At 43.2% G+C, this 576,716-nt stretch overlaps 10 protein-coding genes, 4 long non-coding RNA genes and 1 pseudogene across 25 annotated transcripts; 8 read left to right on the forward strand and 7 right to left on the reverse strand.

Annotated features, from left to right (window-relative positions):
- The first annotated feature begins 10,104 nt into the window (after positions 1-10,104).
- On the forward strand, positions 10,105-10,644 carry LOC103113380 (PRELI domain containing protein 3B-like; annotated as a pseudogene).
- A 42,389-nt stretch (positions 10,645-53,033) lies between these two features.
- On the forward strand, positions 53,034-80,017 carry AQP7 (aquaporin 7). Of its 3 annotated transcripts, none has more exons than XM_060199275.1 (8): positions 53,034-53,263; positions 54,232-54,277; positions 59,776-59,893; positions 75,425-75,548; positions 77,649-77,786; positions 77,951-78,069; positions 78,798-79,015; positions 79,585-80,017. In XM_060199275.1, exons 1-8 carry the CDS (start codon positions 53,248-53,250, stop codon positions 79,856-79,858), a joined length of 1,053 nt encoding a protein of 350 aa, XP_060055258.1. In that variant the 5' UTR covers positions 53,034-53,247; the 3' UTR covers positions 79,859-80,017. The 3 variants fall into 3 exon arrangements, with proteins under 3 accessions (XP_060055258.1, XP_060055259.1, XP_060055260.1); XM_060199276.1 differs by having other exon boundaries at positions 78,822-79,015; XM_060199277.1 differs by lacking the exons at positions 53,034-53,263; positions 54,232-54,277 and adding an exon at positions 55,420-55,816.
- Positions 80,018-84,810: 4,793 nt separating this feature from the next.
- NFX1 (nuclear transcription factor, X-box binding 1) lies at positions 84,811-159,669 on the reverse strand. 4 transcript variants are annotated; one of them, XM_007522865.3, is made up of 24 exons: positions 159,515-159,669; positions 150,338-151,342; positions 147,108-147,266; positions 145,608-145,685; positions 141,645-141,750; positions 135,378-135,449; positions 133,606-133,745; positions 130,131-130,230; positions 127,881-128,098; positions 121,801-121,898; positions 121,332-121,362; positions 119,859-119,938; positions 116,723-116,831; positions 113,329-113,448; positions 110,201-110,280; positions 103,912-104,142; positions 102,481-102,554; positions 100,883-100,984; positions 100,165-100,206; positions 94,489-94,587; positions 93,698-93,764; positions 91,201-91,346; positions 90,265-90,369; positions 84,811-86,719 (listed from the first exon to the last, which is right to left on the reverse strand). In XM_007522865.3, the coding sequence occupies exons 1-24, from the start codon at positions 159,537-159,539 to the stop codon at positions 86,647-86,649; spliced, it is 3,360 nt and encodes a 1,119-aa protein (XP_007522927.1). In that variant the 5' UTR covers positions 159,540-159,669; the 3' UTR covers positions 84,811-86,646. The 4 variants fall into 4 exon arrangements, with proteins under 4 accessions (XP_007522927.1, XP_060055261.1, XP_060055262.1 ...); XM_060199278.1 differs by having other exon boundaries at positions 93,662-93,764; XM_060199279.1 differs by lacking the exon at positions 100,883-100,984 and having other exon boundaries at positions 93,662-93,764.
- A 7,541-nt stretch (positions 159,670-167,210) lies between these two features.
- On the reverse strand, positions 167,211-188,271 carry CHMP5 (charged multivesicular body protein 5). The gene is made up of 8 exons (XM_007522866.3): positions 188,086-188,271; positions 187,172-187,276; positions 184,905-184,951; positions 180,625-180,718; positions 180,428-180,499; positions 178,244-178,352; positions 172,764-172,876; positions 167,211-167,965 (listed from the first exon to the last, which is right to left on the reverse strand). The coding sequence occupies exons 1-8, from the start codon at positions 188,152-188,154 to the stop codon at positions 167,915-167,917; spliced, it is 660 nt and encodes a 219-aa protein (XP_007522928.1). The 5' UTR covers positions 188,155-188,271; the 3' UTR covers positions 167,211-167,914.
- An 83-nt stretch (positions 188,272-188,354) lies between these two features.
- BAG1 (BAG cochaperone 1) lies at positions 188,355-203,976 on the forward strand. Its single transcript, XM_060198992.1, has 8 exons — positions 188,355-188,390; positions 188,423-189,074; positions 190,850-190,978; positions 193,190-193,272; positions 195,161-195,274; positions 200,703-200,810; positions 201,898-201,960; positions 202,742-203,976. Exons 1-8 carry the CDS (start codon positions 188,355-188,357, stop codon positions 202,829-202,831), a joined length of 1,275 nt encoding a protein of 424 aa, XP_060054975.1. The 3' UTR covers positions 202,832-203,976.
- A 2,271-nt stretch (positions 203,977-206,247) lies between these two features.
- SPINK4 (serine peptidase inhibitor Kazal type 4) lies at positions 206,248-214,972 on the reverse strand. The gene is made up of 4 exons (XM_007522867.3): positions 213,369-214,972; positions 210,353-210,393; positions 209,010-209,122; positions 206,248-206,374 (listed from the first exon to the last, which is right to left on the reverse strand). Exons 1-4 carry the CDS (start codon positions 213,460-213,462, stop codon positions 206,329-206,331), a joined length of 294 nt encoding a protein of 97 aa, XP_007522929.2. The 5' UTR covers positions 213,463-214,972; the 3' UTR covers positions 206,248-206,328.
- On the forward strand, positions 207,777-209,475 carry LOC132540846 (uncharacterized). The gene is made up of 2 exons (XR_009551973.1): positions 207,777-208,406; positions 208,810-209,475. It is a non-coding gene; the product is annotated as an uncharacterized LOC132540846 (long non-coding RNA).
- A 248-nt stretch (positions 214,973-215,220) lies between the features above and the next one.
- LOC132540850 (uncharacterized) lies at positions 215,221-349,730 on the reverse strand. Its single transcript, XR_009551977.1, has 2 exons — positions 349,374-349,730; positions 215,221-215,449 (listed from the first exon to the last, which is right to left on the reverse strand). It is a non-coding gene; the product is annotated as an uncharacterized LOC132540850 (long non-coding RNA).
- Positions 266,995-279,599, forward strand: LOC132540847 (uncharacterized). 2 transcript variants are annotated; one of them, XR_009551974.1, is made up of 6 exons: positions 266,995-267,490; positions 272,384-272,521; positions 273,880-274,006; positions 276,978-277,071; positions 277,842-277,904; positions 279,080-279,599. It is a non-coding gene; the product is annotated as an uncharacterized LOC132540847 (long non-coding RNA). The 2 variants fall into 2 exon arrangements; XR_009551975.1 differs by lacking the exon at positions 276,978-277,071 and having other exon boundaries at positions 267,001-267,490.
- Positions 296,703-312,415, reverse strand: LOC132540849 (uncharacterized). The gene is made up of 3 exons (XR_009551976.1): positions 312,093-312,415; positions 305,679-305,768; positions 296,703-296,990 (listed from the first exon to the last, which is right to left on the reverse strand). It is a non-coding gene; the product is annotated as an uncharacterized LOC132540849 (long non-coding RNA).
- On the forward strand, positions 312,572-386,716 carry B4GALT1 (beta-1,4-galactosyltransferase 1). The gene is made up of 6 exons (XM_007522868.3): positions 312,572-313,094; positions 354,897-355,132; positions 373,388-373,575; positions 378,457-378,579; positions 381,106-381,210; positions 381,461-386,716. The coding sequence occupies exons 1-6, from the start codon at positions 312,716-312,718 to the stop codon at positions 381,591-381,593; spliced, it is 1,164 nt and encodes a 387-aa protein (XP_007522930.1). The 5' UTR covers positions 312,572-312,715; the 3' UTR covers positions 381,594-386,716.
- A 56,224-nt stretch (positions 386,717-442,940) lies between these two features.
- Positions 442,941-443,499, reverse strand: LOC103113342 (small ribosomal subunit protein uS11-like). Its single transcript, XM_060199287.1, has one exon. The coding sequence runs from the start codon at positions 443,459-443,461 to the stop codon at positions 443,006-443,008; it is 456 nt and encodes a 151-aa protein (XP_060055270.1). The 5' UTR covers positions 443,462-443,499; the 3' UTR covers positions 442,941-443,005.
- Positions 443,500-454,450: 10,951 nt separating this feature from the next.
- Positions 454,451-486,439, forward strand: SMU1 (SMU1 DNA replication regulator and spliceosomal factor). The gene is made up of 12 exons (XM_007522870.3): positions 454,451-454,577; positions 459,924-460,134; positions 462,096-462,248; positions 464,683-464,793; positions 467,121-467,249; positions 468,889-469,008; positions 472,366-472,482; positions 474,193-474,320; positions 476,772-476,898; positions 480,048-480,215; positions 484,868-485,020; positions 485,891-486,439. The coding sequence occupies exons 1-12, from the start codon at positions 454,552-454,554 to the stop codon at positions 485,987-485,989; spliced, it is 1,542 nt and encodes a 513-aa protein (XP_007522932.1). The 5' UTR covers positions 454,451-454,551; the 3' UTR covers positions 485,990-486,439.
- Positions 486,440-497,386: 10,947 nt separating this feature from the next.
- DNAJA1 (DnaJ heat shock protein family (Hsp40) member A1) lies at positions 497,387-515,067 on the reverse strand. The gene is made up of 9 exons (XM_007522871.3): positions 514,912-515,067; positions 513,619-513,760; positions 513,277-513,454; positions 510,356-510,460; positions 506,271-506,498; positions 501,869-501,983; positions 500,393-500,508; positions 499,712-499,812; positions 497,387-498,602 (listed from the first exon to the last, which is right to left on the reverse strand). The coding sequence occupies exons 2-9, from the start codon at positions 513,748-513,750 to the stop codon at positions 498,384-498,386; spliced, it is 1,194 nt and encodes a 397-aa protein (XP_007522933.1). The 5' UTR covers positions 513,751-513,760; positions 514,912-515,067; the 3' UTR covers positions 497,387-498,383.
- Positions 515,068-542,982: 27,915 nt separating this feature from the next.
- On the forward strand, positions 542,983-562,021 carry APTX (aprataxin). Of its 6 annotated transcripts, none has more exons than XM_007522874.3 (8): positions 542,990-543,223; positions 548,606-548,742; positions 553,508-553,554; positions 554,136-554,441; positions 555,734-555,793; positions 557,041-557,267; positions 559,728-559,831; positions 561,025-562,021. In XM_007522874.3, exons 2-8 carry the CDS (start codon positions 548,610-548,612, stop codon positions 561,177-561,179), a joined length of 1,032 nt encoding a protein of 343 aa, XP_007522936.1. In that variant the 5' UTR covers positions 542,990-543,223; positions 548,606-548,609; the 3' UTR covers positions 561,180-562,021. The 6 variants fall into 6 exon arrangements, with proteins under 6 accessions (XP_016043512.1, XP_007522938.1, XP_007522936.1 ...); XM_060199288.1 differs by lacking the exon at positions 542,990-543,223 and adding an exon at positions 543,234-543,513; XM_016188026.2 differs by lacking the exon at positions 559,728-559,831 and having other exon boundaries at positions 542,983-543,223.
- The last annotated feature ends 14,695 nt before the right edge of the window (positions 562,022-576,716 follow it).

The following is a 576,716-nucleotide window of genomic DNA, read 5'->3' on the forward strand; positions in this document are numbered from 1 at the left end:
TGCCTGAGGTTTTGAAGTTCCAGGTTCAACACCCCACCACCATCACCACCACCACCACCACCACCATCCTAAGCCAGAGATGTGCAGTGCTCTGGTAAAAAAAAAAAAAAAAAAATGTGCTGTGAAGGTGATGTTGTTACCTTTCCCTGCCTCTAGAGATCTTTTGGGATAAAGTCTTAAAGCAGAAAAAAAATCACCTTGACTAACTTCTCCAATTTCTTGCTTCTTGGAAGTTGTTTTTAGCAAACTCTTACCATCTTCTAGTCTCTGTCCTTTTTTTTATGGTTTCATTTTTTTTTTAAAAAAAAATTTATTGATTGATTCCCTTTTGTTGCCCTAGTTGTCTTCTTCTTGTAGTTGTTGTTGTTGTCGTCATGTTGGACAGGACAGAGAGAAATGGAGAGAGGAGGGGAAGACAGAGTGGGGTAGACAAGACAGACACCTGCAGACCTGCTTCACCGCCTGTGAAGCGACTCCTCTGCAGGTGGGGAGCCAGGGGCTCCAACTGGGATCCTTATGCCGGTCCTTGTGTTTTGCGCCATGTGCACTTAACCCGCTGCACTACCACGCGACTCCCTATGGTTTCATTTTTTTAAATTTCTTTATTGGGGGATTAATATTTTACAGTCAATAGTAGGTTTTCTTTTTTTTTTTTTTAAAGGAAGAGGGGGGAGAGAGAGAGAGAGAGAGAGAGCTATCACAACAGCAGCACCAAACCTTTCTTGAAAGTATTTTATTTATTTTATTTCTGAAAGAGATGCAGAGAGAGAAAGAGAGAAACACCAGAGCACTGCACAGCTCTGGCTGTGTGTGGTGTGGGGGACTGAACTTGGGACTTCAGAGCTGCAGGCATGAGAGTCTCTTTGCATAACCATTATGCTATTTACCCCCACCCTTGGTTTCATTTTTTTTTTTAATAAGATAGGAAGAGAGAGGGAAAAAAACAGACATCACTCTGGTACATGTTCTGCCAGGGATTGAACTCAGGACCTCATGCTTGAGAGCTCAATGCTTTATCCACTGCACCACCTCCTGGACTGTGTCTTTCTATCTGAAAGCTTTTGTAACGGATGATGATTTTTTTTTTTGCCAGGTTTCCTTGCTACTCTCAGAACCAGAGGCCTGGCTGGCAGGGCCTGGGCTTGGGGCAAGAGGACTCTGGGAATTCTGATAATTATCTGGACATGGTCCACCACTCATCTCCATGGAAACACCTTCCATAGTCCAGGAGGCACCTGAAACATCTTGCGCACCACCCTCATCCTTTGCCTCTCGCTTAGGGTCACTGCCAGGGCCTGGCCGGAAATACTGATTGGGGAGGAGGTGACCTGTCCTGGGGGTAGGGGGTTGGGGAAAGCTAGGTTGCAGGTCCCAGCTTGAGGAAACTCTTTCCTGGCAGAAATAGCTTCTAGCTGGAGATCCTTAGTTCCATGTCAAGAGTGGAGAGGGGAGGGTGACCAGTAGCCTGAAGCTGAAATCTTCTGGTTACTGTTATTGCTTGAAGCACCTTCAGCCCACACACAGGAGGGTGTGCCCACTGTGAATGGTGCAGGTGGGGGATTCCACATTCATACCACCCACTCACCGACACACCCATGCCCTCTCAGCCTCTTTACCCTCAACCCACTTACACATGTACACGCCTCCTCTGGCACGCTCAGGCAGGTTTCAGCACGTGTCCACACTGGCAGATATCCTCACCTTCAAATATACACTTATCCCCACTCCTGCTCTCCAGGTGCTGGAACTCACAAACACGCAGAATCTGCAAGAGACTGTAAGCGTGTGAGTTTCCCTGCATAAGTGCAGGCGTAGAGGATACGGGGGGCTAGTGTTACTCCGCAGAATGTGTAATTAGAATACCGTTAGGCTTTGGGGATACCATCCAGGACTTCAGAGGAGATGGCTAGGAAGCAGAAGGTTTAAAGGATGTGACTTGGTTATGAAAAGAGATTCTCAAAGTCCCAGGTTCAATCCCCTGTGACACCATAAGTCAGAGCTGAAAAGTGTTCTGGTAATAAATAAAATAAAATAAAATAAAATAAAATAAAATAGGATGTGACTGAATAGTTCTGGAACTGGGTATACTGTAGCTGCTGAAAATGCTTGTTACAGGGTGCTGGCAGGTGGCTTACCTGGTAAAACATATACTTTAGCATTAGAGAGGATCTAGGTTCAAGCCCTGGGTTACTAAATGAGAGCCCCTGTAGGGGGAAGCTTCATGAGCAATGGAGCAGTGCTGTGGTGTTTCTCTTTCATATCTTTTTCTCATTATTTAAAAAAAATTACTTTTATTATCTTTATTTATTGGATATAGACAACCAGAAATTGAGAGGGTGTGGGGGAGATAGAGAGGGAGAAAGAGGAACACCTGCAGCACCTGGAAGCTTTCCTCCTGCAGGTGGGGACTGGGAGCTTGAACTTGGGTCCTTGTGAATTATAATTATGACATGTGCACTCAACCAGGTGCACCAACACCTGGCCCCTCTCTGTCTCTCATTCTCTATCTAGAGGAAACAAATAGGCAAACAAACAAACAAAGGCATCTAAGAGCAGTAAAGTCTTGCAGGCACAGAGCCCCAGTGATAACCTGGTAGTGAAATAAAACCAAACCAAACCAAACCAAAAACTAATCACTACAACATGGACAAATCTTGAAAATATGCAAAATGAAAGAAAGCAGTCACAAAAGAATAACTATCACCTGAGAAGTTGATAGTAACACACAGTGGATGACTGAATGCCAGGGGCTGGGAATTACTGCTAATGGGTATGTAGTTTTTTTGAGGGGGTGCTATGGTATGTTCTGGAATTTGATTGTTAAGATGAATGCTTAGCTTTGTGAAATTCACACTTAGCAAAGTTTTGGTACAGTGCCTGGGAGATAGCAAAATGGTTAAGCTACAGACTTTATTTTTATTTTTTAACTTTATTTTACTTAATAAAAACAGAACAGAGGTAGGAGGGAGGGAGGGAGACAAACAGAGAGAGGAGAGAGAGAGAGAAAGACAGACACCTACAGCCCTGCTTTACCACTTGTGAGGCTTTCCCCCTGCAGGTAGGACTGGGGGCTTGAACCTGGGTCCTTGAGTAGTATAATGCGAATGCTTAATCAGGTGTGCCACCACTTGGCTACAGACTTTAATGTTTCAGTCTTGGAGGTCTCAGGTTCAGTTCCCAGTACCACAATAAACCAAAGCTGAGCAGTGCTCTGGTTATAAAAAACAAAACAAAACAAACAAACAAAAGAAAAAACAGATGGAGTCAGGAGATAGATCGCACACATTACCATGAGCAAAGATCTGGGCTCAAGTCTGTTTTTTTTTTTTTTTAAAGATTTATTGGGGGGAGTCGGGCAGTAGTGTAGCAGGTTAAGCACACGTGGCACAAAGCCCAAGGATCGGTGTAAGGATCCTGGTTCCAGCCCCTCAGCTCCCTATCTGCAGAGGAGTCACTTCACAGGCAGTGAAGCAGGTCTGCAGTGTCTATTTTTCTCTCCCCCTCTCTGTCTTCCCCTTCTCTCTCCATTTCTCTCTGTCTTATCTAACAAAGGCAACATCATTAACAACAACAATAATAACTACAACAACAATAAAAACAATAAGGGCAACAAAGAGAAAATAAATAAATAAATAAGTAAATAAATAAATATTGGGGCCAGGTGTTGGCACACCTGGCTGAGCTCACATGTTACAGTGTGCAAGAACCGGTTCAAGCCGGCAGTCCCCACCTACAGGGGGAAAGCTTTATAAGTGGTGAAGCAGTGCTGCAGGTGTCTCTCTGTCTTTCTCCCTCTCTGTCTCTTCCTTCCTTCTTGATTTCTGGCTGACTCTATCCAATAAATAAAGATAATAAAAAATTTTTAAAAAGATTTATTTATCTGTTAATTCTTCTTCTTCTAGCGTTTGCCCTTCTTCCGTAGCCAGTCAACAGTGTCAAGTTGAGCCTGATGTAAAGTTTCGAGACCTCCTTTGAATCTGGAGAGGTGGCAGTCGTTGACTATGTGGGTCATAGTCTGTCTGGAGCCGCAGGGGCAGTTCGGGTCGTCTCTGGCTCCCCAGCGATGGAACATAGCGGCGCACCGGCCATGGCCTGTTTGATAGCGATTGAGGAGGGCCCAATCATAACGTGCTAGGTCAAAGCCGGGTTGACGCTTGCAGGGGTCTGTGGTGAGGTGTTTGTTCTTTACCTCAGCTGACTGCCAACTCTGTTTCCAAGAGACTGGAACACAGAAGTTCAGTGTAGGCGTAGGGGACCAGATTGGATGACGAGATGTCAAGCGTTGGACAGGGTGGGCGAAGATATCCGCGTATATTGGCAGGTCCGGTCGAGCGTAGACGTGGGAAATGAACTTAGATGATGCCGCATCCCGACGAATATCTGGCGGGGCGATGTTGCTAAGAACTGGCAGCCATGGAACCGGGGTGGAATGGATGATTCCAGAAATTATCCTGTTAATAAAAGAGATAGAGGAGAAAGAACCAGCACCTCACTTTGGCATATGCAGTGCTGGGATCAACTTGGGACCTCATCTATTCAGGTCTAAAGCTTTTAGCCACTGAGCCATCTCCTAAGCTGCAAGCTTGGCATCACAAGTGGCACCATGGATGGTGCCAGTGAAGCTCCACGAAGCTCTATCTCTGTCTCCATCTTTCCCTTTCTAATGAAAAGAATAAAACAACTGGCCTGGGAGCTATTGAATTGCACGTGCTCAAGGTCTCCAGCACTGCACAAACGAAACCAAACCTAGGTAACATAAGTTTACAGCACTAAGTATCTGGAATAAGGTTTCCTACCTTGAACAATAAATACACCATACCATGCCAACACAAGGGTCTAGTGTCCATCCACTCTGTGTCTCTTGACCCCATTTTCCCTTAGTAACCACCATCCTGTTGTCAGAATATAAGGGCATGTTTTATTTATGCACTTAAAAATTTAATGCTACGTGGCCCAGGAGGTGGCGCAGTGGATAAAGCATCAGACTCTGAAGCATGAGGTTCTGAGTTCAATTCCCGGCAGCACATGTACCAGAGTGATGTCTGGCTCTTTCTCTCTTCTCCTATGTTTCTCATTAATAAATAAATAAAATCTTAAAAGATTAGTACTAAATTAGTGATAATTTACGAGATTATAAGATTACAGGGGCAGAATTCCACCTCCAAAGCTCTGTGCCCCCACATTTATTTTCTTCACATTTCACATATGAGTGAAACAATGATATTTAGTCTATTATTATTATTATTATTATTATTGCCACCACCAGAGTTAAGTTGGTGTGGGGAATTGAACCTGGAATTTTGGAGCCCTAGGCATTATACTATCTTTCTCTTTCTGATTTATTTCACTTAGTATAATCTCATCAAGGTCCATTCACACTGTTGAAAATGGTAAATCTTGGGACCACACGGTAGCACAGTGGGTTAAGGGCACATGGCTCAAAGCACAAGGACCAGCTTAAGGATCCCGGTTCAAGCCCCCGCTCCCCACCGCAGGGTAGTCGCTTCACAGGCGGTGAAGCAGGTCTGCAGGTGTCTGTCTTTCTCTCCCCCTCTCTGTCTTCCCCTCCTCTCTCGATTTTTCTCTGTCCTATCCAACAGCAATAATACAACAACAATAACAAACAGCAAGGGCAACAAAAACAGCCTCCAGGAGCAGTGGATTTGTAGTGCAGGTACCGAGACTCAAAGATAAACCTGGAGGCAAAAAATAAGTAAATAAATAAATAAACAAATAAATAAAATGTCAAACTTCTTTCTTTTTTATTTTGATTCCCCCCCAAAATTTTTATTCATTTACTAACGAGGAAAATAGAAAGAGAAATAAAGAGCCAGACATCACTCTGGTATATGTGCTGCTGGGAGTTGAACTCAGGACTTCATGCTTGAGAGGTCAATGTTTTATCCACTGAAACACCTCCTGGACCACCTTCATTCTTTTTTATATTGTAGTAGTATTCCTCATCTTTCTCTATCCACTCATTGATGGACACTTACTGTGTTTCTGTATATTGTAAATAATGCTGTAATGAACATGTATCTTTTGAAATTACTGTTGACATGTTCTTCAGGTAAATTTATAGAAGCAGGGTGGGGGAGACAGCATAATGTTTTGCAAACAGACTCTGATGCCTGAGGTCCCAGATTCAATCCCCCAAGCACCACCATAAGTCAGAGTTTATATGCAGAATTAGAGTTTATAGCATATCTACTTTTATTTTCTGAGGGGTTTTAATACTATTTTCCAAAGTAACCGCACAAGTTTACAACCCTGGCCAGAGTATGCCAGGGCTTCCTTTTCTCTACACTGTTGCCAGTACTTGTTGTTTCTTGTCACTTGATATAGACTAGTCTTACAGGAGTGAGATGCTATCTCACTATTGTTTTGATTTTCATTTCCTTTGTAATAAGTGATGATAAATACTTTTTCATGTGCTTGTGATCTCCTCTAGAAAGTGTATATTCAAATTCTTGGCCCATTAATTTTTTTTTTTTTTTTACTCATTTGTTTCAAGAAAGAGAGAAGGGCTAGGGGAGACAGACAGTATAGTGATTATATAAATGACTTTCATACTTGAGTCTCCGAGCTCCCAGATTGAATTGCCAGAATCACCTAAGCCAGAGCAGAGCAGTTCTCTGGCAAAAGAGAGATATATAGTATGGAGCATAAGGACCTGCACAAGGATCCCAGTTCCAGCCCCCCTGGCTCCCCACCTGCGGTGGGGGGGGGGTCATCGCTTCACAAGCGGTGAAGCATGTCTGCAGGTGTCTATCTTTCCCTCCTTCTCTCCCGCCCTTCCTCAGTTTTCTCTGTCCTATCCAATAAAATGGCCACACAATAAAATGGATTTGTAGTGCTGGCACCGAGCCCCAGTGAAAACCCTGGAGGAAGAGAGCGAGCGAGCTCAAGCATGCAGAGCATTGCTTTATCTCTATCGCGACTGTTCTGGAGACTGGACCTGGTGAGCACACATTCAAGCAAAGTGTACAAATATTTATTTGTACTCTACCAACTGAACCATCTCCCTGTGTCCCATTTTTTGATTGGATTCCTTTATTTGTTATTGTTGTTGTTAAGTTGTGTAAGGTGTTTTTTTTTTTTTTTTTTTTAATCAGAGTACTCTTCAGCTCTGGCTTATGGTGATGCGGGGGATTGAACTTGATGCTTTGGAGTCTCAGGAACAATGGTCTGTCTGCATAACCATTATGCTATCTACCCTCAGTCCTGTAAGCTCTTTTTATTTCTTTAAAGATTCATCTATTTATTGATGAGAAAGAGAGGAGGGGGGAGAGAGAAAACCAGAGCATCACTCTGACACATGAGATGCCAGAGATCAAAGTTGGGAACTGATGATTGAGACACACTATGCCCCCTCCCGGGATGAAATCTTTATTTCATAGATTTATTTATTCTTTTATTTAACAAGGGAGGGAGAAAGAGAACCAGAGGATCACTTTGACATATCTAGTGCTGGGGGCTGAAATTTGGTACTTCTGCAAGCAAATTTTATGCTCTACTACTGAGATGCTTCATGGCCTGCTTAAAAAGTGATACATGTATAGCAGTTGGGGGTGGTGCAGTGGGTAAAGCACTGGACTCTCAAACCTGAGGTCTCAAGTTCAACTCGAGCACCATATGTGCCAGAGTGATGATCTGGTTCTCTAATGAATAAACAAATAAATCTTAAAAATATACTCCTACAAAGAAGTGCACACTTCTAAAGAAATGATATTAGTACAACAACATACTAATGATAAATAATACAATTATGGGGTCTGGTAAGTGGCACACTGGGTTAATTGCACGTAGAATGAAGCACAAGAACCCTTTCAAGGATCCCAGTTTGAGCCCCCAGCTTCCCACCTACAGGGGGGGTCGCTTCACAAGCAGTGAAGCAGGTCTGCGAGTGTCTATTTTTCTCTCCCCTCTGTCTTCCCTTCCTCTCTTGATTTCTCTCTGTCCTATCCAATGAAAAATGGAAAAAATGGCCGCTGGGAGCAGTGGATTTGTAGTGCTGGCACTGAACCCCAAAGATTACCTTGGAGGCAATAAATAAATAAACAAACAAATAAATAATACAATTATAGGGCCAGGTGGTTGTGTACCTGGTTGAGCACACATGTTATAAAGCACAAGGACCTGGGTTTGAGCCCCCAGTCCCCACTTGCAGGGGAAAAACTTTGTCAATGGTGAAGTCGTGCTGCAGGTGTCTCTCTGCCTTTCTTCCTCTCTGTCACCCCTTCCCTCTCAATTTCTGGCTGTCTGTATTGAATAAATAAATAAATAAATAAATAAATAAATAGTTAAAATTAATTAAAAATCATACAATTACTAAATAACGCAATACGTATATAAACTTTTAACATTTTTAAAAAATTTTCTTTATTGGGGAATTAATGCTTTACATTCAACAGTAAATACAATAATTTGTACATGCATAACATTTCCCAGTGTTCCATATAACAGTACAACCCCCACTAAGTCCTCTGTCATCCTTTTTGGATCTGTATTCTCCCCCCCCACCCCAGAGTCTTTTACTTTGGTGCAATATGCTAATAAATTTTAACATTTTATACACTTATTGTGATTTGTAAGAAAGAAAGAAAGAGAAAGAAAGGAAGGAAGGAAGGGAGGGAGGGAGGAAGGGAGGAAGGAAGAAAGGAAGGAAGGGAGGGAGGAATGTAGGTAGGTTGGTGTGGAATACAGTCTTGTGACAGAAGCTTTATTCTCCAAGGAGAGGGAACATTTTCCCAAGGTTATTGGCCTCAGATGGGGGTGGATGTGAACTAGAGGGAGGTGGTAGAGATGACACTAAGGTTCCATGCCTGGGTCCCTGATGGGTCTGGGCTTAGCCAGGAGAGGCACCCAGCCAGTGGCCCCTGGCTGTGCCTGGAGATCTTATCTGGATCTGGCTAATGGACGGCACTGAATCATGGACCTGTGGCCTAGGAAACTGTTCTTTGTCGAAACAAGGCCCAAGGGAGGGGATGGGAGGATGGTTCTAGAGTGCCACCATTACAGATATCATCAGCAACCACCCATCCACTTCCTGTCACCGTTGGGTCACCTTCACTGTCATTACTTATTTTTGACCTTGTCATTTAAGTGTCACCCTCACCGTCATCTCTGCATCATCACCACTACCACTTTCTTAACTCTGCTGCCACTTGACCTCGGTTCTCCAGCACTGCCAACATGTTCCAGCCCCATGCCCAAGGCTGGTGTGAGCCAAATGTGCCTTCTCTATCAGCTGCATCCACCCAATGTTGTCATCAGCTGGTTTCATTACCAACTCCTCAGTCACCTTGACTGTCACCACCTGATCACTCACCATCACCTCTAAGTCCTGGGGAGGGTCACCACTTTCCCACATTCCCTCTGTTAGTTCACCAGCACCGTCCACCTCTGTCTCCCCCCCCTCTGCAGGTGGGGAGCTGAGGGCTCAAACCTGGGTCTTTGTGCATTGTAAAATGTGCATCAACCAGGTGTGCGACCACCAGGCCCCTATTTTATTTTATTTTATTTTATTTTACTTTTACTTTTACCAGAGCACTATTTGGCTTATAGTGGTGCTGGGGATTGAACTGGGACTTTGGAGCCTCAGGAATGAAAGTCTTATTGCATAACCATTATACTATCTCCCTAGACCTTGAACTATATATTTTTTTCTTGAGAGAGAGAGAGAGAGAGAGAGAGAGAGAGAGAGAGAGGAACTGACTAGGGACCAGAGCACTGTTCTGCTATAGTATCTGCAGTGTTAGAGACAGAACTTCGGGTTTCACACATGCAAGCCCTGTGTTCTACCCATGGAGATCACTCTAGACACAATTATTAATGAGATGATCAACAATCTTCTCACCTTATTAATTAATTAATTAATTAATTGCCTCCAGGGTTATTGCTGGGGCTTGGTGCCTGCATCACCAAGCCACTACTCCTGGAGACTATTTTCCCCATTTTGTTGCCCTTGTTGTAGTTGTTGTTATTGTTATAGCTGCTGTTGTTGTTGGATAGGTCAGAGAGAAATCGAGAGAGGAGGGGAAGACAGAGAGGGGGAGAGAAAGAGACACACTTGCAGACCAACTTCACCGCTTCACCAACACCATGAAGATCTGGGCTTCAGCGCACGTTTTTGACCACCCTTGGGAAACTGTTACAATAGCTGCAATGCAGAAACACCCAAACCCTATGAACCCAAGTGTAGTTGGAGTTGATGTATTGGACAGACACATAGATCCCTCTGGAAAGTTGCATAGCCATAGACTTCTCAGCACAGAGTGGGGACTGCCTTCTGTTGTAAAATCTCTTATCAGTGCAGCAAGAACCGAAATGTATGTACAATAACATTCTGTAGTTGATCCAGTAAACAATGGAACTTAAATCTACTAATATTTCATTTACAAATATGGTTTTAGTAGATCCAAACCACATCCTCAGGACTCAGAAAAAACTGTTTGGACTCAGGAAGCTATCATCACTGTAAAAGGAGTTAGTCTTAGTAGCTACCTGGAAGGGCTGATGGCAAGTACAATATCTCCAAATGCTAGTAAAGGCCGACAAGCACTGAAATGGGGAATATATAAATTAAATGCTGAGATTGAAGAATTGACAGCCAGACACCAATGGCAGCCACAACCACTGTAGAGAAGTGAGTTAGTATACAACACCCAGTGCCCTGGCTCCTCTATATTGGCAGGATATTTATTTGTTATTAAAAAGACCATTGTTATTAAAAAGACTATTTTATTAGGTAAACTGAAGGAAAAAGGTTATATGACTGTTGATCAAAATAAAAGGGTGCATGGCTTCTAGATAATTAAATAATAATTAATAATAATTAATAATTAATAATAATTCTAAATAATTATCCATGGTGTATTGCACCAAAGTAAAAGGCTCTGGGGTGTGTGTGTGTGGGGGGAGGAGGGTACAGGTCGTGGAACATGATGGCACAGGAGGACCTAGTGGGGGTTGAATTGTTATATGGAGAACTGGGAAATGTTACGCATGTACAGGCTATTGTATTTTACTGTTGACTGTAAACCATTAATCCCGAAATACAGAAATTAAAAATAAAAAGAATTATCCAGAATTAATGCTGTTTGAAATTATCATCTATTTTTGAGAATCTCAATGTTTTTGTTTTGAATTTGTTTTGCTAGAAATTTAACTATTTTAGAGGGTACTTATAAAATTTGTATTGCTGGGAGTGGGGTGGTAGCGCAGTGGGTTAAGCGCACGTGGCACGAAGCGCAAGGACTGGCGTTCTAGTCTCTGGCTCCCCACCTGCAGGGGAGTCGCTTTACAGGCAGTGAAGCAGGTCTACAGGTGTCTCTCTTTCTCTCCCTCTCTGTCTTCCCCTCCTCTCTCGATTTCTCTCTGTCCTAACAATGATGACATCAATAATAACTACAACAATAATAAAAAGCAAGGGCAACACAAAGTAAATAAATAAATATAAAAAATTTTAAAAGGGAGTTGGGCAGTAGCACAGTGGGTTAAGCGCAGGTGGTGCAAAGCACAAGGACCGACATAAGGATCTGGGTTGGAGCCCCTGGCTCCCCACCTGCAGGGGAGTCGCTTCACAGGCAGTGAAGCAGGTCTGCAGGTGTCTATCTTTCTCTCCCCATCTCTGTCTTCCCCTCCTCTCTCCATTTCTCTCTGTCCTGTCCAACAACAACAACATCAGTAACAACAACAATAATAACTACAACAATAAAACAACAAGAGCAACAAAAGGGAGTAAATAAATATTTTAAATTTTTTTACATTAATTCCCCAATAAAGAAATTAAAAACAATTTTAAATATTTTTTAAAATTTGCATTGCTGTATTTCTTTTAGGTTTCACACATTGGAACTCATTCTGGCTTTGGACCAACCCCCCATCCCCCTAAAAAAAAAAACCAAAAAAAAAAAAACAACAACGTTGTAACCTCTTGGGTACACATAACTGTTTATTTGCAGTAAACTTACAGAGCCTACCTGAGGGAATATACTTGTCTCTTGCCCTTATCCAGCTTTTGTAATTCTTACTTTGTCTGACAAGGTGAGCTTTGGAGTGACTGAGGGAAGTATAATAGGAAGTAGGTGAGGAGGGTATCTAGGTCTAAGTAGAAACTATTTGATTAGGTACTTTATGGTGTCTTTTTTTTTTTAGGTCTTTCTACTTTCTTACTGCATTTACTGACTCACTGCAAACTATTGTGTGCTATTGCTTTAAGGTATATATTTTCCCCAAACTTGTGGATATATGTGTGCATATGCCCTATCTCATGGGGTCTGTATCTAGGTTCTGAGGCTTCGTTAGGAAGTGTACCACATAAAATGGAAGTAAGGAGTCCTATGAGCTAGGAAAGGTCTCACCAGAGTAATGAAGCTGGAGTAATGATCTCTGGACGCGATGCTAAGTGAAACATGTCAAGGTGGTCCACAGAATGTGAGCTCAGACCTACAGGGTTGCAGAGCTTACTTAGGCTTCTGTGTTGAATATGGGCATCAGATCACATCGGTGGGGTTTACAGTTAAAGGAAGAAATAAAAGAAGAAAAGGAATAAAGATTAATTAATTTGGGCTAGGGAGCTATAACAATGGTAATGCACCGGACTTTCATGTCTGTGGTCCCAGAGGTCCCAAGTTCAATCCCAGGCACCACTATAAGCCAGAACTGAGCAGTGCTCTGATCTCTCTCTCTCTCTTTCTCTTTCTAAAATAAAATAAGAAAACAGGGAGTCGGGTGGTAGCGCAGCGGGTTAAGCGCAGGTGGCACAAAGTGCAAGGACCAGCATATGGATCCCGGTTCGAGCCCCCGGCTCCCCACCTGCAGGGGATTCGCTTCACAGGCAGGTCTGCAGGTGTCTTTCTCTCCCCCCTCTGTCTTCTCTTTCTCTCTCCATTTCCCTCTGTCTTATCCAATAACAACAACATCAATAACAACAACTACAACAATAAAAATAAATGAGGGCAACAAAAGGGAATAAATAAATAAATATTAAAAAATAAATAAAATAAAATAATTTATTTTATGAGGCAGAGACCCAACCAGAAACCAGATTGAATCTGCAGCCTGGGGCAAGCAAATCCTGCACTCTACCCTCTGAACCTTCCTGTCCCAGACAAGATACTCTGGACAAATGGCATCTGTTTCTGTCTCAGTCACTTCCAGATCCCCAGAACCCAGCACAGTGCCTGCCTTCTGGTAGGGACTGAATGAATATTAAGTGAATAAACACAATTTATTCAGTGTTGAACAGCACCATTCATTGTTCTAGTTGCTTACACATACTCCTCATTCCCTGTTGTGTGTGTGTGTGTGTGTGTGTGTGTGTGTGTCCCTTTTCATTCTATTTACTTTTGAACATTTCAAGAACCTTCTTAAAGCCTATGTGGCATAAGCATTTCTGACAAAGTTCAAGCAGAGGAACACATTTCCAGTTACTCATCAGAAAGTAGGGTGCTTACAGAAAGTCAGTTACAGAACAAGGAAAAACACTTTCTTGTAATTAGGGCAAAGAGCAAAGCAGCTTGTAAGTCACCTGTTGCTCTCACCTATCTGCTTTCTAGGGGAGAGTGAAGAAGCTGGAGTGTAAGTGAAAGGAGCAGTAAGGCTACACAAGTAAGAACTCCTCTGATCTTTGGAAAGCAATAAGGTATCTACCCCACCCCACAAAAGCTGATGACTTGAAAAGGTCAATAAGTAAGATCAGTAAGTTTGTTCACCTGGATAGTGTGCCTGTTGTGTGACGCACATGATGCAGATTCAATTCCAGACTCCCCTGCCCACGCCGCGTAGCTTCAGTGCCGTGGGGTCTACCCATGCCCCCCTTTTGGGGGAGAGAAATCAAACTTGGATTAGGCATGGCAAATCTCTCTCTCTTACATCATTTATTTATTTATTCACAAGAAACATATGTGGAGAGAGAGAGAAAGAACCAGACATCACTCTTGTACATGTGCCAGGGATTGAACTCGGGACCTCATAGTTGAGAACCCAATGCTTTATCTATCCACTGCTCCACCTTCTGGGCCACCATGACAAATATCTTTATCTGAAAAAGTTGGCCAGGAATGGTGATGTTGCCTTGGTGATGAGAAAGAGGGGCAAGTGGGGGAGATAAATATATGAAAGAACAAATAAATCTGAATATTTCTCAGATTCTTTGCTCTAATTATTTTGCTTCTGAAACTCTACCCTTGGAAAAATAACTGAAGATGAGGAAAATATCTTTGCCCAAATGTTTTCATTGCAATGCAATTTATAACACTGAAACATAAATTTATATTTATGAATGAAAAAATGTATAAAATTCAGGAGTTGCAAGCAAGATACCCAAGGACAGAAGACAGATTAAATAAGGTTTGGCTTGTTTCTTAGTTATGAATGTCATTGTTCCTGAAGGGGTGGTAATTATTCTATAATCATGGCATTAGGTGAAAAGGGCATTATATAAACAAGCTTACACAGAATATTTTCAATTATGTCAACAGAGTACCTAGAAAGATTAAAGGATAAAAAGGAATAAAAGCATTAATAGGAATTATATTGTGTCTGAATTGTGAGCAATATAGTTTTATTTCTTGTCATTTTCACATATTTGATGGGCATTATTATTTTTATAATAACAGCTATGCACTTGTAAAAAACAAAAAGATAAAAATAATGTTTTATGGGAAAGTGTCAGTATTTTATAATCCTATATTAGTTTTTTTTAATTGGACTATAAATTCTCTGAAGCCAGGGTTTTTGTCTTTCTCCCAGCATCAGCTCTGGATGGAGGAGTGATTGGTAGTGTATCTTTATTTTCAGCAGCTCTCACTAATTTGGACTTTAATTTTCCAGTGTTACATTTCCTTGCACAGAAAAAGCATTTTGGAGCTTATTTTGACTTATAAAGTCCCACCCACCCACCCCATACACACAAACACACACACACACACACACACACACACACACACACACACACACACCATGGTGTTGGCAGCTGGGGATATAATTCAGTGGCAGAGAGCAGAACTTGCATGTGTGAAGTCCTAAATTCTTTTTTTAAAAAATATTTTTGTGATTTCTGAGGCTTTAAAATTTTTTTTTATTTATTTTCCCTTTTGTTGCCCTTGTTGTCCTTGAAGTCCTAAATTCAGTCCCCAATACTGCCTATGAATAAGTGATGCTCTAGCTTTAAAATAAAGTGATATAAACCTTCAAGCAACATATGCAAACTGCAGAGGGCCAGTAAAATAGTTCATGTAGATAGTGTGCTACTTCCCCATGTTCGTGGCCCAGGCTGAAACCCTGGGAGTGCAGTCACATCAGAGGAAGCTGTGGAACTATTCTCTCTCGGTCTCTGTCTATCTGAATGAAAAGGCAGCCTGGGAGCAGAGACATGACGCATTTGTGAGGTCTTAGTCACACACACACACACACACACACACACACACGTACACGCACACACGTTATGTGACTTTAAGAAAATTTTATCAGAAATATGAAAATAACACCTACTGTGTTAGTCTGTTCCTTCTCCTTTCTTCCCGTCTCAGAGAGGGGGCGCCATCTCAGTCACCCCAAGCCTCCTGCTCCTGCTCCCCACCAGTGTTACTGCTCTAGCCCAACCCCCCTTTTCACCCCTAACACCACTCCCTTTGCTTCCGTCACCACCATCTCTTCCACTATCTTTTTTTTAAACCTTTATTTATTTATTGTCTTTTGTTGCCCTTGTTGTTTTATTGTTGTAGTTATTATTGTTGTTGTTGTTGCTGATGTCGTCGTTGTTGGATAGGACAGAGAGAAATGGAGAGAGAGGAAGACAGGGATGGGGAGAAAAAGAGAGACACCTGCAGACCTGCTTCACCACTTGTGAAGCGACTCCCTGCAGGTGGGGAGCCGGGTCTTGAACCGGGATCCTTATGCTGGTCCTTGAGCTTTGTGCCATGTGCGCTTAGCCCACTGTGCTACCGCCCGACTCCCCACTCTCCTTTTTAAAGCAAAGATTACAGATTTATTTATCAAAGGTACAGGTCTTGATCTTGCGGATGAGAAAAACTGGACTCCAAGCTACATGTGGTGTAGAAAATGTATTTAATTAAATTAAGGAAAAGGAGAAATAGAGTGTGGGCTGGACACTGTGTGGCGAGACACTGTGTAGTAGAACATTTTAGCTAAAGGGATAGGACCGCTCAACAAAGGAAGGGCAGGTAGGCAGGCAGGAAGTGGATCTGCCCATCTCTTGTCTTCATTACTACAGGTAACTCCTTACCAGTTTCTCTGCTTCACTCTTACTCTTCCCACCTCAGCCTTATGCCTTCTGCGCTATAACCATGCTGAGCTTTCAAATACACTAATCTACCTCTGCCACTCCCCTACTAGAGCCTTTTAGTGCTCTGGTCACCCTTTGGAGCAAGTACAAAACCATTCATGGGGACCAGGCAGTGGAGCATTTGTTTAAGCAGGCATAGTACTAAGAAGCACAAGGACCCACACAAGGATCTGTGTTTGAGCCCCCCGGGCTCCCCACCTGCAGGGGGGAAGCTTCACAAGTGGTGAAGTAGGTCTGCAGGTGTCTATCTTTCTCCCTCCTCTCTCAATTTCTCTCTGTCCTATCTAATCAAAAATGGAAAAAATGGCCACCAGGAGCAGTGGATTGGTAGTGCTGGCGCTGAGCCCCAGAGATTACTACCCTGGAGGCAAAATAAAATTCACAGCTGGCCCTGGGTGATTTCTCTACGGCACCACACTCCCACCCACCCCCAGTCACTCTAAATATCGCCACTGGCATTTGCTAAACTTCCTCTGGGCCTTTGTATGCCCTCAGTAGGTCATTCATACCTATTGAATGAATGAATGAATGAGTGAATGAATGAATGAATGAATGAATGAATAATGAATAAATCAAGTACCCTTAAAATTTTTTTATTATCTTTATTTATTTATTGGATCGAGACAGCCAGAAATCAAGAGGGAAGGGGGTGGTAGAAAGAGAGAGAGAGAAAGAGAGAGAGGGAGAGAGAGAGAGAGAGAGAGCTGCAACACTGTCTCACCACCACTTGCAAAGCTTTCTCCCTGCAGGTGGGTATTGAGTGCTTGAACCCTGGTCCTTGTGCATTTGTAACATGTGCATTCAAGCAGGTGCACCACCTACCGGCCCAATAAATCAAGTACTCTTGTAGAAAGCTGATGAACACACCTTTCATCAATGATAGATCCTCAGAACACCACCCTGGTACCTATGATGCTAGGAATCAAACTCAGGACCAGTGCTGCAGGTGTCTCTCTGTCTCTCTGCCTCTCTACCTCTTCCAACTCTTTCAATTTCTGTCTCTATCCAATAAATAAAGATAATAAAAATTTAAAATATACATATTCTTTATCTAAATTTTTTCCTTTGCATTTTTATTTTTGTAATATTTTTATTTATTTGATAGAAACAGAAAAAAAAGTTGACAGGGAAGTGGAGGAAGGAGAGAGAGACACCTGCAGCACCTCTGAAATCTGAGATCAGAACTGAGAGAAGGAAAGCAGAGGAGCTCACCCAGTAATCAGGGTGCTTACTGAAGTCCTCAAAATGGAGGGTGACAGGGGACAAGAATGTGTCTTCAGCAGAGGATTTAAAGACAAGAAAACTTACTAATAGTTGGTGTTTCTCCTTAACACTATTCACAGCAATTCTTTTTTTATATTTGTTTATTCCCTTTTGTTGCCCTTGTCTTATTGTTGTAGTTATTGTTGTTATTGATGTCATTGTTGTTGGATAGGACAGAGAGAAATGGAGAGAGGAGGGGAAGACAGAGAGGGGGAGAGAAAGACACCTGCAGACCTGCTTCACCGCCTGTAAAGCGACTCCCTGACAGGTGGGAAGCCAGGGTTTGAACCAGCATCTTTATGCCGGTCCTTGTGCTTTGCACCACGTGTGCTTAACCCGCTGTGCTACCACCCGACTCCCTCACAGCAATTCTAAACGGTGTCAGTAAATTAAAATAAATCTTCCAGATGAGATGGACCACTCCCACTTCCCCCTCTTGGTACAACCCTGTTCTTAACCATATATCCCTCCTCTCTCAAAAAAAAATTTCCTGTTTATCAAATCCACATGATTTTTTTTTTTTGCCTTCAGGGTTATTGCTGGGGCTCAGTGCCTGCACTATGAATCCACTGCTCCTGGAGGCCATTTTTTCTCTTGTTGCCCTTGTTTTTGTTTGCCCTTGTTATTGTTGTTGCTGCTGTTGAGTAGGACAAAGAAATTGAGAGAGGATGGGAAGACAGAGAGAAAGATAGATAGATACCTGCAGATCTGCTTCACCGCTTGTGAGGTGACCTCCCTGCAGGTGGGGAGCCGGGTACTTGAACCCGGATTCTTACTAGTCCTTGCGCTTCATGCCATGTGTACTTAACCTGCTGCGCTACCCCCTGCCTCATTATATTATTATTTATTTTATTTTTTATAAAAATTCTTTTTTTTATTATTATCTTTATTTATTGGATAGAGACAACCAGAAATTGAGGAGGTAAGGGGTGATAGAAAGGGTGAGAGAAAGAGATACCTACGACACTGCTTCACCACTTGCAAAGCTTCCCCCCCTAGGTGGGGACTGGGGCTCAAACCTGGGTCCTTGTGCATTGTAACATGTGCACTTAACTGGCTGCACCCGGCCCCTTTTTCAAGCATCTTAAGAAGTACAGAGGACCAAGGAGATAGCACAGTGGCTATGCAAAAGACTTCCATCCTGGAGGCTCTGAGGTCTCAGGTTCAATTCCCAGCACCACTATAAATCAGAACTGAACAGGACCAACACTATAGGGCAAGGTTGCCCTCTGCCAGAGTTGGGGTTCATAGGTTTTTTTTTTACAGCCCCAAGGAGCCCTCTGGGCCATCTTTCTGGTGGGTGCCTGCAGCAAGGAGGCTGACCTGTGTAGGGACAAGAGTTTATGCTTTGAATCCAGCCCAGAATTACTCTGTCCCTGCCACTAATCCTTCCTGAGGTTTTGAGCTAGTTTGCTGGAACCGTACTCTCAAGCCCTTCTCTGAGACACACTGACTTGCCACCCTCCCATAAATCGACAGCATTGGTGGTCTGGACCCTGAGGTCCTTTGTGAGGGAGGGATGTCAGCCATAGGCATGATGAGAAGCTGTCTCCCTTGGGTTCCCTCTTCCTGCTTCTCTCTCTGATCTGAGTGAGATTTTCTACCACAGGGGACTGGTTGAGTAGGGTGTGCCAGTCTGCAGGGCAGAAAGCGAGTCTAGACAGGTGGATGGTGGAGTTTGGGCCCCAGGATGGGGTGTGTGTTGTAGAGATGGGGAGATGAAAGTGGGTGGGTCCTAGGCAAAGGTCAGGCTGAGCGGTGGCTCCAGCAGGCCGGCTGCCCTTGCTTGGTGTCCACCTTCAGGAACTGCAGAGACAGATGCTGAGTTGGGCTAGGTCCCCATTCTGCTATGAAGCTGGGGACAGACGACAGGGTGGAGAAAAGATCACTGATGATATCATTTCTAGGATGGAGGCCAAGGCACCTTGCTGGGAAGGGAAAATAATGTCATGAAAGCTGGAGGGATTTAGGGTGTTCTATAGGCTCTGATAATGGATGGCGGATCAGAGAGGGTGAGGTGCCTCTCGGTTAGGGCTGCTTCTAAGGAGAAAGGGGAAAACCCATACACAGCTCCTTCATGGGAGAGAGAACTGTCTTCATTGGAAGGCAGAGGAGAGGGGGTTGGGCGGTAGCACGGGTTAAGTGCACTAGCAAAGAGGATCCCGCTCCCCCCCCCCCCACTCCCCACCTGCAGGGGAGTCGCTTCACAAGTGGTGAAGCAGGTCTGCAGGTGTCTGTCTTTCTCTCCCCCTCTCTGTCTTCCCCTCCTCTCTCCATTTCTCTCTGTCCTATCCAACAAGGAACGACATCAGCAACAATAATAACCACAACAAGGCTACAACAACAAGGGCAACAAAAGGGGGGAAAATGGCCTCCAGGAGCAGTGGATTCATGGTGCAGGCACTGAGCCCCAGAAATAATCCTGGAGGCAAAAAAAAAAAAAAAGAAAAAGAAGAAGAAGTCAGAGGAGAGGGGGTTAAGAGGTAGCACACATTTTGCCATGCACAAGGTGAGCTCCCAGATCCCACACAGGACCACCATTCAAAAGGGGAAGCTTCATGGTCGGTGGAGTAGTACTGTGGTGTCCTTCTGTCCCTCCTTCTCTCCCTCTCTCCCTCCCTTCTTCTTCCCATCCCTCTTAGCTCTCACTCACTGTCTGGGAAAAAATAAGTCTCATGTTACTGGTAGAATAATTCAGGTGCAGTGCCCTACAGCAGAAAAAAAAAGGGGGGGGATGGAGAAATAGATGGGAAGACCTTGGGAACAAGTTAGCATGCAGTTTTCAGCCAGGGTTTGGAGGATTTACTGTTGGTGAGGTGCTCTTAGACACTTTTTTTTTTAAATATATGGAAGAGTAGTAACTTTTCATTTCTTTTTCTAATTTTAATTTTATTAGGGACTTAATATTAATTTACAAAATGATAAGATAGCAGCGGTATAATTCCACACAGTTCCCACCACCAGAGTTCTTAACCCCTATTCTCTCCACTGTAAGCTATAGCAGTTCTCCAAGGTTGCAGATATGGGTTAAACATTACTTCTTCTTCTTTTTTTTTTTTTTTAAAAGGTTTTATTTATTTGTTAATGAGAAGGATAGGAGGAGAGAGAGAAAGAACCAGACATTACTCTGGTACATGTGCTGCCAGGGATCGAACTCAGGACCTCATGCTTGAGAGTCCGATGCTTAATCCACTGCACCACCTCCCAGACCATGGGTTAACCATTATTTCTACAACTATCTTTCTTTTTCTTTTTTTTTTTAATTTCTTTATTGGGGAATTAATGTTTTACATTTGACAGTAAATACAATAGTTTGTACATGCATAACATTTTCTCAGTTTTTTTTTTTTTAAAGATTTGATTTATTAGAAAGATAGGAGGGGAGAGAGAAAGAACCAGACATCACTCTGGTACATGTGCTGCCAGGGATTGAACTCAGGACCTCATGCTAGAGGGTCTAATGCCTCATCCACTGTGCCACCTCCCAGACCATACAATTATCTTTCTATATTTGTATTTTTTAAAAGATTTAATTTATTAATCAGAAAGAGAGAGAGAGAGAGAGAGAGAGAGCACCAGATATCTACTCTAATGCATGTGCTGCCAGGGATTGACCTCAGGACCTCATGCCTTGAGAGTCCAATGCCTTATTCACTGCACCACCTCCCAGACCATATATATTTGTATTTTTTCCACAGTCCTTTCTTCTCTTCCTTTCCAAGTCTATTACTTTCCAAGTCTATTCCAAGTCTACATCTATTACTACTTCCAAATGTTCTTCTTTTCCTCTTTTTTCTCTGGGTCCTGATGGAGTTGGAGTTAAGAGCCCTTTGGCCAACTTTTCCCTATCATTTCCCCCACTGGAAGTATGGACCAAAAAAATTTTTTTTATTTTTTCCCTTTTTGTTGCCCTTGTTGTTTTATTGTTGCATTTATTGTTGTTGTTATTGATGTCGTTGTTGGATAGGACAGAGAGAAATGGAGAGAGGAGGGGAAGACAGAGGGGGAGAGAAAGATAGACACCTGCAGACCTGCTTCACCGCCTGTGAAGCGACTCCCCTGCAGGTGGGGAGCCAGGGGCTCCAACCAGGATCCATATGCCAGTCCTTGTACTTTGCGCAACGTGCGCTTAACCAGCTACGCTACCGCCTGACTCCCTGGACCAAAATTCTTTATGGGATGCAGAAGGTGGGAGTTCTGGCTTCTGTAATTGCTTCCCTGCTGGACATGGGTGTTGGCAGGTCAATCCATATCCTCAGCCTGTTTCTGTCTTTCCCTAGTTGGTAGGACTCTGGTACACACTGGTGAGGCTGTCTGCCCAGGGAAGTCAGGATGGAATCATAGTAGCATCTACAACTTAGTGGCTGAAAAGTGCTAAAGTATAAAGCAGGGGAAAATGATTAATGAACAGGAACCAAAAAGTAGGAACAGAGCGGATTAGAACAGAGGTCTTAGGGTGTAAAGAAAATTTGGGTGAGGGGGTCTCGGCGGTGATGCAAAGAGCAAGGACCAACGTTAAGGATCCCAGCTCCCCACTTTCAGGATACTTGCTTCACAGGCAGTGAAGTGGGTCTGCAGATGTCTGTCTTTCTCTCCCCCTCTCTGTCTTCCTTTCCTCTCTCCATTTCTCTCTCCTATCCAACAGCAACAACAACAATAATAATAACCACAACAATGATAAAACAACAAGGGTGGCAAAAGGGAAAAAAGTAGCCCCCAGGAGCAGTAGATTCTTGGTGCAGGCACCGAGCCCCAGCAATAATCCTGGAGGTAAAAAAGAAAAGAAAAGAAAGAAAGAAAGGAAGAAAGAAAGAAAGAAAGAAAGGAAGGAAGGAAGGAAGAAAGAAAGAAAGAAAGAAAGGAAGGAAGGAAGGAAGAAAGAATGAAGAAGAAAGTTTGGGTGAGGCTCCTGCCAGTTTGGGAGAGCTCAGCTGCTCCTCTTAAAAAAATGGGAGGAAGGGGGCCAAGTAGGTAGCACATGGGTTAAGCACACATAGTGTGAAATGCAAGGACCTACGGAAGGATCATGGTTCAAGTCCCTGCCTCCCATCTGCAGGGTGGGTCCCTTCACAAGCGGTGAAGCAGGTCTGCAGGTTTCTATCTTTCTCTCGCCCTGTCTTCTCCTCCTCCCTCAATTTCTCTCTGTCCTATACAACAACAACAATAACAGCAACAACACCAACAATGGAAAAAAGATGGCCTCTAGGAGCAGTCGTTTCATAGTGCTGGCACTGAGCCCCAGTGATAACCCAGGAGACAAAAAAAAAAAAAAAAATGGAGGATGTTTTTGCTTGCTGCCTATCAAAGACTAAGTGCTCTCTGACCTGGTCACTTGCTGGTGGCCTCAGTGTCTCCCTGAAGTTCTGAGGAACTAAGAGAAAAGAGCTGAAATTTGGGCTGAGTCAAGTGAAAAGGGGATGGCAGTGGTGGTGGTAAACCTGCTGGGGACAAAGTTGGTTTACAGGACTCGAAAGCCTGAGAGCCCAGAGGTTCTAGGCTGGATCCCCAACACCACAACATGTCACAGTTGATTTATGCTCTGGTCTCATACTCTCTCGTTTTCTCACAAAACCAGACAAATCCTTCTCTCTCTCTCTCTTTTTCTCTCCTTTCTTCCTTCCTTCCTTCCTTTCTTCCTTCCTTCCTTCCTTCCTTCCTTTCTTTCATTCATTCATTCTTTCTTTCTTTCGCACTGATCAGCTCTGGCTTAAGTCAGTGCTGGGAATTGGACCTGGGACTTCAGTGTTTCAGGCTTGGAAGTCTATTTGCATAACCAATATCCTCTTTTCCTAGTTTTAAGATTTTTTTCTTTGTTGGGGGGATTACCGGCTTACAGTCCATATTAAAATACAGTAGTTGGTACATGTGTAATGCTTCCTAGTCTTCCTCATATCACTCTAGCCCCCCACAGGTCCTCCTCTGCATCATGTTCCAGGACCTGAACTGCCCCCAACCCCAGAGTCCTTCACTTTAGTGCAATACACCAAACTAGTCCAAGTTCTGCTTTGTTTTCCCTTCTGTTCTTACTTTTCCATGTATATATTAAGGAGAGAGATATACCAAACTACTAGTTAGCTCTGGTTCATGGTGGTTCCAGAGATTGAGCATAGGATCTCTGGGGCTTCAGGCAAATAAGATCTTTGCTCTAGTCCATTCAACAATCTCTCTAATCCCTTGGTCCCTGTCTTAACTTCAGTGGTAAAGGAAACTACCAGCCAGCTTTATGTGATAGGACAGTTTTCTGTGAAATCAGGTAGTAGTAAAGCTCTAGTTTATAATCTGGTGTCAATTCCTGCATGAATTGCAACCATAGGTTGCAGCAGACATGAGACCTAGGCACAAAATATATATATATCTTAAAACAAAAAAACTTTAATAAATTTATTTATTGGATAGAGACAGAGAGAAATGGAGAGGGAAGGAGAGATAGAGAGAGAGAGGAACAGAGACACCCACAGCACCGCTTAACCACTTGTGATGTTTTCCCCCTTACAGGTGGGGCCTGGGGGGCTTGAACCTGGGTCCCTGCTCACGGTAACATGTACATTCAGTCAGATGCACCACTACTCAGCTCCCAAAGAAAGCATTCTATAACAGCTAGGGAGGTCGGTTAACATTAGAGCACAGGATTTGGTATGAAGAAGGCACCAGGTTTGATCTCTGACACCACATATGCGGGAGTAGAGCAGTGCTGTGTGACCTCTCTCATTCTCTAACTTACAAAATAAATAGAGAGTGGCTGGGGAGCAGTACAGTACTAGCGCACAAGGCTTGTGATCATGAGGTCCTGAGTTTGAACCTTGGTACTGCACATACTTGAGTTATGCTCTGGTTTTCTCTCTTGATAAATATCTCCCTGTTGTAAGTATATTACTATCATTAATCTATTTTCACACCTACAAACAAACCCTTGTTACTTACAACTTCTCTCTTTCTCTTCTTCATCAGAGCACTGCTCAGCTCTGGTTTATGGTGATGCTGAGACTGAACCTGGCACTTGATCATTTGAAGGGTCTGGGAGTGAAACGAGGGAAGAGCCAGAATAGGTGGGAGGGACCACGGCACCAAACTTACTTCAGTGCCGTGGAGTCCAGGCTCAAACCTTGTTCATGCTTGTAGGAAAGTAAGTAGGTGGAATTTACACGTTTCTTTAATTTGATTTAAAACACACTCGGGCTACTCTGAACTCGTGGTTCTGTGTTTGTAAACCACTCCTCCATGCTCAGGGGGCTCCCTGTTTCCTAGTTAGCAATGTACCTGTGTATGAAAGCTAAGAAGGATGAGAGGTGTGTGTTACCAACAACAGGAAGGGATTTCATGGAGGGGTTACTGACATGAGACTTGGAGTTTGAACAGGGAAGAGGGGAGATGTGGGGAACTGTGAGGCTGAGGCTGAGCATGGTGTGGACCGCCTGTGAAAAAAAAACGGGTGGAGGTACAGCCACCCTGTCAGTCTCCCCCACCCACCCGGGGTTGAGTGGGGGGGGGCCTCCAGGATTTTGTCCTGAGTTCAGTCCCTGGCAACACATGTACCAGAGTACTGTCTAGTTCTTTCTCTCTCTCCTCCTATCTTTTTCATTAATAAAATAGAGATACAACAAGGGCAACAAAAGGGAATAAATAAATATTAAAAAATAAAATAGAGATAACATACATAAAAGTTCTTAAAATATGTATTTTTTATGATAGATAAAAGAGAAAGATAGAAAATCAGAGCATCGCTCTGGCACATTGCGATGCAACACCAGTGATCAAACTCGGGACCTTATGCTTGTGTGTCTTTCCTTCTAGTCATCGCATCACCTCCCAGACCACTTTTTCTTTTTCTTTTCTCTCCACCCCCACTTTTTTCTTTCTCTTTTTCTCTTCTTTCCTATTTCCTTATTGGGGGGTGTGTGTGAATTCAGGGTCTCATCATGTGTGATGCCAATATTAAGCAGCCTCCACAGGTGATCTTTCTATTCATTTCAGAGAGAGGAGTCTCAGTGAAACAGCTTTGCCATTTGTGAGACCCAGGTTTGAGCCTGACTCCCACTATCTTGAAAGAAGCTTTGCTGCTGTGGCCTCTTTCATTCTCTCTGTGTGAGTGTGTGTGTGTGTGTGTGTGTGTGTGTGTGTGTGTAAGAGAGGGGAAGAGAAAAGAAAGAAGTGGAGGTGGTAGGAAAGGAGGAGGAGATAGAGAAGGAGAAGGAAAAAGAAGAGAAGAAGAAGAAAGAGGAAAGGGAAGGGGAAAGACCTGTTGGGGTGAAGGCATAATGATTATGCAAAAATGCTTTCTTGCCTGAGGAACCAAAAGTCCCAAATTCAACCTGTAACACCACCATATAAGCCAGAACTGAGTGAGCAGTGATCTGGTAACAAGAAAAAAGAAAGAAAGAAAGAAAGAAAGAAAGAAAGAAAGAAAGAAAGAAAGAAAAAAGGAAAGAGAAAGAAAAGGGAGTGGGTGAGTGGCTGGTGGTGCACCTGCTTGAGCACACATATGTGAATGCACAAAGACTGGGTTCAAGCGCCCAGTCCCACCTGCAGGGGGAAAGCTTTGCAAGTGGTGAAGCAGGGCTGCAGGAGTCTCTCTGTCTCATTCCCCCTCTGTCTCCTCCTACCCTCTGATTTCTGTCTGTCTCTATCCAATAAATAAAGATCATAAAAACTTTAGCACTGCTCCTTCACCAGAGGAGCTCTCCCCAGGCCTCTTGGTGCTGTCTGTGGTGCTACCATGTACAGCAAGGGCTCAGATCCTGGTGTCATACATGGCGAGGTGAGCACTACACTGGGTGAGCACCTAGAGATGGCTTTTTCAAAAAAATTATTTAAAAATTTATTTAATTTATTTATTCCCTTTTGTTGCCCTTTTTAAAAAAATATTTATTTTCCCATTTGTTTTCTTTGTTGTTTTATTGCTCTTGTTGTTGATGTTGTCGTTGTTGGATAGGACAGAGAGAAATGGAGAGAGGAGGGGAAGACAGAGAGGGGGAGAGAAAGACAGACACCTGCAGACCTGCTTCAGCGCTTGTGAAGCAACTTCCCTGCAGGTGGGGAGCTGGGGGCTCAAACCAGGATCATTACGCTGGTCCTTGTGCTTTGTGCCACCTGAGCTTAACCTGCTGTGCTACCGCCCGACTCCCTCGAGGGGCCTTTTGATGTGAGTCTTGACTAAGGGTATGGGCAGGAGGTAATCAGGGTAGAAGTGGAGAACTGGGGGGTACTAGAGACTGTGGCAGGGCTGGCCCCACGCAGGGTGTTGGTCCCCTGAGGCCCCAGCTGTCAGTGTGGGGCTTCACATCCTGCTGGCTCAGCAGGTCCCACAGGTTGGCAGGTGACTCACCTCTCACCCTCATTGGGTCCAGGAGTGGAAGGACCAGGAGTGTGTCACGGGGCACCTGTTTGCATCTATATGGGTATAGCATGTGCTACACACCTGGGTCTTAGATGTGTGCCCATGCCTGGCTGTGTATATGGGTTGGGAAGTCCCCCAAAAGATATGGATCACAGAGGTCAGGGGCTCACTCAGCCAGCAGAGCACATGACTGCTGAGTGTAAGTCTCTGGGTTTGAGCTCCAGCATCACAGATTACAGACAGACAGACAGACAGACACACATCCTGGATTACATGGATGGAACTTCTGTGTCTGTCTGTCTCTCTCTTTCTCTCCCCACCCCCTCCTCTCTAAAATAAAGCTGGGCCAGTGACGTAACTCACTTGAAGAGTGTATTACTTTCCCAAGAGCATGAACAAGGTTTGAGCCTGGACTCCACTACACTGAAGTAAGCTTTGGTGTTGTGGTCTCTTTTCACTCTCTGCTTCTCTCCTTCTCTGTCCCCACCTAGAAGACATGAAATGAAATGAAATGAAATGAAATGAAATGAAATGAAATGAAATGAAATGAAATGAAATGAAATGAAGGCAGTCAGAAGGTGGTAGAGTGGCTAAGGTGTTGGCTCCTAAAGCCATGAGATCCTGAGTTTGATTCCTGGCATTACATGTGCCAGAGTGATGCTTTAATTGTTTTCTCTCTCTCTCCTTCTCTCTCTCTCTCTCTCCCTCTCTCTCTCTCTCTCTCTCTCTCTCTCATAAACAAATCTTTAGAAATCAAATAAAGCAGGAAGAATTTAACCTACAGAAGCCACTGATCAGTCATATTGTACACGCACCTTGCCCTGGGTTCACCCCTCAGTACCATACTTAGAAAATACATTGTGTGGGAGTCAGGCGGTAGTGCAGTGGGTTAAGCACACATGGTGCATAGCGCAAGGACTGGCATAAGGATCCCGGTTCAAGCCCCTGGCTCCTCACCTGCAGGGAGGTCGCTTCGCAGGTGGTGAAGCAGGTCCACAGTTGTCTATCTTTCTCTCCCTCTCTCTGTCTTCCCCTCCTCTCTCCATTTTTCTCTGTCCTATTCAACAATGACGACATCAATAATAACTACAACAATAAAAAAACAACAAGGGCAACCAAAGGGAAAATAAATAAATATAAAATAAAAAATATATATATTTAAAAAAATACATTGTGTGTACATGGGCCATAAGTATGTGATGGTTGTGTGGCATGAGACTGTGGTGTAAGCAAACACCCAATTCTCCTCAGAGCATATGTCCACGGGTGCTGGTGTTTCCCTGAAAGAAGGATGTCGCTTTCAAGCCTGATAAGCTATCAGAGAAGAAGGTTTGGGGGTGGGTGGTGGCAGGTGGGGAGAGCTTCCTGTTGACAGCTCATCCTCCTCAAGCAGGGCATGGCTCGACCAGCTGGCTGAGTGAGGTGATCTAAGCCCATGGTGACGGCAGCTACTTTCCTAAGTTTATCCTTTAAGCCACCAGCTGTAGTCCAGGCTGGCTGTCTCATCCTTACCTTGAGAGGGCACACACGCCCCGCACCCCACACAGGCAGGCTGGGAACAGAGAATGTGACGGGCAGGCACAGGCTCAGAGCTTTCTCTCCAACATCTGCAGGCAGGAGGTCACGGGGGTTTGAGTGGTACCTGGCCTGGTGGGGTATGAGGGGAACACGCTGCCCCCGGGTCACTCATACCCTTGACTTATGTGGCTGGCATGTGTGCACTGACAATCTCTATGCATGTAAATCCATGTCCTGGTGTGCTGAAGCCTTGTCCCGGAGCCTGGGCTTGTGGTGTCGCCTTCCTTTATACTCCGTGATCTGAGAGGTGCTTGAAATGGGGCCAAGAGTCCGGGTTAGGAGCCAGACAACCTGAGTTCCACTCTGAGCATTCTCTTGGTGTTTCTGGGGATGCCTCCCCTTTCCCACTCTGCAGACCACTTCTCTTGTTTTAAAATACTGAAGGGGCAGTTCTTATGGAGCTGCCTCCCAAGGCTGTTGGGTGACAAATAAGAGGGAGAAGGCATACAGAAGCCAGACCTCCCACCTTCTGCAACCCACAATGACCCTGGGTCCATGCTCCCAGAGGGGTAGAGAATGGGAAAGCTATTAGGGGAGGGGATGGGATATGGAGATTGGGTGGCGGGAATTGTGTGGAGTTGTACCCCCCATCCTATGATTTTGTTAACGTCTCCTTGCTTAAATAAATTTAAAAAAAAAGAGGGAGAAGGCAGGTGAGGTGTCCTGGTGTCGTTTGGTTGAGGGCTGTTAATAATCTCCAGAGAACCAGCCCTCTGCCATACAAGCGCTGATCAAAAATCTTGGAAAAGTGAGGCAGAGCTTCAAAACTAATTAGCATTACAGGCTAAGACCTGCCCTCGGTGGGGCTGGGAAAGTCTGTCCACCCATCCCTGCCCCTCCTGACCCCATTTTGCCTTTGGGGGTTGGAGGAGCATCAGCAGTGTCCCTGAGATTGAGGTAGGGTGTCAGCTTTTCCTTTCTTTCGCTCTCTACCTCTCCCCATGTCCCCACCTATTCCCACCCTCCACCCCCACCTGTTGTCTCAGGTTTCTTGGCACTTCCCTCAGTTCTCATCCTGGGGCTAAAGGCTTAATCAGAACAAACACACTGTGCTTAAGTCAACAAAACAAGAAAGGAAGCAGCACAGGTGACATGGAAAAGAAAACTTGGAAGACACAACGAAAGTGTGTGGGCTGGGCTGGGCTGGCCAGAGCCATGTGTCTCCTGCCTCTCAGAGCAGGACCCTGGGGCTAAGGTTGGCACTGCTGTCCCGTCAGGTGTCTGAGGAGGGGACTCATGAGTGGCGCTTCTGAAGGACTCAGGCCAAGAGAGTCAGGCCAGATCACCAGCAGGGGGCTCCAGCACCAGTCTCACTATTGCTGTGAAACAACTGGTTGGACTTCTCTAAGGGGGACCCCTCCATCTCAACCCCCTGAAACGATAAACTCAGTTGCTGCAGAAAGCAAGTGAGGTGTGGGCTGGGGGTGAGGGCTGTGGGTCTGAGGGAGCAGTAAGCAGGAGGGGAGAGCTCCCAGCTTTTTGCCCTGCCCAGCTATTGTTACGTGGCCCGCCCCAGGCTTTGGCTCTTGGAGGCACAAATTCCCTGGGGATGCCCAAGTTAGCCCTTCTGGCACCTCCCAACAGGCACAGTCATCCTTCCTGACAACCTGCTTGTCTCCCATTCAATGTAGGGGGAGCTCAGTTCTCTCAGCACCCAGCTGTTATGCACCTGCTACAGGCAATCTGCTATACAGGCTGGGATGTCCCCTGGAGGCTGCCCACCCAAAGCCTCGTCATGGCTGGATCCCCCAGCTGATCAGTGAGCAGGCTTCTTGCTGATGGAGAGATTAGTGTGCCTGGAGCAGCCCCACCTCCAGGCCCCCTCTGTGGTGACCAAGGAGTCAAATCCAGAGGCTGAGCAGCCAGGCAGCAACAGGAAGGGTTGGGAGGCCAGGGGCACCCAGCTGGAGCAGCTTGAAGTCTGGGAGGAAGTCCATGGCTCTGGCCTTGCTGTGTGGAATGAGGGTTGTATGCTCTCCCAGCAGCCCTTCTAGCTTGGCTGGGCATCAGGCAAGAACTGGTCAGGGCAGGAGGGGAAGGGTCCCCTTCCTTAAACAGCCTCCTTTCATTACTCAGTGTTTACTCTCTACCTGGCACTTACCACACCCCTTACCAATTTATTCTCTCAAAAACCCTGCCAGGCAAGATTAGTGTCTATTCTACAGATGAGGACACCTAGTTAAATAGTTTGCTCAGTCACCCAGTGCTGAATAAGAAGCCAAACTAGATTCACCAAGCTCAGGTCCCCCTGGCTGGGCTCTATGAACCATAGTTTAGCACTTCAATGTTTCCTTTAAATCACTAGACCCCAAAGCAACCATAGATTCAGGCTTCTCATCAGGAAGTCCCTGGGTTTCTACTGCTCCTTTATTTTATTATTTTTTAAAGTTTATTTATTCCCTATAGTTGTCCTTGTTGTTTTATTGTTGTAGTTATTATTGATGTTGTTGTTGTTGGATAGGACAGAGAGAAATGGAGAGAGGAGGGGAAGACAGAGAGGGGGAGAGAAAGACAGACACCTACAGACTTATTTCACCGCCTGTGAAGCGACTCTCCTGCAGGTGGGGAGCTGGGGGCTCAAACCAGGATCCTTACGCCGGTCCCTGCTCCTTTATTTTTATCACCCTTCTCATGGATTTTTCTGATTCTGGCTTTCCTCTTCACTCTGACTAATTCAGTACCTGAGATGCGACCACAGACACTTTCTTTCTTGTGGGAAATTGCCTCTCAGATCTCCTTTGAAATGTTTTAGTGTGGAAAGACCTCCTCCTCTCCCCCCTCTCCCTTCCCTTCTCCTCCTCCTTCTTCTCTTCCTTCTTCTTAGAGACAGAGCAGGTATAAAGGGAGGGAGACAGAAACAGAGAAAGAGACACCACAGCACCAAAGTTGCCTTCAACGTGGGTGTCAGGCTTGAAGCTGAGTCACGTCCTTGGCAATGCTGCATACTATCCCAGCAAGCTGTTTCGCCACCCAGGGGCTCTGAGATGTTTAGGTGGAACTAAAAGGATGAAACCAGAAGGCAAACTACTGCTGGTAAATTTGGCAATCTAGGGATCAAGCTACAATCTTCTGAACTTGCTGCTTCATTGGTCAGCCTCACTAAGCCTGGGGTAACTAGACACTCTGCAACTCTGGATGGAATCTGATGGGCAGCATACAGCACTATCTACAAATGATTCCCCTCTAGCCTCCCCTCATTGAACCTAAACACAATAAAGCCATCAGATTTAACATCCTGTGCACTTTAAGAAATGCAGGGACTAGAGGAAAATGTCCAAGGGTAACAACAGGAAGCAAACACAATCCAGACATCACTATCTATAGGGCCGAATTTACTAAACAAGCTGGAGACGGCATGAACAGATGGACTGGCAGGAAGGAAACAAGGACTCGTTGGTGAAGTAATTCATAAGACAGTCCAAGAGGTTTCCATGGAATTGTTCATTTTGCTGCATTGTGGTTATGTGAGGGAATGTTGAGTAATGGAGGAGTGAAATGACGCTATGACCAGAATGTGTTGAAATACTTTAAAAATATGGGTGAAATGAAAGTGTTCAAAGGGTTAGAATCTAGGTGGTGGCTAGTTGAAGGTTCAGAATTTACTTTTGATATTTTCATTCTGGTAGAGGGCAGAAAGTGAGGGGAAAACACCATAGCATTGGGGCTTCCTCTGGGATCACAGCACTCCTGCGTGGTGCCAGCGCGCCTCAAACCTGGGCCATTCGAATAGCCGTGTATGAGATCTACCCAGTAAGATAGCCCTCTAGTCCCTGAAATTTAAAATTTTAATTTTTTTAAAAAAATATTTATTTATTTATTCCCTTTTATAGCCCTATTGTTTTATTGTTGTAGTTATTATTGTTGTTACTGATGTCGTTGTTGTTTGATAGGACAGAAAGAAATGGAGAGAGGAGGGAAAGACAGAGGGTGAGAGAAAGACAGACACCTACAGACCTGCTTCACTGCTTGTGAAGCGACAGCCCCTGCAGGTGGGGAGCCGGGCACTTGAACCGGGATCCTTACGCGGGTCCTTGCACTTTGTGCTACCTGTGCTTAACCCGCTGTGCTACTGCCCAACTCCCTAAATTTTAATTTTTAAATGTTTTAGTGTGTTTGTGGAGGTGGCTCAGTGGTGAATTGCAGGACTGCATGTCTGAGACTCTGCATTCAATTCCCAGCATCACATAGACCTAAGCAGTTCTCTAGCTCTCTCTCAAAAAACAAATATACTTGATAAATAGACACATCTTGGGCCAAGGAAGTAGCAGCAGTGGTAACACATCAGACTTTTATGCCTGAGGTATCGGCGATCCTGGGTTCAATCCTTGGCACCTGGGTTCAATCCTTGGCCTGTGCTGAGCAGTGGTATGGTCTCAACAAACAATTAAAAAGTTTTATTATCTCTATTTATTGGATAGAGACATCCAGAAATTGAGAGTGTAGGGGGAGACAGAGAGATACCTGCAGCACTGCTTCACCACTTGAAAAGTTTTTCTCCCTGCAGGTAGGGGCCAGGGGTTTAAATCCCAGTACTTGAGAATTGTAACATGTGGACTCTGCCAAGTATACCACCACCCAGCCCCAACAAACATTTAAAAATTTATTATTATTTATTTTCCCTTTTATTGCACTTGTTGTTTTATTGTTGTTGCAGTTATTTCTGTTGGTGATGTGATTGTTGTTGGATAGGACAGAGAGACACCTGCAGACCTGCTTCACTGTCTCTGAGGTGACCCCCTGCAGGTGGGGAGCCAGGGGCTTGAACTGGGATCCTTACGCCAGTCCTTGTGCTTTGCGCCACATGCGCTTAACATGCTGGGCTACCACCCGACCCCCAAACATTTTTTTAATTAAATGCTCAAGAGAGATATGGACTATGTCTTTAGGTGTTGGAGTTGGGCATCTCCTGAGCTGTCCAGATGCAGGTAACTAGTCACTGCCTACTCCACTCTCAGCTTCTCTGACAAGTGCACATGTGGTGGGAAGGCTTGTTTGGGACAGAAATATCATGTTTCACCCCAGGAGTGGGGCTGAGTCTTTATGGTCAATCTAGCCAGATGTAGTTTCTGACTCAGCATCCACCCCTCTAACTCTCTTCACACTCTTTGTGGTCGGTCAAGTCTTTCTGCCCTCTTTCCTCATCTTTCCTGCTGAGGCAAGCCAGGTAGAAGCTGTCCCGCCCCGGGGATGAAGGGTATCAAGCAGAGGGCTCAAAGCTGTAGGCTTAGGTCAAGTTTGGTTACCTATGGAAGTGGAACAGGAAGATGCCAACAACACTGGACCTCACCCAGCAGCATTCAACTAAGTTTGGGCCCCTCTCCAGCCAGTTAAGATGTGAAAGGGCACAGACCTGTTCTCTCTCTTTATTTTTTATTAGTTATGTAATATTTAAATATTAAATATTTAAAATCTGTAAGATTCCACCTGTGTATTAGACGTCAGGCTCTGGCAAAAACTAGTAAAATCATGGGCCCCTTGGAATATACCTAAAATAGACCCACTAGCTTTTTCCAAAACGGAGACCCCAAATCTTCATCTGCAATATTCTTGCCTTTAGGGTCATGATTAGTCAACAGTTTGTTCTGCTTTATATCTTAACTCTTTTTCAGCCATCAGCTTCCAGATGCTACCATGATGCCAGCCTGACTTCCCTGGGCAGATGACCCCACCAATGTGTCCTGGAGCCTCACTTCCCCAGAGCCCTGCCCCACTAGGGAAAGAGAGAGACAGGCTGGGAGTATGGATCAACCTTTCAATGCCCACGTTCAACAGGGAAACAATTACAGAAGCCAGATCTTCCACCTTCTGCATCCCATAATGATCCTAGGTCCATATTCCTAGAGGGATAAAGAATAGGAAAACTATCAGGAGAGGGGATGAGAGTTCTGGTGGTGGGAATTGTGTGGAATTGTATCCCTCTTATTCTATGGTCTTGTCAATATTTCCATTTTACAAATAAAAAAATAAATATATAAACTGTAAGGTAACAGGGATATAATTCTGCACTGTTCCCACCACCAGAGTTCTGCATCCCTAGTCTCTCCATTGGAAGCTATAGCAGTTCATCCAAGGTTGCAGATATGGGCTGACTATTATTTCTACAGTTATCTGTTTTTATTTGTATATATTTCCTATTTTTCCCCCACAGTCCCATCTTCTCTTCCTTTCCAAGTCACACCTGCATCTATTACTAGTTCTGATGTCCTTTCCTTTTTCCTCTTTTCTCTCTGGGTCCTGATGGAGTTGAAGTTAAAAGCCCTCTGGTCATCTCCCCCCTGTCATCTCTTCCCTGCTGAGAATACGGACCAAAATTCTTTTGGGGTGCAGAAGGTGAGAGTTCTGGCTTCTGTAATCGCTTCTCTGTTGGACCTGGACATTGGCAGATTGATCCATACCCCCAGCCTGTTTCTGTCTTTCCCTAGTGGGGTAGGGCTCTGGAGAGGTGATTGACACACTGATGAAGGCATCTGTCTAGGGAAGTCAGGATGGAATCATGATAGTGTCTGCAATCATGATAGTGTCTGCAATCATGATAGTGTCTGCAATCATGATAGTGTCTGCAATCATGATAGTGTCTGCAATCATGATAGTGTCTGCAATCATGATAGTGTCTGCAATCATGATAGTGTCTGCAATCATGATAGTGTCTGCAATCATGATAGTGTCTGCAATCATGATAGTGTCTGCAATCATGATAGTGTCTGCAATCATGATAGTGTCTGCAATCATGATAGTGTCTGCAATCATGATAGTGTCTGCAATCATGATAGTGTCTGCAATCATGATAGTGTCTGCAATCATGATAGTGTCTGCAATCATGATAGTGTCTGCAATCATGATAGTGTCTGCAATCATGATAGTGTCTGCAATCATGATAGTGTCTGCAATCATGATGGTGTCTGCAATCATGATGGTGTCTGCAATCATGATGGTGTCTGCAATCATGATGGTGTCTGCAATCATGATGGTGTCTGCAATCATGAAGGTGTCTGCAATCATGATGGTGTCTGCAATCATGATGGTGTCTGCAATCATGATGGTGTCTGCAATCATGATGGTGTCTGCAATCATGATGGTGTCTGCAATCATGATGGTGTCTGCAATCATGATGGTGTCTGCAATCATGATGGTGTCTGCAATCATGATAGTGTCTGCAATCATGATAGTGTCTGCAATCATGATAGTGTCTGCAATCATGATAGTGTCTGCAATCATGATAGTGTCTGCAATCATGATAGTGTCTGCAATCATGATAGTGTCTGCAATCATGATAGTGTCTGCAATCATGATAGTGTCTGCAATCATGATAGTGTCTGCAATCATGATAGTGTCTGCAATCATGATAGTGTCTGCAATCATGATAGTGTCTGCAATCATGATAGTGTCTGCAATCATGATAGTGTCTGCAATCATGATAGTGTCTGCAATCATGATAGTGTCTGCAATCATGATAGTGTCTGCAATCATGATAGTGTCTGCAATCATGATAGTGTCTGCAATCATGATAGTGTCTGCAATCATGATAGTGTCTGCAATCATGATAGTGTCTGCAATCATGATAGTGTCTGCAATCATGATAGTGTCTGCAATCATGATAGTGTCTGCAATCATGATAGTGTCTGCAATCATGATAGTGTCTGCAATCATGATAGTGTCTGCAATCATGATAGTGTCTGCAATCATGATAGTGACTGAAAGGTGCTAAGGTAAGGCAGGAAAAGATGATTAATGAACAGGAACCAAAAAATAGGAATAGAGGAGATAAGAATAGGGATCTTAGGATGCGAAGAAGCTAGGAAGTCGATTTTAGGTATATTCCTAGGGGCTTATAACTATCACAGTTTTTGCTTGAGTTTGATAGTTCAACATGAAGTTGAACAAAAATGTTGTCTGAGAAGATGGTGTTGGAGTTGAGAATAGGGCTAGAAAGCTGGATTAAAGCAAAGAGTAGGTGAGACCCATCCTTTACATGCTCTCCTGGATGAAGGATAGAGTGACAGAGGCACCTAGGTTATCACTCAGAGCTGAACAAGCTGTGACTTGTCTCAGGTGTCTCTCCCAGAGCCTCGCTGAGTCTCTTCTAAACTGACTCCTTAATTTGTCTTCATTTCCTTCCTGCCATTCCATCCGTTCATACTGTCAACCATGATTGCGTTACCTCCTCTGCCATCACCTCCACCATCATTTGCACATTGTGATTCATTTGCAGTCTCTCAGCTAACATTCCTTCAGTGCCTGCCCACATTCTAGGAATCCCAAGGGAAAGGATGGGGTGTATGTTGGGATAGACTTGGTGGCCATGTAGACAAAATCTTATGCCTGAAATATGACAAATACTATGGCAAATATGACAAATACTATGACCCTGGGGTCCTGAAAGAACCAGTATGCCTTCTGCCTGTGTGGGAGGGAAAGCTCCCCAGAAGATGGCTACTTCCACTGGATTAGGAGTTCAGACAGACTGTGGAGGTAGGGGTAGAAGCACAAGTGCAAAGGCATAAAAATAGCACTGTGTGCCTAGGTTTTTCTTTCTTCTCCTTCTCCATTTAATATTTATGTATTGCACCTGGGGAAACATCTTAAGTGGTAGAGCATGAGACTTGATGCCTTGAGGCTCCTAGCAGAGCTGTGCTCTAGCGTGTCTTTCTCTTTCTTGTGTTCTTATATGGAACTTTCTGTTCTGTATATATAACAAATAAAGTAAATATTAATATTCTTAGAGACACACACATACACAACACATATGGAATAAACTAGTAAGAGAGAGTGCTTGTGCCGCCGCAAAGAGACAGCAGAGTTCTGTTTGGTGATTAGTTTGTCTTAGTTTATGAATCGTTGTTCCTGAATAAAGAAATACAGCTTCCCTGCCCAGCCGTTGTCTCCGCGTCTCTGTTACCCGCCCGTGAAGCTAACCCAGCCGGCTAGAGCCTACGAATTTTAACAACAATGGAGAGAGAGAGAGAGAGAGAGAAAGTGTGAAAGAAACCACAGCACCGAAGCTTCCTTCAAGGTGATAGGGGCTGAGCTCGAACCTGGGTCATGCACATGGAAAAGCAGTACATTATCCAGGTGGATTATTCTGCAGACCCTAAAGTAAATCTTTTAAAAGATTTATATTAAGAAGATGAAGAGAGAGCAGAGGGAGTGGTCTGGAGGTGGTGCAGTGGATAAAGCATTGGACACTCAAGCATAAGGACCTGAGTTCATTCTCTGGCGGCACATGTACCAGAGTAATAGAGCATGTCTGATTCTTTCTCTCTCTCCTCATATATTTCCCATTAATAAGTAAATAAAATACTTAAAGGAGAGAGAGAGATGGAGAGTCAGAGCATCACTCTGGCATATATAGGGGTCAAACTCAGGATTTCATGTTTATTAAGTCATGTGCTTTGCCTGCTGTGTCACATGCTGGCTGGACCTTCCATGTGCCTGAAGAGGGAGACTGCGATCAAAGGAGAAAAGCAGCCATTTGGAGGTCAGAAGTGTCACTGTGTTCTAGAGGAGAGATACAGATGGCCCACAGATATGTGAAGAAATTCTCCACTTATCACTGGAGAAGTGCAAATTAAAACTACACTGAGATTCCATCTCATACCTGTGAGAACAACCTACTCAACAAAACAGGAAATGACAGGTGTTGTGAGGGTGTGGAGACAAAGGGACTCCACTGTTGGTGGGGATGCAAACTGGGGCAGCCTCTTTGGGAGACTGTATGGGGAGCCTTTTGACAAATGCTGGGTCATGTGTTCTGCAGAAGTGAGGTGACTTTGGGCTGGCAACAGGAAGGACTAGGAAGTTGGCGACATTTGTGTGTCAGGACTGACTGCTCTACTGAACATAATAGGCACAGAGCCTGTGAAGATGTTCTATTTTAGGGCCCACCAAAATGTTTTAAAAGAAGAAAATGGAGGCCAGGAGGTAGCTCACCCAGTAGGGGGCACACTTTATTATACACAAGAACCCAGGCTCAAGTTCCTGCCTCTGCGTGGGAGCATCTGTATAGCAGAAGCTTCATGAGCAGTAGAACAGTGCTACGGTTTCTCTTCTCCAAGTCTCTCTCCTTATCTTTCTCTCCCTGTCTTCCACCCTTTGAGAGAGAGAGGCAGGAGGAGCAGTGGAACCCTGCAAGTGCAGAGCTCCAGCATAACCTTAGGAAAATAAGTAAATAGAAAATGGGCTTGTAGACTGAAGAAATGAATACACAGCATCAATACATTTGTCTTGATGCCAACAGTCATAACATTTAATTTTTGTTCAATTCTTTTTTTATTTTTTATTTTTGACAGACCACTTCTAAACTCCAGATTATGGTAATGCTGGGAATTGAACCTGGGACTTTTTGCTGCTTCAGGCACAGAAGTTTTTTTGCATGGCCATTATGCTATCTCCCTAATTCTCCCCCCCACACACACTTTTTTTTAAATTTTAGAACAGGGATTCTACAACTCCCAGCAGTCTCCGTCTCAGACTTTCTCACTCATTTTCTAAAGAAAGAAAAAGAAAGGAGTTGGGTGGTAGCGCAGTGGGTTATGCGCACATGGCGCAAAGCGCAAGGACCAGTGTAAGGATCCAGGTTCGAGCCCCTGGCTCCCCACCTGCAGGGGAGTCGCTTCACAGGTGGTGAAGCAGGTCTGCAGGTGTCTGTCTTTCTCTCCCCCTCTGTCTTCCCCTCCTCTCTCCATTTATTTCTGTCCTATCCAACAATGACAACTATAACACCAATAATAACCATAATAATGTTAAAACAACAAGCGCAACAAAAGGGAAAATAAATAAATTTAAAAAAAACTTAAGAAAAAGAAAAAAATTTAGTAATCTTTATTTGATAGAGACATCCAGAAATCGAGAAGAAAGGGGGTGATAGAGACAGCGAGACACCTGCAGCGCTGCTTCATCACTCATGAAGCTTTCCCTTTGCAGGTGGGGACCAGGGCCTTGAACCTGGGCCCTTGTGCATTGTACCACATGCACTCAACCAGGTGCACCACCACCTGGCCCCTGGGGAAAAAAAAATTTTTTTTTAAACCAGAGCACTGCATAGTTCTGACTTATGGTGGTATGGGGGACTGAACCAGTGACTTCAGAACCTTGGGCATTAAAATCTTTTGCATGAACATTATGCTATCTCTCCTGCCTTAAAGATAAATTTATTAATGAGAGAGAGAGAGAGTGGAGAAACACAGCATCACTATGGCACACATGGTGCTAGAAATTGAACTTGGGACCTTGAGAGAGAGAGAGAGAGAAACAGGGCACCACTCTGCTATGTGAACTGCCAGGGACTGAACTTGGGGCCTCCTACTTGAGAGTTCAACACTTCATCCCTGTGCTCCCTTTCAAGACAGCTTTACTTAGTCCTTTTATGGAAGAAGCCCACAAAGGAAAAGGTGATCCACCAAAGGTGGGATGGGCTCAGAGTGGAGAGGAGGCGGCCCAGAGAGGGGATGTGACAGAGGGGAGAAGCTCCTAAAGCTGTAATACAGGGAGTAACCCCTCTGCGGGCTGTGCCCTCATCTCCACGCTCCATCCTGTCTCTCCTGTAAGAGATGAATCCTCAAGCCAGGCCAGGAGCCAGGACACCTGGACTTGACTCACCTTGGGCTCCATCCAGTGCAGAAGAAAGTGTCTGCCTACAGCCCAGGGCATGGTGTGGAAGACCCTTCACTGACACTCCTGTGGAGAGACACAGGAACTCCGGGGGTCTCTGTGTTGTACCAAGTCGTCTTGGCTGAGGCTTGGTGCTTCTGGGTGCCTGTGCCTCGGCCTCTGTGCACAAAGACCTTGGCACAGCTTGCCCGTTGTGCTAACAGAGTTCCTGGAAAGCTGTAAATCACATCCCACCTTCCTGCAGGCTAACATGGCTCTTTCAGAACTGCTTTCCTGATGAATGGGGCCATTCTGGGAACATTTCCTTGGAGTCTGCTCCCCACTTATGGAACATCTGTGTGTGGACAGACTTGGGCAGAGATGAGGGAGGGAGCATCTTTAGGAACAACTGCCCCAGGCCCTCTGGAGAGAGATAGGGAGGCCTCTCTAATTATGGAGCCGCACCCTGCGTGAGTGGGGAAGACAGCACATCACACTGGGACGTAGGCCTCTGGGCCTGCCACTTTTCTCAGGCTGCGCCTGGGAGTGGAGACTAGATTGCCCCGGGGGAACTGGTGGGGCTCCTGGGATTCCTGCCCACTCCAAGCCCCTTGTTCCAGGCCCACAGCCCCTGACCAGATGAGATAGGGCACGTTCCTGCAGTGAGTTGCTTATTAACTAGGACCATTCTGACGCAGGTGGGAAAATATTAACCCAGTGGAATGAGCGCATGTTCATATGACACTACAATTATGTGTGTGTGTGTGTGTGTGTGTGTGTGTGTGGTGTGTTTGTGAGAGAGAGAGAGAGAGTGAGAGAGAGAGCGCATCCACAGAGAGGTTTTTCACATGTAACACAATCCAACTCATTCAGACATAAATGCTTCTCTTTTTTTATATTTATTTATTTTCCCTTTTGTTGCCCTTGTTTTTTTATTGTTGTTGTAGTTATTATTGGTGTTATTGATGTTATCGTTGTTAGATAGGACAGAGAGAAATGGGGAAGACAAAGAGGGTGAGAGAAAGACAGATACCTGCAAACCTGCTTCACCAGCTGTGAAGCGACTCCCGTGCTGTGAAGCGACGCCCCTGCAGGTGGGGAGCCAGGGGCTCCAACTGGGATCCTTATGCGGGTTCTTGCGTTTTGTGCCACGTGTGCTTAGCACGCTACGCAAGTGCCCGACTCCCCTCTCTCTCTTTTTTAAAGATAATGGTTTGAAACTTGTCTTTTCCCCCCTAAAGATTAAGTCATTTATCTGTGGTTGGGGGAACACTAGATGCTGGAGATCAAACTCAGGAACTCATACCTGAGAATCCAACACCCAACCCATTGCACCACCTCCTGGGTGACAGTGCTGCTCTTCCTCCATTAAAAAAAACTCCAGTTTGGGGGCCGGGCAGTAGTGCAGCAGGTTAAGCGCACATGGCACAAAGCACAAGGACCGGCATAAGGATTCCGGTTTGAGCCACAAGCTCCCCACCTGCAGGGGAGTCACTTCACAGATGGTGAAGCAGGTCTGCAGGTGTCTGTCTTGCTCTCCCCCTGTCTTCCTCTCCTCTCTCCATTTCTCTCTGTCCTGTCCAACAATAACAACAATAATAACTACAACAACAATTAAAAAATCAAGGGCAACAAAAGGGAAAATTAAAAAAAACATCCCATTTATTTATGGGAGAGAGGGAGTAAAAACATTGCTTTGGTATAAGAGATTCTGGGGGCCAAACTCAGGACCCCATGACTACAAGGCTTATCCTTTACCACTGCACTACTACAAATGCTTTTTTATTCATGCACATTTCTTCCATGTTATCTCCCAACTTCTGTCAATGATACCCCTTCCTCTAGGAAGCCATCCCTGGTAGCGCCAGCTTATACTAGAAAGTGACAGGCCCAAGTTCTATGTTTGAGATGAGTCTGGAGGTCAGGGTCCTCGAGGGCCTGCACGGTTCTTCCATTGCCTTCCCTGTGCCTTCCCTGTGCCTGTTGCTCCTGGCTCAGATTTATATTCTATTCACTCATACTTAATTGGGAGTGTATGCATGTATGAAAGTGATACAGGGACTGCTCCACCTTTAATGATGTTCTATTTGTATTTTATTTTTGTTTTTTAATCTCTTTTATATTTTTATTTATTTATTTTCCCTTTTGTTGCCCTTGTTGTATTTTTATTGTTGTTGTAGCTATTGTTGTTATGGAGGTCATCGTTGTTAGGACAGAGAGAAATGGAGAGAGATGGGGAAGACAGAGAGGGGGAGAGAAAGAGAGACACCTGCAGACCTGCTTCACCAGTTGTGAAGTGAACCCCCTGCAGGTGGGGAGCTGGAGGCTGGAACAGGGATCTTTACGCCCGTCCTTGTACTTAGCACCATGTGCGCTTAACCTGCCACGCTACCGCCTGACTCCCTATTTTTTGTTTTTATGTAGAACCAGAAATGGAACCCAGAGTCTTGCACATGCAAAGCAAATGTGATTAAGTTTTTTATTTTATTTTTATTTTATTTTATTGTGGTGGGGCAGGGTGGTGGTGCACCTAGTTAAGTGCACATGTCACAATGTGCAAGGACCCAGGTGCAAGTCCCCAGTCCCCACCTTCAGGGGTAAAGCTTTGCAAGTGATGAAGCAGGGCTGCAGGTGTCTCTCTGTCTCTCTCCCTCTCTATCATCCTCTTTCCTCTTAATTTCTGGCTGTCTCTATCCAATAAACAAAGATCAATAAAAATTGTGGTGATTGGATTTTTAAAAAATATTTATTATATATCAGTGTTTTACATGAGACAAGGAGGGAGAAAGCAGTCAGAGCACCATTCAGGTACGCGGGGTGCCCAGGACTGGTCTGGGAATATCAGGCAGACAAGCCCGACCCTCTTAACAGTTGAGCCATTTCCCTAGCACCGCAAAGCTGGTCTCCTAAGGCTGAGTCATCTCCCTACCCCTATGCCCAGTGTCTGTCTGTCTGCCTTTTTTTTTCTTTCTTTCTTTCCTATTTATAATCTATGAAAGGCAGAATTTCACATGAGAGAGGGAGGGAGAGAGGAAGAGAAAAGGGAGGGAGGAAACTCCTATGTGCAGATACTGGGAACCTCAGGCATCCAAACTCATGCCCTACCAGCTGAGCTATTCCCTGAGTCCTAATGGTGAGGTTTTGATGCCAAACAGGAAAACTGCCTTGGGCTTTGAGAACACTGTGTTTGAATTCTGGTTCCTTGGCTTACAAGATGCTTGCCTTTGGGTAAACTGCATGCCTCCTGAACCTCTCTGTCTCAGTCTGTGTTGTCTGACTTGGAGGCTCATGTTTGACTCTTGAGAAGGATGAGACCTCAGGGGAAGGGGGTCTGCTCATAGGAAAATCTCAGGGATAATAACCATCCTGGGCCCTGCTTAAGTTTCTGTCCCTCCCCAGCCTATTGCCTGGGGGATCCCTGAGGTCCTGGGGCTGTGGTAGAGGGTCTGAACGTTGTAATTCTAAGCAGTGTTGCCCCCTTGGACTCAATCTGTTTCCCTACTGAAAAATGGGTTCAAAGAGGAACAGTTATCCGAGTGAGGGTTCAGGGTCTTTTTTTAAAAAATATATAGATTTTTTTCCCTTTTGTTGCCCTTGTTGTTTTTTATGGTTGTTGTGGTTATTATTGCTGTTGTTGTTGATGTGTCATTTTTGGGCAGGACAAAGAGAAATGGAGGGAGGAGGGGAAGACAGAGATGGGGAGAGAAACATAGACACTTGCAGACTTGCTTCACCGCTTGTGAAGCGAATCCCCTGCAGGTAGGGAGCAGGGGGATCAAACCAGGGTACTTACAAAGGTCCTTGCGCTTCCCGCCATGTGCGCTTAACCTGCTGCGCTACCGCCCGACTCCCAACTCTTTTCTTTTTTGAACAGCTTGAGGTGAGTTTGGTGATCAGGGTCCTCGAGGGGCCTGCACTGTTCTCCCATTGCCATACCTGCTCCTTCTGCCACAGCAGCTCCTTGCACAGATTTATAGTATGGACTCTTGAGCTCAAGAGACTCATGGCTCAAGAGAGTCTGGAATACCATAGTGTAAAACAACTTAAAGGGAGTCGGGCGATAGCGCAGCAGGTTAAGCGCAGGTGGCTCAAAGCGCAGGGACCGGCGTGAGAATCCCGGTTCGAGCCCCCGGTTCCCCACCTGCAAGGGAGTCGCTTCACAGGCTGTGAAGCAGGTTTGCAGGTGTCTATCTTTCTCTCCCCTCCTCTGTCTTCCTCTCCTCTCTCCATTTCTCTCTGTCCTATCCAACAATGAAGACGGGCAACAATAATAACTACAACAATAAAACAAGGGCAACAAAAAGGGAATATATATATATATAACAACTTGAAGGGGCTGGGCAATGGTACCTCTGGCTAAGCAAACCTGTTACGAAGTGCAGTTTGAGCCCCTGCTCCCCACCTGTAGGTGGTCCTCTTCACGAGCAGTGAAGCAGGTCTACAGGTGTCTACTTTTTCTTCTCTTCTCTTCTCTTCTCTTCTCTTCTCTTCTCTCCTCTTTTTTCTCTTTTCCTTTCTTTTTTCTTCTTTTCTTTTCTTACCAGAACAGAACACTGCTCAGCTCTGGCTTATGAACCTGGGACTTTGTAGACTTACATATGAGAGTGTTTGCATAATCATTATGCTATGTATCCACTTCCCCAGGTGTCTCTCTCTTTCTCTCTCTCTCTCATCTCCCTGTCCTCTCTCAATTTCTTTCTGTCCTATCTAATATATATATATATATATAAAAGTTTAAAGGAAAGGAAAAAATGGCTGCCAGGAGAGGTGGAGTTTTAGTGCCAGCAACTCAGGCATCAAAGTTTGACATCCTCGAGGAAACACTCATGAAAGACATGTCTCTGATATCTGATTACTGTAAAAAATGGCGACTAATCCCTAGCACTGCAAAAACGGTATCATCTGTTTTCCGTCTACACCATGCCTCGGCCTTGCGTGAGCTTAATGTGCAGCTTGGCGATACGAGAATCCGGCATGAAGCCCAGCCAGTCTATCTGTGTTTCTCTAGATCGCACTCTGTCATTTCACGAACATCTCATAAAAACTGCAGCAAAGGTGGGCGCGAGGAATCACATCATTGCAAGACTGGCCAGCTCCTCATGGGGCGCGAGCGCTTCCACACTACGATCATCATCTCTGGCATTATGCTATTCCACTGCAGAATACTGTGCCCCAGTGTGGTTCCGTAGCCCCCATGTCCACTTGGTCGATTCCAAATTATATTCCTCCATGAGGATCATTTCTGGAACCATCCGTTCCACCCCGGTTCCATGGCTGCCAGTTCTTAGCAACATCACCCCGCCAGATATTCGTCGGGATGCGGCATCATCTAAGTTCATTTTCCACGTCTACGCTCGACCGGACCTGCCAATATACGCGGATATCTTCGCCCACCCTGTCCAACGCTTGACGTCTCGTCACCCAATCTGGTCCCCTACGCCTACACTGAACTTCTCTGTTCCAGACTCTTGGAAACAGAGTTGGCAGTCAGCTGAGGTAAAGAACAAACACCTCATCACAGACCCCTGCAAGCGTCAACCCGGCTTTGACCTAGCATGTTATGATTGGGCCCTCCTCAATCGCTATCGAACAGGCCATGGCCTGTGCGCCGCTATGTTCCATCGCTGGGGAGCCAGAGACGACCCGAACTGCCCCTGCGGCTACAGACAGACTATGACCCACATAGTCAATGACTGCCACCTCTCCAGATTCAAAGGAGGTCTCGAAACTTTACATCAGGCTCAACCTGAACTGTTGACTGGCTACGGAAGAAGGGCAAACGCTAGAAGAAGAAAGTGCCAGCACCAAGCTCCAGAGATAACCCTGTTGGCAATAAAAAATAAAAACAAAAGAATTTGAAGGTCAAGAAGCTTCAGATCACAGAACCTGCGTGCCTGAAGCCCCAGGTTCTACCCCTGGTGCTGTCATATGCGAGAGCTTGTTTATAAAGGTAAATGACAGTATTTTGCAGTCACCTATTATAGGGAGATGAGAAATTGTCGACCGTATACGTTGACTGTACTGTAAACCATTAGCCACCCTCCCCCAACAAAGTGAAGGAAAAAGGAAATAAATTGCTTTTCAATTCTCTTTCAATGTAAATATAAATAAGTGAATAACATCTTCAGAAAAATTATTTGATTGAAAGCGGTTTATGTGGTGAGTTGGTTGAAACAAATAATTTAAAAAATGATTGATTTTTCACACATTAACACTTTTGGGGCTATTTGGATGAAATTCAGAGAATTTTTGGCATCTTTTAAAAATATTTATGCTATATAAAATAAAGTAACCTTTTTTATTATTTATTTTAATGACCGTGATACTGAGAGAAAGATCAGATCGCTTTTCAGCTCTGGCTTATGGTGGTGCTGGAGGTTGAACCTGGGACTTTTGGGGCCTCAGGCACAAAAACTGTTTTGCAGAACCTATATGCTGTTCCCTAGCCCTGAATTTTTGGCATTGTTTGTCATTTTCTTTTTTTTTATTTTTAGTTTATTGGGGAATTAATGTTTTACATTCAACAGTAAATACAATAGTTTGTACATGCATAACATTTCCCAGTTTTCCATATAATAATACAACCCCCTCTAGGTCCTCTGTCATCCTTTTTGGATCTGTATTCTCCCCACCCACTCACCCCAGAGTCTTTTACTTCGGTGCAATACACCAATTCCAGTACCAGTTCTACTTGTGTGTTCTCTTCTGATCTTGTTTTTCAACTTCTGCCTGAGAGTGAGATCATCCCATATTCATCCTTCTATTTCTGACTTATTTCACTTAACATGAATTTTTCAAGGTCCATCCAAGATCGGCTGAAAACAGTGAAATCATCATTTTTTATAGCTGAGTAGTATTCCATTGTGTATATAGACCACAGCTTGCTCAGCCACTCATTTGTTGTTGGACACCTGGGTTGCTTCCAGGTTTTGACTAATACAAATTGTGCTGCTAAGAACATATGTGTACACTGATCTCCTTAGGATATATCCTCAGGAGAGGAATTGCAGGATTATGGGGTAGGTCCATTTCTAGACTTCTGAGAGTTCTCCAGACTGTTCGCCACAGAGATTGGACCAATTTGCATTCCCACCAGCAGTGCAGGAGGGTTCCTTTGAGGGTTCCACACCCTCTCCAGCATTTGCTGCTGTTACCTTTTCTGATGTATGACATTTTCACAGGAGTGAAGTGGTATCTCATTATTGTCTTTATTTGCATTTCTCTGACAATCAAAGACTTGGAGCATTTTTTCATGTGTTTCTCGGCCTTTTGGATCTTTTCTTTTTTAAAAAAGATTTTATTTATTTATTAATGAAAAAGATAGGTGGAGAGAGAAAGAACCAGACATCACTCTGGCACATGTGCTGCCAGAGATTGAACTCAGGACCTCATGCTTGAGAGTCCAAAGCTTTATCACTGTGCCACCTCCCGGACCACTTTTGGATCTTTTCTGTGGTGAATATTCTGTCCATGTCCTCCTCCCATTTTTGGATGGGGTTATTTGTTTTCTTGTTGTTGAGTTTGGCAAGCTCTTTATATATTTTGGTTATTAAACTCTTGTCTAATGTATGGCATATAAAGATCTTCTCCCATTCTGTGAAAAGGTCTTTTGGTTTGGGTAGTGGTTTCTTTTGCTGTGCAGAAGACCATTTTTTAAATCCTTTTTTTAAATTATGTATTTATTTATAATTGGATAGAGACAGAGAGAAATTGAGAGGGAAGGGGGAATATAGAGAGGGAAAAGACAGAGAGACACCTGCAGCTCTGCTTTACCAGCTTGTGAAGCTTTCCCCCTGCAGATGGGGACCAGGGGCTTGAACCGGGGTCCTTGTGCACTGTGATGTGATTACCTAACCAGGTGCGCCACCACCTGGCCCCAGAAGACCATTTTCTTTCTCTATTCTAATTTTTAAAAAGTCTTCTCTTTCTTCTTCTTCTTTTTTTTTTTATTGATTTAATAATGATCGACAAGACCACAGGATAAGAGGGCTACAATTCCACACAATTCCTACAATTAGAGTTCTGTATCCCATCCCCTCCACTGGAAGCTTTTGTATTCTTTATCCCTCTGAAAGTATGGATCCAGGGTCATAATGGGGTGCAGATGGTGGAAGCTCGGGCTTCTGTAATTGCTTCCCCTGCTGAACATGGGGATTGGCAGATCCGTCCATCGTTTTTTTCTTTCATCTAACCTGGGGTGTGAAGTCATTTGCATTACCATTATGCTGTAATCTTGCAAGTCCTTAAATTTTTATTTCTAATTCAGTTTCATCCCATAGAGGACCATTCACTGACACATCCAGCTAGGCACACATATAACCAAGTGCAGGGACCCAGGTTTGAGCCCATGTTACATGAGCAGTGCAGCAGGACTGCAGGTGAATCTCTCCCCATATCTATCACTCCCTCTTCTCTCAACTTCTCTTTGTCAAAAAAAAAAAAAAAAATCAGAAAAAGGGGCCAGGTGGTGGCGCACCTGGTTGAGCGTACAGGATACAGTATGCAAGGGCCCAGGTTCAAGCCCCTGGTCCCCACCTGCAGGGGGAAAGCTTCATGAGTGGTGAAGCAGGGCTGCAGGTCTCTCTCTCTCTCTCTCTCCCTCCCCCCTTCCTCTAAATTTCTGTCTGTATCCAATAATAAATGAATAAATAAATAAGAAAAAAAAACAGGAAAAAATGGTCACTAGGAGTGGTAGATTCATAATGCCAGCACCAAGCCCAGCAACAGCTCTAGTGGCAATAAATGTTATTATTATTACAAATGAATTTCATCCCATTGTATCTACTCCACATAAAAGAGAGGGTTGGGTACATTTAAACTTGGGAGATAAATTTGTGCTTGCTATATCCATGATGTAGACCTGCTATGATGGCAAGATATTCTCAATAAATGCCTGAATAAAAAAAGTACTTTACAAAACTGAATGTCTCATTCTAGTTCTTGCTGACAATGTAGAGATGTACACAGTAAAAGGAGTATGTTAGAGAGAAACTCGTCAAAAAGTTATTAATAGTTATCATGGAGGGAAAGTGGGTCTACTTAAGGTTCTTTGGGCTTATTTGTATTCTAGTTAATAAAAGAATAAAGTAATTTTAAAGGATCTAGTATTTTTAGTTTATTCCCTATTTTTAAAAGTTTCCAAAAAAAAAAAAGAAAAGAAAATTTCCACTCTAGTAATAGATGTTGTTTGCTCGACTTGTTTGACTATGTGTTCATAAATATTTAAATTTTCAGTTGAGTTAAACATTAATATTCCCAGTCAGAAGTTCACATTGTCAGATTTTTAGTGCAGTAAGAAATGAGAGGCTGATGAGTACTTGGTTATTTCCAACATTTCATTAGAAAATACAGTGTATTATAGATAAAATTAGAGTGGAAAATTATGAAAGAGGGACAAAATGCTTGCAGATACATCACAGTTTGCAAAAGATGCTCTACACCACACTCACATTATCCATTTATTTGGGAACAAAGTATCATTTTAGCCAGATTAATTTCTGATTTAGTCATCTGCTGCTGCCTTCATAAAGGTACCAAGAAGACTGGGTGGGGAGACTATCTATTCTCCAGCCCCATTTCACAGATGAGAAAATAGAGGTGTAAGGACAGGAATGAAGCAAAGGCTGTACGGTCATATACACAGCTGGAAACCAAACTCATGTCAGGATGCAAGACAGCTGGAAAAGTCTTTGCTGCAGCTCAAAGCAATATTCATTTGCATCTGAATTTCTGTCAATATTTTAGTGTAAGTAAACATTTCATTAGAAAATACAGTGTATTACAGATGAAATTAAAGTGGAAAAATTATGAAAGGGGGACAAAATGCTTGCAGATACATCACATCCTGAGTCCAACATGGAGTCCAGTTTCTTCCTCCATCAGCCTGACCCCAGTCCAATCCAGCTCTGCCCAAATTCTCGCTTCATGTGAAACTTCAACTTGACTTTTGACCTTAACCTCACCAGACCTAATGGACCCAGCATCATGACCCCACAGACATTCTGCTGGGGGAGGAAGAGGCAATACCCCTATGTAGGGCTGAGTGAAGAGTTCTTCCTCTTCTCCTCTCCTCTCCTCTCCTCTCCTCTCCTCTCCTCTCCTCTCCTCTCCTCTCCTCTCCTCTCCTCTCCTCTCCTCTCCTCTCCTCTCCTCTCCTCTCCTCTCCTCTCCTCTCCTCTCCTCTCCTCTCCTCTCCCCTCCCCTCCCCTCCCCTCCCCTCCCCTCCCCTCCCCTCCCCTCCCCTCCTCTCCTCTCCACTCTCTTTCAATAGGATGCTTGAGGTTCACTGGCAAATATTTACATTTTAGGGCTGTGGAGATAGTATAATGGTTATACAAAAAAACTTTCACATCTAAGGTTCCAAAGTCCCAGGTTCAGTCTTCCACACCACCATAAATTGAATGGTACTCTGGTGAAAAAAGGAAAGAAAGAGGAAGGAAGGAAGGAAGGAAGGAAGGAAGGAAGGAAGGAAGGAAGGAAGGAAGGAAGGAAGGAAGGAAGGAAGGAAGGAAGGAAGGAAGGAAGGAAGGAAGGAAGGAAGGAAGGAAAATAATGGCAGTTTCTGAGAAGCTCTCAGGCTGCAATTCACTGCTGCTTCTCTACACTGGAAACCTGGATGGACAATGCAGGGACCAGCCCAAGTTCCATCTGTTGGCGCCCTCTAGAGGACATTTCTATTCTGAGCTCTGGCTTTAAATAATCCTTTACTGTCTCTTCCCCAGAGGGGCTGCTGCTACTCGCCAGCAGCTCCTTGGACTTACTGTCTTACTGCCCACCATCCACCACTCTACCTGCAGCCTGCAGACCATCAACAGTTCTTTGTGTCTCAGTATAAAAGGTCATCTGTCAAATCCCAAACTTTCCCTTCCTGGGAAGTTCAGTCATGGCCTGGTTTAAGAAGTCCTCACCAGAGAGGCAGGCTGGGAGTATGGCTTGACCTGTCAACGCCTATGTTCAGCCAGGAAGCAATTACAGAAGCCAGACCTTCCTTCCACCTTCTACACCCCATAATAACCCTGGGTCCATACTCGCAGACAGTTAAAGACTAGGAAAGCTATCAGGGGAGAGGATGGGATACGGAGTTCTGGTCGTGGGAATTGTGTGGAGTTGTACCCCTCTTTTTTTTTTTAAGTGATTTGTTTTTCTTTTTAATTTTTTTAAATCTGTTTTTCCCCTTTTTTGTTGCCCTTGTTGTTTTATTGTTGTTGTAGTTTTTTATTGTTGTTGTAGTTTTCTATCGTTGTTGGATAGGACAGAGAGAAATGGAGACAGGAGGGGAAGACAGAGAGAGGGAGAGAGAAAGATGGACACCTACAGACCTGCTTCACCGCCTGTGAAGTGACGTCCCTGCAGGTGAGGAGCCAAAAGCTCAAACCGGAATCCTTCCACCAGTCCTTGCACTTTGCGCCATGTGGGCTTAACCCGCTGCGCTACCATCCGACCCCCAGTTGTACCCCTCTTACCCTATGATTTTGTCAGTGTTTACTTTTTATAAATAAAAATTAAAAAAAAATAAGTCCTCATCAGAGGATCAGGAGGTAGCACAGCGGGTTAAGTGCACATGGGGCGAAGTGCAAGGATAGGGGTAATGATCCCGGTTCGAGCCATCCTATCCAACAACAATAATAATAACGATAACAACAAGGGTAACAAATTCAGAAAAATGGCCTCCAGGAGCAGTGGATTCCTAGTGCAGGCACCAAGCCCCAGCGATAACCCTGGAGGCAAAAAAGGAGAAGAAGAAGAAGAAGAAGAAGAAGAAGAAGAAGAAGAAGAAGAAGGAGAAGGAGAAGGAGAAGGAGAAGGAGAAGGAGAAGGAGGAGAAGGAGAAGGAGAAGGAGAAGGAGAAGGAGAAGGAGAAGGAGAAGGAGAAGGAGAGGAGGAGGAGGAGGAGGAGGAGGAGGAGGAGGAGGAAGAGGAAGAGGAAGAGGAAGAAGAAGAAGAAGAAGAAGAAGAAGAAGAAGAAGAAGAAGGAGAAGAAGTCTTCACTGACTGGCCATCTTGTTACTGAGCACCTACAGTCCTGAGACTGAGTCCCAAATTTTGACTCAGATTTACCTCTGAGGAAAAAAAAAAAAGAGGACTTTTTTTTTTTTTTTTTTACTTCTCCCAAGTGAAGCATTTTTTATGGGGTCGAGGCTTTCTCTTCTCTAGATGAGGCATCTATCCCTCCCCTACCTCACACCCCTTTTTAAAAAATATTTATTTATTTATTCCCTTTTTTTGCCCTTGTTTTTTATTATTGTAGTTATTATTATTGTTGTTGTTGTTGTTATTGATGTCGTCGTTGTTGGATAGGACAGAGAGAAATGGAGAGAGGAGGGGAAGACAGAGAGGAGGAGAGAAAGACAGACACCTGCAGACCTGCTTCACCGCCTGTGAAGTGACTCCCCTGCAGGTGGGGAGCCGGGGGCTCAAACTGGAATCCTTACACCAGTCCTTGCACTTTGTACTACCTATGCTTAACCCGCTGTGCTACCACCCAGCTCCCTACCTCACACCTCTTAAGCTCAAGCTAGGAAGAATGGAAAGTCTGGCTTTTCAACTTCCCCCACCCTGGTTTTTCTGAGAATGATGTTGATGAATCTTCCTTTCTCCCCTCAAACCAGAGACAGGGCCTAAGTTTTTCCTTAATCGAATTTTCAGAATGATGACCAAAAGGTCTCCTTCCTAACCTTTCCACCTGGCCATTGATCTCCAGAACTTTTCATCTCCAGTCTCTGTTCTGTGAAGCTTTCCCCACAACAGGGGCTTCTGGAGCCTCTCCCAGGTCTGGGCTCTGTGAGGATTTCCTCTGGCCCTAAGCAGGATATCTGGCTTGGAGGTTAGGCCTTTCCTCTGAGACCATGAGCTCTAGAATGTGTACCCAGAGCTCTACCACTGACTTCACAAAGGCTGCTTCAGAACAGTCTCCCTGGTGCTGCTGGCAGGAGAAGGGATGCTATTTTGGGCAGCGCATCTGGACTTGGCTCAAGGGACCAAACCCCTGACCCACTGACCTCTCCCCTGGAGGAGCAGAAGCAGCATTCAGGACCGCCCCAGGAGGGCTGAGAGGCGGGCTCTAGACTAGGGAAACAGGGACACTGGAACCCATGCTGTGGAGGCAGCCAGAGCTTGGCGAATCAAGCCTAGGACCTGCTGTAATTGAGACCACCTCAGGTGGACCCTGAGAAACATGGCATCTCAACATTGTGAGTCAGGCCCTCTTTCTGGGCTTCAGCCTCCCTACCAGTAACTTGTCTGTTGAGTGGGCCAGTGATGTGGTTCAGAGACTGGGAGGATGCACTGGGCGGGTGACCAGCAGACCACAGTCATGGTGCAAGGGGAGACGGTCTGAATCAATAACGACGGACTGTAGTGAAAGGGGCTGGAGTCAGAGAAGAAGACTGACTGAAGGCTACTGGGTAGTTTCTCCCATTGGAGTCCCATTCTGAGAGGCCAGGGCTAAGAGGCTTTGCAGTCATGGCTAGGGATGAGAATTTGCAATGCTGCTAGGAGGATTTGGACTGGAAAGTAAGGGAGACCTGCAGGATGGGGGAGACTCAAGAGTTACCTACATAGGGTCATCTGGGAGGACAATGGGGTCCTGGGGAATTTTCAGAAAAGGTGAGAGAGACTTGCTTTGAAGTGGGGGTATGGACTTAAAATGAATTTTGAGTACCTTACTGTGTTTTGTGTGTGTGTGTGTGTGTGTGTGTGTGTGTGTGTGTGTGTGTGTGTGTACTTGTGCAGGCATACAAAGAAGTTGTTCTGGGAATTTCATTTAAGTCAGCAGCAGTAAGAGGGTTTGAGGCTAGACTAACAACAAAAGGAGTCATGCATCTGAGGGTGAGAATACAAAGGGAAAGCTCCGGGTGTCTCCATTGTTCAAAAGTGTGGTGTGGACTTAGGAGGTCAGACAGAACTTCACATGGCCTGATGCATGTGCTAGGGGTCCAGACTTTCAGGGTTGAGGGGGCGTGGTTGCATGGCCCTTCCTTATTGGTTGAGGCATATCCACCCACCTCCACCTTCCCTGCCAGCCTGGCTGGGTTAAGCAGTTGGCACTGGTAGGAACTGTCTCCTCTGCTTCTCTCCGAGGAGTCTGAGGCTTGATTAGAATGTGGGCTCAATTTCTATGCCCTCCCCCAACCCTAATGACCTCTGTCTGATTCCACAGCACCTAAAAGATTTAAAAGCATGAGTCGACCTGACAGAACAAGTCGGTAAGCACCACACACATCTCTACCCCAGTGTCCCATCCCCACCCAGCACTCCCCAGTGCCCTTTCTGCCTCACTGCCCTCCCTCATGGCAGTCAATCCAGGTGCCTTCTTCCTGCCCTTTAATCTGCTGAGGCTTCAGAAGGAGAGCCTCTCTCACCCGTGCCCACTGCCAGGCGCAGACTGGTCCCTTGAGGGGAGACTTTGAGAGGCCTGAATGGAAGTTAGGGGTGGTCGGTGGGTTTCAACTACCATTTGTAGGTGGTGCTTAATGGAGATAAGCTCACCATCTCTCACCTTCCAGGCCTAGGTATATTTGGGGTAAAATAAAATAAATGCCAAGCACTTGCAATGGCCAAGGCCCTGCTTATTGAGTCTCCCTTTCTTCTCTGACTCCCTCCTCTGTCTCCCCCCATTCCGGCTCCTCCTCCCTCCCCTCCCCCTCCCCTCCTCTCCCTCTAATACACTCAGAATCTTTCTGTGACTGTTCTCTCTGTCTAAAAGACACTCCTCACCGTTATCCATTAGACCTGCTCCTTCACCTTCTTCATGTCTTTGCTCAAATGCCACCTTCTCAATGAGGCTTACCTTGATGGCCCTATTTTAAATCATCCGTTAGCACCTTTTGTTGGTTATGCCTTTCACCATACGACATTCAGTTTCTTACAGACACATGTACCTGCTTATTACTCTTCACTACCACTTCTCTACTTGCAGCTCCAATGCAGCAAGGCTGTGCATTGCTGGATGAAGAGAATGAATCCTTCTACCTCTGAGTTAATGACATTGTTGTCTCCAGTTCAGGATTCTCTCTGTGGCTTTAGATCATGTTTCCCTAGATTCACTGGTGTCCTACAGACAACTCAGTTCCCATTTAAAAAAACATCCCCCAGGGGTTGGGGGGCAGAGCAGCAGATTAAGTGCACATGGAGCAAAGTGCAAGGACCCCGGTTCGAGCCCTGGCTCCCCACCTCAGGATAGTCGCTTCACAGGCGGTGAAGCAGGTCTGTAGGTGTCTCTCTCTTCCCCTCTCTGTCTTGTCCTCCTCTCTCCATTTCTCTCTGTCCTATCCAACAACAATGACAGTAATAACAACAACAATAATAATAACCACAACAACGATAAAGCAACAAAGGGAAAAAATAGCCTCCAGGAGCAGTGGATTTGTGGTGCAGGCATGGAGCCCCATCAATAACCCGGGGGGGGGGGGGAACAACCACCCCCACCACCCTTCTGTGATTTTAGTGCCCTGTCCCCTGCTCAAAGCATATGTCAAGCCTCGTCCTTAACACTTCTCTCCCCTCCACATCTCACATCCGGCCACCAGTGCTGTAAGTGCCCAGAAGGTGCTCACTCCCAGCATTCTCTCCACCACTGTCCTACTCTCCCAGGGTCACTTTAGGTCACCACCTGCCTATTTTTCAGAAGCTTCCCTCCCATCCAGCAGCTTCTTCCTTTGATGGTGAAACTATCCATCCCCCAATGGATGGAATGATTCAGAGTGGAGAATGGGTTTTCTCTTTGTATCCCTGGTGCCTGACTCGTAAGTAGATGCTAAACGAGTGTTTGTTGAATGAATAAATGTTGGTTAGTGACTTAAATGGCTGGCTTGAAGTTAGTGGAATAGTTTACAGTTGGCTGGTTGATAGGATCACTGGATGAGCTGGTTAGTAGAATAGTCAATAGTCTAAGCTGTTACAATAGTTATTGAGAGTTGGCTGGTGAGTTCTTAACTATTTGGTTCCTTGGCTAGCGAGGAGATTATTTAGGCAATTATCTGGTTAAATGCTAGGCTAGGCTCTTGGTTTTCAGTCCAGTTTTCTTCTCCTCTTATTTTCAGAGGGGGTCCATCTCTAGGACTTTAGTGCTTCAGGCCAACTTCTTCAGATAGAAAGAGTGAGGCAGATAGGGAGAAAGAAAGAGTGGGAGGGAGAGCAAGCCAGAAATTGAGAGGAAGAGAGTATAGGATGAGAGACAGAGAGACCCCTGCAACATTGCTTCACCACTTGCAAAGCTTTCCCCCTGCAGGTAAGGACTGGGAGCTTGAACCTGGGTCCTTGAGCACTGTAATATGTGTGCTCAATCATGTGATCATCACCTAGCCCCAAATTTAATTCATTATATCCTGGATAGACAGAGAAATCAAGAGGGAAGGGAGAGAGAGAGATGCACGGAGAGACCACTGTAGCACTGCCTCGATGCTCATGAAGCTTTCCCTTTGCAGGTGGGTCTGTGGGCTTGAACCCAGTCCTTGTGCATTGTAGCGTGTGTGCTCAATCTGGTGCGTCACTAGCAGCTCCCTCATGTAGGACTAAGGGGACCTGTCTTAGGGACTACTAGGTGATTCTGCACAGAAGCTGGAGTTGGTAGGAGACTCTGGATCACGCAGGCAACTACATCCCCATCTGTGGACTCAGCCTGGGCTTGTTTCCCTGAGGTAAAGACAGAGTAAGGAGTAGAGTGAACAAGACACAGAGAGTCTCAGCCAGCCAGGTGGGAAGGTTTGGGCCACACCTGGATGACAATTTGTACTCCCTCTGCTTCCTCTTGGTCACTGTGAGAGTAGGACATTAGGAAGCACAGTCTAGGATGGTGGTTGATGTCACTGCCCTAAGCAGATGAGGTAGCTGCGAGTTCAGCAGTCTGGACAAACACAAGACCACACATTCAGAAGCATCTGTGCTCTTCCTTTAGCTCCTAGGCCTCCCATCTTCTTCCCCAAATTTGAACTGTACACCAACCTACTCCCAACAGATAATGGTCCTGGAATTCACTTTTTCATCCATCTATCCATCCAATCATGCACTTTTTTTTAATTCTTTTTGAATTGGAGGGTTAGTGGCTTACAGTGTGGATGCAGACACATGGACACAATTACTGCCCCATGCATCATGCAACGGGAACTTAAGGTTTCCTCCTCTCCCTCTCCTTTCCTTTCCCAGAGTCCTTTGCTTTGGTGCAATACACCACACCCCGTCCAAGTTTCACTTTGTTTTTTTCCCTCTCTGTACTTCTTTCTTTTTTTTTTTTTTTTTAAGTATTTATTCCCTTTTGTTGACCTTGTTGTTTTATTGTTGTAGTTATTATTGTAGTTGTTATTGATGTCATTGTTGTTGGATGGGACAGAGAGAAATGGAGAGAGGAGGGGAAGACGCGGGGGGGGGGGATGCTGAGAAAGACACCTGCAGACCTGCTTCATTGCCTCTGCTTCACCGCCTGTGAAGCGACTCCCCTGCAGGTGGGGAGCCAAGGCTGGAACTGGGATCCCGGATCCTTCCGCTGGTCCTTGCGCTTTGCGCCTAACCCACTGGGCTACTGCAGACTCCCGATTTCATCATTTTTTATTGTTGAGTAGTATTCCATTGTGTGTGTCTGTACATTACCATTTTTATTTTTTAAAAATTATTTTATTGGGGGCTGGGCGATAATGCAGTGGTTTATGCGCACATGGCACAAAGTGCAAGGATGGGAGTAAGGATCACAGTTCGAGTCCCCAGCTCCCCACCTCCAGGGGAGTCGATTCACAAGTAGTGAAGCAGGTCTGCAGGCGTCTGTCTTTCTCTCCTCTCGGTCTTCCCCTCCTCTCTCTATTTCTCTCTGTTCTAGTCAACAACAACAACAGCTATAACAACAATAACAATAACAACCACAACAAGAGCAAAAAAAGTATTTTATTTGTTAATAAGAGGGATAGGAGAAGAGAGACAGAGGGAGAGAGAGAGAGAGAACCAGACATCACTCTGGTCTATGTGCTGCTGGGGATTGAACTCAAGACTTCATGCTTGAGAGTCCAACACTTTATCCACTATGCCACTATACTACAATTTTTATTGGTGATTTAATATTAACAAGATTAAATAATAACAGGATTATAATTCCACACCATTCCCACCACTAGAGTTCTGTGTCCCCATTCCCTCTGCTGGAAACTGCTGTAGTTGTCCCAAGGTCACAGATGGGCTGACGTTATATATCACTAGTCATCTAGATCTATTTCTCTCTACGTATACCACATTTATTTTAGCTGTCGTTGGACAGATCTGGATTGCTTCCAAGTTTTGATTATTACAAATTGTGCTGCTATGAACATAGGTATGGACAGATCTCTCTGATAAGTGTTTTGGCTTTCTTTGGATAAATCCTTAGGAGAGAAATTGCTGGGTCATAGGGTAGGTCTATTTCTAGTGTCCCAGGATATCTGTAAGATGTTTTCCACAGGATTGAACCAACTTAGATTCCCACCAGCAGGGTGTAAAGGTGTCCCTTCCCCTTCCCCCCCACATCCTCTCCAATATTTGTTGTTGCTATGCTTTCTGATGTATGACATCCTCACAGGTGGAAAGTGATATCTTCTTGCAGTCTTTATTTGTGTTTCTCTGATAATCATAGTCATGCACTTGTAAGTCCAGTGCTCTGTCCACTATGCCACCTCCCAGGTTGCTTAATCAGCCATGCACTTAATAAACAAACAAATATTTGTCAGCATATACCAGGGAGTGGAGGAAGCTCTAGGGACTTAGTGGAAAAACAGATGAGCTCACCAGTCTTTGCTCATTTGATCACACATAGTGCATATCTGTATGCCCCTGGGTCTGTACTCGTGTGGAGGGATAGGCCACATTCAAGGCCCTGGTCTCTTCTTGCAGGGGAGAAGCTTCACAAGCTGCCCAACAGTGTCATGAGTGTCATCCTCTCTCCCTCTCTCTTTCTCTATCTTTCTCTCTCACTCAATATCCAAAAGAAAGGCAGAGGACAAAATGGCTGCCATGAGTGATAGAGTTATGCAGACATTAAACTGCAGTGATAACCTTGGTGGCAAAAACAAATAAATAAATCTTAAAAAAAAAAATCCAACCCCTTCACTTCCCCCTTCCTCTTGTTCACTCACTCACTCACTCACTCACTCACTCACTCACTCACAGACATCTGTTTGTGTTGGCTTGGCTACAGAGCCTGTTGTATTTGGGAGATGACTTTATCTTTGGCAGTAGCTGGTGCATGTCTCAGACCTCAGTGCTGTTTATAGAGCCTTGGAGCAAATGCTACCACTTTCCTGTGCGGTCTGCAGAATGCCTTGATGTTGCCATGCCATACCTGTTGCTTTGCATTCCCAGACCTCTGACTCCTGCAGATAAGCCAGCAGACAGCAGCTGAACTCTACTTTCCTGCTGGCTTTCTCTCTGATTTCATTCCCAAAGTTCATAGGCACCATGGATGATACCCACTGTCCCCCCATGCCTACAAACACCTTCTTTGGAATGCCCTTGCCACTGGTCCAGTGCCCACCGCAGGGAAGAAGGGGGGGCCTGGTTTTCACAGACACCTAGTCCCTCTATGGCTTTTAGGTGTCTCTGACCCTAGTCGTCCCAGCTACCCTGGGCAAGATGAGCTGTGTGTGGTGAAGCTACTGGGTTACCCATTAACTCAGTCCTGACACAAAGGGCCGATAGGCAACAAGAAATGACTCTCATTTCTGTCCACGGGTTTCAATTGCTGTTTCAGGGCCACCCAGGACACCAAGATGACCTTGCTGCCTGTGAAAACTCGTGTCCAGGCAGTTCTGCAGATGGCAATGGTGCGAGAGTTCCTGGCTGAGTTTTTGAGCACTTACATCATGATGGTGAGTGAGTAGATGGTACAGCACGGTGGTGGTGGGGGGGGGGGGGGCTTTGAAGAAGGGTCATTAAGCTTTGAACCCAGAAAGGTGAGGCTCACAAAGGGCATTCCCCACTGCTCACATGCCATGGGCTACATTATCCATTTCCTGGCTTCTGAATCCACGGGGAGAAGCACAGAATGTAAAGAGAGAACTTGGCCTTTATCATAAAGAACTTGGTCTTTAACTTGGCCTTTGGGAGGGGAGGGGAAGCTGGGGGTGGCCAAAGGGTATGATAGAGAAAGAAAATTAAGAGTAAAGAGAGTGAAAGGAATATTGAACGTAAGCCTTTAAGAACTCACTTTGAGGGCAATGAGTACATGATGAAGATTTTCAACAGAGGGCTGATGTGGTCAGATCTGAATTTAGAAAGGAACTTTGGCTGTGGAGTGGATCCTAAGTAGATGGGCCAGGTCAGAGACAATGGGGGATCTTTGAAAAGGCTACTGTAGCAGCTGAGGTGACAGCTCAGCGGTTAGAGCACAGGACTTGCATAGCTGAGGCTCCAGTTCACTCACCGATACTGCATGTAACAGAGTGGTGCTCTGGCCTGTCTCTCTTTCTTTCTGTCTCATATGAATCAACCTCTCCTTCTCTTTCATATAATAAACAGAGTAATTTTTAAATTTTATTTATTTATTAATGAGAAAGATAGGCAGAGAGAGAGAGACCCAGACATCACTCTGGTACGGGATTGAACTCAAGACCTCATGCTTGAAAGTTTAATGCTTTATCCACTGTACCAGCTCCCAGACAACAGAGTAAATTTTTTTTAAAACAATGATATTGCAAAGATAGTGCTGTATTAGTTGAAGGAATAAAAAGACAGCACATGTGTGAGGGAGTTATAGAAGACAGGATCCAGGAGACTTGGCCAGCAACGGTAGTGGGTAGACACTGAGAGGGCCGCTTTGGAGGCTGGGGAGCTGTGTGGGGCTAGAGGAGAGCTCACTGTAAATATGAGGGGCTCTGGGAGACATCTGTGTTGGTTGGATCTAGGAGTCTTCAGGAACCAAGCTAGAGATCATCAGAATGTTAAAATGTCCAATGAGGGGGACGGGGAGATGGCTTGTCTGATGAGTGCACACTTTACCACGTGCGAGGACCTGGATTTGAATTCTCAGCCACCATGTGGGACCACCTGCAAGCAGGAAGCTTTACGAGTGGTAGAGTAGTGCTTATGTCTCCTCTCCTCTTTCTTTCTCTCTTTCTCCCTGCCTCTCACCCTCTACTTAAAAAAAAAAAAAGTCAGGATGGGAGCCAGACAGTGAATTTCCTGGTCAAGCACACACACTGCAATGCTCAAGGAACCAGGTTCAAACCCCTGGTCCCCACCTGCATGGGGGAAATCTTCATGAGTGGTGGAGCAGGTCTGCAGGTGTCTCTCTGTCTCTTTCCCTCTCTATCTTCCCCTCCCCTCTCAATTTCTCTCTGTCTCTATCCAATAATAAATAACTAAATTGGTAAGACAAACAAACAAAATCTGTCCAGGTAGAATATACAGAAAGAGAGGAAAGCAAAAAGCACTCTGTAAAATGAAGAGGAGATCACAAAGGAACTTGACAAAGGGTGGCCAGAGAGGTGGGAAGAAGCTGGGAAGTCACAGTCCAGAAAGGAAGGTGGGTGTTCCCCTGGAGGGAAGGCGCAGGCTACATGGGAAGGCTACAGGTGGGCCAGAGAAAGTGAGATCTGAGGAGGTCTGTAGCATTTGGTGACATGGAGGTGTCATAAGTAATGCCTGCAAAGGCTGTCTTTTTTTTTTTTTTTTTTAAGAATTTGTTTATTTATTCATGAGAAAGATAGGCAGAGAGAGAAAGAACCAGACACCACTCTGGCATATATGCTGCCGGGGATTGAACTCAGGACCTCATGGTTGAGAATCCAATGCTTTATCCACTGCGCCACCTCCCAGACCACACACAAAGGCTGTCTTCTTAGTGGTTGATGGGACAGAAACCAGACTGCAAAACAGGATGTGGGGTTTCCCTCTCTCTTCCTGCTTTTGCCCTGCCACCTACTCCAGCCAGTTTCTGCCCTCAAAGTTAGGGCCATGTTTGTGCATTCCGGAAGGACCAGATTCAAGGAAAGAAGGGACCATCTCTGGGAAGGGAAGTAAGGTGACCAGGAGCACTGAAAGGGCAGGGGTGCGAGAGGCAGTGTGTGTGGCTGCATAGGGACAAGAGCTGAAGCTGACTGTGTGCATCGAGCCACAGTGCAGCAGGTGGTGGGAGTCCACAGAGCCCAGGGGACTCTGGAAACTGGGTCCTTATACTCACACTGCCACTGAGTCACCAGCTGGTTTTGAGCATGGCCATCCTCTCAGTTATTAAGCTGTGCTAATTAAGTGTGTTAAGTTTCTTTACAGGCTTTGGGGCTGTCTTTGAATTTCAACTGTTATCTATGTGATCTTTTCCGAGTATCTTTAAAAAAATTAAACATTCTCGAGAGAGAGAAACAGAGAAAGAAATAGACCAGAACACTGCTCAACTCTGGCATATGGTGGTGCCAACCATTGACTGAACCAGGGACCTCTGGACCTTACAGTATCAAATCTGGCACAACTATCTTCCCAGTTGTCCTCCCACAAGTATTATAGCTGATAAGAGCTTTAGCTTTTTTATTTGCTTAATTTTAATCAGAGCACTGATTGAACCTGGGACTTTGGAGCTTCAGGCATGAGAGTCTTCTTTGCATAACCATCATGCTATTTACTCCACCCAAACCTTAGCTTCTTTACTAGTGAAAGGGAGACAGACATCAAGCTTGCAGACTTCTGTGAAAAGGCTAAATTTCCAACACCCAGCATATGGCAGGGCAACATATTGGTCTCTTGTAATTGTCTGGTCTCTCAGCCGCTCTCTGCTCTGAGTCCTACTCTCGTCTCCTAGCCCATTATCTGCCTTCCACTCGGGCTCCTCAGCTGTGAGTACAGCAGCTGGGCCCTTTGTCCTTAATCCAGGGCAAAGTAATTCATTTATGACAAAACATTCCAATCCCAAGAGGGCTGTTAACCTTGGAACTCTGGGGGCAGGAGGATACCTCCAAGGAAAGCTCCCAGGGAAAACAGACACCGCCCACATGTGCTGATGCTTGCCCGTGTCTGTGTGTCTTTTTTGTTTTGAGACTATTATTGGTACATCCTGCATTACAGGTACTGCATTACAGGTACAGATGCTAAGTTTCTTATGAGCAGAATCCAACAGAACTGCGAGGAGGTACTTTTCTTTCCCTTTCTTTTCTTCTCTTTTCTTTTTTTAGATAGGACAGAGGGAAATTGAGAGGGAAGGGAGAGAGAGAGGGACAAAGAGAGAGAGAGAGAGAGATCTGTAGCACTTGATTCACTGCTTGTGACGTTTTCTTCCTGCAGGTGGGGCCTGGGGGCTTGAACCTGGGTCCTTGTACATGCTAGCCAAGTGTGCTCAGCTGGTCTACCTTTTATGGAAGGTACTTCTTCTTCTCCTTCTCCTCCTCCTCCTCCTCCTCCTCCTCCTCCTCCTCCTCCTCTTCCTCCTTCTTTTTTACCCCAGCACTGCTTAACTCTGGTTTACAGTGGTGTAGGGGAATGAACCTGGGACCTCATCTTTCACATGACAGTCTTCTGCAGAACTACCAATACTATGCTATCTCCCCAGCCCATTATTTATTTGTTTATTTATTTATTTAGACCAGAGTACTGTTCAGCTCTGGTTTATGGTGGTACCAAGGATTGAATCTGGATCTCAGAGTCTCAGGCATGAAAATATGTTGTGTGGACTGTTATACTTTCTCCCCAGTCTGCTACCTTAAAATCACTGCCCCCATTATTGTTCCCACTTGACAGATGGGGGAAACTGAGGTTCTATAAGACCAGATCACTATCCCAAGGCAACATTTTAAGTTAAGATGAAATCCAGGAACTGGGGAGGTTGCTCAAAGTTAGAGCACAGGACTTGCATGCTTGAATTCCCAGGGTCTGTCCCCGCTCCAAGTGTCCCAACAGTGCACTGATTTCTCTCTTGTTCTCTCACTTTCTCATTCTTTTACTTTCCTTCTCACAAAAAATAAAGAAGAGAGTCAGGAGCTAGCTCACCTGATATCATCTGCACCTCACTATATAGAGGCCCCATGTAGAGAGCCCCAACTTTGCATGGGAGCACCACAAGGGATGATCCAAGAATCGTGGGGGTACTGTACACACACACACACACTCGCTCTGTATATAAATCAACTAAAATGAATATTTGAAAACCAGCCTAGCAGGGCCAGGTGGTGGCACACCCAGTTGAGCACACATGTCACCATGTGCAAGGATCTGGATTCAAGCCTCTGGCCTTCACTTGCAGGGGGGAAGCTTCACAAGTGATAAAGCAATGGTGCAAGTGTCTCTCTTTCTCTTTCCCTCTTGATCTCCCCTTCCCCTCTCAATTTCTCTCTGTTCTGTCAAGTGAAAGGAGGAAAGGGAGGGAGGGAAGAAGGAAGGAAGGATGGAAGGAAGGAGGGGAGTTAAGGAAGGAAGGAAAAGAGAGAGAGAAAGAAAAAAAGGATATCTGGGAGTGGTGGATTCACTGTGCAAGCAGGGAGTATCAGCAATAACCCTGGTAGCAAAAAAAAAAAAAAAATCAGCGCACTGTGATAGAACCATGCAAGTGTGAGGCCCTAGTGCCTCTAAAGAAATAAACAGATAAACAAGTCTTTAAAAATTATTGAAGTAAGTCCAGACTAATACCACTGTCTTGATCCTTAATCTCTGTCCCTTCGATTAACTATGGCAGGGTTCCTAACAATTTGGCTTGTTAACTCTCCCCCTGGTGAGGTAAAGCCCCCACTTTCAGGCTGTGGGTACCTCAGGGTAGTGTCGGAGCAGAAACACCTGCCAAACAAATGTGCTATGAGGACTGAAAGGCAGTAGCACCTATAAATGAACTTCAGGGGTTTAAGTTGTATAGGACATTGTGTTGTTATTTTCAGTTGTGGGGCCTGTGCCAAGCATTGAGGCTTTTTTCAGTTCACAGGAGGAAGCTCCGTGAGTCATCTGGGTAAAGGGTTTTTTCAGAAAAGCTACTGTGACCTTGAGCCCCATTTATTGCAACCAGGGTGAGAGATGTAGACGGTTCGACTTGATTCTACTCTGCAGCCTTTGGGGCGTTGTCCTCAGAACTGCTCTTGTGGCCGCTTAAGTGGCTAGGATGGGCTGGGCTACATTTACTGACCAGGGAGGGGAAGCAGCTGGGTCATCAATGTCCTGGAAAACTAACAATCCACAGGACACGGGCTTGCAAACTCACCGATTACAGGGGTCCGGAAGAGTACTGCTGAGTGCTGAGGGCTGGGACTAACTGCAGAGTACCATCCTGTATAGGGACTTAGCTGCCACTGCTCCAGCTGACTGCCACCTTGCTAGGCAGAATGTACGACAGTGTTGCCCCAATTCCACTTTTTCAAGAGAAGCTAAAACTTTTCATTTTAAAAAAAATTATTAAAATTTGTTATTAGTGATTTAACAGTGGTTTACAAGATCATAACATTTCAGGGGTACAGCTCCACAACACACCCACCACTAGTCATGTGTCTTCCCTCCAAAGCTTTTCTTTCTTTTCTTTTTTTTAACTCTTTTTATTTATTATTGGATAGAGACAGAGAGAAACTGAGAGGGGAGGAGGACGTAGAGAGGGAAAGAGACAGAGAGACACCAGCAACCTGCTTTACCACTCATGAAGCTTTTCCCCTGCAGGTGGGGATCAGGAGCTTGAACCTGGGCCCTTAAACACTGTAGTGTGTGCACTTAACCAGCTGTGCCAACACCTGGCCCCCCAAACTTTTCTACTTAGTGAACGAGACACTGAAGCACTACACTTCCGTTTATGATAGTTTGCCTTTGTCTTTTTACTATTATCAGTACCTGTGATGGAACCCAAGGGCCTCACACATGCTAGGCATGTGCTCTACCTCTGAGTTACCTCCATGGCTTCAAAAGCTGAGACATTTGGTCCTCAAAGCCAAGTTACCCATGGGGAGGAGGGAGAGACAGCATAATGGTTATGCAAAAAGGCTCTCATGCCTAAGGCTCCAAGATCCCAGGTTCACGGCCCTGCACCACCACAAACTAGAGCTGATTAGTGCTGTGGTTAAAAAAACAAACAAACAAACAAACAAAAAAACCTACCCAAACAAAATACATATGATACATATGCTGAATGGTCTGTGGGCTACCAGGTCACAACCTTGACACAGCATCTCATGTAAAGTTTAGGCATTCAGTCACTGATTTTAGCAAATGGTTTTGGACTACTATTGGGAAACATGGACACTACAGAACCTCTGTACCTGACCCAGTTGCTGAACCTTCTGACTGTCCTCTTCAACCTGTCCATCCTCACTCCTGCTCCCATACCCCATCTATTCCTGACTTCTGCTATAGCCTGCCCTTGGACCCAAACCTGCCTGCCTCTAGGTTCCCTGTTCCTCTCTGGGGATGACTTCTTATTTTTAAAATTTTATTAGTGATTTAATATTGATTTACAAAATAACATGTTAAGGGAGTCAGGCGGTAGCGCATGTGGTGCCAAGTGCAAGGACTGGCATAAGGATCCCATTTCTAGCCTCTGTCTCCCCACCTGCAGGGGGGTCACTTGACAAGCAGTGAAGCAGGTCTGCAGGTGTCTAACTTTTCCTCCCCCTCTCTGTCTTCCATTGCTCTCTCCATTTTCTCTCTGTCCTATCTTCTTGTCTCCGCGTCCGGCATGGAGTAAAGTCAAACAATAAACCTGAGAGAAGGAATGAGAGTGATGGGGGTAGGGAGGACAGTGCCAAAGACATGGTAACTTTATTTCTGAGTCTCTAAAACTTATACAGAATGCAAGCAGTTCTACACACAATACAAGATTACACAAGGTCTCATGATTTACTGGCAGTTAGTTAAAGATCAGTTACTGTAAAGATCAAGCGGTTACTAGCATTTTCTTACTTCTACACATTATTCTATGATTATTCAGCAGCTAACTATTGTTACCTAAGATTAATTTGTCCTGCCAAGATCAGCAGAGCACAAACAGGGGAGAAGCAGGGGTCCACTCAGAGGCCATGGTGTTCTTTTTCCATGCTTCTTCTCGGCAGCCTCATTTACAGAGGGCCTGATAGAGGCTCACCTTCTCCATTTTCTCTCTGTCCTATCTAACAACGATGACATCAATAACAACAACAACTACAACAACAATAAAAAAGGGCAATGAAAGGGAAAATAAATTTAAAAAATTTAAACAAAATAACATGTCAACAGGAATATAATTCCACACCATTCCCACCATCAGAGTTCTGAATCCCCAACTTCCCCCCACTGCAAGATTGCAGACACGGGCCAGCTATCATCTCTACAAATATCTGTCTACATTTGTACGTAATTGTCCCCTTTTCCTTCCAGGTCCAGTCCTCTCTTCCCCTCCAAGCCACTCATGACACCGTTAGTACATCCAAATGTCCCTCCCTTTTCCTTCTCTCTCTGGGTGCTGATGGAACTGGAGGTTCAGAGCCCTCTTATCCTCTTCCTCCTATCACTTTTTCCCCAATGGGAGTATGGATTGGGAATATTTTTGGGGTGTAGAAGGTAGGAGTTCTGGATTCTGTAATTGCTTCTCCACTGGACATGGGTGTTGGCAGGTCAATCCATATCCCCAGCCTGTTTCCATCTTTCTTTTTTTTTTTTTTTTAAAAAAAATTTATTCCCTTTTGTTGCCCTTGTTGTTTTATTGTTGTAGTTATTATTGATGTTGTTGTTGTTGGATAGGACAGAGAGAAGTGGAGAGAGGAGGAGAAGACAGAGAGGGGGAGAGAAAGACAGACACCTGCAGACCTGCTTCACTGACTGAAGCGATGCCCATGCAGGTGGGGAGCCGGGGACTTGAACCGGGATCCTTATAGGTCCTTGCAATTTGCGCCACCTGCGCTTAACCCGCTGCACTACTGCCTGACTCCCCTGTTTCCATCTTTCTTTCCCTAGTGGGCTAGAGCTCTGGTGAAGTGAGGCTCTAGGACACACTGATGAGGTCGTCTGCCCAGAGAAGTCAGGCTTCTCCAGGGACTTCTAAAGGACCTAATGGACCCTACTCAGCTTTCCTCTACCCTCTCTGGGTTATTATATTTTCTCTCAGACTTTCCAAAGCTTCTCTGTAGTCTACCTGTCTCTTATTAAATCCAAGCAGTGCTGGGCCTGGGATATGGCACAGTGAGGAGAGCACTGTGCTTGGGAGCATGAGGTCCTGAGTTTGATCTCTAGTACCCCCTGTGCCAAAGTGATGTTCTAGTTTTCTCTCAATTGCTGCATCTTCAAAAATACAAAAACTTGGGGGTCAGGTTGTGGCGCACTTGGTTGAGTGCCCATGTTACAGTGCGCAAGGACCCAGGTTCGAGCCCCCAGTCCCCACCTGCAGGGGAAAGCTTCATGAGTGGTGAAGCAGTGCTGCAGGTGTCTCTCTCTCTCTCTCCCTATCACCCCCTTCCCTCTCAATTTCTGGCTGTCTCTATCAAGTAAATAAAGATAATAAATTTTTTTAAATATATAGAAAGTTGGATAGTGGCTTGTTCACCAGTTTGATATAGAAAAATCATCATACTGACTTCGTCACCCACCTGTCTCTCACCACCAGACCTGTGCCTCCACACATCACTCCTTCAGCTGGACATATACAATCTTCATGAAGCACCCCCGCCCCACCTGCCAATTCCATCACTCCCACCTTCCAGCCCACTCAGGTACCTTGCTCCATCCTTTTCTCTCTCCTTCATTCATTCCTTCTTTAGATATATATTTTTTTCTGATTTAATAATTTACAAGATTATAAGATAACAGGGTGATAATTCCATACAGTTCCCACCACCAGAGTTCCATATCCCATTCTCTATTCTCACTGGAAATTTCCCTATTCTTTATCCCTCTGGGAGTATGAACCAAAATTCTTTATGGAGTGCAGAAGGTGGAAGGTCTGGCTTCTGTAACTGCTTCTCCACTGGACATGTTGAACCATGCCCCCAACCTGTTTCTATCTTTCCCAAGTTGGGTAGGGCTCTGGAGAGGTGAGACTTTGGGACACATTGGTGAAGTTGTCTGTCCAGGGAAGTCCTGATGGAGTCATAGTAGAGTCTGCAACTCGGTGGCTGAACCTCATTAGGTCTTAACTACTGAGGTCTCTGAACAATACAAAACACACCTTCCTTCAGTCCATGATCCTTTTCATTATCAGGTTCCCCCCACCCTCAGACAGGTTCTCAAAGAGACTTCTTCACTGGTATCCTTAAACTCTTCCTCACCACCTACTTAGTTCTCAGTTTCTGGGTCGTGGCTTCTGTTCCCATGAACTTCTTCTTCTAGCGTTTGCCCTTCTTCCGTAGCCAGTCAACAGCGTCAGGTTGAAAGCTCCCATGAACTGATGATACAGAACTCAGCATGTTCCTAATGACTGCTGAATGCCTTCCCGGCCTTCCTACACTTGACCCAGAGGACACATGTGACCACTCAGTCACACCCTTCTTGTGACACTGCTTCTCCCAGGTGCTCTTGACCCATTCTCTCTCTCTGTTCTTTTCCCCTTTCAACATCGGCTCCAGCTGGAGTTCTAGCACTCCCTCAGGAGGGCTGATGTGCAGGTCTGCGTTCATTCCTTGGCTACCTTCTCACTCAGTGCCCTCTCCCATGTACCTTTATATCTTCCTCCATGGCTTCAACTGCAGCTCTAGTGTGCACAATTTTCCAGTGCTTCTCTTTCGCAAACTATAGAAGAGAACTGTCCAAGGTTGGACCCAGATATAGTTTACCTAGTAGAGCACATGCTTAAGGTCCTGGGTTCAAACCCCAGCTACCATATGGGAGCACCATGCAAGAGAGAAACTTCATGAAGAGTACTGTGATGTTCCTCCTCCCTCAGTTTTTTATTCTCCCTCTGTCTCTTTCTATCTGAAACTGAAAGGAAAAATAAGTGGCTGGGGCAATGGCTCAACTGGTAGAGAGTCGGACTCTTGTGTGTGAGGTTCCCTAGTTCAACTCCTGGCATGACATGTATGGGAGTAGTGCTTGAGCTTTTCTCTGTCTCATGTGGCACAGCCTCTCTTATGAAATAAATGAAAAGTAAATTAAAAATAGAGAGACAGGTGTGGTCTGGGAGGTGGCGCAGTTAAGTGTCGGACTCTCAAGCATGAGGTGCTGAGTTCAATTCCTCGAAGCAAATGTGCCACAGTGATGTCTGGTTCTTCCTCTCCTCCTATCTTTTCATGAATAAACAAATAAAATATATTTTGAAATATTTTATTTATTTATTTATTTATGAGCAAGATAGGAGAGAGAGGAAGAACCAGACATCACTCTGGTACATGTGCTGCCAGGGGATTGAACTTGGGAACTCATGCTTTAGAGTCCAATGCTTTATCCACCATGCCACCTCCCAGACCACAATAAATAAGATTACTTATTTTATTTAGTTTTATTTTATTTATTTATTTTTACCAGAGCACTGCTCAGCTCTGGCTTATGGTGGTGCAGGGGACTGAACCTGGGACTTTGGAGCCTCAGGTATCTGAGTCTCTTTGCACAACCATTATGCTATTTACCCCTGGCCTAAGAAGATCTTTAAAATGGAAAAAAAGAAAAAGAAAAATATACTTATAAAAAAGACAGAGACAGAAACAGAGACAGAGGAGATAGCATAATAGTTATAAGGAAAAACTTTCATGGCTGAGACTCAAAAGGCCCAGCTTCAATCTACAGCACCACCATAAGCCAGAGCTGAGCAGTGCTCTGGTAAAAAAAAAACAAATACAACCCAAAGCTGTCCAAGGGAAATACAAGACTTGCCAATATGTAATTCAAATGTTCCTGTAGTCACATTAAGAAGGGGAAAAGCTTATAGAAGGAAACTAGACTGTTAGTGACACTCATGATACAGTGCATTCAGACATCAAATGGTCATGCTACACACCTAAACTTGATGTGCATACAATAACCGGCTAAATAAAGTTCCATGATTACTTATTGAACCCACATATCCAAAGTATTACTAGTTCAACATGTAAATCAGTATAAACTTTTTTCTTTTTTTTTTTTTTTTACCAGAGCACTGCTTAGCTCTAGTTTATGGTAGTCCAGGGAATTGTAATAAACTTTTTTTTTTTTTTACTGCCACCAGGGTTATCACTTGGTGCCTACATGATGAATGTGCCACTCCCAGAAGCCATTTTTTCCTCATTATTATTTTTTAATTAGATAGGACTCAGAGAAATTGAGAAAGTAGAGAAGGAGATATAAAGGAAGAGAAAGAGAGACACCTGCAGTACTGCTTCTTTTTTTTTTATTTCTTTATTGGGGAATTAATGTTTTACATTCAACAGTAAATACAATAGTTTCTACATGCATAACATTTCCCAGTTTTCCATATAACAACACAACCCCCTCTAGGTCCTCTGTCATCCTTCTTGGATCTGTATTCTCCCCACACTCCCACCCCAGAGTCTTTTACTTTGGTGCAATACGCCAATTCCAGTTCAGGTTCTACTTCTACTTGTGTTTTCTCTTCTGATCTTGTTTTTCAACTTCGGCCTGAGAGTGAGATCATCCCATATTCATCCTTCTGTTTCTGACTTATTTCACTTAACATGAGTTTTTCAAGGTCCATCCAAGATCGGCTGAAAACGGTGAAGTCTCCATATTTTACAGCTGAGTAGTATTCCACTGTGTATATAGACCACAACTTGCTCAGCCACTCATCTGTTGTTGGACACCTGGGTTGCATCCAGGTTTTGGCTATTACAAATTGTGCTGCCAAGAACATATGTGTACACAGATCTTTTTGGATGGGTGTGTTGGGTTCCTTAGGATATATCCCCAGGAGGGGAATTGCAGAGTCATAGGGTAGGTCCATTTCTAGCCTTCTGAGAGTTCTCCAGACTGTTCTCCACAGAGGTTGGACCAATTGACATTCCCACCAGCAGTGCAGGAGGGTTCCTTTGACCCCACACCCTCTCCAGCATTTGCTGCTGTTACCTTTTCTGATGTATGACATTCTCACAGGAGTGAAGTGATATCTCATCGTTGTCTTTATTTGCATTTCTCTGACAATCAGAGACTTGGAGCATTTTTTCATGTGTTTCTCAGCCTTTTGGATCTCTTCTGTAGTGAATATTCTGTCCATGCCCTCCCCCCATTTTTGGATGGGGTTATTTGTTGTCTTGTGCTTCACCACTTCTGAAGCTTCCCCCTGCAGGTGAGGACCAGGGGCTCAAACCTAGCTCCTTGCACACTGTAATGTGTGTGGTCAACCAAAGGCACCACTACCGGCCCCCCCATAGAAACCTACTAGTAAGATATTCTATCATCTCCTTTCTCTGCTAATTCTTTGATATCAGAAGTGTACTTTATTTTATTCTTAATTTGAAACAGCCACATTTCAAGTATACTACAGCCACATGGTCATTGTATTGGGCAGTATACCTAGACTCTAATTTCTATCTTCCTGAAACATCTAGAGGTCCCTCAGAGACATGTAAAAATACATGGATTTTTCAAAGGAAGTGGCATATAAGCATGACCTTAAAGCAAAGTATCACTCACATTCGTTCAAGATCTAGGATCAGGGATCCAGAGAGGACAGCACATGGAAAAATACTGAGGTACAGAATGGTAGAAAGGGACCTAGGCTGGGGGTAAGAGTGTTTTCCAGACATCTGTCATGGTAAGATGAGAAATTTTACCCATATGTCAGCAACTCTATGTTAACCATTAACTCATCAATTTAAGAAGATAAAAAGGCTTGGAGTTGGGCGGTAGTGCAATGGGTTAAGCGCATGTGGCGCAAAGCACAAGGACCGGCGTAAAGATCACGGTTCGAGCCCCCGGCTCCCCACCTGCAGGGGAGTTGATTCACAGGCGGTGAAGCAGGTCTGCAGGTGTCTGTCTGTCTTCCTTCTTCTCTTTCTTCCCCTCCTCTCTCCATTTCTGTCTTACCCAACAATGACGACATCAATAACAACAACAATAATAACTATAACAACAATGAAAAACAACAAGGGCAACAAAAGGGGGAAAAAAAGGCTTGGAGAGAGCATTGTGGTTGTTTAGCTTGATCTGTTTGACCTAGGTGATCACCAAGATTCAAATTCTGGCTTACTATGTGCAAGTTGCATATCCTGCACAAGTCATTCAGCTTCTCCAAATCCTGAGTTGCCAATCTGTCAGATGGGGAGAGTAACAGTAGCTAGTGTGCAATTTGATGTGAGGGCTAAATGGGGTGATAGTTAAGCCTGCTTGCCAGCACCTGACACAAAGTAAGTGCTCAATAAACAGTCACTACTGTTTAGTAGTAATAGTCTTAGCAAACATTTAAAAAAAAAACACTGGGAAAGGGTCTTAAATTAGGTAGTCTACTGAATTTGGACTTTATCCTAGAAATGAAAGGAACCCAGTGAATATTTGAACAAAGGGAAGGCACAATCAGTGTGTGTGTGTGTGTGTGTGTCTGTGTGTCTGTGTGTCTGTCTGTCTAATGTCATTCTGGCTGCAAGGAGGTGGTTGGGAAAATCTGGGGACATTGTACACAGAACTGATTAGTGTGGAGGAGTGACAGCCAAGTTTCTCGCTTGGCCCACTAGCATGGATAAAATTTCCAAGAGATGTTCGAGCCCCCGGCTCCCCACCTGTAGGGGGGTTGCTTCATAAGCGGTGAATTCACATAAGTCTGCAGGTGTCTATCTTTCTCTCCCCTTCTCTGTCTTCCCCTCCTCTCTCCATTTCTCTCTGTCCTATCCAACAATGAACGGCATCAACAACAATAATAACCACAACAAGGCTATAACAACAAAGGCAACAAAAGGAGGGGGGAAAAAAGGCCTCCAGGAGCAGTGGATTCCTGGCGCAGGCACCGAGCCCAGCAATAACTCTGGAGGCAAAAAAAAAAAAAAAAATTCCAAGAGATAATAAGATAATATAAGCTTCTAACGTAGCATGGAACACCAAGAGCCTTTCAATAGGTATTTGAAAACAAATGTCTGGATCCCAGGTAGAGATTTGGGGAATTTCAGCACATTGAGCACATCTACAGTCAGAGACCTGATAAGAAGACCCATGTTCAGTGGTTGGAGTGACTCAGAAAGAAAAGGCCTGGGACGGGGCCTTGGGATCATCTGTATTTCTGAGACAGATAAACAAAAAAGAATGTCCAGGCTCAGTCTCCAGCACCACTATCAACTAGAGCCGCTCAGTGCTCTGGTATAGAAAAAGAAATAGAAAAAGAAAATAGGTGAATGTAGACAGCTGTGGAAAGGGAGAGGCTATGGGGGTGAGTGGAAAATCAGGAGAGAGAGAAATGTCATGGAGATGGAGACCATTGACGAGGAACTTTCCAGAAACAGCGATTAAGAGGGTCAAAATCAGCAAAGCCAAGGAAGACGGAAGTTTGAGGAATCTGGGGCTTGGAGTCCTCTGAACGTTTTGAAGTCTGTGACCTGTGGACGCCAAAGCTCGACTGAAGAGGGAGAGTCTGGGAAGTGATAACCCAGACTGTCCCAGAGCTGGACAGACGGGGGTGACCAGAAGCCCACAGCTGGCAGAGAGACCAGGCGCAGGTGGCAGGGTTGAAGGAGGTGTGGATAACACATTCAGGTGGCCATCGCTGTTGATGGGTTTTGAGTGAAGACCGACCTCGTGGGCTCTGAACTGCTTTTGAAGGACGCTGACGGAAGGGATGTCATCTGAGCAGATCCCGCAGCGAAGGCTGGGCAAGAGGAAGAAGTTCCGAAGTGACGCGCGAAGACGATGAAAACGTGGTGGCGAGCAAGAGTGGCAGAACCCCAGAGGCTTCTGGGAGTAAGGCATGTGCGTCCCGTGTGTGCGTGCTGTACGTATGTGCGTGCGTGCATGATGCACGTATGTGCGTGCTGTGCGTATGTACGTGCGTGCTCGCGCGAGGTGCTGGCAGAATCTGGCCATAAAGTCTGGGGATTCCTGAGCCACGCGGTAACGCACACACATAACTGCGCAAGGACGCCTGTTCAAGCCCCTGGTCCCCACCTGCAGGGGGGGAAGCTTCATGAGTGGTGAAGCAGGGCTGCAGGCGTCTCTCTGCCTCCTTCCCTCTTTATCTCCCCCTCCTCTCAATTTCTCTCTGCAATAATAAAATAAAATTTAAAAGTTTGGGTATTCCTTCTAGAAGTTTTCCTTGGGCTAGGCTAAATAAAGCATTAGATCCTCGGGTGGGGGGGGGGGGGGGTGACGCCACCAGAGTCGTGCCCTCTGGGAGCCCTGTCTGCTCCCCCTGAGCTTGAGGTGGCTTTGGGGTCCTGAGGCCTGGAGGTGTGTTTGCAGGGACCCTGGCTTTGCTATGCCCCTCCTCGCCCACCTCAGCCCCCACTCTCAGGGCCAGGTCCGAGAGGCCTTGACAGGTGAGGAAGGTCCTGGGCATGGGTGCACGGAGCCCCAGCTGGTGCTGCTCTGGGCTTGGGGCTGCGGGACAGGCCTGTCCCTTCAGAGGCGCTTCCTTGCAGGTGTTCGGCCTTGGCTCCGTGGCGCATTGGGTTTTATCAAAAGACCTTGGCAGCTACCTCGGTGTCAATTTGGGTTTTGGCTTTGGAGTCACCATGGGAATCCACATAGCAGGGAACATTTCCGGTGAGTAAGCTGGAGCCTGGAGCCTCGCCTGACCTGCAGGTATTCCTGACCGGGGGCTCCTGGAAGCTTCTTGTCCCGGAAAAGCCCGTGTTCACCTCCCCGTCCCGAGTCCCGAGCGGGGAGCCCCGAGCCCCCTTCCTCTGGCTGTCTCTTCCCGACTGCACTACTGCTTGAGCCCTCCTGGCTCGGCGCCCTTGTAAGCTGCAGCTTAGGAAAGCTGTTAACCTCCCTGCCTCTCACTTTCCTCAGTGGTGATGGGGAGGTGATGGTCCCTGCTTCGTGGGGGAAATTTATGGGAATTAAACTGAGCACAATCCATAAAAGCTAGCCATTGCTATATTGTTGTGACTTTCTATTTTATTATTATTATTATTTTAATCAGAGCACTGCTTAGCTCTGGCATATGGTGGTGTCAGAGACTGAACCTGGGACTTTGGAGCCTCAGGCATGAAAGTCTGTTGCATAAAGCCCTTCCTCTTTTTTGTTGCATAAAAACTAAGAGTTTATTGATTTTAAAACCTCAATTTACAGATGCCTGGGATCAGAATTCAAACAGTCATATTAGAAAGTCTTTTTTTTTTTTTTTGCCTCCAGTGCCTTGGTGCCTGCACTAGGAATCCACTGCTGCTGGTGGCCATTTTTTCCATTGTTGTTGTTATTGTCATTGAATAGGACAGAGAAATTGAGAGAAGAGGGGGAAGATAGAGAGGGAGAGAAAAAGGTAAACACCTGCAGACCTGCTTCAGCGCTTGTGAAGTAACCCCTCTGCAGGTGGGGGCTCGAACCAGGGTCCTTGGGCCGATCCTAGCACTTCATACTGTGTACCCTTAACCGGTGGTGCGCTACCACCCCCCAGAAAACCACTTTTGAGAGCAGTCTGCTCATAGGTATTTCTTTATTATATAATTTATTTTTGCCCCCAGGGTTATTGTTGGGGCTCAGTGCCTGCACCATGAATCCACTGCTCCTGGAGGCCATTTTTTTCCCTTTTGTTGCCCTTGTTGTTATTATTATTGTTATTGTTGTTGGATAGGACAGAGAGAAATGGAGAGAGGAGGGGAAGACAGAGAGGGGGAGAGAAAGATAGACACCTGCAGACCTCCTTCAATGCTTGTGATGCCACCCACCCCCTTGCAGGTGGGGAGCAGGGGGCTCCAGCCGGGATCTTTATACTGGTCCTTGCACTTCGTGCCATGTGGGCTTAACTTGCTGTGCCACTGCCTGCCACCCTTTGTTTTTATAATTGTTTAATTATCTTTATTTATTGGGTAGAGACAGCCAAAAATCAAGAGGGAAGGGGGAGATAGAGAGGGAGAGAGACTGAGAGACACCTGCAGCCCTGCTTCACCACTCACAAAGCTTTCCCCCTACAGGTGGGGGTCAGGGGCTCAAACCTGGTTCCTTGTGCACTGTAACATGTGCGCTCAACCAGGTGCGCCACCATCAGGCCCCTGTTCATAGGTGTTTTCCCAAGAGAAATCAACACCTTGCTCAAGAAGAAACCTAATTAAATCTGGTGCTTGCTATCTAGCAGCAAGCATGAGAATTATTCCTTTTATTTTTATTTTATTTATTTATTCATGAGAAAGGAGAGAGAGAGAGAAAGAACCAGACATCACTCTGGTAATGTGCTGCCGGGGACTGAACTCAGGACCCAATGCTATATTCACTGTGCCACCTCCCGGATCACATTCCTTTAATTTTATCCACTGTATGTGTACTTGCTCCTGAGAATATTCAAAATGCTGCCATTTGCTGCTTGATTTTACTTAGAGCAAATAAAAGTGCTGTGAAGCCCTCTGCAGACATTTACTGGTTCCAAGAATCTTGTGTCCATTGCAGCTCGATGTTACTTATTTAAAATATATATTTATATGTGACAGAGAAGTTGAGAGGGAAGAGGAAGAGAGAGAGACACTTGCAGAACTACCTCATCTCTCATGAAGCTTCCCCCCTGCTGGTGGGGACTGGAGGCTTGAACCCCGGTACTTGCACATGACAACTTGTACACTCTACAAGGTGTGCCACCGTCCGGCCCCCTCAATATAATCTGCTGTTGTTTCTGTTATCGCTCCTGTGACATATTTGCCTCTCCCATAGGGGCCCACATGAACGCGGCCATAACCTTCACCAGCTGTGCCCTGGGCCGCTTGCCCTGGAAGAAGTTTCCGGTGTACGTACTGAGCCAGTTCCTAGGCTCCTTCCTGGCCGCTGCCACCACCTTCCTCCTCTTCTACGGTGAGTATCCTGCCCAGGGTTGTCTGACTCTGGCCTTGACCTCCTCTGAAATATGGGCAGATCCAGCTTCAGTGACTGAGGAAAACGTCTAGAAGAGAATCGTCTTGGAAGAACCCCCACACCACCCCCTCAAACTTTATTTCTGGAACTGCCTGTCTCCACAGGTGCCATTATGAGCTTCTCAGGAGAACAGCTGATAGTGAGTGGCCCGCTTGGCACTGCGGGCATCTTTGCCACCTACCTTCCTGACCACATGACATTGTGGAGGGGCTTCCTGAGTGAGGTCAGTAGTCCAGGGTGGTATCTCTTCTCTTGATGCCCTTTCCCAGATCCTCCCTCATCTCAGGAGGTGGACAGAAGACAGATCCTCACAATACAGAGAACAAAAACATTGGATGGGGTGGGTAAGGTGTTGAACTTTCAATGAAGTCCTGAGTTTGACCCAGCATCACATGTGCCAGAATGATGCTCTGGTTTTCTCTCTCTTTTGAATTTTTTATTTATTTTTGCCTCCAGGGTTATTGCTGCAGCTCGGTGGTGCCTGCATGATAAATGCTCCTGGAGGCCATTCTTTTCTTTTCTTTTTTTTTTTTCCCATTTTGTTGCCCTTGTCATTTATTGTTATTGTAGCCATTGATGATGTTGTTGTTGTTGGGTAGGACAGAGAGAAATGGAGAGAGGAGGGGAAGACAGAGAGGGGGAGAGAAAGAGAGACACCTGCAGACCTCCTTCACCACCTGTGAATCGACTCCCCTGCAGGTGGGGAGCCGGGGGCTCAAACTGGGATCCTTACTCTGATCCTTGCACTTGGCGTCATATGTGCTTAACCTGCTGCACTACTGCCCGACCCCCTTCTCTCTTTCTCTCTCATTAATACATTTAAAAAAAATCACACAGATAGGGACTGTGGGAGGTGTGTTCCTGCTAATATGTGACTCGACTAAGAGCTGTGCCGAGGCCCTGTGGTTTGGTAGGGAGTCCTGGGGGGCTGCTACAATGTCTGCTTCTCAGGTGATAGTGACTGGGCTTCTCCAGTTATGTATCATGGCCATCACGGACAAGAAGAACAGTCCAGCACTAGAAGGGACACATGCTGTGGTGATTGGCATCCTGGTTGTCATCATCGGAATATCCTTGGGCATGAACTCAGGATATGCCATCAACCCATCCCGGGACCTGCCTCCTCGCTTCTTTACCTTCATTGCCGGCTGGGGTAATGAGGTTTTCAGGTACCAACCTTTCCAGCCCATTTCATTTTATAAAAAATTAAATTATTATGGGATAGAGTCAGAGAGAAGTTGAGGGGGCTGAGATAGAGACAGAGAGATACGTGCAGCCCTGCGTCACCACTTCTGAAGTTTCCCTCCTACAGGTGAGGGCAAGGGGCTTGAACCTGGGTCCTTGCATACTGTAATGTGTGTGCTTAACCAGGTACACCAGTTCTGTGTTTTGTTTTGTTTTGTTTTGTTTTGTGTGGGTTCTTTACATGCAGAACGGAAGGGATGGGAGTCATGTGAGGAACCAGTTTGAAGAAGTTACTAGGTGGGCCTGGGAGACAGGGATAGGTCCCAACTTTCTAATCTTCCCCAAGACCAGCACTGATACAGATCCTGCTCCCAGACTGATTATCAGTCGGGTCCTAGACCAGGCTGAGGCTAACCAGAGTCCCAGGTTCAGGGGCTAGGTTTGGGGGCATGCCTCTGCTCCCACGTCCTGCTTCTGGTCTCAGTCTGAGGTGGGTGGAGATGTTAGTCTACGTGTGGGCTCTTTCATCAGGCCTCTGTTTCTCTCCCTGCAGCACTAAGAACTGGTGGTGGGTGCCAGTGGTGGCACCGATTCTGGGTGCCTACTTAGGTGGCCTTGTCTACTTGGTCTTCATTGAATACAGCTTCCCTCAGGAGCCTCAAATATTAGAGAACTACAAGGTATCTAAAGACGACGGGACACCTGCGTTGCCAAAGACTCAACCACCCTTAACTTCTGTCAACCCCAACTCTGTGTCCACTGAGGTCACACCCACAGTCAAGTCTGCCCCCCCACCAAACGATACCATCTACATAGAACACTTATAAGTGAAGTTATTTGTGACCTCTCTCCCCACCTTAATAAAACCTTGGTCCACAGCGGCATCCATACATCACGGGTGCCTCCTGAGGTTGGGTTTGCTCATGGGTTCTTTCAGAACATTGAAAGGATCTGCCCCGACTTTTCAGATAAAGGTTTGATCCTGAGTCTGGTGGTGCTGGTTTTGGAAAGAGCCCCTTCTTCCCCGTCTGGCTTCTCTCACCTCCACTCAGAGCCTTGCTCCCACTTGTCAGCACCCACCTTGGCAGCTCCTGTGTGCTTTCTCTGTGCTACCCCTTGGCCGGCATCCTTCAGTCCAGGAAGAGGTGGGAGTATTCATCTCAGATCAGACCTCACTACTTAAGCCTTCAGTGGGAAGAGGCTGGGTCAGTCTGAGCCATACAGCCTAGATCCACTCTCACCTCTGAGCAGGAGCTGGGGCAGGGGCAGGGGCAGGGGCAGGGGCAGGGGGAGGGGCAGGGGCAGGGGCAGGAGCTGGAGCTGGGGCAGGAGCTGGGGCAGGAGCTGGGGCAGGAGCTGGGGCAGGGGCAGGGGCAGGGGCTGGAGCTGGGGCAGGGGCAGGGGCAGGGGCAGGGGCAGGAGCTGGAGCTGGGGCAGGGGCAGGGGCAGGGGCAGGAGCTGGAGCTGGGGCAAGCCTGACCTCAGCTCTCAATGCACTGCAGGACTTAGACTGTGACACAAGAGGTCAGCCTTCCTGGGTCCAGCTACCTACACTGTCACCCACTAGCTGAATGGCCTTAGCTAAGACAGACTGATCACAATGACAAAATACACTCAGTCTGGCACAAGGGGGAGGGGGTAATGCTTACTGTTATCACTTTATACTCTCTCCTGGCCCCACACCCATTTTATATCTAAGGAAACAGGACTGGGGAGGTTGGCTCAGTACACGCTATAGTATGGATTTCTGTCTTGCCGATATGATCTTGACTAGTTGTTGCTTGCTTTTTAAGTTATGAGATACATTCCACTAATGTGTATATAGCATACTAGTATTGTGAAAGTAAAAGTAAAACACTTTTTTTTTTTTTTGGTAAAACACTTTTTAAAAAATGTTGGCTGGGGAAATGACTCAACTGGTTGTGAACCTTGGTTCCCAGTTTGACCCCTGTTGCTGCGTGTGTGTGTGTGTGTGTCATGTAAAACTATCTAATATGTAATAAGTGGATATTTAAAAATAAAATAAAAGTAAACTAATATGTGACCAGTCTTTAAAAAAAAATCAAATGCCTTTCACTGAGTTTTTGTCAGATAATTAAACCTCTCTGAGCTTGAGTTTGCGCACCTGTAAAATGGGGGTGATTAGGTCTGTAAGAGGGAGGTGCTACAGATCTCAGTCTTGCTGTTAGACCTGGAAGTTTACACAGAATCTTTACTGGTGTCTTTGCTCAAAGGTTATGGACTGGGAATGCTACAGGGTATGTGTTCAGGGGTCTGAATGCTCAGAGGTTAGGTCAAAGGCTGAGACAAGACACAGCTCAGTCCAGGTACACCCAGACATACAGACACGGCTCAGTCCAGGTACACCCAGACATACAGACACATAAATCCAGAGCTGAGCCTTTGAGTCCTCCAGTGACCCAGCCCACACTTCACTGGCTAATAAGGAGGCTTCCTCAGATGGGGGTGGTAGGTACCCCTGCTTGGACCAAAAGTGTTCAGTCCCTCCCTGCTCCCCACCCATCCTGGACTCTGGCCTTGTGCCAAGAAAGATTAGAAAGAGGATGAGGATACTGGGAAGTCCAGGGCTGTGGCAGGAAAGAATGCCTCAGTGACTGCATTTTTTTGTGGCTGGCAAGGTGAAATTGGTATTTCTGGTGGTATTTCTGGGAGAAACGGGCCTGGGTTAACATAGAACTTTGAAAGCCATGGTGGCAGTGAATGCAGATGACTGAGTGAAAAGGTGGTGGAGCTTTGGGGGGGTAGGGACATTCATATTTAAAAGATGTGAGCGTAGCAAAGACCCAGGATCTGCCCTGTGGGCCTGAATATTCCGGGGTCTTAAAAGATTTGAATCCTGGGCTCCAGACAGGTTAGGGTTAGTGAGAGAAACCCACACCTTCTGAGGCTGATTGTCACCCCGGAGTCAACTTGGAGGACATCCCCAGAGACTCACCCTTTAAGACTTCCCTGGAGCACTGACATCTTCAACTTCAGACCCCATTTCCGGCCCTGGAAATCATTGATGCCTGCCCCATTCTTAGCAACCTTTCCTCGAGATGACGATAGAATACCCAGGGTACAGTCCTTGGACCTTTTCTCTTTCACCGTCCCTCCCATTATGATCTCACCAGCCTTTAAATAATACCATGATATACCAAAAGCTCCTCAAATTAGATCTCCAGTTCAGTCCTGCCCCAGACTCCCATGCACCACCGCCTACTGAACAGATGTTCACCCCACCCAAGTCTGCTCCTCCTACACTTTCTACCTCAGTCAATGGCAAATTCAGTTTTCTCACTGCTCAGGCTCCAAACTTTTAAAGCATCCCTGATTGCTCACTTTCTGGCACACACCCTCCACCCTGTCAGCAACCCCCACAGGTGTTATCTGAGAAATGTTTCTGGAATCCAACCCTTTTTCACCACCCTGCAGGTTTGAGCCACCATTGCCTCTTGGATTAAAGCAGCAGTCTTCTAACTGGGCTTCCAGCCTCTCCTTTCACTCAGCCCCACCACCTAATTCTCTACTGCAGCTCCAGTGAGGCTTTCCAAAAGTGAGACCGATTGTATCATCCACTTCCTTGCCTCTAAACAAGCTAATAGCCTCGAAGTGTCTGCTGCTCTCCCTCTTGTACATCCTCAATAGGCACAGATTATTTTTCCTCCTTGAAAAAATGAAAAGGTAATCAATTGGGTGCAGGTAGATAGCATGATGGTTATGCAAAGAGACGCTCATGCCTGAGGCTCCAAAGTCCCAGGTTCAACACTCTGTCATTTTCAACTCTACAAAAATGCTTTTTTAAAAATGTTTTTTAATTTTTATTTTTTGCCTCCAGGGTTATTGCTGAGGATCGGTGCCTGCACTACGAAGCCACTGCTCCTGGAGGCCATTTTTGTTGCCCTTGTTGTTTATCATTATTTTCCCTTTTGTTGCCTTTGTTTTTTATTGTTGTAGTTACTGTTGTTATTGATGTCATCGTTGTTAGGACAAAGAGAAATGGAGAGAGGAGGGGAAGACAGGGGGAAAGAAAGATAGATACCAGTAGACCTGCTTCGCTGCTTGTGAAGTGACTCCCCTGCAGGTGGGGAGCCAGGGACTCAAAACCCGCTGCACTACCGCCTGACTGTGTTATTGTTATTATTGTTGTTATTGTTGCTGCCGTTGTTGGACAGAGAGAAATAGAGGAGGCGAAGACAGAGTGGGAGAGAAAGATACCAGCAGACTTGCTTCGCCACTTAGGAAGCAACCCCCCTGCAGGTGGGGAGCCGGGGGTTTGAACCGGGATCCTTGGGCCATCCTTGCCCTTTGCGCTTAACCCGCTGTGCTATAGCCCGGGCCCCTACAAAAATGTTCTACACAAAGGTTTCCTAAGACAGAGTAGAAGTACTTTCCTACTCCATCCTTAGACTTGTGGTTTGGGGATACTTACTGTAGCCACGTGAGGAAAAGTTCCACCTTGTTGGTGTTCTGGGCAACGGAAGATAAGCCTCTATTCAGCCTGACCTGCAGTGCCATGGAATCTCGGGGTCTGAGGGTGGACTCTGCCAGCACTGTGTGGTGGAGAGGATGCAGACTTAGCATAGATTTTAGACCCCCCCATAGATGAATATGGAACTGAGGAGAGGTAAGACACACCTGATTCTTAGGGAGAACAGAATGGGGGTCTGCTGCCCCCACAGGTTCCCCCTATGTGGAGGCATCATCTCCTTTGATCTATATGCATGTAAAGTCTCTGGCTGAGGGGCATTGGGGTCCCCTTGTGATTCCAGTGAAATTTGCTCCCTACACATCTCCAGCACCTTACTCTTAACTCTTGGATTTCAATCTCTCTCCTTTCTAGCATTTTTTTTTCCTTCAGGGTTATCACTGGGGCTCAGTGCAGCACTGTGAATCCACTGCTCCTGGCGGCCATTTTTTAATTTTATTTTATTGGGTAGGACAGAGAAATTGAGAGGGGAGAGGAGGCAGAAAGACACTTGCAGCCCTGCTTCACTGCTTGTGAAGTGACTCCCCTGCAGGTGGGGAGCCAGGGGAATGAACCAAAATCCTTGTGTGGATCCTTGTGATTCATACTATGTGCACTTAACCCAGTGTGCCACTGCCAGGCCCCACTTCCAACATTCTTAGCCTCACTTGGCTCACTTTTGCAGCTTTTGGATGAAAACACCCCCCCCACTACTCACCTAGCACCTTCAAATTAGTCCTCCAGACCCTTCTACACATGCTAAGCCAAATATTCCTCTCATGGTTCCCCAGTTTGTTTGTTTTTTAATAGAAGGGTTTTTTTTTTTTTCATTATTTTTCCTTTTGTTGCTCTTGTTTTATTGTTGTTGTAACTGATGTCATCGTTGTTAGATAGGACAGAGAAATGGAGAGAGGAGGGGAAGACAGAGGGGGAAAGATAGACAACTGTAGACTTGCTTCACCGCTTGTGAAGCGACTCCCCTGCAGGTGGGGAGATGGGGGCTTGAACCGGGATCCTTACACAGGTCCTTGTGCTTTGTGCCACCTGTGCTTAACCCGCTGCACTACCGCCCAACTCGCGGTTCTCCATTTCTTAACAGACCTATCTGTGCTAGACCAACCAATTCCATCATCCGTATTTATTCAGGCATGTGTCCCACATTGGCTTACTACCTACAGAAATCCAGTCACCTGGGTATCCATGGTCCCAGTGCTAGGATGCAATGGGGGAGGGGCACCAGTGCTCCAAAGGTGCGCACATACTCTGCATCTTGAATCTGCTTAGTGCTATGGAGAGAGATGCTTACAAGTATCACTTTTAAAATATTTTATTTCAGTGAACTAAGAGACAAGAGCACTGTTTTTTAGCTCTGGCTTATAGTGGTGCTTGGGATTGAACCCAGGACCCTGGATCCTCAGGCATGAAAATTGTTTGCATAACCACTACACTATCTCCTCAGCCTTCCAGTATCATGTTTATAAACTTTGAGAACCTATGTTAGACCAGGCACCTTCACGTAACTTACTTCCCTATCTTCTTCACAACAACCCTGGCAAGGTGACATCTCCATTCCACACGGCAAAGCTAGAATCTGAAAACGATGTCTCCTGGCGGTGCTGAGATGCCCCTTGAATCTCTTGCCGGCAAGATGGAACTTGCTCCTGGACTTCCTGTCCGATGCGGGCCACTGATTCTGCTATATGGGCTCAGAGGTGGTCTTACTCTCCTGATACTATTCAAGGCAGATGGTCTGGGTCAAGACCACAGGATATCCTTTATTTTCCGTGAAGATTGTTATTTCTAAAATTAATTTAAAAAATTATCTATTTTTTGTGGAGCCAAGGTCTTGGCATGTGTGATCTCACTGCTCCCAGATAAGGTGCTTTTCACTCAGGCAGAGAGTTGGAGAGACAAAGACTGCGCAGCACAGGAACTTCCCCTGGTGTTGTGGCGTTGCTGCGTGGGCTCAGCTCAGGCCCAGGCTGCACACTACCCTGGGAGGGAGCTACCCAACCCAAGGTGTTTGGTTTCGTGGCATCATTTCCTCAAATCTTCTGTTGCCTGCTCAAGAGCAGAATGAAGTTGTTGGAAGTGTGGTCTCCAAATTAGAAGGGTATCGATATAAAAAGCGCCAAACTAGCAGCCAACACACTTGCCTTAAATGAGAGTGGAGAATGTTTCTGGGAGCTGCTGGTCTAAGACCCAGACTGTCCATTTCTCAACCTGAGAAGAGTTTAGGCTGCACTGGTCAGTACACAGACGCCAAAGTGTCAGCCTGGCAGGAGGAGCTCGCTCTATGCTTTCTACCACTGGGGATAGTTGAAATGATGGTGGACAGACAGGTTCAGAGATGTGATATGAGAGGTGGTCCCTGGTGTCAATGGGCATGGAATTCTGTAAAGCAACCTTACCTACTCCTAGGTCGAGAACTGATAGTACTAATGTTTTAGCAAGATACTTAGATAAGTTTTAACATAATACGTGTAATACCAGATATGGTGTATCAATTTAATGTTTACTTTTTTCAGATTGAGAAATTCATTTGAGTCTTTCTGGAGACTGTGCTCAGTTTGGATTAAGGAAGTGTGGGGGGGGGGCAGAAAGGAGGGCAAAAAAGAGAGGTAAGGGTCTAAGAGATAACACAGAAGTTTATGCAACAGACTTTCATGCCTGAGGCTCGGAAGTCCCTGGCACTGCCATAAGCCAGAGCTGAGCAGTGCTCTGGTGAAAAGAATTTTAAAAAGGAGGTGAGGTACATCTGATTTTGCAGGCATTTTCAGTAGGAAGAGGGATAATTGGGACTAAGTGACATAAAACCATTTTCAAGCTAAAATTCCAGTTTGTCCACTGTTTCCCCAGACTCCCAAGCAAACATGATGACGGTGTAAGGAAACTGCAAATCCATAAGTGAAGAACTAGTGACTGTCCAGTCAACAGATCTGGCTGTGTGAAAACCATTTATATAGATGGAAGAGAGGACGGGAATTTCTGACACACTCATGCTTTGGATGTTCCAGTACAAGACAAGATTTGTGGCTGTGAGTCCACCAGGCAGTTTAGAACGAGCATGATTTGTCTGCTGGCAAATGAGTTTCCGCCACACCTAGTAATTCTTTTAACTAAGATCAGGAAGCATCATGATGCTTTTTAGTCTTGGACATCAAAGTAGTCAATTACTGGCTCCTTGGTAATTTTTTGTAAACTACCACTTCCAGGATTCCTGAAAGACAAATAAAAGAATGGTAAGTCTCTCCTTGTATGGGGTAAGCGGATTTAGGTCTTCACAGAGCTAAGCGGCGGATTTATCATCAATGAAACTTTGCTAAGTTAGCAGCACCCACTTGAGCTGCTGACTGCTGGGATTTGGCGATGGCCAATAGGTGACCTTGTGCTAATGCTACTTTCTCTAACGTTCTCCCACAGTGGAATTTTACACAGGGACTAGAGACATGGCTCACACCCAGTTTTTTTTTTTTTTAATTTTTAATATTTTTTTATTTATTCCCTTTTGTTGCCCTAATTGTTTTATTGTTGTTGTAATTGATGTTGTCATTGTTAGAAGGACAGAGAGAAATGGAGAGAGGAGGGAAAGACAGAGAGAGGGAGAGAAAGATAGACACCTGCAGACCTGCTTCACCTGTGAAGCGACTCCCTTGCAGGTGGGGAGCCGGGGGCTCGAACCGGGATCCTTCTGTTGGTCCTTGTGCTTTGCGCCACCTGTGCTTAACCCACTGCGCTATTGCCCGACTCCCCCACACCCAGCTTCTATGCTATGTGTGCAGCCCAGGTTCAAATGCAGGACCACATATGAATACAACGACACCAGGGGGGAGTTAATGTGCTATAGTGCGTCTCCCTCTCTAAATGGGGGTGGGAAAGTCAGCCTGGGATCAGTGAAACCGTGCATGCATGAGGTCCCAGTTCAGAATGAAGAAAAAAATAAAGTACAAAAATAAATGAAAGAAAAGATAGTACAGTTTTATGTAGGCCAATGACTCTACATGGCTACATCCAGGTGCTGGACACGGGTGTTGACCAAAGTACAGAACGGCCATAGTTCTAATACCACTGCCCTTGTGGATATGTGACCTGTCCTCACTGGAGTCCAGGTGGTCTGATTCCCAGGGTGCAGTGGGAATGGTCGAGATGCAATGTGGTCCCAGATGCTCCTGGCTGAGGCTATACCCCATGGAAAACACCTAGTTTTTCTGTCCAGCTCCAGGAGGAACATTCATTGCTATGACCCCCCCCCCTCCTTTTTTTTTGCCTCCAGGGTTATCGCTGGGACTCAGTGCCAGCACTATGGATCCACTGTTCCTGGGGGCATTTTTTCTGTATTTCAGACAGAGAGAAACTGAGAGAGCAGGGCGTGACAGAAAGGGAGGACAGACACCTGCAGACCTGCACTGCCACTTGTGAAGCATCCCCCCTGCAGGTGGGGAGCTAGGGTGTCAAACCCGGATCCTTGAGCTTAGTACTATGTGCACTTAGTCGGGTACACCACTGCCTGGTCCCCCATTACTATGCTTCTTATGGTGACCGTGTAAACCACTCTGTGCAGCCTCCCAGAGGCTTTATGCTGGTACTGCTATGGGTTCTGTGTGATAGGTCAGAACAGATGGAGGGCCTCAGTTGGGCTTCAGAGCAACTTTCTGCAGCGCTAGCTGAGTAGGGTAGGGCAATCAGGCTCCTTTCCCAGCCAGGAGAGGGAGGGAAGAAGGATGGTGCTCGCCCCGCTTATGTCTAAGAAAACAGCCAGCAGAACTGCCGGTTACCATTCTTTTCTCCTTAAGTCATAAATGTATGTTCTTGCTGTAAGAAAAAATGACCCAGATCATCTAGAAATATATAAAGCAAACCATAAAAATTTCCCTGCTTTATTGCCCGTTCTTCCAAGCACCCCCCTTTCCATTTCCAGAGTAACTACTCCTAAATCATCTGACTGGACAGGCTGAATGAATACCTTTACCAGAGGTGCCAATTACACTGTGGAAATTCTATCCGGTGACTGCTCCCCCTGGAGGGGAAGTGGGCATTAAAAATATATATTTATTCATTTGATTTTTGTTAGCGACAGAGAGAAACAAGATAAAGAGGGGAGAGAGACATCTGCAGCACTGTTTCTCCACTTGTGAAGCTTCCTCCCTGCAGGTGGGGCCTGGGGGCTCGACCCTGATGCCTTGTGCATGGTACTATGTGCACTCAATGACCCTGATGCCTTGTGCATGGTACTATGTGCACTCAATGACCCTGATGCTTTGTGCATGGTACTATGTGCACTCAATGACCCTGATGCCTTGTGCATGGTACTTTGTGCACTCAATGACCCTGATGCCTGGTGCATGGTACTATGTGCACTCAATGACCCTGATGCTTTGTGCATGGTACTATGTGCACTCAATGACCCTGATGCCTTGTGCATGGTACTTTGTGCACTCAATGACCCTGATGCCTGGTGCATGGTACTATGTGCACTCAATGACCCTGATGCTTTGTGCATGGTACTATGTGCACTCAATGACCCTGATGCCTTGTGCATGGTACTTTGTGCACTCAATGACCCTGATGCCTGGTGCATGGTACTATGTGCACTCAATGACCCTGATGCTTTGTGCATGGTACTATGTGCACTCAATGACCCTGATGCCTTGTGCATGGTACTTTGTGCACTCAATGACCCTGATGCCTGGTGCATGGTACTATGTGCACTCAATGACCCTGATGCTTTGTGCATGGTACTATGTGCACTCAATGACCCTGATGCCTTGTGCATGGTACTATGTGCACTCAATGACCCTGATGCCTGGTGCATGGTACTATGTGCACTCAATGACCCTGATGCCTGGTGCATGGTACTATGTGCACTCAATGACCCTGATGCCTTGTGCATGGTACTTTGTGCACTCAATGACCCTGATGCCTGGTGCATGGTACTATGTGCACTCAATGACCCTGATGCTTTGTGCATGGTACTATGTGCACTCAATGACCCTGATGCCTTGTGCATGGTACTTTGTGCACTCAATGACCCTGATGCCTGGTGCATGGTACTATGTGCACTCAATGACCCTGATGCTTTGTGCATGGTACTATGTGCACTCAATGACCCTGATGCCTTGTGCATGGTACTATGTGCACTCAATGACCCTGATGCCTGGTGCATGGTACTATGTGCACTCAATGACCCTGATGCCTGGTGCATGGTACTATGTGCACTCAATGACCCTGATGCCTTGTGCATGGTACTTTGTGCACTCAATGACCCTGATGCCTGGTGCATGGTACTATGTGCACTCAATGACCCTGATGCCTGGTGCATGGTACTATGTGCACTCAATGACCCTGATGCCTTGTGCATGGTACTTTGTGCACTCAATGACCCTGATGCCTGGTGCATGGTACTATGTGCACTCAATGACCCTGATGCCTGGTGCATGGTACTATGTGCACTCAATGACCCTGATGCCTTGTGCATGGTACTTTGTGCACTCAATGACCCTGATGCCTGGTGCATGGTACTATGTGCACTCAATGAGGTGTGCCCCCACCGGACCCCCTGAAAGTGGGCATCAGACACACCAAGCTTTGCATACTTCTGGCCTGAACAGACATGTCCCAACGATCCATTCAAACCTCACGTATCTGAATACAGCACCCACAGGCCAGGCCTGAGGAGGCCACTGATCGCTGGTACAATCCAGAACAGTTCGGCGCTTGCTGGTTTTTTGGGACAGGGTCATTGGGAAACAGGTGGAGGAGCCTTACTTGTCTGCCTGATGTCGGTGATGAGGAATTGGCGGTGGAGGTCGTGACTGCATTTCCCTTTCAAGTACACTGGTCAGCGTGGTAGGAGGGCAAATGGACTTCCCTCTAATACAAATCCAAATGAACAGTATTAAAAAAATGAGAATTCTTTGTGGAGACAGGTCAGGACTTTGACATGATGACAGTGCCAGGCCTTCCCTGCCGTGACCTATCTCCTCTCAAACGTGCACTTTGTCCTCATTTCTTTCTTCCTTGTGTCCTTTCATCTTACACTTGAGATTAGAAAGTTCTTGCTGCTTTTGAGTGGTCTTTTTTTTTTTTGTTTATTCTCTTGCTTGTTTTGCTTTTTAGGTAGAATTAAGAGAGGGAGAAAGGAAGAGAATGAGAGACCCCAACACTGTCGCGGGAGTCAGGCTCCATGGAGCACACTATCCAAGCAAACTGCTTCGCTGGCCCACCCCCAGGTCCTGACAGTGATCCTAGGTTCTTTCTAGCCCTTTAGCTCACACTGCTGCCTCTGTTGCCTCTGACTGCACAGTCTGCAGGGACTCCCTTGAGTCAGGGTTCACTATCCTGTTTACACCATGCCAGGAGGTCAGAAGGAAAAATGGCATCGACACAATGTGCCAATTTCCTGGGTTCTGCTCAAGCCAGGCTGGATTCTCAGCCTGGGTCCCCTGGGTCTGCATCTTGTTCCTGAGGAGATGCTGTCTGCAGAGTACTGACTGGGCGGGCACTAGGGTTGGGGATGTAGGCACACCAGGCTTTTCCGTCTGGTTCAGACCTTTAGCTCTCCGCAGAACAGCTATCCTGGAAGCAGATTTTCCATATACCCTCCCTGCCCAAAAAAAGTAAGGAAGGCAAATACTGACAGACCCTGCCCCCAAACTGTCTGCTCCCAGAGCACTTTCTCCTGTCACGGCAAGATCAGCCCACCTGACTGCAGTTACCACGACGTTGCGCTTTGGTTCACTGTCGTAGCTCACACTGTCCAAGCCGTACACCTGGGCCAGGTCGTGGATGATCCGGCGATGGTCTCTGTTCATGGGAGGGAAGGAGTGGCTCTTCTTAGTATTCTTTCCCTGTATTGAGGGAAAAGGTGGCTGACTGATAAAATTACCTTGAAAACAGAACAAGCTTACAAAGGTCCTTCCCACCACACCTGGACAATCTAGTCAACAGTGACGGCTGGGTTTTCAAGGCCCACAGCACACAGCACTTCACTGGTGGCCAAGCAAGTCAAAGGTTTGGAGCAAAGGTGTGTCCTTCATCTACACTGGGAGTCACAATGACAGCAGCTGGTCAGGTTTGTGGGGTAAGGGTAAGGCTAAAGGTCAGGTCTGTGCACTAAGGGTAACAGAAACTTAACTGGACAACAGAGTGGTTCCTTCTATGAGGGGTGTCTAACTGGGGAGTCAGAGGTATTCCTAACAAATGACTAAATAAATTGAAGACTTGTATAGCCAGAAACTTTCATTTTCTATAAAAGCATGCTCTGGGATGGGGAAATAACATAATGGTTATGCAAAAAGACTTTCAAGCCTAAGGCACCAAAGGTCCCAGATTCAGTTCTCAGCACCACCATAAGCTAGAGCTAAGTAGTACTCTGGTAAAACAAAACAACCTTGGGGCCAGGTGGGAGCTCAGCTGGTTGAATGTACATATTGTAATGCACAAGGACCAGTCTCCACCTGCAGGGGGAAAGCTTCACCAGTGGTGGTGAGGTTTGCAGGTGTCTCTCAGTCTCTCTTTCTCTTTATCTTCCTCTCCTCTCTTAATATCTGGTTGTGTCTATTAAATAAATAAAGATAAAACAAAACAAAACTCTGCACTAAAATACATGTGTAGAGATACAGACGCCAGTAGAAAAATATATAGTTTCAGTTCCCCACTTTCTCCATGGTATTAACATACTACTCAAAAGTAGAAATGGAGTCAGGTGGTGGTTCAGCCGGTTGAATGCACATTACCAAGCATGAGGACCAGCCTCCCAGTCACCTGCATGGGGGAAGCTTCATGAGCAGTGATGGAAGGTCTGCAGGTCTCTCTCTACCTCCCCCACCCTTCTCAATTTCTATATGCCTTATCTCATTAAAAAGAAAGGGTAGGGGAGTCAGGCAGTAGTGCAGTAGGTTAATTGCATGTGGCACAAAGCGAAAGGACTGGTATAAGGATTCTGGTTTGAGCCCCCGGCTCCCCACCTGCAGGGGAATCGCTTCACAGGCAGTGAAGCAGGTCTACAGGTCTCTGTCTTTCTCTCCCCCTCTCTGTCTTCCCCTCCTCTCTCCATTTCTCTCTGTCCTATCCAACAACAGCAGCAGCAATAACAACAGCAATAATAACTACAACAACAACAAAAAACAAGGGCAACAAAAGGGAAAATAAATAAAAAAAAAGAGTAGTTTGTGGTGGGGATGATTTAAAAAAAGGGGGGGGAATAGAAAGAAAAAGAGGGGGCTGGGTGGTGGTGGATCCTGATTTGAGCCCCCAGCTCCCCGTGTGCATGGGGGTCGCTTCACAAGTGGTGAAACAGGTGTGTAGGTCAGGTCTCTATCTTTCTCTCCCTTTCTCTGTCTTCCCCTCCTCTCTTGATTTCTCTCTGTCCTATCCAACAACGACAGCAATGACAATAATAACAACAATTGATAATAATAATAAGGGCAACAAAAAGAGGGAAAAATGGCCTCCAGGAGCAGTGGATTTGTAGTGCAGGCACTGAGCGCAAAAAAAAAAAAGGGGGGGGAGGGGGAGGGGAGAGAAGGAGAGAGAGGTTGTGAGGAGCTGTGGATTTGTTGTGCAGACAGCAAACCCAGCAATATGACAACAAAGCAAGTTCAGAAGAGGAAGAGGGGGTAGAGGAGACACGGGAAGGAAACTCCTCACTAGCTAGGGTTCTGAAGCGGCTGTCTCACCCTCATTCAGTCCCCACAGAATTAAGAGACAGTCACAGAGGGATCCGTTTCTGATTAAATTAAAGGCTTTTTCATTTAAAAAGTGTATCTTGACATCCCTGGCTGCCTCTAGGACAGGAGCTTTGCTCCCTTGAGGAAGGCTATAGCATTTTAGCTCTAGTCATTCACATTTTAACTTTATCCAAGGCTTTTTCCTATCTTTGGGGGTACCCGCCACAGATTATTTCCTCCTCAGTATCCCACATAATCTTCAACTATCAGTATCAAACTCCTTATCCAGCGTTTCTTTGCCCAGGCACTGATTTACAACTTCTAATTATAATTAATTTGATTTCAGATATATTTCCTGAAACAGGCCAAAGTGTCCATGGATACTAAGTGACTGGGCTTTGGGGAAACACAAAGAGGAAGCTGTGAGTTCTTCTGACGACCACTCGACAGTGACAGTACTTATGGGACTTGACTTTTTTTTAAATCAAGCTGGCCTTAGAGACATGTCCAGTTGATGTTTTGGCTTTAACCTTGTTCACGGACTCCACAAGGGCTTCCATTTCCTTTTCAACGTCACCAACAAACTTTAAGTCCTTCCTAAAATGAGAAATCATTGCAGTTAGTTTCATCTATTCTTCTGAGAATCCTTTCTGCCTACCCTCGCTCTGCTTGCAGAGAGCAAACAATGGGCACCATGAACAGAAAAACCTTGGAGGGCTGCCAGTGTCAGCGAAAGCTGACTGTGCCAGGACAACGGGAGGAAACCGGAAACGAGGAGAAATAGCCACAGAGGACCAGGCAAGAGGAGGAAATCAGGTCTGTTATGGTCCAAGCGAGGTGATCAAGACCCAGATGGACAGAAAGAGAAGGTAGTCAGAAACCCTTCCATGAAGGTAAGGTCAGTGCAAGGAAGACTTAAACTCAAACCTAGGGCAGGCAGGTCATACATACACAAAGCCCAAGTTCAGTTTTCACTTGTATTCGTGTTTTTGGTTGTCATTCAGGGCTTCAGTGCCCAAGTTCAATTTTCAAAGGGACAGTTTTGAGAGACTAAGACAAGGATCTTGTTCAAACACCATATAACCTCTTAGATAGCATAATGGTTATGCAAACAGACTCTCATGTCTGAGGTTCCAAAGTCCCAGGTTCAATCCCCCACACCACCATAAACCGGAGCTGAGCAGTGCTCTGGTAGTAAAAATAAATAAATAGAAAGAAACAAAGTTTAGCTCAGTCACAAAGAAATACATTTTAATGATTACATCTTAATGGTACATTCTCCTATATCACAAATAAGAAAGCAGGTAACAAAATTACATACCTGGCATCTTCTTTCAAACTATCACTGAATTTTGACCCTGAGGAACGTACATTGAAAGGATCAGAATCATCACTGATATGAAATGCCTCTGCTAATTGTCTGCAAGTAAAAGAGAAGTATGTAAATAAAATGAAAGGTGACAGACAAAAAAGAACAAAGAGAAAAGGGAAAGGAAGGGGGAGGACCCTCCAAGACTCTCTTAGGCTTTCTTACTCACTGAACTTTCTGGGTCTGAACAAGTCACAGGCTGACACTGAGGATTAATTTTTAAAAGAGAATCCTTAGGGAGAGACTTTTTGTTGTTCTCACTAGCCAGTAATTAATTCAAATTAAACACCAATAAAAACACGTCTGGGGTTTACTTGGATAGTGTGTTGTTTCACTATGCACACAAAGTTCAAGCCCAGCCCCCACTGCATTGAAGGAAGGTTTGCTGTTAGGGTCTCTCACTCAGCCTCTGTCTGTATCTTTAAAAAAAAAACAAAAAAACAAAAAAATAAACACCTGAATTTGGTCTGTCGGGTTTTAATTTATGCAACGGAGTCTATATCCAACTTAAAATGGTATTTTCTCTTCAGATTACATTTTCTTTTCCCTTTTTATGGTGCTGGGGGTTCATGCCTGAGTGATTTTACTGCTCCTAGTGGGCTTTTTTCCCCTTTTCTTTTTAATATTTACTTATTCCCTTTTGTTGCTGCTTTTTTATTGTTGTTATTATTGTTGTTGTTATTGATGTCATCGTTGTTTGATAGGACAGAGAGAAATGGAGAGAGGAGGGGAAGACTGACAGGGAGAAAGACAGACACCTGCAGACCTGCTTCACCGCCTGTGAAGCGACTTCCCTGCAGGTGGGGAGCCAGGGGCTTGAATCAGGATTCTTAGGCCGGTCCTTGAGCTTTGTGCCCTGTGTGCTTAACCCTCTGCGCTACCGTCCAACTCCCTCTTTTCCCCTTTTCTGAGAGAGAAAGAGAGAGAAGAAAAAGGAGAAGAAAGAGGAGGAGGTGGAGGAAGAGGAAGAGAAAAGAGGGAAGGAGGAACGGGGAAAGGGAGACACTGTACCACCACCCCATCATTCCTGAAGCTGCCACCATGGTGCTCCTATTTGTAGTCAGGGGTCTGAACCTGGGTCCAAGCACGGTAAAGCGTGTGCTCTATTAGGTGAGCGGTCTCCTGGCTCTACATTTTATTTCTCTTAGATGAGTGGAAGTTTGAGAGACTCTTTATTTATTTATTTTTAAAGTCCCTTTTTAAAAAACTATTTATTTATTCATTCCCTTATGTTGCCCTTGTTGTATTTTATTGTTGTTGTAGTTATTATTGTTGTTGTTGATGCTGTTGTTGTTGGATAGGACAGAGAGAAATGGAGAGAGATGGGGAAGGCAGAAAGGGGGAGAGAAAGACAGACACCTGCAGACCTGCTTCACCACCTGTGAAGCGACTCCCCTGCAGGTGGGGAGCTGGGGGATCCTTATGCCGATCCTTGGGCTTTGCGCCACCTGCGCTTAACCTGCTTAACCGACTCCCTAGAAACTCTTTAATAATGAGTCATGTCTCCACACTAAGATTGAAGGAAAATCCAAAAGGCTCTCAAGGATAGATCTAGTCAATAACTAGCATTCACTGATGCCTACTACATGCCAGGCTTGCATTGAGAATGTATGGGTAGCATACTTAGATTAATTTTTTTCCTTTAAGTTGTTTATTTATTGATGAGAGGAGAAGGGGAGAGAGAAAACTAGAGTATCACTCTGCCATGGGTGATGCTTAAGAGTGCAACTGCTTAACCCATAGTGCCACCTCCCAGGCCATGTCCTTGGTTTTTAAAAAAGATTCATTGACTAATGAAGAGGGTGAGGGAGAGAAACAAAGCATCACTTTAGCACAAGCAGTGCCAGGGACTGAATTCAGGGCCTCCCGCTTGCCAAGTCCTCACGCTTGCATTATCCACTGCACCATTTCCTGGGCAGCAACACCCTTGGTTTTATGCATTAATCCTTAACAACTCTGGGAGACATATTACTATCACCATTTTCAACAGATTCTTTTTTTTTTTTTTTCAACAGATTCTTAAGGACAACCAAGGTTCGGAGAGACTGTAACTTGCCCAAGGTCGCACAGCTAAATCATCGATGAAGCTAGGATTTAAATCTCGGTGATTAGAATCTACTGTGTGACACTGTCAATCGCAGAAAGGTGCATATCCATGTGTTGATGCCTATGTGTATCTACTATATTTCTGAATGTTCAGAACTCTCAATCTGTATTTTACAGCTAAAAACAATGAAGACAGGTCTAAATGGAGTGGTGGACCTAACGTGGGTTAGAAGACTCACTACTGGGTAGAGGAGATAGCTCAGCCTGTTAGAACAGAAACTTGTACTCTTGAGGCTCCGAATCCACCAATCAAGTTATCAATGCTCTGCTCTAATTCTCTCTCTCAAAATAAACAAAGATTTATCTTTATTTATTGGCTAGACAGCCAAAAATCAAGAGGGGAGGGAGAGGGGGACAGAGAGACATCTGCAACCCTACTTCACCACTCAGAAAGCTTTCCCCCTGCAGGTGGGGACCAGGGGCTCAGATCCGGGTCCTTGAACATTGTGACGTATGCTCAACCATGTGAGCCACCACCCAGCCCCATAATAAACATTTTAAAAAGAAGATTCAGTATTATAAAGATATCCTATCTCCCCATACTGATCTATAAACCAGCTTTAAAATTTACATGGAAATGCAAAGGGCCAAGGGTAACAAAGACAAACTTGAAGAACTAGATTTGAAGAGATAACTGGCAGACACTGACTTGCTACAAATAATTCAGTCAGTGTGAGACTAGTGTAATAGAACACAAGAGCTTAGAAACAGCCACTCATCATTGAATACTTGACACAAGACAAGGCTGCAATGTTCAGCACTGGAAAAAGAACATCTTAGTAAATGTTACTGGGCAAATGAGGATTCATATGAAAAAAAGGGGAGGTGCTGGGAGACAGCATAATGGTTGTGCAAAAGCCTTTCAGGCCTGAGGCTGAGATCCCAGGTTCAATCCCCAGGCCCACCATAAGCCAGAACTGAACAGTATTCTGGTCTTAAAAAAACCACAAACACACAAAAACTGAATTATGAATCTTCCTTCTAAAATAAAACCCAAATAAGCTACAGACCTAAATCTAAAAGATAAAGTAGAGGTCAGGTGGTGGTGTACCCATTACCAACTGAAAGGATGCAGGTTTGAGCCCCTGGTCCCCACCTGTGTGGGTGTGGGTGGATTTGGGGGGAAGGAGACTTCACAAGGGGTGAAGCCGTACTGCAGGTGTCTCTTTTTCTCTCCCTCTTTATCTTGCCCTTCCCTCTCAATTTTTCTTTATCAACAGAAGAAAAAAAAAAGTGGGGGTGGTTATAGGAACAGTGGATTTGTTGTGCAGGTCCCAAGCTCCAGCAATAACTCTGGTGAAATGTGAAAACGAAGGTATGAAGAGTGAGAAAATACAATACATAAAACAACGACAGGGAGTCGGGTGGTAGCACAGTGGGTTAAGCGCAGTGGCTCAAGGCTCAAGGACCGGTGTAAGGATCCCGGTTCGAGCCCCCGGCTCCCCACCTGCAGCAGGGGTCGCTTCACAAGCGGTGAAGCAGGTCACAGGTGTCTATCTTTCTCTTCCCCTCTCTGTCTTTCCCTCCTCTCTTCATTTCTCTCTGTCCTATCCAATAACGACAACATCAACAACAATAACTGCAATAACAATAAAAAACAAGGGCAACAAAAGGAAAAATAAGTAAATATTAAAAAAAAACAAGCAATGATATAGATCCAACAGTGGACTGATATCCAAAATATGTAAAGAGATAATAAGAAAAAGACAGCTGGGAGTCGGGCGGTAGCGCAGCGGGTTAAGCGCATGTGGCGCAAAGCACAAGGACCGGCCGCTTCTTCACAGGTGGTGAAGCAGGTCTGCAGGTGTCTGTCTTTCTCTCCTCCTCTCTGTCTTCCCCTCCTCTCTCCATTTCTCTCTGTTCTATCCAACAACGACATCAATGACAACTACAATAATAACTATAACAACAATGAAAAACAACAAGGGCAACAAAAGGGAAAATAAGTAAATAAATATATATAAAAAAGAAAAAGACAGCCAACACAATTAAAATATAGGCACCTTATAAAATAAGATACTGAGATGACCAATAAACACAAAAATATACTCTATCTCACTAACCTAAGGAAATACAAATAAAAAAATCCAATGACATCAGCTGTGCACCCATAAGAAAGAATAAAGCGAAGAAGATGAAGCGATTCCTAGTGCTGACAAAACTCTAGAGCTATGGGAACCATGGGTCACAGGAACTATGACCTGCTGGTGGACTGTGACTTGGAACAAGCACTTTAAACACTGTCTGACAGAAACAGCTTCGTGCTCTATTAAATAACAGTTCTACTCCCAAGTTTATACTTAGTAGAAATGAGCATATATATATATATACATATTAAAATTAGTATAAGGATATTCTGAACAGTAAAATATTTGTAATGCTTGCTTACAAATAAATTTTTATTTTATTTATTTTTTAAATATTTTATTTATTTATTTCTGAGAGAGATAGGAGGAGAGAGAGATTGAAAGAACCAGGCATCACTCTGGTATATGTGCTGCCAGGGATCGAACGCAAGATCTCATGCTTGAGAGTCAAATGCTTTATTCACTGTGCCACCTCACAGACCACCAAAGGATATTTTACTATGTTTATCACAGGTCAAATAATATTTGTAGTAGTCCAATAACATGACTCCTATTATTATTGGTATACATACATCTCTTAAAAGGCAGGGTCTATAAATAAGCTTGACATATTAATATAAAATATCATGTAAGAGTGAAAATGAACAGAGAACTGTTACACGAGACAATAGAAATGAATGTTGCATGTGTAATGAATGAAGGCACACAGAGCTTATACAACTGTATGATCTAATTATATACAGTTAAAAACACACACAAAATTAATCTCAAGTGTCAGAAGTCACCATAGAAATTTTTATCTTTGTGGAGTATGAAAAAGGGTCTGGTAAATGTCTACTGCCTGTGCTGGGTATTCACTTTGTGACTGATGACTCGCTAGTCTGTACATGTCTAATCTCTGTAAGTTATACTTCACTGTAAAGGTTACTAAAGCTTTTGGACCTTTTATCTCCATTGGAAGTCTGTGAGTAAGTGTGCTGTAACATGTGATGTTTATACCCTGCCTAAAACCACATAATCTCCAATTTCAGAAATACGCTGAAATCATCGTGGTGATTTGTCCTTAAATACTTCAAGTCTTCTGCTTATTTGTTATTACTGGGGCTTCATTGTTCTGGGATTACTTTTTTTAGCTAGAGATCAAGATAAAGAGGCAGTAGGGAGGGGAGAGGGAGAAGAGAAAAAGCGAAGGGGGAAAACCGAAGTTTCCTTCAATGTGCCGGGGCCCGGGATCAACCTCAGCGACACACACAGCAAAGCAGTGAGCTCTCCAAGTGGCCCAGATACTTTCAATCTTGATCACATTTCTCTTGCTTTCTTATAGCAGCAAAGGACTCAGAGTAGGTGGTGGATGAATGCTTGGAAAGCTCTTCTCACTTATTAATTTCACAGAATTTAAACGCAAGCAAATTAAACAGCAGTTGAAAGTACTTACTTTCTCCTTTCCAGCGCTGAACATTCCTCGTCACACTCCAGCCTTGAGAAGGAAATGGAAAAATAAGGTCACAGCTTCTACCCAGTGACAAATTCTTAGACGGTCTAACATGACAACAATACGCTCTTGCCAGAGATGGCTGGAAGAAGTCCCTCTCAAGGATGAGTGGCAGAATTATGAGTTATGTGGCTCTAGGAGAACTCTGCAGGGTGTCCGAGTGTCTGCTGGTTGCCCAGTTGCCAACATGCTCACCCCGCCCGCTCTGATGATATCATTCTCTTCTGTGGACATGGCTGCCATGCCGGTTCTCTGTTCTGTGGGTTGGGGTAGAATAATCTGGGCCTGTTTCCTCTAGATACCATCTGAAATGAGGTCTGGCTGTAGCTGGGTTGGAGTGGATGTGGTCTCTTAATGTCTACTGAACATCTATGTGTGTAAAAGGCTTTACTATAGGAGGCTGAGATAAATGTGTGGTTGCTAGCCCTCTAACAGGAAGAAGAAGGAGGAGGAAGAGGAGGAGGAGGAGGCGGAGAAGAAGGAGAAGAAGGTGAAGAAGGAGAAGGAGGAGAAGGAGAAGAAGAAGGAGGAGGAGGAGGAGGAGAAGATGAAGTAGAAGTAGAAGTAGAAGTAGAAGTAGAAGTAGAAGTAGAAGTAGAAGTAGAAGAAGAAGAAGAAGAAGAAGAAGTAGAAGGCACAGATATTTTATTTTTAAAGTTACCTGGCTTGGTGGATTTCTTTCTTGGTAATTAACTTGCTGATCTCCACTGAGTCTCCAAGCTGCATGTCAGTTATTTTAGAGGCCATGGAAATAGCAGCTATTCTGAAGAATAAAAAAAAAAAAAAGGAGAGAGAAAGAAGAGAAATGAAGAGAGAAAAAGAAAAGAAGCAAAGAGAAGGTATTATACTAGGTGTCAGGAGGGGCTCAGGAGTAGAGCACCCATCTTCCATCTTGTATGTATGAAGCTCTGGGTTGAGTGCCGGCACAAGAGCAGCGAGGACTCCACAAACGGCAGCCTAGTGCTCTGTGTTTTCTCTTCCTCATTCTCAAAATAGAAAAAGAGGCAGGCGGGGAGGTGACTCAGTGGACAACCTGGGTGGCCTGAGAAGCCCATCTGTTATGAACAATGCATCACATGTTTATAGCCTATTACTCTTTTTTTTTTTAAACCAGAGTGCTCCTCTACTGGCTTATGGTGGTACTGAGAAGATTGAACCTGAAACCTCAGGCATGGAAATCTTTTTTTGCAGGACCACTACGCATTTCCCCAGCCCATACCTCCCCACGTTCATCATGAGCACCTCCACAGGAAGCAGGGAGGTGACCCATTCCTCAGTGCCTCCTTGAGCATCCAGACACTATACCCGGCACTCAGTAGCTATTCTGACGCCGGCATACTCCCATTTCCTGGTACATTTCTGCATTTAGTCAGAAACACATGTCCACTCACTCCAAATATGTCCACTTTTTTTTTTGAGGGTATTAATGGCTTACAGTCAACAATAAAATATAGTAACAAAAAATAAAAATACAGTAGTTTGTACATGTATAATACTTCTCAGTTTTCCACATAATAATTCAACCCTCCTCTAGGTCCTCCTCTGCCATCATGTTCCAAGACCTGAACCCCCCACCTCAGAGTCCTTTACTTTGGTGCAATACACCATACTCAGCCCAAGTTCTGCTTTGTGTTTCCTTACCTTTCAACAACTTCTTTATTTATTTGTTTACTAGTGATTTAATAATGATTGACAAGATTGTGGGACAAGAAGGATACAATTCCCACCACCAGAGTGCCATATCCCATCCCCTCAATTGGAAGGTTCTCTATTCTTTATCCCTCTGGGAGTATGGACCAAAGAACTCTAAAAGGGACATAGAGGCTGGAGGTCTGGCTTCTGTAATTGCTTCTCTGCTGGATATGGAAGTTGGCAGGTTGATCCATACCCCCAGCCTGTCTCTACCTTTCTAGTGGGGTAGGGATTGGGGGAGGTGGAACCTGGTTTGAGTCGATTCACAGGTGGTGAAGCAGGTCTGCAGGTGTCTAACTTTCTCTCCCCCCCTCTGTCTTCTCCTTCTCTCTCCATTTCTCTCTGTCCTATCCAACATCGATGACATCAACAACAATAATAACTACAACAACAATAAAACAACAGGGGCAACAAAAGGGAAAACAAATAATAAAAAAAAATTAAGAAAAATTGTAAAGATCCTACAATAATCACCATAAAGGGTAAAATACAAATGCCAATGTAAGTTTGACCCAGTATACCTTTCACCAAGATTCACCAGTTTTAACATTTAGATAGCACACTAACCTCTGATAAGTACTAGATGCTTCAGAGCAAATCACAATCTCTTTTCTTCGTCCACACTCACACTGCAGCTCTACCTGAAATCAGAATTTAGATGGAGTGTTTTTTAGGAGATGGAAATCATGTGAATAAGCAAGTCTTACTTTTAAATTCTCTTTTTCTTTTACACAGAGACAGAGGAGTAGAGAGAGAATGAAAGAGAAAGAGAGAGAGAGAGATGGAGAGAGAGAGGTAGAGAGATGACAGCACTGAAGTTTCCTTCAATTCAGTGGAGGCTGGGCTCAAACCTGGGTTGCCTAGCTGGCAAAGCAGTGCTATCTTGAGTGAGCTATCTCAGTTACCCAAAGACTCTCTTAAATCCAAGCATGGTGGAGAACAGATGGAAGAAGTTGATGGCACATGGACTGATGACATGGTAGTTGACAAGCTAGGAGGGAAGTATCCAGTCTATCATAACACTTTCTGGGAACTACTCTTGCATTTAATCCCTCCTGAAGTCTAGAATGAAGGTTTTTTTAAAAAAATTTTTTTAAATTATTTATTTATTGGATAGAGACAGCCAGAATTCAAGAAGGAAGGGGGAGATAAGAGAGGGAGAGCGAAAGAGAGAGACACCTGCAGCCACACTTCACCATTTGCAAAGCTTTCCCCCTGCAGGTGGGGACTGGGGGCTCGAACCCTGGTCCTTGCACATTGTAACATGTGCGCTCAAACAGGTGCACCACTACCCAGCCATTTTTGTTTGTTTGTTTTTTGTAATCACTGAACCAGAGATGGACACTTAACCCAGGATCAACACAAGCCCAAGTCCACCTCGTCCCGCTACTTCCACTTCCTCTGAGAAGCCTTGCTCATTACTCTTCAGCCCAGGTTAAGTGCTCAACTTTCCTGCTCTCGCATTACCCCTACGAGGAAGGTGTAACTGATTCTCCACAACATTTAGCACAGTCACCGTTAATCCTCTGAATAACTGGTCTCTGTTCATCTTGTTGAAGGGACCACATGTCTCCTATTCACTGGTGTAGTTTACGGCACCTAGCATAATTATTGTACATACATAAAACAAATACTCATGTATTTGTTACACAGATGGAGTGGGGAGTCAGAATCCTTCTTGAAAATCTGATCTAAGAGACAGTATGGTCATGTGGTTACTTAACTACTGAGTTGCTGGGAAATTCATGATGTATTTATCTATGCAAAAATGCATCATAACTTTTCTGACCCTCCCCCATACCCAAACGCCACCTGAAGCTGGGTAGACCAAAATCTATATAATTTATTCTATTTTTCTCTTGCTAAACTAACCCACAGTTCCTTGCAGCCAAAGAATCCCAATTAGAATGTGTCCCCCAGTTATTATGGCAGGTAGCCCTGGACTTGCTAGCCACCACAGTGCCAGTCAATGCCCCACACGGAGTCAGGAATACGCACCTTGGCTTTACAAGCAGTCACAGGGCAGGGTGAGCTGGTGTGACAGGGTGCCATACACGGGTGGCCACAGTCGGTTCTGGGGGTGGTACAGGGTTGCTTGCAGGCCTCACTGGCAAGGCATTCCCCTTTGTGACAGAGTCTCTGACACTTGTGCATCCCGCACGGTAGGGCGGCACCGCAGGGCAATCCACAAGAGATATCAGCCAGGTGACAGGGGATGTTGCTTCGTAACTGAGAGAGACAGAAGTAGCTAGACTGCCATCTCCGTGAGGGACTTGTGGTGAGCTTGGTTTGTTTTAAAGACTTATTTACTATTTACAGGAGAACCAGAATATTACCGGCACATGCTATGCCAGGGATTAACTCTCAGGACTTCATGTTTGATAGTGCAGCACTTAAACAACTGCACCACCTCCTGGGCCAAAGCTGGGGTGACTTTTAACATCATATTTAAACAGCTGAACTCACAAAAAAACTTTTTTAAACATTCCTTTTTTTTTTTAAGTGAGAGGCTGTGAGAAAGAAAGAGTGAAAGGAGACGATGGCACTGAAGTTCCTTCAGTGTGGTAGGAGCTGGGTTCAAGCCTGGGTTGCACACATGACAAAGTGGTACACTACTGAAGCCCTCAAAAAAAAAAAAAAATCCTTGGGAAAATAGGTCTACTTAAGTGGCACCAGAAAGAAATCCAGGCTTTCACACATGCATGGAGCCGCCTCCCCAGCCCACATTTTACTTGGGAGACAGGTTAAAAAGAGAGGAAGAGGGAGTCGGGCGGTGGCGCAGCGGGTTAAGCGCACGTGGCGCAAAGTGCAAGGACCGGCGTAAGGATCCCGGTTTGAGCCCCCGGCTCCCCACCTGCAGGGGAGTCACTTCACAGGCGGTGAAGCAGGTCTGCAGGTGAAGCAGGTCTTCCCCTCCTCTCTTCATTTCTCTCTGTCCTATCCAATAATGACGACATCATAACAACAACAGTAGTAACTACAATGACAAAACAACAAGGGCAACAAAAGGGAATAAATAAATGAATAAATATTTTTTAAAAAGAGAGGAAGAAAGAGAGGAAGAGAGCATGCAAAGACTACACTCAACATCATGGATTTTCCCTTATTGTAAAATGAGTCTTAAAAAAAAAATCTTCTAGCAGCTTGGGGTGGGGTGGGGGGGTGCACATGGGCAGATAGCTGGACTCGCAAATCTGAGGTCCTGAGTCTGATCCCGGCACTGCATATGCCAGAATGATGTTCTGGCTTCTCTTACTTTCTTTCCTTCTCTCATAAAAACAAACAATCTCAATCTGAAAAAAAAGTTTAGAATGAATTTTAGAGTATGAAAAGGAAGCAAATCTGACTTTATTTAATGTTTGTGACAACCAAATGAATGTGTGGTTGCAGCCAAGCAGTTTTGGGACAAACTTTCTTTTTTCTTTTCTTTTTTTTTTTTTTAATATTTATTTAATTTATTCCCTTTTTGTTGCCCTTGTTGTTGATGTCGTCATCGTTAGATAGGACAGAGAGAAATGGAGAGAAGAGGGGAAGACAGAGGAGGAGAGAAAGACAGACACCTGCAGACCTGCTTCACCGCCTGTGAAGCGACTCCCCTGCAGGTGGGGAGCCGGGGGCTGGAAGCGGGATCCGTACGCCGGCCCTTGCGCTTTGCGCGTGTGCTTAACCCGCTGCGCCACCTCCCGACTCCCTGGGACAAACTTTCTAAGTGTGTGTACAGACCACACGGAATCTGATAACTAGAGAACACTGGAAACCCTCTGCCCAGCTGGAAGGAGCAGTCGCTCTTGCCCTCTTGCTCACAGCTACGGCACTGAGCTGACAGACTAGCCCTCGCGGAGACGCAGTGCTGTTGGCAGTGCTGTTTTATGTAAATATACAACTCTCCTCCCATCTGCTAACTCATGGTTTCTATGTCCTGTTATTTAAGAAATACAGAGATGGGGACAGGAGGTAGTGCAGCGGGTTAAGTGCCCACGGCATGAAGCGCAAGGACCAGCACAAAGATCCCGGTTCGAGCCCCCAGGTCCCCATCTGCAAAGGGGTCACTTCACAAGTGGTGAAGCAGGTCTGGAGGTGTCTTTCTCTCCTCCTCGATTTTTTCCTCTGTCCTATCCAACAACAATAACAATGGCAATAAAATGGAAAAAATGGCCTCCCAGAGCAGTGGATTCATAGTGCAGGCACTATGAATAACCATAGTTACTCATAACAATAACCCTGGAGGAAAGAAAGAAAGAGAGAAAGAAAGAAAGAAAGAAAGAAAGAAAGAAAGAAAGAAAGAAAGAAGGAAAGAAGAGAAATGAAGGAAGAGACAATAAGATATGCACCCTCAGTTCTTTTGTTGAGAAAGTATCTCCTTTCTAGGCTTCTGATTCAGGAAAAAAGATGCTGAGATTATACTCCTGCAGGAGTAAAGTTTATTAACAAACAAAAAGAAAAGAAAACCAGTGCATTGCTTAGCTCTAGTTTATGGTGTTGCGAGGGAGGATTTAATCTGTGACCTTTGGTGCCTCAGGCATTAAAGTCTTTTTTAAAAAATATTTATTTATTTACGTATTTATTCCCTTTTGTTGCCCTTGTTTTGTTATAGTTATTATTGTTGCTGTTATTGATGTTGTTGTTGTTGGATAGGACAGAGAGAAATGGAGAGAGGAGGGGAAGACAGAGAAGGAGATAGAAAGATAAGACACCTGCTGACTTGCTTCACTGCTTGTGAAGCAACTCCCCTGCAGGTGGGGAGCCATGGGCTTGAACCAGGATCCTTAAGCCAGTCCTTGCGCTTGGTGCCACGTGCGCTTAATCAGCTGCGCTACCACCCAACTCCCTAAAGTGTTTTTAAATAACCATCATGCTACTCCCCAACCTAACCCTCTCAAAGTTTACTCATATATATATTCACTGAGATTCTTTCAAGAATCCTTAGGATGAGAAATACAGTCTAGTATATATATGCTTGCAATCAATCGCTTGGGAATCGGTACTTTGGTAGAATACAATTCTCAACCAGTAGACACTTAACTCCTTCCTTCCTTTTTAATTTATTTTAATGAGATACAGAAGGGGTTAGGAGAGAGGGATGGAGGGACACTAGAGCACTGCTCAGCTCTGGCTTATGGTGGGCAAGGGACTGAACCTGGGACCTCAGGGCCCAGGCATGAAAGTCCTTTGCGGGAGTCGGGCGGTAGTGCAGCGGGTTAAGCGCATGTGGCACAAAGCACAAGGACCGGAGGAAGGATCCCGGTTCAAGCCCCCGGCTCCCCACCTGCAGGGGAGTCGCTTCACAGGCGGTGAAGCAGGTCTGCAGGTGTCTGTCTTTCTCTCCCCCTCTCTGTCTTCCCCTCCTCTCTCCATTTCTCTCCTATCCAACAACGACATCAGTAACAACAACAATAAGAACTACAACAATAAAACAACAAGGGCAACAAAAGGGAATAAATAAATATTAAAAAATATTAAAAAAAAAAAAAAGAAAGTCCTTTGCATAGCCATCATGCTGTCTCCCTTGCCCCTACTTACCTACTTTCTTACAAGGCCAAGGGATAATTTTGGCACATGATATGCCCTTGATTGTCCCTTGCCCACACTACCCACCCACCTTCTCATTATTCTTTGTGGTGCTACTTCTTCTAGAAAAGCCTTTTTTGGATTAGGCTCTTTCTCTCCCCTCTATACGTCATATTACTGCACTTACAATTGCTTCTCCACAAATCTGCCTCTCACTCCAGAGTGAAGGCTCTCAAAGACAGGGCCAGTGGAACTATCTTGTTTATTTCTGAAGTACCAAAACTTGATCTGCTACACAGCACATAGTAGGCACACAATAAATATTTGTTGTATGAGTCTAAATAAGCCATTAACACAAAACGATATATGGATGGCTTAGAATAGTTACTCTCAGAAGTGACATTTATAGAATAAGACTAAGAACTATGACTTAAGAACTACTCAGAGGAAGTAAATGAGAAAATTATTTTTACCAAGATAAGAACACTGTAAGTATGCTGTCATAATATCAAGATTTTAAAGAAATGTTGGCCAATGTGTCATGAAGTACAGAGCAGGTTACAGGACCGGCATAACAGCTCACTTAGATACTGTGTTGATTTGCCATGTGTACAGCCCAAGTCTGTGCCCAGACCTACTGCACTGGTGCTGTGGTGCCTGTCTCTCTGTTTCTGTATCTGGGCTGGGGTGGGGGGTCATACCAGAGAGGTAAAGAGTTGGTGATAAAAGGAGGAAGAAAGAAAGGAAGGAAGGAAGGAAGAAAGAAAGAAAGAAAGAAAGGATGGAAGAGAGGAGGGAGGAAAGAAAGGCTTATATATTATTAGAAAGGAAAGAGAGGAACAGAGCATTGCTCAGCTTTGGTGTAAGGTGGTGCTACTGGGAACTGAACCTGTAGCCCCAGGCATGCAGGTTGGCACTCCCTTGTTGCTGCTGTCATCAAGGCTTCACTGATCTTCACCAACTTTCTCAGTTAGAGAGACACAGACAGAGAGAGGAAAGACACAGTTCTGAAATCTTCCTCACTGAAGACAGCCTTAGCCCTGGGTCATGTGCATGGCAACTCAGATACCACAGATTAATCATTTCTGGTTGGAAAAAATAAACTTTAATTGTCTGTCATGCACATGCACTTTTAAAAAGTGGTGCCAGAAATTAATTCAGCACCTCATACATACAGGATGCCTCTGAGCGACCACAAGAGCACAACTTTTTTTTTTTTTTGCCTCCAGGGTTATTGCTGGGGCTAGGTGCCGGCACTGCAAATTCACTGCTCCTGGAGGCCATTTCTGTTGCCCTTGTTGTTATTATTGTTAATGTTCTTATAGATGTCGTTGTTGTTGGATAGAACAGAAAAATCGAGAGAGAGAGGGAGGACAGAGAGGGGGAGAGAAAGACAGACACCTGCAGACCTGCTTCACCGCCTATGAAGCAGCCCCCCTGCAGGTGGGGAGCCAGGGGCTCAAACCAGGATCCTTACGCCGGTCTTTGTGCTTCGTGCCATATGCGTTTAACCCACTGTGCTACTGCCCGATCCCGACCTTTTATTTAGAGCTCAACTTTTTTATTTAGAAGACAAAGGGGGAAACAGAGGAGAGACACCACAGCACTACTACACCACCCCTAAAATCCCCTTGGTATTCCATGCAATATTAGGGCTTGAGTCTAAGGCATTAACCATGGTAAAGTACATATTTTACCAGGCAAACTATCTTAGGCCTTTGCATTAAAAAATAGGGTAGGTTCTTTTATTTTTAATTTATTTTTATTCTTTAAGAAAACAAATTTTAACTTAATTTTATTTGATAAGACAGAGAGAAATTGAGAGGGATGGGAGGTAGGGAGGAGGAGAGAAAGGGAGAGAGACAGAGACATACCTGCAGAGACAGAGAAACACCTTCACCATTGGTGAAGCTTTCCCCCTGCAGAGGGGGACTGGGGGCTTGAACCTGGGTCCTTGTGCATAGTAATACATGCACTTAACCAACTGTGCCACCACCTGGCCTCCAAAGCCCAAGTTCTTTAAAGGGTCCGTAGCACCAAATCTAGACACTAACAATGAAGGTGAACGCTTTCCATGTAGTAACAGTGCATAGAAGCAGATGAACCTGGAAGAAAGCTTCTGGCACAAAAGTCAGAATGGGAGTTTTGCAGGCCACGGAGAAGTCAGCGGCAGTTGGTGGAGATCCTCCCACTACTTTTTCATTCTCTCACTGTAATACCAACTTGGCAAACAACTGCTCCCCACACTGGTCAACCTAGAAGCTGTCCCCAAAGGTGCTGACATTGTCTAGAAAAAACCAGCTAAGGTTCATTTGACTGTAACCAAATTAAAAAAATAAAATAAAATAAAATAAAAAGATAGGATGGGAACAGATTCAGAATAGTAGCTCCTGTATGATTTCATGTCTATGATATCCTGGAGAGGACAAAAGTCTACATGGGACAGACAACAGGATCAGTAGTTCAGTAGTTGCCAGGGACTGGTGATGGGGAGTAACTTAGAGGAGCACAAAGAAACTGCTTGCCGTGAATGAACTTCTCATCTTAAATATGGTGGTTACAAGAGCGTGTACGTGATTTTTATCAAAACAGTACATTAAAAAGAGAAGACTTTACTTTATGCGTGCTGTACCTTGATGTAAAAATAAAAGCATGTCAATAGTTAACTACTGCTTCTTAGAATCCATTTATGTTTACAAAACAATGAGACTAGCAACTTAAAGCACTTCAACAATAAGCCTTTAGCTAATGCAATGCATACCTGAGAGAGAAAACTTACCTCATGTTTGCCCATGCACCATTTCTGAGTTAGGAAAGTACAAGGGGGACACTTCTCCTCACTGTGACAAGAATGATACACTGTAGAAAGAGAAGGGTAAAAGAGAAATGAAGTTTCAATAAGGCCATATAAACTCAATACATTGTGAAATGCACACAGCATGGAACTTCAGATTTAGGAGCTATGAGAGCTTATGAAACTGTCACAGTTAAGAAAAAAAAAAAATAGCTGGCTTTATAGTCAAGTGTTGATAAATGACCATGAGTGAGAAAAATAACCAAAGTGAGAGAGAACAGAGAAGCCGAACACAGACCCAGAGAGGAAGGTAACTCCTTTGCTATCAACGATCTACCCAGTTAACTTGCTTTTGACCCTACCCTCACACTACAAGTAGCTTTTGTTCAGTTATTTTTGCTATTCATTTTGTCTAACATACTTCCGCTGACTCCTCTCAATTTCCTTACTGCCAGTAAGAGGCCGTTCACCCAAACTTATCTCCCACAACAGTCTTACTTGGCTGACCACACCCTGGCAGTGCTCTCTTATGCTCCCTATGAGATGACTTGCTGCCATGTATCTGGCTCATCTTCATATAATGGGTGGCTGTGTCACATGTATTAATTGCCACGTCCTTCTCAGGAGGACTGTAAGAACTTCAAGGTCAAAGACTATTTTTTAATATACATTTTTATGTTTATTTGTTGGGTAGAGACAGAGAGAAATTGAGAGGGGAAGGGGAGACAGAGAGGGATAGAGAAAGAGAGATGCCTGCAGTACTGCTTCATCACCTGTGAAGCTTCCTACCTGCAGGTGGGAACCTGGGGCTTGAACCTGGATTCTTGCCCATGGTAACATGTGCACTCAACCAGGTGTGCCACTGCCCAGCCCTCAAAGACTATTTTTTTCTTTCTCTGAATTTCACTCTGGGTCTACAATAAACACTCAAGAAAAGTTCAGAAGAATGATGAACAAGAGAGTCAGGCGGTAGTACAGCGGGTTAAGTGCATGTGGTGCAAAGTGCAAGGACTGGCACAAGGATCCCAGTTTGAGGCCCCGACTCCCCACCTGCAGGAGAGTTGCTTCACAGGTGGTGAAGCAGGTCTGCAGGTGTCTATCTTTCTCTCCCCCCCTCTGTCTTCTTCTCCTCTCTCCATTTCTCTCTATCCTATCTTACAACAATATAAATAACAACAACAATAACTAAAAAAACAATAAAAAACAACCAGGGCAACAAAAGGGAAAATAAATATAAAAAAATTTTTAAAAAGAATGATGAATAAAAACAGGTTAAAATAATACAACATTCAACTATGTTCTTATCAAGACTAACCACAGAATTTGGACATCATCTATAATATCTCTAAGTACAAGATGAAGTGGGTGAGCACTGGCTTGGGCATTTACTTCATGCTGGTGTGAAAACTGAAACAGGAGCTTACAAACTAAGAGGAGAGGGTCATTGTAAGGTGCCCAGAAGAAGAAGGGACTTTTTCCTTCATGAAGAATTTGCTTAGTTCTATTTTACTAATTTTAAAAAGAAAATTGGTTGTCTATTCACCTGAATCATTAGGCCAGATTTACTTTTATGTGTTAAATCTTGTGACTTGTATAATTTTATTTTATTCTTTATTTTGATAGGACAGAGAGAAATCAGTGGGAGGGGTAGAGGGAGCAAGGGGGAGAGAGGGAGAGAGGGAGAGAGAGAGATACTGACTTACATCAATACATCACTCACTGCTTATGATGCTACCCCACTGCAGACAGGAACTAGGGACAAGAACCTGGGTCCTTACACATGGTAATTAATGTGTGTGCTCAACTGGGTGTGCTACCGCCTGGCCCCTGGCTTGTGTAATTCCTGTCTTGGCAAGTTAAAACTGATGAGCCCAGTGTGATCCTAAAGGAAAGCCTGCAGCTAGACTGAACAGAGGTGGAAAATGAATGATGCCAACAGCTATTAGCATAGTGCCTACAGAATTCCAGCAGAGAAAAACTGCAAACAACTTAAATATATAGTAACATGAGACTGAGTGGATACATCCTGGTCCAGTACATAACAGAACACTTCACTGCCACTAAACGTCTATGCCGTCTGGCCAAGGAGAGTAGCTCAACTAGCAGAGCGCAGGAACTTGCACGCCTGAGTCTACTAGTGCAGTGATCCCCAGTGCTACATGTACCTGAGTGGTGCTCAGGTTTCCCTCTCTTATGTGAAACCATCTCTATAAAATAAATTAAAATAAAATAAATCTTAAAAAGGGGGGATTGGTTAAAAATGAGTAACTTTAGTAGGATCCCACTTTCATCTTAAGGGAAAAAAGGCGAATATATATTTTATCCATGGAAAAAGAGTCTGAAAAACACATACTATGATTCCTCAATATATCTTCCTTTGATTTACCTCTATTTAAAATTTTTAAAAAAATATTTATTTATTCCCTTTTGTTGCCCTTGTTGTTTTATTATAGTTATTATTGTTGTCATCACTGTTGGATAGGACAGAGAGAAATGGAGAGAGGAAGACAGAGGCGGGAGAGAAAGACACCTATAGACCTGCGAAGCAGGTCTGCAGGTGTCTGTCTTTCTTTCCCTCTCTGTCTTCCCCTCCTCTCTCCATTTCTCTCTGTCCTGTCCAATATCTACAACAGTAAAACAACAAGGGCAACAAAAGGGAATAAATAAATAAATATTAAAAAAAAAATAAAAAGAAGTCTCTGGTGGCCTGGGAGATGGCACACTGGATGAAGTGCTGGACCTTCAATGTGAGGTCCTGAGTTTAATCCCCAGTATCAAATGTGCCTCTCAGTGATGCTCTGATTCTTATTCTCTCTCTCTCTCGCTTATTCATTCTCTCCCTCCCTCTCTCTCATGCTAATAATACGGGAGGAAGGGGCATGAAAGACAATACCAACATGGCTTCCCCGACCTTCTGGCTATATTTGCCGTTTGAAGAGAAAGCAGTGGAGGGGGATGTGATTACCAACTGTAGCCACACCACAGGCCCACCTTCACAAAAGCAGCCTCTGATCACAGGAACTGAGGCCTCCGATCAGTGGAAGTCATCATGCAACATCCTAAATCACGTGTCAGCAGGCTGCACAGTGTGGAGGCAAAGAGATGGAACTCACCAGGATGGTCACATTCATGGACTCTGGCACAAGTCTGGGCGCACTCAGGGGGCCTGGTACCACATGGAACTGGAGGGTAGATCACTGATGCACCACAGTGGCAAGTTAATTCATCAAAACCTAGTGGAGCAGCAGATGAAACAAACAACTCTTAATGAGTTTATTTATATTTTTATTATCATATTGATAATGTAAATATAGTTCTGCAGTATTTATATACTCAGTTTTTTTTTTTTTGGCTTATATTTCTAGAAGAGACTTTGAGTGGGAGGCACTTAATACAAAGCTTTTATTTTATTAAAGCTGAGCTCTTGACGAAGGAGCAGACAGCTATAAAATGCTCCATTTTTACTTGCAATGAACTCTTAGGTCCATGAGTAACCCAAGACATTTTTACATGTATTGAATAAACAACAGCTCTATAGCCCAACTCTTTTGGAAAGAACAAGGAAACATCCACTGAAGACTGGCTCTTATTATACTCTTAGTTATGAAAATGGATAAAGATTGCCAATGCCACAGATAATTAGCAAGTGAGCCACTGAAACCATCCAGAAAAATTATTAAGGCCAGGAAATAACTCGGCACTTTAAAGCACAGGACTCAACATGCTTGATGGCCCAGGACAGATCCCCATCAACACCATGTGCTAGAGCCGAACAGTGCTTTGCCTTCTCTCATAAGATAAATCTTTTTTAAAAAGACAAAAAATCCAAATAGGTATAGTTAACATGTATTGTGCTAGAAAACATAAAGTTGAAATGAAACGCAGAGCCACGTTTGAGTTCATCACAGTTCACAAATCAAATCTAAATGAGGGTTCGCATGGGACAGTTCTGACAAAGCAGCAAGCTCTTCTAACCTTTATATCCTGAAGGGAAACCAGTTCTCCAACTATTGGCCCTGTCAGTAGTTCAACAATCAGCATAACCCAATGAAAAATTATTTCCCAAATGATCAATGAAAGATATTACAAAAAGCATATATGGGTAAAAAGAGCCATTCAGGTGGCAGAAAGTTCAAGGACTGGTGTTAAGGATCCCAGTTCAAGCCCTGGCTCCCCACCTACAGGGGAGTCACTTCACAAGTGGTGAAGCAGGTCTGCAGATGTCTGTCTTTCTCTCCCCCTCTGTCTTCCCCTCCTCTCTCCATTTCTCTCTATCCTATCCAACAATGATGACACCACCACCAACAACTACAAGAACAATATAAACAACAAGGGCAACAAAAGGGGGGAAACAAGAGCCATTCTAAGTATATGTGTGTGTATTTTTCAAGATAGAGACAGAGACAGGGAGAGAGAGGGAGCTGGGTGGTGGAGCACCAGCTTAAGTGTACATAGTACAAAGTGCAAAGACCTGCACAAGGATCATGGTTTGAGCCCTGGCCTGAACACAAGCAGGGGGGTTGTTTCACAAGTGGTGAGGCAGGTCTGCAGGTGTCTGTCTTTCTTTCTCCCTCTCTATATCCCCCTCTTCTCAGTTTCTCTCTGTCTTATCCAATAAAATGGAAAAAATGGCTGTCAGGAGCAGTGGATTCATAGTGCCAGCACTGAGCCCCAGTGATAGATAACCTTAAAGGCATAAAAAGAGAGAGAGAGAGACAGACAGACAGAAACCTTCAATGTGGCAGGGGGTTGACTTGAACTTGGGTTGCACACATGGCAAAGACACACACTTTCCAAGTGAGTTACTCTGCCAGCTCTGAAACCAACAGATTTTAATGTAACAACAACAACAACAACAACAAAAACATTGACTCATGGTCTTTCAGAAATAAGGTTGGGTTTCTTAATGTAAGGTTTTTAAAATGAGGGTAGTTTTAAGCCAAGGAAGAATATTCAGCTATTTGAAAAGTGTAAAACATAGTCCAGGTCCTCCCCACTGCAATCAGATAAGAGATAAAAGGTATACAGACTGGAAAGGAAAATACAGTCAAACTATCACTATTTGCTGATGATATGATATACCTAGAGAGCCCCAAAGAATTCACCGAAAAGTTACTGGAAATAATTATCAGTATCAGTAACAAAGAAGTAAAGCAAAGTTTTGGGCTGGAAAAGACTCAAGCCTGATCCAGGTTTAATTCCTAGCACCACCATGAGCCAGAGCTGAGCAGCGCTCTGGTAAAAGAAATAACATAACAAGTAAATAAAGTAAAACCAAACATTGCCTTCTCTGTTCTAACTAGCTATGTGACGCTACACTTCTAAATGTGACAAATATACTGCAACAGATTGATGTGAGCGAACCCAACTATCTCTGACTAAATCAAACATCTTCTAGTTTTTACAAAAATGAAGCTATGGGGTTGTCAGAAAAATCATGACACACTCTGAAAAACTGTCATGACTGTTCAGACAACTCAATATTTTAAAAATAATTAATATATTCTAACATGCGTTGGGTATATTACCAGTTTTTAAAATGATCTAACTAATATATTTAATCTGGGGGTGGGGGGGGTGGTGGTGCAACTGGTGAAGCACACAAGTTACCAAGCAAGAGGACCTGGGTTCAAGCCCCTGCTCCCCACCTGTAGGAGGGGAAGCTTCACAAGTGGTGGAGCAGTGCTGTAGCTGTCTTTCTCTCTCCTACCTCTCCCTATTTCTTTTTGTGTCTATCATAATTAAATTTTTTTTTTCTGTTTTAATTCCTAGTAAACAAGATACATATAATTTTACATAAAAATGCTCTTTGGATCTTTGATAATTTTTTAAGAAAAGTGTGGAAAGATATCAGGAAAGAATAATTATGACTTGCAGTCCTTTTGATGGACCAAGTCTAACTTTGATGTAGCTGAAGACAGAAGACTTCTACAGAATTAGAGCGACATCAGAGATTATCAGATGAAGAAAGCTAGCTATCTCTCAGAGGGCAGTGATTTTACAGCATCATCATTATCTTTATTTTACCAGAGCACTGTTCAGCTCTGGCTTATGGTGATGCTAGGGATTGAACTGGGGACCTTGGGGTCTCAGAAATGAAAGTCTTTTTCTTCCCTGCCCTGAAAACATGCTCCAAATCACCGACAGTTAAAGAAATGCAAATAAAGAAAAGATACCACTTCACCCATGTGAGAAACAACAGGAACAAATGCTGGAGAGGTAGGTGGTGAGGGAAGATAAAAAACCCTCCTGCATAAATAATTTCTTCAGGACAGCTAGGGAGTTGGTATGGTACAGAAAGACTTGGACACTTAGATGTGAGGCCCCAAGATTGATCCCTAACATCACATCTGTCAGATGATGTTCTCCCTGCCCAATAAATAAGTAAATAAATCTTAGAAGGTTTAGTTCAGTAATCTATACCAATCTAAGCTCTCAAAAATATAGTAAGTCTGAATTTCTAAAAGCCTCTTATAATAAAAGTGTGCATGTGTGAGTGACACTCACTCGCTTGCCAACATGTCTGGCAGTTCCCACGATGACAAGGTTCTTCACACCTATGAAGGCCGCAACGGAGTTTCCTCCCACAAATCAAAGGACATTTGTGCTCCTTATCCTAGGAAGAGAGATTTATATTTATTTACAACATTATCTCCATGTGGTCTGGGAGGTGGTACAGTGGATAAAGCATGGGACTCTTAAGCATGAGGTCCCAAGTTCAACCCCCAGTAGCACATGTACCAGAGTGATGTCTGGTTCTTCCTCTCTCTCTCTCTCCCTCCCCCTCTGCCTAGCCTCTTCATGAATAAATAAATAAAAACATATTTTAAAGTTTATCTCTACTTATCCTTTCTATAAATAGCTGTAAGCTAAGACAAAGCACCACATTTATGACCAAAAATGATACCTGGGATTAATTTCAAATTATTCAGAGGGTAGATTTGGGAAGGTGCTTCAGTGGTAAAGCACAGGACCACATACATTAGCCCTAAGTCTGGTCTCTGGCACAGTATATGCCTGAGTAGATACAGGTGACAAATGTTAGAATTAAAATTTGGGGCTAGCTGATGATGCACCTGATAGAGCTTATGTTTCTATGCACAAGGACCCAGGTTCAAGCCCCCAATTTCCCAGTGTAGGCTGGGAGCTTCACAGACAGTGAAGTAGTGCTGCAGATTCCCCTTCTCTCTCAGAAAAGAAAGAAAAAAGAAAAGATAATAAAATAGAAAGGCTGCCAGGAAAAGTAGAGTCAGCAGGTAGGCACTGAACCAGAACAACCACCATGGTAGCAATAAATAAATCTTAGGCATAATGTACAATGGTTATGCAAAAGACTTTCATGCTCAAGGTATCCCCACACCACCAAAAGCCAGAGCTGAGCAGTGTTCTGGTTAAAATAATAAAAATACTGAATAACTTAAAAATTACTAAAATAAATAAATAAATATTAAAATATTCAGGGGCAAGGGATGGGGGTGTGTAGACAAAATAAGATTTGTCAAAACAAGATGTGTTGGTTATAAGGTATCCACACAAGTTTCTCTGCTTTTGTTGTATGCAATACTAAGTGGATATCTTTAGTCTTCAAAATGTTTCATATAAATAAGCCTTGATACATTGTATAACTTCACCAATATTCACCTTGTCAATATTCTGAAAATAAGTCATATTATACACACACACACACACACACACACACACACACACACGCTGTTGCTATTGGTATCATTCTGTTTGTATACACCCCCAAGATAACATAGTACTTGACTGCCAGACGGTGCTTCCTTTATTTAGTTTTGTATCAGTGAATATTCCAAATAACTGAAACTTATTTCTTTATTTTTCTAAATTTATTTAAGAAAGGAGACATTAACAAAATCATAGGATGGGGGGTACAACTCCATACAATTCCCACCACCCAATCTCCATATCCCACCCCCTCCCCAATAACTCTCCCATTCTCTATCCCTCTGGGAGCATGGACCCAGGGACGTTGTGGGTTGCAGAAGGTGGGAGGTCTGACTTCTGTAATTGCTTCCCCTGAAATTTATTTCTATATCAAAAAAATGCACACTCATTTTGATACTGATCTGACCCAAAGAGTGTATACACACACACACACACACACACACACACACACACACACACAAAATCTGGTCCTGGCCTCTAGGCAACATTGCCACTGGCTGATTTTTTAAAAATTTATTATCTTTATTTGTTGGATAGAAACATCCAGAAATTGAGAGGGAAGGGGGAGATAAGAGAGGGAGACACCTGCAGCCCTGCTTCACCACTTGTGAAGCTTTCCCTCTGTAGGTGAGGACTGGGGGCTTGAACCTGGATCCTTCCTTATGCATTGTAACATGTATGCTCAACCAGGCAAGCCACCATCTGGCACTCTGGCTGATTTTTTTTTTCTTCTTTCTTTCTTTCTTTCTTTCTTTCTTTCTTTCTTTCTTTCTTTCTCTCTTTCTTTTTAAATGCTATTTGTGGCTCTCCTATCACTCCTTCACCATCATGCACTAGGACCTGAAAGGATAGCCCATCCCCATCCTCACCCCGAGCCCTTGACTTTGGTCAATATAGCAAACCCAGTCCAGGTTCTACTTTGTTTCCCCTTTCTGTTCTTATTTCTCAACTTCTGTCCATAAGTGAAATCATCCTATATTATCCTTATCTTTCTGGTTTATCTCACTTAACATGATTCCTTTAAGCTCCATCCAAGATGAGATGAAGAAGGTGACTTCATTCTTAACAGCTGAATAGTATTCCATTGTGTATATATACCACAACTTTCTTAGCCACTCATCTATCTGTTGTAGGACACCTAGGTTGCTTCCAGGTTTTGGTTATTACAAATTGTGCTGCAACAAACATAGGTGTACACTCATCTTTTTGGATGAGTGTGACTGGTTCCTTAGGGTATATCTCTAGGAAAAGAATTGCCATCAGAATGCTCTCTATAAGGGTTAGACCAATTTACATTCCCACCAGCAGTGCAGGAGGGTTCCTTACCTTCCCTCACCACCTACCTCTCCAGCATTTGTACCTATTGTTTCTCACAGGGGTGAAGTGGTATCTTGTCTTTATTTGCATTTCTTTAACAATGATTTGGAGCATTTTTTCATCTATTGGCCTTCTGAATATCTTCTTTGGTGAATATTCTGTTCATATACTCTTCCCACTTTTGAATAGGGTAATTTTTTTGTTGCTGACTTTGGAGGACTCTATATATTTTGGTTATTAGTCTTTTGTCTGATGTAAAAACATCATCTCCTATTCTGTAAAGGGTCTCTTTGTTTGGGGTGGTGGTTTCTTTTGCAGTGCAGAAGCTTTTCAATCTGATATAGTCCCTTCGGTTTATTTTGATTTTTGTCTTCTTTGCAACTGGATTTGAACCACTAGAGATGCCTATAAAGTTTAGACGGAAAAGAGTTCTGCCAATGTTTTCCTCTAACTGGCTAAATTCTTGACCTGGCTTAATGTCTAAAATAGTCCGGCCTACCTCTTTCAGCAGCTCTCTGCCTCCTCAGGGGCCCTACCCAGTGACTTCTAAATCTGGGCTAGATTCCAGATGGCTGAGGCTTCCAGTCTAGCCCTGTAAGAATATGATCTGATTGCACTAAGTGACAGGTACACTTACCACACAGCAAATCTCGTTACATTTATGTCGGCCACATAATCGTTTCTTGTTACACCTCTTGTCACACATAAATGTAGCATCTGCTGTCACCAATTAAAGAAAAAAAAGGAACTTAAATCTTTCTTGGCCTATAACATAATGGTTTTACAAAAGGCTTTCATGTCTGAGGCTCCAAGGTTCCAAATTCAATCCCCCGCACAACCATAGAATTGAGCAGTGCTCTGGTAAAATAAATAAATAAGCCTTTCTTTCCTTTAGACACCACTGGGTGAGGAATCAAAGTGTAGCAGTTACTGTAGCTAACTTCTACTCATGAGGGTGGAAACAAGGAAAATTAAAAAGAAATTAAATTATGGTCTTGAAATCACTGAGCTTGAAATTAAACAAACTTGGACTTGCTCTGGACTTTATGTTACATAAAATAATATAAACTCTCTTATTGCTGAAACCATATTTGTTTTCTTTTTTAATATTTGCAGACAAAAGCATCCTAACCCAAACAAAAAGTCTTTTTCTCATTAAAACAAGAATTTCTATTTTGTAAACAATGATCTTCTATAACTTTTCCAAAAAAAAATTTATGGTGGCTTAAACAAATGACTTCATAATGATTAGCAAAACAAAATCAGGGTGATAACAAAGTGGGATAACAGGATCAAAGACAAAAGAAGAAAAATATTTAAGGTCAAGGTTAAAAATGCAGATAGCTGAGTCCCTATGCAAGGTATCCAATAGACCCATCATTTTTTTATACTTATTTGTTTTCCCTTTTGTTGCCCCCCTTTTTTAATATTGTTGTTCTAGTTATTGTTGTTATTGATACCGTTGTTGGATATCTAAGAAGACCGGCGTAAGGATACCGGTGCAAGCCCCCAGCTTCCCACCCGCAGGGAAGTCATTTCACAAGCAGTAAATCAGTTCTGCAGATGTCTATCTTTCTCTCCCCCTCTGTCTTCCCCTCCTCTCTCCATTTCTCTCTGTTCTATCCAACAACGAAGATAGACAACAACAACTACAACAATTAAAAAAAAAGGGGCAACAAAAAGGGAATAAATAAATATTAGGAAAAAAATCTTAAAGGGACTAAGCACCAGTTAGTATGTGCAGTAAGTCTTCTTAAATACTCTTGACTTTCACTTTCACCACCTGAGTCTTATTATAAACAATTTCCAGTACACTAAATGGAAACAACTGTATAGTGATTATCCACACTTGTGCTAACTAGATTCTACCATTAGTTATTTTCTATTATTCTAGCTACCTCACCAATTTATTTTGTTTTTTGATGAATTCCAAGTGAACAGCAGATATGAATATACTTCCCCTATATTTTTCAGCATTTCACTATTATTTTCTTTATTTTGAAGTAAAGGCTGTATAGAATGAAAGACACAAATTTAAGTGAACCAACCTCAGCTGAAATGTGATACACGACCCAACCCTGATAAAAATCAGAGAGCATTCGAATCATACCTTCACTTTTGAGACTGGTACAGGCAAGTTCCTATGGGAGAATAAAAGGAAAGAATGTAAGAATAAATTAAATAACACAATTGCAGCAGAATGCTAAATGTAGCATGTATACCCCAAATGCCCTGTACAACTTTACTGGGTCCATAATCACCACTTCACCAGTCAGGAGGTATGCTTACTCACAACAGGGCCCCAGGAGTACTGACTTTTCATGTAAATACAATTATAACAATTCTTGCAGGGTGATCTGCAGACTCAAGGCACAGTAGGAATGATATAATCTGACAAGAAAGAGGAGCTGATAAAGGTATGCAAAGCAAAGATGAAGGAAAGATGGGGAAGAGGCAGGGACAACATTCACACACACACACACACACACACACACACACACACACACACACACACACACACCATAATCACCAATTTAAAAGGCACTGATGCACTGACTCTGGCACTGTGTAAAAATTACCTTTGTTCTGAAAGAGCATCTGCAGGAAATAACCGATGTACGAGAGCATGGTCCACAGTCTCCTTCATGGCAGAGCTTTTCACAGGTATGAATAAAATCTTTAACAAAAATGAAAAAAATCTGGGAATGAAAATTCTAACTATTAAAAAAAAATTCTAACTATTCATCGGACTCCCAAATCCACTAGCTACATCAGTCTTCTGCCTCTGTTCCCCACAGCTCCAGAATAGGAGTTAAGAGAATGTTGTCCCTGCCTCTTCCCCATCTTTCCTTCATCTGTCTGGCAGACTGTCACTTGCAGCAAGAATAGAGGCCTGCATTGGTCACTGGAATATACTTTGGTGTTCACGATCCTTTGTGTAAGTCAGAGGAGATCTTCTGAATCTCTAGGTCCCAAGTCTCTAGACTTGAATCTCAAGTGGCAGCCACAGGTGACTATATATACAAGTGCTCTTGACTGGAAATCATCTGGGATTATAAATGACTAGAAAATATTCATTTTATCCATAGGGCCACTGACTCAAGTTCTGCAAACATCTAGCTTTAAGTTGCCTGATATTCATCATGTCAGACCATGTTCAGAACAAGTTCTGTCTTAAGAACTCCTCAGACACCACTAACATTCTCTATGACTGTTCTGATAACTTTCCATCCTTTTGCTTTCATCTAGATTGTAAATTTCACTCTAAAATCCATTTCCTGAAAATAACACACTGCTAAATCTTGCTTTTAAAAAACTGGTTTGAAGACCTCTGCTTTTTATTTTTTGTTGTTTGTTTTTTATCAGAGCACTGCTCAGCTCCGGTTTATGTGGTGTGGGGGATTAAACCTGGGACTTTAGAGCCTCAGGCATAAGAGTTTTACTCTATAACCATTATGTTATCTACCTCCACCTGGCCTTTGCTTTTTTTTTTTTTTTTTGTCTCCACAGTTATTGCTGGGGCTCAGTGCCTGCACTATGAATCCATTGCTCCTGGGGGTCATTTTTCCCATTTTTTGTTGCCCTTGATGTTGTTATTGCTGTTACTACTGTTGGACAGGACAGAGAGAAATTGAGAAAGATGGGGAAGACAGAGAGGGGGAAAGAAAGACACCTACAAACCTGCTTCACTGCTTGTGAAGCGACTTCCCTGCAGGTGGGGAGCCGGGGGCTCAAACCGGGATTCTTGTGCTGATCCTTGCGCTTTGCACCATATGCCCTTATCCCACTGAGCTACTGCCCGGCCTCCTGAACTTTGCTTTTTAAAAATATTTTATTTATTTTCCTTTTTTGTTGCCCTTGTTTTTATTATTGTTGTGGTTATTATTATTGTTGTTATTGATGTTGTTGCTGCCAGATAGGACAGAGAGAAACAAAGAAAGGAGGGGAAGACAAAGAGAGGGAGAGAAAGATAGACAATTGCAGAACTGCTTCACAGCTTCTGAAGTGACTCCCCTGCAGGTGGGAAGGGGGGAGGAGGGGGCGGCTAGAGCCATGATCCTTACATGGGTCCTTTCACTTTGCACCAAGTACACTTAACTGCTCTACAGCCCGACCCCTGACCTTTGCTTTTTAAGTGTTTATTTCATCAGTTTACTGACCTAGTTGGATTTACACCTGCCATTTTTACTTTTAGTTTTCTGTTTCATGTCCTTTTTTTTACTTTTAGTTTCCTGTTTCATGTCCTAATCTTTCTATGTTGCATTCTTTTTAAAAAATATTTATTCCCTTTTGTTGCCCTTGTTGTTTTATTGTTGTAGTTATTATTGTTGTCGTCATTGTTGGATAGGACAGAGAGAAATGGAGAGAGGAGGGGAAGACAGAGAGGAGGAGAGAAAGAGAGACACTTGTAGACCTGCTTCAACTCCCCTGCAGGTGGGGAGCCAGGGTCTCAAACCTGGATCCTTATGCCGTTTCTTGTGCTTTGCGCCACCTGTGTTTAACCCACTGCACTACTGCCCGACTCCCTCTATGTAGCATTCTTTAGCTTAAAGTTAATCTTTCCTTGCATAAGGCTTTTTTCTCGTTAGTAGTATTTTTCATTATTTTTGAGTTCCTTTTTTCTCTGTTTTGTTTTGTTAAGATAAGAGAGAGAGACAGAGACAGAGATAGAATACCAAAGCATCACTCTGGCTTGTATGAGGCTGGGACTTCTTCTTTTTTAAAAAAAAATTTTTTTTTTAATTTTTTTTTATATTTATTTACTTATTTTCCTTTTTGTTGCCCTTGTTATTTTTTTTATTGTTGTACTTATTGATGTTGTCATTGTTGGATAGGAGAGAAATAGAAGAGAGGAAGACAGAGAGGGGAGAGAAAGATAAGACACCTGCAGACCTGCTTTACTGCCTGTGAAGCGACAAGAGTCCTAACACACGTCCTTGCGCTTTGCGCCACCTGTGCTTAACCCACTGCGCTACAGCCCGACACATTCTAGACACTACACCACTTCCTGGGTCACTGAATTAATTTTCTCAATTGTTGCTTTTAGAGTTTATACTGTATCTTCTCAGAATCTTTTTTGAATTATACCAGCCTCATTCATTTACATAGAGAAGTCTTATTCCTTTTAAAATTAGATTTAATTTGATTTTAACATGTATATATATAACAGAACTTTGGGTTATGGTGGTGCTGGGGAATGAAGCTGAGACCCCAGTCCTCAAACATAAAAGTATTTTTACATAGCCATTATGTTCTCTCCTTAGCCCACCTCTCCTCTTTTGTGATAGTTACATTATAAACCCTACAGTCCACTATTACTATTCTGTATATTTTGCCTACTAAACAAGCTAAGAAAAGGGGTATAAACATATATTGGTAGTTTGTTGTATTTATCTATTTGCCATTCCTAGTTTTCTTCATTTGTTCCTGCAGATCTAAGTTACCATTTAGTATTGTTTAGTATCTCCAGGAAGCCTTTGATGCCCCACACCTCCTTTGTGTTATTACTGTCAGCTATTTTTCTGTATAGGCCTAACAATACAATGACATACATGCAATTTCACACATTTGCTGTTTTAATCAGTTGAGAAAAGAAGTATTAATTTATATTGTCTCATTTTTATACCATTACCTTTGCTCTTCAACTTTTAGTGTATTTGAATTATATTTGGCTTTGCTCTCAACCTAAAGAAATCCTTCTAGTACTCAATCTAGCTATCTCTGTGGGCAGACTTTATATTTTTCAAAAATTTGAAGTTTTAGCAATGAATTGCCTTTAATCTTCAATTTTTAAAGATAATTTTGCTGTATATAAGATTCTTGGTTTTTCTTTTTCTTCTTCTAGTATTTTAAGTTGATCAACTCACTGTCTTCTAACTGTGATGTGTTCTCCATTATTCCAGTGATAAGTTAACTATTGGTTTTACAAAGGAAAAGGTTCCCTTGTATATGATGTCATTTTCCTCTTGTTGCTTTCAAAACATTTTTCCGTCATTAGCTTTTAGTATTTTCACTATTTGTTTAGGTGTAGTTTTCTTTGTATTTGTCTTAATGATATTTGTTGAGCTTCTTGGATGTGCAGATTAATGTGTCTTAATAACTGAAGTTTTCAGCTATCATTTTTGCCTTTTTCGAGTCTTTTAATAGTCTTATTTCATGTGTTAGTATGCGTAAAGGTACCCCATGTTTTTCTGAGGTACTGTTCACTTTTCATTTTATTTTCTCTACTGTTTAATAATTAAACAATCTATCTTCATATTCATCGATCTTTTTCTTTCAAGATATAAAAGAATTTTCATATTTTCTTTTGCAAGTTACCTTTATTATAACTGGTTTTGGTCACTCACAAAAGAAAATAGAAATAGGAAACAGGAATCTTCTGTTTTTTTTTTTTCTCCACTTTTTGTTTTTACACTCTTGCATTTTTTATAATACTAGGTTGTAGGAAAAGTCATGATGCATTTTTGCATAGAAAAAAAAACAGAAAAAGGTGAAAAGGTGTGGTCCAGGAGATGGCACAGTGGATAAAGCACTAGACTTTAAAGCATGAGGTCCTGCTTTTAATCCCTGGCAGCACAAGTACCAGAGTGATATCTGGTTCTTCCTTTCTCTCCTATCTTTCTCACAAATAAATAAATCTTTAAAAAAAAAAAAAAGAAAAGAAAAAGTACATTATGACTTTACCAACAAGCTAATCTAGTGCTAGTACTATGGCTACTACTTCCTCTCTCAACTTTTATTGTAGTTACTTATTTTAATATGTGTGACCGGGTTAAGTCATTTTTAGTAACGTGTGCTTCCTCTAAGGTACGAAGTCATTAATGTTACTTTTTAGCCGGCACAAACTTGGGGGTAGGTAAGTGTCTCTGAGATAACATGGTTTTAGTAGGATTGCCTTTTTCTCTTTCCTTGTTCTCTGGCTAAACTTCATGCCTTACTTTATGGCACTACTTGGCCTTGAACCATCACTAATTGCTGGGTGATCTATTGTTTTTTTTAACAACACCGTGATCTATTGTTTTTTTTAACAACACCGTAGGGCATAAATTGTTCAGTAGTCTGATCCAGTGAAATCTGGGAGGTAATATTCTGAAGCAAGTATGTGAGGTATATTTTGACCCCAGGAGGGCTCCTCTTAGCTTTCTCTTTCACTGGTGAACTAACCACTCTATAGTTCAGGTTATAGTTGTTAATTAAGAGAAGCTAATGTTTTGTTAGGACCAAACTGCCTCACACTGTTCCAAATTAAAGTCTGTTCCTTTGGGGAGTACTTGCAGCTGTTTTCTTTTTCTTTCTTTTTTTTTTTTTTTTAAGAATTTATTTATTCATGAGAATAATAGGAGGAGAGAAAGAACCAGCCATCACTCTCATACATGTGCTGCCAGGGATCGAATTCAGGACCTCATGCTTGACAATCTAGTGCCTTAGCCACTGCGCCACCTCCTGGACCACGAAGCAGTGCAGCTGTTTTCTTATGGACTGCCTCTCCCCTTGGCAAAAGTCTCAGCCACTATTCTAAGTGGGAGAATAGCCTCTGCTTTTCTTGACTTACTTTTCCCAGCATAGCATCTCTGTTCTAAAAGTGAAAGAGGGCCTGGGGAGAAAGCAGGTGGTTATGAAAAGGACTTCAATGCCTGAGGCTGAAATCCCAGGTCAATCCCCAGCATGACCAGAAGCCAGAACTGAGCAGTGTTCTGATAAAGAAATAATAATAATAAATAATTAAATATTAACTAATTACATAGTCCAAATGGCTAACATTTCACTGTAGTAAGAATTTTTGTTTTAAGTATCTCCTTCATAATATTTTACCTATTATATTCAAATGCATGTTCCTATTATATTCAAATGCATTTAAAGACTTGCCAAGAAGATATTTGACATCCATACTAGTGTAAGTTACTAAAACAAAATCATACTCCTTCCCTGCATGGAGTAGAACCTCACCACAGCTATCCTAATTCTGCAAAAAAATACCTGAATTAGCAAGAGAGACTGGACAATGTGAGTATTAACAAGCATGTTTGAAAAGTAAAAAGTACTCACACAATTCTATCATATTTAGAAAAACCACGAGTATTATAAGTGGAATTGAATGCTTTTTTGCCTAAGTAGTCAGCCTGCCAAATATATATATATATATATATATATATATATATATTTTTTTTTGCCTCCAGGTTTATTGCTGGGGCTTGGTGCTTGCACCATGCATGAATCCACTACTCCTGGAGGCTGCTTTTTTTTTCCTTTTTTTTTTTTCACTGTTATTGTTATTGTTGTTTTGGATGGGACAGAGAGAAATGGAGAGAAGTGGGGTAGACAGAGAGGGGGAAAGATAGATACCTGCAGACCTGCTTCGCTGCTTGTGAAGTGACCCCCCCCCACAGGTGGGGAGCCGGGGGCTTGAACAGGGATCCTTGCACCAGTCCTTGTGCATCGCGCCATGTGCGCTTAACCCACTGCACTACTAACATGCACTACCACCCAACCCCCTACATTCATACTTTTAATGGCAACTTCAGTTTAGGGACATATAACTCAGCAGTAGAGTGTATACCTTGCATGTGTGAGCTGTTTTCTTATGCACTGCCTCTCAATCACAGGTACCACACAAAAACTAAACAAAACAAATACAGGCAAATTTATGCCCACTACTTACCTAAGGAACCACAAGGCAGAGGCTTGCCACATACTTTTCCACATGAAGGGACAGGATCCATACACGTTTTCCGACTATTACTTCCAAGTTCAAGCAACTGAGTGAGAGGCGTTTGGCCGCATGGGCAACAGCGCACCAAGTGGGGAAGGCGTGGACATGGCTGACAGGGCTGAGGGTGGCACACCTGAGAACATGTATGGTTCCCACATTTCAGATCCCTGTTAAGAAAAGCAACAGAAAAAAAAAGAAAATTGAAATCCAGAAATCAGTTCCTTTTACTATAGCAACAAAAACAATAAAATATCTAGGAGTAAACCTAACCAAAGAAGTGAAAGACTTGTATACTGAAAACTATGAGTCACTACTCAAAGAAATTGAAAAAGACACAAAGAAGTGGAAAGATATTCCATGTTCATGGGTTGGAAGAATTAACATCATCAAAATGAATATATTACCCAGAGCCATCTACAAATTTAATGCTATCCCCATCAAGATCCCAAGCACATTTTTTAGGAGAATAGAAAAAATGCTACAAATGTTTATCTGGAACCAGAAAAGACCTAGAATTGCCAAAACAATCTTGAGAAAAGAGAACAGAACCGGAGGCATCACACTCCCAGATCTCAAACTGTATTATAGGTACTGGAACATGAACAGACACACTGACCAGTGGAATAGAATTGAGAGCCCAGAAATGAGGCCCCACACGTATGGACATCTAATCTTTGACAAAGGGGCCCAGACTATTACATGGGGAAAGCAGAGTCTCTTCAACAAATGGTGTTGGAAACAATGGGTTGAAACATGCAGAAGAATGAAACTGAATCACTGTATTTCACCAAATACAAAAGTAAATTCCAAGTGGATCAAGGACTTGGATGTTAGACCACAAACTATCAAATACTTAGAGGAAAATATTGGCAGAACTTCTTTCCGCATAAATTTTAAAGACATTTTCAATGAAACGAGTCCAATTACAAAGAAGACTAAGGCAAGTATAAACCTATGGGACTACATCAAATTAAAAAGCTTCTTCACAGCAAAAGAAACCACTACCCAAACCAAGAGACCCCTCACAGAATGGGAGAAGATCTTTACATGTCATACATCAGATAAGAGTTTAATAACCAACATATATAAAGAGCTTGCCAAACTCAACAACAAGACAACAAATAACCCCATCCAAAAATGGGGGGAGGACATGGACAGAATATTCACCACAGAAGAGATCCAAAAGGCTGAGAAACACATGAAAAAATGCTCCAAGTCTTTGATTGTCAGAGAAATGCAAATCAAGACAACAATGAGATATCACTTCACTCCTGTGAGAATGTCATACATCAGAAAAGGTAACAGCAGCAAATGCTGGAGAGGGTGTGGGGTCAAAGGAACCCTCCTGCACTGCTGGTGGAAATGTCAATTGGTCCAACCTCTGTGGAGATCAGTCTGGAGAACTGTCAGAAGGCTAGAAATGGACCTACCCTATGACCCTGCAATTCCTCTCCTGGGGATATATCCTAGGGAACCCAACACATCCATCCAAAAAGATCAGTGTACACATATGTTCTTGGCAGCACAATTTGTAATAGCCAAAACCAGGAAGCAACCCAGGTGTCCAACAACAGATGAGTGGCTGAGCAAGTTGTGGTATATATACACAATGGAATACTACTCAGCTGTAAAAAATGGTGACTTCACCGTTTTCAGCCGATCTTGGATGGACCTTGAAAAAAATCATGTTGAGTGAAATAAGTCAGAAACAGAAGGATGAATATGGGATGATCTCACTCTCAGACAGAAGTTGAAAAACAAGATCAGAAAAGAAAACACAAGTAGAACCTGAAATGGAATTGGCATATTGACCCCAAGTAAAAGACTCTGGGGTGGGTGGGTGGGGAGAATACAGGTCCATGAAGGACGATAAATGACATAGTGGGGGTTGTATTGTTAAATGGGAAACTGGGGAATGTTATGCATGTACAAACTATTGTATTTACTATTGAATGTAAAATAAAGAAATAAATTTAAAAAAAAAGAAATAAATTTAAAAAAGACAAAAAAATAAAGAAATATATTTAAAAAATAAAAAGAAAAATAAAGAAATAAATTTAAAAAATAAATTAAAAATAAAGAAATAAATTAAAAAAAAAAAAGAAAAAAAAAGAAAGAGAAAAGCAACAGAACTATTTATTACATGATGGTTACATAAGATACAGCTTTATTCCAACTTAGAGAAACATAAAACCTTACTTGCCACATATCTTTAAACAGCCAAAGTCTCCAAATCCATCAGACTTTCCTGTGTCTGTTCCACATAACACATCTCGGGGGGTGCTGCCACAGTAGCATACTTGAGGGCAAAATATCAAAAGCAGAACATTAGTAACTTTTGCGGGTTCTCAAAACACTCCAAACAATTTATAAGAAAATATGAATCATTTGTGTTTTGATCAGACCGAGAAAAAAATGTGGCTTACAAAGAGAGAGGAGGAAAAAGGGAAGAACATTTGGATGTAGTAATAGGGTCATGAGTGGCTTGGAGGGGAAGAGAGGAGTGGACCTGGATGAAAAGGGGGACAATTACATAGACAATTACTAGACAAGATAGTTGCAGAGATGACAGCTAACCCATGTCTGCAACCTTGGGAGAGCTGTTGTGGTTTGCAATGGAGGGATTGGGTATTCAGAACTCTGGTGGTGGGAACAGTGTAGAATTAAACCCCTGTTGACATGTAATTTTGTAAATCAAAATTAAATCACTAATAATAAAGAAAAAATGTAGTGTACAGGTCAACACCTTTCAGTGAGACATAGGAAGGGGAAAGCCTCAAAGACTTGCTTTTATTATTATTTTTCTTCTAATTTTTTATTGCTACCAGGGTTATTGCTGGGATTGGTGTATGACATAGCTAATTGCCACTTTTCTTTCTTCCTGCCTATTTTTTTTTCTTCTTTTTTAAAAGACAAAGATAAATTGAAATGGGGGGGTAGAGAAAGACACCTGCAACACTGCTTCATTTCTCATGAAGCTTCCTTCCCTCACTGAACGCAGGTTCTTGTGCATTGTAGCATGTGAACTGCACTGGCTATGCCAATGCCTAGCCTCCTCAAAGACTTGTTTTAAATATTCATTCCAGTGGCCTTGGAGGAGGCACAGTAGCTGGAGCCTTGGACTTAAACAACACGAGGTGCCAAGTTTAGTCCCTGGCACTGCATGTGCCAGAGTGGTGCTCTGGTTTTTGGTCACTTTTTGTTGCTAGACTTTTGTGCCTGAGGCTCTAAAGTCCTAGTTTCAGCCTAAAAAGCCTCAGGCACAATAAGCCAGAGCTGAGCAGGGCTCTGGTCCATCTGTCTGTGTCTCATTAAAATAAAACAAAATACATTTAAAAATACTTATTAAAAAATAATAATATAAACCTTCTAAGACTGGTAAGATAGTCCCTTTGGTAAGGTGACTGCCTTGCCATGCATTCAGGGGCAAGGCTCAGACCTGGGTTGTGAACATGGCAAAGCAGCACACCATCCAAGTAAGCTATTTTTCCCACCCCATGGCTCAGGTTCAAGCTCCCCTCATATCACATGAAAGTACTATAGCACTAACTAAAACGTTAGTGCTGTGCTATTTTTTCTATATATATTTTTTGCTTAAATTTTTATTATCTTCATTTACTGGACAGAGACAGTGAGAAATCAAGAGGGAAGGGGGAGATACATGGGAGGAGAGACAGACACCTGAAGCCCTGCTTCACCACTTGTGAAGCTTTCTCTCTCCCTGCAGGTGGGGGCTGGGGGCTCGAACCCAGGTCCTTGTGCATTATAATGTGTGCTCAACCAGGTGCACCACCACCTGGCTCCTTTTCCATCTCTCTGTATCTGAAAAAATCCTCCTGGAGTTATAAAATTGCATATGTGTGAGGCCCTGACAATACCAAAACAAACAAACAAATAAGCAATACAGTCCACCTTCCCGGAAGTAAATGCAGTACATCCCCTTTGCTAAAATTCATTATCTCAATAGAGACCTGTTGAGTTAATGCAGATGTAGAAAATACAACCAATATTTTGTGGAATCAGTGGTAAGCAAACCATAGAGCTAGGAGTTTCTGTAAGGTTTTCTTTGCTAAGTTTTGAAGGCATGAAAATGAAGGCATTTTCAGAAAATTGAGCACACAGCTGTGAACAAAATTACCAGCTGGGTTCTATCCCTGGCATTCCATATGTCACAGTGACGGAAAAAAAAAAAAATCCAGATAATAAAAAACAAAAAGGAATATCCCTGACTGATAAGAAATAATCTTAGTAAAATATAAACAAATAAAAAACCCTGGTATGTGGGCTGGGGAGGCAGCATAATAGTCATGCAAAAGACTCATGCTTGAGGCTCTGAGGTTCCAAGTGCAATCCCCAGCACCACCATAAACTAGAGGTGAGGAGTGCACGGGTGCAAAAGGGAAGAAAAAAAAAGACATAAGGTCCTGAGTTTTATCCTCAGTATCACATGTGCTAAAATAATAATGCTCTGGTTCTGTCAAATAAGTTATTTTTTAAAAAAAAAATGATAAAAAACTGTTATGAGTAAGCATGAGAAACTATGTCAGTTAGTGACCGTAGGGTTGGGAGTGCGTGGGTTTACTTCTGGACTCTTGTTCTTTTCCATTGACCTAACAGCTTATCATTTATACCAATAGCCACACTGTCATAATTACTATAACTTATAAATTGTGAGATCACATAGTTTCATTCTTTCAACTCTGTTCCTTTCTAAAATTAGTTTGGTCTTTCTAGGCCCTTTTCAAGTAGTTACCTTAAAAAAAAATAATAATAATTTAAGGGAGTCAGGCAGCAACACAGTGGGTTAAGTGCACCTGACGCAAAGCGCAAGGACCAGTTTAAGGATCTTAGTTCAAGCCCCCGGCTCCCCACCTGCAGGAGTCACTTCACAGGTGGTGAAGCAGGTCTGCAGGTGTCTGTCTTTCTCTCGCCCTCTGTGTTTTCCCCTCCTCTATTTCTTTCTGTCCTATCTAACAATGACAACATCAATAACAACAATAAAAAACAAGGGCAACAAAAGGGAAAGTAAATATTAAAAAAAAAAAAATTCAAAGCAGTTACTTTTAAACTGCATTTTAAAAACCCTTTGTCTAGGGTTGGGAAGACAGCATAATGGCTCTGCAAAAAGACTTTCATGCCTGAGGCTCCAAGGTCTCAGATTCAATCCCCAGCACCACCATAAGCCAGAGCTGAGCAGTGCTCTGGTATTTCTCTCTGTATCTCTCTCTCTTTAAAATAAAATTAATGAAATACTAATTAAAAAAAAAAAGCCACTGTCTGAACTCTATAGGACAATGGTATATACTTGCATTAGGTAACTAAAACAATGAAACCATGTAAGCATCAGTACATCTCCTGTTTGGGGCTGGTGGCTCGGCTAGAAGAGAGAAAGCTTTACCGTGCATGAGAACCCAGATTCATGCTTCCCGGTCTCACCTTTCTGCCTCTCTGTCTCTTTTTCTCACCTGCTATCAAAAATAAAAATAATTTTAAAAAAATGCATCTCTAATGGCTGGCAAAGTAGCACACTTGAATAGTGTGCTGCTTTGCCAAACATGCAGCCCGGGTTCAAGCCTGGCTCCCATCATGTCAAAGGAGGCATCTAATCACTCAATCTTAACACAATTCTGGAAATGCACACAAAGTATTGTTGACTTGTGGGCTCAACATTTACCCTGATTCAATATGATCCGGCAAGGCTGGCACTGACCCCCATGGCACAGCTCAGCGCAGTGGTGCTGACCACAATTCAAAACATTCTCACATGGGTTAGAACAGTGAACCGAAACAGCCTGACCACATCGAACTGTGTGCCTGTAAAGACAATGATGCAAAGGTACCGTTAGTCTAATGTCAAGTTCTTTCAAGACAGGTGAGCCAGCACTGAAGCCTAAATGCTCCCTGAACCTAGTAAGCCTTTCTCTGGTCCTGTTTTCCCCAAATGTGTTCCCTTTACCCAATTCTTATTTCTGCAATTATGCCCCCTTCTCCATGCTTTCTTTTCCCTCCTTCCCTTCCCTTTTCTCATTCTGCCATTCTCATGTCTAGTCTGACAAGGGAGGTACTGGAGGTTATTTCTAAGCAGCTGTTATATCTGTTTTCTTCTCCAAGTTCCTATCAGCAGTGTTAGGAGGGTAGAGATCCAGCAGAACCCCTAGTGTCTTACAGACAAAGTTAGGGGTTACTGGGTGAATACTTATTTTGGCATCTACTCTCCCAAGAGAAGGGTTTCCATTCTGTCCCTTATCCCCACCTCCATGACATATTTTGTTTAGAACATCACTGCTGGGAGCTGGGAGATAGCTCACTTAGTAGAATGCACATTCTATCATATTCAAAAACTTGGACTTGAGTTCCTGGCTACCACCTGGGCATACTACAACACCAAGGGAAGCTCTGTATACAACAGAGCAAGTAAGTGGAGTCTCTTTTCTCTCTCTCTCAGTTTCTATCGAAATCAAAAGGATCAATTTAAAACTAAAAGAAAAAAAGACTAGGAGCAGTGGGATCACACATGTGAGCCCCTGCAGGCAAAAACAAACGAACAACAAAAACCCTTTACTGTTTTGGCTCAGGCGATGGCATAGCAGTAAAGCACAGAGGACCCAAGCTAGATGCCTACACCGAATATGCCAAAGTGACGCTTTGGATCTCTTTTTCTCCTTGTTAAGAAATAAAGCTTCAAGATATCATTGTTTCATAGAGATGGTGAGCTTTTAGTGCTTAGCTTCATGGTTAACATCAACTCTTTGAGGCAGACAGTACTGTTTCTGCTTTCTAAGAGAAATAAAGCTCAGTGAGGGCAAGCCACTTGGCCAGCTCAATAGCTCATCAATAAGTGCAGTAATGACCAAGTGGCAGAGTTAAGGTCTGATGTCACCTTCCTGACGTACTCTCAGGACACACTGATATCCTTGGGAGTTCAGCAAATGCTAAATAGATATTTATCTGATAATCTGCATGTTTCCATGTTCTCATAGTTCAGAAACTATTTAAAAGATCATAGTGTACCGCATCATAGTATACTATCAGTGGTCCTTCATACAGATATGACACAGCAATTTCATCACTTGTATTGTAATGAAAAGAAGGCAGATTCCGGGTCACTTATTCTCTCATTCAACAATATTCACCAAGAATCTCATCAATGTCAGAAACTGTGTTTGGCACAAACCAATGGACACTGGTTCCTGAGCCTTGGCAGGTCTGGTTCTTTTGCTCATTAGAGAGATTAAGAAAAAATATTTGTCACCTTGGCCCTATATCATAGGAATTGGTCTTATATTTGTATACATAACTTCTCAGGGAACTAATATTTACAAAAAGATGCTACTCACACTGACTATTTATTTAAAGCTACCTACTCATCTTTCATTTTAGAAATTCACACATAAATCATCAATGAGGAGAATCAAATCCTCCTTTAGAGTATTATCCCAGCTTTACCTGGTCCGTCCACATTCACAAGCTTTATTCGTAAAGGCAGGGCAGGGTGGGCAAGGTCCAGGGTGGCAGAGGCTAAATAAGAAAGATTTCAGTGAGTAAACCATACCTATTGCCTAATCTCAACAAAGCTGCCTCAACTGAATCCTATTGTGAATACTGCAACACATAAATCTACTATGGCATGTTTTAGTATTTGTAATTTGATTAAACTATTCAGGTTATGTTTCTATATAAGTTAAATAATTGGATCTCAAGGTGATGTGCAGCGGATAAAACATTGAACTTTCAAGCATGAGGTCCCAAGTTTGATCCTGGTTTCTCATGTGTGAGAATGATGCTCTGGTCCTCTCTCTCAATAAGTACATACATACACACATACAATCAAAAGGATTATCATCTTATAATATTTAACTACAAAAGTAAAATCCAAGAGTAGGGATAGATAGATATTGGTTATACAAACAAACTCTCATGCCTGAGGTTCTAAAGTCCTAGGTTTAATCCCCTACACCACCATAAACCAGAGCTGAGCAGTGCTCTGGTTAAAAAAAAAGTAAAGTCCTTTTTGGAGTCTCCAACTTGTCTTTGGGAGACGCCTCCACAGCCACGATCGATCGTGCCCTTCTCTCCTTTTTGTCTTACTGTAACTAATAAAGGTCAATGCTACTTTGAAAAAAAAAAAAGTAAAGTCAAAATACAGGTTTGATTTGGATCTGACAATCAAAGATGACATTTCCAAACATGGTCCTGATCCACTAAGAACAGAGTTCAGGCATAAAATAACTTGCTACAGACATGATGGGCCTAGACCTCTCTCCATTGTTACCAGTCATCTCTGTCAGGAACAAAAAATTAGACCCCTTTGTGGGCCCCCATAGGACCTTGCCCTCAACTTGGATCAACAATGGTAGAGAGGCTGGACAACATACTCTATGCTACACCTGAAAAGATGGGTCCTGATATTGGGGCAGATTGGAACGTTACTACTCACGACCACAGAATGTGAGCTCAGATCTATAGGGATGCAAAGGTCACATAGGCTCCTAAGCTGAATATGGGCCCCAGATCAGATCATATCGATGGGGTTTTCAGTCAACAATATTTATACACCTTTCCCATATTTGGGAGCTATTCTCTTCCCCGATTCAGCTTTCTGGTCCTTTTCCCAGCTATGACATCATTTCCCCAGATAGTAACTTGGATCCACCTACATATCAGAGTTCAGACTCGGGGGAAAAAAAAAGTATAGCCACAGGCCCTTTGGAATATAACTAAAATATGCCTACTAGCTATCTACAAAATGGAGACACCCCCCCCCTGCAAATCTTCATCTGCACTATTCCAGCCATTAGGTTCATGATTAGTCAGCAATTTGTTTGGCTTTATAGGTAACTCTTTTTCAGCCACCAGGTTCCAGATGCTAGCATGATGACAACCAGACTTCCCTGGACAGACAACCCCACCAATGTGTCCTGGAGCTCCGATTCCCCAGAACCCTGCCCCACTAGGGAAAGAGAGGCAACTGGGAGTATGGATCGACCTGTCAACGCCCATGTTCAGTGGGGAAGCAATTACAGAAGCCACCTTCTGCATCCCACAATGACCTTAGGTCCATATTCCCAGAGGGTTAAAGAATAGGAAAGCTATCAAGGGAGGGAATGGGATACAGAGTTCTGGTGATGGGAACTGTGTGGAATTGTGCCTCTCTTATCCTATGGTTTTGTCAGTGTTTCCTTTTTATAAACTAAAGAAAAAAATTAAATAACTTGCTACGCAGGTGACCAGCAAAGATGGTCAGTGGAGTCCTTTACAGAATTCAAACATAAGCAAGGTGATAATGTTCAAATCTACTATATCGATGAGAAAAGTAGAGACATTTTCTCATTAACATGAGTTGTGAATTGTAACATGAGAACAAAGAGGAAAGGAACTCACAGAAAAAACACTATGCTTAGTAATACAGCATGGGGTAGAATCAGACTTCTCAACAATATACTTTAGTGGCCTGGGAGGTGGCACAGTGGATACAATATTGGACTTGAAAGTATGAGATCCTAAATTCAATCTTCAGTATCACATGTGCCAGGAGTGAAGCTCTAGTTCGATCCTTTATTTAAAAAAAAAAAAAAAAAAAGGAAGGAGGAAGAGGGGAGGAGGAAAAAGGAGGGAAAGAAGGTACTGTTATGGAAAGCAGCTCCGCAATCTCTAGGGTACTGATAGGAGTGAAAAAGGACAGTTTCCAAGTCAAAAGTAGGATTTTTTAAAAAAAAATTTTTATTATCTTTATTTATTTATTGGAGACAGCCAGAAATTGAGAGTGAAAGGGGAGATGGAGAAGGAAAGAGACAGAGATACACCTGCAACACTGCTTCACCACTTACAAAGCTTTCCTCTTGCAGGTGGGGACTGGAGGCTCAAACCCGGGTCCTTGTGCACTGTATGTAACATGTGCACTCATCCAGGTGCGCCATCACCCAGACCCTTCTTTGACCACTTTTAATCCTTGTTATCACAACAGGGGCTTAGATCTTCTGAAAGTTTTGGAAATATGTTTCAGAAAATTATTTTAAAGGTTTAAGTATTAGTGCACAAGAGAGAATCAAAGCATCACTCTGGCACACGTGATGCCAGGGTTTGAAGTCAGGACTTCAAGTGCATGTGGTGCGAAGCATGGGGCTGGCGTTAAGAATCCGGTTGGAGCCCCCAGCTCCCCACCTGCAGCGGAGTCGCTTCACAGGCGGTGAAGCAGGTCTGCTGGTATCTTTCTCTCCTCCTATCTTCCCCTCCTCTCTCCATTTCCTCTGTCCTACCCAACAATAACATCAATAACAACAACAATAATAACTACAACAACAATAAAAACAAGGGCAACAAAAGGGGGGGGAAGCAAAAATGTAATCCATTTTACTTATGTATTTGATAGGATAGACAGAAACTGAGAAGGGAAAGGGAGACAGAGAGGAAGAGACAAAGAGAGACACTTGCAGCCCTGCTTCACAGCTAGTGAAACTTCACCCCTGCAGATATGAGCTGGGGGGCTGGAATCTGGGCCCTTGCGCACTATAATGTGTGTATTCAAGCAAGTGTGTGAAATCCCAGCCACCTGTATTAGTTCCATCAAAACTTACAGAACTCAGCCAGTCCAGAGATAGCTCCATCTACGAGAGCACCAATGAGCATGTCTGCGGTGCTGTAGGCTACAGGTTCAATGCCTGGAACCATTTTATGTCAGAGCTGAGCAGTGCTCTGGTCATCTCTCCTTCCCTCCTCTCTCATTCTCTCCCATAATTAATAAATATTAAAAGAAATAAAATTCAAAGGACTCTATGACATACGTGGGATATCAAATAATGTTAGCTGACCTAAACTCAGAAATTAAAATTTCCTATGAGGTCAAAGCTGACGTGAATATGTTATGTGTAACTAATAAACTCTATTTAGAAGTTGTTTAGAGACATTTTATTTACTGTTGGAAAGGGATATATAGTCTACATATTCTTATACCTTCCCATATATTTTCTTTTCTTTTTAAAAAATATTTTAACGGGAGTCGGGCTGTAGCGCAGCGGGTTAAGCGCAGGTGGCGCAAAGCACAAGGACCGGCATAAGGATCCCAGTTGGAAACCCGGCTCCCCACCTGCAGGGGAGTCGCTTCACAGGCGGTGAAGCAGGTCTGCAGGTGTCTATCTTTCTCTCCCCCTCTCTGTCTTCCCCTCCTCTCTCCATTTCTCTCTGTCCTATCCAACAACAACAACAATAATAATAACTACAACAATAAAACAACAAGGGCAACGAAAGGGAATAAATAAATAAAATAAATATTTAAAAAAAAATTTTTAACAAGAAAGAGTAGATACAGAGAGAAAGAGGTGAGGGCATGACAACACTGCTCAGTTCTGGTTTATGGTGGTACAGGGGATTGAGCCTGGGACCTCAGTCTCAAGCTTGAAAGGCTTTTGCATAACCATTATGCTGTCTACCCACCCCATCCCCACATATTTTCTTTTCTTAGTTATTTTTATTTTATTGGACAGATTGTTTGCTTTCAAAAACTATTTTATTTATTTTAATGAGAGACAGAGAGACCAGAGCACTGCTCAGCTCTGGCTTATAGTGGTACTGGGGATTGAATCTGGGACCTTAGCCTCAAGCATCAAAAGTTATTTGCATAACCATTATGCTTCTTCCACAATCCTTTACTGGATAGAGACAATGAGAAATCAAGAGGGAAGTGGGAGATAGAAAGGAAGAGAGGGAGTCGGGTGGCAGCGGTGGCAGCGCAGCGGGTTAGGTGCACGTGGCGCAAAGTACAAGGACTGGTGGAAGGATACCAGTTCGAGCCCCGGCTCCCCACCTGCAGAGGGATCGCTTCACAAGTGGTGAAGCAGGTCTGCAGGTGTCTATCTTTCTCTCCCCCTCTCTGTCTTCCCCTCCCCTCTCCATTTCTCTCTGTCCTATCCAACAAGGATGACATCAAAAACAACTATAACAACAATGAAAAACAACAAGGGCAACAACAGGGAATAAATAAATAAATATTTTTAAAAAAAGGAAGAGAGACAGAGACACCTGCAACAGGACTTCACCATTCGTTAAGAGTTTCCCTCTGAACCCAGATCCCTGTACATGGTAATGTGTACCACTGCCTGGTTCCTATTACATATATTCTCATAGACTTATATATCACTAGAAGATATTTCTCTCTTTTTCAATATATTTTCTTTTCAAAAATATTTTACTGGGGGGATTAATGGTTTACAATAAATACAGTTGTTGATACATGTGTAAAACTTCCCAGTTAAAAAAAAAAAAAAAAAAACTTCCCAGTTTTCTAGGGGTGAGGTGGTGGCACACCTGGCTGAGTACACATTACAACACAATGACCCAGGTTCAAGCCCCCAGTCTCCACCTGCAGGGGAAAGTTTCACAAGTGGTGAAGTAGTGCTGCAAGTGTCTCTCCTTCTCCCTCCCTAACTCCCACTACCCTCTTGATTTCTGGCTGTCTCTATCCAATAAATAAAGATAATAAAAATAAAATAATTTCTCAGTTTTTTGCAAAACATTCTCATTCCCAGCCTAGGTCATCCTCCACCATCATGTAACAGGACCTGAAAGCCCATCTCACCAACCTCTAAAGTCCTTTACTTTGGTACAATACTATTTGTTTTATTTTAATGAGAGAGATACAGAGAGGAAGACAGAGAGAGAGAGAGAGACCAGAACACTGTGTATGTCTGGTATATTTATTTATTTTTTTTATGCTATCTACCCCACCCAAGTCTGGTGGTATGGGAGAGTGAACCTGGAACTCCTGGGCCTCTGGCATGATAGTCTTTTTGCATAATGCTATTTCCCTTGCCCATCTGAAAGATATTTCTTCTCAGAAATCAGCAATACTGGCTAGGGAGGTGGTTCAGCAGATAAGAGTGGATTTTAGTGCATGTGTAGGGCTACTGGTTCAATTCCTAGCACCACATATGACCAAGTGGTGCTCTGGCTTCTCCCTCTTTTACTAAGTACACAAGGGAGGGAGGGAATGAAGAGAGAGAAAGAAAGAAAGAAAGAAAGAAAGAAAGAAAGAAAGAAAGAAAGAAAGAAAGAAAGAAAGAAGAAAGAAAGAAGAAAGAAAGAAAGAAAGAAAGAGAGAAAGAAAGAAAGAGAGGGAGGAAGGGAGGAAGGAAGCCAGGAAGGAAGGAAGGAAGGAGGGAGGGAGGGAGGAGGGAGGGAGGCCAACTATGTAATGCAGATAGAACTCTCTGGCTCTAAGTCTCAGTACTGTGACCTTGACAACATGCTTGACTTCTCTTTCTTAATTTTTTTTATCAAACTGTATTTATTGGATAGACAGCCAGAAATTGAGACTGTAGGGGATGATAAAGAGGGAAAGAGAGAGGCAGAGACACCTGCAGCCCTGCTTCACCACTTGTGAAGCTTTCCCCCTGCAGGTGGGGACCAGGGGCTCGAGCCCAGGTCCTTGTGCACTGTAACATGTGCGTTCAACCAGGTGCGCCACCATCCAGACCCTGATGCTTGATTTTTCTAAGCCCTATCTGTAAAACCAATATAATAAATATCTATACAGCACTAGATCATCAGAAGGATTCAATGAGTTAACTTTTTCTGGGTGCTGGCACAAAGCAAGAGTTTGACAAATTATACCATAGTGTTCTTTGCCTTGTCTTGTGACATGCCACTCCAATGCATACTCAGAATCACCAGCAAAGTGAGTCCACTAGGAATTGGCAGAAGTCTAGTGTTCCAACTTACAGATTACAGGAATGTGGGCAGTCCTGGCCAGGCTGTTTCTTTCTACAAACCTCACCACAACTATGTGGAATTTCATTCCTGCTCCATTCGGGGTTTTTCACCTTGCCTAGAACACATCGGATAAGAGAGTAAATGGCACACACTCCAACTGCAGCCTCAGTATTACTCAGTACAATGTAGTTACATAGCATGCACTTTCAGCAGTTTTCATTACTTCAACAAACATGATCCCCCAACCTAAAAGAAATGAAAAGTCAAAATACAATGTTACTCATGAAAACTTTCACAGAGAAACTTTAAATTCTAGGTTGCCAAGAAAATTAGTTTTACTTATGAAAATGTTCCTTTCACTAGTGTATATATTTAAGATTTTTTATTAAAAAAAACCTGTAAGACAAACCTTCTGTAAATGAACTCTTAGGCTGACATCAAAATAAATACCTGATATAAGGATAAGAAAGAGTAAGGGAAGAAAGTAGTGGAGAAAAAAAAAAAAGATATACTAAGAACTAAAAAGGACAAAGTCCTAAAGTAAGAACTCAACTATTCTGAAGTCAGAAAGAAGGCATAAAAAGGGCTGAAATCAGGGGTCGGGCAGTGGCGCAGTGGGTTAAGCGCATGTGGTGCAAAGCGCAAGGACTGGCGTAAGGATCCCGGTTTGAGCCCCCGGCTCCCCACCTGCAGGGGAGTCACTTCACAGGCGGTGAAGCAGGTCTGCAGGTGTCTATCTTTCTCTCCCCCTCTGTCTTCCCCTCCTCTCTCCATTTCTCTCTGTCCTATCCAACAACAAACAACATCAACAATGGCAATAATAATAACCACAACAAGGCTACAACAAGGGCAACAAAAGGGGGGAAAAATGGCCTCCAGGAGCAGTGGATTCATGGTGCAGGCACTGAGCCCAGCAATAACCCTGGAGGAAAAAAAAAAAAAAAGCTTTTAAAAAAAAAAAAAGAAAAAAGGGCTGAAATTGGGGTCAGGAGATGGCGTACTAGTTAAGCACACACATTACAGTGTGCAAAGACCCAGGTTCAAGCCCCTTGTCCCCACCTGCAGGGAAAGCTTCACAAGTGAAGTAGGGCTGCAGGTGTCTCTCTGTCACTTTCCCTCTCTATCTCCCCCTCCCTTCTCAATTTCTCTGTCTCTATTCAGTAATTAGTTGATTAATTAAAGGGCTGAAACTCTGGGAGCTAGGAAATAGTACATCTGGTAAATAAGTGTCTTATCATTTGTTATGTCCTGGGTTTGAACCCTGGAACTACATATGAGCACCACAACCGTAGGAGAAGCTACACAATTATAGAGCAGTGCTATGGTGTGTGTCTTCCTGTATCTGAAACAAAAAAAGAATTAAGAAGTTGGTCCTAGAGTGGTGCATCTAATGAGGCACCAGCACCACATAAAATAATATTCACAAATTTATGGGGACCAGGTTGAATGCACCTGGTTGAACGCACATATTATAACGCACAAGGACCCAGGCCCAAGCCCCCAGTCCCCACCTGCAGAGGGAAAGCTTGGTGTGTGGTGAAGCAGTGCTACAGGTCTCTCTCTCTCTCTCTCTCTCAAAATATTTTATTTATTAATGAGAAAGGTGGAGAGAGAAAGAACTAAACATCACTCTGGTACATGTGCTGCTGGGGACTGAACTCAGGACCTCATACTTGAGAATCCAATGCCTTAACCACTGCACCACCTACCGGACCACATGCAGGTGTCTATCTCTCTCCTCTCTTTCAATTTCTGGCTGTCTTTATCCAATAAATAAAGATAATTAGCGACCCCCCTGCAGGTGGGGAGCCAGGGGCTCAAACTGGGATCTTTATGCCCATCCCCATGCTTAGTGCCACGGATGCTTATCCTGCTGCACCATCACCCAGCCCTTCATAAATAAGGCTCTAAAAACAAACCACTCAGGCCAGATGGTGGCACACCCTATTAAGCACTACCATTGCAGTATACAAGGATCCACTTTCAAGGCACCTATAGGGGGAAAGCTTCAGGAGTGGAGAAGCAGGGCTGCTTCAGCGCTCTCTCTGTATTTCTTCCTCCTTCCCTCTCAATTTCTATCTCTATCCAGTAATAAATAAATAATCTTAAAAACATATATTTAGAAAAAAACATTAAAGCTGGAGAGACAGCATAATGGTTATGCAAAAGATTTCTATGTCTAGGTCCTGAGATCCCAGGTTCAATCCCCAGCACCACCATATGCCAGAGCAGAGCTATGTCCTAGTCTTTCTCTGTATCTCTCTTTCTCATTAAAATAAAGTAAATAAAATATTCAAAACAGGGGTAGACAGCATAATGGTTATGCAAACAGACTCTCATGCATGAGGCTCCAAAGTCTCAGGTTCAGTCCTCCACACCACCATAAACCAGAGCTGATCAGTGCTCTGGTATAAAAAAATAATAATAAAAGAAAAAAAAAAAACCCACAAGGTGACATGTTAATAGGGCACAATTCCAAACTTTTAAAACAAAAGCAAAAATAAAAATTAATAACCAGATGCTGAAGGCTAACCATTATAATGGCAAGCAGGCAGGTAATTAATAAACAGATGGTGAATGTTAACCATTACAATGGCAAGCAGGCAGGTAGGCAGGTAGACAGGCAAGGGGGGAAGGGGGGCAGGAGGTCAGGAGAGAAGAAACAGACAGACATGCAGGAAATAAATTAGCACCAGGAATAAGAATCTGAGCATCTGGATGACTGAAGTATCTTCCTAATATATAAAGGAACTGAGCTATTGAAAAACAGGAAAAAGGGATGTGGAGATAGCATACTGGTGGGGGTCAGGTGGGGGCATATTAATTGAGTGTACTTGTTACCATGCACAATGTCCTATCAAATATAAAAGAGAAAAAAGGAAAAAAAAAAAAAAAGAAAAGAAAAAAGAATAGCCACCATTTGTAGTGCCAGCATGGAGCCCTAGCATGGAGCACCCTGGTGGCAATTAAAAAAGAGAGAGGGAGTCGAGCGGTAGCCCAGCAGGTTAAGGTGGCACAAAGTGCAAGGACCAGTGTTAAGGATCCCGGTTCAAGCCCCCGGCTCCCCACCTGCAGGGGAGTCGATTCACAAGTGGTGAAGCAGGTCTGCAGGTGTCTTTCTCTCCCCCTCTCTGTCTTCCCCTCCTCTCTCCATTTCTCTCTGTCTTATCCAACAACAACAACAATTAAAAAAAAACAAAAACCAGGGCAACAAAAGGGAATAAATAAATATTATTTAAAAGTTTTTAAAAAGAGAGAGATAGCATAGTTTCTAATTTTTATTTCATTGAGAGAGATATATAAAGAAAGACGAAAGAGACCAGAGCACTGTGCAACTTTGGTTTATGGAGGGTGCTGGGGATTGAACCTGGGACCTTAGAGCCTCAGGCTCTTTTTGCATAACCATTGATAGCATACTGTTTATACAAAAAGACTTTCATGTCTGAGGCACCAAAGGTCCCAGGTTCAATCCCCAATACCAGCATAAACCAGAACTGACAGTGTTCTGAGAAAACAACTGGAAAAAAAAAATCCATAAAAAGGAAGGGACAAGGATAGGGAACTGTAATAGAGGCTTATAGATGACCTCTCTCCTTATTACTCCTTATTATAAAAACTTATGACTGATTTCTTGGATTATAATAAAGTTTTTTTTTGTTTGTTTGTTTTTTTTTTTTACCAGAGTATAAAGCTCAGCTCTGGCTTACAGTGGTACAGGGGACTGAACCTGGGACTTTGGAGCCTTAAGCATGAAAGTATCTTTGCATAATCATTATGCTATCTACCTCTGCCCAGTAAAGTACATTTCCAACATATTTATATCATTCAACTCTGAAATATTAAAAGTTTTGTATATCTTTGAAAACCCATTAATAACTGCTAAAACATGCCCAGCAGAACACCTCTCCCTGGATGGGGATTAAAGTTCAACATACAAGCTGGAAGAGACTCCAACACAAGCAAAAAACTTACCACAGAAACAAGTGTAGGTATTAGGAACATGTGCAGAAACATTCTGACATGCAGGGCACCTCCAGCCACTCTGGCCATCTGGCAAGAAAAACGGGAAGAAATCCAAAGAATTTCAACACCATATGCAGTTAAAATATATGAAGTATTAACACCAAGGTAAAAGACTCTGGGTTAGGGGAGGGTTTAGGTCCTGGAACACGATGGCAGAGGACTCAGTGGGGTTTGAATTGTTGTGTGGAAAACTGGTACTGGTGCTGCCACCCGCATTATACTGCTATTAAAATCCTGCTGTGGACTGTAACCTGATACCAGCCTGAGAAGTCAACCTCGCAACTCTCCAAATCTGGTGTTCCACTCTGACACCATGCTCTCAGACAATATTTTCATGTAACCTGCAGATGTTACCATGACTCTACCCCGACTTCTCTGGGCAGACGACCTCACCAATGTGTCCTAGACCCTCACATCTCCAGAGCTCTGGTCCACTAGGGAAAGACAGAAGAAGGCTGGGGGTATGGGTCGTCTGTCAACACCCACGCTCAGCGGAGAAGCAGCTACAGAAGCCGGAACTCCCACCTTCTGCTCCCCATAAACCTTGATCCCTACTCCCAGCGGGGGAGAAGAGATAGGAGGAAGATAAGGGGACTCTGCACTCCAGCTCCATCAGCACCCAGAGACAGAAGGAAAAGGAGAGGGACATGGAGGAAGTTTTGATGTCATGAGTGGTTTAGAGGGAAAGAGAGGATTGAATCAGTAGAAGAAGGAGTAACTTTGTTTAAATGTGAACAGATAGTTGTAGAGAAGATGGCCGGCCCATGTCTACAACTTTAGGGGAATGTGGTGGATTGCAGTGGAGAGAGTGAAGATTCAGAACTCTGGTGGGAATGGTGTGGATTCAATCCCCTGTTGACATGTAATTCTATATATTTAAATATATAAAAAAATATTTAAAAAAAAAGAAAAAAGAAAACTGGGAAATGTTACGTATGTATGAACTATTGTATTTTACTGTTGAATATAAACCATTAACCTTCCAAAAAAGAAATTAAAAAAAAAAAAAATATATATATATATATATATATATATATTTCCCCCCATCTATAGGAGTCCTAATACTGAAGCAATAATCCTCATGTTAAAGATATCAAATAGGGCTGAGGAGACAGCATAATGGTTATACAAAAAGACTTCTTCCAAAGTCCCAAGTTCAATCCCCTGTACCACCAAAAGCCAGAGCTGATCAGCACTCTGGTAAAAAAAAAAAAAAAAAAAAGTGGGAGTTGGTGTATTACACCAAAGTAAAAGATGCTGGGGTGGGGGGGGGGGAAGAGTACAGGTCCTGGACAAGGATGACAAAGGACCTAATGGGGGTTGTATTGTTATGTGGAAAACTGAGAAATGTTATGCATGTACAAACTATTGTATTTAGTGTTGACTGTAAAACATTAATCCCCCAATAAAGAAATTAAAAAGACAAAATAAAAAACTTTCATGCCTGACCTGCTTGAGACGCTGGAGACCGTGCCCATTTCTGTATGCAGTTCAAATGAAACACATGGTAACAGCTCTGACAGCTCCACACTGGGGCGGTGACACGAACCAATTCACAGCATACCATGCACTCATATTTTTCTGTAGTTAGCTGTTCAATTAGAGAACCTGTTTAAAAAACAAAACCAGATAAATTTGAACCCAGAAAAATATTCTGTACTTTATTCAACCAAGCACTGGCAAGTTATTTGAGAAGAATTCAAACATAGTGTTCTTAATGAATATCTACTTCCAAGTAAGTTGGTTCTTGAGAGTTGTAGGTAAAGAAAGGAGAAGGGAATAAGTTGATAAGGGAACTAGGAATGAAAACACACAGGTAGGTAGGGATACCCACAATTGTTGAAACCTCCCCCCCATAACAACAATAACAAAAAAAACTACTCAGGAAACAACCAGTATAGTCAAAAGTCTCTTACAACACAGTTTAACATGTATGAAAGCCATGTTCTGGAGGGAAGAGGAGGCTCTAATCTACAGATTCATGTCGAGGATAGGGGCTCTTGAAGCTATAGTGGTCAGCTGAAAGAAACTTAAGCATGAACAGATTACAACAAACCATGGTGGTGAGATGGTTCTGATTAGTCATCCTGAAAATCTTTAGCTGATTCGCTCAGTAAATGTATGTCTGCCACCTGCCTCCCACAGACCCCATAGTAGGGTGCTCAGCTGTAGGGGGCATAGCCACTGGCACTAGAAGCTCATCAACTAGTGAATGACCAGTCCATGACCCATGACACCGTCCTAGACTTACCCTCAATTCCTTCTCTCTTTTATTTTTAATATTTTATTTACTAATGAGAAAGATAGGAGGAGAGAAAGAACAAACCAGGCATCACTCTGGTACATGTGCTGCCAGGGACTGAATTTGCGACCTTATACTTGAGGGTCCAATGCTTTATCTACCGTATCACCTCCCAGACTCACTCAATTCCTTCTATTTTTTTTTTTTTTCTTAAACATGATCCCAGGAAAGTCTTTATAGATCCCCAGGAAAGTCAGTAATCCTTTGAGTTGAATGAATAAATGTTTGTTTTCAGGTCACAATGGATTACAAGGTTAAAATAATTTTAAATATGCCATGTCAAGGGAAGCTTTAGTGTTAATGGTGTCTTTCCCTTTCTCTGTCTTTCTTTTTCTGTCTGAAAGTCTACCTGGAGGTGTGGTGAAGCCCTGAAAATAAGTAACACAATTGACCTAGAAGGTGGTGCAGTGGATAAAGTGTTTAGACCCTCAAGCATGAGTTCCTGAGTTTGATCCCTGCCATCGCATGTACCAGAATAGTATTCTGGTTCTACCTTTCTTGTGAAATAAATAAATGTTTAAAAATATAAAAATTAAAAGTATATTATGCCAAATGCTACACTAAAGCACTTTCCACATGTTAATTTTCTTACTAAGGCTGTACTATAAATACCATTTTGTAAACAAAGAAAAATAAGATAAGAATGATTATCTGATTAAAAATATGACATTTCAGTCATCCCAGGGTTTGAACCCTGAACACAGGAGCCCCATGAATAGCACCAAGGGAACTTAATAAATGAATTTACAGCAATGCTTTGATGTCTCTCTTTCTCTCTCCACTACCTTTTACTCTTTAAAAAATGGTTATGTAAAAAAAGATTCTCATGTTTGAGGCTCCCAAGTCCCAGGTTCAATCCCTGAATCACCATAAGTAAGCTACAGCAGAACAGTGCTTTGGTAAAAAAGAAAAAAAAAGAAAGGCAGGAAGGAAAGAAAAATTAAGACAAGGATAGATAACATAGTCGTTATGCAAACAGACTCTCACGGCTGAGACTCCAAAGTCCCAGGTTCAATCCCCCACACCACCATCAACCAGAGCTGAGCAGTGAAAGAAAATTTATATATATATAAAATAAATGTAGGTACGTTCAAGAGGTAGTGCCTTGGATAAAACACTGGACTCTCAAGCATGAGGTCCCAAGTTCAATACCCCAGCTGCACATGTACCAGAGTGATGTCTGATTCTCTTTATTTCTCCTATCTTTCTCATTAATAAATAAATAAAATCATTTAAAAAAAAAAGACTAGGGGGTGAGGCGGTGGCCTCCATTCCCCACCTGCAGGGAGAATACTTCGTGGGTAGTGAAGCAGGTGTCTATCTTTCTCTATCTCTATCTCCCCTTCAATTTCTCTGTCCTGTCAAATAAAAATAGTATTAAGAAAAAAAAAAAAAAAAAGGAGGGGAAAAATGGCCGCCAGGAGCCATGGATCTGTAGTTCTGACACTGAGCCACAGTGATTAACCCTGATATATATATACCAAGACTGGGTGGGAGATTGCTAGCTTTGCAGAGTGCCCTAGTGTTAGAATCCCAGCATCACATGGGAGAACCACGGTGCCTTGGGGAACCTCCACAGATGGTGCAGTGCTGTTATCTTACTTCTCTGTTTCTATCTGAAAAAACAAACAAACAAAAAGAAAATGAAAGAATGAATGAAGAAATAAAGGAATCAAAGAGAGCCACATTTCAAAACAGATTCCAATGAGCAAATCAGGCACGAAAATATGTAGTACCAGGGGCCGGGTGGTGGTGCACCTGGTTAAGTGCTCACGCTATAATGCACACGGACTTGGGTCCAAGCCCACAGTCACCGCTGAAGGTGGGGAGCCAGGGGCGCTCAAACCGGGATCCTTATGCTGGCCCTTGCCCTTGTACCACCTGCACTTAACCCGCTGCACTACTGCTTGACTCCCCACTTTCTGATTTCTTTTTTTTTTTTTCCCTCCAGGGTTATTGCTGGGCTCGGTGCCTGGACCATGAATCCACCGCTCCTGGAGGCCATTTTTCCCCCTTTTTGTTGCCCTAGTTGTTGCAGCCTCGTTGCGGTTATTATTGCCATTGTTGACGTTGCTTTGTTGTTGGATAGGACAGAGAGAAATGGAGAGAGGAGGGGAAGACAGAGAGAGAGGGGAGAGCGAAAGATAGACACCTGCAGACCTGCTTCACCGCCTGTGAAGCGACTTCCCTGCAGATGGGGAGCCGGGGGCTCGAACCGGGATCCTTACGCCGGTCCCTGCGCATTGCGCCACGTGCACTTAACCCACTGCGCCACCGCCCGACCCCCCACTTTCTGATTTCTAACTGGTGATTATATTACCTATCCAAAAGTTACCACAAACCAACAACAACAAAAATCTAATCTGGACAGACTTACCTGTATGTGTTTCCACATTCTTAAGCACATGGTTCTGCTTGCCTCGGAGGAAAGGAGATGCTACTTGAGGGACCTGCTTCCTTACTGTGCATTTTTCTGGGCCAATCCTTCTGGAAGTCTTATTGATAACTGCCAAGTTCCCGTTGTCACAGGCAGATTTTGCTGGTTTTTCATGGAGATTATACTTTGGAACAGGAACCATGTTGTTTCTGGATCCCGAGTTTGTGTGCCGTTGGTTCTCCTGTTTTGGTGGATTCCTGCCTGGGCGTGGCCTGGCCCCCTCCACTTCCCAGGGAGACCGCTTCTGTGGGTATCTTCTCTGCTCACTGCGTCTAGCCCCATACCCGTCTGATACTCCTTTTCTAAAAGATGTATCTGAAGAATCGGGGTGGACAGTTCCCAGAGGTTTGGTATTTTCAGGTCCAAGATCCTCAGGTTTTGGAGTCATTCTGTTATTCCATTCACATTTGAGTTTCCCCTTGACTTTGGGTCCTCTACCAGAGTTGTATACAATTTGACTCGCTTTTTTGGGTTTTGCTCCCCTAGGATCTGCACTGACAATTTCCTTCTCATTCAAAGGACTCTGTTCTCTGGGTTTTGTCCCACTCTCTGGTCTGGCCACACTTTCTAAACTAGCTGTATCTGAGGTCTGGTCAGTAAGACTCTGTATTCTCTTGACTCTGATATGCTGTTTTTCACTCCTTAATTTCTGCCAGGGTTGATTCTGAAGACTGTGGCTTTTGAGTGGTTTATTCGAAGCAGAGGATTGGAAAGAAGACTGCTGACTCTTAGGCTTGCTTCCTGAAGAATGATAACTTGGCTGATGAAAAGCAGAGATGTCATCATAAGGGACTTGCCTAGACAGGTGACGTGGAGGTGGTGAGTTGTGATGTCTTCGACTAATCCTACTAGAATCCAATCTCCTTTGGATCCCGCAGTTTAGAACATTATTTTTCCTCTCCTGAGGAATGAACTCAGCGGCATCTGTATTGAACTGAAATGGACCTAGGAATATAAATAAACTTTGTCAAAGAATAAATTCCACCTGCAAAGCCCAGAAGATCCTAAATCATGTTTAAATTTTATTTTCCTATACACTTAGCATAGACCATGGCTTGTTAGTGAGGCCTGTGTTTCTTGTAAAGGTGATGAGTTTAGAATAGTTGTAAAAATCCGATCATCTATGTCCAACAATCGCAGCAATAGCCACTGTTGAGAGTTGCTAAGTAAAACTGCTTCCTTGGGTCATTAGCCATTACTTATATATAAATTTATTTGAATCTAAAAATCCAGTTTCAGCAAGTAGTCCATGGGTGAGAATCAACCTGCCAGGTGGTCTTTTGCAATACTTAGGTAGCCCAAGTTCAATCCCAACACCACCATAAGCCAAAGAAGAGCAGTGCTCTTGTCTTTCCCTGTATCTTTCTCATTAAAAATAATTCTTAGGTTAGCATTGTGTAATATCAAGTGTAATATCAAGTGGAGTTAGCTGAAATCAGTTTTAAGCCAGACCTTCCACTTTTTTTTTTTTTTTTTTGTAATTTTATCTTCCCTTTTGTTGCCCTTGTTGTCTTTTTTTTTTATTATTGTTGTTGTAGTTGATGTTGTCATTGTTGGATAGGACAGAGAGAAATGGAGAGAGGAGGGGAAGACAGAAAGGAGGAGAGAAAGACAGACACCTGCAGATCTGCTTCACCACCTGTGAAGCAACTCCCCTGCAGGTGGGGAGCCGGGGGCTCGAACCGGGATCCTCATGGATCCTCATGCCGGTCCTTGCGCTTAGCGCCACCTGCGCTTAACCCGCTGCGCTACAGCCCGGCTCCCAGACCTTCCACTTTATACTACATCTTAGGGCTATCACTCGATTGGCTTTAGCCATTCCCCATCTGTGATAAGGGATCATACTATTTCAAAGGGTTATTGTGAGATTTCAGTAAGATGTCAAATAGTGAGCAGGAGAGATAGTTCACTTGGCTAGTGTGCTGCTTTGTCGTGTGCACAACCCGGTTTGAGACCGGCCCACACCTAACTGAAGGAAACTTCAATGCTGTGGTCTCTTTCACTGTCTCTGACAGCCTTTCCGCCTCTCTGTCACAACAATTATAATATTCAAGTAGACAGGATTCAGTGCGTCAGGAACATATCTTAGGTTCTGCACACTTAGCCTCTTAGAATATAGAATAGAATTCCAGGGCCTCAAAAATTAAGCACACATACAACGTGCAAGGACCCAGGTTTGAGCCCCCAGCCCCCACCTGCAGGGGGAAAGCTCTGCGAGTGGTGAAGCAGTGTTGCAGGTGTCTGTCTCTTTCTCTCTCTTTCGTCCCCTTCCCTCTTGATTTCTGGCTGTTTCTATCCAATAAATAAAAACAAAATTTTTTTAATCAAGCACACGGTTCTGGGCCTGTGAAAGCTCACATGTATTCAACCTAGGTTCAGGCCTAGCTTCTACCGCAATGAAGGAAGCTCCATTCTATGCTTCTTATTCTCTATTTCTTTCTGCCTCTCTGTCTAAAAACAAGTAAGTAAATAAAGCATACAGTACTTCAAAGGAGTTTTCTTTTTTCCCCCTAAAGATGTCTTGCCCAGTCAACTCATTTTCTGAACACCAAAGACTAAATAATTTACCTGAGTACACAAAAGTAACTAGTAGCAAAGTCAGACCTCTTAGCAACTTAAAAAATATACTCCGAAACATAAATTCCTGCTTAATCCCAGTTTTCCTGTATGTAAAGGATAAAGTAACATTCATCAAAGAGGATAATGTGAAAAGCTATGAACTCAACCTGGTACAATGGTACAAGTGTAGGCTTACATGCATGAGGTCCAGAGTTCAATTCCCAGCTTTGTATATACCAGAGTTGTGCTCTGGCTTGTTCTTTCTCTTCCTCCCTCCCTCTCTGTTTGTTCTTTCTTTTCCTCTCTCTTCTCTTACACATTCACACACATTACCTGATAGAAAACAAGTTAGTAACATGCATAAACTGGTTAAAAGGATGCTTTATTATTACTAATAGGAGCACAGATGGGTACAGTACAGTTTGTGAGTTTCAGGCTTAATAATAAGTCCTGGTATTTATTAGGTATTTAAAGCTGCCAAGGGGGCTGGGGGGTAGCTCATGTGGCTGAGTGCATGTTACCGTGCACAAAGACCTGGGTTTAAGCCCCCGGTCCCCACCTGCAGGGGGGAAAACTTCAAAAGTGGTGAAGCAGTGCTGCAGGTGTCTTGATGTCTCTCTCACTCTCTATTTTCCCCTTCCTCTCAATTTCTGGCTGTCTTTAAAAAAAAAAAATTCTCAGTGTCTCTATTCAATAAATAAATAATGATAATTTAAAAAAAAAATTTTAAACTGCCAAAACACTTTAAGAGTATGAGAGCTAAGTTGTTAAAGACATATACATATATATATAAATATACATGTATACATATATAATATACATATTATATATGTATGATTTTATATAATATATATTATATGATTATATATTACATAATTATTTTATATTATAATATACATATTACATATGTATATAATACATATATTAATTGAGAGAAAGATCAGACCAAAGCAGTGTTCAGCTCTGGTTTATGGTGGTACTGAGAACTGGACTTGGTCAAGCATTATTCTAATCACTCTGCATGCATTAACTCATTCAGCCATTACATAATTCTTTTAAAAAATTATTTATTGATACAAAAAAGAGGGCAAACCAGAGGACCACTCTAGAAATTGCAATGCTGCAGCCAGGATTTAAACTTGGGGCCTCATGCTTTCAAGATCAGTGTCTGAACCAGTGTGCCATCTCCCAGGCTGCAATCCTTACAATTCTGATAAGAAAATACTCTGGGGGAGTCGGGAGGTAGCAGTGGGTTAAGTGCATGTGGTGTACCAGCTTAGGGGTCCAGGTTCAAGCCCCTGGCTCCCCACCTGCAGGGGAGTCGCTTCACAGGCAGTGAAACAGGTCTGCAGGTGTCTTTCCCCCTCTCTCTCTTCCCCTCCTTTTTCCATTTCTCTCTGTCCTATGCAAAAACGACAACATCAATAATAACTACAATAATAAAACAAGGGCCACAAAAGGGAATAAAATTAAAATTTTTTTTTTAAAAAAATACACAGAAAAACTGGCCCAAGTAAAAAAAAAAAAAAAACTGGCCCAAGTAAAGTAGGGGTATTTCAAAGTAAACTCAATATTTCACCAAGGCTACTTGGCTCTAGAGACCATGCTCTTACACTACACTACACAGGCAGAGGCTGGACAGTGGGTATATAGAACCATGTACCTGCAGCCTGGGAGGCAGCACAGTGGGGAGAGCTCTGGATTTATAAGCAAGAGAATCCAAGTTTGATCAGTAACGTTATATACGTCTGGGTGCGTGCTCTACTCATCTACTGAAATTAATAAAATCAAGCAAAACATGTACTTAAGAACTAGAGGAAATCATAAAGGTCAGAGTAATCTCTCATTCAACCCAGTATTTTGTCCTAAAAGCTTTCACGTAGGCAAAACTCTGGGAAGAGGGTGGAGGGTCTTACAAAACAAGATCAGATGAATTCAGAAGGTGGCAGAGAAAGTGTTCTGGAAACCTTAAGAAACAATCTGAAAGGTGGAAGTGGGTATATTAGACCAAATGGTACTGTGTAGTTAGTTACTATTTGAAGAAGCAGGACTGAAGAGGGCAGCAGGGGGAAAAAAATCAGTAGGATGAGGGAGAGAGCATAATGGCTATGTTGAAAGACATTCATGCCTGAGGCTCCAAAGTCCAAGGTTCACCCCCCCCCCATACCACTGAGCAGTGCTCTGGTGAAAGGAAGGAAGGAAGGCAGACAGACAGAAAGAAAGAGGGGGAAGTCAGTAAAGTTGTTCAGAACAGATTAGCCAAAAAAAAAAAAAATTAAATTAAATTAAATAACAGAATAGCCTGGTACAAAATGGGAAGGCGGTGTTTCATATTGAGCTATAATGAGTTAATGCAAATAGAACCTAGGCAGGCTACCATTTATTCACATCATATTTATTCTACTAGGTATGAAGCAGCAGACAAAACCCTTAGATAGACCTTTAAGAAATATACATTTGGGCAGAGGGTAGATAGCATAATGGTTATGCAAAGAGGCTCTCGTGCCTGAGGCTCCAACATCCCAGGTTCAATCCCCCGCACCACCATAAGCCAGAACTGAACAGTGTTCTGGTAAATAAATAAATAATAAATAGAAAAGAAACATGCATTTGTGGACCTAGAGGTGGCACAGTGGATAAAGCATTGGATTCTCAACCATGAGGTCCCGAGTTCGATCCCTGACAGCACGTGTACCAGAGTGATGTCTGGTTCTTTCGCTCCTTTCTCATGAATAAATAAATTCTTTAAAAAAGAAAAAAGAAACATGCACTTGGGGGCCATGTGGCGGTGCCGCTGGTTGAGTGCACATGTTACAGTCCATAAGGACACAGGTTCAAGCCCCTGGTCCCCACCTGCAGAGGGGAAACTTCATGAGTGGTAGTTTAGGGCTGAAGGTGTCTTTCTGTATATCTGTCTCTCTATCACCCCCTTTCCTCTCAATTTCTGACTGTCTCTATCAAATAAATAAAGATAGTAAAATTAAAACTAATAAAATAAGTGAAGATTGAAAAAAAGAAAAAAGTGGTCTAGGAGGTGGATTCTCAAGCAGGAGGCCCTGAGTTCAATCCTGTCTGATTCTTTCTCTCTCTCTCTCTCTCTCCTATCTTTCTCATGAGTAAATAAAATCTTAAAAAAGAAAAAAAAATTAAATGTTTAAAAAAAAAGAAAAATGCATTTGGAAAAGAAAACAGGAGGAAGGGGGGTTGGGCGGTAGTGCAGCAGGTTAAGTGCAAAGTACAAGGACTGGTGTAAGAACCCCGGTTCGAGCCCCTAGCTCCCCACCTGCAGGGGTGTCGCTTCACAAGCGGTGAAGCAGGTCTGCAGTTGTCTCAGTTGTCTTTCTCTCCCCCTCTCTGTCTTCCCCTCCTCTCTCCATTTCTCTCTGTCCTATCCAACAACGAATGACATCAACAACAACAATAACCACAACAAGGGCAACAAACTACAATAAGGGCAACAAAAGGGGGGGAAAAAAGGCTCCAGGAGCAGTGGATTCATGGTGCAGGCACTGAGCCCCAGCAATAACCCTGGAAGCAAAAAAAAAGGAAAACCCACGGGGAAAAAGAAAAGGACACGAGTTAAAAAACTGAACCGGGGCTGGCAAAATAGCTGATAGTATACTTGCTTTGCAGCCAGGTTCAAGCCTGTCCCTAGCTTACTGGAGGAAGTTTCAAGATCTATCTGAAAACAAGTGGGCCTGTAGGAGTGAACTCCCAGCAGGATAGGAAGGAAGGAAGGAAAGAAAGCAGGGAGGTAAGCCTGGGACACTTTTTTGGATAGTATTTTATCTACTTTTTTTTTTTTAATTGTCACCAGTGTTATCACTGGGGTGACAAAAATTTTTTTTTAAAAAGTCTTAGCACTAACATATAGTATAAGTAGTACCCCAGGTCCGAGAAAACACAGCAGTATGGCAGGTATCCAACAGGTGTGTGTGTGTGTGTGTGTGTGTGTGTGTGTGTGTGTGTGTGTGTGTGTGTGTAGCAGAATAAGGAGAAATCTAACTAGATTATGAAGACCAGACACAAAGCATAGCATTCTGACCACGGACAAAAGATTTACCTACATTGCTTGAGAAATGAGGCAAACAAGAACTGGCGTGGGACGTGGGGGTTGTGGACTAAAGATGATGAAATAAGAACATCGAAGAGGAACTAAGGCCAAAGCAAACTAGAATACATGCAAGGGGGTGGGGAGGCTTTTGAACTAGGAACTTTACAATTAATAGATGGAAGAAGGACTTAACACTAGAGGTCAAAACTATGATTCACAGCTGGCCTCGCCCAATCAGCTTCAAATATCTATGGTCGTGGAAATGGGCTAGAAGTGAGTCTGAGGACAAGATCAGTAGATTAAATTTAGCGGATCTGAAGAGTGGTAAAATATCAAAATACCTGTCTAAAAAAAAAAGTCCCACCAGCCGCGCCCTCCATCCCAACTGACCCTAAAATCTGGACTAGGGTATTTCAATGAATGCAGTGCTATCCAAACTTTTTGTTACCAAGATTCACAATAAATGCATTTTCCTGGCTAGAAATGGACTATGATCCTGCAATTCCTCTCCTGGGGATATATCAATTCCTCTCCTGGGGATATATCCTAAAGAACCAAACACACCCATCCAAAAAGATGTGTGTACACATATGTTCTTAGCAGCACAATTTGTAATAGCCAAAACCTGGAAGCAACACAAGTGTCCAACAACAGATGAGTGGCTGAGCAAGTTGTGGTATATATACACAACGGAATACTACTCAGCCATAAAAAATGGTGACTTCACCGTTTTCAGCTGATCTTGGATGGACCATGAAAAATTCATGTTAAGTGAAATAAGTCAGAAACAGAAGGATGAATATGGGATGATCTCACTCTCAGGCAGAACTTGAAAAACAAGGTCAGAAGAGAAAACACAAGTAGAACCTGAACTGGAATTGGCGTATTGAACCAAAGTAAAAGACTCTGGGGTGGGTGGGTGGCGGGGGAGAATACAGGTCCAAGAAGGATAACAGGAGGTTGTATTGTTATATGGAAAACTGGGAAATGTTATGCATGTACAAACTATTGTATTTACTGTTGAATGTAAAACATTAATTCCCCAATAAAGAAATTTTTTAAAATGCATTTTCCTGACACGCAATATATACATAGCTATTCTTGGTGCCTCAAAAGCTGACAAGCAGCACAAACTAAGACTCCAATCAAAGATGGAACCTGGCTATTACACATAGCAAAGCAAATATACTATCAGCTATTTTGCCAGCCCTGGTCCAGTTTTTTACTCATATGTCCTCTTCCTTTTCCCCATGGGTTTTTCCTTTTTCTTGTCCAAATCCAAATCTAATAAGACAAATTGTTGGGGAGTCGGGCGGTAGCGCAGCAGGTTAAGTGCAGGTGGCGCAAAGCGCAAGGACGGGGCGTAAGGATCCCGGTTCGAGCCCCCGGCTTCCCACTTATAGAGGAGTCGCTTCACAGGCGGTGAAGCAGGTCTGCAGGTGTCTGTCTTTCTCTCCCCCTCTCTGTCTTCCCCTCCTCTCTCCATTCCTCTCTGTCCTATCCAACAACAACAACTACAACAATAAAACAAGGTCAACAAAAGAGAAAATAAATAAATATATTAAAAAATTTAAATACAAATCGTTAACTTGTTTTTCAGAAAAAAGCCCGTTGTGAAGTCAAGTCAACGAACTGGGTTGTCACAAGCAGTTAAAATAAACTACTAGGACGGGAGAGATAGCATAATGGTTCTGCAAATACACTCTCATGCCTGAGGATCCCAGGTCCCAAATTCAATACCTCGTACCACCAAAGGCCAGAGCTGAACAGTGCTCTGGCAAAATAAATAAATAAATAAAATCAACAAACTACTAATTTATTTTCACGAAAAGAGACAGAGTAAGAAAAACAGACACGGACCAGAGCACTGCTCGGCTCTGGCATATGGGACCGAACCTGGGACCCACCTCCGGGGCCTGAGGTGTGCAAACCTGGTGCACTACCTCGTTGGAGGAAATGGAAAGTTACTGATATATTTAACAACCAGGTGGGGCAACGCTGGGAAGGGAAGGCTAATTAAACTGGTACAGTACAGGGTGGGAGTCTTCTCAGTAGTTCACTAAGTTAAGCTCAAACGACACGAAGAAACAGGGTCAGTGACACTAAGAATCCGAGGCAGATGCGATGGGATCCATGGGCGTCGGGCCTGGGCAGAGCGCACACCGCCCTGAGACGGGCATCTATGGCTACCCGGGCGACACTCGCCTCTCGAGGATCGGGGAGGCCGCCGCCCCCAGAAGGGCCAAAACCGGTCCTGGGTTGCGTGGGAAAAGCCACAGCAACTCCCTAAACGCCGGGAAAGCCCGGTTCTCACTCGACACTCAGCTGTCGGGCTTCACCACCTACTCCAGGAGGGTCGAGAATCTTGGATACGCACGATGCGCGCGGCTTGGCCCTTCCGAGGCACTATCTCGCGATAAGAACGCCCCGAGCCCTAGGATTCGTCATTGACCCCACTTCTGTTTCCAGAGAGGCTATCAGTCCCGCGCGGGCCACGACTGTACCTGCGACCGGAGGAGCCTCCGCCATCCCGTGCCGCTGCACCTATAAGGGAACCCTGCAGTCCAGCTAGCGCTGTCACCCGGTCACGTGCCCTGGACTTCCGGCGCCACCAGAACGTTCGCTTTGGCGCGCCCGGAGATGGTCACGGAGGTTGCGCGACCAGAGTCAACTGTGCGGTGCGTCCGTGACGTCAGGCAGACGCGCCGGGCGCTGGACTAAAGGAGGGGATTTACCGCGAGGATCGTAGGCGGGGATTGGGATTTGCCAAGTCATCGTTTCCCTGTTCGAGTGGGCGGGCCTCCTATGATGCCCCCCTGTCCCCTGAGCCTTTCTAGCTTCGTCAGCTCAAATGCTTTACTCTCCTAGACTAGTGCAGATTTGGGGTCAAAAACAAAAACTAGTGGGGGCCTGCATTCGTGCTTTTCCCTAGTGGGAAAATGAACACGTTAAGTACTGAAAAGACAATCTGGGAGAGAAATGGCTGCAAAGTGTGCGATAAAGAGCTGGTCACTTGTACATTTCAGACAACGGTAGACCATACGTTAGAAATGATGCAGGGCTTGAATAAGCAGATGACAATAAAATACTAATGAACACTGAACAAGAAGAGAGTTTGGAGTCACGGATAATTAACTATATATTTAATTTTAATGAAACACACGCCCTACCCCACCACACACACTGCTCAGCTCTGGTTTGTGGTGGTGCCAGGAATTTAACCTGAAAACTTTGTGCCTCAGACATGAAAATCTATGTGCATAACCATTCTGCTGTCTCCCCAGCCCCCGCAGGTACTTTTAAGGTACAAAAACTACGTGAAGTTGCCTGGAAGATGGCGCAGTGGTAAAGCTTTGGACTCTCAAGCATGAAGTCGATCCCTGGTAGTACATATGTCAGAGTGATGTCTGGTTCTTTCTCTCTATCTGTCTCATAAATAAATAATAAAATCTTAAAAAAAAACAACTAAGTGAATATGTAGCTTTTATTTTAGCTACTAAATTGGACAAAGGATTTCTTTTTTACTTTTGAGATTTATTTATTTGTGAGAGGTGAGAGACCAGAGCATCACTCTGGTATATGCACTTTGGGGGCTCAAACTCAGAACTTTATGCTTGATGGTCAAAGGCTTTATCCACTGAGTGACCTCTCAGGTTGTGGATAAAGGAGATCTAAAGGCAATTAATGGGAAATAATTGGGCAATAAACTGTGCACTAACCTTATTGTCCTTTACTATTTTTATTTAAGATTTATTTACTAGTGGGAAAGAGAACCAAAGCTTTATGCCGGAACATGCAATACCAGGAATCAAACTTGGTACTGTTAAGGAACTCTATTAATAATCAGAATGACTGAAGCCGAGGTGAGAAAGGAGCCTTTTATTTACACGTGGGCCAGGAGCTCATAGCTTTCTGTTAACACTGGCACCAAACAAAGTGACATTACAGGCTTATATAGGGGTGCAGGCTTGAAAGCAAAAAGGGTCATTACAGAAGCAGAGGCTGCAAGGTTAAGGGCTGGGACTTGGACCCGTTGCTCAGGGTCTGGTTGCCTTAGTTACTGTTATCTTTCCTGCAGAGCTGTGTCTGGAAAATTTAGCCTCAGCACAAGATACACCACTGTGGGGGGGGAGTGCTTTTTAGGAAGGCAGAAGCTAGCCAGGGCTATAAAAGCTGCCTTCTCAGTCAAAGTTCAGTCTGACCATCACCATCTCTACTTGTTATCACTTGCCCACCCAGTGAAGGCCAGCCTGCACTAACCACCTGCACCATCTCAGACTTTCTACACATTCTTAACCTCTTACTAGATTTTCAGTCTTTCTGTCCTATATTGAGGCCTACTGACAAATGCATCACAATCAGGCCAGGTGGTGGCGCACCTGGTTGAGCGCACATTATAATGTGCAAGGACCCAGATTTGAGCCCCTGCTCCCCACCTGAAGGGGTAAAGCTTTGCAAGTGGTCAAGCAGAGCTGCAGGTTTCTCTTCCTCTTTCTCTCCCTCTTGATTTGTCTGTCTTGACTTGTCTGTCTCTATCCAATAGATGTATGTGTATATATATTTCCAGGAAAAAATGATCCCTGCTCCCAAGAAGAAATCCTGGATGGTGGGATGCTGGTGTGAATGCATTGGTGGAATGCACTGGTAGTTGTTACCAGAAATCCACCTTGTTGGGGGACCTGGGGAAAGCCGTTCACAGAGAAAGGCCTCACAAAAAGTGCTCTGCTACAAACCACCTGGGGTGGGGGATACCTGGAGAAGTTTCTGATTTCTGGCCACCATACACTGAAAAGCACAGGAGTCAAACAAATTGTGTGTGTTGCAGAAGCCATGCTCTGCATGGCATAGTCAGCCTGTCTAACAGACACTTATCAACAGGAAGCAAAACCCTTTGCTCCTAATGATATGTGGTGTCCTCCACTGGCTAAGATGAATAACTACCAGCTGGCAAAAGATGCTTATTTACTTATTTTTCTCTCTAGGGCTTTGATGGGCTTCATGCCTGCTTAATTTCATTATTCCCAGTACAGTTCTCCCCTCCCCCACTCCCTCCCCTTAATTCCAGATAGACACAGAGGGAGAAACAGAAAGAGGAGAGATACTACTTAACTGCTCCACAATCATGAAGTTTTCCCCTTTGTTATGGCCGGTCCCTTGTATGGTACCTTGAACCTGGGCCCTATTCCCAGCCCCCAAGAATAAATATTTAAAAGACCCAAATGTATGACCTGAGAAATAGCTCAACAGGTAAACTACAGGATTTGAATACCTGAGGCTCCAGGTTCAGTTCATGGTGATGCATTTACCAAAGTCATGTTCTGGCCTTTCTCTCATGTGAAACTATCTCCTTGGAATCACATGTGCCAGAGCAATGTGATGGTTCTCTCTCCTCTTATCATTAATGAATGAGTAAGTCTTTAATCTTTACTTATTAAACAGAGATAGAAGTCAAGAGAGAAAGTGTAGGAGGGAGGGAGAGAGAGAGAGAGAGAGACACCACTTGTGAAGATTTCCCCCCGCAGGTGGGGACGCTGGGAGCTTGAGCCAGATTCTTGTTCATGGTAACATGTGCACTCAACCAGGTATGCCACCACCTGGCTCCTGAATAAATCTTTAATAGAAAGAAAAAAATTCATTTCACAGAGCAAGCAAAAAAGAAAAAACAATACAGGGTCCAGAAGGTGATGAAGTGAATAAAGGATTAGACCCTCCAACATGAGGTCCTGAGTTCAATCCTTAGTATTCATGTGCCAGAGTGATGGTCTGTTCTTTCCCTCTATCTCTCCCCGACTCTCCTAAGTAAATAAATAAATAAATAAAAATTTAATGAGAAACTTCACTAGAATTTAACATGTAAATCTACTTGACATTATTTGTTATATCTTTATAACATGGAGTCTTCCTACCCATGGGCATGGTACACTTATTTGTCTCCTTTAGTGTGTATTAGTAATGTTGCCGAATATTTACAGAGCTTTCATTAAATAAGATATATCTATACAACTAACTACACAATAGAAAATAAGATATGGGGGGTCGGGCAGTGGCGCAGTGGGTTAAGCGCATGTGGCACAAAGCGCAAGGACCGGCGTAAGGATCCCGGTTTGAGCCCCCAGCTCCCCACCTGCAGGGGAGTCACTTCACAGGCGGTGAAGCAGGTCTGCAGGTGTCTATCTTTCTCTCCTCCTGTCTTCCCCTTATCTCTCCATGTCTCTCTGTCCTATCCAACAACAAACAACATCAACAATGGCAATAATAATAACCACAACGAGGCTACAACAACAAGGGCAACAAAATAAAGGGGGGAAATGGCCTCCAGGCGCGGTGGAATCATGGTGTAGGCACCGAGCCCAGCAGTAATGCTGGAGAAGAAAAAAAAAAAAAAAAGAAGATATGTCTCCTAATCTCTTCTGACAAAGTCAGCATTACTGACCCCCTTCAATCTTTACAGAAAAGCTGTATACAATTGGCCAGCGATATACTGGCAAAAATATTTATGAACTAAAGTACAATAATTGTGCCTATGTCACCCTTTATTATAATCATAAAACAAGTAAATGCAGTAAAAGTTAACTTACTCCCACTAAAATCTAAGCTGTATTCTCTGCCTAACTTGAGGCCAGACCCCAGGTCTATTACACGTTTGGATATAATAAATGATGCTCAATACATTTACAAATGGAAGAAAATCTAAACTTGTCAGATAAAGAAAGGACTACAAAAACTAGCTAAGGGTAGCTTTTGTAGTCCTTTTGGTCAATACTAGACCACCCGATCACTTGGGGCTCTAGTCAGGGGATCCTTGCATTCCCATATAAATATGATAGGCCTAGACCTCTAATAGACCCCTCTCTACATCATCACTGGTCACTTCCATGGGGAACGTCATTATAAACCCTCTTGTGGTTTATAATAAAATAGCAATCGTAGGGACTGCCCCACTCTCTGAAGGAAGACTGGGTCATCCTACTCTGCCACTCAAGGAACACTGGTCCTCAAATGAGTGCAGCGTAGAATGTTCCCAGCTATGGCCATAAACTTCAAGCTCAGACTGACAGGGACTTGATTACATAGGCTCTTGTGCTAAATATAAATACATATGGGACCTGGGTCAGATGGATAGGGTAAACAGTTAATTGTACTTACTCTCTTCAAGTTTGGGAGCTACTTTCTGCCTTAACCCAGCTGTCTAGCTCTACTCTCAACTCTGATATCACCTTCCCAGAGAATACGTCTAAGTTACCTGCATGTTAGCTATCAAGCTCAAGCAAAAATTAGTACTAAAGTCATGGGCTCCTAGGAACATAACTAAAATAGACTTCCCAGCTTCTTTCTACTCTAAGACCCCTAATCTCATCATCTCTATTTCTACTTTTTGGCTCCGGTTTATTAATCATTTTGTCCTGCTTTATATCCTACTGCCGTTCAGTCACCAAGTTGCGGATGCTATCATGATTCCATCCTGACTTCCCTGGGAAGATGACGTCACCAATGTGTCCTGGAACCTCACTTCTCCATTACCCTACTCCACTAGGGAAAGATGGAAACAGGCTGGGAGTATGGATCAATCTGCCAACATCCATTTCCAGCAGGGAGCCAAAATTCCTACCTTCTACATTCTAAAAAGAATTCTGGTCCATACTCCCAGAGAGGGAGAAGTGGTAGGGAAAGATGACCAGAGGGCTCTGAACTCCAATTCCATCAGGACCTGAAGAGGAAAGAGGGGAAAAGGAAGGACATTCAGAAGTAGTAACAGGTATGACTTAGAAGGGAAGAAGAAAAAAAAAAAAAGAGGAAGAGAAGATAGGACCACAGAGAAGGGAATATATATATATATATATATATATATATATATATATAGAGAGAGAGAGAGAGAGAGAGAGAGAGAGAAATAATAGCCTGTATCTGTGACCTTCAGAGAACCATTGTAGTTTCTAATGGAAGGAATGTGAATACAGAACTGTGGTGGTGGGAATAGTATGAAGTTACACCTGTTATCTCAGTTTTGTAAGTCAATATTAAAACACTGAAAAAAATAAAGAAAAGAAAATAAATCTTGAGTTGGGGAGATAGCATAATGGTTCTGCAAAGATACTTTCATGCCTGAGGCTCCAAAGTTCCAGGTTCAATCCCCTGTACCATAGGCCAGAGCTGAGCAGTGAGCAATGTTTTGTTAAAACAGATGAGATTTGGGGTTTCCATTTTAGAAAAAACTAGAAAGTCTATTTTAAGTATATTCCAAGGGGCCCATGACATTACTAAATTTACCTGAGCACGACAGCTAACATGCAGGTGGGCTAAAGGTATTGTCTGGAGAGATGGTATCAGAGTTAGAAATAGGACCAGAAAGCTGGAGCAAGGAAGAGAGTAGCTCACAAATATGGGAAAAGTATATAAAAGTATATAAAGTATAAAAACAGTATATAAATACTGTTAACTGTAGGCCACATTGGTCTGATCTGGGTAGAAGTGCAGGTAACCTTTGCATCCCTGTAAGTCTGACCTTGCATTCTGTGGTCATAGCTAAGAACATTCTAGGCTGCACTCATTTCAAGACCCATTTCCCTCAAGTGGCAGAATATGTTGACTCAGACTCCCTTTGGAGAGTGGGGCAGTCTCTACTACAAGGATGCAGAACAGGAAAGCTTCCAATGGAAGGAATGGGATATGGAACTCTGGTGGTGGGAACTGTGTGGAATTGTAGCCCTCTTATCCTACAGTCTTGCAGACCATTATTAAATCAGTAAAACAGAAACAACAACAAAACCCAATACATTCACTACTAGCACATTAGCAAACTGCTTCGCACAACATATTAAAACTATAAGAAGTAATAAAAGCAGTACTTAGGTGTAGGCCCATGGACTGTGAAAAAATTGGATGTGGAGGCAGGGGTACAGAGCATAAAGTCTTTGCAAAGAGACTCATGCCTGAAGCTCTGAAGTCCTAGGTTCAGTACCCCACACAGAACTCATCTTAAAGTCTATTAATAAAAAGGAGAGCCTTGTGGCAATAATACTAGAGACCAAGAGTGGGGAACATTCAGGTCTGACTCTGTCAAGGCAACTGCAGCAGGATTTGAAATTCAATAAAGCTTTTTTCACTGAAACACTGGGTGTTAATTTTTTCTTAGGTGTTAATTTTTTAAGCTGTTAATTTCATATGGCCCATGTAGTTGTTATACATATCCAAATGACCCTTGGTAGAAAAGATTCCTTAGCTCTGCTAAAACACTCTCTTGGTGCAGTGATAATGAAGTTGGAGAGGAAGGGAGAGAGAGAGATGACAAATCAAATAATCTAATCTTAAAAAAATATATTAAAAAAAAGAGCAAACTGGCCTCAGGAGATAGTCAGCAGATACTAAGGTCTTACTATGTGTGAGGTCCTTTCCCCTCTATGTTTTTTTTTAGATTTATTTTGGATACAGACAAAGAGAAGTTGAGAGGAAAGTGGAGATAGAGAGGAAGAGAGACACCTGCAGCACTGTTTCAATGCTCATGAAGCTTCCCCACCACTGCAGGTGGCTAGAGCTCAGGTCCTTGCCCACAGTAGCATGTTTGCTCAACCTGGTGTGCTCTTCTCCCCACCCCCCACCGCTCTTTCCCTCTTTTCTCAAAAGAACTAACAGATCATTGGGCCCTGAAAGCCATTTAATAGTATCACATATGTGCAAGAGCCTGAGTTAATTTCCTGATACTGCATTAAAAAGAAAATTTGAGGAAATGAACTCTAAATAGACACAACCTGACCACTCCCACAGCTCAGAAAAGTAACTGAAGCCAGGTGATGGCACACTTGGTAGAATGCACACATTACAGTGCACAAGGACCCTGGTTCAAGCCCCTGGTCCCTGCAGGAGGGGAAGCTTCAAGAGTGATGAAGCAATGCTATAGGTGTCTGTTCCTTTCTACTTCTCTGTTCCCTCTTAATTTCTGTCTTTATTAAATAAATAAATAAATGCGTATTTACCTTGATATTTTTCCAAAAATCTTAAGGTTGAATTGGGGGAAGAAACTCTAAGAGAGTGCTATTCTGAAGACTAAACAACAAATGATTGCAGAGGGCAGAGCCCAAGTTACAGACATTTTATTCTCTAATAGAAATATCAGAGAACTAGTAAGATTTTATTTATTTTTGACAGTTGCCAGGGCCTTGTGTGTGCACGACTTCAGGTCAAAGTGATATTACAAAAAGGATATCCTTTTGAAAAATATTTATTGAGTATAAATAAATGTCCTATACATTAAATATCAAGAAATATTCATTATTGGTTGTAAGTCAGGCTGTAATACTGAGGGAACCATGAATCAAAACAGTCACTCATGATACAGTAGTGAAAATTTCATTCTAGTGCTAGACACAGTGATGATTTACTCACAAGACACAACAGAACCCATCAAAAGATGCTATCACTTTACCCAGTCTATAAGATAAGATAATCTGCGACAGAAAATGGTTTTGAACCATAATATCAATAGCCCTAATGATTTCGGTTTTGAACCACAATATGACATCTTTGTCCAATAGGGCATCTTTGTCACACTAGGACATCTTTGTCCTATCAATTTCAGATTATAGTGATATCAGAATTTCAGGATATTTCTTTCCTTTTATTTCAAATTACCAGTAATGAAGGAAAAGAAGCCTTAAGAAAACTTAACCACTGAGGCTTTTAAGTAAGTTAGTCTTTCAAAAAATAACAGGAGTAAAAATTTAGTATGAAGCAAACACCTCCCAAGTGATAAGTTTTTAACGGAAAAAAAAAAAAACAGCAATGTAGTTAAGCTTTCCTCCAAAGAAAGGAAAAAATCTAAATCTGTTATGGTAAATTTGGAAAGATATGTATTTCCTAGTCCCACAATGCACTGTTTATTTTACACGATGCACTTGAACGATTGAAGTCTATGAAGCAGGAATCTGTGGCAATCCAAATTCATCCACCAGGACTCCATCCTGTGAAAAGAATGTAATATTTAGTGTTACTGTGTAACTATATCAGATAGATAGTAGTCAAAACTCACTTCCTAGTGTTTAAACAATTAAATCAAAATCCAACTCAGAAGATAAAAATAAGCCTTTTTAAGAAAGGTAAAGAGGAAAATGATGAGCTAGGAAAAGATCAAATGGGGTATTCCTTGCAGGGTAAAAGATTACTGAAAGAGAATAAAATTAGGAGTAAACCTAGAAAGGGGACAAGTAGGCCGAGAACTCCAGGAGAAAAGGCTGGGGGCTAAATCCTTACCCTCAGGTTCCCATTTTCATTCTTTTTTTAAAGATAGAAGCAGAGAAAGAGTGAAAGAGACCTTAGCATGAAAGCTTCCTTCAGTACTAGGGTGGTCATGCATAAGGCAAAGCAGCACACTACCCAAGGGAGTTATTTCACTAGCCCGTGAAGACAAAAACAAACAAACAAAAAAAGTATCTATGTGCGGAGGGACATTACTCTGGCATGTGCAAATGTAGAGAATAGAACTCAGGACCTCATGCTTGCGAGTCCAATGCTTCCTCCACTATGCCATCTCCTAGCTGCAAACCCAGTATTTTGTAGCCTTCTAAGATGTTGAAGGAGAAAGGCCCTAGAATAGGCAGTTAGTTCCATATTTTGCTACAAACTTACAGCCAGTGAGGGATAGCGCTATCTATCAATTAAGAATTCACATCTCCACAGAATATTTAACTCAATAATCTATACCATTCTAAAAGTAGAAAAACGGGCCAGGTGGTGACACACATGGTTAAATACATATCTTGCCATGCACAAGGACTTGGGTTCAAGTCCCCAGTCCCCACCTGCAAGGGAAAAGCTTCACAAATAGTGAAGCAGTGTTGTAGGTGTCTATCTCTCCTTTTCCTCTTGGTTTCTGTTACTATCCAAAAAACAAAACAAAACGAAACAAAAAAAAAAACAAGGGGGAAGGAGGGAGGTAGATGTGGTCCAGGAGGAGGTGCACTTGACAAAGCATTGGACTCTCAGGCATGAGGTTCCAAGTTCAATCCCTGGCAGCACATGTACCAGAGCAATATCTGGTTCATATTCTTTCTCTGCCTATCATTCATCATAAGTAAATAAAAATCTTTAAAAAAAAGTTTTTAAAAAGTAGAAAAACAAAGATGCTTCACGGAATTGAACAGGTGGACTATGCTAGTGTTCATAAAATTATTTCAGGCTAGGGAGTTGGGCGGTAGTGCAGTGGGTTAAGCGCAGGTGACGCAATGTGCAAGGACTGGCATAAGGATCCCAGTTCAAGCCTCCTGCTTCCCACCTGCAGGGGAGTTGCTTCACAGGTGGTGAAACAGGTCTGCAAGTGTCTTTCTCTCCCCCTCTCTGTCTTCCCCTCCTCTCTCCGTTTCTCTCTGTCCTATCCAACAATGACGACATCAGTAGCAATAATAACTACAACAATAAAACAACCAGGGCAACAAAAGTGAATAAATAAATATAAAAAAAATTATTTCAGTTGTGCTGAAAAAAAAAAAAGCAGTGCAGGCTTTTGGAACACTGACATGGTAAGAGAAGTAGAGGTAAGGCAAACTGGGGCAGGCAAGAGAGAAAGGTTAAAGCTGCCTGAGGCTCAAGGAAGAAGGTCAAGACACCAAAGGGGAAGATGTGCACCCACAGACATCAGAATCAGAGAAATAATCTACTCCTCACCCTTTGCTTTCATATCTTATATATGGAAAAAAAAACAGGTATGGGTCAGAGAGAACACACCAATTTCTCCCCCCCCCCTTTTGTTCTATTTGATAGGACAGGGAGAAACTGAAAGGGGAGGGGGAGACAGAGACACGCCTGCAGTACTGTTTCAGGACTCATGATGCTCCCCTCCTCCCCCACAGGCAGAGTCCAGGGGCATGAACCTGGGTATTGCACGTGATAGCATGTGCACTCAATTGGGTGTACCACTACCTGGCCCAGAAGATTTTAAGTTTCTTTGGAGCCTCAGGCATGCTTGCATGCTTGAGGCCCAAAGGTCAAAGATTCAATCTCAGCATCAGTTTATTCCAGAAGTGAGCAGTGTTCTGGCCCTTATTCTATTTCTCACTTTTCTTTCCTACATAATAAAATAAACCTTAAAAAATTTTTTTAAAGAAAGATTTTTTAAAATGTTTTAATATTTATTTATTTATTTATTTTCCCTTTTGTTGCCCTTGTTTTTTATTTTTGTTGTAGTTATTATTGTTACTGATGTCAGATAGGACAGAGAGAAATGGAGAGAAGAGGGGAAGCGACTCCACCTTTAGGGGAGTTGCTGCACAGGTGGTGAAGCAGGTCTGCAGGTTTCTTTCTCTCCCCCTCTGTCTTCCCCTCCTTGCTCCATTTCTCTCTGTCCTAGCCAGCATCATCAATAACCACAATAATAACTACAACAACAATAAAAAACAAGGGCAACAAAAGGGAAACTAAATAAATAAATGTAAAAAAAATTAAAAAAAAAAGATGACATGTTATACCAGGAACTAAGATGGAATAAACAAGATTTTATCAGCAGCAAAAACTTATCTGTCGGGCATTAAGCCAGCTCTCTGCTTCCCCTGCATTGCTGATAGTATGGCCTATTTATATAACCATTGTTTTGCCTGAAAGATCCCAACCCATTCCATTCCTTTGATCTATCTTCTTTGAGACCCGCGTCTGCCTGCAGGGTAACTAATCACACCAGTTAAAACCATCGCAACAGTTGCTAAGGAAGTTTGTTGTTTTTTTTTTAAATTTTTTTATTATCTTTATTTATTGGATAGAGACAGTCAGAAATCGAGAGGGAAGGGAGGGATAGAGAAGGTGAGGGACAGAGAGACACCTGCAGCACTGTTTCACCACTTGTCAAACTTTCCCCCTGCAGGTGGGGACTGGGGGCTTGAACCCAGGTCCTTGCGCACTGTAACATGTGCGCTCAACCAGGTGCGCCACCACCCGGCCCCCTGCTAAGGAAGTTTATACCTTCCCAACCCACATTTGCCTTTCTCCACCCCCTTTCCTAGGCATTTCCATTTCCGACTTGCCACTTCTGGCTCTATTCTATAAAAGTGTTGACTCTGATCAATAAAGGCTGCATTACCTCGCGCCATGTGTTTGGTTCCTGAGTCTTCTATCTCCTGCATTGCTGAGTGAGTAGCAGCCCAGGCTGGCTCCGGTGGAGTTCTCTCTAACCCAGAGAGTACGTGCCCAGGAAGAAGCACCCCCACGCTAGCCCGGCACTTATCCATTTATATTAATGACAACCATGTAGGTTTAGACAAGACTTTACATTTGTAAAGTTCTCTTCTATACAAGATCTAACTTGATTTAAAAATTGTGTGAGATTATTATTATTATCTTAAATGATTATGAGAAAGAGTATCACTCTGGTACATGAGATGTTGGGGATTGAACTCAAGAGGCCACAGGCTTTTTCTTTTCTTTTTTTTCCTTTCTTTTACCAGAGCACTGCTCAGCTCTGGCTTATGGTGGGATGGGGGACTGAACCTAGGACACTGGAGCCTCAGGCATGAGAGTCTCTTTGTATAACCATTATGCTATCTACCCCTGCTGGGGCCTCAGGCTTTTAAGTTCAACTTTTTCTTTCTTTGCTTTTACCAGAGTATTGCTCAGCTCTGGCTGATGATGGTGCTGGGGACTAAACTCAAGACCCTGGAGACTCAAGCATGCAAGTCTTTTTGCATAGCCATTGTAATCATTATGCTATCTCCCAGCTCCCAACCTCCCTTTATTTTTAAATTTTATTATTATTACTCTTTAATATTTTGTTACTATTTTATTTATTGGATAGAGACAGCCAGAAATCAAGAGGGGAGGGGGTGATAGGGAGAGAGACACCTGCAGCCCTCCTTCACCACTTGCAAAGCTTTCCTCCTGCAGGTGGGGACCAGGGGCTCGAACCGGTGTCCTTGAGTATTGTACCATGTGCGCTCAACCAGGTGCACCACCACCCAGCCCCCAATTTTATTATTTTTTTAAGAGGGAAAGAGAACACTAGCACATCACTCTGGCACATGCAATGTGGGGGTTCAAAATCAGGACCTCATGTTAGAAGTCCTTATATTTTATCAACTGTGTCACCTCCCAGGTCAATAAATTCAACTCTTTATAGAGTCACTGCACCACCTCCCAGGCCACATGTGAGATAATTACATGACTTTTACAGATGCCAAGTTAACAGAAAAGCTTAAAACAGCTGTTTGCCAAGGTCTTCTAGTTAGTGACAGAGATGTGACTTAAGCCCACATGCTCTAATTTCTTTATCATCATCTTCTTCCCTTTTTTAATTCTTTCCATTGCTAGGACTTCACCATTCTAGGCCAATTCTTTTCATCAGGTAGTGAGATTCCACTGCATTCCACTGCACTGAAGACTCCAGGTCAAGTACAGATAGTAAAGCAAGAACCTTGCACAGTGAAGGTATCTCACCAATCCCGAAGTGTTCTAGTTCTTTTATGTTGTTGAATTAGAAACACCCCCTTTTTTTCTCACCTTACCCTGCTCCCCTAGAATCTTTCTACATTTAAGTTTTACCCTTAAATAGTACCCAATATAAACTCCTAAGAATGATAATATACAAACTGCCATGCCTAAATGACTATATGACTTGTATAAGATCCAACGCAAAAAAAGTAGGTTACCAAAGGATCATTAAATGACAGAAATGTTTTTTTTTCTTGTTCTAACTCAAAGTCATTTTTACATCTCCAGAGTGGTAAGCAAGCATAAATTTCTACCACTTTGCATAAAAAATAGGAAGAGAGAAGTTTTCACCTTATTCTTTGCGTCTGTAGGAACCCCTTCTGGGATTGCAGGTGCAGATGCTGCTTCATCTAAGTAAGAACTGTCTTCATCAGCCAGGAGCTCATCACCCAGTGCTTCCAATTCTAAGGATGATATAATAACATTAGGAAAAAAAAAAAAAAAGTCAACTGGTGTATTGCATCAAAGTAAAAGACTTGGGAGTGAGGTAGGGGTGGAGGGCTTTTCAGATCCTAGGCTGGGGGTTAAAGTGTTTTGCAGAAAATTGAGAAATTTTACACATTTATCAAGATCTGTATGTACTGTAAACCATTAATCCTCCCAATTAAAAAAAAATCAAGTAAACTGGCAGCTAATATTAAGAAAATTAGGACCAACAAGATTATCTGTGCTACACCACTAGACTTACAAGCTTGCAGCCCAAGAGGATTCAGGTTCAAGCTCTGGCACCACCTTGTGCCTGAGGTGAGTGGTGTTCTAGTCTTTCTCTAACTCTCTCTCAATCATGAAAAATAGATAAATCTAAAACAAAAGAGGCACTTGAAAAACACTATGAAGAAGAATGGGAAGAAGAAGAAAAAAATACTAGGCATCAGGCAGTGACACACCCAGCTGAACACACATGCTATGGTGCATGACAACTGAACTTAAGCCCCTGGTCTCCAGTGGGAGCTTCACAAGCAGTGGAACAGCTATCTCTTTTCTACTGTGCCATCTCCCAGACCAGCAGCTGTCTCTGCCTCCAGGGTTATTACTGGGGCTCAGTGCCTGCACCATGAATCCACTGCTCCTGGAGGCCATTTTCCCCCCTTTTGTTGCCCTTGTTGTTGTAGCCTTGTTGTGGTTATTATTGTTGTCGTTGATGTCATTCATTGTTGGATAGTGTTGGGCATTACGCCAGCTCCCCTGCATTGCTTGATGCTGTAGTCTATTTACATAATCATTGTTTTGCCTGAGACCCGCCCTGCCTGCAGGATAGTGGTTAATCCCACTGGTTAGAACCTTTGCAACAGCTGCTATGGAAGCTTTCTACCCTTGCACTCTTTCTTTTCTCCATCCCCTTTCCTAGCCATTTCCTTTTCCCACTTGCTACTTCTGGTTAAAGATATATATATATATATATATATATATAGGCCTTGTCTCTGATCAATAAAGGCATTGCATCGCGTTCCCGCTCCACCATGAGTTCCTGGTCTCTCTCCCGCATCGCTGAGTAAGCAGTAGCCCAGGTTGGCTCCGGTCGAATTCTCTCCAACCCAGAGAACACATGCCCGGGAAGAAATACCTGCAATGCTAGCCTGGCATTCTGGCACCCGAACGCTGGGCCACTGGCTCCACACAAGCAGCAGGCGTACGAAGGTGCCCCAGATAAGTATATGGCTTGGCTCTCTGCAGCCTCGTGTTTTACAAAAGCACTGTGATTCTTTTTTTCCCCTCGTATCATTTTTCTGAGACCCCCCTCCGCCATGGGCGACCTTCCTCTTTATGAAGAGGTTTCCCAAACCCTCTACTCTTTTTTCATGAGACAGGTTTTCTATCTCTAGGACAGTTTGCTCTGGACCACACCTTGGTTCCTCATGACCATGATTGTAGAGCTTGGGAGATACACAGAGATTTCCCCTGGGACTTCCTGGACTCCCTCTCCCATGTCTCCCTCGGAGAAGGGTGACTCTAACTTGCAGAGCCTTCTCCAGAACCTTGGCAGTCCCCAAGAATGGAGACACATGGTTAGTTCCACCCTCCTGACTTGATTCTTTCTTCTATGGAAGACATTTTTGGGAATGGGTGCAGCAATCCCGTACGAACAGTCAGAACCAGCCTAACTGGGATTTTGAGGCCGTTTCTGGAGTAGGACACCCTACGGGACTTATAATGTGACATAGCAGGATCTAAAAATTCTGGTTCAAAGAACCCCAAAAAAAAAAAAAAAAAAGACCTCCCTACTGCTTCTCTCTTCCCCACCCCTCAATCTCTCTGAATATCTTAAGCTTGCTGCCTACCCCGTTTTCAGTTGTGTTTTGTAAGAGAGTGATTTGAATGACTGAATTTTTGTACGATCCATTTTTCTCTGAGTACTCTGAAACTTAACTGACTTTATAAAAAAAAAATGCTGGACGCAGCCATGATTTCTGGAGACTTCCAGAAACAATTTAAAAAAAAAACATTGTCACTAACGTGTTAACTCTCTAAGTAATCTGAGTTTGTTGAAAGTCTAAGGTAAAAATTAGTTAAAAATCAATTATATTTTAAATAATCTGGTCTAAAGACCCTGCGCACACCTAAAGTGTGTCTCCATCTTAAATGGGTGTAACAAAAGGTAGAAAAGACACTACTGATATGTAAAGCTCTCATATACCTTCTCAATTAAAGAGGTAGAACCAGCCCAGGTGAGTGACAGATCACACAATGGTTATGCTAATGATTCTCATGCCTGAGGCTTCTAACAATGGTTCTTCTGTTTACCTTTCCACATTTTATTGAGTTAAACTTTTTAAACAACCTTAAAATGATACTAGAAAGGACTTCCAAAATTATAAAGGTACTTAAACCAATTATAATCATTGAGTTATCAATTAAACTTCTAATTTGTTACAAGTTTTTGTTTCACAAGTAAGTGATTACAGCTATGTCAAGCCTTCACATGAAGAAGCATCTGCTCATATGGAATCCCCAGAAATCCATTTGGACCCCTGTCCTCTGACATTGCCCACAAGATGGCACGGCTATAGCAGCCCCCCTGAAACCAATGATGTGACCTGACACGATCTGAAGAAATTGATTCACAGACTCCAAGGACAGAACTTTCTTACTGCCTTTCTCTCGCCCATCACTGTCTGCCCTTCCTGCTTCTGCTTCACCTGTCATGTTTTGGCGGTTCTAGCTCACTCTCTACAGAGAAGCAAAGTCCCAGTGGCTGTCCTCCCCCATCAAGATAGACATGCAGCATTTCTTCCCCGGTTGTTGGCACTGGACTGACGCTTCTATCAGACTTGCTAGTACACCTTTGGATACTCCCTTTACACTGCTGGACTTCTCGAGGACTGACTGTAGCAATCCATGGACTTTGCAGCCAGCTGTCTCAGAACTGCAATGCCAAATCACCCCTCGGCCTATCAGGCCCCTACTCTTCTGCCTATCAGGAAGCACCCCCTTTCTGCCCATCAGGCAGCCCCTCTCCGCCTACCAGGCCCCTCTTCAGCCTCATGCTGTCCCTTGCTATTCTTACTTATCGCTCCCTGTCTTATTCCAGTTCTTTTTGAAAATGCCTACATGATATCATTTAGGTTTCTGCCCAACAGGTTTCTGTTCACCCCTACACTGCTATTCCTCTGACAGAAATGGAATCTTTTACAGACCTTGACCCATTTATATGTGGCCATTTAGAAAGAGGGAGATGTCGGGAAATTGTGAGGATGTGGTTGAGCTTGGCAGGGCTTGAACCTGAGGAGTGTGTCAATCCTGTTAGTCTCTCTCTCAACCGAGAGGTTGAGCAAGGAGGGACAGTAGTACCCCAAAGGTGTGCCTTGTCCTATCAGACTCCCTGCCTCACAAAGCACCCCACATCGCTGGTACTATGGCCATTAGATAAAAACAAAGGAGGAGATGTTGGATAGTGTTGGGCATTACGCCAGCTCCCCTGCATTGCTTGATGTTGTGGTCTATTTACATAATACTGTTTTGCCTGAGACCCGCCCTGCCTGCAGGATACTGGTTAATCCCACTGGTTAGAACCTTCACAACAGCTGCTATATAGAAGCTTTTTACCTTCCCAGAGTGCCTTGTTTTCTCCACCCTCTTTCCTAGCCAATCCCATTCCTGACTTGCCACTTCCATTTTTACCCTATAAATTCTGCTGCTATTCCTGGTTTCACCCTCTTTCTCTTCCGTATCCTGACCTGGAGAAGGGCTGGTGTGCATAGCGGGAGGCAGCCATTTTGCTAGCTCCACATGGCCTAAACCCGCTGTGCTCACACCCGACTCTGGGGCATCCGCATCAATAAAGAATTGTATTACCACGCTGCCATGAGTTCCTTGTCTCTCCTTCTGGCGAAGCTAGCCCAGCAAGATAGGTCAGAGAGAAATGGAGAAAGGAAGGGAAGACAGAGGGGGGAGAGAAAGATAAGACACCTGCAGACCTGCTTCACTGCCTGTGAAGCAAGTCCCCTGCAGGTAGGGAGCTGGGGGCTTGAACCGGGGTCCTTATGCCGGTCCTTGTGCTTTGCGCCACATGGGCTTAACCCGCTGCGCTCCTGCCCGACCCCCAACTGTCTCTTTTTCAACTTGACTCTCCCTTTATTTTTTTCATTTTATTTTTACAGATATGGAGAGAAACTGAGAGGGAAGGGGGAGATACAGAGGGATAGAGATACACCTGCCCACTGTAGTATGCACTCTACTAGGTGTGTCATCACCTGGCCCCTCTCTCCTCCCTTTTTTTGCTTTTTTAAATATTTATTTATTCATTTTTGTTGCTCTTGTTTTATTGTTGTTGTGGTTATTATTGTTGTTATTGATGTCACTGTTGTTAGACAGGACAGAGAGAAATGGAGAGAGGAGGGGAAGAGAAAGAGGGGAGAGAAAGACACCTGCAGACCTGCTTCACCCCGTGAAGTGACTCCTCTGCAGGTGGGAAGCCAGGGGCTCGAACTGAGATCCTTATGCCGGTCCTTGTGCTTTGCACCACCTGCGCTTAACCTGATGCGCTACTGCCTGACTCTCCCCTCCCTGCTTTCTTTTCTTCCCTTCCATTTCTTCCTTTGCTAAACTCTGCCTTCTGGTGGTCCTGGGGATTAAACCCAAAACTTTTCAGTTTGCCTCAAGCATTAAAGTTTTTCTGTACAGAACTGGGGAAACAGCATAATGGTTATGCAGAAAAGCCTGAGGCACCAAAGGTCCCAGGTTAAATCCCCAGTACTGCTATAAGCAGAGTAGTGCTCTGGTAAAAAACAAACAAAAAAACCTTTTTGCATAACCACTGTTCTATCTCCATTCTTTCTTTTCTGTAAGAAAAGGAAGAAACAAAACAAAACAAATAGTAACAAAACCCCAAAGAAACAAAGGCACCAGGTACAGTGAAGTAGTCATGGAGGTACCAAGTCTCAATGATGACACTGATAACAAAAAACAGAAAGATAAGGCAGACAATATTATAAAAGGCAAATAATTTGTAATAAAATAAAAAAATTAAAAACAATGTTAAAGAGATTTTTTTTTTTTTTGCCTCCAGGGTTACTGCTGGGGCTCAGTGCCTACACTATGAATCTACTGTTTCTGTGGCCCTTTTTCCATTTTGTTGCCCTTGTTGCTAAAGGGATTTTTAGAAGACTTTATTTACTGTAAGCTCTTATTCTTACTAAATAGAGAACAAGAGTTTTAATCTGGCATATGCAATGTCAGGGACTGAACTTGGGATTTCATGCTTCTAAGTCCAGTGCTTTTGAGAAAGGGATTACTAATTTCTACTTTCAAAAATAGATCATTCCCCAATTTACCTGCTTCTAGGTCATCTTCATCTAATTCTGGGGTGCCGTAACTGCGACTCAGGGCTTCTTGGATTTCATTTGCGTCTTCCATCATATCCTCAAGTTGGTCTTGTAAATCCTATAAAAATAAAATACAGGGTTTCTGTTTTAAGATTTTCAAATTTGTTTCATATAAATAGTTTCACATGAGATAAGCCAGTAACATGTGAAACTGGGAGCCATAGGTATTCAAGTCTAAGTGCAGTAGACATAAACAAAAACTGGTGGAAGGTCACAGAAATAGCCCAGGGGTGGGTGGTGCCCTAATGAGGGGGTGCTGGTGGGCTAAGGAGACAGCCCTAAAGGAAAAGAATTTCATACCTGAGGCTTTGCTCTAGTTTATAAGAATGGATGTGTGATGATTAGGGGGCAACCATAAACTTCAAAATAAAAGTGCTCGATAACCCTCTGTGATTAGAATTGGACCTAAGCCTGGGATGCTAGTTGAATGGCCTAAAGAAGGCATCACAAATTCTCTAAGCGATCAGACTTAAACCTAATAAGCTTAGCAATCTGATAAAAAGGCCCAAAGAAGGCAGACCCCAAACACCCAATACTGGTTTGGACACAACAAATGACACTCAATGCCTTAACGTCTGGGAATAAGTCTAAGCTTGTCGGACAAAGAAAGGACTACAACAGTTGGATAAGGGCAAGAGACTGGCTCACTTAATGATGGCCCTTTTGGTCAATACCAGACCACCCCGTCACATAGGGCCCTAGTCAGGGAATCCTTGGATTTCCACACAGATACGATGGGCCTAGACCTCTAACTGGTCCCTCACTCCACCATTATTGGTCACTTTCATCAGGAACATCATCATAAGCACTTTGTGGGCCACATCAGGAACTTTTCATCACTATAAAGCCTCTCTAGTCCTAGAACAAGATGGCAGAGTACCTAGTGGGGGTTGTATTGTTATGTGAAAAACTGGGAAATGTTATTCATGTACAAACTATTATATTACCTATCAACTGTAAAACATTAATCCTCCAATAAAGAAATAAAAAATAGGGAGTCGGATAGGAGCACAGCGGGTTAAGTGCATATGGCACAAAGTGCAAGGACCGGCATAAGGATCCAGGTTCTAGCCCCCAGCTCCCCACCTGCAGGGGAGTCGCTTCACAAGTGGTGAAGCAGGTCTGCAGGTGTCTGTCTTTCTCTCCCCCTCTCGTTCTTCCCCTCCTCTCTCCATTTCTCACTGTCCTATCCAACAACAATGACATCAATAACCACAACAATGTTAAACAAGGGCAACAAAAGGGAAAATAAATAAATATTAAATTATGTGGTCCAGGAGGTGGCGCAGTGGCTAAAGCACTGGAATCTCAAGCATGAGCTCCTGATTTTAATCCCTGACAGCACATGTACCAGAGTGATGTCTGATTCTTTCTCTATCTTTCTCATTAATAAATAAATAAAATCTTAAGAAAAAAAAGATACAGTTAAGAAGTCAGAACTCCCACCTTCTGCATTCAAAAAAGAATTTTGGTGTATACTCCCAGAGGGGGAGAGATGTTAGGGGAGATGACTAGAGGGCTCTGAACCCCAATCTCATCAAGATCCAGAGAGAGAAAAGGAAAGACATTTGGAAATAGTAATAGGTGTAAGTGTGACTTAGAAAGGAGAAGGTAGGACCATAGGAAAAAAAAAATGGCAAAAATATAGATAGCTTGTGATAGAAATAACAGTCAACCCCTATCTGTGACCTTGGATGAACTGTAGTTTCCAATGGAGGGAATGGGGACATAGAATTCTGGTGGTGGGAACAGTGTGGAATTGTTCCTCCATTATCTTGTCATTTTGTAAACCAGTATTAAATCACTAAAAAAAAAAAAAAGAAAGAAAGAAAGAAAAGAAACGAAACAAAAGGTCATTATATGAGTCAGACTTCTAACTAGAAACTAGGTGTTACTTATGTAGCAGGTATTGTGCATATCCACACACAAGCTCATTTATTTCATAATAACTATGTATGCAGTTTGAAGGACCTGTGCATTAACAATACAGATAGACTCCTAGTACCCTTTCTTAGTTATTCCATAAATAAATGGCAGGTCCAAAATTCAACCCCTCTTTTTATCACATACTCATTAATTCAAATTCTTTCATAAACTAGCACACAGAACTGCAGAAGCTGGTATACAGCTCACCTCGATCTGGTCAACTTTCACTTGCTTGTATGCTTTCTTCATTTCCTTTACTCCAACTTTCATAGCATCAACCTAAAAGAAGAGGGAACATCACACCTTAAAAGATCATGCTGGGTAAACTGTTGAAAAGCCAAAAGGAAAGAACACAAGAGTGAAAGATAAAGAAAAGTTATGAGGAAAAGGTGTTTGTGGGATACCGTGGTCCTGGTGTCCTTTAATGTCTGGATGGTGTAATTGGCTTGTTCCATGTTGAATGACTGCTGAGCAAGATTGTCCCGCTGCTGCTCATACCTTTTAAGTCAATTGAGAATGGTAGATGAGACTGAGATAGACACTCTCAACAAGTATCTTTAATACCAAATAAAAGCATTTCTGTCAAAAAAATTTAACTTTATACAGAAAAAGGCAGACAACTCAATCACTCTAACACAAATATCATTTAATACATCTTCTCAGCCTTTTTCTGAGTAAATTTTAATTATAATACTGTTTTTGACTTAGTAGTATAGCAATTCTTCCATAGCCCTAATGTATAAATATATATACATATATATACATATATATACATACATACATATATATATATATATATATATATATATATATATATATAATACTAATAATGTTTTAGATTACTTCTTATCATAAATTCCCAGGAAAAGAATTATTGGGGCAAAGAATTTTTTTTCTTTTTTTTGCCTCCAGGGTTATTGCTGGGGCTTGGTGCCTGCACTATGAATCCAGTGCTCCTGGTGGCCATTTTTTCCATTTTGTTTGCCCTTGTTGTTGTCATCATTGCCATTGTTGTTGTTGGATAGGACAGAGAGAGGAAGGGAAGACAGATGGGAGAAAAAGACACTTCCACACCTGCTTCATCACACGTGAAGTGACCCCCCCCGCAAGTGGGGAGCCAGGGGCTCCAACCCGGATCTTTATGCCGGTCCTTGTGCTTCGAGCCATGTGTGCTTAACAGTTGTGCTACTGCCTGCATCCCCAAGGAACTTTTACACATACAGCAACACTGTTTTTCTAGTAGACTTTTTTTCTTTTGAATCCAGAGTTATTGCTGGGACTTGGTTCTTGCACCATGAATCCACTACTCCTGCTGCTTTGTTGGATAGGACAGAGAGAAATGGGGGGGGGGGGGATAGGGAGAGGGAAAGACAGACACCCGCAGATTTGCTTCACCACTTGTGAAGTGACACCTCCCCCCCTTGCAGGTGGGGAGCTGGTTGGGGGCTTAAATAGGGATACTTGAGCAGGTTCTTGTGCTTTGTACTATGTCCACTTAACCCAGTGCACCACCACCAGTCCCTGACTGAACTATTTTTTTTCTCTGAGATTAATTTATGAGAGAGAATGAGAGTACCACTCTGGCACATGAAATTCCAGGGATCAAACCTGATCTCACACTTGAGAGTCTAAAGTTTTATCCACTATGTACCTCCTGAGTCCTAGAGTGAACTGGTTTTTAAATTAATTCATTTTATTTTGGTGACAGATACAAAGAGAGAGAGGTAGAGAGAGAAAAACAGAATGAGAGAGGAGATACCAAAGCATTGCTCTCAACCCTGGCTTGTGATGATGGTGTCAGGGATTGAATCTAAGCCCTTGGAGCCTCGGGCATGAGTTTTTTGCAAAACTATTATTCAGTATCCCTAGTCCTAGAGTGAATTTCTTTTTTTTTTCCTTTATTTTTAAATTTATTTATTTTAGAGAAATTGAGAAGGGAGGGAGAGATAGAGAGGGAAAGAGACAGAGAGACACCTACAGCCCTGCTTCACCACTCATGAAGTTTTCCCCCTACAGGTGGGGAACCAGGAGCTTGAACTGAGTCCTTGTGCACTGCAATGTGTGCACACTTCACCAAGTGTGCTATTGCCTGGCCCCGCAGAGTGAATTTCTTAATAACAAGTATTACTATTACTATTATTATTTGCCATCAATGTTACTGCTGGGGCTCTGGGTCTGTGCCTGCATGATAAGTACACTATGTGGACCTTGGTTATGCAAGACTTTCATGCCTGAGGATCTGATGTCCCTGTTTCAATCACTGGCACTACCATATGCCAGCAGTGTTCTGGTTAAAAAAAAAAAAAGTCACTTAAAAAAATAGAAATAGAGAGTCGGGTGGTAGCGCAGTGGGTTAAGCACACATGGCACAAAGCGCAAGGACCAGTGTAAGGATCTGGGTTCAAGCCCCCGGCTCCCCACCTGCAGGGGAATTACAAGTGTTGAAGCAGGTCTGCAGGTGTCTTTCTCTTCCTCCTCTCTGTCTTCCCCTCCTCTCTCAATTTCTCTTTGTCCTATCCAACAACGATGACAACAGCAATAATAGCTACAACAATAAAAAACAAGGGCAACGAAAGGGGAAATAAATATATAAATAAATAAATAAAATAGAAATAGAGGGGCTGGGTGGTAGTATACCAGGTTAAGCACAAATAGTATGAAGTACAAGGACCTGTTCAAGGATCCTGGTTCAAGCCTCCAGTTCCCCACTTGCAGGGAGGTCACTTCACAAATGGTGAAGCAAGTCTGCAGGTGTCTATCCTTCTCTACCTCCCTCTCCTCTCTCAATTTCTCTCTGCCCTATCCAATAAAAAAATGACTATGAGGATCAATGGATTCATAGTGCAGTCAATGAGCCCCAGTGATAACCCTGGAGGCAAAAAAAAAAAAAAAAATAGAAATAGAGGGAGATGAGCAATAGAGAGCTCATACCCTTTTTAAAAGATAGTGGCAGAGGCAGAAAGAAAGAGAATACAAGACCACAATTAGCTTCACTGTGGTGGGAGCAGGGCTCAGACCTGGGTGGCACACAATCCAAGTGAGCTGCCTCACCAGCCTGAGCTCCTATTTTATCGTGTGCAAAGATCTGGGTTTGAACCCCTGGTCATCACATGTGAACACTTGCACAAGGGAATTTTGACAAGGACAGTACAGTACTGTGATGTCTCTCCCTACCTCAAAAAAAAAAAAAAAAGAGGTGGAACAGCTTTATCAACAACCCTTTTGGTTTCTTATTAACTGACTGTATCTGACTTTTGTGACTCTGCAGAGTTTTTATCAGTAAGACAATATACAGGCTGAACACTACGTCTCAGCCTCAATCCCTGGCACAATATATGCTAGGACTGAGTCATCCCTGGTCTTTTTCTCTTGCAGGAAGGAATGTAGAAAGGGAGCAGAAAGAAAGAGAATGCTCATGATGATTATACAAAAGACTTTCATGCCTGAGAATACAAGGTCCCAGGCTGCCTCTAGTATTACAGTAAAGCTAAAGCTTAGCAGCACTCTGTTGCTTCACCACTCATAGCTTTCCCCCTGCAGGTGGGGACTGGGGGCTCAAACCTGGGTCCTTGTGCACTGTAACATGTGCTCTTAACCAGGTGCACCACCATTTGGCCCCCTCAGCAGCACTCTGTTAAAAAAAAATCTCATAAACCAATGTGGGGGACTAGGATACAGCTTACCTGGTAAAGCACATACTATCCCATGTTTGAGGGCCTTAGTTCAAGCTTCTGGTACCACATGGGAGCACCACAGCATGGGCGGTACTCCATTCCTCTCTATTGCTTTCTTAGATTGGAAAGGGAAAACCAAAACAAACCAACAACCCCCCAAAACAAAACAAACAAACAAACAAACAAAAACATCTTCTAGAAGTGGTACAATGGTACAGGCACAAAGTCCCAATGTACCATTAAAAGAAGAGGAGGAAAAAAAGCTAGGCTGGTGAAATAGCTCACTTGGATATTGTGTTGTTTTGCTTTACATGACCAGGTACATGACCAAGGTTTGAGACTGGTCCCCACCACACTGAAGGAAGATTCGGTGCTAGGGTCTCCTTATCTCTGTATTGATGAGAGAGAGAGAGAGAGAGAGAGAGAGAGAGAGAGAAAAGGGGCAAGGGGAAGAAATGCTATTATACTAGAAAGTATTGATACTCAACTGCACCACAGCAAAGTTTCCTATAGATACTGCTGAGCATGTCACGAGGAAGAGCCAGTTAATTATATATGTGAATAAAATTTGTGATTAAATTGAGAATGCTTATAAAATGGTATGAAAATCTTCTCATTCAGCCCAGGAGATGGCTCAGTGAATTAAGTGTTCGATTTCCAAACATGGATTTTTTGTAAAATATTTATTTGTTGTATAGAAACAGAGAAATCAAGGGGAAAAGTGGGGAGAGTGATACCTACAGCACTGCTTCACTTCTTGTGAAGCTTTTCCCCTGCAGGTAGGGATCAAGTCTTAAGAGAGTTTAATCCCTAACATTCATGGGCCAGTGTGATGCTCTGATGTTTTCTCATAAATTAAAAACAAACAAAAAAACAAGCTGAAATCCTACCCATGTGACAATTTCTTATAAATCGCCCCAATAAAATGGTATGAAAACCAGAATGAATGGAAGACCATTTCCCTCTGAGTTAAAGTTGCTACAGGAAAGGTGATTAAGCCTGTTACTTACATTCGTTTTTGCTTTAGAACCCTCAAGGCTTTCTGTTTGACCATATTCTAGGGGAGGAAAATAGATTTGAAATGAAGAAAAGTTGAACGTACACAAATGACAGGAGTAATGTCCCATATCCCCCCACTCATACACTTACTTTCTTTGTCAAAGTAGTAGACATGGTGGCTTCTGAACTGTCTTTGCATCTCACACCTCAGCATAAACTGCATTCCCTTTCCTTGCCACAAATTATCTCCAACTCCAGTCCCAACAATACAGATTTTATGTATCCAGTTGCCTTAGGGAGAGCCTCCCCAACCTTACTCCCTTAAACATTCTGCTATCCACCCTGTATTTCAAAGTGCTACAATCTGCTCTCAACTGAGACGTTACTAACAATGGCCTAAGCAACCTCTGGCTTCTCTAGACTGAGAATCTTTACAACATTGTCATTTTCTTTCTTGATTATCTTATTTATGGGATAGAGACAGGGACAAGTCAAGGGGGAAGGGGAATACAGAGAGACACCTGCAGACCTGCTTCATCACTTGTAAAGCTTCCCCTCTGCAAGCGGGGACTGGGGGCTTGAACCTGGGTTCTTGCATGTGTGCTCAACCGCACCACTACCTGGTCCCCTTCTCTGTTACCTTTTTATACACTCAGCCATTCTGTTACTGATTTTTTTTTTTTTTTTTTTTTTTTAGAAAATTACTTTCAAATGGATTCTGTTCATATCATTCTCAAATACACCACTAGGGTTTAGGCTTTCATCCCCTCATCTCCTCAAGGTAAGATGAAGCTCTACGGTCTCAGGTTGCTCTTCATTCTATGTCACCTAACTAAGAAAGCCAAGAAAAGCCTCTTGTCATTTCCATTTCTTTCTTCCATCCAGAGCACTGCTCAGTTCTGGCTTATGGTGATGCTGGGGGTTGAGCCCAAGACCGCTAGTACTTCAGGCACTGCCATTTCTCTTTGTCTCCTCTAAGATAAGCAGGTATTATTACGTCACAGAAATATCACTATCTAACATTTACTGAATGCTCCTATCTACGTATGGATAAAGTGCTATGCAGGCCATATAATTCACCTGAATTAATACTATCCTTTTTTTTAATATTTATTTATTCCCTTTTGTTGCCTTTGTTTTATTGTTGTAGTTATTATTGTTGTTGTTATTGATGTCATTGTTGTTGGATAGGACAGAGAGAAATGGAGAGGGGAGGGGAAGAACGAGAGGGGGAGAGAAAGATAGACACCTGCAGACCTGCTTCACCGTTTGTGAAGCAACTCCCCTGCAGGTGGGGAGCCGGGGGCTCGAACTGGGATCCTTATGCGGGTCCTTGGGCTTTGCGCCATGTGTGCTTAACCCACTGCATTACCGCCTAACTCCCAATACTATTTTTTTTAAAGATTTTATTAATTTTATTAATGAGAAAGGTAGAAGAGAAAGAGCCAGACATCACTCTGGTACCTGTGCTGCCGGCAATTGAACTCTGGACCCCATGCTTAAGAGTCTAGTTCCTTAACCACTGCACCACCTCCTGGACCACAATACTATCCTTATTTTTAACCATCTAGATGGAAAAACAGAGGTTTGGTGATGCTCAGTCACCTGCCTTAACTCACATAGTTAATAGTTTATAAAGACAGGACTGAAACTACATCTTTTTTTTTCTTCTTCTCCTTTTACCTGAACATTACTCAGTTTTGGCTTATGGTGGTGCCAGGGACCAAGTCTGGGCCTTTGAAGCCTTAGGCATAAATGTCTTTCTGTCTAATGACATTATCTCCTAGGTCCAAAACAAGGTACTTCCATAACCATAGTACACATATTTAAATATAGCGCTCAATGTTCCTACCTAACAGAAAAAAAAAAAAAAGTGACTATACAAGATCACAGCTAGTAAGTAGTGATGGTGTTAGTAGGATCCTGGTCCAAGAATACTTGATCCACCCCTTAGTCAATCTATTATACTAATAAACCAGTCTATCAACTCAGTCTGAATATGTTCCAACCTTGCTCTTCAGGTTGCCACCCCTTCATGTGCTAAACGCCATGGACATGGTTCTGGATATGCAGTCAACATCTTCTCACTTCCAGGTTATATCCTAGTCACCCTCTCATCTGGCTGCAAACTCCCCTCCCTGAGGGAAATTCTCTCACATATGTTTTCCCTTTAGCCAAACCATGAGCATCTCTTTTGTATCTCTCACCACCAGGCCTAGATTCTCAGGCATTCAAGTTAGGCCGTCAGAGCACCTTCTGCAGCTGCCAACTTCTTTACCTTTCCAGGACCCTCTCTCATCTTCTTCATCTGATCCTTATACTTCACTAGCTCAGCATCCAGCCGAGAAATCTTCTTGTCAATGGATTCTGCCCTGCTGTCCACCTTAAGGAAAACAAAACAAAACGCAATGGTAGTTATTGCAATACACTTTCAAAAAAGGGGGCAGAAATGCGGAAATGTGGAGAAAGAAAAGTGAGGAGCATGTGAGAAACAGTGGCTCGCAAGAGAAAGTATGGAGATGTGGAAGATTCCCAGTCAGTAACACTAGGGAATTTTTACACACTGCACCCCACTCTTCAGGTTCTGAGAACCCACGGTTCCCCCCCCCCCACCTCAAGTGTTCGAGCAGAAAAAAAATAAACAATTTGAGAAGCAATGGACTGAAATTTTCCTAAAAATCAGAGACTGATTAGACTAGGGGCTCCACTAGGTGTGTCAAATGGTCTAGTGCCCAGAGGACCAGGGATGTTCCTAAGGTACAGGCTGCTGGCTCAACATAAAGGGCCACGGTCCTGAAACGTGCGCTGAGGAGGACTGGGGAATAGATGCCCAGCTCAGAGTCCGGAAGTGGGAAGGGCATGAGGGATGAGAGGGGAGTGAGGACTTGTTTGTTCCCTGGCTCTTGGTCTGACTGGAGTGTGGGGATTAAGAACGGAGAAGTGAACGGGGGAAATGGGCTACAGAACTGGTGGGTTTAGACAGGGGCGAGACCGTGACAGGACTGGGGAGGGGGGCTGGTTTGTGGCGTGAGGAATAACTTGGGTAGCAAGAACAAAGATGGAGTGAAGAGATCTGAGGTGGAATGGGCCCAGGAGTGAGAAAGGGTGGAGCGGGTGCCGCGAGTCGAAGTGGGCGGGGTCGAGGGAGGTGTCTGAGACCCTAGGTCTAGTTTTGCGAGGTCAAGTGCCCACCGTGCCAATGCAGTCAGTCAGGCTGGGTGGCGGAGCCTTGGGTTTCGCTTTCCCGAAAATTCGATTCATCTCGGTCGGCTGCGAAGAGAACCTAAACACTGGAGCAGAACCAGGAACGGAAGCAGAGTCGCCGCCGCCTCCGCCTGGACTTCCGGTTTCCTCCCGCGCAAGCGCAAGGTGCCGCCTGCCGTTCGCCGAGCCCCTGTTCCGGGTTCTCAGCTCGGCCTTGGAGAGTGGGACCCGGTTGGGGGCGGGAGCAGGAGGGCAGAATGGGTAGGAGGCGTGGCCTCGGTGACGGTCGCAGGGCGTGGCTTCCGGTGAGCGAGGCGGGGCCTAGGAGTGGGTGGGGACCTGGGAGGAGTTCAGTCAAACAGGGCGGGACAGGAGCGAGGTCGGCAGGGGCGTGGCCGGCAGGCCCGGGCGGGGTTACGGGGCTCCCAGCTCAGCTTCCATCGCTGGGCGGTCAACAAGCGCAGGTCTGGCGGAGCGCGGTGGTGCGCGGAGACCACGAAGAGGCCGGCAGCTGCGGAGCCCCCGGCGGCGCGCCCCCCGGCCGAACCGGAAGCAGCGCCAGTCAGTGCCACTTGCCGTGCGCGGCCCGCCTCCGCCTCCGCCTCCGCCGCCGCCGCCGCCGCCTCCACCTCCACCTCCGCCGCCGCGGCTGCCGCCTCCGCCGCCTTCGCGGCGACCCTCGGTCAAGCGTGCAGCGCCCGGCGGTCATGGCCGCACCAACCCGAGCGCCACCACCGGCGCTCGCAGGCCGCGGGTGAAGAAGAAAGTCCGATCTCGCTCCGCCCGGCGCGGAGAGGCGATCTGGAGCAAAGAGGTGGCCAGGATCCCAGAGGTAACCAAGAGTGAAGAGGTGACCAGAAGCCAGAAAGGCACCGAGAGCCGAGAGGTGATTCTCTGCGAAGAGGGCACCCAGACCGAAGAGGGGGACTGGAGCGAGGACATGGCGGCCGCGGGGCTCAGCGTGACCGTCACCCACAGTGAGCGCGGGCGGCCGCATGGGGTGGGGGGTGGGGGGTGGCCGTGTGTCTGTCTGTCTGGGTGTCCCGAGACCCGGGTTCTCGTTTGTCCTCCCCGTGTGTTTGATCCTTGATGTGCATGTCAGCGCACACCCGTGCCTCCCGCGGGTCCCTGTGCTGGGCTTCTGTTCGGCTGCACCGATGCTCGCTGTTTGGGGACCCCGTGGGGAGGGGCGTCCTCGCCCTGCCTGCAGGCGCAGCTGACATAGAACGAAGCCAATCACCGGCAGCAGAGTCCGGGAGCTGCTCCGGTAACCTAGGCCGTGTTTCCTCTCTCTCGGAATCTCGTTTCCTTTTCTGTGGGACTGGTGACATTTGGCCTGCTGTCTTCATGTGGTGATTGAGAGGGCCCAAGTCTTAGAGAGGTGCACCACCCACCCACGTTCCTGGAAAGAAAACAGTTGGCACTGCTGCCCCCCGAATAAATTTCTGCTGAGTTTATTTGTCTTGTCTGTTTACTGAACAGCAACCATGTTTTGCACCGGTGTGCCCAGAAGGAGGAGACACTTTGAAGGGGGGGGGGGAGGAAGTTTCCTGACCTTTTTTTTCTTTCTTTTTACTTAATTTTTTAAATATTTATTTATTTTCTTTTCTGTTGCCCTTGTTGTTGTTGTTTTATTGTTGTTATAGTTATTATCGTCGTTGTTGGATAGGACAGAGAGAAATGGAGGGAGGAGGAAAAGACAGAGAGGGGGAGAGAAAGACAGACACCTGCAGACCTGCTTCACCGCCTGTGGAGCGACTCCCCTGCAGGTGGGGAGTGGGGGGCTCGAACCGGGGTCCTTACGCCGGTCCTTGCGCTTTGCCGGCTTAACCCGCTGCGCTACTGCCCGACTCCCCCCCTTTTTTTTCCTTAAGGTTTAATTGTAAATGAGAGAGAGAAGAGAGAGAGCAAGAGAGAGGGAACCAGAGCAGCATTCTGACACATGCCATCCTGGGGCTTGAGCTGGAGGGGACCTGGCGCTTGAGAGTCCAGTGTTTGATTCCGCGCGCCACCTCCTAGGATGCCCCTCTGCAGACGACCGGCCCACTGAAGCACACACGCCTCAGAGGGGAATGACTTGTATTGAAAGGCATGGGCGGGAGTAGATAAGCATAATGGTTATGCAGAGAGACTCTCATACCTCCGAAGTCAGATTCAGTCCCCTACCCCCAACCACCATAAGCCAGAGTTGAAAGAAAGAGTGAAAGGCATGGACTGAGGACAATTCTGATATACCAGTTGGGTTGCTACAGGCAGGTTTTGGTTGGACTAAACTCACAAGTTTGTTTTCTTTTAACTTTAATTTTATTTTTATCAGAGCACTGCTCAGCTCTGGCTTATGGTGGTGTGGGGAATTGAACCTGTGTCCTTGGAACCTCAGGCAGGAAAGTCTCCTTGCATAATCATTGTGCTACTCCCCACAGTTTGCTTATATGTGGAATAGGGATACCTACTTCATGGTTGTTCTGAGGAGGAAACTAATCCATGAAATCAGCCTTGTAAACCCCCTTATGCATGTTAATAAATCATCAACGTTTATCAGTTTATGACAAAGACTTAATCTTTGTGGGGTTTTTTTTTTCCAATTTATTTATTAATGAGAAAGAAAGAGAGAGAACCAGACATCACTCTGGAACATGTGCTGCCTGGGATTGAACTCAGGACCTCATGCTTGAGAGTCCAATGCTTTATCCACTGTACCACCTCCTGGAACACTGAAAAACTTAATCTTCAAATGTTTTTCTCTCCCCAGGCAATGAGAAACATGACCTTCAGGTTACTCCCCAAGAAGGCTGTAGTGAACCAGTTGTTCAAGACTTGGCTCAGGTTGTTGAAGAGGCCACAGGGGTCCCACTGCCTTTTCAGAAACTCATATTTAAAGGTAGGCATTTCTCTTGTAACTTTGAGTCCTTATTTCTCATTGCCTAAGGGCATATTTAAAATGGCTTAAGTTTACTAGTCTGTAACTTGTCTTCAAACTTGTACAATTCTCTTTTACTTGCTTGTTTATTCATTCCTTTAATAAGTATTTATTGAAGGCCTATGATACTCACGGGCAGAGTATTAGAGTTGAAGTCATGAGGGTGGCAGAAGTCTTGCCACTTGTGATGGAGCACATAGGAAGCCTCTCATAGCTGAGTTCGATACGTTTATGCATTCAGAGGGTGCTCCCTACCACTTCTGTATATCTTGCATTGGAATTATGACTAGGCAGCTGTCGTCATTTTTTCCTTTTTATTTTATTTATTTATTTTTTAATTTAAACCAGAGTGCTACTCAGCTCTGGCTTGTGGTGGTGCTGCTGGGAATTGAACCTGGGACTTTGGAAGCTCAGGCACTAGAGTCTCTTTGCATAACCATTGTGCTATCTACCCCTATCCTGATAGCTGTTTTCTTTTTTCTTTTTTTTCCCCTGATTTTTTTTTTTAATTGGGGAATTAATGTTTTACATTCAACAGTAAGTACAATAGTTTGTACATGCATAACATTCCCCAGTTTCCCATATAACAATACAACCCCCACTAGGTCCTCTGAATCCTTCTTGGACCTGTATTCTCCCCACCCACCCACTCCAGAGTCTTTTACTTTGGTGCAATATGCCAATTCCATTTCAGGTTCTACTTTGTGTTTTCTTTTCTGATCTTGTTTTTCAACTTCTGCCTGAGAGTGAGATCATCCCATATTCATCCTTCTGTTTCTGACTTATTTCACTCAACATGAATTTTTCAAGGTCTATCCAAGATTGGCTGAAAACGGTGAAGTCACCATTTTTTACAGCTGAGTAGTATTTCATTGTGTATATATACCACAACTTGCTCAGCCACTCATCTGTTCTGATAGCTGTTTTCTTAGTTGCTTGATATCTGATCTCTTGGAATAACAAATTCTATAAGGGCAAAGTATGTGTGTGTGTCCACTGCATGGTATAATGTTAGCTTTATACCATGTCATACCATTAATAGAGAAAGTATACAATTTACCATCTGGGGGACCAGGTGGTGGTGGTGCCCCAGGTTGAATGCATACATCACCATATGCAAGGACCCAGCTTGAAATTCCCACTCCCCACCTATAAGGGGAAGCGTCATGAGCATTTTATTTCAGAATTATAAAGGCAACTGGTATCTCTGTTTCAAAATAGAGAAAAGCACAAGGAGATAATATTCTCCTTTATAAAATCCCTCAGAACATTTTAGTCGATAATCTGTCCAACCAAATTTGTTTGCTCTGTATCTAAAAGTATATAGATTCTTCTCTTCTCTCCCCTCCCCCCCCCACCAGTCCCCCATAGTAGTTGACAAAAATTAGGATCATATTGATTATACAGTTGTAATAGCCTTCTTCCCCCTGTAACACTGACTCACTAGCATTTATTGTGTCACTGAAGATTCTTGTAAGCCATAATGCTTACAAAGTGTTTGAATATACCGACTGATGAATAGTTAGCCTTTTGACTCTGAATTCTTGCTTTTTCTACTTTCTAACTTTTGTGAATAAGATCATACTGAAATTATTGTATAATAGTTACTGTGCAGGTTGATGTTCAGTTATTTAGGATAAACATCTAAAGTAAAACTTCTGGGTCAAGATGCCTTTTTTGTTGTTATTACCAGGACTTCACTGCTCCAGGCTGACTTTTTCAGATAGATAGAGAGGTAGGGACCAGGCTTAAACCTGTGTCACCCATGGCAAAGCTTTCTAGGTGAAATATTTTGCCAGCCTCAGATGCTTCTTTAGAAGGCTGTACTAGGGCCTGGGAAATAGCCCATCTGGTAGAGGATGCACGTCACCATGCACAAACATCCTGGGCTTGAACCCCTGGTACCACATGGGAGTACCATGCACAGTAGGCCCTGTGTTGTCTTTCCTCCTCTCTGTATTTCTTTCTTTATCTTAAGAGGGAAAAGAATCCAACAGGACTGATGGAACCACACAGGTACAAAGCCTTAGTATAGCAAAAACTATGAGTGTACCAATTTACCCTCTTCTTTTTGTGAACGTACTTATTTGTCTGTCTTCCGTACTTGTGCTGACATCTGTTTCCAGTATTGTGTAATTGCTAGAGCTTGACATAACTTTCTTCTCTTTCCAGGAAAATCTCTGAAGGAAATGGACCAGCCATTATCAGAGCTTGGAATACAAAATGGTTGCCGGGTCATGCTAATTGGGAAAAAGGTAAACTGCTTTTTTTTTTTTTCCATCAGAATATCTTAGAATCAAGGCTAGTATTCTAAAAGTGAACTTCAGAAGTTTGTTTAAAAATAGAATTATGGGGAGTCGGGGAGTCAGGCGATAGTGCAGCGGGCTAAGCTCGTGATGCAAAGTGCAAGGACCAGCATGAAGATCCCGGTTCGAGCCCCCGCCTCCCCACCTGCAGGGGAGTCGCTTCACAAGCGGTGAAGCAGGTCCAGGTGTCTGTCTTTCTCTCCCCTCTCTGTCTTCCCCTCCTCTCCCCATTTCTCTCTGTCCTATCCAACAACAATGACATCAATAACAACAATAACTACAACAATAAAACAACAAGGGCAACAAAAGGGAATAAATAAATAAATAAATAAATAAATATTTTTTTAAAATAGAAGCATTGGGGGCTGGGCAGTAGTGCACCAGGTTAAACACAATAGTGCATAGCGCAAGGACTTGAATAAGGATCCTGGTTCGAACCCTTGGCTCCCCACCTATGGGGTGGGGGTGGGGGTCTCAATTCACAAGCAGTGAAGCAGGTCTGCAGGTGTCTTTCTCTGCCCATCTCTATCTTCCCCTCCTCTCAATTTCTCTCTGTCCTATCCAAAAAGATTGAAAAATGGTCACAAGAGCAGTGGATTTATAGTGTAGGCACTGACCCCAGTAATAACCCTGGAGGAAAAATTTTTTTAAAAAGCATTGTGGAATTGTATGTGAAATCTAGATCAGAATATATTATAACCAAAAATAATATGGGTAATGCTTAGGATAGCACCTGACATAAGAGGGGCTGTTTGTATTAAATGGCAGAGCTCAGTTAGTGGGTAACGTTTACGAATCCCATTGAAAGAAATTGTACAATTTCACCTATGTCATCATTTTTAATGGTTCATGGATGTTCACTGAAATTTATTAACCCTTTAGACTTTAACCTGGCTGTTGATCAGCCCCAGGATTGAGGCTGAATCTGGTACTTAGGCTGGCCCTGTTCTCTGAACCTCTAGTCTAGAGTCTGCGAATAGAAAAATCTTCGTAAGTTACCTTGCTTTCTAAGAAGCAGCAGAGTTAAAACTATATTTAAATTATTTGTACTGGAGATTGAACCGAGGTCCTCACACATGAAATTATGTCTCTACCACTGAGTTACAATGCTGACCCCAAGATCTTTTTTTTCTTGTTATAATGTGATGCTAGGGAATGAACCTAGAGCCATGCGCATGTGCAATATGACCTAACTGCTTTCCAACTTTCTTTTTCTTTTGTTTTTTTTAATTGTCACCCAGGTTATCACTGGGGCTTGGTGCCTACTCAATGAATCCACCACTCCCACTGACCTTTTTTCTTTTTTTTTTAATTTTTATTTATTTATCCCCTTTTGTTGCCCCTGTTGTTTTATTGTTGTAGTTATTATTGTTGTTATTGATGTTGTTGTTGGATAGGATGGAGAGAGGAGGGGAAGACAGAAGAGGAGAGAAAGTTCGACACCTGCAGACCTGCTTCACCACTTGTGAAGCGACTCCCCTGCAGGTGGGGAGCTAGAGGCTCCAACCGGGATCCTTATGCCGGTCCTTGCGCTTTGTCCTTTTTCTTTTTATTATTATTTTTATTTGATAGGACTGAAATGAGGTTGGGTGGAGAAGGAGAGAGAAAGACAACTGCAGCACTGCTTCACCACTTGTGAAGCTTCTCCCCTGCAGGTGGGTCCTGAAGGGCTTGAACCCTGAACTTGCCTATGGTAACGTGTGTGCTGAACTGGGTGTGCCACTGTTAGGCCCCCAACACATTTTATAAGTAAGTGATGGGTTGTTGTTTTTTTTTTCCCTCCTGGCTAGAGCTACCATTGTTGACTATTGACTTCATGTTACCTTCAACATTTTAGAACAACCCAGAGGAAGAGGCTGAATTAAAGAAACTGAAAGATTTGGAGAAGTCTGTGGAAAAGATAGCTGACCAACTGGAAGGACTGAGTAAGGAGCTTGCTGGAATCCAGCAGGTAATTCTCTTCATGGACTTTACCTCTCTGCCTTCTACCAGAACTTTGTGAAGACATAAATGTATAGTTATTCCGGGAATCCTGGCTCTATCCTTTCCATTACTGTGGCAAGTTTGCTTCTAGCTCAAGTTTCTTACATGTAAAGAAGGAATAATGATGTCATGAGCGTGAAGGAGATAACATAATGGTTATGCAAAAGACTAATGCCTGAGGTTCTGAGTCTCACATTCAATCCCCCATACCACCATAAACCAGAGCTGAGCAGTGCTCAGATTAAAAAAAGAAGAAGAAATAATGATACTTCTCTTTTAGGGTTAAACAATATAGTTTGAACCTGGCACATCCCAAGTGCTTTTATTTTCCTTAGCTAATGTTTGGATGTTGACCTCGTTATTTTGTGCTTCACCCTTTGGGGGGCTTTTAGCTGGACTGTTGTCCTGGTTAGTTTCTCCAATATTTCTTCTTGTTGGTTTACCCATTTTATATATTATGTTATGAGTTACCTCTCTTAGTACTTTTCAAATTACTGATCACTATTTCCTGGATTGACTTGTGTCTAAGTAAGGTAATTAAAGGGTTCACAGTGGTGGAAGTTAACAGTTGTTTCAATAGTATTTTAATCCCTGAGTTGGAGAGATAAGGCAGGGTGTGGCAGAGATAGTCCGGTGATTATGCAAAGAGACTTTCACAGCCCCACAGCTATGCCACCGAGGTATAGGTCTTCTCCTGAATTTCCTGGTTAGATCTCTGTCCCCCGGTGTCCCTCCCTGCTGCTGCTCCAGATTCTGAGGGCAGTAGCAATGGAGACTCGGGGTTGCACTTGGTGAGTCTCAGGGAGGCCTCTCCTCCCTTCAGCTGTTCCCTTGTTGGTGGAACAGACTGGAGGTGGTGTCTCAACTGGTAGGCCGTCGGACTGTTACCAGCCACTTAGTCTCTCCCTAGGCTCCTCTCTGTCACCGGCCACGTGTGTTTGCACTCACCAGTGATTTGGTGGGTTCCTGTAGTCTTATCTTGTAGTTCCTTCTAGTCTTATCTTGTTTCAGTCCCAGGTGGTCTCCTTTGGTATTCCTAGTTGATCGGGAGAGGAGAGGAGAGGAGAGGAGAGGAGAGGAGAGGAGAGGAGAGGAGAGGAACAGATCTCTTAAGTGCTTTTATTTTATTTTATTTTAAAAAAGAAAACAGGCCAGATGGTGGCACATCTGGTTGAGTGCACATGTTACAGTGTGCAAGGACCCAGGTTCAAGCCTCTGGTCCCCACCTACAGGGGGAAATCTTCACAAGTGGTGAAGCAGGGCTGCAGGTGTCTCTCTGTCTCTCTCCCTCTCTATCATCCCCTTCCCTTTCAATTTCTGACTGTCTCTATCCAATAAATAAAGATTTAAAAATTAGCTTTCCTATTCTTTGACCCTCTGGGAATATGGACCCAAGGTCATTGTGGGATGCAGAAGGTAGAAAGTCTGGCTTCTGTAATTATTTTCCCACTGAACATGGCATTGATAGGCTGAGCCACACTCCCAGCCTGCCTCTCTCTTTCCCTAGTAGTGTGGGGCTCTGGGGAAGTGGAGCTCCAGGACACATTGGTGGGGTTGTCTGTCCAGGGAAGTCTGGTTGGCATCATGCTAGCATCTGGAGCCTGGTGGCTGAAAAGAGAGTTAGCATACAGAGCCAAACAAATTGTTGATTAATCATGAACCTAAAGGCTGGAATAGTGCAGATGAAGAGTTGGGGGTGTCTTCCATTTTGTAGATAGCTAGTAGGCATATTTTAGTTATATTCTAAAGGGCCTGTGGCTATACTAGTTTTTTTTTTCTTTCTTTCTCTCTTTCTCTCTTTCTTTTTCTTTTTTCCCCTGAGTCTGAAATCTGATATGTAGGTGGATCCGAGTTATTGTCTGGGGAGATGATGTCATGGCTGGAAAAAGGACCAGAAAGCTGAATCAGGGAAGAGAGTAGCTCCCTAATATGGGAAAGGGGTATAAATATTGTTGACTGTAAACCCCATCTATTTGATTTGGTCTGGGGCCCATATTCAGCTTAGGAGTCTATGTGACCTCTGTATCCCTGTAGATCTGAGCTCACATTCTGTGGTCATGAGTAGGAACATTCCAAGCTGCCCCAATAACAACCCATCTTCATCAGGTGTAGCATAGAGTATGTTGTCCATCCTCCCTTCGAAGCATTCCCAAGTGCTTTATAAGTGCTATTGTCATTACTATTGTTATTATTATTGTTAGCATCATCATCATTTTAGCTCAAGAGAATACAAGAGACCACAGTGGGGAAGCTCCCTTCAGTGTGGCTGGGTCTGGGTTACATGCATGCCAAAGCAGCAGTACCCAACTGAGCCTTTCTGCCTGTCCATCACCCATCATTATTGTTTTCAATCCCCAGCCAGCATTCCTTTGTGTTCCTAGGAGAGCACTTGCCACGCTGGGGTCACGTGTTGACTGAAATCGAATGAGTAGTTTCTTTGAGTCTAGTATGTATTTATCAAGGCATATATTAGCAGTGGGGTATTAAAATCATGTGGGTTTTTTTTTTTTAAACCATATAGGTTTTAAAAATAGATCCAAACCACAGTCTGTCTCCCATTTTTTATGTATTTACTTATTTATATTTAGAGAGACTGACAGAGCAAACTACCACTCTACCATTCATGGATTTATCCTCGTTACTCTCTGTAGTACCGGAGCCTAATCTCATGCACTTTACTGCAAAGACACCTCCCCAGCCCTGTGTTTGTGCTTTAATTGCTAAAGCAATACATGCTGTTTATACGTGAAGTTTTTTTTTTGTGTGTATTTGTTCTTTGTTTTTATTGTTGTTTTTAATATTTTTTATTTATTATTGGATAGAGACAAATTAAAAGGGAAGGGGTGATAGAGAGGGAGAGAGATAGATACCTTCAACCCTGCTTCATCACTCATGAAGCTTTCCCTCCTGCAAGCTTTCCCTCCTGGGGACCAGAGCTTGGACCTGCATCCTTGCACACTGTAATGTGTACACTTAATTAGGTGTGCTAGTTGACATGCACCTGACCCCTTTTTTTTTTAACCTCCAGGGTTATTGCTGGGGCTCAGTGCCTGCACTATGAATCTACTGCTCCTGCAGGCTATTTTTTTCCCTTTTGTTGCCCTTGTTATTTATCGTTGTTGTGGTTATTGTTGTTGTTATTGCTGTCATTGTTGGATAGAGCCAAGAGAAATGGAGAGAGGAGGGGGAGATAGACACCTGCTTCACTGTTTGTGAAGTGACCTCCCTGCAGGTGGGGAGCAGGGATTTGAACTGGGATCCTTGCTCTGGCCCTGCACTTTGCGCCATGTGTGCTTAACCTGCTGCGCTACTGCCCCCCCCCCCCTTTAAAGATACGTTTTATTTTTACAACAGAGATCAGGTTACTGTTCAGTTTTGGCATATGGTGGCATCAAACCTGGGGCATTAATCATACAAGTCCTGTGCTCTAATGCTGAGAGATCTCCCTGACTCAGTGTATAAACTTTAAATGTACTTATGGACATTAGTGTAGAAAATAAAAATAACTTGTAAGGGGACTGGAAGATAGCTCACTCTATAGCCAACCCACTTTACCATGTATGAGGACCCAAGTTTGAACCTCCAATACCACATGGAACATCATACAAGGCACACAGGGAAACTCCATGAATGGCAGAACAGTGCCATGTAGTTTCTCCTTCTCTGTCTGAAGACCAGTGTATAAGCCCAGGAAGTGGCACAGTAGATAAACCATTGAACTTGCAAGCATGAGGTTCTGAGACTGATCCCTAACATTGTATGTGCCAGAGTGATGCTCTGGTTCTCAGTCTCTTTTCTCTCTCTCATTAATGAATATTAAATCTTTTTTTAAAAAAATGTCAGGAGAGATAGCATAAAGGTTATACAAAGAGACTCATGCCTGAAGCTTTGAAGTTTCAGGTTCAAGCCCCTGCACCACTATAAGCCAGAGCTGAGCAGGGATCTGGTCAAAAGGAGATAGTTCAGCCTATTAAGAGTATTGGCCTGATGCACCAGAAGCTGTAGGTTCAGTCCCATCAGTGTGGGATTGACTTTGTGAGCTGTGCCTCCCTCTTTCCTGTCAAATTTTCACCGTTTCTATTAAAAAGAAAAGGAAAAGTCCACCACTCCTGGTGGACTCATAGATCCACAACAATAACCTTGGTGATAATTAAAAAAAAAAAAAGTTGGGACCAGGTGGTGGCACACCTGGTGAGCACATGTGTTACAGTGCACAATGACCGGGGTTCGAGCCCCTGGTCCCCACCTGCAGGAAGAAAGTTTCTTGAGTGGTGAAGCAGGGCTGCAGGTGTCTCTGTCTCTCCCCCTCTCTATCTCCCCCTTCCGTCTTGGTTTCTGGCTGTCTCTATCCAATAAATAAAGATTAACAAATGTTAAATAGATATTAAAAAAAAGTTATTGTTCTGAGTTCTGGTCAAAGGTACTCAGAGGTGTGGCTGCTTCATCAGTTTCTTCTCTCTTTTTTTTTTTTTTTTTTTTTTTTGTTATTGGATAGAGACAGAGAAATTGAGAGAGGAGGAGGAGACAGAGAGGAAGAGAGACAGAGAGACACCTGCAGACCTGCTTCACCACCTGTAAAGCAATTCCCCTACAGGTGGGGAGCCAGGGGCTTGAACCGGGATCCTAACCAGTCCTTGCACTTTGCACCACATGCGCTTAGCCCACTGCGCTACCGCCTGATTCCCTTCTTTTTTTTTTTCCCCAAGACATTTTTATTTGTGATTAATAGTCATCTACAAGATTATAAAATTACATTTCCACGCTGCACAGTCTACCAAAGTTCTGTGTCCCCACCCTCCCTATGATAACCACCAACGAATTCTCACAAAGCTTTGGAGAGTTTGCTTGTTTGTTTTGTTCTGTTTTCACAAGTTCATGTGTATCAGTTCTCTAAATTCCACATATCACTGAAACAATCTAGTAATTATCTTTCATTTCTTAACTTACTTTGCTGAGCACAATCACCCCCATTTCTGTCTATTTTTTTCATTTTTTTATTATCTTTATTTATTGGATAGAGATAGCCAGAAATCAAGAGGGTGATAGAGAGACAGAGAGACACCTGTAGCACTGCTTCACCACTTGCAAAGCTTTCCCCCCTGCAGGTGGGGACCAGGGCCTTGAACCCAGGTCCTTGTGCATTCTAATACATGCACTTATAATCAGGCGTGCCACCACCCAGCCCCCAGTTCTATCTATTTTGCCCCAAAGGCCACAATAACATCTTTTTTTTATTGCAGAGTAGTATTCCATGGAATATATATTCCATAATTTCTTTATCGAGTCATCTGTGGATGGGCATTTAAGCTACTTCCACTCTCATCAATCACTTCCTTGATTTGGTATATTTCATCAGCCTCAGTGAACCCTTGGAATAATCCATTATTCCCCCACAGGGTTTTCTGGTCAAAGATTTGCAAGCTGAAGCTCTCTACAAACTCAACCGGAGAGTAAAAGCTACAATTGAACAGTTTATGAAGATCTTGGAAGAAATTGACACACTGGTAAATAAATTTCCAGTTGACTTATTTCAGTTAGTTTTATTCTCAGTACCACCCTTATTGACCTAACAGACCATCACCTTAAGATACTGAGCACTTGTTGTGGGCCATACCCTAAGTTCTAGTTTTATAAGAAAGATATGACAGTTCCTGAACTCTAGGCACTCACATTCCACAAGCATGAGGCTTTGACCATTTATTTGTCGTTGCTAGTAGCATCTGTGGTGTGTGCGCTCAGGCAGGTGCACCGCCCTGCCCTGTCCACTAGTAGCATCTGTAGTCCTCATAAAGTTAGGACCCAGGGGAGTCGGGCGGTAGTGCAGCACAAAGTGCAAGGACCGCATAAGGATCCTGGTTCAAGCCCCCGGCTCCCCACCTGCAGGGGAGTCGCTTCACAGGCAGTGAAACAGGTCTATCTTTCTCACCCCCTCTCTGTCTTCGCCTCCTGTCTCCATTTCTCTCTTGTCCTATCTAGCAATGACGACATCAATAACAACAACATTAACTACAATAACAATAGAAAACAACAAGGACAACAAAAGGGAAAATAAATATTAAAAAATAAAATTAAAAAAATAAGTTAAGACCTAGGAGTTTTGTGGCTTTATGGTCTGAGAAACAGCTTTACTTTCCAGTTACTTATGTGACTGGTGGTCTCTAAGGCCTTTACTGCTCTGGAATTCAATCAGACTCAGCCTCAGTTACTGATGCCATGTTCCCTTTTACAGATTATGGTTATAACTCCAGCCTGATACCTCATTCTTGAGAGTATACTGTTCTGCTTAAGATTCTCTAGGGGCTGGGGGAAGATGGTGTTAAAAAAAAAAAAAGTTACTTTTCCTGTCAGTTTGCTTTTGGTCTGGCCATTACACCGTATCTGTACAGGAAATGTGTAAGGACAAAGTTCATGGTTCAGATCAGTTTTGATGACTCAGATGCAGAAGAAAGAGCTGAGAAGCATAGGAAGGGCCATATAGACTTCAGATTTAAGGAAATACACATATCTCATAAACCTCGGTGGTCTGTTTGGTGTACTGTGTATGTTTCTCCTGATATTTTTCACTGAGATGATGACTTTATTCTTCTGTAGATTCTACCAGAAAATTTCAAAGACAGCAGACTGAAAAGGAAGAGTTTGGTGAAAAAGGTTCAGGTGAGTTGTCAGGTAGAGTATTACAAAGTGTATTGGTATGGTTGTGTGTGTGTGTGTGTGTGTGTGTGTGTTTCTATGTTCACAGTAGGGTAGAGTAGAACTTTGATGTGTGGTGTAAGCCTTTTTGTTGTTTTATTTCATTTTCAGCATGAACCAAGAACATCAGTGATGAACTCTGTCCTGTTAATGTAATTACATTTGAATTGAAGCAACTTAGGGAGGAGGGTTATTAGAAAGCAGATAGAATTGACATATTACAGTTCCACAAGACACCTTCTGTATGGGCATTGCTCCTGAAGTAGAGTGTCCCTGAGGCAAAGCCTGTTATCCTCACCATTTGGGGAATTGTTGATCCAGAGCAATGCCAGAAACCCTGGCCCTGTGCTTCCCTCTTCTTCCCTAAAGATTGGAAACCAGGCCATCTCTGTGCCTGTACAGCCTGCTTTCAGTCAGTCACCTACGGGTTCCATGCAGTGTCTAAGTTTAAAGAACTTTGCATGTTAAATAAAAAGGGGGGCAGGTGGTGGCGCACCTGGTTAAGTGCACACGTTACAGTATGCAAGGACCCAGGTTCAAGGCCCTGGTCCCCACCTGCAGGAGAAAGCTTCACAAGTGGTGAAGCAAGGCTGCAGATGTCTCTCTGTCTCTTTCCCTCTCTGTCTCGCCCCCTTTCAATTTCTGTCTCTATTTGATAATAAATATAAAGTTCCATATATATATATATTTATATATATGACTTTGCATGAGCAAAGGTCAACAGATGTTTTGCTTTTCTCTTTAGGCATTTCTAGCTGAGTGCGACACAGTGGAGCAAACCATCTGCCAGGAGACAGAGCGACTGACATCTACAAATTTAGCCTTGGCTGAGTGAGGCCAGGCAAAGAGAGACGGCTGCTCTGAAGATCAGCACCACTAGCTTTTGACCCTATCCGGAACAAAAATTATATTTCACCAAGGGCTTCTGGGGACAGTTGACCGATCGCCAAATTTGCCTACTCCTGTACCTGTTCTCAATGAACAAGTATTTGCAACTTTTAAGTAATGCTCTTGTTTCCTGTCCACTTTATCTAGAGACTGTCTCCCTGGCTAAGTCTTTCCAGCTATTTGGCCTTTTGGGTGCTTGCTTTGGACTGGCGATAGCCCTCACACATCCTGTGACAGATGTAGATATATAGGCCACACTCATCTTCAGATACAAGATGCACTTGTGGTCCTGCAGTGCCATCGGTATAAACCAAGAGGTTGCGTTTAGTCAGGATTGTTGGGAATGGCTTGAACAAGTATTTGACACAAGTACCAATAGCTCTCATTGTGGCCTAATTCTAGAACAGCTCACTGATGTTCAGATTTTTATCTTCATATCCCAGTGATCCTGACACAGATGTTATGAGCTCTCAGGTCCATTTTTTGGGGTGGAGTCTGCTTGATACCTGAATTTCCTGTCCCTAAGCAAATCTCTAAAAGGTAGAACTCAGTTTTGGACTGAGTTTCCGCTTGCATTGAAGTCCCAGTCATGATTTCGGAAGCATAGGCAGGGGATCCAAATGAGTAGGGCAGGCAGAAGGTGACACAAGCCCTAACCTCCTCAGGAGTCCCTTCAAAAGCATTTCTGTTAACTATAGCTTTGGAGATCTTTGTTTCCTTCAGGGATAGTTCTGTTGGTTTTATGGCCTTCAGCCCCCTGTCCTCTGGTATTCTATTAAAAAATTAAAAATAGTGTCTACACACCAGCAAGCAGAGAAGTATTTAAACGTTTTGTTTTAATAGACAGAGTATGAGAAGTGACAGAGTTCTGTGGCTGTCATGATGATTTGTGCTTAGTAAAGTTACATGTGGGTCCAGTATTGAGTCAGTAGCTGTCATACACAACTCTTTCTCTCTTTTCTCTTCTTTCTCCCCCCGCTCCCCCCCCCCCCCCCCGCTCTCTTTCTGTCCTTCGGTGGATTTGTCATGTAGGCACCAAACTCCAGTGATAACTTTGGTGGCAAGAAAATAAAATAAAGGAGAGGAAGCTCACACTTTTTTGTTTCAGGGTGGTTCCTGGGAAACAGTCTCAGCTTCCATGTCTGTAAAGTGGGGAATTCTTGTAGCGTGGTGTGTGGCACAGTGCTCAGAAGTATGATTCTGTGTGGTTCTCCACTTGAGTGAAGTCTGGGAGGAGGCAGTGATGCTTGGCTGAGCTGTGGCACTTGAATATAAGAGGGGCTTCTTACTTAGGGCAGAGACTTAGATGTCACTAATATCTGCTCCTACAGTAAGTAATTTTCAGCTTAGCCCATAAAGCTTACCCAACCAGATTAAAACTAGTTCCCAGTGTCCTTGCATGGCTAAAAAACTTTAACCAGTGAGATAGCGAAAGGGTGTGTATTTCCTATGGGGAGAATTGGGGTGGGGTAGGGCGCCGCAGTAGAGGTCAAGCCCAGGACTTCTCTGACGCACTGCAAACCCTAACTCTTCTCTCTGACCCTTTGTGGGAAGCATTTTCAAAGGCAATAGTGTGTCCTTTTTCCATCTCTTTTTGGGCTGGAACATAATGATTGGAGTTGGAGCAGCTTTCTTGGAACTGGAGGTGGGTGGTGAAAACTATAGCAGAATAGACTCTAAAAGGATCAGTATACTCTAAAAGTTAGTATACTGCCTGGGTCTATGTACGAGAAATCTTATTGTTAAAGGCTTTCTACATTCAAGTTTACTTGTATTATTACCATTTTAAAATATTTATTTTTGGGTAGAGACAGAAGTTGAGAGGGAAGAGAGACAAGATGCCTGCAGCCCTGCTTCAGCACTTGTGAAACTTACTCCCTGCAGGTGGGGACCAGGGCTTAAACCCAGATCCTCGAGCACTGTAGTGGTGCTCTCAACCACGTGTGCCACGTCCTGGACCCTTAGGATTTAAGATTTTTACTTACTCATGAGTGAGAAGGGAAGAGAAAGTGAACTGGAGCATTACTCTGGCACACGCAATGCCAGGGATCAAACTCAGGGCCTCATGCTTGAGAGTCCATTGCTTTATCCCCTTCACTAACTTCTCTATAAGTTTGGTTTTTTTTTACTTTTTAGCCTCTCACAGCCAAACTTACCTTACATCATTTCTATGATAGTGAGAAACAAGTTTCTGTTATCCATAGTAGTTGATGACTATACGTGACCGACAATTCATTTTATTTTTTCCAACCAGAGCACTGCTCAGCTCTTAGACAGTCAGTCCCTGTCATGTGTAAATCTATGAGCACCAATTCCTGTTCAACTGAAGTGGTTCCCCAGAGCTTTTCCTGTTCCATCTGCCCACCCGTAGAAAGGAATTGGTGTCCAAGTGAAACTACTCTCACCCAGGCAGGCCTCCTCTTCATCCCCCCACACACACACCTTTGCTACCAATTTCAAGAAACGTCTGCTTTTGCCAAAAGAGGCTTTGGCCATGTAATGGGGCAGACTGAGGGCTCTGGTGGGATTTCTGAATTCTATGTGTTCCTAGGAGTCATTATGTGATACTTATGTACTGTATGTGCCTGAGACTGAGTCTAACGTCGGTATCTTAACAACCAGTCAGTGAGTATTGACCAAAAGAACAAAGTGGTGTCTGAAAACCATCCATCCAGCTAAGGGTGGCTAGGGTGCAGATATTCCTGGACCTGGCCCAATACCCATTTTTTACTGTTACAGACTTAGTTCAGTTTATTTTTTACACTGTTCATTGACTTTATTTATTATTTACCAGAGCACTGCTCAGCTCTGACTTATGGTGGTGTCAGTCATTGAACCTGGTACCTTGGAGCTTCGGGCATGAAAGGCTTTTGCATGACCACTGTGCTATCTCCCTGGTCCTAATTCAGTATATGAGCAAGCACTCTTAGCACTGGCTGTATATAAGCCTGGTATCCTCATATGTGTGTGCATTTGAGACCTGGGGTGCCATTACAGCACAAGCCACTGGGAGATGTGGGATATGGAGTGTGGGTACATTTCCAAGGCTGTTTGAGGCCAGTTCATTTGCCCTGATTGTGGCAGAGAGTACAGATCTCAATTCTTCACCTCAGTGACAGGCTAGATTGGGACAGAGTCTGGGGGGCATGGGCTAGCCTCTCAGAGCCCTGGCTTTTTCAGGAAGGCAGGGCAGAAGATACCTGGGATCCCTAAGAGGACATGTGAGAAGGCTAAGGAACACAACAGCAATGGTGAAGATAACAGGTTCAGAGTACAGAAGGCAGGACGAATTCTAACAGCTGTATATACATAGACTTCCCAAAAGGCCCCAGAGACACAGGCCCATTTGATTGCTCGGGCTGGATCTTTATTTTGTGCACATCATCTGCTCCCACTGCTCTTCTCCATCTGGAAGTCTCATGTCTTCAACGGACTCCCATAGGGTCAGCACTTGGCATCTTTCGTGACCTGGATGTCTTGTTTTGTTTCCCTAGGACCACAGGATAGAAGAATGAGACTAGCTTAAGAACTTTTCTGTTCATCCAGACATACTGCGCATCCAGGCAGATCCCTGGAGTCCCAGGGCAGAACCTTCTGCAACTTTTCCCTCTCAAATACCCTCCCCCTGGGTGATGGCAACTTTCTGACTTTTTTCTTTTTTTAAGATTACTTATTTATTTATTACCAGAGCACTGCCCAACTCTGGCTTCTGGTGGGATGGGGAATTGAACCTGGGACTTGGAAGCCTCAGGCATGAGAATGTCTTTGCATAACCATTATGCTATCTCCTCTACCCCAGCTTTCTGACTTTGAACCACTACTGTGTACTGTAACTGTCTCTGACCTGGATCTTTAGCCTGAGCTCTAGTCCTGTGTGTGCAGTTTTCCACTGCACTCCTCCACTTGGACGTTCTAGGGCTCAGTTGCCCACAAACATCGTTCCGTAAACCTACCTCAACCGCCCTGCCTCCATCTCAGTCTTTCAACTCTACCACCCATGTAACCAACCATGAGCCTGCCCTCAGGATCTTTCTGATCTGCTTCTCTCCTACTTATCTATCTGGAGCTTTGTCATTTCCAAGGACTTTTCTTTCATGATCTCACTGAGCAGGGGCCAACTAACTGAAGCATCTTATTAGTGAAGAAATGAGACCAAATTGGTGACCTCACGCCCCAAGATTATTTTCTATCCCTCCCCACCCCCAGACTCATGTCTTGCCTCTCCTCCATCTTTGTTCTTTTTTTAATTTTGGAAGATTAATCAACCCCATTTAAAAAAGTGTACTTATTTTAATAGGAGAGGGGTACAGAGAGAAAGACCAGAGCACTACTCAGTTCTGGCTTGTGGTGGTCTTGGGGATTGAACCTGGGGCCTCAGAGCCTCAAGTATGGAACTCTTTAGCATAGTCATTATGCTGTCTTCCCTGCCCTCTTTATTTATTTTTAAATTTATTTATTCCCTTTTGTTGCCCTTGTTTTATTGTTGTAGTTATTATTGTTGTTGTTTATGTCGTTGTTAGATGGGACAGAGAGAAGTGGAGAGAGGAGGGGAAGACTGAGGGGAAAAGAAAGACAGACACCTACAGACCTGCTTCATCGCTTGTGAAGTGACTCCCCTGTAGGTGGGGAGTCACGGGCTCAAACCAGGATCCTTACGCCAGTCCTTGCACTTTGTGCCACACCACTTAACCTGCTGTGCTACCACCCAACTCCTGCACTCTTTATTTTTATGCAGTTCCAGAGGGCAAATCCAGGGCCTTCAATATGTACCTCACCGTTTATCTACCTTGTCCCAACATTTTAGTTTTGTATTTCTATGAGAGAGACACCAAATCATTCCACCATCCATGGAACGCCACCTGTCTGAGTGTTTCATGGGATTGAACCCAAGAGCTTATAGATGGAAAGTGTGTGCTCTACATCCTGAACTATCTCACCATCCATTCCTGATTATACACACACACACACACACACACACATATATATGTATATATATATATATATATATATATTTTTTTTTTTTTAACCAGAACTCTACTTAGCTCTGCTTTGTGGTGGTGCTAGGGATTGAACCTGGGACCTTTGGTACTTTGGGCATGAAAGTCTTCTTTCATAACCATTACACTCCTTAGCCCTCATTTCTGATTATTCTTTAAACTTTGTGTCAGTATGTAGCACTACTTCACAGCTTGTGAAGCTTTCCCCCTGTATATGAGGACTGAGGGCTTGAACCTGGGTACTTGTGTATGGAAATATGTGTGCTCTACTAAGTGTATCATCATCCAGTGCCTAAGCATAAGTTTTCTTTCTTTTTTTTTACCAGAGCACGTCATTTCTGGCATATGGTGGTGTGGGGGATTGAACCTGGGATCTTGGAGCCTTAGGGATGAGAGTCTCTTTCCATAACTATTATGCTATACCTCCACTCTATTTTTTTTAAATGAAAGATACAAGGAGAAACAGAGACCAGAACACTGATTAAGTGGTGCTTCTGGGGACATAAACTTTCTTAACATCTAGATGTTTCCAAACTCATTTCTCTACTTGGAATTACTTTCTCTGGTTCCTTTTTTATATAACTATTTCCTACCTCTCAGGACTAAGCTTAGGTGCCACTTCTTCCAGGACATTTTTTGTGCCTTAAGCTCTACTCCCATCAAGTCTTGGGTGCCCCATTTGAGCCAATAGCATTCTCTGCTGTGATTGGCTACAAATTGCTTTCCCCTTAGTCTGACCACATGTCCCAGGAGGCCCTGGTGTCACCCTAGTTCCTTGGTCATAGTAGATGCCCAGTAAATAACCACTGGCTGGCTAACAGAATAAATGAAAAATGGAACCACTTATACCAGTTGAGTGACAGAACAAGGAAAAGACATGCCACCATCAACCAAAGCTAAGCAGTGTTCTAGTAACAAAAAAAGAAAGAAACCCAAGAATTTCTGCTTCTTCCAGTAGTAACTATCTGCTTGGAACCTGTCTCCTTGCATTAGGGGAAAGGTTGGAGAATTACTCTGGGACCCAGCTTGTGTAAAGGACAAAGTACATCAAGTCTTGCCCCCTTTTAGACTTGAATGCACTGGAAATGGGCCCACCCACACAAGCCAAAGGTTGGTGATTGAACTTACATCCTGGTCAAGCAGAGCTGGCATTCACTGTCATATGTGACCCCATCAGTACCACAGACAGGGCTGGACATCTTGGAACAATCTGGGTTCTCTGCCATGTGCTCACAGATGGGCTGTGGAGGAAAGGAAAAGCACAGCTAGGATTCAGAGACAGCTGCAATGGACCCAGGGGCTTGACTTGGAGCTAGAGGAGTCTCAGGGAGGAGCCAGATTCAGGAAGGTTCCAGTGACTGTGAAACCAGTTGCTCAATTCTCTCAGCATGTTTGCTTGTAGGTATGCACATAGCAGGGGGTGTGCTTGTGTGTGCTGAACCCATTCACTGTGGTCTGGGATTTGACATAGTGGCTAGAGTAGTGGACTTGGGAGCATAAGGTTCCAAGTTCAGTCTCTGGTATCACATGTGCCTCCCTCCCTTCTCATGTTAATAAATAAATCTTTAAAAAATTAAAATGCAGAACCCATTCATATGCCTATGTTCATGTGTGTATGGCGAGTGCCTTCAGGTTCCATGGAGGGTACACTCCATGGGGAGTCTTAACTGGAATGTTTGCTACTGGTCCCACAGAGGACTCATCATTTGTGGGACCCCCTCTCTCCTGGGGCTCCTGATATTACTCTAGCCCAAGGACCTATTAGGCCTTCCATGTGGGGAAAAAATGGAGAAATGGGACTGACAGGTTGATGTGAGACAAACGCAGAAAGACAACAAGGTTTGGGACTTAATTGAGCTTGGTCTGAAAGGGCCTCAGGATTTGAAACCATGTTTGCAAGTCTGTCTTTCAAAGGGTCTAGATGTCCTTATCCCGGAAGGGCTGCCCAGGGAAACAGCAGGCTCAGAAGCACACTATGGAGCTAGCAGAAGTGTCTGAGCATGAGTATAAAGAAGAGGGGTGGCGCCAGTGGATAGCGCACCTGGTTAAGCGCACAGTGCTATGCGCCAGAGACCAGCACAGTGACTTGGATTTGACCTCCTCCCTCCCCACCTGCAGGGGAGGGCGTGTCACAAGTGGTAACATAGGTCTGTCTATAAGTGTCTATCTCCCCCACCCCTCTATTTCTGTAAGAAGGAGGAGGAGGTGGAGAAAGATAAAAAGAAAGAGAAATGCTGTGGCCCAAAAGGTGGCACAGTGACTAGAGCATTAGGCTCGTAAGCATGAAATCCTAAATTTGATCCTTAGCATTACTTGTGCCAGAGTGATGCTCTCTGGTTCTCATTCTCCCCCCATCTCTCCCTAATAAAATAAATAAATCCTTAAACAACAACAGCGAAACCTCTGGACTCCCAGCAGGGATGACATGACTCCCCTGTGAAGAGAGCTGGAACTATAGGTGGCTGCCTTACCATTCTTGAGAAAATGGGCTTTCCTGCTGACACTGGTACTTCTGAAAGGCAAAAAGCAAAAGTTAGGTAAAGTCAGCTCCAGGGGTCCAAAGATTGCCCCCCCCCCCAGTTTCTGTCCTAGCCAATACCTAGTCTGGAATTCCTTAAGAAAAGGCAGTGAACTACCAAATGCCCGGGGGGGTGGGGGGGGGGTGGGTGTCCCAGAGCTGATATGATCTTACTCCACGAGGTAGTCTACAGTTAGCAAGGTGACAGTCCAGCTTGTTCCTTTTTTTTTTAATGTTTGCCTCCAGGGTTATCACTTGAGCGTGGCACCAGCACTATGAATCCACTGCTCCTAGAGGCTATTTTTTCCTGTTTTTGTTGCCCTTGTTGTGGTTGTTATTGTTGTTGGATAGGACAGAGAGAAATGGAGAGAAGAGGGGAAGACGGGAAGAGAAAGACACCTGCAGACCTGCTTCATTCCTCATGAAGCAACCCCCCTACAGGTGGGGAGCTGGGGCTCGAACCGGAATCCTTATTCCAGTCCTTGCTCTCTGTACCATATGTGCTTAACCCACTGCATTACCACCCAGCCCCCCAACCTGTTCTTTAATAATCAGATGCCACAGGGTTACACATATTATTTATGGCTAAATAAAATGTGATAGTACATACAGTAGACTACAATTCAGAAATAAAAATGAGCCAATAGGGGATTGGGTGGTGGTGCACCCAGTAGAGCACACATGGTACAGTGTGTAAGGACCCAGGTTTAAGCCCCTGGTCCCTCCTTGCAGGGGGGAGAAGCTCTACAAGCGATCAAACAGTACTGCAGGTGTGTGTGTCTCTCCCTATCTATTTCTCCCTTCCCTCTTAATTTGTATCCAAAATAAGTAATAAATAAATTGAAATCAAAAGATAAACCATATCTAAAATAAAAAAGACAGCAGTGGATAGATAGAACAGTATGAGTGAGTCTCAAAACCTGGGGGTAGGGAAACCAGACACAAAAGATGAATCACCAGTGTGATTCCATCTGTGTGGCATTCTGGAATAGGACAGACTAATCTACTCTTCTTCTTCTAGCGTCTGCCCTTCTTCCGTAGCCAGTCAACAGCGTCAGGTTGAGCCTGATGTAAAGTTTCGAGACCTCCTTTGAATCTGGAGAGGTGGCAGTCGTTGACTAATCTACTATGGGAAAAGAGCAGCCTTTGGGGTGGGGTATGTCTTATTGTCTGTCTCCCCTTTCCCCCACCTCCATCACTATCACTGGTCATTCTTTTTTCTTTTCTGCACACTGATGTATCTGAAGAACCAGGGAGATAGCATAATGGCTATGCAGACTTTCATGCCGGAGGCATCAAAGGTGCCAGGTTCGATCCCCCAGCGCCACCAGAAACCAGAGTTCAGCTGAGCTCTGGTTAAAATAAATAAAAATATAAATTTAAAACAAAATGTAAGAACCCATAACACAATGCCTGATGTTCAGCAGGTGTGAGCCTGCAGAGGAGTGTGTCCAGTCCAGGGCAAAGATTCCCAGCTGGAGGGTTCCATGTGCTACTCTCACTCCACAGTCACAGCCACAGCCACATCCACAGCCACAGCCACAGCCACAGCCTGTCAGCACCGAAGGAGCTCTGAGGTGTCTGGGTAGGCCAGGCATCCTTCAGCACCTACCTCCCTAGATGCCTGCACATTCTTCTCTCTCTGCTCTGTAGCCTAGTAGTTGCTCAGGGCAGCTCTGAACTAGGTAAGCTTTCTGTTTAACAAGTGGAGAAACAGAAGCCCCAAGAGGAGAAAAGGGCTTTGGCAATTATTGACCAAAGTCCATATTTGAGCCTGGAATTCTTTGCTCCTAGTCCCAGGCTTTCCCTACTGCCTGTTGGAGCGAGAAAGAAAATACTGGGTTCTTGGAAAAGTCATGATGGATTTTTTTTCTATGCAAAAATACATCTCAAGTTTGGTACAGTGTATAAAATGTTGAACTGTCAAGCACAAGATCTTGAGTTCAATCCCTGGCATATGTGCCAAAAGTGATGTTCTTATTTTCTTTCTTTTCCTCTCTTTTATAAACAAGTACATGCATAAGAAAGAAAGAAAGGAGGAAAGAAAGGAAGAAAGAAAGGAAATAAAGAAAGAGAAAGAAAGATAAAATAAAGAGAAGGAAGGAATGTCAGCTTTCTGACGGGGTGATCTCCAGCAGGAAGGCAACCGACCGGCTCTCTCTCTCTCTCTCTCTCTCTCTCTCTCTCAAGGGACGAAATGAAGCAAAGACACCAGGGAGACTGAAGTGTGCTCAGATCACAAATCTCGTTTATTGTCAGGTGGACATGAGTTTAAATAGAAAACCAAACAAAGGACATTATTCAAACATGTCAGAAATTACAGATTTCTTAAAGGTCAGCTTGCCCCTATGGTAGGGAGCTGGTATGACAGGAATTGATGAGATCCAAGACAGTTATTCTCCATGATGCAAGCAACTTAATTATCCAAAGGTATTTGAGAGAAACATAGGGGTTAAACCAGTAGGGTGAGACAGAGAGAAGATGGATATCAAAAGGCCATATAGTTTGGAATTTCTCTTGTCTGGGGTCTGAGGTGTATGATGGAGTATGTGATAAGGTGTGTTCTTCTGTGATCAGAAGGTGAGGTGAACTTTGAGTAAATGAATCTTAAGGTAGGCAGCCATGTGGCCTGTGGTTAATGGAGAGGAGTAGTGAGGTTTCTGTGGGCTTGAGAGTCAAGAAGGAAAGAACTAAGTCTGAAAGACATGGTTTCTCCCCTTTGCTCACCTCAGTTGAGAGAGACTAACAAAAGGGTATCTTCTCAGACCTCCATCCAAGGATGGAGGGAGTTCTCCCTAAGCTCTATCAAGCTTACACATAGCCCCACAAAGGAAGGAAGGGAAAAGAAAGTGTATGCAGAAAGCTGAGACCTCACAGGATACTCCAGGCCCTACATTTACCCCACCCCACCCCACCCCAGCTCAGCTACCAACACCGACCCACAGAGAATCCAGGCTCAGGCTACTCACCCCTGTCCACAGTGAGGAGGGTGATGAAGGCCAGGGCAACCACACACAGATGGCCAGCCATACTGATCCTGGGTTGAGCAAGTTGGAGCCTCATTCAGGGGCAGGAGGGGGGCCTGTTTATATGCCTATCCCCACTCTTATCTTATCTGGGGCCAGCTGGAGAGGCTGGGAGTGTCACACAGAGTTAATTTCTGTACCCTGGCATCTGGATGGGACTTGCTCTTTGCAGAGGTGCTGAGGTGTAGTGGTGTGGGGCTGTAGCTGTGAGTCTGATAGATTTCTGAAGTAGAGAAGTCTGGAGCTCTTGCAAAGATGAACCCAGATGACTTGCATAGAATGAGGGCTGGTGGAAGAAGAGGAAAATTTTAAGCAGCACGAGAGAGAGAAAGTGAGAAAAAAAAAGACACCAAGTTAGAGAGAGAAAGGCAGATCAAAAAGAAAGGTGGAGAGGAAGCAGGAACAGAAAGTGGTAGGAGGCAGAGAAAAGGAGTGGGAATACTGGGTTCCTTGTTGCTGCTATCGCCAACCAGTCCTACAGTCTCAGAGAACCACTATGCTTAATGCAGCCTCAGTTTACCCATGCACAAAGTGGTGAGAGGTGATAATTCTAGCTCTACCTTCCTCCTAAGGCTTTTGTGAAAGCGAAGATGATAGAAGAACATTTTGTAGAGGATGAAATGAAGTGTAACTGTAAATAGAAATGATTCTTTGGGCAGGGAGGATATTTTATGCTTATGCAAAGAGACTCTGATGCATGAGGCTCCAAAGTCCCAGGTTCAATCCCCCGCACCATCATAAGCCAGAGCTAATCAATATTCCGGTAAAAAAAATAAAATAAAAAGAAATGATTGTTTTCATTTTCTCTTTTTTTACCTGCATCACATCTCTTTCTTTCTTTCTTTCTTTCTTTCTTTCTTTCTTTCTTTCTTTCTTTCTTTTTTTTCTTTTTTTGGATAGAGACAGCCAGAAATTGAGAGGGAAAGGAGGATAGAGAGGATGAGAGACAGAGTGACACCTGCTGCACTGCTTCACCACTTGTGAAGCTTTCCCCCTGCAGGTGGGGACCGGGGGCTTGAACCTGGGTCCTTGAGCATTGTAACATGTACACTCAACCAGGTGCGCCACCATCTGGCCCCCATCACATCTCTTTTTTACCTGCATCAGTACAACTGACTGAGGGGGAAAGGCAAATTAAGCAGGTCTTTTTTTTTTTTTTTTTTTGCCTCCAGGGTTATCGCTGGGGCACAAAGCCAACTACACTATGAATCCACTGCTCCTGGAGGCCATTTTCCCCATTTTTGTTGCCCTTGTTGTTGTTATTGCTGTTGTTGTTGGATAGGACAGAGAGAAATTGAGATAAGAGGGGAAGACAAAGAAGGGGAGAGAGTGGTCTGGGAGGTGACTCAGTGGATAAAGCAGCAGATTCTCAAGCATAAGGTCTTGAGTTCAATCCCCAGCAGCACATGTGCCAGAGTGATGTCTAGTTCTTTCTTTCTCTCCTCCCACTTTCTCATAAATAAATAAATAAATAAAATCTTTAAAAAAACAAAAAGAAAAGAGAAAAATATAGGCACTTGCAGACCTGCTTCACCACTTGTGAGGCAACCCCCCTGCAGGTGGGGAGCTGGGGAGTGGGATAGGGGGGTGGGGGGGGTGGGCTGCAACCAGGATCCCCTGTGGGTCCTTGTGCTTCATGCCATGTGCACTTAACCTACTGCACTACTGCCTGCCCCCCTTATTGTTTTATTTTTATTACCACCAGAGTTATTGCTAAGGCTTGGTGCCAGCGCTACAAATCCATGGCTCCCAGTGGGCATTTTTTCCTTCCTAATTTTTTAAAAAATATTAATTTTATTTATTTATTCCCTTTTGTTGCCCTTGTTGTTTTATTGTTGTAGTTATTATTGTTGTTGTCGTTGGATGGGACAGAGAGAAATGGAGAGAGGAGGGGAAGACAGAGAGGAGGAGAGAAAGATAGACACCTGCAGACCTGCTTCACCGCCTGTGAAGCGACTCCCCTGCAGGTGGGGAGCCGGGGTTCGAACCGGGATCCTTATGCCGGTCCTTGTGCTTTGCGCCACCTGCGCTTAACCCGCTGCGCCACAGCCCAACTCCCCCCTTCCTAATTTTTATTTAATAGGATAGAGAGAAATTGAGAGAAGATGGGAGATAGAAAGGGAAAGAGAAAGATAGACACCTGCAGACCTACTTGACCACTCTTGAAGCAGATCCCCTGCAGGTGGGGAGCAGGGACTCGAACCTAGGTCCTTGTGCTTGGTAACTCGTGAGCTTAACCTAGTGCAACCCTAACCCCCTTTTTGAAAGTGACACATACACATGTGATTCCACTAATTCTGGGCAAACTTTTTTCAACTTTATTTCAGAGTTCGAGAGAGAGAGTGGTTAGGGAAGTGGCACAATGGATAAAGCACTGAACTTTCAAGCATGAGGTCCTGAGTTCTATCCCCAGCAGCACATGTACCAGAGTGATGTCTGGTTTATCTCTCTCTTACTATCCCTCTTATTGATAAATAAATAAAATATTTTTTAAAAAGAGAAAGTTCTAGAGACACCATGAGAGACAGAGAGAGACAGAGGAGGAGAAACAGCACTACTTCACTATCTGTAGGGCTTTGCCCAATGTCTGCTGCTCCCTGTGATGTCAGGGTTCAAACCCAGATCCTTCCATGAGAAAGTGGACACTTGACCAGGTGACCCCTGATGGGAAGGATTCTTATTTAAGAATAGCTTCTTTGGGGGAGTAGGAAGATGACTCAGTGGTAGAGCTCCTGCCTTTGATGCACCACACAGAAGGAACTGAGACATTTTAAAATGAGTAGAGGGGCCAGGAAGATAGCTTAATGGTTATGCAAAAAAAAAAAAAAAAAAAGACTTTCACACCCAAGGTTCGGAGGTCTCAGTTACGATCCACAGCACCACCATAAGTCAGAGCTAAGCAGTGCTCTGGTAAAAGCAAAATGAAACAGAACTCCACGAATGCTCCAGCAGTGCTTTGCATGCTCTCCCAATTCACTCTCTTGGAAAAAAATCCTTTGATGACTTCAGGAAGCCAGTCATCTCCACAGATAGACAGAAATCCCAGGGGCCAGGCAGTGGTGCACCTGGTTAAGTGCTCACATTACAGTATGCAAAGACCCAAGTTCAAGCCCCTGGACCCCACCTGTAGGGGGAAAAAGCTTCATGAGTGGTAAGGCAGAGCTGCTGGTATCTCACCTCTCTATCCCCCCTCCCCTCTCACTTTCTCTCTGTCTCTATCAAAAAGAAAGAAAAGAAAATCCCAGATCTTCAGCCCAGCCCAGCCTGAGGTCCGTGACTCAGCTTCCTCCTGACCCTTTTCAGGGACCTTATTCAGCCTCATAGACGCCGCTGAGGCAGGTGGCAGCTATCCTTCCCTTGCTTAGCCAAGCAGTGCAAATATTTAATGATGATTTCCAGTTCTAAGTCAAGAACTTCATCTCATAAAAGGAGGGAAACTTTAAAGTTTATCTAGATCCTGGTGTCATCTTCTGCTCAGACTTGTCTACAAGAGCCCCACCAGAAAGCCCCACTGAGAAGCCTCCAGTGATGGTGGACCTCGCTACCCACTCTTCTCATTGTGTGTGGCTTTGGACAAACAGTCCCTCCTTACTCTAGAGATCTGCTCTCCTGAGACTCTTGAAGGGGCCCAGTTCTAAGGTGCTAAGCTCCTGCACCTGCAGGAAGCCCAGCTAAGCAAGTAGCACAGCCTGAGCTGATCCAGCCCGTTGCCTGCTGCAAACTCTGAGCACGATGAGGTTCCTCGGTCTCTCTTTCCTGGCATTTCCTCGGCATTCTTTTATTTTTCAATAACATTTTTATTTATTTGTTAAGATGAGAGGGAGAGAGAGAGAGAGAGAGAGAGCGCACATCACTCTGGCACACGTAATCAAGCAAAGTCATGAATTGAACTCAGGACCTCAGGCTTTTTTAGGTCCTAGCCACTGTGCCACCTGAGTCTCAGGTTGCTCTGCGTTTCATTTCTTGCCTTGTCTTTTTTTTTGCCTCCAGGGTTATTGCTGGGGCTCAGTGCCTGCACCATGAATCCACTGCTCCTGGAGGCCATTTTTTCCCCCTTTTGTTGCCCTTGTAGCCTTGTTGTGGTTATTGTTGCTGTTGCTGTTGTTCGTTGTTGGATAGGACAGAGAGAAATGGAGAGAGGAGGGGAAAATAGAGAGGGGGAGAGAAAGACAGACACCTGCAGACCTGCTTCACCGCCTGTGAAGTGAATCCCCTGCAGGTGGGGGACCGGAGGCTAGAACCGGGATCTTAAACCGGGATCCTTACGCCAGTCCTTGTGCTTTGCGCCACCCGTGTGCGCTTAATTCGCTGCGCTAACACTCGACCCCCTTGCCTTGTCTTCTGATCTGTTCACCAGTGTCTCAGGTTAGAATGAGATGGGACACAGAGAGGCATAACGAATTTGGTCATCTCTCATTTTAGGAATGAGGGCTGATAGCTGATGCAAGGGACTAGGAAGCCAAATTCTGCAGCATCAAATGTAAAGCCAAGGGCAGCCTGTAAGGCACCAGCCCTAACTACCAGCCCCTTCTAGGACAAAAGTCTCTTTCCGGAGCTGGGTTGTAGTGCACCGGGTTAAGTGCACACAGTGCAGAGTGCAAAGACTGGCTCAAGGATCCCAGTTCAAGCAGCTGGTGCCCCACCTCCGGGGGCGGGGGCACAGTTTGCTTCACAAGCAGTGCAGTAGGTCTGCAGGTGTCTATCTTTCTTTTCCCCCTGTTGGATAGTATGCCAGCTCCCCCTGGCTTCTGCTTAACCATATGCCTGTATAGGGATAGATTTAATCCCATTCAAAGCTTTGGTCTATTTACATAAATCACTTTTACGTTTACATAAAGCACTCCAGGGCATTGGTGGTTCAGTGATAGGATTCTCGCCTGCTCTGCCCCCTCCTTGTCACACTATGATTTTCACCAGTCACTTTTCTCTCCACCCTCCCTATGTCACATCCTGTTTCCACCCTACTTGGCAAGTATATATAAAGACAGCATTGTGAGTTTTAGGGTACTTGAGTTTAGCTTAGCTCGTCTTAGATTGTGCTGCGTCCTGCATGAATAAAGAGATACTGCCTACAGCTCAGCCATGAGTCCCTGGTCGTCTGTTACCCGCCCGTGAAGCCAGCCCGGCGAAAACAACCTAACCCGGCGAAAACAACATCCCCCCTCTCTGTCTTCCCCTCCTCTCTCCATTTCTCTCTGTCCTATCCAACAATGACAACAGCAGCAGAAACAATGGGAAAAAGATGGCTGCCAGGAGCAGTGCATTCGCACTGCAGACACCCAGCCCCAGCAATAACCCTATAGGCAAAAACAAACAAACAAACAAACAAACAAACAAAAAACCACTTTCCTTGGACAAAACCCTCCTAGATTCACCCAAAGCAGCAAGCTTTGTAACCCGTCCTTTGATCCAAGGATGAACCTGACTCTTCTGTCCAGCAGTTCCTGGACAGCACCTCTGTGCATGTAATTATTTCCATACAAACCTGAGTCATTAATGCAGAATACATTCATTCACCCAACAAGAGTTTATGTAACCCTTAGGCTAGCTCCCCAGCCCACTCAAAAAGAGTTTAACAAGCAGTTAGCTAAGTTCCATGCTGAGTGGACACTGCAAGGATTAAATCAGACACAGTGACACAATGACTACTCTCAAGGAGCTTGTGGTCAAGTGAGTGAGTGGTACAGAGTGAACAGTAGAACCATTTCATGTCCCATGAATGAGTCCCATGAATGAGGCAGGCTCAGTGCCAGGAGAATCCTCAACTGGCCTATTCATCTGGGATGTCAGGGAAAGTCACATGGTGAGTCGGCAGGACAGGCTGTAGCAGAGTGGAACGGGACTGCCAGTAGAGAAGACAGACTCTGTGAAGGAGCTGGGGCATGAAGAGGCTTGGCACCTCCAGGGAACAGAGGAGCCGGTGTGGCTAAGGTGAGGTCAGTAAATAGAGGGGTGTGTGAGTCGAGCCTGGAACAGTCAGGGGAGTTAGATCATTGACCCTCACCCCTCAACCCATCACTTCTCTCTAGTATAATCTGGGAGCTAAGTCTTTGCCCGTTGGTCCTGTGATGGACTTGGAAATCATATCTGCTTCCTATATAGCTCTTGAGGCTATGCCTAGCCCTCAACACTCACAGCCATGTTTAGGGCTTGATCATCACCATCTCTGACTGGGTCATCTGCACACAGAGGCCAAAGTGAATTTTCTGAAATGTGAACCCCACTAGTGTCCCAAAGTGCTATAGTGCTGTCTGCTGCTCAGAGGACAGAGTCCAAGTTGCAGGATTTGTTGCTCAACATCTGATTTCAGCCAACATTTTCTTTTTTAGGATTTATTTATTATTCGGGAGAGAATGAGAAAGGAAGGGGAGAGATAATGAGATCAGTCTTTGGCTCTGGCAAAAATTAGTGCCAGGGATTGAACCCACAGCCTCTGGGGCCTCTGGTATCCATGTTAGTGTTCTAATGAGTGATTTTTTCCCCCAGCCTTCAACTTACATTATCAACCTTTTCCCAGCCTCACCTGGACCCACACTTCTGTTCTAGTGAACCCTTGGCACAATTTATTCTTTTTATTTATTTATTTATTTTACCAAAGCACTGCTCAGCTCTGGGTTATGCTGGTTCTGGGGATAGAACCTAGGACTTTGGAGCCTCAGTCATGAGAGTCTCTTTGCATAACCATTATGCTATCTACCCCTGCAAACGCAATTTATTCTCTCTTTAGACTAGGCAGTGTCTTTCATCTCTCTCACCTCCACCTCCTGTATAAGAACCTGCCAGCTATGGGAATGTAAATTGGTCCAACCTCTGTGGAGATCAGTCTGGAGAACTCTCAGAAGGCTAGAAATGGACCTACCCTATGACCCTGCAATTCCTCTCCTGGGCATATATCCTAAGGAAGACAACACATCCATCGAAAAAGATCTGTGTACACATATGTTCTTGGCAGCACAATTTGTAATAGCTAAAACCTGGAAGCAACCCAAGTGTCCAACAACAGACGAGTGGCTGAGCAAGTTGTGCTCTATATACACAATGGAATACTACTCAGCTGTAAAAAATGGTGACTTCACCGTTTTCAGCCGATCTTGGATGGACCTTGAAAAAATCATGTTGAGTGAAATAAGTCAGAAACAGAAGGATGAATATGGGATGATCTCACTCTCAGGCCGAAGTTGAAAAACAAGATCAGAAAAGAAAACACAAGTAGAACCTGAAATGGAATTGGCATATTGCACCCAAGTAAAAGACTCTGGGGTGGGTGGGTGGGTGGGGAGAATACAGGTCCATGAAGGATGATACATGACATCGTGGGGGTTGTATTGTTAAATGGGAAACTGGGGGATGTTATGGATGCACAAACTATTGTATTTACTGTTGAATGTAAAACATTAATTCCTCAATAAAGAAATAAATTAAAAAAAAAAAAAAAAGAACCGGCCAGCTCAAGGGCTTGCAGATTAGCTGGCTGGAGAAGGTACCTACGTACGTTACCATGAACTCAGCCCAGGCTCTCGTGGGGCTCCCACCGCACTGGAGGAAGCGCCAGTGCTGTATTGTCAGTCTTCTTCCCTTCTCTCCCTTTATCTCTATAGCTGTGACTCTGTCTGAAAAGCTCAGTACACAGTGGTAGAGTCCTGGTAAAATCAACAAGACACTTATCTCAAATATCCTTTTTAAAAAAGATTTCATCTACTTATTAATGAGGGAGGTAAGAGAGGAGAGAGAGAGAGAGAGAGAGAAAGAGGACCATCATTCTGATACATGCACTGCCAGGGGTCAAACTTGGAACCTCATGCTTCAGAGCTAGGCCCTTTCTTCATTGTGCCCACACCGCCTCCTGAACCACATCCCTTTCTTTAAAAAGTAGTTATAGTGGTCCAGGAGGTGGTGCAGTGGGTGAAGCATTGGACTCTCAAGTGTGAGGTCCTGAGTTCAATCCCCAGTAGCACATGTGCTAGAGTGATGTCTGTTTTTTTCTCTCTCTCCTCCTATCCTTCTCATTAATAAATAAATTAAATCTTAGAATAAAATAAACTAAAATAAAATATGCATTTATTAATTATGGAGAGAAGGGGCAAGGGTAGATAGAATAATTGTTATGCAAAGAGGATCTCATGCCTGAGGCTCCAAAGTCCCAGGTTCAAATCCCTGCACCACCATAAATCAGAGCTGAGCTGAGCAGTGCTCTGGTTACTCGAAAAAAAAAAAAAAAAAAAAAAAGGATTTTGTGGTCCAGGAGATGGTAGAGTGAATAAATCATTGGATTCTCAAGTATGAGGTCTTGAGTTTGATCCCCGGCAGCACATGTAACAAGAGTGATATCTGGTTCTATCTTTCTTTTCCTATCTTTATCATTAATAAAAAAATAAAATCTGGAGCTGGGTGGTGGCACACTTGGTTGAGCACACATGTTACAATGTGCAAGGATCCAGGTTAGAGCCCATGGTCCCCAACTGCAGGGGGAAAGCTTTGTGAATGGTGAAGCAGTGCTGCAAATCTCTCTCTCTCTCTCCTCTTTCCACTCGATTTCTGGCTGTCTCTACCCAATAAATAAGTAAAGATCATAAAAAATAGGAGGCGGGTGGTAGCACAGTGGGTTAAGCACACATGGTGCAAAGCGCAAGGACCGGCGTTAAAGATCCCGGTTCCAACCCCTGGCTTTCCACCTGCAGGGGAGTCGCTTCACAGGCGGTGAAGCAAGTCTGCAGGTGTCTGTCTTTCTCTCCTCCTCTCTGTCTTCCCCTCCTCTCTCCATTTCTCTCTGTCTTATCCAACAATGATGACATCAACAATGACAACAACAATAACTACAACAATAAACAACAAGGGCAATGAAAGGGAATAAATAAATTTAAAAAAGATAATAAAAATAAATGAAATATTTTTAAAAATTATGAAGAGAGAGAGCGAGCGAGCTTATGAAAGCATCACTCACACACATGCAGCGTCAGTGGTCAAACTCAGCATGTTATGCTCAAAGAGTCCAAATCTTTAGCCACTGCGCCACCTCCTGGGATGCCAAATATTCCTTCTGAATCTTTCACCAACCTTGGGAAAGTCACTGCTACCTGTTAGTATGCTTCTAAATTCTGCTTATAAGACCTTCTGTTTTGATCATCACATTAGGTTCGCTTGTATTACTTACAATGTGGTCTATTTACATAATCACTGTTTTACCTGGGTCCCGCCCTGCCTGCAAGGTACTGGTTTAATCCCCACTGGTTAGATGGAAGCTTTCTATGTTCTGTTCACGCTCTCCTAGTCATTTCCTTTCCCTTGCCACTTCCAAGAGGTGCATAAAAGGTGATGTATCTGATTAATAAATGAGATACTGCTACCCAGCTCAGCCATGAGTTCTTGGTCGTCTCTCTACCACCTGTGAAGCTAGCCCAGGCCGGCAGCTACCCCTCACCCTACAGTATCCCATTTCTACTGCTTGTGCTCTTGTTCTGTCAGAGTAGTCCTCCTGGTGGTGATTGCTTGATTGCCTTGCTGGCTGCCTTCTGCCCAGTCCTGGGTCTGGCCTATAGTAGATGTTCAATAAATGTTGAGTGGCAGGTCCAGGGGCTGGAGAATATTGCAAAAGACAACGATATAAGGATAAAGATGGTCCTAGCACTGGCAAAGAACAGGGGCAATCGCTGTGTCCACTGTCCCCTCCATCCTCTTGGGATGTCCTGGAGCTGGGTGGTGGCTGAGAAAGCCCCCCTGATACACACCAGACCCCAGCCTGAGCCAACCTCTCTCTCATTATCACCCTGTTCTGACTTCTACTGGATGCAAAGAGATACAGATAGGGTGGGGGGAGATAGCATAATGGTTATGCAAACTGACTCTCACACCTGACAGTCCTAGGTCCCAGGTTCAATCCCTGACACCACTATAAGCCAGAGTGAAGCAGTGCTCTAGTAATAAATAAATAAATAAATAAATAAATAAATAAATAAAGATGCAGAGTCCTGAACCTGAAGTAAGGTGTCTTGACCTGCTCATTCTTTCAACAAGTATTTATTTTATTATTTTTTAATATTTATTTATTTATCCTTTTGTTACACTTGTTTTATTGTTGTAGTTATTGTTGTTGTTGATGTCATCATTGTTGGATAGGACAGAGAGAAATGGAGAGAGGAAGGAAGACAGAGAGGGGGAGAGAAAGATAGACACCTGCAGACCTGCTTCACCGCTTGTGAAGCGACACCCCTGGAGGTGGGGAGCTGGGGGCTCCAACCGAGATCCTTTTGCCGGTCCTTTTGCTTCACGCCACATGCGCTTAACCCGCTGTGCTACCGCCCAACTCCCTTAACAAGTATTTATTACATACCTATTATATTCTAGTCACTATTATTATCACAAGAGGCTCTGCTGTGAATGAGACAGGGAGAGTCTTTGCCTTCTAAAAATTTGCATGCTAGTGCAGTGAGAGACAGCCAGGAAATATAGCATAAATACTGTTATATAAGAGGGAAATTCAGTGCCATAAAGAAAGTGATAAAAGGGAAGGTGGCCGCCCTTTCAGATATGACATGTGAACAGGGAGAATGAGTCCTACAGACATCTGGGGTGGAGGGAGCCTGTCCAAGAATCCAGTTATGAGTCAAAGGCCCTGGCATGGGAACAAACTTGGCTTATTCAGGAAGTGAATATCAAGGAGTCCATTATGGCGAGGGTGTCTTGATCAAGCAGTTGAGTTGCAGGGGGTGAGGGCCAGCTTATGCTTATTTCCTAGCTTGACCACCACCTTGCTGGGTGAGCCTGGGTACATCCCTTCCCCCTTTTATGCCTGCACACCTGTCCCCATCTGAGCAGTGAGCCCACTCATTGAGAAGTACTGTTATTAGTTTAACCCCTCCCCAGGACAGCTTTGAGGGCAGTGGAGAGGAGGAGAGTGAGGTGAGATGTGAGTAGTCACTGTGACACCAAGGAAATGCCTTAGTGGGAATTTCTGGAAACAGAGTAGAGACCCAGCCCTAAGAGCCCTGGGCACCTACTACACAAGTGTTGGGGTCAATGCAATAAGGACAGAGATACCTTAAAACTGGTCTTGGCATGACCTGGGGTGTGGCACAATTTTCAAGCATGAGGTCTTGAGTTTGATCCCTGGTACCACATGTGCTAGTGAGATGCAGTGGCTCTCTCTATCTTTTAAGTTTCTTTCTTTCTTTCTTTCTGTCTGTCTGTCTGTCTGTCTGTCTTTCTTTCTTTCTTCCTTCCTTCCCTCCTTTCTTCCTTTCTTCCCCCCTTCCTTCCTTTCTTAATCTTTATTTCATTTATTTATTATTGGATAGAGTCAGAAAGAAATTCAGAGGAGAAGGAGAGAGACAGACTCCTGAAGCCTTGCTCCAACATTTTCATCCTACAGGTGGGAAGCAGGGGCTCGAACTTGGGTTGTTGTGCACTGTAATGTAAGCACTTAACCAGGTGAACCACCACCTGCTCCCCTTTCTTTCATAAATAAATCAGTCTTAAAAACAAAAATGGGGGGAGAGGGTCGATTTTTAGCTTCACTATAGAGGGGTGGAAGTGGCAGGAATGGTGATAAAATACACTCCGATTAACTTATAATCTTGTAAATAACTATTTAATCAATATATGAGGAGAAAATTAGATTGAGATTCTCAAACTTTTTTATGCATACCCCCAATACTGATTCCTTCAATCTAAGCACTTAAGGCTTCAAATCGGGAACCTGATTGAATTTTAACAGTGGGCTCAATTTTTAATACATTTCTAATAATAACAATTTAATTGAAACATTAAATCACCTATAGTCTCAGACCAGGGAGACCAGAAGCAACTGCTCATGTCACTATATAAGCTACAGCTACATGTAAATAGCATTAAATGGCATAAATCGTGGTGAGGTCTTGTATGAGTCAGCCAAATTCCCTAATAATTTGGTTACAGTACTACTTATCTATTGTCTTCTTAAACTCCAAGACAGCAGGAATGCTCCGCATTTTCTATAAGACCCATATTTCTCTCAGTCCTGGAACTCTGTGGCCTGGCTTGTCTTCCTGCACACTTCTCTGGACTCCTACCATTTGATACTGCATCATCTGAGCTCAACCAAATCAGTGCCACCTCTCCAGATTCAAAGGAGGTCTCGAAACTTTACATCAGGCTCAACCTGATGCTGTTGACTGGCTACGGAAGAAGGGCAAACGCTAGAAGAAGTGCAGCCAGTACCTACCGAGACACCTTTCACTTCTGATTGTGTCCAGAGACACGAAGTGTGGAATGTCAGCCCTTCAGCTCCAGCACTCTGGTGAGACTGTTGCTAGCTCATAGGACTCCTCAGGGATGCATTGGATCGACCTTCCCGTGGTGCATCTCGTGAGTACCCATTCATTGGGGAAACTGACGATCCTCCCTAGCCAACTGAATCGACATGGATCCCAGTCACTTTCAAAGCCAGCAACAAGCAGCTCCTGACAGCTTTCAAGCTGTTGGTCCTGCTCTTCCAACTTAATGTTGAGGGGCTGTCCTTTGCTAAACGCGTTCTTATTGGTCAATTGGCGATACAGCATCAGGCAGATGTTATCTGCCTACAAGAAACACATATAGCAGTCGATGAAGCTGCTCGATTCACCATCAGTGGATTCGATTTAATATGCTATAATCTCCATCCTAAACACGGCCGAGCCATCTACGCCAAATCGTGTCTTGCGGACATTTACCATATGGCCTCTTCGACCTTCTACGACTCCATTACTATTGGAACTATTCAGCTCGTCAACGTATATAAGCCTCCCAGTGCCTCATGGGATAATGAGGTCCTGCCTAGCCCGAATCACCCAGCCGTTTACGTTGGAGACTTTAATAGTCATCACCAAGACTGGGGATATTCCTCCACTCGTGCTGACGGCTCTATCTTAGCCGACTGGGCTTCTGCGAATGACCTCTCCCTATTATACAATCCCAAACAGCCAGGCTCTTTTCACAGTGCTAGATGGAATAAAGACTCGTCACCCGACCTGTGCTGGATTAGCACAGTCAACGGCCAAGCCTTTCCCGCTACGAGACAAGTTCTCAAGATCTTCCCGCACAGTCATCACCGCCCAGCTATCATCCACATTGGTCTCCAGCTCCCACTGATTCTGTGCTCGGAGAAACTAAGGTGGAACTTTCGGAAAGCAAACTGGCGTCTGTTCAGTGATCTTACCAACAAATCTATTCCTGCAATGCCAATTAACTCTATCCCCTCTGAAGATTCCTACAGGCGCTTCCGCCAAACCATCTTCAAAGCAGCTTCCCAAGCCATTCCTCCTGGGAGATGTGCTAACTATACGCCTTGTCTTGATGCTGAATGCGAGCAACTACTAAAGCAGTATGATGAGTCGGGCAACCGAGATGTGGCTGACCATCTCATTGCCTCCCTGGATGCAGCACACCAAGCCCGCTGGCAACAACTCACGGAAAGTCTGAACTTCACCCACTCAAGTAGGAAGGCCTGGAAGCTTCTTCACAGACTGGCTGCCGGTAGCCAACCCCCTCCCGTCTCCCATCCTCCCGTATCTCCAAACTCAGTGGCCAGTTACCTAACTCAGGTTGGACTTGCTAAGATCAACCCAGTCTGGAAAAGAGAAATTTCCCATGAGTGGTCATCCCACTTCTGGTTATCTTGTCCATCTCCAAAACTCTCTCCCTTTACACTGTCTGAACCGGAAGACGCTTTGAAGAGGGTTAAACCGGGTACAGCTGCTGGCTATGATAACATCACCCCAGAACTCATTTTTAACCTGGGTCCCGCGGCAAAGAAGTGGCTCGCTTCATTCCTGACCCACATCTTGGAATCTGAGTCTATTCCCAAAGTTTGGCGTCGTGCGAAGATTATAGCGGTTTTGAAACCAAAGAAAGACCCAACACTGGCTGCCAGCTATAGACCAATTTCTCTCCTCTCCGTGTGTTACAAACTCCTTGAGAGGCTGCTTCTGTCACGTATTTCTCATCTTACAGAGAAATTCCTATCACCCGCCCAAGCTGGTTTCCGCCCAGGAAGATCTACCTGCGAACAAGCCCTGGCCCTCTCAACTTACATTGAAAATGGATTCCAGAAGAATTTGTTGATCTCACAGCAGCCTATGACACAGTTTGGCACCGTGGTCTCCTAGTCAAGATCTCAAGATGCCTGCCTCCATGGGTGGCCAACACTATATCGTTTCTTCTCCAAAACAGAAGATTCCGGGTGCATCTGGGTGACAAGTCTAGCAGATGGAGACTTGTCTCAAGTGGCCTCCCCCAGGGCTCTGTTCTGGCTCCTACGCTATTTAATATTTACATCAATGACCTCCCAGAAACTTCTTCAAGGAAGTTCATCTACGCCGATGACATCTGCTATGCAACTCAGGCATCCAAGTTCGACATCCTCGGGGAAACACTCACGAAAGACATGTCTTTGATATCTGATTACTGTAAAAAATGGCGACTAATCCCTAGCACTGCAAAAACGGTATCATCTGTTTTCCATCTACACCATGCCTCGGCCTCGCGTGAGCTTAATGTGCAGCTTGGTGATACGAGAATCCGGCTTGAAGCCCAGCCCGTCTATCTTGGCGTTACTCTCGATCGCACTCTGTCATTTCACAAACATCTCATAAAAACTGCAGCAAAGGTGGGCGCGAGGAATAACATCATTGCAAGACTGGCCAGCTCCTCATGGGGCGCGAGCGCTTCCACACTACGATCATCATCTCTGGCATTATGCTATTCCACTGCAGAATACTGTGCCCCAGTATGGTTCCGTAGCCCCCATGTCCACTTGGTCGATTCCAAATTATATTCCTCCATGAGGATAATTTCTGGAACCATCCGTTCCACCCCGGTTCCATGGCTGCCAGTTCTTAGCAACATCGCTCCGCCAGATATTCGTCGGGATGCGGCATCATCTAAGTTCATTTCCCACATCTACGCTCGACCGGACCTGCCAATATACACGGATATCTTCGCCCACCCTGTCCAATGCTTGACATCTCGTCACCCAATCTGGTCCCCTACGCCTACACTGAACTTCTCTGTTCCAGACTCTTGGAAACAGAGTTGGCAGTCAGCTGAGGTAAAGAACAAACACCTCATCACAGATCCCTGCAAGCGTCAACCCGGCTTTGACCTAGCACGTTATGATTGGGCCCTCCTCAATCGCTATCGAACAGGCCATGGCCGGTGCGCCACTATGTTCCATCGCTGGGGAGCCAGAGACGACCTGAACTGCCCCTGCGCCTACAGACAGACTATGACCCACATAGTCAACGACTGCCACCTCTCCAGATTCAAAGGAGGTCTCGAAACTTTACATCAGGCTCAACCTGATGCTGTTGACTGGCTACGGAAGAAGGGCAAACACTAGAAGAAGAAGGACTCCTCAATTCCGTATCAGCTGGTGCACCTCCTAACAAAGCCACAGAACCTAAATATAGATCAGGGCCCATGAGACAGAACACATGTGCACATGTATCCCTAAGCTAGGGGAAAATATGTACCTTAAAGCAAAAGTGCACAATAGTTTGCAGTGACCCCAAACAGCAAGCAAGTAAAGAGACCTAAAAAAAAAAAAAGACACCATAAAATAATACTTACATACCTTTCCCATATTTGGAAGCTATCCTCTGCCCTGATCCAGCTTTCCAGTGCTATTTCCAACTTGGACACCATCTCCCGAGACAATACCTTTAGCCCAACTGCATGTTAGCTGTCAGGCTTAGGCAAAAATTAGTAAGGTCAGTGGCCCCTTGGAATACACCTAATATAAACCTACTAGCTTTTTTCAAAATGGAGATCCCAAAACTCATCTGCTATATTGTTGCCTTTACGTTCCTGACTATTAAACAATTTGTTCTGCTTTAAATCTTAATGCTTTTTCAGACACCAAGTTGCAGGTGCTACCATGATGCATGCCAACCTGACTTCCCTGGACAGAGTACCTCACCAATGTACCCTGGAATCCCACCCCTCCAGACCCCTGCCTCACTAGGGAAAGAGAGAAACAGGCTGGGAGTATGGATTGACCTGCCAATGCCCACGTTCAGTGGAGAAGCAATTACAGAAGCCAGACCTTCCACCTTCTGCACTCCATAATGATCCTGGGTTCATGCTCCCAGAGGGATCAAGAATAGGAAAGCTTTCAAGGGAGGGGATGAGATAAGGGAGTTCTGGTGGTGGGAATTGAGTGGAATTGTATCCCTCTTATCCTATGGTCTTGTCGATATTTTTTATTTTATAAACAAATAAATAAAATCTGGGTTGGGGCAGCGGAGCCAGTGATTTGTCCATCTCCTGCCTCGGGCAGCATGCAGGCCTGGGGCATGCGCCTTGGCCACCTCAGTCTCACTATGTAGCGTTGACACTACCTGCTAAAATTTGGTCTGGTGCCCAGTCTTCACAAACACAGCCCCTCCTCGATGACGGCAACACGGATTCATTAGGTTTGAGTCATGCGCCTCGCTGATGGGTGGAGGGCACATCAGACTGTTTGACATAAGGAGAATGGGATGAGCTTACACAAGCCTTGGATCTGCCAGATGGCAGAGTCAATGCAGTCAGCTTGTTCTTGCACCATTTCCCCTGGCCTCTCAGACCACATCCTGCTCCACCCTTCCTCCAGCCACAGGTGTCCCCACTTGCCTACCTATCTGGCATGAATAGCCCAGGTGGGGCACCCATTCCAGGGAGACCTAATCTGGGCACACCTACTACACAGTGTGTTTTGGGCTCCCCCAGATTCAGTTTCCTGTCCCAAATCTGGTTAACGTCCATTCTTCCCTAGCCAAGGTTGCAGTGAAGATAACCCTTTACTCCATTAAGAATATTATTTGGGTTGTATTGTTATATGGAAAACTGGCAAATGTTATGCATGTAGAAACTATTGTATTTCCTGTCAAATTTAAAACATTAATTCCCCAATAAAGAAATTAAAAAAAAGAATATTATTTGTCTGGGAGCCGGGCAGTGGCGCAGTGGGTTAAGCGCACATGGCACAAAGTGCAAGGACTGGCATAAGGATCCGGTTTGAGCCCCCGGCTCCCCACCTGCAGGGGAGTCGCTTCGCAGGCGGTGAAGCAGGTCAGGTCTGCAGGTGTCTGTCTTTCTCTCCCCCTCTCTGTCTTCCCCTCCTTTCTCCATTTCTCTCTGTCCTATCCAACAACAATGACATCAATAACAACGACAATGACTACAACAATAAAACAAGGGCAACAAAAGGGAATAAATAAATAAATAAATAATTTTTAAAAAGGTTTAATTTTTTATCTTTATTTATTTATTGAATAGAGAGAGCCAGAAATTGAGAGGGAAGGGGGTGGTAGGAAGTGAAAGTAACAGAGAGAGACACCTGCAGCCCTGCTTCACCACTCACAAAGCTTTCCCCTTGCAAGTAGGGATTGGGGGCTCGAACCTGGGTCCTTACACACTGTAACATGTCTGCTCAACCAGGTATGCCACTGCCCAGCCTCCCATGGGATACAGTCTTTATGGAACTCTACTAGAATGTCTTGTCTTCTGGGGTGACAAGATAAACTCACCTGGGAAGGAACTTGTTTTGCCATTATGCAATACAGATTCGAGTCTGACCTCTACCACATATGAAGGAATTCTAGTGCTGTGGTGTCTTCTCTCTCATTATATCTAATAACAAAACAAACAAACAAAATATTCAGGGCTGTGTGGTGGTGCACCTGGCTGAGCTCACATGTTACAAAAAAGTTGGAGCTAGAAAAATAGCTCATGTGGATAGTACGCTGCTTTACCATGTGTAAGACCTGGGTAAGAGCCCAAACCCCACCCCACTGAAGGAAGTTTCAGTGATGTGGTTGGTCTCATTCACATCTTCTCTGCCTTTTTTTGTCTCTTAAAACAAAAAATTCAAGAGAAGGGCCGGAAAGATAGCTCATCTGGGCAGGTAGCTGCTTTGTTTTGCATGTGGCCCAGGCTTGAACTTAGCCCCCGCTGCACTGGGGGAGCTTTGGTCTGTGGTATTTCTCCTTCTGTCTTTATTTTCTGTCTCTGTCTCTCTTTATCTGAAAAAGCCATCCTGGGATGAGGAATACCTGGCCAGACAACAAACAAACTCCAACTCCATCAGGATCTAGAGAGAGAAGAGGAAAAAGGGAGGGATGTAGTAAGAGGTGTATGTGTGACTTGGAAAGGAAGAGAGAGAGAGGATGGGGTCATAGCAAAGAATGGGCAAATATATACAAATATAGACAGTTGTAGAAATAATAGTTAATCCATATATCTCTTTATCTTAAAAAGTGATCCTGGGGTGGGGATCACCTGGCCAGACAACAAATAAACAAACAGACACCTCAAGAGAAGACTGACTGGGCTGGATATATCATATGTTCATCTCTCGGGCCAATCATTTTGACTCGGGAACTGGTCTTCTACAAATGGTCTTGCTGGAGTCATATGCATCCTGCGCTGTCAGAGGAACAGGATACATTTATTAGCCACCATGGTCTGGTGAAATTTGCCATGTGCACGTCTCAGATTCCAGCCTGGCCCCCACTATACTGAAGGAAGCTTCATTTTTTCAGTGCTGTGGTCTCTTTCACTCTCTATTAGCCATTATCCAACCCAGCCAAAGACAGGATATAAGACACCAAATGGTGAATAATGTCCTTTAGTGCAAGTACACGAAATTCTTTGCTTTACACAACCTTGCCCTCAACTCTTCTGTGACCCTGGGGTGGTGCACACCCTCTTCAGGCTGTGTGTCCACTTCCAGCGCAGAGATATAAGCAGCCCATGGGCGCTGGTCCACTCAAGTGAGGGAGTGCCCTGTTCTCGAGCTTAAAGAAGGCACTCAATAAATATTTGCTATGCCTCTGGTAGACAGGTGAGGCCTCAGGCCTTATCTACCCCTCCCTGGTGATTGTCTTCTGTCCAGCTCTACCAAAGACCTCTGCTACCATTCTTGCCCCCTCCTTCTATCTCCTCTTTCTCCTCCCCTTACCCTTGCCCCCAGGGTTATCACTGGGGCTCAGTGCTGGCATTATGAATCCACCACTTCTGGTGGCCTTTTTTTTTTCTCTTCATTTTATTGGATAGGACAGAGAGAAATTGAGAGAGCAGGGGGAGACAGTGAAGGAGAGAGAAAAAGAGACATCTGCAGACCTGCTTCACCGTTTGTGAAGTGACACCCCCCCCCCTTGCAGGTGGGGAGCCAGGGACTCGAACCAGGATCTTTACCACCGGTCCTTGTGCTTGGGTCCATGTGCACTTAACCCGGGCCCCTACTGCACGTCCTCCTATTCATTTACTTTTCTACATTTATTTCAACATAAATTTATTAATGAAAGAGCCAGAGCAGCATTCTGGCATGTGCACTGCCAGGGATCAAACTCTGGATCTCATGTTTGCGAGTCCAATACTTTATCCATTGCACCACCTGCCAGGGGCCATATTAATTTACATTTTGGGCTAGGGAGATAGCATAATGGTTATGCAAAACGCTTTCCATTGCAGCCTCTGCAATAGTGCTCTGGTAAACACACACACACACATACACAAGTTTAATTAAAAGAATTTGCATTTTACTTAGTACTAGGAATCTAGCCTATATAGCCTTACCCATGTGAGGTACATGCTCTACCACTGAACTACCTCTTTGACCCAATTATTTAAACATTGCCACTAGGGTTATCGCTGGGGCTCAGGGTCCACACTATAAATCCACTGTTCTTGGAAGCCTTTTGTTTTTTTCTTTTTCTTCTTTATAATTTTATTAGCTAGGACAGAGAAAAAGTGAGAAGGTATGGAGAGATAGAAAGGGGAGAGAAAGATAGACACCAGCAGAGGGGAGACAGGGAAAGATAAACATCTGCCGACCTGCTTCACCGCTCTTGAAGCAGACCCTCGGCAGATAGGGAGCTGGGGCTCGGACCCAGGTCCTCAAGCTTGGTAATATGTGTGCTTAATCCAGTTCGCCACCACCTGGCCACCCCCACTCCAATTTTTTTTTCTTTTTAGATATATACAGAGAGAGAGGCAGAGAGAATGAAAGAGATCACAGTACCAAAGTGTCCTTCAATGCAGTGGGGGCCAGGCTTGAACTGGGGTCACACACATGGCAAAGCAGTGCACTATCCGAGTGAGCTATTTCGCCAACCTCCAATTTTAAATTTATTTTATGAGTGAGGCAAAAAGAGAGATCAGAGCACGACTCTTCCATCATGGTTTTTCCTTGTTGTCACTGTTGCTCTCTGGCCTTTCAGATTTGGATTTTTTTTTTCAAAAATCTTGCCTCACACGTGCCACAAACCCCTTCCTGTGGCACCACCTCCTGTTCGGCCTGAGAAATGTTCCCAGGCGGCAGGAAGTTATACATTCACCCGATCAGAGGTTTAAATCTTCTACAGTCTTCTGCCCATTTTGCTGGGCCTTTTTCTTCACTGCTTTGCGGAGTCTTTCAGATCTGGGAGCTCAGGCTTATTCATTCTTGCCTTAGTCCTGGTCTCCTTGAATTAGACATACTTTCAAGGAACAGACACTGTTAGCTTCCCAAGGGGGGCTTTCTCCAGAAGAAAAGGAGCAGGTGGCTAAAGATTGGTCACTCTGTGTCACTGGGGCTGGTATGGGAAAACCGTGAGGTTTGACTATTGAAATAAATCAGCAGAAATGGTCGGTCATATGTTGCTGGTTTACTATTATATATGCAAAGCACAAAGCTCTTGCTAAGAACTTTTTTTTTCATTGCCTCTGGGACTTCATGCCTGTCTGAATCTACTGTTCCTGGTGAACTACTTCTTCTTTTTCCCTTTCAATCTCAGAGAAAAACAGAGGGAGAGAGAAGAGACACCACACCATATTTTATCACTTGTAAATCTTTCCCTGCCAGTCATGCTCCTGTGTGATGCTGAAGTTCAACCTCAGGTCCTCACTCAGGGTAAAGTATGTGTTTTACCAAGTGAGCTATCACCCAACCTCCTTCTTGCTAAAAACTTTGCATGTGTTATACAAAGCTCACAAACCCCCTTGTGTTAAGCCCAATAATCATATGCATTTTGCAGATGATAAACTAAGGCCTGCAGAAACTAAGTGGCCTAAAATACATTCTATGAGTCCAGTATCGCTTTAATTCCCAAAGCAAATAAGGACAATAGAAACAAACAAACAAACAAACAAACAAAAAAACCCCAGAAACTGTAGGCTGGTATCGATGATGAACACTACTACAAAAATTCTCAACAAAGTCTTAGATGGTCAAATACAACAACTCATTAAGAGAACAATCCATTTGACCTAGTAGAATTAGCAGATTTAAAAAAAATTTATTTTTGAAAAAGCTTATATTGGGGGGCCCTGCAGTGGTGCATGGGGTTAAGCACACATAGTACAAAGTGCAAGGGTTCATGCAAGGGGTTTGAGCCTCCTGGCTCCCCACCTGCAGGAGGGGGTAACTTCACAAGCCGCGAAGCAGGTCTGCAGGTGTCCCTCTGTCTCTCTCCCCCTCTATCTCCCCATTGCCTCTCAATTTTTCTCTGTCTTATCCAGAACATTGAAAACATGGCCTCAGGAGCAGTGAATTCATAGTGCTGGCACCAAGCCCGCCATAATCCTGGAATCAAAAAAAAAAAAAAAAAAGAAAAGAAAAGAAAGAAAGAAAGAAAGAAAGAAAGGAAGGAAGAAAAGAAAAAAGCCGGTATTAACTATTTCAATCTCTTTTTTTTCTTTTTTCTTTTGTTAGCATATTTAACAGATGCAAACCAGTCAATGTAATACTACACTAGGTGTAATACTATATTACTATACCTTACAATCTTACAAAAAGAAATGTATATATATGTAAAAAAGGGGGCAGGTGGTGGTGCACTTTGTTAAGTTCTCACATTACAATGCATAAGAACCTGGGTTCAAGCCCCTGGTTCCCACCTGCAGGGAGAAAGTTTCATGAGTGATGAGGCAGCAATGCAGGTGTCTTTCTCCATCTCTCTCTCCAACCCCCTCAATTTCTTTCTGTCTCTATACAATAGTAAATAAATAAATACGTAAATAATAAAATAAAGCAAAACACTATACCAGAAAAAATAAAGATAAAAACCACATGATCACATCTATTGATGCTGGGAAAGCTTTCGGCAAGATTCAACATCCATTTATGAAAAAAAAACAAAAAGGGGGAGTGATAGAGAGAACAGTTGTGGCCTCAACATAGTAGAGGCCACATATGACAAACCCATGAAGAGCACCATACTCAGTGGGGGGAAGCTAAGAGATTTAAAATTGATGAACGGACATAAGAAAATAAATATATACAGAGTCAGGTGGTACCACATCGGGCAAGGACCAGCATAAGGATCCCAGTTGGAGCCCCCGGGCTCCCCACCTGTAGGGGCATCACTTCACAGGCCGTGAAGCAGGTCTGCAGATGTCTGTCTTTCTCTCCCCCTCTGTCTTCCCCTCCTCTCTCCATTTCTCTCTGTCCTATCCAACAATGATGACATCTTCTTCTAGCATTTGCCCTTCTTCCGTAGCCAGTCAACAGCATCAGGTTGAGCCTGATGTAAAGTTTCGAGACCTCCTTTGAATCTGGAGAGGTGGCAGTCGTTGACTATGTGGGTCATAGTCTGTCTGTAGGCGCAGGGGCAGTTCAGGTCGTCTCTGGCTCCCCAGCGATGGAACATAGTGGCGCACCGGCCATGGCCTGTTCGATAGCGATTGAGGAGGGCCCAATCATAACGTGCTAGGTCAAAGCCGGGTTGACGCTTGCAGGGATCTGTGATGAGGTGTTTGTTCTTTACCTCAGCTGACTGCCAACTCTGTTTCCAAGAGACTGGAACAGAGAAGTTCAGTGTAGGCGTAGGGGACCAGATTGGGTGACGAGACGTCAAGCGTTGGACAGGGTGGGCGAAGATATCCGCGTATATTGGCAGGTCCGGTCGAGCGTAGACGTGGGAAATGAACTTAGATGATGCCGCATCCCGACGAATATCTGGCGGGGCGATGTTCCTAAGAACTGGCAGCCATGGAACCGGGGTGGAACGGATGGTTCTAGAAATGATCCTCATGGAGGAATATAATTTGGAATCGACCAAGTGGACATGGGGGCTACGGAACCATACTGGGGCACAGTATTCTGCAGTGGAATAGCATAATGCCAGAGATGATGATCGTAGTGTGGAAGCACTCGCGCCCCATGAGGAGCTGGCCAGTCTTGCAATGATGTTATTCCTCGCGCCCACCTTTGCTGCAGTTTTTATGAGATGTTTGTGAAATGACAGAATGTGATCGAGAGTAACGCCAAGATAGACTGGTTGGGCTTCATGCCGGATTCTCGTATCGCCAAGCTGCACATTAAGCTCACGTGAGGCATGGTGTAGATGGAAAACAGATGATACCATTTTTTGCAGTGCTAGGGATTAGTCGCCATTTTTTACAGTAATCAGATATCAGAGACATGTCTTTCGTGAGTGTTTCCTCAAGGATGTCGAACTTGGATGCCTGAGTTGCACAGCAGATGTCATCGGCGTAGATGAACTTCCTTGAAGAAGTTTCTGGGAGGTCATTGATGTAAATATTAAATAGTGTAGGAGCCAGAACAGAGCCCTGGGGGAGGCCACTTGAGACAAGTCTCCATCTGCTAGACTTGTCACCCAGATGTACCCGGAATCTTCTGTTTTGGAGAAGAAACGATATAGCGTTGGCCACCCATGGAGGCAGGCATCTTGAGATCTTGACTAGGAGACCACGATGCCAGACCGTGTCATAGGCTGCTGTGAGATCAACAAAGACAGCACCCGTCTTGACATCAATAACAATAATAACAAAACAGTAAACAACAAGGCCAATTAAAGGGAAAAAATGGCCTCCAAGAGCTGTGAATTTGTAGTGCAGGTACTGAGCCCCAGTGATAACCCTGGAGGCAAAAAAAAAAAAAAAAGCAAGTAAATAAAACAAACCTGAGGTTTTTATTGCTACCACCAGATGGCAGTGGTGCCTGGCACTCTTGGTTGTGACTAACATTTATGAGTGTTCTTGAAAGCAGGGAACAAAGCTTTATCTGCATATATTTAAATTTTAACTAATAGTATTGTGCTGGACACTTTCTATTCTTCATGTCATCAGCTTCCGTATTCTTATTTAAAGGCACTTTCTTTGTTGTCTACATACAGTTTATTGCCGGTTAATCACATCTCCTCCTCTCTTTCTTTTTTTTGGAGGGGGGATCATTTTCTGTGCTTTACCACTCTGGGCAGACTTTTTCAGGGAGAAAGAGAGAGGCAGAGGGAGGAAGGGAAAGATATCACAACAGGAAGCTTGCCCCAGTCAGCTCAGCATGTTAGCCACTGTCACCTCCTGGGCCACTTAATTTGTCATTTTATCCCCTTCTATTTAATAAAAATTCCTCGGTTCCTTTGTTCTAAAGCAACTAAAGAGATCTGGCCTCTGAACTTTTAAATCAAATGATTGGAGTGAGTTCCTTTTTTTATGACTCTAGGCAAAATATGTTGTATTGTTTATAATATGGTTTAATTTTACAAAATAATTCACTTGGGTGGTGCACATGCTTTGTCATACACAGGACTCAAGTTTAAGCCTGGCGCCCAATGTACTGGGGGAAGTTTTAGAGCTGTGTTCTCATTCTCTCTCTCAAAGTTGGCCCAAAGTGATGAAGCTACAGTGATAAAAAAAAATACAAAATAGTTTTGTTAACAGAGATTTACACATCCAAATGGATAACCATAGATTTTTTCTACTGATTAAATTTATTATTTTATTTATTTTATTTCTTTATTGGAGAATTAATGTTTTACATTCAACAATAAATACATTAGTTTGTACATGCATAACATTCCCCAGTTTCCCATATAACAATACAACCCCCACTAGGTCCTCTGTCATCTTTCTTGGACCTGTATTCTCCCTACCCGCCCACCCCCACCCCAGAGTCTTTTACTTTGGTGCAATACGCCAATTCCATTTCAGGTTCTACTTGTGTGTGTGTGTGTGTGTGTGTGTGTGTGTTTCTGATCTTGTTTTTCAGCTTTTGCCTGAGAGTGAGATCATCCCATATTCATCCTTCTGTTTCTGACTTATTTCACTCAACATGATTTTTTCAAGGTCCATCCAAGGTTGGATGAAAACAGTGAAGTCACCATTTTTTACAGCTGAGTAGTATTCCATTGTGCATATATACCACAACTTGCTCAGCCACTCATCTGTTGTCGGACACCTGGGTTGTTTCTTCCAGGTTTTGGCTATTACAAATTGTGCTACTAAGAACATATGTGTACACAGATCTTTTGGGATGGATGTGTTGGGTTCCTTAGGATATGTCCCAGGAGAAGAATTGCAGGATCATAGGGTAGGTCCATTTCTAGCCTTCTGAGAGTTCTCCAGACTGTTCTCCACAGAGGATGGACCAATTGACATTCTCACCAGCAGTGTAGGATGGTTCCTTTGATCCCACACCCTCTCCAGCATTTGCTGCTGTTACCTTTTCTGATGTATGACATTCTCACAGGAGTGAAGTGGTATCTCATTGTTGTCTTTGTTTCTACTGATTAAATTTCTTTCAATTTTTCTTGATAAAAAACTAAATTTAAGCAATATACATAATACTAAAGTAAGCAATATACTTACTAAAAGACTAACTTTACTGGGTTTTTTTTATTATTATTTAATAATGGTTGACAAGGTCGTAGGATGAGAAGCACAATTCCACACAATCCCCATGACAAGAGTTCCATATCCCCTCCCCTCCACTAGAAGTTTCCCTATTATTCATCCCTCTGGGAGTATGGACCAAAGATCTTTATGGGGTGCTGAAGGTGGGACGTCTGGCTTCTGTGATTGCTCCTCTAATGGCCATGGTAATTGGCAGGTAGATCCATAATCCCAGCTAGTTTCTATCATTCCCTAGTGGGTAGGGCTCTGGAAAGGTAGGGTTCCAGGACACATTGGTGAAGTTGTCTGCCCAAGGACATCCGGTTGGTGTCATGGTAGCAACTGCAACTTGGTGGCAGAATAATGGAGCTGAAGGGTTGACATCCCCTACCCGGCATCTTTGAACACAGTCAGAAGTGAAACGTGTCAAGGTGGTACTGGTTGCACTGATTTGGTTGAGATCAGCAGATGTATGAATGAAAATGACCAAGTTCCAGAGGTTCCAGGACTGGGAGAAACATGGGTTTTATAGAGAATAGGGAAGGTTCCTTGCTTATAGTTGAAGAAGACAATACATACTACTATAACCAAGTGATTTGGGAATTTGATTTACTTTGAAAATCTCATGGTTAGGATTTACTATACCATGTAAGACCTTACCACAATTTATGTCATTTAATGCTATTTACAAATAACTACATTTTATTTACTGACAAGACCAGTTGCTTCTGGTCTCCCTGGTCTATGATTATAAGTGATTTAATATTTCATTAAAAAGTCATTATAAATGCATTAACAATTTAATCTCAGTGTTAAAATTTGATCAGGCTACTCATTTGAAACCTTAAGTGCTTAGGTTGAAGGAATATATACTCAGAACTGGGGTCTCTGCATTAACAAGCTTGAAACATTCAACCTATTCCCTCTCTCATATTAATTAAATAGTGATTTGTAAGACTATAAGTTAATAGGAGCATATATTAACACCATTCTCTTCACCAAATGTCTCTGTCCCTACCCTGACCCTCTCTATAGTGGAGCTGAAAATCTACCCTCCCCCTCCACCCAGAGTTTTTTACTCCAAACTCAGTCAAATTCTGCTTTGTATTTCCCTGTTTCTTTCTCAACTTCTGTTTATGAGTGGGATCATCAAATACTCATCTTTCTTCTTCTGACCTATCTCATTTAACATAATTCCTTCTAGCTCTATCCAAGATGGGTTGGAGAAGGTGGATTCATTATTCTTAATAACTAAGTAGCATTCCATTGTGTATATACCACAACTTTCTCATCCATTCATCTGTTATTGGGCACCTGGGTTGTTTCCAGGTTTTGGCTATTACAAATTGTGCTGCTATGAACATAGGTATATATGAGTCTTTTTTGGATGGGTGTGATTGAGTCTTTAGGATATATCCCTAGGAGAGGAACTATTGGGTCATAGCCTAGGTCCATTTCTAGGCTTCTGAGAGTTCTCCAGACTGCTCTCCACAGGGGTAGGGCCAGTTTACATTCCCACTAGCAGTGCAGGAGTGTTCCTTTGTCCCCACAACTTCTCTAGAATTTGTTGTTGCTATTGTTTCTGATGCATGGCATTCTCACAGGGGTGTAATGGTATGTCACTGTTGTCTTTATTTGCATTTCCCTGACATTCAGTGACTTAGAACAACTTTTCATATGTATGTTGGCCTTTTATATCTCTTCTGTAGTGAAAATTCTGTCATATCCTCTTCCCACTTTTGAATTGGGTCATTTGCTTTTTTTGTCACTAAGTTTATTGAGCTCTTTATATATTTTGGTTATCAGCCTCTTGTCTGATGTATGGCATGTAAAGATCTTCTCCCATCCTGTGAAGAGTCTTTTTTCTTGGGTGATGGTTTATTTTTTATTTTAAAAAATATATTTTATTTATTTATTAATGAGAAAAATAGGAAGAGAGAGAAAAAAACAGACATCACTCTGGTTATACGTGCTGCTGGGAATTGAACTCAGGACCTCATGCTTGAGAGTCGAGTGCTTTATCCACTGTGCTACCTCCTGGACCACAGATGATGGCTTGTTTTGCTGTGCAGCAATATCTTACATTTTTTAGGATACATTTTTAGCAATTGCACATTTTAAAAAAGTGAATTGACCACACATTTCAAAGCAGCTTTATATTTACAAAAACATTGAGCAGTTGGTGCAGAGATTACTCACAAAGCCCTACTCCCCCATCATGTCCTCTCTTAGCTACTTACTATGATACATTTGTTACAATTAAAGAACCATAATGATATATTATTAAGAACAAAAGTCCATAGTTTACATCATGAATGGCTCTTCATGTTAGAAAGGTCTATATGTTTTGCCAAATGCATAATATCATGTATTAACCATTATGTTATCAGAATAATTTAACTAAATCACTCCCATTCCTTATAGTTAACCTATTCATCTCCATTTCACTCTTTTTTTTTTTTTAATATTTTTATTTATTTTATTTATTTATTTATTTTCCCACCGCCCAATCTCCATATCCCACCCCCTCCCCCGACAGCTTTCCCATTCTCTATCCCTCTTGGAGCATGGACCCAGGGTCATTGAGGGTTGCAGAAGGTAGAAGGTCTGGCTTCTGTAATTGCTTCCTCGCTGAACATGGGCGTTGACTGGTCAGTCCATACTCCCAGTCTGCCTCTCTCTTTCCCTAGTAGGATGGGTCTCTGGGGAAGCTGAGCTCCAGGACACATTGGTGGTGTCTTCAATCCAGGGAAGTCTGGCCGGCATCCAGATGACACCTGGAACCTGGTGACTGAAAAGAGAGTTAACATACAAAGCCAAACAAATTGTTGAGCAATCATGGACCCAAAGCTTGGAAAAGTGGAAAGGTAGTATTAGGGAGGTACTCACTGCAAACTCTAGTATACTTCTGCTTTCTTACTTTGGTGCCATACTCCAAACTCAGTCAATTTCTGCTTTGCGTTTCTACTTCTTTTTTTTTTTTTTTTTTACATGCATAACATTTCCCAGATTCCCATTTAGCAATACAACCCCCACTATTTCATTCATCATTTTTCATGGACCTGTATTCTTTTACTTTGGTGTAATACTCCAATTCCATTTCAGGTTCGACTTGTGTTTTCTTTTCTAATCTTGTTTTTCAACTTCGGCCTGAGAGTGAGATCATCCCATATTCATCCTTCTGTTTCTGACTTATTTCACTCAACATGATTTTTTCAAGGTCCATCCAAGATCGGCTGAAAACGGTGAAGTCACCATTTTTTACAGCTGAGTAGTATTCCATTGTGTATATAGACCACAACTTGCTCAGCCACTCATCTGTTGTTGGACACCTGGGTTGCTTCCAGGTTTTGGCTATTACAAATTGTGCTGCCAAGAACATATGTGTACACAGATCTTTTTGGATGGATGTGTTGGGTTCCTTAGGATATATCCCCAGGAGGGGAATTGCAGGGTCATAGGGTAGGTCCATTTCTAGCCTTCTGAGAGTTCTCCAGACTGTTCTCCACAGAGGTTGGACCAATTGACATTCCCACCAGCAGTGCAGGAGGGTTCCTTTGACCCCACACCCTCTCCAGCATTTGCTGCTGTTACCTTTTCTGATGTGTGACATTCTCACAGGAGTGAAGTGATATCTCATTGTTGTCTTGATTTGCATTTCTCTGACAATCAGAGACTTGGAGCATTTTTTCATGTGTTTCTCGGCCTTTTGGATCTCTTCTGTGGTGAATATTCTGTCCAATTCCTCCCCCCATTTTTGGAGGGGGTTATTTGTTGTCTTGTTGTTGAGTCTGGTAAGCTCCTTATATATGTTGGTTATTAAACTCTTATCTGATGTATGGCATGTAAAGATCTTCTCCCATCCTGTGAGGGGTCTCTTGATTTGGGTAGTGGTTTCTTTTGCTGTGAAGAAGCTTTTTAATTTGATGTAGTCCCATAGGTTTATACTTGCCTTAGTCTTCCTTGTAATTGGATTCGTTTCATTGAAAATGTCTTTAAAATTTATGCGGAAAAAAGTTCTTCCAATATTTTCCTCTAAGTATCTGATAGTTTCTGGTCTAACATCCAAGTCCTTGATCCACTTGGAATTTACTTTTGTATTTGGTGAAATACAGTGATTCAGCTTCATTCTTCTGCATGTTTCAACCCATTGTTTCCAACACCATTTGTTGAAGAGACTCTGCTTTCCCCATGTAATAGTCTGGGCCCCTTTGTCAAAGATTAGATGTCCATAGGTGTGGGGCCTCATTTCTGGGGTCTCAATTCTATTCCACTGGTCAGTGTGTCTGTTCATGTTCCAGTACCAAGCAGTTTTGATGACAATGGCCCTATAATACAGTTTGAGATCTGGCAGTGTGATGCCTCCGGTTCTGTTCTTTTTTCTCAAGATTGTTTTGGCAATTCTAGGACTTTTCTGGTTCCAGATAAACATTTGTAGCATTTGTTCTATTCTCCTAAAAAATGTGCTTGGGATCTTGATGGGGATAGCATTAAATTTGTAGATGGCTCTGGGTAATATATTCATTTTGATGATGTTAATTCTTCCAACCCATGAGCATGGAATATCTTTCCACTTCTTTGTGTCTTTTTCAATTTCTTTGAGTAGTGACTCATAATTTTCAGTATACAAGTCTTTCACTTCTTTGGTTAGGTTTATTCCTAGATATTTTATTGTTTTTGTTGCTATAGAAAAAGGAACTGATTTCTGGATTTCAATTTCTTCTAACTTAGTGTTTGCATAGAGGAATGCCACTGACTTTTGAATGTTAATTTTATAGCCTGACACATTACTGTATTGCCTGATGATTTCCAAAAGCTTCTTGCTAGATTCCTTAGGTTTTTCCATGTATACTATCATGTCATCTGCAAATAAGGAGAGTTTGACTTCTTCTCTTCCAATCTGTATTCCTTTAATTCCTTGCTCCTGCCTGATTGCTATGGCAAGAACTTCCAACACTATGTTGAATAGTAATGGTGATAGTGGGCAGCCCTGTCTAGTACCTGATCTGAGGGGAAATGCTTCCAGTTTTTCACCATTGAGTATGATGTTGGCTGTAGGTTTGCTATATATAGACTCCACTATCTTCAGGAATTTTCCATCAATTCCTATTTTTTGTAGTGTTTTGATCATAAAGGGATGTTGTATTTTGTCAAAGGCTTTCTCTGCATCTATTGATATGACCATGTGGTTTTTGGTCTTGCTTTTGTTGATGTGGTGGATCACATTGATTGATTTACGTATATTAAACCAACCTTGCATGCCTGGGATAAACCCCACTTGGTCATGATGAACAATCTTTTTGATATACTGCTGTATCCGGTTGGCTAGAATTTTGTTCAATATTTTCGCATCTATGTTCATCAGAGATATTGGTCTGTAGTTTTCTTTTTTGGTTGTGTCCCTGTCTGCTTTTGGTATCAGGGTGATGTTGGCTTCATAGAAGCTTGCAGGGAGTATTCCAGTGTCTTCAATCTTCTGGAAGACTTTTAAAAGTAGAGGTATTAGTTCTTCTTTGAAAGTTTTGTAGAATTCATTTGTAAAACCATCTGGTCCAGGACTTTTATTTTTGGGAAGATTTTTGATAACTGTTTCAATTTCATTAGCTGTGATGGGCCTGTTCATGTTGTCCACTTCCTCTTTACTTAGTTTTGGAAGTTGGTAGGTATCTAGGAAATCATTCATTTCTTCCAGGTTCTCTAACTTGGTGGCATATAGTTGTTCATAGAAGCCTCGCATGATATGTTGAATTTCTGCAGTGTCTGTTGTGATATCTCCTCTTTCATTTACTATCTGATTTATTTGGGTCTTCTCCCTTTTTTGTTTTGTGAGTCTGGCTAAAGGTTTGTCAATTTTGTTTACTCTTTCGAAGAACCAACATTTACTTTCATTGATCTTTTGTATGGTTTTCCTATTCTCAATGTTATTTATTTCTGCCCTAACTTTAGTAATTTCTGTCCTTCTGGTTGCTTTAGGGTTCCTTTGTTGTTCTTCTTCTAGGTCTTTAAGATGTGCAATCAGGCTGTTTATTTGTGCCTTTTCTTGTTTCCTAATGTGTGCTTGTATAGCTATGAACTTCCCTCTTAGGACTGCTTTAGCTGTGTCCCAAATATTTTGATAGCTTGTGTCGTCATTTTCATTGAACTCTCGAAACATTTTGATTTCTTCCTTGATTTCCTCTTTGACCCAGAAGTTGTTAAGAAGTGTACTGTTGAGCTTCCACATTTTGGCACTGTTACTAATCTTTTGTTGATTATTAAGTGTTAGTTTAATTCCACTGTGGTCTGAGAAGATGCTTGGGATGATTTCAGTGCTCTTGAATAGGCTGATGCTGTCTTTGTGGCCTAACATATGGTCTATCCTTGAGAATGATCCATGTGGATTTGAGTAAAATGTGTATTCCAGTTTCTTGGGATGAATGACTCTGAAAATGTCCAATAGTTCTAGTTTATCTATCTCTTCATTTAGCTCCCTTATGTCTTTACTGATTTTCTTCCTGGATGATCTGTCAAGTTGAGAGAGTGGGGTGTTGAAGTCCCCTACTATGATTGTGTTACTGTTAATATATTGCTGTAGCTCTTTCAGTAGAAGTTTGATGTATTTAGATGGCTTCTCATTGGGTGCATAGATATTAATAATTGTTAAGTCCTCTTGATTGACTGATCCTCTGAGCATTAAGTAGTGTCCATTCCTATCTTTTTTAATCTTATGTATTTTAAAGTCTATCATGTCAGATATGAGAATAGCTGTTCCTGCCCTTTTTTGTGGGCCATTGGCTTGAATGATAGTTTTCCATCCTTTCACTTTAAGTCTGTGTTTGTCTTGTTGCGTTAGGTGAGTTTCCTGTAGACAACATATTGTTGGGTTGTGTTTTCTGATCCATCTTCCTACTCTGTGTCTTTTAATAGGTGAATTTAGGCCATTGACATTTATTGATATCAAAGATTGAAGATATTTTAACGCCATTCTTGTAGAGTTTTAGAGTGTTTTGATATATGTTCTATTTGTGGTGGTCTGGTTGTTTATAGGAAACCTTTCAGAACTTCTTTCAAGGCAGGCTTGGTGATGGTTGCTTCCTTCAACTGTTGCTTGTCTGAGAAGGTTTTGATGCTTCCATCTAGTCTGAATGTCAATCTAGCAGGATATAGTATTCTTGGCTGAAAGCCTTTCTCATTGAGCACTCGATAGATATCTTGCCATTCTCTTCTGGCCTGTAGTGTTTGTATGGAGAAGTCTGCTGCTAATCTTATGGGTTTTCCTTTGTAGGTGACTCTTTGTTTTTCTCTTGCAGCCTTGAGGATCCTTTCTTTATCCTTATTCCTTTCCAATCTAAGTATGACATGTCTTGGTGTCTTTAGGTCTGGGTTAATTCTGTTTGGGACCCTCTGGGCTTCTTGAATTTTTATGTCTTTGGTGTTGTCTAGACTAGAGAAATTTTCAGCTATTATGGCCTGGAGAACGCTTTCTTCCTCCCCTTCTCTTTCTTCCTCTGGTAAGCCAATAATGCATATATTATTTCTTTTGAAGTCATCCCATAGGACTCTGTTGTTGTTTTCAGCATCTCTTAATCTCTTTTTGAGATCTCTTACTTCTTCTTTAGTTGTCTCTAATTCATCCTCAATCTTGCTAATTCTGTCTTCAGCCTCATTGATTCTATTCTCTCTGCCCACTACTGCTTTCTGGAGTTCATCTATTTTGTTGCCCTGCTCTGATACTGTTTTAGCTTGTTCAGCTAGTTGCCTTCTTAGCTCAGCAATTTCAGCTTTCAGCTCTCTAATAACCATGAGATTATTAGAATTTTCTTCCATATTCTCATTTGTTGTTCCTGCAGTTCTGATTACAATTTTTTCAAATTCTTTACTCACTCCTGTTATTATTTCCTTAGCTAATGTTTGGATGTTGAACTCGTTGTTTTGTGCTTCGCCCTCTGGAGGACTTTTAGCTGGACTCTTGTCCTGGTTCGAGTCTCCATTATTTTTTCTTGTTGTTTTAACCATTTTATATAAGTTAACAGTTTTTTCAATCCCTGAGTTGGAGTTCAGTGGTGTAAAAGCCTCTTTTTTTTTTCCCCTGTAGGCTATGGTAGCCTGAGGGCTTTTAAACTATCAATAGGCTTCTTGGCTTAATCAATGACTCCTGACCAAGAGATAAAGCAGGGTGTGGCAGAGATAATCCAGTGGTTATGCAAAGAGACTTTTCACAGCCCTTCAGCTATGCCACCGAGGTATAGGTCTTCTCCTGAGTTTCCCGGTTAGATCTCTGTGCCCTGGTGTCCCTCCCTGTTGCTGCTCCAGATTCTGAGGGTAGTAGCAATGGAGACTCAGAGTTGTACTTGGTGAGTCTCTGGGGAGTCCTTTCCTCCCTTCAGCTGTCCCCTTGTTGGTGGAGCAGACTGGAGGTGGTGTCTCCACTGACAGACTGTCGAACTGTTAGCAGTCACTTAATCTCTCCTTAGGCCCCTCTCTCCTCTCTGTCACCAGCCACGCGTGTTTGTACTCACGGGTGATTTACTGGGTTTCTGTGGTCATTCTAGTCCTGTCTTGTTTCGGTCCGGTGGTCTCCTTTGGTATTCCTAGTTGATCCGGGAGAGGAGAGGAGAGAAAGCCCATTTCACTCTTTTTAGTCTATCATTAGAATGTTAATTACATCTCCAAGTTCAAGGGAACTCAAATATATTTTTGAGAGCAAATAATTTATTTCTAATAGTTTTAAAAATTATATCATTACTATTAATTTTAAAAATATTTATTTATTCCCTTTTGTTGCCCTTGTTGTTTTATTGTTGTAGTTATTATTGAAGTCATTGTTGTTGGATAGGACAGAGAAATGGAGAGAGGAGGGAAAGACAGAGGGGGAGAGAAAGATAGACACCTGCAGACCTGCTTCACTGCCTGTGAAGCGACTCCCCTGCAGGTGGGGAGCCAGGGGTTCAAACTCCCCTGCAGGTGGGGAGCCAGGGGTTCAAACCGGACCTTATGCCGGTCCTTGCGCTTTGTGCCACGTGCGCTTAACCCACTGCGCTACCGCTACCACCGGACTCTACTATTAATTTTCACTAGAGCACTGCTCAGCTCTAGCTCATGGTGGTATGGGGGATTGAACCAGGGGCTTTAGAGTCTCAGGCACAAGAGTCTCTTGGCAGAACCGCTATGCTATCTACCCCTACTCCAAGATCAAATATTTTAAAGACTTGTTTATTTTTATAAGAAGGGTCAGAGTTCTCCTCAGCATATATGGTACCTGGGGTCAAAGCAGAAGCTTCACACATACAAGCTCTGTGCTTTATCTAATAAGTCACTTCTTTGCTTGCTTTTAAAAAAAGGATTTTCTTTTTCTTTTTAAAATTATTTTTTAGACTTTTAATTTACCTTTATGAGAGAGAGCGAGAGAGTCTAGAGCCCAGAGCACTGCTCAGTGCTTACATATGTGGTGCCAAAAGTGGCAACTGGGAGACCCATGCAAGTCCTATGCTCTATCACTGAGATATCTCCCCAGTGAGATATAGTATTAAAAAATTGAATTGCTAATCCAAGACCAAATTGTAACATGTACGTATCTTCTTCTACATCTATCCCTAGAGGCTTTCATCTTTCAGTGGACTGAGCACCAAACAGTCCTCTGTGTTCTGTTCTCTCTCTCTTTCCTGTTTTCCCTTTTTTTTTTTTTTCTTTTCTTTTGTAGTGCTAAGGTCTTAACACTAGGTGATTCATCATTCCTGTGCTGCCTTTTATTTTCGTTCTTTTTATTTCAGATAGAGAGGAAGAGAGTTGGAGAGACACAACACCAGTATTCTAGCACCGTTGGGACTTCCCCCGGCTCCCCCATATGACGCTGGGTCTCAAATGCAGGTCTTCAAGCATGTCCAGGCGCACACTGCACAGGACCAGCTGTCTCTTGCCCTCCTTCCCCTTCTCTTAACTACCGCAGTGGATCAGGGAAACAGGAATCAAAATTTCTCCTTGTGTCTACTGCCAAGGAATGTAGAAAAGTCTGCAGTGGCTGTTAAGATCTCAAGATCTGAAAAGTCAGATGAGTCAGTCTGCCAGGGGAACAGTAAATTGGGAGTGTCTCTCTTTATTTTTTTAGTTCTCACATCCTTTCTCCTTACTGACTTGCTAGTATTTTTCCATATCTTCTTTTTTAAAATTTTTAAAATTTATTTAAAAAGGAAGGCATTAACAAAACCATAGGATAAGAGGGGTACAATTCCCACCACCACAATTCCCACCTCCACACAATTCCCACCACCAGATCTCCGTATCCCACCCCCACACCCCATAGCTTTCCTATTCTTTATCCCTCTGGGAGTATGGACCCAAGGTCATTGTGGGATGCAGAAGGTGGAAGGTCTGGCTTCTGTAATTGCTTCCCCGCTGAACATGGGCGTTGACTGGTTGATCTAAATCTTCTTTGTAGTTTAATTTTTAATGTTTTTTTTAATATTTAGTTATTCCCTTTTGTTGCCCTTGTTGTTTTATTATTGTAGTTATTATTGATGTCATTGTTGTTGGATAGGACGGAGAGAAATGGAGAGAAGAGGGGAAGACAGAGAGGGGGAGAGAAAGATAGACACCTGCAGACCTGCTTCACCGCATGTGAAGCGACTCCTCTGCAGGTGGGGAGCCGGGGGCTTGAAGAAGGATCCTTATGCAGGTCCTTGCTTTGAGCCACCTGCACTTAACCCGCTGTGCTACTGCCTGACTCCCTGTAATTTAATTTTTTATCTACAACCCTTGCATGAACAGCCAAAGTGAACACTGATACCCACATTGCTCAGCACACTAACTCAGATGATTTTTTGGAAACTTTTCTGTGGTCAAGTAGGTGCAGGTAATGCTACATTGAAAGCTGGACATCACCAGCAGTTTATCAAAGATTGGCGCTACTTTTCTTTTAAATTATTATTATTATTATTATTATTTTAATATTTATTTATTTATTTTCCCTTTTGTTGCCCTTTTTGTCTTTTTATTATTGTTGTTATTGATGTTGTCATTGTTAGATAGGACAGAGAGAAAGGGAGAGAGGAGGGGAAGACAGAGAGGGAGAGAGAAAGAGAGACACCGGCAGACCTGCTTCACTGCTTGTGACTCCCCTGTAGGTGGGGAGGCGGGGGCTTGAACCAGGATCCTTAAGGTCCTTGGGCTTTGCGCTATTTGTGCTTAACCCACTGTGCTACTGCCGACTCCCTTAAATAATTTTTTAAGATTTATTTTAATTATTTTGCCTAAGATAAAAAGAGTTTCAAATAATAGCTATGCCAGAAGACCATTCTGGTATTTCAGTGATGGGGATAGAACCAGACTTGCACCAGACATGCAAGTCCGGCATTTTACCATCTCCTCAGCAGCTATCCAAGGTTTTAAAAAGTTCTTTAGGGGATGGGGAGATAGCATAGTGGTTATATAAAATCTTTTATGCCTGACATTCCAGGGTCCTGGGTTCAATCCCCAGCACCTCTATAAGCCAGAATTGAATGATACTCTGATAAAAACAAAGCAAGCAATCATATAAAACTTCACATGTCTACTATTTATATTTAACTTAAAATTAAACTTTGGTATCAGAGATCAAGCTCAGGGCCTCAGACATGCAAAGTATGCATTCTACCACTAAGCTATCTATTTTTTCCTCTTTTTATTTCTAACAGAGCACTGCTCAGCTCTGGCTGATGGTGGTGGTGGCAGGAATTGAGCCTGGGGACTTAGAGCCTTAGGCATGAAAGTTTTTTTTTGCATAGGCTTGAAATAAATTTGCATAACTTCAGAAAAAAAGTAGAATGTCTATTTTTAGTTTAGCATTTCTCAGATTGACTACAGAATGATGCTGAGAAACTCCACCTTCACAAGAGAGACACCTGCAGCCCTACTTCACCACTCGTGAAGCTTTTCCTCTGCAGGTCGGGACTGGGAGCTTGAACGCGGGTCCTTGCACACTGTAACATGTGTGCTCGACCAGGTGCGCCACCACTCAGCCCCCAACAATGTGTTACTCTTGCAGACTGGGAGGTTGCATAGTGGATAAAGCATTAGAAACTCAAGCATGGGGTCTTGAGTTCAATCCTTGACATTGAATATACCAGAATGATGTTCTGTTCACTCTTCTCTCTCCCAATCAATCAATCAATCAATCAATCAGTTTCTTAAGAAGGGAAAGAAAGAAGAGATACATGGACACAGCTCACCTGGAAGGGTGCCTGCTTTGTCGTGCCTGAGAACCAGGCTTGCTATATCAGGGCCTACTATACTAGGGGAAGCTTAGGTGCTGTGATGTCCCTATTTTAAGACCCTGGTCCATACCTACAGTGTATGGCAGTTGTATGGCAGATCTTTGTCTCTGTCCCTCTATTTTCTATGTCTCTGTTGGTAAAAGAAAGGAAAGGGGAAAATAATGGCTGTCAGGAGTGGTAGAGTCATTGTGAAGATACCCAGCCCCAGCTGGTGGCAAGAGAGAGAAAGGGAGAGAGAGAGAGACAGAGTAAGAGAAAGAGGAAGGTAGAGGAGGAGGAGGAGGGGGGAGGAGAAGGAGGAGGAGGTGGAGGAGGAGGAGGAGGAGGAGGAGGAGGAGGAGGAGGAGGAGGAAGAGGTCAGGAAGATAGTACAATGGTAGCACACCAGACATTAATGCCTCAGGCTCAGAGGTCTCAGATTCAATCACTGGCACCACCATAAGCCAGGGCTGAGCAATGCTCTAGTCTCTCTCTCCCTCCCTCTCCCTCTCCCTCTCCCTCTCCCTCTCCCTCTCCCTCTCTCTCTCTCTCTCTCTCATAAATTAAGTCTTAAAACAAACAAACAAACCCAAGTCAGAGTGTTTTTTGCTGAGGTTCCTGACCCTAACCAGGCCAAAGCATATTAATCAGCTTATTCCAAGGCTGGGGCTTGTCAGCATCATTCTGTTTTGTTCTTGATACTGTGAGCATGGCTGTGGTCTGGGAGGTGGTGCAGTGGCTAAGGCACAAGACTTTTAAGCATGAGGTCCTGAGTTCAATCTCCAGCAGCACATGTACCAGAGTGATGTCTGGTTCTTCCTCTCTCTCCTATCTTTCTTATTAATAAATAAATAAATTAATTAATTAAATATTTTTTAAAAACACATGGCTGCAAGTGTAATTCATGCTTCTTGTAGAAAAAACAGGAAAATAAAGGGTAGAGCAAATATTATCCTTCATTCCACAGCCTAAAGGCAATTTCTGTATATTCTGGCCAGACTCCTTACAACTTTTTATTCAAATATTCATGTGTATCTACTTAAGAGTATATCTCTAGGGGATCTTCTCTCCTGCACAACTTCCTACCTGCTTAAAGGAAGAATAGCAATGGAGCTAACAGCAACAAGTCAGAAGAAATCATTTAAACAGCCTGTCTTTAAGCGTTATTTATTTGTTTGTTTGTTGCTACATGACCCCATTCTGCATGTCAGAAACTGGTCTTTCTCTTTTGCCTCTTTTGCAACTAATTTTCATTGCTACTCACCTTCCCCAGCACCCTACCCCCAAGAATACTGAATCAGTCAAGGGCAGCAGAAAGCAGATGGTTTACTCATCATGGTCACTGAAAAGTTTAATAGAGGGACTGTTTACAGAGATGTCCGGAAGGCTAAGGTAATACATGAGAAATGGCAAAGTTCACAGGAACTAACTATCTGGGAGGGCTTTCCCACCTTTAGTCCTGCAAGAGCAATGGTGTAACTGTGGAACAAGATAGTCAAACAGGAATTTAGATAGAGGAAGGAAGCATTGCCTCCCAGCAGTCTGGCAGAGAGGAACTAGGAGAATAATTACTCTGCCATCACTCTCCATCTGCCCTCTGATCTCTTTCCAGAGCCACCCACTAACAGAACTAAACTGGAAAGCATGGGAATACATATTCTGCAGAGTCAGCCTCCCACTGCACAGAGCAGAGTGGGAAAATGGAGGACAATGGATCTGAAAGGGGCAAATGGAGAATCCAAAACACGTATTTTGTACTGAAGAGGGAAAAGACAGAAGAGACAACTTCATACATAATTTTCAAAATAATGTGATATCCCTATTGCAGATTTATTATTGAACTTTCAGTTGTTTCTTTTTTTAATTTTTTAAAAATTGTTGCAGTACACAAAGACCTGGGTTCAAGATTTAATTAATTTACTCATGAGAAAGATAGGAGTAGAGAAACAACCAGACATCACTCTGGTACTTGTGCTTCTGGGGATTGAACTCAGGACCTCATGCTTGAGAGTCACTGCACCACACCCTGGAACAACCATTTTCTTTTTTCTATATAATATTGTCTCAAAAGGTAACCTCCTCTCAACCTCTCCACAGTCTGACAAAGTCTGTATATAATAGAAGCATAGTGTCTCCCAGAGTCAGGTTGTATTAGTTAAGTCTTTTCTAGCTGTAAATTACAGAAACATACTAGAGCTCAACAAATTGTTTGGCTTCGTATGTTAACTCTCTTTTCAATTACCAGGTTCCAGATGCCACCAGGATGCTGGCCAGGCTTCCCTGGATTGAAGACCCCACCAATGTGTCCTGGAGCTCAGCTTCCCCAGAGACACACCTTACTAGGGAAAGAGAGAGGCAGACTGGGAGTATGGACCGACCAGTCAATGCCCATGTTCAGCGGGGAAGCAATTACAGAAGCCAGACCTTCTACCTTCTGCAACCCTCAACGACCCTGGGTCTATGCTCCCAGAGGGCTAGAGAATGGGAAAGCTATCATGGGAGGGGGTGGGTTATGGGGATTGGGTGGTGGGAATTGTGTGGAGTTGTACCCCTCCTACCTTATGTTTTTGTTCATTAATCCTTTCTTAAATAAAAAATAAAAAAAAAACATACTAGAGGTAGATTAAACTGGGGAGGAATGAGGGGGTGGGTGGAGGTAGATAAAATAATGGTTATGCAAAAAGACTCTCATGCCTGAGGCTCCAAAGTCCCAGGTTCAGTCCCCTGTACCACCATAAGCCAGAGCTGATCAATGCTCTGGTAAAAAAAAAAAAAAAAAAAGGTGGATACTGGAAAGTCTTTAAAGGCCAAATAGACTCTATGAATAAAAGAATAACTGATATGTGGTCCAGGAGATGGCACAGAGGATAAATCATCAGACTCTCAAGCATGAGGTCCTGAGTTCAGTCCCCAGCAGCATATATATCAGGGTGATTGATGTCTGGTTCTTTCTCTCTCTATCCTCCTATCTTTCTCCTTTCTCATGAGTAAATAAAATGGAGAGAGAGAAAGAAGAGAAGAGAGAGAAAGAGAATAAAATAGTTGATTTAAGAAGAAGAGGCCAACTTTTAGGGCTGATAGATAGCGCCCACTGACAGAGCCTCCCACCCACTCTATTCCCATAACAGTTGAGGGACAGCACAGGGATAGTGAGACCCTGGAGAGCACAGAGCCTTTGTTTTCACTGAGTTTGCACACGTGGAATTGAGACACAAGGATTGTGCATAGACACGTGGACAGCAGGTACTGGAGCACAAAAAGATGCACACTGTGGGAGGAGTTTTGGGCAAGGTAACCACACCTGGTGCTTCCAACTGGCCAGTAGGAGACTGGCCCAGGTGTGATGTGTGTCAAGTTTAAGAGGAGAAGTTATGCACACGGAGGAGCCTTTCTGAGAACTTTTCTAGGGCCCTCAGAATCTGTCCCTGAGCTTCTCTTCTCTCTCATTTCATTTCTCCTCCTCCTTCTTCTCTTTTATTTATTTGGATAGAGACAGCCAGAAATTGAGAGGGAAGGGAGAGATAGAGATGGAGAGAGAAAGAGAGAAACCTGCAACACTGCTTCACCACTCAGAGCTTTCCCCTTTCAGGTGGGGACTAGGGGCTCAAACCCGGATCCATGTGCATTGTAATATGTGCGCTCAGCCAATTGGCCCTTCTCATTTCATTTCTGCACAAATCCTACTTCATAAATTAATAAAAGAAAATTTGAAAATCACATACCTACCACGTGTGTTCCCTTGTAATTCCTTCAAGTGAATCTTGAGTCCGACTCACAGAAGGGAACTTAGTACCCCTTCACCCACTACAGGTCCACACCTTGTTGGAAGGGTGTGGTTGTGGTTCACTAGATGCTAGAGAAGTTGCTGTGGTGCAGTGTTGGCAGAACTAGATTTCTAGAAATCCACCCTCCAAGGTGCTTGGGTGTTGGTATGCTTTTAAAAACCCCTTCTGTTTCATTTGGTTTAAATCCCCCCTGCTTAACACTATTCTATTTACATAACTACTTCATTCTATTTACATAACCTCTGTTAACAAGGTTAACAGGTTTAGTGGTAAAATTCTCACCTGCTCTGCCCCCTCTCCTTGTCACACCCTGATCCTCTCCTTGTCATACCCTGATTTTCACCAGTCACTTTTCTCTCCACCCTTTCTGTGTCACATCCTGTTCACACCCTACTTGGGAAGTATATATAAAGACAACATTGTTCGTTTTAGTTAGTTGTTAGTTTAGCTTAGCTTGGTATATATTGCGCTGCGTCCAGCATGAATAAAGAGATACTGCCTACAGCTCAACCATGAGTCCCTGGTTGTCTGTTACCCGCCCGTGAAGCCAGCCCAGTGAAAACAACATAATGGCGCCACAACGTGGGACCGGATGTGAAGACTTTGCCTACCTATGCACTATGGTCTTCTCTTCTACTTATGAAGAGGTTTGCCAAAGCCTCTACTGTTTCATCATGAGACAGTTACTCTGTCTCTGGAACATTTTGCTCTGGGCCACACTTTGGTTCCCTGACCGGGAACTTTGGTTTCTTGTGACCCTAATCATAGAGCTTGGGAGACGCACTGAGATTTCTCCTTGGACTTTCTGGATTCCCTCTCCCATGTTTCCTGAGGAAAAGGACTACATTTTGCTCTGGGCCACAATTTGGTTCTTTATGACCGTAATCGTAGACCTTGAGATATGCATGGAGATTTCCACTGGGACTTTCTGGACTTCTTCTCGCATGTTTCCCATGGAGAAGGACTACTCTAATTTGAGGAACGTTCTCCAGTACCCTGGCAGTCCCCAAGAATGGAGACACGTGGTTAGTTCTACTCTCCTGATTGGATTCTTTCTTCGATGGGAAGACACTTTTAAAAATGGGTGCCTGAAGCAATCCAGCAGGAACAGTCAGAAGCACCCTAAATGGAATTTTGAAGAGCTTTTTGGACTAGGACGCCCTCCGGGGACTCATGATACTACATGTAAACTTCTATTCTGCTACAAGTTCGACAAGTAAGTGAATTTCAGCTGTCAAGTCTTCACATGAAAAAGCATCTACTCAAATGGAATTCCTGGAAATCCATTTGGACTCCTGTTCTCTGACATCGCCCACAAGATGGAATGACTACAACACACCCCTGGAAACCAATGATGTGACCTGGCATGACCTGAAGAAACAGATTCACAGACTCCAAAGATCACTCTCTACAGAAAAGCAGAATTCTGGTGGCCGACATTCCCCATCGAGATAGACATGCAGTGTTTCATCCCTTGGCATTTTCTTCTGTGGTCAGCTACTTTGGACTGACACCTCCATCGGACTTACTGGTACACGCTGCTGTGTTTCTCAAAGACTAACTTCAGCCAATTGCCTTGAGACTTTATAAGCCATGTTCCCTTGCCTGCAGGCTCTTCGCCCCAAGGCAGAAAACTCTCCCTTCTTATTAGATTATGCCCACAGAGGCAGGAAACACTCTTTGAGGCAAGAGATGCCCCCAGAGGCATGAAGCGCTCCCAGAGGCAAGAAATGCCCTTTCGCCTGCTAGGCCTTTCCCTTTGAGACAAGAAACATTCCCCTTGGCATCACACTGGTTATTGCTGCTCACCTATTTTGTTTTCCATGTCTTATGCCAGTTCTTTTGAAAACGCCTGTATGATATAGGTTTCTGTTCACCCCACAATCCTGATACTATGGCCATTAGTTAAAAAGAAAGGGGGAATTGTTGGTATGCTTTTAAAAACCCCTTCTGTTTCATTTGGTTTAAATCCCCCCTGCTTAACACTATTCTATTTACATAACCACTTCATTCTATTTACATAACATCTGTTAACAAGCACCACCTTCTCTCCAGGGCATTGGTGGTTTAGTGGTAAAATTCTCACCTGCTCTGCCCCCTCTCCTTGTCACACCCTGATCCTCTCCTTGTCATACCCTGATTTTCACCAGTCACTTTTCTCTCCATCCTCTCTGAGTCACATCCTGTTCACACCCTACTTGGGAAGTATATATAAAGACAACATTGTTCGTTTTAGTTGTTAGTTTAGCTTAGCTTGGTATAGATTGCGCTGCATCCAGCATGAATAAAGAGATACTGCCTACAGCTCAACCATGAGTCCCTGGTCGTTTGTTACCCGCCCGTGAAGCCAGCCCGGTGAAAACAACACTTGGGATGTGTTCTCTGGAGTCACTCTACAAACTCACTTGTGCAGGAACTGCTAGAGGAGGCTGTTCGGCTTTGCATGATGCTGGTCACCATGCACTAACGAAGCTGGATGCTAAAGCAAAGACAAAACAAACATTTGTTTTGCAGAACCTGATGCCCAAGAAGTCGCCTAGCTCACCTGGATAGTGTGCTTGTTTGTTATGTGCATGGCCCAGGCTCAAGTCTAGACCCCACCACACTAGAGGAAGCTTAAGTGCTGTGTTATCCCCCCCTTCCTTCTGTTTCTCCATTTCTGTCTCTGTCTGTCTGGAAAAGGAGTGAAGCCATAAACAGACTTACTTGTATTGCAGGAGGTGGCTACTGGAGAAGTTTCAAGCATGGAGCCTGCTGAGCAGAGCACACCAGGATCAGGAAGGAACACCCTCCCACCACACCCCTGCAATGTCAATGCCCTCTATTGACATACCTCAACATATGTCGGATGACAAAGGAGACAATTTTAGATAGTTCATTACATTTTTTTTTTGCCTCCAAGGTTACTGCTGAGGCTCAGTGCCTGCACCATGAATCCACTGCTCCTGGAGGCCATCCCCCCCCACTTTTGTTACCCTTGTTGTGGTTATTGTTGTTGTTGTTGATGTCGTTCGTTGTTGGATAGGACAGAGAAATCGAGAGAGGAGGGGAAGACAGAGAGGGTGAGAGAAAGACACCTGCAGACCTGCTTCACTGCTTGTGAAGTGACTCCCCTGCAGGTGGGGAGCCGGGGGCTCAAACCGGAATCTTTACGCCAGTCCTTGCGTTTTGCGCCACCTGCGCTTAACCTGCTGCACTACTGCCCGACCCACCCATTACATTTTAAAAAAATTTTTTTTTAGAGCAAACCACATAGGTTGAATTTGGAGCCAAGAGGCAATAGCTTAATGCCTTGCACAATCCCAAACCCACATGCCCGGGGAAGGGATATTTATTGGTATGACTGATGTCATCCCTGGATTAGCAAGTCACCTGTATTAAAAAATGGAACTGTATTAATAAGAGTATAGGAGAGGACAGGCAGTGGCACATGTTGCAGTGCACAAGGACTTGGGATCACGCCCCAGTCCAGTCTCCACTTATAGGGAAAAACTTCATGAGCAGTGAAGCAATGCTTCCAGATACACACACTCTCTCTCTCCTCTCTCTCTTTCTCCCTCTATATCTTTGCCATTACCTCTCAATTTCCCTCTGTTTCTATCAAACAAACAAACAAATAAAATACATTTAAAAAGAGTATAGGGCTGGGGGAATAATGGTTATACCAAAAGACTCTTGTCTGAGTTTCCTAAGTCTCAGGTTCAGTCACCAGCAACAACAGAAGCCAGAGCAGTGCTCTGGAAAAAAAAAAAAGGTAAGGGAAAAGAAAAGAAAAGAAAAGAAAGAAAGAAAAAGGAAAATGAAAAGAAGGAAAGAAGAAAGAGGTGCCAGGAAGAAAGGCAGGCCAGTGAAATAGCTCACTTGCGTAGTGCGTTGCTTTGTTACGTATTTCTTTTTCTTTGCCTTACCATCTCTAATAAAATAATATAAAACAAAATAAAATACAATAAAATGAGTCCTGAAAAAATGAGCATGAACAAGCAGGTGCCAGAAAGCAAAATGGTCACCAAGCAGCCTCTACTCTCCAAGGGAGAGAAACACCTTGAGGTGAGGAGAACAAGCATTTCAGTCATCAAGAGAAACTACCTTTCCTAATGATTAGGAGAGATTTCATCAAATGTAACAAATGTGTTTCATCAAGCCCCACCAAGGTTTGAAACAAACAAAAAAAACACTCCTGACTTCCCATTTCCTCCTACTCAAATAAGCAGTGTACCAAGCAGCCTTCTGCTTTTTCTTTCCATCCACTCCGATGCCAGTTGGAGGAGAGATTTTGAGCAACATACACATATATCCTGCTGTTCACTAAGAATGTAATTTCCCACGAAACAGTGAATTGGCCTGTCATGACTACTTCAACCTTGTAAAGCACAATGGAAAATGTGTATTACCTTAGTCTGCTTTTACCTGATGCACTTCAAAAAGCTAGTTTCTGACCCAGAGAAGCTGGGCTTTAGACTCAAAGGACTCAATCACAGTGCAGTCCTGCACCCTAGACAACATTGCTGCTAGCATATTCCCCAGGGAAGAACCCTACAGAGCACATAATTGTGTGTGGATAAGTAGTATTCTATAAATGCCTAACAACCATTCTCTAGCAGTTAAATGTTAAGCTCTTCCTAGCCTTTCACTATAACATGAAACAGAGGGATTAAGATTAACTATTACATAGATCAACATAGAATCTTTGTGATTTGAGTTTGCATCTAATATTCACTTTTCTGCTGTCACTTCATTTTTTTGTATTTCAAATAGGATAGGTGATTATAATTGGTAATAAATTGATACCAAACCACATTCTCCTCTTTTTGGGGGGTGGGAGGAGGAAGTATGAACATTTTATACATAATTGGGACCTACTGACCAATGATTTTAGAGTGTACCAATTGCAATTCCACTGGAGATTATTTTAGGACATCCTGACTCACATAAAGTGTTATAATTTAAAATGTGTGTTGTGTACTATATGAAACTTGCTTACTTTATATTTATTTAGTATTAAGCCCAGATATTCATGCCCACATTTGTTAATCTCTTAGCTTCTCTTGAGAGTTGTATATTCAGTTTTCTTATAATTGGGAGTATTTTATTTCAATCTCTGAGGGATTTCATGTCCCAGATTCTTCATTTTGCTTTCTTTTGAACGAAGAAGGGCTCTTCTCCCACCTTCAAATCTTTTAGAAATTCCTCCCTGAGCTGGGGAGATAGCTTAATGGTTTTGCAAAATAATAATAATAATAATAATAATAATAATAATAATAATAATAATAATAATTAATGCTTGAGGTTTGCAGGTTCCAAGTTCAATCTTCAGTACCATAAACCAGAACTGAGTAGTGCTCTGGTAAAATAATAATTAATCAATAAAATAGAGCCCACTCTGCATTCAAGTTCCTTTGGCATAGGAGAACTGGGCTTGGGTGTATAAGAGTTTTGATGAGACTAAAAACAAGAATATGGAAATCTGAAGCAAAGTGAGGTGAGTTTTTATCTCCCAAATAGAATTTTCAACAGGAAAGTATTGGTCTTCATATTGTGGTCTTTTTCTTTCTTTCTTTCTTTCTTTCTTTCTTTCTTTCTTTCTTTCTTTCTATTTAACATTTTATTTATTTAGGATACAGACAGAGAGAAGCTGAGAGGGAAGGGAAAGATAGAGAAGGAGGTAGGAGAGAGAGAGAGAGAGCTGCCAACACCGCTTCACGGCATATGAAGTTTCCCCCCTGCAGGTAGGGACTAGAGGCTTGAACCTGGATCTTTGCACACTGTAATGTGTGCACTCAACCAGTTGGCTTCTATAGTTTTCTTTTTCACTCGTCATTTTTAAATATCCCATAGGGACCTTGGAAATTTTTCCTTTCCTTTTTTTTTTAAATAATTTATTTCTTTATTGGGGAATTAATGCTTTACATTCAACAGTAAATACAATAGTTTGTACATGCATAACATTCCCCAGATTCCCATTTAACAATACAACCCCCACTATGTCATTCATCATCTTTCATGGACCTGTATTCTCCCCACTCACCCACCCACCCCAGAGTCTTTTACTTTGGTGCAATACGCCAACTCCAGTTCAGGTTCTAATTGTGTTTTCTTTCTAATCTTGTTTTTCAACTTCGGCCTGAAAGTGAGATCATCCCATATTCATCCTTCTGTTTCTGACTTATTTCACTCAACATGATTTTCTCAAGGTCCATCCAAGATTGGCTGAAAACGGTGAAGTCATCATTTTTTACAGCTGAGTAGTATTCCACTGTGTATATATACCACAACTTGCTCAGCCACTCATCTGTTGTTGGACACCTGGGTTGCTTCCAGGTTTTGGCTATTACAAATTGTGCTGCCAAGAACATATGTGTACACAGATCATTTTGGATGGATGTGTTGGGTTCCTTAGGATATATCCCCAGGAGGGGAATTGCAGGGTCATAGGGTAGATCCATTTCTAGCCTTCTGAGAGTTCTCCAGACTGTTCTCCACAGAGGTTGGACCATTCCCACCAGCAGTGCAGGAGGGTTCCTTTGACCCCACACCCTCTCCAGCATTTGCTGCTATTACCTTTTCTGATGTATGACATTCTCACAGGAGTGAAGTGATATCTCATTGTTGTCTTTATTTGCATTTTTCTGACAATCAGAGACTTGGAGCATTTTTTCATGTGTTTCTCGGCCTTTTGGATCTCTTCTGTGGTGAATATTCTGTCCAAGTCCTCCCCCCATTTTTGGATGGGGTTATTTGTTGTCTTGTTGTTGAGTCTGGCAAGCTCTTTATATATGTTGGTTATTAAACTCTTATCTGATGTATGGCATGTAAAGATCTTCTCCCATCCTGTGAGGGGTCTCTTGGTTTGGGTAGTGGTTTCTTTTGCTGTGAAGAATCCTTTTAATTTGATGTAGTCCCATAGGTTTATACTTGCCTTAGTCTTCCTTGTAATTGGATTTGTTTCATTGAAAATGTCTTTAAAATTTATGCGGAAAAAAGTTCTTCCAATATTTTCCTCTAAGTATCTGATAGTTTCTGGTCTAACATCCAAGTCCTTGATCCACTTGGTCCTTTTCTTATTTGATGCAGATTGAATCTCTAAGTAAACTGTGCTCCTCTTAGGAGTTTAAGACACATATTTTGAGGGAATGTGTTATTTAAAGAGTATTTTTAGGGAAGCATAATGGTTAGGCAAAAGACTTTCTTTCTCTCTCTCTCTCCCTCTCTCTCCTCTCCTTCTCTCCTTCTCTCTTCCATTCATAAATAAATAAATCTTAAAAAAAATAAAATTAAGGAGCATAGTGCTGGGTCACATGGCACACCAAGTTAAGCGTACATGGTACGAAGCGCAAAGTCCCATGCAAGAATTCCCAGTTCGAGCCCCTAGCTCTCCACCTGTGTGTGTGTGAGGGGTGATTTCATAAGTGGTAAAGCAGGTAGGTCTACAAGTGTCTTTTTTTAAATGTCTTTAAAAAAACATATTTTTATTTTTTAATATTTTATTTATTTATTTTCCTTTTGTTGCCCTTGTTTTTATCATTGTGGTTATTATTGTTGTTGTTATTAATGTCATTGTTGCTGGATAGGACAGAGAGAATTGGAGAGAGGAGGGGAAGACAGAGAGGCGGAGAGAAAGACAGACACCTGCACACCTGCTTCACTGCTTGTGAAGTGAACCCCCTGCAGGTGGGGTGCCGGGGCTCAAACCGGGATCCAAGGGAGTGGGCGGTGGCGCAGTGGGTTAAGCGCACGTGGCGCAAAGCGCAAGGACCGACGTAAGGATCCCGGTTCGAGCCCCCGGCTCCCCACCTGCAGGGGAGTCGCTTCACAGGCGGTGAAGCAGGTCTGCAGGTGTCTATCTTTCTCTCCCCCTCTCTCTCTGTCTTCCCCTCCTCTCTCCATTTCTCTCTGTCCTATCCAACAACAATGACATCAATTACCACAACAATGTTAAACAACAAGGGCAACAAAAGGGAAAATAAATAAATAAATATTTTTTAAAAACTTAAAAAAAAAAAGAACAACAACAACAAAAAAAAAAACCGGGATCCACGTGTTGGTCCTTGTGCTTCTTCTAGCCATTTGCATTTAACCGGCTGCACTACTGCCCAACCCCCTAAAATAAAATAAAATAAAATAAAATAGCATTTGGTATGACTCAGTGGTAGAACACCTGCATGTGAGTCACAGGGTTGAATTCCCAGTAATGGAATGGTGCTCTGGTATTTCTCCCTCCATCTCAGAATAAATTAAATTAAGGGGCATCTCTGAAGTCATGTAATGAGCTATCAGAACAAGAATTTTCTCATCATCTTCTGAGCTCTATATCTTGTTTGGATCAGGAGTGGGAGCAAAAGCTTCTTTTCTCCCTCCCCTTCTAAGACTGACACAGAAACACGCTCACCCTGAGAAACTTGCACATGGGAGGTTAGTAGGCAGCAGGCACATGACAGTTAATAATTTGAAGTAAATGTTGCATGTTTGGGAGTCTAGGAGGTAACAGCAATTCACTCCAGTGGAGTGGGGCTTGGCAATGATTATCAAGCTGCTTTGGAGGTGGGTCATTGGCTGATGGACAAGATTTGGAAATATGTTAACAGGAGTCAGCTAAGTTTTTGTCAGTTTCCAGTCTTGGCTCACTGGTTATCACCAGAAATCTTGTTTCTCCATATTGCTGCCAAAATAGCCATCTGTCCACCGATCCGTCCATCTGCCCACCCATCATTCATCCACCTACCCTTCACCCATCTGTGTATTTGTCTAACAATTCATTCATTCATTTGTTCAGTCTTTCAGTAATCTCTCTACCTACCCCCCTATTTTTACGCTGTTGCCCAACTCTGTGCAGCTCTGTGCAACTCACTAGAGAAACAAATATTCATAGGACAACTCTAGCTTTGAAGGAGCGCAGAGTCTAGTGATTAGATCAGATGGCAACTAAAAAAAAAAGAAAAGAAAAACAGATAACAAGACAGAGCTCAAGTTTGTTTAAAATACGCCCATATAGGGAGTTGGGTGGTAGCACAGCAGGTTAAGCGCATGTGGCGTGAAGCTCAAGGATCAGTGCAAGGATCCTGGTTTGAGCCCCTGGCTCCCTATCTGCAGAGGAGTCTATCTGCAGGTGTCTATCTTTCTCTCCCCCTGTCTGTCTTCCCCTCCTCTCTCCATTTCTCTCTGTCCTATCCAACAATGATGACATCAATAACAACAACAACAATAATAGCTACAACAACAATAAAAAACAAGGGGAACAAAAGGGAAAATAAATAAATATATATATATATTTTAAAATATGCCCATGCCCATGGAGCAACCTGGAAGGTGCTGATGAAATGGATAAAATGTTGGACTTTTCAAGCATGGGGTCCTGAGTTGGATCCCCGGCATCAAATGTGCCAGAATGATGCTCTGTAAAGTGATGGTCTCTCTTCTCTCTCAAATTAATTAGTTAATTAAATTAAATATGCCTGTATAAATGTTCCCTTCCCCTGAAAGACATTATCTGACTGACCAATGTGAAATCAACTCTGATTATTTTTCATAATATTCTTTTAGAGTATCAAAATGTTGTTTTAAATGCTATTTTATGTTTATTAGCTCTAGAGATTTATTTTTTCTTTATTTGGGAGATTATTTTACAGTCAACAGCAAATACAATAGTTTGTACATGCATAACATTTCTCATTTTTTTCCACACAACAGTACAATCCCTATTAGGTCCTCTGTCATCCTGTTCCAGCACCTGAACTCTCCCCCCCACCACCCACCCAAGAGTCATTTACTTTGCTGCCATACACCAACTCCAGTCCAAGTTCTGCTTAGGGTTTTCTCTTCTGATCTTGATTTTCAACTTCTGCCTGTGAATGAGACCATCCCATATTCATCTTTCTGTTTCTGACTTACTTCACATGATTTCTTGAAGCTTCGTCCAAGATGAGCTAAAAATGCCATTTTTACTCTGAAAATGTCCAATCATTCTAGTTTATCTGTCTCTTCATTTAGCTCCCTCGTTTATTTATTGATTTTCTGTCTGAATGATCAGTCAAGCTGAGAGAGTGGAGTTTTTGAGTTCCCTACTACTACTGTGCTGCTGTTAATATATTGCTGTAGCTCTCTCAGCAGGTGTTTGATGTATTTAGATGGCGTCTCCTTGGGTGCATAGATGTTAATCATTAAGTCCTCTTGATTAATTGATCCTCTGGGCACTAAGTAATATCCATCCAAATATTTTTAAATTTTATTTATTTTAATGTCTATTGTGTCAGATATGAGCGTAGCTGTTCCTGCCTCCCCCTCCCCCCTTTTTTTTTGTGGCCCACTGGCATGGTAGTTTTCCATCTTTTCACTTTGAGTCTGTGTTTGTCTTTGTTGAGTTAGGTGGGATTCCTGCAGACAATATATGGTTGTGTTGTGTTTTCCAATCCATCTTCCTACTCTGTGCCTTTTAATAGGTGAATTCAGGCCACTAGCATTTATTGATATTATAGATTGAAGATATTTTAATGCCATTATTGTAGATTTTTGGAGTGTTCGGGTATATGGCATGTTTATAGTGAACTGGCTGAGATAGGAGATCTTTCAGAACTTCTTTCAGGGCAGGCTTGGTGATAGTTTGTTGAAACTAAACTTTAACTTAGGCTGGAGAGACAGCCCCACTGGTGGAGCACCAGACTCACATGCTCAAGGCTCCTGGTTTGAGTCCTAGTGCCTCATCCACCAGAGTGGTAGTTTGGTTCTTCACCCCTGGTAAAACACTGTCTAAAATGAAATAAATAAAAACAAATCTTTAAGGCTGAAGAGAAACTTCAACTTAAAGGAGGTCTTGGGAGTCTGCGGCATGTAAAAGGATTCACAGTGGGGAGCTGATAACAGGTTTAAACAATACAAGGTTTTATTGGGGTAAAACAGGTAAAAGGCAAACACTTATCAAAAACAAGCACTTATCATCAGGGGTTAAGAGTACACTAGGTCCATGAAGTCTGAGTATAGTTATAAAGTTTAGTTCCATAAGATAAACAATTATCAGCTGAGGTATAGGCTGTTCATGGGGGTAGGTCTTATGTCTGCTTTATCATTGAATGTTTAGTAACTGATACATGTCTATTGTGAGTACTTGGCAATAGTCACTGAATAAATCAAAAAGCATGAGAGTAAGTATTAATAAATCATTGTGATCCTTACATCGGCAGCATCAATACCTTCAAATGTGGCAAAAGTGAAAATTCTTGGCCTCAACTCAGACCAAAAAAGGAATCAGGAACTCTGGAATGAAGTCTAGCTATATGTGTTTTAACAAATTTTCAGGGTGATTCTGATGCATACTGAAGGTCACAAGCACAGGAACTGATAGATGACTAGTCTAGTCTACTTAGACAATTACTAATTTTAGCATATAGAGACTATAGGAATGATGTTTGTTTTGGGAAATACTGCATGGAAAAGGTGATTTATTTTTATTTTTATTTATTGGATAGAGACTGCCAGAAATTGATAGGAGGGGAAATAGAGAGACAGAGAGACACCTGCAGCACTGTTTCACCACTCGCAAAGCTTTCCCCCTGCAGGTGGGGACTCGGGGCTTGAACCCGGGTCCTTGCGCACTATAACATGTGTGTTCAACCAGGTGCCCTGAAAAGTTTATTTTTTAATAGATAAATATTTTTATTAATGAGAGAAAGAACCAGGGCATCACTGTCACATACAATGCTGGGGACAGAACCCAGGGCCTCAAGCTTGCAAGTCGGCAGGAGGCAAGAAGGTGATATTTTCAAGGAAGCCTCCCTCTAAATGGACATAAACAACTATACACAGGACTAGCCTGACCCCCCCCTCCCCTTCCCCCTTCTCCTTCTCCCCCTCTTTCTTTCTATGAGTATTTCTGTGCAAGGGTTCAACTCATGGCAGAGAATGTCCCCCAATAAGGATGAAGTAGTACACAGGCGTCTGGAATGACAATTTGCGAGTAGAGTATGTAGCAGGGGCAAGGGTAGACAGCATAATGGGTAGACAGCATAAAGAGTCTCTCATGCCTGAGGCTCCAAAGTCTCAGGTTCAATCCCCACCTCCCCCATAAACCAGAGTAGAGTAGTGTTCTGGTAAAAAAAAAAAAAAAAAGAAAGAAAGAAAGAAAGAAAAAGAAAAGAAGAGAGAGAGAATATGTAGCAATGTATCCCATTCCTCTTCCCAGCAGTTGTCCAAGCAGGCCAGTCAGACTTCTTGGGCTCACGTCCCGTTGGCTCTGTGAGTGCATTTCTTCTCCAAAGGCCCTCAACTCCTCCCTTAACCAGAGGCCTAGAGAGCTTGGCTGCCAGGTCATTCCCTGCTTCCTCCCTCCACCCCACCCCAACTCGCTGATGTCAGCTGGGCGGGGCGAGTCTAGTTTGCAGATCTGGGACCTGGCCTAGTGGGACCTCGGGATTTTGTGGGCTGGAGTGAGTGGGAATGCTCTGGGTGCGGGGTTCGCCGAGAGAGCCGCGCCAACCACCCAGTAAGGCTCTTGTGGAAGGCTCCCAGGACTCCAGAGAAACTGTCTTTTTCTCTGGAGACTTGTTGCTGGGGGAGGGGGCGGTGGTGTCAGGGCGGGGGTTTCTCCCAACGCAGGTTGGCGTCACTCAGCGCTGCCTCCCTGGGAGGACATGGTTCCAGGCTGCTGCTCTCTCCTCCCCAGAGCTCCCTGACCAGGCAGGCCTGGTCTCCAGGGTCATCAAACCCACTGAGCCTGGAGGTGAAGAAGAGTGATAACAGCCTTACTAACAATAGACGCTCTTCACAGAGCAAGTGTATGCTGTGTGCTGGCACTCTGAATCTCTGACACCTTGTCTTCATTGTCTTTTCTGCAACACAATGGCCCTTTCTTATACTAAATATTCCTCAGCACTACCTTTAGCATTCATAGATAATACAGTCAGCCTTTATCTGAATTACATACTATTAAGTCATAAAACGCCACAATTAAAATAAATGGGGAAAGAGGGATTTATAATGCAAGATAAGATTTGTGCTTACTGCCCAGCACATGTACTAAAATTGGAACAATTATGAGATTAGCCTGATCCATGTGGAATGATAACTCAAAAAAATTTTTTTTTAATTTTTATTTATTCCCTTTTGTTGCCCTTGTTGTTTTGTTGTTGTAGTTATTATTGTTGTTGTTCTTGATGTCGTCATTGTTGGATAGGACAGAGAGAAATGGAGACAGGAGGGGAGACAGAGGGGGGAGAGAAAGAAACCTGCAGACCTCCTTCACCACTTGTGAAGTGGGACTCTGCAGGTGGGGAGCCTGGGGCTTGAACCCAGATACTTACACCAGGTCCTTGCATTTTGGGCCATGTGCGCTTAACCCATTGTGCTACTGCCCGACTCCCAATAACTCAAAAATTTATGGAAATTTTATGGTGTATGTGTGTGTCTCTGTGTGTAAGAGAGAATAGAACTGCTTCATTATATCATTCGTTAAGGGTATTAGATTCCCAGTGAATATGCAATGACAAATAAAGACAGATACAAATATGCCACATTCTTTGCTCAGATACCAAGAGTGTCACTCTGTTATGACTTCTCTGCAGCAGTGAATGTTTTTGCTAAGTTCCAAAATATCACAGTCCAAGCTTTCCATTACCTCTTGATTAATAAGGAATGTTGTGATCTTTTGTTTACCTCTCTAAACTCATTTCTTCCCGAAGCTTCTTCAGCTCATGTATCTCTAAATACACTGGTATCATTGGAGCAACAGGGCTCTAGGGAATGATTTAAGAGTTGAAAGTCGATGGCTCTAGAGATGGTGCCCCTTGTTGAACACATACATTACCATGTGCAAGAATCTGGGTTCAAGCTCCCAGTCCCTACTAATATGGGAGAAACTTCATGAATGGTGAAGCAGGGCTACAGGTGACAGAAAAAAAATGTTGAAAGTCAAATTCTAGATTTTAATAGAAGACAAGATCTCTGAAAACCTAAGGGAGATCCCACTAATCTATATTGGAAGCTAGTTCAATAAGATGCTGGAGCTGTGGTTAAGAATCTGGGACTAGTTTTTGTATTGAAGTCTGCCCAAACCCTCTTTCCCAGGAGTCAGCTTTCCCACACCCAAACCACAAAGTTGCAGTGGGAACTGACAGCTTTTTACAATGTAACACCGACTTACTTGACCCAGAGTAGCACCTGACTCATTCCAGCACAGTGATTTTTCTGCTTCTGAATTTGAAAGATATATAGATGAGAAACAATACTGTATCTTCTCTCCAGCTGATTTGACCCAATAACATGTAATACCTTTGTTCTCCTGACAGTTATCTTGTCCTCAATTTATTGAAGTAACAAGCAGGGGAGATAGCATAATAGTTATGCAAAAAAGCTTTCATGTCTAAGGCCCCAAAGTCTGTACCATCATTAGCATAAGCCAGACCTGAGCAGTGCCTGCCTGTCTGTCTGTCTTTTTCTCCTCCCCATCTCACATGAAAAAAGGATACACACACACACACACACACACATATACAAGCAGAAAAAAAAATCTAGTCTGATAAGACAGAATGAAAGACTAGAAGACATTCAACAGCATTAGAGTTTTAGAGTTTCTGGTGTTATTCCATTCCTGACGCAACACTGTAGTGGAGCCCTGGTCACTGTGACATTTCCCTATATCATTATAACTAAGCTTCCTTTCTTATTTACATTTGTTCAGAGCAAAGGAACAGGATGAACTTTTTTTTTTAACTTTTGAATTATCTTTACTTATTTATTGGATAGAGACTGACAGAAATCAAGTGGGAAGGGAGAGATAAAGAGGGAGAGAGACAGAGACACCTGCAGCCCTGCTTCACCACTCACAAAGCTTTCCCCTTGTAGGAGGGGATGAGGAGGAGGGCTCAAATCCAGGTCTTTGTGAATTGTAACTTGTGCACCCAGCCAGGTGAGTCACCGCCTGGACCCAGGATGAACTTCTTTAAAAAATATTTTATTGATTGATTGGTTGATTGGATAGAACTGAGAGAAATGGGGGGGGGGAGACAGAGGGAGAGAGAGACTTGCAGTACTACTTCCCTGCTTGCAAAACAATTCTCCCTAGAGGATCTTTTCCTTCTTTTAAATTTCAAATGTGTAAGAAAGACAAACATGGTCCCCACCCATTGAAGGAAGTTTCTGTGCTGTGGTCTCTTTCTCTCTAAATCTCTTTCTGCCTTTCTGCCTCTCTGTTGGGGGGGGGTGGGGAGAAAGGTGGAAGGAAGGAAAGAAGGAAAAAGTGGAAGCTGAAAGTTAAACAATGCATCTGAAGTCATGCTGCAGGTCAGCAGCAGGGGTATAGTTAGGACATGGGTTTTCAGTGGTCAGGATCCTTATTTCTTTAAGGCACCTTGCTCAAATTCTGGGGGAATCTTGCTCATTTTTCTTAATTATTTCTCCTCTCCCAGGACACGCTGCTTAGGGAGAATGTCTGAGACCACTTTAAGGAAGCAGGCCTACTGGTATATAACTCTGTTTGGCTCAACTCTTATCTATATGAAGGACTTTCTGTGACTGTTAAGCTTTGTTTTCAAACTGAGGCCTTGGGAGTGGAAGAATGGGAGGGCATTTGTGGGATGTTTGCAATTTTGGTTGGATAGTTTGCACTTTGGAAGCTCAGTCTCCTTTCTAAGGCTGTCATATTCTATGCAGGAAGATGGTCTGGAGGTAGAGTTGCAGAGGTGACTACTGAAACTAGACAGTGTAGTCCAGAAATTGATGAACTGGCAAGTACTGTATCCCAGTGAAGATCCTCTCTTCCTTCTTCCCTATAGGAAGGGAATCTGTGTCACCACAAAGGTTGGCACTCACGGAGGAATCTCTAAACTAGGCTCCCACACTGGGACAGCTCCCCTGGGATCCTGCAGGTTGAGTCATTTCCTTCTCTAGTTTCCCACATGTGACGACCCTTTATCTATCTCCGCCACCACAGGGAGCTGGGGAGGTTTTGCTACACAATAAATCTTTGACTGGGCAGGTGGTTTTATCATTTGAAAGGATGACATTAAGTAAAGAGAAGACTTAAGTGAGCCTGTGCTTGTAAATCCAATACTTTATCTATGGTGTCACCTTTTCTTTTCTTTTTCTTTTTTTTTTTTTTCATCTTTAGTCCTCTATTCTCTTTATTTTTGCTTTAGTTCTTTACTTTTGGTTTCCCACAACTTTCCATCTCTGTTTTTTTTTCTTTCAGAAAATCCCTCTCAACAAATTATCAGTAGCCTCAGTTTTTAGTTTTTGTTTGAGACATTTGCTTGTTGATTATAATCCTTTCTTCAAACATTAAATTAAATTAAATAAAAGATCAACTCTAGATAGTCTTTACCAGAGACCCACAAGATCTTACACAGTCTTCAGGAAGAAAACACTTCGCAGTCCCTAAAGTTGTTACACAAAATGGCATACAAATGTAAAGTTTGTAGGATGGTGCAGGGCATTCAGTGGCTTCTCAAAGGGATCAGTGACCTGCCATGATGTTTAGAGCACATGTCCTTGGAATCTGAGTTGGCTAAAATCAGATTCTCATGGGAGTTATAAAAGATAACAATGACTGATTTATTTGTCTTTCATGTATACAGAGGTAAGATGTCAGAACAAAAATAGTAGCTTTGTCCTTTGAAGTCCTCAGGGACTCCCAGTTCTGTCCTCCTGATCCCAGGGTGTGAACTTTAATCTCATAATCCAAGATGATGGCTTCTCAAACTCCAAGATACACACTGGAGAGACAAAGGCTTCTCTGCTTCTCAAAGGTCCTGGGAGCTGTTACTTGACATGATAATTTTTTTATATATATTTTTGGCCCTTAGTCACATGGCCATAGCTATCTGCAGAGAAGCTTTGAAATATAATCTTTATGTTGGATAGTCATGTGACCAGACAGAAATTCTCCTAGTATAGATAAAGAAGGGTAGATTATTGGAAGACAATATCAGCATCTGTCAGAGCTTCCATGACACCACCTGTTGTAATTTAACTCAGAAAGCATTTTTGGATTGGGGGCTGCTGCGGCATGTAAAAGGATTCACAGCAGGGAGCTGGGAATTGGTTTAAACAATATAAGGTTTATTAGGGTGAAACAGTTAAAAGACAAAACAAGCACTTATCAAGGATTAAGTGTACACTAGGTTCATAAAGTCTGAATATAGTTATCAAAAGTTTAGTCCCATAAGATAAACAATTATCAGCTCTGGTAAAGGTTGCTCATGGCTGAAGAGGGGTCTAAAAGTTTACAGGCTAGCAGAGTCACAAGTGTTCAGTTCCCAGGAGAAGTAGCCATGGCAGATGGATGCCTGGAACACCTCTGCCGAGATGCTTCTGACCAGGAGAAGAAGCAGCAGCCAAAGAGAGTGAGTTACAGCTGGCTGTCATTTTCTTTGTCCACCAGCACAGACTAGATCCACCCACAGTCCAACATGCACCTGTGCAGACCACTGCAGTACTCTGTCGCCAAGGCTGATGTCAGCGCTGTGTCGGGACTTCCATTTATGGTCTCCAGTATACTGCGTCACCATGACTACCAATGGTGAATATTGTGATTTGGTTCATACAACATTCTTTCCCACCTCCATCTAGGACATTATAGCTGGGAAGTCACACTTCCTAGAACCCTTTGCAGATGACATGAGGTTGTGACAAGGAATTGTCAACTGAATGACCTTGGATGTGATTTGAGCCTGGAACCCAGTGAAGTGGGAGAGAGGCAGCAGAAGAAATAACAGTTTTGCTAGTGTGGATGGTGGCAGGCTGGTTTCCAGCTTCCTTCTTCAGCATCTTACTGGAATAAATGTTTGTGGTGGTAGCTTCTCTCCTGATTGTCATGGTATAACAGGGCATAAGTTTGAGGACTTACAGCTAACTCTAGAAGCTCTATTTTAAGATTCCTCATCTGGGACTGGAGAGATATCTCACTGGGTAGGGTGCCTGCCTTGCCATGTGTACAACCCATGTCTGAGCCTCAGCATCTAATGAGAGATAGTATGGCAACAGAGGCTGTTCCAATGCTGTGGTCTCTCTCCTTTCCTTGTTTCATCTCCGTTTGTTTTTTTTTTTGAATAGGAAGGGGATTTGAAGCAATGAAATTACTTATTTCTTTTTGCAAAAGTCAAATCAAACCAAAAACAAACAAAGTGTAATCCAGGGCTTCATGTTGACGTGACTGATTTGGGAATTCAGCTAAGTGTAGATTCGAATTCCACTGATCTGGAGTGAGGTCACAGATTCTGCATCTAATTTTTTATAATTGTAGCTCTTCTGATACAAATTTCTTAAAAATTATTTATTTATTTACTTATTTTGGATAGAGGCAGAAATTGAGAGGGGAAGGGAAAGAGGGGAGTAAGGAGAGAGAGAGATCTGCAACATTACTTCACTGATTATGAAACATCCCCCTGCAGATGGAAGGAAAGGGGACTTGGGGTTTGAACCCAGTTCCTTGCACATTATAACATGCCTGCAGTACTGACTGCACTACTGCCTGGCCCCAAGATTCCACATTTAAAAAAAATTTCTTTATTGGGGAATTAATGTTTTACATTTGACAGTAAATACAATAGTTTGTACATGCATAACATTACCCAGTTTTCTAAGATTCTGCATTTTTAACAAACCTCCAGATAATATTTGATGATTTGAATGAATTTGTGAGTAGCTCCATCTTAGGGTGTCTTCAGCTTACGTGTACCCAGTTATAAATTTCTTTCTGTTTTAACCAATGATGGTTTCAAGTTCTCCTAATTCTGGAACTGTTTCTTTCTTGTTATTTATTTATTTACACACACACACACACAAGTTTTTTTTCAAATGAATCCAGGCCTTATAAGTGCATTATATTGCCAAATAGCCTCCTTACCTAAAATTCCTCTCCTTTTTCTTTCTTGAGAGAAAGAAAGGAAGAAACAGACATAGAGAGGAGAGACACCACAGCACTTGATCATCCATATGGAGATGCCCCACGATGCTCCTGTGCGGTACCAATGTTTCATACACAGAAGGAAATGAGTTCTACCAGGTGAGCTATCTCCTGGCCTCTTCCTTGTCAATCTTAAAAGATCTTCTTTCTGTGGCCTGGGAAATGGTCCTCCAGTGGATAAAGTGTTGAACTTTATGATAAAGTGTTGAACTCATGAACATCAAGTCCCCAGTTTGATCCATGGTATCAAATATGTCAGAGTGATGCTCTGGTTCTTTCTCTAACAAATAATTAATAAAATAAATCTTTAAATAAAGAATAATAATAGGTATTTCATAAAATTGTTTTTAAAAAGTCATCTTGATTTTGACATTCTCATAGAGTAGGTGCCTTGGAATAGTAAAGATTTATTCTCTTGTGGCTATGAGGCTAGAAGGTTGGTTTCCTCTGTGGGAGAAGCTCTGAGAGAGAATATAGTTCCATGCCTCACCTCCGGCTTCCTGTGATAACTAGCAGCCCTGCATTCCTTAGGCTATAGATGCATCTCTGCTATCTTGGCTTTTGGACATTCTCTGTATGTGTCTTCTTTTTGGTTTGTTCTTTTTTTTTTTTTTTTCCTCCAGGGTTATTGCTGGGCTCGGTGCCTGCACCATGAATCCACCGCTCCTGGAGGCCATTTTTCCCCCTTTTTGTTGCCCTAGTTGTTGCAGCCTCTTTGCGGTTATTATTATTGCCATTGTTGATGTTGCTTTGTTGTTGGATAGGACAGAGAGAAATGGAGAGAGGAGGGGAAGACAGAGAGAGAGGGGAGAGAAAGATAGACACCTGCAGACCTGCTTCACCGCCCATGAAGCGACTCCCCTACAGTTGGGGAGCCCGGGGCTTGAACCGGGATCCTTATGCCAGTCCCTGCGCTTTGCGCCACGTGCGCTTAATCCACTGCGCCACCGCCCGACCCCAATCCCCCCCCCCTTTTTTTTTTTTTTAATAACCAGAGCACTGCTCAGCTCTGGCTTATGGTGGGGCAGGGGATTGAACCTGGGACTTTGGAGCTTCAGGTATGAGAGTCTCTTTGCATAACCATTATGCTATCTACCCCCGTCCATGTGTCTTCTTTTAAGGCCACAAGTAACATCAGACTGGAAACCACCCCTACTCCAGTATGACCTTGCTTTGATCAATTTATGTATGCATTGATCCTATTTCCAAATAGGACACACTCGGAGGCATCTGGGGGGGGGGGTGGTAGGACTTTGATTTATTTTGGGGAGGAGACTTTGAACCATAATAAGATAAGAATCAGGAATTTATTTTACATCAATCTTCAGAGCTACTTTTGCTTTAAAGACCTTCATTAGAAGAGGTTATAGGGAGTCGGGCTGTAGCGCAGCGGGTTAAGCGCAGGTGGCGCAAAGCACAAGGACCGACATAAGAATCCCGGTTCAAAACCCCGGCTCCCCACCTGCAGGGGAGTGGCTTCACAGGCAGTGAAGCAGGTCAGCAGGTGTCTATCTTTCTCTCCTCCTCTCTGTCTTCCCCTCCTCTCTCCATTTCTCTCTGTCCTATCCAACAACAACAACAACAATAATAGCTACAACAATAAAACAACAAGGGCAACAAAAGGGAATAAATAAATAAAATAAATATTAAAAAAAATAAAAAAATAAAAAAAAGAAGAGGTTATAAACTGGTGCTCAGAGTCAGCTTTAGGGTCCAGACATGTTTATTAAGTCAGAGTCTCCATCACTCTCTAAGGTCTTACACAAATTCATGCTGCCTGTGTGGCTCTCACTGCATTTTGCACTAGTGACCCTCAATTTAGAACTTTTCTCAGAATATTTTTTATTTTTATTTTTATTTTTTTTTAACCATTGTAATATCTGAACTGCCCTGAGAGATGGAAAGAACAAATTGACATTTCAATGACTCCAAGCAATAGAGCCTCAGGGAATAAATATGATCTGCCTCAATCCCAGAATACATTTTTTTAGTTATTATTTTCTTCTTCCTTTTCCTCCTCTACCCCTTCCTCCTCCTCCTCCTCTTCTTTTTCAGCAAAGCACTGCCCAGCTCTGGCTTTAAGCGGTGCTGGGGACTGAACCCGTAACCTGGGAGCCTTGGACATGAAAGTCTTTTGCATGACCATCGTGTTATCTCCTCAGCCTGTATCCCAGAAATGGGAACAGTAGAGCCAAATCTCCAGCCTCCCTAAACTGAGTTTGAACACAACCTGAGTCCTATCTTCATGTCTGACATGAAAAAGCTGCAAGGGCCTCTCACAAAGTAACTTCCCTGCCCAATTCTACACATTCTTTTTTTTAACTTACTTCTTTTTTTTTTAATGTTTTACATTCAATAGTAAATACAATAGTTTGTACATGCATAACATTTCTCAGTTTTCCATATAATAATACAACCCCCACTAGGCCCTCTGTCATCCTTCATGGACCTGTATTCTCCCCACCCACCCACCCCAGGGTCTTTTACTTTGGTGCAATATGCCAATTCCAGCTCAGGTTCTACTTGTGTTTTCTTTTCTGATCTTGTTTTTCAACTTCTGTCTGAGAGGGAGATCATCCCATATTCATCCTTCTGTTTCTGACTTATTTCACTTAACATGAATTTTTCAAGACCCATCCAAGATCAGCTGAAAATGGTGAAGTCACCATTTTTTATAGATGAGTAGTATTCCATTGTCTACACATTCTTTTATTTGTGTATTTTTTTTTAAAATCCTTGTTTTTGGGAGTCACACGGTAGCGCAGGGGGTTAAGCACACATGGCGCAAAGTGCAAGGACTGGCATATGGATCCCAGTTCAAGCCCCCAGCTCCCCACCTGCAGAGGAGTCGCTTCACAGGTGGTGAAGCAAGTCTGCAGGTGTCTCTCTTTCTCTCCCCCTCTCTGTTTTCCCCTTCTCTCTCCATTTCTCTCTGTCCTATCCAACAATGACAACATCAATAACAACAACAACGATAACTACAACAATAAAAACAATAAGGGGAACAAAATGGAAAATAAATATATTTTTAAAAAGTCTTGTTTTTTTTTCCTTCTGTTTCTTTTACTAGAGTGTGAGAGATAAAGATGTAGAGAATGAGAGAAATAGAGAAAAGAGACCCCGGAAACTCTGCTCCTCTGCTGGTGAAGTTTCCCTGTCTGCAGGTGGGGACCAGCGGCTTGCATTAGTGTCCTTGTACATGGTAGCATGTGCTTTCTGCCAAATGAGCCATCATCCAGCCACTTCTTTGTATGTTTTTGTTGTTTACTCTGTTTATTGAGCCTGCATGTAGTAACTGCTGGTTGGGTATAGATAGGGATGGGGGTTAAGGAAGAAGAGAACCTGCTTTATCTTTTGGACATGAATCCTCTTCCTCTCCTGAACATGAGACTGGAATGGGACTTTACCTCTGGCTCAGGAACCCACACTCACCGATTTGGTCTAAGTCACATCTCCTTGCAGCTACCTAACTGGTTCAAAATTTAAGAGAATGAAGGTGCTAACTACATCAGATATTCCAAATGGACTAGCCAAAGATCCTCTTTTTTTTTTAAATATTTTATTTTATTTATTTATTCCCTTTTGTTGCCCTTGTTGTTTTATTGTTGTAGTTATTATTGTTGTTGTCGTTGTTGGATAGGACAGAGAGAAATGGAGAGAGGAGGGGAAGACAGAGAGGAGGAGAGAAAGATAGACACCTGCAGACCTGCTTCACTGCCTGTGAAGTGACTCCCCTGCAGGTGGGGAGCCAGGGTTCGAACCAGCATCCTTATGCCGGTCCTTGTGCTTTGCGCCACCTGCGGTTAACCCGCTGCGCTACAGCCCAACTCCCAAGATCCTCTTTTCTTTAGAGCTGTTAACTCTGATATTGGAGTTCTTCCATGAAATGTTTACTTTTGCATCAGTCTTTTTATTTATTTTATTTTTTCAGCAGAGCACTGCTCAGCTCTGGTTTATGGTGGTGCAGGGGATTGAACCTGGCACATTGGAGTCTCAGGTATGAGAGTCTCATCACATAACCATTATGCTATCTACCCCCACCTTGCATCAGTCTTTTTTTTTTTTCTTTTTTCTTTTTACCAGAGCACTGCTCAGCTCTGGTTTATGGTGGTGCAGGGGATTGAATTTGGGACTTTGAAGCCTCAGGCACGAGAGTCTGTTTGCATAACCATTATGCTGTCTACCCTTGCCCTGCATCAGTCTTCTTAGACTTGAATTCTTCTCTTACTAGGGTTGAACATTAACTATGTGCCTGGGTGTTAAACTTAGAATGGTTTTCCATGTTCTTCCTTATTTCCAAAGCTATAAATATTCATCTATTTTCTTCTCTTACTATTTCTGTGATTTCATGGTTTACATTAAAATCTTCCAACCATCTGGAATTTGTTCTAAAGTCAGCTGGGACTTGGAACTCTATCTTAATTTTTTTTTTTTTTCCTAGAGGTGAGCCAGTCATATCTTCCATGTTTTCCATGTATGGCCTTTTAAAAAGCAGTTGTCCCCCTCCAACCTGACCACCCTCTAACTCCCTAAAAGCCTAGGAGTTAAGAAAGAAAAGTTGTGACTATTACTTGGACAGATCCTAGTCGCTGCTCCAGTGCTAGTCACTCTGGAACTCTGGCAGAGCTCAGTTCTCCTGAAGGAACAAACTCCCACCAATGCTGTAAGATTAAGCAGGCCTAAGCAGTTTGAGAAGGGTTTACAAAGAGAGCTCTCTAGAGGAGGTTAACAGTTGCCAAGTCCTTAACACTGGGCATGGCCACATGGGAAACAGTTGCTCAGCCTTGCAAGAAACTCCAGGGACCTGAAGCTCTGCTCCTTAACTGTGTTTTCTTTCTTCAACCTCCACGTCCTTTCCCAACTGATCGTTCAAAGTCAGCTCACCCTGCTTCTCTGTGAAGCCTTCTCTGGTGTGTCCAGGCAGGCTTAGGTCTTACAGATCTCTAGTGCAATTTTTTTAATGGATCATTGACATATTTGTTGTGGATGAATAAATTAGTCAGAAAGTAGCAACCCAGGAAGTGGTGCAGTGGATAAGAATCCCTGAGTTGAAAGCATGAGTTCCCAAGTTTGGTCTCCAGCAAACTTGGTTCTATCTATCTAGCTCGTTAATAAATAAAATATTAAAATAATAAACTAAGTCATTGGTTATGAATGAATGCTATCTTCCAGGTGCAGGGAAGAAGAAGAAAAAAAAGGAGGAGGAGGAGAAAAAGAATGGAAGGAGGAGGAGGAAGAAGACGATGGACTAGCAAAAGACATGGAGCAGCTATTCTTAGAGACATGCTGATCTGAGATGCTTTACAAGAGCCTGTGTGTTTATGGCAGCATAGCTGGTACCATCTGGTTGTGATAATTCTTAGGCTGCCTGAAATGGAGGCAATTTCTTTTCTCTGTTTCTTTTCATTTTTTTTTATTTTTAAAAATATTTATTTATTTATTCCCTATTGTTGTCCTTGTTGATTTATTGTTGTAGTTATTATTGATGTCATTGTTGTTGGATAGGACAGAGAGAAATGGAGAGAGGAGGGAAATACAGAGGCTGGAAGAGAAAGACAGACACCTGCAGACCTGCTTCACTGCCTCTGATGCGACTCCACTGAAGGTGCAGAGCCAGGGGCTCGAACTGCTATCCTTACACTGGTCCTTCAGCCTGCGCCACCTGCACTTAACCCACTCCCTCTTTATTTATTTATTTATTTTAGACATTTTAACTTATTTATTTATTCCCTTTTGTTACCCTTGTTGTTTTATTGTTGTTGATGTCATCGTTGTTGGATAGGACAGAGAGAAATGGAGAGAGGAGGGGAAGACAGAGAGGAGGAGAGAAAGATAGACACCTGCAGACCTGCTTCACTGCCTGTCAAGTGACTCCCCTGCAGGTGGGGAGCTAAGAACCGGGATTCTTAGGCCAGTCCTTGCGCTTTGCACCGCCACCTGTGCTTAACCCACTGTGCTACTGCCCAACTCTCTTTTTAATTTTTTTAAAGATTTACTTTACTTATTTCTTTTCTTTTATTTATAAAAAGGAAACATTGATAAAACCATAGGATAAGAGGGGTACAACTCCACACAATTCCCACCACCAGAACTCCATATCTCATCCCCTCCCCTGATAGCTTTCCTATTCTTTAACCCTCTGGGAGTATGGACCCAGGGTCATTGTGGGATGCAGAAGGTGGAAGGTCTGGCTTCTGTAATTGCTTCCTGGCTGAACATAGACGTTGACAGGTGGATCCATACTCCCAGCCTGCCTCTCTCTTTCCCTAGTAGGGTGGGGCTCTGGGGAAGTGGAGCTCCAGGACACATTGGTGGGGCTGTCTGTCCAGGGAAGTCTGGTTGTCATCCTGCTAGCATCTGGAACCTGGTGACTGAAAAGAGAGTTAACATACAAAGCCAAACAAGTTGTTGAACAGTCATGAACTTAAAGGCTGGAATAGAGTAGATGAAGAGTTGGAGGGGGTCTCCACTTTGTAGATAGCTAGTAGGCATATTTTAGTTATATTCAAAAGGCCTGTGGCTATACTAGTTTTTTTTTTCTTCCCTTCCCTGAGCCTGAAATCTGATATATAGGTATGGATCCAAGTTACTGTCTGGGGAGATGATGTCATGGCTGGAAAAGGAACAGAAAGCTGGATCAGGGAAGAGAGTAGCTCCCAAATATGGGAAAGGTGTATAAATATTGTTGACTGTAAACCCCATCAATTTGATTTGGTCTGGGGCCCATATTCAGTTTAGGAGCCTATGTGACCACTATATCCCTGTAGATCTGAGCTCACATTCTGTGGTCATGAGTAGGAACATTCCAAGCTGCCCCAATATCAGGACCCATCTTCCTCAGGTGTAGCATAGAGTATGTTGTCCATCCTCCCTTTGGAGGATGGAACATTCTCTACTGTTGTTGATCCAAGTTGAGGGCAAAGTACTATGGGGGGCCCACAAAGGGGTCTATTTTGTTGTTCCTGATAGAGATGACAGGTAACAAGGCTAGAGGGATTTATTTGAAGCCTAGGCCCATTATCTCTGTTTGGGAATTTTTTTTTTAAAGATTTTATTTATTTATGAGAAAGATAGGAGGAGAGAGAAAGAACCAGATATCACTTTGGCACATGTGCTGCCGGGGATTGAACTCGGGACCTCATGCTTGAGAGTTCAAAGCCCTATTACTGTGCCACCTCCTGGACCACTTAAAATGTTTATTTATTTATTTATTTGTTTCCCCTTTGTTGCTCTTGTTGTTTTATTATTGTAGTTACTATTGTTGTTATTGATGTCATCATTGTTGGATAGGACAGAGAGAAATGGAGAGAGGAGGGGAAGACAAAGGGGGGAGAGAAAGATAGACACCTGCAGACCTGCTTCACCGCCTGTGAAGTGGCTCTCCTGCAGGTGGGGAGGTGGGGGTTCGAACCGGGGATCTTACACTGGTCCTTGTGCTTTGCGCCACATGAGCTTAACCCACTGCGCTACCAACCAACCCCCAGTTTCTGCTGTTTTACACCACCTGGTTTTCATGAGGATCAAATGAAATAAAAGTATTTAAGTGTTTTGGAGACCATGCACCTTCTGTACACAGAAAATGTGCTCATGTTATATAGAAGAGACAACATTTTCAACTGCATTTCCTGAGCTGAGAAGATAGCATAACGGTTATACAAAAGACTTTCCTGCTTGAGGCTCTAACACTTTAAACTGTCTGCCTGCCCCATTTCTTGTTCTCCTTAAAGGCGTGGGTGAGCCTGATTTGTCCCTTCTTAAATTTCTTCCAAGATTCTGTTTGTACACTCATACACCAAGCTAGCTGCTCCCTGAGGAAGAAAGAAAATTGACTTTTTAAAAAAATTTTTTTTAATTTTTAAATTTTTTCCTCCAGGGTTATTGCTGGGCTCGGTGCCTGCACCATGAATCCATCGCTCCTGGAGGCCATTTTTTCCCCTTTTTTTTGCCCTTGTTGTTGTAGCCTCTCTGTGGTTATTATTATTATTGCCATTGTTGATGTTGTTCGCTGCTGGACAGGACAGAGAGAAATGGAGAGAGGAGGGGAAGACAGAGAGGGGGAGAGAAAGATAGACACCTGCAGACTGCTTCACTGGCCGTGAAGCAACTCCCCTGCAGGTAGGGAGCCGGGGGCTCGAACCAGGATCCTTACACCTGTCCCTGCGCTTTGCGCCAAATGCATTTAACCCACTGTGCCACCGCCCAACCCCCCAAAATTGACTTCTTTTCCTGAAATTTCTAGAACCTAAACTTGGTCAAAGAAAATCAACATGTAGTCTAGGAGGTGGTACAGTGGAAAAGGCATGAGGCCTCAAGTTTAATTCCTCACATCACATGTGTCAGAGTGATCTTCTAATTCTCTCCTCCCTCCTCCCATTATGAAATAAAAGTCTGGTGCACATGGTGTGAAGCTCAAAGACTGGCGTAAGGATCTCGGTTCGAGCCCTAGCTCCCCACCTGCAGGGGAGTCCTTCACAGGCGGTGGAGCAGGTCTGCAGGTATCTGCCTTTCTCTCCCCTTCTCTGTCTTACCCTCCTTTCTTCATTTCTCTCTGTCCTATCCAACAACAACGACATCAATAACAACAACAATAATAACTACAACAACAATGAAAAACAAGGGCAACAAAAGGGAAAATAAATAAAATATATTTAAAAAAAAAGAAAGAAAAGTCCCTTTGGAATATAACTAAAATAAACCTACTAGCTATTTACAAAACAGAAACCCCCCCAACTCTTCATCTGCACTATTCCAGCCTTTAGGTTCATGATTACTCAATAACTTGCTTGGCTTTATATGTTAACTCTCTTTTAGCCACCAGGCTCCAGATGCTACCATGATGCCAACCAGACTTCCCTGGACAGAGTACCTCACCAATGTGTCCTGGAACCCCACTCCTCCAGAGCCCCACCCCACTAGAGAAAGAGAGAGAGAGACTGGGAGTATGAATTGACTTGCCAATGTCCATGTTCAGTGGAGAAGCAATTACAGAAGCCAGATCTTCTGCAACCCATAATGATCCTGGGTCCATGCTCCCAGAGGGATAAAGAATAGGAAAACTTTGCAGGGAGAGGATGGGATATGGAATTCTGGTCATGGGAATTGTGTGGAATTGTACCTCTCTTATCCTATGGTCATGTTGATCATAGTAAATCAATAGAAAGAAAGAAAGAAAGAAAGAAAGAAAGAAAGAAAGAAAGAAAGAAAGAAAGAAAACCAGGTGGTGTTATCAGCTCCATTTGGGTTTTTTGTCTTTTTTCTTTCTTTCTTTTTCTACCAATCCCCCCCCAAAAAAAAAAAAGTACAAAGAGAAATTGAGAGGGAAAGGGGAGAAAGAGAGGGAGAGAGAAAGACAGAGAAAGATAGACATCTGCAGACCTGCTTTCCTGCTTGTGAAGCGTCCTCCCTGCAGGTGAGGAGCTGGAGGATTGAACCCGGATCCTTGAGTGGGTCCTTGCGCTAAGTACTATGTGCACTTAACTGGATGTGCTACCACCCGGGCCCAATCCATTCCATTTTATACCTGAGGAAACTCAGAAGTGAAATAATTGACCTATGGTCATGGTAAGGCGAGGAAAGGGTTAAGTTGGGAGAGGAGAAAATTCTAATCTGTGACCATCTGTATTCCCTTCCTCTCTCCTACTTGGAACTGGAACTGTCTGGTTGGTTGAACAGATTTTTTTTTTTTTTCTCTTGCAGCTGCTTCTTCCTGCACTGCCCTTCCCAAGCCCTCTCCACTGGTGAAACCTTACCTTTCCTTTAAAGGCCAGCTCCAATGTCATTTTCCTGGTAGGGCCTCTTTCCCTTCCCGATCCCTTTATTTAGCTGTTCAGACAGGATCCATCCTAGCCCTGGTTCCCTCTGTGGTTTTCAGTTGTTTGTTTTTTGTAGGCAGTGTTTTTGGTGGGGGGTAGTAGCTGCACAATTTTATTGTTCCTGACAGATCATTTCACCATTTCTTAATTTATTTTTAGATAGGGGGTAGCAGGGAGAGAGAGTTAGAGAGGGAGAGTCAGAGAGAGGGGAGACAGCACAGTAAGTTCCACAGCTTGTGAAGCTCCCTGTGCAGGTGCTCCCAAGTGGTGGTCAGAAGCTCCAGCCTGGGTCCTGGCAAATGGTAACGTGTGCACTGTACTGGGGAGACTCCTGCCCCTTCCTTTGTGTTCCATGAATTAATCTCATCTCTCTCTCTCTATCTTTTCCTCTGTATCTCTTTCATTACAATACAATATTAAGGGAGCCGGCTGGTGGTGCAGCTGTTTAAGCGCACTTTGCGTGAAGCTCAGGGACCGTCATAAAGATCCCGGTTTGAGTCCCCAGATCCCCACCTGCAGGGGAGTCACTTCACAGGTGGTGAAGCAGGTCTGCAGGTGTCTATCTTTCTCTCACCCTCTCTGTCTTCCCCTCCTCTCTCCATTTCTCTTAGTCCTATCCAACAACAACAGCAATGACAACAACGATGATAAATAACAAGGGCAACAAAAAGGAAAAAATTAAAATAAAAATAAATAAATAAATACAATATTAAAAAAAGAAGAAATAGACAGGGGGAAGGGGACACTTACCAGAGAGCACTGCTCACCTGCTGACCATGGCAGTACTTGGGATTGAACCTGGGACACCTGGGGCCTCAAGCATGGAAATTCTCTCTCTGTGTTTTATTTATTTATTTTTAAATATTTTATAAATTTATTCTATTTTCAATGACTTATACAAAGAGACACCAGAACACTGCTCAGCTCTGGCTTATGGTGGTGCTGGGGATGAAACTGTGACCTCAGAGCCTCAGGCATGAAAGTCTTTTGCATAACCATTATGCTATGTATCCAGCCCTGTGTGTTTTAGATTTTTTTTTCCTTTCATATGATATAAAGAATTTCACATGAGGAAGAAGTCAGAGGACCTCTCAGATACATACTGGGTAAGGAACAAGGAACCTTGGACATGCAAGTTCTGCATTCTACCAGTTGAGCTCTCTCTCTCTCTCTGTCTCTCTCTCATCTACTTTCTTGTACATTGCCCCTCAAGACCTGCTTTCTCCCCTAGATGTCACTCTTCCAGGAGAGAGGAAAACACAAATTGTTTTGGTCTTTCTGTGCCTAAAATAGCCTGGTTCACATGTATGTTAAATAAGTACAGGAAGAAAACTAACTTTTTTTTTTCCTTTAGTCAATGTGTGTCAGCCCCAGAGCTTATACTGTTCAGTATTTCTCACCCTGAATTTTCAATTGAAAATTATGTAGCTCTTAATTAAGAACCGTAAATTTTCCATTCTGGGAGTCAGGCAGTAGTGCAGAGGGTCAAATGCATGAGCCCCCGGCTCCCCACCTGCAGGGGAGTCGATTCACAAGTGGTAAAGCAGGTCTGCAGGTGTCTTTCTCTCCCCCTCTTTGTCTTACCCTCCTCTCTCCATTTCTCTCTGTCCTATCCAACAACAATGACATCAATAACAACAACAATAACTACAGCAACAATAAAAACAACAAGGGCAACAAAAAAGAATAAATAAGGTCCATGAAAGATGATGAATGACATAGTGGGGGTTGTATTGTTAAATGGGAATCTGGGGAATGTTATGCATGTACAAGCTATTGTATTTACTGTTGAATGTAAAACGTTAATTCCCCAATAAAGAAAAAAAAGAATAAATAAAATTTTAAAATATTAAAATAAAAAATAAATAAATAAAATTAAAAATTAAAAAACAAACACAAAAAATTTCCATTCTATTGGATTTTGCACCATTTCCTTGAAAATTATCAATTTAATTTACATAACTTAGGTTCAGGTCCTGATACTTCATGGGAGATTCCATGGCACTGAAACTTTGATGCTATGATTTCTCTAACTGAATGAAAAAGTGGCTCAGAATGAATTGTGCGTGTGTGAAGCTGCAGCACGTGTGTGTGTGTGTATGTGCACGCGCATACACACAGCCATAAAGATATAAAATAGTATTTTAATTCTGATAATTAACAGAATTTTTTTCAAAAAAATATTTTATTTATTTATTAATGAGAAACATATGAGGAGAGAGAAAGAACCAGGCATCACCCTGGTACATGTGCTGCTGGGGACTGAACTCAGGACCTCATGCTTGAGAGTCTGATGTTTTATCTACTGCACCACCTCCTGAACCATGAGAATTTCTTAAAATATAAATCACAATTGGGTATGGGAGGTGGTGTTGGACTCTCAAGCATGGGTCTTGAGGTAAATTTCCAGCATCAAGCATACCAGAGTGGTGCTCTAATTCTCTACCTCTCTCATAAATAATAAATAAATAATTTTTTAATGTATTCATTGGGATCAGGTGGTGGCACACCTGGTTAAATGTACACATTACAGTGTGCAAGGACCTGGGTTCAAACCCCTGGTCCCCACCTGCAGGGGGAAAGCTTCACAAGTGGTGAAGCAGTACTGCAGGTATGTCTCTGTCTCTCTCCCTCTCTATCTCCCCCTCCCTTCTTAGTTTCTCTCTGTCTCTAATAGATAAGTAAATAATTTATGCATCACAAATTTGATTATCTCAACTATATTCAGGAGCACACAGTAGTGTTTCATATATTCATTTTGCTAGGCAGTATGCAAAAACTTCTTAATTTTGCAAAAGTGAAGCTCCGTACTAGTGAGACAACTACCTCCTTTCCACTTCTCCAGCCCCTGGAAACAATGATTCCACTTCCAGTCCCGATTAAATTGACTGTTCTAGTCACTTTCAGTTTTTTGGGTTTTTTTTTTATTAACTTTATTTATTTATTGCACAGAGACAGTCAGAAATTGAAAAGAGGTAATAGAGAGGGAGAGAGACAAAGAGTCACCCGCAGCCCTGTTTCACCACTTGTGAAGCTTTCCCCCTGCAGGTGGAGACAGGGGTTTGAACCTAGGTCCTTGCACACTGTAACATTTGTGCTCAACCAGGTGTGCCACCACCTGGCCCCTTAAATTTACTGTTCTATATAGCTTATGTAAGTAGAATCATTTAACTTTTGCAGTTTTCTGACAGGATTATTTCACTAGTGTAGTGATTTAAAAGCTCATTCATGGATTAGAATTTCCTCTTTTTTTTAAAGTTGAGTAATAGTCCTTCCAAGAAGGTGTTTTGTTTTTGTTTTTGTTGTTAAATTTTCAACATTACTAGTAATTTTCAGTCTCTGCTTTTGCTATTCCTTTCTCGTTTTTGTAGACTGTGAGTAGAGTCTGCCATCAATACTCATTTTTTGAGTTACATGTTCTCTACTATAAGCTAGAGGTAAGCTGTGTTCTAGCAAAAAATAAGTTAAAAACATGAATTACGTGGGGGCTGGGCAGTAGCGCAGCAGGTTAAGTTCACGTGGTGCAAAGAGCAAGGACTGGCATAAGGATACGGGTTCCAGCCCCCAGCTCCCTACCTGCAGGGGGGTCGCTTCACTGGCGGTGAAGCAGGTCTGCAGGTGTCTGTCTTTCTCTTCCTCTCTCTGTCTTCCCCTCTGCTCTCGATTTCTCTATGTCCTACCCAACAACAATGACAGCAGTGGCAACAATAAAAGTAACAACAACAACAAGGGCAACAAAATGGGAAAAATGGCCGCCAGGAGCAGTGGATTCATAGTGCAGGCGCTGTGCCCCAGCGATAACCCTGGAGGCGAAATAAAATAAATAAAATACATGAATTACATATGCCCATTTGTTAATAATCCATGGACACTTATGAAGAGCCTAATTTGGATTTGCAAGGCATGAAATTTGAAGTGTGTGTGTGTGTGTGTGTGTGTGTGTATGTGTGTGTCTCCCAGGTCTCACATATTCATGATTTCACTACTCCTGGGGCGCTTTTTCATTAAGATAGAGACAGAGGTGGGGAGAGTGGTGGAGGGAAGTACCACAGCACTAAAACTTACTCTGGTGCCATAGCACCTCTCATGTAGTATCAGACCTTGAACCTGGTTTGAGCTCACTCTAGCCCTGAAAATTGATTAATTGATTAATTAATTAATTTTACCAGAGCAGTGTTCAGCTCTGGCTTATGGTGGTGCAGGGGACTGAACTTGGGGTTTTGGAGGCTCAGGCATGAGAGTCTCTTTGCATATCTCTACCCCAGAATTTAAAGTCTTAATTCAATCTACCTTACTAACTTAACAAGTCCATAACTCTTTATCATTTCTTATTGTTTAGTTTATTGATAAAGACTAACAGAGGTGAATACAATTTTTCTACCATAACTGTATTTTTTAAGATAATTTAATTTTTGGGAGTTGGGCGGTAGTGCAGTGGGTTAAGTGCACGTGGCGCAAAGCGCAAGGACCAGGGTAAGGATTCTGGTTCAAGCCACCGACTCCCCACCTGCAGGGGAGTCCCTTCACAGGAGGTGAAGCAGGTCTGCAGGTGTCTATCTTTCTTTCCCCCCTCTGTCTTCCTCTCCTCTCTCCATTTCTCTCTGTCCTATCCAACACCGATGACATCAACAACAATAACTACAACAACAATAAAAAATAAAAACAAGGGCAATAAATAGGAAAATAAATAAATATTAAAAAATAATAATTTAATTTTAAATATTTATTTATTCTCTTTTGTTGCCCTTGTTTTATTGTTATGGTTATTGTTATTGTTGTTATCGATGTTGTCATTGTTAGAGAGGACAGAGAGAAATGGAAAGAGGAGGAGAAGATAGAGGGGGAGAGAAAGATAGACACCTGCAGACCTGCTTCACCACCTGTGAAGCGACTCTCCTGCAGGTGGGGAGCTGGGGGCTCAAACTGGGATCCTTAGGATGGTCCTTGCGCTTTGTGCCACGTGCGCTTAACCTGCTGTGCTACCGCCAGACTCCCCATAACTGTATTTCTGTCCATTTCCCGACATTTCCTGTTTTCTTGTCTTTATAAATTCTGGTGCTGTGTTATTTTATATGTAAACACATGTGCTAGATCTTCATTATGACTCTTAGCCCTTATTGTTATTCTTTGTCTACTGCAACCTGTTTTCTGAATTTTTGTAAGCACAGCTGTATTGGCTATTAATACAATATTTTTTTTGCTTGTACTTGTATGTAGGATATTTGTTTTTGTTTTCTATTTTTTTCCTGCTCTTTTGCTTTCAGTCTTTCGGAGGAACACTATTTTAGATGTACCTCTCACACGATACTGGCTGATTTTCATTTTGAAACTCATGAGATGTTTCTAAAGACTGAGATTACCAGGTTAAAGCTAAAGAAAGTTTCTCTAGTTCTTGACTCCCCATGGCCAAATAAATATTTTTTTCACCAGTTAGACCACTTTATTATTTAGAAGCAAACTTCCCTACGATTGCCAGCACAGACAGCTATTATACTGTTGCTTAAATTTTTAATAGGTGAAAATGGAACCTCATTGTTCTTTCACTTGGCTTTATCAAATCTGACTTCAAGTAAATAAAGATGAAAGAAAGAAGAGGTCAAAATGAAGCATTCCTTTTCAGACATCTCCTGTAAGAGCAAGATGGCTGTTAGCATTTCTTATTCCAGATTCCCATGACATTGGAACAATCATGGGTTCTGCAGCTCAGTCCTCAGATCCTCCTAGGAGAAATTACCCAGGTTCCTTTCTTAGAGCCCTCTCTCTTGTTTTCTTCCATTCTATAATGAGTTGACTCTATAGCATCATAGGAAGACATAGGGTGTGGAGCTAGATGGGATGGATTTAAATTCAAGCTCCATCTCTACCCTTTATTAACAATATGATGGCAGGTTACTCCCCAGGCATGCCAATTCACATAACCCAGGCATGATAATGATGATAATGGCTGCACATCTTGGGGGTATTGTGTAGAATGGTTATGCAAAGATGTCAGAGAGGAATAGTTTTGTTGGTCCTGTCTCAGGCTTTGGTGGAACTAGGGGTTTGGGGGGAGCTTTGTCCTTTTCCTATGCTCCTGTCTTCTTAGTTGCTGAATTTAGTCTTTGGGCAGGGGAAGCTCCTGACATAAGCAGACTTTCTCAGAATCCTTTCCTGGGATTGCTGAAATTGGGACACAAGAAAGGAAATTCTAGTGCCTCACTGGCAAGGAAGCTCTCTAATGTGAGAACCAGGCTAGTGCCAGTCATGTTTTCAGCCTGGGAGGAAGCCATAGCAGGAGAATGAGACTGGCACCAGAGGTGGAAAGAGTTTGGTGTTTCTGGACTTTTTGGTTCTGGCTATGTAAAACACACCTTATAAGACAACAATTATCCCATTTTTCCCTAGGATTGCTTACATGGAGTTTCCATCACTTGCAACCAGATCAGAGCTTTAATACATGGTAATAAGGTTCAAATCTCAAGAGTGATAACTTCCACTGTTAAGTGGACAGGCTTAACTTCATTGACTCGAGCAAATTACCTATGATGACAATGTGGTTCTATTGGTGTTGGTAGTGGTGAGGGTGGGGTGGGGTCCACATCACAACAATGCAAGCATACAACTCCATCATCAGTAAAGGGGGAGGGAGAAATATGAAGCACTTAAGATGGAGGTTCAGGAGACAGACTAGCTGACAAACAACAGTGGAGGCCCAGAGGATACCTCCTAGCTGCCTATTTGGAGGGTAACAAGGGTCACTTTTCCTGAGGGAGGGCCACTGGAGACCCACATTGAAAGTTTTGGGACCACAATTGTGGAGCTCTGAAGGTATTTCAGATATGACCCATTTCAGTGTCTGATTTCATACTAAATCACAACCTCTCACACAGCTACATTCTATTTACTCCTGATTTTTGTATGTCTGTTGATATCAATAATGTAAGACTCTTGATTGTCTCCAATTTTGCATCGGTGGGGCGCCACTCTATCTCAGTGGCTCCCACATTTTAAGCAGCTAGGGGCATACAGTGCCAATTCATATAGCCTTTGACCTATCAAGTTCATTACAACATCAGCATGAATACACGTAGCATATTCCTCCTCTGGGACAGCAGAGACACATTGTGTGGCCTTCTGTGTATCCACTTTTTTTTTTCAACTTATTTATTTTAATAAGAGAGAGAGAGACCAGAGCATTGCTCAGCTTTAGTTTATGGTGGTTCTGGGGATTGAATCTGGGACTTTAGAGCCTCTGGCATGCAAGTCTTTTTGCATAACCATTATGCTGTCTCTCCAGCTCTATTTATTTTTTTAAAAAATTAAAGAAAAAACAACTAAGCATCTACTGAGGCGATAGTTCAGCCTGCTAGAGCACAAAACCTGCATGCCTAAAGTCACAGAGGCCACAGGGTCAACCCCCATCATCACTTTATGACAAAGTTAAGCAGTGCTCTGATCTCTTCCTCCCCTACCTGCCCCACCCCACCCCTCCCAAAAATATCTTGGGGGTGATGGCAGCAGTGAGATAGCTCACCTAGGAGAGTGCATGTTTTCTTGTGCATGCAATCCAGGCTTGAGCCTCAGGTCCATTACACTGAAGTACTGCAGTGATGGGGAAAGCTTTAGTGCTATGGTGTCTCCCCCTGGCCCCAGCCTCACCTCTGTACATTTCTATCTGAAAAAGTTGGTTGTTGAAGTCCCAGTAATGGCAAATAAACAAATAAGTAAATCTTGAAAACTAAAAGCTCTTGCAAGACTTCCCTCCCTTCCACACACAGTAAAAGCAATCCCCAGTTTCCTGGAGTGAGCTGTGATTTCTTCCCTGCCTAAATATGCATCTCTCCACACGCATCAAAAGACGGCTGTGCTGATGCCCAGGCCCAACGAGCTGCACTTGCTAAACAGGATGTTATCCCGGAAATCTGAGCCCTTCTCTGTGCGCCTCTTGTCCTTTTTTCACTGCTCTATTCAGTAACTTCACAAACATAGAATGAGCACCTGCCAAGAATCCTGTCAGACTTGGGGCCTCCAGAGGGGCAGCAAACAGTTCCTGCTGTCAAGGAACCTGCAGGCTTGAGGGGCCGTCAGGCTGTTAAAAGTTAGCTCCAAGTGAGACCGTGAGATGAGTGTTGAACAGATGTTTTTGCTGAGTGTCACAAGAACTTGGAAAAGCCTTGTCACTGGTTGCCTGGGAAGGCTGGCTGTCTGGTCTACCCATCTCCAGCTTTCTCTCACCACAGCCCACCCTGCCCACAGCTGTCAGAATGTCTTCCTGAACATAGTTCAGTGCTGTCTGCACCCCACCCTCAAAGGCCTGAGTCCACATTCCTTACCCTGGCAAAGTTCTAATCCAAATATGACCTCAGTCTACTTTTTCAGCCACATTGTCCACTCTGCTTGTTTCATACGCCTTGCTCACAAGTCTAACCAGCCCATTCACTTTCATTATTCACATTCGGCTTTCCCTCCTCTCTGTGTCCCTCCTCTCTTTGTTCCCGGCTCCCATGGTTGCATATCTCATTTGTATACCCCTCCAAGGTGTGGAATCACAAATGCTTGGCCTCATTTCTCATGTGCTCTGATCGTCTGGCTGAGTTGTGGAGTTGTAAAGGGTTCTGTGGACAGAAAAGCAAGAGATTAGTGAGCAAAACCTCTCTGGACACCAAATAGGGTGTGTATTGGATGCCAGCCAGAGGGGAGAGGCCCAGCATACTTGGGATGCATTTACGGAATCTGTTCAGTTCCAGGTAAACTATATCACCCCTCTAAATTCCAATGAAAACTTCCTTGATTCTTCACATTAAATTAACCTTTGAGAATGTGTGTGTGTGTGTCCATCTGTCTGTGTGTCTGTTATATATGCATGTATGTGTATGTGTGAACTTGGGCCTCAAAGCTCTGCAATTTAGCCATATGTGCAATATTGCTCTTGGTCACTTTTGCACTCAGCTAGAAAGATGGGAGAAGGGGGTGGGGGTGGGGCAGAATGACACAACAGTACCAAAGCTTCCTCTGTTGCCATAGCAATTCCTGTATGATGCTGAGACTCAAGCGTGTGTCTTGTGCACAGCAATGTAGTCACCCTACCTGGTGAGCTCTCTCAGTCCAGAAATTAGCCTTTCTTTCTTCTTTTTAACATGATTTTCTTTTTTTCTTTAAAGATTTTATTTATTTATTAATGAGAAGAAAGGAGGAGAGAGAAAGAACCAGGCATCACTCTGGCACATGTGCTGCCAGGGATCGAACTCAAGACCTCATGTTTGAGAGTCCAAGCTTTATCACTGCGCCACCTCCCGAACCATGAAATTAGCCTTTCTTTATTGAATCTTTATTTGTTTATAATTTTTTATTATTTTTTAATATATTTATTTATTCCCTTTTGTTGCCCTTGTTGTTTTATTGTTGTAGTTATTGTTTTTGTTGTTATTGATTTCATCATTGTTGGATAGGACAGAGAGGAATGGAAAGAGGAGGGGAAGACAGAGAGGGAGAGAGAGAGATAGACACCTGCAGACCTGCTTCACCGCCTGTGAATCGACTCTCCTGCAGGTGAGGAGCTGGGGGCTCAAACCAGGATCCTTTAGGATGGTCCTTGCGCTTTGCGCCATGTGCACTTAACCCGCTGCGCTACCGCCCGACTCCCCTTTATTGAATCTTTATAACCTTCTTTCCATGGTTCCAGTAGAGCACAGATTGCTCATATGGGTGCACTTTTTTTTTTTCCTCCAGGGTTATTGCTGGGCTCGGAGCCTGCACCATGAATCCACCGCTCCTGGAGGCCATTTCCCCCACCTTTTGTTGCCCTTGTTGTTGTAGCCTCGTTATGGTTATTATTATTACCATAGTTGATGTTGTTCGTTGTTGGATAGGACAGAGAGAAATGGAGAGAGGAGGGGAAGACAGAGAGGAGGAGAGAAAGATAGACACCTGCAGACCTGCTTCACCGCCTGTGAAGCGACTCCCCTGCAGGTGGGGAGCCAGGGGCTCCAACCGGGATCCTTAGCGGGTCCTTGCGCTTTGCGCCAAGTGCGCTTAACCCACTGCGCCGCCGCCCGACCCCCGCACTTTTTTTTTTGGAGGGGACAGGTGGAGTATGGTACACTGTGAAGATTCAAAGCGTGTTAACCTAATGTGTGGAACCATGTGAAACACCGTTGCCACCAGTAAGGCAGGTGTACTCAAGAACCTCAAGGAGCCTGACCAATGAGCTGGCATTCCCAGATGCCTCTGCCCAGCAAGACAGTGAGGAAGGCATGCCAGTAGCCATGTTTTCACTGGTGAACAAATCTCCTATATTGTTATTTCTGTCTAATCTATCATTTGCTTTCTTATGAGTGACCACAAGTCTGAACTTTCAGCCTCTCTCATTCATTCATTTACTCAGTGAACCATTATAGATGTCTCCTCCATGGCCAGTTCTGTACTTGCTGTTAGAATCACAGGAGCAAAGATCTGTCTTTATTCTCATCAGTACTCAGGAAATAGCATAGTAGTTATGAAAAAGACTTTCATGCCAGTAGCTTCCAGGTTCCAGGTTCCATCCTCAGTACCACCATAAACCAGAGATAAGCAGATCTCTGGCAAAACAAGACAAAACAAGCACAGAGACTTGGAAAGAGTGAGACAGAGGCAGAGGAAAGTCTGAACCTCAGCCATTAGATATAAAGAGAAGAGAATTGAAGCTCAGAAGAAGAGTAGGGGGAGTACTGAAAGATAAAGGTGGGGATTGTTGACACATCTCTGCCCACACTACTCCCAGCAAGTACCATCTTTCTCTACATTGCTCATGGCTGAAAGCCTCATCCTGCTTAGTTCTAGGACCTTTATGGATGAAGTCAGGAATTTTTTTTTTTTTTTTTATCTCCAGGGTTATCACTGGGGCTCGATGCCTGCACCATGAGTCCACTGCTCCTGGAGGCTATTTTTCCCCCTTTTGTTGCCCTTGTTTATCGTTGCTGTTATCATTATTGTTGTTAGTAGTATTGTTGTTATTATTGTTGTTGGATAGGACAGAAAGAAATGGAGAGAGGAGGGGAAGATAGAGAGGGGGAGAGAAAGATAGACACCTGCAGACCTGCTTCACTGCTTGTGAAGCAACCCCCCTGCAGGTGGGGAGCTGGGGGCTTGAACTAGGATCCTTACGCCGGTCCTTGAGCTCCGTGCCATGTGCTCTTAAGGAAACTTTTTTAAAACTTTACCCACCAGGGTCAAGCACATGTACTAAGATTCCTCTGCTCCTACCTTCCTCCTCTTCCTTCTCTTCATTTCCCCTTCATCCTTCTTTTTCTTTTAGATAGAAAGCGACAGAGAGGATAAGAGATAAGGAGGAAGGAGAGACACTCCAGCACTGCCCTCCCCCCTTCATGAAGCTTTCCTTTTGTTATTGTGCTTTTATGTGGTGGATGAGGCTCGAACCTAGATCCACCAGCCTAGTAAAATATGCACTTAACGCAGTGAGCCATCTCCCATCCCTGAGTTAGGAAACATTGCAACAGTCTCAGCAACAAGCCCTCACCTCACATAAATACACACATTTAAAGAGCCCAGCACCAATTACCCTTCCATTTGTGGGCCCTTGGGGCTCCCACTGAATTCCTTTGAATCTCCTTTACATGTGGCACTTTGGACTCTGTCTCCTGAGCTACATGAGGTTCTGGTTTTACTGTCCTCAAAACTGGGTGTCTACCAGCATCTGTAATGTCCCTAATTATTATTGGGGTTCCCTAACTACTGGCAGATTGGTTAATGCCGCTCTAGCTCTCTGTCTTTCTGGTTTTCTGATCCGATGGTCGACACCTCCCCCACTCTCCCACCCACTCTTCTCCCCCTTTCCCACCCCCCAAACGCAGCTGCAGAGCTGTGCAGCCCTGCTGGCAGGAGCAGGCTGGCTCCAGGGAGCTGGCTGGAGGAGAATGTGGCAGATCACATTTCTTCAGCTCGCTCCAAATATTATTCAGACACAGCTATTCAGACAGACACAAATTGCTCATCCAATAGACACACAAGGGCCAATCCCAGGACATTTATCAGAGTGGAGAAAGATGAGAGAAAGGACAATCACAAGAGGCTTTTGAGAGCTGGCTTGGTGTGGCTGGCCCAAGGGGAGGTGGTGAGATCTCTGTGTTCTCCTGGGGTTTTCTCCTTAGATAGCCTGAAACCCAGCACCAGGGCTTTGGGAATTACTTTCATCTGACACACAAAGCCTGTGCTGGTGTATACACTTACTGCAGTGAATAGCAAGGAAGAGCTCAACATGGGCCAGGGTGCCTCTGTGGGTGGATTGGTTGCTTGGAGGCATTTCAGTAGTCACTGGTCAGGTAGGTAGCAACTGCCCCCTTGCATGCACAGTGTCCACGGGGCACCACGCATTTATTTACAGAATTCTCTGGAGACTTCCCTCCTGGGTGGGCTCTCTCACTCTGCCTTACAGGTGTGAGAGCCAGCTTGCTGGAGAAGAAGGTGGTGGAGCAGGCTGGCCAGGGAAAATACACAGGAAAGAGCTATATGGGGATCCCTTGTCCACACCAAAGGGCTGGCCAGTGCTCTGCAGTCTTTTGCCATTGCCTTTCTGCTAGACCTTTCTACCAGGGCCCCATGAACTTTTCTTTGTAGAGGCAAGCCCAGAAATGAGAGAAAACAGGCCCTGCTCTGACATCCAGTCTCAGAGTCCAGGAAGACAAGGGTCACATGAGACCTTTGGAGGCAGCTGGGATCCTCACACCACCACATCCTTGGCAGGGTGAAGCTTCCACATCGGTGATTGGAAGCAACGGCAAGAACAGGTAAAAGGCCTGAAAGTAATCTCTAACTTTAGTTATGTGCTATTCTCACAAAACACAATAAGGCAGGTGTACAATTATTTTTATCTATTAAAATTTTGTTTCATTTATTTAACATGAGACTAAGAGAAAGACAATTTGTTTTGTTTTTTTTTTCTTTTTAAAATTTATTTATCTATGAAATGGAAATTTTGACAAGACCATAGGATAAGAGGGGTACATTTCCACACATTGCCCTCCTCAGAGCTCCAATCCCCTCCCTTGATAGTTGCCCTATTCTTTATTCCTCTGGGAGTATGGACCCAGGACCATTATGGGGTGCAGAAAGGGGAAGGTCTGATTTCTGTAACCGCTTCTCCGCTGAACATGGGCATTGGCAAGTCAATCCATACTCCCAGCCTGTCTCTCTCTTTCCCTAGTGGGGTAGGCATCTAGGGGATGAGGGGCTCCAGGACACACAGTAGGGTCCTCTGCCCAAGGAAGTTGGGTTGGCATCATGGTATCATCTGGAACCTGGTGGCAGAAAAAGAGTTAAGATATAATGCAGAACAAATTGTTGACTAACCATGGACCTAAAGGCATGAATATTGCAGATGAAGATTTGGGGTCTCCACTGTGGAAAAAGCTAGTAGGTCTGTTTTAGGTATATTCCAGAGGGATCATGACTTTACTAGTCTTTGCCTGAGCCTGACATCTAATATGCAGGTGGACCCAGGTTATTGTCTGGGGAGATGGTGTCATAGGTGAGAAAAACAAATTTAGACCATCATTCCAGTTCACCTGGTGCTGGGGATTAAACTGGAAACCTCAGATGTGAAAATCTGATGCTCTACAGTTGAACTATCTCCCCAGTCACTGCATTATAATCATCATCATAATCATCACCATCATCATCATTTTAACAGAGCACTGTACAACTCTGGCTTATGGTGGTGCTAAGAATGAACCGGGGAACTTGGAGCCTAAGGCATGGAAGTCTTTTGCAGAATCATTATGTTATTTCTCCAGCCCTGCACTGTTATTTTAAAAATATTTTATTTATTGTTTTATTTTCATCAGCAAGAGGTACAGAGACAAAGATGGGGGAGGAGGGTGGAGAGAGAGAGAGAGATTTAGAGGGACACCAGAGCACTGATCAGTTCAGGCTTCAGGTGGTGCTAGGGGTTTAACTTGAGACCTCAGAGCCTTAGGTATAAAAGTCTTTCTTGAAGTCCAAGTGATGGTGCACTCAAATGAGCACACACGTTACCATGTGCAAAGAGCTGGGCTCCAGCCCATGTGAGGATGCTTCACAAGTGGTGAAGCAAGCCTGCAGGTGTATCTCTCTCTCTCTCTTTCCTTCTCCCCTTTGAATTTCTCTCTGTCTTAGCAGATAAAATAGAAGGGAAAAAATAAAAAAAGACCAAAAAATGGTCTCTCGTAGTGGTGGATTTGTAGTGATGTCATTGAGTCCCAGTGATAACCCTGGTGGCAATTAAAGACTTAAAAAAAAAAAGAAGAAGAAAAAGAAAGTCTTTTGCATAACTATTGTGTTATCTTTCTAGCCCTGCTGTACAATTATTATTACTATTTAAGGTTTATTTACTTTCATGAGGGTGAGGGACAGAGAGAGAGATCAAGAGCATTGCTCAGCTCTGGCTTATGGGGGTTCTGGGGATTGAACCTGAGACTTTGGAGCTTCAGGAACTTTAATACTGCCTGGGCCCTCTTTACAATTTTTTTAAAAGATTTTGTTTATTCATTTATGAGAGAGAGAGAGAGGGAAGAAAACCAGACTCTCACTCTGACATATGCAATGTCAGGGACTAAACTCAGAACCTCAAGCTTGCAAGAACAGGAGGAAGATCTGGGGCCCTCAGGTCCCTCCTTACTGACCCCTAAATTCAGCTCCTGGTTTTCCAAACCTGTCTCACTACTACCTGTATAAATGTTCTCTCCCTTCAGATGATCAAACAAATTGATTGGAGTAGGAACTCTGACCTCCAATATGGGTTCAAACAGTAGTAAATTTTTTTTCCCTTTTTTTTTGCCAAGGCTGGTGTAGCAGTGTTTGCCTTACTGTGGCATCTAGCAGCAGGCTTTATTTATTTATTTATTTATTTATTTATTTATTCTGCCGCATTAGCGAAACCCCAGTCCTGGAATAATGGGATACTTCCAGGCACAGCACTATGGCAGGTTTCCACTGAGAACCTTCTGATTCTATACTGAGGGTAAGTGCCTCTCCCATTTTTCCTGTGATGTGGAGTTTTTAGTTTTAAAACTGGGATGACCCAAGGTAGACAGAGTTAATAATCTGAATCCTCAATCTGTAACAAAAAGTCTGGGAGCATACCATGGCGATGGATGTCAGGACCCATCTGAGGCCAACCTTTTCCTTATACTTGTAGATTAAGACCTCCCAGAATCATGTGCAGATTAGGAAGATTGGCAGAAGCACAGCCAGCAGGCGGATCTCTGTCCAGGTGCTGGGAAGGGGCAGGCTTTAACATCAGATGACAATAAAGCAGGGACACTAGGATCCCCTGAGATTAGTGGGCACAAGGTACCTCCTGGGCCACTGAGTTCTCTGGGAGCAAGATACCTCTTGGGGCCTCCAAGCTTAACAGGGTACCTCCTGATGTCGCAGTCCTAATGCAATCAGGAAGACTTTTACATATGACACGAACATAAAAAGTGAATGTTGTGTTAGAAGGCTCTGATGAAGGTGTGCTATTTAAAAGTATTTGAAAGTGACGGTCCTACTTTTATGTTTGTTGCTAAGATCTCAGGATGCTGCCTCTGACCTGGGAACTTTTTTTTTTTTTTTTGAAGATAGACAGAATGGAACCTGGTCAAGGAAGAATGATCAAGACAGGGAAGGAAACCAACCATAAAAAGGAAGAAGAGGGGAGTTGGGCGGTAGCACAGTAGGTTAAGCACATGTGGTGCAAAGCAAGGACCGGCGTAAGGATCCCGGTTCGAACTGCCGGCTCCCCACCTACAAAGGAGTTGCTTCACAGACGGTGAAGCAGGTCTGCAGGTGTCTATCTTTCTCTCCCCCTCTCTGTCTTCACCTCCTCTCTCCATTTCTCTCTGTCCTATCCAACAAAGACAACATCAATAACAATAACTACAACAATAAAACAAGGGCAACAAAAGGAAATAATAAATAAAAAAAATTTTTAAAAAAGGAAGAACAGCAGAAATGATAGGTATTAATTAGCAGAGTTATTTTTTAAGTTATTTTATATTTATTTATTTATTTTCCCTTTCATTGCCCTTATTTTTTTTTATTGTTGTTGTAGCTATTGATGTCATTGTTAGATAGGACAGAGAGAAATGGAGAGAGGAGGGGAAGACAGAGAGGAGGAAAGAAAGACAGACACCTACAAACCTGCTTCAGTGCTTGTGAAGCAACTTCCCTGCAGGTGGGGAACCTAGAGCTGGAACCGGGATCCTTACGCCTGTCCTTGCCCTTCGTGCCACGTGCACTTAACCTGCTGTGCTATCCCCCAACTCCTGAGACAGTTATTTTTAGGTTGGGAGAAGGTATATGTCAGATTTGTTTAAATAACTGAAGGAAGAAGGGATAGCTCACATAGTAGAATGCATTCCTTACTATGCTTGAGGACCTGGGCTCAATTCCCTGGTCACCATGTGGAAGCAGCTGCACAAGCAAAAAAAAAAAAAAAATTAAATTATTTACTTTTATTTATTTTCTTTTAATTTTTAAAACTTATTTATTTATTTTCCCCTTTGTTGCTCTTGTTTTTTATTGTTGTTGTAGTTGTTGTTGTTGTTGTTGATGTCATCGTTGTTAGATAGGACAGAGAGAAATGGCGAGAGGAGAGGAAGACACAGAAGAGGAGAGAAAGACACCTGCAGACCTGCTTCACCACCTGTGAAATGACTCCCCTGCAGGTGGGGAGCTGGAGGCTCAAACTGGGAAGCTATTCCTTCCTCTTCAGACCACGTGCACTTAACCCGCTGTGCTACCGCCCGACTCCCTATTTATTTATTTTTTTTACCAGAGCACTGCTCAGCTCTGTCTTATGGTGGTGTGGGGGATTGAACCTGGGACTTTGGATCCTCTGACATAAGAGTCTCTTTGCATAACCATTATGCTGTCTACCCCCACCCCCAACAGTGTTTCTACCTCTGCCCCAACAGGCAAAATTTTATGAGTGGTGGAGCAGTGCTGTGGCGTTTCCATCCTATTGCTGCTTCATTCTCCCTCTATGTTATTCTTTCCCTCTATGGCTCTCAGCCTAGATTAAAAGAAAGAAAAGAGAGGGAGTCAGGCAGTAGCACAGCGGGTTAACCGCATGTGGCACAAAGCGCAAGGACCAGCGTAATGCCTGGTCCGAGCCGTGGCTCCCCACCTGCAGGGGAGTCGCTTCACAGGCGGTGAAGCAGGTCTGCAGGTATCTTTTTCTCCCCCTTTCTGTCTTCCCCTCCTCTCTCCATTTCCCTCCGTCCTATCCAACAACAACGGCATCAATAACTACAACAATAAAACAACAAGGGCAACAAAAGGGAATAAATAAATAAATCTTAAAAAATGTAAAAAAAAAAAAAGAAAGATAGAAAAGAGAATAGAAGAAAAGAGGAGAAAGGAAAAGAGAAGAAGATGAAAGGAAAGGAAAGGGAAGGGAAGACAGAGAAGGGGACTGGGTGGTGATACATCTGGTTGAATGCACATGTTTACAATTAGCAAGGACCCAGGTTTGAGCCCCTAGTCCCCACCTGCAGGGGGAAAGCTTTATAAGTAGCGAAACAGTGCTGCAGGTGTCTGTCTGTCTCTACCTCTCCCTATTGTCTTAATTTCAGATGTCCCTATCTAGTAAATAAAGATTTAAAAAAAGAAGAAGAAAATAGTTCACTGGGAGTGGCCAAATCATTGATAATCTTGGTGGTAACAAACAAACAAACATACAAATAAACAGAAGGACTATCAAGTGGAAAAGGATTCAGTGTATCTTCTATGATTCCAAGGAACAGAGCTGGCACCACTGACACTGGTGGGTTTCAGCTTAATATGATGAAAGTTAAGTGTTGAAGCAGTGATAGCCACAGTGGAGCCAGCTTTTGTTAGCAGAGGTGTACTAGCAGAGCTGGATGGATTCTCAGAGAGGGGTGTGTGTGTGTGTGTGTGTGTGTGTGTGTGTTGGGGGTGTGGTTTAGTGGTTAAAGGTAGAACTCGTATTCTGCTAGACTCCCTCTAATCCTGACATCTGTGCAAGTCCACAGGCCAAGTTGGGAAGGGCAGGAAACTAGGGTTGAGGAGACCAAAGGAATTGCAAACTGTGAGCTGTTTTTAGCATCATTCCCAGTCAACATCCTACAACTGTTTTAAAAAAAATGAAATAAAAGATAAAGACCTTCCCATTTGACTTCTCCACATGACTTCTCAAAAAACAGTAATTAGACTGAGAAATGTTATGCATGTACAAAACTATTATATTTACTGGTGACTGTAAAACATTAGTCCCCCAATAAAGGGAAAAAAATAGTGATTACATTATGTAAAGTGTAAGACAGAGGGAGAGAGATGAAGAATAGCACATCTCTTACAGCCAAGGCATGGAAGCTATAGATTGAGACATTTGCCATATTCTCTTGGTTAGAACAAGTCACAGGCCAGTGCAGATTCAAGATGAGAGGAAATAGACTTCACCTACTGATTCTAGATGGGTAAAGCATTTGTGGTCATTTTTCATCCATCACGGCACAAATAAACTGCCTGTCAGGATGCTGTTAGCCATGCTTGCCCTGAGTGCCCAGCTAGACTTCTGCCCTTGAGCTAATGTGAGGTCAGTTTCCTCATCTCACCTCTTTACCTGAACCCTCACAAAATAACTCTAGCTCTGGGTTTCTGCTCCCCATAGTGGCCATAGTCATTCATTCATTTTTTTTTTCTTCTTCTTTTTCTTTTTCCTGCCTCCAGGGTTATCACTGGGGCTCAGTGCCTGCACTACTGGAGACCATTTTCTTCATTTTGTTACCCTTGTTGTTATTGTTCTTGTTATTGTTGCCACTGCTGCTTTGGTTGTTGGATAGGACAGAGAGAAATCAAGAGAGGAGGGGAAGAGACAGAGAGGGGGAGAGAAAGATAGACACTTGCAGACCTGCTTCACCACTTGCAAAGCCACTCTCCTGCAGGTGGGAAGCAGGGGGCTCAAACCAAGATCCTTGCTTCAGCCCTTCCTCTTCAACGCCATGTTCACTTGCCCTGCTGCGCTACCACCTGGTAGCACATATCATATCCTGTGTATATGATACACAGGATATGATATGCCCACAACCTTTTGGGGTTAGTTCTTTGCCTCAATTGCTATTTTCTCAAATACTACAAAGCTTAACAGAAGCTTAACAATTAAGCTTCTTAACAGAAGCTTCACAATTGCCTTCAGTGCTATTTCTAAGTCTGTTGGAAAATCCCATTTGTCTTAATTCTTGCCACAATAATGCTACATAGCAAATAACTACCAAATCTTAGTGTCATGCCACAATAAAGCATTCACTTCCCAGTCATGTGTCCATAGGTTGGTTGAAGCAGATGTCCTTAAGGCTGTAAGTCTGTAGGCTGGGTAGGTAAGTCTACTCCACGTATCTATTCTTTTGTGATGTCTATCTAGGTCATGTTTTTCACATGGTAGTGGCTTATAATAAGTATAAGAGGAGAGAACAAGGCCAATAAGATAACTCACCTGGGAGGGTGGCTGTTTTTGCCATGAACATAAATCCAGGTTCAAGTCAGACCCTACACCACACTGAAGGAAACTTTGGTGCTGTGGTAACTTCCCTTCCCTCCCTCTATTTCTGTCTCTCTCTATTGATAAAATGAGTCCAGAGCCCTGATGGTGAGGAGAGAGAGAGAGAGAGAGAGAGAGAGAGAGAGAGGAGAATGGAGAAGGAGCAAAAAACAAAAAATCAATAGTTCTAGGGACTGTGCTTGACGTGGTCACTTCTGCTCACTTTCTGTGAGTCAAAGCAAGTCACCAACCTAACACCAGTGGGATAGGACAATGTATTCTGTGTGTAGTGGGAGGAACTTTGAAGGGCTAGATATATACATTGCAATAAGGAGTGGTGAAGAGCTGAGAATAAAGCAATCCTCCATTTCCCTCTTGATACATCTAGGATGGTGTCTGGGAATCATGCTTCACAACAGCTTACAGTTTGTAGTTCTTTGGTCTCTTCATCCCTAGTTTCCTGCCCTTCCTGACTTGCACAGATGCCAGCATTAGAGGGAGTCTAGCAGAATACCAGTTCTGGGGGTTGGGCGGTAATACAGCACGTTAAGCACACATGGTGTAAAGAGCAAGGACTGATATAAGGATCCTGGTTTGAGCCCCCAGTTCGCCACCTGCAGTGGGGTCGCTTCACAAGCGGTGAAGCAGGTCTACAGGTGTCTTTCTCTTCCCCTCTCTGTCTCCCCTCCTGTCTCGATATCTGTATGTCCTATCCAACAACAACAACATCAATGGCAACAATAACAATAATGACAACAAAATGGGGAAAAATGGCCTCCAGGAGCAGTGAATTCACAGTGCAAACATAAAGCCCCAGCAATAACTCTGGAGGCAAAAATAAATAAATAAAATTTAAAAACCAGTTCTACCTTTAACCACTTACCCTCCACCTCCCCCCCACACATGGTAGACTCTCTGAGAATCCATCCAGCTCTGCTTTCACACCTCTGCTAACAAGAGCTGTGTGGGGCAGCCTGCTCCACTGTGGTTATCACTGCCTCAACATGTAAGCTTCATCATATTAAGCTGAAACCCACCAGTGTCAGTGGTATCAGCTCTGTTCCTTGGAGTCATAGAAGATACACTGAATCCTCTTCCACTTAATGGTCCTTCGATTCTTTAAACAGACCAGATATGTGTCTTCTCTCAATCTGAAGACAATTCCTCTCTCAGCTGACTAATAGCTATCACTTCTACTGTTCTTCATCTTCATGGTTGATTTCCCTCCCTGTCTTGATCATTCTTCCTTGACCAGGATTCATTTTGTTTATTTCCTTAAAAAAAATTAAAAAAAAAAAGACCCTAGGTGACCCAGGAGGTGGTCTGTCATTTGTAACTAACTAAGGCCCTACAAACATGAGGTCCTGAGTCTGACCCCCCAGAATCACATGTGCCAGAGTAAGGCTCTGGTTTCCTCTCTTTCTCTTGCCTCTCTATCACACATACATAAGTAAATTATTAAGAAAAAAAAATCACTAAAAAAATAGTTTGTCCTAGGATGTTGCAGCATCCTGACTGAGGTGTTAGCAACAAACAGAAGAGAGCAAGACCATCATTCACCTCCATATTTCCAAATATCATACTGTTATCAGTGCCTTCCAACACAATATTCACTGATGTTCATGTTAAACTGTGATCTTTGGCAAAGTTTCAGTCAGAAAGCAGTACCAACTTTCAGTCATGTGTGCAATGTCATTTGTGCCTTCCAGACATTGTTATTCCTGCCAAGATGATGTGAAACAGAAAACCACCTGGTTAATACAGAGAATTTAAAGCAATAATCTGATGCTGTTTTAAGAAACTTTTTTTTTTTGCTTAGTTTCTTGGGCATCAGCGGTTGGCAAACTTGTACTGAAAAAGTTCAGGTAGTAAATATTTAGCTTTTGCAGACAATATGGTATCTGTTCTACTCAACTCTACCATTACAGCACAAAAGCAGACAAATGATAACATTTGAGTATGAACAAGTTATGATGAACTGATACTCCTAAAGATGGGTGTTGAACTGAATTTCACCTGTTTTGTCAATCCCTCCAATAAATCATTTGAAATAGAATTTGGCACATGGAAGTGGATGATTTCATAACAAAAACCTAAAACAAACTATATTTACCTTGGTTAGTGTGTGTTTGTCTTGTAAACCCTAGTTGATGTTGGAACCAGGAAACTTGAAAAGTTCTGAAGAGTAGTTAGATGCAAGAGCTACAAGAAAATTGTTACTGAAAATTATCAGGAACCTAAGTTACCTACTGGCAACATGCATTAACAAAGAGAAGAGCAAATATATCACAGGAATTTGTGGTCTTGCTTGGAAAGATTTATACATTCCAATTGACTCTGTTTTAGTTACCTATGGAACAAACAAACAAACAAACAAAAAAAACCAGGGCTGGGCAATGGTACACCTGGTAGAGCACACACATTACCATAAGCAAGGACCCAGGTTCAAGTCCCTGGACCCCACCTGTAGCAGGGAAGCTTCATGATTGGTGGAACAGTGCTACACTTGTGTCTCCTCTCCCTTCTCTCCATCTTTCTTTGAGTCTCTCAGTTTCTGTCAGAAAAAAAGGGGGTGGGATAGCTGCCAGGAATCATGAAGTTGTTGAATAGGCACTGAGCCCCAGCAACAACTTGGTGGCAAAAAAAAAATTAATTAAAAAGTACACACAAACGCACACATGTTGGGTTATTGGAAAAGTCATGATGTATTTTTTCTATGCAAAAATGTGTCATGACTTTTCTGACACAAAAAACAAACACACATGGCAAATTGGTCATGAATAAAGAAAATCCAAGGGCTGGGTGTTGGCACACCGGGTTAGGTGGATATAGTATGAAGCACAAAGACCCATGCAAGGACCCCAGTTTGAGCCCCCAGCTCCCCAATCGCAGGGGGGTTGCTTTACAAGCAGTGAAGCAGGTCTGCAGGTGTCTCTCTTTCCCTCTCCCTCTATATCTGCCTTTCCCCTCTCAATTTCTGTCTGTCCTTCCCCCCCAAAAAAAATTTGAAAAAATGGCCACAGGAGCAGTGATTCATAGTGCTGGCACTGAGCCCTGGGGATAATCCTGGAGTCAAAAAGAAAGAAAGAAAGAAAGAAAGAAAGAAAGAAAGAAAGAAAGAAAGAAAGTAAGTGTTGATATGCTTCTAAATTCTGCTTCTAAGACCCCTTCTGTTTCATTGGTTTAATCCCCCCTGCTTAACAGTGTATTCTATTTACATAAACCACTGTTAACTAAGCACCACCCTGCCTCCAGGGCATTGGTTTAATCCTGCTGGTTCATACTCTCTTTTTGCCCCACCCCCTCTCCTTGTCACACCCTGATTTTCACCAATCTCTTTTTGCTCCACCCTCCCTATGTCACATCCTGTTTCCACCCTACTTGGTGAGTATATATACAGCTGCTCTGTCACCAGAGTCATCAGAAGCACTTCACCAGGACTTCCCTCTCTAACAGGCTCTGGAGAGAGCCTATAAGCCGATCTGCACTGGCAGCCCCAGGATATATAAGGTAAAGATTGTGATTAGAGATAGCTTAGACTGCGCTGCGTTCCACATGAATAAAGACTGAACTGCGTACTACTCAGCCATGAGTCCTAGGTCATCTCTCTCTCTCTCCTGCCCGCGAAGCTAGACTGTCAAGAAAGGAAGGAAGAAAGAAAGAAAATACAGGACTAGATAAAAATTCAACCTAGGAACTAACTTAGTGGATAAAGTGTTGGACCCTTAAGCATGAGGTCTTGAGTTAAATCCCTGGCATCTCATGCCAGAGTAATGGTATGGTTCTTTCTATCTCGTATTAATACATAAATCTTTAAAAACACAGGAAGGAAAATTTCTTGTTTTAAGAAAAATTCAGAGAAACTACAGATAGCCCAGCAGAAGATACTTAAAGGCAACTAAAATCTAGAAGGAAGTGTTAACTCCGGACACTGTCAGTAACTATAGTCTAAGGTAGGAGCCAGGCAGTAGTGCAGCACCTGGTTAAGTGCATGTTAACAAGTGTGAGGACCCAGGTTCAAGCCCCCAGTCCCCACCTGCTGTGGGGAAAGCTACACAAGTGGTGACACAGTGCTGCAGATGTCTCTGCCCCTTTCCTATTTCTTTCTACCCTGTTCAATTAAAGTTTTAAAATAATATCTATATATAGTCTAAGTGTCACTAGCTCTCACCTAGCTCAAAGTTTTTCTAACTCACAATTTAAAGAAGGAGGAGCTTACTTTTAGGTTTGGGGTGTGTTTTTGTCTAATGAAGTAAAATCCATAAACTGCATGGAGAGACCACATGAAGATTTCAGAAGAATGCCTAAATGAATTCTTAAGGCAGTTGGTGCCTAACAGAAAGAGTTTAAAATGAAATGAGGCTACCAGGCACCCAGTGAAACAGCCTCAACAAATATTTGTTGAGAATATTTGTTGCAAACAAATATTCTTTGCTCTCCCCACCACATCCCATAAGATATTTATTTTTCTTTCTTTTTTACTTGATAGGAGAGAAATACTGAGAGGGGAGAGGAGCTCAAATGGGAGAGGGAAGAGAGCCCTGAAACACTGCTTCACTGCTCGTGAAAACTGCCTTCTGTAGGTAAGGGCTGGAGGTCTGAACCCTGGGTTCTTGTGCCACTGCCTGGCCCTCAAAAAGTATCTAAGAAAAAGGTTCCAAGACTTCAGATAACATCCAAGGAGAATCACATTACTGCTTCTGGAGGGGAGGAGGAAGGAGGGGACTGGAGATATATATATATATCACTGGATCTTAGCTATCCTAAGACCTAGTGACTTCAGTGCCTTTTACTTCCCCTTTTCCAAGGGGGAGTGTCTATTGTGGTATTACTGTTTCTGTCTTCCTATTGCTTTTTATATGTGGGGTGGGAGGGAAGATAACTTACAGAAAATGTGCTAGTTTATTATTATTATCATTTTAATTTGCTAAGCTTAATATAAATAGTTCTGAGGCTATTTGAGAGTAAACTTCTGACAAGATGCTGCATTATCCCCAAATCTTTTGATATCTAGTTCCAATATTATCACAACACGACATACATATTTCCCTTCCCTATAGATTTCTGTCTCTGTTCAACAAATTTATCATATATATATTTACCTGAACACTTATAGTGGTGTGAGGGATTGAATCTGGGACTTCAGTCTCAGGCATGCATATCTTTTGTTATTTCCCTGCCCCAAGCAGCATTTTTAAGGCAAGGTTAATTTATCAATGAGCAAGAGAAGGAGAGAAAAAAACAGAGCATCACTTGGGCATATGTGATGCCAGGGATTGAAGTCAGGACCTCATGTTTGAAATTCCAATGCTTTATCCACTGCACTATCTATCAGCCTGTGTCAATGCCATTTGTAACATAAGCATTTACTTTAGACTCACATTGTTGCATATAGTTGCCACTTATCTCTACTCTCCTCCAGTAGGGAAGTTATTTTCTCAGTTTTTCTTTGCTAATCATGTTCTTGACAATTTTTAAGATTTCAGGATGGCTATTTTACACAATGTTTTATAATTTGGATTTCCCTAAGGTTTCTTATGGAAATTACAAGTATTTTATGTGGATTAGCTCCTTTGATACTAGGTAAATATCTTACTCACCAAATTTTCATTTCACTTTATCAGTATGAACTCATGGTTTCCTATTTTGTTACATTCGTTGTAAACTGTTTCTATAAACATTTCCTTATATGTTTAAATCATTACTTGGCCAACAGAAGTTCTTTCTCAGAACTCACCCCAGTTTGTTAGGAAACTGAAGCAGCCATGTGGGCAGAGACCTTTTTGTAGCAGCCCAAGTGGAGAAAAACCACAGTTCCTGACCCATGACCCATTCTGATATAGCCTCCCCCCACCCCACGCACACACACAACCAGCCAGCGTCAACTGCCAGTCAGATGAATGAGGTCATTTTGGAATTTCCAGTTGTGCCAGTGCCCCAGCGAATATCATGCATGAAGTATATAACTTCACAGTCACCCTACACCATTGTGAGAAATGTTAGTGTCAAGGCACTAAGCTTTGGATTGGTGTGTTATATAGCAATAGATATCCGGAATTCCTGTCTACTATATACCAGACATTATTTTATGTTTTTCTGATCAACTAGAGTGAAACCAAAGAGTAAACTGATTAAACAGAAATAACAGTTATTTCTAAGAAATTATAAAGATATTAAAGATTCTCAGGTATTACAGTTATTTCTGCAGGTAGTGGGGATAGGGGAGGGTAGAGGAAATACATCTAATCAGATGAAAGCACCCTACAGGGAGAAGACAGCTGGGGGGGGTTGAGGTAGATCAGCATAAGTGGACAGACTACTCAACTCAGATCCCAGCTTTTGGCCAATCAGCACTAACTTCTTCCTCTAGAGACTCCCCTAATGGGATTAATGTTTTCATATGACAAAGTTGAGAGAGCTGGAGGTGGGAGCCGGTGGCGGTGCACTAGGTTAAGTGCACATTAGTATGAAGTGCAAGGATCCTGGTTTAGCTCATGTCTACCCACCTGCAGGGGAGGGGGGGATGTCAACTCACAAGTCATGAAGCAGGTCTGCAGGTGTCTATCTTTCTCTCTCCTTCTATCTTCCCTTCCCCTCTCAATTTCTCTCTGTCCTATCCAAAAAAATAAAAGAAAGGACCACAGGAGCAGTGGATTTGTAGTGCAGGCAGCAATTAACCCTGGAGGGAGGGAGGGAGGGAGAGAGAGAAAGAGAGGGAGAAAAAAAAGAGAAGAGAAAAGAAAAGAAGGGAAGAGAAGAAGAAGAGAGGAGAAGAAAAGGGGGTTAGGGGTGGCATTAGGTCTGTCTCTAACATTAGTTTATGTTTGGATGGTTGACTAATATCCTAGTGCAGCATCTTCAAAGGACTCTGCATGTTCCTGAGGGGATACATAATGAATGGTAGTCCTTTTCTTCATTCCTAGACACAGAGAATGAGTGGCACAGGGGCCAGTCCTTACTTGCAAATCAACAAGAGGCAAAGTGGTAAATAAAGGTTTTGGAGCCACAAGTCTGCCCCTCACCAGCTGTGAAGTCTTAAGCATGTTTCTTTTTTTTTTTTTTCTTTTCTTTCTTTCTTTTATCTTTTTTGTGACTTAATATTGATTTATAAAGTTACAAGATAACAGGGGTACAACTCCACACCATTCCCACCACCAGAATTCTGTATTATCATTCCCTCCATTGCTATAGAAGTTATCCTAAGGCTGCAGATACGGGTTCATTATTATTTCCACTATGTTTCCATACATATATATATATATATATATATATATATTTGTATGTTTCCATATATATATATATATATATTTGTATATATTTGCCTATTTTTTCCCCCTATGGTCCCATCTTCTCTTCCTTTCCAAGTCACACATACACCTAATACCACATTCAGATGCTCCTCTCTTTTTCCTCTTCTCTCTCTGGGTCCAGAGAGAGTTGGAGTTCAGAGCCCTCTGGTCATCTTCCCCTACCATTTCTTCCCCTCTGAGAGTATGAACCAAAATTCTTTTTGGGGTGCAGAAGGTGGGAGTTCTGATTTCCGTAATTGTTTCTCTGCTGGATATGAGCTGGTCTATCCATACCCCTAGCCTGTTTCTATCTTTCTTTAGTAGGGTAGAGCTCTGGAGAGGTGAGACTTCAGGACACATTGGTCAGGTTGTCTGCCCAGGGAAGTCAGGATGGAATCATAGTAGCATCTGCAACCTGAAAAAGTTGGCTGAAAAGTGGTAAGATATAAAACAGGGCAAAACGATTAACGATAGCACCCAGGAATATTCTAGGAATAGAGCAGATGAAAATAGGGATTTGGGGGTGGAAAGAAGTGTGGAAATATATTTTAGGTATGAGTCTGATAGCTAACATTAGAGTTGGACAAAAACATTGTCTGAGAAGATGATGTCAGAAAATTGGGTTAGGGTGGAGTAGCTCCCAATCTTGAAGAAAATCTATGAAATAAAATTAACTGTTTACCTCTACCCACCTGACCCAGGGCCCTAAATATTTATATTTAACACAGGAGCCTGTGTAACCTCTGAGTCCTGGTCAGTCTGAGCTTGAATCCATGGTCACAGTTGGGAACATTCTAGGCTGCACTCATTTCAGGACCAGTCTTCTGAGTGGCAGAGTAGGCCCTACCATTTTAAGCAAGTTTCTTAACCTGTGTAAAACTTCAAACTCTTCATGTGCAAAATGAGTAGTTATTACTTGACAGGATTCATGCAGTTTATGAATAAAACTGGCTGCTGTCCTGAACGCCTGCGAGGAAGTTGCTGAAGCTCCTTGATGTGCTTCCACCCAAAGCCTTTTTTTTTTTTAACATAGAGGCAGAGAGCAGGGGTAGATAGCATAATGGTTATACAAAGAGACTCTCATGCCTGAGGCTCCAAAGCCCCAGGTTCAATTCCCTGTACCACCATAAGCCAGAGCTGAACAATGCTCTGATTAAAAAAAAAAAAAAAAGAGGTAGAGAAGGCAGAGAAGCAGAGAGGCAGACAGGCAGAAGTGCGGGCTGTGATGTTCAAACCTGGATCGTATCGCATATATGGCAAAACAGTCACTCAAAACATCTTATAGTATAGTCGTGGGGTTGGCTGCATTCAAACACACACACACACACACACACACACACACACACACACACACACACATCGAGTTCCTGGGCGATTCTCGTCCACTTTCTTGTTCTCAAAGGATGGGGTGGCCCACACTTTGTGCTCAGCCCACACTTGGGTAGCAGGGCCTAGTTCGCCAGTGAGTTCTGAACGTCCCCGGAGAACTTCTCCGCAGCAGTTTCACCTTCCGCCCGGCGTGGAAGCCTGACTCCTGGGAGACCCTTCCCCGCCCCATGTCCTGACCCTCTGGAGCTACAGAGACCCACCTGTGGGAAGGCCGCTGCAACCCCCGGCCCCAAATCCCCGATCCTCCGGAGAAGGATCATTCTGTGCTCTAGGACCGCGCCTCGGTTCAGGCGCACACCTCGGCCCTTGAGGGGGCGGCGACGCCTTCGGAGGGCAGCTCCTGCGGGGGCGAAGGCTCTGGAACGGGGGAAGCGCTCAGCTGGGTGTTAGAGCCCCGATCTCCAAGCTGGGGCAGCCTGGGGGCGGGGTGGGGCCAGCCCGAGCACCCCACGATCTGGCTGCCAGCTACCGGCCGCGGCACCCCCCGAGACAGCTCCACCCCTCGCAGACTCCTCTCCGGAGTCCAGCCCCCGCAACTCGGCCCCGCCCCAGGCAGTCCCGCCCCTGCATCCCGCCCCGGAGGCCCCTCGGGTTCGGAAACATCCCGCTCGCTCTGCGCCCCGCCCCTGGTCCGCCGCTCCGCCCCCTCCCCGCCCGCCCCTGGGGCGCCCTTCTGGTCTTGGGCTGCCGGGCGGCCGACTGCTGCCGGGCTCCCGGCCCCTCCCCCCGTCGCCTTGGTCCTGCTACTTCTGGCCGGCGGCCTGCGGGCGGGCCGCCCCGGGGCTGTAGCCCACCCCGCCTCTCTTAAAGCCGCGGCGGGAAGATGAGGTTTCGGGAGCCGCTCCTGGGCGGCAGCTCCGCGATGCCGGGCGCGTCCCTGCAGCGGGCCTGCCGCCTGCTCGTGGCCGTGTGCGCGCTGCACCTGGGGATCACCCTGGTCTACTACCTGGCGGGCAGCGACCTGGGCCGCCTGCCTCAGCTGGTCGGGGTCCGCACCCCGCTGCAGGGCGGCCCGACGGTGGCCGCGACCCTGGAGCCGCGGTCGCGAGGGGCCCCGCCGCCGCTGTCTTGGGGCGTCTCCTCGGAGCTGCGCCCCGGGAGCCACTCCAGCCCCCGGCCCGCCAGCAACTTGACTTCGGCCCCGGTGCTCCCCACCTCGGCACCGGCTCTGCCCGCCTGCCCGGAGGAGTCCCCGCTGCTCGGTAAGGTAGCGGGGTTGGAACTCCCGGGATGTCCCCGACAGGGTCCCCTGGACACTCGCCCAGTCCCTCTGGCGCGACAGCCGGCCTCTCCATTCCGGACCAGAGCCCCTAATCCCAAACAGGTTCTGGGCTGAACGGGGGCTGGGGTGGGCTGGGGTGGGGTGGGGGCGAGAAAGGGAGTCTCACAGCTCTGCTGGAAGCTGAAGTGTGGGCCCTGGAGGGTGAAGCCACAGGCCCCTATGGCCCCAGAATGGGAGAAGGCCTTGGGAGACTCCCCTACTCTCGCCCAAGCCTCCAGAAGTTTTAGAGAACGAGTCTGTTTGGGTGTTGGGAGCGGCCTTCGCCCTATTAACTGTGGCGGGGACCGCGACTCACCCTTTCTTGTTTTGGGGGAGACTGGTGATGCAGGAGTTCGGGGAACTGATGACGTGGGAGCTGACTTCACCAAGTTCACATCTCCAGTCTTCCCGGGGTAGAGACGCTCTCTCCCCAAAGTTGTTTTAACTTTTCTCCTGGGTAAAGGAGTGATTTCCCCTTACACCTTTGATTTCTCTCACCGGCTAAGTGAAGATAATAAAGTAATTGGGCCGATTTCAGGGAGTTGTTTAGGGAGAGTTGATGAGACAATGTAAACAAAGGTTTACTTTTAAGAGGCTGAGGCGAAAACCTCGGTTAGTCGCCACCATTGTGTTCAGTTCCGTTTCTTCCCAGATCCTTGCCCTGGGGCGCTGCTCCCCTGTTTCCTGCTCCTGTAAGTTCCCCCAAACTAAATGAACAGGGCCCTTCCAGGGGCGGCGGGATGTTTTGGACAGGTAGATTGTGGATACACTGGGGCCTGGCAGGCTGAAATATAGCCACTGAGCACTGACTGCAGGAGCAGCGTGGATCCCTGCTGTCTTGCCCAGATACTGGCCTCCAGTAAGTTTCAGAGTAGGTAGGGAAGTTGGGTGGGTGGATTTGCATTCCTTAGATGTGGAGGAGCTTCCCCCACCCCCCTCAGCAGACCTCTTGGGTTTAAAATCTGAAGGCTGTTGGGCACCAGGCAGCCACAGGTTGTTCCCACAGTTACCCGACAGGTGACTGCTCATTTCTAAGACCAGGGTTGAGAGACTGTTCTGAGGGGCCCTGGCAGGCAGGCAGAGGTGGGCATCTCGCCAGTAGGAATTCTGTCACTTTTCCACAAAACCCTGGCAGAGCAGACCTCCTCTATGCTCTTGCTCAATGTCTCCAGTAATTACTTCAATATTTGTATATCAACTTTGGGAGGAAGCTCTTGGAATTGGTCTCAGCCAATTGAATCATGCTAGCAAGGGGGGGGGGTTCTTTTTAAAAAAGCAGAATAGAGAATTCTTTTGGATTTGATGGCTAGTCTGAGAAGCTGACTAGTCATAAAATGAAGTAGAAGTCTTGCCTTGCTGTAAGTATCTAACCTCAGACATGTATGGTTTCTTTGGAGTTTCTTCTGCATGTGTAAAATGAGGCTGCTGATACCTAACTCACTGGATTATTTTTAGGACTGAATGAGATTGTGTGTTAAGTGTGTGACCCATAGGAGGTAGATACTTAGTACATACTAGTTAATAATAATAATCACAAAGAACTTGAAATTCCATTTTGGAAATGACATAACTAAATACTAGAGATAGGAAAAGAGAGAATGATCCCCAGGTCCCAGAGAGGTCAGGCTTTTTTTTTTTTTTTTTTTTCCTCCTTCCTTCTATTCTTTTCTTTCCTTTTTCCCCCCTGCCAACAATATTATCACTGAGGCTCAGTACCTGTATGGCTTCACTGTTCCCAGTGGCTATTTTTTATAGAGGTTGAGAGAGAGAGAGAGAGGAAGGAAGGAAGGAAGGAAGGAAGGAAGGAAGGAAGGAAAAAGATCACTGCTCCACTATTTGTGAAGCCTTTTCCCTGAATCTGAGGGCTGGGGCTGGAACCTGGGTCCTTGCACATGGTAGCATGTATGCTCTCTTTGGTACACCACTGTCCAGCTTCATCAAATTTTATCCTTTAATTTTTTCTAAAAGACTTGGTAAGTGGTTCAGTGACTAGAGTATTAGACTGAACAGAAGAGGCCTCGAGTTCAATTCCTGCCATCACATATACCAGAGTGATGTTCTAATTTTCTGTCTCACCTCTCTCTTGTGTTAATAAATAGATAAATCTTAAAAATTATTTATCAGAGAGTCGGGTGGTAGCACAATGGGTTAAGTGCAGGTGACACAAAGCGCAAGGAACCGCGTAAGGATCCAGGTTGGAGCCCCCAGCTCCCCACCTCCAGGGGAGTCGCTTCACAGGCGGTGAAGCAGGTCTGCAGGTGTCTGTCTTTCTCTCCCCCTCTCTGTCTTCCTCTCCTCTCTCCATTTCTCTCTGTCCTAGTCAATAATAACATCAATAACAACAATAACTACAACAACAACAAACACAAGGGCAACAAAAGGTAATAAATAAATATTTTTTAAATATTTATTAATGAGAGATGGTGAACACCAGAGTGTTATCCTGGGTTACTGTGGTGTGGAGGATCAAAGCAGGGGCCTCATGTCTGCACAGTCTGTTCTGCCATTGACGGAGCCACCTCTCACATTCTTTTGTTTTTGTTGTCTGAACCTTATGCAAAAAGAAAGAGAAATTAACTAACAAATTAAAGAAAGCCCCCTGAAGTTCACTGCAGTCTTGCTTAGAGGTATGGTTTTCAAAAAGCATAGGAAGAGGGGGCTGGGCGGTAGGGCACCGGTTAAGCTCATGTAGTACCAAGCTTAAGGACCTGCACAAGGATCCCACTGGCAGGGGGGTCGCCTCACAAGCAGTGAAGCAGGTCTGCAGGTATCTGTCTTTCTCTCCCCCTCTCCATTTCCCCTCCCCCCTCAATTTCTCTCTGTCCTGTCCAATGGGGAAGAAGAACAAAAAGGCCTCCAGGATCAGTGCAGGTACCGAGCCCCAGTGATAACCTGGAGGCCTAAAAGAAAAAAAAAAGTGCAAAAGATGAGGCTGCTTCTGTTTTGTTTTGCAGTGTTGCTAACGATCAGTTAGTTACTACTGGTGCTGCTGAACTGGCGACTTGAAGAGACTTCCTGAGAGACAGTGTTTTGGAGGTTGAGGAAGGAGGCTCTGGGTTTTCTCTAGCTTGGTTGCCTCTGTTTGACATGCACCGGACCATGTCATTTTAGGCTGCTGCTGGGGTGAAAGTGAAGGTGGAGAATTTTTTTTTTCTTCCTTTATTTTAATTGAACACATAGGTTTGAATGATTGGGTACGGCCCTAGGAGAGGAGGTTCCAGGCTAGGATGGGATCTTAAAGAGAGCTGAAAGTCTCCTTGGGAGTGTGTGGGTTGGGAGAGTCAGCCCATCTGTTCAGTTGGGCAGGTGTCAACCAAAGTCCTTTGCTGGGTGGTTTTGAGGTTGGTGGGAGAAAGCATCCGTGGGGTTTAGAGCTGTGGCCTTTTCACTACTTGCAGTTCCTTTCCATGACTTAGCTCTACTTTCTGATGTCCAGGGGTCTGGGCCTGATGCTGTGATTCCTTTTGACTAGCTGCAGACTGTAAGTAACAACTGTACTTTTCCCTGGAGGAGCCAAGCACCTGATCTGTTGGCAGGTCATTGTTTGATCTGTCATGGGCTGTCAAGGGCTTGAAATCGGCTTAAGGTAGACTAGTCTCTGTCTAAAGCATCTCTGTAATATAGTGCAGTTGCAGTGTTTGGTGCCATAGCAGGCCCTGCATTCAGCATGGCCACAGGCTGGTGTGAGGCCTCTAGGAGTAAGTGCTGCAAGGGGAGGAGGACGTTGCCTGAAGATTCCTGCACCTCCCCCAGGGAGAGCTCCCAGGGAGTTCAGGCCCTTAGTGGGTCATGCAGTAGTCACTGTGCTGAACAAGGCTCCCTTTTCTGACCTGGGTGTTTGCCTGAAGGCAGCCAGCCTGTGAGGAGCAGTAGCCTTGCATTGTGTCTCTTTTCCAGGAGTGTTTGTGCCTGCTCCACTTTGATGGCAGTTCAGCCACTTTGATTGCCAGTCCAGTAATGAGGCTGGCTGGAGGGGTGGGCAGTGTTTCAAACTGGACTGGTATGGGGAGATAGAATTGATCTGGGGGCTCAACTGGGGTCTGGTATAGTTAGTATAGTTCCCTCCAAGGAGGGCACTGTTAAATTTAGGGTTGCTTAAGCCCCAGAAGCACCTGTGACCCAGCTGTGCTTTGAGACCCTCTTCATTTATCTGAAAAAGGGCTCTGGACTAGAGGTAGGTTCCAGTGAGTCATGGGCACCCAGGCCAGCAGTGATCCTGGCAAAGCACCTGTCCATGAACCCATTTCTCCTAGCTTTTGTGGGCCCTGCCTGCTTACTCACTGGCCTGGTTTATGCTCTAAGGAAGACTAAGCACCTGTCTGGTCTTTTCTGGCCTCTTGACTCTCAAGTGAGTTTCTCCATCATCACAGCTTCTCCCCCCCCCTTTTAAATAAATCTTTTAATTATTATTATCTATTTATTCCCCTTTGTTGCCCTTGTTTTATTGTTGTAGTTATTGATGTCGTCGTTGTTGGATAGGATAGAGAGAAATAGAGAGAGGAGGGGAAGACAGAGAGGGGGAGAGACAGAGAGACACCTGCAGACCTGCTTCACCGCTGCAGGTGGGGATCCAGGGGGCTCGAACCGGGATCCTTAAGCCTGTCCTTGCACTTAGCACCACATGCGCTTAACCGGCTGTGCTACCGCCCGACTCCCACAGCGGCCCCTTTGCCTTTACCCTTCCCTTGTATGCACTTATATGGCTGCAAGTGGCTGCCCAGGATATATTTTGAGAGGCCACTTATCCTGACTTCAGCTCAAGAAAGAACTTTCTGCCTTTTAGGGATGTGTCTTGGAGCATCATCACCTGTCTTATAGATGGGAGTGGGTGGATGGGGGGTAGAGGATGTAGAAGAGCCTCTCCCCTGTGTTCAGATCATGAACATAGGGGGATTGGAGGGGTGGGGGTAGGAGGGGCTAGGTAACTAGTCCTCTAAACTAGTTTTTTTCCTGTTGCTTCTCCTGGAGAAAATAATTTATGTTCTTACACTCAGATACACCTTGTTATTTTAACAGCCTGAGATTGAGAAATACCCTCCAAGACTATCTTATTTTCTTCCACTTGGCCTGATGGTACAGAGATGATTCATGCCTATTTTACTTTGTCCTTGAGCAAGGTAGGAACCTCTTGTAGCGGGGCCCACTGAACTAGGTAAAAGATATTTGGGGTCCTGAAAATAAGAGCCCAATGTGGGGTTGGATTCAGACCACAGTGTCATGGATCTGAAGCATCCCAGAATGAGATTATGCAGTCCCCTGTTGCCCTCCCCACACTGTGTTATGACGGAGGGATCTTACGTTAGGCCACACAGCTAGAGAGTAGCCAGCAGGGGCTGAAACTCAGATATATCACTTCCCAGCCCAGTGTTCTTCCTTGAGGCTATTGTCCAGTAGATACCAGATACAGAACTTACATATAGTCTGGTATGGCCTAGCATATCTTCTAAGTGTATGTATAGGCCCTTCTAAAAAGTTTTGGATGAGGGTGGCTTAAATGAATGTTTTTCCTTAGTGGCTAACTTAATTCAGTTTTGATAATGCACATTTACTGTGTTGGGTGCTAAGAGTTAAGAGAAAGATAAGTGATCCAAAAAGTAGTGCATTGGATAAAGTAGACTGTAAAGCATGAGGTCCTAAGATCAACCCCCAGTAATACATATGCCAGCTGATGGTCTGGTTCTTTCCCTCTCCCATACCATATATGTGTGTGTGTGTGTGTGTGTGTGTCTTCTTCTTTTTTTTTTTTAATGAAGACAACAAAATATCTTTTTAGGAATTTACAATTTACAATTTTAAATTATCATTTACAATTTACAGAGGAAGCATAGTTAAACTGTGTTCATGCCACTTTGCAAATGGCATTGGAAAACCCCAAGTATCTATGTTCAGTCTCTCCCTCTCCCCCCACTTTTTTTTTTTCTTTCTTTTTTTTTTTTTTTTTTTACCAGAGCACTAATCAGCTCTGATTTATGGTGATGCAGGGGGATTGAACATGGGACTTCAGAGCCTCAGGCATGAGTCTCTTTGCTTAACCATAATGCTGTCTACCCCTGCCTTCCCCCTCTTCCTATCTACCCTTCTCTCTTTCTCATCCTCCCTCTATCCCTCTCTCTTTCAGATTTTATTTTTTATTTATTTAATTTATTTTTTCACCAGAATACTGCTCAACTCTGGTTTATGGTGGTTTAAGGATTGAACCTGAGACTTTGGAGCATCAGGCTTGAGAGTTTCTTTGCGTAACCATTATGCTGTCTTCCCACCTTCTTCTTTCTCAATATGGACCTCATGTTTGACCTTTTTCTCTTACTCTGTGTTCCTTGCTTCTTTCACAGGAGACTAGAAATCTGCTTGAATGTATATCCACCTGGAAATAACTTGACTTAATCAGTCCAGTAATGATCAGTTGACTTAGGACAAATGGTCTTTCTTTATTTTATTTTTACTTTTTAATTTATTTATAAAATAGAAATATTGACAAGACCATAGGATAAGAGGGGTACAATTCTACACAATTCCTATCACCAGACTACACAATTCCTATCACCAGAATCCGTATCCCATCACCTCCCTTGAAAGCTTTCCTATTCTTTATCTCTCTGGAAGTATGGACCCAGGATCCTTATGGGGTACAGAAAGTAGAAGGTCTGGCTTCTGTAATTGCTTCTCTGCTGAATGTGGGCATTGGCAGGTCGATCCATACTCCCAGCCAGGACAAGTGGTCTTTCTACTCTTCTGACTTATTCCTTAAGAGCCTGGTACTGTGGCCACCTTTACACTGGACTCTGGCATTTCCTGGTGTGTTCTCTGGGTGGTGTAAATACCAGCCAGACCCTGAAATCCTGGGATGTTAACAAAATATAGGATTGGCCTTTGTGACTTCCACAGGGCTGTTCCTGTCCCTTAACTGAGTGAAGGCTTCTGGGTGCCAGGCTAGCTATGATTAGAAAGGCCTCCTTTGTGGGGATGTCTGTTTACTTGGGCCCACATAGAAGTTTTGATCCTGTAAAGTTGTGGTGACTTGGTGATGAATTCTGGCTGGGAGCTGTTCTGTGTGAAAATGGCCTAAAGGCATTCATCCTTAGAAGGCAGCAAGACTAAAAAAAAAAAAAATTTAAAGTGAAAAAAAAAAAGCAGCAAGACTGTCACATGCTCTGTTTCAGGTTCCACTTTTGAGCCCTATACAGATGAAGGCCAGGGGTCAAGTAGTTGATGTGTTTTGCTGAATTCTCAGGCAGTGATTTTAGTGTCTGTCCTGAGTACGTTATTTTTATTCTTCACCATCTTTCCCCCTTTTTGAGGATCAGATGATATCTTCCTCCTTTTTGCAAAAATGAATGTAACCTCACTGAAAATAATTCAGAAAATTGGAAGAAGCAAAGTGGAGGGAAAAGGGGAGGGAAGCACACCTTATTCCAGTCACCTAGAGGAAACTTATTGGCATATTTTCCTGGTAGCCCTTTATTCATATATATATATATTTAAGAATACAGCTGATATCATTAAACAAACAGATACTGATGTGTGTGTGTGTGTGTGTGTGTGTGTGTGTATACACACATATAATATTTTCTGTATTTTCCACTTAAGATTCTGTCAGAAGTTTGGTTCTACATCTTTAAAAACTAAAAAGGAGCCACCGAGGAAGTGGCACAGTGGATAAAGTGTTAGACACACAAGCATGAGATCCCAGGTTCAATTCCCTGCCTTACATATGACTAAGTGATGCTCTGGTTCTGTCTCTCCTACTCTCTCTCTCTCTCTTTCTTTCCCTTCTTTCTGTCTCAAATGGGTAAATCTTTTATTTATTTATTTATTTATTTATTTATTTATTTATTACTTTTTGTTGCCCTTGTTGTTTTATTGTTGCTGTTATTGATGTCATCATTGTTGGATAGGTCAGAGAGAAATGGAGAGAGGAGGGGAAGACAGAGAGGGGGAGAGAAAGATAGACACCTGCAGACCTGCTTCACTGCTTGTGAAGCGACTCCCCTGCAGGTGGGGAGCCAGCAGCTCGAACTGGGATCCTTATGCTGGTCCTTGTGCTTGGCGCTACCTGCGCTTAACCCACTGCGCTACCACCGGACTCCCCCCCCTTTTTCTTTTTTTTTTTTCCCCTCCAGGGTTATTGCTGGGCTCGGTGCCTGCACCATGAATCCACCGCTCCTGGAGGCCATTTCCCCCCCTTTTTGTTGCCCTAGTTGTTGCAGCCTCGTTGCGGTTATTATTGCCATCATTGACGTTGCTTTGTTGTTGGATAGGACAGAGAGAAATGGAGAGAGGAGGGGAAGACAGAGAGAGGGGAGAGAAAGATAGACACCTGCAGACCTGCTTCACCGCCCGTGAAGCGACTCCCCTGCAGGTGGGGAGCCGGGGGCTCGAACCGGGATCCTTACGCCGGTCCCTGTGCTTTGTGCCACGTGCGCTTAACCCACTGCGCCACCGCCCAACTCCCCCCCTTTTTCTTTAAACCACAAAGCGTATAGCATTTTGCCGACTGACTATTGTCACAGGTTTTTCATTTTGTTCAGCTGTTATTGAGCAATAGGGTGTTGTTGAACACGCATGCCATATAATTTTTAGTTTTTTTTTAATGTTTTGTTTATTTTATTTTAATGGGAGAGACACAGAGGGAAATACCAGAGCACTGCTCAGCTCTGGCTTATGGTGGTGCTGGGGATTGAACCTAGGAGCTTGGAGCCTCAGGCATCAAAGTCTTTTTGCATAACTGTTAGGCTGTTTCCCCAGCCCGATTTTTAGTTTTTCTTATGGTGTGATAAGGCCTTATGCATTTGAAACATTTATTAATTTATTTTTTAGATTTTATTTATTTATTAATGAGAAAGATAGGTGGAGAGAGAGAAAGAACCAGGCATCACTCTGGCACATGTGCTGCTGGGGATCGAACTCAGGACTTCATGCTTGAGAGTCCAAAGCCTTATTACTGCATCACCTCCTGGACCATTAAACAATTATTTTATTTATTATCACTGAGGGAGTTTCACATGAAGCAAAGAGAGGTTGCGGGGGGAGAGAAAGGGAGGAGAGGACCCAGAGTATCACTCAACTGGCACTTGCATTGCTGGGTATTAACTGGGAACGTCAGACTTGAGAGTTCTGTGCTCTACCAGTTGAGCTATTTCCCCAGCTGAGGGTGTTGATTGCATTGTGAGAAAGGCTAGGGTTTTTGTTTGTTTGTTTGCTTGTTTTCCCTTTCAGTCTTACTGAAAGATAGATTTGTCAAAAATGATATGCTAGCTCAGTTCTGGCATAGTAATACCATTTGTTGCTGAAAGGAGGATTAAATAGGAAACTAAGTCCAGGAAGAGGTTGGGGCAGAGATATAGGGCTAGGTAGCAGGACAAGCTGTTGGGATCATGTTGAGCAGAAGTCTACTATCTACAGAATCGGGGGGAGGGGGACTCTGATGCCTGAGGAGTCAGTTTTCTCAGTAACTTCTCCATTTGTTTCCTCAGTAGCAACTTCCCTGTATTGGGTTTATGCGGCGTGTGACATGGGGGTTATGCTGTTGGCATGACTGAGACAGGACTCTCTCCAGGTGTGGGAATGAGCTAGCAAATCAGACTGCGAAATATAAAACATAGCTCTCCCTCTTCCAGGGTGTCTTGAGATCTGGGTCAGGAGGCCTTGAAGTAAGAAGTCTCTATGAATCCTGCCTGCCAAAAGTCTCCCTCTTTTTAAAAATATTTTTTAATATTATTTATTTATTTATTTTGGATAGAGACAGAGAGAAATTGAGAGGGGAGGGAGAGATATGGAGAGACAGAGACCTGCAGCATGGTTTCACCACTTGAGAAATTTGCCCCCTACATGTAGGGACTGGAGACTTAAACCCGGATCCTTACACACTGTAATGTGTGTGCGCTCAGTCAGGTGCTCTACCACCCAGCCCCCAGCCCCTGAGTAGCTGCTTTTTTTTTTTTTTTTTTGCCTCCGGAGTTATTTCTGGGGCTCGGTGCCAGCACTGTGAATCCACTGCTCCTGGAGGTTATTTTTCCCATTTTGTTGCCCTTGTTGTGGTTGTTGTTGTTGTTTTGTTGGATAGAACAGAGAGAAATCAAGAGAGGAGGGGAAGACAAAGAGGAGGAGAGAAAGATAGACACATGCAGACCTGCTTCACCACTTGCGAAGCGACCCCCCTGCAGGTGGGGAGCTGGGGGCTCGAACTGGGATCCTTATGCCAGTCCTTGCACTTTGCGCCATGTGTGCTTAACCTGCCGCGCTACTACCCAGCCCCCTGAATACCTTTTTTATGAAACCTCAGACCAGTTTTCCAGGCTCTTTGAATGTCTTTCCCAGAGTTGAATCTTCTTTTTTTGAGGGATACTTTGGGCTTGGGAATGTGTCAGGGGTCATTTGGCACAGAGCCTGAGGGTCGAGGCAGAGCTGTGTCAGACCAGTGTGACCACATGATGTGAGGTCAGGCTTTTTTCTGCCTCACCACATGGCTCTGCTAGTCATGGCAGGGGCCCTTGGTGGGTTGGTAGGGTGGTCATGGATGAATAATCTCCTGGTCCCAGAACAGGGCACATTCTAAAAGTGCCTTGCATTTTTTCTTTAAAGGGTTCTTTCTTCTGGATATCATGTTCTTTTGCTTTTGACATCCTGAAACCATAGGATGTCACTGGCATTTTAAGACCTTCTCAGTCTGGGGGGGGAAAAAAAAAAAAGAAAGGACTCTGAGGTAAGGGTAGACCTGGGTGAACTGGTATTTGTCTTGCAGACACTCTCAGGACTTGGTGCTGTGGTGTCAGGTAGCTCCTGGCATTCAGACAAGCATTCTGCGCAGCCTGGCCAGGGTCTCTGCCTGGCTAAGAATGAGTCCACTTGAGTTTTCATTCCAAAGTTAGGGAGGGGGTCCCCACGGAAGATGATGAAGAGGAACTCATTTGTTCATTCAGCAAACTTTTACTGATAACTACAACGTACAAAGCTCAGGAGAAAGGTGTGAGCAAAGGCAGTCAGTCCCTGCTCTCAAGGAACTGCTCAGGAGTGCACAGACTTTCACAGTGTGCTGAGAGAGGAAACGTGGGGCCTTCCGGGGTACAGAGATGGTGCTCAGAGCCATGTGGGTGGTCTGGGTCCAGGTCCCGAGTCAAAATGAAGAGGTCCTCTTTTTGATGCCGATTGTGGCATCTCTGTCTGTCCCAGTGTTTTAATAGCCTGCTTCATTGGGTCATCAGGAAGGTCAGGGGTCCAGTGCTGACGCCAGCCTGTGATTTCCTCTAGGTGCTGTCACATGGGGTGTGTGCTCTAGGAAGCCCCGGCTGTTGCATGCAGTTATCAGCAGGGCTGGCAGAGACAGGAAGTAGAGGCATTGTGAAGAGGAGATGATAAAAGAGGGAGACATTTATGTTCTGGGGGTCTGTGCCTGAAAGGCAGACCTTGGATAGAATGAGGCATGAAAGAGAGAAAGGAGAAGGCAGTGAGTTACAGAGAGAGGCACTTTATCTCTATAGTAGAACAAAGCCTTCAGGGCCACTGAAGTGAGGATTCTGACTTGTTCTTTTCCTAATTCATGACTTCATATTGCGCAAGTCCTAGCTCTGCTGTTCCTGTTCCCTGCCCTGAAACTTGTGTGGGCACAACCTGCCTGTCGGTCTGTGCTCATTCTCTTCCTTCTGAAGTCTGGAGTAATGAGAGGGAGGAGGAGCCTGCTCAGATCTGCAACATGAAAGGTCTCTGCGATTTCCCGTGATGCTCACTCCCAACTACCTATTTCAGGGCTTTTGTGGTGAGGCTTCTGCTGAGGGGGTTGTCATCTCTTGTCTAAACAGGTATAAAGATTTTAGCAGAGTGACCAGGTGGTGGCACACCTGGTTAAGCACACGTTACAATGTGAATGGACCCAGGTTTGAGCCCCTGGTCCCCACCTACAGGGGGAAAGCTTTTCAAATGGTGAAGCAGGGCTGCAGTTGTCTCTCTGTCTCTCTCCCTCTCTATCTCCTCCCTTCCCTCTCGATTTCTGGCTGTCTCTATCAAATAATAAAGATTTTTAAAAAAATTTATTTTCTCTTTTGTTGCTCTTGTTGTTTTTTATTGTTGTTGTAGTTATTGTTGTTGTTATTGATGTCATGGTTGTTGGATAGGACAGAGAAAAATGGAGAGAGGAGGGGAAGACAGAGAGGGGGAGAGAAAGATAGACACCTGCAGACCTGCTTCACCACTTGTGAATCGACTCTTATGCAGGTGGGGAGTCGGGGGCTCGAACTGGGATCCTTATGCCGGTCCTTGTGCTTCGCACCACATACACTTAACCCACTGCACTACAGCCCAACCCCCAATAATAAAGATTGTTTTAAAAAAAGATGTTAGCAGATTGGGGCTGGGGATTGGGCTCAGTGTTAGAGCACATACTTTGTATGCATAAGGACTAAGATTTGATCCTCAGCACTACATAAGAAAAAAAAAGGGGAGTCTGGCGGTAGCCTAGCGGGTTAAGTGCAGGTGGCGCAAAGTGCAAGGACCAGCCTGAGGATCCCGGTTGGAGCTCCCAGCTCCCCACCTGCAGGAGGGTCACTTCACAGGCAGTGAAGCAGGTCTGCAGGTGTCTATCTTTCTCTCCCCCCTCTGTCTTTCCCTCCTCTCTCCATTTCTCTCTAGCCTATCCTACAACAACATCAATAACAACAATAATAACTATCCAACAACAACATCAATAACAACAACAATAATAACTACAACAGTAAAACAACAAGGGCAACAAAAGGGAATACATAAATAAGTATTTTTTTAAAAGAAGAAAAAAGAAAAATAGATTTTATTTTACTTATTTATTTAGCCTACAAGGTTACACTGGGGTGTAGCCCCTGCCCTACTAATTTACTGCTCCTGTGGCCAGATTTTCAATTTTTCTTTCCTTTTCTTTTTCTTTTTAGATAGGACAGAGAGATATTGAGAGGGGAGATGGGGAGCCAGGGGTTCGAACCGGGATCCTTACACAGGTCCTTGAGCTTCACACCATGTGCACTTAACCTGGTGTACCACCACCTGGCCCCCAGAAAAGATATTTATAATATCATACGGATAGTTTTAAAATATTAAGTCAATGACCTTTGAAATGCCATACACAATGCTTCTACCTTGTTGGCTGACCATGTGATGTGGGTAAGTTACTATCCTCTCTCGGCCTCTGTGTTCTCATCTGTAAAATACTGTTCCCCCTTGTAGATGGTATGATGTTTAAGTTGTAGGACCAACAGCAGAGCCTAACACAGAATATGCTGTAAATACTTCTTCTTATTAGTATTATATTTTTGATTATCACTGGGACTTCACTGTTCTAGGCTAACTTTTGCAGAGAATGAGAAAGCGCTACCATAGCATTGACGTTTCCTCCGTTGTGGTGGGTTGGGCTCAAACTTAGGTTCTGTACTTGGCTAAGTTAAGCAGGTACACTGTAGTTAATACTAATAGTGAAATAGTGAAGGTTTTGGCACTTGTATGCAAGATTTTTTTAAATAAGGTGTTACCACAATAAATGTTTAAAAGTATATAATTATCACACAACATATGCCTATCTATAACAAAATTTCCCATTACATTCCAAATGTATACATATTTTACTCTGTTATGATCACATGAAGAAACTATTCCGCCGCAATCTACTATTTTGTTAAATATTATCTTATAAATGGCTGTTTATAATTATCCTAATTATCTTTGGTAACTTCTTCTAAAATCCTTACGAGCCATCCGATAGCATTCAATCAGCATTCCAGGATCACTGTAGATAATCTTGATCTAAACATTTCTGTTTACGTACTTCTTTGCTTCGGTTGAACTATCTCAGTTGGTTATACTCCTAGAGAGAAAATTGTAGGCCAGAGGATATGGTCTTTGCAACACTGTTTCACATTGCTTTCCAAGGGAGTTGAAATAAATTACCCTGAATTGTAAATTCCTGTGCCAAGGATATTATTGGCTTTTAAAGCATGGATTCCAAGGAGTCAGACTGTCAGAAGTCTCACATGTTTCTCACTCACTGTCAATGTTATGTGTGTGTGATGTCCTCTGTGTAGGGCACAGGAGATAGAACTGCCCTGGACATGAAGCTTTTCCTGTAAGCCACAATCTCTGGGCAATTTCTGCTGTCCTTTCCTGGAACTGTGCTTATTGATGACTCTTTGAATACTTCAGGCTTCCTTTGCCGAAGAGTTAATTTAAAAAAAAAATTTTTTAATCTTTTATTTACTTATTGGGTAAAGACAGCCAGAAATCGAGAGGAAAGGAAGGGGGTGATAGAGAGGGAGAGACAGAGAGACACTTGCAGCCCTGCTTCACCACTCGCAAAGCTTTCCCCATGCAGGTGGGGGCCGGGGGCTTGAACCCGGGTCCTTGCGCATAGCAACGTGTGCTGAATCAGGTGCACCACTGCTTGGCCCCCGAAGAGTTGATTTAAGCAAGATTCAGAACAAAACAACAACAACCCTTCCTTCTTCTGTTATATCTGAAGTCACACCTGTGAAATGGGACAGATCCTGGATTTAAAACCCTGATTTTTTTTTTTTTTTTTTTTGCCTCCAGGTTTATTGCTGGAGCTCGGTGTCAGCAATATGAATGTGCTACTCCTGGCAGTCATTTTTTCCACTTTATTCTGTAAGACAGATGGAAATTGAAAGACTGTGCTACCATAGCATTGAAGTTTCCTCCATTGTGGTGGGGCTTGAGAGGGGGAGGCAGAGAGGGAGAGAGAGGGGCTGGGGTACATGTGGTTGAGTACATGTTATCATGTGCAAGGGCCCGTGTTCAAGCCCTTGGCTCCCACTTGCAGGGGGAAAGCTTCACAAGTGGTGAAGCAGTGCTGCAGATGTCTCTCTTTGTTTGTCTTTCTCTAGCTCCCCTTCCTCTCAATTTCTCTGTCTTATCCAATAAATAAAGATTTTTTTAAAAAGAGGGAGTGAGATGCTTGTAAAGCATCTCCCATGCAGGTGAGGAGCCAAGGACTTGAACCCGGATCCTTGCGTGGGTCCTTATGCTTAGTACTATGTGTAGTTAACCAGATGTGCCACCTCCCGGCCCCCAAACCCTGATTTAAAAATGGTGTTAAAACAACAAGGGCAACAATAGGGAATAAATAAATGAATAAATATATTTTTAAAAAAGTGGTGTTGACCTAAAACTTTGTGGGTCACTTGCTGTGAACACTGTGTGCAGCCATCCTTGGAAATTGTGGCGAGTTCTGATGGGCCAGCCTGGGTGCCTGATCATTTACCCCATGTAGATGAACTCTGATCTTATCTAGTTTTTGTTATGGGGTCCAGAAACAGAATCCAAAATAAGAAAAAGTTCTTAAATTACACTGGATAAATAAGTTGATCAACAGCCCAAGATGTGTAAGTATGAATTTCCAGTTCTATCTCTATAGCTATCTCCCCATGCACACACCCCTTTTCGTAGATAAATAGGACGTTGCTGAATTACACAAGTGGTAGAATGAATGCAAAGCTAGCAGCTTCGGTGACCAGAGAAATTTACAGACTCAGCAGACAGGGCTGCTCCCTTCTTAGAGTTACTTCATATGCCCTTTTCTTCTACTGCTTTCTACAGTAACCAGTTGTGACTCAAGAGGACCATCCCTCTGTGCATCCATTGGAAATAAGACCAGAGCTGATGTCTGTTGTAGCATATTGGGATACTCAAAGACAAGAATATCTTCATGTAGAAAAACGGGGCAATAGGGCTCTGGGCGGTGGCGCAGCGGGTTGAGCACATGTGGCTCGAAGCGCAGGGACCAACCTAAGGATCCTGGTTCAAGCCCCCAGTTCCCCACCTGCAGGGGAGTCGCTTCACAGGTGGTGAAGCAGGTCTGCAGGTGTCTGTCTTCCTCTCCCCCTCTCTGTCTTCCCCTCCTTGTTCCATTTCTCTCTGTCCTAGTCAACAACAATACTAACAACAATACTACCAACAACAATAATAGCAGCAACGATAAACAAGGGCAACAAAAGGGGAAAAAATAGCCTCCAGGAGCAGTGGATTCATGGTGCAGGCACCATGCTCCAGAGATAAACATGGAGGCCAAAAAAAAAAAAAAAAAAAAAACAGCATTAGGTCTTATCTCAAAGGGCTGATAAAATGATTGAATTGAATGAGATGTATGGTGATACTAATTCTTGGACTCCCTCTCCATATCTATCTATCTATCTATCTATCTATCTATCTATCTATCTATCTATCTATCTCTCATTTTGTGGTAGTGCTCAACTTCACTGCTCCAGGCTGACTTTCTCAGATAGAAACGGGCAGGCAGGAGAGACAGTAGCTCTGAAGCTTTCTCAAGTGCCTTAGTGCTCTATGTGGTATGCCTGAGGCTTGGGCCCTTGCATGGCAAAGCCAGTGAGTTAGCTGATCAGCCCATTTTTACTTTTTCTCAATAACTAACCCTTGGGTGGTGGTGGTTGTGAGGCATAGAAAGTACACTTTCTGAGTAGGTTGTCAAGTAAGTTCTCCTCCAAGGACAGTTTTCATCTGCCCTAGAGCAGAGTTTAGAGTAGGAGGGAGAGGTGTGAGTCCATAACTAACCACAGTTTAGGGACACAGTTTATCCTGGAGCCAAGGTTTAATAGAGATTATGGTCTAGCTTATAGAACAGACTGTAAGGAGGTGGTCGATCTTGGTGAACCCACAACACTGAGATTTTGAAGTCATGTCTTCTGTGTCAGGTGGGCCAGGGCACTCCTTAGGCACTTGGTCTAGTTTGTTAGCATACTGTTTGTTCAGTGTATTATAATATTATTTAATGTACCTTTAATAGGGAAGCCCCTCCCCACTTAATTCCTGGATTTGATTGTTTGATTCTTCTCTCTTTTTTCTTGGGGGATGTTGGTGAAGCCAAAAATGTACCCTTTCTTTGCTGATATTTTTAAATAATCAACTTTGAACTTTTTTGTTTCATTGATTTTTTTTCTCTATTTTTAAAATTCTCTAATTCATTAATTTCTGCTCCAGTTTTTATCATTATCATTATTTTTTATTGCCACCAGGGTTATCGCTAGGGCTCAGTTCCGTTACTATGAATGCACTGCTCCCGGTGACCATTTTTCCTTTTTTTTTTTTCTTAAATTTATTTATTCATTCCCTTTTGTTGCCCTTGTTTTTTTAAAAAAATATTTATTTATTTATTCTCTTTTGTTGCCCTTGTTTTATTATTGTAGTTATTTCTGTCCTTATTGATGTTGTCGTTGTTGGATAGGACAGAGAGAAATGGAGAGAGGAAGGGAAGACAGAGAGGGGGAGAGAAAGATTAACACCTGCAGACCTGCTTCACCACTTGTGAAGCGACTCCCCTGCAGGTGGGCAGCTGGGGGCTTGAACTGGGATCCTTATGCCAGTTCTTGCACTTTGCGCCACCTGTGCTTAACCCGCTGCACTACTTCCTGACTCCCCATTTTTCCTTTTTTTAAATTAAAAAAATTTTTTTATTAGACAGTACAGAGAGAAATTGCCAGAGTAAGAAGAGAGATACAGAGACAGAGACACCTGTAGACTTGCTTCACTGCTCGTGAGTGGGTTTGTAACTGGGCCCTTGCGTTTGGTAGTATGTCTGTTGGTGGTCTGGGAGGTGGCACAGTGGATAAAGCACTGGATTCTCAGCCATGAGGTGATATGTGTGCTTATCTGAGTGCACCAATGCCTATCTCCCTAACCTCTGATTTTTAAAAAAAATTTATTTTGTTTTAGGTAGACAGTCTCATGTGAGGGAAATAAGCCGGAACCCCACTCTGGTACTTGCAGTGCTGCGTACCCACTAGTGGAGCTGTCTCCAGAGCTGCTCTGACTTTTCTTCCTTCTGTATGTTTTACTTTGTGTTCTTTCTCCAGTGTCTTATGGTGGAAGATTAAGCTGATTTAAACTTGAAAGGCTGTATACTTTCAACCTTTTGATAGATGCTGTCAAATTGCCCTCCTGTTTATTCTCGTCATCACTGTATGAGATGTTCCCGTGTCCCACGTCCGTATGTCAGCACAATGGATAATCGGTCTTTTTACATCTGCCAGTGTGATAGTGGTATCTTGTTTTAATCTGTTTTACTGATGGTGTTGAGAAAATATTTTATGTTTTTGTTGACTATTTTGCTTTTGTGAATTGCTTATTCATATTTGACCCATTTTTCTAATAGTTTTATCTTTAAAAATTTATTTTATCTATTTGGTCTGAGGTAGAGAGAGTTTTACATGAGGGAGAAAGAGAGAAGCCAGAGGGGCTGGGTGGTGGCACACCTGGTTAAATGCACATATTACAGTGCATAAGGACCTGGGTTCAAGAAGCCCCTGGTCCCTACTTGCTGTGGGGGAAGTTTCACAAGTGGTGAAGCAGGTCTGCAGGTGTCTCTCTGACTCTCTTCCTTCCTACCTTCCTCTTTCCTCTAAATTTCTCTCTGTCCTATCAAATGAAATAAAGTTAAAATAAAATAAAATAAGGGAGAGAGAGAGAGAGAAACCAGAACACTATTCTTGTATAATATGTACCACACCAGAAAATGGACCAAGAGCCTCAGGTATGCAACTCCAGCTCTCTACCAGTTAAGCTATTTTTTCTCCTCCTACCCCCTCAAATCTATTAGGTGTGTGTGTTTTGTATATTTATTTGTTTTTAATTTTTTAATATTTATTTTCCTTTTTGTTGCCCTTGTTTTTTATTGTTGTTGTAGTTATTATTGTTGTTGTTATTGATGCCATCGTTGTTAGATAGGACAGAGAAAAATGGAGAGGAGGGGAAGACAGAGAGAGGGAGAGAAAGATAGACACCGGCAGACCTGCTTTACCACCTGTGAAGCGACTCGAACTGGGATCCTTAGGCCGGTCCTTGCGCTTCACCGCACATGCGCTTAACCTCTTCACCGCACATGCGCTTAACCTGCTGTGCTACCGCCCGACTCCCTGTGTATTTATTTTTAAAGAATTTTTAAATTATATTTATTTATTAGATAGATACAGTCAGAAATTGAGAGGGAAGGGGATATTGAGAGGGAAAGAGACAGAGAGACACCTGTAGGCTGGAACCTGGGTCCTTGCACATTATAGAATGCGTGCACAAGAAGGTGTGCTATCACCCAGCCCCTGTGTTTTTATTTATTGGATGGAGGCAGAAAGAAGTTGAAAGGAAAGGAGATAGAGAGGGGGAGAGACCTACAGCACTGCTTCACTGGTCACGAAGCTTACTCCCTGCAGGTGGGGATCAGGGGCTTCAACCCAGGCCCTTGTACATTGCAACATGTTCTCTCAACCAGTTGCACCACCACCCAGTTCCTCTACTCTTTTAGTTTTAAGGTAAATTGGGGGAGAGGGAAACAACAGCGTAATGACTAGGTAAAAACACTTTCATGCCTGAGGCTCCAAAGCCCTAGGCTCTATCCGCTGTACTACCATAAGCCAGAGCTGAGCAGTGATCTGGCAAAATAAAATGAAATTGTTTTGTAGTTGTTTTTTAATTTATTAAATTAAATTAAATTAATTAGTTAATTATTTTTTCCCTTTGTTGCCCTTGTTTTTTTATTGTTGTTGTAGTTATTGTTGTTGTTGTTGTTATTGATGTTGTTGTTAGATAGGACAGAGAGAAATGGAGAGAGGAGGGGAAGATAGAGAGGGGGAGAGAAAGACAGATACCTGCAGACCTGCTTCACCGCCTGTGAAGCGACTCCCCTGCAGGTGGGGAGCCGGGGGCTCAAACTGGGATCCTTATGCCGGTCCTTGTGCTTTGCGCCATGTGCGCTTAACCCACTGTGCTACTGCCCGACTCCCTGTAGGTGCTTTTTAACACAGGAATTGTTAATTCCTTTTATTTATTTTTCAATACTTTTTATTTTATTTTTAAAATATTTTATTTATTTATTTACTTACTAGCTAGAGACAGAGAAATTGAAAGGGGAGGAGGAAGATAGAGATGGAGAAAGACACCTGTAGCATTGCTTCACCACTCGTGAAGCTTTCCCCCCTATAGGCAGGGACCAGGGGCTTGAACCTTTGTCCTTGTGCATTGTAACATGAGCGCTTAATCAGGCACCACTGCCTGGCCCCATTAAATATTATTATTGATTTATTATTGGATAGAGACAGCAATTGAGAGAGGAGGGGAAATAGAGAGGGGAAGAAACAGAAAGTCATGTGCAGCCCCGCTGCACCACTTGTGAAGCTTTCCCCCTGCAGATGGGGACCAGGGACTTGAACCTGGGTCTTTGCACACTGTAATGTGTGCACTTAACGAGGGGCACCACTGCCTGGCCCCTTAATTCCTTTTATATATCATGCAGATACTTTCTCACAGTCTGTGTAAGCTCTTGTCTTTTAACTTTGTTTCCAATTTCTACCTATATACATGTTTTGATTTTTTATGTGTTTAAATGTCTTTGCTTTTATAGCCTTAGGCTGATTTTTGCACTTAAAAAAGTCTTCCCTAGAATATGAAACTTTACTTCATCATCAAAATTTTACTTTACTTCATCATCAAAATCAATCAAAAAAAATCAAAATTTTTTTAATCATCTTTATTCATTTATTGGATGGAGACTGCCAGAAATTGAGAAGGAAGGGGGTGCCAGAGAGAGAGAGAGAGAGACAGGGACAGAGAGACACCTGCAACACTGCTTCACTACTCGTGAAGCTTTCCACCTGCAGATGGGGACCGGGAGCTCAAACCCAGGTCCTTGTGCTTTACACATGTGTGCTCAACCAGATCCACCAGCACCTGGTCCCCAGAATATAAAAATTTTCTGTATTATCTTCTTTTTCTTTTTTTTTTTTTAAAGATTTTATTTATTTATTCATGAAAAATGCTAGGAGAGAGAAAGAACGAGACATCACTCTGGTACATGTGCTGCTGGGGATTGAACTCAGGACCTCACGCTTGAGAGTCTAGTCCCTTAGCTACTGCACCACCTCCCGGACCACAGTTACCTTCTTTTTCGTGTGTGTGTGTGTGTGTGTGTGTGTGTGTGTGTGTGTGTATTATTTTAATGAAAGAAATACAGAAAGATACAGAGACACCAGAGCACTGCTCAGCTGTGGTTTATAGTATTGCTGGGGATTGAACCTATGACTTTGGAACTTAGGGCAAGAATGTCTTTTCCTATAACCATTATACTCCCCCCCCCCCGTACTATCTTCTAAACTGGTTCTTTAACATTTTAGTACTTGTCTCTGATAATAAAAGATGAGCATGATTGCTTTTTAAAATATTCTTTATATTTATTTATTTTTCCTTTTGTTGCCCTTGTTTTTTTATTGTTGTTGTAGTTATTGTTGTTGATGTCATCATTATTAGATAGGACAAAGAGAAATGGAGAGAGGAGGGGAAGACAAAGGGGGAGAAAAAGATAGACACCTGCAGATCTGCTTCACCGCCTGTGAAGCAACTCCCCTGCAGGTGGGGAGCTGGGGGCTCAAACCGGGATCCTTAAGCCAGTCCTTGCGCTTTGTGCCACGTGCACGTAACCCACTGCGCTACCGCCCGACTCCCTGCATGATTGCTTTTTAACCCTCCTATTTCACAAGAAGCCTGTTAATCTCACTCAGAGAATCCTTTGAGGTCTCAGACTCTTCTTCCAAATATACTTAAAGGTGGTGGATCAGAGTAGAAATGTGAAATTTTAACCACTTGTGATTATAGACCTGTAAATAATCTGTTGGCTTTGAAGTTCTAGGAAGTCAGGGCAGAAGACAAAGTAATATTTATTGAACATCTGTTAGTGCCAAGCACTATGATAAGTATGTATACATGTTATCTCATTACCTCACATTTATCTGAAAACAGCACATTATTATATCCACTTCTCAGACAAGGAAATTAGAGCTGGCTGTTATTTAATGCGGTTTCTGATACCAGAGAGATATTGTGAGGAGTGTATGTCTGGCTCACTGCCCAGATGGTCTATAAGGTAGCAGACTCTACAGTCCAAGGTCTGCTTCTCAGTACGAGTGAGGGTTATACTGCTGGTCTAGGGATCCAAAACTGATCAAACAAGTAACTGATTTAGTAGTAAAATTCCCACAGGACTTATTTAGATGCTAGAATGTTAAATTGCTGCTTTATTGGGATTAGCACTGCTAAGTGACTTGGAATTCTCTGCTATAGTCTATCTTATCTGGGGAGCCACAGCGTAGTCACAGGGAGGTGAAAAAACAGGTCAGAGCAGAGGAGTGAGTTTTACTCTATTGGATGGTGTCAGACTATTATTGTCCATGAGTACATCCCCATGGGTTACGGGTTTTGCAGACTTGCCTCAGGGAGCTTGCCCTGGTCTAGAGCTCAGCATACCCTTCTTCCCTGTACAGCTCCCAGAACACTTTTTTATTCATATAGAAATACAGGGAGAGGGAGTCGGGCAGTAGTGCAGTGCATTAAGCACATGTGGCACAGAGCGCAAGGACCGGCATAATGATCCCAGTTTGAGCCCCCGGCTTCCCACCTGCAGGGGAGTCACTTCACAAGCGGTGAAGCAGGTCTGCAGGTATCTGTCTTTCTCCCCCTCTGTCTTTCCCGCCTCTCTCCATTTCCCTCCTATCCAACAACAATGACATCAGTAACAACAACAACAATCACTACAACAATAAAATAACAAGGGTAAAAAAAGGAAATAAATAAAAATAAAATAAAATAAAGAGAAATACAGGGAGAGGGGGAGTCTGGTGATAGCGCAGCGGGTTAAGTGCAGGTGGCACAAATCGCAAGGACCAGCATAAGGATCATGGTTCCAGCCCCCAGCTCCCCACCTACAGGGGAGTCACTTCACAGGTGGTGAAGCAGGTCTGCAGGTGTCTTTTTCTCCCCCTCTCTGTCTTCCCCTCCTCTCTCCATTTCTCTCTGTTCTATCCAACAACAACGACATCAATAACTACAACAATAAAACAACAAGGGCAACAAAAGGGAATAAATAAATATTAAAAAAAAAAAGAAATACAGGGAGAGGAGCCAGGTGGTGGTGCACCAGTTAAGCACACACACTACAGTGCTCAAGGACCCAGGTTCAATTCCCTGGTTCCTACCTGCAGGGGAAAAACTTCATGAGTGGTTCAACAGGGCTGCAGGTGTCTCCCTGTCTCTCTCCCTCTCTGTCTCCCCCTCCCTTCTCTATTTCTCTCTGTCTCTATCAAATAATAAAATTTAAAAAGAATGGAAGAGAGAAAAAAAGACAGGGAAAGAAGTGTACCTACAACATATGACCCTGCAACACACCCATCCAAAAAGATTTGTGTACACCTATGTTCATTAGCAGCACAATTTGTAATAGCCAAAACCTGGAAGCAATCCAGGTATCCAACAACAGATGAGTAGCTGAGAAAGTTATGGTCTGTATTTACAACGGAATACTACTCAGCTATTAAAAATGGTGACTTCACCTTCTTTACCTCATATTGGATGGAGCTCTAAGGAATTATGTTAAGTGAGATAAGCCAGAAAATGATGAATATGGCATGATCCCTCTCATATAAGTTGAAAAATAAGAACAGAAGGGAAAACACAAAGCAGAACTTGGACTGGAGTTGGTGTATTTTATCAAAGTAAAAGACTCTGGGGTGGAGAGATGGGCTCCGGTGCTAGAACATGATGGCAGAGAAGGGTCTGGGGGGTTAGATTGTTATGCAGAAAACTGAAAAATGTTACACATGTACAAACTACTGTATTTTTCTGTCCACTGTAAACCATTAACCCCCCCATGAAGAAAATAAATAAATTTAACTTGATTAAGATGGATAAATCTAAATTGTGAGAGTAGTAAATGACACTACTGACTTAACTAAATAAAGGTCAACTTTTATTTGATAAAGAAAGCCTAAATTACATTTTGCAAATTCAGTGCTATTAGCCAGCAAATATTTATTAAGAATTTGTTAAGCTTCCTTACATGTGTTAACGGTAATGATCACACCTACTTGAGTAGGCAGGAGATGAAGAGTGGATGATTTCACATATGTAAAGTAGTTAGAACTTAATCAGTTCTGCAGTGTAGTTGAGGAATGGGAGATAAAACAAAGAAATATGTGCTTCCTGCTTTGTGTGTGTGTGTGTGTGTGTGTGTGTGTGTGTGTGTGTGTGTTGGGGGGGAGATTGATATAGTTGAAGTCTGAATGATGGATTAAAAAATATATGTATACAAGGAGTCAGGCGGTAGCGCAGCAGATTAAGTGCACGTGGCATGAAGCGCAAGGATCGGGATAAGGATCCCGGTTCAAGCCCCCAGCTCCCGACCTGCAGGGGAGTCGCTTCACAGGCAGTGAAGCAGGTCTGCAGGTGTCTGTCTTTCTCTCCTCCTCTCTGTCTTCCCCATCTCTCTTCATTTCTCTCTGTCCTGTCTAACAATGACAAAAATAATAACTACAACAATAACAATTAAAAAACAAGGGCAGCAAAAGGGAATATAAATAAATAAACAAATAAATATTTGAAAATTAAAAAAAAAATACAGGGTGAGGAAGAAACATGATAGCACTGGACCTTCCTGAAGAGCTCCCAAGTTCCATAAGAGCTCCCAAGTGGTGGTGGGATTCAGACCAGGACCATGCACATGCATCCTACCCAGTGAGCAATCACCTTGACCAAATTCTATTGAATATATTGCCCAGTTGACATTTTCCTATAAGAAAAAACTTTCCCTTTGCCCCTATGTATCAGCATAGTTAGTCCTGGGGCATGTTACTATATTCAGTAGTTTGTAATCTTTTATCTGTGTCATTTATTTTGATGCTCAAGATTTATTTTGATGTCCCAGAATTTGGTGAGTAACATCTTCAGACTGGCTCCTGGGCCCTCCTAACATATTATTATTATTCCCTGAGGACCTCCTTACTCTTAGGCAAAGCCAGGTGTTCCAGATGCCCCATGTTCTTTTACACACACACACACATACACACACACACACACACACACACACACACACACACACACACAGCTTAGACCCTCTTTTCTGTAGTTCTGGGTTCCACATTCTCACCTGTGTTTTTAAGCTCTATCCATGTTACTTTGTGCACATCAAAAAAAAAAAAAAAAAAAAAAACCCAGCTTCATAATGTTCCGGGATGTTCATTCCTAATTTTCTCTCTCCCTTCTTTAATAATATACTCCCTCACTACCTTTACAAATACTGCCATGAGGAACAGCTTTCTGCATGCTCTTCAGGGATCTGGGTGTGTGTCTATGTTGATTCAGGAGTGCCAGAAACGGGTCCAGAGTGACCAACTTAGTTGGCATTTCCACAAAGGGACCATTGGAGTCTCTGTACCTCCTCCAACACTTGGCATTAACCAGCTGCTGCTGCTGCTTCCACCTCCTCCCCCTTTCTCTTCCTCATTCCCCCTCCCCTCTCCTCCATTTGCTCCCCTGCTCCCTGTTCCTCCCCCCTCCTCTTCTTCCTCCTTTAAACAGTGCCTAATAATAAACTTAAGTACACCTCTGAGCCACCAAAGCCCAAAAACTGTATATAGAAAAATTGTGTTATTTTTTGAAGGATAGACACCAAAGCGTCATTCTACCGTCCATGGAACTCCACCAGACTCTGTGCCTGCTACCTCCCATATATGGCCAGGAATTGAACCGGGGCCTTCACACATGAAAGACATGAATTTTACCCGTTGAAGTACCTCCCTAGGCCCCCAATTTTCTAATCTTTAGTTAAACAAATAGATGTGTTGGGATAAGTGCTTGGTTTAACTGGGTTTTCTCTACACACAAATCTGAACATCTCTTCATATATAGTTGACAGTCTTTAACTTTCTTTGGTAGATTACTTATTCTTTGCTTTGCTTTTTCTTTTTCCTGGTTATCTATAGGGCTTCCTTGTTCCAGGTTGACTTTTTCAGGTAGGGAGAGAGGGAAGGGGTGAAGGGAGCGAAAGACTATAGTGGGCACCAGTTTAAAGCTTGGGCCACACACATGGCAAATGAGAGCACTGTCCTAATGAGCTATTTCATTAGCCCTAAATTACTTATCCTTAATAAGTCTTTGCTTATTATTATTACTTTTTTTTTTACATTAGGTTCTTATTTTTCTGGGAATGAGAGGAGTCTCTTTGCATAACCATTATGCTATCTCCCCCTCCCCTTTTCTTTCTCTCCCCCCCCCAAAGATTTTAAAAATAAGTGATATGGGAGACTGAAAGAGAGAAACCAGAGCAGTACTCCAGTACTTACAGTACTACGTTGTGAATTAGTAGCCTCAGGCCTACACATCCTGCATTCTACCAGCTGACCTACTTCCCTGACTGTTGGGAAATTGTGAGGATGTGGACATGACTGCCTTACATTTTTCTTGCTATAATACAGAAGTTCCTTAGACATTTTGGAGATTAATTCCCTAGAGATTGCTTCTCTCTCTCTCTCTCTTTTTTTAAATTTTATTTATTCCCTTTGTTGCCCTTATTGTTGAGATTGCTTCTCTTATCTAGCCATTCTGATACTTTGCCTAGGCCAACTTCTGTTGAAACAAACCCCCCCCTCCCTTTGTGCAGTCTGTCACCAGCACTTTCCTTTTTCTGTAACTGTGTTACAATCCTCTGTTTCTCTGCAAGGTATGCTACAATAGCTGAACTCTACTGTTTCTCTTCACCATCTAGCTTCTGTTGAATGCTAGTAAGAATTGGGGGTTGGGATTGGGAAGAAGACTGCTGGGGGTGAGGGGTTGTTGGCTTAGCAGGTCTGGTGTAACACTTACATGCATCAAACCCTGGGGTATGATCCCCAGCACTATAGATGCCAGACTGATGCTCTGGTCTTTCTCTCTTGCATTAAATAAAGTTTTTTTTTTTAATTTTAATTTATTATTTTTAGGACCAAGAGATTGCTTACTGGACAGGGTATGTGTCTTGCTATATAGAACACCCAGTTTGAGCCCCAGTAGCACATAGAAGGTGCTGTAGTAATGCAGGAAATTCCAGTCCTGTAGTGTTTCTCCCTTTCTCTCGCTCTCTGTAGTCAAATGCTCTGCTATGGAGCTATACCCCGTTTTCTCACTATCTAAATGAAAAATATGTCTGGACAAATGAAATCACTCATGTACAAGACCCTGGATCCATCAATAGCTAACTAACTAAATAAATGAATGAAAAGAATGATTTTTTTTTTTTTGTCTCTTAGAGTGTAAGACTCTCATGTAAATTTAATCTTGTATTTTTTCACCACATTTTCATGAGGCAGCCTTGGTGTGTTAGCCACCATATTATCACTGAGGAAGTCCACATGCTGTGAGACTTGCCTAGTTGCTTTTCAGTGGTGGAACAAGGGGATTTGGCTCCTTGTTGTGTTTCTTTCTACAGGGCTGTTCTCCTTAGAAATTGCATTTGGTTTCTGAGAATTGTGTTTCAGTTTCTGTATCTTTTCTTTCTTTCTTTTTTAACCAGAGCACTGATCAGCTCTGGTTTACGGTGGTGCAAGGGATTGAACCTGGAACTTCTGAAGCCTCAGGCATGACAGTCTGTTTGCATAACCATTATGCTATCTACCCCTGCCCGTATCTTTCCTAACATCACCAGAGAAGGTGCGGAACAGTCAGTGTTCTTCCCTAGTTGTGGGGGTGGGGGGGTGTATCAGGAAAGGAGTTGATTATGCAAATGTGGCTCTTGTCATTGTGTGTCACTGTGACCTCAGGTTCACTAGTGGCAGGCTGTGGGGTACCTGCTGATGACTAGCGCCAGGTTGAGGGTAGAAGACCCAGAGGTCAACCTGGAAGGGAACATCTTAAAACACCAGACTTTTATTTAATGCTGTGTAAGAAGTTGAAGCATTCCTTTTAGAAAATTCTAAGAGGAGGGGAGAGAGAGAGAGAGAGATGGAGAGAGAGAAGGAGAAGAGATCTTCCTCCCACCCCCCAGCCTTTCCTGGTAGTGATAACTATAGTAGGCAATTTCTACAGATTCCAGTAGAGGAAGGGAGGGAAGCCAGTAAGGGGGGGGGTTGGGGAGGTCTGGGTGAAGTGGAAATCTGCCTTTGACCCAGGACCAAATAAAGCAGAAATTCCTTCTGGGACAATTTCCCCCAGAGTACAAACACCAGGGAGTCTGTTTACTGGACTTTGGAAGGTGGTGATCCCCAGGCACTGGTTCTTGACCTTGGGGGGTTGCAGCTCTGTGGTTTCACCACTGGTGAAAACCACCTCCTTGGCTCACCCCCGGGCAGATACACTGTCTTGCACCCCAGTTCTGGATTCTCCCAGAAGCTCTCAGTGCTATTTCCTTGCCTTTATTGCCTCAGTGAATTCAGGCGCAATCATCCCATATGATATAAAAGTATACTGGAGGAGGATTTAAGTTATTGATGTCAAGTGAGATTGATTGTTATGTCATGTGGTTGATGGTTTGTTGAAGCCCAACCTGGAGATTGACACAGAATCCCATGGGCACAGGTGGAGAGAATGGAGTTGGGTGTGCCACGTGGTGGTACACCCGGTTAAGTGCTCACATTACAGTGTGCAGGGACCAGGGTTCAAGCCCCTGGTCCCCACCTGTAGGGGGAAAGCTTCTCAAGTAGTGAAGCCGGGTTGCAGATGTCTTTCTCCCTCTCTATCACCCCCCCCCCGTCAATTTCTCTCTGTCTTGATCCAGTAATAAATAAATAAATGTAAAATAAAAAGAGAATGGACTTGGTTTGTGTTCCACTGTATAGACGCTTACATAATTGCTGAATCTTAAAAATTAATAAGGGGAAGATTAGAATTTTTCCCCCTTTTTCAAGCATGCCCTTGGCCTAGGAGGTGGCACATTTGATAAAGCATTTGCAAGTGTAGGGTCCCAGGTTCAGTCCCCAGCATCACATATACCAAAGTGATACTTTGCTTTTCTTTGAAAGAGGGAGCTCTTTCATTAATCATTCAATCTTCAAGAATGTCCTTGAGGGGGCAGGGAAGGTAGCATAATGGTTATGCAAAGATTCTCATCCTTGAGGCTCCAAGGTTCCAGGTTCAAGCTCCTGCATCACCATAAGCCAGAGTTGAGCAGTTAAAACAAATGATTAAAAACAAACAAACAAATAAATAAGCATTAGTTTCTCTTTCGTAACACCCTGAGACTGAAATATTTTCTCAAGGTCACTTCAATCCTGGCCTGTCAGGGTTTTTCAGGGTTCTGCTTTGAGGATCATCTTAACCCTTCAAAGTGATGGAATCTTACCAACACTTTGCTCACTTTTGTTTATGCTTGGTATAGCATGTGAGAGGACCCTGAATTGAGTGCCCACCCCAGGCTTTTCTGGCTGTTTCACAATTCACATCAGACTTTGAGCTTTAATGTTAACTCTTTTAAGTCATAAGCAATATTTCTCAAGGAATTTGGATGTAGCTGTTTCAAGGTAAGAGGAGGAAATAGAACATTTTTAACTGAGAAATGTTGTGCATGTACAAACTATTGTATTTACTGTTGAATGTAAAACATTAATTCCCCAATAAAGAAATGAAAAAAGAAGAAAAAAAAGGCATTTTTATTAGGCAGCTGGGATACCTGCTGCTTCAATCCCACCAGAGATTTCCAGTCAAGTGGAAATTTAGTTTAATGTATCCAGGGAGGTGGCTCAGCAAGTTGGATGCAGGACTTGTGTGAATATGGCCCCAGCAGAGTTTTTACATCCCTTCTTCTGCAAAAGGCAAAAGTGAAACCAGGTTGATACCTGATATTTATCATCTGAGAGGAGACTGTAGTTCCTGAGAATGAGTTGTTTTTTTCATGATCTTTCTTTCTGTCCTTCTTTCTTTTCTTTTTTTTTTTTTGCCTCCAGGATTATGACTGGGCCTTGGTGCCTACACTATGAATCCACTGCTCCTAGAGGCCATCTTTTTCCATTATTGTTATTGTTGTTGTTGTTGTTGTTGTATAGGACAGAGAGAAATTGAGAAGGGAGAGGAGACAGAGAAGGGGAGAGAAACATAGACACGTGCAGACCTGCTTCACCGCTTGTGAAGCGACTGCCCTGCTAGTGGGGAGCCTGGGGCTCAAACTGGGATCCTTACACCGGTCCTTGTGCTTCACACCATGTGCACTTAACCCAGCACACTACTGCCGGGTCCTGGTCCCTCATTCTTAAAGAGCTTCATGGGATGGGAAAGGAGTCCTGGTTAATGAATGAACTTATAAACCAGTGGCTCTCCAAATAGAGTCCCAGGATCCACACTAAAGTCACTTAGGAGTTTTATATAAATGTAGAGGCCTGGCCCAAGCCCCAGATTTGCCAAACCAGAAAATCTAGTGAGGAAGACTCGGGAATCTAGACTTTTTTTTTTTCAATTGTCACCATGGTTATTGCTAGAGCTTGGTGCTGGCACTACAAATCCACTGTTCCTGGAAGCCATTTTTTTTTTTCCTTTCTGCTTTATTTTTATCTGACAGGTCAGAGAGAAATTGAGAAGGAAAGAGAAAGATAAACACCTGTAGACCTGCTTCACCGCTCATAAGGTGTCCTCCCTGCAGGTGAGGAGTGGGGGCTCAAACCCGGATCCTTGAGCATGGTGACATGTGCGCTTAACCAAGTGCACCACCACCCGGCTCCTGGAATCTACACTTTTTTTTTTAATGCTTCTCAAGATGATTCTAATACCCCTAGTTGGAGAGCCTGGTTATCTCGTAAATGGAATCCTCACCAGCATTTTAAACAAACACTGTAGCAAATGAGAGTCCTTGGACTTTTGTTTAAAGGTTGGATGGAAATTTAAGGAGGATGAGAGCAGGGCACAAAGAAGGGCGGTTGCTCTGAGGTCAGTAGCTCATTGCTGCCCAGCTCATCTTCAGGTGATATTTTCAAAGGCCTGCTGAGTAGAACAGGTGTGGCACGTGGTGGGGCTGCTCCTGTGCCCTGAGATGGACACGAGAGCAACTGGCCAGACAGCTCAATTGGTCCTGCCACCTGGGCTCACCTCCACTGGTAGCTTCTTTGGCTTCTTTCTTTTTTTAGTATATACTTTTGTTTTTCTCCATACCCCCAAATACACTGTTCTGAGACCGCAAATGTGTTCTACTTCCTGTTGTAAAAGGGTTTCTCTCCCTATGGTGTAACAGTGACTCACATGATGAGTTGACAGAAAGAATAGTGGGTGTGAGAAATGTATTCTGTGTACCATAGGCCTGAGACACGACATACCAACATTAGAAAGATTATTCTGGTTTTCTGGTCCCACAGAAGTTGTATGTTGTTAAATGTTTATTTTGGGAAGACATTTCATGATTGGGAGATGGATAAAGGAGCAGGAGATCACATTACTTGTCCTTAGGAGGTATATATATATATATTCCCCCACTCCCTGGGGTTATCACTGGGGCTTGGTGCTTGCACTATGAATCCACTGCTCCTGGCGGCCATTTTATTTTTCTGTTTTTGTTGCTGCTGCTATTGTTGTTGTTGGATAGGACAGAGATAAATGGAGAGAGGAGGGGAAGACAGAGGGGGAGAGAAAGATAGACACCTGCAGACCTGCTTCACCACTCGTGAATCGACCTCCCTGCAGGTAAGGAGCTGGGAGCTTGAGCTGGGATTAGGTTATATTTTAAAATATTTATTGCTCAGTTATTTTTAAATATGCTCATATACATCAGTTTAGGAAATCATTTCTAGGGGGATAAGAGATAGCTTACACTATACCATAGTACACACTGTACCATGACTCAAGCCCCTAGCCACCATATGAAAGTGCCTTGAGGGAGTTGGGCAGTAGTAGCACAGCAGGTTAAGCGCAGGTGGCACAAAGCACAAGGACCAGTGTAAGGATCCCGGTTCGAGCCCTGGCTCCCCACCTGCAGGGGAGTCACTTCACAAGTGGTGAAGCGAGTTTGTAGGTGTCTATCTTTCTCTCCCCCTCTCTGTCTTCTACTTCTTTCTCCATTTCTCTCTGTCCTATCCAACAATGATGACATCAATAACAATAACAATAATAACTACAACAATAAGGGTAACAAAAGGGAATAAATAAGTAAATAAATATTTTTTAAAAAAAGAAGAAGAAGAAAGTGTCAGGTGGTAGCGCAGTGGGTTAAGCGCAGGCAGCACAAAGTGCAAGGACCAGCTTAAGGATCCTGGTTCAAGCCCCCAGCTCCCCACCTGCAGAGGAGTTGCTTCACAAGTGGTGAAGCAGGTCTGCAGGTGTCTATCTTTCTCTCCCCCTCTCTGTCTTCCCCTCCTCTCTCCATTTCTCTCTGTCCTATCCAACAATGCTGACATCAATAGCAACAATAATAACTACAACAAGCAATAAGGGCAACAAAAGGGAATAAGTAAATACTTTTTAAAAAGTGCCTTGCACAGGGGAAACTTCATATATGGTGGAATAGAAACTCTCTCTCCCACTCTGCCTCTATCCCTCTATTTCTTAAAAATCTTTATTGGATAGAGACAGCCAGAAATCAAGAGGGAAGAAGGTGATAGAGAGGGAGAGAGACAGAGAGACACCTGCAGCACTGCTTCACCACTCGCAAAGCTTTCCCCCTGCAGGTGGGGACTGCAGGCTCGAACCCAGGTCCTTGAGCATTGTAATACATGCGCTCAACCAGGTGTGCCACCACCTGACCCCTTATCCCTCTATTTCTATCTGAAATAAAAAACAAAAAACCAAAAGACTGCCAAGAACAGTGGAATTGTACAAGCACAAAGTCCTAGCAAAACCATAGCAGAAGAAAAGAAAGGAATTTCCAGGACCTTTGAAGTTTTCATGAATTTGATTTTAAAATTCAGTGAGAAAGGGCCATGGAAATGGCCCAATGACTAAAGTACAGGGCTTGCATGCGCCAGATTGTAGGTTTGGTGCCCGACAGCACATACACCAGGCTCTCCCTACCACTCATAAGAAATGTATAAGTAGGCAGAAGAGATAGCACAATAGTTATGCAAACAGACTCTCATATGTGAGGCTCCCAGATCCCAGGTTCAATTCCCCTTACCACCATAAGCAGTGCACTGGTTAAAAGGGAAAAAAAGAAAAGGAAAAGGAAGAAAGAAAGAAGGAAGGAAAGAGAGAAATGTATAAGTAAGTCTTTTTTAAAAATAAAATTCAGCGAGGAGGATTAGCATGAGTTTTGAAGAGTCTTTTTTAATAGTTCCCTTCTCATTGTTTTTCAATCACGTTTTCCCAAGTCTTATCAAAATTCCTTTTCTTGCTTTACATCAGTGGCAAAGAAGCAAGAAGAGTAGCTGTGTGCTATCCACTCAACTAAGGTTTGTTGGTGTACGTTGTATCCATGGCAGCCAAGTGGACACTCGGCTCTGTTGAACTACTACAAAGATGCTGAGGGGCCCAGCTGCCGCAGTTGTTGCTCTGCAAAATTTCCTTGACTCTCCTTGGCCCTAGAATGGCTTCCGCTTCTATTGTGCCATGTCAGCTGTTCTCCCCACTATAATACTCACCATTTGTTTGCTTTGCCGGCTTCCCTCCCCAAAGGCAAAAACCTCCTCTTAATCCAGCCTCTTAACTTTATCTGTGTGCATGGAACCATTGACAGATGGCGTGCTAACCATGAGACTATGGTTTCCGGGTACATAAGGGAAGATGGAAAAAGAGGAAAAGTCAACTCCGAGTGATCCAAGAAGGCTTCCTAAGGGAAGTAGTGTTTGAATTGAGGCTAGACAGTTACTAAATTGGTAGAGTTTTCGGGGAACTTGAGAATGATTCTTTTTTATACTTAAAAAAAAATTTATTTATTTATTTTCCCTTTTGTTGTCCTTGTTGTTTTTCATTGTTGTTGTAGTTATTACTGTTGTTGTTATTGATGTTGTTGTTGTTAGATAGGACAGAGAGAATTGGAGAGAGGAGGGGAAGACAGAGAGGGGAAGAGAAAGATAGACACCTGCAGGCCTGCTTCACCGCTTGTGAAGCAACCCCCCTGAAGGTGGGGAGCCGGGGGCTCGAACCAGAATCCTTAAGCCAGTCCTTGTGCTTCGTGCCACATGTGCTTAACCTGCTGGCTACCGCCCGACTCCCGAGAGTGATTCTTTATGTGTGACTGGAGAGAAGGTTTGAACGAGACCCAAGCAGTAGGTAGTGCTTTTATGTCTAGTCTAAGGGGACACAAGCTGGCACCGGGAGTTTGTAGAACCACAGCAAACAACGTCCGTGCCCAAACCTAAGGAATTGGTAGCTCCGAGTCAGCTTCCAATGCACACTTGCCCTCTGGAAAACTGATAACAGAAAAGTGACCTGCTTAAGTGAACCTGTGGAAGAACTCTGTGCCAGGCTAAGTCAGCTGGAAAAGGAGCTGTGCTTTGTGCTGTCACAGCTGAGACCCAGGCAATGAAGACATCCAAACCTCTCACTTTTTAACGCCACAAAGCTCTGGGCACTGCCTAGTGCCATAGTTCCTGAATGTTTGAGTTTTATTGCCCAGAATTTCTTCAGGGGAAATATAGTGGCCTGACCCATGGCTGCCAAATAAAGATTTTTTAGAAAAATTAAATTAAAAAATCCAACCCAGTATCAAATCCACTATTATCACTTCATAACAGAAAGAACATGTTTCTTTCTTTAAAAAAAAAGTGGGGCGAGTTGGGTGGTAGCACTGAGGGTTAAGCGTAGGTGATGCAAAGCGCAAGGACCAGCATAGGGATTCCAGTTTGAGCCCCTGGCTCCCCACCTGCAGGGAAGTCGCTTCACAGGCGGTGAAGCAGGTCTGCAGATGTCTGTCTTTCTCTCCTCCTCTCTGTCTTCCCCTCCTCTCTCCATTTCTCTCTGCCCTATCCAACAACGACGACAATAATAACTACAATAATAAAACAAGAAGGACAACAAAAGGGAATACATATATATATTTAAAAAATGGGGCCAGGTGGTGGCACACTTGGTTGACTGCACATGTTCCAATGTGCCAGGACCCGGGTTCCAGTCCCCAGTCCCCACCTAGAGAGGGAAACTCCATGAGTGGTGAAGCAGGGCTGCAGGTGTCTTTCTGTCTCTCTCCTCTATCTCCTCCTTCCCTTTTCATTTCTGACTGTCTCTATCCAATAATTAAAAAAAAAAATCACTTTAGGGGGCCAGGCAGTGGCCTCCCTCTCCCTCCCTCTCTCTCTCTCCCTCTGCTCTTCCCCTCTCGATCCTATCCAATAAAATGGATAAATGGCCACCAGGAGGGGTGGATTCATAGTGCAGGCACCAAGCCCCAGTGATAACCCTGGAGGCAAAAATAAATAAAAAATCATTCATTGAAGAAATATTGAGTGTTCCAGGAGGTGGCACAGTGATTAAAGTATTGATTCTTGGAAGTTAGGCGGTGGCACAGCTGGTTAAACACATGTGGTGCGAAGCGCAGGGACCAGCCTAAGGATCCCAATTTGAGCCCCCGGCTCCCCACCTGCAGGGGAGTCACTTCATAGGCAGTGAAGCAGGTCTGCAGGTATCAATCTTTCTCTCCCCCTTTCTATCTTTCCCTCCTCTCACCATTTCTGTCTTATCCAACAACAATGAAAACAATAATAATAACTACAACAATAAAACAACAAGGGCAACAAAAGGAAATTTTTTTTTTTTTAAAATATTGATTCTTGACTGTGAGGTCCTGAGTTTGATCCTCGGCAGCACATGTACCAGAGTGATGTCTGGTTCTTTCTCTCTCTCTCTCTGCTTATCTTTCTCATGAATAAATACATTCTTAAAAAAAAATAGTCAACAGACTGAAAACCTTTTTAAAAAAAGAACTATTGACAGGGGCCAGGCAGTGGCACGCCTGGTTAAGTGCACACAGTGTACAAGGTCCTGGGTTCAAGCCTCTGGTCCACACTTGCAGGTGGGAAGCTTCATGAGTGGTGAAGTAGGGCTGCAAGTCTCTGTTTCTCCTCTCTCTCATTCTTTCTCTCTCTCTCTCTTGCTGTTTATCTCCTCTTTCCTCTCAGTTTCTGGCTGTCTTTATCCAATAAATAAATAAATATAATTTTAAAAAAATTTTAAAAAGAAACATTTACATACAGGGTTGCCATCCTTAGGGCACAAATCTGATTCTACCAGAGATGGATATCAGCACACCTTACCCTCCACAAAGGGTATCCTCCTCCTCCTCTCCCTCCTCCTCCTCCATCATAGGGCACTGGGTCACCAGCATCCCCTATTTCTATCTCCAAGTCTGTGAATTTGTTGCAAAAAAATCACAGTCAGTTAATGTTTCAGCCTGCATTATTTCTTGCTTTGGTTTCCATATGAGTGAGATTATCTGGTGTTCATGGAAGGTCATTTTTCACATCTGGAGAGTGAGAAATGTGTATTTTTGAAAGAAATGACATTCAGATACATTGATTATACTTAGCATAATAAAGAAAGCACCTACATTGTCTTTTTTTACTCTTACTCTTTTGTCCCAGGCTGGTGAAACGTTATTACAACGCAGCATTAGGACTCAGATTGTGTTCTGAACCACTGGGAGGTTTGTTGAAAAACATTTGAGTAGGTATTCCAGTCTGTTTTGCTGAGACTAGAGAGCTGAGTTAGTAGTGGTCCAGCCAACATGAAACTGAGGCAGGGAGTCTGGCTAGGTTGGCTCAGTATATATGTTTTTAATATTTTTATTTATTTTAATGAGAGAGAGAGAGATTCAGAGACAGACACAAAGTGAAACACCAGAGTTCTGCATAGCTTTGGGTGATGGTGGTGTGGGGGACTGAACCTGGGACCTCAGAGCCTCAGGCATGAAAGTCTTTTGTACAACCATTATTCTGTCTCACCAGCTTGGGTTAACAAGGCTTTTATGGAGGGGCATGTGTATGTGTTTGAGTTAGCTGTGCCAGGCAAGGGAGCATTGGAATTTGTCCGTATTGAGCTCACACATTGAAGTTATTGAGTGACTTACATGCAAGGCCATGACCTGGACTCCCAACTGAGAGGCCCACGTGGCAGGGCTTTAGCTGGGGGAGCGGAGGACTGCTCACATCTGCTCATCTGCTTACGTAACCTCGCTTCCCGTCTCCCAGAGCCAAGAAAACACACAAGCCAGCTCAGCGGGGCCAAGGGCCTGTGGTAGCACACGCCATGCGCCTCACAGCAAGGGATCCTTGGCTCAGCCTGAGGACTGTCACAAAGCCCTTAGCATTCTCCCTTCACTGCTCTCTGAGGTTTCAGGCAATGACTGTGAGACCTGGTCACAGGTCTATGTGTTTCTGGACAGAGTTGGTCCCTGCTCTCTGGATGTTATTACTGGGACAGAACTAGGCATGTATGGAGGACAGCCCTGGGGTGTGAAGGGGTGTGTAGGGCAGAACTCAAAAGGGCAGTTTGGCACCAAGTCGGAAGCTGTCACTGACTGCCTAGCACTGTCCAGTTGTGATGGTGTAGGCTATAAGCTGCAGGATTCTCAGAGTTGTGGAGGCTGCCAAGGGGGCTGGGTATAGACAGAAGCTGGTTAGTAGTAGGACTGGGGAGGCAGAAGACTCAGGGGATTGCCAGAGGGGCTGCAGAGAGCAGCAGGAGGGTGAGGAGAGGCAACTCAACTATACAGCTCTGTAGGGACTTCGGAGGGGCAAGTCCCTGACCCAGCCTTGAGCCAGGGTGGTTTTCACTTGGGTTTTGCCACAGCCTCAACAGGCAGTTTCTCGATGTCATGAACCACCCCAAGTCCTGGCACACAACAGGTATCCAGAAATGATTGACTGAAATAAGTTGAAAGTGGCCTTGAGAGGCCGGGCGGTAGCACACATGGTTAAGGCACACATAGTACTATGTGCAATATATACTATGTACCAGGTTCCAGTCCCCACTCCCTACTTGATGTGGAGACATTTCACAAGTGATGAAGCAGGTCTGCAGGTGTCTCTTTCTCCCTCTCAGTTTCTTTCTCCCTCTCAATCACCTCCTCCCCTCTCAATTTCTCTATCCTATTGAATAAAATGGGATGGGGGGAGTAGCTTTGACACATAGCATGGGAAATATTTGCATAAACAAACACTACCTACTAGGTTCTGGTTTGACTCTTAAGTAGACTCCCATGGATTGTCACATGCTGTTGTCACCTCCTGTGTATGAGTGGGTTTGTTGGGGCTATTGGCAGGAAGGTGACATAAAAGATCAAGTCGCCAGCTTATCAACTTTTCTAAGTGGGTAGATTAGTGCTGTGAGTTGCTGTGGGAAGATGAGAAGCAGGTTTGACCATAGGTGGTATGTGTTGAGTAGGGGATAAGAGTTCATTTGAGGAGACTGAGGAAGACTCAAGGGTGTAACACAGGACTTAAATTCATTTGTTCCCAACCCCTCCCTTCCACACGCACCCCCCATTACCACGTGTGCTGGAGTGATGCTTTGGTATATTTCTCTCTCATTAAATAAATATATCCTTCCCCCTTTCCCCCCCCCCCAGTTTTTTGCTGGGTCTCCACACCTGGATAATTTCACTGTTCCCAGCTGCAGACTCATTTTTGGATAAGGGCTGGGGTGCAGGAGAGAGAGAAGGGAAAACACTACAGTGGCATTCCACAGTCTGAAGCTTCCCCTTGGAGTGATACTTCCATATGGTAGCTGAGGAAGGCTTGAACTTGGGTCCTCATGTGTATACTATATACAATGAGCTAGCTCCTGGCCACTTTTTTTTTTTTAGTTTTATTTTAAAGAGGTCATTTGGGCAGGTTGAGTTCCAATCCCTGCATTTTACGGGTGGGAAGCCTGTAAGTAGATGATACTTGTCCAAAGACCATCCAGCAAGCCACTGGTGGAGCTCAGCCAGGGCTCAGGCATCCTTCCTTCTGTCTAGAAAACTACTTCAGGGCCACCCCTGAAAGGACAGAACATAGATGCTTTCTAGCTTGCAGGTGTCTGCTCTGGAAAGGCTCGGCAGATTAAGTGTGAATTCTTGTCTTCTGTGTTGGTTTCAGAAGACATGAGCTGGTTGGTGAGGTGGCAGTCCAGATGCCTCTTGGCTTCCCAGAAATGAAGTTATGTTTAGCAGCTTCTTCAGAACCAGTGATGTGTTGGAGCTGAGGGGTTTGCAGATGTTGCGGGTCCCTTTGAAGCGAGAGGAACAGAGCTTTGCCTGTTTTTCACAAGTGTGCTGTGCAGCAGGGCATCCCAGGAGGCTTCTCCAGAGCTGAGGAGTGGATGGGCCTGGTACACATTGTGAGGAAGGGCTACCTGCACAAAACTTGTGAACTGGGAAGTTCAAGATAATCAACTGGGGTCCTTGTTAATCTCGAATGCTTACTGATCAGCCCAGCCAAACTCTCTAGGGGAGAAACCTGAGAGTCCGTAATTTTACAAATCACCTCAAGAGGTTCTGATATTATAATTTGTAAAAAAAAAACAAAAAAAAAACAAGCAAACAATAACAACAACAAAACCCTGAAGTTTTCAAGTTCTAACTTAGTCTTGGAGCATGACACCTACTTACCCGAGGACACCGTGGGAGATTGGAGCTAGAGCATTAGTGTGAGGGACTGCTCTGTGAGCCCTCTGTTCCGTCACAGGGGGGAGGAGGCATATGGCCAGGGAAGGACTAGGTCTTTCGGAGCCTGGAGGTTCCCCTTCCAGTCCCAGGTTTGCTGTCTCAGTTCTGTGGTAATAGAGACAGTGAAAGGATGAAGGCAAATTGGGGCTTTGCTTTGATTTTAACATTCTGGCCCCTCTTTTCTCTTGCTGTCTAGAGGAAAGAGGGAAGGGCATTTATGGCAAAGGACATAAGCATGGTTTGAAGGGGGCAGGTGTAGAGCTGAGAGTGAATGGTCTTACCACGTCGGAGGCCACACAGTCTTGGAACCATTCAAGGGTAAAAATTAAAGGGTGTGTGTGTGTGTGTGTGTGTGTGTGTGTGTGTGTGTGTAAGGAGAGAGAGATCACACTGGTACATGTGATGCTGGAGATCAAACTCAGGACTGTGCATGAGAGCCCAACACCTTATCTACTGTGCTACCTCCCCAGCTGTTCCACTGGAGAATTTTACTGGGAATGTAATATCATCAGAATGTGTCTCAGGAAAAAAAAATAATAATAATGAGAAGAAATAAGTCTAATGATTAGTGTTTCCTGGAATGCAGAGGAAGTCTGGTCCATGGGGAATGGTGAGGACTGGAGTTGGAGTGTTGATTCTGCCTCTAAGCCAATCAGTCATCTTTCATATATCCTTATCATGTAGGCTGCCCAAGAAACAGCCCTGAGTCTTCAGGGAGTGTGGGCTTCTCTTAACTTGAAACTGTTTCTACTTAGAAGATTAGGATATCCATATCTATACCTGGGTCTATACCTTTTCCTCTGCCCAAGAAACAGCCCTGAGTCTTCAGGGACTGTGGGCCTCTCTTAACTTGAAACTGTTTCTACTTAGAAGACTAGGATATCCATATCTGTACCTGGGTCTATACCTTGGCCTTTTCTTCTGCCACAAACTAAAAATCTACCATCTATATCTAACCATTTTTCTCCTGAGCCAAGAAGTCCCATCAACTGCTTCCTTTCTTTTAAAATAAGATTTATTTATTTTTATTCATGTCTTTATTTTTTGAACAAGAGAAACCAAGACCAGAACACTGCTCAGCTCTGAGCTCAGCTCTGACATAAGGTGGCTCCAGGGATTGAACTGCAACCTCTTGCATGCAAGTCTTGTGTGTTACCACTGTGTTAACTCCCCTGATTATCCTTAATTTATTTCTAGCATCATAACTTGGAACCATGTTCTTCCAAACCAGAAACTCTTGGAGTCATGTTTTCCTCCCTTCTTCGTCTCCTTTGTTATTACTGCTTCTACTTTTTCTAAAGTATTCTTTTATAATGTTCTTTCCAACTGTTTCATTTTAGTCTCTTCTGGGGTCTCATTTCCTCCAGTCCCTCTTTAGTGAATTTGTTTCATCTGTGCATCAAATCTTTTCCTGAGACATGACCTTTTCTTTTCCCTCCAGGGTTATTGCTGGGGCTTGGTGCCTGCACCACAAATCCACTGCTCCTGGAGGCTATTCCCCCCCCCCTTTCTTTGTTGTCCTTGTTGTTTTATCATTGTTGTGGTTATTATTGTTGTTGTTATTGATGTCATTGCTGTTGGATAGGACAGAGAGAAATAGAGAGAGGAGGGGAAGACAGAGAAGGGGAGAGAAAGACAGACACCTGCAGACCTGCTTCTCTGCCTGTGAAACGACTTCCCTGCAGGTGGGGAGCCAGGGGCTCGAACCGGGATCCTCAAGCCGGTCCTTGCGCTTTGTACCACCTGCACTTAACCCGCTGCGCTACCGCCTGACCCTGACATGGCTTTTTTATGCCACTCCCTGCTACCATCTGACTGGAGGCTGCTTTCTTCAACTCTCACCACACATGCTACCCAACTAGGCTAGAGGTTCAGGGAGAAACTCTCCAAGGCTATAAAGTTGGGAAATAAGAGATACATCTTAACCCTTAACTTTAGGATTTCTTTTTGTGTATATGGAGCTGGGGCCTTGTGTATGAACAATTCCACTGTTATCAGACTAATCTTCATTAGAGAGAAAGAACTGGAGCTTCTCCTGGTTCCTTGGCACTTGACTGAATGTCAAGATTTCTGGGGGGCGGGGGGGGTGTTTTTTCTTTGAAACTGTCATCTTTACAATATCCTGTCAGGACATCTTTACAACCTCCTCTATGGGATATACCCCATTGCTGTTTTATAGTTGAGAAACTGAGTCTGAGGGAAGTGTGTCCTGGGCAGGGACACATAAGATGTCTAGCTATCTAGCTTAGTCTAGAGCGGAAGGGTTCTTGGGGGTGTCAGGTCATGCTAGTGCTGGACTGGAGTGCCATTCCCTTCATTGTTCTGCCTCCCCGGAGGAGATGCCTCTTGTGACTGTGAACTGGCCATCTGACAATGTTTCCACAAGTGTTTTCACCTAACTTCTCCTTCCCTCCACCTCTCTAGTCGGTCCCATGCCGATTGACTTTAATATAAAAGTGGACCTGAAGCTTGTGGAGAAACAGAACCCGAACGTGAAGTTGGGCGGCCGCTATAGCCCCAAGGACTGCATCTCTCCTCACAAAGTGGCCATCGTCATTCCATTCCGCAACCGCCAAGAGCACCTCAAATACTGGCTTTATTACTTGCACCCAATCCTACAGCGCCAGCAGCTGGACTATGGCATCTATGTTATCAACCAGGTGAGAGAATGTCTGTGATTGTGTGCCAGGTGTCAGCATGCAAATATGTGAGGTTATAAGGGGTGAGGAAGAGGAAGTAATTTACTAGATATTTGGCATTTTATGACCCATCCCCATCACCTTTCTTATCATAATACGTCAGATAAGCTAAATGACATTACTGATTGCTGTTACCAACTCTTTGAGGCAAGGCAAATCACTGTGGTGTTTGTTTCTTAGTTTTGTTTTTTAGCAAAACAGTCTTCCAATGAAATGACAATCTGAATTCTTCCCAAATTAAACTCTAGGGTCACTGTGTGATTCTCCTTTTCCTCTTATAACACCCACTTAAAGGGCAGACCTTGACACAACTCTGAGTCACTCAGTCTGGCTGCATATGGTGAGACACCTGTGAGAGACAGTGCCCACAGCTCAGGCCTAGATGCCAGACCCCAGCAAAATGTCTACAGAATTCTGGTTCGTGGGCCTCTTGAGCCTCATGTGAACTGGACCGGTCTGTGATGAGATTGCTTCTGTGTGTCTGCTCACATGTGTGAAGGATTTAGCCCTACTTAGAGAACTGATGCTGAAGACAGGTGGGCGTTCAACACCATGACCCGGAGAATCAGACTCATCTGAGAGGTAGATTTTTCTGAAATAATCTTGCTTATTTCCAGTCTGTTTGAAGAGTGTTGTTACTTTTATAAGAACATAACTCTGGTATCCCAACTTTATCCTAAATACTTAAAATCATACCTTTAAACTGTAACTTCCTAGGTGCAATAACACACCTAAGTAGAGCCAGGAAGATGGCACCATCAGTAGCACGGCAGACTTTCATATCTGAGGCATTGGAGGTCTCAGGTTCAATTCCCCAGCTTCACTATAAGCCAGAGTAAAGTAGTGCTCTGATAAAAATAATAATATAAAAATAGCACGCCTAAGTTATCTTACACCGGGCTTCATTAAAATTCATCTGAAGAAACTGACGATACTTATTTGTAATAAGAGGTTCAATGTCCATTTCATTTTTTTTTTTTTGCCTCCATGGTTATTACTGGTGCTCAGTGCCTGCACCATGAATCCACTGCTCCTGGAGGCCTTCCCCCTCTTTTTGTTGCCCTTGTTGTTGTAGCCTTGTTGTGGTATTATTGTTGTTGCTGATGCCGTTCGTTGTTGGATAAGACAGAGAAAAATTGAGAGAGGAGGGGAAGACAGAGAGGGGGAGAGAAAGATAGACACCTGCAGACCTGCTTCACCACATGTGAAGTGACTCCCCTGCAGGTGGGGAGCCAGGGGCTCAAACCGGGATCCTTACACCAGTCCTTGTGCTTTGCGCCACCTGCGCTTAACCCGCTGCGCTACCGCCTGACCTCCTGTCCATTTCATTTTAAGATGAACTCTCAAGGTAGGAGAGATAGCATAATGGTTATATAAAAGAATGGTTATATAAAAGACTTTCATGCCTGAGGCTCTGAAGCCCAGGTTCAGTCCCCCACATCACCATAAACCAGAGCTGAGCAGTGCTCTCATAAAAATAAAATAATAAATAAATAAAACTTTTGAGTCTGAAGACTAAATGTCTGTGGCACAGAAATTTACCTGTTGCTGCAGAATATTATGGTACAGGTCCTATCCTTCCTGAAGCTTCCAGTCCCACTTAAGGCAAATGGAACCTCCCAGGGAGCAGTTTGTTGACAACCCAAAGTAACAAGTGATTGGATACTTTGGAAGCTCAGCAGAAGAAGAGAAAAATAGCCTGGAAGGACCAGAGTCTAAATGCTAGAGGGAGACATGGGTCTCTCAGCAGAGATGAGTGAGTAGGGAGAGACTTGAAGGTAGAAAAGATCTGTGCTGGCTCCTGGAGACTGTTCGAGTTGGGAAGCAGCTGAGATAGGACCAGGTGCATGAGCTGAGACTGTCAGGCAGGAAAGAACCAAACAATCCTGTTATAAGCAGGTGGTGGGTAAACCCCTCAGGGCTATTTAAGTACTCTGGGCAAGTGACGCACGGACCAGGATCCTGAAAAATATCTCTAAGACAGCTAGACGCTTGTGGGTGATATTAGAAGAATACAGGAGAACATAAGAGAGAACAAGTTAGTGAGTGCCCTGAAAAATTCAGGCCACTTGAATCCAACAAGTATTATTTAAGCCTCGTCATCAGGAGTTGAAGACATGTTGACCATGTGAAGATGCAGGAGCCCATTATTAAAGAATAGCATCGGACACCTGGAAGAGGAAGTTGCTATTACTAGGAGCCAGCAAGGATTATTGAAACGGTCTGTTCTGGGCCAGGCAGTGGCACACCTGGTTGGGTGCACGTTACAGTGCACAAGGACCCAAGTTTGAGCCCCTCCTTCCCCGCCCCAAACCTGTAGGGGGGGAATGTTTTGCAAGTGCTGCAGGTATCTCTCTCTCTCCTTCTCTATCATCTTCTCTCTCGATTTCTGATGTTCTCTACCCAATAAATAATTTGAAAAAATTTCTTTTTAAAAACAGTCTATTCCTGCTCCACCTTCTTTTCCCCTTTGTCAGTTCTTGGATCAGTAAGTGAGTGATACAGTATAGACATATTCTTGTCAGATCAGATCATGCTCATCAGGAAAACATCTGATGTCCTCCCAGCTGTCTGCCTTGAGCAGAAAATAGTCTGGGTGGTATATAAGTTAGATTAAAATATATACTTGAATTGGATATGGAGTTCTGGTGGTGGGAATTGCATAGAAATGTACTCCTCTTATCCTATAGTCTTGTCAATATTTCCATTTTGTAAATAAAGTATCTATCTATATATATATATATATATATTTGAATAGAGAGGATAAAAGAAAATTACAATGCTGAGGTCTTTCTTTTGGGGGGGGACTGTGCTCAGGGAAGACTAAAGAGGAAGGTTCTAATATGTGGATATGTTACATTTAGGTAGTTGTAAGACTTCCCTGTCCAGTTACAATATGAGAGAAATATTAGACCAGTGGAAGTTAGCTACTATCTTAAATTCCTATGACATAAGTAATTTGGATTTCTCCCACCCTCTTCCCCCCCACCCGGATTTTGCACCAGCTATATGCTCCTGTTTGTCCCAGTCCAAGCTGGTGTAACAATAAAGCAAGCCAGCTTAGACCCATGGCACCAGTGCGCTGGCCAATCCTAGACACTGCCCAACTCAGCCCAACTCAGGACTTCTCTCAGTGTGTTTTCCAAAATGGATCTCTGAAGCCAAATGCCCCAGGAGGAATGATGGATTAAACAAAGTGAAGCAGGCCTCATTCCTGCAGAGCCTTCAGTATGCTGGTATACTTGACAGCCCCCAGCACTACACAGCACGGAGTGTTTCCTAAAGTTGTCTGACTGAAGAACATGTCATGTCAAGCAGCGAATGCTTTTCTGAATCGCTCTCTGGGGAAAGCAGGGAGCCCCCTAGCTCATTGTTTCCCCCAGGATACTGAGATACCTTCTTATTCTCCCTTCAGCTTGCAAGTCAATGCGCTTCTCCAACATATCGACCGCTTTTTCTCCTCTACTTTTGCAGTAATTATGTCCCTCTACCAAACCCCCTGTGCTATTTGGGTTTTTCCCCCTTCTTCTTCATGGGTTACCTAAGGAGAACCTCTCCTCTTTATCTTCTCTTCCCCAGCTAGTATTTTCATCTGCTCCAACTCAGCTCTGGTTATCTGAGAAAAATGTGATTTGACTCCCAAACCAAATTAAAGAGAAACATGAAGTTGACCCTATCTTTGTAGCAAAGAATATTACTTTTAGGACAGCTATATATTGGGTTGTCAGAGAAACCATGATGCATTTTTCCATGGAAAAACGTAGAAAAGTATCCCATGACTTTTCTGACCACCCAACAGAATAGGAAATGTAAATCTTGATAAGAAATCAGTAGGGGAGTCGGGCTGTAGCGCAGCGGGTTAAGCGCAGGTGGCGCAAAGCACAAGGACCGGCATAAGGATCCCGGTTCGAACCCCGGCTCCCCACCTGCAGGGGAGTCGCTTCACAGGCGGTGAAGCAGGTCTGCAGGTGTCTATCTTTCTCTCCTCCTCTGTGTCTTCCCCCTCCTCTCTCCATTTCTCTCTGTCCTATCCAACAACGACAACAACAATAATAACTACAACAATTAAAAAAAAAACAAGGGCAACAAAAGGTAATAAATAAATAAAATAAATATTTAAAAAAAAACTTTAAAAAAATTAGTAGAAGAAAAGAAAAAAAAAACAGTAGAAGAAAAAAACATTTGGAGTGTACCCCATGTACAACTTAGGAACTTCCTATGTCTGTTTTGTAGTTATATTTATTTTATTAGTATTTACCGGAGCACTGCTCAACTCTGACTTAATGGTGGTTCTGAGGGTTGAACCAAGGACCTCACAGGTTTCTAAAAGAAAGATAAGGAGTTTGAGTATCTGATTTTGACTTCTGTGTACTGCTTGCTGAGCAAATAAAGGTCATTAGAGCCTCAGAGTATCTCCCAGTGTCCGGTACCCTGCTGCTGTTCTGACTTTTCACTTACCCCACCCCATTTAGCATTTGAGACAGAGAATGCTTAAAATAGGAGGGGCTGCTGAGTCATCTGGCCCAGGTGTTCTCAAACAGGGTTTGTTTTTTATTTTCCGGAGCTGGGGCTTGGCACATGCTTGATTTCACTGCTCCTGGGCTTTTTTCTTTTTTCCATTCTGGAGCTACACTGTAGCTCCAGAGCATTCCCGTCCTATGGCACCTTCCATCAAATGAGGTGTTTTTTTTTTTAATATTTACTTATTTATTCCCTTTTGTTGCTCTTGTTTTATTGTTGTGGTTATAATTGTTGTTATTGATGTCGTCGTTGCTGGATAGGACAGAGAGAAATGGAGAGAGGAAGAGAAGACAGAGAGGGGGAGAGAAAGACACCTGCAGACCAGTCGCTCACTGAAGCGACTCCCCTGCAGGTGGGGAGCCGGGGGCTCCAACCCGGATCCTTACGGCCAGTCCTTGCGCTTTGCGTCACATGCGCTTAACCCGCTACACTACCGCCGGACTCCCTCAAATGAGTTTTTAAGAATGAGACTGTTCTTCTTTTTGTCCCAAGAAAATGCGCACAATCCTCTATTTACAGCATTGTTGTAATAATGCTGTTCTACTTGAATCGCATCTCCTGCCTAACTTCACTTTCAGTCTTTTTTTTTTTTTAAATTATGTGTTGTATTCATCGCCAGCACTTTACAAATCTGACCTGATTTTCCTAGATAAAAAGAGGGGGGAGAAAAAGGGAGAGAGAACAGCACTAAAACATTCCCCAGTGCCATATCACTCCCAAGTGTCGTACCAGGACCTTGTATGTGGGCCATGCGCATGACCAAAGGCACCCTTCCGGTAGGCTACTTCACTGCCCTTAGCCCACCCCCACCCCCAAACAGCTAGTCTTTCTTGAGACTGATCCTATGGTCCTTCCCTACTTCACAGCTGAGGAAATTTTTAAAGTTTTTTTTTTCCCCTTTTGTTGCCCTTTTTTTTTTATTGTTGTTGTAGTTATTATTGTTGTTGTTGTTGTTGATGTCATCGTTGTTAGATAGGACAGAGAGAAATGGAGAGAGGAGGCAGGACAGAGAGGGGGAGAGAAAGACAGACACCTGCAGACCTGCTTCACCGCCTATGAAACGACTCCCCTGCAGGTGGGGAGCCGGGGGCTCAAACTGGAATCGTTACGCCAGTCCTTGAGCTTTGCAGCACATGCGCTTAACCCACTGCGCTACCTCCCGCTCCCACAGCTGAGGAAATTATGTCTCAGAGTTGGCATATATTCCATAGAAAGTCATATAATATAGCCTGGGAGATGGCACAGTGTATAAAGCATTGAGCCCATAGGCATGAAGTCCCATATTTATTCCTGGCCTTGCATGTGTCCAAATGATAATCTCTCCCCCCCTTCCTCTCTCCCTATCGTTCTGCAAAGTAAATAAGTAAATCTCTCATTTTAAAAAAAAGAAAGAAAAGGGCCGGATGGTGGTGCACATGTCACAATCCACAAGGACCCAGGTTTGAGCCCCTGGCCCTCACCTGCAGGAAGAAAACTGCCAATGGTGAAGCAGTGCTGCAGGTGTCTCTCTCTGTCTCCCTGCCTCATTTTCCTTCTCAATTTCTGACCATCTCTATCCAAGAAATAAAGGTAATTAAAACAAATTTAGGGGGCCAGGTGGTAGTGTAGTGGGTTAAGCACACATGGCGTGAAGCCAGGTGAGGATAAGACAGGTTGCCACCTGACAACCCTAGACTTAAATAAGAGCCACTGTCAAAGTTAAAAATATGTGAGAAATGCTGGCTCAGCTGGTCAGGTGGGTTCGTGGTTGCCGTGACACCACGGCTCCAGAACCTGTACCCAGGGCAGAGCTCCACAAGTCTGCTTCTCTGGCACCTCTGAGTTCACTCAGCTGCTGAGATCTTTCTTCTTACCATATCACACCCTCCCTTACATTGTTGCCGGGGCTTAGGAGCCTATGTGACCTCTGCATCCCTGTAGATCTGAGCTCACATTCTGTGGTCATGAGTAGGAACATTCCAAGCTGCCCCAATATCAGGACCCATCTTCCTCAGGTGGAACATAGAGTATGTTGTCCAGTCTCCCTTCGGAGGATGGAACATTCTCTACCATTGTTGATCCAAGTTGAGGGCGAGGCCCTATGCGGGCCCACAAAGGGGTCTCTTTTGTTGTTCCTGATATAGATGACTGGTAACAATGGAGAGAAGGATTTATTCAAGGTCTAGGCCCATCATGTCTGTTTGGGAATCTCAGGACTCTCCAGCCGATGGAGTGGCCTGATAGTAACTAAAGAGTCATCATTAAAGTATGCCAGTCTCAGGAGTCAGGCGGTAGCGCAGTAGGTTAAGCGCAGGTGGTGCAAAGCACAAGGACCGGCGTAAGGGTCCTGATTGGAGCCCCTGGCCCCCCACCTGCAGGGGAGTCGCTTCTCTAGGCGGTGAAGCAGGTCTGTAGGTGTCTATCTTTCTCTCCTCCCCACCCCGTCTTCCCCATCTCTATTGATTTCTCTCTGTCCTTTCCAACAACGATGACAATGATACTACAACAATAAAAATCAACAAGGACAACAAAAGGAATAAATAAATAGTTTTTTTTAAGTTTTTTTTTAAAGTATGCCAGTCTCTTGCGCTTATTCAGCTTTTGTAGTCCTTACTTTGATATGGTTAGCTTTGGAATGTTAACCCTTCAGCCTCATTGCTCAGATGAGACCTTTCTTTTCTCATAGGATTCTCTAATTCCATTTCGAGTATTTCACTTCCTAACAAAGTCCCAAAATCTAGACATAGACCAGGTCTCTGATCAACTTTTTCAGACAGAAAAAGAGAGGCAAAGGGAGAGAGGGAAAGATACTATGGCACCAAACTTCCTCTGTGCTTTATACTCCCGTGTGGTAGACTGGGGGGGGGGGGGCAGGGAGCCTGGATTAAGCACATGACAAAACAGGCACCCTCTCAGGTGAGCTATCTAGCTGACCCCATACCTTCTCTTTAATCCCTTCAGTAAGTCCCCACTGCCCATGGGCAAGGGTCTAAAAGGTCTGAATGTGGCCAGGGAGGTGGTGCAATGGCTAGAGCATTGAACTTAAAAGCATAAGGTCCTGAGTTAGGTCCTTGGCCTTGCATGTACCACAGTGATGTTCTAGTTCCCTCTCTCTCTCCCTCTCTCTCTCTCTCTCTCTCTCTTTCTCTTGCTCATATCAGTAAATAAATAAATATCTTTTTTTAAGATAATAAATAAAATAAAAATTCTGAGGCTCAGTCCAGCTCTGCAGTTCAGCTCTGACTGACTTCCGGCCATTTCCCCTGGCATCCTTCACCCCCTTTATATCAGAACCACACTGAAGTCCCCACCATTACCTAGGCATGCTCTGTGTTGCTCTCCTGGTTCTTTACTTATGCTGCCCACTCTGCTGTGCTTATTCCCTGCCACCCCAATACACTTTCTCTCTGACAAACAGAAAAATTGAGAGGGGCAGGGAAGATAAAGAGGGAAAGAAACAGAAAGACACCTACAGCCGTGCTTCATCACTCATGAAGCTTTCCCCCTGCAGGTGAGGACCAGTGGCTTGAACCTGTGTCCTTGAGCACTGTAGTGTGTGTGCTTAGCCAGGTGTGCCACTGCCTGACCCCCTGACTGCTGTTTAATACCCCAGCCATATTAGATCATTTAACACCCAAAGCTCTGGAATGGCGTTGATTTCTCCCTTCTTGTTGTTCTCAAGTCACTTAGCACTTTGTAGCAAGTGATGAGGAATGGTGTGTGGTACTCACCAGGGCAGTGTTCCCTAGACATGCCCCCCCAGCCCCTTGGAGGTGACTCCCTGCTGTGCCCAGGTCCTTAATTAAGCCCAGTCTCAGGACTGGTGATTCTCTGTGCTTCTTTCACAGTCAGGCTAGGCATGGCCCTTAGGAACCTACCTGACCTTTCCCCAGGGATCCCTCCCCAAAGCCTCCTCCTGACCTTGCTGAGCAGAGCAGGCTGCCTAGAACACAGCCTTTAGGGTGACCTTTCTTTTCAGGAAATTGCAGAGAGCCTACTTTAGTCCTATAATGTTTGGTGGTTCTTAAAACTGAACATATCCTCATTGTGTCACTTTGAATTTCAACCCTAACAACTCCCTAGTGAGGAAAATGAGTGTTCTGGTTATTTCTGCTGAGGAAGGCTAATGAAGGTAAGTAGCTTGCTTTGGCTGAATGACGCTGGTGGGGGGAGGGTTGGGGGGGGCACTGCAGTTTGAACAGAAGTCACCAAAGGCCTAAGAAATGCCTTCGCCTGCCATGTCTCTTTTCCTGAACTCTAATCCTCTCACTGGGAAGTGTTGTTCAGATCTGTGTGGTAAGGCTGTGAGTCCAGTGGACCACAGGGGTGGATGGGAGGGGAGGAGAGTAGCCTTGAAGTAGCAGCCTCAGATTTCTTTGGAAGACTTGCCCAGTTGTTATGCTAACAGGTAAACCCTAGCCTGAAAGGTTGGAAGTGGGAGGGCTTGGGAAGCTGAGGTTAAGACCCAGCTTCCGCCTGAGGTGTCTTTTTTTCTGGCTTGGAGATTTTCACCGTCTTCATTTGAACACACCAGTGGGATGATCACCAGCTGTCTGGAGACAGGTGTGGGCAGCCCTTTGCACCTGCAATGAGTGAGAACATCTGTCACCAGCTGTTTTCCTAAACAAGGCCAAGATGAAGTAAACAGACTCTTATTTTACCCCATGACTGAGGACAGCTGCCTGGGCCTGTGGACCCCACTGATTTGGTTTCTATTTTGGTCATATCTGTTTCCTATTCCTGCTTTCCATTTCTCTGCAAGCTGTCAGCAGCCAGACATGTGTGTGTGTGTGTGTGTGTGTGTGTGTGTGTGTGTGTGTGTGTGTGTGAGGGAGAGAGAGAGAGAGAGAGAGAGAATAGAGTTCAGGAGGAATAGGACCCATCCTGTTCTGTAGCACCTCCTTCTTCTGGGGGATCAGACCCCTTGGAGTCTGAGACCTCAGTGAACTGTGACAAGGCTGCAAGTGCCCGTCCTGCTGCTTGCACACTGCCACAGGGATCGGTTGTCCCTTCTGTATGGTTTGCCCCTTCTCACAGTGGCTTGCCCTTTCTGCTCCCCAGGGAGGGCATTGAAGTTCTGCAGATGCTCAACAACAGGGCTGGCGAATGAGCACCCTCGGCATTATTCTGGGAAATGCCATTTTCTCTGCTCTGCCCTTGACTTTGTGGCAGGGAATCACGTACAGCTCCTTAGGAATTTGGTTTTTTGTCCAGGAACAAGGGTAGTCTGTCCAGGTACAAGAGTAGTTTGCTACTCTTCCTTGCCTCTCTACCTTTCTTCTCTTCCATTCTTCTCTTTTTCTTTCCTTTCCTTTTTTTTTTTTAATTTGTAAAGAGATTTCCTTCTAGTGGGGGCCTTTTTGCCTTTACGTGTTAATTCTGTTTGTAGCAAAACAAGCTGAAGGAGGAGCTCCTCTCTGTGATCTGCTTCTTGCTCTCCACCTACCTCCTCTTCTGTACCCTCCACCTAAAGACAGAGAGAGAGGAGGCCGACCTAACTACCGCTGAGACTGCTGCTGCTGCTGCCAACCACCGATGCCACCCTGGTAATGTCCACATCCCCCAATTCAAGCCCAGAGCCCAGACCCTGCTGGTCGGGGGGAGCCATGTCAATAAACCTGTGAGTGTGACTTCCTGGGGCCCTGGGGTTTTTCGGGGAAGCCGTGGTCTCTGGGCTTGCTCAGAAATGCCAAGGTCCCTGGGAGCCAGTCCATTATGCAGAGGTCTAAGCGACTTCACCTTCTTAAAATCAAATGACAGTTGAGCTCACACTGTATGCATAGATACTATTACAGCCTGCTTTCCCCCTCTTAAATTCTATGCCATCTGCATCTTCTCATGTTATTTCATGGTCTTCATAATCATCACCTTGCATGCCTTCATTGTAGTTGAGTGTGTAGTTCTGCCATAATTAACGTCACCACTCCTCTATTGGAAGGCATTTATTTAATTCCCACTGCCTCACTAGGATAAATAATAGTATAGTGGACATCTTAGCATCTGAAACTTAAGTCTGTTTGCTTTTTTCCATATTGTGACTCACTTCCTTAGGCTAGATTTTCAGACACAGGATTGAGGATTCAGAAAAGATTTAGACACTTTTATAGTTCTTAGTATAAATAGATAGATTGCTTTTGGAAAAATAAGCCTTTTTTTTTTTTTCTCTCTCTCTCTGCAGAAAGTCAGGTCTTGGTCCTTTAGGCCTAGGGAGAGAAGCGGACATTCTGGTATGGCTCCTGTGGAGCTGGCAATCTTAAAACTCTCTCTGTGTGTTCATCCAGAATCCCTGCTGGGCTGTTCCATTAGCTCAGTTTAAAGGCAACTTATGGCTTTAGACTAGTGCTCTAGTCCAGCAGGGGCCAAGGATATGCTCACTCTTGTGAATAATTACTTTGGCACACAGAGAGCCCTCTTCTCAGCTTCCTGACCCTGGAGGGCCAGTTTCCTTCACTCACCGGGTAAAGGACTTAAATTAGAGCCAAGTTTTGTTTAAAGTCCTGTCCAACTGCAGGATTACCATATTATTATGGTTAAAAACCAGAGGTATTATTGCTGTGAAATCATGGGTGAGTATCAGTTAGCCCTCCACAAACCCAGTGTTTGTATGACCCCTGGCCCTTCCCGAGAATTCTCTGAAGATCCCCTCTCAGTCCGCCTGTCTCCCACCCGAAGTCCACACTCAGACCTACAGCTCAGTTCAGTTCTGCCCCATCGGAACTTTCTCTGCTTTCCCACTGACCACTCAGTCTAGCCCTTCTTCTCCATGTCTGAGTGGGCACAGAAGAGTATGCAGAAAGTGTTTCAGCAAGCAGCTCCACTGACCACACCTGCCCTTGGATCTGTGGGTGGAGTGTCTGAGGGTAACCGTGGCCATGGGGGAATGGCTTTCTGCTGGGCCAGGGCATGGACAGAGGAGCATTAGTGTCTCTCCCATCATACAGAAATTCTGAATCTTTTTTAAAAAGATTTAAAAAAAATATTCCCTTTTGTTGTCTTATTATTGTAGTTATTATTGATGTCATTGTTGTTGGATAGGACAGAGAGAAATGGAGAGAGGAGGGGAAGACAGAGAGGGGGAGAAAAGACAGACACCTGCAGACCTGCATCACCGCTTGTGAAGTGACTCCCCTGCAGGTGGGGAGCCAGGGGCTCAAACCAGAATCCTTACGCTGATACTTGCGCTTGGCGCCACCTGTGCTTAACCCGCTGCGCAACTGCCTGAATCTTTGAGAGGCTTAGCTTTGGAGTAATGCTTCCAAACTCTTCGTCTTGTGTCTTGGTGGAACACCCAAGTATAGTCATTCCCGAGACCATCCTGGTAAATGTACATAAACTTGACATGCAGGGAAGGCAAAAGGGGTGAATGATCTCCTAAGAGACTGTTAGAACATGGGTGGGTGTGGGGGTGTCTAAATTTTTTCAGTAGGTCATCTATTCCATGCTGAAATCAGAGAACCGTCATTCTTGGTTTAACCAAAACCAGGATTTGCCTGGGGATTGGACTAGCCTCTGTTGAAAGCCACACAAATGTGCACATGACCAGGTAGTAGATGAGGCATGAAATAGAGAAAGTGAAGTCCTTGCCTTCACTCATGGGGGAGGCATTCTCTGCTTGCCCACCGTTAATCCTCTCTCACCAGAATCACACAGCAGCTTCCTAACTGCTCTACCTACCTTGAATTGGGGGTGGGGCACAAATCCCTGCCTGACGTGCAAACATAATCCTCGGATAAGATCTTCCAGGGCCCCTGGCGGCCTAAATCAAAGATAAAGCCTGAGTGTTTTAGCAGAGTACCAACTCCTCCCTCTTCCCCCATGATTTGGCCTCAGTCATGCTTTTAGTGTCTTACTTTGGCTCCCAGAATCTATGTTTTTTATATATTTTTTCTCCCTGCATGATTCTACTGTTTGTGCTTTACTCCACTTTTTTTTTTTTTTTAATAATTTCATGTTGGAGACTGGGGGGTGGGGGGGCGTAGCGCAGTGGATTAAGCATACATGGCGAAAAGCACAAGGATCCCAGTTGGAGCCCCCGGCTCCCCACCTGCAGAGGGGTTGCTTTACAAGTGGTGAAGCAGGTCTGCAAGTGTCTATCTTTCTCTCCCCCTCTCTGTCTTCCCCGCCTCTCTCCATTTCTCTCTGTCCTGTCCAATAACGACAGCAGTAACAACAACAATGATAAAGAAAAAGAACAAGAAAGGAGAAAAATAGTCTTCAGGAGCAGTGGATCCATAGTGTAGGCACCGAGCCCCAGCAATAACCCTGCAAGCAAAAATAATAATAATAATAATAATAATAATTCCAGACTGAGACAGAGAAGGGGGGAGAGGAGAAACACCACTGCACTGCTTCACCATTCATGAAGCTTCCCCTAGTGCCAGTGCTGCCAGGTGGTACCAAGGGCATGAGCCTGGGTCTTTATATATGGTAAAGTGTGTGTTCTCCTGGGTGAATTGTCTTCTGGCCCTTCCTTTTATTTTCTTGAACATTGCCTTTTTCCTCAAAACCTTTATAAATGCTTCTTTCTCTCCTAGAGTTGGTCTTCTCATGCCTCCCCACTAGACTTGGCTAACTTCTTTTTATTATCTTTTTTTTGACAGAATTTATTTATTTAATATTTATTTATTCCCTTTTGTTTTTTTTTTGTTGTTGTTGCTCTTGATGTCATCATTGTTGGATAGGACAGAGAGAAATGGAGAGAGGAGGGGAAGACAGAGGGGAGAGAGAAAGACAGACACCTGCAGACCTGCTTCACCACCTGTGAAGCGACTCCCCTGCAGGTGAAGAGCCGGGGGATCAAACCGGGATCCTTACGCCAGTCCTTGTGCTTTGTGCCACATGCGCTTAACTGCTGCACTACCGCCCGACTCATGAAAGAATTTATTTATTCATGAGAAGGATAGGAGGAGAGAAAGAACCAGACATCACTCTGGTACATGTGCTGCCAGGGATCGAACTCAGGACCTCATGGTTGAGAATCCAATCCTTTATCCACTATGCCACCTCCTGGACTACTATTATCTTTATTTATTTATTGGATACAAATAGCCAGAATTCAAGAGGGAAGGAGGAGATAGAAAGGGAGAGAGACACCTGTAGCACTGCTTTACCACTTGCAAAGCTTTCCCCCAGCAGGTGGGGTCTGGGGGCTCGAACCTGGCTCCTTTTGATTTGTAATGTGTGCTCAACCAGGTGTGCCACCACCTAACCCCCAAGACTTGGCTAACTTCTTTTTTTTTGTCTTTTAATATTTATTTATTTATTCCCTTTTGTTGCTCTTGTTGTTTTATTGCTATAGTTATCGTTGTTGTTATTGATGTCGTCGTTGTTGGATAGGACAGATAGAAATGGAGAGAGGAGGGGAAGACAGAGGAAGAGAGAAAGACAGACACCTGCAGAACTGCTTCACCGCTTGTGAAGCTTCTCCCCTGCAGGTGGGGAACCAGGAGCTGGAACCGGAACTTGGCTAACTTCATTGAAGCCTTCTCCAACACCACCAACACCAACACCACCCCCTACCTGGGTCACTCCACTTATCCATGTGTATTTGTCTGTACTGCAACCCCTCCTCCCCTCCTAGTAGATGTTTTTTGTTTTGGCCTCCAGGGTTATCACTGGGGCTTGGTGCCTGCACTACGAATCCACTGCTCCCAGTGGCCTTGTTTTCTTTCTACTTTTATTTGACAGGACAGAGAGAAATTGAGAGGGCAGAGGAGATAGAGAGAGGGAAAGACAGACTCCTACAGACCTGCTTCACCGCTCATGAATTGTTCCCCCTGTTGGTGGGGAGTGGTGGCTTGAACCAGAGTCCTCGCGTATGGTGATATATGTTCTACCGCCCAGCCCCCTTCTCTAGTAGGTTTTTGCCATAAAGCTTTCATTACCCTTTTACATTTGAATGTTTAACTCACAACTATTCCAAAGCAGTGCCTGGTTTTTTTCCCTTTCTGTATCCCTACTTCTAGCCATGAAATAGACAATAGCAATGTTGAACATATGAGAGAGAGCAAGACCTGTTGCTTTTCCTGTCTTTCTAGAACTGGCTCATTCTTTCAATTCCAACTGTATTGATATGTAATTCAATGGCATACAGCTCCCCTGTTAAAATACATAATTTAGTGGGTTTGTTTGTTTGTTTGTTGGCCTCCAGGGTTATTGCTGGGGCTCAGTGCCTGCACCATGAATCCACTGCTCCTGGAGGCCATTTTCCCCCTTTTGTTCCCCTTGTTGTTTAACTTTGTTGTGGTTATTGTTGTTGTTGTTATTGATGTCGTTGCTGTTGGATAGGACAGGGAGAAATAGAGAAAGGAGGGGAAGACAGAGAAGAGGAGAGATAGACAGACACCTGCAGACCTGTTTCTACGCTTGTGAAGCGACCCCTCTGCAGGTGGGAGCCGGGTCTCGAGCCAGTATCCTTAAACTGGTCCTTGTGCTTTGCGCCATGTACGCTTAATCTGTTGCACTACCGCCTAACCTCCTTTTTCTTTTTTTAATACATTCAGAGTTGTACATCCTTTACCATAAAATCAATTTTAGAACATTTTCATTTCACCAAAAAGTAACCTGGGGTGGAGGTTGCAGAGAGAGAGAGCATAGTGGTCACGCAAAAAACTTTTATGCCTCAGGTTCAATTCCTGGTAACATCATAAACCATAGCTGAGCAGTGCTGTAGTAGGAAAAAAGAAAGTAAGTAGGGGAGGGAAGAAGGAAGGATGAAGGGGGCCTACTTGGGAAGACATACCCCCTTCCTTCCCTTTCCCTGGATTACATGAATGGCAGACAAACTGGGAGGGAGAGTGGGAGGAGTATTATGTAGTTCAGGTTATTTTGTTTATTTAAAAAATATATATTATCTTTATTTATTTATTGGATAGAGACAGCCAGAAATCAAGAGGGAAGGGGATGATAGAGACAGACAGCTGCAGCTCTGCTTCACCACTCACAAAGCTTTCCCCCTGCAAGTGGGGACCTAGGGCTCAAACCTGGCTCCGTGTACATTATAACGTGTGCACTCAACCAGGTACACTACCACTTGGCCCTGTAGTTCAGGTTATTTTGGAAAACTACCCGACTACTTCAAAGTGTCGGCCATATACTGAAGTGCCTTATTAAGTGCAATGAGCTGGCGTCACACATGTCAAATAGGGCTTTCTCTTCCGGGCTGCTGTTACTCACAGAGGTTGATTCTAGAGATATTCTTTGATGGTTCCAAATTTTCAGTTCCTGAAAGAGGAACAAATGCTCATTGTAATCTTAGGCAATCTAATTTTTGTGATTCAGACATAGCTAGCAAGAACTTCCTGCTTCTGTTATCAGGGAGTAAACCAAGAGTTGGGAACATTAGGAAACTCTTCTCTATCAGCTCCATAGGTGCGAAGATGCTTTTTGAGACATTGCCTTCTCATTTGTTGGAAAGGTTGTTTGGTGGAGCTGAATTGTATTTTAAAATGTTTGGAGACTCTTGGGACCTCTTGGGGATCGAGAGGCAAGATGGAAAACACCACATGCAGGCTCTCCACACACATACACTCCACCACCACCACCACCAAAAGGTATAAGGAAGTAAAAGGAATGAGCTGGATCTAATTTTGGATAAATTATGGAAATAACTAAATGGTGTACCAGTCATGTAAAGCGCTTATCCTGTGCCTGGTATATCTTAGCCCCTCGGTGAATATTAGTAACATTTTGCTATAGATATTATTATTACAGCTTCATAGTTAGGTGTGTTTTCTGAACTGTGCACTTCTTGTTGCCTTGTGACTTAGAGAATTAGCTGAAGGGACAATTCTAAATGTCATTGTTCTAAGTTACTCATGGGATAACCAGAGAAAACAGCATGATTGATTGAGCAGTCTTAAGCATTTATCATGCATGGCTAGTGGATTTTGTAATGGATTGAAGAAAAGAGATTTTTGTGCTAGATATGTCCTTAATTTACTTAGTGTCCTCTTGCCTGACTTACTTGACTTCCTCCTATTTGTCTTTCTTAAGTGATTTATTTCCCTGAATACCCAATCCAAATCCAGGCTGCCATGGTGCTCACACAGGTAACTTGTGAAGTCTCGGTTTCCAAGTTCTCTCTTACTGCTTAAGAAAGAATCTTGTGCATCCCATTTTTAAGATTGTGTTGTGGGGGCTGGGCGCACCGGGTTAAGCGCATGCAAGTATACCAGTTCAAGTCCCCGGCTCCCCACCTGCAGGGGAGTGACTTTACATGTAGTGAAGCAGTTCAGCAGGTGTCTGTCTTTCTCTCTCCTTCTCTGTCTTCCCCCTCTCTCTCAGTTTCTCTCTGTCCTACCCAAAAAAATTGAAAAAAAAAAAAAAAAAAAGAGGCCATAGGAGCAGTAGATTCATAGTGCCGGCACTAAGCCCAGTAGAAAAAGGTCATCTTGTTTATCCCAAGAGGTAATGGGTAAGAGCATTAACTGCAGATTCCAGTGTGGGGCTCCTGTCCCACTGTTGTTGCTCAAGTAACCTTAGTTTCTTTGTGGCATTATTGGGAGGATTCTGATTATTGTGAGAGCACATGTATGAAAAAGTTCTTGAATTTCTAAGTGTAGAGGTCAACAGTGTCAGTTTGGGTGCTGTCCTTCCTAACCTTGGGGCCATGGGACTTGATAAGAGCAGACACTCATGCTTGGTAACGCAGACTTTGGTTGGAACTTCCCAAAAGGATTTCTCTCTACCTTTGTATGTTAAAGCCCATCGATCCATCCATCCATCCATCCATCCATCCATCCATCCATCCATCCATCCTGCATACGTCATCCATTTATCCATCTATCTACCCTTCCATCAATCTACCTGTTGTTTATTGAGTTCTTATTTATGCCAGTCAGTGTTCAAGACGTGGGGTGAGTTAAAAAAAAACAAAACATCCTTTCAGTGGCATACCACTTATGTGGTGCCCTGGATTCAACCCCTGGCGCCTCATAAAAGAATAATTTTTTAAAATCAGTTTTTATTGAGCTCATGTTCTAGTGCAGAAGATTGAAAATAATCAGATGTATAAATAAAACATAAAGTACCTTTGCATCAACATATTTGGTGTTTCATGGCCCAGTGGTCAGCATCCTGAAGCAGGTGTTGCCCTTCCACTCACACGTGGGTGGTATCTCTCTCACACCACTCCCCCCACCTTTTACTGTGAGCTCCCTGAGGGCAGAAGTTGAGTTGGGTTCACCTTATTTCTCTGGTGCCTTAACTAGTGACAGACACTTAGTAGCACACAGCATGTGATTATCATCGATGATAGTCAACACCCCCCCCAAACCCATGTAATAATATTAATGTGCAAAAAGTCCTAGAGGCACCAGTTTCCTGGAATTAGTCCGTATAAATAATTCACATATAAATAATTGACACGTTTAAATGCCTTTCCACTTAACAATACTATCATGAAGATCATTTCCTTTTAGAGCTTCCTTATTTAACTAATTCCCTGGGGATGATTATGTCATTGTTTGCAATCCTCTGCTATGACTAAACTGAACAGCACTGTTCATATACTGTTTGCAAGTCCTGTAGACTATTCCTAAGAGTGGGGTGCTGATTTAGGACACACCACTTGGTATTGATTTGTTAAAGTGCAGGCGGAAAAATGAGACCCAAGAGTGAACTGGAGGCCATGTATGGTAGAGGAGTCACCAGCCCCTGTGTGGTTGCTCAAAGTTCTCATGGCATCTGACATCACTTCTTTTGTTTCTGAACCAGGCTGGAGAGTTCATGTTCAATCGTGCTAAGCTCCTCAACATTGGCTTTCAAGAAGCTCTGAAGGATTATGACTACAACTGCTTTGTGTTTAGCGATGTGGACCTCATCCCCATGGATGATCGCAATACCTACAGGTGTTTTCAACAGCCACGGCACATTTCTGTTGCAATGGACAAGTTTGGATTTAAGTAAGACATATATATATATATATATATATATATATATATAATTTTTATTTTTATTATTGGATAGAGACAGAGAGAGGGGAAGGGAAAGATAGAGAGGGAGAGAGACAAAGAGACACCTACAGCTCTACTTCACCATTCATGAAGCTGTCCCCTTGTAGGTGGAAACCAGGGGCTTGAACCTGGGTCTTTGTGCACTGCAGTGTGTGCACTTAACCAGGTGTACCACCACCTGGCCCCATTTTTTTTTTCTTTTATATGACAACTGGAAAAGTGTAGCTAGCTCCTTCAGCCTGGGAGTGCCTCTGTGGACTTGAGAGGAGAATGGGAGCTATTCAAACCCAAAGTCAGGGGGCTGGGAGATAACTCGCCTACTTTATCACATAAAGAACTTGGGTTTGAGCCCCTGACACCACATGGGAGCACTATACATGGCACCCGGGCGGGGAAGCTTCATGCACAGTAGAGAGGTATTCTGGTGTTTCTCCTCTCTTTATCTGTCTATCTCTCACTGAAATTAAAAGAATAAAAAACTGTCCTGGTGACAAAATAAATAAAACCAAAGTCAGTTAATATTTAAGGAGGAAGTTGAGTCCAGAAGCATTTAGAATCTCTGCACATCCAAGTGGGAGGAGTTTTTAGTTTCTGAGATAACTTTGTCTTTAGGTTTCAGACACGGTAGGGTTGTGTTTTCTCTCTTCTCTCCCCCTCCTCATACAGTTTGGGAAGCAGTTGAAATCGTTTTCCTCCCAGTAAACTCTTGTGTTTACATACTTCAGCAGGTGTTCCTGTACGTTTTTCCCCCACAGGTTTATCAATAGGGTTCGGTGCTGGTACTAAGAATCCACTGCTCCTAATGTCCTTTTTTTTTTTTTCTTCCCTCTCTATTTTAATTGAGAGGACAGAGAAAAATTGAGAAGGGAGGGGGAGGTAGAGAGGGAGAGAAAAAGATAGACACCTGCAGAGCTGCTTCACTGCTCATGAAGTGTCCCCTGTATGGGTGGAGAACAGGGACTTGAACCCAGGTCCTTCGTGCATGATAGCATGTGCCCCCAACTGGTTGTGCCGCCACCCAGCCGCCCGCCCCCATACAATTTTTAAAGGAATATGAGCAGCTGAGGAGATAGCTCAACTGGTAGAGTGTCACTCACTCACTCACATGCCTAAGGCTTCCAGTTCAAGACCTGACCTTACATATGCTACTGTGGTGATCTGGTATCTCTCTCTCTCCCTCCCTTTCCGCTCTCTCTGATATGAAATAAATAAAAAACAAATATTTAAAGAAGCAAATAAGGAATGTGATTCTATTTCCCAGAAGCTTAAACAGAGGTCCAGCCTTTTCTACCAAAGTGCTCCTAGTGTGGAGGCCAACAGATAGCCTGTCTCCAGGAATAGTGATGTAATTAAGAGCATATTGCCATAGGTATGAAATTGCCATGGGGTCAGTTGATTTACTAAAAATGATAATAAGTGAATTCATAATTTATTCCGCAATGTATCCATGTTTGTGTTGACATGAAATTGCTTTCAGTCACATAGCAGTTGAGTAAGCTGACCTCTACCCCTGGCTCTAAGTCAACTCAGGTCTCCGGGAAGCTGTGTTACAGGTACATGATGCACTAGGTACCCTACTCTAAGCCAACAACCAGCGTGCTGGCCTGTGCCAACCAAATCACCAGGTTTTAGATGTGACCACCTTCTTTTTATTGTATTGGGGTGTGTGTGTGTGTGTGTGTGTGTGTCTGTGTGTGTCTGTGTGTGTGTCTGTGTGTGTGTGTGTGTGTGTCTGTGTGTCTTTGTGTGTGTGTGTCTGTGTGTGTCTGTGTGTGTGTTATCATTGGGACTCTGTGCCTGTACAACTTCCAGTATGGCCCTTCTTTTTATATCTTTTCTTTCTTCTTCTTTTCTTTTTAATAGGTGAGAGAGAGGGAGAGAGAGAGATCTGAAGTGCTGCTCCACTATTTATGAAGTTTTTCTTTCTGTGGGTGGAGACTTGAGGCTTGAACCTGGGTCCTTGTGCATAACACTCTATGTGCTCTACTGGGTGAACTACCACCAGACCCTGATACAACTGCTTTCCTACCTTCTTTCAGACATATATATATATATATATATATATATATATATATATATATATATTTTTTTTTTTTTTTTTTTTTTTTTTTTTACTAGCATACTGCTTAACTCTGACTTTAGTGGTGCCGGGGATTGAGCATGGGACCTTTGAACCTCCAGCGTGAAAGTCTGTTGGACTTCGTATGACACTATCTCCCCAGCCCAGACTTTTTCTCAGTTCTTTCTGTCCCTCTTTGCTAGGGATATATGAGGATACTATGAAGTCTTTCTCCAATATCAAAGATATTCAGGTCCTAAACTTGCTATGTTAAAGGGGAGGAAACATAACTATAAATGCCACTCTGTGCTGTCCTGTCTTCTCATCTTCCCTCCCTCCTTTCTGACTTGCATATCTTCTTTTTAAGATATATAGTCTCATAACCTAAGGCCTGTTAATTCCTTCCTCAAAGTATAGTGAGGATCAGCTTACTCCATAGTACCCCGGCTGTTTTACCAAAAACCAGTTAGGCTTGGGGTAGGTGTGAGCAGTGAACACAGCTTATTTCCTCTACAAGTAGCTAAGAACACATTTCTGTAGAGACACTGACTGTCAGACAAACTGCTGAGCCAGTCACCTCTGGTTCAAACTCTCACATTACAAGAGTCGATTGTTGTGTAAGGTGGGACAAAAGGTAACCAACTAGCTTGGCATCTAAATGATGAAACCTACAAACAGATTGTCTTAGATTCCTTCAAGCAGACTCTCTGGGATCTTTGCTTGTGGGTACTGGCAGACAGCATTCCTGAATGTATTTAGAAATAATAGTTGCTTCTTTTGTATCTTATTCTATATGGTTTGGCTGACTTCCCCCCTCAAAGTCTAAGTTAAAGGTTTTCTGAATTTATATATTAACTTTTGGTCTCTTTGAATTCCAGTAATAGCCGGACTATGCTTGGAAGCATGCCCCAGGTCATTACAAAAACCTCAATCCTTAAATGTTTCACATGAAGGCCTTTAAACATGACCTAATCCTTAGCATTTCTCATCAGTGGTTACCTTGCATTCCCTCAGGATATATTCCATAATCCGTGATTCATGACCACGGAAATACTGAAGTTAAAAAGGGGGAGTGGAGGGAGTCGGGCGGTAGCACAGCGGGTTAAGCGCAGGTGGCGCTAAGCACAAGGACCAGTGTGAGGATCCTGGTTCGAGCCCCCGGCTCCCCACCTGCAGGGGAGTTGCTTCACAAGCGGTGAAACAGGACTGCAGGTGTCTATCTTTCTCTCCCCTTCTTTGTCTTCCCCTCCTCTCTCCACTTCTCTCTGTTCTATCCAACAACAACGAGATCAACAACAACTACAACAATAAAACAAGGGCAACAAAAGGGAATAAATAAATAAATAAATAAATAAATGGGGGGAGTAGAGAAATGGCTCACGTGAGAGGTACTGTTACACCAAAGGAGTCTTGTGTGGCACTGTGGTCTGTCTCTCTCTCTCTCTCTGCCTCTCAATCTGAATTTTTAAAATTATTTATTTATTTATTCCCTTTTGTTGCCCTTGTTTTATTGTTGATGTAGTTATTATTGTTGTCATCGCTGTTGTATAGGACAGAGAGAAATGGAGAGAGGAGGGGAAGACAGAGAGGGAGAGAGAAAGACAGACACCTGCAGACCTGCTTTACCGCCTGTGAATCAACTCCCCTGAAGCTGGGGAGCCGGGGCCTGGAACCGGGTCCTGATGCCGGTCCTTGAGCTTTGCACCACGTGCGCTTAACCCGCTGCGCTACCGCCCGACTCCCAATTTGAATTTTTTAAGCAGCTCAGAATGGTGAAATCACACATGCATGAAGCCCTGGGTCTATATAAAGTAATAATAATAAATAAATATGACATAGTTTGGAAGTTTGAGAGCCTAGATGTCTATTTGAAAATAAATTTTGTCAGGGGGCCAGGTGGTGGCCAACCAGGTTAAGCACATGTAGTACTAGGCTCAAGGACTCACTCAAAGATCCCAGTTCGAACCCCTGGCTCCCCACCCGCATGAAGGGGGGGGGTCACTTCATGATCAGTGAAGCAGGTCTGCAGGTGTCTGGTTTTTTTTTTTTTTTCACTCCCTCTGTATCTTCCCCTCCCCTCTCAATCTCTCTCTGTCCTATCCAATAAAAATGAAAAGGAAAAGAAAATTTGTCATTATACATTTTGTTAAATCAGAATTTAGGAGAAATTTCCAAGAAAGTTTTATTTTAGCTAGCTTTCAGGTATGCTTTCTTGATTGTTGGGATCAGTATTCAAGCCAGTATACCCCTGAGAAAATGAATGTGAGGCTGGTATGTAGGGCAGGGTTGGAGCATGACTGGATAGGCCAGGGAAACTCCTGGATAAGAAATTGGAAGATGCATGGGGACTATTGGCTTGTTGTAAAAGTTGTGACACATTTTTGCATAGAAAAGTATGTCACGACTTTTCCAACAACCCAGTAGATTCTCCAGCCATGCAAAATAACTGGGCTTAAGCTCTTATCACTGACTGATTTTTCTGAATAATTACAAGCAACAGTATTCTTAAAATGAGAAAAGATTCCTCTCTTTGGTACCTGTGCTAAGGTAAGCTGAGCCTGATATTAAAAGGTCTCCAATTTGAAATTACCAAAGAATAAAAATAACTTTAGAAGTGTTTATGCTTTAAGTAAACATTACTTTGAGAAAATTAAGACTTACTAACCACTGGTCTCTCTCTCTCTCTCGCTCTCTCTTTTTTTTTTAAACCACTGGTCTCTCTCTCTCTCTCTTTTTTTCTTGTGTGTGTGTTTGTTTTTGTTTTTTTCCAGCCTGCCTTATGTTCAGTATTTTGGAGGTGTCTCTGCTCTAAGTAAACAGCAGTTTCTCACCATCAATGGATTTCCTAATAATTATTGGGGCTGGGGAGGTGAAGATGATGACATATTTAACAGGTAAGGATCCTTGCTTCCCTTCACTTCTGGTTTCTCCATTAGGACTTGCCATTTTGCAAGGATTAACCCTCAGGATGGATGTAGTGCCTAGCCAGCCCAAATTCTTGGGTATACTGTGCAGTAGGCAGTGTAGGTGCTAAAGATGCATTAGAAAAATTAGTAGTGGGTAGGGATAGATAGCATAATGGTTATGCAAAGAGACTGTCAAGTCTGAGGCTCCAAAGTCCCAGGTTCAATCCCCTGCACCAACATAAACCAGAGCTGATTAGTTCTCTGGTAAAAGAAAAAAAGGAAAAAAAAAAAGAAAGAAAGATTAGTAGCTGTGATTTTGTGCCTGAGTCTTGCAAAATGTTACATGAGAACCAAGTGGAGGGTAACTTTACATAGATGTGTACCCCATTTCATTTTGTACTGAAGGCATAAACATACTCCTTGAAAACTTAAGCATCTCACTGTGGTCCAATCTGAGTGTGAAACAAGCTTCTTTGGGCAGAATCCTAAGAATATCACAGAATTTCTTTGTGCTGTTTTTTATATTGAAAATGGGCTCATTGTACGTCATTTCAAGATCAATTCTGTACCCAGCTCCTTGTAAGTTGGTAAGCCTTCCTCTTGTGAGGTTGTCCTTTTAGGTTAGATAACAAATAGCCACCTGTTGGTGGCATGCACTATCTTTCCCTTTGGAACATGAACTAAATGCATCACTGATTTTGATATCAAAATAGACACTAGTGCCTTCCTAAATTGGAGTATATTAATTTATTTGTTCAGTTAACAGAAAGTATCTCCCAAGGTAACATCCAAGTCACTCAAGGTCAGCTTTGAATGAGAATTTGACATCAGCCCAACTCTAAGAAATGCCAAAAAAGAAGCGGGTAGAGTGCATCCCATACTACCTATCAGACCCTAGGAATTTGAATTTGATCCCTAGGACCACCTGAGAGCACTAAAGAGAAACTCTGTGGTAACAGAGTGATACTTTGGCGTTTCTCTCTATCCTCCCACCCCACCCTCCCTCAAGTAATTAAATAAATAAATGGGCCAGGAAAGTGGCTCAGCAGTATTGACCCTGGATTCATTCTCTGATGCTGTGTATAAAAGTAAATAAATAAATAAGACCCTGAAGAAGACTTGAGGTTTAGAATTTACAGGCTGATTATCAAGTCTGCACTTACTGGGTGTCTGCTGGATGCAGAACAGTGTCCCAAGTAGACCCCACAGATAAGATGCTGTAAACTTAACCAGACTCCTCCCCATAGGACAAGTGCTGGGCACTGTGTCATATATAAGATGGCATCCCAGTGAGAGGAGTTATTAAGGCAGGAGGGCAGGGAGTACTGATGACAGACACTGAAGAGGATGGGACTAGAAGAATGCGTAGTTTGTGGGACAGCTGTCTTGAAAGATAAAGTCCCTAACTCAGTAAGTATGTATCTTCCTACTAAGCCTAGGTCAGCACCAGGGGCCTGGGGCCTGGCAGTGTGTGTGTGTGGGGGGGGGAATGACACAAAAACCTTTAAGTCATCTGGGACCAGCCAGTCCTGTCTCAACTAACTTTTGTTTCTTGGTGTCAGGTTTTACTTCCTCATTCCTCCCAAGTCTCCTACATAGAAACCAGAGAATTCTCTACCTTATCCTGGCAAGCTCTAGTTTTGTTCCCTGATCTCTCTTACATTGCTTGTTAAAAGATATTTCCCGGGGGGGGGGGGGCAGGTGGTGGCGCACTTGGTTGAGCGCACATGTTACAATGCTCAAGGACCCAGGTTCAAGTCCCTGGCCCCCACCTGCAGGGGGAAAGCTTCACAAGTGGTGAAGCAGTGCTGCAGGTGTCTCACTGTCTCTCTCCCTCTCTATCACCCCCTTCCCCATCAATTTCTGACTGTCTCTATCCAGCAAATAAATAAAAATTAAAAAATAAATAAATAAAAAGAGATATTTCCCCTTGACCTTTGGGAAAACATTACATACATAGTATATCCCTTTCAGACACTGGCACTGCTCTTTGGGAATGCCTTAGGCTCTAAGAAGGCCTTCTTGACTTAGCCTTTCCTCTTCTCTCCAGCCTCATTTCCTGCCACTTCCCATCCCAGATCCTTGTCAACCCATAATTTTGAGTTGTTCCCAGGGCCACTGAGCTTGCTCTTGTCTCACTGCCTTAACCCAAATGCTGTGGCAGACACCCATACCCCTTCACATCTTGGCTCTCACTCAGGTACCATTAACTGCTACTCTCTCTGTGGCCCATTAACCTACCTTCTACTCCCCATCTCCACCTCGGCACTCACTCTAAGTTCCTACACTATAAGGTCCATGAGGGCAGACACCTCCCCAGAGCCTGGCTTGTGCTAGTCACCACTACAGACTGCAGAACCAGTGGCAGAATTGCTTGGTAAGAGAGGATGAATTTTCATCAGCATCTTGCTGGGCTGTGATATGGTGAATGGTAACGCTGCAATTGGGGCTATTGGACTGTAAGCCTGATGGTAATTCTGTGCTGGGGGTGACATGTCCCTCTACTCTTTACAGATTGGTTTTTAAAGGAATGTCTCTATCTCGCCCAAATGCTATCATTGGGAGGTGTCGGATGATCCGCCATACTAGAGATAAGAAAAATGAGCCCAATCCTCAGAGGTATGTTCTTATTTTTATCCCTCGGATGGGAAAGACCACTGGAATGAGACTCTGGAACGGGAAAGGGAGGAGAAAGCGGGTTCAGTCTATGCAGTTTGTTTTGACTAGAGATGTAGCTCAGTGGTAGAGTGTGCTTGCTGCATACATTGTAGCCTGGGATCTGATTCCTGGTGCCACAAACAAAGCAGAGACAATAAAAAGATTATTACTTTAATGCCAATCCTTTGCCTTTATTTATTTTTTCCTGTAGATTTGACCGCATTGCACACACAAAGGAAACAATGTTTTCAGATGGCTTGAACTCACTCACCTACAGTGTGCTGGACATACAGAGATACCCATTGTATACCAAAATCACAGTGGACATCGGGTCGCCAAGCTAGCATTTTGGTACTCCAGTAAGAAACCTAAAGAACGGCCAGGACTTCTACTGCGTTCTGCCTATCTGCTGGGCTGGTCCTCTCATCTTTATCAATCAGTGATAGGCCCCCTTCACTCATCATTCAGATGCCTTTTCAGATGACCAGAGTGAGATATTTTGTCTCCAACTTGGCTCAGCATGTGACTTCTTAGCTCTACAAGGTGTTTGTAAGCATAGAAACTGTCAGCCTTTGGGGCTTCTTGGCATATTCATGGTGTGACCCCAAAGAGAACTATATACAGCCTATAATTTGGCAACTGTGGGACACATCCCCCACTAAAAACCGCTAATTTGTTGTGAATTGGTAAGAGATTTGCTTTAAATTGTGGTATTGGTATTATTTTATGGAAAAATGGAGAATGCTGCTGAAATTGGATTGATAATGATTTTTTTTTTGTAATCATGTTTTAGCAGAAAAACAAAAATCTCATTTTATCCTCTCCCCCCTCTTCATTCAGTGGTATCTATCTGCTATAACCTCTGTGTGTGCGTGTGCGTGTGTGTGAGTTTTAAGAAAAAAATTTTTTAACTTGAGCCTTGGGTCTTCTGCCCTATTACCATGTGAATTCCAAGGCAAGTTTAACCATGGAAGCATCAGTGGCCTTTCTCCAGATTATCTGATTTCTGAATGTAAAGACTGTAAAAGTAGCAGATTATAGTAGTTTCAAGAAGCAACAAATGGGGTTCTAATGATGATCTAGCTTGATTTTATTGATCCAGATTTGCATAGCTGTTTAGTATTATGTCATGACAATTTATTTTTTCTGAGCATGCTATGTCAACTTGAATTCTTCTGTATTTTTATTGTGGTGTTTTAAATATGGGGTGGGGTTGAGCATTTTTTTTAGGGAATGGTGTGGATTATGTATGCTGTAGTGGTCATGAATGGACCTCTGATGGAGCTGACAGACTAGGCTTTGTAAAGAGCGAAATCACCTTCTGGCCCCCTAGACAAGGGCAACACCTGGTCTGCACTGGTCTTGCAGGACCTCTGGGTAGGGCAGAAGCCTGCTGGGCAAGGCTCTTCTCTGCCACCACCCCCTGCCCTACTACCCCTCCCCAGGCTGGGAGTGCTCACCTCCACATCCTCCTGAGACTTGCCACCAGGGTCCTGTAAATGACAGTGATCTGATTGTTTACTGGCTCTTAGCCCAGGAGCACCTCCCCTAGAGGCCCTGCTGGACACATTGCCTTACCTTGCATGACTGGTTTTCCTTCTTCCCTCTTCTCCCTTCCCCCTTCTCCTTCCTATTCCCTCCTCCTCCTCTTCTTCCTCCTCTTCCTCCTCCTCTTCCTCCTCCTCTTTCTTCTCTTTCTCATTCTTCCTCCTCCTCCCCTACTTCTTCTCTTTCGCCTTCTTCTTCTCTTTCTCTTCCTCCTCCTCCTTCTTCTTCTTCTTCTTCTTCCCCTCCTCCTCCTCCCCTCCTCCTTCCTTTAAAATTTATTTTATTTTTTTATTTCCTATTCCCTAATACTTGCCAGGGCACTCAGGGTCAAACACTATTCATTCTCCAGAATGAACGTGCCTTTTAATTAGATATGTAGAAAGGGATTCATCCAGACTCACCCACACTCCCCCCAGACCACTCTGGTGCCTAAAGCCTCACAGCCTCCCCACCTCAGGTTTTTAGCAGGTAATCCCACTGCAGGGAGGCTGACCCATGGGGGAGTATTCCCCAAACCCCCTGCTACTGGGAAATATTGACCCTGTCTGCGGTGACAATGGCCCAAGATAGTTCCTCCCACTGAGCACTCTTGCAGGGTCCAGCCTGGGCTGACTGGATGAAGGACTTCAGATTCAGCTGCCTCATCCCAGGGCTTATCTTTCAGTGGGGGCATCCCAGACATCCCCACAGGGTGGAGGCTGGGCTGTAGCCTGATTCCAATCTTACCTGTGCCTTTATCTTTTTTGAGCATCTCAAATGCTAACTTGGTTCTTCTTTCCAGAAACCTGTGTATTGGTTAAACATTGTTTTCCACTGCAGAAGCAGTTGGACTGTGCAAAGAGTATTCATTTTGTGGGTTTCCTCCCTCCTTTATCATGGTGTTAGTAAAACTAAAATTGATTGCAATGAAGGAGTTTTGGGAAAATGCAAAGAATCAAAGGACCCTCTTTCTGTCCCCAGATCCTGACTTCTCCAAAGTGCCTTAAAAGAAAGGAAGCAAATACCCCAGGTAGTAACTTCTGTGTTTCTTTTCTCTTAAAGACTTGACTTTTTTCTTTCTTGTTTTCCTGTTCCATTCTCCTTTGTGTTCCATTGAAATAGTCAAATGTATGGTTCCTTCTTGGAGCCAGGGGCAGGGGTGGGGGTGGTGTCTGCTTCTCTTGCTCCCCATTTATTAACCTCCCAGTGCTCTGGGTGACTGAGCCCAGGCACTTTCCTGGCTCATGGGGAGCTGCCAGCAGTTTCCTCTCGGGAGAGTTCCCTGAGCATTTCCTTCACCTGAAAGTTATCACCATGAAGTTGTCCTATGACACTCCTGTCTCTGTTTCTGTCTCTCCTGCTACTGGTGACCCTGTAAAGTGATCTTTGGAAAAGATTAGAGGACAGAGATAGTGCTAAAGGCTCCCAGCTTAGGTGTTGGTCCCTGCTGACCTCAGGGCTGGGTGGGGGGGACACCCCTCACAGCCAAAACTCTTTCCTGTCCTAAACACCCTTTGTGCTCTGTGTATTTTGATTTCCTTTTTATGCCATCTGTGTATTTTCTTGTGGAAGGGTGGGGCAGGGGAGGGGGGTGTCTGACTTTGATGTTCAAAGCAGACAGAATTGTATTTTTGCCTTTAAAATAATCCAAATATAACGTGAATAAATGACCCTATCTTTGTAACTGCAAGTGATTTCTTTGGTGATTTAAAGGGTTTGAGCTCAATCAGACTGGAGGGCAGTGTTGGGACCTTATCTGCTACAAGTATCTTTTGAGAGTGACACTTCCCAGGCACTGCATAGTAGCTAGTGCCACTTTAAAACAGGGCTTCCTTAACCATTCTCTGCCTACACTTCACTGTTTACAGCAAATGCTGAGATAATTCTGAAAAAGCCCTCAGAGCCCTTTACACAGTGTTCATGGTGTAATGTAAATGGTATTCTCTAAAGTAAACTTTCTTTTTCATACCCAAGAGATTTAACCAAATGTTCTAAAGGACACTAATTGTGGCCCAGGTATTTGAGATGCTAAAATATACTGGAATGTCCTCCTCCTCCTCCTCTTCCCCCTGCACTTCCTCCTTCACCTGTTCTGCTTTTTCCTCCTCTTCCCTCCCCTGAGGCCAGGCAGCAGCAACCTCATGCAGACTAATAAGTTTACACAGGGGAGTCGGGCTATAGCACAGCGGGTTAAGCGCAGGTGGCGCAAAGCACAAGGACCAGCATAAGGATCCCGGTTCGAACCCCGGCTCCCCACCTGCAGGGGAGTTGCTTCACAGGTGGTGAAGCAGGTCTGCAGGTGTCTATCTTTCTCTCCTCCTCTCTGTCTTCCCCTCCTCTCTCCATTTCTCTCTGTCCTATCCAACAACGACAACAACAATAATAACTACAACAATAAAACAACAAGGGCAACAAAAGGGAATAAATAAATAAAATAAATATTAAAAAAAATAATAATAATAAGTTTACACTGGCATCTGAAAGAAATGGGCCAGAGAAAACCAGGGTGCAAGAGAGATTACCCATGCTGTTCAGGCTGAGGAAACTGGAGGCTCTGGTAGGAGGAGCTATGACTGCAGGGTTTACTGGCAAACCACAATAGAAACAACAGTCAGCAGCCCCTTTTAGTATTCTCTTCTCCCTGCCCCATGTTATCTGGCTGCCTGTCCATCTATGCAACTGCTGGAAGGATCCATATCACCTCATGTCTGAACCATAGTGCCTTGAGCCTCAGATGTACCCTTCAAACAGGAGAATCTGGTCCTTTGGGCAGGTTCTGCCTTACATGAGCACAAGCAGGAAGATCTGGTTAAGTGGAACTGCCTTCTCTCCACCAAGACACACATATTGTCCAAATGTGTACACACTCAGATCCACATACCACACCTGATGTGTGCTTCCGGGAGGCCATAAGACCTGAGATCAAACCCTGCTGCAGCTTTGTACAGTTCTATGAACATGAGCAAATGCCTTCCCTTTCCAGTGCCTCAGCTTATTTATCCATGTGATGGGGATCATTGTGCTTTTTTTTTTTTCATAGACACAGAGTTGTTAGGTAGATCAAGTGAGTTTAAACTTATAAAGTCGGGGGCTGGGCAATAGCACAGCAGGTTAAGCACACATGGCGCAAAGCACAAGGGCCAGTGTAAAGATCCCGGTTTGAGCCCCCATCTCCCTACCTGCAGAGGGGTCTCTTCACAAGCGGTGAAGCAGGTCTGCAGGTGTCTATCTTCCTCTCCTTCTCTCTGTCTTCCCCTCCCTCTTCATTTCTCTCTGTCCTATCCTGTGGGACTATGTGAAAGCCTGGTAGAGCTTAGGGGAGCTCTCCCATCCTTGTGATGGAGGTCTAGAAAGACACATCACTTGTCAGTCTCTCCCCTCTAGGGATGGAGCTGAGGGAAATGCTTTCTGTGACTCAGTTTCCCCTTGTTAGTCTCTCAAAGCTTCACAAAAGCCTGCGTCCTCTCACACTTAGTTCACTCCCCTGCTAGTAGACCAAGTGACTGCCTGCTTGTAAGCTCATTCAGAGTTCATTGTAGTCACCCAGTGTTCACCATCCTTTTATCCTTCGATCACACACATAAGTATACTCCATCACAAGCCTTGCCAGCACCCTGGCAGTGAGACCCCCACACCTATTTCCTTTTCTTTGATATCTATGATTTACATCAAGCTTTGCCCTTCTCTGCTTTATCTCACCTTACTGGTTTAACCATTATGTTTTTCTTAATACCTTTAGATAATTAACATGTCTTACATCATGGAAACTAATTGCTTTAACATTTCTGTATCTCAATTCTTGTCATTCCTACCCCTCCCCACCATGGGGGTATCTGACCTTTAGAACCCTGTAATTTCTGACATATTTGAAAAATGTCTTTTGTTCTGTTTGCTATAAAACCCTGTGCTTACCCCAAATAAAGTGGAAGTTCATACCTGAGTTTCCCCTGGCAGTTTTCCTTCTGCATCACATAGTTCCTAGAACTGGTGACGGGAAAGCCAGTGGCTTACCTCAGGTTGCGAGGCCACTCTGGCACTCAGATCATGGGGCAAGAACCCCCCCCCCCAAAGAAGAAAGAAGAAAATTGGTCCAAGAAAGAGACCACACATGCTCCCCGACTGAAAAGCCGGGCAGTTGGAAGAATCCCCCAGGCCTCCAACAACATAAGAGTGAGAAAGTGAAACAGAGCACATTTAGAGGTAAGCTGAGGCTCCATTCAAGCCTCCCATAAAATCTTTTCTTCCTCTCTATCCCTCACGCTCGAGGAAAGCCGTAGAAGTGGACACAGTAGGAAGATCTCAGTCAGAAAGGGCCCTGGCCAAGCCCTAGAAAACTGGGCGTCTTCCCCTGTTCTCCTCCAGCCTTAAGGTGACGTGCTACCCTTTTCCTCTCCCACTAGAAGTCGTGTTTTGTTCTATCCCTCTTGTATTTCTTGAAATAATTAATAGCCATGGGAAACCTTCCTTCTCATCAGAAAGATCCACAGGTTGCTTTTGAGCCCTGCTAGTTACTAGGTCATTGAAATTGTCTAAAAAGCAGGCTCTTTGCTTCTGGGATACAGTGCTGCATGTAGCACCATAGTTTTCAAAGGATAATATTTATGACCCGGAATCATGGACAAAAGTGGCTTACCTTGGGTTGTGAGGCTACCCACGTGAGCACCAGCACTATCCCAACAACAGTGACAGCTGTTGCAACAAGGGCAACAAAATGGGAAAAATGGCTTCCAGGAGCAGTGGATTCCTAGTGCAGGCACCGAGCCCCAGCAATAACCTTGGAAGAATAAATAAATAAATAAATAAATAAATAAATAAATAAGATAGTTTATAAAGTCCTAGGGGGGCCAGGTGGTAATACAGCAGGTTAAGCGCACATAGTGCAAAGCACAAGGACTGGCTTAAGGATCCCAGTTCATGCCCCCAGCTCCCCACCTGCAGAGGGTCGCTTCACAAGCGGAAAAGTAGATCTGCAGGTGTCTATCTTTTCTCTCCTTCTTTGTCTTCCCCTCCTTTCATGATTTCTGTCTGTCCTAGCTAACAATAAGGGCAACAAAGTGGAAAAAATGGCCTCCAGGAGCAGTGGATTTGTAGTGCAGGCACTGGCCCCAGTGATAATCCTGGAGGCAAAATTAATTAATTTAATTTGATCTTTTTTTAAAAAAAAATATAAAGTCCTTAGAACTTGCCAGGATTATAGTTTATGTTGTACATGTTCCAGGGATTGGTTAAATGCTTTTAGATGCTCACAGGCACAGTACTGATGGGCATCCAGAATGCTCTGTGTACATCACTCACCTGTGCACGTTGAAGGCCTTCCTTGTTCCTCCTCTGGTGCATGTATCTCAGGACTTAAGCCTGCTGAGCTTGGGTGGGTGAACCTCAGGGTGAGTGACAGCTCGTAGAGACACCTAGGGCCTCGCCAGACAAACTTTTCCACACTTTCCCACCTCACTGAGTGGGAATGATAACAGAATGTTATCTTGGGTGGTGGGGGTGGGGTTTGACCCTCTCATCACCTCAGGACTCCTGGGACTCACCATTTCCTTAAGCAGTGCTCTGTCTCTTGACTGAGAGATATCTCACCAGGTAGCACATGTACTTAACCGTACTAGTCCGAGCCACGTGGGAGTTCAATGCTAAGGGGAAGCTTCGGGAGCAATAAGGCTGGCTGTATTGTTTCTCCTCTCCGGACTCCTTTTACATATATATATATATATATAATTTATTTTGTTTTATTCAATAGAACAGTGAGACATTTAGAAGAAAGAGGGAAGTCCGGAGGGAGAGAGACCCCTGCAGCCCTGCTTCACCACTCATGAAGCTTTCCCCCTGCTGGTGGGAACAAGGGGCCTGAACCTGAGTCCTTGCGTATTGTAATGTGAGCACTTAACCAGGTGCGCCACTGCGTGGCTCTCCTCTCGACTCCCTTTCATGAGACCCACAGTCTTAGGCCAGGCAGACTCCAGTAGCCATGAGTATAGACTTGGTGTGATGCCCCCCTACACACACACACACACACACACACACACACACACACACACACACACACCTCTATATAGCATATCTCTATATCTCTCCCATGGGAGAAGGTGGCCTGGACACCAAATTACTGGCCCACAGATGTCCTTTGGAGGCAGGGCTGTGGTGCTCAGGGAGGAGGAAGAGGAGGAGAGCCTCCTCAGGTGGGAATGGTTGCTGCTAGTGACTGAAAGAAGCTGTGTAGGAGGAGGATGGGAGAGAGATTGAGAAGATAACTGTACTCTAAGGGTTACCCAGTCTCTGTCCCACCCCCAGCCTCACTTCCCCTCCCCTCCCCTTATTTCTTCCACAAGTTGAGAGTGCAGACATTCCTGGAGGCCAATTTCTCCTCAGAACTGAAACTTCTTACTCTGAGAAAGGAAATGAATCTTGTCTGGCCTGGCTCAGGCATGCCAGACAAGACTCATTTCCTTCTCTGGCAGAGCCCCCAGACAGGGGGTGCAGCTGCTGCCTCACCTGGACTCTGGAACCTGTACCTGGACTGTGAGGCGTGTTTGTCATAAGCAGTGAGGGTCACTAGACCAGAAACCTGAGGAACGTGGCACTCCAAGAGTGGTGTCACTTTAGCAAGACGTGTGCCAGGTCACTAGGCAGGGAGCCTGGGAAGCTGGCCAGGAAAAAGTTATACAAACAAAGATCATTATTCTGGCTCTCCCCACTTTCCCACTTGCTCAATGATTGAGCGAGTTGGTTCCTTTCTTGGGGTCTTACTTTGTTCTTCTGTTTCATGACTGTTCTCAGAATCCACCCTTGGTTTCCCCAGGGTTTAACCTCTCAGGAAGAAGTAGTATGGTTATGTGGTTTTCTTTTGTCCCAGGGGTGAACCCTCCATGCCATCTTGGAGGACGTCACTTTCCCTCTGAGTTTTCACCCAAGCAGCATGATTACACCTGCCTGCTACCCCTCCTGCCGAGAACGCTAAGGGATGGACTGTGAGGCAACACCAGGATGTTGTGGCAAGGCTGCCGCCCTCTTCTGCTGGAAGCCCACCCAGGTCCAGGGAAGACTCCTCTTTCCTGCTACCCCATAGGCTTTCTTTCTATTTTTTTAGCTATGTTATTGATTTACTTTAGATAGGGGCAGGTAAATTGAGAGGAGATTGAGAAGGAGAAAAAAGACACCTGTAACACTGTTTCACCACTTGTGAAGTTTCTTCCCTATAGGTGGGGACTGGGGGTTTGAACCCCGGTCCTTGCACATCATAACAGGTGCATTCAATCAAGGCCCCTCCCCCCTAGACTTTCAAAACTTAGCTTTCTGGGACCACAGGTATAGCTCGGTAGGGTGCATGCTTTGTATGCATGGGACCCCAGTTTGACACTTGCCACTGCAGAAACAATAATAAGAACAAAAACTTGGGCCAACAAGGTAGTTTCCCTGAGAGGGGACCTGCTTTGCCACGTACGTGACCTAGGTTTGAACGTGACCCTCACTGCACTGGGGGAAACTTCAGCGCCGTGGTGTCTTTTCCCTCTCCCTCTGTCTCTTTTTCCTTTCTCTATGTCTTTTTATCAGGGTTACCACTGGAGCTCTGTGTCTGTACAATTCTTTGACACACCCCACCCCCCAAGAAAACTCCTTTTGTTTAGATAGAGGGTAATAAATGGAGAGTCAGAAAGAAAAGAGTGCCACGCTGCTCCATCACTGGTGAAGGAAGCTTCTCCCATGCAGGTTCTTCCACGTGGTGGCCAGGAACTCAAACCTGGGTAAAATGTGCACTCCACCAGGCGAGCTATCTTCCAGCTCTCCTATCTCTGTGTGTGTGTGAAAAAGTTGGTCTGGAGTGGTGAAGCCCTGGCAACAACAGAAAATAAATAAAGAAAAGGGAAGAGGAGGAGCTAGGGGGTGGCACACCTAATTAAGTGCACACACTACAGTGCTCAAGGACCCAGGTTCAAGCCCATAGATCCCACCTGTAGGGAGAAAGCTTCACAAGTGGTAAAGCAGAGGGCTGCAGATATCTCTCTCCCTCTCTATGTCCCCCCTCAATTTCTCTGTCTGTACCCGGTAATAAATAGTTAAAAATTAAGAAGAGGAAGAAGAAGGAAAGAAAAGGGAAGAGGAAAAATCAGCTGGCAAAATAGCTCATTGGTATAGTGTGCTGCTTTGCTATGTGCACAACCCAGGTCCAAGAAAGCTTTGGTGCTGTGGTCTCTTTCACTCTCTCTGCCTTTCTGCCTCTCTATCTCTACCTAAAAATAAAAATTTAAAAAAAAGTGGGTGCATGTGGTAGTGCACAAGGCAGAGTGCGCATGTTACCATGCTTGCTCAACGACCTGTGGTTCAAGCCCCCAGTCCCCACCTGCAGTAGGGTGATTTCACAAGCAGTGGGAAAAAGCTGTAGATGTTTCTTCTCTGTGTCTTTCTTTCCCTCTCTGTCTCTCTCTTGTACCCTCTATCCAAAAAAAAAAAAAAAAAAAAACACACACCAAGAATTGTGGCATTATACAAGAACTAAGTCCTAGCAATAATCCTGGTCGGGAAAAAGCATCTTGTTCATCCCACAGGCCCTGAGGGAGAATTAGGAGTGTGGACAACATGTTGAGCCTCTGCTCAACTCTTGGATAAAGAAGGTAAGACTAGGGGCAGGGTAGGTAGCATAATGGTTATACAGACTCTCCTGCCTGAGGCTCCATAGTCCCAGGTTCAATCCCCTACACCACCATAAACCGGAGCTCAGCAGTGCTCTGGTAAAAAAAAAAAAAAAAAGAAGAGAAGAAGAAGTAGAAGAAAAGAGTATAAAGTAACAGAGCCAACTCCACAGCCAAGCTCCTTTCAGCGCGATCATCCGCCCTGGGTCAAAAGGATGGGCAGTTTCCTAATGTGAAGAAGGCTCCCTGTGGAAATGCAACTCAAAGCCACTATGAGATAGTGCTTCACATTAGTTAGGATGATTGTTACAAAAAAAGAAAACACTTAAGTGTTGCTGGGGTTTGGAGTCTCTGTGCATTGCTGATGGGAATGTAAAATGGTGCAGCCACTATGGAAAATGATATGATTCCTCAAAAGATGAAACATAGAAGTACCTTATAATCCTACAATTTCACTTTGGGACATATACCCCAAAGAAACGAAAATGAGTACTCAGACAGATATTTATGTAGCTACGCATGTTCGTATAAGCCTTCACAATAGCCAGAAAATGGAAATGATTTAGGTGTCTGCTGATGGGCAAATGGATAAACAAAATGTGATGTATGCAGAATGGGATAATCTCAGTCTCAGAAAGGGAAGGAAATTGTAGCCCGTGGTTGAAGACACTCTGCTAAGTGAAATAAACCAATCACAAGAAGACAAATACTGCAAAACTGTACTTCTGTGAGGTACCTAAAATAGTTCATCCACAGAGACAGTAAATCCCTTAACTCCAGGATTAACTGGAGTTAAAGGAGAATAGGTAGATAGAAGGAAGAAGGGGGGGTCAGGTGGCAGTGCAGTGGGTTTAGACTACATGGCATGAAGCGCAAGGACCAAAGCAGGGATCATGGTTTGAGCCCCCGGCCCCCCACCTTTGAGGGGGGAGTCACTTTGCAGTGGTGAAGTTGGTCCGCAGGTGTCTGTCTTCCTCTCCCCTTCTCTGTATTCCCCCCTTTCAATTTCTCTCTGTTCTACCCAACAACAACAATATTAATAACAATGACAAGGATAAATAACAAGGGCAACAAGGGGGAAAAATAGACTTCAGGACCAGTGGATTCATAGTGCAGGCACAGAGCCCCAGCAAAAACCCTAGAGGCAAAAAAAGAAGAAGAAGAAAGGAAGGATGGAGGGAGGAAGGGTGGGAGAGAGAAGTAGGAAGGAGGCAGGGAGGAAGGAAGCAAGCAAAGAGAAAAAAAGTGGACTTATCCCTTGATCCCATAATTCACATTTGCAAAATATATCTGGGGTGGTCCAATAGGTGGTGAGTGGATAAAGCATAGGATTCTCAAGTATGAGGTCCTGAGTTCGATCCACAGCAGCACATGTACCAGAGTGATGTCTGGTTCTTTCTTTCCTATCTTTCTCATGAATAAATAAATAAATTTAAAAAAAAAAAAAGCCCTCTGTCTTACTTTCCTTTCTTTTATTTAAATGAAAAAGAGAGGAGAAAGACAGTAAGAGACCAGAGCAGGAGCTACGAGCAGCAGATCACTTTCTCTCCTCTCCTCTCCTCTCCTCTCCTCTCCTCTCCTCTCCTCTCCTCTCCTCTCCTCTCCTCTCCTCTCCTCTCCTCTTCTTTCCCGGATCAACTAGGAATACCAAAGGAGACCACCCGAGACCAAAATAAGACAGGACTAGAATGACCACAGGAACCCAGTAAATCACTGGTGAGTACAAACACGTGCGGCTGGTGACAGAGAGGAGAGAGGAGCCTAAGGAGAGATTAAGTGACTGCTAACAGTTCAGCAGTTTATCAGTGGAGACACCACCTCCAGTCTGCTCCACCAACAAAGGGACTCCCCAGAGACTCACCAAGTGCAACTCTGAGTCTCCATTGCTACTACCCTCAGAATCTGGAGCAGCGACAGGGAAGGACACCAGGGGACAGAGATCTAACCAGGAAACTCAGGAGAAGACCTATACCTCGGTGGCATAGCTGAGGGGCTGTGAAAGTCTCTTTGCATAACCACTGGATTATCTCTGCCACACCCTGCTTTATCTCTTGGACAGGAGTCAGTGACTAAGCTAAGAAGCCTATTGATAGTTTAAAAGCCCTCAGGCTCCCATAGCCTACAGGGAAGAAAAAAAAAAAAAAAGAGGCTTTTATACCACTGAGCTCCAACTCAGGGATTGAAACAACTGTTAATTTCCACCACTGTAAACCCTTTAATTAACAAACTTAGACACAAGTCAATCCAGGCAATAGTGATCAATAATTTGAAAAGTACTGATAAAGGGAACTCATAACATAATATATAAAATGGTTAAAACAACAAGAAAAAATATTGGAGAATCGAATCAGGACAAGAGTCCAGGTAAGAGTCCTCCAGAGAGTGAAGCAAAAAACAACGAGTTCAACATCCAAACATTAGCTAAGGAAATAATAACAGGAGTGAGTAAAGAATTTGAAAAAATTGTAATCAGAAATACAGGAACAACAAATGAGAATATGGAAGAAAATACTAATTATCTCATGGTCATTAGAGAGCTGAAAGCTGAAATTGCTGAGTTAAGAATGCAACTATGAACAAGCTAAAACAGTATCATAACAGGGCAACAAAATAGATGAACTCTAGAAAACAGTAGAGGGCAGAGAGACTAGAATCTATGAGGCTGAAGACAGAATTGGTAAGATTGAGGATGAATTAGAGACAACTAAAAAAGAAGTAAGAGATCTCAAAAAGAGATTAAGAGATGCTGAAAACAACAACAGAGTCCTATGGGATGACTTCAAAAGAAACAATATACGCATTATTGGCATACCAGAGGGAGAAAGACAAGGAGAGGAAGAAAGCATTCTCCAGGCCATAATAGCTGAAAACTTCCCTAGTCTAGACAACATCAAAGACATAAAGATTCAAGAAGCCCAGAGGGTCCCAAACAGAATTAACCCAGACCTAAAGACACCAAGACATATCATACTGAGAATGGAAAGGAATAGGATAAAGAAAGGATCCTCAAGGCTGCAAGAGAAAAACAAAGAGTCACCTACAAAGGAAAACCCATAAGATTAGCAGCAGACTTCTCCATACAAACACTACAGGCCAGAAGAGAATGGCAAGATATCTATCGAGTGCTCAATGAGAAAGGCTTTCAGCCAAGAATACTATATCCTGCTAGATTGCCATTCAGACTAGAGGGAGGCATCAAAACCTTCTCAGACAAGCAACAGTTGAAGGAATCAACCATCACCAAGCCTGCCCTGAAAGAAGTTCTGAAAGGTCTCCTATAAACAACCAGACCACCACAAATAGGACATATATCAAAACACTCTAAAACTCTACAATAATGGCATTAAAATATCTTAAATTTTTGATATCAGTAAATGTCAGTGGCCTGAATTCGCCTATTAAAAGACACAGGAAGATGTAGGAAGATGGATCAGAAAACACAATCCAACAATATGCTGTCTACAGGAAACTCACCTAACTCAACAAGACAAACACAGACTTAAAGTGAAAGGATGGAAACCTATCATACAAGACAATGGCCCACAAAAAAGGGCAGGAACAGCTATTCTCATATCTGACATGACAGACTTTAAAATAGATAAGATTAAAAAAGATAGGAATGGACACTACTTAATGCTAGGAGGATCAGTCAATCAAGAGCACTTAACAATTATTAACATCTATGCACCCAATGAGAAGCCATCTAAATAGATCAAACTTATACTGAAAGAGCTACAGCAATATATTAACAGTAACACAATCATAGTAGGGGACTTCAACACCCCACTCTCTCAACTTGACAGATCATCCAGGCAGAAAATCAATAAAGACCAAAGGGAGCTAAATGAAGAGATACATAAACTAGAACTATTGGACATTTTCAGAGTCATTCATCCCAAGAAACTGGAATACACATTTTACTCAAATCCACATGGGTCATTCTCAAGGATAGACCATATGTTAGGCCACAAAGACAGCATCAGCCAATTCAAGAGCACTGAAATCATCCCAAGCATCTTCTCAGACCACAGTGGAATTAAACTAACACTTAACAATCAACAAAAGATTAGTAACAGTCCCAAAATGTGGAAGCTCATCAGAACACTTCCTTTCTTTTTTTTTTAATATTCTATTTTATTTATTTATTCCCTTTTGTTGCCCTTGTTGTTTTATTGTTGTAGTTATTATTGTTGTTGTTGTTGTTGTTGTTGGATAGGACAGAGAGAAATGGAGAGAGGAGGGGAAGACAGAGAGGAGGAGAGAAAGATAGACACCTGCAGACTTGCTGCACCGCCTGTGAAGTGACTCCCCTGCAGGTGGAGAGCCGGGGTTCGAACCAGGATCCTTATGCCGGTCCTTGTGCTTTGCGCCACCTGCGCTTAACCTGCTGCGCTACAGCCCGACTCCCCAACAGAACACTTCTTAAAAACTTCTGGGTCAAATAGGAAATCAAGGAAGAAATCAAAATGTTTCAAGAGTTCAATGAAAATGAAGACACAAGCTATCAAAATATTTGGGACACAGCTAAAGCAGTCCTAAGAGGGAAGTTCATAGCTATACAAGCACACATTAGGAAACAAGAAAAGGCACAAATAAACAGCCTGATTGCACATCTTAAAGACCTAGAAGAAGAACAACAAAGGAACCCTAAAGCAACGAGAAGGTCAGAAACCACTAAAATTAGGGCAGAAATAAATAACATTGAGAATAGGAAAACCATACAAAAGATCAACGAAAGTAAATGTTGGTTCTTCGAAAGAGTAAACTAAATCGATAAACCTTTAGCCAGACTCACAAAACAAAAAAGGGAGAAGACCCAAATAAATCGGATAGTAAATGAAAGAGGAGATATCACAACAGACACTGCAGAAATTCAACATATCATGCGAGGCTTCTATGAACAACTATATGCCACCAAGCTAGAGAACCTGGAAGAAATGAATGATTTCCTAGATACCTACCAACTTCCAAAACTAAGTAAAGAGGAAGTGGATAACATGAACAGGCCCATCACAGCTAATGAAATTGAAACAGTTATCAAAAATCTTCCCAAAAATAAAAGTCCTGGACCAGATGGTTTTACAAATGAATTCTACAAAACTTTCAAAGAAGAACAAATACCTCTACTTTTAAAAGTCTTCCAGAAGATTGAAGACACTGGAATACTCCCTACCAGCTTCTATGAAGCCAACATCACCCTGATACCAAAAGCAGACAGGGACACAACCAAAAAAGAAAACTACAGACCAATATCTCTGATGAACATAGATGCAAAAATATTGAACAAAATTCTAGCCAACCGGATACAGCAGTATATCAAAAAGATGGTTCATCATGACCAAGTGGGGTTTATCCCAGGTATGCAAGGTTGGTTTAATATACGTAAATCAAGCAATGTGATCCACCACATCAACAAAAGCAAGACCAAAAACCACATGGTCATATCAATAGATGCAGAGAAAGCCGTTGACAAAATACAACATCCCTTTATGATCAAAACACTACAAAAATGGCAATAGATGGAAAATTCCTGAAGATAGTGGAGTCTATATATAGCAAACCTACAGCCAACATCATACTCAGTGGTGAAAAACTGGAAGCATTTTCATTCAGATCAGGTACTAGACAGGGCTGCCCACTATCATCATTACTATTCAACATAGTGTTGGAAGTTCTTGCCATAGCAATCAGGCAGGAGCAAGGAATTAAAGGCATACAGACTGGAAGAGAAGAAGTCAAACTCTCCTTATTTGCAGATGACATGATAGTATACATGGAAAAACCTAAGGACTCCAGCAAGAAGCTTTTGGAAATCATCAGGCAATACAGTAATGTGTCAGGCTATAAAATTAACATTCAAAATTCAGTGGCATTCCTCTATGCAAACACTAAGTTAGAAGAAATTGAAATCCAGAAATCAGTTCCTTTTTCTATAGCAACAAAAACAATAAAATATCTAGGAGTAAACATAACCAAAGAAGTGAAAGACTTGTATACTGAAAATTATGAGTCACTACTCAAAGAAATTGAAAAAGACACAAAGAAGTGGAAAGATATTCCATGGTCATGGGTTGGAAGAATTAACATCATCAAAATGAATATATTACCCAGAGCCATCTACAAATTTAATGCTATCCCCATCAAGATCCCAAGCACATTTTTTAGGAGAATAGAACAAATGCTACAAATGTTTATCTGGAACCAGAAAAGACCTAGAATTGCCAAAACAATCTTGAGAAAAAAGAACAGAACTGGAGGCATCACACTCCCAGATCTCAAACTGTATTATAGGGCCATTGTCATCAAAACTGCTTGGTACTGGAACATGAATAGACACACTGACCAGTGGAATAGAATTGAGAGCCTAGAAATGAGGCCCCACACGTATGGACATCTAATCTTTGACAAAGGGGCCCAGACTATTATATGGGGAAAGCAGAGTCTCTTCAACAAATGGTGTTGGAAACAATGGGTTGAAACATGCAGAAGAATGAAACTGAATCACTGTATTTCACCAAATACAAAAGTAAATTCCAAGTGGATCAAGGACTTGGAAGTTAGGCCAGAAACTATCAGATACTTAGAGGAAAATATTGGCAGAACTTTTTTCCGCATAAATTTTAAAGACATTTTCAATGAAACGAATCCAATTACAAGGAAGACTAAGGCAAGTATAAACCTATGGGACTACATCAAATTAAAAAGCTTCTTCACAGCAAAAGAAACCACTACCCAAATCAAGAGACCCCTCACAGAATGGGAGAAGATCTTTACATGCCATACATCAGATAAGAGTTTAATAACCAACATATATAAAGAGCTTGCCAGACTCAACAACAAGACAACAAATAACCCCATCCAAAAATGGGGGGAGGACTTGGACAGAATATTCACCACAGAAGCGATCCAAAAGGCTGAGAAACACATGAAAAAATGCTCCAAGTCTCTGATTGTCAGAGAAATGCAAATCAAGACAACAATGAGATATCACTTCACTCCTGTGAGAATGTCACACATCAGAAAAGGTAACAGCAGCAAATGCTGGAGAGGGTGTGGGGTCAAAGGAACCTTCCTGCACTGCTGGTGGGAATGTCAATTGGTTCAACCTCTGTGGAGAACAGTCTGGAGAACTCTCAGAAGGCTAGAAATGGACCTACCCTATGACCCTGCAATTCCTCTCCTGGGGATATATCCTAAGGAACCCAACACATCCATCCAAAAAGATCTGTGTACACATATGTTCTTGGCAGCACAATAGCGAAAACCTGGAAGCAACCCAGGTGTCCAACAACAGATGAGTGGCTGAGCAAGTTGTGGTCTATATACACGATGGAATACTACTCAGCTGTTAAAAATGGTGACTTCACCGTTTTCAGCCGATCTTGGATGGACCTTGAAAAAATCATGTTGAGTGAAATAAGTCAGAAACTGAAGGATGAATATGGGATGATCTCACTCTCAGGCTGAAGTTGAAAAACAAGATTAGAAAAGAAAACACAAGTTGAACCTGAAATGGAATTGGAGTATTACACCAAAGTAAAAGACTCTGGGGTGGGTGGGTGGGGAGAATACAGGTTCATGAAAGATGATGAATGACATAGTGGGGGTTGTATTGTTAAATGGGAATCTGGGGAATGTTATGCATGTACAACCTATTGTATTTACTGTTGAATGTAAAACATTAATTTCCCAATAAAGAAATAATTTATTTTAAAAAAATTTAAAAAATAAAAGCATTATTTTGAAAAAATAAATTAATTAATTAAAAAATTTAAAAAAAAAAGAAAACCAACACACCCATCCAAAAAGATCTGTGTACACATATGTTCTTGGCAGCACAATTTGTAATAGCCAAAACCTGGAAGCAACCCAGGGTCCAACAACAGATGAGTGGCTGAGCAAGTTGTGGTCTATAAACACAATGGAATGCTACTCAGCTGTAAAAAATGGTAACTTCACCATTTTAAGCCGATCTTGCATGGACCTTGAAAAAATCATGTTGAGTGAAATAAGTCAGAAACAGAAGGATGAATATGGGATGATCTCACTCTCAGGCAGAAGTTGAAAAACAAGATCAGAAAAGAAAACACAAGTAGAACCTGAAATGAAATGGAATTGGCGTATTGCACCAAAGTAAAAGACTCTGGGGTGGGTGGGTGGGGAGAATACAGGTCCATGAAGGATGATAAATGATATAGTGGGGGTTGTATTGTTAAATGGAAAACTGGGGAATGTTATGCATGTACAAACTATTGTATTTACTGTTGAATGTAAAACATTAATTCCCCAATAAAGAAATAAATTAAAAAAAATAAAAAGAGAGAGAGACCAGAGCCCTGCTCAGCTCTGGTTTATGGTGGGGTAGGGATTGAACCTGGGGCCTGAGAGCCTCAAGCAAGAGTGTCTTTTTACATAACCATTATGCTTTCTTCCCTGCCCCTTGTCTTACTTTCTATTTTTCTCTGTCTCTATCAGAAAAAAAAAAAAAGAGAGAGAGAGAGAGAGACAGCAGCTCCAGGAGTGGCGGAGTCACAATAATCTTGTTGATGAAAAAGATAAATACATGAAAGTTAAATAAAAATGTGCCTGAAAATACCAAGTCTGCCCACAGCAATGCATGTGCGTTAGTATCTCCCCAGCATTGCTTGTATGTGTACCCGGCCCAACCTGCTCTGCTCCACTGAAAACTTAGAACATCATCATCAGAGGACTGCGCTAAATACAGCGAGAGGTACATTCAAACAATTAAATGCGGTGCAGCCATTGAGAATGATGAGATGGATCTATAGTTATTGATTGGAAAAAGGGCTAAGGAAATAAAAAATAAAAGCCAATTACAGAATGGGATTTCCATCCAGGGCAGGAAAACAGATGAATAATTGAGTACAGAAATCACTCTGTAATTCTTTGTGAGAGCAGTGCGTGAGCAACAAAATGAACTTATCTTCCCTTCTCTGCACAGACTGTGAACCCAGGATCTTATTCTTGGGAGTAACAACTTTTAGTGTTTTGGAAGCTGCCTGAGGGCCTGCACCTTTCAGTGAAGCCCCACCGAAAGAATAAGCTGCCTTGTCCTTAATAGTTAGCTCAGTCTCCTCAGACTTAGAGGGAGATGGGGGCTCCTCTCATACAGGAAGAGCGGGGATCTGTGCTCTGTTAATCATAGAACGACAGGGCATGTTTGAAAAGCTTGAACGCTTCTGGCAATCCTTTCAGGTTTAAAAGCATTTCTTGCCAGTCTTTCTGGAGTGCAATGGAACATTCATGCCTGTTACACTCGGATAATAAGAATGATAAAGAATACAGAGAACAGGGGCACACTGTGTACTGACTCTCGCCCTGAGTAGCAAGATTGGTCTACGGTACCTGATTAGGGATCTGTGAAGAGCATGAGCCCAGAAGGAAGTGAGGAGAACCCCATCTCCCTCAGACCTTTGCTCCAGATGCTAGGAGCCAGGCATGTGGATTTTGAGACAGGAGTCTAGTGTGGTTCTAGCCTCATTTCTGAACTAGATGTAAACATCTAGCAATCAGCCTGTGGCCCTGGACCTGGTCCCTGCCCAAGAAGCATGCACCAGCAAAGAGAGTGGGGGTCCTTGGTCATGAGGTACTAAACTGCACACTTAATTTCTTTTGTGAGCTAAGAGCTGTGTACCCAGCCTAACCTGCTCAGCTCCAGGGTTTATTGCCTGGAGAGTTTTGGACAGGTAAGCTACCAGGAACTTAGACCATTGTGGGGCCTTCAAAGTGCTTCCTTTATGTGAGAAGATCTTGTGCTGGGCCCACAAGATAGCTCAGCTGGGACAACATCTGCTTTGCCATGTGTACAACTTGACTTCCAGCCTGGCCCTCACTGCACTAGGGAAAGTTTTGATGCTGTGGTGTTTTTCCCCACTTTCCCTCTGTCTTTCCCCTCCTCTCCTCCCCCCTCCCTTCCCCCAAATCACTGAATTGGGGAAATAATGATTTGCAAGACAATTGCTGTCACACATTCTCTTTCTATCTGAAAAAGTTAGCCTAGACCTGTGAGGTCCCAGTAACAACAAAAAGAAATAGTCCTATTATCTAGTTGCAGTGACTTTGGTCTCTCCCTGATAACAACAGCACAGTGATAGGCCGGCTCCAAGGCTCCAGCTCTGTGATTCTGACCTCACCAAGGACACATCTGTAGCCAGAGGGGGGAGAGGGTGCAGATAGAGCCCTGCAGATCTGTGCTATGCCCCAGCTGGCGCAGATGTACACTCATTTCAAGCAGGACCTCTGATGCATTTTCAAGGGAAGTGCATCCTCAATCCAGAGCTGGACCCAAAAACCCTAGTTTCCCCCACCTATGTGTCCTGGAGCTCCACTTTCCCAGAGCCCCACCTTACTAGGGAAAGAGAGAGGCAGACTGGGAGTATGGACTGACCTGTCAATGCCCATGTTCAGCGGGGAAGCAATTACAGAAGCCAGACTTTCCACCTTCTGCAACACACAATGACCCTGGGTCCACACTCCCAGAGGGATAGAGAATGGGAAAGCTATCAGGGGAGGGGATGGGATATGGAGACTGGGTGGTGGGAATTGTGTGGAGTTGTACCCCTCCTATCCTATGGTTTGGTTAATGTCTCCTTGCTTAAATAAATAAAAAAGAAAAAGAAAAAGAAAACCTTAGTTTCTAGGTTATGTTTTTCCTTAACTTTTTTTTAGTATTTATTTATTTATTCCCTTTTATGGCTTTTGTTGTATTGTTGCAGTTATTATTGTTGTCATCGTTGTTGGATAGGACAGAGAGAAATGGAAAGAGGAGGGGAAGACAGAGAGGGGGAGAGAGAGATAGACACCTGCAGACCTGCTTCACCACCTGTGAAGCAACTCCCCTGCAGGTGGGGAGCCGGGGGGGGGGGGGGCGGGGGGGCGGGATCCTTCCACTGGTCCTTGCATTTTGCGCCACCTGCACTTAATCCACTGCGCTACCGCCCGACTCCCCCTTCCCTTAACTGTTTTAGAGGAACTGGTAACTTGCCATACTTTGTTCCTTATGCCAGAGACATTAGTGCTGTCCTGGGTCTCCCAGAGGAGTTATTGTCTCTGAAATAACCCACAAGGTTGCACGAGATCTGGGTGGTGGGAAACAGAAGGGAAAGAGTGACATGCTGAGAAGTGTGGTTGCTCTGTGCTTCCGGAAGCATGACAGTAGGCAGCAAAAACCAATATCGTTCACTACACAGTTTCTGCATCCTACTGCTCAGCCCTGTCCCTGCCCTGGACCAACACCTGCTGTCCAGAAAGACTCAGCACAACATCTTCCCAAGGTTTCTGGGATTGTTGGGGGAAGTCTGAGGGACAGAAAGCTCTTCTAGGTTCCTCTAGAGGCCTAGATTCCTGCTCAGCTATCCACTGTTGGCACCTCTTCTCAATGGTATTTTCTAAAACAAAGCAGGAAGACAGTGGTTTGGCCTGATGATTCGTGATTTTTAGATAGACTGAAGTAAGTTCTACAAAGGAAGTCGTTGGGTTTGACTTCATCAGACTTCAGGCCTCAATGATTTATGTTGCATACGGTGTGCTCAGGATAGAAGCAGATCTGGACACAATGAGACCATGGAAAGAGGAGAGAAACCTGCAGCTGAGGGCGGAATAAATGTCAACCAGGACAAATGAGATGGGCAGTGCGCCCCGGGCACCGGCCTAGGCCTGCCTGGCAGTGTGTTTGCTCTGCCTCTGACTCAGTTGCTGTGGCTCACCTTTGTCTCATGGGCCCTAAACTTGGTGACTGCTGGGTTTGACTCATGAGCTTCACCCTCTAGCTCCCCTGAGGTTGTGAGCATTCTTCCCATCTTGGTCAACCATATCTTATACATTCACAGTCCACAAGTTTCAGAAGAAAATTCAAGAAAATAAATCTAGCTAGGCCTTTCCCTGTTCCCTGATGAACTGAGATGAAGACACATTCTAGCATGGCTCTGGGGCTACCTCATTTTGGGTAGATTCAGGCAGTAGCAGAGGCTGAGGAAAACTTGATCTAGGAGCCCAGGGTAGACTCCTGGATGAACAAGGCCGAACATCTCTGTTCCCCATGGGACACCTGGGTATTGAGTTTGTGAAAACCTTTCAGGACTGCTAGCCTGTGATTCTAGAATAATTCTATGAGATGTTTTGAGTTTATTCTGCCAGTTCCCTCTACCTATTTGAAGTTGCTTTTAGGGCACCTAAGTCAAGACTCAAAGTCAGAAACTAAGTCTTTTTCTTTCTAGGAAACCAAAGAAGGAGGAGGACAGGACATTCCTAGTACACGGCAGCCTAGCTCCTGCTTTCTCCCAAACACAGCTGAAGACAGGAACATCACACCTCCCTGGGAGAGGCTCAGTGCTGCGTAACCCGAGTGTCTGCTGAAACGCCACTCCTGCTCAGGTCTCACTGATGGTAGCCAACCAGAGAGCCAGACTTGGCTAAGGGACATGATTGGTGCTCAGGTTGGTGCCAGTTGTAATTTGTGTGAAAGGAAAGGGATCCAGTGGTCCGGGAGGTGCATAGTGGATAAAGCATTAGACTTTCAAGCATGAGGTCTTGAGTTCTGTCCCCAGCAGTACATGTACCAGACTGATGTCTGGTTCTTTCATCCTCTCCTTCTAATTTTTAAATAAATAAATAAATAAATAAATAAATCCACCAGGACTTTGGGACAAGGTAATTCTACTTGCCTGGAAGATCATTTCTTTTCTTTTATTTTTTATTATTATCATTATTTATATATTGAATAGAGACAGTCAGAAATTGAGAGGGAAGTAGGAGATAGAAGGGAAGATAGAGGGAGTCTGGCAGTAGCCCAGTGGGTTAAGTGTACATGGCCCGAAGCACAAGGACCATGTAAGGATACCGGTTTGAGCCCTCTGCTCCCCACCTGCAGCGGAGTCGCTTTACAAGCGGTGAAGCAGGTCTGCAGGTGTCTTTCTCTCCCTTTCTCTGTCTTCCCCTCCTCTTTCCATTTCTCTCTGTCCTATCTAACAAGGATGGCATCAGTAACAACAATAATAACAATAAAAAACAAGGGCAACAAAAGGGAAAATAAATAATTTTTTTAAAAAGAAGAAGAAGAAGGGAAGATAGACACCTGCAGCACTGCTTCACCACTTGCAAAGCTTTCCCCCAGCAGGTGGGTTCTCGGAGTTTGAACCCAGCTCCTTGTGCACTGTAGCGTGTGTGTTCAACCAAGTGTGCCACCACCCGGCCCCAGTGATCTTGAAGTACAGCCTTTTCCACATGTGCTCATAGCCATTTCCATAGTTTGTGGGCCTTGCTGCTCATGCCAGGTTGGAGAGGTGAATTACTTGATTTGGTTTTAAAGTATGAAACCAATTTTTTTATACATAGAATAGAACACATTTAATCAGTATTTATTAACCTTTGTATGTGTTACCAGATTTTGTTAGGTTTCTTATAGTCCAGTCTTGACTTCTCCAGGCCTACTTTTTCTTTTCTTTTTTTACAAAATTATAAGATCATAGGGGTATAATTCCACATTGTTCCCACCACCAGAGTTCTGTTTTCCCCACCCTCTCTCCCCTCAGCAGAAACTGCAATAGTTCTCCCAAGGTCACAGACATGGGCTGACTTTATATCTATACCTCTATCGACCTATATCTAGATTACTTTTGGCCCATTTTTATTCACTTCTACAGTTTTTCCTTCACTTCTTTTATAAGTCACACCTATGCCTATTAGTACTTTCTTTTTTTTCCCCTTTTGTCGCCCTTGTTGATTTTATTGTTGTTATTGTAGTTATTATTGTTGTTATTAATGTCATTGTTGGATAGGACAGAGAGAAATGGAGAGAGGAGGGGAAGACAGAGAGGGGGAGAGAAAGATACCTGCACACCTGCTTCACCGCCTGTGAAGCGACCCTCCCCCCCGCAGGTGGGGAGCCACGGGCTCGAACTGGTATCCTTACACCGGTCCTTGCACTTGGCACCATGTGTGCTTAACCCACTGAGCTACCACCTGACCCACCCATTAGTACCTTCAAGTGTTCCCCCCTTTTTTGCCTCCAGAGTAATCACTGGGGCTCCACTGCACCTGGAGGCTATTTTTCCCCTTTTGTTGCCTTTTTTGTTTATCATTGTTGTTGAATAGGACAGAGAAAAATCGAGAGAGGAAGGGAAGACAGAAAGGGGAGAGAAAGACACCTGCAGACTTGCAGAGGGCTTAAACCGGAAACCCACTGCACTACTCACCCCCCCCCCCCGTGTCCCTTCTTTTTCCTCTTCTGTCTCAGGTAAAACAGTGCCTGACTTCCTCTGGTGTTTTACAGATTCACTTCCCTTTCAGTGATGGTATAAAAACAAAGCTTTTTGCTAACAAATGTTTCAGATCCTGGTGGAATTGGGGCTAAGAGCCTGCTATCATTTTCCCTTCTTGGGAGTTTGGACTGAAATTCTTAATTTTTCTCCATGGTTATTGCTGGGACTTGGTGCCAGCACTATTGAACCCACTGCTTCTGGAGGCCTTTTTTTTTTTTTAATTGGATAGGGCAGATAGAAATCGAGAGAGGAGGGGAAGAGAGGGAAGAAAGATAGACACCTGCAGACCTGCTTTGCAGTTTGTGAAGCGTCCCCCATGCAGGTGGAGCCACCCAGATAGATCTTTGTGTGGGTCCTTGCACTTAGCACTGTGTGCACTTAACTGAGTGTGCCATCGCCCCCTGACAAAAATTCTTTTTGGGGTGCAAAAGAAAGGTGTCCTGGCTTCTTTAATTGTTACTCTGCTAGACTTGGATGTTGGCAGGCTGATCCATACCCCCCACACCCTGTTTCTATCTTTCCCTAGTAGAGTAGAGTTCATTCCAGTCCTACTTTTTTTTAGGCGGTGGGGTTGGAGGGGAGAAACAAGGGCTGGGAAAGCACCACAGTTTTACAAAAGTTTTACCACAGTTATACAAAGCAGATGTTCAGGCAGGAGGCTCAGGAGTCCCAGAGCTGAACAGTGCTCTAGTCAAAACAACAACAGAACAAAAGAGAGAGATAGAGGTAGAGCTAGGGAGAGAGAGAGTGAGAGAAATGCCATAATACCGAAGCTTCCCTCAGTGCTGTTCGAATTTCTCCAGACCTCTAGCTGTAGGCTATGGTGTTGGCAGGAACTGAACCTGGAACTGCTGAGCCTCAGACATGAAAATCTTTTCCATAACCATTATTTTTATTCTTGTTGTCTATTACCACCAGTGTTGTCACTGAGGTTCCATGCCTGCAAAACAAATACACCACTCCTGGAAGCTTTTCTTCTTCTTCTTCTTTTTTTTTTTTACAGAAATAAATTGAGAGGGCCTGAAGCTCCAAGGTCCCAGGTTCAATCCCCTGTACCACCAGAAGCCAGAGCTGATCAGTGCTCTGGTTAAAAAAAAAAAAGAAGAAGGAAAGGAAGAAAAAAAAGAAAGAAAGAAAAAAAGAGAAAGAGAGGGAGAGAGACACCTGCAGCATTGCTTCACCCCTACAGGTGGGGACCAGTGCTCACTACCCAGCCCTACCATAACCATTTTTCTATTTTCCAGGCCCAAATAATATTTTTAGTGAGATAACCATTTTCCTATCTTCAGGCCCAAATAATATTTTTAGTGAGACTCAGTGACAGAATTTTCTCATATTTTGCTTGTCTGAAAAGGTTCTTTCTTATTTCACCTTCTTTTTTGATAAAAATTTTCAAGTAAGAAAAATAAAATATTATATAATCAGACCTCTGTATACATCATTTAACCTCAACATTGATTATCAACATTAGACCAGAGCACCAGTCAATCATATATAGTGCTAGGTACCAACCCAGGACCTTATTCATGTAAGGACTATACTCTACCACTAAGCCAACTTCCAGGCCCTTAAAAAAAAAAATCCTTTCTTCCTGAAGAATTAAAAAAAAAATTGGGGGAGGGGCAAGTGGTGGCTCACCTGGTTAAGCGCACACATTACAGTGTGCAAAGACCCAGGTTCAAGCCTCTAGTCCCCACCTGCAGGGGGAAAGCTTCATGAGTGGTGAGGCAAGACCATGGGTCTCTCTGTCTCTTCCCCTCTCAATTTATTTCTGTCTCTATCCAATAATAAATAAATAAATAAATATATTAATTTTTTATTATTATCAGGGGGCCAGGTGGTGGTGCACTCGGTTGAGTGTATATAACACTAAGTGCAAGGATTCATGCAAGGATCCTGGGTTTGAGCCTAAGCCTCCTCACATGCAGGGGATGCTTCACAAGCAACTAAGCAGGTCTGCAGGTGTCTCTCTTTATCTTTCCCTCTCTATCTTTCTCTTCTTTCTCAATATCTCTCTGTCCTATCCATTTAAACAAAACAAAAAAGGGGGGGGGGGAATGGCTGCCAGAAGCAGTGGATTCTTAGTGCTGGCTCTGAGTGCCAGCAATAACCTTGGAGGCAAAAATAAATAAATAAATAAATAAATAATTGTTATTATTTTTATTGGATAGAGAGAGCCAGAAATTGAGAGTTTCTTCTTCTTCTAGCGTTTGCCCTTCTTCCGTAGCCAGTCAACAGCGTCAGGTTGAGCCTGATGTAAAGTTTCGAGACCTTCTTTGAATCTGGAGAGGTGGCAGTCGTTGACTATGTGGGTCATAGTCTGTCTGTAGCCGCAGGGGCAGTTCGGGTCGTCTCTGGCTCCCCAGCAATGGAACATAGCAGCGCACCGGCCATGGCCTGTTCGATAGCGATTGAGGAGGGCCCAATCATAACGTGCTAGGTCAAAGCCGGGTTGACGCTTGCAGGGGTCTGTGATGAGGTGTTTGTTCTTTACCTCAGCTGACTGCCAGCTCTGTTTCCAAGAGTCTGGAACAGAGAAGTTCAGTGTAGGCGTAGGGGACCAGATTGGGTGACGAGACGTCAAGCGTTGGACAGGGTGGGCGAAGATATCCGCGTATATTGGCAGGTCCGGTCGAGCGTAGACGTGGGAAATGAACTTAGATGATGCCGCATCCCGACGAATATCTGGCGGGGCGATGTTGCTAAGAACTGGCAGCCATGGAACCGGGGTGGAACGGATGGTTCCAGAAATTATCCTCATGGAGGAATATAATTTGGAATCGACCAAGTGGACATGGGGGCTACGGAACCATCCTGGGGCACAGTATTCTGCAGTGGAATAGCATAATGCCAGAGATGCTGATCATAGTGTGGAAGCGCTCGCGCCCCATGAGGAGCTGGCCAGTCTTGCAATGATGTGATTCCTCGCGCCCACCTTTGCTGCAGTTTTTATGAGATGTTTGTGAAATGACAGAGGGCGATCGAGAGTAACGCCAAGATAGACTGGCTGGGCTTCATGCCGGATTCTCGTATCGCCAAGCTGCACATTAAGCTCACGCGAGGCTGAGGCATGGTGTAGATGGAAAACAGATGATACCGTTTTTGCAGTGCTAGGGATTACTCAGTGGCCAGTCACCTAACTCAAGTTGGACGTGCTAAATCGACCCAGTCTGGAAAAGAGAAATTTCCCACGAGTGGTCATCCCACTTCCGGTTATCTTGTCCATCTCCAAAACTCTCTCCCTTTACACTGTCTGAACTGGAAGACACTTTGAAGAAGGTTAAACCAGGAACAGCTGCTGGCTATGATAACATCACCCCAGAACTCATTCTTAACCTGGGTCCCGCGGCAAAGAAGTGGCTCGCTTCATTTCTGTCCCACATCTTGGAATCTGAGTCTATGCCCAAAGTTTGGCGTCGTGCGAAGATCATAACGGTTTTGAAACCAAAGAAAGACCCAACACTGGCCGCCAGCTATAGACCAATTTCTCTCCTCTCCGTGTGTTACAAACTCCTTGAGAGGCTGCTTCTGTCACGTATTTCTCATCTTACAGAGAAATTCCTATCATCCACCCAAGCTGGTTTCCGCCCAGGAAGATCTACCTGCGAACAAGCCCTGACCCTCTCAACTTACATTGAAAATGGATTCCAGAAGAATTTAAAGACGGGTGCTGTCTTTGTTGATCTCACAGCAGCCTATGAAACGGTCTGGCACCGTGGTCTCCTAGTCAAGATCTCAAGATGCCTGCCTCCATGGGTGGCCAACACTATATCGTTTCTTCTCCAAAACAGAAGATTCCGGGTGCATCTGGGTGACAGGTCTATCAGATGGAGACTTGTCTTAAGTGGCCTCCCCCAGGGCTCTGTTCTGGCTCCTACGCTATTTAATATATACATCAATGACCTCCCAAAAACTTCTTCAAGGAAATTCATCTACGCCGATGACATCTGCTGTGCAACTCAGGCATCCAAGTTCGACATCCTCGAGGAAACACTCACGAAAGACATGTCTCTGATATCTGATTACTGTAAAAATTGAGAGAGTAAGATGGGGATATAGAAAGGGAGACACCTGACACCTGCAGCACTGTTTCATTACTTGCGAAGCTTTCCCCCTGCAGGTGAGGACCCCAGGTTCTTGAGCACTGTAACATATGCACTCAACCAGACTCACCACCACCTAGTCCTTGAAGAAAGTTTTTTTTTTTGCCTCCAGGGTTATTGCTGGGGCTCGGTGCCTGCACTACGAATCCACTGCTCCTAGAGGCCAGTTTTCCCATTTTGTTGCTACCCTTGTTGTTGTCTTCATTATTTTTTTAAGTTTTTTTAAATGTTTATTTATTCCCTTTTGTTGCCCTTGTTGTTTTATTGTTGTAGTTATTATTGTTGTTATTGATGTCGTCGTTGTTGGATAAGACAGAGAGCCATAGAGAGAGGAGGGGAAGACAGAGAGGGGGAGAGAAAGATAGACACCTGCAGACCTGCTTCACCGCTTGTGAAGCAACTCCCCTGCAGGTGGGGAGCCGGGGGCTTGAACCGGGATCCTTACACCTGTCCTTGCACTTTGCGCCAAGTGCACTTAACTCGCTGCACTGCCGCCCAACCCCCCTTGAAGATTTTTTACTTGGTATAAAATTTGAATTTGGCAGCTCTAATCCCACTGATTTAAACATATATATAATTTCGCCACTGCAGCTATGTCCGTTGGTGGTGCTGGGGGTTGAACCTGGGGCAGACAGCATGCAAGCCCTGTGCTCCACCTCTCTGTTGTCAGCGTGGTCTGAGGTCCTGGATACCTCCTCATCTCCCTCAAATCTAGAGTGGCTGGGGGTGCTCAGGAGCTAGGCCACAGCCTGAGCCCAGCTAGCTCCCTCTGGCTGGGCTTCTGTCCCTGTGAGTTCCAGCACTGCTGTGGTTTTCCAGATGATTCCAGGAGCCCAGGCTTGTTTTTTTGGATGTTTTCTAGGCAGCCCGGGACTCTACAGCCCCTCCCAGAGTGACGCCATCTCTGGCCAGGCCACCAAGGAAACCGGGGTCCTTTTGCCATTGTCAGTAAATATGGTGTAAACAGCCAGAGAGCTGGCATCCCAGGGCTGTGGCCTAGGCCTGGGGTCAGGGCGATGAGGCCAGCAGAAGCTACCTCTCAGGGCACCTGCGGGAGCAGGCCAGGGCCAGAGGGAGCTTCAGGGGGCGCCCAGGGCTGCCTGTCCAGCCTGTCCACCAGGAGAAAGAAGGGCTCTGGCTGGGGGCTCTTGGTTCCAACCCTGGCCTCGCCACCAGCCTCTTGGGTGATCTGCCAACTGCTCTGAGGTCTCACACCTTGCCAGCTCCAGGTCAGGGCTGGCTCCTCGGGACAGGGTCACCTCCTCCTGCCCCTGGGCTGGCATGCAGGGAACCCCATGCTTCAGGAGGAGGAGCCTGGCACCTGCAGCTGTGGCTGAGACAAATGCCCTGGGGATGACTGGGAAGTAGCTCAGCTGACAGAGCTTCAGACCGGCATGTCTGAGGTTCCCGGTTCGATCCCTAGCTCCACATGTGCTGGAATGCTATTCTGACTTTTCTCACCCTCTCCTGCTCTCCATCTCATGGGGAATTCTCTCTCACACACACATATAATAAAAAATTAATTAAAAGGCCGGGTGGTATTGCACCTGGTTGAGCACACATCATCATGTGCAAGGACTCAGGTTCAAGCCCCCACCCCCTTCCTTTGCCGGGAAGCTTCACGAGCAGTGAAGCAAGCCTGCAGGTGTCTCTCCTATCTCTCCCATTCCCTCTCAGTGTCTTTGTCTGTATTCAGTAAGTAAATAAGTAAAATATTTTTAAAATAAAAATATATATATATAATTTCACTGCCTACTGGTTTCCATAATTTCTGAAGAGGATTCACATTTTAATTAATTTATTTAATAGTTGTGTTTTCCCCCTAACAGGTTTATGCCATGTTTCCACTATGACTCCATAATTCTTCTTTTTTTTTGCCTGTATTTTTATTACAAAATTGTAAGGTAATAAGTGTATAATCCCACACTATTCCCACTCCCAGAGTTCTGTGCCTCCACTCCCTCCAGTGGAAATTGCCATAGTTCTCCCAAGGTCACAGATATCTTCCTTCAAAAAGGATTTCTGCCCAGGCTCTGGGGAGTCACTGGTCTATCTACTTCTCTTTTAAAATATTTATTTTACTTCTGTCATATGAACTAAAGAGTTTCATATAAGAAAGAGAAAAACAGAGGTGCCTCAAATATATAAACTCTACATTTCACCAGATGAACTATTTCTGCCAGCTGTTGACTCTCTACTTCACCCTTACTTCTAAGATTCAACATTTTACATTCTTTTTAAGAAATATTTTACTTGTTTATGAGAGAGAGAGAGAGAAAGAGAGAGACAAAGAGAGAGACAGATGGAGATCAAATCAGAACATCCCACTGGCATATGTGTTGCAGAAATTAAACTTGGAACCTCATGCTTGAGAGTCCAATATTATATCCACCATGTCACTTCCCAGCCCCAAGCCCCAAACCATTCATTGTTTTAATCTAAGTAAAGTTTCTTGGAGTTCCTCACTCTAGCCATCCCTACACTCCTAACTCTAGCATGTTTAAAAAGCCATTTGTCTTTGGATCTTACATTGTGGAACTGACAAATACTCCTTAGCCCCAGGAGAAATTGGTTCCAAACACCAATTTGTTATCTCTTTTGGCAGATTTGTTTTATATTTACTAATTGTGCTCAGTAGACTCAGCCAAATTGCAAGAAATTAAACTGTATTTAACCTTTTGGCTCTCAGCTTTCTCAGGATGACGACTAAAATCTTCTTGTTGATTTAGCAATTTAGAAGTCATCTTTGACGTAAGCAGACTCTGTAGACGGCTAGAGGCATAAGTCAGACTGGAAAAAGATTTGACATTAATGAGATAAGGGAGAAAATATAATACTTTGTTTTTTGGGGGAAGTAACTTTCTAGAAAGTTGGTTATGAAGGAAAGAAGATAAGTAATGAAGATTGTGGCCCAGGAGGTGCTTGACTTATAATCATAAAGTTTTGAGTTTGAACTCTGACGCTGCGTGTGCTGGGTGATGCTCTGGTTCTTTCTCTATCATTAACAAATAAATATTTTTTTAAAAAAAGTAAAACGGGCTGGACTGTGGCACACCAGGTTGAATGCATATGTTTTTTTTTAATAATTTATTTCTTTATCGGAGAATTAATGCTTTACATTCAACAGTAAATACAATAGTTTGTACATGCATAACATTCCCCAGATTCCCATTTAACAATACAACCCCCACTATTTCATTCATCATTTTTCATAGACCTGTATTCTCCCCACCCACCCACCCCAGAGTCTTTTATTTTGGTGTAATACTCCAATTCCATTTCAGGTTCAACCTGTATTTTCTTTTCTGGTCTTGTTTTTCAACTTTGGCCTGAGAGTGAGAGCATCCCATATTCTTCCTTCTGTTTCTGACTTATTTCACTCAACATGATTTTTTCAAGGTCCATCCAAGATCAGCTGAAAACGGTGAAGTCACCATTTTTTACAGCTGAGTAGTATTCCATTGTGTATATATACCACAACTTGCTCAGCCACTCATCTGTTGTTGGACACCTGGGTTGCTTCCAGGTTTTGGCTATTACAAATTGTGCTGCCAAGACATATGTGTACACAGATCTTTTTGGATGGATGTGTTGGGTTCCTTAGGATATATCCCCAGGAGGGGAATTGCAGGGTCATAGGGTAGGTCCATTTCTAGCCTTCTGAGAGTTCTCCAGACTGTTCTCCACAGAGGTTAGACCAATTGACATTCCCACCAGCAGTGCAGGAGGGTTCCTTTGACCCCACACCCTCTCCAGCATTTGCTGCTATTACCTTTTCTGATGTATGATATTCTCACAGCAGTGAAGTGGTATCTCATTGTTGTCTTGATTTGCATTTCTCTGACAATCAGAGACTTGGAGCATTTTTTCATGTGTTTCTCAGCCTTTTGGATCTCTTCTGTGGTGAATATTCTGTCCAAGTCCTCCCCCCATTTTTGGATGGGGTTATTTGTTGTCTTGCTGAGTCTGGCAAGCTCTTTATATATGTTGGTTATTAAACTCTTATCTGATGTATGGCATGTAAAGATCTTCTCCCATTCTGTGAGGGGTCTCTTGGTTTGGGTAGTGATTTCTTTTGCTGTGAAGAAGCTTTTTAATTTGATGTAGTCCCATAGGTTTATACTTGCCTTAGTCTTCCTTGTAATTGGATTCATTTCATTGAAAATGTCTTTAAAATTTATGTGGAAAAAAGTTCTGCCAATATTTTCCTCTAAGTAACTGATAGTTTCGGGTCTAACATCCAAGTTCTTGATCCACTTGGAATTTACTTTTGTATTTGGTGAAATACAGTGATTCAGTTTCATTCTTCTGCATGTTTCAACCCATTGTTTCCAACACCATTTGTTGAAGAGACTCTGCTTTCCCCATGTAATAGTCTGGGCCCCTTTGTCAAAGATTAGATGTCCATAGGTGTGGGGCCTCATTTCTAGGCTCTCAATTCTATTCCACTGGTCAGTGTGTCTGTTCATGTTCCAGTACCAAGCAGTTTTGATGACAATGGCCCTATAATACAGTTTGAGATCTGGGAGTGTGATGCCTCCGGTTCTGTTCTTTTTTATCAAGATTGTTTTGGCAATTCTAGGTCTTTTCTGGTTCCAGATAAACATTTGGAGCATTTGTTCTATTCTCCTAAAAAATGTACTTGGGATCTTGATGGGGATAGCATTAAATTTGTAGACGACTCTGGGTAGTATATTCATTTTGACGATGTTAATTCTTCCAACCCATGAACATGGAATATCTTTCCACTTCTTTGTGTCTTTTTCAATTTCTTTGAGTAGTGACTCATAATTTTCAGTATACAAGTCTTTCACTTCTTTGGTTAGGTTTACTCCTAGATATTTTATTGTTTTTGTTGCTATAGAAAAAGGAACTGATTTCTGGATTTCAATTTCTTCTAACTTAGTGTTTGCATAGAGGAATGCCACTGACTTTTGAATGTTAATTTTATAGCCTGACACATTACTGTATTGCCTGATGATTTACAAAAGCTTCTTACTGGATTCCTTAGGTTTTTCCATGTATACTACCATGTCATCTGCAAATAAGAAGAGTTTGACTTCTTCTCTTCCAATCTGTATCCCTTTAATTCCTTGCTCCTGCCTGATTGCTATGGCAAGAACTTCCAACACTATGTTGAATAGTAATGTTGATAGTGGGCATCCCTGTCTAGTACCTGATCTGAGGGGAAATGCTTCCAATTTTTCACCATTGAGTATGATGTTGGCTGTAGGTTTGCTATATATAGACTCCACTATCTTCAGGAATTTTCCATCTAGTCCCATTTTTTGTAGTGTTTTGATCATAAAGGGATGTTGTATTTTGTCAAAGGCTTTCTCTGCATCTATTGATATGACCATGTGGTTTTTGGTCTTGCTTTTGTTGATGTGGTGGATCACATTGATTGATTTACGTATATTAAATCAACCTTGCATGCCTGGGATAAACCCCACTTGGTCATGATGAACAATCTTTTTGATATACTGCTGTATCCGGTTGGCTAGAATTTTGTACAATATTTTCACATCTATGTTCATCAGAGATATTGGTCTGTAGTTTTCTTTTTTGGTTGTGTCCCTGTCTGCTTTTGGTATCAGGGTGATGTTGGCTTCATAGAAGCTGGCAGGGAGTATTCCAGTGTCTTCAATCTTCTCGAAGACTTTTAAAAGTAGAGGTATTAGTTCTTCTTTGAAAGTTTTGTAGAATTCATTTGTAAAACCATCTGGTCCAGGACTTTTATTTTTGGGAAGATTTTTGATAACTGTTTCAATTTCATTAGCTGTGATGGGCCTGTTCATGTTATCCACTTCCTCTTTATTTAGTTTTGGAAGTTGGTGGGTATCTAGGAAATCATTCATTTCTTCCAGGTTCTCTAGCTTGGTGGCATATAGTTGTTCATAGAAGCCTCGCATGATATGTTGAATTTCTGCAGTGTCTGTTGTGATATCTCCTCTTTCATTTACTATCCGATTTATTTGGGTCTTCTCCCTTTTTTGTTTTGTGAGTCTGGCTAAAGGCTTGTCGATTTTGTTTGCTCTTTTGCAGAACCAACATTTACTTTCATTGATCTTTTGTATGGTTTTCCTATTCTCAATGTTATTTATTTCTGCCCTAACTTTAGTGATTTCTGTCCTTCTGGTTGCTTTAGGATTCCTTTGTTGTTCTTCTTCTAGGTCTTTAAGATGTGCAATCAGGCTGTTTATTTGTGCCTTTTCTTGTTTCCTAATGTGTGCTTGTATAGCTATAAACTTCCCTCTTAGGACTGCTTTAGCTGTGTCCCAAATATTTTGATAGCTTGTGTCTTCATTTTCATTGAACTCTCGAAACATTTTGATTTCTTCCTTGATTTTCTCTTTGACCCAGAAGTTGTTAAGAAGTGTACTGTTGAGCTTCCACATTTTGGGACTGTTACTTATCTTTTGTTGACTGTTAAGTGTTACTTTAATTCCACTGTGGTCTGAGAAGATGCTTGGGATGATTTCAGTGCTCTTGAATTGGCTGATGCTGTCTTTGTGGCCTAACATATGGTCTATCCTTGAGAATGATCCATGTGGATTTGAGTAAAATGTGTATTCCAGTTTCTTGGGATAAATGACTCTGAAAATGTCCAATAGTTCTAGTTTATGTATCTCTTCATTTAGCTCCCTTATGTCTTTACTGATTTTCTGCCTGGATGATCTGTCAAGTTGAGAGAGTGGGGTGTTGAAGTCCCCTACTATGATTGTGTTACTGTTAATATATTGCTGTAGCTCTTTCAGTAGAAGTTTGATGTATTTAGATAGCTTCTCATTGGATGCATAGATATTAATAATTGTTAAGTCCTCTTGATTGACTGATCCTCTGAGCATTAAGTAGTGTCCATTCCTATCTTTTTTAATCTTATCTATTTTAAAGTCTATCATATCAGATATGAGAATAGCTGCTCCTGCCCTTTTTTGTGGGCCATTGGCTTGTATGATAGTTTTCCATCCTTTCACTTTAAGTCTGTGTTTGTCTTGTTGAGTTAGGTGAGTTTCCTATAGACAACATATTGTTGGGTTGTGTTTTCTGATCCATCTTCCTACTCTGTGTCTTTTAATAGGTGAATCCAGGCCATTGACATTTATTGATATCAAAGATTGAAGATATTTTAACGCCATTCTTGTAGAGTTTTAGAGTGTTTTGATATATGTCCTATTTGTGGTGGTCTGGTTGTTTATAGGAGACCTTTCAGAACTTCTTTCAGGGCAGGCTTGGTGATGGTTGCTTCCTTCAACTGTTGCTTGTCTGAGAAGGTTTTGATGCTTCCCTCTAGTCTGAATGACAATCTAGCAGGATATAGTATTCTTGGCTGAAAGCCTTTCTCATTGAGCACTCGATAGATATCTTGCCATTCTCTTCTAGCCTGCAGTGTTTGTATGGAGAAGTCTGCTGCTAATCTTATGGGTTTTCCTTTGTAGGTGACTCTTTGTTTTTCTCTTGCAGCCTTGAGGATCCTTTCTTTATCCTTATTCCTTTCCAATCTAAGTATGACATGTCTTGGTGTCTTTAGGTCTGGGTTAATTCTGTTTGGGACCCTCTGGGCTTCTTGAATCTTTATGTCTTTGGTGTTGTCTAGACTAGAGAAATTTTCAGCTATTATGGCCTGGAGAATGCTTTCTTCCTCCCCTTCTCTTTCTTCCTCTGGTAAGCCAATAATGCGTATATTGTTTCTTTTGAAGTCATCCCATAGGACTCTGTTGTTGTTTTCAGCATCTCTTAATCTCTTTTGGAGATCTCTTACTTCTTTTTTAGTTGTCTCTAATTCATCCTCAATCTTGCTAATTCTGTCTTCAGCCTCATAGATTCTATTCTCTCTGCCCTCTACTGCTTTCTGGAGTTCATCTATTTTGTTGCCCTGCTCTGATACTGTTTTAGCTTGTTCAGCTAGTTGCATTCTTAGCTCAGCGATTTCAGCTTTCAGCTCTCTAATAACCATAGATAATTAGAATTTTCTTCCATATTCTGATTTGTTGTTCCTGCATTTCTGATTACAATTTTTTCAAATTCTTTACTCACTCCTGTTATTATTTCCTTAGCTAATGTTTGGATGTTGAACTCGTTGTTTTGTGCTTTACCCTCTGGAGGACTTTTAGCTGGACTCTTGTCCAGGTTCGAGTCTCCAATATTTTTTCTTGTTGTTTTAACCATTTTATATATGTTAACAGTATTTTCAATCCCTGAGTTGGAGCTCAGTGGTGTAAAAGCCTCTTTTTTTTTTCTTCCCTGTAGGCTATGGGAGCCTGGGGGCTTTTAAACTATCAATAGGCTTCTTAGCTTAATTACTGACTCCCGACCAAGAGATAAAGCAGGGTGTGGCAGAGATAATCTAGTGGTTATGCAAAGAGACTTTCACAGCCCCTCAGCTATGCCACCGAGGTATAGGTCTTCTCCTGAGTTTCCCAGTTAGATCTCTGTCCCCTGGTGTCCCTCCCTGTTGCTGCTCCAGGTTCTGAGGGTAGTAGCAATGGAGACTCAGAGTTGCACTTGGTGAGTCTCTGGGGAGTCCTTTCCTCCCTTCAGACTGGAGGTGGTGTCTCCACTGATAAACTGCTGAACTGTTAGCAGTCACTTAATCTCTCCTTAGGCCCCTCTCTCCTCTCTGTCACCAGCCACATGTGTTTGTACTCACGGGTGATTTACTGGGTTCCTGTGGTCATTCTATTCCTGTCTTGTTTCGTTCCAGGTGGTCTCCTTTGGTATTCCTAGTTGATCCGGGAGAGGAGAGGAGAGGAGAGGAGAGGAGAGGAGAGGAGAGGAGAGAAAGCGATCTGCTGCTCGTAGCTCCGCCTCCGGAAGTCGAATCTGAATGCATATGTTACAATGCACAAGAATCTGAGTTCAAACCCTCAGTCCCCAACTGCAGGGGAAAAGCTTCATGACTGGTGAAGCAGTGCTACAGATATCTCTCTTCCTCTATATCTTCCCTTCCCTCTCAATTTCTCTCCATCTTTATCCAATAAATAAATAAAATATTTTAAAATAAAAAGTAAAAATTAAAAATTAATGATGTGAGAGATTAAAAGGGATGGAAATGAATTAAAGAATAGTTTTAGAGGTGGCTATGGAGTAGGAGCCACTTCAGATCGCACTCCTCATAAACTAAGAAAAAAAAAAAAAAAAAACAGCGAGGGAGTCGGGCGAAGCGGCGGGTTAAGCACAGGTGGCGCAAAGACTGGCGTAAAGATCCCGGTTCCAGCCCCTGGCTCCCCACCTGCAAGGGAGTCACTTCACAAGCCATGAAGCAAGTCTGCAGGTGTCTATCTTTCTCTCCCTCTCTGTCTTTCCCCTCCTCTCTCCATTTCTCTCTGTCCTATTCAACAACAATGACATCAATCATAACTACAACAATAAAAAACAACAAGGGCAACAAAAGGGAATAAATAATAAATAAATAGTTTTTTAAAAAAAGCAAAAAATCACCTGAAAACTCAACAAAATACAAATATGATCTCTCCAGAAACTCACTAAGCCACAGGTAAATACAGACACATGTGATCAATGGGTGGAAAAGGGGTGAGGAAGAAATTCTCCTAACTCAAAAGCCATACCTGGCTCTAAACTAGAAGTGAAGCAGCCAAGCACATTACCTGAGGTGGGAGAATATCAAGGATAGAACTCTGGTTCCTCACAGAGCTCATCTCTCTAAGCCCACAGGCTGTCAACCCAATGCTTGGCAGAATTTAGATTTAGGATTCGACTTGCGGAGGCGGAGCTACAAGCAGCAGATCACTTTCTCTCCTCTCCTCTCCCGGATCAACTCGGAATACCAAAGGAGACCACCTGGGACCGAAACAAAACAGGACTAGAATGACCACAGGAACCCAGTAAATCACCCGTGAGTACAAACACATGTGGCTGGTGACAGAGAGGAGAGAGGAGCCTAAGGAGAGATTAAGTGACTGCTAACAGTTCAGCAGTTTATCAGTGGAGACACCACCTCCAGTCTGCTCCACCAACAAGGGGACAGCTTAAGGGAGGAGAGGACTCCCCAGAGACTCACCAAGTACAACTCTGAGTCTCCATTGCTACTACCCTCAGAATCTGGAGCAGTGGCAGGGAGGGACACTAGGGGAAAGAGATCTAACTGGGAAACTCAGGAGAAGACCTATACCTCAGTGGCATAGCTGAGGGGCTGTGAAAGTCTCTTTGCATAACCACTGGATTATCTCTGCCACACCCTGCTTTATCTCTTGGTCAGGAGTCAGTGATTAAGCTAAGAAGCCTATTGATAGTTAAAAGCCCTCAAGCTCCCATAGCCTACAGGGAAGAAGAAAAAAAGAGGCTTTTACACCACAGAGCTCCAACTCAGGGATTGAAAAAACTGTTAACTTCCACCACTGTAAACCCTTTAATTAAATTACTTAGGCACAAGTCAATCCAGGCAATAGTTATCAATAATTTGAAAAGTACTGATAAAGGGAACTCATATTATATAAAATGGTTAAAACAACAAGAAACAATGTTGGAGACTCAAACCAGGACAAGAGTCCAGCTAAAAGTCCTCCAGAGGGTGAAGCACAAAACAACAAGTTCAACATCCAAACATTAGCTAAGGAAATAATAACAGGAGTGAGTAAAGAATATGAAAAACTTGTAATCAGAAATGTAGGAACAACAAATGAGAATATGGAAGAAAATTCTAATTATCTCATGGTTATTAGAGAGCTGAAAGCTGAAATTACTGAGCTAAGAATGCAACTAGCTGAACAAGCTAAAACAATATCAGAGCAGGGCAACAAAATAGATGAACTCCAGAAAGCAGTAGAGGGCAGAGAGAATAGAATCTATGAGGCTGAAGACAGAATTAGCAAGATTGAGGATGAATTAGAGACAACTAAAAAAGAAGTAAGAGATCTCCAAAAGAGATTAAGAGATGCTGAAAACAACAACAGAGTCCTATGGGATGACTTCAAAAGAAACAAGATACGCATTATTGACTTGCCAGAGGAAGAAAGAGAAGGAGAGGAAGAAAGCATTTTCCAGGCCATAGTAGCTGTAAACTTCTCTAGTCTAGACAACATCAAAGACATAAAAATTCAAGAAGCCCAGAGGGTCTCCTATAAACAACCAGACCACCACAAATAGGACATATATCAAAACGCTCTAAAACTCTGCAAGAATGGCGTTAAAATATCTTCAATCTTTGATATCAATAAATGTCAATGGCCTGAATTCACCTATTAAAAGACACAGAGTAGGAAGATGGATCAGAAAACACAACCCAACAATATGTTGTCTACAGGAAACTCACCTAACTCAACAAGATAAACACAGACTTAAAGTGAAAGGATGGAAAACTATCATATAAGCCTATGGCCCACAAAAAAGGGCAGGAACAGCTATTCTCATATATGATATGATAGACGTGAAAATAGATAAGATTAAAAAAGACAGGAATGGACACTACTTAATGCTCAGAGGATCAGTCAATCAAGAGGACTTAACAATTATTAACATCTATGCACCCAATGAGAAGCCATCTAAATACATCAAACTTCTACTGAAAGAGCTACAGCCATATATTAACAGTAACACAATCATAGTAGGGGACTTCAACACCCCACTCTCTCAACTTGACAGACCATCCAGGAAGAAAATCAGTAAAGACATAAGGGAGCTAAATGAAGAGATAGATAAACTAGAACTATTGGACATTTTCAGAGTCATTCATCCCAAGAAACTGGAATACACATTTTACTCAAATCCACATGGGTCATTCTCAAGGATAGACCATATGTTAGGCCACAAAGACAGCATCAGCCAATTCAAGAGCACTGAAATCATCCCAAGCATCTTCTCAGACCACAGTGGAATTAAACTAACACTTAACAATCAACAAAAGATTAGTAACAGTCTCAAAATGTGGAAGCTCAACAGTACACTTCTTAACAACTTCTGGGTCAAAGAGGAAATCAAGGAAGAAATCAAAATGTTTCGAGAGTTCAATGAAAATGAAGACACAAGCTATCAAAATATTTGGTACACAGCTAAAGCAGTCCTAAGAGGGAAGTTCATAGCTATACAAGCACATATTAGGCAACAAGAAAAAGCACAAATAAACAGCCTGATTGCACATCTTAAAGACCTAGAAGAAGAACAATAAAGGAATCCTAAAGAAACCAGAAGGACAGAAATCACTAAAGTTAGGGCAGAAATAAATAACATTGAGAATAGGAAAACCATACAAAAGATCAACGAAAGTAAATGTTGGTTCTTCGAAAGAGTAAACAAAATCGACAAACCTTTAGCCAGACTCACAAAACAAAAAAGGGAGAAGACCCAAATAAATCGATACGAAATGAAAGAGGAGATATCACAACAGATGCCGCAGAAATTCAACATATCATGAGAGGCTTCTATGAACAACTATATGCCACCAAGCTAGAGAACCTGGAAGAAATGGATGATTTCCTAGATACCTACCAACTTCCAAAACTAAGTAAAGAGGAAGTGGATAATATGAACAGGTCCATCACAGCTAATGAAATTGAAACAGTTATCAAAAATCTTCCCAAAAATAAAAGTCCTGGACCAGATGGTTTTACAAATGACTTCTACAAAACCTTCAAAGAAGAACTAATACCTCTACTTTTAAAAGTCTTCCAGAAGATTGAAGACACAGGAATACTCCCTGCCAGCTTCTATGAAGCCAACATCACCCTGATACCAAAAGCAGACAGGGACACAACCAAAAAAGAAAACTACAGACCAATATCTCTGATGAACATAGATGCAAAAATATTGAACAATACATGGAAAAACCTAAGGACTCCAGCAAGAAGCTTTTGGAAATCATCAGGCAATATAGTAAGCTGTCAGGCTATAAAATTGAAATTCAAAAGTCAGTGGAATTCCTCTATGCAAACACTAAGTTAGAAGACATTGAAATCCAGTAATCAATTCCTTTTACTATAGCAACAAAAACAATAAAATATCTAGGAGTAAACCTAGCCAAAGAAATGAAAGACTTGTATACTGAAAATTATGAGGCACTACTCAAAGAAATTGAAAAAGACACAAAGAAGTGGAAAGATATTCCATGTTCATGGGTTGGAAGAATTAACATCGTCAAAATGAATATATTACCCAGAGCCATCTACAAATTTAATGCTATCCCCATCAAGATCCCAAGCACATTTTTTAGGAGAATAGAAAAAATGCTACAAATGTTTATCTGGAACCAGAAAAGACCTAGAATTGCCAAAACAATCTTGAGAAAAAAGAACAGAACTGGAGGCATCACACTCCCAGATCTCAAACTGTAATATAGGGCCATTGTCATCAAAACTGCTTGGTACTGGAACATGAACAGACACACTGACCAGTGGAATAGAATTGAGAGCCCAGAAATGAGGCCCCACACCTATGGACATCTAATCTTTGACAAAGGGGCCCAGACTATTACATGGGGAAAGCAGAGTCTCTTCAACAAGTGGTGTTGGAAACAATGGGTTGAAACATGCAGAAGAATGAAACTGAATCACTGTATTTTACCAAATACAAAAGTAAATTCCAAGTGGATCAAGGACTTGGATGTTAGACCACAAACTATCAAATACTTAGAGGAAAATACTGGCAGAACTCTTTTCCGCATAAATTTTAAAGACATTTTCAAAGAAACAAATCCAATTACAAAGAAGACTAAGGCAAGTATAAACCTATGGGACTACATCAAATTAAAAAGCTTCTTCACAGCAAAAGAAACCACTACCCAAACCAAGAGACCCCTCACAGAATGGGAGAAGATCTTTACATGCCATACATCAGATAAGTGTTTAATAACCAACATATATAAAGAGCTTGCCAGACTCAACAACAAGACAACAAATAACCCCATCCAAAAATGGGGGGAGGACATGGACAGAATATTCACCACAGAAGAGATCCAAAAGGCTGAGAAACACATGAAAAAATGCTCCAAGTCTCTGATTGTCAGAGAAATGCAAATCAAGACAACAATGAGATACCACTTCACTGCTGTGAGAATGTCATACATCAGAAAAGGTAACAGCAGCAAATGCTGGAGAGGGTGTGGGGTCAAAGGAACCCTCCTACACTGCTGGTGGGAATGTCAATTGGTCCAACCTCTGTGGAGAACAGTCTGGAGAACTCTCAGAAGGCTAGAAATCGACCTACCCTATGACCCTGCAATTCCTCTCCTGGGGATATATCCTAAGAAAACCAACACATCCATCCAAAAAGATCTGTGTACACATATGTTCTTGGCAGCACAATTTGTAATAGCCAAAACCTGGAAGCAACCCAGGTGTCCAACAACAGATGAGTGGCTGAGCAAGTTGTGGTCTATATACACGATGGAATACTACTCAGCTGTAAAAAATGGTGACTTCACCGTTTTCAGCCGATCTTGGATGGACCCTGAAAAAATCATGTTGAGTGAAATAAGTCAGAAACAGAAGGAAGAATATGGGATGATCTCACTCTCAGGCCAAAGTTGAAAAACAAGATTAGAAAAGAAAACACAAGTAGAACCTGAAATGGAATTGGAGTATTGCACCAAAGTAAAAGACTCTGGGGTGGGTAGGTGGGTGGGTGGGGAGAATACAGGTCCATGAAAAATGATGAATGACATAGTGGGGGTTGTATTGTTAAATGGGAATCTGGGGAATGTTATGCATGTACAAACTATTGTATTTACTGTTGAATGTAAAACATTAATTCTGTTGAATGAAAAACAATAAAGAAATGTAAAACTGTTGAATGTAAAACAATAAAGAATTAAATTATAAAAGAAAAAAAGAAAGAATTTAGATTTAGCTACTGGACAGTAGGGAAGAGAACTAAAAAATGATTAAGAGACACTGACAACAACCAGAGAGACATATGGGATGACCACAAAAGAAACAAAGTGTGCATTTTAGGCTTTCCAGAGGAAGGAAAAGAGGAAAGGGAAGAAAGCATAATATCGGAGATAATAGGAGAAAACTTCTCCACTCTAAACAAAGAAGAAGAAGAAAAAAAAGGAAGGAAAGAAGGAGAAGGAGAAGAAGAAGAAAGAAAGAAAGAGAAAAAAAGAAAGAAAAGGGAGAAAAGAAAGAAGAACATTAAACTATTAAACTCCTGTGAGAATGTTATACATCAAGAAATAACAATCACAACAAATGCTGGAGAAGCTATGGGAGTAAAGGAACCCTCCTGCATTGCTGGAAGAAATGTAAATTGGTTCAACCCCTATGGGAAGTAGTCTGGAGAACTCTCAGAAGATTAGAAATAGATCTACCCGGGAGTCAGGGGGGAGCGCAGCGGGTTAAGCGCAGGTGGCGCAAAGCGCAAGGACCAGAGTAAGACTCCTGGTTTGAGTCCCCGGCTCCCCACCTGTAGGGGAGTCGCTTCACAGGCAGTGAAGCAGGTCTGCAGGTGTCTTTCTTTCCCCTTCTCTGTCTTCCCTTCCTCTCTCCATTTCTCTCTGTCCTATCTAACAATTGACATCAATAACAACAACAATAACTACAACAACAATAAAAAAAGGCAACAAAAGGGAAAATAAATAAATATTTTAAAAATTTTTAAAAAGAGAAATAGATCTACCCTATGACCCAGCAATCCCTCTCCTGGAGATATATCCTAAGGAACAAAACACACCCATCCAAAGATTTTTGTATACCTATATTCATAGCAGCACAGTTTGTAATAGCCAAAACCTGGTAGCCACCTAGATGTCCAACAACAGGTGAGCAGCTGAGCAAGTTGTGGTATATATATATATACAATGGAATACTACTCAGCTATTAAAAATAGTGAATTCACCTTTACCTCATCTTGGATGGAGCTTAATGGAATCAAGTTAAGTGAGATAAGCCAGAAAGAGAAGGGTGAATATAGGGTGATCCCACTCATAGATAGAAACTGAGAAATAAGAACAGAAAGGAGAAATACAATGTAGTGCCTGGACTAGGTTTAGTTTATTACACCCAAGTAAAGGACTCTGGGAGAAGATGGGCTTTCAGGTTCACTGTATGGAGACTGGTGTGGGGAACAGTCCTTGGTGAGAGCAGTGTAAAATTGTACTCCTATTAACTTATAGTCTTGGGCAGAGGGTAGATAACATAATGGTTATGCAAAGAGATTCTCATGCCTGAGACTCAAAAGTCCCAGGTTCAATCCCCTGCATAACCATAAAAAAAAACTTTATAGTCTTATAAATCACTATTAATTCAATAAATCAAGGAAAACACATTGACTATTTCAAGTTCTGTAAGTACCTACATATGTACATCTGAGTACATATTTCTTTAGTTCAAGTGTTTAATGTATCAAATTAGTAAATTGGGGAGCTGGGTGGTAGCGCAGTGGGTTAAGCGCAGGGGGCTCAAAGCACAAGGATTGGCATAAAGATCCCGGTTCGAGCCCCTGGGTCCCCACCTGCAGGGGAGTCGCTTCACAGGTGGTGAAGCAGGTCTGCAGGTTGTCTGTCTTTCTCTTCCCCTCTCTGTCTTCCCCTCCTCTCTCCATTTCTCTCTGTCCTGTCCAACAATGAGGACATCATAACAACAACAATAACTACAACAATAAAACAATAAGGGCAACAAAAGGGAATAAATATATATTTTTTAAAAATTAGTAAACTGGTTAAATTCATACCTTTGGTTTAAGTAGTTCAAAATAAAAGGTTGTTTTTTTTTTTTAATATTAGAGAGAGAAATACCAGAGCATGTTTATATTCTGATGGGAATGTTTATGATGATGTGTGTGTTTCCAATCCTTATGAAAGGTGTATTTCATACTCATATGACAAGTAAATTAGCAAGCTAACTTTCTGTATTACAATTAGCATGAGTCATAGCCCATGATCCTGTCACTTCTGGGATCCAGTTCTAGCCAGTCTTCTTATACCCATAATCATTTCTATTTCTTCCTTTTTTTTTTTTTCCTCTTTTTTCTTACAGGAGCACCGCTCAGGCTTATGGTGGTATTGAGGACTGAACCTGGGACTTTAGAGCCTCGGGCATGACAGTCCCTTTGCATAACCACTATGCCGTCTACCCTGCCCATTTCTTTCTCTACTCATTTCTTTAACACTCTTGCCTTTAGACCAAACTCTGTGGCCTTTCACCTGGCCTGCTACTCCTGACCTGGGTTCTTATCAGTAGTGTCACCAGTCTCAAGCCCCTTGTACATGAACCCATCAGAGTCATTCATATTTAATATATGCCAAGAACTCTTCTTTTTAAAAAATATTTATTTCCTTTTTGTTGCCCTTGTTGTTTTATTGTTGTAGTTACTGATGTCTTCGTTGTTGGATAGGACAGAGATAAGTGGAGAGAGGAAGAGAGGAAGATAAACACCTGTAGACCTGCTTCACCGCCTGTGAAACGATTCCCCTGTAGGTGGGGAGCCGCGGGCTCGAACTGGGATCCTCACTGTTGGTCCTTGCTCTTTGCGACGTGTGCGTTTAACCCACTGTGCCACCTCCCAACTCCCTGCCAAGCACTCTTCTATGTGTTAAGTGCTACAAAGTTCAAGTTTAAATATGTCACCCTCTGCTTAGTAACATTTCTTGGCTCCCCCATTTCCTCTGGCTGAAGCCTTAGTCCCTACCTGTCTCTCTGGCCACGCCCCTTCTCGCCTCCCTTCCTCCCTCCCACCCTTTCCTCTGCGGGCTGCTATGTGGGGTGAGGTTGGCTTGTCTAGGAAAGAGCTCTTTGGGCAGGGGAAGGCAGGGGCACTGGGTGTCAGAACTATGTGACTGGCCTGGGCCAGCTGTCCCATGGGTAGCCTGTGTCTGGGGAAACTCTGTTTGCCTTGGCAGGCAGACCTTGGGGCAATGTTTGAGTCAGAACTCCAGTTCCACGGAGACAGCAGACTCATGAGCCAGGGCTTGGCTGGGCTGTTCCAGGGCTTTTGTTTCTAACTTGAGAGAGTTTCAGTTTTCTATTTTTTCCCCCTAAGAACTGGTGGTGTGCCAAGTGGGTACCACAATGGCCAGAATCAACAAGAAAAACGATACCCACAGGAAAACCTTAAGTCATGGGGTTATAGCTTATGTGTGTCAAACTTTCCCTGTAAGCCACATGATTATTGGTGTCTCTCTCTGTGTATTCCATACTCTCAGATGTACTGTCTCTGTGCCCTTGTGTTGTATGCTGGGGAAACAAAATTGGAGGTTATGTTTTATACCTATGAATTATGTGTGTATTACCTGTGTATATCAGTATGTGTGTCTGCATCTGTATATGGGTGAACTTTATACTGGGGGGAGGGAAAGCTTCCAGAGTACCAGAGTACTGCCAGTCTATAGTGGTGCCAGGGATTGAACCTGAGACATTGGAGCCTCAGGCATGATAGTCTTTTGCATAACCACTGTGCTACTTTCCTGACACTGTTTGCATGTATTTTGAAGTCTATGGGTCTTTATGTACTTATTACCGAAATTCCATAACTCCCAGCTCTCCTTCACTCTGCTCCCTCTTGTGGTCAAGATCAGAATCTTGTCATCAGCAAGAAGGGCTCTGCACAGGCTCTGACTGGGCCTGCACTTTTTTCCATTCTCTTACGCTGCCTCTCACCACACTTGTCTTCCACTTCATTGGAGCTCCGGCTTAGCAAATCTCGACATTCCCTTCAGCCTTGACTTCTAGGTATATCTCTTCAAACAACTCTCTCCTCAGCACTATCCCACTCCTAACCTCTCATACTTTTATCCCACCTGACAGATTCTGAGATGTGGTTGAGGTTTTCTGAAGAAAGGTCATATACAGCTGGGTGGGTGGGCCTACATACATTCACCTCCTCTAACTCCAGCTGGGGATTCCCCTTCTAGCTTGAAACTATTCTTATTTTCTATTTACAGCTGCATCTTTTTTCCTCACCTATGTGCTGATGTCGACCTTAGCACAATGACCTTGCCTCTTGTCACCACACAGGAAAAGCTCTGGAGGTTAATGAATGTGAACTTTTTCTACTTCCTTTCCCCTTGCCTCGCCAAACATATCTTATAGCTTTTCTCCTTTTCCTGTATCAGTGTCCTTCCTCACATTCAAGGTTAGATCCATCCTAAAATAACACCTCTCAAGATTCCTTTTGTTTAGTACTCCTTTAATCAAAAGTGGAAATTCCCACCGGTTTAAGAATACTAGTTCACACAACACAGATGCCCCAAATAGTATTCATCTCACAAACATCTAGATCCAGGAGTTCATGTGTGTGGAAAATAATATCAAAATTCGGCAGCGCAGGAGGTGGTATAGTTGATAAACTGTCAGGTTCTAAATAAAGCATGACATCCTGAGTTTGAGCCCTGGGATCATATGTGCCAGTGTGATGCTCTGGTTCTCACTCCTCTCCTACCTCTCATTAATAAGTAGATAAATTTGGAGTAAGGCACCAAAATAAAAACCCTGAGTTGAGGGTGAGGGTGGATGTTCAGCTTCACAGGGTGGGGGTGGGGGATGGGATGGGACACAGTCTTTTGGTGGTGGGAATGGTGTTTATGTACACTCCTATTAATTTGTAGTCGTATAAACCACTATTTAATTAATATGAGGGGGAAAATTGATTGAATGTCTCAGACTTTTAAAATCATAGACTGAGTCTTCTTAATATATAGGCTGAGTCTTTGATATGTCAATTCCCTTAAAAGCTTAGTCCAGGGAGAACAAAAGCATTTCTGGGTTTTACACATAACAATACAACCCCCACTATTTCCTCTGCCATCCTTTTTGGACCTGTACCCTCCCACCCACCCACCCCAGAGTCTTTTACTTTGGTACAATACACCAACTCCAGTTCAGGTTCTACTAGTGTTTTCTCTTCTGATCTTGTTTTTCAACTTCTGCCTGTGAGTGAGGTCATCCTATATTCATCCTCTGTTTCTGACTTATTTCACTTAACATGATTTCTTCAGACTCCATCCAGGATGGGCTAAAAACAGTGAAATCACATTTTTACTCTGAAAATGCCCAATAGTTCTAGTTTATCTATCTCTTCATTTAGCTCCTTTGTTTCTCTACTGATTTTCTGCCTGGATGATCTGTCAAGTTGAGAAAGTGGGGTGTTGGTGTCCCCTACTATGTGTTGCTGTTAATATGTTGCTGTAGCTCTTTCAGTAAATTATTTGATGTATTTAGATGGTCTCTCATCAGGTGCAGAGATGTTGATAATTGTTAAGTCCTTTTGATTTATTGATCCTCTGAGCACTATGTCCATCCTTATATTTTTAAGTTTTATTTGTTTATTTTATTTATTTATTTATTTTTATTTGAAAGATAGGAGGAGAAGGAGAAAGAACCAGGTATCATTTTGGTACATGTGCTGCTGAGTATTGAACTTGAAACCTCATGCTTGAGAGTCCAGTGCTTTAGCCACTCTGCCATCTTCCAGACCACAAATTTTATTTATTTTAAAGTCTACTGTGTCATATATGAGCATGGCTGTTCCTTTCCTTTTTTGTGGTCCATTGGCTTGTATGATAGTTTTCTATCCTTTCACTCTGAGTCTGTTTGTCTTATTGAGTTAGGTGGATTTCCTGTAGACAGCATATTGTTGGGTTGTGTTTTCTGATCCATCTTCCTACTCTGTGCCTTCTAATGGGTTAATTCAGGCCATTGGCATTTATTGATATCAAAGATTGAAGATATTTTAACGTCATTCTTGTAGATTTTTAGAATGTTCTGATATGTGACATATTATGGCAGTCTGACTGTTGCTAGGCGATCTTTTATATCTTCTTTCAGGGCTGGCTTGGTGATAATTGATTCTTTCAACTGTTGCTTGTCTGTGAAGGTCTTGATGCCTCCATCTAGTCTGAAGGACAGTCTGGCAGGATACAGTAGTCTTGGCTGAAAGCCTTTCTCATTGAGCACTCGATACATATCTTGCTGTTCTCTTCTGGCCTGAAGTGTTTATGTGGAGAAATCTGCTTCTAATCTTTTGGGTTTTCTTCTGTAGGTGACTCTGTTGTTCTCTTACACCTTCAGGATCCTTTCTTTATCCTGTTACTTTCCATTCTAAATATGATGTGTCTTGAATTCTTTACGTCTGGGTTAATTCTGTTTCGGGCCCTCTGAACTTCTTGAACCTTTATGTCTTTTATCTTGTCTAGAATAGGGAAATTCTCATCTATTATATACTGTAGAATGCTTCCTTCCCCTCCCTCTCTTCCTCTGGTAGACCTATAATATGTATATTATTTCTTTGAAGTCATCCTATATGTCTCTGTTGTTGTTTTCAGTATATCTTGATCTCTTTTTGGCATCTCTTACTTCTTCCTTAGTTTTCCCTAATTCATCCTCAATCTTGCTAATTCTGTTTTCTGTCTCATTTATTCTTTTTTTTTCAGGCATTATTAAAGTTAAAAACACCTTATGATTAGTCCTCTTAATGTTGTTTTTTTTTTTTTAATTTATTTCTTTATTGGGGAATTAATGTTTTACATTCAACAGTAAATACAATAGTTTGTACATGCATAACATTCCCGAGTTTCCCATTTAACAATACAACCCCCACTATATCATTTATCATCCTTCATGGACCTGTATTCTCCCCACCCACCCCAGAGTCTTTTACTTTGGTGCAATACGCCAATTCCATTTCAGGTTCTACTTGTGTTTTCTTTTCTGATCTTGTTTTTCACTTCTGCCTGAGAGTGAGATCATCCCATATTCATCCTTCTGATTCTGACTTATTTCACTCAACATGATTTTTTCAAGGTCCATCCAAGATCGGCTGAAAACGGTGAAGTCACCATTTTTTAGAGCTGAGTAGTATTCCATTGTGTATATATACCACAACTTGCTCAGCCACTCATCTGTTGTTGGACACCTGGGTTGCTTCCAGGTTTTCGCTATTACAAATTGTGCTGCCAAGAACATATGTGTACACAGAATTTTTGGATGGATGTGTTGGGTTCCTTAGGATATATCCCGAGGTTGGACCAATTGACATTCCCACCAGCAGTGCAGGAGGGTTCCTTTGACCCCACACCCTCTCCAGCATTTGCTGCTGTTACCTTTTCTGATGTATGACATTCTCACAGGAGTGAAGTGATATCTCATTGTTGTCTTGATTTGCATTTCTCTGACAATCAGAGACTTGGAGCATTTTTTCATGTGTTTCTCAGCCTTTTGGATCTCTTCTGTGGTGAATATTCTGTCCAAGTCCTCCCCCCATTTTTGGATGGGGTTATTTGTTGTCTTGTTGTTGAGTCTGGCAAGCTCTTTATATATGTTGGTTATTAAACTCTTATCTGATGTATGGCATGTAAAGATCTTCTCCCATTCTGTGAGGGGTCTCTTGGTTTGGGTAGTGGTTTCTTTTGCTGTGAAGAAGCTTTTTAATTTGATGTAGTCCCATAGGTTTATACTTGCCTTAGTCTTCCTTGTAATTGGATTCATTTCATTGAAAATGTCTTTAAAATTTATGCGGAAAAAAGTTCTGCCAATATTTTCCTCTAAGTAACTGATAGTTTCGGGTCTAACATCCAAGTCCTTGATCCACTTGGAATTTACTTTTGTATTTGGTGAAATACAGTGATTCAGTTTCATTCTTCTGCATGTTTCAACCCATTGTTTCCAACACCATTTGTTGAAGAGACTCTGCTTTCCCCATGTAATAGTCTGGGCCCCTTTGTCAAAGATTAGATGTCCATAGGTGTGGGGCCTCATTTCTGGGCTCTCAATTCTATTCCACTGGTCAGTGTGTCTGTTCATGTTCCAGTACCAAGCAGTTTTGATGACAATGGCCCTATAATACAGTTTGAGATCTGGGAGTGTGATGCCTCTGGTTCTGTTCTTTTTTATCAAGATTGTTTTGGCAATTCTAGGTCTTTTCTGGTTCCAGATAAACATTTGGAGCATTTGTTCTATTCTCCTAAAAAATGTGCTTGGGATCTTGATGGGGATAGCATTAAATTTGTAGATGGCTCTGGGTAATATATTCATTTTAATGATGTTAATTCTTCCAATCAATGAACATGGAATATCTTTCCACTTCTTTGTGTCTTTTTCAATTTTTTTGAGTAGTGACTCATAATTTTCAGTATACAAGTCTTTCACTTCCTTGGTTAGATTTACTCCTAGATATTTTACTGTTTTTGTTGCTATAGTAAAAGGAATTGATTTCTGGATTTCAATTTCTTCTAACTTAGTGTTTGCATAGAGGAATGCCACTGAATTTTGAATGTTAATTTTATAGCCTGACACATTACTGTATTGCCTGATGATTTCCAAAAGCTTCTTGCTGGATTCCTTAGGTTTTTCCATGTATACTATCATGTCATCTGCAAATAAGGAGAGTTTGACTTCTTCTCTTCCAATCTGTATGCCTTTAATTCCTTGCTCCTGCCTGATTGCTATGGCAAGAACTTCCAACACTATGTTGAATAGTAATGGTGATAGTGGGCAGCCCTGTCTAGTACCTGATCTGAATGGAAATGCTTCCAGTTTTTCACCACTGAGTATGATGTTGGCTGTAGGTTTGCTATATATAGACTCCACTATCTTCAGGAATTTTCCATCTATTCCCATTTTTTGTAGTGTTTTGATCATAAAGGGATATTGTATTTTGTCAAAGGCTTTCTCTGCATCTATTGATATGACCATGTGATTTTTGGTCTTGCTTTTGTTGATGTGGTGGATCACATTGATTGATTTACGTATATTAAACCAACCTTGCATGCCTGGGATAAACCCCACTTGGTCATGATGAACCATCTTTTTGATATACTGCTGTTTCCGGTTGGCTAGAATTTTGTTCAATATTTTTGCATCTATGTTCATCAGAGATATTGGTCTGTAGTTTTCTTTTTTGGTTGTGTCCCTGTCTGCTTTTGGTATCTGGGTGATGTTGGCTTCATAGAAGCTGGCAGGGAGTATTCCAGTGTCTTCAATCTTCTCGAAGACTTTTAAAAGTAGAGGTATTAGTTCTTCTTTGAAAGTTTTGTAGAATTCATTTGTAAAACCATCTGGTCCAGGACTTTTATGTTTGGGGAGATTTTTGATAACTGTTTCAATTTCATTAGCTGTGATGGGCCTGTTCATGTTATCCACTTCCTCTTTACTTAGGTTTGGAAGTTGGTAGGAATCTAGGAAATCATCCATTTCTTCCAGGTTCTCTAGCTTGGTGGCATATAGTTGTTCATAGAAGCCTCTCATGATATGTTGAATTTCTGCGGCGTCTGTTGTGATATCTCCTCTTTCATTTACTATCCTATTTATTTGGGTCATCTCCCTTTTTTGTTTTGTGAGTCTGGCTAAAGGTTTGTCGATTTTGTTTACTCTTTTGAGGAACCAACATTTACTTTCGTTGATCTTTTGATCTTTTGTATGGTTTTCCTATTCTCAATGTTATTTATTTCTGCCCTAACTTTAGTGATTTCTGACCTTCTCATTGCTTTAGGGTTCCTTTGTTGTTCTTCTTTTAGGTCTTTAAGATGTGCAATCAGGCTGTTTATTTGTGCTTTTTCTTGTTTCCTAATGTGTGCTTGTATATCTATGAACTTCCCTCTTAGGACAGCTTTAGCTGTGTCCCAAATATTTTGATAGCTTGTGTCTTCATTTTCATTGAACTCTTGAAACATTTTGATTTCTTCCTTGATTTCCTCTTTGACCCAGAAGTTGTTAAGAAGTGTACTGTTGGGAGTCGGGCGGTAGCGCAGTGGGTTAAGCGCAGGTGGCGCAAAGCGCAAGGACCGGCGTAAGGATCCGGGTTCCAGCCTCTGGCTCCCCACCTGCAGGGGAGTCGCTTCACAGGCGGTGAAGCAGGTCTGCAGGTGTCTATCTTTCTCTCCCCCTCTCTGTCTTCCCCTCCTCTCTCCACTTCTTTCTGTCCTATCCAATAAAAACCACATCAATAACAACAACAATAATAACTACAACAACAATTAAAAAAAGACAAGGGCAACAAAAGGGAAAATAAATAAAATTTTAAAAAAAAGTGTACTGTTGAGCTTCCACATTTTGGGACTGTTACTAATCTTTTGTTGATTGCTAAGTGTTAGTTTAATTCCACTGTGGTCTGAGAAGATGCTTGGGATGATTTCAGTGCTCTTGAATTGGCTGATGCTGTCTTTGTGGCCTAACATATGGTCTATCCTTGAGAATGACCCATGTGGATTTGAGTAAAATGTGTATTCCAGTTTCTTGGGATGAATGACTCTGAAAGTGTCCAATAGTTCTAGTTTATCTATCTCTTCATTTAGCTCCCTTAGGTCTTTATTGATTTTCTTCCTGGATGATCTGTCAAGTTGAGATAGTGGGATGTTGAAGTCCCCCACTATGATTGTGTTACTGTTAATATATTGCTGTAGCTCTTTCAGTAGAAGTTTGATGTATTCAGATCGCTTCTCATTGGGTGCATAGATGTTAATAATTGTTAAGTCCTCTTGATTGACTGATCCTCTGAGCATTAAGTAGTGTCCATTCCTATCTTTTTTAATCTTATCTATTTTAAAGTCTATCATATCAGATATGAGAATAGCTGCTCCTGCCCTTTTTTGTGGGCCATTGGCTTGTATGATAGTTTTCCATCCTTTCACTTTAAGTCTGTGTTTGACTTGTTGAGTTAGGTGAGTTTCCTGTAGACAGCATATTGTTGGGTTGTGTTTTCTGATCCATCTTCCTACTCTGTGTCTTTTAGTAGGTGAATTCAGGCCATTGACATTTATTGATATCAAAGATTGAAGATATTTTAACGCCACTCTTGTAGAGTTTTAGAGCATTTTGGTATATGTCCTATTTGTGGTGGTCTGATTGTTTATAGGAGACCTTTCAGAACTTCTTTCTGGGCAGGCTTGGTGATGGTTGCTTCCTTCAACTGTTGCTTGTCTGAGAAGGTTTTGATGCCTCCCTCTAGTCTGAATGACAGTCTAGCAGGATATAGTATTCTTGGCTGAAAGCCTTTCTCATTGAGCACTCGATAGATATCTTGCCATTCTCTTCTGGCCTGTAGTGTTTGTATGAAGAAGTCTGCTGCTAATCTTATGGGTTTTCCTTTGTAGGTGACTCTTTGTTTTTCTCTTGCAGCCTTCTGGATCCTTTCTTTATCCTTATTCCTTTCCATTCTAAGTATGACATATCTTGGTGTCTTTAGTTCTGGGTTAATTCTGTTTGGGACCCTCTGGGCTTCTTGAATCTTTATGTCTTTGATGTTGTCTAGACTAGAGAAATTTTCAGCTATTATGGCCTGGAAAATGCTTTCTTCCTCTCCTTCTCTTTCTTTCTCTGGTATGCCAATAATGCGTATATTGTTTCTTTTGAAGTTATCCCATAGGACTCTGTTGTTGTTTTCAGCATCTCTTAATCTCTTTTGGAGATCTCTTACTTCTTTTTTAGTTGTCTCTAATTCATCCTCAATCTTGCTAATTCTGTCTTCAGCCTCATAGATTCTATTCTCTCTGCCCTCTACTGCTTTCTGGAGTTCATCTATTTTGTTGCCCTGCTCTGATACTGTTTTAGCTTGTTCAGCTAGTTGCATTCTTAGCTCAGCGATTTCAGCTTTCAGCTCTCTAATAACCATGAGATAATTAGTATTTTCTTCCATATTCTGATTTGTTGTTCCTGCATTTCTGATTACAATTTTTTCAAACTCTTTACTCACTCCTGTTATTATTTCTTTAGCTAATGTTTGGATGTTGAACTCGTTGTTTTGTGCTTCACCCTTTGGAGGACTTTTAGCTGGACTCTTGTCCTGGTTTGAGTCTCCAATATTTTTTCTTGTTGTTTTAACCATTTTATATATTATGTTATGAGTTCCCTTTATCAGTACTTTTCAAATTATTGATCACTATTGCCTGGATTGACTTGTGTCTAAGTAAGTTAATTAAAGGGTTCACAGTGGTGGAAGTTAACAGTTGTTTCAATCCCTGAGTTGGAGCTCAGTGGTTTAAAAGCCTCTTTTTTTTTTCTTCCCTGTAGGCTATGGGAGCCTGAGGGCTTTTAAACTATCAATAGGCTTCTTAGCTTAATCACTGACTCCTGACCAAGAGATAAAGCAGGGTGTGGCAGAGATAATCCAGTGGTTATGCAAAGAGACTTTCACAGCCCCTCAGTTATGCCACCGAGGTATAGGTCTTCTCTTTAGTTTCCTGGTTAGATCTCTGTCCCCTGGTGTCCCTCCCTGTTGCTGTTCCAGATTCTGATGGTAGTAGCAATGGAGACTCAGAGTTGCACTTGGTGAGTCTCTGGGGAGTCCTCTCCTCCCTTAAGCTGTCCCCTTGTTGGTGGAGCAGACTGGAGGTGGTATCTCCACTGATAAACTGCTGAACTGTTAGCAGTCACTTAATCTCTCCTTAGGCTCCTCTCTCCTCTCTGTCACCAGCCACATGTGTTTGTACTCACCAGTGATTTACTGGGTCCCTGTGGTCATTCTAGTCCTGTCTTGTTTCGGTCCTGGGTGGTTTCCTTTGGTATTCCGAGTTGATCCGGGAGAGGAGAGGAGAGAAAGTGATCTGCTGCTCGTAGCTCCGCCTCCAGAAGTTGAATCCTCTGTCTCATTTATTCTATTCTCTCTCCCTTCTGTTGTTTTCTGTAGCTCAGCTATTTTGTTACCCTGTTCTGATAGTGTATTAGCTTGTTCAGCTAATTATGCTCTTAGCTATTTCAGCTTTCAGCTCTCTAATTACCTAGTTAATTAACCTATCTAATTAGATAGTTAGTGCTTTCTTTCAGAGTCTCATTTGTTGTTTCTGCATTTCTAGTGACAATTCTTTCAAACTCTTTCCTCACTCCTGTGACTAATGTCTCAGCTAGTGTTTGGATGTTGACCTCATTCTTTTGTGCTTCTTCCTTTGGGGGGCTTTTAGCTGAACTTTTTTCCTGCTTCATTTCACCAATATTTCTCCATGGTTTAACCATTATATATAGTGTGTGTCATGAGGTTCTTCTCTCAGTACTTTTCAGTCCACTGATCACTCTTGCCTGGGTTGACTTGTGCCTAAGTAAGGTACTTAAAGAGTTCACAGTTGTGGAAATTAACCATTGTTTCAATGCTATCTCAATCCCTGAGTTGAAGCACAGTTATTATTAAAGCCGGGCAGCACTGCTTGGCCCTGTGAGTTTCTAAGCAAGTCCTGTTTACAGTCTGTAGGTTTTGAGACAATTATTCACCATGTTCTCATCATGAGAACAATGTGGAAAGGCTCCCACTATACAGCCCCATCTCTAGACCACTGGGGTGTAGATCTTCTCCTGATTTTCCTAGTCAGTTCTCTTTTTCCCCTCCCCCATGTCAGCACAGGGCCTCCCCCCCCACCCCACCCCCCCACTGCTCCAGCCTCTAAGGGCAGTAGCAATGGAGACTCACAGTTGCATTTAGTGAGCCTTATGGGAGTCCTCTCCTCCTTTCAACAGTCTTTTTGTTGGTAAAACAGATTGGAGGTGGCTCCTCAAGTGGAAAACTGCTGAACTGTTACCAGTTGATCTGGAGTAGATATGGGCTTTAGCCCCAGGAACCTCTCCTTAAGCTCCTCTCTGTCCATGAACCACATGTGTGACATGGTGGGTTCCTAAAATAGTCCCAATTGTCTTGTTGCAGTCTCAGGTGATCTTTGGTATTCCTTGTTCTTTAGAGAAGTTTTTCAACTGGGGAGAGCAGGAGGTCTGGGCAGAGTTGTGGTCTCTGGATGCTCTGGTGATCTGGTGGGTTCCCAAAGTAGTTCTAGCCCTGTCTTGTTGCAGTCCCAGGTGGTCTCCCTTGATGTTTAAAATTCTTGTTGACTGTCATCTCTCTTCTTTTCTTTTTTAATTAATTAACTAATTAATTAATTAATTTTTTGCCTCCAGTGTTATCGCTGAGGCTTGGTGTCTGCACTACAAATCCACTGCTCCTGGAGGCCATTTTTCACATTTTGTTGCCCTTGTTGTTGCTCTTGTTTTTTGTTATTTTTTTTTTTTTTGGTGGTGGTGGTTATTACTGTTGTTGGATAGGGCAGAGAAATCGACAGAGGCGGGGTAAATGGGGTGGGAGGAGAAAGATAGACACCTGCAGACCTGCTTCATCACTTATGAAATGACCCTCCCTTGCAAGTGGTGAGCTGGAGGCTCAAACCCGCATACTTACGCTGGTCCTTGTGATTCATGCCATATGCACTTAACTTGCTGCTCCCTATCTCTTTTCTTGTCTAGGCAATTGTTTTCATGCTTTTCTCTTCAGTATGACTTAAAAAAATTTTTTTTAAATATTTATTTATTTATTCCTTTTTGTTGCCCTTGTTTTTATATTGTTGTTATTGATGTCGTCGTTGTTGGATAGAACAAAGAAAAATGGAGAGAGGAGAGGAAGACAGAGAGAGGGAGAGAAAGACAGACACCTGCAGACTTGCTTCACCACCTGTGAAGCGACTCCCCTGCAGGTGGGGAGCCAGGGGCTTGAACCAGTCCTTGCGCTTTGCACCACATGCGCTTAACCCACTGCCCTACCAACGGACTCTCCAGTATGGCTTTCTTTGCTGCTGAGTCATGTAAGAGAAAATGACCATCCACAACTCCTCAGCATATCAGAATATTTTAGATCCATCATCTTAGCTTGGATCAGTGTCTACCACTGAACCATTCAGATATGATGGGAAGAGAAATGCCTGATGAACTGTGGCTGTAGCCAGCCCATACCTGAGGATAGCTGGAGCATGGGGGGGGGGGGGATTGGGAGCTGGTCAGACATCCTAAAATCTGTCTGTCAGCACACTTTTCGAATGGGGAATCCCAGTCTGCTTCAGGGTAGGAATAATGTGGTGATGAGGCTAGGGCCTTCCCCTCATTGTTGATAGTGAAAGGCCCAACATGCCCAGTATATATATTTAGTCATTGCGTGTATACTTTAGAGTCCCTGGAATTTGAAAAGAAAGTAGGGTGGCTAAATAAATAAATAAATGTTTTAAAAGGAGATCTGGGACACTAAGAAAAAGCACAGCAATGGGAAATCCCTTTGGGGGAAGCACAGGAAGTTACTAGAGCTAATCCTGGCCTCTCCCAACAGTGGAATCTGTTTGCACGGGTCCCAGATCAAAGGGCCACTAAGGAAAGACTCTGGAAAACACAAGTATTAACAAGTCATAGTAAGAAGAAGTCCAGAAGAAACTGGACTCTGTAACCTTTCTTCCATCCAAATCCCAGGCTTGTGAGGATGAGCTCTTTATGTGTAAAGGAGGTGCTGGCCACAGAGGCCATTGTGGCTGGATCCTCAGGAGGACACAGCAGGGATTCCCCGATCCACACAAGGTGGATGATTACACAGGCGCAGGCATCTATCACCTGAGGGCACAAGAGTAGACCGGAGCACAAACCTCCTTACTCATCTGTAAAAGCAGTTTCATACCGAAGAGTTTTATACTTTATTTCAACTTTCAATATTGATTTTCTTTTTTTAAAAAATTATGTGTTTGTGGTGCGGGAGGTGGTGCAGTGGTGGATGGGGCTTTGGACTCTCAAGCATGGGGTCCTGGGATCGATCCCTGGCAGCATATGAGCCAGAGTGATGTTTGGTTCTATCTCTCTCTCTTCCTGTCTTTCTCATAAATAAATAAAATCTTAAAAAAAAACTTTAGGGGGAGTCCGGTGGTAGCGCAGCGAGTTAAGCGCAGGTGACGCAAAGCGCAAGGATCTGCATAAGGATCCCTGTTCGAGCCCCGGCTCCCCACCTGTAGGGAAGTGCTTCACAGGCGGTGAAGCAGGTCTGCAGCCGTCTTTCTCTCCCCCTCTCTTCCCCTCCTTTCTCTTCCCTTCCTCTCTCCATTTCTCTCTGTCGTATCTAACAACGAGGACATCAACAACAACAACAACAATAACAACAATGAAAAGCAACAAGGGCAACAAAAAGGGAAAATAAATAAATAAATAAAAGGATGTTTAAAAAAGACTTTAGGAAAAGAAAAATATATGTATTTATTAATATTAGAATGAGAAAACCGGAGCTTCATTCTGGTACATACAGCACTAGGACTGAACTTCGGACCATATGAATACAGGTCTGGCACTTTATACACTGAACCTCCAGGGCTGTGGCATTTTTCTTATTTTTCAGTAGTTTTATTTTTTTTAGTTATTTATTTATACATGAAGAATGATAGGGAAAGAGAGAGAGAACCAGATATCACTCTGGTACATGTGCTGCCAGAGATTCAACCTCACACTTGAGAGTCCAACACTTTATCCACTGGACCACCTCCTGGACCACTTTCAGTAATTTTATTATTGTGTTAAGAAATATATCCCGGTGGGGGAGACAGCATAATGGTTATGCAAATAGACTCTCATGCCTGAGGCTCCTAAGTCCCAGGTTCAATCCCCCACCCCACCATAAGCCAGAGCTGAGCAGTGTTCTGGTGTGTGTGTGTGTGTGTGTGTCTGCAACTCTCTAAAAAATAAAATTAATAAAAAAATTTTTAATTAAAAAAATATATCAAGGGGTAAGCAAACAGCATTATGGTTATGCAAAGAGACTTTCATGCCTGAAGCACCAAATGTCCCACAGCACCAGCATCAGGCAGAACTGAGCATTGCTCTGGAAAGAGAGATAGGGAGAAAGAGACAGAATAAGAGATAGAGAAAGAGAGAGAACTGGAGGTGGTTATTCTTAGCAAAATATGTAAGAAGTTGTCTTTCGACAACTACCAGATAATTTCACTTATATGTGGACTCTGGAATTTCCCTTTTTACTTTGTTACATGAAATTGGTCTAGTTTAATAAGCATGGCCAAACACCCTTCCCATTTTAGTCCTGAAGTATTGACCATATTTGTTTTTCCCTTTGAGCATTGGACTGAGTGACTCCCCTACTCCTCTCATCTATAATAACCAGTCAGCACCCGCATAATAGCTTTTCTGTGATCATCCTGCCCTCTGCTGGATTAAAAGGATAGATCGTGGAGACATGAATTTCCGGGAAGCTCTAGATTTTAGATTAGGGAAGGTGATTATGAGACCGGATTTCTCTCAGGGTCATTGTAGGCTGTTCAATAGAAGTTTAGTCTGGGAGGTTGTGAGCCAACTACTAAATGTAAGGTAGAAAACTTCCTGCTAGGGCTGGGATAGATAACATAATGGTTATGCAAAAAGACTCTCATGCCTGACCCTCTGAAGTCCCAGGTTCAATCTCCTGAACACCATAAACTAGAGTTGATCGGTGCTCTGGTAAAGGAAAAGGGGACAGAAAGAGGAGATAGTTGAAGCTGTACTGCAGGTGTCTCCCCCATTTACTCGATCTCCTCTTCCTCTCTCAATTTCTATCTGATTCTAGCCAAATTGAAAAAACAAAAACAAAAACAAAAAAAACCCTTCCTAGGCAGAAGTTGAAAAACAAGATCAGAAGAGAAAACACAAGTAGAACCTGAACTGGAGTTGGTGTATTGCACCAAAGTAAAAGACTCTGGGGTGGGTGGGTGGGAGAGTACAGGTCCAAAAAGGATGACAGAGGACATAGTGGGGGTTGTATTGTTATGTGGAAAACTGACAAATGTTATGCACAAATTATTGTATTTACTGTCAAATGTAAAACAAAAGAAATTAAAAAAGAAAACTTCCTGATGAATATAGTAGCTTTGTTTAGAAGTCGTCTGTGTTCTGTTCATGTTCACATTTATTTTTTTATTGCTATTTTTACCAGTGAGATTTTTTTTTTCTTTTCTTTCTTTCCCTTTCCTTTTCTTTTCTTTCCTTTTCCTTCCAGGGTTATTGCTGGGGATTGGTGCCAGCACCATGAATCCACTTCTCCTAGTAGCTATTTTATCCCTATTTTATTGGATAGGACAGAGAGAAAGTGAGAGGAGGAGGAAGATAGAGAGGGAGAGAGAAAGATGCTTGCAGACCAACTTCACCACTTGTGAAGCAACCCTCCTTCAGGTGGGGAACTTTGTAGGGGGCTCAAACTGGGATCCTTGCACAGTCCTTGGGTGCCTAACCCAGTGCCTACGCCTGGCTCTGAAGAATTTTCTTCCTTTAACAGAGCACTGCTCAGTTCTGGCTTATGGTGGTGCTGGAGATTGAACCTGGGACTTCAGACAAATGATCCCATCAAAAAGGGACATGAACCATTGAGTATATATCCTGTAACTTTTTTTTTTAACCAGAGTATTGCTTAGCTCTGCCTTATGGGGGTGCGATGGATTGAACTAGGGTTTTGGAGCCTTAAGCCTGAGATCTCTTTGCATAACCGTTATTCTATCTACCCCTTGCCCCCATTACTTTTTTTTTTTTTAGCTATCTGAAAGCAATTTATTAACAGAAAACAGTAACTTCAAGAGTCCTGTTCACAGACGGTGACCACGGCGACCTCCCTTCCTTCGAGTGCTGTCGGAGGGGATGGGGGTGACACCCTCAATCTGCCCAATTTTCATCCCTGAACAGGCCAGGGCTCTGAGGGCTGACTGGGCCCCAGGTCCAGATGTCTTGGTCCGATTTCCTCCTGTGGCATGGAGTTTGATGTGGAGGGCAGTGATGCCCAACTCCTTGCACCTTTGGGCGACATCCTGGGCAGCCAACATGGCAGCATATGGAGATGATTCATCTCTGTCAGCTTTCACCTTCATCCCACCAGTCACACGGCAGATGGTTTCCTTGCCAGAAAGATCAGTGACATGGACGAAAGTATCATTGAAGGATGCAAAGATGTGGCAGACACCAAACACATTTTCTCCTTCGGCTACCTGAGGTCCAAGGCTGATGACCTGTTCTTCCTTCTTTTCCTTCTCCTTGCGAGGTGCCATTTCTGTGCGTCTTGTCCAGACTCCAGCACCAGAAAGAGCCCCCATTACTTTTTTATTCAGTCATCTGTTGAAAGGTATTTTGGGTGTTTCCAAGTCTTGATATTTTGAATAAAGCTGCTATGAACATGGGGGGAGGGTTGCATATACACCATAGAATTAATGTTATTATATTTTGGGTCATATGCCTAGTAGTAGAATTGCTGGATCATAAGGTATTTTCATTTGTATTTGTTTAAGGATTCTCCATACTATTCTTCATAGTGGCTGAGTCAATTTGCCAAATGCAGATATTTTGGATATGAAAAGGATATGACGGCCCATGAAGGGACACAGTGGGTAGGGTGTTGGATTTAAAAAACACTAAGTCCTTAGTTTGACTTTTATCATTACATGTGTCAGAGTGATGCTTTGGATATTACTCTCCAGTAAATAAAATAAATCTTTGAAAATTATTATTATTTTGCCTCTAGAGTTATCCCTGGGGCTTGGTGCCTGCCCTATGAACCCACTGCTTCTAGTGGATATTTTTCTTTTTTTTTTTTTCCTTTTGCCTCCAGGGTTATCACTGGGGCTCTGCTGCCTGCACTAAAAATCCACTGCTCCTGGAGGCCATTTTCCCCCCTTTGTTGCTCTTGTTGTTTATTGTTGTTGTTGTTATTGCTGTCGTTGTTGTTGGATAGGACAGAGAGAAATGGAGAGAAGAGGGGAAGACAGAGGAGGGGAGAAAAAGACAACTGAAGACCTGCTTCACTACCTGTGAAGCGACTCCCCTGTAAGTGGGGAGCAGGGATCCTTACACCGGTTCTTGCCCTTTGCTCCATGTGCACTTAACCCACTAACACTACTGCCCAACCCCTCCCCAAATTTTTTTATTTACTTTTATTTATTTTATTATTATTATTTTTAATTTCTTTATTGGGTAATTAATGTTTTATATTCGACAGTAAATACAATAGTTGGTACATGCATAACATTTCTCAGTTTTCCATATAACAATACAACCCCCACTAGTCCTCTGTCATCCTTTTTGGACCTGTATTCTCCCCCCATACACACATCTACCCCAGAGTCTTTTACTTTGGTGCAACATGCCAATTCCAATCAAATTATTATTATTTTTTAAAGATTTTATTTATTTATTTATGAGAAAGAGAGGAGGAGATAAAGAACTAGACATCACTCTGATACATGTGCTGCCAGGGAACGAACATAGGACCTCGTGCTTGAGAGTCCAATGCTTTATCCACTGCGCCACCTCCCGGACCACAAAATACTTATTTATTCTCTTTTGGTGCCCTTGTTTTATTGTTGTAGTTATTATTGATGTCGTCATTGTTGGACAGGACAGAGAGAAATGGAGAGAGGAGGGGAAGACAGAGGGGGAGAGAAAGACAGACAACCTGCAGACCTGCTTCACCACCTGTGAAGCGACTCCCCTGCAGGTGGGGAGCCAGCGGCTCCAACAGGGATCCTTGTGCGGGTCCTGCGCCACCTTGGCTTAATCCGCTGCACTACCGCCCGACCCCCAGTCAAATTACTTTTTAGAGTTGAGGGAGACAGTATAATGGTTAGACAAAACATTTTTGTGCCTGAAGTTCTGAGATCCCAGATTCAATCCCCAGCATCGGCATAAACCAGAGCTGAGCTATGCTCTGGTTTTTCTCTTTGTCTTTCTCATGAAGGAGGAAGAGGAGGAGGAAGAAAAGAAAAACGACATTTGGGGAATGGGGACACCTGGCTGAGCTTACCTGTTACAATGTACAAGTACCCAGGTTGGATACCCCTGGTCCCCACCTGCAATGAGTGATGAATCAATGCTGCAGTTCTTTCTCTCCTCTCTGTCTCCCTCTTCTCTCTTGATTTTTGACTGTCTCTATCCAATAAATAAAAAGATAAAAAAAATTCTTAAGAATCTGGCATTTGTACCTTTAATTACCATAGCTTTTCTTCTTAAAAAAAGAAAAGCTTGGGACTCAGGCGGTAGTACAACGGGTTGAGTGCACGTTGCCCAGGAAGATCTACCTGCGAACAAGCCCTGGCCCTCTCAACTTACATTGAAAATGGATTCCAGAAGAATTTAAAGACGGGTGCTGTCTTTGTTGATCTCACAACAGCCTATGACACGGTCTGGCACCATGGTCTCCTAGTCAAGATCTCAAGATGCCTGCCTCCATGGGTGGCCAACACTATATCGTTTCTTCTCCAAAACAGAAGATTCCGGGTGCATCTGGGTGACAAGTCTAGCAGATGGAGACTTGTCTCAAGTGGCCTCCCCCAGGACTCTGTTCTGGCTCCTACGCTATTTAATATTTACATCAATGACCTCCCAGAAACTTCTTCAAGGAAGTTCATCTACGCCGATGACATCTGCTGTGCAACTCAGGCATCCAAGTTCAACATCCTCGAGGAAACACTCACGAAAGACATGTCTCTGATATCTGATTACTGTAAAAAAAATGGCGACTAATCCCTAGCACTGCAAAAAACGGTATTATCTGTTTTCCATCTACACCATGCCTCGGCCTCGCGTGAGCTTAATGTGCAGCTTGGCGATACGAGAATCCGCCATGAAGCCCAGCCAGTCTATCTTGGCGTTACTCTCGATCGCACCCTGTCATTTCACGAACATCTCATAAAAACTGCAGCAAAGGTGGGCGCGAGGAATCACATCATTGCAAGACTGGCCAGCTCCTCATGGGGCGCGAGCGCTTCCACACTACGATCATCATCTCTGGCATTATGCTATTCCACTGCAGAATACTGTGCCCCAGGATGGTTCCGTAGCCCCCATGTCCACTTGGTCGATTCCAAATTATATTCCTCCATGAGGATAATTTCTGGAACCATCCGTTCCACCCCGGTTCCATGGCTGCCAGTTCTTAGCAACATCGCCCCGCCAGATATTCGTCGGGATGCGGCATCATCTAAGTTCATTTCCCACGTCTACGCTCGACCGGACCTGCCAATATACGCGGATATCTTCGCCCACCCTGTCCAACGCTTGACGTCTTGTCACCCAATCTGGTCCCCTACGCCTACACTGAACTTCTCTGTTCCAGACTCTTGGAAACAGAGTTGGCAGTCAGCTGAGGTAAAGAACAAACACCTCATCACAGACCCCTGCAAGCGTCAACCCGGCTTTGACCTAGCACGTTATGATTGGGCCATCCTCAATCGCTATCGAACAGGCCATGGCCGGTGCGCCGCTATGTTCCATCACTGGGGAGCCAGAGACGACCCGAACTGCCCCTGCGGCTACAGACAGACTATGACCCACATAGTCAAAGACTGCCACTTCTCCAGATTCAAAGGAGGTCTCGAAACTACAGCAGGCTCAACCTGACGCTGTTGACTGGCTACGGAAGAAGGGCAAACGCTAGAAGAAGAAGAAGTGCACGTGGCACAAAGCATAAGGACCGGCAGAAGGATCCCGGTTGGAGCCTCAGGCTCCCCACCTGCAGGGGTCGCTTCATAGGCTAGGCGGTGAAGCAGGTCTGTAGATGTCTATCTTTCTCTCCCCCTCTCTGTTTTCCCCTCCTCTCTCCATTTCTGTCTGTCCTATCCAACAACAATGACATCAATAACAACAATAATAACTACAACAGTAAAACAACAAGGGCAACAAAAAGGAATAAATAAATAAATAAATTTTTTTAAAAAGCTTTTTTTTTTTTTAACCAGAGCACTGCTCAGCTCTGGCTTATAGTGGTGCAGGGATTGAACATGGGACTTTGGAGCCTCAGGCATGGGAGTCTCTGCACAACCATTATGCTATTTACCCTCAAGATTTTATCTTTATATGCCATGAAAAATAATTTAGTGATAAAGAAAATGAAGGGAAATTTTAGTCTAAATCCTATCACTCACATGATGTTCGGCAAACATCATTCCAAAGAGTCTATACAATAGGAGAGTGGACAGATTCAAATACGTGTGTGTGTGTGTGTGTGTGTGTGTGTGTGTGTATGTGCATGTGCACACACGTATAGAGGAAGTTACTGCGGCCAGACAGTGGCATACCTGGTGGTTAAGTGCACACATTACAGTGCACAAGGACCCAGGTTCAAGCACCTGGTCCCCACCTGCAGGGAGAAAACTTCACCAATAGTAAAGCAAGGCTGCAGATGTCTCTCTATCTTTTTTTCTATCTCCTCCTCCCCTCTCAATTTTTCTGTCTCTTTTCAATAATAAATGAATAAAACAATTTAAAAAATAGAAAAAGTTCATAATACTTTTTCTTGAAATCTTGGCATGTTTTTAAATTATTTTTTTTCCTGTGGGGAGAAGGGGACGGGGGAGAGAGACAGAGGGTGGAGAGAGGGGGGAAGAGAGAGGGAGTGGAGAGGAAAGGAGAAGACAGAAAAAAGGACACAGAGAGAGAGAGAGACGGGAAGAAACAAGACAAAGGTAAAGAGAAAAGAGAAGACAGACATAAAGAAGACAGGGGGAGAGGGAGTTAGGAAAAGACAGGAAAAAGGGAAAAGAGGGAGAGAGAAGATAGGGAAAAAGGAAAAGAGAAAGAAAGGTAGAGAGTTAGAGAGAAGACAAAAGAGAAAAGAAGGAGAGGGAAAGAAAGATGGAGAGAAGAGGGGGAGAAAGAGGAACAGAGAAGACAGGGGAAAGGGAGAGAGGGGAAGGGAAGAGAGAGACAGGGAGAAGGAGAGGGGTGAAGGAGAGGGAGAGAAGAGAGAGGGAGAGAGAAGAGGGGGAAAAGGGAGAGAGAGAGAGAGAAGAGGGGGGAAAAAGGGAGAGGGATTTTTATTTTTTTAAGATAAGGGGCCTGGTGGTGGTACAGCTGGTTGAATGCACACATTACAATGCACAAAGACTCAGATTCAAGCCCTTCACAGCCATGATTAATCAATTTTTTTTGGCTTTATATGTTCACTCTCTTTTCAGCCACCAGGTTCCCGATGCTACCATAATGACAACCAGACTTCCCTGGACAGACAACCCCACCAATATGTCCTAGAGCTCCGATTCCCCAGAATCCCACCCCACTAGGGAAAGAGAGAGGCAGGCTGGGAGTATGGATAGACCAGTCAACACCCATGTTCAGTGGGGAAGCAATTACAGAAGCCAGACCTTCCACCTTCTGCATCCCACAATAACCTTGGGTCCATATTCCCAGAGGGTTAAAGAATAGGAAAGCTGTCAGGGGAGAGGATGGGATATGGAGTTCTGGTAGTGGGAATTGTGTGAAGTTGTACCCCTCTTATCCTATGGTTTTGTCAGTTTCCTTTTTACAAATAAAAAAAAAAAGATATCATAATATGTACTTAAATATTTAAAGCCTTGAGTATACTATTAATGACACAATGAAGTCATGAAATTTGTGCATCTATGTTTAATAAACAAGTGTGAATATATAAGAGTTGTAAAAAGAGAAGCAAAAATGAAAAAGCAGAGGTATGGGGATACTAGAACGAAAGCTAATGCTAAGTAATTACAGAGAAGACTTATTTGTATAAACAAAATAGGAAAGTAACCTTAATTGAAGTAAGAAAGTCAGTACTAGGCCAGGCACAGATTCAGGGTAACCTAGAAATGAAGCTCCCTGGCAGAGCCAAGTAGCCGGGCAGCGAGGGCTTCCGGTATGTCCTGGAATTGGGGTGGAGAGGGGAGGGCGGGTGGTTCTCATTAGGTTGCTCACGGGGGCATTGTCACGCATCGGATTTGGGATAAATGCATAATGAACACCAGGGCCGAGCAGAAGCGAGGCAGAGAACTCTCAGGTTACTGCAAGCGCCTGTGTCCATTAGCCAAGGCGGCTGCTCTTGTCTCACCCTAAAGCCTTCTCTGATGGCCACACTTAAACCTCTCCAGACACTCACTACTTACTCCTAAGCAAACAGCACCAAGCACTTGGGAGAGACTGAAACCGCTAGGACTGTTCTCAGCAATTCCTGTTCTAAGACCCTACTGCATTTACAAAAACAGTTAAGATTTCTCTGCGTTAGCTGTAACTTCTGTCCCCATCCCACCCAAGAGACGCTGCACTGCAACTACATTTTAAATTCTAAAATCATTGCACGTTGGCAAAAGTAGTCAGGTTTGCATTCCCTCCAGCTCATTAATGATTTGGATAGACATAAAAAGCCAAAGCAATCTGGAAGTTTCTAAAATTGGTTTAAAATAGCTTTAAGAAGCACACGTGTTCATGCACACAAAGAAAACAAAGACAAAAAAAGTTGATAGGTGATCCCTATCTAAATGGTTTTCAAACCCATAAAGCAGATAAATAATTCAACAAAAAAAAAAAAAAGAAAGAAAGTCAGTACTAGGTATAAAAAATGTAGGCCCATGCTACTGTTGAAAATGACTTGCTGGGAGTCAGGAGGTAGCGCAGAGGGTTAAGTACACGTGGCGCAAAGCGCTAGGGCTGGCTTAAGGATCCAGGTTATAGCCTCTGGCTCCCCACCTGCAGGGGAGTCGCTTCACAGGCGGGGAAGCAGGTCTGCAGGTGTCTGTCTTTCTCTCCCACTCTCTGTCTTCCCCTTTTCTCTCCATTTCTCTCTGCGCTATCTAACAACGACAACAACAATAACTACAACAACAATGAAAAACAACAAGGGCAACACAAGGGAAAATAAATAAATAAATAAATAAATATTTTTTTAAAAAAGTACCTGTTCTTTAAAAAAAAAAAGAAAATGACTTGGGGTCCTCTTTTTAATGAAGATGCTAAATTATTTTTTATTTGAAATATTAATATTGATCTTAACATTTTTTTTAAATAGGAGGGGATAGTTTTTTTTAAAAGATTTTATTTATGCATTAATGAGAAACCTAGGAGGAGAGAGAAAGAATCAGGCATCAACCTGGTACATGTGCTGCCAGGGATTGAACTCAGGACCTCATGCTTGTGAGTCCGATGCTTTATCCACTGTGCCACCTCCTGGACCACACAGATTATAACATTTTTAATAATTTTTCTTTGTTGTGTCATGGACTCAAATAATGAAAGAATACCTCAGGAAACATACATCCAATCTAAATACTTCACTGTATGTTGGAGCAAACATGTAGTGAACTTTGAAATCTTGGAGATTGTCGGGCTGGCTTCGCGAGAGGAGACAGACGACCCAGGACTCATGGCTGGGTTGTAGGCAGTATCTCTTTATTCATGCAGGACGCAGTACAATCTAAGCCGAGCTAAACTAAACTAAAGTAAAACTCACAATGCTGTCTTTATATATACTTGCCAAGTAGGGTGTAAATAGGATGTGATGTAGAGAGGGTGGAGAGAAACTGGGGAATGTTATACATGTACAAACTATTGTACTTACTGTTGAATGTAAAACATTAATTCCCCAAAAAAAAAAAAAATCAGGAAAAAAAAAAGGTAACAGCATCAAATGCTGGAGAGGGTGTGGGGTCAAAGGAACCCTCCTATACTGCTAATGGGAATGTCAATTGGTCCAACCTCTGTGGAGAACAGTCTGGAGAACTCTCAGAAGGCTAGAAATGGACCTGCCCTATGATCCTGCAATTCCCCTCCTGGGGATATATCCTAAGAAGCCAAACACACCCATCCAAAAAGATCTGTGTACACATATGTTCCTAGCAGCACAATTTGTAGTAGCCAAAACCTGGAAGCAACCCAGGTGTCCAACAACAGATGAGTGGCTGAGCAAGTTGTGGTATACACAATGGAATACTACTCAGCTGTAAAAAATGGTGACTTCACCATTTTCAGCTGATCTTGGATGGACCTTTAAAAATTCATGTTGAGCGAAATAAGTCAGAAACAGAAGGATGAATATGGGATGATCTCACTCTCAGGCAGAAGTTGAAAAATAAGATCAGAAAAAAAAAAAACACAATTAGAACCTGAAATGAAATTGGCATATCACACCAAAGTAAAAGACTCTGGGGTGGGTAGGCGGGGAGAATACAGGTCCAAGAAGCATGGCAGAGGACCTAGTGGGGGTTGTATTGTTTGTTATACGGGAAACTGGGGAATGTTATGCATGTACAAACTATCGTATTTACTGTTTAATGTGAAACATTAATTCCCCAATAAAGAAATAAAAAATAAAAAAAAATGACTGGTGAAAATCAGGGTGTGACAAGGAGAGGGGGTGGAGCAGGCAAGAATTCTACCACTGAACCACCAATGCCCTGGAGGGAGGGTGGTGCTTGTTAACAGTGGTTATGTAAATAGAATACAGTGGTTATGTAAATAGAATGCATTGTTAAGCAAGGGGGATTAAACCAAATGAAACATGTGGTCTGGGAGGTGGCGCAGTGGTAAAGCTTTGGACTCTCAAGCATGAGGTCCTGAGTTTGATTCCTGGCAGCACATGTGCCACAGTGGTTCTTTCTCTCTCCTCCTATCTTTCTTAGAAATAAATAAAATCTTTAAAAAACAAACAAACAAAAAAACCAAATGAAACAAAAGAGGTTTTTAGAAGTAGAATTAGAAGCATACCAACAGGAGATAATATTCTTCAAGACACAATGGGAAATAGAGAAGGCTTTAAAAAACATTAATATGCTTTATAGAAGTTTTGCGGGATCTTTAAAGGGGAAGTAAAAGACTGAAAGCTAGTCCAAAGTCTCCAAATGATCATTTCAATATGTGACTTACACATATTGATCATTGCACTGCAAATATTACTAAATATGTATAGCATGGTATGTGTTTTAAAAATAGACTATATTTATGAAATTCATTAATAATCATCTTTTTAAAAATATTGATTTACTTTTGTTGTCCTTGTTTTATTGTTGTAGTTATTATTGTTGTTGTTGGATAGGACAGAGAGAAATGGAGAAAGGGAGACAGAGAGGAGGAGAGAAAGATACCTGCATACCTGCTTCACAGCTTGTGAAGTGACACCCCCCCACCCCCCCCACCCCCCGCACGTGGCGCAAAGCGCAAGGGCCAGTTTAAGAATCCCGGTTCAAGCCCCCTGCTCCCCACCTGCAGAGCAGTTGATTCACAAGCAGTGAAGCAGGTTTGCAGATGTTTTACTCTCCCCCTCTTTGTCTCCCCCACCTCTTTCCATTTCTCTCTGTCCTATCTAACAATGACATCAGTAACAACAACAATAATAACTACAACAACAATAAAAAACAAGGGCAACAAAAGGGAAAATAAACAAACAATTTTTAAAATTTTTTTTAATTTATAAAAAGGAAGCATTGACAAAACCATAGGATAAGAGGGGTACGACTTCGTACAATTCCCACCACCAGACCTCCGTATCCCTTCCCCTCCCCTTATAGCCTTCTCATTCTTCAACCCTCTGGGATTATTGGATAATAATCTGGGATAATGACCCAAGATCATTGTGGGATGCAGAAGGCTGAAGGTCTGGCTTCTTTAACTGCTTCCCTGCTGAACATGGGCGTTAACAGGTTGATCCATACTCCCAGCCTGTCTCTCTCTTTCCTTAGTGGGGAAGGGCTCTGGAGAAGTGGAGCTCTAACGCACATTGGTGGGGTTGTCTGTCTAGGGAAGTCTGGTTGTCATCCTACTAGCATCTGGAACCTGGTGGCTGAAAAGAGAGTTAACATACAAAGCCAAACAAATTGGACCTAAAGGCCAGAATAGTGCAGATGAAGTTTTTTTTGGGGGTGCCTCCATTTTGTAGATAGCTAGTAGGCATATTTTAGTTATATTTCAAAGTGCCTGTAGCTATACTTTTTTTTTTTTTTGCCTTAGCCTGAAATCTGATATGCAGGTGAATCCTAATTATTGGCTGGGGAGATGATATCATGGCTGGGAAAAGGACCAGAAAGCTGGATCACGGAAGAGAGTAGCTCCCTAATATGGGAAAGGGGTATTTTGTTGACTGTAGACCCCATTGATTTGATGTGATCTGGGGCCCATAATTAGCTTAGGAGCCTGTGTGACCTCTGCATCCCTGTATATCTGAGCTCACATTCTGTGGTCATGAGTAGGAACATTCCATGCTGCCCCAGTATTGACCTGGCTCCCTCAGGTGTAGCATAGAGTATGTTGTCCATCCTACCTTTGGAGGATGGAATATTCTCTACTATTGTTGATCCAAGTTGACGGCAAGGTCCTATGGGGGCTCACAAAGGGGTCTATTTTGTTGTTCCTGATAGAAATGACTGGTAACAATGGAGAGAGGGATTTATTCGAGGTCTAGGCCCAGCCCATCATGTCTGTTTGGGAATCTCAGGACCCCCCGATTAAAGCCACAGCTAGTAATACATAAAAAAAAAGGGAGTCGGGCTGTAGCGCGCAGGTGGCGCAAAGCACAAGGACCAGCATAAGGATCCCGGTTCGAACCGGCTCCCCACCTGCAGGGGAGTCGCTTCACAGGCGGTAAAGCAGGTCTGCAGGTATCTATCTTTCTCTCCTCCTCTCTGTCTTCCCCTCCTCTCTCCATTTCTCTCTGTCCTATCCAACAACGACAACAACAATAATAACTACAACAATAAAACAACAAGGGCAACAAAAGGGAATAAATAAATAAAATAAATATTAAAATAATAATAATAATAAAAATAAAATAAAAAAAAAACTAATTTAGAGCAGGGGTAGATAGCACAATGGTTATGCAAAGAGACTGTCATTCCTGAGGCTCCAAAATCCCAGGTTAAATCCCCTGCACCACCATAAACCAGAACTGAGCAGTGCTCTGGTAAAAAAAAAAAAAAAAAAGATAATAATAATAATAGTAGTTTATTTGTGTGTGTGTGTGTGAGAGAGAGAGAGAGAGAGAGAGGCTTATCCTAGAAGGGAAAAAAAAGTTTATTTATTCAATAAATACTGAATTCTATTTAGTATGCTTTTCCAGACCCTGGCCACATAACAGTAAACAAAACAGGAGCGCGAGAGCTAAGCCAGACAAGGCTGCAGGGGCCTCCAGCTCTATGCAGAAGGCCAACAAGGCTCCGGGCGGGCGGCACTCTGATCTAATCATTGACTGAGGCCCCGCCCCTCAGTACTACACGCCTTTCTTCAGTTTGCTCCGCCTCCAGGGTGGGTGGATCAGAGAGCGGAAGCGATGTAAGGCAGCCGCCGGAAGTGGCGTTAGTGTGTTGCGCCTCGACCTCAGTGTTGAGCCTCAGCCTCAGTGTGGAGTGGGCCCTGCCGATAAGATACAGCTATGTCGATCGAAATCGAGTCTTCGGAGTAAGTACTGCAGCAGTGGATGTTCTGCGGTTGGCTGGGCCCGGGAGATGTTGGCTGCGGGGTGGAGAGTGCTTCGGGGGAATGCGTCCGAGTAACTTAAGAAATGCAGGGGATTTCCGTGTCCACAAAGCTTCTTGGTGGGTCCTTCTGTCTCGGAGATGGATCCAGTAGGAAGTCGCCGTTCTCCGGGGAGAAGCACAGATCCCGGTGGGAGGCGGTGCGGGCCTGGAAGAAGGACACGGTTTGAAGATCTGTGTTCATTTACTCCTCGCCGATTCCCCGCAGGCCCATCCCCTTAGTTACTTAAGTCTAAGTATCTGTACAAAGGGGTTGGGACTCAGCTTTGCTTCTCTCCCTACACCCCTGAAGCGGTGAGACTTCTCTTCTCTGCTTCCAAGACGCCTTTGCTTTGTTTTGCTTGTGCTCCGCACATATCCGTGCAGTATGTCACCCTGGCCACCCTTCAAGCCAGTGTAGATGTTCGCGATTGCTGCATTGGGATGGATGAACGGTCCTTTGAACAGTTTCTGTCTGGTGCTGAATTTTGGCTAGTCTGTGAGCTCAGTAGCTACAAAGGAGAGACAGAATCAGGAGATTGGATTAGAAGAATGCGGGTGGGAGTCAGGCGGTAACGCAGCCAGTTAAACACCCATGGCGCCAAGTGCAAGGACCGGCATAAGGATCCCGGTTGGAGCCCCCTGGCTCCCCACAGGCAGGGGATTCGCTTCACAAGTGGTGCAGCAGGTTCGCAGGTGTCTTTCTCTCTTCCTCTCTGTCTTCCCCCTTCTCTCTCCATTTTCTCTCTGTCCTATCCAACAACAACCTATCCAGCATCAATAACCACAACAATAATAAAACAAGGGCAACAAAAGGAAATAAATAAAAACATTTAAAAAAAAAAAAAGAAGAATGCAGGTTTGAAGGAGAAAGGGAACAAATGAGTGACTGAAGATTTTTTTTTTATTTCTTTATTGGAGAATTAATGTTTTACATTCAACAGGAAATACAATAGTTTGTACATGCATAACATTCCCGTTTCCCATATAACAATACAACCCCCACTAATCCTCTGTCATCCTTCTTGGACCTGTATTCTCCCCGCCCAGCCACCCCCACCCCAGAGTCTTTTACTTTGGTGTGATACGCCAATTCCAGTTCAGGTTCTACTTTTTTTTTTTTTCCTGATCCTGTTTTTCAACTTCTGCCTGAGGTGACTGAAGATTTCTGCATAACCATCATGCTAGCTCCCCATCCCTTTTAAAGATTTTTAATGGGACAAGGGTAAATAGTATTGTGATTATGCAAAGAGACTTTCATGCCTGAGGCTCCAAGGCCCCAGATTCAACCCCCTGCACCACCATAAACCAGAGCTGAGCAGTGCTCTGGTAAAAAATAAAAATAAAAAACAATGAGTTTCCCCAGTTCACCTGCCAGAAGCTAAGCATGGGTTTATTCATTCAACAAATATTGAACTCTAGGGTGCTGTTCCAGGTCCCTGGGAATATAGTAGTAAGCAAACAAAGATACCCACCCTTAAAGAAAATACTTTGTGATTAAGGAGGTAAAAAAAAAAAAAAAAGACAAAAACAATCAGTGCATGGAGATAGCTAGCCACTATGTGTATATGCCCTACCATCATTAGGGTCTGTTTGAGCTCTGGCACCAGATGACAGCTCCAAGGGGGTGATTCTATGGATAGTAGTGTGGTTCCTCTATGTGTCTTTCCCTTTCTCAGAAAAATAATCAATGAGAAATTGGGCCTTTGAGACCACTCAGTGGTGTCAGGCAGAGGAAAAAAACAATAAATCACTTAATAGGGCAGGGGGTAACTCTGGAGAAGAATAAACTAGGGACCAGGATATTGGCATAATGGATAAGGCATTAGTTTGATTTCTGTTATCCCATGTGCCAGAGTAAATGCTCTAGTTCTCTCTCCATCTCCTTTCTTTGTCATACATTGATAAATCTTGGGGGGGGGGTGCAGAGAAGGGTGATAGTGCTGTTAATTAAGACAACTAAATCAGGATAGTAATTGGAAAGGATTCCATGCTTTGAGGCCTGAATACTTAACATTCTCCAAGCTTAGAGTTTCTGCACTTGGCATGCTATATAATCTATAGAGTGGGCCCCAACAGGATAGATTAAGAAATAAAACAAATGCATGAACAGACACAGATATGATGATTTCTCCTAATCTTAGTAAGTAATGAGTTAAAAACCAAGCTATTTCCAAAGCTTTTTGCTCAGACTGTTACATTGTGTGAAGGTAGCGATTATGATTTTGACTATGTCAAATATGAAATCTGCAGAGAGGATGTCTCAGTTGAGGAATGCATATGGAAGTGGGCTAAGGAGTGCTAGAATAACAAGAATCTGAGCCTAAATGACCCACAAGAGAGAAGACTGCTCTGACATGAGTGATCCTTTCCATTCTGTAGGGATTTTATTTAATTCTTAAAATGTTTAACCAGTGAGGGGTGGTGGTGGGGAGAAAACTGACATCAGAGCATTACTCTGGCACCTGGGATGCTGGGGATCGAACTCAGGACCTCTTAGTTGAGAGTCCAACATCTTATCCAGGCTGCTTTGCAGATTATTTTTTATTATTTTTTAAAGATTTATTTATTTCCTTTTGTTGCCCTTGTTTTATTGTTATAGTTATTATTATTGATGTTGTTGTTGGATAGGACAGAAAGAAATAGAGGAGGGGGAGAGAAAGACAGACACCTGCAGACATGCTTCACCGCCTGTGAAGCGACTCCCCTGCAGGTGGGGAGCCAGGGGCTCGAACCGGCATCCTCAGGCCTTTCTTTGTGCTTTACACCATGTGCACTTAACTGCAGGGGTTTTAAAAAGAGGGTGTTTGTTTTCCTGCTAGGGGATATTTATTTGATACTTACACCATCAGTTTGAATCTTCATTTTCCCATTTATCTCTTACTTGGTCAAGTCCTCATTTCTGGAATGAATGAATACATCATAGGTTTGTTTTGAGTGTCTAAAAATGCTTGGAACAGTGCTTGGTATATTATAAACATAATAAATACTGGTTGTTATTTTTATAATTATTCATCTTCTAGAAAAGGGGAATTCGGATGGGGGCATAGCATAATGGTTATGCAAAGAGACTTTCATGCCTGAGGCTTTCAAGTCCCAGGTTCAGTCCCCCACACTCCCATAAGCCAGAGCTGAGCAGTGCTCTGGTAAAAAAAAAAAAAAAAAAAAAGAAGAAGAAGAAAGAAAGAGAAAGAAGAATTCATTAAGTTCTAATTAGAAATTCCAGCCAGGACAGTCTGACCCTCCATATAGCACTATGCAGTAGAAATATAGTATGAGCTACATATGTACTTTTATTTTGGTGCCTGGGATCAAATTCAAGGCCTCTGAGTTACATTCCCAGCCACTGCATATGTTCTTTTAAAGGAGAAGAAAGACAGTGTCACATATACCAGTATACCAGTGGCAGATGAGTAGCTAAAAGTAGTGATATCCTGCAGGGGGAGAGTTTCATGTCCCCTCACCCTCAGTTTCTCTCTGTCTATCCAATAATAGATTAAAAAAGGAAAGACAGAAGCAAAGTTTTGGTAGTATATATACACAATGGGATACACAATGAAGTAGTCTTGGGTGGAATTTGAAGGAATTGTGTTTAATAAGACAAGCCAAAAAAAAAAAAAAAAAGGACAAATACTAGATGATCTTAGTTATAGGCCCTTAAGAAACAAGGACAGAAAGAGAAAACACAAAGTGAAACTTGGGGAGTGATGTGTTGCAGCAGAGCAGAGGACTCTGCAGAAGGAGGGAGGGGGCGGGGTAGAGGGGTGTGTGGTCTGAGTTCATGATAGTAGAAACTGACTTAAGTTGGGCATGAGAGTGACCTGCAATGGGGAGATGAGAAATTGTACCCATGTGTTAATAACTGTACTATAGACCATTAAGTCCCCAGTAGAACAATTTAAAAAAGTTATAAGTATTATAGCTCTCATTTGTGTTCAACAAATTCTGGTTAAGTAAGTCTTGGGGGTGAGAGCGGGGGTGGGGGGCTGGGGGTGGGTGCCAGGCGGTAGCGCAGCGGGGTAAGCGCATGTGGCACAAAGTGCAAGGACCGGCATAAGGATCCCAGTTTGAACCCCTAGGAACCCACCTGCAGGGGAGCCCCTTCACAGGCGGTGAAGCAGGTCTGCAGGTGTCTTTCTCTCCCCCTCCATGTCTTCCCCTCCTCTCCATTTCTCTCTGTCCTATCTAACAATGACAATATCAATAACAACAATAATAACTAAAACAACAGGGGCAACAAAAGGGAAAATAAATAAATTAAAAATAATAATAATAAAAAAGAAAGGGGGAGTCGGGCTGTAGTGCAGCGGGTTAAGCGCAGGTGGCGCAAAGCACAAGGACCAGCATAAGGATCCTGGTTCGAACCCCGGCTCCCCACCTGCAGGGGAGTCACTTCACAGGCAGTGAAGCAGGTCTGCAGGTGTCTGTCTTTCTCTTCCCCTCTCTGTCTTCCCCTCCTCTCTCCATTTCTCTCTGTCCTATCCAACAACGACAACAACAATAATAACTACAACAGTAAAACAACAAGGGCAGCAAAAGGGAATAAATAAATAAAATAAATATTTAAAAAAAAAAAAGAAAGAAAGGGACTGGGGGCAAAGAGATGGAAAGAGAGAAAGAATGGCCACTGAGAGCAGTGATTATGCAGACACCAAGCCCCAGTGATAACTTTTGTAGTAATTAAAGAATTAAAAAAAAAAAATCTGGAGAGCTAGCATAATGGTTATGCAAAAGACTTTCATACCTAAGACTGAGGTTCTAGATTAAATCTCTACATCACCATAAGCCAAAGCTGTGCAGTTGCTCTAGTGTCTCTATCTATCTCTTTCATTGAAAATAATATATCTTAGAGGAAAAAAGAAAACCTCAATTCAGATTTTCTTTCAGTTGTCAGTTAAGAAATGGAACAACTCATCCTATAATTAATGACAATGCTAGGTTTTAAGCCTTTTATTAAAATGTTCCGTATAATTGTACAAATAAAAAGGCCTTTGACCTTGGAAATAGTCATCTTATTATCAGCTCCCTTCCTTCCTGACTATAAGATATGAGACAAATTCTGAACCCCAGTTCTCCTATTTCTGAGATAGAGGTAGAACTGGGTGATTCCAAATTTACTTGTAACTTAGATTCTGTGATTTTTGGAGACCTTTACTCGTGGCCAAAAAAAAAAGGCAAGATGACTTGGAGAAACTTGTTGACTAGGAGAAACTGAGGTGGGCTTTATTTTGTGGTCTCTGGTGAATGAGGATTTCTGAACTCCATAATTTCCTTTTTTTTTTTCTTTCAGTGTGATCCGTCTTATCATGCAGTATCTGAAGGAAAACAGTTTACATCGGGCATTAGCCACCTTACAAGAAGAGACAACCGTATCTCTAAATACTGTGGACAGCATTGAGAGTTTTGTGGCTGACATTAATAGTGGCCATTGGGATACTGTTTTACAGGCTATCCAATCTCTGAAATTGCCAGACAAAACCCTCATTGACCTCTATGAACAGGTAAGAGTTGAGGTGATACTGATTCCCTGGTTTAGTGTGGGTCTCCCAACCAGGAAACACCCATGAGTATTCCTACAGTATAGGACTCTGATGGCCCTTAAAGCTTACAGTTGAGGCTTGATTCAGTACAAATACCTTTTTTTTTTTTAATATTTTTTTCCTTTTTTTAATATTTATTTTATTTATTTATTCCCTTTTGTTGCCCTTGTTGTTTTATTGTAGTTATTATTGTTGTTGTCGTTGTTAGATAGGACAGAGAGAAATGGAGAGAGGAGGGGAAGACAGAGAGGAGGAGAGAAAGATAGACACCTGCAGACCTGCTTCACCGCCTGTGAAGCAACTCCCCTGCAGGTGGGGAGCCGGGGGCTCGAACCGGGATCCTTATGCTGGTCCTCCTTGTGCTTTGCGCCACCTGCGCTTAACCCGCTGTGCTACAGCCCGACTCCCTACAAATACCTTTTTTCCCCTTCTTTCTTTTTGGAAAATCCAGACCTTCCCCAAATTGAGATGATTTCTTAAGTCACCATAAAATGAGCTAATCTGGGAGTCCGGTGGTAGCGCAGCAAGTTAAGCGCACGTGGCACAAAGCGCAAGGACCAGCGGAAGGATCCCGGTTAGAGCCTCCGGCTTCCCACCTACAGGGGAGTCGCTTCACAGGCAGTGAAACAGGTCTGCAGGTGTCTCTTTCTTACCCCCGTCTTCCCCTCCTCTTTTCATTTCTCTCTGTCCTATCCAATGACAGCAACAATAACAATAATAATAACTACAAGGGCAACAAAAGGGAAAAAAATTAGCTAATTTGTAACTAACTAGTGTACAGCAGTTCAGTTCTGGGAGTAACCACCCGAGAGTTCACACAGGCCTCACAAGGCCATAATTCTCCACAAGAATATCCCTACTTCGGAAAATTGCTACATATTGGGTGTCTCAGGTCATCTGCAATTTTCTAACTAAGTGACTACAAGTTCAGTGTGCTCTTAACTCCTTCAAAATTAATATGCTAGAAGAACTCAGGAAAGGCCTATAGCTGCTGTTACAGGTGTGTCATCAAATCTGAATCAAGACCAGTCAAATGAAGAGACACATAGGGTGTTGACTATAGAGCTTCTAATGGCCCTTTCCACATGAAATCAAGATGTTGATCTCCTTGGCACATTAATTCTCCAACCAGGAAGCTCCATTGAAGTTTTTGTTGGTGTTTCATTCACTCTAGTTCCCCAGCGTTCCTTAAGCGATTGGACTGGCTGCCCCCACCAGTTCTGTGGTTGATCCTTCTGATATAACCTGAAACTTCCTAGAGCTTTTTCCTTCATGCAGGTGGCTCAGCAATAATGAAATATCCCTATAACTGGGGAAGTTCCATGGTTTTTGGAAGTTCCATGCCCGGCAACCAGGATGAGACTATACAAGTTGACTTATTATACAACAGAACAAGAAGATTTTTCAGAAGCAATATAATGACAGTTTAAAGTAAAGATAAGGAAGCTGGCTTGTTTCTTTACAAGTCTACTTGAGTTTAGTGATTTTTTAAAAGAAATTTTTGGTAACTGGAGAAAGATTTCTCTGGAACTCATGAAAGTATTTCTATCTTTAGTTTCCTTTAACATATATATTCTGACTGATGAGGCCTGAGAGCGAGTCGGTTGGTGTATGAAAATGAAGGCTTGAAGTTATTGCTTGTAATTATTTCACTGGTTTATCTAAAACTGTGAAAAGAATAGGCACTGGGGAAATAGCATGATGGTGCTGCAGAAGACTTTCATGCCTGGGACTCCAAAATTCCAGGTTCATCTCCCTGCACCACCATAAGCCTGAGCTCAGCAGTGTCTGGAAGAAGGAAGGGGTGTTTCCAAAGATTGGAAATCACACTTTGATAGATAATCAGAAGTCAAAGTGGAAAAGAAATGCTAACAGCATAATATGTTGAAACACTCTGTTTTCCTTACCCCCTAACTATGCAGGTTGTTCTGGAATTGATAGAACTCCGAGAATTGGGGGCTGCTCGGTCCCTTCTGAGACAGACTGATCCCATGATCATGTTAAAACAGACACAGCCCGAGCGATATATTCATCTGGAGAATCTCTTGGCCAGGTCTTATTTTGATCCTCGTGAGGTATGACTGTAGTAATGAGAAGAGACTGTTATTCACTTTGAAAATATGTAACAGTATGATCTATTTGTCACATTTATTGGATACTTTCATTATTCTGATTTAATTTTTGAGGGAATGATACTTTTCTGTATATATTCACTGGAATTTACATGTGATAAAGAGAATACACTGGTTTTCTGAGAATGTAAAGGGGCTTAAATCCCACTTCATAACCCATTCCAGAAGATTGTGCTGCTGATTAGTAAATGAAAGAAAAATGTACTCTGATATTTCTTTTTTTTTTTTTTAATTTTTTAAAATGATCTTTATTTCTTTAATAGAGACAGCCAGAAATCTAGAGGGATAGAGAGACAGAGAGATACCTGCAGCAGCACTTCACCACTTGTGAAACTTTCCCCCTGCAGGTGGGGACTGGGGACTTGAACCTGAGTCCTTGCACATTGTAATATGTGTGCTCGACCAGGTGCGCCCCCCCCACCCCGGGCCCCTTCTCTGATATTTCTACACCAACCCAAGTGCTTACTTGGTCCTGAAATACTGCCTGACTGTTGGTTATGTTCATTGTGCATTGTGTCCTTTACTCCCGACAAGTGCAGCTTTCCCTAGCTCCTTGAGCTCTTAGAAAGTTGTAGTTTTGGGGAGTCGGGTGGTAGCACAGCGGGTTAAGTACATGTGGCACAAAGTGCAAGGACCAGTATAAGAATCCTGGTTTGAGCCCCTGGCTCCGCACCTGCAGGGGAGTCACTTCACAGACGGTGAAGCAGGTCTGCAGGTGTCTGTCTTTCTCTCCCCCTCTCTGTCTTCCCCATTTCTTTTCTCTCTCCATTTCTCTCTGTCCTATCCAATAATGATATCAATAACAATAATAATTACAACAATAAAACAAGGGCAACAAAAGGGAATAAATAAATATATATTTAAAGAAAGCTTTTTTAAAAAAGGAAGTTGTGGTCCGGGAGGTGGTGCGGTAGATAAAGCATCGGACTCTCAAGCATGAGGTCCTGAGTTCAGTCCCTAGTAGCACATGTACCAGAGTGATGTCTTATTCTTTCTCTCTCTCCTCCTATCTTTCTAATAAATAAATAAATTTAAAAAAGGAAGTTGTAGTTTTGCTTTGCATCCTATTATGCTTGCTGATACTTTTTAAAAAATATATTTATTTATTCCCTTTTGTTGCCCTTGTTGACTTGCTGATACTTTTAATTCTTCAAAAACCTTATCATATACTGCAGCTGGGTGGAGGGGGTTAGCTCAACCAGTGTAGCTCAGAACTTGCATGTCTGAGGCTCTCAGGTCAATCCTATAGGTACCTGAGTGGCTCAATTACTTACCTCTTTCTTCCACTTTCATGCTTTCATGGGACACACTCTGTGCCATGTGAAATAAGTAGAAAGAAAAAAAAAAGGACCAGCAGCAAATTCCTACCCTGCCTTCTACTAGGAGCTTGTCCAGCTGGGAAGAAGAGGAAGTTAATAGGCACTGAGGAAGAAGGAAAGGAGTTTAGATTACCAGGGCAGGAAGAACTTATCTGGAAACCCTTTGACTAAGAGAACCATGAAAGGATCCTGGAGAGGGGCTGGGTCATGGTACACCTGGCTGAGCGCATGTGTGATAGTGAGCAAGGACCTGGGTTTGAGACCACAGTCTTCACCTGCAGGGGGAAACTTTGCGACTGGTGAGCCAGTGCTGCAGGTGACTCTCTATCTGTCCCTCTCTATCATCCAGCCTCTCTTGATTTCTGGCTCTCTCTATTCAGTAAAGATTAAAAAAATTAAAAGAATCCTGGGCTCTGTAGGTTTTTCTTTGTTTCATTTTTTTAAATAAATATTTTATTTATTTATTTATGAGAAATATAGGAGGAGAGAGAGAAAGAGTCAGACATCACTCTGGTTACATGTGCTGCCGGGGATTGAACTCAGGACTCTCATGCCTGAGAGTCTAGTGCGTTAGCCACTGGGCCATCTTCCGGACCAGGTTTTTCTTTTAAATTCCTTTTATTTATTTTATTTGCTAGGACAAAGAGAAATTGAGAGGGAAAGGATGGACTAGAGAGGGAGAAACAGCAGGAGAGCTGCAACATTGTTTTACTCCTGGTGAAGCTTTCCCCCTACAGGTGGGGAGTGGGCTCTTGAACCTGGATGCACACTTAACCAGGTGCTCCACCATGTGGCCCCTTACAGATTTTTCAAAAACTGGAAAAACAGCTCTTTGACATAGTTTACTGGGGTCCTTTTTCAGAAATGACACTGTGAACTGGCTTACCTAAAATCTCTCCCAGTTCATACTTTTAGAATCTGCATGGGTTAGTTTAACTGTATTGTTTCTTTTCATGTTTACCATTTTTAATGTTTCTGTTTGGTTGTTATTATGTAGGAGTAACCACACGTATTTTGTAGCCACTTCTTAGAAGTAATACTGCCTCCTCTCTTTTTAGGCTTACCCAGATGGAAGTAGCAAAGAGAAGAGAAGAGCTGCAATTGCCCAGGCCTTAGCCGGAGAAGTCAGCGTGGTGCCTCCTTCTCGTCTCATGGCATTGCTGGGACAGGTAATTAGAGGCCCAAGGAGGGGACACAGATGTGACTCAGTGGTAAAGCATCTCAGGCCCTGACATTACATAAAATGACAGAGCTGTCCTCTAGTCTTTCTTCTAGTTGTGCAATCAAAATAAACAAATAGCAGCCAGCCAGGAGGTGGCTCAGTGGATAAAGTGTTGAACTCAGTTGGAAGTCCCCAATTTGGCCCCCAGCATCACATGTGCCTTAATGACGCTCTGGCTTCCTCCTTAACTCCCTCCCAACTTCCCTTTCTCACCCTCCATCCCTCTCATTGATTAATAAATAGATCTTTTTTAAGAAATAAAAAAAAATACTTGAAGAACTGAGCTTACTGTAAATTCCTAGTACTATTTCCTACTTGTGTGAGCTAAGAAATCAGACATCATAAGAAATGGGTAGTCTGGGAGTCGGGCAGTAGCACAGCAAGTTAAGCACAACGTGGCGCGAAGCGAAAGGATCCCGGTTTGAGCCCCCGGCTCCCCACCTGCAGGGGAGTCACTTCACAGGCGGTGAAGCAGGTCGGCAGGTGTCTATCTTTCTCTCCCCCTCTCTGTCTTCCCCTCCTCTGTCCATTTCTCTCTGTCCTATCTAACAGTGACGACATCAATAACAACAATAACTACAACAATAATAATAATAAAAAAAAAACAAGGGCAACAAAAAGGGAAATAAATAAAAAAGAAAAAAAAAGAAATGGGTAGGCTATGGAGCTGCTTGGACCAATAGTTGTAACATGCTACCCTCTTTCCTGAGAGAGGCAGTAGAGCTTAGTGAAAATTCTAGAGTTGGGGTAGGGGAGATAGCATAATAGTTATGCCTGGGGCTCTTAAGTCCCAGGTTCAATCCCCACTACCACCATAAGCCAGAGCTGAACAGTGCTCTGGTAATAAGTAAATTAAATAAATAAATAATAACATTCTAGCATTAACAATAAGGTGACCATAGAAATTCTTATCCTTTTTAGCATACTGTGAAGGCATAATCTTGTGCTAGGGTACTGTCCCAGGCAAGTTGAAGCAGATGCTTACTCTAGTTAGAATTTGAGTGCTATTACTTGTGAGGCATGTTGTGCTGAGCACATTGCCTAAATTGTTCTTGCTGGGACTTCACTGTTCTGAGCAAACTTTTTTTTCTGATAGAGAAATTATGGCTGGGGACGGGGAAGACAACATAATGGTCTGCAAAAGACTCTTATGCCTGAAGCTCCAAGTTCCCAAGTCCAATCCCCTGCACTACCATAAGCCAGAGCTGAGCAGTGCTCTGGTCTCTGTCTCTCTCCCTCTCATTGAAATAGAATATTTTTTAAAATATATTTTTTTAACTTTATTTATTTTGTTGCCTTTTGTTGCCCTTGTTGTCTTTTTTTTGTTGTTGTTGTTATTGATGTCAGATAGGATAGAGAGAGAAATGGAGAGAGGAGGGGAAGACAGAGAAGGGGAGAGAAAGATAGACACCTGCAGACCTGCTTCACCTGCAGGTGGGGAGCCAGGGGCTCGAACCAAGATCCTTCCGCCGGTCCTTGCACTTTGCACCACGTGTGCTTAACCCGCTGCGCTACCACCTGACTCCCGAAATAGAATATTTAAGAGAGAGAGAGAGACACTGAGTGGTAGCGCAGCAGGTTAACATACATGGCACAAAGCACAAGGACCAGTGTAAGGATCCTGGTTCGAGCCCTGGCTCCCCACCTACAGGAGAGTCACAGAGTGCAGGCACTAAGCCCCAGTGATAACCCTGGAGGTAAAAGAGAGGAGGGCGGGCGGATATAGTGAGTGGTAGAGCTTTGGACTTCTAAGCATGAGGCCCCAAGTTCAATCCCTAGTACCGCATATGCCAGAATGCTGCTCTGGCCTCTCTTCTCCCCCGTCTCTATCTCATGAAATAAAGTAAGGAGAGAGAATGATAGGGAGAGATGGCTAGGCTATAACCTGAGTCATACGCATGGCAAAGTAGGTACTCTCCCATGTAAATATAACTGTGTTAAGCACATGTGAGGGAAAATACTGGATGTTCATATATAAAATGTTATTGGTGGAAGTGTTTGGATATTGGAACTATGGGATATTTCTGATATCTAGATTTTGATAATTATGAAAGAGTCATACAGTTAAGGGAAAGATGGAACATCCCCTTACACACTGAGATCAGCCCTTATCTCTAGGACAAAAAGAGTAGCACAGAATTATTGTGTTCTGACAGTTAAGGGTGGTTGGGCCTGAGTGACTCACAGTTCCCCTGTGAATCTTGTCCCTTCTCAGCAGTCAGAACCAGATCTTAAAAGCACCCATGTGTGTCACTGTATGTTTCTTTGACCTAGGCTCTGAAGTGGCAACAGCACCAGGGATTGCTTCCTCCTGGCATGACCATAGATTTATTCCGAGGCAAAGCAGCTGTGAAAGATGTGGAAGAAGAAAAGTTTCCTACACAACTGAGCAGGCATATTAAGGTAGGATCCTCGGACTCTTCAGCCAGTCTGTAATTGTCTATTGAGGACTCAGTATGTGCTGGTTAGAATCCATTCTCCAGTTCTGATAACTTCCAGGGTTTCTGCTGGTAACTGTGGGACTTAGCCTGTGACCTCCCATGAGTATCTACAGGGACATGTTATTTGGCATCTGGCCCATCATCTGCACTTACATTTCCTCTTAGGAAACAAGCATTTGGAAGAATCGCTAGCTCTTTGGTTAATCCTGAAATTACTTTGAACATTCTACATATTTGTCTTGTTCAACTTTTTTTTTTTTCCTCTCCAGGATTATCTCTGGGGCTTGGTGCCTGTATACTCCTGGCAGCCATCGTTTTCCATTGTTGCTGCTATTGTTTTTGTTGCTGCTGCCGCTGTTGGATAAGACGGAGAAATTGAGAGAGACAAGGAAGACAGAGAGGGGAAGAGAAAGATAGACACCTGCAGACCTGCTTCACCACTTGCAGAGTGACCCCCCCACCCCTGGAAGGTGGGGACCCGGGGGCTTGAGCTGGTATCCTTGCTCTTTGTACTATGTGCATTTAACTCAGTGAGCTGCCACCCGGCCCCCTACAACTTTTTTTTGACCTGCTACATATATATATATAGTCCCCAGCATAGTTGTAAAAAGGTGGTGTTTGAGAAAATAATTTTTACAGTTTATATGTAGTTCTCGCTTTTTGTTTTAAGATTTATTTATGATACTTATTTTCACGGGGCAGAGTACTGCACAGCTCTGGCTTAATGGTGGTGCGGGGGATTGAATCTGGGGTCTCGTGACAAGTCTAGTGTGCTTCTGCACCATCTCCCCAACCCTTGTTTTGTTTTGTTTTGTTTTAAATCTACTTTTATAGGAGTCAGCACAGTTGGGTAATTGCAGCAGTTCCCAGAGTTACAAGTATTTGCTATTTTATTATTTTAGGTCTGTGGTCTAGTTGAATTTTTAGATTTTAAAATAATTCCTATTTCTCAAATTTTTGATTTATCATTTGAATATATTCTTTTTGAATGATATATTTTGATATGTATGTAGAAAGTTTTTGATTTTTTTTAATTTCTTTTTTTAAAGTATTTATTTATTGATATTTTTGAGAGAGATGCAGAGAGAGAAAGACACAGAGAAACACCAGAGCACTGCTTTAGAGCCTGAGGTGTAGGAGTCTCTTTGCATACAATGTTGTTTGATTTAACAAGATTAATTTTTTCCCAAGTTCCAAAAGAATTCTTGTTTTTCTTTAGAAGTATCAGTTCTTTGGAAATACCTAATACATACACTAACTTGACTTTAGGGAAGGGTTGTTCTGGGGGCCAGGCCGTGGTGCACTGGGTTAAGCACACGTAATACTAGCAAGGATCCTGGTTCGAGCCCCACTTCCCACCTGTAGAGGAGGAGGGATGCTTTACAATCAGTGAAGCAGGTATGCAGGTTTCTCTTTCTATCTCCCCTTCTCTCTCAATTTCTCTTTGTCTTATCCACTAACATGGAAAAAAATGCCCAACAGGACCATTCATAGTGCAGGCACCAAGCCCCAGCGATAATCCTGTGGAGGGTTTTTCTAAGGTTAAGATGGAAATTGTTTTATGGCCTCTAGTAAAAATGCACCTATTTCATTTGAAACAGTTTGGTCAGAAATCACATGTGGAGTGTGCTCGATTTTCTCCAGATGGTCAGTATCTGGTCACTGGATCAGTTGATGGATTCATTGAAGTATGGAACTTCACAACTGGAAAAATTAGGAAGGTAAAGTATTTTTGGTATATTAACTTTTCTAGTAGAAAGTTTATTATTTTTTTAAAGTACTTGTTACTTTTACAATTTAAATTTGTCTTCTGAATGGGTAATATGTTCGTCTAGTAGTAGTAGTAGTAGTAGTAGTAGTAGTAGTAGTAGTGTGTGTATGTGTGTGTGTGTGTGTGTGTGTGTGTGTGTGTTTTCACTACTCTGGGCTGCTTTTTTCTCTTTCTCCTTTCCATTCATAGAGAGAGGAATCATCAAACTCCAAAACTGCCTCTAAGGCCATAGCACCTCCTGTGTGGTGCAGGGTTGCAGCACAGGCAACTCACACACCTTGGGAGCTGCCTCTTCAGTCTCTCATCCAGTATTGCTTTTTATCTTTCTCTTTTTTCCTTCCTTTTTCTTCCTTGTTTTTCTTTTGTTTTTTAATACTTAATTTACTTATTGGATAGAGACAGAAATCAAAAGAGAAGGAGGAGATAGAGAGGAAGAGACACCTGCAGCACTACTTCACCACTCATGAAACATCCCCACTGTAGGTGAGAGCAGAAGCTTGAACGTGGTCACATTGTACACTTAGTCAGATACTCCACCACCTGGCCCCTAGTACAGCTTTTTGCAAAATATTGAGTTAGAATAGTCATGATGTAGGGAGTCGGGCGGTGGCGCAGTGGGTTAAGCGCACGTGGCGCAAAGCGCAGGGACCGGCGTAAGGATCCCGGTTCGAGCCCCCGGCTCCCCACCTGCAGGGGAGTCGCTTCACGGGCGGTGAAGCAGGTCTGCAGGTGTCTATCTTTCTCTCCCCTGTCTCTGTCTTCCCCTCCTCTCTCCATTTCTCTCTGTCCTATCCAACAACAAAGCAACGTCAACAATGGCAATAATAACCGCAACGAGGCTGCAACAACTAGGGCAACAAAAAGGGGAAAAAATGGCCTCCAGGAGCGGTGGATTCATGGTGCAGGCACCGAGCCCAGCAATAACCCTGGAGGAAATTAAAAAAAAAAAAAAAAAAAAAAAAAAGAATAGTCATGATGCATTTTTATATAGAAAAATATGTCTTGACTTTTCTGACAGCCCAGTAGAAAAGTTATTCTGGAGAGTCTGGCAGTGGGTTAAGTGCAGGTGGCACAAAGTGCAAGGACCGGCGTAAGGATCCCAGCTCAAGCCCTGGCTCCCCACCTGTAGGGGAGTCGCTTCACAAGCGGTGAAGCAGGTCTGCAGGTGTCTGTCTTTCTCTCCCCCTCTCTGTCTTCCCCCTCCTCTCTCCGTTTCTCTCTGTCCTATCCAACAACGATGACAGCAATAATAACTACAACAACAATGAGAAACAAGGGCAACAAAAGAGAATAAATAAAATAAATATTAAAAAAATATTTTTTAAAAATGTTATTCTGGGAGCCAGGAGGTGGCACATCTGGTTAAACATACACACCACAGTGTGCAAGGACCTAAGTTCAAGCCCCTGGTCCCTACCTGTAGGGGGAGAGCTTCACAAGTTTTGAAGTAGGCAGGGCCGCAGGTGTCTTCTATCTCCTTCCCTTCTCAATCTTTCTGTCTCTGCAATAGTAAATAAGCACATGAATATAAAAAAATATTTTTAGGGAGTCGGGCTGTAGCGCAGCGGGTTAAGTGCAGGTGGCGCTAAGCTCAAGGACCGGCATCAGGATCCCAGTTAGAGCCCCCGGCTCCCCACCTGCAGGCAGGTCCCTTCACAAGTGGTGAAACAGGTCTGCAGGTGTCTGTCTTTCTCTCCCCCTCTCTGTCTTCCCCTCCTCTCTCCATTTCTCTCTGTCCTATCCAACAACAACGACATCAATAATAACTACAACAATAAAACAACAAGGGCAACAAAAGGGAATAAATAAATAAAAAATAAAATTAAATTAAAAAAATATATATATATTTTTAAAAAGTTATTACTTAAAAAGTAAGAAGCGGGAGTCGGGCTGTAGCACAGCGGGTTAAGCGCAGGTGGCGCAAAGCACAAGGACCGGCATAAGGATCCCGGTTCGAACCCCGGCTCCCCACCTGCAGGGGAGTCGCTTCACAGGCGGTGAAGCAGGTCTGCAGGTGTCTATCTTTCTCTCCTCCTCTCTGTCTTCCCCTCCTCTCTCCATTTCTCTCTGTCCTATCCAACAACAACGACATCAATAATAACTACAACAATAAAACAACAAGGGCAACAAAAGGGAATAAATAAATAATAAAATAAATAAAATAAATTTAAATATATATATATTTTTTTTTTTAAGTTATTACTTAAAAAGTAAGAAGCCTCATTTCTACTCTTGTCCCTCTGGAGATCTGTTAATTTCCTTGGTTCAGACATGGTTGTTTGTATTTTAACAAGTACTTCTTTCCTGGAATAACCTGTGTATGTATAAGGAATTGCTACTGCTGTTTCTTTTTTTTTTTTGCTACTGCTGTTTCTAATCTAGCCCAATTATAGTATTAATTATGCTTCTATATTAACGAGTCATGTTAAATCTTTTTTGCATGTGAAAAGTCACTTATTCTGTGAAATTTGTTCGTGTCATTTGCCCATTTTAAGTACAAAGCAAAACTTGGACTGGGTGTGGTGCATTGCACCAAAGTAATGGGCTCTGGGAGAGGAGGGAGAGGGTGGAAGGAAGACTTTGAGGTCCTGTTGCATGGTGCGTGGAGAGATGAGAAATCGTGCCCATATCTCTACAATTGCACTGTAAAGCATTAGACCCCCCTTTCAATAAAAAAAATAAGATCGTCTATATCATAATAAGATGGCAAATGTTTATTGAGTTGTTTTCACATTCTGCTTTATACCTTTCTTTATAGTTTGCTTTGTTTTTAAACACTAGTCTGTCTTTGTAACTAAAAAAAAAATTTGTTTTGTTTTGTTTGTTATTTATATTGTCACTAGGCTTATCTCTGGCACTCAGTGCCTGCACAATGAAGCTACCAGTCCCAGTGGCCTTGTTTCCTTCCTTCTATTTGAAAGAGACAGAAATTGAGAGGGAAGGGGGGAGATAAAGAGGGAGAAGCTAGTCAGTGTGTGGTTTAAGGAAAGTAGCCAACAATTTACCCCATGACAAATTCAGACTTAAAATGCACTGTATGCGTGAGTAAAATTTCAGGCAGAAAAGTCCGGAAGACAGAAGATGATGTTGTCATTTTTGTAATATTGATTTGAGTTGCTACCATTCGTTGCTAGGAATGTGTGTATGGCTTTAATATTAGCTTTGGGGGTTTATGGAAGGTACACATTGCCCTGTTCTTAGTGAGTTTAGACAGACCTGGAGTAACTGTGATCTTGGCCTTTGTGTTATTTTGCTAACTACTTTTCATCATTTTTTTTTTTGTTTGTTTGTTTGTTTGTTTTTTCAGGACCTTAAGTACCAGGCCCAGGATAACTTTATGATGATGGATGATGCTGTTCTCTGCATGTGTTTCAGCAGAGACACAGAAATGTTAGCAACTGGAGCCCAAGATGGAAAAATTAAGGTATGGATCAGTGGCACAAACTCTGGTACGTAGACATCATGAGAATTCTACAATAAGGCAGTGGCCTGTGACCTAGAAGATGGCACAGTGATAGAATTCTGGATTTATAAGCATGACATCCTGATATCTTGATATCTCATGACCAGGGTAATGCTCTGGTTTTCTGTCTCTGTTGTGAAATAAAACAATCTTAGGGCGGGGGTAGATAGCATAACAAAAGGAAATAAATATTTTTTAAAAAACAACATACAAAGTCTTCTTAGGCTAAAGCATGCAGTATTTTAAGAAAAGAAAGTGTCCCACACTATTATACAACTTTATTGTAGACGTGTTCTCTCTTTTTTTTTTTTAAGAGTTTTGTCTTCTTTTTTAAATATTTATTCCCTTTTTGTTGCCCTTGTTTTTTATTGTTGTAGTTGTTGTTGTTATTGATGTCATTGGATAGGACAGAGAGAAATTGAGAGAGGAGGGGAAGACAGAGAGGAGGAGAGAAAGACACCTGCAGACCTGCTTCACCACTTGTGAAGTGACTCCCCTGCAGGTGGGGAGCCGGGCGCTTGAACTGGGATCCTTATGCCCGTCCTTGCACTTTGCGCCATGTGCGCTTAACCCGCTGCGCTACCGCCCGACTCCTGACACTTTACTTTTTATCTAATCCAAATAGTAGCTCTGCCTAGGGAGGTCTAATAACTTAAGGTAGTGCAATTAATTAATAAGTGGGAATTCAATTCAGATCTGTTCATGCCTCCTCTTCTGTGCCATTCTTGCTTACTTTACGTGATATGTAGGGGGTAGTCTACAGCTGATTAGATGTGGTTTGTACTTAATTGCTTATAAATAAACAAACAAACAAAAAAACACCCTGGGCTGGCTAAAGTATATAAATGATCCCTGCTAAGTGAATTTGCAGTCTTAAATTTTTGTTTAACAATTTAGAAGGGAAGAATTTTAAAGGATTCAGTTATTTTACTATGTGAACCAGATATACCATATTTACCTATTAGCTGTTATTTATTTTGACAGAGAGCAATTGAGAGAGGTGGGGAAGACAGGGAGAGAGAGAAAGACAGACACCTCCATACCTGCTTCACCTATGTGTGAAGTGTCCTCCCTGCAAGTGAGGGGGAGGGGGTTTGAATGGGTCCTTGTGCATGTTAATAGTATGCGTTCAACTGGTGTGTCGCTGCCCACACCAGTATCCCCTTAATCTTTTTTTTTTTTTTTTGATGGGGGAGGGGGGGATTATGGTTTACATTCAACAGTAAATGCGGTTGTTGGTACAAGTGTAAAATTTCTGTTTTCTGGTTTATTTTTTTTTCATTATCCTTACTTGATGGATAGAGACAGAAGTTGAGAAGGAAGATAGACACCCGCAGCACTGCCTCACCATTTGCAAAGCTTCCCCTCAGGTTGGGATCAGGGCCTCGAACCTGGGTCCTTGTGCATTGTAACGTGCACTCAGCCAGGTGCGCACCACCCGGCCCCTCAGTTTTCTGCAAAACACTCCCACCCCCCCAACCTAGGTCCTCTTTCACCATTATGCACTAGAACCTTGAACACCCCCCCCATCACCCACCCCCTTGTACTTTAATTTGGTGCAATTAGCATGTATTTTTAATGTTGATTTAATACTTTAACAAGACTAGTTTGCTGGCAAGAATGGGACACTGTACAAGTTTTTTTTTTTACTTTTTTTTTTTTAATATAAAGGTATGGAAGATTCAAAGTGGACAGTGCTTAAGGAGATTTGAACGAGCACACAGCAAAGGTGTCACCTGTCTAAGTTTCTCTAAGGATAGCAGTCAGATCCTTAGTGCCTCTTTTGACCAGACAATCAGGTAAGTAGGAACCCCAGCTGCCCTCAGTTGAGTTTGACATGATGAAGCCCAGAGAGAAGTACTAATAATTTATATTTTCATCAGGGTTTTGGTATACAAAAAATGGACTTATGAAAGACCTAATTTCCCCAGAGCACAACTGATGTAGTGCTAGTGTTTGTCCATGTGTGCCTGTAGGAAGACAACTGATTTAAAAGGGATTAAAGTAGCCAGAGAGATAGCTCTGCGGTAAGAGGCAGGATTTGCATTTAAGAGGCCCTAGGTTTGATATCCAGTCCTGTATATTCAGAATAATTCTCTGACCTCTTTCTCCCCTTTCATGAAATAAAGCTTTAAAAAAAAAAAAAAAGGAAGCGAAGCACAAGGACCGGTATAAGGATCCTGGTTTGAGCCCTCAGCTCTCCACCTGCAGGGGGCTCACTTCACAGTCAGTGAAGCAGGCGTGCAGGTGTCTGTCTTTCTCTGCCCTCTCTGTCTTCCCCTCCTCTTGATTTTTCTCTGTCCTATTGAACAACAGTAATAGCAACAACAGTGATGCTAAACAGCAAGGGTAACAAAAGGGGGAATATATATATATATATATCATTAAAAATTTTTTTAAAAGGAAAGGGAATTTTTTAATTTCCTTTTGTTGCCCTTGTTTTTTTTTTAATGTAGTTATTCTTGTTGTCATCGTTGTTGGTTAGGACAGAGAGAAATGGAGAGAGGAGGAGGAAGACAGAGGGGGAGAGAAAGATAGACACCTGCAGACCTGCTCCACCGTTTGTGAAGCAACTCCCTGCAGGTGGGGAGCCGGGGGCTCGAACCGGGATTACGCCGGTCTTTGAGCTTTGCGCCACGTGCACTTAACCCGTTATGCTACCACCTGGCTCCCAGGAAAGGGAATTTTTTTTTAAAAGATTTTTGTTTCATGTTTCTCAAAGTATAGTCTAATTCTGTACTGCAAAGGAGAGCATGCTACTGGTACCTAAGTGAAATCGTCAAGTCTGTGAACAGAAGCTTGTTTTGGGCTTATTTTCTCCTTGTTGTTGTTCTTTTTTTTTTTTTATTTTTTTATATTTATTTATTCCCTTTTGTTGTCCTTGTTGTTTTATTGTTGTAGTTATTATTGATGTCTTTATTGTTGGATAGGACAGAGAGAAATAGAGAGAGGAGGGGAAGACAGGGGGAGAGAAAGACAGACACCTGCAGACCTGCTTCACTCCCTGTGAAGCAAATCCTCTGCACGTGGGGAGCCGGGGGCTCAAACCAGGATCCTTATGCCGGTCTTTGTGCTTCGCACCACGTGCGCTTAACCCACTGCGCTACCGCCCAACTCCCCCTTGTTATTTTTCTATGTAAAGGGTTTGTTTGGTTTTACACAATGGAAGTTACATTATACACATAACTTCTTTTTTCATTTTTTAAATAATTTTTTAAAATTTCTTTATTGGGGAATTAATGTTTTACATTCAACAATAAATACAATAGTTTGTACATGCATAGCATTTCTCAGTTTTCCATATAACAATACAACCCCCATTAGGTCCTCTGAAGGACCTGTATTCTCCCCTTCACCCACCCCAGAGTCTTTTACTTGGGTGCAATACACCAATTCCATTTCAGGTTTGACTTGTGTTTTCTCTTCTGATCTTGTTTTTCAACTTCGGCCTGAGAGTGAGATCATCCCATATTCATCCTTCTGTTTCTGACTTATTTCACTCAACATGAAGTTTTCAAGGTCCATCCAAGATCAGCTGAAAACGGTGAAGTCACCGTTTTTTACAGCTGAGTAGTATTCCACTGTGTATATAGCCCACAACTTGCTCAGCCACTCATCTGTTGTTGGACACCTGGGTTGCTCCCAGGTTTTCTTTTTAAAAATTTTTTAGTATTTATTTTCCCTTTTGTTGCCCTTCTTTTTTGCTGCTGCTTTAGTTACTGTTGTTGTTACTGATGTCGTCGTTGTTGGATAGGACAGAGAGAAATGGAGAGAAGAGGGAAAGACAGAGAGAGGAAGAGAAAGACAGACACCTATAGACCTGCTTCACCGCCTGTGAAGTAACACCCCCCCCAAAGGTGGGGAGCCAAGGTCTCGAACTAGGATCCTTACACTGGTCCTTTCACTTCATGCCACATGCACTTAACCCGCTGTGCTACCACCCGACTCCCTTTTTTTCTTTTTTTTATTGGTGATTGAATAATGTTTTACAAAATTATTAAGCTTTCAGGGATATAATTTCACATTCTCTCCTGTTGCATGTGAATTGCCACACCCTCTAGCAAAACTCTGTGCTTCCTCCTGCTCCCCACAACCACCGGAGTTCTTACAGCCCCAGAGACAATGTGTGCAAACTCTGTCTTCACTGAACACCAACACATGGGCTTCTGTAACCATTCTATCACATGGGTATCACCTGATCCATCTTTATATAGAGATTATTAATAACTTTTTTGTTTTCTTTCTGATAGAATTCATGGCTTAAAATCTGGGAAAACCTTGAAGGAATTTCGTGGGCATTCCTCCTTTGTTAATGAAGCAACATTTACACAAGACGGACACTATATTATCAGTGCATCATCTGATGGCACTGTGAAGGTTAAGTATTTGCTCCTGTTTTGTTTTTGGACTATATCCTCCATTTTGCCCTTTGAGGAGATTTCAGTGATAATAATGGTGATAATTTGAACAGGGTAAACTTGTCTACTAGCTGTTTGGTTGCTGGAAACATCATGGTGTATTTTCTATGCAAAAATGTGTCATGACTTTTCCAGCAGCCCAGTATTTTAGCCATAATTGGGGGAAGATCTGAGATAATAGAAATATTCTGTGGGTGATTCCTACTATAGACCTGAAGAGGCTCGGAGCTGAACCCCATAAAATCAAACCAAACTTTGTCATGCATAGGAGATGAAGAAGGATGCAGACTCCTAAACTTAAATTTATCCTTATATACAGTGGTTGAGTTTTATTTTCCTGTATCTACTTCTCGACAGGCAAATTTGTGAAAGGGTCTTAGGCCAAAGAAATGGGTCTTTGTTTATGTTGAACAGCCTCGCCTCCTACCGGCTTATACTTGTAGAGATCTCCTAGCAGCATTCAGAGAGCAGCAGGAGAGGTGTAGAGTGGAGCTAAGACATCCCAGTACTTTAAAAGACTTAGTTACCTCACAAGATGATGTCATTTCCTAGAACAGAAGAGATGTCCAGATAGAAAGTTGGTACAGCAGTCCAGAAGGAGGCACAGTAGATAAAGTGCTGGACTCTTAAGCATGAGTCCTGAGTTCAGTCCCCAGCAGCACATGTACCAGAGTGATAACTGGTTCTTTCTCTCTCCTATCCCTCTCGTTAATTAATTAATAAATAAAATTATATATATATGAAAGTTGGTACAAGTCTTTGAGGCACTTGTTTAGATTCTAGACTTCTTTTACATTACCTTAGGTAAGCAAGTGCTTTGTGGCAAAAAAACCTAAACATTTTAACACAAATATTTAAAAGTGAGACTACCCTCTGAGATTACTTGTTCGAATGTGGGACTCAAGCCAGAAAACTGAATGTAGGGTGGCCCAGGAGGTGGCACAGTGGATAAAGCACCGGATTCTCAACCATGAGGTCCTGAGTTCAATCTCCGGCAGCACATGTACCAGAGTGATGTTATCACTCTGCCTATCTTTCTCACGAATAAATAAATAAATTATTTAAAAAAAAAAGGGTTCCAAACCCCAGCTCCCCACCTGCAGGGGAGTCACTTCACAGGTGGTGAAGCAGGTCTGCAGGTGTCTCTCTTTCTCTCTCTCTCTCTGTCTTCCCCTCCTCTCTCCATTTCTCTCTGCCCTATCCAACAACAACAACATCAATAATGTACTACAACAATAAAACAACAAGGGCAACAAAAGGGAATAAATAAATATTTTTTTAAAAATAAATATTTTTTTAAAAAACTGAATGTAGGCAATATGCTCTTTCTCAGGATGGATACTAAAACAGAACTCTTAACATGTTCACCATGCGGTCACCTTTTCTCACTGGTGACCCTTTATCGCCAGGGCTTGGTGCCATTACTACTAGTCCATTGCCCCTAGTGGCTATTTTTCCCTTTCTCTTTTTTTCCCCTTCTCTTTCTATTTTATTTGATAGGACAGGAAGAAATTGGGGGGGCGGGGGGTGATGAGACACCTGCACACCTGTTCCACTGCTCATGAAGCATCCCCCTTGGAGGTAGGGAACAGGCTTGAACCCTGGCCCTGTGCACGGTAATGTGCTTGCTTTACTGGGTTTGCCACTACCCAACCCTGCCCTTGGGGCTTTTATGCTATTTTAAGTAAATGGTATCCAGACAGCACCGTGTAGTAGTGGGCCCAACCCTTCTCTAAGCATATCTTGGATTCCAGTCAGTGTGATGTATGATCTAATCTCTCAGCTTTACAACAACCCAGAGGGCAAGGTGAAAAGTTTATGGTGGAGCACCTTGACTGAGAAAGGTAATACAGTGTCCTAGAGAGGTTTCTACTTCATCGATCCCTGTTTGTTTTAATAGTGAGACTTCTATTTAGTGGGTCACACTGTACATTGGAATCATTAAAGAAAAGCAATCTTTATTATTTATTAGATAGAGATAGCCAGACATTAAGAAAAAGGGGAAGATAGGGAGAAAGAGACACCTGTAGCCCTGCTTCACCGCTTGTGAAGCTTTCCCCCTGCAGGTGGGGGGCCCGGGGGCTTGACCTGGTTCCCTGTACATTGTAACATGTGCACTCAATCAGGTGAGCCACTACCCTGCCCCATTGGCATAATTTTTATAAATGAATATGCTTCCATGCCTCACCCCAGGCCTACCAAATCAGAACATCCGATGTCTAGGTAATGATAGTTTTCTAGTTGTTTATGATAGTAGCAGTGTTGACTCAGCTGATTTTAAAAACCAGGTCACTTATAAGGAATTTTTTGTTGATACATTCTTTTTAATATTTATTATTTATTTCTTGCTGTTCTTGTTTTATTGTTGTGTAGTTATTATTGATGTCGTTGTTGTTGGATAGGACAGAGAGAAATGGAGAGAGGAGGGGAAGACAGAGAGGAGGAGAGAAAGATAGACACCTGCAGACCTGCTTCACCGCCTGTGAAGCGACTCCCCTGCAGGTGGGGAGCTGGGGGCTTGAACTGGGATCCTTATGCAGGTTCTTGCGCTTTTTACCACATGCACTTAACCTACTGCCCAATTCCCTTTAAGATACATTTTTTATTTAACTTTGTAACTTTTTTGTTGCTACCAGTTAGTAAGTAGATGATAGGAGTATGACAGTACTAGATATTCAATTAGAAAGTGAAGGAAGAAGTTACTTTTTGTATCCACTTTATTCCCTTTTTTATTTATTTATTCATGAGAAAGATAGGAGGAGAGAGAGAAAGAACCAGATGTCACTCTGGCACATGTGCAGCTGCCAGGGATTGAACTCAGGACCTCACACTTGAGAGACCAGTGCTTTATCCACTGCACCACCTCCCAGACCACTTTACTCCTTATTTTATTTTATTTTTATTTATAAAAAGGAAACACTGACAAAAACCATAGGATAGGAGGGGCACAACTAAACACAATTCCCACCACCAGAACTCCGTATCCCATCCCCTCCCCTTTTATTCCTTTATTATTAATTTAATTTTCACATTTTTAACCCCTGTGGCTTTAGAAACATTCTTATACCCATTAAAAATGTTTGCCTTTCAATTTTTTTTGTGCCATAGGTCTGGAATATGAAGACCACAGAATGCTCAAATACCTTTAAATCCCTGGGTAGCACTGCAGGGACAGACATCACTGTCAATAGTGTGATCCTGCTTCCTAAAAATCCAGAACACTTTGTGGTGTGCAACAGATCAAACACAGTGGTCATCATGAACATGCAGGGACAGGTGAGTGTTCAGAATACTTTTGCTCAGGCTCTGGGGAAGATCTCAGATTGGTATGTCTTGGTTCTGACCCCAGCAGCCAGCTATGAACTCCCTATTCTGAAAACCATATATGCTGTATTTGTACTTCAGCTGTTCATAACTATATATCTGCAAAATTTGTCATTTTCTCCCCTAAAGTGTTTGTTATTTAATCTTCTGTAGCCTTTGAGAAAACTAGGTATGTTCTGCTTTTAGTCCTCATTTGGAACCTAAAAGTTTAATAATAATTCTCTAAGTGAGGAAAATACTGTATGTTGTGAATTATCAGTACAGGACATCTCTTAACTAGCACATAAAGGAAACTTTAGATTGGGATTGATAGTTGTAATCATGCCACCTGCATGCATGGTCCCCAGAGAACCTGGACTTTGTAGAACCAGGAACCTCAGCGTTGAGGCCTCAAGCACTGGGACTGTGTTATATGTGGTTCTGAAATGCCAACCGGATCACTTAAGAGTTACACTGAGCATAGAAAATAGCTGGGGCTGGTGTATAGAACTCTGTGTTTCTAGCCCTTGTAACTGATAAGTTAGTAGTTTAGAGCCCCTGAGATGACGGGTCTGCAGTGTATGTTGTTCTGCTAGATGATAGCCATAGCTGCCCACTTTGTTTACCACGTAACTTTTTTTAATAGGAAAAAATTTACTACCTTTTATTTATTGGATAGAGATAGCCAGAAATCGAGGGGTAAGGAAGGGGGTGATAGACAGACAGACAGACACCTGCAACACTATCTCATTACTTGCAAAGCTTTCCCCCAGCAGGTGGGGATGAGGAGCTCACACCCAGATCCTTGCACTTTGTAAAATGGGCGCTCAACCAGGTGCACCTGGCCCCACTTTGTAATTTTTTTATTTTACTTATTTATTTTAATGAGGGGGAGACAGAAAAAGATCAGAGCACTGCTCAGCTCTGACTTATCGTCGTGCATGGGATTGAACCTGGGACCTCCAAGCCTCAGGCATAAAAGTCTTTTTTTTTTTTTTATTAAATATTTATTTATTTATTTTCCCTTTGTTTTTGCCCTTGTTTTATTGTTGTAGTCATTATTGTTGTTGTTATTGATGCCTTCGTTGTTGGATAGGACAGAGAGAAATGGAGAGAGGAGGGGGAGACAGGGAGAGAGAAAGATAGACACCTGCAGACCTGCTTCACCACTTATGAAGCGACTCCCCTGTAGGTGGGGAGCCGGGGGCTTGAACCGAGACCCTTATGTGGGTCCTTGTGCTTTGCGCCACCTGCGCTACCGCCCGACTCCCAGGCATAAAAGTCTTGTTGCATAACCTTTATGCTGTCCCCCAGCCCTCCACATGACTTTTAAGACTTTTTTTAAAAAAAATAAGGGGGTCGGGCAGTGGCACAGTGGGTTAAGCGCACGTGGCGCAAAGCGTAGGGACCGGTGTCAGGATCCCGGTTCCAGCCCCTGGCTCCCCACCTGCAGTGGAGTTGCTTCATGGGCGGTGAATTAGGTATGCAGGTTTCTATCTTTCTCTCCCCCTCTCTCTCTGTCTTCCCCTCCTCTCTCCATTTCTCTCTGTCCTATCCAACAACAAAGCAACGTCAACAATGACAATAATAACCGCAACAAGGCTGCAACAACTAGGGCAACAAAAAGGGGAAAAAATGGCCTCCAGGAGCGGTGGATTCATGGCCCAGCAATAACCCTGGAGGGAAAAAAATAATAATAATTAAATAAATAAATGAGATTGATATGAATGTGAAACCATTACTGAGTTCCTGTGTACCTTTTACCAGTGATACCATATTACATAATCTTGTTGTAACCATTGAAACCAGACATTGAGATTACAGTGGTACACTATTAACTCAAACAAACCTTTTTTGGAATTCATCAGCTTTTTTTTTTTTGCTTTTTTTTTTTCCCTTTTATTGACCTTGTTGTTTATCATCATTGTTGTCATTGCTGTCGTTGTTGTTGGATAGGACAGAGAAATGGAGAAAGGGGAAGAGGGGGGGAGAGAAAGACAGACATCTGCAGACCTGCTTCACCCACCGCCTGTGAAGTGAACCCGCTGCAGGTGGGGAGCTGGGAGCTCGAACAAGGATCCTGATGCCAGTCCTTGTGCTTTGCGCCATGTGCACTTAAAAACACTGATGGCTCCGTCATCAGTGTTTTTAAGAGTTTTAAAAAAGTTTAAATGTGTATGAGAGAGTTTATATGTGAAAGTGAGAAAAGCCAGAGCGCTAATCCAGCACATGTGCTGGAACTCAAACCAGGAAACTCAGGCTCTCAGGTCCTTTTCTCTTACAGCTGAGCTGTTTCCTCAGTCACTTTTATTGATTGATTGCTTGATTTATTTAAATGAAAGGCCAGAGTGAACTTGGGAATGCTTAATGTCTAATAATGCTGAATTGCCTACTTGGTCCAATTTTTATTCTCTCTTTTTAGAGATGGGGAGGAGAGGGAGGGAGAGAGAGGAAGAAAGAGACATAGCAAAGCTCTACCTTCCCTTGGTACCAGGGATCAAACCCTGGACATTATGTATGGTAATATATACCTTTTCCCTCGGAGTCATCTCCCACATCTCTTCACCAGCATGTGTGTGTTTGTGTACATATTCATTCTGAAGTGAGACTTTCATATTGCCTGAAATTTCATGAGAATAACACATGATGAGCTTACGCAGCAGCACAGTGAGCATACTACTCCCCTTCCCCCAGAACCTGTCATGCTTCACCTTTACAGTCAAAACTTTATGCTCGACAAGCTCTGTGATAAAGGTACAGTACTGTACAATAAGTTACCTTTTCAGATTGGCTTCTCTCAACATAATTGATGGATGGATGGATGAGCTGTCTTCCAATCCCTGGAGTTAACTTTTTTTTTTTTTTTTCAGTTTTTAAAATTTATTTGTATTATATTTGGTAGGTAGAAATTTAGAGAGGAGGAAGAGAAAAGGAAAAAGAGACACTGCAGCACTCCTTCATGCTTATAAAACTTCTCTTCTGCAGGCGGGGACCAGGGACTTGAACCTGGGTCCTTATGCATGACAACGTGTGTCATAACTGGGTGCACCACCACCTGACCCCTAACATGGCTCTCAGTCCCCAGTTAAATTTGCTGCCTGTCAGGGATGCATAGAGTTCTCCTACCAGAATTTATCCCCAGGGTTTGTTACTATGGAGATTAGACTCTAGTTTAGCATCCACCAGGACTGTTACTATTCAAGTTGTTAGAAATAAGTGTCTTCTGGGAGCTCGGTGGTGGCACAGCGTGTTAGGTGCCCGTAGTGCAAAGTGCAAGGACCGGCATGAGGAACCTGGTTCGAGCCCCCGGCTCCCCACCTGCAGGGTGCTGGACTAGCTTCGTGGGTGGGAAACAGACGACCAGAGACTCATGGCTGAGCTGGGAAGCAGTATCTCTTTATTCATGTGGAACGCAGTGCAATCTAAACTAAGCTATCTCTAATCACAATCCTGTCCTTATATATACTCGCCAAGTAGGGTGGAAACGGGATGTGACGTAGAGAGGGTGGAGCGAAAAAAGATTGGTGGAAATCAGGGTGTGACAAGAAGAGGGGGCGGAGCAAAAGGAGTATGAACCAGCAGGATTAAACCAATGCCCTGCAGACAGGGCGGTGCTTAGTTAACAGTGGTTATGTAAATAGAATACAGTGTTAAGCAAGCAGGGGGGATTAAACCAATGAAACAGAAGGGGTCTTAGAAGCAGAATTTAGAAGCAGACCAACAGCAGGGGAGTCTCTTCACAGGAGGTGAAGCAAGTCTGCAGGTCTCTGTCTTTCTCTCCCCCTCTCTGTCTTCCCCTCCTCTCCAACAATGATGACATCAACAACAACAATAATAACTACAACAATAAAACAACAAGGGCAATAAAAGGGAATAAATAAAGAAAATATTTTAAAAAGAAAGAAGTGTCTTCTGTGGTCCGGGAGGTGTTGCAGTGGATAAGGCTTTGGACTCTCAAGCTTGAGGTCCTGAGTTCGATCCCTGGCAGCACATGTGTCAGAGTGATGTCTGTTTCTTTCTCTCTCCTATCTTCTCATTAATAAATAAATAAAATCTTTAAAAAGAAAGAAGTGTCTTGCACATTGAAGCTTGTTATATGGTAGTTTCTTTAGCAAAGACACCTGTCTCCTCACTGCCTGGATGCTGCTGTTTTATCCCTGGCTGAGGAAACCTGTGCATCTGGGTTTCAGGATTATCTCTGCAGCAGTGGATCCACACTTTGGTTTGACTTTGCTTTGGTCACATGAAGAAGGAAACAGTTCTCCCTGTTCAGCAGTCTTGGCCTCTCCTTCCTTTGCCACTGACTTTAGATAAAATATCCATTGAGCATTTCCCCAGGCAGGAGGAATTTGCATTGTAATCAGCAGAATCAGTGATTTAATTACAAGTGGCAGTATACCAGAATGCACATTAACAATGTAAAGATGTCAGCATATGGGCAGGGAGTAGGTAGCATAATGGTTATGCAAACAGACTGTGGTGCCTGAGGCTCCAAAGTTCCAGGTTCAATCCCCCTGCACCACCATAAACCGGAGCTAATGAGTGCTCTGGTTAAAAAATAATAAATAAATAAATGTCAGTTTAAACAGCTGCTAATCCATATCCTTTGTTTTGCCATGATCTAGATTGTCAGAAGCTTCAGCTCTGGTAAGAGAGAAGGCGGTGACTTTGTTTGCTGTGCCCTCTCTCCTCGTGGAGAATGGATCTACTGTGTGGGGGAGGACTTCGTGCTCTACTGTTTCAGTACAGTCACTGGCAAACTGGAGAGAACTTTGACTGTGAGTATTATTGACTGAAGGCCATTTCTCTAGGGAAATTAATGTTTGTGTCTTTCTGAGCTCAAGGTAACCTTTTCCCAACAGATACTATCAGTATAAGCCTTAATATAAAAACTAAAAATTGTGGGGCCAGGTGGTGGTGCACCTGGTTGAGAGCAAATGTTACGGTGCCCAAGGACCCTGGTTTAAGCCCCTGGTCCCCACCTGCAGGGGGAAAGCTTCATGAGTGGTGAAGTGAAGCAGGACTGCAGGTGTCTCTCTCCCCTTTCCATTTCTGACTGTCTCTATCCAATAAGTAAATAAGAGATAATAAAAAATTTTAAAAAGTAAATAAATAAACTAAAAATTGTATTGCTTAATAAAGACTTTAGTGGCTGGGGAAGTGGCTTAGTTGGTAGAGCACATTCCATTCATACCTGGAGAGATAGCATCAAGGACTGTACTGGAAATGACTGGTGTTACTTTTTTCCTCATTCTTGTTTTGATTATGATTCAGTCACATGATCGCAACTCAAATGCAGGAAGGGAGGGTAGGAAAAGTGTTTTCTGTTATCCAGTGAAATGATATGTAATTTGAGTAATGGTGAATATACATACCCAAGTTAGAAAATCATCTTTTCTTGAATTGTTTTGGGTGATTTTTGCTTACCTCTCCGCTGAGATGCCTTCAGTGTGGATCTAGGAATCGAAATAAAGATGTCGACTCGGATAAAAGTCATTAGCGGCAAAGAGTTAAACACACATGAAAAACAGTACCAGAAAATTTGAGTAGCAAGCTTCATTTGAGTTTTTAGTTTCGTGTTTGTTTAGCTGTTTTAGAACGATCTGTTACAGGTCTGTGTACCCCAACTGTGTGCTTTACCATTGCAGGTCCATGAGAAGGATGTGATTGGAATCGCGCATCACCCTCATCAGAACCTGATTGCTACCTACAGTGAAGACGGACTCCTAAAGCTCTGGAAACCCTAACTTAACTCCTTTGAAACTGGCTTGAGAGCATGTACTTTATTGAAGACACATTCATGTTCTCTTTCTTTTCTTCCACCTCCGCCTTCCTTTAAGACAAACTTTTCTAAGTATAAGAATAATTTTGTTAAGATTCATGGTTAAGAAGCAGCCCCCCCCCCTTTTTAAATACAAATTTTTAGTTGTTCATGTTCCTAACTCGGACAGTCACTTGATATTTTCAGTACTCCACCTGGAAATACTGTGTTTCTTTAAAAAAAAAAAATTATACTCCTGTGATGATTTGAAACGCTGATTAAAATGTGCCTCCTGTTGTTAAACTTGTAAATAAGGAATTATCCTATGTTTAGTAGCTGTTTTCTCTTCCTCTTTTTTCTTTTTTATATAGGTTAAAAAAACTTTACACTTTCCTGAAGGCTTTGTTTTCCAATGTAAATAAATACTTTGTACTAAGTACTTGCTTTCCATCAAAATGCTGGGTGGGACACGATAGTATCAGTTTGACTCAAGCACAGTAGGAGTCAGTGGTTAACAGAAGGGTGTACTGCTGTAGGTCAGGTATTGCAGTCTCGCATGTGGAAGTAGCCCTTACAGGTCCATTTTTGCTCAATGTTACAGAAAAATGAAAAATGCACACCAATGACACCTGAGGAAAAAACTATATTGTAAATATGAGATTAGTCATTATGCACCTTCCTGGTAGCGGCCGTTTTTGTATTCATGGAGGAATGCCATGACTCCCCCAAACCTGAGGTTGAAAATTTCCTGACTCTGGAGGCTTCATCTACAGTGTCCTGTTCAGAGGAGTCAAACTCTTCATGGCCATGAGGAAGGCGGTAGGGTTTGAGTTCCTGAGGTCTTCACTTCTCTTTTCAAAGCCATGTACTTACTACCGAAGTCAAGCTCCAGCCAGTTGTTCAGTTTCTGGCCCTGCCTTGGAAGACCTGGTTACGCATCCTTAGCTCTGCCTCCCTACATGCTTTCACTACAGGGACCATCATCCCTACCATCTGGATAGGACTTGCTGCAGGATCCATTATGAGAATTAAGTTTGTGAATAACCACTGGGTCAAGAGGGGTAATTAAGGAAGAAATGAAAATGTTCCTAGAATCAAATGTCCCGAGTTCAATCCCCGGCAGCACATGTATCAGAGTGATGTCTGTTTCTTTCTATCTCCTCCTATATTTCTTTTTTTTTTTTAATTATCTTTATTTATTTGATAGAGACCGCCAGAAATCAAGAGGAAGGGGGAGATGGGGAGGGAGAGAGACGCCTGCAGCCCTGCTTCACCATTCATGAAGCTTCCTCCCTACAGGTGGCCTATATTTCTTATTAATATCTTTTTGAAAAAAGAAAAGACCCCTACAGACCTCCTTCGGTTGTGGAGCATCTTCTAGCAGGTGGGGAGTAGGGGCTTGGACTCGACCAGATGCCCCACCCCCCTTTTTTTTAACAGATGAGGGAGAACCAGAGCATTTCTGGCACATGTGATGCTCCGCACCTTTACCACTTCTGTCTTTGAACTACCACTAGTAACTAACATTGACAGAGCCCTTCGTTGCTGTAATATGTAAACAACCTTATTTCTCACTTTCTGAAATACAACTTAGGATAATTTCCATTATTCAAGTGAACAAATGTTACCCAAGGTTTCATGTTGCTCATAAAAAACAAAAGTTCGTGATCTGGGAGGTGGCCCAATGGATAAAGCACTGAACTCTCAAGCATGAGATCACGAGTTCAACCCCTGGCAGCACATGTATCAGTGTGATGTCTGGCTTCCTCCTATCATTCTCATTAGTAAATATTTTTAAAAAAGAAAGAGGAGGGAGAATAATCAAAAGATAGGGTTTTGGAGGGAGACACGTTTGCTCCAAATACAGCATTTTCAGGCTGCGTATGGAGGATGGGGGAGAATGGGCTCGATTTCTTTTTTTTCTACTGATTCTGACAATATACTGTTTTCAATCTGTAGGTTAGGACAGAAGCAAAGAATACACTTTGTTTCTACACATTAATTAAATTGGCCAAGTGCAGTAAGATAAAACACAGAAGATTCTGGGTTCCTCTTCCCTGTCATTTCCCTTGAATCAGAAAAAGTGGTTCTCTGCAAAATTTCAAGTCCTACCCTAAACTTAATGAGAAAGTGGTAGTAGTGTTTCAGCAAGCATGTTGAAATCTGACAACCACTAGGGAGTAGTTTCTCATCTGTAGACGGTTTTTGTTCTATCAGTCTCACAAGGCTACCAAGATTACCAAATTAAATGGGAATAATTTAGAAATTCTTGGAAATATTTTTCATTCACTGTGCTTCTAAAGTCTTTTTTCTAATATTTTTAAATTATTTATAAAATGGAAATATTGACAAGACCATAGGATAAGAGGAGTACAATTCCACATAATTCCCACCACCACCTCATCTACTCCCCTGATAACTTTCCTATTCTTTATCCCTCTCAGAGTATGGACCCAAGATCAATATGGGATGCAGAAGGTGGGAGGTCTGGCTTCTGTAATTGCTTCCCTGCTGAACGTGGGCATTGAATCAAGTCAATCCATACACCCAGCCTGTTTCTCCCTAATGGGGCAGGGGTCTGGGGAGGCAGGGCTCTAGGACACATGGGGCCCAGGAAGTCCGGTAGGCATCATGGTATCATCTGGAACCTGGTGGCTGAAAATGTTGATACAGGGAGTTGGGTAGTAGCGTAGCGGGTTAAGCTCACGTGGCACAAAGCGCAAGGACTGGAATAAGGATCCCGATTCAAGACCGCAGCTCCCCAATTGTAGGAGTCACTTCACAATCAGTGAAGCAGGTCTGCAGGTGTCTGTCTTTCTCTCCCCCTCTCTGTCTTCCCCTCCTCTCTCCATTTCTCTCTGTCCTATCCAACAACGACATCAATAATAACTACAACAATAAAACAAGGGCAACAAAAGGGAATAAATAAAATATTTTTAAAAAATTGAGAACCAGTGTAACGTGCATGAAAGGTCTGCCACTGTGTTTGCTCACTTGTGGGACACAATCAGTGTCTACTACTCCCTGCAAGTATAAAAAGGCTGAGGAAGCAGAGAAAGCATTTGTTCAGTGCTAGGTACACTAGTACTTCTCTGACCTTGGTCAACATATCAATTTTTTTAAAAATTCTATTTGTAAAAAGGAAACACTGACAAAACCATAGGATAAGAGGGGTACAACTCCACACAATTCCTACCACCAGAACTCCATATCCCATCTCCTCCCCTGATAGCTTTCCTATTCTCTATCCCCCTGGGAGCATGGGCCCAGGGTCATTATGGGATGCAGAAGGTGGAAGGTCTGGCTTCTGTAATTGCTTCCCTGCTGAACATGGGCATTGGCAGATTAATATTAATTTTTTTTCTCTCTTTACCAGAGCAGTTCTCAAGCTGATAGTGGTGCTGGGAATTGAAACTGAGAAGTTGGAGCCTCAGGGGCTGAAATCTTTTTGCATAACAGCCATTATCCTGTTTCACTACCCCTAATTTTTGTTTCCTTTAGACTAGTCATTAACTTCTGCCTCTCTAGCTTATCACCTTTCTTTTCTTTTTTCTTTTTAATATTTATTCCTTTTTGTTGCTCTTGTTTTATTGTTGTAGTTATTATTGTTGCTGGATAGGACAGAGAGAAATGAAGAGAGGAGGGGAAGACAGAGAAGGGAAAAGACAGACACCTACAGACCTGCTTCACCGCCTGTGAAGCAACTCCCCTGCAGGTGGGGAGCCAGGGGCTCAAACCGGAATCCTTCTGCCGGTCCTTGGCTTTGCGCCACCTGTGCTTAACCCACTGCACTATCGCCTGTCTCCCTTTCTTTTCTTTTTTTCTAAGATTACACATGAGAGTTTCACATGAGCCACGAAGCCAGTGCACCACTCCTGATCCATGTAGTGCCAGGGTTCAGACCAGGAACCTAAGACGTCCAAGCCCAATGTCCAACTAAGTCACTTCCCCGGCCACACTAGTTCCTTTTAGCTTTTTTTTTTTTTTTTTTTACTATGTGACGTAAACTTGTTTTACAAAATTATCAAGCTTTGGGGGTTAGGTGTTGGCACACCCAGTAAAATGCACAAATCACCATGCCCCAGGACCTAGTTCGAGTCCCTGCTCCCCACCTGCTGGAGGAACTTTATGAGTGGTGAAACAGCTCTGCAGGAGTCCTGTCTCCTCTTCTCAGTTTGTCATGTCAAAAACAAATTCCAGCCTCAGTGATTTCTACTTAATTTTCCCTTAAAACATTAATTCCTCCTCAGTCCTTCATTATCTGCTTAGCTGTAGCAGTATTTATCCTCTTGTGCCTTCCTGTTACATGTATCATATATTTTTTAATTATTTATTTTCCCTTTTGTTGCCCTTGTCTCTTTATTGTTATTGATGACATCATTGTTGTTTTTAGATAGGAAAGAGAGAAATGTAGAAAGGAGGGGAAGACAGAGAGGGGGAGAGAAAGACATCTGCAGACCTGCTTCACCGCCTGTGAAGGGACTCCCCTGCAGGTGGAGAGCCGGGGGCTTGAACCGGGATCCTTATGCCGGTCCTTGCGTTTCATGCAACATGCGCTTAACCCTCTGTGCTACCACCTGACTCCCCATGTATCATATTTTATTTTATTTTATATTGGGGAATTGTTTTACATTCAACAGTAAGTACAATAGTTTGCACATGCATAACATTCCCCAGAGTATCAGATTTTATATTTCCACTGATTATAGTGAATATTGCTGCAAAGAACCCTGGTACAGAGGAGCAGCTCAGCTTTTCTTATTTTTTAAATTTTTTTCAATTTATTTCTTTATTGGGGAATTAATGTTTTACATTCAACAGTAAATACAATAGTTTGTACATGCATAACATTCCCCAGTTTCCCATTTAACAATACAACCCCCACTATGTCATTTATCATCCTTCATGGACCTGTATTCTCCCCACCCACCCACCCCAGAGTCTTTTACTTTGGTGCAATACGCCAATTCCATTTCATTTCAGGTTCTACTTGTGTTTTCTTTTCTGATCTTGTTTTTCAACTTCTGCCTGAGAGTGAGATCATCCCATATTCATCCTTCTGTTTCTGACTTATTTCACTCAACATGATTTTTTCAAGGTCCATCCAAGATCGGCTGAAAACGGTGAAGTCACCATTTTTTTACAGCTGAGTAGTATTCCATTGTGTATATATACCACAACTTGCTCAGCCACTCATCTGTTGTTGGACACCTGGGTTGCTTCTAGGTTTTGGCTATTACAAATTGTGCTGTCAAGAACATATATGTACACAGATCTTTTTGGATGGATGTGTTGGGTTCCTTAGGATATATCCCCAGGAGAGGAATTGCAGGATCATAGGGTAGGTCCATTTCTAGCCTTCTGAGAGTTCTCCAGACTGTTCTCCACAGAGGTTGGACCAATTTACATTCCCACCAGCAGTGCAGGAGGGTTCCTTTGACCCCACACCCTCTCCAGCATTTGCTGCTGTTACCTTTTCTTTCTTTTTTTTTTAAATTTTTTTTATATAAGAAAGGATTAATTAACAAAACCATAAGGTAGGAGGGGTATAACTCCACACAATTCCCACCACCCAATCTCCATATCCCACCCCCTCCCCAGTAGCTTTCCCATTCTCTATCACTCTGGGATGCTGTTACCTTTTCTGATGTATGACATTCTCACAGGAGTGAAGTGATATCTCATTGTTGTTTTTATTTGCATTTCTTTGACAATCAGAGACTTGGAGCATTTTTTCATGTGTTTCTCAGCCTTTTGGATCTCTTCTGTGGTGAATATTCTGTCCAAGTCCTCCCCCCATTTTTGGATGGTGTTATTTGTTGTCTTGTTGTTGAGTCTGGCAAGCTCTTTATATATGTTGGTTATTAAACTCTTATCTGATGTATGGCATGCAAAGATCTCCCATTCTGTGAGGGGTCTCTTGGTTTGGGTAGTGGTTTCTTTTTTTTTTTTTTTTTTAATATTTATTTATTCCCTTTTGTTGCCCTTCTTGTTTTTTTATTGTTGTTGTCATTGTTGGATAGGACAGAGAGAAATGGAGAGAGGAGGGGAAGACAGAGAGGAGGAGAGAAAGATAGACACCTGCAGACCTGCTTCACCGCCTGTGAAGCGACTCCCCTGCAGGTGGGGAGCCAGGGTTTTGAACCGGGATCCTTATGCCGGTCCTTGTGCTTTGCGCCACCTGCGCTTAATCCGCTGTGCTACAGCCCGACTCCCTGGGTAGTGGTTTCTTTTGCTGTGAAGAAGCTTTTTAATTTGATGTAGTCCCATAGGTTTATACTTGCCTTAGTCTTCTTTGTAATTGGATTCCTTTCATTGAAAATGTCTTTAAAATTTATGCTGAAAAGAGTTCTGCCAATATTTTCCTCTAAGTATTTGATAGTTTGTGGTCTAACATCCAAGTCCTTGATCCACTTGGAATTTACTTTTGTATTTGGTGAAATACAGTGATTCAGTTTCATTCTTCTGCATGTTTCAACCCATTGTTTCCAACACCATTTGTTGAAGAGACTCTGCGTTCCTCATGTAATAGTCTGGGCACCTTTGTCAAAGATTAGATGTCCATAGGTGTGGGGCCTCATTTCTGGTCAGTGTGTCTATTCATGTTCCAGTACCAAGCAGTTTTGTTGACAATGGCCCTATAACACAGTTTGAGATCTGGGAGTGTGATGCCTCCAGTTCTTTTCTTTTTTCTCAAGATTGTTTTGGCAATTCTAGGTCTTTTCTGGCCCCAGATAAACATTTGTAGCATTTGTTCTATTCTCCTAAAAAATATGCTTGGGATCTTGATGGGGATAGCATTAAATTTGTAGATGGCTCTGGGTAATATATTCATTTTGATGTTAATTCTTCCAACCCATGAACATGGAATATCTTTCCACTTCTTTGTGTTTTTTCAATTTCTTTGAGTAGTGACTCATAATTTTCAGTATACAAGTCTTTCACTTCCTTGGTTAGATTTACTCCTAGATATTTTATTGTTTTTGTTGCTATAGTAAAAGGAATTGTTTTCTGGATTTCAATTTCTTCTAACTTAGTGTTTGCATAGAGGAATGCCACTGACTTTGGAATGTTAATTTTGTAGCCTGACACCTTACTGTATTGCCTGATGATTTCCAAAAGCTTCTTACTGGATTCCTTAGGTTTTTCCATGTATACTATCATGTCATCTGCAAATAAGGAGAGTTTGACTTCTTCCCTTCCAATTTGTATCCCTTTAATTCCTTGCTCCTGCCTGATTGCTATGGCAAGAACTTCCAACACTATGTTGAATAGTAATGTTGATAGTGGGCATCCCTGTCTAGTACCTGATCTGAGTGGAAATGCTTCCAGTTTTTCACCATTGAGTATGATGTTGGCTGTAGGTTTGCTATATATAGACTCCACTATCTTCAGGAATTTTCCATCTATTCGCATTTTTTGTAGTGTTTTGATCCTAAAGGGATGTTGTATTTTGTCAAAGGCTTTCTCTGCATCTATTGATATGACCATGTGGTTTTTGGTCTTGCTTTTGTTGATGTGGTGGATCACATTGATTGACTTGCGGATATTAAACCAACCTTGAATACCTGGGATAAACCCCACTTGGTCATGATGAACAATCTTTTTGATATACTGTTGTATACAGTTGGCTAGAATTTTGTTCAGTATTTTCGCATCTATGTTCAGAGATATTGGTCTGTAGTTTTCATTTTTGGTTGTGTCCCTGTCTGCTTTTGGTATCAGGGTGATGTTGGCTTCATAGAAGCTGGCAGGGAGTATTCCAGTGTCTTCAATCTTCTCGAAGACTTTTAAAAGTAGAGGTATTAGTTCTTCTTTGAAGAACTAATTGTAGAATCCATTTGTAAAACCATCTGGTCCAGGACTTTTATTTTTGGGGAGATTTTTGATAACTGTTTCAATTTCATTAGCTGTGATGGGCCTGTTCATGTTATCCACTTCCTCTTTACTTAGTTTTGGAAGTTGGTAGGAATCTAGGAAATCGTCCATTTCTTCCAGGTTCTCTAGTTTGGTGGCATATAGTTGTTCATAGAAGTCTCGCATGATATGTTGAATTTCTTTGGTGTCTGTTGTGATATCTCCTCTTTCATTTAGTATCCGATTTATTTGGGTCTTCTCCCTTTTTTGTTTTGTGAGTCTGGCTAACGGTTTGTCGATTTTGTTTACTCTTTCAAAGAACCAACATTTACTTTCGTTGATCTTTTGTATGGTTTTCCTATTCTCAATGTTATTTATTTCTGCCCTTACTTTAGTGATTTTTGACCTTTTCGTTGCTTTAGGGTTCCTTTGTTGTTCTTCTTCTAGGTCTTTAAGATGTGCAATCAGGCTGTTTATTTGTGCTTTTTCTTGTTTCCTAATGTGTGCTTGTATAGCTATGAACTTCCCTCTTAGGACTGCTTTAGCTGTGTCCCAAATATTTTGATAGCTTGTGTCTTCATTTTCATTGAACTCTTGAAACATTTTGATTTCTTCCTTGATTACCTCTTTGACCCAGAAGTTGTTAAGTAGTGTACTGTTGAGCTTCCACATTTTGGGACTATTACTAGTCTTCTGTTGATTGTTAAGTGTTAGTTTAATTCCACTGTGATCTGAGAAGATGCTTGGGATAAGTTCAATGCTCTTGAATTTGCTGATGCTGTCACTGTGGAGCTTTTCTTATTTATTTTTTTTTAAACTCTTTTTTAAATTTTTATTTTTTTTTGAGAGAGATACAGAGACACACACACACAGAGAAACACCAGAGCACTGCTCAGCTCTGGCTTATGGTGGTGCGGGGGACTGAACCTGGGACTTAGGAGCCTCAGGCATGAGAGTCTGTTTGCATAACCATTATGCTGTCTCCCCCGCCCAGCTTTTCTTAATTTTAACCAGCACTGTTCAGCTCTGGTTTATGGTGGTGAGGGGAACTGAACCTGAGATGTTGGAACCTCAGGAATGAGAGTCTCTGCATAAACATTAAGCTATCTAAGCCCCCCTTTTTTTTTACACCTCAGGGGATTAATGTCACCACCCCAGGACACTTATTATAAATTCAGACACACCACAGCATGGGGCTTCTTCCATTACCCAGGCACCTACCATGAAGTGCTGGAGCTCATGGCTTGGCACACACCCCACAATCTTTTCCATGGACAAGCCCACCATTTTACATACCCTTCAGCAATACCCAGTGTTCAGTTTCTTCATTTTCCATTTCTGGGTTAACTACCTTAGCAGCACGACTTTCATTGGGGTTTCAATCTGCATTTTTATGTAAAGATTTGTATATTCATCTTAGAAAATGGATTTCTGGGAGGCTGGGTGTTGGCACACCGGTTTAAGTTCACATATTATGTGTAAGGACCCGGGTTTGAGCCTCTGCTCTCCACCTGTAGTGGGGATGCTTCACAAGTGGTGAAGCAGGTCTGCAGGTCTTTCTCCTTCTATATTCTCAAACTCTGTCCTATGGAATATAATAGTAAAAAGAAAAAAAAAAAAAAAGGCTGCCAGGAGAGGTGGATTTGTAGTGCTGGCACCAAACCCCATTGATAACCCTGGTAGTAAAAAAAAAAAAAAAAAAGGGTTTTTCCTACCAGTGTTACTGCTCATGCTCCCCCTTATACTCCACTCCACTGTTGCTGGATCTCCTTGCCCCCTTTTTCTTATGCCAGAGTACTACTCTGCTTAGGTTTATGTTGGTGCAGGGGATTGAACCTGGGACTTCGGGGCCTCAAGCTTGAGAATCTCTTTGCATAACCATTAGGCTATCCCCCCCACCCTTTTTCCTTTTCTGATTAGGAGGTTAAAGAGGGACAGGAAGGAACACTGCTCCACCACTCCTCACTCCTTTAAAGTGTCCCACCTGCAGGCAGACCAGGGGCTTGGTTATGTTTGTGTGTGTTTCTTACTCATTAACATGTACAGCATACTGGTTGTAGCACCACCCCTGTCCTGTCATAAACTGTTTCATTGCGATATGCTTATAGATGGGGCTGGGTGCCTGTGAGAGAGGGAGGGTGGTGGCGCACCTGGCTATGGGCACATACCACCACGCACAAGGGACAGGGTTTGAGCCTCAGCTCCCACCTGCAGGGGGAGCACTTCATGAGTGGTGAAGCAGGTCTGCAGGTGTCTCCCTCCTACCTGTCTTAACTTCTGTCCTGTCAAATGGAAACAAATGGCTTTTTTTAATGGCCACCAAGTGTCTTGGTGGCAAAAGCTTCCCACTTGCGGGGGGGGAGGGGGGGAGCTTGTTTCCCCTAAATTTCTGTCCTTAGCAAAAGATGGCCACCAGGAACCATTAATTTGTAGTGCTAGAACTGAGCTCTACGACAAGCCTGCTGGCAATTAAAAAAAATATATATATTCTAAAAAAAAAGAATCTATCAGCTGTTATGATTTGTCATACTTCTATAAACTGATTCATAGCTTGTGATTCAAAATCACAAGGGTAGCTTGCCTAGCACGTATGTGATCAAAGAGTAAGAGCCCTGCTAATTAGAGATGCCATGTGACAAGGAACCTGAAAGTTTGGGACGCTGTAAACTAAATTTTAATGTTTCCTTGTTTAATTGTTACTCAGGTGCTCTTTTGAAGGGTTAACAAAATGCTGTTGACTTCTAGACTGGCAGTATCTACGAGAAGAGACAAGATAGATCCATTACTCTAGTATATGCAATTCTGGGAACTCAATTTGAGACATGTTTTTAAATCCACTGCTCTAGTTCTTAAAGAGACCAGAGTGTTGTTCAGCTCTGGCCTAGGAGGGACCACTGGAGAACGAACTGGGCCTGCGCTCTCGGGTGTACAAGTGCATCCAGGCTGGAAATGTTTAAAGCAAATGCAGTAAAAACACTTCATAAATAGGCAAATAGTGCCACAATCTCATTCCAGTAGTAACAAAGTTTCTTTTCTGTTTTTACTTTACTTGTACTATTTTAAGTTTATTTGAGCCAAATCCCTTCATTTCGTTCTGGGAGGGATTTTTTTGCCTTTTTTTTTTTTTTTTTACCTGGCATCAGGTTTATCCTTGGGGTTCAGTGTCTGCACACTGAGTTCTCCACTCCCAACAGTCATTTTGCCTTTGACAGGACAGAAACTAAGGGGGAGGGGCTTGAATAGAGAAGGGCACAGAAAGACACCTGCAGCCCTCCACCTGGGCCCTTGCACATGGTGATGCATATTCTCTACCCGGTGCACTGTCACCTAGCCCTCTCCACTGCCAACTTTTTCTATACCTTTTCTAGGCTTATTATCCCCTCCACTTGGGCCTCCCTTCTAGTCAGTTTATGGCTCATTTTTAGTATTTCTGATCTTAATTAGGTAAACAAAGTTTCCTATCTTGGCGAAAAGTCAGTGCTTTAATCTGGGAGGGGGAAAAAAGCCTGTGGTGACACATTGGAAATGCTTTGTAATCCAGTATATTAAGGACACATTCATACATTCCAGTAATTGCTTAAATTCTGATGTCCAGATTTAAGCTTATGAACATGTGACTTAAACATACAATTAAAGCTACTCATAATCTGCTATACTACCAACATTTGATTACAGTTACTTCAGAGCACAAATTAAATATTAAAGTAAGCCTTTAACATACTTTAGTACTACACCTCATACATGCAAATACTTCTCCATGTAAAGGTCGTGTCACTCTAACCTCTAAATTACCTTCTCCAGATGTCACTATAGAGGCTTAGCAAGGTCCAGAAAGAGATGGGGTAAATGTAACCGGGACTGAGTTACATATACTAGTGGGAGGAGGGAAGGAGATGGCACAGAAGGGAATGCAACTCTAAGTGCAAGCCCTCAAAGAGCAGCTTATTATAAACCTCTTTAGAAAGGTAGCTTTTCTAGTACTGATACCACAGGCTATGTTATTAATAGGCATCAGGCCATCAAGTTAACAGTTGAGGCAACAGGATAATGCAGAGGCGTCACAATAAATCCCACTTAATACTAGCAACTATACAGACCAACACTTCTCTACAAATTGAAGTTCTTCGCTTGCCAGTTAAATACAGTTTTCACTTTCATAGTTTAACAATTAGGGTCATACACTGGAAGTCAACACGTACACCTGGCTTTTCAATCAAAGTTATTCCATGTACATAGCTGCAATTAATTATAAGGTACTGCCTAACAAATGCTAGGGGCAATTTTCTTTAAGATTAGTTTTTACAGGTATTAAACTTCACCTTGCACACTGAGTCATCATACATACAGGGCAAACTCAGAGCTTTTATATTTGAGTTTATTCTTCATTTAACTTTTAAAACACTACTATAGTTGAATATTAAAACAAAAACAGTTGCGAGTAGTGAGCATAATGATTATAGTCCTTCACTCATTCACTACTGCATGTAAAATGCCAGCAGTGAGCGTTGCACACTGGCCCCACATTAAGAAGTCTGGCACTGAACACCACCCCTAGGGTGATGCTCGTCATCCTCATAAGCTTCTCCATTGTAATGGCGTCGTCTTTCCTGATTTGGATCAAAGTCCACCAGTTCTACCTGATCCATCTCATCGGTCTCTTCTACTTCCTTCCTTTCAGGTAGGAGTTTTTCCAGCAAAGAGAGTTTATCAGGAGAGAGAAAGCCATTTTCAGGAAAGTTAACCTGTAAAATAAAAAACTGCTATTATTTATTAAAAAAAAAAAAAAAAAAAAAAACTGCTATTGTATGCTTGACTTATTGGCTCTTCAGAAGTTATCCAATCCCAGGTTAACAGCACATTTAAAATGGATCATCAATTGGCGTATCGCACCAAAGTAAAAGATTATGGGGTGGGTGGGTGGGGAGAATACAGGTCCAAGAAGGATTAAGAGGACCTAGTGGGGGTTGTATTGTTATATGGGAAACTGGGGAATGTTATGCATGTACAAACCATTGTATCTACTGTTGAATGTAAAACATTAATCCCCCAATTAAAAAAAAAAGTAAAAAAAAAAGGATCATCACCTAATAATGTAAACTGCTTAAGGAACAACAACAACAAAATGGTTATGAAAACGGCTTTTATACTTCAAGCTCTGGTTCTAAGTTTAGTCCCCATAACCACCATAAACCAAGCTAAACAGTACTCTGGGTAAAAAAAGGTTGCATTCTTGATGATGCATCCCATAAACTAAGCCAAGGATTCTGCCAAAAGCCAACACTGATTAATTGCTTCTGCTGAATTTCAAGGTTCTCATAAAAAGGGGGGGGGGTGCGGTGAGAGAGAAGGCTAGGTGGTGGTGCAGTTGGTAAGTGCACACTCATGGGTTCAAGTCTCTGGTCCCCACCTGCTTGGGAAAAGCTTCACAAGTGGTGAAGCAGTGTTGCAGGTATGTTTCTCCTCCTCCTCCTTCTCTGTCTCTATCCAATAATAGAGATTAAAAAAAAAAAGATTTAACAAAGAAAACTACTACTACTAATAATAATAATGAAAAAGAGACCTGTTTCAGCTTAACCCCAGGTCCCTGCATATGGCTGTGTGTGTTCCACACCTGCCTGTCCCCACTCACATCTTCCCATTAACACAGACCTAGGAGACACCCACGTCCCTGCCCCAACCGATTTTCAAGTAGTCCATGATGCAGAGAAATTCAATACAAGCTTGTGCTTTTCTCCCTGGGTCAAGGAAGAACGTTTCTTGCCATTCTAAAATTGCGATTTTTTTTAAAATCAGATTCTTTTTTTTAAATCAGATTCATTCTCAAATGTGCCTGGAGTACTTTACAACTTACCTTAAATTCAATGATTAGGCGCCCCTTTTCATATGGCCGACGGTAAATTGGCATGCCTTCATTCAGGACACACTTTATATCTCCATGTTTCACAATCTGACCTGAAAACATTGAAGCCAAGTTCTTAGTCACATTTTTGACACAGAGAAAATAGAGGAATCAAAATTCTAACTTACTGATAGAAGTAGTTTATGGTAAAGAAAACCTGTTATGTACCTTTTATTTATGGATTTTTATTTTTAAATATTTATTCTGTTTTGTTGCCCTTGTTTTATTGTTGTAGTAGGTCTTGGATAGGACAGAAATGGAGAAGAGGCGAAGACAGGGGGAAAGATGGACTCCTGCAGACCTACTTCACTGCTTGTAGGTGGGCAGTGGAAGGCTCGAACTGGGATCCTTACACTTTTGCGCTATTTATGGATCTTTAAAGGGATTTCCAAGACAGCCAAGACTATTTCTGGCTCAATTAAGGATATGTAACTGAGCAAGACAAGTTTTCTTAATGACTGTACTAGAATAGGAAGAAATTCATCGGGGAGGGGTAGATAGCACAATGGTTATGCTAACAGACTCTCAAGCCTGAGGCTCCAAAGTCCCAGGTTCAATCCCCTGTACCACCATAAGCCAGAGCTGAGCAGTGCTCTGGTTAAAAAAATAAATAAAATCATCTAGTTACCATACCTGGATGAGAAGTGATGACTATAGTTCTGTTGTCAAGAGTAGAGATGGGCTTTTGGAAGCCACATAATGCTTCAACCAGCTGTATGTCCATACACATGAAAAGATCTTCTCCTCGCCTGTATCAACATAAATGTGGCACATCTTTCAAACCACTGCAGGCAATGACTTTTTCTTTCTTTCTACCAGCAAGAATATAACAGATGCCTTTTCTCCCTTGTTTTAAAAACAGCTGAGTGTGGGGGTAGGTAGCATAATGGTTATGCAAAAAGTCTCAGGTCTGAGGTTCCAAAGTCCGAGGTTCAATCCCTTGCACCACTATAAGCCAGAGCTGAGCAGTGCTCTAGTTAAAAATAAACAGAGCTGAGAACGGGGAGTACAAAATACATGGAACACACCAGTCTTATTTTAGGCTTTGAGGAAAAAGGGTTATATCCGATTTCAAGGAACTGTAAAACTTTACGCACATGATTTAAGAAGTGCTAGACATACATTTTGAATACGATCTTTCATTTAATAGTAGCTCACTTCCTCATTCATGTTTACCTTTACATATAAAAAAAACCTCACATTAACAAACTGTCAGAGGGGGGCTCGGTGGTGGTGTACCTGGTTGAGCACATTCTATTGTGGAAGAACCCAGATTCAAGCCCCTGGTCCCCACCTGCAGGAGAGAAGCTTCCGAGCTGTGAAGCAGCACTGCAGCTGTTTCTCCCTCTCTCCTCTTTCCCTCTTAATTTCTGTCTCTATCCAATAAATATTATCTAAAAAAAAAAACTGGACAGGGGTAGATAACACAATGGTTCCAGGTTCAATCCCCCATACCACCATAAACCAGAGCTGAGCAGGACTCTGGTAAAAAACAAGCCCAAAATATCATGCAACTCTTTTTGAGGATTATCAAAAAACATCCAGATCATGAGCCAGCGACCTGAGCTCAAAGGAGGTCCCAATTTCAAACCATAGCACTACACGTGCCTGTGATGCTCTGGTTCTTGCTCTTGTATTAAAAATAATTACCCAGCTCATGAATTTAAGTTTCAAACAAGTGAGAGAGCTTTATAGAATTTTATTTCAAACTGCCTACCTAAGAATGGGGGCAGGACAGGGGAAATAGCATAATAGTTATGCAAAAGATTTCTGCCTGAGGCTCTGAAGTCCTAGGTTCAAGTCTCTGTAAAACTTTTCCTTAACTCACCTGTGAATTGACATATATATACCACACCACAAACAAAAACCATCTAAGTACATCTTTCAAGTCCTTGCCTAGGTAACAATTTATTTCAGTTTACTTAAATTTAGACAAGTTAAATTCACATTTTTTAGCTTAATATTGAAACTTTAGTAGTTAGTCTTTTACAAAAGGTGTTATATAATCTAATCCTATTAACATTTCTGGGTATCCCCAGGGAATGTTTAAGAGTAACAAAAAGGTTTCAATAAAAGATATGCAAACTGAGTTACTAAAGCCAAGTTTACCTAGTGAAAATAGCGTGGTCCTTCTGATCTAAAACAATGATAATATCTCCTGGCTCCAGTCCTGGTTCCTGGTCTCCTTCACCATGGAATGTTATCTTCTGGCCATCTTTCATGCCTAGAAATAAACAGCTAATTTTACACTCCTATTTAGCATCTAACTAAGGTTAGAGTCCCCGTTTACTAAGAAACAGATCCATGTTTGTGCATGGAAAAAATCCTCAGATTCCTGCAGGTATTGAAGATTATAAAAATGACAACCATGTCCATGTGATCAGACCATTCTAATTTATCCCCAACAGTGGAGAACACAAACTTCAGAAGCCACAGACCAGGCTTCAAATCCCCAAGTTTCTATTTACTAATGGTCCAATTACCCCAGGGAAAGCAACTTTTCTGGAGACCTATCCCTCTAGGGCTGTTCTGAGAAAAAGAGCTATCTCTTAGCAAACCAATGACAGGCACACACTGTCAACACAAATGCTATTTTATTAGCTATAGAAGAGAACCTATATCCAATTATTTCCATTACATCTAATAGTACCAATCAAGATTGTCTTTTGCATTATTAGCAATATTTATATACTGGAACCCTACACACAAAACCTAACTTTTAAAATGACTCAGTTTAGATCCACTTGCACAGGTCACTTTCAGCTAGACATTCTTTAACTGTAGGTACTTATGTATTCAAGAATGGAAATAGAAGGATTTTCCAAGAGTGAACCTCTTCCCTCGTACCTCTGCCTCACATTATATTTGAGTTTAGCAAGAGCTTAGCAAACCTAAATGCAGCTCACATGTTGTGAACCAGTTAGAACAGCAGCCTGACAAGAGTAGGTTCTCCTTATGAAAGTGTTAAGCTTTGTGTAAGTACATTTCATTATACATTTCTCTAGCCATTGATCTAGATTATGTAACTAACTCACGACTAGTACATTTCATATATCTCAATTCATGTCTTCCCCATTTTAAGTAAATATTGTCACACCAATTAATCTACAAATACTTAAGGAAAAAAGTGTGTGCAGTATTACAGCTGTAAAATGCCATTGCAGTGACTTATGCAGACGTAAATACACGTGTGTAATACCATATATATTAGCAGTTCCACTATTGTGACGTGTGCTCAACTGGGTGAGCCACCATCCGGCCCACAGTTCCACATTTGTACAAGTACTTCATTTTAAAACAGTTAATTCTGAAAGATCATATTTCATAACAGAACTAGTTTATTCTTTCTTAATGACTTTAATATTTTATTAACTATTTAGTATTTTTTTAATCTTGGGTAGAGAGGGAGAGAAATCCAGAGGGGGATGAGAGAGGGGACAAGAAACCTGAAGCACTGCTTCACCACTCTCAAAGCTGCAGGTGGGGGCTGGGGACTTGCCCGGGGCCTTGGCATTGTAGCATGTGCACTCGACAAGGTGCACCATCACCCCATGCCTTGAATTTTTAATTCTCTCCAAGGTTATACATACTTCTAAATTTCTAGTCAGGGGCGGGGATAGATAGCATAATGGTTATCCGAAGTGACTCTCGTGTCTGAGGTGCTTAAGTCCCAAGTTCAATCCCCCGCACCACAAGCCAGAGCTGACCAGTACTCTGGTAAAAAATAGAATTTCAGGAGGTTGGGCGGTAGTGCAGCGGGTTAAGCACACATGGCGCAAAGCACAAGGACCAGATTAAGGATCCCGGTTCGAGCCCTCTGCTCCCCACCTGCAGGGGGGGTTGTTTCACAAGTAGTGAAGCAGGTTTGCAGGTGTCTTTCTCTCACCCTCTGTCTTCCCCATCTCCATTTCTGTCCTATCCAACAACAATGACATCAGTAACAATAATAACCATAGCAACGATGAAGCAAGGGCAACAACAAGGGGAAAAAAACAGTCTTCAGGAGCAGTGGATTTGTGGTGCAGGCACTGAGCCCCTGCTATAACCGTGGAGGCAAAAAATAAAATAAAATTTCTAGTCATTATGGCTGCAATACTCAAAAACATTCTCATAGGGTCATAAAGACAGTTTAACAGCTGAGCACTGGACTTGCATGCCTTGAGTCCTAGAGGCCACAAGTTCAATCCCAGGCACCATCACGTGCCAGAGATGAGTGGTGCTCTGGTCTTTCATTCACACAAATAATCTTAAACTGGGCTAGAGGCTCTCATAGTTGATTATACAAGACTTTTGTGTATTAGGCACCAAAGGTGACAGCATCAACCCCAAGCACCACCATAAGCCAGAGCTGAATAGGTTTTTTCCATAAATGACAAAAGTAAACTAGCAAAGTCACTTATATCCTAGTATAAAAAAGAAAAGCTGCAGTTTTTTGTTGTTGTTATTGCTGTTTTGTTTTGTTATTACCAGGATTATTGCTGGGGCTAAGTGCTTGCATGACTCCACTTATTTTTAGATAAAGAGAAAACCTCACCTCCTTGCAAGCACTCCAAGTGGTGGTTATAGGCTAAAACCCAGTAGTCCCTGAGCAAGTGAGCTATCTGCTGGTCCCAAGCTTCACAGTTTTAACATGCAGCTGAAGTCTTTCTTCACCTAAAACCTATATCTTCTCCCAATATATATCATTAAAGAGCAACACTTTTATTTAAAAAGACAAAGGGGTGGGAAAGAGAGACCTTTAACACTGTCTCACCGCTTGCGAAGCTTCCCCATCTATAGGTGGGCATCTGCAGCTTGAACCTGGGTCCTTACACTAACGTCTGCACTCAACCAGCACGCACCACTGCCTGGCCTCTGAAAGCACATGTTTCCTTTTTGTTGCCTCCAGGGTTATCGCTGGGCCTGTCTGTGGCTGCACCATGAATCCACTGCTCCTGGAGGCCATTTTATTTCCCTTATGGTCATTATTGTTGCCATTGACGTTGTTGGACAGAATAGAGAGAAATGAAGGGAAGAGGGGAAGACAGAGAGGGAGAGATAGACAGACACCTGTAGATCTACTTCATGATTGTGAGGTGACCCCAACCCCCCTGCAGGTGGGGAGCCAGGGGCTTGAATAGGGATCCTTATGCTGGTCCTTGGGCTCTGTACCATGTGTGCTTAACCCGCTGCGCCAACACCTCACCTCCATGGTTTTCCTTTTGTATATTTATTTATTTTCCCTTTTGTTGCCCTTGTTTTTTATTGTTGTAGTTATACTTATTGATGTCGTAGTTGTTAGATAGGACAGAGAAATGGAGAGAGAAGAAAACAGAGAGGGGGAGAGATAGACACCTGCAGACCTGCTTCACCACCTGTGAAGTGATTCCCCTGTAGGTGGGGAGCCGGGGGCTCAAACCAGAATCCTTACAATGGTCCTTGCACTTTGTGCCATTGTTCCATGCGTGCTTAACCTGCTTCGCTACTGCCAACTCCCAGGGATTTTTATTTTTACTAGAGCACTGCTCAGCTCTGGCTTATGGTAGTGCAGGGGACTGAACCTGTAAGAACATTTGCATAACGTATTAGTATGTTGTTTCCCCAGCCCAAAGTGCACGTATTTTAAAATCGTATAGTCCCTAAGGAAATTGACAATGAAGACAAAAACCATATAAAAGAACAGTATTAAAACCACTCAGATGTATTTATACATATAATATATGTAGATTTACATACGGATCTCTATTTTTTTAATGTTTGTTTTACTAGATAGAAGGCAAGGTCTGCAGAAGTCTTTCTCCCCATCTCCACCCCCTTGATTTTTCTGTCATCGAATAAAATGGGAGGAAAAAAGGAAGATTCAAGTTCTTTATGTTGTACATAGGAGCACAAACCATCAAAGTGTCTTTCAGAGAAATGCAGGTCACTTGATAACATCCAGACTATAGCAACACAAAATTAAAGAATCTTCCTTTTTTCCTCCCATTTTATTCGATAGGATAAGGTGTAAAAAACCAACAACAAAAAATGACAGTTATCCTCGGTGTGAGGAAGGACACAGAACTGTGATGGTGGGTACAGTGTGGAATTATAACCCTATAATCTCATGATCTTGTAAACCATTATTAAATCAATTAAAAAAAAAAGCAGGGAGTTGGGCGGTAGCGCAGCGGGTTAAAGTGCACGTGACACAAAGCGCAAGAACCGGCTTAAGGATCCCGGTTCGAGCCCCCTGCTCCCCACCTGCAGGGGAGTCGCTTCACAGGTGAAGCAGGTCTGCAGGTGTCTATCTGAACCTCCCAAGTCCCAGGTTTAATATCCCCCACCACCATAAGTCAGAGCTGAGCAGTCAGTGCTCTGGTCAAAAAAATAATGGGAAAACCTTGCCAAGAACTATCTCCAGCCACAGAAACACTTGCAACCACACTAAGAATAGTTTTTACTGTAACATCAATTAATTTGTAAAAATATTTTATTTAAAAAGTGCTATTGTGTTCAAGAATTCAGAAATAAAAAGTAGCTAAGGACTCACCTTTGTCAATATGAACTTCGAGAATCTTCTTCTCTCGAACTATCTTCCTTCCATTGCAGCTTTTACATCTATCTTTAGGACTGATCCGCTCCCCATGGCCTTGACATTCTATGCACACAGACTGAATCTGCTGAACCATCCCAGGTCCTATCTGATGAATTCTTATTTGCATTCCAGTGCCACGGCAATTGGGACAGCACTCTACAGCTCCTTTCTTACCACCTCGGCCTAGTTAGAAAAGGATGACACAGATACAGTAAACAATTTTTTTTAAAAAAATTTTTATATATATTTTTAAATATTTATTTATTTATTCCCTTTTGTTGCCCTTGTTTTATTGTTGTAGTTATTGTTGTTGTCATTGTTGGATAGGACAGAGAGAAATGGAGAGAGGAGGGGAAGACAGAGAGGAGGAGAGAAAGATAGACACCTGCAGACCTGCTTCACCGCCTGTGAAGCGACTCCCCTGCAGGTGGGGAGCTGGGGTTCGAACCGGGATCCTTATGCCAGTCCTTGTGCTTTGCGCCACCTGCGCTTAACCCGCTGCGCTACAGCCCGACTCCCAGTAAACAATTTTTTAAACATTACCATCAGGGTTACTGGTGCCTGCATGACAAATCTATTACTTCTGATAATAAGTTTCTTTTTTTTGTTGTTAATAGAGACAGAAATGGGTGGAGGGCAAGAGACATCTGCAACACTGCTTCATTGCTCATGAAGGTTCTTTCCCCCTGCAGGAGGAAACCGGGGGCTTGATGTGTGTACTTGCACCTGGTTGTAAGTGCCACCATCAACGTCTGGTGGGCTGCTATAGTCAGTGTTTACTGTCGACTGTAACATTAATCCCAATAAAGGAAAAAAAGGAGGGGGTAGGTAGCATATTGGTTATGCAAAGAGACTCAAAACTGACGCTCTCCAAGGCTCAATCCCCTGCATCACCATAAGCCAGAGTTGAGCAGTGCTCTGGTAAAAAAACAAACAAACAAAAACCCCAACAATTCAGGGTAGGAGAGATAGCACAATGGTTATACAGGCATGAGAATATCTTTGAAGCCCCAAGGTCTCGGGTTTAACCCCCAGCACCACCATAAGCCAGAAAGTTGAACAGGGGACAGGCATAAGCCAGGTTAGGTTCAAGCCTCCAGTCCCCATGGGTGGAAGGAAGATTTACAATAGTAAAACAATGCTGCAGGCAGGTGTCTCTACATCTACTTCCCTCAGCCCCTGAATTTCTGTCCCTACCCAATTAAAGTAAGAAAACTACAGTTTAGAGGGCCTTGGACTTGCCTGGGCCACCACGCTCCAGGTACTACCATGATGCCAACCAGACTTCCCTGGACAGATGGCCCCACCAATGTGTCCTAGAGCTCCGCTTCCTCAGAGCCCTGCCCCACTAGGGAACGAGAGAGGTTCTGGAAGTATGGATCGACCTGCTAACGCCCATGTTCAGTGGGGAAGCAATTACAGAAGCCAGACCTTCCAACCCTGGCTCCCCACTTGCAGGGGAGTTGTTTCACAGGTGGTGAAGCAGGTCTGTAGGTGTCTATCTTCCTCTCCTCCCCTCTGTCTTCCCCTCTTCTCTCCATTTCTCTCTGTCCTATCTAACGACGATGACATGAACAACAATAATAACTACAACAACAATAAAAACAAAGGCAACAAAAAGGAAATAAATATTAAAAAAAGAATAGAAAAGCTATCAAGGGAGGGGACGGGATACAGAGCTCTGGTGGTGGGAACTGTACCCCTCTTATCCTATGGTCTTGTCAATGTTTCCATTTTATAAATATATATATATATATATATATATATATATATATATATATATATATATAAAATACTAAAAAAAAAAACCACTGTAGTTTAGTCTTCTTTATATACACAGCTACAAGCAGCTTCAGTTCATTTTGCTCATCTTCCCTAAGAGCCATTTCAGAATTTTGAATTTTTTTCAACTTTGATTTACTCATTTATGAGAAAAAGAGGGGAAACACTAAGTCTGATTCCATCTTGACTTCCCTGGGCAGATGACTTCACCAATGCTTCCTGAGACCTCACCTCTCACACCCAACCACACTAGGGCAAGACAGAAACAGGCTGGGGGTATGGATGGACCTGCCAATGCCCATGTCCAGTGGAGAAACAATCATGGAACTCCCATCACCTGTCCCCCCCCCCCCCGCCATAACTTGGTCCATACTCCCAGAAGGGTAAACAAGAGGGAAGTTTCCAATGGAGGGGTGGGACAGAACTCTGGTGGTAGGAAATGCATGGAATTATACCATTATACTACCCCTATTACCTTACAACTTCGTATATCTCTATTAAATCATTAATTAAAAAAAGAGCAAACACCATAGCATCACTTTGGCTTATGCAATGCTGGAGACTGAACTCTAACTCATGCTTTATTTTTATTTACTATCTGGAGTCACCAGTATTTTGAGATTTAAACATGCTCACCAAGCATAATTCTTGGGACTAGTTTATCTGGGATGAGAATGCTCCAATGTTTATGGTCTTATATTTCCAACAAATAACCTGTTTATGTTATATGTTCACATATAAAAGTTGATTCAGGGGGTCGGGGCTGTAGTGCAGTGGAAACTTGAGGATCGGCATGAGGATCCCGGTTCGAGCTCCCAAGCTCTCCACTTGCAGGGGGGCCACTTCACAAGTGGTGAAGCAGGTCTGCAGGTGTCTATCTTTCTCTCCCCTTTTGTCTTCCCCTCCTCTCTCGAGTTCCCCCTGTCCTAGCAAAAAAACAATAATGCTAACAATAATAACAGCAATGATACGAGGGCAACAAAAGTCCCCAGGAGCAGTGGATTTGCAGTGCAGGCACCAAATCCCAGCAATAACCTTGGAGACAAAAAAAAAAAAAAGTTGATTTACAGCCAAGAGTCCTTTCTTCTCCTGTCTCCAGGGTTATTGCTAGGGCTCGGTGGTGCTTGCACTATGAATCCACTGCTCCTAGAGGCCATTTTCTCCATTTTGTTGTCCTTATTTTTTAAAAAAAATTAATTTATTATTGGATACAGACAGAAATCGAGGGGAGAGGGAGATAAGAGATGGACAGAGCTTTCCTCTTGCAAGTGGGGACCAGGGGCTTGAACCTGGGTCCTTGTGCACTGTAGTGTGTACGCTTAACCAGGTGCGCCTTCCCAGTCCCCCACCCCATTGTTGGACAGGACAGAGAAATTGTGAGAGGGGAAGACAGAGGGGGAGAGAAAGAGATACCTGCAACCTGCTTCACCACTTGTGAAGCCAATTTAAACTCTGTTTAAGGTTCTTTTTATAAAAATCTTTATTTATAGAGGGTGAGAGACAGACAACCACAGCCCTGCTTTATCACTCACAAATGGCGAGCTGGGGGGGTGGTGGTGAACCAGGATCTATGTGCTTTATCCTTCTGCACTACTGCCCTGGCCCCTAATTTTTTTTAAATTTCCATTATTTATTGGATAGAGGTAGCCAGAAATCAAGAGAAGAGAGTGGTAGACAGAGACACCTGCAACACCTTCACCACTTGCAAAGCTTTCCCCCTGCAGGTGGTGGTAGTGGTGGGGGGCTCAAACCTGGGTCTTTGAGGATTATAACATGTGCCACCACCCGGCCCTGGCAGTAATTTATTTAAAATGAAACATCTGAGGGCCAAAGAGACAGCTGTGTTGTAGCACAGGATTTAGATACTTAAGGGCCCAGAAGCCCCAGGTTCAATCCACTGCCCCAACATATGTCAGAGCTAAGCAATGTTCTGGTATTTCTCTCATAAAAAACAAACAGCCATCTATCAAGAAGAAAAAGAACAGTGTTAAATCACATTCAATTATGAAGCCATTTGATAGATTCTGAAGCATTAGAGAATACAGGAAATGCTCATCCCTGATCAGTGTTGGAGAGGTTGATCATAACTGTGTTTAAAAGGTACACACTTTGTACACATCTAGGTGAATAGGTTCATGTACTTTCGTCACAGTTCAAAATTTAAAACAAAAGTTTTTACACAGTACATTAAATGTCAGCTTTGAATCTACAGATTTTAAGCTCTATTTCATTGTATTAAAAATGTTTAAAGACCATACCTTCACATTTGTCACAAATCACATTCTTTTGCAGAGCAAGCTTCCTCGTTGCACCATTATATAAATCTTCTAAGGTCACAGAGAGCTGATGCACAACATTCTTACCTAGAACAGCAGTGCTTATTAAATACTGTCCAATGTACTACAGTGAAGATTTAGATGAACCTCATTCTTTGAATATCTATTGTACATAGAACGTTTGTCACCGTATCACTTTTGGGTTTTAAACTAATGTAATTTCAGATAAGGAAAAAAGATTACGAAATCAGAAATACCCCAGATATCAATAAATAAAAGCAATTTAGAGGTACATTTTAGAGTAGTAAATCCAGACACATTTCTTTATATTCACCTTTCACTCAGTATAGTATTGGGCAATTAAACTATTTCTTTTTAATTTCTTTATTGTGGAATTAATGCTTTACATTCGACAGTAAATACGATAGTTTGTACATGCATAACATTTCCCAGTTTTCCATATAACAATACACTCCCACTAGGTCCTGTCATGTTTTTTGGACCTGTATTCTCCCCCCACCCCCAGTCTTTTACTTTGGTGCAATATGCAAAGTTAAACTATTTCATACATAAACTCTTTATTTTTTACAAACCAAAATACTGTTCAGCTCTAGCTGATGGTAGTGAGGGGGATTTAGAACCTGAGCCATTGGAACCTCGGGCATGAAGGTCTCTGCATAACCATTATGCTATCTACCCCTGCTCTATACATAAATTCTTTAGCACAGTAAATTCCGACTAATCAAGATCGATCAGATTGGCTGATGTATTTGGCCCCATGGCAGGAGGGGGTTTCTTCCTGGAGTTGGACAGCTATTTACTGCTGAGTCAGAACTACCCATTTAAAAGGTAGTATTGTTCATATCCTATCACAAGGCTGTCCAACTTCCTGCAGCAATAGCAATGTTTTACATCTTGTTGCCCAATATTATATGCTACAAGAAATATGGGTGAGCCACAAATATGGTTACTGCACAGAGGATTTTTTTTTTTAACTCAGCATGGCTCAATTGGCTTATGGGGAGCTGAGTGGTGGCACACCTGGCTGAGTGCACATGCTATAATGCACAAGGACCCGGGTTCAAGCCACTGGTCCCCACCCGCAGAGAGGAAAACTTTGTTGTGAGTGGCAAAGCAGTGCTGAAGGTGTCTCTCTGTCTCACCCTATCAACTCCCTCCCTTGATTCCTGGCTGTCTCCAACAAGATTAAAAAAAAAAAAACTTAAAACAGTTTAAACTGGCTAGTGGTGGTGCTGGGAACTGAACCTTTGACTTTGGAGACTCAAGTAAGAGTCTTTTTGTATAACCATCATGCTATCTCCCCCACTCAGGAGCGCAATGTTTATTTGTTCTCAATCAATCTAAATTTAGCATAGCTAACTCCAGTGACTACAAGTTGCCTTACCTCAGAATGAGAACTGTGCGGTGAAAAGTATGTAAGGATAGGGTTTTCAGAAACTTATCCAGCCAATGGTTAATAAGTTTTCAACTAGTTGTTCCCCCCACAAGGACTTTACCCATCACAAAATTTTATTGTATTCCAAGTAAAGTAGCACAAATCGATTCTCTATTCTTAGATACACTTTTAGATTCTGTATCAGAAATAACAGTCCCATGTGGCTGATTCTGGCATGCTGAAAATTGCTTTTTGTGTTAACAGTACAAAAACTTCAATTCTGTGTTAAAAAAATTCTAAGAGATTGACTTAAGTATTTCATAAACACCTTAAAACTCAAAGTGCCCCCCCTACATTTAAGGAGAAGCAACTTTTAGTTTTCCAAATCTTAAAAAGCTCTAATGACAGTTAATGGCTTACTATTCCTTCTGAAAACAATGCTGCATTTGCCCTCGTTTGTGTATCAAGGAATGGGGGTGATTGAGAGCAAATCAGAGCTCACTTGGGTAGCGTGCAGTCCACCATGTGTGCGACCCAGGTGGGTGCAAGTCTGGCCCTCAGAGAACTCCAGTGCTGTGGCATCTTTCCCATACACTGCCTCAAAAAACGGAGGGTAGAGAAAGCACAGTGGTTGTCCACCAGACTTATGTCTGAGATCTGCAGGTCCCCGGTTCAGTCTCTGGCTCTACCACAAACCAGAACTAAGCACTGATGGAATGTTGTATTTTAATTTTTACAAGATGAATCTTATAAGGTACACTGTACACTCCCCCACACCTCTCAATTTGTCTCTATGCTACTTAAAACCAGAAAACACCTATGCTGCCATCAGTGAGATTAGCTTTATATTCATGGTTATTATTTCTACAGCCTAAAAATCTACATTTCTGCTAAGTGTTATAGCCACATATTTTGGCACACTAAATTTGAAGGCATTATAAGTAGCAGGTTATTATTTGGAAGCAATGAACTGGTGACTCTACAGTGCCCTGCTATAAACTTTAAAATTTCAGTTTTTTGAACTTTTACTCACCTTTTCTTTATGGGGGGGGGGGGTTAATGGTTTATAGTCAATAGCAGAAAACAGTAGGCTGTGCTGTAACACTTCTCAGTTTTCTGCATAACAGAAATCCCCCACCTAGGTCCTCCTCTGCCATCATGATTTAGGACCTGAACCCTTCCACCCCTACCCGTCTTCTTTAAGATTTTATTTATTTACTCATGAGAAATAATGAGAAAGAACTAGACGTCACTCTGGTGCATGTGCTGCGGGAGATGGAATTCAGAACCTTATATTCGAGGCTCAAAGTCCTATCCACTGGACCACCTCCAGTCTTTGGCTTTGTTGCAATACACCACTTTTTAATTTACCACCTGGCTGGAAGAGATAAGTGTCAAGTATGATCTGTAAAAAGGGTTTTGCAAGTTATATTCCTACACTTGCCAAGAATTTGCTCTAGGGTGACTTTTTAATCTGCTGTATGCAAGCACACTAGATTACTCTTACCTCTTCTTTCTCTCTGCATCCTTCCTCCTCCTCCAAAAAACATGTCGAAGATGTCCATGGGGGAGCCAAACCCACCGCCTGCCCCGCCTTCTTTGATGGCCTGCTCTCCTCCTTTGTCATATAAATCCCTTTTCTTTGCATCAGAGAGCACTTCGTAAGCTTGGGAAATCTGCTTAAACTGTTAGGAAAAAAATTTTCACCTGAATAACAAACACTACAAAACATAACCACTTCACTAGACACACGTGTTAAGTGGCAGTGGAAATGCTACATGCTTGGCTAGGTGCGTGGCAAAGAACTATTCAGTTGTGATGGACGGAAGAGTATGAACAGCCCCGTTACCTTCTCTCCTTCATTTGGATTCTTATCAGGGTGGTACTTCAAGGCCAGTTTCCTGTATGCCTTTTTCAATTCTTCCTGGGTGGCATTGGGTTTGACCCCCAAAACATCATAGTAAGTGGTTTCTTTCACCATCTTCTACAGCCTGGGTGTGGGGGGGGGAGGATTTGAAGGGGGAAAGGGCCATTTTAATGACTAAAATAAGGGCAAAGCACAAAGTCACGAGACCATTACTGGGATTCTGGTCTCCCTCCCCCCCGCAGCAACTAACAATGGTTATTCAGAGAAGCACTCACAGGTTTCCCTCTATTAGCTATTACAGCACCGTGAGTACATTCGATTGACCATATGCTCCCTACAAAAAAAAAAAAGGGGGGGGAGGGGTCCCGCGGTAGCACAGCCACCGGCGTAAAGAATCCGGGTTCGAGCCCCCGCCCTCCACCCGCGGGGCAATCGCTTCACAGACGGTGAAGCAGGTCTGCAGGTGTCTGTCTTTCTCTCCTGTCTTCCCCTCCTCTCTCCATTTCTCTCTTTCCTAACAACGACATCATCATTAACAACTACAATAACAATAAAAAAAAAAAGCAAGGGCAACAAAAGGGAAAATAGATAAATAAAATAAAAGACAGCTAGGCACAAACAAGGGAGCAGAAGGAAATGATCTGTGAAAACGATGACGAAAAAAACTAAAAGGCCTGAGAGCTCTCCGACACCCTCCATGGTGGTGGGGGATTAGGACCGCCTCCAGCCGGTGATCTCCTTAGGTTTCCCCCTTGCACTTGGCAACGCCGACCGTTAAAATTTCCTTCCTTCCTTCCTCCCTCCCACCCAGGATCGAAAGGGTGGGAGCAGCTCAGCCTTCAACAAAGAGAGGGAGGGGTGAGCCGCCGAAGCGAAGCCGCAGCCCCCGCCCGGCTCCTCCCGCAGCCCCTCGCCCCTGGCCGCCTCTGCGCGTGCGCGCGCGGCCACCGGACCCCCCCGCCTCGGGCGCGCGCATGAGGGACGCGGGGGCGCGCACGGAGAGAAAAGCCCAAAGCGGCAACTCCTTGGGGACCAAGGATGGCGAGGGTGGTGGCGGCGGTGTCAGAAAGGCCTCAGTACCACTCACGGCTTGCGGAGGACCGGCTGCCCAAAAACCACGCTGGCCCCCCCAAGACGAATCCTGGAGAAGGAAACCGACAGCCCTCCCGCCCACGCGGGGCCAACCGCCTCCAGGCCGCGGCTTCATCTAGCTTCCTGGAGACCCCAAAGGCGACCCGCTTTGGGACGAGAGGCCGATAGAGGGAGGAAACTCACCGGTGAGAGGGCCGAGGCAGTGCGGGGGAGCAGGAAGGAGCGCGTTGCTGTACGCAGCTCGAGCAGCAGCGGCTCCTCCGCCTCTCACCGAGCGTTCTGGAAAGTTCCGCCCGGCGCGCCGCAGCCGTCGTCTTTTGTAGCCCGGCTCCGCCGCGTCACCCGCCGGAAGTCCCGCCCCGCCCGCCGCTGCCACCGCCCCGCGGTTGCCTGGAAACGGGGCGGGGGCGCGCGGGCAGGGAGGAGCTGGGCGGAAGGATCTTGTAGGAGTCAGCTCGAGCCTGGGTTCTTGGGCTCGCGGAACTTTCTGGAGCCCCCTTCCTCCACCTAGTGGGCAGTGCGAGAGTCTCTGGGTGGGGCGGCGGTTGCCGGCCAGGAGCGCTGCAGTTCTGGGCCAGCTGTGCTTCCCAAGTCTGCGGTGCAACCGCGGGGCGGGCTGGGGAGCGGGGCCCCGGGTGTGTGTTGTGCATGGAACAGCCTCCTCTGAGAACAAAGCCTCAGGATGGGGGTCTGGCATAACGGTCATGCAAAGAGACTTTCATGCCTGAGGCTCTCAAGTCCCAGGTTCAATCCCCCACACCGCCATAAGCCAGAGCTGAGCAGTGCTCTGGTAAAAAAAAAAAAAAAAAAGACCAAAGCCTCGCTGCACCTCCTCCCTGCAGGCGTCTCTTTCCCGTCTTTAACCTGCTTAGTTCCTCAGCCCCTGAGGTTCTGGAAACCCGCCGAGCCAGAAATGCTGAGCGAGCTGGGCCTGGAACAGCGAGCTCATAGCCATTGAGTCTTGGCCATGGCTTCTTTATGTGCCAGCTACAAAACTGGAAGAGCCCTTTGTGCAAGTGCAGACCCCCCTAGACCCATTTTCTGCTATGGGCTTTGCAGGCTACTACTACACACTGGATTTAGAGCAGAGTAATACAGGGAAATATTTACAGGACCTTGTACACCCTGATCAGTCTTTCACAACGTTTGACTCACAGTTTTTGTTTGTTTGTTTGTTTTTTGTTTTTTTTTAGAATTTATTTATTCATGAGAAAGATAGGAGGAGAAAAAGAAGCAGCCATCACTCTGGTACATGGCTGCCGGGGATCGAACTCAGGGCCTCATGGTTGAGAATCCAATGCTTTATCCACTGTGCCACCTCCCGGACCACTAAACGTTTTTTGTTTTTTTTTTAATTAATTTGATCTAGTTTTTTTTTTTTTAATCTTCCCTTTTGTTGCCCTTGTTTTATTATTGTAGTTGTTATTGTTGTCGTTATTGATGTCGTCGTTGTTGGGTAGGACAGAGAGATATGGAGAGAGGAGGGGAAGACAAGAGGGGGAGAGAAAGACACTTGCAGACCTGCTTCACCGCTTGTGAAGTGGCACCCCTTTGTAGGTGGGGATCCAGGGCTGGAACTGGGATCCTTATGGGTCCTTGCGCTTCGAGTCACATGCACTTAACCCACCCAACTCCTTGCTCTAGTTTTTTTTATTTAAAAAAAAAAATTTATTCCCTTATATTGCTCTTGTTGTTTTATTGTTGTAGTTAGGACAGAGAGAAATGGAGAGAGGAGGGGAAGACAGAGGGGGGGAGAGAAAGACACCTACAAACCTGCTTCACAGCTTGTGAAGCGACTCCCCTGTAGGTGGGGAGCCCGGGGCTTGAACCGCTGGTCCTTGCTTTGTGCCACGTGCGCTTAACCCACTGTGCTACCTACCTCCTGACTCTCCCTGCTCTAGCTTTTAAGTCCTACCCATATGCAAGCAGTCTGCAAAGTGAGCCCTTGGCTTTCAAATTTTGAAACAAAGCATGTTGGAGAATGAGGCCTGTTGTTCCTAGTCAAGGATATAAGAGGCATGGTAGTATCTAAACATGGGGAGTTAGAAATGCAAAGCTGAGAAAAGCCCTCCTTTTGGAAGGGGAAGGGGAAATCGTCCAGATTGGCAGACTTCTGGACATGTATGCGAATTCCCAGTAATGAACAAAGCACCAGCGACAGCTTGAGTGTGGAGTAATGTTTTTCCAGATTCAATACCCAGCAGCATCATAAGCTATTGTTGAGCAGTGCTGTGGTAAGAAAGAAAGAAAGAAAGAAAGAGAGAGAGAAAGAAAGAAAGAAAGAAAGAAAGAAAGATAGTTTTTAGGAAATTGCAGGTAATTTGGATATAGTCAGAGCTAATGGGCCTGACGCAGCAGGCAAGTGGTGAGGCTTTAGAATTACTTCAAGAAAATCTCTTGAGGTATCTTGGTAAAAAGGGCTTTAAACTTTGCCCTGGAATATACACCTCATCTATTTATTTATTTGATAGAGGCAGAGAAACAGGGAGAAAGTGAAAGAGACCACAGCACCAGTTTTCCTTCAATGTGGTAGGGGCCAGGTTCGAACCTAAGTCCTACACATGGCAAATGAAGCAGCACACTATCCAAGTGCCAGCCCAGTTTTCTTAATTTTTAACCAGAGCACGGATCAACTCTGGTTTATGGTGGCATAGCTGGATTGAACAGGCATGAGGTTTCAGACATGAGTCTTTTGCATTAACCATTATACTGCCCTCCTCCTATTTTTTATTTAAATTGAGCCCTCCAGTCACTGACCTTCCCAGTTCCAAAATGTATACTTTTCTAATCTTAGATGTTACTGTCTTTTTTTGTTGTTTGTTTTTTTAAATTATCTTTATTTATATATTGGGTAGAGACAGCCAGAAATCAAGAGGGAAGGGGGTGATAGAGAGGGAGACAGAGAAACACCACTTGTGAAGCTTTTCCCCTGCAGGTGGGGATTGCGGGCCTCAAACCTGGGTCCTTGCGTATTATAACATATGCACTCAACCAGGTGCGCCACCACCTGGCCCCAGATGTTACTGTCTTAATTATGACTTACAGTAAATATTTTTCATATATATATTTGTTTTATGAGAAAAAGGCGAGAGTACTGTTCTCATACGTGTCAAGGATCAAACCTGGGGCCTCATAAAAGGGCCTGTATAAAAAGCCTGTACTCTTGGGCTACCTCCCCAGCTGCATTTTTTTTTTTTTTACCAGAGCACTGTTCAGCTCTGGCTTGTGGTGGTGGTGGGGGGGGGATGAACCTGGGACTTTGGAGCCTCAGGACATGAGAGTCTGTTTGCATAACCATTATGCTATATACCATCTGCCCTTTTTTTTTTTTTTTTAATTTTAACCAACATCAAGTCTAATACTGCCAGGTAGTGTACTAGGACTTGGTGATACGAAATGATGTAAGTAGTTTTTCCCTACCTTCAGGGAACTCATTATATAAAACTTATCTCAAGGATACTTAAAATTCATTGATGAGTATTTAGTAAAGATAGTAACACTTAAAAAAAAAAGACCCAACTTATTATTTATTGATTTTTAAAAATTTATTGATTTTTAAAGATTTTTTATTTATTGTGGTTCAGGAGTTGGCACAATGGATAAAGTGTTAGACTCTCAAGCTTGAGGTCCTGAGTTCAGTCCCTGACAGCACATATACAAAAGTGATGTCTCCTCCTAACCATCTCATTAATAAATAAATAAAGTATTAAAAAAGAATCTGGGGGCTGGGCGGTAGCGCAGCGGGTTAAGCCCACATGACTCAAAGCGCAGGGACCGGCTTGGCTTAAAGATCCAGGTTTGAGCTCCCAGGCTCCCCACCTGCAGGGGGATTACTTCATAAGCAGTGAAGCAGGTCTGCAGGTGTCTATCTTTCTCTCTCCCTCTCTGTCTCCCCCTCCTCTCTCAATTTCTCTCTGTCCTATCCAGCAACAACAACAACAACAGCAATAACAAACACAACAAGGCAACACAATGGGAAAAATAGCCTTCAGGAGCAGTGGATTTGTAGTACTGGCTCCAAGCTCCAGTGATAACCCTGGAGGCAAAATAAATAAATAATAGAAAAGTAAAAAAATAATCTGTTTATTTAAAAAAAGATTTATTTATGAGTGAGAAGTGAAGGAGAGAGAGAGGATCAGAGCATCACCCTGGCATATGTGATGACAGGTCTCAAACTCAGAACCTGCTTGATGGTCCAGCGCTTAATCCACTGTGCCACCTCCCAGGACACTTAAACAACCTTTTACAAATATCTATTTCTTTTGTCTTAGTGAGAGACAGACCAAAACACTGATCAGCTCTGGTTTATGTGTTAATTGAACCTAGAACCTCAGGGCTTTAGGTATGAAAGTCTTATATACAACTGGAATTCTGTCCTCCTCTCTCTTATTGTTATGAAAATGGCTGCTTCCCTTGATAATTTACTATAACTCTGATTATTGTCATTTGTTTTCTTTTTTTTCCCCACCTCCCTATTCTTTTTTTTTTTTTTTTGGTTTCCTCTACCTTATAAAGTTAGAAACCTTTTGGTTTCCTCTAACTTTCCACTTTGACCTTTGCTTCCTGTTTTTCTGCTGTGGACCCTCTACTGGACTTTTTCATTCATCCAGTATGTTCGCTTAGCTCTATGATATGTTTAGACATCGCTCACACTCCAACCTTATTGAGGTTTTCCTCCATTAATCTCACTTTGGTGAGATTAGAACCATTGCATTGATGCTTTTAAAAAAGATTTTATTTATTTATTCATGAAGATAGAAGGAGAGAGAGAGTAAGAACCAGACATCACTCCGGTAAATGTGCTGTCGGGGAATGAACTCAGGACCTCCTGCTTGAGAATCCAACACTTTATCCACTGCACCACCTCCTGGACCACGATGCTTTTTAAAGTTTACATAGTTCTGTTGAATTGAGAGTTTTGCCTGAGAATCTTGCTGCATTAGTGTGGGCAATTTCCTCTGTATTTTTGTGTTTGCTCTTTCTTTCATTTTTCTTTTTTCTTTTTTCTCTCTCTCTCTTTCTTTACCAGAGCACAGCTAGCATTGGCTTGTGATGGTGTAGGGGATGAACCTGGGATTTTGGAGGCTCAGACATGAGAGACTCTGCATAACCATTCTGCTATCTACTCCCACCCTCATGTTTAGTGTTCTGTGAGAATCTGGGCCACAGGTCTGTGCTTGGGCAGCAACCTGGGGTTTGTGATCACAAGTGTCTAGCAAAAAGCTATAGAACCAAGGCCTAGCCAATCTGGGTAGTGGCCAGAGGTCTGGGGTTTCAAGTGCTCAGTAGACACTAGATTGCCATGGTTGAGAATTCAGGTTTGCAAAGAATTAGAGCCTCTGTTCTAACTGGTGACAGCTCACACACACTGGGACTGGGAGAGAGCAGTGTGGCAGGCTGTGGGCTGGAAAGGGATCAGAGGAGGCATTTGGATTCCCTTGGTAGCTGGCTATGTTTTGGGATTAGCAAGGCATTTGCTGGCTGTAAGAGTGAAATCTGCTAGTGGTCAGGTGTGGGTTGGTGATGACAAGGTCTGTCAGGATTTAGCATTATTGATAAATGTGTCTCAGTCCCTAGCTAAATCTGCTACTGGTGTTTTCTCACACGGTCTGTTACTATGGAGATTAAATATAGTGACCAACAGTTCTCAGCAGTGTTGCAAAGATCATCAGGATAGCATCTGCCTCAAATTCCTACACCATTTATATAGCCTATTTTTGTTTTTATTTATTAAATATTTATGTATTCATGAGAAAGATAGGAGGAGAGAGAAAGAAAGAACCAGATATCACTCTGGTACATGTGCTGCCGGGGACTGAACTCAAAACCTCATGCTTAAGAGTTCAATGCTTTATCCACTGCGCCACCTCCCGGACCACTGTTTTTTATTTTTAAATATTTATTTATTTATTTATTCCCTTTTGTTGCCCTTGTTTTATTGTTGTAGTTATTATTGTTGTTGTTGTAGATGTTGTCATTGTTGGATAGGACAGAGAGAAATGGAGAGAGGAGGGGAAGACAGAGAGGAGGAGAGAAAGATAGACACCTGCAGATCTGCTTCACCGCCTGTGAAGCAACTCCCCTGCAGGCGGGGAGCCGGGGGCTTGAACCGGGATCCTTAAGCTGGTCCTTGGGCTTTGTGCCACGTGCGTTTAACCTGCTGCGCTACTGCCCCACTTCCTGTTTTTGTTTTTATTTAAAATGTTTTAAGAAATGGTTCACTTGGATAGTGTGCCTCTTTGCCATGTATGCAGCCCAGCTTCGTGCATGATTCCCACCACACTGTAGGAAGCTTTGGTGCCTGTGGTTTCTTTCATTTACCTCCTGCCTCTCTTACTCTATTAAAAATTTTTTTGTGTGGGGCGGGCTGATGGTGACAGTACACTCAGTTGGACACACACTTTACCATGTGCAAGGACCCAGAGTTGAGCCCAGCTCCCGAGCTGTAGGGAATAAGTGTTTCGTGATTGGTGAAGCAGGTCTGCCAGTGTCTCTCTTCCTCTCTTTCTCCCTTTCTCCCCCACCCCTCTCAATTTATCTCTATCATATAAAATAAAATAGGAAAAAAAAGAAAGAAAAAAATGGCGATTGGAAACCACAGTGTCAGCACTGAGCCCCAGTGATAACCTTGGTGGCAATTAAAAATTTATTATTATTATTGAATAGAGACAGCCAGAAACGGAGAGGGAAGGGGGGATAGGGAGAAAGAGAGACAAAGAGGCACCTTCTTCACCACTTGCAAAGCTTTTCCCCCTGCAGGTGGGGACTGGGGGCTTGAACCCTCGTCTTTGTGCATTGTAATAAGTTTGCTCAACCAAGTGCACTGTCACTCGGCCACTCCCCTCACAATTAAAAAAAATTATACTTATTTATTTTCTCTTTTGTTGCTCTTGTTTTTTTATTGTTGTAGTTATTATTGTTGTTATTGATGTTGTCCTTATAGGATAGAACAGAGAGAAATTGAGAGAGGAGGGGAAGACAGAGACGGGGAGAGAAAGACACCTGCAGACCTGCTTCACCACCTGTGAAGCCACCCCCCTGCAGGTGGGGAGCCAGGGGCTCAAAACCAGGATCCTTCAGCCAGTCCTTGCACTTCGTGCGCTTAACCCGCTGCGCTACCGCTGGACCCCCCCAATTCTTTTTTAAAGGTATTTCAAGACTGGGGCTGGGTAGTGGCACACCTGGCTGAATACAGCTTACCATGCTCAAGGGCCTGGGTTGAAGCCCCTACAAAGGCAGAGTTTCACAAGTGGTGCAACAATGTTTCTCTTTATCTATCCCTCTCTAACTCCATCCCCAACTCCCGTCACCTCTCAGTTTCTCTTTATATGATCAAATAAATAAATTTCATGTAAAAAAAAAAAAAGAATTTCGAGACAGTGGGCCAGTGAGATAGCTCACCTAGTGGGTGACCTACTTGACATCCTTTTTTGTCATTTACTTTTTTTTTTTATTCAGTGCTAGATATAAACCCACGGTCTCTTAAAAAACATTATTTATTTATTTTAAAATATTTTAATTTTATTTATTTATTTTGCATAGAGACAGACAATAAGCAGGAAGGAGGAAACAGAGAGGGAGAGAGAAAGAGAGAGACACCTGCAGGACTACTTCACTGCTTGTGGGGACTGGGGGGCTTGAACCTGAGTCCTTACACATTGTAGCATGTACACTCAACCAGGGACACCACCACCTCGCCCTCATTTTTTTAAATTTATTTTTAATGAGAAAGATACACAGAGAGAGATTAGGGCCCTGCTCAGCTCTGAATATGATGGTGCTGGGGATTGAACTTGGGACTTCAGAGCGTCAGGCATGAAAGTCTTTTGCATAACCATTATGCTGTCTCCCCAGCCCATAAACCCATGGTCTTCTTTTTGCACATTACCACTGAACCACCATCCCCTGCTCAACTTTCCCCCCTATTTTTTAAAACAAATTTTAAATCTTTATTTTATTATCTTTATTTATTGGATAGAGACAGTCAGAAATTGAGAGGGAAGGGAGGAGGTGATAGAGAGGGAGAAAGACAGGGAGACACCTGCAGCACTGCTTCACTACTTGCAAAGCTTTCCCCCAGCAGGTGGGGACCAGGGGTTCAAACCTGGGTCCTTGAGCATTGTAATGTGTGCTCAACCAGGTGCCCACCGCCCAGCTCCTTACCCTATTTTTTAGAGTTAAGCCCATGCAAAGAGAGAAGAGAGTGGAGTGTGAACTTCTCCTTGCTGCTCCCATGTGGTATGATTGCACTCAGAGCCTCACATTTGAAAAGTGGCCATTCTACTGCTGAACCGTGTCCCCAGCCCCTTCCCTCCCACCCATCCTGAGGGGAGATGGTTGTAATTTCTCTCTCTCTCTCTTTTTTTTGAAAAAAAAAATTAATAAATGAGTGAGAAAAAGAGAACCAGAGAATCATGCTGGTATATACAACACCAAGCATTAAAATCAGGACCTTATGCTGGAAAATTGCAAATTCAAGTGCTCAACCACTGCACCACCTCCTGCACTACAAGTTGTAAGTTTTCATATTATTTTAAAAAATATTTTATTTATTTATTAATGAGAAACATAGGAGGAGAGAGAAAGAACCAGGTACATGTGCTGCCGGGGATCGAACTCAGGACCTCATGCTTGAGAGTCCAGTGCTTTTTCCACTGTGCCACCTCCCGGACCACGAGTTTTCATATTATTTTTTAAATTTTTATTTATAAAAATGAAACACTGACAGACCATGGGATAAGAGGGGTACAACTCCACTCAATTCCCACTACCAGAACTCTGTATCCCATCCCCTCCCCTGATAGCTTTCCTATTCTTTATCCCTTTGGGAGTATGGACCCAAGGTCATTGTGGGATGCAGAAGGTGGAAGGTCTGGCTTCTGTAATTGCTTCCCCGCTGAACATGGGCGTTGACAGGTTGATCCATACTCCCAACCTGTCTCTGAGGAAGCAGGGCCCCAGGACACATTATTGATGGGGTTGTCTGCCCAGAAGTTTTCATATTATTAAAAGACAAAAGATGTATAGTAAATGTGCCTATTTCTGTCTTTTGTAAATTGTGTAGTGCTTCCTTAATGTGATCCTGATCTACTTCTTGAGAGCCTCCCTATGTATGGGTGCAGTTCATCAATATGAGGCATTTAAATAATTTTTTAATATTTATTTTTTCCCTTTTGTTGCCCTTGTTTTTTATTGTTGTAGTTATTATATATATATATATATATATATATATATATATATATATATATTACCTCTTTATTGGGGAATTAATGTTTTACATTCGACAGTAAATACAATATGTACATGCATAACATTTCTCAGTTTTCCATGTAACAATACAACCCCCACTAGGTCCTCTGTCATCCTTCTTGGGCCTGTATTCTCCCTCCCACCCACCCCAGAGTCTTTTACTTTGGTGCAGTACGCCAATTCCATTTCAGGTTCTACTTGTGTTTTCTCTTCTGATCTTGTTTTTCTTATTGTTGTAGTTATCATTGCTGTTGTTATTGATGTTGTTGTTGTTGAATAGGACAGAGAAATGGAGAGAGGAAGGGAAGACAGAGAGAAGGAGAGAAAGACACCTGCAGACCTGCTTCACTGCCTGTGAAGCAACTCCCTGCAGGTGCGGAGCCGGGGCTGGAACCGGGATCCTTACACAGGTCCTTGTGTTTTGTGTCATGTGCGCTTAGCCCGTTGCACTACCACATGGCTCCCAAGACATTTTAATAATTTTTTATTATTATATTTATTTATTTATTGTCTAGAGACAGCCAGAAATTGAGAGGTGGGAAAGACAGAGAGAGAGAGCACTGCAGCACTGCTTCGCCACTCACAAAGCTTTCCCTTTGCAGGTGGGGACCGAGGGCTCGAACCTGGGTCCTTGAGCACTGTAATGTGTGCTCTTCCAGGTCTGCCACCACCCAGACCCTCAGTATGAGATTTAAAAAGTCTTTACTATGAGAAAAAAGGAGCTGATAGTAAATGTATTTTAAAATCTTCTGTTTCACCACAGTTAAAACAATATGTCAGCAACTATTTTTTTTCTCATCCTGTTCTCACATAGGTAACCACACAATTCAGAGAAACTCTAAGCGTCCCCAAGGGGGACCCAAAAAATGGGATCAAAAATGCTGCTTCACTACAACAACAATAGAAAACAAGGGCAACAAAAGGGGAAAAAATAAAAGAAAAATACTGCTCCACAGGTATGCAATTGGATGAAATTATTATTTTTAATTTATTCATTTGGGAATTAATGGTTTACAGTCAACAGTAAAATACGATAGTTTGTACATGCACAACATTTTCACATAACAACTCAACCCCCACTAGGACCTCCTCTGCCATCATGTTCCAGGACCTGATCCCTCCCACCCACCCCAGAGTCTTTTACTTTGGTGCAGTACACCAACTCCAGTCCAAGTTCTGTTTAGAGTTTTCCCTTCTGGTTTTGTTTTTCAACTTCTGTCTATGAGATCTTGCCGTATTCATCCTTTTGTTTCTGATTTATCTCACTTAAAATGGTATCTTCGAGCTCTATTCAAGTTGGAGTAAAGAAGGTGAATTCACCATGAACCTGAGACTTTGGAGCCTCAGAAGTAAGAGTCTCTTTGCATAACCATTATGCCATCTACCCCTGTTCACATTTCTCTGTTTTCCACATAACAATTTAACCCCCCTCTAAGTCCTCCTCTGCCATCTTGTTCCAGGACTTGAACCCTTCACCTCCTACCCCAGAGTCCTTTACTTTGGTACCATATACCAGGAACCAAATTATTATTATTATTATTATTATTATTATTTACCAGAGCACTACTCAGCTCTGGCTTATGGTGGTGCGGGGGATTGAACCTGGAACTTGACAAAGCCTCAGGCATGAGAGTCTTGTTTGCATAACCATTATGCTATCTACCCCCACCCAGGAACCAAATTATTATTATTGTTATTTGTCTCCATTGTTATTGCTGGGGCTCGGTGCCAGCACTACAAAATCCACTGCTCCTGGAGGGTATTTTTTCCCTTTTGTTGCCCTTGTTTATCGTTGTTGTTATTGCCGTTGTTGCTGGATAGGACAGAGAGAAATGGAGAGAGGAGGGGAAGATAGGGAGAGGGAAAGATAGACACCTGCAGACCCCACTTCACCGGTTGTGAAGAGACCCCCCCCCCCATGCAGGTGGTCTGCGTTGGTCCTTGCACTTTGCGCCATGTGAGCTTAACCCACTGCACTACCGCCCAGCCCCTGAACCAAATTATTTTTAATATTCTCTCCATAATGAAAACTTTTTCAGCTAGCTAATTAAAACTCCTGGGGCTGGGTGGTGACCAGGTTAAGCATACATAGTACTAAGCACAAGGACCTGGGTTCAAGGCTCCACTCCCCACCTGCAGGGGGAAATCTTCACAAGTGGTAAAGGAGATCTGCAGGTGTCTATCTCTCTCCCTCTCTATCTCCCCTTCCCCTCTCAATTTCTTTCTGTCCTATTCAATAATAAAGAAAGAAAAAAATTTAAGAATAATAAACACTCCTAAATCCTCTTTGTTTTCAACTATTACAGTTAATAACATGTGTATGGTGGTCTGGAAGGTGGCACAGTGGATAAAGCATTGGACTCTAAAGCATGAGGTCCTCAGTTCAACCCCCGGCAGCACATGTACCAGAGCGATGTCTGGCTCTTTCTCTCTCCTCCTATGTTTCTCATTAATAAATAAACAAATAAAATCTTAAAAAAATAACGTGTGTATGTTGGTTTTCTTGACTTTTTTTCCTTAGTTTTTTCTTTGTATTTTATTTGACAGGACAGAGAGAGATTGAAAGAGAGGAGGGGGAGATAGTAATGAGAAAGAAAGACACTAACTTCACTACTCATGAAGCTTCCCATACAGGTGGGGAGCAGGGGCTCATGCTAAGGTGTGTATACTCAACTCAGTATGCCATTACCCACTCCTGGACTTTCTAGGCATTTTAATTCTTCCTCTCACTTTACTGTTAAACTATTTTGACAGTACACCTAAATTTCCTTCTTTGCTTATAAATTCTGATGCCAGTATGAACTATTTTGCCTTGATATAATTTTGTCAAAACATAAATTTATGGGAGAAACCTCTTGTGAAATTAGCCTTAATTTGTTATAAAAATTTCTTTCTTTTGGGGGCCAGGCTGTGGTGTATCTGATTAAGGGCACACATTACATACAATGTACAGGATCAAGGTTCAAGCCCCTGGTCCCCACCTGTAGGGGGAAAGCTTCACAAGTGGTGAAGTAGTGTTGCAGGTGTCTCTCTGTCTCTCTCCCTCTCTACCTCCCTCTCCCTTCTTAATTTCTATCCAACGATAAAAAATTAAATTTAAATTTCTTAATTAAAAATTCTTTTTTAAAAGACTTAGTCATTAATGGGGTGAGGAAGATAGAGAAACAGGTTATCACTCTGGCATATGGGATATTGGGGGTGGGTGGGATGTGGGGTTGAACTCAAGACTTCATGCTGGACAATCTAAGGTTCTATCCACTATGCCACCTTCCAGGCCCCTGTAAACAATTTCTATGATGTCCCACAAACCCATGACAAGACATAATAACTTCTTACTTGGGCAACAACTTAATTTTAACAATGGTTGCATTGTGAATAAACTCAGTAACATCTTCAGTGAATCAGTGAATAAAACAAATGCAATGACCTCTATATGCAAGGTTTCCTTTAATGCTCTTGACTGATTTAGGTTTTTTTTTTTAAGGTTTATTATTTACATAATATGTGGGTGGGGGCGATAGCATAATGATTATGTAAAAAAAAAAAAAAAACAACTCTCATGCCTGAGACTCTGAAGTCCCAAGTTCAGCCCCCAACACCATTATATGCCAGAGCTGAGCAGTGCCCGGAAAAAAAAAAGTGTTATCAGTCCAGGAAGTGGCACAGTGGATAAAGCATTGGACTTTCAAGCATGAGGCCCCAAGTTTAGTCCCCAGCATCACATATGCCAGAGTGATGCTCTGATTCTTTCCATTTCTCTCCTTATTTAATAAGTAAATATTTTAATATTAATAAATTAAATTAATCTATTAAGCTAAATAGACAAAAAATAATCATAGGAGTGAGAGTGAGAGAGAAGGCAGAGCCCACTTTAGCACATAAAACGCCAGAGATTGAACTTGGAGCCTCAGGCATGCAAGTACTGCTCTCTACCAGTGGAGTTATTTCCCTGCCCACAACCCCCACCCCCACCCCCACCCCCACCCCCAAGATAGCTTTTTCATTTCTTTTATTTTAGTTGGTGAGGGAGACAGAGAAACAGGGAGAGACCACAGTTCTACTACATCATGGAGTTTCCCCTGCAGTGATGGTGGTCACATGTATATTAAGGTCTCCTGTGTATTAAGGTCCACACTTTGCTGTGTAAGGTATCTTCCAGCCCTCTTGACTGGTTTATAAATCTTCCTGCCTTCCCACATCACCCTGTAGCATTAATGTGAATATGTACAATGTACTATAAACACTGACCACAAAGATGGGCTCTTAGCCCACAAATAAAAACCACATACACCCCAAGATAATCATAGTTTAAAGAGGCAGAGAATGAAGAGACTAAAGTATGGATAAAGACAAAAGGGGTGCTGGATGGTGGCACACCTGTTTGAGTGCACATGTTACAATGTGCAAGGACCTGGGTTCGAGCCTGTGGTTCCCATTTGCAGGGGAAAAACTTTGCAAATGGTGAAGCAGGGATGCAGGTGTCTTTCTCTCTCCCTCTCCATATCCCCATTCCTTTCAATTTCTGGCTGTCTCTATCCAATAAATAAATAAATATTAAAAAAAATAACCCAGGCAATAAAGTAAAATTGCAGATAGGAATGACCTTTGCATTTACTACAGCTGGGCCATGGATTTAAGTTGATAACCTCAGTGCCCTCGCAATTCATTGTGTCTGCAGATTAAAAGAGAGAGAGAGAAGAAAACCAAACCCATTACTTGGGAGAAGTAAACCTGTTTCTGGAACTTTGATTAGATTATATTCCCTCCCAGGGTCGGTAAAAGAGAGCATGGTGTTATGAGAGAGCATCTGTGTCCTTGACAGCATTCCTGATAGAATGACCAGCTAGGTGGATGCTCTGTAGCCTCATGGCAGTATGCCGAAAGCCAATCCAATTTCTTTGAAGTGGAGCATTGTCTTAGTGATTATCCTTTTTTTATTTTTATTTTTCTTGACCAGAACATTCCTCAGCTCCAGCCACTGGTTGTGTTGGAGATCAAACCTGGAAACTTCTCAAATGCAAGTCTTGTGTTCTGCTGCTTTCCTATCTCCTCCACCTCTTAGTGATTATGAATTCACGTTTTATCTCCACTCCAAGAGAGTTATTGATATATAACAGGGATCACGATGTATTTGTTGAGTGCATGACAAATGAAAAGGGCCCAGTTTAGGGGCTGGGCAGTGATGCACTGAGTTGAACACGAATGTTATAATGCACAAGGACCCGGTTCAAAGCCCTGGTCCACGGGGACTGGCAGTAGCACACCAGGTGAAGCGCACATAGTACGAAGTGCAGGGGTTCCAGTTGGAGCCCCCGGCTCCCCACCTGCAGTGAAGCAGGTCTACAGGTGTCTGTCTCTCTCTCGCCCTCTGTCTTCTCTCTCATTTTTCTCTGTCCTATCCAACAACAGCAACAAATGGAAGAAATAGCACCACTCATGAAGCTTTTCCCCTGCAGGTGGGGACTGGAGCTGGACCCTAGGTCCTTGTGCACTATAACGTGTGCTCAACCAAGTGCACTACCATCTGGCCCCTTGAAGGTCCACCCCCAGACCTAAAAGAAGCAGCAAGTCATGTGGATATATAAGTGAGATGAGAAACTGCCAAAAACAAAAGAAACAAAACAAAACAAAACAAACCTTATTATTAGTGATTTAATAGTGATTTACAAGATTATAAGATAGGTGAGGGATAATTCCTCACCACTCCCTCCACCAAAGTTCTGTGCCTCCTGCCCCAATGGTAACCACCATAGTTGTCTCATGGTCACAGTTATGGGTTGACCATATCTTTCTTTCTTTTTCGAGTTCATGTGTTTCAATTCTTTATATTCTATTTACGAGTGAAATCATCCCATAGCGGTCCTTCCTTTTTTCCTTCCCTCTCAGAGAAGAGATACAATGCCTGACTTCTTTAGGTATTCTCCAGAACCTCTTCTGCTCAGTGTTGGTGCAAAAACAAAGGTTCTTTGTCATAAAAGTTTCAGGTCCCAGTGGAACTGAGGTTCAGGGCCCTCTGGTCATCTTTCCCTAACATTTCTTCCTCTGGGAGTATAGACCAAAATTATTATTATTATTATTATTAAACTTTTTTATCTTTATTTGTTGGATAGAGACAGTCAGAAATTGAGAGGGAAGGGGGTAATAGAGGAGAGAGACAGAGAGACACTTGCAGCACTGCTTCACCTCTTATGAAGCTTTCCCCCTGCAGGTGGGGACCAGGGGCTCGCACTTGGGTCCTTGCACACTGTAACATGTGTGCTCAACCAGGTGTGCCACCACCTGGCCCCTGACCAAAATTATTTTTGGAGTGCAAGTACTACAGTGTTCCTCTCTCTCTTTTTCCCTTTTTTAAAACACACACACACACACACACACACACACACACACACACACACACACACACAGAAAAGCAGACACACACCAGAGACTGCTGAGATCTGGCTTACAGTGGTGCTGGGGAAGCAAACCTGGGACCTCAAAGCCTCAGGCATGGCAGTCTTTTTGTTTAACCATTAAGCTATTTCCCCAGCCCTCTTTTTCCCTCTCTATCTCTCCCTCCTCTCTCTGTGTCCTATCAAATAAAGGAAGAAGAAAAAAATATGGGGATAAATAGCATAATTATAGATAGCATTATTAAAAAATATGCCAACTTTAAAAAATCACTTAGATTATTTTATGCCACCAGGATATTAGAGAAAAAGAATAGTTTTCAACAATATAATTTCTTCATACCTTAATGTTTCATTCATTCAACAACCACCTAGTGTATCTCCTTATATCAGTCAGTTGAGCTGGGTGATTAAGATGGAGCGATCAAGTCCAATACAACTCCTTCCCCAAGGTTTCAGGCTGATGAGCACAGCTGAAGCATGCTTATCTTCACACACTTAATTCTGGGCTGTTCTGCTTTCCTGAACCTGCCAGTGTCCTTCCTACCAGTCATGCAGATACTGACTCAATTGCTCTTTCTCCCATTTATCTTTCTCATTAGACTTCAGACTGAATGCCCGGCAGCATTCTCCAGGCCAGGCTTTGGCTCCTTAGACAAAAGATGTGTATGTCTACACCTTTGCATTATTTATTTATTAAAGTTTTATTTATTTACTCATGAGAAGTGATAGGAGAGAGAGAACGAACCAGACATCACTCTAGTACATGTGCTGCCGGGGATTGAACTTGGGACCTCATGCTTGAGAGTCCAAAGCCTTATCCACTGCGCCACCTCTCAGACCATTACATTATTTATTTGTTTAGTTATTTGGGGATTCATGGTTTATAGTCACTAGTAAAATACGATAGTTTGTACATATGACTTTTACACTATTTAGAAAACCATGGCTGGGGGATGGGCAGCAAAATAGTTCACTTGGATAGTGCACTTCTTTAATCATGGGCATGACCCAGGATCGAGCCTGGCCCCCACTGCACTGAAGGAAGTGGTCTGTCTCTGTCTTTTTGTCTGAAAAAGTCAGACTGAAGTGATGAAGCCCCAGTAATGACCAAAAAAAAAAAAAAGGAGTGAAGGGAGGAAGGGAGGGAGGGACAATGAAGAAAGAAGGAGAGAAGGAGGCCCGGCAGTGACACACCAGGTTAAGTGCACATAGCGTGAAGTCCAGGGACTAGCGCAAGGATTTTCACTTGTAGGATCACTTCACAAGCAGTAGAACAGGTCTGCAGGTGTTTACCTTTCCCTCCCCCTCTCTGTCTCCACCTCCTCTCTCAATTTCTCTCTGTTGTATCCAACAACAACAATAGCAAGACAGTGGAAAAAATGGCTGCTGGGAACTTCTCCACTGAACATGACCGTTGACAGATTGATCCATTCCCCGAGCCTGTTTCTATCTTTCCCTGATGGGACAGGGGTGTGGGGATGTGGGGTTCCAGGACACATTGGCAGTCAGCAGACATTATTTTAATGCTGTCACTATCATGGTGAACAAAATTAAGTTCCTGCTTTCAAAGAGCTTATGTTGTAGGAAGACAGGCAAAAGCATAAACAAAGAAGTATACAGGTAGGGGGCTGGGTGGTGACACAACTGGTCGAGTGCACATGTGACAATGCACAAGGACCCGAGTTTGAGCCCCTGGTCCCCACTTGTAGGGGGAAAGCTTTGCAAGCAGTAAAGCAGTGCTGCAGGTGTCTGTTTCTTTCTCTCTCTGTCACCTGCAGACCTGCTTCACCGTCCATGAAGCAACCCCCCTGTAGGTGGGGACCGGGGGCTCGAACCAGGATCCTTATGCCGGTCCTTGTGCTTCATGCCATGTGTGCTCAATCTGCTGTGCTACTGCCTGGCCCCCACATTTTACTTATTTTTATTTATTACCTCTATTTATTTATTGGATAGACAAAGCCAGGAATCAAGAGGGAAGTGGGAGACAGAGAGGAAGAGAGATAGACACCTGCAGCACTGCTTTACCACTCATGAAGTTTTCCCCTTGCAGGTGGGGGACCAGGAGCTTGAACCTGGGTCCTTGCACATGTAATGTGCACTCAACCATGTGCACCACCACCTAGCCCCCAAAACCTTGATTACAACAGTTGAGAGCAAACTCCTGTGTTTGGGTAGTTGGACTGGCAAGGAGAGTATGGTAGATATGACTAGAGATAGTTAAGATCATCTCTAAAAATAAAACTAAACAATGGATTTAGGTATAATTGGATGGACAGTGAAGGCTCATGAAAGGATTTAGGTATAAGAGTCACATAGCAATATATATATTTTAAAGTATTTTATTTTATTTTATTTTTGAGAGAGATGAAGAGAGAGAAAGACACAGAGAGAAACACCAGAGCACTGTTCAGCTCTGGCCTATGGTGGTACGGGGGACTGAACTTGGGAATTCGGAGCCTTAGGCATAAGAGTCTCTTTGCACAACCATTATGCTATCTACCCCTGTCCACACATGGTAATATTTGGATCTTGAAATATTTTCTCTATTTCCAAAGTAAGTTGATTGGACAAGCACGGAGTGGGCTCCAACTGGAGTCCTCGGGTCCTTGCACTGTGTACTGTGTGTGCTTAGCCTGGTGTGCCACTGCCCAGGCATGATGGGCCTAGATCTCTAACAGATCCCTCTCTCCACTGTCAATAGTCATCGCCATCAAGAACAATGAATGTAAGTAATGGACACCTTTTTGTGGGCCTCTATAGGACCTTGCCCTCAATGTGGATCAATAAAGGTAGAAAATGTTCTTTTCTCCAAAGGAAGGTTGGATAGCATACCCTATCAAACGAGGATGATGGGTCCTGAAATTGGCGCAGCCTGGAATGTTCCTAGCCATGACCATGGAATGTGAGCTCAGACCTACAGGGATGTAGAGGTTACATAGGCTCCTGTGGTGAATATGGGGCCCAGATCAGATTGATGGGGTTTACAGTTAACAATATTTATATGCTAGACAACAAATAACCCCATCCAAAAATGGGGGGAGGACTTGGACAGAATATTCACCACAGAAGAGATCCAAAAGGCCGAGAAACACATGAAAAAATGCTCCAAGTCTCTGATTGTCAGAGAAATGCAAATCAAGACAACAATGAGATATCACTTCACTCCTATGAGAATGTCATACATCAGAAAAGGTAACAGCAGCAAATGCTGGAGAGGGTGTGGGGTCAAAGGAACCCTCCTGCACTGCTGGTGGGAATGTCAATTGGTCCAACCTCTGTGGAGAACAGTCTGGAGAACTCTCAGAAGGCTAGAAATGGACCTACCCTATGACCCTGCAATTCCTCTTCTGGGGATATATCCTAAGGAACCCAACACATCCATCCAAAAAGATCTGTGTACACATATGTTCTTGGCAGCACAATACTTAATAGCCAAAACCTGGAAGCAACCCAGGTGTCCAACAACAGACGAGTGGCTGAGCAAGTTGTGGTCTATATACACAATGGAATACTACTCAGCTGTAAAAAATGGTGACTTCACCGTTTTCAGCCGATCTTGGATGGACCTTGAAAAAACCATGTTGAGTGAAATAAGTCAGAAACAGAAGGATGAATATGGGATGATCTCACTCTCAGGTCAAAGTTGAAAAACAAGATCAGAAAAGAAAACACAAGTAGAACCTGAAATGGAATTGGCGTATTGCACCAAAGTAAAAGACTCTGGGGTGGGTGGGTGGGTGGGGAGAATACAGATCCATGAAGGATGATAAATGACATAGTGGGGGTTGTATTGTTAAATGGGAAACTGGGGAATGTTATGCATGTACAAACTATTGTATTTACTGTTGAATGTAAAACATTAATTCCTCAATAAAGAAATAAAAAAAAAAACCAAAACAATATTTATACGCTTTTCCCATATTTGGGAGCTACTCTCTTCCTTGATTCAGCTTTCTGGTCCTTTTTCTAACTATGGCACCATCTCTCCAGACAAAAGCTTAGGTCACCTGCTTATTAGATGTCAGGTGCAGGCAAAAACTAGTTGGGTTGTAGAGCCCCTAGAATATACCTAAAATAGACCTACTAGCTTTTTCCAAAACGGAAACCTCAAATCTCCATCCACAGTATTCTTGCCTTTAGGTTCATGATTAGACAACAATTTGTTTGGCTCTATATGTTAACTCTTTTTCAGCCACCAGGTTCCAGATGCTACCATGATGCCAACCTGACTTCCCTGGGCAGAGGACCCCACCAATGTGTCCTGGAGCCCCACCTCCCTAGATCCCTGCCCCACTAGAGAGAGAGACAGGCTGGGAGTATGGATCGACCTGTCAACACCCATGTTCAGTGGGGAAGCAATTACAGAAGCCAGACCTTCCACTTTCTGCACCCCATAATGACCCTGGGTCCATGCTCCCAGAGGGATAAAGAACAGGAAAGTTATCAGGGGAGAGGATAGGATACATAGTTCCAGTGGTGGGAATTGTGTGGAGTTGTACCCCTCTTATCCTATGGTCTTGTCAGTGTTTCCATTTTATAAATAAATCAAAAAAAAATTGAAGAAGACAAAAAGGGAAGGAAGGGGGAATCAGGTTACGCGCATGTGAAGTGCAAGGACTGGCGTAAGGATTCCCCAGGCTCCCTACCTGCAGGGGGGTCCCTTCACAGGCCGTGAAGCAGGTTTGCAGGTGTTTCTCTTTCTCTCCTCTTCTCTGTCTTTCCCTCCTCTCTACATTTCTCTCTGTTCTATCCATCAACAACGACAGCAATAACAACAACAATAATAACAACAACGATAAAAAAAAACAAGGGCAACAAAAGGAAAAATAAAAAAATTTAAAAACAAAAGGGAAGGAGGGAGGGAGTGGGAAGAAGGAAGGAAGGGATAAGTTTGGAAGTAGAATATGTGGAAATGGCTTTTGGGTAGAGTGTATGGCTTATAAGGAATCAAACCTTGAAATGCTGGGTTTGATTCTAGATACCTACATTGCATGTGCTTGAGTGGCGCTCTAATCTCTCTTTCTTTCTCTCATGAAATATATAAAGTAAACCTTTAAATTTTAAAATCATTTTATATGGGGAGGCCAATGGCATATAGTATAGTTGTTGACACATGGATGTAATTTCTCAGCTCCCTGTGATAGGTGTATACTTGTTTTTTTTTTTTTTTTTTAATTCGAGCACTGCTGAGCTCTGGCTTACGGTGGTGCTGGAGAGTGAACCTGAGGGCTCAGAGCCTCAGGTATAAAAGCCATTAATTTTTAAAAAAATGTATCTTTATTTACTGGATAGAAACAGCCAGAAATCGAGAGGGATGGGGGAGGTAGTGAGGGAAAGCAATAGAGACACCTGCAGCCCTGCTTCACCACTCGCAAAGCTTTACCCCCTGTAGGTGGAGACTGGGGCTTCGAATCTGGGTCCTTGCACATTGTAACACTGCACTCAACCAGGTGCACCACTACCTGCTCCCCCCAGTCTTTTTTTATAACCAAATTTAAAAATACTAAAAGTTGTGAATCAGTAAGCATTACTGAGTTCTCTGAGAAGAGAAATAAAATGATGTTACTAGAATGTAGTCATTACACCACCAATGTGTCCTGGAGCTCAGCTTCCCCAGAGACCCATCCTACTAGGGAAAGAGAGAGGCAGACTGGGAGTATGGACTGACCAGTCAACGCCCATGTTCAGCGAGGAAGCAATTACAGAAGCCAGACCTTCTACCTTCTGCAACCCTCAATGACCCTGGGTCCATGCTCCCAGAGGGATAGAGAATGGGAAAGCTATCGGGGGAGGGGGTGGGATATTGAGATTGGGCGGTGGGAATTGTGTGGAGTTGTACCCCTCCTACCCTATGGTTTTGTTAATTAATCCTTTCTTAAATAAAAAAATAAAAAAAATAAAAAAAAAAGAATGTAGTCATTAAGCGTTCTTAACTTTCTTGGTTCCAACTGTTCCTAGGAGCACACTCCTCTCCTGGTGGTGGTGGGGTTATACCTATCTTTTTAGATATTTTATTTGTAAATATATTTTACTTGTTTGTTTTAATGAGCGAGAGAAACAGAGAGACCAGAGCACTGCTCAACTATGGCTTATGGAGGTGCTAAGGATTGAACCTGGAACCTAAGGTTCTGGTCTTAGGCATGAAAGTCTTTTGCATAATCAATATGCTATCTCCTCAGGCCCCTTTTTTGATATTTTGATACTTACTTTTTTTAAAAAAAGGAATTTATTTATTTATCCATGAGAAAGATAGGAGGAGAGAGAAAGAACCAGATATCACTCTGGTACATGTGCTGCCGGGGATTGAACTCAGGACCTCATGCTTGAGTCTAGTGCCTTAGCCACTGCGCCATCTCCCGGACCACGATACTTAAACATTTTTCATTTTTGTGTATGTGTGTGTGTGTGTGTTGGGGAACAGGTAATGGGGTAGGGGGGAAAAGTATGAATGTTTGCCCTGCCTAGCTTAATGTTTCTAAGTCCCACAGAAAAAGTGAGTTGAGGGAGACAGAAGGAGAGACACATGCATCACTGCTCCACCACTCATGAAGCTTCCCCCTTTCTGGTGGGGTCTAAGGGCTTGAACCTGGTCTCTCTTGCATGGTAACATGTACATTCCACTGGGCACACCAGCACCAAGTCCTGCTGGTAGGGACCCCCCAGTTTAATGTTGTTGGAAGTGTGAAACTTGAGATATTTGGGATTTTTTCAGAGAGCACACGTCTGCATATTCCGTTTCTTGTTTGTCCCATTGGGTGTACTTCCATTTTAGATATATTTAACCAGAGCACTACTCAGCTCTGGTTTATGGTGGTCTGGAGGATTTAACCTGAGACTTTAGAGCCTCAGATATGAGGGTCTCTTTGCATAACCATTATGCTACCTACCCATGCCCTGTACTTCCATTTTAATAAACATTTCTTGCTCTGCTTATGAAAAAAAAAAAAAAAAGAAAAAAGAAAAGGGGCCGGATAGTAGTGCACCTGGTGGAGTGCACATGTTACAATGTGCAAGGACCACCCTCCCAGCTTCCCACCTGCAGGGGGGTCACTTCACAGGCAGTGAAGCAGGTCTGCAGGTGTCTGTCTTTCTCTCCCCCCTGTATTTCCCTCCTCTCTCCATTTCTCTGTCCTATCCAACAACAATGCAGCAACAATAATAACAACAGTGACAATGATAAACAAGGGCAACAAAGGGGAAAAAATAGCCTACAGGAGCAGTGGATTCATAGTGCAGGCACCGAGCCCCAGCAATAACCCTGAGGGGCTGGCAAAATAGCTCACTTGGATGTGCACTGCTTTGCATTGTGTGAGACCCAGGTCTGAGTCCTGCCTCCACTCCATTTAAGGAAGCTTCAGTGCTGTGGTGTGTGTGTGTGTGTGTGTGTGTGTGTGTGTGTGTCTGCCTGTTTGTGTCTGTCAGAAAAAGTCATCTTGGAGCAATGAAATTGCCAGATGATAACAAAGTACTCACGAGGACTATGTTAGATTCCCCCCAGAAAAGGCACTGAGGCAAGGATTTGAGTATAAATCACTTTTGTTTGGGAAATGATGTCTAAAAGGGTCGGTCTAGGTAAATGGAGATATGGACCAAGATGAGAAAAAAGCTAGTACAAGTGGGTAGATGTCAATTTATCACTCTGTGTAAGTGGGGTTTAGTTTCTGGGAGATAGTGTGTCATGTATCATTCATTTATTAATGGGAAGGGGTGAGGATGAATGAGCTAGAGCTTCATTCTGGCATAAGTGATGCCAGGGATTGTACTCAGGACCTTACGCTTACAAATGCAACACATTATCAACACTGTGCCACCTCCTAGGCTACTTTATTTCTTTTTATAATTAAAAAAAATTTTTTCAGTGGAGATAGAGAGGTAGGGAATTTCAGTGTGGTGAGGGCTGAACTTGAATCTGTGTTTTGCCTTTTTTTTTTTAAAGTTTTTAAAAAATATTTACTCCCTTTTGTTGCCCTTGTTGTTTTATTGTTGTAGTTATTCTTGTCATCGTTGTTGGATAGGACAGAGAGAAATGGAGAGAGGAGGGGAAGACGGAGAGGGGGAGAGAAAGACAGACACCTGCAGACCTGCTTCACCTGCTTGTGAAGCGACTCCCCTGTAGGTGGGGAGCTGGGGGCTTGAACCAAGATCCTTGCGCTTTGCGCCATGTGTGTTTAACCCACTGAGCTACAGCCCGACTCCCTAAAGCTCTTATTTTGAACCAGCATGATACTATTTGATTTAAACAGCTCTGACACAACTGGCTAGCAATTTGAAAGCAAGCAGTTAGTTCCATGAGTTGTACTGTATGCCAACTAAGCCCAAATGAATTGAAACTTCATGTGTAAAATATGTAATAAAAGCAACAAAGTACTGTAAACCACTACGCCCCCTCAAAAAAAATTTTTTTAAAAAAAGCACAATAGTCAAATATTGAAAATTCTAAGCGACTTAAAAGGTAGTAACTAAAAAAAGAATTTACCTTGTCAAAGTAACATACTCAATATGTACCTAAGCAACTTGGCTCCAGAGTGAAAGCATTTAAATTCTACAATGGGGGGGGGGGGTGAGTCGGGCGGTAGCACAGCGGGTTAAGCGCAGGTGGCGCAAAGAGCAAGGACCAGAGTAAGAATCCCGGTTTGAGCTCCCGGCCCCCCACCTGCAGGGGAGTCGATTCACAAGTGTAGAAGCAGGTCTGCAGGTGTCTATGTTTCTCTCCCCCTCTCTGTCTTCCCCTCCTCTCTCCATTTCTCTCTGTCCTATCCAACAACGACATCAATAACAACAACAATAATAATAACTACAACAATAGAACAAGGGCAACAAAAGGAAATCAATATAAAGAAAATTCTACAATGGGTAAAAATATAAACAAAGAAATTGTGCAATCCTAGAAACAAAGTGCATTTTAAGAGTAACAGGAAGACTGCCTCTAAATCGAAGTTTTGACTACATGAGAATTAAAGTTTCTATTTTAAAAAATACATAACAGATCTAAACTCAACCGAGAAAATAGGTGCAGTATATATGATATAAAAATTTTTTTTGATATAATTTTTAATATCCTTAAATTGAAAAAAAAAATGGGGCGGAGGTACACAGCATAATGGTTATGTAAAGAGACTCTCATGCCTGAGGCTCCATAGTCCCAGGTTCAATTCCTTTGTACCACCATAAGCCAGAGCTGAGCAGTGCTCTGGTTAAAAATAAAATATAGGGAATCTGACGGTAATGCAACGGGCTAAGCACAGGTGGCACAAAGCGCAAGAACCCGCGTAAGAACCCGGTTTAAGCTCCTAGCTCCCCACCTGCAAAGGAGTCATTTCACAAGCGGTGAAGCAGGTCTGCAGGTGTCTATCTTTCTCTCCCCCTCTCTGTCTTCCCCTCCTCTCTCTATTTCTTTCTGTCTATCCAACAACGACAACAATAATAACTACATCAATAAAACAACAAAGGCAACAAAAGGGAATAATTACATAAATAAATAAATATTAAAAAAATAAAAAATATTCAAATAAATTTAAAGAATTAAATAAAAACTGTTAATATCCTTAATACATTAGTAGCCTTACATAAATAAAAAAAAAAAGCAAACTTGAAGAAAAAAAACAAGAAAATGTACACCTGGTTAATAATCTTGATAGTCACAAAATTATTTCCAATCTATCAGTATACTTGATCTTGTGGGATTTTATACATTTCCCAAGATGATAAATTTATTACTAACTGCAATTATTGATATAAAACAATTTATTGGGGGGAGGGCAGTAGCACAGTGGGTTTAGCGCAGGTGGTGCCAAGTGCAAGGACCGGCATAAGGATCCTGGTTAGAGCCCCGGCTCCCCACCTGCAGGGGGGTCGCTTTACAAGCGGTGAAGGTCTGCAGGTGTCTGTCTTTCTCCCCCTCCCTCTTTCCCTCCTCTCTCCATTTCTCTCTGTCCTATCCAACAACATCAATAACTACAATAAAACAACAAGGGCAACAAAAGGGAATAAATAAAAGAACATAATTTATTGTCTTTTTCTTTTTTTAAATTTTAAAATTTTATTTATTATTTTTTAAATATTTAATTATTTATTTACTTTTTGTTGCCCTTGTTTTTATTGTTGCTGTAGTTATTATTATTGTTGTTGTTGATGATGTCATCATTGTTGGATAGGACAGAGAGAAATGGAGAGAGGAGGGGAAGACAGAGAGGGGGAGAGAAAGACAGACACCTGCAGACCTGCTTCACCACCTGTGAAGCGACTCCCCTGCAGGTGGGGAGCCGGGGCTCGAACCGGGATCCTCACGCCAGTCCTTGCACTTGGCGCCACGTGCGCTTAACCCACTGCACTACCACCTGACTCCCAATTTATTGTCTTTTTCTTTGAAAATTTTGATGTATCTTTTTTTAAAAAACCTGGAAATAGAGTTAATTTTATTTCATTGCTTTAAACATTGGTTATCATAACCTTTATAGTCCACTAACACATAGCCAACTATTGGGAGAAATAAAATGTTTGAGAATGATATATTTGGAAGAGAAAGGGTCTTGGAATTAGCTAGAAGTAGGTATGGACCATGAGACGGAATCTCAGTCTGTCCAACCATTTTCAACCTCCTCTTTAATTTATGGTCATTGACTACATTTTAATGACATGACAAATAACTCAGTGTTAAGAGTAACATTTTCACATAAATCGGATCTTATCATTCATTTATATTTGTTCACATTGGGTCTGTGAATGCAGGGTTATGCTATAACTAAGTATTTGGATTTTTTTTATTGAGGGGTTAATGCTTTACAATGCAATCATTGCCACGTAAACAATTTCATTATATAATAGGCCCCCAGAGTTTTCTTCCTACCAGCCCTCCCCCTCTCTCCCCTCAGGTATCTTTTTTGAAAAAGATAGGCAGAGCACATTCTAGCAAAAGCAGTGCCTGTGACCAGACTTTGGGTTTTGTGCAACCAATTATGTACTTTACTTGCTAGGCCATCTTTCCAGTTTTATTTATAGACCAAAGCACCATTCCATATGTGATGTCTGGATTTAACTAAGGATCTCACACATGTAAGGAATGCACTCTACCCTGGACACCACATTCAAAAGTTTAATACAAAACTCACTAAGATAAGTCAGGTAGAAGCAAAGGCTGATCAACATAAGTCTAAAGAGTCAGGCCACTAGACCTGCTTTATTTCTTTAAACCTCCAGCAGTGTGGATCACATTCTACTGCTATAAGGCCTGTGTGGGTGCTGATGCTTCCTGTGACCTCCCACTTCCTGGCCTGACCCTAATATAATCATGAACCTATTCTGCTAACAAAACTCACTTCCGTGCTTCTTCTAACATCCTCCTACCTTCTGCTTTAGCTGGTCATCCAGTTGAGTATTGACTATGGAAAAACAAAAAGCCCCAGTATTTTATCTTCATCCAGAAATGTGATCCTAAGCTCAGGCTTTATTTAGAGAAAAATTACAAACTGTGCCTTATCAGTGAGACAGAATTGTTTCCATCTGTCAAAATTGCTTCATTACCATGAGCAAGGACCAGGGCCAGGATTCAGACTCCCTGTCTCTCATTTCTCTGTTTCTATTGGGAAAAAGAAACAAGGTCTTCAGAAGCGGTGGAGTCATGCAGTCACTGAGTCACAGCAATAACCCTAGTGACAATAAATACATAATTAGAGAAGTCATCAAATAATTGCAGTACTTGACTTTCAGGGAACATTCGAAATTGTTATAAAAACTGGTACGAGAGCACAGTGATACTACCCTGGACTTGCATGGCTGAGGCCCCAGTGGTCCCAGGTTCCATACCGGGTACCATCATGCCAGAGCTAAGAAACAAATCTAAATAAATAGATAGATAAATAAATAAATAAAAATTAGCACATCTTGTCCGAATATCCTCAGCCAGTTCTTTTGGGATAGACAACACTAAAACATTTTTAGTTGGTTTCCCCCTCCTTTACCTCCTGCATTTTTTAAAAAAGATTATCATTATTTATTGGATAGAGACAGCCAGAAATCAAGAGGGAAGGGGGTGACAGAGAGGGAGAGAGACAGAGAGAGACACCTGTAGCCCTGCTTCACCACTCGTGAAGTTTTCCCCCTGCAGGTGGGGTCTGGGGGCTCGAACCCGGGTCCTTGTTCAAACAGGTACGCCACCACTAGGCCTGTCTCCTGCAGTTTTTTTTTTCCCCCTCCCTTTTCTTTCTCCTGTTTTATTTATTGTATAGAGACAGGGAGAAATTGAGAGGAAAGAAGGAGGGGCATCTAGAAGGAGACACTTGAACTGGCATCCTCGAGCCCGATAACGTGTGAGCCTAAGCAAGTGAGCTACCATCCAGCCCCTGCTTCTGCAGGTTTTGCTTTTTTTTTTTCCTAAGGGAGAAAGTAGGTTGTAGTTTAGAAGAAAAGCGGGGGTGGTGGGGTGGTGGAGCAATGCTCCAACAGATACAACAGAACAGGAGAACGACCTTAAAGGGAATGAGTTTCTTCTGGGGAGTGTCAGACTGCGCAACCTCCTAGGATGGGCCAAGGAAGGGCGGGCAGCCAGAAATCACTCCGGTCTGGGAATCTGAGAGGGACTGACAGGGCGGAGCCGTCTCCCACACAGAGGTGCGGGAGGAGGGGCTCGTCCCCACAGGCAGAGGCGCCAGACACCATACTTGAACTATAGCCTAATGCGAGACGAAGGGATGAGGCTTTTCCTCATCCGGGCACTGGGTGAGACCGTGCCAGCCAATCAACAGACGAGTCCTAGTGATTGGCGACTCTCCAACCAGTCCCGTGACGTCATATCGCAGCGCCGGAAGTGGCGCGGCCAAGAAGAGTAGCGTGAATGTGTCTAGCTCTGCGGTCTCGAGGTAAGGTGGTCGTCGGCTTACCTCTTCTCGTAGTCCAGTTGGAAGCTGCTGGCGCGGGCCTTAGACCCGGCCGGATACTGCCCTTGGTGGCGTGTCTGGGAACACACTGTCAGGCTTCTTTTCCGGAAGGGCAGACTCTTGACCCTTTGGCTCTAGAGCTCCCACTTTCCAGCTCCGTCCTCCCTGGAGCCGTGTTTGGTGCCTCGCACGTCCATCTCTGCGTCACTTCCGCGGCGGTTCACCTGTGCGCTGGGCCTTTATTCAGCCTGGCCGCGACACTAGCAGAAAAGGTTAATTATAAAGTGGGCACTCTCTTACCAGGAGGAGATTGTTAGGAAGGACTTTGCTACCTCCCCCTCACCCTTAAGGGTTAAAAGAACTTAGGGTCTTTTTACTGCGCCCTCATGAGGCTTTACAAGAAGGCCAGAACAAACTGGGGAATGTTATGCATGTACAAACTATTGTATTTACTGTTGAATGTAAAACATTAATTCCCCAATAAATAAATTTAAAAAATTAAAAAAAAAAAAAGGCCAGAACAACAACAACTTTCTTATACTGACCAGTTCAAGAAGGCAGGGAAGAATTTTCATTTGGAATTAATGTGGTCCAGGCTTGGAGACTTTGGAAATTTGACTTATATGTTGGGGATGGTTAGAACAATTGAGCTGGGGCTAGCCACAGTGTTGGAAAGTGACAAAAAGGAAAGAAGACTTGTGAGCAGACACACTTGCCAAGGAGGAGCCGGGAAAGTTGTTCTGAGAGATAAGAAATAGAAGGTCAGGTTGGGTGGGGTAGATAGCATAATGGTTATGCAAAAGAGACTTTCATATCTGAGGCTCTCAAGTCCCAAGTTCAGTCCCCCACACCGCCATAAGCCAGAGCTGAGCAGTGCTCTGGTAAAAAAAAAAAAAAAAAAAGGTCAGGCAGCGGAGACAGCAATAATGGTTATGCAAAAAGCCTTAGGCTCTGGGGTCTCTGGCAAGGAAAGAAGTCACGAAGAAGTGGAGTGATGGGGCCTTTGAGAGGTGGTTTAATATGAGACACCTTCAGTATCTTTTAATGTCAGTCATATTCTTTTCTTTAGACTGAAATGGTTTGCTATATCAGACTAGTTTATTACACTTTTGAGAGATTAAAGAAGTATTTGAAAGGGGCTAGGCGGTAGCACACTTCTCTACAGAGAAAGACCACATCACCGAAGCTTTCTTCAGTGCAGTGGGAACTGGGCTCAAACTTGGGTTGTGTATATGCCAAAGGAGCACACTATCCTAGTGAGCTGTTTCACCAACTTCCACCCCTTCCTCCCTCCCTTCCATCCATCCATCCATTGAATAGAGACAAATCTAGAGAGAAGGAGGAGGCAGAGAGCGAGAGAGTGAGGTATCTGCAGCACTGCTTCGCCACTTGTGAAGCTGGTGGGAACCTGGGTCTTTGTGCGTTGAAATGTGTTTAATCAGATGCACCACCACCACCAGCTCTCCTTTTTCTTTTTAAAAATCAGCGTGAGTAATAAATTGCCAGTGACTTATTTCTTCATACTTGATGAAGATACACTGTACTTCCTGGCCAATTAGCTGTTCTTCCTTCACTTCCCGTCTAGCGCAAACAAATGCTCTTCTGAACTCATAGCGGTTCAAAGTGATACCTTACCTGTAGTGCCATCATTTGAAGGTGCAGGTTTAGAGTTTGTGATTTGCAGCTGAATCCTCATATGCCTGATCAACTCCTTTTCTTCTTCTTTTTTTAATATTTATTTATTTACTTCCTTTTTGTTGCCCTTGTTTTTATTGTTGCTGTAATTATTGTGTTGATGTCGTCATTGGATAGGACAGAGAGAAATGGAGAGAGAAGAGGAAGACAGAGGGGGAGAGAAAGATAGACACCTGCAGACCTGCTTCACTTCATGTGCGCTTAACCGGTCGCACTACTGCCTGATTCCCCGATCAACTCCTTTTCAAAGACCAGTTGGTGGTCCCAATCTTTGACTTCAGGTTTCTCCACTCCAGTCTGCCTAGATAGGTGTTTCACCTTACTGTGCTATGCAGAATCTGCCACCCCCCCATCGATTGTTAAATGTAAACTATCCAGCCTAAAGTTCTTTGAATGCCTCTGCCTTTAAAAAAATTTTCATTTTCATTTTCAATTTTTATTTTTTGGTGACTTTCTAGAGGTTACTCCCTTGAGTCAGCCGCCTAGGTTCTGCTTCCGCCCCTGATTGGCAGCTGGTCATCTGCTATCTGTGCAGTCTCTTGTACTTTTTTTTTTTTGTCATCACTGGTGCTCACTGCTCCAGGATACTTTCAGACAGAGACAGAGACCAAGATAAAAGGACAGATAGAGGGAAAGAGCACCAAAGCTTCCTTCAATGCAGTGGGGACTGGGCTTGAACTTGCACTGTTCATTTGGCAAAGCAATGTACTATCTAAGTGAGCTATCAATATTTTGCTGCCCCCATGTACTTTAAAAAAAAACACCATTTATTTAGTGGATAGAAGTAGAATTTAAGAGGGAAGAAGGAGTTAGGTAGAGAGAAAGATGCCTGAAGCACTGCTTCACCATTCTTGAAACTTTCCCTCTGCAGATGGGGACTAGGGCCTTGAACCCTGGCCCTTGTACATTGTAATCCGCACACTCATTGGGTATGCCCACTATCCACCCCCCACATACATTCATTGTACTTCTGAAAATGAAATGTCTCATATCCTTTTTGTCATTATCAGTTCTCTTGGTCTTTTCAGTTGGGCAAGTTTCCATGACTCTCTTCCCTAGAGTTTTTGTGACTTTTGCTCATTCTGCCCTTATCGTGTCTTTGCAGAACATATGAAACTTTGATTTTTAAAAATCTGTTCTTTTCTCCTCTCACCTCTTTGGATACAAAGTTTGTGCAGAGGACCTGCTTAACTCTGCCTTTTTTTTTTTTTTTTTTCAAGGGGACAGTTCCGAAAGAAAGAGTATTGGAGACTTGATAATCTTTTGGAGTCCAGAGAGGCTTTTGAAGGATCTAGTCCTGTAGCTACCCATAATTCCATGCTTGGGGGTCATGCTGTTCTCATTCTTTCCCTCAGCTTTTATGGCATGTGTGCTTCTCAAAGTATACATGCAGCCCACTCTTCTCCCTTCTTCTTCTAGCGTTTGCCCTTCTTCCGTAGCCAGTCAACAGCGTCAGGTTGAGCCTGATGTAAAGTTTCGAGACCTCCTTTGAATCTGGAGAGGTGGCAGTCGTTGACTATGTGGGTCATAGTCTGTCTGTAGCCGCAGGGGCAGTTCGGGTTGTCTCTGGCTCCCCAGCGATGGAACATAGCGGCACACTGGCCATGGCCTGTTCGATAGCGATTGAGGAGGGCCCGATCATAACGTGCTAGGTCAAAGCCGGGTTGACGCTTGCAGGGGTCTGTGATGAGGTGTTTGTTCTTTACCTCAGCTGACTGCCAACTCTGTTTCCAAGAGTCTGGAACAGAGAAGTTCAGTGTAGGCGTAGGGGACCAGATTGGGTGACGAGACGTCAAGCGTTGGACAGGGTGGGCGAAGATATCTGCGTATATTGGCAGGTCCGGTCGAGCGTAGACGTGGGAAATGAACTTAGGTGATGCCGCATCCCGACGAATATCTGGCGGGGCGATGTTGCTAAGAACTGGCAGCCATGGAACCGGGGTGGAACGGATGGTTCCAGAAATGATCCTCATGGAGGAATATAATTTGGAATCGACCAAGTGGACATGGGGGCTACGGAACCATACTGGGGCACAGTATTCTGCAGTGGAATAGCATAATGCCAGAGAGGATGATCGTAGTGTGGAAGCGCTCGCGCCCCATGAGGAGCTGGCCAGTCTTGCAATGATGTTATTCCTCGCGCCCACCTTTGCTGCAGTTTTTATGAGATGTTCGTGAAATGACAGAGTGCGATCGAGAGTAACGCCAAGATAGACTGGCTGGGCTTCATGCCGGATTCTCGTATCGCCAAGCTGCACAGTAAGTTCATGCGAGGCCGAGGCATGGTGTAGATGGAAAACAGATGATACTGTTTTTGCAGTGCTAGGGATTAGTCGCCATTTTTTACAGTAATCAGATATCAGAGACATGTCTTTCGTGAGTGTTTCCTCGAGGATGTCGAACTCTTCTCCCTGAGGCCTTATATATCATAGCTTGACCTCAGATCGTCAATAGTCAATTTTTTTTCTCTCTTTCCCTTCCTTCCTTCCTTCTTTCCTTCTTTCCTTCCTTCCTTCTTTCTCTCCCTCCCTCCCTCTGTTTTTTCCCTTGTTGCTGGGGTTTCACTACTCCTGGTCAACTTTTTCAGATAAGAGGAAGAGTGACCCTGTAGCACTTCTTCACTGCTCATGAATCCTCCCCCCTACAAGTGGGGATCAGGGACTTGAACATGACCAGGTCCTTGAGCATAGTAACACAAGCATTTAACCAGGTGCACCAACATTGACTTCCAAATTATAGGTTTCTATGTATAAAGAATTACAATGTACTGTCCCAACGTTAGTCTGTTAAGGCTATTACCAAAAGAAAACTTAAAAGAAAAAAAAAAAGAGAGAGAAAGCTTTCTGGGGCTGGATGATGGTACATTTGGTTGAATGCACACATTGGAGTGCAAAGACCCAGGTTCAAGCCCCCTGGTTTCTGCCTGCAGGGGGACAACGTTGCAAGTGGTGAAGCGGGGATGCGCAGGTATCTCTCTGTCTCTGTCTCTTCCCATTACCTCCTTCCCTCTTGATTTCTGGCTGTCTCTATCCAACAAACAAACAAATGAATAAATAAAGAAAATATAAAAAGGAAACTTGATAATATACATAGAGATGCCTCTGGATTGAAGAACAACCCCTGTTCTTAAGTTCTTAGCTCTCTGCCAAACAAACTCATTTTCATCCTTTAAAACCAAACCCACCACAAATGCTTCTTCCTGAGGCCATTTTGGATACTTCCCATGAGTCATATGCTCTATTTTATTACTATTTCTTACAGTTCTTATCATATATTGTTGTAGTCAATGAATGAATCTGCCTGACTCTCTGCACTTTTGGCTTGGACAATGCTTAATCAATCGTTCTTTGATCCTTAGCATGTAGCTTAATGACCAGCATGTAGAGTATGCCAGCAAGCACCACAGATACTTGCTTCCTTAACATGATTCATGTACAGAGAGAGGTAAACACTTTATCCACATCATCTTATTTAAGCCTCACAGCAGCCTCTTAAGTCATGTCATTATGACATTTTACAGGTGAGGAGGTTGAGACTAAGGGGTTGAAAGTCCCTTGCGTCAAGATGACTGGCTGGTGAATGGTAGTGTTTGGGTGGTGGTGCTGGGGTCGGGTCCCAGAGTGCACATGCTTGGTTTTTCCAGTGATTTGTTTCTGTTTTGCCTCTCAGAGTAATGATGCGGGTTTGTTGGTTGGTGAGAAAGGACAACCTTCACCAGCGAATTAAGCTTCCACACCTAGAAGTAGTTGTGGTTGGGCGAAGTCCAGAGACCAAGATCACAGACAAGAAATGTTCCCGCCAGCAAGGTAACTAGCCCTAGGAATGGGGTGATTATCTTATCACAGTTGGTTCCTTAGGTAGTGATAACCAAAGATGTACATTACTTTGATGGAAACATTTTTTGTCTATTGTAAGAAACTCAGGGGAAAAAAAAAAAAAGAAAAACTCAGGAACCGAGGTGTTTTTTTTTTTTTTTTTTCCCTACACTGACTCCATTTACTCTTGATGATGTGGGGAATATTCAGGGCAGGCTGGGTTGAGTTTTGGGAATAGGTGAGTTTCATTCTATTACTGTGGAATGGTGAAACTTGAGTTCTGTACTCTCAGTTGCCCAGGAATATATATATATTTTTTGTCACTGGGATTTCACCACTATAAAGCTATTTCACCACTATAAAGCTGATTTTTTCTTTCATATAGAAGGAGAGAGAGAGAGAGACTAGCACTAGAGCTTCCTCTAGTGTAGTGTTAGCTGGAGTTGAATCTGGGCTATATGTATAACAAAGCAGGTGTACTGACTAGGTGAGCTGTCTTGCTGACCCCCAGGAAGATTTTTTTTCTGGAGCCTCAGGCATGAGAATCTCTTTGCATAACAATTATGCTGTCTACCCTTGCTCCCCCAGGAAGACTATTGAACAGTGAGGTAGTTGAATTTTGGACTCTCAGGCTGAAATTTAATGTCTGAGAAGTGATGGAGTGGTTCCTCCTCTACCTATTGCCTTGCACAGAGGGTGACATGTATATGCATATACTTTATCTTTTATCTTTTTTTTTTTTTTTATCATTTATGTTTTTGCTGCCAGGATTTTCGCTGGGACTTCACATCTGTGAATTCCATTGTTCCTGGTGCAGTTTTTTTTTTTTTCTTCATGAGGGTTATCTCTGGGACTCAGTACTCTACTGTTCTTGGTGATCACTTTTTTTTTTTTATTTTTATAATAGAGTCAGAAATAGAGAGGGAGAGAGGAGTGGAGACATCTACAACCCTTCTCCACTGTTTGTGAAGCTTCCTTCCTGCAGGTGGGGATGGATGTTAGAACCCGAGTCCTCGTGCACACAGTAAAATATGAACTCTACTGGGTACGTAACCCCCTACCCCCTTTTTTTAGTGGAGGATAAGACAAAGGAGAGACACCATAGCACTACTCCACCACTTATGAAGATTTCCCTTTGCATGGAGCTCCTGTGTAGTGCCAGGGGCCTCAAAGCCAGATTTTCATGCATGGCAAAGTGTGTTATCCCCTGGCTTACTCATTTTTACTGATTATTTATTTATTTATTTATTACCAGAACACTGTTCATCTCTGGCCTATGGTGGTGTGGGGGATTGAACCCGGGACTTTGGAGTCTCAGGCATGAGAGTCTGTTTGCATAACCATTATACTATCTACCCTCCACCCTATTGATTTAACATTGGTTCACAAAATTATAAGATTTAAGGATGAGGGGCTGGGGAGATAGCACAGTAATTACACAAAAATATTTTGTGTTTGGGAGTCAGGCAGTAGCGCAGCGGGTTAAGTGCACGTGGCACAAAGCACAAGGACTGGCCTAAGGATCCCGGTTTGAGCCCCCGGCTCCCCACCTGCAGGGGAGTTGCTTCATAGGCGGTGGAGCAGGTCTGCAGGTGTCTGTCTTTCTCTCCCCCCTCTGTCTCCCCCCTCCATTTCTCTCTGTCCTATCCAACAATGACGACATCAATAACAACAACAATAATAACTATAATAATAAAAACAACAAGGGTAACAAAAGGGAATAAAAAAATATTTTGTGTTTGAGGCTCCCTGGCTCTAGGTTTATTTTATATTTATTTATTTTTTTAATTATTTTTTTTCTTTTATTTAAGAAAGGATTAATTAACAAAACCATAGGGTAGGAGGGGTACAACTCCACACAATTCCCGCCACCCAATCTCCATATCCCATCCCCTCCCCTGATAGCTTTCCTACTCTCTATCCCTCTGGGAGCATGGACCCAGGGTCATTGTGGGTTGCAGAAGGTGGAAGGTCTGGCTTCTGTAATTGCTTCCCCGCTGAACATGGGCGTTGACTGGTCAGTCCATACTCCCAGTCTGCTTCTCTCTTTCCATAGTAGGGTGGGTCTCTGGGGAAGCGGAGCTCCAGGACACATTGGTGGGGTCTTCAGTCCAGGGAAGCCTGGCCAGCATCCCGATGACATCTGGAACCTGGTGGCTGAAAAGAGAGTTAACATACAAAGCCAAACAAATTGTTGAGCAATCATGGACCCAAAACTTGGAATAGTGGAGAGGAAGTGTTAGGGGGATACTCACTGCATACTCTGGTGTGCTTTCAGGTATATATTTTGCAGTACTTTATGGATACGTGTGAACATGCTCTCTCTCACAGAAACTGGTGTATATCTAGGTTTTGGGACTTTGTTAGAAAGTGAACCACCTGGGATGGAATTAGAGTATACTATGAAAGGAAAGGTCTCACCCGAGTAATGAAGCTGAAGGGTTGTCATTCCACACGTGAAGTCTCTGGACACAGTCTGAAGTGAAGCATGTTGAGGTGGCAATTGTTGCATTGATTAGGTTGTGATCGGCAGATGTAATATTATTTGATATGGATTGGGAGAGGCATACGGGAAAGTGGGCCCTATCCAAGGGTTCCAGGACTGGGGGAAGTAGAGGCTCTATAGTGGAGATGTGAGGTTCCTGCTGTCTTAGGGTTCAAAAAGACAATCAATAGTTAATGTTATCATCTCATTATTTGGTAATTGGGTTAACTTTGAAAGGTCCTTTTGTTAGGGTTTGCTGTACAGTACCCAGTATCTTGTATATAGCTGTGCTATTGGTTGCTTCTGATCTACTTGGTCTAGGCTTTTGAGAGAGTCTGCATATCAGTTACACAGCCTATATATTAAAAAGATTCAGTCTGTGTTTTAAAAAACTTCGAGACATACAATTAATTTTCCCCCTCTCATATTAATTAACTAGTGATTTATATGACTACACTTTACTAGGAGTGTACATAAACACCATTCCCACCACCAAAAGACTGTGACCCATCCCTCCCACCCACTTCCACCCCCCACTGGCCCAGGAAGCTGTATGTCTGCCCCTCACCACAGGGTTTTTACTTTGGTGCCCTACTTCTGGCTCTAGGTTTAATCCTTGGTACCATTATAAGCCAGAACTGAGCAGTGCTCTGGGGAAAAAAAGAAAATTCAGGTGTATAGTTTCACTCCTACTTACATGTGTGTACAACTCAACACATCCATCACCAGCATACCTGTGACCCCTTTACCCTTTCTCTGATAGCCACCACAACTTGTACAAAGTCTAAGAGACAGACAGTATGTTTATGCACATATATATATGTATATGTATGTGTGTATATATATAATATATGTATTATAATAATTATTATTATCATTCTTGTTTTGATTGCCATTGGGGCTTCACTATTCCAGGCTGACTTTTTCAGATAGAAAGGCAGAGACAGAAAGAAAGATACCACAGCACTGAAGCGTCCGTTAGTGCAGTGGGGACTGGACTTAAACCTGTATTGTACTCATGACAAAGGAAGCACATTGTCCAGTGAGCTATCTTGCCGGCCCTGGTTAGTATATATGCTTTGCAAGTTCATTTGCTTTGGTTATCTGTAGTCCACGTATGTATGAAACCATCTGGCAGTTGTCTTTCACCTCTTTACTGGCTTCATTTAGCATAATAAGAGGATGATATACGGGGAGTCGGGTGGTAGCACAGCGAGTTAAGCGCACGTGGCACAAAGCGCAAGGACAGGCATAAGGATCCAGGTTTGAGCCCTGGCTCCCCACCTGCAGGGGAGTCGCTTCACAAGCGGTGAAGCAGGTCTGCAGGTGTCTATCTTTCTCTCCCCCTTTCTGTCTTCCCTGCCTCTCTCCATTTCTGTCTGTCCTATCAAACAACGACATCAGTAACAATAATAACTACCACACTTAACACAACAAGGGCAACAAAAGGGACTAAGTAGATATAAATAAAAAATAAGAGGATGATATATATTTTATATTTATTTGTTAGTGGGAGGAGGAATGAGAGAGACCAGAGCACCACTTTGGCATATGTGACGCTGGGGATTGAGTTCTGTCTCATGTATAATGAACCTTAACAAAAATAAAATATTTCCCAGTAAAGAAATTAAAAAAAAAAAAGAAAAAAATTATTAGGGGGCTGGATGTTGGTGCTTCAGGTTGAGTGCACACATGTGCAAGGTCCTGGGTTCGAGAGCCCTAGCTCCCCACCTGCAGTGGGGACACTGTGAGCAGTGAAACAAATCTGCAAGTGTCTTTCTCTCTCCCTCTCCATTTCTCCTCTCCTCTCTCAGTTTCTCTCTGTCCTGTCAATACTAGAAAGCAAAAAGGGAAAAATGGCTACTGGGATGGTGGATTTGTAGTGTTAGCACTGAGCCTTGGCTAAATAACTCTGGTGGCAATAAAAAACAAGAGAAAAAGAATAGGAAAGCCATCAGGGGTGGGGATGGGATACGGAGTTTTGGTGGTGAGAATTGTACCCCTCTTATCCTGTGGTTTTGTCAGTGTTTACATTTTATAAAACAAACAAAAAAACAAGAAAGAAGCATTGATTTAAAAGTAAAGAAATTGGTGGGATTTGAAGACCTTGTCACTTACAAGTGGTGGAAAAAACCAGTTAGGTGGTTTTTTCGACAGGCCTTTGAGGGAGTGCTTATCGAGTCACCTCCTGGACTGAGATTCAGGGAGAACTGGAGTGAGTACCTGGTTATTTGTGGCATCTGTGTTTTAACTTTTTAAAATCTCTTTCAGTACAGTTGAAAGCAGAATGTGACAAGGGATATGTCAAGGTAAAGCAGGTATGTCATTTCGTAACTTGGATTTCTTTTCTTTTTTAAAATTTTATTATTTATTATTAGAGCTAGAGAAATTGAGACGGGAGGGGGAAGACAGGGAGGGAAATAGGCAGAGAGATGCCTCCAGCTCTACTTCTCCACTTGTGAAGCTTTGCCCCTGTAGGTAGGGACTAGGGACTTAAATCTGGGTCCTTGTGCACTGTGGTATATGCACTTAACTAGGTGCACCACTACCAGCACCCCCCTTTTCTTTTTTTTTAACCAGAGCACTATTTAGCTCTTGCTTATGGTGGTGTGAGAGATTGAACCTGAAACCTGAGAGTCTCAGGCATGAGAGTCTCTTTGCATAACCACTGTGTTATCGACCGCCCCTGGATTTCTGTTTTATACCTGATTTACTTATGCTACTGACAGTAAAGCATCTGTACTTTCAAATGAAGTCTTCTCTATCATGTGTGGAAGTGACAGACCAATTAATAAAGGTGAACATTAAGCGTCGTTTCTGGCACATAGTGATTAACATTAGCAGTGGCTCTGTTGCTAATGGTGTTATTATTATAATCAATTTTCTGATTACCCCATAGGTAGGGGTCAATCCCACCACTATTGACTCAGTCGTAATTGGGAAGGACCAAGAAGTGAAGCTCCAGCCTGGCCAGGTTCTCCACATGGTGAATGAACTTTATCCATATATTGTAGAGTTTGAAGAAGAGACAAAGAGCCCTGGCCTGGGAACAGAAATGAAGAGAAAGAGGTTAGGTAACAGCGATTCTTTAGAAAGTGATGTTGCTCAGGAAGCCAAGTCCAGGGCAAGACTGGAGTCTGGGGGTGACCCTGGCCAGTGCTCTGTGTCCCCAAAGAAGGTCAGAGATGATGCTTCTACTAAAAAGGTAAGGGTAGTGTACTTGCTAGATAATGTAGAGATTAAATGAAGTATAATGATTATTTGTTCTGTATACTGGAAAACCCAGACACAAGTAAGGGGTTATTAACCATGATGAAAGAGTCACTTGTTTGTGTCGTGAAAGTTTCTTGGGTGAGTATCTCTTCAGGCACTTCTCTTTTGAATACCTGAGGTTAGCCACTTGAAGGTAGGGTGGTAATGGCAGGATACACTGAATTACTGGACTTAGCCACTTGTTTATCTGTAAGGAGGTTAACATTGGAACACTTTTTGTAGATCCTGCAATACCTAGTCTGCTGTCAAAGTGGAAGCTTGGTCAGGTTAGGGGTAGTGGGAAAGGTCCCAGAGGATGTGGTTTATGTTCTGGCCCTTCCAGCCTCATCTAGATACACAACTCTGATTATAAGAAGAAAATGGTGGGCTGGAGAGAGAGCTCACTAGGTAGGGTGCCTTCACTGTAGTGCACACATGGAAGGAGCATGTCTCTCTAAAGGAAAAAGTGGCTGAAGTGGTAAAATTGTGCATGTGTGAGACTCCAGCTCCACACACACAGAGGAAAAAAAAAAAAGAGGAAGAAAGAATATGGGGATGGCTATGTTCATAAACAGCAAAAGATTAGGTCTGGGAGGGGCTGGGTGTTGGCAATTGAGTGCACATTTCATTGCTTAAGGACACTGCAGTATTACAGGTGACTGTCTTCCTCTCTCTCCTTCTGCCCTCTCAATTTCTCTCTGTCCTATCAAATATAAGAAAAATAAAGTGAAGAAAATGTATTTAAAAATATATTGGGGGCTAGGCAGTAGCCCAGCAGTTTAAGCGCACATGGTGCAAAGCTTAAGGACAGGCTTAAGGATCCCTGTTGGAGCCCCTGGCTCCCCACCTTTGGGTGGGTCGCTTCATAGGCAGTGAAGCAGGTCTACAGGTATCTTACCTTTCTCTCCCCCCCCGTCTTTCCCTCCTCTCTCTGTTTCTCTCTGTCTTGTCCAACAACATCAGTATAACAGTACAGTAATAATAACAATAATAAGGGCAACAAAATGGGAAAAATGGCCTCCAGGAACAGTGGATTCATAATGCCGGCACCAAACCCCAGCAATAACCCTGGAGGCAAAAAAAAAAAAAAAGAGGTAGAGGTAGGGGGAATCTAGTTCAAACTAGTCTTATTTCTAAAATTGGACTTTGCTAACATATAGTATTCATGAATAGTACATGCTATTCATGTCAACTATGCTACTATAAATTAGACAGTTTATAAAGTTTTGTCCTTTTCTGTTTTAGGAATCACTGGGCCATTGGAGTCAAGGCTTGAAGATTTCTATGCAGGACCCCAAAATGCAGGTCAGAATAGAATTTTGGCATTTTATTTTTTATTTTATTTTTTTAGATTATTTATTTATCCATGAAAAAGATAGGAAGAGAGAGAGAGAAAGAGCTGCCAGGGATCGAACGCGAGACCTCATGCTTGAAAGTCCAAAGCTTTATCACTGCGCCACCTCCTAGACCATGTCTTTTTATTCTTTAAATAACCCTTCAACACAGGTCATAATTATAAATTAAGTCAAAGGAGATCAGCCTTCCTGAATGAGGTGTTTTTTTTTTTTCCCTGAATGAGACTTGTTTTATGGGTCATTTTGAGAACAAGTAGCTATTCCTGTTGTCAGTAAGTTAGCAACTGCAGTTCTTTGAGATGCTAGGTTTTTCAAATGACTGTTCTCTCCCTTCAAAACTTCTGCGTACTATTTAGGGAAGTTGTGTTGATCTCAGCATGGCCTCTTTGAAGGGAGAGTCAGCAAATGTATTTTGACTGTAGTTACTGGGCTGTTTTGGGGTTAGTAGTTGAGCACCATCCTGGGAGGAGCCTGGGTCCTTAGTTAACTACCTCTTGGGGTGACAAGGGACCAGATCTGATAGGACTTCTTGGAACACATGTGCACGTATCACATGGCCTTTGTGGAGAAGTGCTTTGAACTTAAGCTTATAGGGATTTTATACCAGCAATTAAAGGACTTTCATGTACTGTGCATCTTCTGTGCTTTTTGTGTAGGGTAGAGATTGAAAATACAGCTCTAGAGTCAACTAGATCTGGATTGAAATTCTAGATTTTCCACTTAGTAGCCACCTGGCTTTGCAGAAGATGCTTCTTCACTTAGCTGAGTCTCTTTCTGCTGTCATCTGTCATAATAGGAACACTAAAATCTGCTCAAGGCAGGGTGGGAATGAAATGACTTTGTTTTAACCGAACTGCCCCTGCGGCTACAGACAGACTATGACCCACATAGTCAACGACTGCCACCTCTCCAGATTCAAAGGAGGTCTCGAAACTTTACATCAGGCTCAACCTGATGCTGTTGACTGGCTACAGAAGAAGGGCAAACGCTAGAAGAAGAAGAACCAGAGTACTGCTCAGCTCTGTTTTATGGTGGTGCGGGGACTGAACCTGGGATTTTGGAGCCTCTGGCATGAGCGTCTTTTTACATAACCATTATGCTATCTAACCCCACCCTGAAATGACTTTGTAAATAGTAAAATACCTGGTGCAGGGAAGGTACTTGGTAGATGTCTGTTTTCTTGTGTCCCTCTGCTAGGTTTACAAGGACGAGCAGGTGGTAGTGATTAAGGATAAATATCCCAAGGCTCGTTATCACTGGCTGGTCTTACCTTGGGCCTCCATTTCTAGCCTGAAGGTTGTGACCAGGGATCATCTTGACCTCCTCAAACACATGCACACTGTAGGGGAAAAGGTGATTGCAGATTTCGCTGGGTCAAGCAAACTCCGCTTCAGATTGGGCTACCATGCCATTCCCAGCATGAGGTAAGCCTCGTGGATGGTGCTAGTGGTGTGTACTGCTTCAGTCCAAGTGGACAGATGGTTTCAACCTGGGCCTGTTGCCTCCACTCTATAGGAGAGTATGATGCTGGGTTAATTTATTATTTGTGATGTTAATCTTGATGACTTTGTTAAGGGAGTGTCTGTTCTACTCAGTTACTATTTTTCTCCCCCTCCTTTTTTTTTTTTAAAGATTTTATTTATTTATTAATGAGAGAGAAAGAGAGAACTAGACATCACTTTAGTACATGTGCTGCAGAGATTGAGCTTGTGACCATATGCTTGAGGGTCCAATGCCTTATCCACTGTGCCATCTCCTGGACCACTATTTTTCTCTTTGTAAGTGATAATTATCTTTTATAAAAAGATATCAGGGTATGAAGTGGGGGCAGAGCTATTTTAAGATTATGCTATTTTCCTGCTACTCTTTAAATTTTGCCCAGTAGTTTAACACCTATGAATTTTGCCTACAATAGCTAATATAGTGGTGGTGTTTACTTTATAGAATTTTTAAATATTTATTTATTTACTTATTTTCCTCCAGGGTTATTGCTGGGGCTCAGTGCCTGCACCAGGAATCCACTGCTCCTGGAGGCCACTTCCCCCCCTTTTATTGCCCTTGTTGTTCTTTTATCATTGTGGTTATTATTTTTGTCATCGATGTCATTGTTGTTGGATAGGACAGAGAGAGATGGAGAGAGGAGGGGAAGACAGAGAGGGAGAGAAAGACACCTGCAGACCTGCTTCACTGCCTGTGAGGCGACTCCCCTGCAGGTGGGGAGCTGGGGTCTGGAGCCGCGATCCTTATGCCGGTCCTTGCCCTTCTCACCACGTGCGCTCAACCCGCTGCGCTACCGTCCAACCCCCAATATTTATTATTTTTTTAGTAAGTTAATAGGAGTATGGATTAGCATAGTTCCCACCACTGTAGATCCTGTGCCTACAAATAAGCTTAAAATCTACCCCCCAGAGTCTTTTACTTTTGTGCAATACTCCAAACCCTGTCCAAGTTCTGCTGTTTCCCTTTCTGTTCTTCTTTCTCAACTTCTGTTGATGAGTGGGATCATCCCATCCTCTTCTTTCTCTTTCTGGCTTATCTCACTTAACATAATTTCTTCTCCTCCTCCTCCTCTTCTTCTCTTCTTCCTCTTTCTCCTTGTCTTCCTCCTCCTCTTCCTTCTCCCTCCTTCTCCTCTTCTTCCTCTTCTTCCTCTTCTCCTTCCTCCTTCTCCTTCTCTTCCGCCTCTTCCTCCTTCTCCTCCTCAACAAAAGGGAAAATAAATAAAATTAAAAAAAAAAAAGAAATACCCCTGTTGACCTATTTTATGGCCCCTTTATGATCTAGTACTTATTTAGACTCTGCTGCTTATCTCAAACTGTGCTGGCCTTAGTACCTCCTTTCTGTTCCTTGGTTGTATCAAGCTCTTTCTCATCTTAGAACCTTTGCACTTGGCCTTTGCACTCCCTGAAATACTCCACAACTCTTTGCTTATGTGACTATTGTTTTTCTGATTTAAGCTTTTATTTTATTCATTGGGTGGAAACAGAGAAAAACGAGAGGGATGGCGAGATAGAGAAGAGAGACACCTGCAGCACTGCTTACTTGCTCATGAGCCATTCCCCCTTCAGGTAGGGATTGGGGGCTTGAACCTGAGTCCTTGTGCATTATAACATGTATGCTCTACCAGGTGCACCACCCCCACCCCCATCTAGCTTTTTTTTTTTTTTTTGTTCCTCCAGGGTTATTGCTGGGGCTTGGTGCCTGCACCACAAATCCACTACTCTGGGGGCTATTTTCTCCCTTTTGTTGCCCTTGTTTTTTAACGTTGTTGTGGTTATTATTATTGATGTTATTGTTGTTGAATAGGACAGAGAAATGGAGAGAGAAGGAGAGAAAGATAGACACCTGTAGATCTGCTTCACTGCTTGTGAAGCGACCCCTTGCAGGTAGGGAGCTGGGGGCTTGAACCGGGATCCTTATGCCTTGCACTTGGTGCCATGTGTGCCTAACCTGCTGTGCTCTGCCCGACCCCCTCTAACTACTTTCTTAGCTCAAATTACCACCTGGGAGAGGCCTTCCCTAAACACCCTTGCTAGTTAAGGGGACAACCTCTTCTTTCTGGGCACTGTCTATCTTACTGTCCTTTCATTTTTTTGTTTGTTTACTTGTTGACTTATTTATTATTTGTCTTCACTAGAATATACTTTATACAAGGACAGAAACCTTTTCCATTTTGTTTGTTTGTGGCTAAATTTCCAGGGATAGAATAGTGCCCAACCTTTGTAGAAATGTAATGGGCATTTTAGTGAATTCTCAGTGTCTGAATAAACTGAATTAATTGATTTTAAATATCAATATTTGCCACACCAGTATTTTTACTATTTGTCATTATGATTAAATCACCATTTTTAATGGGTTTAATTATTTTTTTCCTTCTCAACTAGCCATGTACATCTCCATGTAATTAGTCAGGATTTTGATTCTCCTTGTCTTAAGAACAAAAAACACTGGAATTCTTTCAATACAGAATACTTCCTAGAATCTCGAGGTAAATAGTTTTCATTGGTTTTTCCATTGTTTCATGTTCCCCATTTGTGGTTACATTTGATTCAGTTGTCTTCCTAAGTAAGAACCTGGCTTCAAAAACCCATATACAACTTCCTGTTCACTGAAGAGAGCAGTACTTTAAACAGTAACAATAACAACGCATATACCACTGGTTTATTTGGATTTTGTAGGATTGCCATTTTACTGTGAGCACTCTTTGGGGACCTTGCAGGATCTTCTGTGAGAATAATATTTTATTATAACAACATGGAATTAAATGGCCAGAAAATGACTGGATCTCATGGATTTGAAAAAACTGAGCAGTTACTTGTCTCTCTCATTGACTAGACAGACTCATGTGAAAAGTGGTTAACAGGAAGTACTTTTCAGTGGAATTTCAATATATATATATTCCAGAAAATCTGACTCCAAATAAAAAATATGACAGGTATCCTAGAGCCAGTAGACTTCACATTAGATTCACTGTTGAGAAGTGAATTTATTCAGATTTTTTTGCTTGTTTTGTTTTTCACCAGAGCACTACTCAGCTCTGGTTTATGGTGGTGCTGGGCACTAAACATGAAAGCTCAGAATTAAAAAAAAATTCTTTATTGGGGGGCTAATGGTTTACAGTCAATAATAAAATATAATAGTTTGTACATGCGTAACATTTCCCAGTTTTCCACATAACAGTTCAACCCCCACTAGGTCCTCCTGCCATCATGTTTCAGGACCTGAACCCTCCCCCACACTCCAGTCTTTTAATTTGGTGCAATACACCAGTGCTGGGATATTAATGATGACAGTTACCACTAATGCAAGTCCCACTCGGGCCAAAGCTTTGTGATGAGATTTTGATATAACAACATGGATTGCTTAGAGTTATCTTGGAGGAATGTAATCATCTCAAAAGTAGAAATAGCTTAATGGTTATGCAGATATCTCTCATGTCTGAGGTTCTGAGCTTTCATGTTTAGTGCAGCACCACCATAAACCAGAGCTGAGTAGTGCTCTGGTTAATAAACAAAACAAGCAAAAAAGAATCTGAATAAATTCATTTTCTCAACAGCGAGTCTAATGTGAAGTTCTGTCATTTTTTATTTGGAGTCAGATTTTAGTTTTGGAGTGTGTGTGTGTTTTATTTGTTTAATTTTCTGAGATAGCTGAGCTCTGAATTTTTGTCTTTGCCTATAGCTGTGATCAAGATGGTACAAGAGGCTGGCAGAGTGACTGTTCAAGAAGAGACGCCTGAGCTCTTGAAGCTGCCCCTCCGCTGTCATGAGTGCCAGCAGCAGCTGCCTTCCATTCCTCAGCTGAAAGAGCATCTCAGGAAACACTGGCCAAAGTGATTGCAAAGAACTGAACTGTAGTATATGTGATTCTCACTGTTCAGGCTGATCTCATGGTATCTGTTCTAGATTGTATACTTTTTTTTTTCTTTTAGCCAAGCACTGCTAACTCTGGCTTATGGTGGGGCCAGGGTTTGAACCTGGGACCCTGGAATCTCAGGCATGAAAGTCTCACACAATTACTGTGCTATCTCTTGGCACCTTGTAAACTTCTTTCATATAGTTTTTTTTTATATATACAGAAATCATTTCATTTCGGAGTGGCTGCAATAGAGAGTGGCTCAGAACAGCTTGGGAGTTATGAGTTTGAGTTTGTCTTGGATATGTTTTCTGGTAAGGGTGCTGAGGTATGCCTGACCCTCCATCTCCAGGATCCACATCAAGTCTGCCAGTGGGGTCAAAACCATGTTCAGACCGACTTCATGTGGCAGGGGACTGGCTTAGATAGCTCTGTCCTTATACTTATCCTTACTCAGAGGTAGGTAGAACCTTTTCTTCAGAGCAGCCCGACTGGTCTTTTGCTTATCCTGAAAGCATTGACTGATCTTGTTCTTTGATTTTAATTTTTTTTGTTAATATCCTTTTTCCTTCCCTCCTCCATAGGGAGACTTAGTTTCTTCTGTCTTTTTCATTTTTTTTCTACTCAGCAAGTCTGTCTCATCATATTCCCTCTGCTTTGAACAAACAATTTAGATGAAGGGGTAGAAGGATGGAGTTTTCTTCTTACATCAGGGGCTTCTGACTGGTAAAGAGTAGCCATACGCTAATCAGGTTTACTTGCTATATCTCAGCGCTGGACTCTTTGGATCTGTTGTCTGACAATAAACATCATTTGGGCAGTCTTACTCGCTTTTAAATATTTACTTTATTCCATGAGATAGAGAGAGAGAGACTAGAGCAGAACTCTGGCACATGTAGTACCAGGGATTGGATTTGGGACCCTGTGTTTGCCAGTCTAAAGCTATCACTGTATGGTCTCCCAGGTCACTGGGGAATCTCCATGAACTGGAGCCTCATACTTGCAGTTTTACTGCTTCTGGCCCAAAGTTTCTATTCAGACAGAGAGAGGTATACGGAGAGAGGTCACAGCAGCAGAGTGTCCCCCAGTTTCATGGCACTTGTGCTTGGTGTCAGGGTGCAAACCTGGACCATACACGTGGCATGCACCCTATTTAGTGAACCAGGGAATCTCTCAAGAAGATATCAGTTTACCTTGTAGTCACAAAGTCAGTTTTGATGTATGAAAAGGTAGTTGTTGAGTGAAAGAGTTGCATCGTTCCATAGCTTCATTTTCCCCTTAGAACAGATTGGCACAAAATAGTTGATTAAGTCAGTTTTTTGGATAACATCGGAATTAAAGGTGAAGGCAAATAAAACACTATGTTAAACAAATTATTTATTATCACTATTGCTCTTATTTTTAAACCAGAGCATTCCTCAGCTCTGGCTTATGAACCTGGGACCTCAGAGTCTAAGCCCTAAGCAAACTAGTGATAGGTTTGGGTATATAGTTTTATTGGGCAGGGGTAGATAGCATAATGGCTATGCAAACAGACTCTCATGCCTGAAGCTCCGTTGAGTCCCAGGTTCAATCCCCCGCACCACCATGAGCCAGAGCTGAATAGTGCTCTGGTAAAAAAATAAACAAAAAGGGAGTCGGGCAGTAGTGCAGTGGATTAAAGCAAAGCACAAGGACCCGCATAAGGATCCCGGTTAGAGCCCCCGGTTCCCCACCTGCAGGGGAGTTACTTCACAGGCAGTGAAGTAGGTCTGTAGGTGTCTTTCTCTTCTCTCTGTCTTTCCCATCTCCATTTCTCTCTGTCCTATCCAACAACAATGACATCAATAATAACTACAATAATAAAAACAAGGGCAACAAAAGGGAATAAATAAATATTAAAAATGTTTTAAAAAACTAAACTTATTCTCTCTTGAGTTTATAAAAGCCCCTCCCCCTAAAGACAAAGCAAAGCAGAAAATCTACTCAAATAATTTCTCTCCAGAGAGAGAAGCCCTTAATTCAGAGAGACACCACATTTGACCTCAGTGTCTTCCACAAATAAATAAGATGCTACTGTGGTTTCTTGCTAAGCGTGGGCATAGTCATAATTAGTAGTTAGTGTTCATAGTAACTGCATTTGTCCAAATCTTAGATGTCAAGCATGATGCCAAACACTTTCATTCAAATGATATTTACTTCTCTTTGTGTATCTCTATGTGGTAGATACTGCTGCTAAGTCCTTTAAAGGATGAACATTTAGTTACCAGAAAGCATCCTGGGTTCTACTGTTGGTCTTCCTCTGTTGCAGTGTTGTGACCTGTTCTACTGCAATTCAGCTGCAGGAGAGATGTGGTTTCATGATTTATCTTCTGCTGTCAGTAATTATTAGTCACTTGATCCTTCCCCCCCACTTCTCCTTCAGAAAAAAATCATTAGTATATTGGTTAAGCCCATACTTTGGATTTAGATTTGGGTTCTAGTCCTGTTCATATACTCACTTGATGGACTTCAGGCAAGTTACTTACATTCTGTGAACTTCATTATTCACATAATATAAATGGTTATAACAGTGTTGATTTTAAGGGTTACATAAAATAATTTATATGAAAGATTAGTGTCTGGCACAGTGAAGGACTTGATAGGGGGACAGGCGGTGGTCCATGTGGTTAAGTGCACATATTACAGTGCACAGGACCAGGGTTCAAGTCCCTGGTCTCCCTGGAGAGCTCCATGAGTGGTGAAGCAGGGCTGTAGATGTTTCTCTTTTCCCCTCCCTCTTCCCCTTCCCTTTCAATTTCTCTGTCTCTATCCAATAATAAATAAATAAAATCAAAATATTTAAAAAATAAAAATATTGAAAAGAGAGGGAGAAGGACTCAATAGATGGTAACTGGAGCCCATTTTTTTTTTTTAATTGATCAGAGGAGTGGGGGGGAGATTGGGAAGAGAATTCACCTGGTTTGTTTCCCTCTCCACATCTGATGCTTTATAATCCTTAAGAACTCTTTTGTTGGGGGTCGGGCGGTGGCGCAGTGGGTTAAGCGCATGTGGTGCAAAGCGCAAGGACTGGCATAGGGATCCCGGTTCGATCCCCCAGCTCCCCACCTGCAGGGGAGTCCCAGCTCCCCACCTGCAGGGGAGTCGCTTCACAGGCGGTGAAGCAGGTCTGCAGGTGTCTTATCTTTCTTTCCCCCTCTCTGTCTTCCCCTCCTCTCTCCATTTCTCTCTGTCCTATCCAACAACGAACAACATCAACAATGGCAATAATAATAACCACAACGAGGCTACAACAACAAGGGCAACAAAAGGAGGAAAAATGGCCTCCAGGAGCGGTGGATTCATGGTTCAGATACCCAGCCCAGCAATAACCCTGGAGGAAATAAAAAAGAACTCTTTTGTTTCTAAAGGCATACAACATGGATTCTTCCTACAATAGTCCTGGGCTTAGAGATCTGTATTATGAAACAAACATTCAGGATGACCATCAGACTACAATTTGAGAGTTACAGTACATTAGATTCAGAGCACCATGCTTTTCAGAATACTGGGATCGGACTGTGTCAGGGGACATATATAATTTTCCAGTTAAAGTTCTGGGCCAATTTTAGGTCTTCCCTTTCTAGGGTTAGTGTTACTTCAAGTTCTAGGGAGATGAGAGATCTTGGGAATTAGATGAGGGAGAATGACTGACCAGGGATAAGCCTGCCCTCTCTACAGGATTGAAGGGGAACCTCTGTGACCTCAGATCTGGAACTAATAACTGATACTCTTCAATTACACCAGAGGCTAGTTTCATCAGCTTGATCTGGAACTTTTATGAACACAGATACCTTTAGGCTCAGAGTATATGTATTTTTGCCTCTTCTGGGTCTGTCTCTGAGACTTCTATATACCAATGGCCCTTTTAGGATGTGACCACACTTTGATGTTCATTAAGCAGGCTCAAGGTCATTTCCTCAATCCTGGTATTTGTCCATTAATAATAATACACTGAATTTCAGAGATTCAGGGCTCATCTGTGTCAGAATTTATCTAAGTACCTCATCTTGTCACAGTAGTCCCTACTTAGAGACTTCTACAGAGATTAGACAATTACTAGGGATGCATTGGATCGACCTTCTCGTGGTGCATCCCGTGAGTACCCATTTGTTGGGGAAACTGATGATCCTTCCTAGCCGACTGAATCCACATGGATCCCAGTCACTTTCAAAGCCAGCAACAAGCAGACATCAGGCTCAACCTGACGCTGTTGACTGGCTACGGAAGAAGGGCAAACGCTAGAAGAAGAAGACAATTACTTCATAGATTGGATTAAAAAAATAAAGCCATGAAGATTGTACCCCAGAATAATGTATATATCTATTTTATATACACCAATGGGTATATGAAACTCATGAAATACCTTCACAGCCTTTCTTGGGATCTTTCTCTGGAGAAAAAGGTTACTGTGCATGTAGGAGTTGGGGTATCCGTATCACTATGGAGGAAGGGAAAGATTTCTTCTCCAGGATATTTCTGGGATACTCTTCTTTGGTCTCAGTGCTGCTCACTCTGTGTTTATTTACTTACCCTTTTTTTATTGGGAGGTTAATGGTTTACAATATAGTTGTTGGCACATGACTACAATAATAAATCATCTCACTGAGATAGATACAAGATCTCTTCCTTCTAACACTCTCACTCCCAAATGAGCACTGCTCAGCTCTGGCTAATGGGGGAATTGAATGCCCTTTGTCTTGTGCTGCAGGCCTAGATGCTGCTGGGTCCAGTTTGTCCATCAGACTCAGGCAGGAGTCTTAGGAAATTCTCAGTGGGACTAGGATTTGGGAATCCTGATTAACGGCTCATTGTGACCTTAACTAGTAGGTATTGAGTCTAATAAAATGAATGTCTAGGGAGAAAACAGTATCATTCGTCTGCACAAATAGATCAGTTGTACAGAGACCACTCTAGGCCAGTGGGAGTGGCAGTATTTCTTGGGTGCAGTATGTTAGCAGTACAAATTGTCTGAGGACCCAGTATAGCTAGTAGCAGCTTGTACTGTTAAACAACAGCAGATATTTCACTGAAGTCCTAGCCAAATGTACTTGAGAATTACAGAATGCCAGGATAGCCTGAGGGTGCTTCTTCCCAAGCAAGTGTTCTCTGGGTTGGAGAGAACTCAACAGGAGCCAACCTAGGCTGCTGCGTGGGAGAGGGGTCAGGAACTCTTGCTGAGCTAGCGTTGCAGGAGATACACTCTGGAACTCTCTCAGAGCCAGAAAGCAATCCCAAGTGTGTTTACTCAGAAAAGCAGCTGTATATATACAGTAGGGTGGAAACAGGATGTGATATAGAGAGGGTGGACTGAAAAGAGACTGGTGGAAATCAGGGTGTACTAGGAGAGGGGGCGGAGCAAAAAGACATCTTGAACCAGGGGATTAAACTAATGCCCTGTAGGCAGGGCGGTTCTTAGTTAACAGTGGTTATGTAAATAGACTGCAGCTTTAAGTGGGATTAAACCAATGCCCTGCAGGCATGGCGGTGCTTAGTTAAGCAGGATTAGAGACAGAGGCTTTAAGCCAGGGGGAGTTGGCATACTACCCAACAACAGAACACTTTTTTTTTTTCAGTTTCTTTTAGTAATTTTTGTTTATTTGATAGAGACAGCAAGAAATTGAGAGGAAGGGGGAGATAGGGAGGAAGACAGACACCTGCAGCACTGCTTCACCACTTGAGAAGCTTCCTCCAGGTGGGAACTGAGGGCCTGAACGGGGTTCCTTGCACATTGTAACGTGCGCTCAACCAGGTGTGCCACCACCCAGCCCCAGAATTACAGAACACTTATTTAAACTTCAGATAAAATGTCCAGTGAGGTTTTAAAAAATAAATATGATGGAGGTTCTCTCTCATAGGTAGCACTTAAGAAACAAGGACAGAAGGGGGAAACATAAAGTCAAACTTGGACTGGTCGTGGTGTATCGCACCAAAGCAAAGCACTGGGGAGGGAAGTAGACTTGGGCGCAGGCGCGGGGGTCCTGGTGCATGATGGCAGCAAATGACTGAAATTACAATTGAGAGTTTTGCAGACACATATTAATCACAGGGAGCTGGGAAATTATACCCATGTGTCAACAACTGTACTATTAATTCCCCCAAAAGTAAACAGACCAAAAGTGGTATGCCAAGGAAGTATTCAGTGAAATTTTCTCTTTTTAAAAAATATTTGTATTTATGTAGTTAGTAGTGGATAGAGACAGAGAGAAATTGAGAGAGGAGGAGAAAATGGGGAGGAAGAGAAACAGCCTTACTGTTCTTGAAGCTTTCCCCCTGCAGGTGGGGACCAGAGCTTGAACCTGGGTCCTTGTGCACTGTAATGTGATTGGTTAACCAGGCGCACCACTGTCTAGCCTAGTTCGGTTCTCTACCTAGTAAACAATTCTGTATCATTTGGCATATCAATATTAAAATCAAAATGAAAATATTAAAAAAATACTCGGTGGGGGTCGGGCGGTGGCGCACTGGGTTAAGCGCATGTGGCGCAAAGCGCAAAGACCGGCGTAAGGATCCCAGTTGGAGCCCCTGGATCCCCACCTGCAGTGGGGTCGCTTCACAGGCGGTGAAGCAGGTCTGCAGGTGTCTATCTTTCTCTCCCTCTCTCTGTCTTCCCCTCCTCTCTCCATTTCTCTCTGTCTTATCCAACAATGGCAATAATAATAGCCACAGCGAGGCTACAACAACAAGGGCAACAAAAGGGGGGAAAAATGGCCTTCATGAGTGGTGGATTCATGGTGCAGGCACCGAGCCCAGCAATAACCCTGGAGGAAAGGAAAAAAAAAAAAAAAAAAAAACTCGGTAAGAATCTGTAACTAAGGGGGCTGGGCTGTGGCACAGGAGTTATGTGCAAGGATCCCAGTTGAGGACTTGGCACCCCACCTTGCAGGGGGGTTGTTTGATAAGAGGTGAAGCATATGTGCAGGTGTCTCTCTCCCTCACTATCTTCCCCCATCTCTCTCAATTTCTCTCTATCCAAAAAAGAAAAAAATGGCCACAAGGAGCAGTGGATTCGTAGTGCTGGCTCCAAGCCCCAGCAATAACCCTAGAGGCAAAAAAAAAAAAAAAAAAAAAAGTAATCAAAGAAAACTATCAGTGTAATGTGAGATGAAATGAAAAATTTGGAAGAGTGAGGTAACCAGCTCTGTTTTTTTTTTTTTGTTTAGCCAAGTCACAGAGCTTGTAGAATAACATTTCTATTTTTTTTTTGTGGTGTTGGAGATGAATCCAGGGTCTCATTAATGTCCAATCTTTCTATTTTTAGAATAAGAGAGAGACCCAGGGTGTTGGGGTGGGGAATGGATGGTGGTGCACCTGGTTAAGCACACATGTTGCAATGCCCAAGGACCCAGGTTTAAGCCCCTGGTCCCTACCTGCAGGAGGAAAGCTTTGTGAGTAGTGAAGCAATATTGCAGGTGTCTCTCTGTCTCTCTTCTGCTCTATCACCCCCTTCCCTCTCGATTTCTGGTTGTCTATATTTAATAAATAAAGATGATTTTGTAAAAAATTAAAAAGCACTGCTTTACTCTCCACAAAGCTCCCTTTGTTCTCATGTGGAGGTGAGACTGAACCCCAAGCCTCACCCATGTGGCCGGAGCTTCCTGGCCGACCTACCTTGCTCCAGTAATACCTCTGAGTTGCCTCCCCAGTCCAATTTTCAGACTATATTTTTACCAAGTGCTGATCCACCATCTCTCTCCCTCTCTCTTTGTCTTTGGTGCTTGTTCATGTGAATCCCATGTGATATATGGGTTGAATTAGGACTACTACTGAGCTACCTTTTGGGTCATTTTTTTTTTTTGCCTCCCCCTCTTTATATGAGGTTTAAAAGATTGTAAGATAACAGGGTATATTTCCACACCATCCCCACCACCAGAGTTCTGTGTCCCCATTCCCTCCACTGGAAACAACAGTAGTTCTCCCAAGGTCACAGATGTGATTTGACTAATATTTCTTTTCTTTTTTCTTTTTTTTCCCTCCAGGGTTATTGCTGGGGCTCGGTGCCTGCACTATGAATTCACTACTGTTGGAGGCCATTTTTTTTTACCTTTTGTTGCCTTTGTGGTAGTTATTGTTGTTCTTGATGTTGTTGTTGTTGGATAGGATAGACAGAAATGGAGACAGGAGAAGACAGAGAGGGGCCAAGAAAGATAGATACCTGCAGACCCGCTTCACCGCTTGTGAAGCGACCCCCCTGTAAGTAGGAAGCCGGGGGGCTCGAACCGGGATCCTGTTGATGGTTCATGTGCTTTGTGCCATGTGCGCTTAACCTGCTGTGCCACTGCCTGGCTCCCCCCCTGACTAATATTTCTATAACTGTCTGTCTATCTATCTGCTCATTTTTTCTGTGGTCCCCCCCCTTAATTGCCTTTTTAAATTAGCGATCTATTATTGACTTACAAAATAATGAGATAACAGGTGTAATTCCACACTGTCCCCACCACCAGAGCTCTGTGTCCCCATTTCCTCCACTGGAAACTGCAGTAGTTCTCCCAAGGCCACCAATATGGGTTGATACATATATCAATTTTTTCTATAGTCCTGCCTTCTCCTCCTTTCTAAGTCACACCTAATACTTCTGAGTGCCCTTTCTTTTATTCTACTCTTCCATCTCTGGGTCCTGATGACAGTTGGGTGACTTACTATTGTATGACAGTTGGGTGACGGGGCATAATGGCATGAAAAACTAGATGAAGAACAAATTTGTGATGACATCAAAATTTGTGATATACTATAAATTTGTGATAACAAATTGTAGTATTTCCTTCATTTAATTTTTTTAAAATTAATTTTCCCTTTTGTGCCCTTATTGTTGTTTTTTTTATTGTTGTTGCAGTTATGATTGTTGTTATTGATGTCGTTGTTAGATAGGACAGAGAGAAATGGAGAGAGGAGGGGAAGACAGAGAGGGGGAGAGAAAGACAGACACCTGCAGACCTGCTTCACTGACTGTGAAACGACTCCCCTGCAGGTGAGGAGCCGGCGGCTTGAACCGGGATCCATACTCCTGTCCTTGCGCTTCTCGCTGCCATGTGCGCTTAACCAGTCGTGCTACCACCGACTCTCAGTATTTCCTTCATTATGGACCGTCCTCTTATATCTTGTTCATCATAGCAAGGCAAAGTAACAATTTCATGAAAAGAATGAGGTGAATATAGATAGTTAATTTATCCAGAAAGGCAAATATTTTATCAGTGATTGATTAATGATTTACAAGATTGTAAGATAACAGAGGTATATTTCTTTTCTATTTATTTATTTTATTTTATTATTATTATTTTTTTTACCAGAGCACTGCTCAGCTCTGGCTTATGGTGGTGTGGGGAACTGAACCTGGAAGCGATCCCACTGCAGGTAGGGACAGGGGCTCAAACCCGGGTCCTTAAGCACTGTAACATGTGCTCAACCAAGTGCGCCACCACTTGGCCCCTAGACCAAAATTCTATTTACTCCATTTTGTTGCCCTTGTTTTATTGTTGTAGTTATTATTGTTGTTGATGTCAACATTGTTAGATAGGACAGAGAGAAATGGAGAGAGGAGGGGAAGACAGAGAGGGGGAGAGAAAGACACCTGCAGACCTGCTTCACCACTTGTGAAGCAACCTCCCTGCAGGTGGGGAGCTAGGAGCTTGAACCGGATCCTTAAGTGGGTTCTTGCGCTTTGCACCACCTGTGCTTAACCCGTTGCACTACCGTCTGACTCCCTAGACCAAAATTTTTTATGGGGAGCAGAAGGTGGGAGATCTGGATTCTATAATTTACTTCTCCACTGGACATGGGTGTAGGGAGGTTGAAACCCCCAGCCTGTTTCTATCTAGAAAGAGAAATTTGAATTGGAGTTCTGTCTGGCCCAAGAGATTTCACAGCAGTTGGAGCACGTGATTTGTAGGTATGAGCTTCTTTCTGATTTATTTATTTATTTATTTATTTATTTATTTATTTGTACCAGATTACTGCACAGTTCTGGCTTATGGTGGTGCTGGGGACTGAACCTGGGACCTTGTAGTCTCAGGTATGAAAGTCTAACCATTATGCTATCTCCCTGGCCCAAGGTCCTGAGTTCAATCCCTGGGATTTTATATGCCAAAAGTGTTGCTTTGGCTCTTTCTCTTCCTCTGCCTCCTCTCATTAATAAATATCTTCTTAAAAGACTTGTTAATGAAAGAGTGAAGAGAGAAACACCATCACTCTATATTAATCTGTGTCTTTTCAAAGTACAGGAATCTGGAGCTATACTCTGATAGGTCCACACCACAATAATTATTTTTCTTTAAATGCAGCACTGAGAATGAGAATAAAATTTCAAGTCTTATTGAGCAATTAATATTTTCTTTGACTTTGAAGCGGTGATTCATTACCTGCCATAGTCCAGCTGTGGCGGGTCAGGAGTCGCTGAAGGTGTGTTAGAGTAGCAGTGGAGAGAGGAATGAGACAAGACACGGAGGCCTGATGTCTGTTGGATTTATTCAAGCAAGCAAGCCTTTTTTATACTTTGCAGTACAGCTGTTTGTGGCAAGAGTTACAGTAAAATGAAAGTAACCTTTTAGAAGTTTCCTATAATTCCCTTTAGAAAGGTGATAAGCAGATAATATTGTAACAGAGCATGTTTTCTATATTCTTCTTACTGCTTACCCATTCCAGGCAACATTTTTTGTAATACTGGTTTAACTGCTTAATTATAGCTTGTTTTTGTTCCTTAGAGCGTATGCACCAAGGTGCACCTTGTCTAGCTAATCTTTCCATGAACCCTAGCTGAGAATACATTGTTTTCACTCTGTTAATATTTACCCAACGAATGCCTTTCTCAGCATATGCTCCTGTATGGGGCAATGGAGGGTCGGGAACTCTCTGTAACCCTCTAGACCTAGGTGGATATCAGAGTTTCCCTGTTCAACTTGTAAGCTATCTATGGGGGTGGGGTTCCCTGTGCTGTGAGAACTATCTTTCTGTTATTTAGTTTTCTAATTTTTGTAGGGTTGGGGTTTAGGCGCTTGAGTAGGCCAAGGAGCTAACAGCTCAGCCCTTTGTAATGTTTTCAGAAAATTTCCATTGGGTTTGTTTGTCTGGCAATTTCTGACAAAAGGGATTGTTTACGATTTTCACAGGGTGGTTTCTGGAGTTGTATTTCACAGTTCATCCTCTCAGTCATTTCTATCAAGAATATTATTCCCCTTATTATGCCACATCCTATTCCAGGAAGTTTCCTTCTCTGAAGTGGGCTTTTCCCAGATGTGACTCTGTCAACCAGCTGGGGTGGAAGGGGATGTGGCAAATACCAATGGCACATGCGATTCTGGGACTTGAACTCAGGACCTTCTGCCCAGTAGTCCATAGCTTTATCCACTGTACCACGTCTTGGGCTATAATAAATACATAAATCTTAAAAAAAGCAAAAACAAGTTGGAGTTCTGTCTCCTTGTAAGAGAAAGTAGATGCAGTGTGATGGTCAGAACTGAGCTGGCATGTGAAACTGAACACATGAATGCCTTATATAAAAGCGTGAAGCAGCAGCTCTCAGGTCAGAGCTGAAGGGAAGGGCTCTTAAAGTCCATTAGACTGTCTGAAATGGAGTAATTTAATTCTACTATGTGCACTCAACCCGGTGTGCCACCACCCGGCCCCCGGTAATGTAATTCTAGTATCATAGCTTTTTTTTTTTTCTTCTTTTTTTCCCCAAAGCTAATAAATTATCACAAGAGAATAGGCTTTGGGTTTTAGAGTCTCCTAATGATTAGGAGGTTCTGATGCTTCTGACTCAGGAAGGGACTGGTAGGTGAACATTGTGTCAGCAATTGTCAAATGAATCATCCCATCAGAGAGGCACTCAGATGCCTGGCAGTGCGCCTGAGCACAGCTGCTCTCTAGCTAACTTCAGGGTGGAAGAGACCTGTGTGTGGGGAAATAGGAAGGGAGTTTGGACTACTAGGATTCTAGGCCGTTACTCAACTCCTTTTGTCTGTTCCACATTGCAAATGTATTTTGAGACCCTCTATTTCAAATTCCTCAGTTTTTAGAAGGCATCTGGGACTTGGAGGCTTAAGGGGCTCATTTAGCAATTTAAATCAGGTCTTAGTCTTTCTTTGCTGAAATCCTCTTCTGAACTCCTCTCAGATGTTTTCAAGGCACCAACAACTTATTTTTTTTTAAATCGTTTATTTTTTATTAGTTTTATTTATTAGATATAGACAGATAGAAATTGAGAGGGAAGGAGGAGATAGAGAGGGAGAGACAGACACCTGCAGCCCTGCTTCACCACTCGTGAAGCTTTCCCCCTGCAGGTGGGGACCGGGGGCTTGAACCTGGATCCTTGTGCACTGCAATGTGTGCGCTTAACCAGGTGCGCCGCCGCCTGGGCCCAGCACCAACAACTTATTTGAGTATCAGCATCACTACTAGATCCCATTTTACAATAAAATTCTGTTGAATGAATAAAACCTAGTGTCATACTTTGAAATCATAGAGAAAACCATGTTTCCTGTTGCAGCTAGATTTACCTATCAAGTGTCATCTGGTGAGGATGTGTTGTTGGCTTTTGGAAGCATTTTACTAAACATGAAGCCACTGTTTATGGTCAAAGTACATTTCATGAGTCAGAATTAGTGAAACAAGCATATTAATATTTTCTTATTTAAAAATTTAGTTATTTGTTATTGAATAGAGACAGAGAAATTGAGAGGGGGAATATATAGAGGGAAAGAGACAGAGAGACACCTGCAGCCCTGTTTCACCACTTAATGAAGCTTTTCCCCTGCAGGTAGGGACCAGGGCTTGAAGCTGGGTCCTTGCACACTGTCATGTGTATGCTTAGCCAGGTGCATCACTTTCTGGTTCCTTAATGTTTTCCTATATAATAGTATTCAGATTATATTTACTATAATTTTAGTTTATATAGTATTCCTTTGCAAAATTACAGGTTATCACTCCTTGCTAACAAGCCAAATGATGAATATATTCAAGGTTATTGAGGTTTTCCACGTTTTCTATGAAGACTTGAATTTTTAAAAAATTATTTTTATTTATTGGATAGAGATAACTGGAGATAGAGAGGGGTGGGGAAGATAGGCAGGGAGAAAGACAGAGAGACACCTGCAGACCTGCTTCACCACTTGTGAAGCTCTCCCCCTCAAGGTGGGGACCAGGGGCTCGAACCTGGGTCCTTGCACACTGTAATGTGTGCGCTTAACCAGGTGCACCACTGCCTGGCCCCTTTAATTTTTTAAAAATATTTATTTATTCCCTTTTGTTGCCCTTGTTGTTTTACTGTTGTAGTTATTATTGATGTTGTTGTTGGATAGGACAGAGAGAAATGGAGAGAGGCGGGGAAGACGGGGGAGAGAAAGATAGATACCTACGGACCTTCTTCACCGCTTGTGAAGTGACTTCCCTGCACGTGGGGAGCCAGGCTGAACCTTATGCCAGTCCTTGCTCTTTGCGCTCTGTGCGCTTAACCCGCTGCGTTACTGCCCAACTCCCCATATATATATTTATTTATCAAAATATGTATAGTTTTTGGTGTTGCTGGGGTTTTGTCAAGATACTAAAGCACCAAAGTTTCCTCCCAGTGTGGTGGAGGCTGGACTTGAACCTGGACTGTGTGGATGGCAAAGTAGGTACTCTTCCCGTATGAGCTTTTGCTGGCTCTAAAAAAAAAATTCTTTTCAGTGTGGTGTTGGGAAGTGAAACTAGTTCTTCACACTTGTGCAAATACTGCTGAACTACCTCACCCAGCCCATACTTTAAATTCTCTGTGTGTGTGTTGGGGGAGAGACAGAGAGAGAGAGAGGAAGCACCATTCTGGCAAATGGAACTAGAGCCTAACATGCAAACTGTGCTCCACTTAGTAGGCTACTTCTGGCCAAATGATTTATTTGGTGGTGGGGGCGAGAGAGTTTACTATATTTGACCACCAGATGGCAGCCTATGAACAACAAATTCTTTGGTTTTATATAACTCATGCTTCAGAGTTCATGGTTAAAAAAATATGTGAATGGTTAAAAAAAATATGTGAAGGGATTTAAAAAATAAGACTGCTGTGGCTTTAATTGCTCTTCTAAATAATTTAGTGCTTATAAAATAGAGGTAGAGAGAAATTGAGAGAGAAGGGGTAGGAAGAGAGACTTGCAATACTACTTCACTTCTTATGAAACATTCTCCTTGCAGATGGGGACCAGGGGCTTGAATCCAGGTCCTTGTGCACTGTAATGTGTGCACTCAACCAGGTGCACCACCACCTGGCCCATTCTTCTTTTTTGTTTTTTTTTTACATCCTCTTTATTTATTTGATAGAGACAGGCAGAAATCGAGAGGGAAGGGGGGGTGATAGAGAGGGAGAGAGACAGAGAGACACCTGAAGCACTGCTTCATTGCTTTGTGAAGCTTTACCCCTGGGTCCTTGCACACTGTAATGTGTACACTCAACTAGGTGTGCCACTACCTGGCCTCCCACCTGGCCCCTTCTAATATAGAAGTTTGAGAGAAAACCAGGATGCAGTTAAGAATGTGACACATGGGACTGGGTGGTGGCAAATGTTCCCAGAACTCAAGGATGGTTCCATATGGAGCCTTAATATAACAAGCACATCAACATAACACATAGTGAAAACCACAGGACTCAAATACTGCTGAGAGGCTTTTTGTAGGGGACACCATGGCAAGGGGAAGCTGTGGTAGCTGTGGCTCTCTGGTTCTCTCTTCCTCTATCTGAAATAAAAAGAATGAGAAAATGGGGGTGGGTGCTGTAAATACAAAAAGGAAGTGGCTACAGACAACAATTGTGAACAAAGTACAACTGATATCTCTTAAGAAAAACAAAGATTGAGTGGTCCAGGAGGTGGTGCAGTAGATGAGCACCGGACTCTTAAGAAATACTTTACAAGATGCTGGGTTGGCAAAATAGCTTACTTTATATATGGCAAGCATTATAGTGATGTTCTTGTTTATAAGAGGTCTTTTAGCACCTATTTCAGGGCAGGCTTGGTGATGGTTGACTCCTTTAACTGTTGTCTGTCTGAGAAGGTTTTGATCCCTCCATCTAGTTTGAATGAAAGTCTAGCAGGATATATTAACCTTGGTTGAAACCCTTTTCATTCAGAGCTCGATAGCTATCTTGCCATTCTCTTCTGGCTATTCTAGTTTGAGTGGAGAAGTCTGCTGATAGTCTTATAGGTTTTCCTCTGTCTGTGACTTTTTGTTTTTCTCTTGCAGCCTTTAGGATCCTTTCTTTATCCTTGCTTCTTTTCATTGTAATTATTATGTGTCTTGGTATCTACAGGTCTGGGTTGATTCTGTTTGGGACTCTCTGGACCTCTTGAATATTAATGTCCTTTCTGTTGTTTAGGTCTGGAAAGTTTTCTTCCATTATTTCCTCCCTTATTATTTACTTCCCTTTCCTCTCTTTCTTCCTCTGGTAGGCCAATTATATGAATGTTACTTCTTTTGAGATCATCCCATATGTCTCTGTTGTTGCTTTCAGTGTCTCTCAATCTCTTTTTAATCTCTTTTTA

This window comes from Erinaceus europaeus, chromosome 10, assembly GCF_950295315.1.
Source record: "Erinaceus europaeus chromosome 10, mEriEur2.1, whole genome shotgun sequence".
In the NCBI taxonomy this organism is placed as follows: Eukaryota; Metazoa; Chordata; class Mammalia; order Eulipotyphla; family Erinaceidae; genus Erinaceus; species Erinaceus europaeus.

Excerpts from the sequence above, each read along its gene's own strand:
- SPINK4 (XM_007522867.3), bottom strand. The coding sequence starts at position 213,462 with ATGAGGCTCCAACTTGCTCAACCCAGGATCAGTATGGCTGGCCATCTG. Across the intron at positions 209,123-210,352 it reads AGCCCATTTTCTCAAGAATG|CCCATCTGTGAGCACATGGC; the intron begins GTAAGGCAGCCA and ends TTTCCTCCACAG. Across the intron at positions 206,375-209,009 it reads CAGCTCTGCTTGACCAGGAT|GGAAACAAAACAAGACATCC; the intron begins GTAAGTTCAATC and ends CTGTGGTCCTAG.
- SMU1 (XM_007522870.3), top strand. The coding sequence starts at position 454,552 with ATGTCGATCGAAATCGAGTCTTCGGA. Across the intron at positions 474,321-476,771 it reads TCTTTTGACCAGACAATCAG|AATTCATGGCTTAAAATCTG; the intron begins GTAAGTAGGAAC and ends TCTTTCTGATAG. Across the intron at positions 476,899-480,047 it reads CATCTGATGGCACTGTGAAG|GTCTGGAATATGAAGACCAC; the intron begins GTTAAGTATTTG and ends TTTGTGCCATAG.
- B4GALT1 (XM_007522868.3), top strand. The coding sequence starts at position 312,716 with ATGAGGTTTCGGGAGCCGCTCCTGGGCGGCAGCTCCGCGATGCCGGGC. Across the intron at positions 355,133-373,387 it reads GCATCTATGTTATCAACCAG|GCTGGAGAGTTCATGTTCAA; the intron begins GTGAGAGAATGT and ends TTTCTGAACCAG. Across the intron at positions 381,211-381,460 it reads AATGAGCCCAATCCTCAGAG|ATTTGACCGCATTGCACACA; the intron begins GTATGTTCTTAT and ends TTTTTCCTGTAG.
- AQP7 (XM_060199275.1), top strand. Across the intron at positions 77,787-77,950 it reads CACCTTCCTCCTCTTCTACG|GTGCCATTATGAGCTTCTCA; the intron begins GTGAGTATCCTG and ends CTGTCTCCACAG. Across the intron at positions 79,016-79,584 it reads TGGGGTAATGAGGTTTTCAG|CACTAAGAACTGGTGGTGGG; the intron begins GTACCAACCTTT and ends CTCTCCCTGCAG.
- APTX (XM_007522874.3), top strand. The coding sequence starts at position 548,610 with ATGATGCGGGTTTGTTGGTTGGTGAGAAAGGACAACCTTCACCAGCGA. Across the intron at positions 548,743-553,507 it reads GAAATGTTCCCGCCAGCAAG|TACAGTTGAAAGCAGAATGT; the intron begins GTAACTAGCCCT and ends AATCTCTTTCAG. Across the intron at positions 557,268-559,727 it reads CATGCCATTCCCAGCATGAG|CCATGTACATCTCCATGTAA; the intron begins GTAAGCCTCGTG and ends CTTCTCAACTAG.
- CHMP5 (XM_007522866.3), bottom strand. The coding sequence starts at position 188,154 with ATGAATCGAATTTTCGGGAAAGCGAAACCCAAGGCTCCGCCACCCAGC. Across the intron at positions 187,277-188,085 it reads TGACTGACTGCATTGGCACG|GTGGACAGCAGGGCAGAATC; the intron begins GTGGGCACTTGA and ends GTTTTCCTTAAG. Across the intron at positions 180,500-180,624 it reads TAAAGGACACCAGGACCACG|GTTGATGCTATGAAAGTTGG; the intron begins GTATCCCACAAA and ends CTCTTCTTTTAG.
- BAG1 (XM_060198992.1), top strand. The coding sequence starts at position 188,355 with ATGGGTAGGAGGCGTGGCCTCGGTGACGGTCGCAGG. Across the intron at positions 195,275-200,702 it reads AGCTTGCTGGAATCCAGCAG|GGTTTTCTGGTCAAAGATTT; the intron begins GTAATTCTCTTC and ends ATTCCCCCACAG. Across the intron at positions 201,961-202,741 it reads GTTTGGTGAAAAAGGTTCAG|GCATTTCTAGCTGAGTGCGA; the intron begins GTGAGTTGTCAG and ends TTTTCTCTTTAG.
- DNAJA1 (XM_007522871.3), bottom strand. The coding sequence starts at position 513,750 with ATGGTGAAAGAAACCACTTACTATGATGTTTTGGGGGTCAAACCCAAT. Across the intron at positions 501,984-506,270 it reads CGAAGTTCATATTGACAAAG|GCATGAAAGATGGCCAGAAG; the intron begins GTGAGTCCTTAG and ends GTTTATTTCTAG. Across the intron at positions 499,813-500,392 it reads AGTCATCACTTCTCATCCAG|GTCAGATTGTGAAACATGGA; the intron begins GTATGGTAACTA and ends CAATGTTTTCAG.
- LOC103113342 (XM_060199287.1), bottom strand. The coding sequence starts at position 443,461 with ATGGCACCTCGCAAGGAGAAGGAAAAGAAGGAAGAACAGGTCATCAGC.
- NFX1 (XM_060199278.1), bottom strand. The coding sequence starts at position 159,539 with ATGGCGGAGGCTCCTCCGGTCGCAG. Across the intron at positions 110,281-113,328 it reads CCATGAATGTGACCATCCTG|TGTATCATTCTTGTCACAGT; the intron begins GTGAGTTCCATC and ends CTCTTTCTACAG. Across the intron at positions 91,347-93,661 it reads CAACTGGACATGTCTCTAAG|GGAAAGAATACTAAGAAGAG; the intron begins GCCAGCTTGATT and ends CCCTCAATACAG.